The following is a 457159-nucleotide window of genomic DNA, read 5'->3' as shown; positions in this document are numbered from 1 at the left end:
CAATTGAACATGTCTGGAAGAAAATGCATTATTGTCATAAGACTTAGGAGTCAGAGCCTGATGAGTTTGTATATCTTGCAAACAGTTACACAAGTAACCAGATATTTCCTGCACAACTCAACAGTTTTCAGGGAATGTCCCAGACTTCATAGCAAATAACCTTGGATTACACACTTAGACCCTGATTCAGCACCCAATGCTGAGTGCTTTGCTCTCTTCCTGTAGAGCCCCGCACGATATGCTTGTCAAATGTGTTGTAAAACCCATTGCAACATCCAAAGTTAGCCAGTGACTTGAGCATTATGCATTAGCGTGTTCCAGAGCTGTGCTCCCAGAGACGCAGCAGCAGCTAATAATTACAGGCCTTCTTCTGTTCTTCCCTGAGTCTCTGATCCTGAACGTCCTGAATGATTAAGAGCTCAGGGAGCTGCCCCTCACCCCCCATCACCCAGAGGCAGCTCAATTCCCCTGTGCCCATTCACTTCATTGCAGATGCCTGCCCCACATGGGGGTCAGACTGGCTCCACATGCATGGGCACTGGCAGCATGGCGGAGATACTGTTTTGTCCACATAGCAGGTCATAGATGTATAGGTGTCTGGCTCCAAGGCAGATAGCCTGGAGGATTAGTTAAGCTTTCTGTGGGGAGCATGTGGGAAATTTAAGTGCCTTATAGGCAGTGTGTGATATCCAAAGGTTCTGAGCGTAATTCTGAGAGTTCCTGCTAATTTGATCTGCCATAAATCCTAAAGGCTTTATCAGTGAGAAGAATCTAAAAAAAAAAGCTCATAAACTCATTACTCTTTCTCACTAATCACCTATCATTTTTTTTCTCCCCTAATTTCACTACCTAGCCATATGAATTGACAGAAAACAGAGTATCAGTGGGCAAATTAGACCTTTTCCTGATGACAACATAGAAGAACTACCTCCAGAAGAGGAGCTATACCAGTACAAGCTTGGTTTATGTAAGACTTAATTTTTGCAGTAGGGTTACTGTGTATATACGCATCAGAAAAACGGAGCAGCTATGTAGTGTCAGTGTGGGAACAGTTTTCCTTTCGAATCGACCCTGCAGTGATACCTCAGGCATGGATTAGATCCCAGGCAGGGCATTTCTCATGCTGTAATGCCTGGAGGTGGGTGAATATTTTCACAATCAAAGTGAGGCTGGGGAAAAAATAAAGTAAATCTCAGCTGGCGTGTCTCCAGGAAGCTGTTTTTCATTTCACCTGAACTGTTTAGAATTTTTACAACTGAAAATTGCTTCTTTCCATCTGTGAAGCATTTGCTCCTTGGAAAAGATGCACAAAGCCAAGACATGAAAGACATTTGCGATAAATAAATAAACTAATGCCTTCTTTGGAGAATTCATGCTGCTTCCCTACTGCTCCCCATTTTCCTATGAAGACCTCTCCACAGATGGAGGGCAGCCGTGGTCTCCTCAGGAATAATGAGGGATGGAAAAATAATTCCAGTAAGTAAATTACAGTAGCTCATATGTCTTCAGTCTTAACAAGTTCTGGTTTTAAAGCATAGGCCACAAACTAGTTTAGTGAGGAGAGGGCATCTTTCATATGCATGCATTCATAAATGTTATACTTTCCAAAGAATAGTTCACCTAATATGATTACCTGTGGATGGACTGCCTGATATAAACGTTTTGGGCAGGGATGGCATGGAGGTTGTCAAGTGAGGCTGCAGAACCCACTTCAGGGACAATTCAGGTCTGTTCTCCTGCTGACACTAAGGTAACTGAAGGCTATCATATGTGGTTCGCTGAAGACAGAAATACAACATTTCTCTGGTCTTCCTACAACCTCACAGAGTTTACAAGAACCCAGTAACAAGAATAAAATGGCAATGGTGGCTTACAGTCAGCTTCAGACCTCCTCCTCCTGTTCTGTGACTACTATCAGCAACCCTCCTTGAAAGGCATCACGCAAAACTTACCCAGAGACATTTCTGAACTGAAACTGTGTCAAGTAATTGAGGAATTTTCCGCTGCCCTTTGATCTGAACTGATTGCAGTAAAGCAGAGAGAAGGATATACAAGCAAGGACAGCAGTGAGGGCAGATACTCTTTTGGAAAGAATCAAAGCCTTTCCATTGACCTCAGCTGAATGCTGCTGGCTTGTGCCAGCTGCAAGCCTTACCCTAAATTTTTCTCACTGGAAAGAGTTACCAAGTGTCCCTCTGCATGTTCCTGGTAGTGACAAAGATCAGTTGGTGACAGCTATCAAATTGTGTCTGCCCAGACACAGGGATCTGTGTGGGCTAAGTGTTTTGCTGTATTTGTATTCAGAAAGCAAATGTTGCATTAGCAGGCAATAGAAGTTCTTGGGCTATCCTGTCTTAAAGTGATTAACTATTCCGAGGGACTAAAGTGATTAATTATTTAATGGGACTTTCCTTAGTTGTTGCCTAGCAGCTCTGGAATAGTGGAAGAAGTTATTTTGGAAAACTGCACACTGTTCTACTGTCAGGTTATTTAAGCTGATTTGCAGCCTCCATGGCCCTTCAAATTGGAGACCACATTTCCTTCGTGATTTGTATTGCTGGAGCTACAGCTGGGTTGTATTTGAAGAATGCAGGAGAGGAGCCAGGACCACTAAGGACCCGAGGAATCCACTTGTTTGTTATTCAGGTTGAAAGCTTGGTCAGTTATGCAGAATGCACAGAAGATCTACTCTCTCCTCTGTAACTACTCTGGAAAACAGAAAGCATGGGATCCAACCTCCTTTTGAAGCTCATACGCTGCTGTTAAAATAGACTCAAGAGGAAATCTGTTGTCCTAAAATCTTTCCTTCAGCTTGCAGGAATTTTGGATATACAAGCTATCAAGCTTTGAGCAAGAAAAGAAAAACCATAAAGGCCATGCATTTGAACCCAGGCCTAGCAAGGCAGAGTGCTGCAGAGTTTGCAAACCTCAGTTCTATCACTCTGCAGCAGTCAGAGCTATCAGGCTTCTCCTAATGTGTTACACAAAGGGGCTGCAGCACACAAAGCCTGGAACACATCAGTTTACAGATCCCAAGAGGGTCCTGTGGAGTCTATTACTTTGATGAAGTGGTATTTAAAAGTGCATTACCCAGCAGTTGTTTAACCCTCCAGATGTTGCCCCTGTGGAGTGTTTAATACGACGCGAAGCACTGGTAGGCTAGGCCATAACCTCATGTCATCTTTTTAGCAGGTCACATCAGGTCTTACTATCTTCTACTAAATCAATACAGGATGACCTAAGATAGCAATTTTCCTCCTCTGCTGTTCTTTCTTTTTTATTTTTTCCAACAGTGATTAGAAAAAACAGAAGGAGAACAAAACCCAAACCCCAAACCCGATCCAAAGGAACAGGAGAAAGGAAGGAGGTCTGAGGAGATCTGAAAGCAAAAGAACTGTAAGAAACCTTTTCTTTTCAGCTGGGTTTGTTTTTTTTCCCATTTTGCTGCAAGAGCCCAGATACAGCAGCTTTGTGCTGCCATCTGCTGGTTCCCCTGCTTTTGACGTCCACCTTTTGGAACGCATCAGCAAGGAGCAACAAAAAAGAGGTCAGCATCACGAGTCAATAAACACTAATTCTAAAGGGAAATAGGCAAAGAGCCTGTAACAACAACAAAAATATCCCGCTTAACCTATAATTTCTGGCAGCATTTTTGAACCTTTGTACAACACACTAATGGTAATTCCTATGGTCACCAAAAAGATGAAGCATGTCTGTGAGGGCAGTTAATTTTCTTTCTTTATAATCAAGGCAACTTTTAGAAACTTTTAGTCATAAATCTTTTATGGTGTTAAGGTCAAGGAACTGATGCTCCACAGTGGTTTTCATGGTTTAGATATTTGGTGCCGCAGGTATTTGTTTTCCAGAGCTGGCTTCAAAAGTCAAAACCAATGGATGGACTTTGATTAAAGCAGGGCATTTGTCAGAAACTCTGCAAAGAGTAAACATGTCTGAAGGCTGGATGCTCTCTAAAGACTGTCTGAAGCTGCAGACCAAGGCATTAAGAGCTTTTAAGAATATGAACCAGGAGGAATTCAGGTGGCACATGACTCGCCTCATCACCCACTATTATGATGCCTTGCACATACCTGGGCTGCGGCTCTGCCAGTGCCTGCATTAAAACACAGTCCTGCAAGGTTTTCTGGTTTGAAGGGAGAGATGGAAATACAGTTATTTTGTTGATGTTGTTTCATTTTAGCACAAATAAACTTGATCTTTCATAAACTAAGGGCATTGACATCCAAGATGTTGAAAAACAAAACGAGAATATTTTACCATTACACAAAATGGTAACCCTCAGGGGAACCCTCAGTCTTTTCATTTTTGTGTGAAAACCTAGTTGCACTTCTCAGCCAAATCTTCACCAAAGATTTCAACAGGCCAAGCTTTCAGCCCTTGCTGGCCACTGTCAACACAAACATGATGGCTGTTACTGTGATTACATCTATAGAGAACTGGTGTTTAGAGAAAATAACAGTTCACTGGCATCCCTTTTAGTGAAATTTTTGAGATTCAAGTATCGAGGTCGTAGATGTGTATTGAATTCATTGTGCCAACACAAATAATCACTTGACACATGACTGCATCCACAGAAATCAATGCCAGCATTGCTTTATCAGATTTGAAAGGACTGATCTTTTCCTCTCACAAAACTCTGTGTAGGAATGTAAAGCATATACTACAGCACATGACATTCTTGACATACGTTTTCCATCATCTGCCTTCTCCTTCTGCTATTCTAATAAAGTTGTATGGAGCAACATCTTTGGCTTGGAACCATTTGTTACATCTCTTTGCCTGATATTAATAGGAACAGTAAAGCAGCATTTAGTGTCACTAGAGGTTCTTTACTGTAACCAGTAAACCTGGAGCCTGGGATCTTAACCAGACTTGCTGTGTAATCTCTAGCTGTGAGGAAACACTTCTCACCTTTGTAGGTCCATCTCCTCTGCCACTTACCTCTTCCAAAAAAATGAGGCTTTGGGAGTCCTTTGGCAGCAAGAATCAAGGGCATCTTTGCATCCTTTCAGGTTGAAGGAATTAGACTCAAAAGAAACATTTCATATGTGCCTGTGTGCTTAAGTGAAAAGACTTAAGCAAGCTAAATGAGCAGACCTGTGCTTAGAGTGTGGCAGACCATCTTACTCATCTTACCAGACTCCCAGTCCTGGAGACACCGGTGCTGGCAATAGAAAGATGAATGTTTGCCTGGGGCTTCAGACTGTGTTCATGTCTCTTGGGACCACTCAGGAAATACAAATCAACATTACTGTGACTGTGTAGATGTAGTTCATGTTATTTGCTTGGTAACATTCATGTGTCCTTTATCAGTGCTTTGCAGGGGAGAGAGAAAGCATATGCAGGAAGCAGGCAGTTGTAGGGTGTGTGGCAACTGTAGGCCAAGTAAGCATTGGCCTTTTCAGCCCAGCCATACTCCAATAGCCAAAGCAACCAGAAACAGGTGATCTGACCTTTTAAAATCAAAAGCATTGCTGTCCCCATGTCTTCCTGGGGACAAAGAGTATTTATAAAAACAGATTTTGCTGGATTGTATTGCATGATTCAGTTTACCTTTTGATATCAAGATCTTATGTAAATAGTGTGTGTATATATGTATATATTTCTTAATTACAGAGAATTCAACCATTACTTTGTCAAATTTTGGTCTCCTCTGACCGGACAATTCCTATTCTAAGACCTGTGTTTTTGGTATGATTCTTGTTAGAGTATCATTTTCTGAACATGAAAACTTCAACAAGTTTCAACTGCTACTGACTGTTCTGCATCCAATAGAAGAAATATATTTTTACTGCAGAGGAAAATGACTTGTTTCATGCTTCTCACATATTATCTTTATTAAACATTTGGACAGATATGCATCCATTTATTATATTAATAATCTATGGCTTCTTACTTTGCAAATGCTGGTTGAAAGTTCACGAGAGCAGGCTTTTCTGTGAACTTTCTGTATTTATAATTTCAGTCACTGCAATAAATCCTGAGACTGTTGCCTGCTTAGCAGCATCTTGCACTATACCCCAATGGCTAAAACAGGGACGCTGGGAGCTCTACATCTGAATATCTTAAACTCTCTGAACAGCTTGATTGGAGTTTGATTTTCTTCTTAAATAATGCATGTTGTTCTGAGGAGAATGTATAATCACAATTATCTGATAGTCAAATCCTTGGTGACTAACATACAAAGCTCCACTACCGCTAATAGAGGTTTCATTTGAGTAAAGCTTATTGCAGCATTTTGTAGTCGCTAGAAAAAAAGTGTTCTTTGTGCGTGCTGTAGTTCAGAGCTGTAAGGTCTTTGTGAATGGTTACTCTCAAAGCGCTACAGAAGTTCCCCGGTTCAAGGTGGCTCCTGGCTCCTCGGAAAAATGAATGTGGGTTTCCAGCCTGGGAGGAGAGAAATAAGTGAAAAAGGAGCATCTTTGGGGTAGGCAGGACAGGTCTGCCTAGTGTGCAGCTCGGCAGCCAGGACCAGTCAGTGGTAAGCTGGTTCAGAGAAGGAAGAAAGGTAAATGCTGACCCCAGTAAACACAACAAGCATCCATTAATCCAAAATCTCAGCCACAGTAGAAGCTCCTCCACTGCTATTTGTCAGAGCAAAAGGATTTTCAGATTATAAAACCAGGAGTCGCCACGTGGTCACCTAACCACATAATTTAGGACACAGAACATGCCTGAATGTGAGCCAGTTTAAACTTGAGTACATGTGTTAGATTAAAAAAACCCAACAACATCTATTCTCGATTTAAGAATTGCTAATGGTAGAAAAGCCACAAGAACCTATTGCCATCCCCGCCAACAGCAAAGTATTTGCCTGGTGAAATGTGTAGCCTTTTCCTCCTGCTCATTTGTCCAGCTCCAGCCACCAGATCTTTTTATATCTTTATTTGTTAGATTGGAAGAGTGTTAGTCCTAAAGTAAATACTTACCGTCTGTTACCAGTAATCCGCTAACCTTTTCTGGGTATGCTTAAAAAAATGTGTACCTACAGCTTCTACCAGAAGGTGCTTTCTGGTCTTTTGGTTGCTCTCCGAGCTGTTGCCTGCACCCTGTCTGGTTTTCTGTCAGGCTTTAGGAGTGCCTAAAGCAAACACCCTGCTTTGGAGCCCAGCACACACATAGAGGAAACAAGTCATCCTTGCCAAAAACACATGATCCCGGGAGTCACATTAGTTTTTGACCAGTTTTACCCTGGAGCTCATGTCCAGCTGATACCTGGGACATGAGCCGGCATGTCCTGTTTAAGCTCACTGATACCCCATTGAGGGTGCTCCCGACAGTATGCACAGCCCTACATCTTTTTTCTCTGCATCTGACTCTACTTTTCCCTGTTGGATAAATGACTATTGCTCAGTCATCTGACATCAGATGACAAAGCACCTCAGTCTTTTCTTCTGAGTTCCTTTAATCCTCATTATATATGATAAGCCTAATCTTTGCAACATCTGCCAATGTTTTGATGATTTTATTCTCTTACTTGCCCTTAATACTACCTCTGTTACTAATAGTAAAATGAGTACCATATTTTTGCAGGACATATCAGAAGCAAGGGTGCTCACTGCTGAGCTGTTCAACTACAGAAATGATAGCTAGTACCATCATTATACTGTGTAGCCTCATTTCCTTGAAGTTATACATTATTATTCACTTCATGTCTAAGATATTATATGGAGTTGCTGTTCTGTATTTTCAGCTCAAAAGAGGGAGCTCTCTAAAAAGAGAGAGGTCTCTCAAATGATGTAAGGAAGGCTGGCAAGTAGAAGGCATTTTCTCTGATTCTATTATGCTTTTCAGGTAAGAGTGCCAAAGTTATTTATTAATTAATCAGCGCCGTGAACTACTTGAAATAATATGTTCTGCATGTACTAGTTGAATTACCATATTATACGTAGGTGAAATGAAACCACAACAAAGACAAATAGAGGTTTCACAATAATCTAGTGACAGACCACGAAGAGTGCTCTGGGAGAAACAGGGAAACTCTCTGAGGCCTTGCTTTATTCAGACAGGCAAATTCACTCTCTTTCTCTCTGAAACTGGTTCATACTCAATCTCAGCTCTACATGTCAACCACACCTCTGTTTCCTCTTTCAAGTACTGACATCTTTTGATATGCTTGATTAGTCTCTATTAAACAATTTCCATTAGAGTGCCAAAAAGACACACGTATCGCATAGAACAAAATCACATGGCTCTTTTTCCACATGGACTTCTGCAAAAATAACCAGCTACAAATAACCAGGGATGCATATTTTCCATGATTCATGCTGCAGAACCCACCATAGGCTCTGGGACTGTTGTACAGGATCTGAGCTTTCTCAGGAAAAAAAGTTATGAGGCGGTCTGATGGTGAGAGAAGCTTTCCCAAACAGGAACTGAACATGAATCAAGTTGGAATGACTCAGATTGTTTTTGTGATTCTGCAGAGAGACAATCTGAGATAATAGCTGGGTTGTGTGAACTATAGCTGTAATTTATTACAATCAAAATTCAAAATACAATGACTTATATTCATATTACTGTTGCAAGTTGGGTTTTTACTTTTACTACGTATATGGAGAACATTGTAATATTTCTAGCCCCTCTGTGTGAATAAACAGATAGAAAAATACTTATAGAAGTCCTCTGCATGCTGCAAAGGCAACCCAAACAAACATAGCAACATCCCTTTTGTAGGCTTGGTGAAGTACATTTTGGTAAGAAGACAGTACAGTTATAGCAGGATTGAGTTACGGAGGTAGGCAGCCAGCCTTAGGACACTGATGAATTTATACACGTAGAAGCTTGAGGCTTATGACAGAACAACATTTCCCTTCCAGAGGGCGAGAAAAAAAAAAAAAAGAAGGTATGACTTGGAAGAATAAGCCTGAGCCTTTACTTAAGTATTTAAATTAAATTTGACACAAAGAAGGAATGAAAGCCAGGCTATTTCTGTTTCACAAAATAGAATTGCTGCCCAGGTGTGGCAGCTAGCGTAGTAGTGTGGGCAGCACAAAGTGTCAGTACAGCTAAAGCACATCTCTGATGTTTGTGTGTTGTACAGGCAGGTTAAGTAAACGGTTTTAATTTAACCAACCAGATCCCATGACTCAAGGTGAGAAAAATTCTTCTTTAGTGCTGTATTCCATCCTTAGCCAGAAAGCTGTTCCCAATCAAAACTATATTTATCCATTATTTACCAGTTTAGTCAACTGAGGACAAGCTGTTCTGAAAATATTTGTTTAAATCAGCCAGCCAGGCAGCAAGAAGGAGGGGAAAGAAAAAAACACAACAGAAACACGTCTAAAATTCCAGGGAAAACCTTTCTGTTGACATTATCAGGATTTGGCCAAAATCTGCAATCAACGAATGAGAATGATAGCTATTAAAATAAGGCAAGCAGACTAGCGATTCTAAAGAAAGAAGAGGCAGAGGCAGGAAGGTAGTGGGAACTTCCCAAGTTCTCACTAAAAAGGGAAAAATGAAGGTGCAGCTGCAAACAAGAAATGAAAGGAAACCAAAACTGCGAAAGTAAAGTAGAAAATGTGTGATCACTGATTTTAATGGATAGAGACGTCAGGCATTGGCCTTGTTTGCAGATTTTCCTGAATGGGTGCTAGATCCACAGGCTGAGTTCAATATGGCCAGGATATTGAAATAGCTGGAAAATTTAGAGAGATTATTCATGTCTGAAGCTTTGGGAAGATCACATCTGGGTAATAGTAAAGGGAAATATTTATCCTTCATTTTAAATTAAGCTCAGTTTGGAAACAATTGGGGACTTTTTGTTACAAAACTATGTTTGGAGTCTGCCTTCTGAGAAAATATTTTAATTTGCAATTTTTACCCTGACAAAATTGTTTTAGTGGAGCACAATGAGTGCAGTGGGTATATATCAGTAATGACCATGAGAAGACAAACACCACACAGCAAGCCTTATAGGATTCAGGAAGGACAGGATCTAAGTTTAACCACAAAGAAATGTGAACATGTTAAAAAATGCGTCTGAAATGAAGTGACTAGCAAATCCTCCAAAAATCAGTCTTTGCAAAGACAGTAAATGTGGAAGGCATATTGTCTTCTTAATCCATAACAGACTGACACATCTTTTGAAGAACAAACTGCAATTCTTTCTAAACTACGAAGCCTTGAAGGGAGACCAGGCACGGATTTACAAGCCAAGGGGAAAAGGGCCTTTATCCGCTTTCCTCTTGCCCCAACCACCCCTCTCCATGCTGCTCCCTAGCCTGTTTTTTAAATAAAAACATACAAATACGTAGCTAGCAGAGGGATGGGGGGATGACCAGAGGATGGGTAGACAGTAGATGGAGGCCACTTGTTTTTTTGTCACACTGTTTTCTGGTTTACAATGCAGCAGCTTTACTTCTCTTATCACTTCTCCCCACTGATGATCTGTCCTTCTTGAGTCAGCTTCCACTGCAGTGAATGATTTCCATTTTTAGTTTACCATACATAAGTAATTATAAGTTTCCCTGTGGACGTGGGCAATGAGCTTGCAGTCTTGACAACCACATGATAAATGATGGAAGCACATGTTGATGCTCCAGCTCATATTAAAACACAACCCTCCAAACCTTCTCAGGGTTTACAACATGAAACAAACTTGTTATCCCAGTTTTACAGACATGAACCAGGACAGCAATGACTCATCATAGCAAATATCTGTTGTGTGACCCAGATCCAATTTTTCACGGCCACCACTTTCCCGCAACGCATTCAGGTACCAGTGTCCTCGTGCATAGCAGCATCCTCCTCACTTTTGGGTGTTTGCCCATGTCATGGTGTGCCTCATCCAAGGCCCCTATACTGCTGATAATGCCCTTCTCAGGCTCAGGCCCTCCACGCACATGGGCACCATAGTCCAATTTTCCAGATGAGTAGTGTATTGATCTTCCCCCCACTATGTACATACAAAGGGATTCTTTGAACAAAACCAAGGAATAATCTTGCCAGAAGTTCTCCAAATTCTTGGGGAATGCAATACACAGAACCTGACTTACAAAAGCTGACTTGGTGGCAGACAACTGTCTCAAAGCTGTTCCTTTTCCAAGTGTGGAACTGAATTTGCTAGCATGCTACACTATTACCTCTCAATGCAGTAAAATGCCTGTGTAGGATTGCATGAAAAGTCACACAAAGCCTTACTACCAAGGGGAAAGAGTAGTCAGTAGCAATCATCTACCAAATAGTTATGCTTCAAAAGCATCAGCCTGTAGGAGTCACAGTAACATTCAAACCACCAGCAGCTCTCTTGATGTGATCAGATCTGCTTTTTTCCATCAGCAGCTGAGGCAGATTTTGAGCCAGCATTGTTTGCACACAAATTAGTAGAAGTAATAGCAGTAGTAGAAATAATAATAATAATAATAATAATGATGTCTGCCCCTCCCGATCACTGACATGGAAGGCTTTGTAAAACAATTTTCCAGCACAGCTGTGCCAGTTGCACACACACAGCACATCTGTTACATCTGTTTCATAGGATGTGCCACCGGCAGCAGAGGCAGTGCCACACGACATGCCAGTGTGCGAAAAGGCACCAGCAGACTTGCTGTAGGACCCTGTGAGGTGGGGCTGTTGTCCCTCCTGTGACCAGAGAGGACTGCCAGCCTGCAGGACAGCAGTCAGTGATGTGCAGCCTCCTGTTCCTGCTTGCTGGTCCATACACACTGCACAGAGGTACACAACTGTCCTCATTCACCTCTACAAGCATCAGGTTGACAGTGACTAATACAAGCTTTATTTTTTTCTTTATGAGGAAGATTTTACATTCCCAAAGAGGAATACAGTGTCCCATTGTACATTTTCAATTGTCTTGTCTGTTTTTACAAAGCTGGAAGCTTGTCTGTTTTTATAAAGCTGTTGGTTTGACCAACAAAAATCACCTGGGATGATTAATGGTTTTGAATGTCTCCCAAACCCCAGCTTTGAACTAGTTACTAATGCCTAAACAGGTGCCTACATGAGCCAGGTAGGAGCAAGCCAGAAGCAGGCGTGTTTCCCTGCTCTGAGAATTGTCCTCCCATCTCTCAGCTGAGTGCAGCACTCACTGCCTGGGCACCAGCCCCTCAGCCAGGACAAAGCCCAGATGGGGTGATGGTGTGGACGGCAGCAGGGCATGGTCACATTTCTTAGTCCCAGCTGCATCACACGAGCTGGAGCCCAGCAGCCAGCACAGCTCAGAGCTGTGCTGCACCGTGACAGCCCTCCTCGATCCCCTGGGACGCTATCATTGCTCCAAGCTGCGGGAAAACCACAACCAGATCCGATGTTTTCGGTTTCTACTGCCTGCCCAGCCACATCAGACTGTCTCATTTTTAGCAAGTGATGTAGACATCAGTGAATTCTCCAGATATTAAAAGACTATCCTTCAGCCTGCTACACCACCTCTGAATGTGGCCCCCCACCTAGACTGCAGCCCTTCAAGTTATCCTTCATTTGTTTGTGGGTGTGCTCCCTTAGATCTGCAGATCGCTTTGATTATTTGAACATCTGGAAGCTGTCACATGCTTTTTTTGACCGTGACCATCTGAAATATTACCCAGCAGGACTTGGGGGGAGACACAGTAAGGAAACAAAAACATCCTACTCATGAGAACATGTGGCAGGAATTATCAAATGACACCATCCCAAAGGGGAGTGCTATATATCCAAGCAAAGACAAACTTTCTCTCCATCCCCTAAAGCCAAGGCAATTGCTTTCCATAACATCCATTCCAGACATAAAAAAATTACATACAAATACCTAATACATTTTTTATTAAACATTATGTTATGAAAGTTGGCTGTCTATTACTAATGGGAAAAAAAGCATTTTGAGTTTCAAAGTTGGAAAGTAACTCCCCACATACATGATTCTCCATAGAATAGTCTCCCCAGAATGAATCAGCATCTGAGGTCATGAGGGTGCATAGCCCTGGGTTGCCTGTTGTCCTCACAGCCAGACTGCAGATTCTTTGGGAAAGCTGGAATGTGATACGCAAAAGTGAGACGGAAAAGGCTGGAAAACAGTCAGAGCTCCTCATCAACCCCATCACACAGTCTGGGGGCTCTGGAGAAGAAGGGAAAGGAAGCCCAAAATTGATGTAAACGAATCCCATGTATTTGCAGCACCCACAAAACAGAATTTAACCATGCAAGTGGAAGGCCATGAAATTCAAGCACCGTTTTTATATTCAGTCTCTCATTCTCGTTCTCAGAAACAGATAGGAACTGAAGTGGGGAGAGCTGTAAAGACCGTACCACTGCAGTTTGGCAGTGGTTAACCACTGATATTTTAGCCTTTGCCAAGAGATTCCCCCTGAAACCAGAACTAGGTGGGAGTGGGTTTCCTTCTGGCAGGCTATTTGCTCACAGATCACAGGACCAAAATCCCAGTGTCCTGGATGCAATCAGAGGAACAACTGGAAGCAACACTCCCATGCATGACTTCAAAGCCCACCTTAACTATGGGCATCCAAGCTGGAGGGGGCTCTCTGCTGTTTCTTCCCAGGAACATACCCAGGCTTCCTCAGGCATTTGCAGTCAAATCTATGTAACCACTTCTTCCATCAGTCCTCAGCATCTGCATGTTTCCAGGCTCAAACCAGACCTTGATGTACTGGCTGTTATTGTTTCTTCTTCATTTCTGGCTCCTTTCACATCCATTATTTAAATCAGTTCCCAAAGCTAGTGAAGTCAACTTGAGACAAGCCAAATGTATCCTGATACAATCCCAAAGACCTAGAATTAATGGATTGCACTGCAGCAACACTGGTTTCTGGGAACCGTCTTAACAGAGACACTCTCGTCTGGCATAATCTAACAAAAATAATCCATGCTATTTTCATTGGGATATGAAGAATCATGGAATCATAGAACAGTTTGGGTTGGAAGGGACCTTAAAGATCCCCTGGTTCCAACCCTCCACTAGCCCAGGTTGCTCAAAGCCCCTTCCAACCTATCCTTGAACACTGCCAGGGATGAGGCAACCACAGCTTCAGGCAACCTGCCCCAGTGCCTCACCACCCTCATAGTGAAGATTTTTTTCCTAATATCTCATCTAAATTTCCCCGCTTTCAGCTTAAAGACATTAAGCAGAAATATAAAGTGTAACATAAAGTAAAATGTAGCAAATTTCATGATCAGTAAACCAGCGTTGGTCTCATCCACTTCTATTGAGCCGATGCAATTCTATACCAGCTTCAGCGCATCAACTGCCTCCTACTCGGCACCTACGGCTCACTTCCAGCTCCCGCGTCCCTGTCTGCCCCCGCCTGCATTTCCGCTTCGGGACCCGCTCCTTGCCCAGGAGAAAGAGCTGCAGAGGGGAGGGCAGGCAGCGCCTCCGCGGGAACGGGCAGGACACAGCCTCCTCCTTCCCGTGTGCTCCCACTCGGGACTGCCGGCACCAGCCTCTGCTCACCCGGAACCGTTCCCGCACGCACCCACCAGGTGTCACTGCCGCCGCGCCGCGCTCCCAGCCCCAGCCCCCGCTCTATCCCTATCCCTATCCCTATCCCTATCCCTATCCCTATCCCTATCCCTATCCCTATCCCTATCCCTATCCCTATCCCTATCCCTATTCCCAGCCCTAGCCACATCCTCAGCCCTATCCCCAGCCCTATCCCCAGCCCTATGCCCTCCTCCCGGCTTCTGGGAAGAAGGCTTTAAGGAGCGCCTGTGCTACACAAGGATAACAAATGTTTTAATTGCTGATGCTGGAAGTGAAACTGCAGTTGCTGCCCAGCAACTTGTATCATCACCATGGCTCAGGGTTTAGAGAAGGAAAATTAAATCGGGTTGGTTTGTTTCCTATGAACATTGGCTCTCGGCATGAAAGTCAGCAAGACACAGCAACGGAAAAAAGAAACAGAAAAAAAGAAAGCATATGATCACTTCAGAACTATTGCAGGGGAAAAGTGAAGAAAATTATTTTAACTTTCTTCATTTCCAATTCTAAGCTCTACTTATATTTTCCAAATAATGGGCTATAATGGATACCAAAAATGTCTCATCCAATAAGTTTGTATCATCAGTATTTTTCATATTCAGCATTACACAAGTCAAAGTAAGTAATACCATTCAGGTTACTCATTTTTCCTCAGCAGAATTAAAATTTTAGCCTCTCGTATTGAACGAGAACAGCACGGATACACCAGCCGTGCTGGTGCTGCCTTGTCCGTACCAATATGACAGAAGAGTATCCAGGAGGGCGCACTGTTAGGAGAAGCCATTTCTGCATCACAGGAAGGACTGCTGCTGACAGCTCCTTTCTGCCAGAGCAAGAAGCAGGCAGCTGCCACTGTTGCTGGATGCACGAGACCATGAGGCCTCAACAATGAGTAACGAGCTCCATCCTGGTGCAGGAGCTTTCAGGAACTGGAAAAGGATGCAACTTCTATGGGCAACACTGGACTTTTTCACCATGCTGGGCATGGAAAGGCCTTTTCTTTTCTTCTTTTTTTCACACAACACAATTGGGGCAGCACATCCAAAATCTCTGTTTAGATGAAAAATAAAAGCAGCAGGCTCTACATGGTTTGCAGGGTACGTAGAACAAAGTCCTCCTGTCTTCCCAGTGCTGTCCCCCATGTCAGGCAATGCCACCAAACACACGAGTGTCCTGTGGTCTCTGGCTCCTCTTCTGTTTTCTCCTGATGCTTCACTAGTCACAGCATTAAACACAGAATAGGAGGAGAGCAGCCATCAATGATTGCTCTCAAGATAGAGAAATAAATGATAGCTATAACAAGAGGCAGGTGGTGGGCCTTGATTTCACTATTCCAGCTGTTACTTTAATGCTCCTTTTTAATTTTTAACACTCTTCTTTTGCCCTCTCCCTCTCTCTGTTTTATTCCTTGAAGTCTTCTGGCCTACAAACCCTTGTTTTTTTATTTCTCATTAAAAGACACAAAGAGATCAAAGCCACTCTTCCTAGTCCATGCAGTTGGTGGGAAGAGGTTGCCTTCAAAAGCTTTCTAGAAAGAAAGGTGAATTCCCAGCACATGGTGGGGTCTGGGGCTGTAGAAGTCCAAACCATCTTTCAAAAAATCCCCCAAACCCATGGGTACCGAAAAGGTACCACAGCTGACATCCAGCTATCAAGCACAAGCATACCTGCTGAGCAAAGAGCAAGGATACTTTAAAGTCAGTCTTACAGGTTTCACATCCCTGACTTAAGGGGAAGTATGCTGGGAGTTTGGGGCAGGGAGAAACAGTGAGAGATGCCAGCAGAGACACTGAAAGGTCAGCAGATGCTCCATGCCCCTTGCTGATGGGAATAGCAAAGTGCAGTTTTAACACGGCAATGGGATTTAAGCAGAGAGTAAAGGGCAATTTGTTTTTCTACTCAGCTCTGACAAACAGCAGAATAAATATCTAAAATTCATAACTTCCACATTTTTGTTTTGGTTTTGCTATTTTTTTCCCAATAAAATGAATACTGCTAATACACAAGTATACAGAAACGGTGATATGGGTCTGTATGACTTGAATTGCCCTTGGAAGAAGTCCTTTGGAAGAAAATATAAGTGTGACATTTTAAGTTTTATTATTATAGGAAGAAACAGAGATAGTAATGAAAATCCCCCCTGCACGCAAATGTGCTGCTGGGAGAGCAGCAGCAGCTACTGTCTCATGCCTGGCGTGTCCAACAGTGACAGAAAAGGATGAGGAAAAAGATTAAGAAGGAAAGCAATGGAAGAGAGATTAGGCAAGGCCTTGCTCATCAGGAACACAGCAAGGTTGTTGAAGTACTTCAGGTAAGGTGCAGGAAAGAGAAATGGAGCTTCCCAAAATGACCTAGGAATTACAACCTTAATTGTTTCCTAACCCAAATTTCTGGAACCCATTTCCCTTGCAATATCTATCTAATTATCTGCACTGTATCTTCAGCAGTTTACTTTGCTGCTAGTGTCACCTTTTAAAACACCAGATAATTTTAAATAAAGTCTACCCATTGATGAAATTCCACATTTATATCCCTTCACCCCCAAAACCTGATCTGTGATTTAAGTACATGAGCTTCCATAAGCCCATTCGTTATCTTCACTGCAGCTACCTCCCAGACCAGTATAAACCAGGACTTAGAAAAATAGGCATGGGCTTAACTCTTCCTTCCTGCCTCCCACAGACTGTTTGATAGGAGACCAAGATTCTCTGCATCGTTCTGTGGACCTCCCTCACCTTGCTGTTACCATGAAAGAAACTGAAGCTCCCAGTTTATTTGGAACCGCAGTTCCTGGAGTGAATGACATGAGTACCTGCCCCCTTCCTTCCCCCAGCCCAAGGACACCCGGGGGTGTGACCCTCCTGGTACAAGGGCTTTACAGAGAGACTTGGAGAACAGTTTAAACAAAGGTGGTAACATTACTAACAGCCACTCCATGATCTATTGCCATGCCATGGCATGCCAGACTAGCTTTTGAATGCCTAATCCTTAGTCCTGCTGCCAAAGTAAGGATTTTATGAACCTCTTCTGTCTGATGCACAGAGGAGCTTAGGGCAGTACCTCAGGTGTTTAGAAACGCCTCTGTGTGCTTATGTCTGAATCCTCACCAGCATCTCCAAGAGAGAGGAGTTTGGGGCAGCAGTGGCTAGTGGAGGAGTGGAGAGCTGGTGGCAGCAGGGTGGGGAAGGGAAAGGCAGGCAGCCATAGGCAGGGTGATTCCCTGCGATCAGACCACTGTCAGAGGCATGTTCTACCTCAGCCCTGGCCCTAGCACTGGCCTGCCTTTCCTTTAATGCTTCCTTTTTTTTTTTTTTTTTTTTTTTTTTTAGCCTGTAATTTCTTTCAATTCCATGAAAGATAAAACAGAGGAGGGAAGTGTAAAGAGCATTAGTGAGCACCATAGGAACACACAGGAGGGATCAATGGAGCGAGGATCAGGGGAACAAAGGAAAAGGAACATAAAAGATGGAGAATCCTAAAAAAGATGTTACTGAGGGGGAGGAGAAGAAAGAGATGAATCATACAAAGATAAGCACATCAGAAGAGATGAACTCAAAAAGGGTCAGAGATTTCAGGTTATACATTCCTCTCAGCAGAAAGGTAGAAAAGTAAGTTACACTAAATATGCCATTGCCACACATCTGTTAAAAAGGAAAGGGGAAAAGGCATAAAGAGGTGGATATAAAAGATATGTGCATAATGAAATGCCTCGTTTATGTGACATACATGCAGAAGAAGCACCCACAAGGTTAAGAGGAAGGGTGGTAAAGAGTATCTATTTTGAAAGCTGACATCTGTGATGAATCGAATGAGAGATTTGAAAATCTAGTCAAATCAAACAGGAGCCAATGAAGGTGAATGCAGCAGAATATATTCTGGGAGCAACGAAAAAGTGCAATAAAAATTGTGCAAATGCCACTAACAAGGTAACATTTACAATCGTGTCTTAATATTTGATATTTACTGTCCATGTCCACACTTGTAAATAAGGACTATCATCTAGCATTTGAGCAGGTTCTCAGGATTTATTGTCACAGCAATTTCTCTTAGCAATTTATACATACAGATCCCTTACGGCAAATAGTGACAATGGCACTTGCTCTCATTCATGCTTTAGAGAATCAGGCTGCAAATTCCTCACTCTCACCACACAAAAAGATACCCCCAGGTAAGAGGACTACAAGTATTTCACAGGTTAATATCAAAAAAGGTAAGTGATCTTAGGAAAAGAGATGGCCTGAAAAATTAGGATACTACTCAATGGACAACAGAAGAGGCCTCACTGACCCAGGAAGACTCAGCTACACACAAAGGAGAACAACCACCTATGTTTTAGTGCAAAGGATCTGGGTGTCACTGTGCCACATGCATAAGCTGGCACAGTTCAGTAGTGGCCACCTACTGCAAAAAGGGCAATCTCACAGCTGTGTATGGACAGAAGTACAACAGCAATCCTCTGCCCTCCTCCTGTAAAACCTGTGTGAGAGCCCTGCAGCCTGCTCTGGGCACTGTCCTGCAAGAAAGCTGTAACGCCCCCCAGCCTGGAGGAGAGCAATGAAGTCATTCACCACTTCAGAAAACAGCAGTAAAGAAAGGAAAGGAGGCTGTGATGTTGCAACGGCCATTTATGTACTTGAGCAAAAAGGTAGAGAACATTTTATAGTGATTGTAGCAGCCTGGTCAAAATAAATGGATAAATTGAAGCAAAGAAGATTTAGTTTAGATACCAGGAAATAAACTTCATAGTGGCAGAGATAATGACTAGAGAGACTCTGCAGCTCTCAAGACAATGACTGTACAAACAAACCCATTTATTTGCACATCACCTGAGGACTCTACAGTCCAGAACAGAACAAGGAGGGGGAGCTCAGTCCCAGAGAGATCATCCTTGCTTCCCCTCCATCTCTTTGACAGTGGGAATTCAGCCTACCTTCAACTCACAGGAGACAAAAGCATTAATCTATTCAGCACAGTCAGATCAAAAGGCAGATTGGTACAATTCATAACCACTTAGCAATTTGCTTATATAAATTGTGGACATGGAATACGTTCAAAGAAGTTGTTGATAATTTCCCTTGAACATCCTGGGATTAAAGCTTTATTTTATATACGTTCCTATAGCTATTAACTTTCCTTTAGAGAAACTTCTGTGTTTTATGCACCTAATCAGACCAGTGTTAGTTCTGTGCACAACATCTCTAGCTAAAAGGGACATTAAAAATATAGTAATTTAAAAATCTAAATTCAAACAGCTGTTAGTCACTTAGCAGAAAGATATGTAATTGGAAGAGCCACACATAAATCACTGGTCATTCCCAACTCCTCATTCCAGGTACCTAAAGAAAACAGCTTTCCCTCAGGTTAGTTATCTGCCTTGGCGCTATTTTCTTTTTTTTAATAACTAAACAACCTAAATGCACTCCTAAAAGTCTCATTTTCTGGAACTGATTTTAGCCCTCCAGTTTGTTATTTCTTGGGGGACTATTTGGCATTTATGTATGTCATTATTTCAAACAATACAAGCGGTACAATCTGAAAAAAAAGTAATTACAGATACTTGGTATTAATTGCTTTCTAGTCAAAAAAACTGTCATTAAAGGGCCACCTGCAGTTGATCTTGTCTGACTTTTGGGTGGTTTTGATTCCAGCTCTGCACAGCCATGGCTAGCAGGCTGGGAATCCACCAGCTGCATTCCACCTCTCGATCAGTTCACCAATTCTCCTCCCTTGTTGGTTTTGTTCTGGTCACTACAATTAACTCCCACTTCTTGCTCCTGTATTCACCTCCAGCTCATTAATTTTTGGCCAGTCTCCATTATCGTTTCAGCTCAGCATTCTGCAATTTCTCTTGTCACTGTTTAAGGCCTTGTTCCTCCCTCTTTGGTTTTGTAGGATTGAAGGACAATTTTCAATTGCACCTCACAAAATAATAGGTGAATATTTTGCTGTTATCAGGTGGGTGCTAGGGAAGCTCACATATATCTCACCAGCTGTTTTCCTTCCCAGGCTGGTCTGGGAGCACAAAGCAATCTCAAGGCTGCAGCATCATCAGCAAACAATTCTTTCCCCTGAAGGCTTAAGAGTTGCTTTTATGCACAGGCATGCATGAGGAACAAGGTGTCTGATGAACCTCAACTTCTCAGGTGGAAGCTGTCAGCACTACGTTGTTATTTTAATGACTATTACAATTAATATCTCCCAACAGAGGGTATTTATGGCTTCCTGGGCAAAGCCAGATGGCACTGATTGATGGCTCTTCCCCAGGAGACAGAAAAGTGGTCCCTCCAGATTGGGTTGCTCTCTAGGTCCTTTTTACCCCATTGGACTTGTGGCCTCATTGAAATTCCTAATAGGTATATTACAAACAAGCCTTAATCTGAGTTAGTCTTAATTCTAGAAGTGGATCTTCACCTAGACTCATACAATCATAGAATAATTAGGGTTGGAAAGGACCTTAAGATCATCTAGTTCCAACTCCCCTGCCATGGGCAGGGACACCTCACCCTAAACCATGTCACCCAAGACTCTGTCCAACCTGGCCTTGAACACCACCAGGGACGGAGCATTCACAGCCTCCCTGGGCAATCCATTCCAGTGCCTCACCACCCTTACAGGAAAGAACTTCTTCCTTATATCCAATTTAAACTTCCCCTGTTAAATCCATTACCCCTTGTCCTATCACTGCAGTCTCTAACGAATAGGCCCCCTTCAGATACTGGAAGGCTGCTATGATGTGGCAACAGATATTTACCTTTTTCTCTGGGGGAAGCAAAAGGAAGTTTGTGCCTATTTAGAGTTTTCAGTACAAGTATGGTATCACTGGCAGGTGACAGTGATCAGGTGAAGTATCCAAGGTTGCAGACAAACCCTTTAAAAATCAGGTAGTGGACAGATTTTATTTGGGCCAAATTCACTCGTGTAACAATGGAGTTGAAAACTAAACTCAAATTAAACCTTAATAGAGCTCCCCAACTACTTTGAAATCCTTATTAGTATTGCATCTTTTTACTTTGCAGACACTGTTAAAACCTGTGCAAATCCAGGGAAAGACAGCCATTCAATAGTGACTTCGCATTTATTGAGAGGGCAGAACCAGCACAAGTACAAAACGGGTTCAGGGATACAAGTGCTCCACATCTTTTTATCAGCCAGTTGGTGTTGCAAAGTGATTTGGGTTGGGGGGGGCAAATCTTAGGGAAAAGCTGCATGAATTACCTAATGCATGAATTTGAAACATTAGTTATTTGAAGGGAGTGATTCTTGAAAGCAGACACTGGTATCTAATCAGTTAACTCCTAAGGCAAAGCAGGCAATACCAGCTGATGCAATTGGTGGCAGCAGGAGTTTGGAAATAAATACCTCTGTTTGGCACTAAGAAGCAAAGCAGAGCTCAGATTTCTGTGGATTGCCTGGCCCCAAGTTCATGCCTCAGAGCTCACATTTCTGTGGTAAAGGATAAGAAAATCTCAGAGTTTAGGATCTGGGGTTCAGTGTGGCTATTTATTAAAATTCATCTGGCCTCCCTAGACTGTGAATATTTTGTGTTGACCTAAATGGAGTTCATGACAAATTCAAGCTCTCATGGGGCATTTCCAGTGTTTTCTGATTAAAGCTTAATAGAATTATGCTAGCAAAACGTGAGACACTTGAAAGCAGTGGTTATCATCCTAGCTAGAAACCAGAAACACAGTGGCATGTGAAAACAAACAACAGATAAAAATCCCAAACCTCCAGAAACCCAAACTGAGCAAAACCTGGGGAACATCCACTGATTTATAATGTATTTTGTCCTGGGTTCAGCCAGGCTACATCCAGGGCTATGGCTGCACCAGGCTACCAACAGAGCCAGCAGAGAAGCGAGCATTCCCTGCAGAAGGCAGCTCAGCTACCTTCTGCCTACACAGCTTCTCTGTGCGTGAGCCCTGTCCCTAGCAGCAACAATGCAGGTACGTATCTGACGTCAAATGAAGTGACGCTAGCATTACTGTATTCAAATTTATTCTTATTGTGTCTATGACTGTCACACTGTGCATTTTTAGATTTGGTACTCCCTTCAAAACAAGACTCCTGTTTCTCAATATTAAACTAAAGTCAGTATGAAGGATGGTGATAGAGTTGGCTGTCCTGAGTCTCTCCTGTGTATTGCTAAAAAGGCTTGTTTGTCCTATGCACCCTACCATGACCTGGAGGCATTAGCATTTTGTTGTTTGACTCATTGTTTTTCTATTCGGAGTTCTGCCTACACTCCTTACATCATCTCTGCCAGTCAAAACTGCTGTTTCTTAGGCCAAGCAGATTTCTGGTTACAGCTCAGTTTAGCTTCAAAAGATCCATATCTGCAACCTCATGGGAAATGCCTAAATGCTCTCATAAACCTGGCAATAGGTCTCTGTGAGTAAACTCAGCAGTATATATTCAACAGGACACCTGAAGAGAGCCCTTGAATTAAAATGACAGCTTCCTGGGTTGCTAACCAAGGTTTGCTCTACAGACAATACACTTACCACTCCCAAAACACTACCTTTTAAGTTTAAAATGTTGCATTGGATCACAAGTGACAAGGAGGAAGAAACACTGTCCTTGCATTAGCAAATATGCACTTGTGTTCTCAGCCAGCTTTGTTTATGTCTGTTCCTAAAGAAATGCAGGTCAGTCGACCTGGTCTTGGGTAGTGACTGAATCACTGTGCAGGCTGCACTATGACAGAACGAGTCTAGCTTAAAGAAAACTTTGCTTATGTGATGATGAGCAAGCTGGAAAGGTCTCTCTGCTGCTAGCTTGATAAAAAGAAAAGAAAAAGTAAATGATTATCAATAAAGTGTGTTTGATTAGGTGTCACCGAGAGAAAGAAAATGCCATTTCATGTCACTTTTTAGAAAGCACAAGATGTGTAACGTTTGGGGATGATTTTGCTCTTGACTGATCTTCAGATTCAATATTAAAATCTCAAACTTCCCAAAGGAAAGAGATTCTGCATCTTTTAATGAAAGATAAAACAACAATATAAACATACACAAATTTACAGAGAAAGGATCAGCTTTAATACATCTGGAGTAAAAGGTGTTCTTTTTTAAATATGGTATAAAAATAAATGCAAGAAACATTAACAGAGAATATACAGACAACAGACAAAGACACAGGCTTTCTTTCTCAATGTGAATACATCAGTGAAATGAAACCTTCTGTGCTAATTTATTGTGCAATAAATGTGATGCCATATGTATATTTATTAATATATGCATTTTTTACATTTCTTCCAGGTTTTGATTGACTTTTTTTTTTTTTAATAAACTGTGCCTAGCAGAAGCTTTTTTTTCACTGTACTTCAGCTTGCAGAAAATAAAAAGACACAGATCCAGCTTGATATGAAGGAGGAAGTGAGCAGACAGTTTTCGAAATGGTGGCATCGAAAGGCTAGAGAGTCCCTCGGAGTCTGTAATGCCTTAGTATACACAAAAGAAAACAAGTCAGGTCCTTGCTCATGCAACATCTTGTTCTACTGTCCTCTGAGTCAGGCAATCAGTGAGCTACAAAGTATGTATAATGATTTGAGTCTGCTTCCATGCTACAAGGTGATCCTTTTAGTAGGACTGCACTAGACTGGTTAACCTCTTTGATGTGAGCGATTTCCCCTGAGGAAAAGATAAAAACAAAAAACAAAAACAGAAAACAGAGGCATGATCACTGCAAACCTGTTCATCAGCAACCACTCAGTGTTGCCACATCACTGTCAAATAACTAGGGGCACCAACTGGAGTCTGTCAAATCTTAAACCACTGGAAACCCTTATGCTGAAAACACCTGCACTGCAGCCAGCCAGGTTGTTTCACAGAATAAACCAGCAAATTTAAAGGCCATTTTTGAACGAGATTGGTTTTGGCTGATGATAAACTAATGCTGAGGGTTTTGCTGTCAGTCGTACTCAGAACTTGAAGGAGTAAGAGTGCCTTGTGCTACAAAGATGAACGTGCAAACTGCAGTAGCTCTGTCACAGAAGACAAAAAGCTACTTTAAAGTTAAGGTAAGAAAGTAAGAGGCAGATTGCATGTAGGTGGGAAAACAGCTTTTTCATGAATGCAGCTATTGGTTTGCTGAGACTTTATTTAGGGACATTGGTCAAGTGTACCACATGTGACTGCATAACACTGCTTTGAAGGTGTTTGGATTTCCACACTTTTATTTTCCTCATCATACCTCCTTTTGCAAGGATGCAGTTTCAGTTTTACAGTACGTTCTTTTAACAAGTTATAATGACTGGCCCGTAAGAGTTAAGCCTACAGCATGAAGAGGATGGTATTGGGTGTGTCACCATGGTATATTTCAGGCAGATTTGAGCTTTAGCTGAGCCAGACAAAAACCATGAAGCCATATAACAGGAATTAGTTCTCCTAAGACCACATAAAAGAAACAGCTCTCCTAGGGCCATCCTGCTATGGCTCTGATCCAACAGAGGCAGAGCTGGCACAGCAAGCTTACATCACTCCTCAAAATACCACTGGCATACCCTGGTAAGATAACACAAATAGATCATATCATTAAATAAAAGATGGCTCTAACTCTCCCGTTAGATACTTAATACTTACATTTACTGTATTAATTTTAACTGCACAACTCAGAAAAGTGAAACTGATTTCAAGGAGATTACAGTAACAAATACTGCAGCTATGGGGGAGATGTTACATTTTCTGCAGTAAATGGTAAATTAACTTATTCTGCCATATCAACGAGTTAAGTCATCTGCTGTATTATAACTCAGTAGAATTCCCCAATTTAATATCTATTGTCATTATTAATCAAATTTATGCTCACAGGAATCTGCAAGCTTGTTTCAAGCATTGGCTCAGAGGCAGTATATCAGAGTAGGTCTTCACAAAAGTAAGAGTAAATATTTTATTTTGTGCTATGAAATACAAGGTGAAAAAAACAGGATGAGTATTTCCCTTACAGTACAACTTTGAAGGGAACTCATGATCTGCAGTGTTGGGTTACACTGCCCATCCATCAGGTTCACTGTATCACCTGACAGTATTAATACTCACTGCTTCTGAAGACAGAAAGTGATCTTCCTGGCATGATGTCTGCCCTGTATTTAGGTTTAATTCTGTCACTTTTTACTTACATTAAATTCACAGCTTCTTGACCCTTGTTAACACTTAAGTTATGTTTTCCTCTAATGTAACAGGAAAGTTGTTATAGTGAGACATCTTTTCCTTTTAAAAAGTCAAAAAAGTCTCAACAATTGTGTGGTACTGGAATACAATTTCAAACAGCATGTCCAAAATTCAGTGTATTGTTAGGCAATTCATGATTGTCAGCTTGGACATAATCTCAGAAAATATTTAGCATATGCTTAACTTTGCCTTTCATTAAGTTTTTATGCTTAATTTTAGAGGTCTATAGGCCTGGCTACTTTCTGTAGATATGTACGAGTTCCCTTTAACACTGACCTGCATAAACCAGTTAAGACAATCAAACCAGGTATTCTCTACTAGTTAGTAAAACTATTTGCTCAATACTGCAAAGCTGCACCAGCTTTTATTGTGGGATAAAATCTGTGCAAATATTGGTTTTATTCACAACTGATTATCTGGGAGTTGCACCTTTCCTGGAATTTTTAGATGATCCACAACAAAATTCTAGCATCTCAGGAATTAATTGTGATACCACATAAACTAGGAAGATTTGACCTAAAAGCAGCACAAAACCTAGCTGTTAGTTGATCTGAATTGTATAACCTTATTCTACATATTATTTGAATTTTCCCCTATAGATACTGACAGCTGTCATGACTTTCTTTTTCCTGTGTTGTACATCACTTGCTTCCTGAATATTGCTGTTCTCTGAATACTTTTTCTCTTAAGCCCTACACTGATAGGAAATTCTTGGCGTGGTCCTCTCCTTCACCTCCCTTCCCTGCCTCAGAGAATATTACACTTCTAGATATGAAGTCTCCATCTGAACAACAACAACATATGTTCTTTTTCCAGGTATTAATAGTTCTAATTTATCTTATAGTTGGAAAAGTGATAGCTTAGAAGATACACTGTCCTTAAGAGATGTTCCATGTTTACTCGGAATCATACTTAGTTCTGTGATTGGGAAAATAAGCACATGTATTAAACACAGAATCCATGGCAGCCCCAAATACAGAATTATCCCACCTTTTTATTCAGGTCTGCAGGGATTTGTTATTTGTCAGTTTACAGAATGTTTATTTCAAATTTTGTTCCCGAGTATACTTTTACTTTAGCTCTGTATGTTAGGGTTTCAGAATTACCACTTCCAGAAGATTTCCAGATTTACTTCATTTACAGGCTGAAGTAAAGATCACCCCTCGTGGGTTGTATTTTAAAAGCTGAGCCTAGCTATTTCTTTCAGATACAGTGTTAATAGCATTTCCACAAGTCAAATTTTGATTTGGGAAAATACATCTAATAATCCACTTTTTAGAAGTGTAGCATATGAATCATCTCACATAGGGAAATGTTTCCTGTGCTAATGAGATTAAAGAACAATTGGAAAAGAAGTCAGAATTAGTAGCAGATATTTTTCTGAAGAATGGAAAGGAGATCCTTAATATTTTTCAATATATTCTTGCCGTTAATATTTAGAAGTATATGGCCAAATTCTGAACACGATTTTGGACTGTACTGGTGCACTTTGGACATATGAATTGAAGCTATTTAACAATTTTACTAATAATACACTAGCTAAAATGAGAACTGCATATCCTGACAAGGGTGTCAGAGATTGAGGAGGCAGCACAGCAGTTTAACAAGTACATCTAGGAATACTAAATCAACTGGCCTCAGTGTTCAGTCCCTACTTTAGTGTATAAACTGTTTAACATAGAATTGTCCTTCTATCTGTACTTTCAGAGAATTTAGGATGGAAATTACAAAATCATGTGCAGATGTTTAAGCTGCTAAATACAAACGTGCTGACTGACCTATTTATGCATCATGACACTAACATCTCAAATTAGCTGGCAAACAAGTCAGCAACAACTCTGTGGCTTATAAGAAATCAGTATGCAATTTATATAGGGACTAGAGCTGAAATGTATGGTATGGGAAGATCAAATCTTTTCTCTTTAGAAGATTCTCTTCTTTTCTGCTAAGCAACCTCAATGGTTCCTTTTTTCATGCTTCTTTATTGCCAGCACAGGTGCTACTCCCCAGGACCAGTGCTGGTAGAACTAGAAATGAGAACTTCATGCATCTGACCAGGAAACAGAGAAACAGTGTGAACCCTGCTGTGAGCAAAATAAGATGCAGAGAGAGAATCGACTGTCTTGCTCTCGCTATCCTATCCCTATCCATGACACACCTGCAGCCAGCTGGCAGCTCGGCCAGCATCAGCAGGGGAAGCTCCCAAGTGACATTGCAGTGCATCACATACCGAGCCAGTATAGAAACAGCCCTTGAGAGAAGCACATCTGGAGAGGCACAGGAGCAGAAACAGTAAGTCCCTCTCTAAGATTAGGCAGCTTTTGCTCCTTGAGCACAGGGGAACTGCTTTAGCACCGTGCAGCAGGTCAGGATTCTGCTTTGATTTCCCCGGGAGCACAGGACATTGCTCTCAGCCACCCATGCAGGTGTATTTCTCTTTCAGACATGTGAAGAGGGGGAGCAGGTTAGCACTTACTGAATTTGGGGCTCAAGCTGTCAGCGCAGCTGCAGTGCTAAGTGGTTGCATGTGGAGGAAAATCCTTTTGCCTATTGCAGGGATTTGCAGTCCTCTGTTCATTTCTCATTATGGCCATACTGTTTCCTGGAGCAGTCCATAGACAGGAAGGCAGCAGCTGAGTGACTGAGTTGCTATTTAAGCTCATTCCAAACTGGCTGACACTTCCAGTTTCTTTCTCATTTTGCACTGATCTTTACATTTACTGATGAGTAGCTCTCACTTGTGATTAAACTACAAACTCTTCCCAGATGGGGTGTATCTGAAGCGTGGGGTAACACATAAGGTTTTCCAAGGCACCAATGCACTAAAATATATTTAGTATACTTGTCCTAGGCTTGACCCCTCAGGTTTTTATACCTCTCGGCAGTTCTCCTTCCTGCAAGTAGCTTAAGACTCAGGTAAATGTGTGTCAGGTGGAAAATGGCAGACACTGGCCTAACACCTGAACAGTACACACTGGCTCCTCACTTAGAGGGACCTGGCTGTGCAAGTACTACTCCAGCTCTTCTCTTCCAGCAAAACAGCTTTGCTCCAGTCACTGCAGGGCAGGACAAGAAGGCTAGTCCACACTGGCAAGTCTTACAGGTGCTCTTCTTGATTTTCCTCATTAGCTTGGGCATCATTCCTAAAAACCCCATAACTAGATTTTTTGATTAATTATAAGTTCAAACTAAAAATTTCCATTAATTAGTCAGTTCTTTTTAATTAAAAATCAATAAGGCATCTTCCTCCTGAAATGGAAAAAGCCTTAATTTCTATAAATACTTATTATTTTTATTATTGTCAAAGAAGAAGCCTTGTGATTTTTTTTTTTTTTCTGACTATATTTATGTAAATTTTAGGAATGACCTGAAGTAAGTTCAAAGACTGGTTAGGATTTCTTCCATGACTGTACACTGAACATGAAGTCCCAAATGTGATACTGCATTGAAGCTTATTCACAATGATATTTTGAAGAAAAATCTAGCCGTCAGCAGCATTTCAGTGCTAGATGGATTTATGGTCTGGCACAATAGAGCCTTGTGTAAGTAAGTTTTACCTGTGCATATACAAAAAAATCCTTGATTAAATTGATGTATTGTCTGCCTTCTTTCTCAATAAAGGGACAGATTTTAACATGACAAGAGGTTACAATGGTTTAATCTAGAAAGTTTATCCCTCACTGATAAGAACTGAGGAAGCTATGAGCTTTAATTTCCATCTTTAAACCGTAATTTTCTATGTCAGGTGACATTGGACTGAGCCTCTGAAAATGTGCTGTTTTCAATGGCCTTCACATTTCCCATCTCATGCATGAAATGGGCTAATGTTTTTTCCCATGTGAACTCTTCAAAAGAATTTCATTTTTTTTAATGACACAGAAACATCTGATTTCCCTCTCTCCACTACTGTAGCAACCAGTGAAATTCTCAGTCTCCCTGACTTATGCCTTTAGCTTCTGTACTCACTTCCTTAGGGAGCTGCAGGTGACTAGACCTTAATTATTCCCAAAGGAAAACCTGAGTGGCTGAGCTGGCTGGGCAGGGGGGGGAGCACAGAGCACACTGTCACTGCTCCCATGCCTTGGAGTCAGAGCTGTGACACTTGTGGTTGCCCATGTTACTCCAAGGCAATGCACTTATCTAACGGCATCATTCCAGTGGTGCTGATGTGTATGGGCTCTGTATTTCCATGCAGTTCCCTGGAGTGTGAATAAGTGAGGCAAACTAAAGATGGCTGTGCTTACTACAAAATGTCAGATAATAAAGATTATGCATAGCAAATGCCAGTTTGCTATCACTTCATCTATACTGTATGTGAATCAGACCTGTTTCTAACACTATTAATATTGTCTATTGTGTACTGCCAAGGGCATTAGTGATTTTGCACAATAAAATCTACAGAGCAAGCTAGACGATGTTTTTTAAACTGAGCATTTAGGGCTTTCATAAAGTGCAGCAGCTTATTCAAAGTTTTCTGGAAAGAAAACTCTCCGTTGTCGAAGAAATGCAGAGCTGAGCCTAGGGTTTTTCCATGTATATAACTCCACTTTCATATTTTCCCCATCAGACTAGAACAATGAATCAATACACTAGGTTATTTACACTTAATCCCAGGAGCAGTACAGAGGGATTGTCTTTACAAAATTTCTAAACTTTCTATTTTAACAAATGCTTTATGTAGCAAGTATAACCCACTTTCAGGTATCACTGATCAGGAGCCTCTTATAGTCTTTGTCTTAAAAAAAATCAGGTTATGAATTACGAGGTCAACTTCTCAGGTTCAGTCCCTAGACACAAGCAAGGTTCCTGGGGTTTTTTAAACACTTCAGATGGAAAAAGCTGAGGTCTAATTTAGTTCAATACAAACCCACTTTGATATGTGAGAAAAAAGAAACCAGTGAAAATTAGTCTAAATTTTCTAATCCATCAGAGCAGAAGAGAAATTGTAATTTTCATCTAACAAAATCATTCAGCAATGACAGCGTTTATCCATGTTGTAGAAGACCTGTTTCACACCTATTTTCTGTATTAATCAGAAGAACAGATCTATACCTCAGTCCCTCACTTCACAGTTGAACAAGTTAATCAGTCCACTGTGGGATATTCTGAGAAACACTTCCCTCATACCCTGCTGTACCAGGGTAGATAATTACATATTATAAACTCATCATAAGTGGGAATAAGAATAGAAGAACAAGGATGCCTGGTGGCAAGGGTTCCTGGGGCAGTGGGTGATGTGAAGTCAGTTGTCTTGGAGAAAAGGTTTGCACCTGAGCATCCTGACAGAGTGGATTAATTTGCAAGCCTCAGAGCTGCCAATCTAATGGAGGATATAGATCTAGCAGCGACGTTTTACGTTGATACCTGACACGACTTGACAGACTCCACCCGGATTCACAGGTAGTAGTTTGAGGAAAAGCAAAACCACAGTTTTTATTTTATAGCTTGCTCTGTGAAAAAACAACCACCATCTTCTACTGAAGCACTAACACTTCACATCCAGAAATCCTCATTCCCATTTCTAGCTCACAGCTGGTTTACTGGGCCTGCCTTGCATCTCTGGCATCCTGCTATTCTGGTACTTCTGCCCTGAGATTAACACGATGAAAACTGGGCACACCTGCAGGGCATAATGCTTCAGTGTTTGTGCACAGAACTGCTGGTTGATCAGTAACACTGCTCTAAGAGGGATTATCAGAGAGTCCTCTTAATGCCTCCCAGTCTGTCTTCAGTCTTTTCCTTTTTGTGCTGTATTCTCCTCACATCTGTCTGCAGCTTGCTATTTTTTTTCCTTATAGCCATCTGTTTACATACTCTTTACCACAACCAGCTCCTGATCTGTGGGCTATTTAAACTCTCATGAATAAAAGCTGTTACTGATGCTTGCCAGGCACCATGACTGGGAACAAGCCTGACTCTCAGAGGTCCCAGATGCACTACCTACTCTCCACACTCTCTTTTATTAACATAGGCTCTTTATTAATATGAAACTTCCTAGGGGATTGTCATGTAACTACCATGTACAATTTTATCATGTACAATGTTGTTTTGTCAATCAACCTGCTTAGACAACACACAAATCACACTGCAACATGCTATGGCAACACCACCATGCAAAATAGAGGGGTTTTTGTTTCAATCATTGGGATAGTTTCCTTTGTGACTGTTTATTTACTTTTTAGTGTCCTTTACTGACTTTGTCCCATTGAATCCAAATTTCTTCCTGATTACAGTGGATTCAAAGCATATTACAGGAAGCCTTTACCTATAAGAAAGGTTAAAGAATTATGGTTTTGTTTTAACATGTGAGATATTCCCACAGCCTCACAAAATTTTCTTCTTTCACTGTGTTTACTTTTTTGGTTACTAGAAAGTATATATATATACATATATATATTTTAAATAGTGGGGGAAATACTCTTGAGCCTCATTATAGGGGAGGCAGTTTCTGAGAACTGCTTCTCCTTCCCTAGGAACTAAAAAACAAAAACCATGATCTTTGCTGAAAGCTCTCATATTTTTCATTTCAATACACACAGATCCACTAACCAGGTCACAAAAAAGCCACGGACGCACACACACACACAGCAGCGTCACCTGCACAATTCAACGGACAATGCAGACAAACTTGAGTATAATCCAAGATCTTTCTACCTCTTTCATAACAGGTTAGTGCTCGCCCTCAGTGTTGGTGTACAGTTTTTATGGCATGGGAAAATAGGGATGTTTCTGCCCTACAAAAATAAATGCGTTGAATGCTTTAGTTTGCACTTTCACAATGTTTAAAAAAGTCCAAAGAAACTGGATAAGTAAAAAGAATCCCACATATCAGGAAATCAGTGGATCTTTTGGCAGGTGGCAGGAGAATGCCCGCTGCAAATTTACCAGCCTTCATTATTACCTTTGTGAAACAGCTTCTGAAAATTATATATTAAAAAAATTAGTTCTTGTAGTCCATTATCAAAATGAAATCCCAATCAAACCCTTGCACACCATCAGCATGAATTCTTTGGTCCAGAAGAAGCTGTGCTAGACATTAAGGAAGATGGGAGAATTATTATTGCTTATTTTTCCCTGTGCCAAATTTAAAAAAAAAAAAGAAAAAAAGGACAAGCTCCTTTTTAGTTTAATAAAAAGGAGAGAGCATTGAAGTCTAATGCATTCAAACAGTGTTAGACTCAGTATTTTTGGAGGTACCAGAAAAAGGAACAACACCAAGCAGGTTTTCACAGATTCTACAATTAAAAAAAAAAAAATAAAAAGTGAATAATTTCATGCTTCCCAATGAAAAAACCATGTCTCCCAAAGGTCCATTCCTCCATGTGAGACTACTGAGGTCAGTGGGAAAGGGACTAGGGAGGAGGGGTTGTAATGAAAGCACATTATAAAACTGACATTCCTAGGAAAATTCACAAACTGTGATGAATACACTTTTAACTGTCAGGTTAAATAAGCAAAAAGGGAAAATAGGGTCAGTGAGGGGAAGGGGAGAAGGATGTCCCATCAAGTTTACTAGTCTTCCGAGGCAACAAACTTACCACATTGCGTGTGAATTTCTCAAAAGATGTTCGACGATCCAGAGTGTTTTCCAACTTAAATTTAAAATAATAATAATAATAAAAGAAAACAAAATAAAAAGGACGAGAAAAAGAAAAGCAAGAAAAAATGGAGTAGAAAAGAAAGATTGATGAAACAATGGACTGCAAAACAAGGTTTGTATAAATCAGGAAGCAAACACAGGTATGAAGCTATGGGAATCTGAAAAACAGGGGATGGGCAAAGCAGATAGAGTATTCAACAAAAAAAAATTTCACGGGGATTGAACTGGTTTGATTTAAAGAAAAACTGAAAATAAAAAGAAATAATGAAGTGCACATCTTGTGTTAATGAACTGACATTCACAAACTTAAGGACTTCACACGGACAGTTGTAGCTTTCTGGTATTTTCAACATCTCTCTCTATATTGGATCTTCAGAAATCAATGTTTGAACAAAAAACAAAATCACACAGTACTTTCATATAATTTTAGGTTGTCATTATAAACAGTAGAATGCTATGGTGTTAGTAACTACCTTGTTCCAGTAATGATCAGGGCCCTGATTTTGCAAGGCACAGGGCTCCCAGCTGGTTCTAGCAGATTACTATTTAGAGCCCACTATAAAAGTTTTTATCATGACTGCATTGCACAAGTTGTTCCACATACTCTGGGCTGTGTCTATTCAAAACTCATTCCACAATCTGGACTTTTTTAATCAAATATTACATACCAAGACATGAGCTTCTGTTTGCTGAAGTGTGACATGATCAGTCTTTTAAGTCAGATTCCTACCCTACTCAAAACTATTCATGTAATAATAGGGAAAGAAAGAGAATTAGGAAGCCCCTGTATTTATAGTTGAAATTAGAAGTTATTTATATGAATAAGATTGTTTCTAAACGCATTCTGTTTATAGGTGGAATAAAGAGAACAACAATTATTACATAAGCAAACTTGCAAACATGAAAGACTATTCTTCCGGGATTTTATTTTATTTTTTTAATGTATTTGTAAAGCACTTTGCAACTTAAGGTGCTTCATAACAGAGAAAACAGTACAATATGGGATGTAAAAATAAAAATAAGTTTTGCTAGATTAACTTATTGAAACATGCCCACATGCAGGATATATACACATATATGTATATCAAACTCCTGTGTGTATGTGACCCTCCAAACACGCCAAGCTGGTCACCTACCAGATATCCAGTTGCACTGGCACAGGGGAGAGAAGACTGAGTATTGTTGCAAACATAACCACTGCTTTGCACAGTGGCAAGACAAAGGCAAGATGGACCAATACCTTTTTCTTGGCCTGTAGCAGCTCCTGGTAGGCACTGGATCGTATAAAACGAGGATAAGAATCACTTTTCATCAGTTTGTAAATGTGCTCCTGAAAGGGAAAGAAGGAGCTGTTACTCCCATAAAAGAAGACCTAAGCAAAATAGGAGGCATTCATATATGTTTCAGTTGTGGAATGTATACCAGCTAGCACTATTTTGAATAGGAAGTCTTACAGGATAGCAGGTTAGTTTAGAGAGGATATCCCCTTGCTACTCTTGAAAACATCCTCTGAACAGATGTTTAGTTTGCTTTTCAGCTGACAATGTAATAAGGAAAATACATATGCAAATTGAAAACCAGGCTAATTCACTTTCCAAGTATTTATTCTTCAGAGGCATATGAAAATTTGGAAAACCTTATCCAGAAAACAAATGACACGGACAGTTTCTAGAGTGGTTTTTTGTGAGTTTTTCTTTTTTTTTTGAGCATTCTAATTTCTGTGAAATATGAAAAACTGTCTATAATGTTAAAAGAGAGATTTGTAGAAAAAGCTATAAAAATAGGAAATACTACCCAAAGTATTTTTAAACAATCTACTGAATTGTGTTAGCTGTATCTGGTTTATTTTTTACTTAAACCCTACCCTTTACTGTAGGAAAGTTGTAGCAGCAACCAGAAAATAACAAATAAACTGTAAAATAAATACTGTTTATCAGTTTGGTACTGCATAAAATTAGAGAATAGGAAAGAAAAATCCAAACAAAACCAAAAAAAAAACCAAATGACCTTGCTTGAAAATTAGGGCAAGGTTAAATTAAAGCAGTTTTTAATTTTTTTTTAGTATTAGAAAGTCTAGAAATGATTTTAAGTGCCTTTCACTGTATTTCTTGCACTAAGGAGAGAAATGCTGGTATATATTCAAAACTTAGGTTGGTTAATTTGGGGAGTTTTTATTCCACTCCGTTTCTACAAAAGCAGACAATACAGCCAACAGAGAGAAAAAAGGACTCTGCTCCTGTTCTACATATCAATGGTAACGGGCATTAGAATGTTATTTCTGTGCAAAATATCAATCCCGTAAAAGCAAGAATAAATTAGGCTGTATTGCTAATGCACATGAGCTGAGAATTGAGGCTGGATGTTATTTAGCACAATCAGTCTATTTTTACTTATGTATCACTTTCATTTGACAAGGAGTTCCATGACATCATCTTTCAAGTCCAGAAATACTTTTCAAAACATTTTTAACCCCAGTTAAACGACCTGCTGGCTACCAGAATGACTTATAAGTGGTCTCTTCCCAACTGGCAAGCCATAAAGAGCCCACTGCAGAGGCAGAGCCCTACCTCTGACAAAACCCTGCCACTTCAGGGGGCGCGTTCAGTAACAATGTCCTAAAGCTTCAAGTCAGAACACCACAGGTACAGTCTGCCCCCTTTCCCAGAGAAATGGAGGCTTCCAGCTTCAAGTTGTATGCTGAACTGGATCAAATAAGCGGAAGTCTGACAGGAGGAAAAGTCCTGCTTCCATAAGGGCTGCATATTCCATGCCTTTCATAAAAAAGCCCAGGGAGATCTGGAAGTAAAATGGTGTTGAAATTTTACACCTATTAAAAAAACATAAATTTGATACTGACAAGGAATTCAGTTGTCCTTTACTGACTCAACTGCGAAGACATATTTTTTTAAAACCTTTAATCTTGCTAAATTGTTTATTTGTGTAACTTAAGTCTTCGCTATATGCTGCATTCCTAACTCTCATGGGGGTCAGCAGATGCAAGGAAAACCTATGTGTCTGGCTTAAGGCAGAGTACTTCAAAACATTGAGCATGACATAGAGTCTAATGAAAACATTATTGCTGTATTATAGGTTATTATTCTTATAACAGCAAAATGTAAAGGTGGTAGAATTAATCCCCCTCCTATTTAGGGCAGACACATTTTGCCAAAAAGTAGAAAGTCCCAATTCAATTCCCTTTTCTCCTTTGTGGGACTTGCAGCACCATCTCCTGACTCCCAAGATGATGACCTAATAATCAAGCTGTAGGAAATTCTGCAGGGATATGATCGCAATCTCTCCTTTTGACACCATTTCACTTTGCATTAATAATTAAATTCTCATCACTGGGCTGCTGATGAAAAAGGGAGGATGGTACCAGTTCTACTGCTTTTACTGTGAAGCCAATTATTTTCTATTGCTTTTCTCAGAAGTCTGCAAAGATGAAATATTAAGTTATAAGTTACATGAAGTGTCACATTTAATGCAGAAGTAATTGGTTTTTCTTCTGAGGAAAACCCAGAGTTCTATTTTACCATTCTGATTTTTTAACTTTTAATTCCTAACTCAAAAATATAAGCACTTTCACAAATATAGCTCTGGTGAAGAGTATCTTTTGATGATAGAATTCAAATTGTGACTAAATCAGACCCCCAAAAGACAAATCAGACATTTACAGACTGTTCTTTACTGTTGTAATACTGATTACTGAAGAAAAGATCTTTAGGATCTTTGCCCCATGTTTTGTAGATAGTAGTTTAATAAGGTATAGAATATACATCCATGAAATATGATACTTCTGCACAAGCTGTTACAAAATGTTATTTCTCACATGGGTCATATTCTTTTCATGACAGGAACCTATGAATCCTACAAATGATAACAACACTTTTGGACGTGCATTGCAAGAATTGATTTTCAGTCTATCAAGATAAGTCTTTCAAAGGGGGCTCTTGAGAACTAAAAAATGGGGGGGGGGTGTGACTTTAAATGTGACTGAATAAGAAAATTAAAAAACCAAGAACATGAAAATACCATTTTCACCGCATTAAATGCTGTGCTTTATTTGAAGTCACTTGGTGACTCCATACCAGGTGCAGAAGTTTCATGAAGAGTTTTAATAATTCATAGGCCTCATGAAAGAAAGAATGTTACACATCTGCATTGCCAAAATGGCATTTTAAGAAACAGCATTACCATTTAATTCCCAAATATATCTTATTCCTTTGTAAATATATTTCACTAGACAATATTCTATTTCACATGTCCCCAAACAGGATTGCAAGCTGACCTGAGCATCTTCAAATGTGTATCTTCCAGGGTCCTTTACATTCTGCGTGGTTTTGTCGTAACTTTTTGAATCTAGATTGATAGCGCTGGGTGCACCTGGAGCAAGAAATTCTTGCCAGATTTCTTGGACACGAGTAGGAACTTCACGGATAGGCCTCTTCTTCAGGTCTTCTACTGCTAACCAGAACCTGTGGCACAATATAGCATCGTGACTTCCAATTCAGTATAATCATTAATGAAGAGTTCAAACTTCTTAAGAAAAAAATAATGAACTAAAGTTTTAATCTAAACCATGCTAAATTAAGAAAAAACTGTGATTTTATGTGGGGATCAGCATTTTGATATACTGTCTTAGGCAATCCAACCATGTTGAGAAGCAATTATTACAAGCCTCTTCATGAGACAGGTTGAAAATCCTTCATTATTTACATATGTGCAACTTGCTTATGGGAAGGTTTTCATTCAGCTGGAATTAAACTGAGATTTCATTTCACCTGAACCACAGCGCTTATATTGCCTATAAATCTACTGCTTTTTTACATTCTTTCAAAAAATAATGAGAACTTATATTCTTGCTATCTACATGAATCTCTCGGAGCCCTGCTAAACTATAAACTGTGTAATTTTGTTACCAATACTTCACAGATCATGTAGAAACTGGTAAAGCATTTGTTTTGCTCACTATAATTTAATTTATTTCTTCAGTATTGTGTTCCTATACATATTTTTATTAAAATGCTGAATGGAAGTACCCATTCTCTCTTCTGCTTCTGAGCAAACCAGCACTGGGCAGCTACATACAGTGCAGGCCAGTTTGTTGTACCGTTTGCACTCAGTCTGGAGCAGGACCACTAAAAAGGTCTTGAGCACTTTGAGAACACAGCTGTCTAGCTATATGTTTGATAATTACTTTTCATTTGCTCTTATGATTGTTTTATCATTATTTCTTCTATGGGTGTTCAGACTAGCTCACTGCACAAAATATTTCTAAATTCAACTAGGACCCAATGCTGAGACAATGCCTGGCTTACTTTGTGATATCGAACAGTTTTCTTAGCTTAGTTAAACAAAGATGGGACAGGGTGAAGGAACTGTACTCAGACCCCCCAAGAAAGGAAAATGATACCACCCTCAACAGCAGCAACTCTTAAAAGAGGATAGTAAAGCATAGCAAAGGAAACCTTACAGCATTCCTCCTGTAAGACATTCCTTACTTGTGATGAATTAGTCCTTCATAGTCCTGTTTTGAAACTCCTTTGTAACACAGACAGAAGGAGCCCATGCTCATTGCTCACAAGCCATTATGGCTTCACTCTACTGAGATGACTTTCAGGTATCTCTACGCTCTTCAATTTCCATGAGCTAAGGACAATCTTTCTATCTATTGATCCCTTAAGATTCTCCAAGAGACAGAGAAGTAAAATTGTTCCAGTTTTGCTAATGTGTTAATAAAGTAATAATGTACAATGGCTTCTCAAGGTCACAAAGGGAGTCTGTGCCAACAGAACTTCAGTTTCAAAAATTCTGGGTAGCATCACTTATCCCTGTGAACTGCAATGTGAATTGAACATAGATCAGCACAGAGCCTGAGGACGTATCATGAGAATCTGGTGGCAATGCAGTAAACATAGAGGCCTCATAACTCATCTTTAAAAGCTGCACAGCTCACAAACTCTAATTCAGTTCAGTCTGTCAAATTCAGGCAACCTACTTTGGTTTCCTTAAGCTGCTTTCGATATTTGCATTTAAAAGTGTGTATCCTGCAGTGCTTACCCCTTCAAATGCATCTTCTGGGACTGACTGATAACTCATATGTGTCAAAGTCAGGTAAGGGATAGAAAAATGAAAGGGAAGGATGTTCTTTGTAAAAACAAGGTCTAGCTCAACGCTGTCACATTCTATTTTGTTCCATTATATCACTGCCAATACTTCTGGCAGTCACCACAAACATGCCTTAGGATGTTGTTTTCTTTTGCAAGTAACCTGTTTCCATATAGCAAGTTATACTCAATTAGGGGGAAATAGATAGAAGATAAATTTAACTTATTTGAGGACACATTCAGCTTCCAGCATAGAATAGGCAGGTTGTATAGACAGCTCCTTAGAGGCTGAACACCATCTCTTTGATAGAATAGTTTTATTTTACCCTTCTAACATTAGCATTCAAAATACCTATTGAAACTGTGAGGTTCTAAATACAGAAACCTCTGAAAAGTGGGAAGAAAATGCTGATTTTTGTGGTATGTTATGTCTAGGGTGCTTTACAGCTAACATACTTCTTAACATTTCAATCTACTTACTGATCTTTCAAGAAAAAAATGCCTGCCCTCCTCCCACAGAGTTAAAGTCAAATATGCAAAGTTAGGAAATTCCAGAAATAAGGCTGCCACTTCTTGCATCTTCAAAAATAACTTTTCTGAATATCCCATGGCAACCAATAGCACAGATGAAGCTGGAGTCTGTGAGACCTCTGTAGAAGCTGCTCAATACCATTTGAACAGAGACCTGAGTAGCTTGATCTAAACCTTACTGTTGTCTTCTGTCCCATCATCTGGGCTGCCACACACTGGGTCACACACCAGATGTGTAGCCGAGTGACAGTGTATAGCATGTGACAGTTACACATCCAGCCACATGACATGGTAAGACTCATGTTGCAAGACATCTAGGGATTATGTCCTCCAGCTGGATTATTTTCAAAGTGATGCTGGCATTGCCAGATATACAGCACAGCAACACAGCTGCAACACAGGTTCTGTCCCATTAATTGACCAAAATGTCAGATGTAGCCATCAGCAGATCCCCGATCAAGCTAATCAGTTAAACTTAGCACACAGGAACACAGAGAGGAAGGCTGCAGTGATTCTCCACAAAATGTGTGAGGTTTAGGCAGTGTGGAGACAATGAAGGGGGAATTATGTGGGCTTTGCACCCAGTGCATGTGACACAACAGATCAGGGGACAGACCATTCAGCATTTTCAGCAAAAGCAAACAAAAACCTTAACAAACTCCATGGAGAAAATCAGCTACCATTCTTTTTTTTTAGAGATAGGAAAGACTACTCTGATTCCTGGTGTCCACCTTCTTGTGAAGTATAACTTCAAGCTTCAAGATGTGGTAGGGCTGAAGATCTTCAATATAATGACAGAGAAAAACATTTAATCTTGCAACTAGCTCCTTATCTAATCTGAAGAAGTGGCAACATTGCTGGGACTTGGAGTTTAAGCTTGAGTCTGAATTAGAAATAAAGAACAGGCAATTTCAGCTTTGAGGATTAATTTTGGTCAAGTTATTAGCAACCAAAACAGGGCCTCGTAATCAATGTAATAAACAGTGTGAAGGATAAACATTATCAGCTCCCACACAGTGTGGGAAAGTATCATTACCAACACTTCTGTTCAGACTTGCAGGACAGACATCAACTACAGTTAATCAATCTTCATACTTTATAACATGCAGAACACCTCCACCATCAGAGAAAACAGAAGTGTCTTGCATTTAAAGTCATCAGAGTGGTTATCAGTAATAAAGAGCAAAAAAAATGAAAGTGATACAAGCTGTACTAAAAAGAATTTTACAGCACCATTCTCCCTCCTCTCAACTAAAAGCATTGTTATGGTGTTAGAATAGCCAGAACCACCGAAGTAAATTAAACATAAAATTAAGCACTGTGACTGAATCACATTGTAGGCACAACTGCAAATGTTCAGTAGTGTATGTGTTAGGGTTTTGGTTTTTTTTTTCTATGGGACATAATGGAAGCCTCTATCTCTATGTAGAGAACATTTCTACAACTTTAATGGATGAGTCCAAAATAAGCAGCTCACAAAATCTCAGCCTGCAGGGGGATGGTCAGAGAAAATTCATTGAGAGAAAACATCTAAATCTAGCTAACTCTTTAGTCCCTTTATTCTTTTTCGGGACAACCAGAACTCAAAGCCCCTATTCCCTATTTACTCATATATTATGGAAGCTAATGAATAAGAATCAAAGGAAGGGGCAAGGGAGCCAGTGGCTTTTCTTTCTGCGCATCATGGAAGATGTCCTGACACCATTCTCCTTTCACTATCCTAGGAGGCTTCTGCAGTCTTAGTTCTGCCTTGGAGATTGCACCTAGTGCAATACTGTGTGACGACTTGGACAGGCTTTCAGGTTGGCAGACCTGAAACCATTTAGATCTAGGCAGCAATTCCTACAAAACAACCACTGGGGAGCAAACCTACAGTGAGCATATGCATACTAACTTTCCAAAGAATTCTGCAGCACTACAGACAAAGCAAAGATGTGGAGAGGAATGGGGATTTTCTTTCTTTTGTAACAAAATTAGGTTTACAGGTGCCATATAGCAGTAAGATTCATTTCATTATCTTGCTGTCTTTAAAAAGTCCTTTTTCAGTGCTTGGACAGCTTTGTGACCATGCTTGGTAGTGTTGGATCATGCTCAAACTTATGTCTTGTGAATTTTAAACGATGGCCACCATTTTTGTAATAGGCAGTGGGAAATTTATAAATCTATTATCCAAATCGTATGTCTCATTAGCTCTTTGTTTTGTGTAGTGAGCAGCATACAAAGCAATCCCTCAAAAAAAATCTTCATGCTAACAAGACATTACAAGTCATAGCCTGCATTAGGTGAATGCAGACTCCAAACTGGGGGCTCGCAAACTTCAGTCACTGTAATGAAGCTACCACGCTGAGAGAACTGCTTAGGCAGTTTTATTCCTTTGCTATGCATTAAAACACCCCATTAGAGAGTGAAATACTATTAATCCCGATTTACAGGCAAAGAAAAAAGCCTTGAGATAGAGTAAGGTGAAACCTGGTTGCATTCCTAATTGTTATACTCTTCCTAGTTTTAACTCACAACTCAAGTTTCTTCATCCTTGTTCTGTTTCTTAGGACAGGATCTATATCCAATAAGAATGAGATTCTCAGGCAGCTTAGGCACTCGCAGTTCAAGTTAACGAAATAGTAACACTGGGATGTTTAGCTATGTAACATAATCACACTTGAATAGAAAAGATGAATCTGGTAGACTTATTTCACAGTTTCAGTATTTCTTTCACCAAAGCGAGGTGGGAGACTTAGCTAATACTGAACCTCTCTGTAGTGTCTGCAGTTCCCTGCTGTATCCTGTGTACCGCACTTGGTAGCTTGAATTCAAGGTCACAGCTGTCTATCTCAGGGTAGGTTTGACTGTGCTTGCTGTAAATCATCATTACCACTATTAGATCTGTAAAAAGGACAAGAGCCAGCCACTGACTCAAGTTCACTTTTTTGGAGTGAGAAGATATGGACAGAAATGAATCTTTTTCTCATGGTGCCTGTCAAATCCAAAAAAATCTCCCCTAAAAAAAAACAAATTGCCACCATGGGGTTAAAGGGTGAGCAAAGACATAGGTGATCTTTTCAATTTCGGCTTTATTCAGACATAATGCCTGAAAACATCAAGCTTTTAATTTCTTTTACTGAGATCTGTAACATTTTGACTCCCACACATAACAGGCTTTAAAAAATCATGTTTTCTAACCTGACTTTACTGTGTGAGCCTAATACTGGACTGATTTCCTTACATTTTGAGACTTTAGAAAGATAATTCTGAGCTTGTGAGGCAGTTTTCCTTCGGCTAATCATCACAGAAAGCACCTTTTCAGTGCAAGTTTGAGTCCCTGCCTGATTCTTGCCAGGGACAAACTTTAAGCTCAGATTCACCTTTGCTCAGATATTATAATTATAATGCCAGTATAAGAATTCAGAGAGAGAGACAGAAAAGTAGACAACATGTCAAGGAATGAGCTCTGGACAAATTTCTCTAGGGAATTTTTTCTGGATCAGTCACTTGCAGTTTGCCTGTGGTTAGTGTTGTAAATAGGATTAGGAGAAAGACCTAGGGATTATGTGGGTAACAGTCTAGTTGGCAGAGAGACAAATTAATCACAGAAAAGCATAAAGTGCAGCACACACTGAGTGGGAGAGGTTTGTGTTTGAACAGCTGCTCTGCATAAGGAATTCCAAGGATGCTCTTGAAATAAAAAAGTTACCTTTTCTTTTCTTGGTATTATTCTGATTTTAAAAATTTCATTTCATCGCTTGGATTTTTTAATTAAAAAAACATCTGCATCTGTCACTAATGAAGTTATCAACATACACATATAGATTGGGCCATATTTTCATGAGGGTAATGGCAAACAAAGCAGTTGGAAAACATCATAAGGTCTAAAGTATCTAATATACATTTATGATGCAAAATTCTGTGCTTGAATACGAACACAGCCTGTTTGAATTCAATATTTGAATATGAACATGGTCCACCTGAAGTTATTCTGCTGACAAACTTACATTAACAAGGAGGTCTGTGCAATTACTCAGGATTTATGAACCCATATCACAAAATGCTAAATGGGTCTTGCAAGATGCTACATAAAAGTAACTAGTATGAAAGACTATGCTGCACCACTTTAGACTGAGAACTGTCACAGAAAAAAGTCATTTGTGATTTTTCTGAGCTCTAGAATGTGTGCAAATAGGATTTTATACTCCTTAAACTATTGGTAAATGGGAAGTGATATAGATGACATCTGACAAGAATGTGGAATAAACAGAAAAATATGTCATCTATGCTTTTTTTACTACATACAATTTGTCTTATTTATAGAAAGGCTGTTATTAATCCTTCTGAAGTAATTCTTACCAAGACATGTCTTCCTTAGAACAGCAACAGCAATACATACTATTAGCCAGTGGATGGGCTATCATTGTTTAGAATCAAATAAATGTTGTCCTTCACTTAAAAGTAATTCTGTGTATGTACTTCAAAAGAAAATAGTATTTAAGTCTCATATAATAGCAACACCTTTCCATTTTGTGATTACTGAGGAATCTGAGAGCTAGCTGTCACACTGCTTTTGCTGTGTTAGATCCACAGGTACTAGAATCTTGTTGGAGATACTTAAAAGACCAATGTTCCCAACAGACCTGACCAACAGTGAGTCTGTGAATTTTACTTTAAAATCCTTTATTTATTTTTTAACAAAATCTCTCTTTTAATTTTACTGTTCTCATAATATTGGATTAATAAAAGATACTGAACAGGCTTTGAACAGATCAATGTTTTAAACCTGTTTAATAAAATGAGCTGAGAGAAAAACTCTTACATGGTAGTTTGACCAAATGTTGGACATGAATGAGACAATATGCTTCATTTGAGTCTCTGCTAACTGTATCAATCTTCCCCTCAGCCTGAATATGGGAGCAGGAGGCAATGTGCATGAATGGATTCTGAGAGCTAAGACGGGAAAATATTTTAAGGGTTCAAAAAATGAAAAGCATCAGACAAAAAAAAAAGCCACCAATGTACCTTACGAGGTAGTAAAAACCAAAGTCACTCTCATTTACCTTAAGTTTTCTGAACTGAATTCTGACTCCAGGAATTTGAGAAACTGCTCTCTTCCCACAGGGTCTTTCAAAGCTTCATCCATGCCGAACCCCCACCGTTTCACCCTCTGTTGTCCTGGCTCTTTGCTACAGAATTGAAAAAACACAGAACAGACAATGAGCAGAACTTTAGTATTCTCATACTTTGTGTTTGTAATTTAGACCGTCTTAAAGTTCAGCCACAGACTTTTCACTTCAAGATTGCTTTCCACTTTCCAGATAGCTCATATCTGTGCAATGTGCAGAGATGAGCAGCAAGGATGAAGTTAATATGCACGCATTTACACAGAAGAATAGGACTTCCAACTCAAAAATGCTATCAGATTTTTAAAGGTGCCCTTTTTCCTCACATGGGAACCTTGGAAACTTGTTACTCTAACTTTTACACAGATTTATTAATCCACAGCTCTTCCCATTTTATAAAACTGTAAAGCTGCAAAGACCAAAAGGATACTGCACTGCCCTTTTGGCTCAGTATTTGCCTACCTCTGTCTGACATCTTCACATTTCAAGAAAAGCCTGTTATACCCCTTTGTCCAAAGGAAGAAATAAAATTATATACCTTGCCTCCAGTTCCCAGAAAGTGGTGTCATCTGATATCCAAGGGTTTGAGGGATCAGGGGGCACAAGAAAAGGATCATATTCCAAATACTGCTCTGTATAAGCTAATAGACTAGGAAAACAAAAGAATCAAACATTGTCATGTCAAGAGGTGAGGAAACCTGATCAGTTTAGCCAGTCAACAAGTTACTTGCACCAACTGAACCATGGTAATGGGGCGCGCACATACTCAAAAGTCAGCTACATGCTCAAGCTAAAGTAGGTTTGCTCAAGCCTTTTAAAAGTGGACCTCTGAAGAAGGAGGGGTGGCTCAGTCTTTTCAAGAGCTGAAATAATATAAAATAAATGACAAACTTCCCCATTACTTCTACATAGCTCCTTTTGGGGGTCCTTCAGGCACTGATAAATTAAATCAAGCAACCGCTTCCATGCACATTTGCTTTCACAAAGGAACATGGTTTATAACCCTACGGTTTTAATTATCAGTTCCTTTAAAACCTGTTCTAAAACACAGCATGGTATTCAGGTCATATTTATTGGCCCTGCAGCTGCTATGACGCCTTTCTTCCTCTTTTAAATACATTTAATATTTTTAGTATTTCCTAATCAAATGGCAGTACTCCCAGGTGTATTGCTTTCCAAAAAATGCCGTGTTTTCTTCCAAATTCTTCAGTATTCATGAATTGGTCTGACTCAGTTGAAAAAGTTTTGCTTGCGTTCTGGTAATTTACATCTCCCATGCCCTTATTCCTGCTTTCCATTTCCTTTTGCCCCATAATTATTGAAAATTCTGGACAAATGAGGACAAATATTTTTTTTTTCATTCCTATTCATATTATATTTTGTCTCCATTTCTACTTTTACTGTTCAGCAAACACATATTCTTAACTTGTTCTCTTTATATATATGTGTGGTTTTAAGTTTATGCATACATACACAAATATAAGTAGACACACAAACATATATGAGAAGATGAAGAACCATTTGTATTTGGCTTAATTTCCTTTACTAAGTCTTATGCAGCTCAGTTTTCACTCTCTCTGTACTTGATAAGTAAAATAGAGCATTCCTTTTCTCTACCTCTTCACTACATATGCTGTAGTTAGTATTTCCAAGGGGCTTTTTGTTTTATTTGCTTTCTAGCCCATTCCTGACAAATTTTGGTCTCATTTGGAGAAAGACTCCTACTAGCGTTACATCCTCTGACCTGAAGTAAGCTCAGACTCACTTTGTTCAAGCACCAGGCTCTTCACCCAGACAGCTCTGCCAAACAGTTCCCTCCCTTTGTCAGTGATTGCCCTTTTGAAATATCAAAATGGTAACCCCAGACCTTTTTTCCATTTAGCCTCCCTGCCGGTGCAAGGTTAAACTTGTGACCACGTGGTCCGAGGTTCATTCAGTGACTCTTGGGTTTATCATAAATGTATCACAGAATATCTGGGCCATCTTTTATCAGTAAAGAATTTCATACCTTCCACTTAAAGTGAAATCGCAACTGTTCCTTCTAGGAAACCTGAGCTCCTTTGTCCCTCTTTCTTTGAAGCTATTTTCATACTGATATTTTCCCAATAGTTGTCAGTCTAATTAAAAAAAAAGATATGACAATATACTTACCTCTCTGCAACTTTTGACATTTTTAATCTATGTCTGTCTAATTGCATTTGCCAATGCTTAATCTGCAAGAAAGGAAGGCAAAGAGTTTTGTGAGCAATTCATTTTTTGACTCTATTTCCATACCTTTTTATTAGGGCTGTAATTTAACCTTAATTTATATTAGGGCACGGAAGAGAAATATATTTGAGTTAAAATAACCAGTGGACTTCTAAAATAAATGGAATTTTCCATCAAAGAGAGAATATCGTATAGAGACAAAAAAGGACCCAGTATAACATTTTCCCTAAAGGTTCATTAACAGAAATCCAATTAGCCTTTTTTTTTTTAGATTTTTGAAGAGAACTACTAATTCTTTTGACATTTACCTTCTCCCAGTTCTAACACCTTAGGGAAGTTCCATGAAGCATTAACAGTAGATAAATCTGTGAACCTCTATGTGCAAACATGGAGAGGTAAATATACTCCCAAATCTTGAATCAGTGTTAAAAGCAAAAGCAAGCTGTCTACTGCTAAAGGGGCTAATGGTCTTAGTTGCGCAAAGAGCCTACAAACTGGCCTGCCTGCTGCTCACTGCCTTTAATTGTGCAACGCAAGATATAAAAAAATGCCAGTGTTTGTCTCCCTAGTTTTAATAGCAGTTACATACCTAAATCTGTATGCCCTGAAACAAGGAAAAGGCCTACTAAACATCTGCTAGATCTAGCCTGAACAACAAAAACCCTGTGAGTTACGATAATTTTTGGTTTAATACCTACTTCCTAAAAAGGTAATTTAAAAGTATATGTTTGCAGTCATTTTTCAAACCTCTTGGTGTAGTTCATCTTCTGTGGGTGGCTTAGTCTCTGGTACTGGTGTGTGGGTAGGGCTGTGACTTCGAATGTCGTTTTGTAAGCCATAGACAGACTACACAAAAACATGGAACAATGACAGTTACTTTCTGACAATGCTTTCTACACATACCCATAGTAACTGTGACATTTTAGTTCAGTGTGCTCAAGAAGTTGGACGAGATCATCTTTTTATAAAGAAATTGCAAATAAACCATGCACTCAGACAAAATAGTGCCTTTATACCATGGTGTAAAATAAAGACCCCTCAAACCCCACAATTTCATAATGCCATAGAACACAGGATCTACTTTTATTTAACAGCATAGTAAACATAGTCTTTATTTAACAGCATAGTAAATAAATAGTAAAAGGATTTGATGACACTGAAAGGCAGTTATTATGGTAAGTCGAGATGACTGATAGGAAAAGAAGAAAGCACCCTGAAAGGTAGACAATCACAATGGCTTATTTGGATGACTCCCAGATTTGCAATTACTACTTGGTAAATTACATTAAACTTGACCTTTCACTAAAGTAAATAAGTGAAGATAAAACTTTCTCTAAATCCACTTTCCTTTTTAAAAAATATTTTTCCATGAGTTGATACACACATATACCTGAGAGGAAGTACTTTAGAGTAGGAATAAGTATTAAGATACAAAGAATTTGAGAGAAGTGTTGTTCCGATCTGTCTATACATCCCTAGAGAGCTCATGCTGTTCATGTCTGGATCCTAGTTTAGATGAAGCTAATTTCCTCCACAATTTCTGGTCAACCATTTGGGGCACAACTGTAAACTAGAGACACCCTTTTAATTGCGACCAGCACAAGAAGAATTACTTTTCTAGTTTACACTGCACTTTATCTTTCCTTAATTACCAGCAGGAACATTTCAACATGCCTTATTCAATCTACTAAACAACATGAGTAAAGCATGCAAAAATAAATTTTATTTTCATATATTCTGTGTATTTCCCAAAAGACTTTCTTTAGTGATAGCATTTACTTGATATTAGAAAATTTGTTAATACTTATTTATTTAAGAGCTTATGAAATAATAATATAGGTTCATGTATTTGTTCTTTGCAGCTGTAAGAAAAAATTGTTTTAAGAAACCATGGAACTTCATGCTATAAATTACCCTCACCTCCTGCTTTTGGTGTAACAACAGTATTTACCTTTCTTGTTTTATGTGGATTTCTCATTCTTGAAGATTTTTTTATATCCACTTCAGTAGTGTTTACACATCCAGGCTATTAAAAGAAAAAGAAGGGAAAGCACAAGGATAAAAGCTATGAAAGAACTCCATACTATTTTCATGGAGATACTGCTATTCAGTTTGTAAGGCTAAGGAAATAAATAACCTGATGCATATAACAATTTGATGTCTTTCTGTAATAGTCCCAAAAACCTAAACAACGTTTAGTCTCAGGAAGCATCTCAAGTACCATTCTACCTGGCTTATTGTAAGAGAGGATCTTCTGCTATACAGCTTTGTTTGCTGGACTCTGTGATGTTTTTTAAGACAAGTTTTACTGTATATTTTTATGCTGGAAGTACTGAAAGCAATGTACAGAGGAGCAGAAAATATCCAAATGCATACATGCTTGCAGAACAAACACGTACCAGCTAAAATCAAATTGCTATTGGCTTATTTGGGCATTTCAGAGTGAGACACTGAAGACCACATGTTTCGTGCTCATGACATTGTGAACTTGAAATAAAATAAATTCTCAAGATTTTCAATGGAAACAAATCACATGTTTCTGTTTTAGCTTTGTCACAGAAGCATACAATTTGCATTCTAGCTATCCCCTCTAAGCGTGGTTGACCTAATGAGATAAAATAAATCGAGTTTTGCATTACTGACCTCTGCTGTGAACCCCAGGCTCCTTTCAGGAGCATCTGGTTTTGGGTCACTTTTTAAAAGATGATCTTTTTTTCAAAACAGGTAAGAAAATGTGCCAAAATGAGATTTGTTTGTCAAAAAAGAAAAGAAAAGGATGGACAGTCTAAACAGAATGACTCTCAACACATATGGTTTGGCCTTAAAAGGTTCTTTCTCACAACTCTATAGCATCCCAAAGGACACAGGTCCTCTAGTGTCTCATAATTCATCTGCCTTTGACACTTCCCTCTAAGCACAAACTCTGTGCAGAAATCTGTTCTTTAACCGTTGCTGGAAACAACTACTAATAAGTGTACGCTCTCAGGTGAGTTTTATCTATTGATTTTACAGGGATTACATCTTCCACTGACAGTGGGAAGTACAAAATCTGCTTTCTAGCAGTAGCAAATTTTTAGTGAAAGTAGGTTAGGTTTCTTTTAATGGGAGTAGCAGATGTAGAATTTGCTTGCCACACAACCAAGCTGGACTTTTTATCACACTAATGATACAAGCTTTGTTTTCTTATCATAATGTAAAATGCTTAAGTGGCTGCAAGTCTTCACAGACAAAAATTTTAAACATTTCTTACATAGGCAGGACCAAGAAACAAACGCATTTCATTAAACAGGCCAGGGGTATTTTGCCTCAGGGAAATATTTTAAGTAACAGACTGACTTTTTTATCCATTAATTTTAAATTAATATATTATTATTTTAAAGTAATGTGTGCTTGGTCATATCACATTTGCAGTATAAACAGTTCCTCATCACTAAGAATAAAAATAGGCACTTAGATAATGTTCTCAAGACTGCATTGACATGCCTATTGACCCAGATTAGGGAAGGTATCCTTTGTGCTTGTGAACAAAAATGTTAGTTTTTAAACTCAGAATAACATGTAACTGTCAGAGACAATGACAGGTAGAAAAATACAAAATTCTTCATGATGGTCAATTTAAAGGCAGAAAGCAATTTCACAGGGCAGTATAGTGAGATATAAAGTTAAAAGCAAAACAACGCATCTACTTTAGGACCATGGTAGCAGCTGGCAGTGAAGAAGACATAGGCTTTTAACAATATGCACAGCCCTTATATGAAACGATTTGAATAAGAGGCAACTTACATAAGGCACAAAACTGCAGTTTGTTTGGTTTTCAGTTATGGTTTGTTAAAGCATGTCTTACAAATGGAAAGGACAAAAAGCAAAGCAGGGCCAGGGAGGGAGGGAGCATAAACCTGATGTAAAGTCTCTTCTTTTCAAAGATTTCGAGTCCACCAGCAGTAAATTGGTATGAACAGATCTAGCAATTTGCCCAGATAATTTACATTGCAGAGCTGTGCAGATTGATGTGAGGGACACAACAAGGAATTCCGGGAGTTTTTTAGGAATGAAACAAGGCCAAAGCTTTTTCTGTTTGGAAAGAGACCCAACCCAGTACTGACCTACAGCATCTAATGGATTCTTACTAACACCTGGCTGCTTAAAACCTCTCACACTGATGTAAAACTTCTGTAGGATGCTTAAGGGAGATTCATGAGAGGCTGTGTGGGCAGAAATTAGACCACGGTGTGACTGACGGGAAGCTGATGGGAGAGCAGCAGCAGCAGCCAGAAGGCACAGGCAGGGAAACATCAGAAAGCTTCAGTGCAAAAGGGAAAGGTGTATCACTACTCTGACAACCCGGGATAACAGTAGGAGTTTAAGACATACAATACCAATCTCCTAATTTGATTTAAATTATATCACTGGAAATACCTAATGTGATCACGGCCACAATTCATATTTTCTTCTCAACTGAAGAATACTTAATAAAATAATACTTGATATGAGATGGAATTTATTGTTTCTCTGGTGCTGCCACACTTCATCCGTCAATTTTTAGGAATAAATAGGAAACATGTTTTCAATTAAAATAAACACAAAAGCTTGCATTATTTGAACATTTTGCTACAATAACTGAGTCATTCTGGGAAAACCTTTGCTGGACAACATTTTATTTTATTCGTATGCCCCCATTAACATAATAAGCATGTGTTTGGATACAATTACATCCAGCTGTGTTTTCTTTTTGTTTTGCCTTTTTAACTGGACTACCATAGTTCAGATAGTGAAATGCCTGTCAGAGTGCTTTACTGCAAGATTCCCATTTAGTGTGTAGTATATAATTTGCATACTAATACCATAAATAGTTTTCAAACAGATTTCCTGAAAGGCTTGAAACCTTTTCTGTATGTGTAAATAGAATACTTTCTTCTTTCACAACTAACATTCTGTATGAAAACAGTCCCCCCTCTAGATACATAGAGGAAAATCTTGTGATCTTGTTGAAATTAATAATACAGCAAGATCATAACCAGGATAGAATTTGTCCCTCATCTGTTTTTAAATACCTGGCTGAAAAACTGACATATATTCAAAGGAAACAGTTTCTTTTCATCCATCTGTTAGCATGCTCTTATCTCAAAGTACAAATGCGATTGTATTAATTTACAGCAATGGACATGTCAGCCCAGTCATGATTAATTCACTGCTGAGATAAATGGATGCAGATAAATAATATGAAAACCCACACATAGAATATTTTTTAATTGCTACTTCAATTATTGGGTAATCACATTAGTATGAATTCCAAGCAGCACAACTTTCTGGTGATGCTTGCTAGGAGGCTGCATGATAGGATTCTGTCAAGAAACAGTGGAAAGAGAAGGCCTCTTCTGCAACTAGTGGTGGTCCAAGGACTTACATGCTTGGATCTGGCTACAGCCAACATTTGAAAAGAACAAGCACCTGAGAGAATGTTTCCTTAAAAAAATCCACTTGATATTCATAATCTTTCCCTGATAACGGTGTCAACGGTGATGAATGAATGAAGCGCTTGTAACAGTGCTAACAGTGAATTAATTTTTTGATACCTGCAGCAAATCTTTGCAAGAATTTGTTCTTTAAATCAAATGGGATGCTTTAGGCCTGGTATGTTTCCATCCAAATAGTGCAGAATACCTAATATTTATCATTTGTTTGCTGTACAAAGTTGCATATCCCAAGGGCCCCTTTTCTTGCCTGGCCACATAGCTAAAATCAATTGCTGTCAACACCTTTTTGTGTAAAAATATCTTTGGTATGATGTATTTGTAATTCTAGTAAGTGTGAAATCCTCAACAGAAACTAAATTAATGTTTACAATGACATCAGTTTAAGTTCGGTGTTTTTTTCTTTCTTAAAGCATATTGCAATTTGACTGTGAATCTGTTTAAGCCACAATAACCAGAAGTACTTTTTGTATCTGAAACAAATACACCCATGTATGTAGGAAGGAATAAGCTCATACACTGCAATAAGCTGAGAATTGTCTGTCCATATTCCTGCTCTGCAGAAAATGATCTGAGGGAGAAGCTGAACATGAGTCAGCAGTATGTCCTTGCAGCAATGCAGACAAACCACATACCCAGCTGCGTTAGCCAGCAGGCAAAAGAAGTGGTTATTTCTTTCTACTCGGCATAACGAGGATACATCTGGAACACCAAGGCTAGTTTTGGGCGCCATAAGCAATGTAAAAAAAATGTATTTAAAATGGAAAAGTCCAATCAAGGAAAAGGCTTTCTTCTGCTTGCAAAAGAGGAGCGATGACTGTTCTCTTCTGCTGCCCAAAGCTGGCTTGCAGAGCTAGACCTGTTCCAGAGATGCACCATGAAAGGACAGGAGGGCAATAGTCAGAAATTGCAGTAAAGGGAATTCCAATTAGCTATAAAGAAATATTCTTCAGAATAAAAGGTAGAAGAGATGGAATATCCATCCCTGGTGATTTTCAAAGCTTGTTTAACCAAGGGCCTGGACAATCTTGCTCAACTTAGAAGTTAGCACTGCTTTGAGCAGGAGGTTGGACTAGAGGGGCCTCCAGAGGTCCCTCTTGGCCTACATTTCTCAGGTACAGCCTATGATCTCTGCAAGCTGCAGAGACTGAAATTAAAATAATCAACTTTACAGAACACTCCAATTCATGGCACCGTGAAATTCACAACCCTGCCTTCCCCTCCCCACAACAGCAGAATGGAAAGCCGAGTCTGGTATTTGCTTCTTTACTCTTGCCTCTGCCCTCTAGCAGCCTGCGGTGCATACAAATGAACCTCGTGATGATTTTAAGGCAATGTAATTTCACAGCTTCTTCAGCTAAAAACACACAGGTGCTATTTAAAATAATTACCTCATTTCAAAATGCACACCCATAAATTCAGGGTGCATTAAAGCAGTAAATATTAAGGCAGACTGATTCACATACCATTCACAATTTCATTGCATTGCACTGTCAATACACTAGAAATAGACCTTTATATTTGTTTTGCAAGCATGGGCTAACTTGTTAAGTTTAATTGCAGAATACTAAAATTCAAGATCTCTGGGCTTTCAAAATTTAAGCACAATAAATTTAAATCATGGTCATGGATACAAGCAGGACAGATCTTCGCTTCCAGTTGGAAAAAAATAAAGTCAGACAGAAAAACGCAGAATCATAGAATGGTTTAAGTTGGAGGGGACCTTAAAGATCATCTAGTTCTGACTCCCTAACATGGACAGGGACACCTCCCACTAGACCAGGTTGCTCAAAGCCCCATCCAACCTGTCCAACATAAAGACAAGGCAGAAATTGAAAGCTGTCTTTTACATTATTTGTAATATCAGGCTATCACAAATATAGAAAGTTTGAAATTTTCTGAGTGTCAAATGTTAACGTTGCTTTCTGCAACAACCTAATCTGCTATTTCTGTTATTGTTGCTATTTCTGTCATTTTTCTAGGAAAGGAGTCTTCTAACCCTCAGCAGTCAATATTCACACACTCACTTCCAAAGTAAGAAAATGAAGCTAATTAGGCAGTGAAGGATAAGCAGAATACCAGAGTTCATTTTTATTTGTAGGTTTTATATTTCAGTGTAGCTAGCTGAATGGTGCATATTTTAAAATCATAACAATAATAAAATGAAAGTTGACAAAAAATAAATGAGGCAAAGAAAAAAATTCAGTGGTACTCATCTGGAAAAAAAACAAAGGAGTTATTAGCTGGAGGAATACCCAGTTTGACTCTGGTTATGTGGAAACATTTTTCATTTTTTTCTCATGCATCAAAGGAGACATTAAAATCCTATACTGAGGGAATTGTCAGTAACAGCTAAAACTGAGGGTCTCACAAAGAAAAAACCCAGCTATATCCTCTTGCAATGCACCAATTTTTCATTCCCCAGAGATGGAGGTCACTGAAGTGTGCAGAACCTGCTAAGGCTTATAAGAAAAGTCTGAGGTTTAGCTATAGATTACTTGGCTATTTTGGGGTTTTACTTCATTTTGCACACTTCAGGGTCAATGAGTAAAGAGGCTTTGCAGTGGAAGAGCTGCACAATTAATGACTTGCTGGTGCAATAGAAACTCTCAGAGAAAAATTTCTGATGTGCTGAGTACAAGTGGTCAGCTCTTTCACCAGATTTGAAAAACCAGCTGTTATTAAAAGTCCAGTCACAGGAGGGCAGCACATTTCTGACCCTTTACAAATTTCACAAACCCGTTTTTCTGGCGGTTATCTGATAGGACTAGAGAGCTGTTTAAAATGTATCTCACTTTATAACTAAATCAACCTTAACTGAGTTAAACCCAGTAGCCATAGCTACCAGAACCTGCAAATATGTATTGAAACTGCTGCGAGGGGGGATCTCACTGGCCTTTGTGACACTACCCAAGGCAGTAAGGCCAAACCAGTACTTACTGGGATGGGGGTAGAGGAGCCACTTCCTTCTGGTTGTTTGGTTTTTTGTTGTTTTTTTTTGTTTGTTTGTTTTGTTGTTTTTTTTTTTGGTTTTTTTTTGTTTTTTTTTTAATAGTATCATATTTCCAGTTTCTGCACAATCACTTTTAGCACAACTGTGTCTTTGGAAACATGCTTTTTTTGATTCAGGTGTGGGACTGACACACAAGCACTGTGACTGGACTTTTAATACCTGCTCTTCTGTTGCACTTCTTTTACACAGATCCCACTTTCATTACAATTCCAACAAGAAGCAAACACAGAAAGACAAATATTTGGATTACAGTCCATTATGGCCATGGTAAATTCATATATAAATTGTAATAAATATGTAAGTTTGATGATGACTTTGTATGTAGCTTCTATCGAGTTTTCACCTCCCCAGAACTCCAGACAAAACTTCCCTAAAATTAGCACAATTTTTCTAGCTTCTCTTCTGTTAGAAATTACCTTATCTGGGAAGTACAGCGATACCTTTCAATTAACAGCTCTAAATCATATTTAATGAGTAGGAAGCAAATCCCAAGATTGTTCTCAAGTATAAATTCCGTAGCAGCATGTTTTAAATTTCATTCCCTGATGCCTCATAAATTTGTCAGATAATCAAGGAAAAATTATTAAAACCCACTTGTTCTACTAAACCATCAGATATTTTCCCCAATTTGTACAGCCTTTTCATTATGGATACAAAAAGAGATGCATTGTGCTACTAAATACGATCTTTATGGAACACAAGACAGGGTAAATAAATACAACGTATGTATTCATTGTGACGCTGAAATAAGCACATACATCTTGGGACTGGACTTGCATAGAATAGCCTCAAATGTGCTCATATTTCTCAATATGAATCGATTTTTAAAACATGATACATCTGACAATATGCTGCAAATATCCTTGAGTATAGTGATCCACAGTCAATACATTAGTATAATGGAAACACATTAGCTGTACACAGCTTAACTGCTAAAACCTGTCTATATCACCTGATAATAATCTATAACCTATTGGCTTTTAATTAAGGAAATATAACTTTTCTCTTTTTTTCTTGTTCTTTTACTGATCTTATATTTCAGGCTACAGAATCTTCAATGTATAATCTTATTGAATTGCTTTCTTCAAAGGAAAGGATTCTTTTAATTTATAAGAATGAATAAAAGCTTTGTTAGGATCCCTTGTGTTGTTAGGATTCCTTGTTAGTTCCCTTGTGTTAAAGGTTTTAATAGAGAATTATGCAAACAGCCAAATGAATTTAAATGCTCAATACATGTCCTCATTAGCTAATTTCATTTTGACTCATTAAAGAACAGAGATAAAATTCCAGAACTTTATATTATTTTATAGAAATTAAACTAATATAGACATGAATATATAATATATAATATATATAAACCTGACTGTGGAATCCACTAGAAATATACTGATGCAGAAATAATGAATTCTTGAGAACTGCAGAGAAAGGCATAAGCAATTAAGCACAAGTTAAACGCAGTATAGTCAGCCCCACATGAAGGAGTGAAAGCTTGCAATTTGGACCAGTTAGTAAAATCAATAAATGCTCTATTCAAGGATTTATTTGAAGATCACTCAAGTACTATCAAAATAGTAGTAGTTCTATTGTTGTTCTGCAGTGGACTTAATCAAAACATAGTAAGGAGTACAACTAATGGGTAAAAGTTTGAGTTTTTTCTCTTGTTTGGACAAGACAAATGAGGTTGAAAGACCATCAGACCAAGAAGAGACAGCCGATCAACTAGTTTGATCAAACTTTAATTACATTTGCAGCATGGTAAAATTCAGATAGTTTTCAAATTAAGAGATGGGAAGTCTCATTTAGCATGAAACTTAAGATTGCTTAGAATTTCACAGATTTTCAGCATTTTTTTTTTTTTTAAAAAAGAAGACCTACACTCGACCAGTTCCCTGGTTATACTTATTTGTCATCTCAAACTACAGTGCAAATCTTTTCCCTAAGTTATATCAGGCACACAAGGAATTCCAGTGGCTGTTCAAACCAAGGACCTGCTTGGAACAGGCAAAAAAGAGATATAGAGAAATTTTGAAGGAATACAATACTTGTAAATTAAACCATAAAATTAATCCATAGCAGATACAGCATCTTGAATCTTGACAGGGATTCTCACATTCTCACATACTTGCTTGTTTAGGGACTGATCCACCACAAAGCTGGGCTTTCAGGTTATGATAACAGGATTTCATAATATTGTTTAAAAAAAAATATTTTAGTGGTCTGTGTGTCAGAGGAACACATAATGTGCAAAATGCGTGTGAAAAGGATGTTGAAATTTCATTTTTGAGACAAGTCATATGAAGAAGCTGTACTAAAGAATATAGTACTACATGAAAGTTATATGCTTAATTCTTTTTGAAAGTTAATTTAATTTCTGATTACTCTTCATTTACAATAGACTATTTTAGCTTTGTAGTTACTGGTTTCCAGAACCAGAAATTATTGTACAGAAATTAGATCCATTGTATTTATTCAAGTGATGCTTCAGTAGTATTAATTTTAATTAAGGCTGTATTAATATGATTTTGGGGTATGTGAAGATTCTAGTATTCGCAACACTGTTGCATAAGGAAACCTGTTAAATTAATCTGCTTTGTTGCCCCTATGCTAAATACTCAGAGTTATTATTGCTTTCTCATTTTTTTTCACCCCAAAATGCAAGCAGCTGCTGTTTTATGGATTCCATACAGACAAATTTAGGTGATAGGCTTGAAAGAAGTGACAACAGGAAAGTCTGACCACACTTCTCTGGAAATGTAGACGGCAAATATAGGTGACATTTAGAAATTTGATTATCTGCCTTTTGACTTATAGAAGATCCTTGACAGATTGCTTTGGATTAAAGCAGCAAATTTAATTCACACAGAAAGAAAAATCAATATAAAAACATTGCGCTTATTCAAAAAATTCTTTATCCTTACTACTTCAGCTAATTTTCCTATTTGTTACCAGAACTCGGTCATACTAGAAACTATAAAGTCATCTCATTTTCTTGTGTCCTTCAACCATCTCATCAGTCAGCTATTTCACAATTTCTGACCTCCTCAGAATCCTTAGTTTTAACTTGAGCACTCTCAGTTTGTCGCACTGCTGCAAGAAAGCTGGATTCCTTTTCCACATCTGCCCCACCCTTACTCAAGCGTCAGACTAAGTAACAATGATAAGTAATGTGAGTACAAATTCTTCCATAAAAGTCATATCTGGCAGGCTAGCTACAAGGTTTATAAATATCTGCCTGAAACAGATTGGATTATGGATCATAAATATTATTACCATTTTCTGAAAATAAAACTCTGGACAAGGTTTTGTTCATTAACAGAAGTGCAGTTATCTGAGGCTGACAATTGCTGCCAGGCTGCACTCCCTGCCTGCTGGATAGGTAACTGCCTTGTAAAGGATATACAGGTGCAAAAGAAGGCATGCAAATTGTATGTGGATAAATCACTAGAGAAGCTGGATGGCATGGTTCACATTCACTCCCAAGAGGGAGTGAAAACAGTATGATAAAGCAGACAGAAGTGGTCTCTGGCTAAAGAAGTGACTGGCCCAGAAAAGTCCAGGATTTGTAGCAGACAAAGAGTGAAACGGAGGATTGCACCACCTTAGCCAAGTTAAATTCAGTCTCTTGCCGAGTCTTTGAGGCTGATCTCGAAGGAGAGGATGGAAAAGCCATTAAAAACAAAAGCAACAAAAAAAAGAAAAAAAAAAGGAAAACCAAGAACAAATAACCACAGGTATCTGCTGCATGACCCTGACACCTGGTAATATTACTTACTGGCTCAGATACTGACGGTCATATTCAGACCACATAAAATACAACTTAAAAATACAAACAGAGAAAGTGAGATTAACTGAGATAGAATCTCATTGAAAAAAAAAACCCAAACACTAAATGGAGAGAGAAGCAAAAGGTGTGGGATGTGTGACAAGCTTTAAAATGTAAAGGTTACTGTTTTCATAGTTTGCTACTAGGAAACAATGGCATGAAACTCCCAAATGCAGAAATCACAAGTATTTCTGAATTTTACATCATCAGTGAATTATCTGAAAACCACACTTGCCCTTAACGTTTTTGCTGTCCTAACCAAACATATACACCCTGGATACTTTGTCTTACTGTATTAAATCACACAAATACTGGGTTTGTTTTTCAGTCCCGCAGATCAGGTTTAAAAAAGCTACAAATAGTAGAATGAAAGAACTCGATCGCACATTATAGAATCATAGCTGATTTTATAATTCTATATAGAATAAGATATGCTGGAAAAGACCTTTAAGATCAGCAAGTCCAACCGCTACCTCAGGACTGCCAAGACCACCATTAAATCATGTCACTGAGGGCCTCATCAACATGGTTTTCGAACACTTCCAGGGACGATGATTCCAGCACTTCCCTGGGAAGTCTGTTACAATGTCTGAGAACCCTCTCAGTGAAGAAATGTGTCCCAATATCCAATCTAAACCTCCCCTGGTGCATACTGTATTAAATCTCAATATAACTAAACCATAGCCAACTCCAGCTTTGGAGAGGGACACACCAGTGTAGCTTCCTAGCACAGCTTAGGAAGCTTAGAAATTTCCTATCTTCCTTTTAAAAACAACTGCACACAAGCCTGCTAAATATAACTGCAATACATTCTGACTGATGACAAAGGTCAGCGGCCCTGGATTAAAAAGAAGGTTTTTTCAACTTCTTATAGTTAGGAAGTATACAGCTGTCTTCCAGGAGAAAAGGATATTTCCCTCATTATCTTCTGAATTAATCTGAATGTCAACAAGTACCAAACAGGCCTTTATTATGCATTTCATTCAAATTACATTAATGTGTAGCCCAGGAAGTGAATTGTTTGCAACTGCAAGACATCAGCTGTCCTTGCTAATTATCTAAGAGTTAATTTTACAGCAAGCCATAGCTACTCTGCTCCTACTGTATTTAATATGGATTTCAGAATGCTTCAGGGGATTTACTGGTTTAGTACCTGTTTGTCTCTTTTTAACAAGCGTAAGATTTTAAGGGGGTTTAAACAGACATAATAATTCAGGAAAGCTATGAGTTCTTTTATGAAGACTTCAATCAGGAACATGACATTTCTTTTCAAACAAGAGCAGCTTCTTAATGTCTTTTGCCTGGAAGGAACTGACTTCCCCACATTAGCCCAATTTGTTACTGCTTTTTGACTAATGCCCTTATCCTCCCAACCAATTTTCATCCATTTCCATACTCAGTTATTGATACAAAGTTTCAAAATTGTGAAAGTTATACACTTCCTAGGCAGGTGGAAGGAAAAGGAAGGCTTATAAGCCATGTTTATTCTGCCATCAAAAAGGGAAATGCACGAACGTATGTGAATGTATGTGAATGTATGTGGATAATCTCAGGGTTGTGTTAGGTACTGGCTATACCTTAGAAATAATGACATGGACTTTATCACAGGTCTGCTGCTCAGGATCTCAGGAATTTGTACAGCACTCCCTGACACACATTTCCATGGTTTTACTATGACTAGTCTGAACTAGTAAGATTAAAAGTTGTTCAGGAATGTCTCTGCAGGCTGCAGTACCTACAGTTGAAGCTGAGTCATGCTCTTTCTAGCTGCAAGCTAAGATCTTTCTACATAAAGCAGAAACTGAAAATTACAGAACTAAGATTACACTTCACATTACACTAAAAAAGACACCAAAGGAAGAAGAACTAAATATATAGTGAACCTGCAATTAAAAATATTGGAATGGAAACTGATCAGTGAGTTATCAAAACTGTTCTCTTAACTTCCTCTCAAAAGCAACATTTCTATGAGTTTTGGGGGGCTTGAAAAACCATTAGAAATTGTAATTACCTCTAGCATCACCTTCCTCTTTTCAGTTTGTTCCTTTTATTTTTTTTAAAGAAGGTTCTAGCTTTTACTGTGACAGTAAATTCTTAACAATGTTGTCAAAACAAGTATTTCACTAACTAGTGAGAGGAGCTGCTTAGGCAAAGTATGAACCTCTACATTCTTCTATTTATATCTCCTAAAGTCAAGAGCCTACATTGCTGACTCTAAGCCAGTCTTTTGCCTCTGATATTTCCTAGCTATGCCTACAGCCAGATTAAAACACGTGCTCAGGAAGATATATCCACAGTTCAATGAAAGCTCTTAATCAGATTTGATTTTCTTTTGTCCTGTTCCCCTTTAATTCTCTCATTATTGTCTGCCAATATCTTAATTTGAAACTTCAGTAATTCATCTTCTGTTCCAAACCTGGAAATAGCATCTCATTCTCAGATTCAAAACCTTCAGATTCATTTCTGCAGGGAATATAAAAGCTGTCTGCACCTTTAAAGTTCCCAGGTCCATAGAAACTTTATGGTTTTATTCTATATGTAGCTTCCATCAACATCAGATGGCAAATTGTTTTCTGTCCTCCTTCCCTATTTTATGCCACTGACTAGACAACAATGTCCCAGCCTTCTTGCATCTAATGCCTGAGGTTTTAATCTTTCACTTCAAATGACTTTATCTACCTGACATTCTAAATCCTGCCTAAAGATTCGTTTCTTCTGCTGCTCTTTAAATTCCACTGTCACAAATACAAGCTGTTCATGTCCAAGCTTATTTTTGTTTGAAATTTTTCAGTGTATGCATCTTTTCTACAGGTATCATCACTTTCCCAGAACAGTTAGTTTTCGTTAAGTGTCTTTTCCCAATGTCACCATGGAAAATATAATCCATAAATGGTTTCACTGTTAACAATACTAAACTCTCTGCACAGAAAATGAAAACTCAATTCTAGTTAAGAGAAACAGAAGTAATTCTGTAGTAAAGCAGAAAAGTGTGATTACCGAGTTCTTGTGGAAGTCTTGTGACATTTGACGTTCTTCTTCAGAGTTTTAGCTCCCAAAGGCAGTTGATTATGTAAAACCCTTTCTTTTTTTAATATTTTGTTTCAGAGGGACTTTGACAAGGAACTCGGGCAAATCTTGTTTAGACAGTGCATGACTCCCGTAGCTCAAATCCAACATCATCTAACTTTTATGTACCTCAAAAATCAATTGAAAATACGACCAGAGTGAAGTTGAAAGGCTTGGCAAGCAAAAAAAGCAGGTTAAAAAAAGGCAGATGTTTTTTAAAGTGTTTTAGCTATGCTGACTCACACCTTGGGAAACCTTTGAGATGGTAATAGTCAAAGACAGATACCTTCTGATTCAAGAAATCAGACACAACAAATCTATTCACTGCAAACTCCAAACGGAGAGTACACACAGTTGCAGTCTTCAGTAGCAGAATGGTAAAAACGCCAGATGCTGCAAAAAGGGAGGCAAGCCCCAACCCTCAGCCCTACACGAAAAACTTGTTTCCAGGCTACCCCAATGCTCCACAGAGGCTCACATTTATCAGTGGCCCTGCTCACAGGCAGAGCAGCCCCACCCTCACTCACCACCGGACGGTGCACATCCCAGAATGCTCGCTCCTGGCTGTCAAGGATCTTCCTCTCTATCTTGTCTCTCTTCTTGTCAACTCTGTCAATGTTACAGGAATATTTAAAAGAAACAGTGCTAATGACAGTAATTTTGAAAGTAAGAAGTGTCCAACTGCTTTTCCCTCCCTTTCCCCCTCAAAAGGCATGCAAACCCAAAATTCTTCATCTTCACTTCAAAGGAACTTACTTTGCTTGTGCTTCAGCTTGCATAAAAATAAACTCCCATTTCCGAGCAAATGCTCGCTGTAGCCTGGCCAAACTCTCCTGAAAAATACATCACAGTTTTAGTTGGTTAGGTTGAAAGTTATTTACTATTTTAGAGCTTTTAGGTTATCCTTCCCTCTTCCCTCTAAGGTGCAATTTAAGTCACGATTTCTCCTCAAATGCAAATGGACCTTACTTATCAAATACAAAGTGCTTGCTTGACACCAAATAGGATGGAATACTAGATCTATCTACTTTTGCATGCCCCGACTATTTTAGTTTTGAAACTGGCGATAAGGTTGGATGCAACCATCAGCATAACAGTGAATTTCTGACGCATTTTTATTTACTGGGTGGTGGTTGAGTAATTTTGTAACAATACAAAGAAACATTCTTGTTTTGAAAGTATCTAATAACAGCAGGAGAAAACCCAGGACAAAATCCACAGGGCAATTCCCGTCAGTTACCTATACAAACGGTTCTACTGAACAACATTGGCTGCCTATCAATTTACTTCAAATACAAACATAAGAAGCTATCAATATTTTGGTAGTACAGGAACCTTCCATGACCTCCACAGCTATCCCCATTTTTAAAAACACGCAGACTATAGTTTTCCACTACTGCACAAGAAATGAATGTAACCTGCAGCCTACTGTTAATAACAGGAGGAAGATTTGTAAAATCTTAGCAAAATTCTTTCCTTCAGTGATGCTGGAACAGCCTCACTGTCTGTAACAAAGCTTCTTCAATCTCCCCACAGCTTAAATGGTAGCAGTACGCAGTCTGTTAGCATGGAGAAGGCTGAGGTTATCTTCCCCCAAAAAGACCCCCAGTTCCCTTTCTGCACTGCTTTTACTGAGACTAAGTGAAAAATTATCCGTAAATATCCTAACAAAAAGTGTTGCTTCAACTGTATTTGTATACATTGCAAATGTACCTCTATGGCATATTTACTGAAAATAAAGACCACAGAGAGTGGAGACATTTTCTAGAGATCTTGTCAATAGCAGTAAAGGCTCTCATGGATTGCATACTGGTGGTGAATTTTCCAAGACACGTAAGTATACAATTGTGGATACCCCACAGTGCAGTACACTGAAAAGCAAGCTTGTGCCAAGAAGAAGCAATAAAGTGTGCCAGCAGGGTGCTGCGGCTGGAGTATTTAGCATGTTGAGAGGCCTGGCTGACTATGGTGTTATCATGTCACAGCAGCACAGCTGGACAGCATTCACCACAGAGCCTGGGCTGTTCGTGAATCTTATGTTGACATTTTCATAAAAAATTCAGGAACTTTTGGGGGGTTAGAGATGAAACTCAAGACATCTCTCTCCTTAGCAAGTGCCATCCCCATCAGCTAATCAAACTCTCACATTTTCAGGTTCTTCCTGGCCCAAATTATCTCACCTGCCTGGGGCACAGCAAAAGTTCAGGGAATGGGAATTGCCTCTAATCTCACCCTCGTTGCCTCTCATTTAACCGATGGGACAAGGGTTTAAGCCCCAGCATCACTTTAAAGAATGAGACTCATACTTCTACAACCACTAAGTGCTTTTGAAAATGCTGCCAGGGATCCTTCATTCAGACCTTACACAGTCAGAGTACAACTACTTTCAAACACATGTGGCATATCTGGGTTCATGAACAGTTATTTCTGATTTTGTCATGGTGATCTGAACAGAGTAACATTAAAGATGAACCAAAATCTCAACTTTTGCCCACTCAGCCCTCACTAGAGTCCCTCAAACAGCATCTATCACCCACAGGCTGGCAAAAGTGTCAAAACCCCAAATAAACTTCACACATAATGTCTATAGTTCTTAACATTATTTCACATGCTTATTAGTCTCAGCAAAGAAATTCACTTTTCATCAGGTACTTACAGCTTCATAGTCTGCTAGCTCCAGCCTTGCTTTGTTTTGCATTGTCCGCTTGCAGAGGTAAACAGCTGGAACGGAATGAAAGAACACAGAATTTGCTACTATCTCATAAACACAGCAGACCAGAAACCTAGAGGCTCCATCTCTAGTTTACTGCTAACAATTTTTGTTTTGATTTCTCCCTCTATTCTAAAAAGTATTGCAACTAACCTGATGGGTCAGATACAGAGATTCATTAAATAATGAATAAATAATGAATCTGCTTTATGCAACAGACATCGTATACAAACTATGAGATACTTGGGATGAAGTTGTTTAATGGCTAGGGAACTGGCACATTAAAAGAAACGGTAAAAACATTTTTTAAACTCTGTATTTATAACTCACAATGCGTAAGAGATTGATAAAGAGCTGCTGCTATATCAGTCAAATATTTTTTAAGAATGTTCATACCTGGTTTTACTTATTGTTACTTTATATTTGGAAATCACAAAATTTCAACCTAAGATTTTAGCTAAAAGTTCATTCCAGATAAAACTCAATTCTCATGTAGATTAGTCTGTGACAACAAATATTTAAAATAGAAAATAATGTGAGAATAAGAAATGAAAATGTGTATCATGTATGAAATATAATGAGAAAAAATATTATTTTCTGGATCCAAAATCCTTCAGGAGAGCTGTTTTGCCTTCACCTCACCCAGAGAGAACAAAATTTTAACTAATAAAATAGAATACTGACAGCTAAATACTGAAAAGATTCAGGAATGAAAATGAAATCTGAGACTACATAGACAGCACAGTGGTTTACATTATGTTGCTTGATCCTAAAATCTTTATGCACTCCATTACCCTTGAATGAGGTACATTTCCAGCAGACTTTAGCAACAAATACTTCACATCAACTCTATTCATACAGCTTCCCCCACCAGTAAGACAATGAGTTTGGTGCAGTTCTTTATGATGTCATATTTACCCACTTCATTACTTCAGAGCACCTTCTGATGTGTCAGATGGAGGAATCTTTTGATCAGTGCAGGTAAGCAAACTTTAACTTATCCATGATGTCTACTGTCAGCAAAAAGAGCCCATATTTATTGGTTGTGGTTAGGAACGTTCCTGTTTCCTGACTGCCAGCTTGTCAATACAGGAGCAAAGAGAAAAAACTTCACATAGGAACCTAACTCTTTCAATCACTAGGAAGAAGGAGGTGCTCATCTTACATATACATAGCTTTGACTTTTAAAGTAGTCAAAACAATTATATTTTACAACTCCATGGAAACAAGTCACCTGCAAATACATGCAACCCCCCTCCAGTGGCTGTTATTTCAGTGGAACTGACGACAAGCATTTCTAATAACTCCAGCTGCAGTTACAGGTGTCCTTGTAAAATGAAATTTTATGTTTATGTCTTTTTTTTCTCTCTCATTTTGTGTGTGTTAGCTGGTCTTTTTTCTTTCATACTTCTTCACTTTTCACTCCCATAAGAAGCCATGATTTTTCTCTATTCCTGGCATTCTCATATCCCCTCTGGTTCCAAAGGAATTTCTGTGTCTAAAAAATCTACAAATACAGCTACAAATCCATTCACATACCAAGTATAACAGACAAGCAGTTTCTATAGCCTCAATGTCCATGCATTGTAATATTAGTATACATTTATACTAATGCATTGGCATGCATGCTGAAATGTCACCAAAAGATGATGGGATGAATTCTGGACCCTTTGTACCTAGGCTGCATCCACAATCAATACAGTGTTCAGAGAATACTGAAGAGAGGGATAGCCTTGGTCATTTAACTCCTTTCACAGTGAAGATTTTTCCTCTCTTTTCCTTGAAAACAGGTTATTTCATTGAACAAGTGAAAAAAGTCCCTAAACCAGTTGAAAATACTAGCACTAGAATACATATTTAACAGAAATATGTGGACAGTTCTGGGAATTGTAGGGGTCAAATTTTGTCTAGTATAACCAGTCTGATACCATCTGAAAACAAACAAAATAAACTCCCTGTTCTCTGAACTTAATTAAACCCTTGTCAATCACATTCTCATGGTCCCTGTATAGGCACTGTTAGTTTAGCAGTTCCTTGAGTTTACTGTGGGATTAGCATCTCCTGCTACCGCCAACAAAAATTGTTGCTGTAGGGTTTTGGTGGGTTTTGGGGGGCTTGTGTGTTTTGTTTTTTTTTTCTAAAAAAAAAAACAACAACCTGTCAGAATAGGTTTTAACAAAAAAAGCATCTTCAGATCACAGAGTTCTCAACACTGGCAAAAAAACCCACTGGATCACCAGGAGCAGGAGAGAGGAATTAGCTTGCAACACTATTAATCTAATACTGTGTCTAAGAAAACTTTTATCTTCATTGTGCGACTCTACTGCAGTATTTTCCCTGCAGGGTTCTTTTAATGACCCTTTTTGCTCCAACTCCATCGGAAATAGTCCGTGCACAAATGTTTGTTATTCATAATGAGCATATTTTAGCCAAGACTCAAAAAGTCACGTTTGTCCCTCAGACCACTTTTTCCCTGAAATATCCAGATCCTCTCCCCTTCAGGAGACTAAAGGTTATAATAACTGTATCATAGTTTCTTCATGTCAGAAATGTTTCCATGTGCCAGTGTGGGTAAGGCAGAATCTACCCATGCAAGTTTTAGCTATCCGGGAAACACAACATACCAACTAGTGTAGAAGAAAATAGCCCTGAAGGTCATTCCTACTCTTTGACTCAATCTACTCCCAATGCTATGTGCTAACTATTACACCCTTATTATAGAAGCTCATGGTTGAAGATCTATTTAAGAGCTGCTGGCAGCAGCTCAGGAATTGGAGTTCACCAGTTCACACTCCTGTTATCATATTCTTTGGCTTGCTTGTAACAAAATTCATCAGCATGTGGGAAAGCAAGAATGTGAAAATCATTCTCATTTTCAGCCAGAACATTTGAAGGCACAAAGAAATGAAGTTTTATTCTTGCAGCTTTTAAAGCAATAAGATCTGAAATACAGATACTTCCACCTTTTGCAAGTACTATCCCATTTCCACACCAAAACATATGTGAAATAACTGCGTGTGTTCAGTAGCCTGACCTTGCGCATCTGGGGAGGATGTCAGTCGGTTTCCCTCTCAAAGAAGAGTAATGAGCCCTCAGTACATCAAGGACCTCTAACTGCCCTGAGCATCCCAACCAGGGGTCTCCACTGAGGCCTCCTGTGCCCAGGAGCTGTGCTTAAGCCCAGCTATCTTCCCTGGTCCCAGCTAGAGTTACGTTGTAGATACCGGTCTAACCAGCCCTGTAATTTATCAATGCTGCCCTGGCTTCCTGGCTTGACTTTGGACCTTCCTGGACAATTCAGACTTTGTTGGTGAGGACACCGCTCCTGCCTGCACTGCTGGCAGCCTTCATTCTTGCTCACCTTCCCTTGCAGAGCTGCCTGCTCTTGCCACCCCTTGACAAGGGTGCTGAAAAATGCTAAACATATGGTTGAATGATATGCAAGGAACAGGGGCTGATTAATAACCTCTATTTGCTAAATATGGACTGCTACATACACTCTTATTTTTAGAGCCAGTGTATTCTGATGGATTTTGCAATCAACATAATTGCCTCCACTAAAGTGAATTATGTTAGATGCTTTAGCTTGTACATTGGAAGTGACTGATTATCATGAAAAAACAAATTTGCCAATAATTTCAAAGGCAATATTAATAAACATTTCATAAGGAAAGATGGTCAGTGATGTTTATAAATGGGCATTTGAACAAAAAAAAATATATACCAAAGCACGCTTTGGAAGCTGTGCAGTAAATACCGACTATTCACTCCTGAAAATTCACTGAGGCACTCACAAAATGTGGGCAATGTGAGAGCTTAAAGTGAGACTGGAAAGTGTTCTAGCAAGAGTTTCATGAAGAGGGTGTCTGGGTTTTCCTTCTTCCAAGTTTTTAAACTGTTACACCCAAAATAAGCCATTTTCATTATTAGCTACCTTTGTTTCATATTCTTGACTGTTCACTTGTACCTGAAAGCTCCTAAGACATATCTGTAGATTTTTTTTTTTATATTTAAATACGGTCATAATGATAATGAGAGGTTTCATTATAGAATCAAGAAACTGGACTGAGTACACATTGTATTACATACACTTACTGAAAAAGAAACCCAACCAAACAAACCCCATGAAAGCCCAAACAAACAAAAATTAAAGAAACAAAACAGTTTTCACCCAAAAGTTAAAGTGGGGAACTTAAGTTTGTTGCTAAAAAGGGTCTAAATCTTCCCTCTTACCACAGCGGGGAAAAAGCCTCATCTAAATTCAATGGAAGTACAACTGGGCCTCTGAAGACCATGGATAACGCCGCCTACACATCCATCACCATGTACACAAACTTAAACTCCTTACATAACTGTCCCAATGCCAGTGGTGTTACAGCTTGATTCAGTCCCAGATGGTGGGCGTAACTTTCACTGAACATTCATTATCTCCACCGAGGCCAGATTAAATTTATACTCTCTGTGAGTCAAAATCCTGCTTTCAGAGTCAGTGTGTACATGCCTAGTCAGTATTTAAAGAGCAAAGAAAATAGCAAGCACCTCAAGGTCTGTGGGTTTCAAAGTGGGCAGATAGAAGTTCTCCCTTCACATGCAAGTGCCTGCATCAGTTGGAGAATTACAGGACAAGACTGTGAAACAGAATAAATGAAATCAACTACGTAATTTAAATGTTGGGATTCCTAGGGCTATTTATACCCTCTTTAGGTCACTTCTGCTTTTACCCAATTAAAAAAAAAAAAAATTTTTTTTCTCTTCACAACAGCTATTGAGTTTCACTTAATCTTAAAAAAAAATATAACTTTTAGGTGGACAAATGGGTCATCATCAGCCTCATGTACCTATAAAAGAACTGCACTCTGTTAGATGAGAATAACATTAAGTTAGAAGTTAGACCATGATAGTTGATGTGCACTAAATTGCCAAATGGTCAAAACCATAATTTCTGAAACACTCCTCCCTTTCTTGACTTTCTATTCTTTGATGACACTACTTCTATAATATCTAAGGAATGCAATTTGATTTAGATGGGTAGAGCACTTTCTCACATAAACCAAAGACAAGAAGGAAACCAAATTTCAAACTACCAGAAAGCTCAAGAATTAGGAAAGGACAAATTAATTTTCAACACTCAAAAGTCCCCAGATGAGGCTGGCCTCAGAAAGTCCTGCAGGGTGACAAAAAGAGGTGTGGAAGAGAGGTCACCCAAGCTACATAAACTCTAGGATCAGATAAATAATGTCCTGTTGTCAAATCTAATTTAAAATCACATCCATTGAATTATTTAATACTTCTTGTTGTTATTATTAAGTTTTCAATTTGCATTCAAGATTTTAACACCCTGCTCTGGCATAAAAAAAAAATAATTCCTACCTCCTCTTCAGACTCTCAGATTTAAGGGGGACTCAAATGCACTTGCTAAAACGCTTCTAAGAGGAGGTGTAACAAATCCAAACACACTGACTTTGCATAGAAACCACTTAGGGGATGAGCAATTCAAGGCAAAGCTGAGGATGTGAGAAGACAGAGAGTATTTTCTTTTAAAGTGCAAAAACTACCTACAGGGATGGCATCAGAAGGTGGCCATTACTGGACAAAGCAGGCAATTACCTAGTGGTAATTGCAAATTACAAAGGGCTATCAGTGGCAAGACAGCACATGACTACAGAAAAAAGCATTTGTTGTCATTGTTCCTTTCGTGGCCTAAAAGGTCTAATTTCCATATTGATAATGAAACAGACAAACCTATTTAGTTTACTCAACAAGGCAATTTGAAAGCAATTCTGAAATTTATGAATTATGTTTCTAAATCTCAGAACTTATTAATAAAATTTTTTATCCCTATTTATAGGGGACCTAGATACAGATTATTAATGATTTTAAAATAATGCTGAAGAAAATATGTACGTGTGTCAGTTATCTTTTCATTTGTGTGCATACAAATGCATTGGCCAAACACATTTTCCATGCATTACATATTATGGATATAAGTTACACATTCATGGAAAAAAAAAAATCAGGTAAGTACAAAACTGAAATGGTGAGCTGACTGGAGTGCATTTTCAGGAAATGCCTTCTGCTTACAGAGCCCTTGCTACTGTGGTTTGTCAACGTCAGAATTAGCAAGGATCAGAAAAAAAGTCAGGACATGCTTGTTGAAGTGAGACTTTCTTTCCATTGTTTATATGACAGAGATTGCTCCTAATGAGTGAATTATGTAGCTCTGCAGAGAAATATCATGTGATATGAATTCAGAGTGGAAAAAAATCTTGTAGGTCACCTCTTCCATCTCTCTGCTAAATGCCAAGTTCCTTTCCTAAAGATCATTTGATTAGGTTCTGCCCAGATTAAATTCTGTGCATAGCAAGCACTGGCCCTGGCCACATTATCCTGAGGGACTATTCTCGGTGACAGACTCCTACTCCTCACTTAGTCCCACCATCAAGATTCAGTAGATTCTGTATATGTATTTTCTCAAAATCACTCACTTAAGGACTCACAACCCAATCTTAGCAACGAACTAGTACATTACTTGAGTCTGGTAGAAGAGTCTGTTTCTCACTACACCTACAAATCCAGCAAATTTTGAGACACTTTAAGACAGGTCCTTAAAGGAAGGATCTCTATTAAGGACCTAAGAGTTTGCTTACAGGAGTTTTTCACTGCTGACATTCACAGCTGACACTAGCTGTTATAAAAATGGGACTGGGCATCAAGATTTAAGAGATTTAAGATTATAGAACTGCAGAACTCTACAGAAACTATTTACACTAGATTAGCAAATTTCTCCTCATTCTCGTGGCATAAATTTTAACAAACATGTTTTTATTAATATCTGGCAATTTGTATAAAAGAAAATACTACTCTGCCACCAGTTTTGACTCAAGCTACTGAGTCAAATCCATATTTATGGATTGATTTCCAGAGAAGCTGAGCACATGCAGTTTTCAAGCAGATTTCAGGTAAGCAATAGGGCTTAATATTTCTGAAGCACAAATCGCTTACTAATAAGCTGTTGCCAAGGAAATCTTGCCTGAGCATTTGGACAAAGAAATTATATAATGCATCCTCAGTACAGTTACTCACTCCATGGGAGAGGGTGCAGCAAGACAAATGAGAGAGAAAATTCCTGAACTAACCAGATTTTTATAGAGAGGTTTGAAGCTAGGCACATAAAACAAGCAGACAACAAACTCTAGAGAGAAAAATATATGAAAATTTTCAATATGTGAAAAACATGATACACGACTGCAATTACTTTTTGTGCACTATGCACTCTTTAACATGACTGCAAGTTTGGCAGAGGAGAGGAGGATGAGACAGGTGTGATGGCTCATGGTCAGAACAGAGCAGCAGAGGCTGAACACTGTCAATTTACTCTTAAACGATAGGAATACAGGAGCAGTAGGAAGGCAGCTTTGTACAGACTGACTTATTAGCTAATTATAAAAAAGAAATAAATAATAAAAGGACACTTTTGCTTTCCTAAAAATGCAGAAGAAAAACAGCTATGAGACAACAACTTTCACATAACAAAAGTAGATGGTTTCCTTATTTTACTGTAACTCAGACTGGATAACAGCCATGAATATATATAGAACTGCCACAGAAACTTCCAAGCAGCATTACCCAGACAGATAACTTACACTTTTAAAGGCAGCAATTAAGTCTTTTTTTTTTTTTCTGTTTTTTTGCTTGTTTTTTATTTTTTGTCCTCGTAGTTGCTCTAATTCCCTAGAAAACTGTCTTTACAGCACATAACTTTACCTGGAAGGCTACTGAAAACAGCCCTTCTTCACAGCAGCATGATTTAACATTTTGCTTTGACTATACAGAAAAACAGTCTCATTTACAGATCACATGGACATGTGCCCTTAACTTGTGTTTCATTATCAGTTATTTACTGTGCTCTCCATAACTTACCAAGATCCTGCAATCCTCCTCCATTTTTAATTCATTTGGGAGAAATGCACACACATAAAGTTACAAGGCTGAAAGTGCATTATCCTCTTATGATTATGTAGAAGCAGTTGACTGTTGCCTTCTAGTATCAGTCCAAACCTCCTTAACACTGTGAGTGACTGTGGCACTTTCAAAAGTTTATTCTGTATCTCCTTTGAACATACTTCTTTTAATACACAGTTAACTGTAAGAAAAGGTCTCTGTTACAGACACTTCTGAACCTAAAAATCAACATAAGTGGACTACAGAAAACAAGTAAAAGTTACTGATTCTTCTCCATGTCTTATATGTCTGAAATTCTTATAAGCCTCCAATATTGCCACAACTATGTTCATTTGTTTACTTAGGCTCTAAGCTTGAACTTTCCAAACACAAAAACAATTGCTTTTTTTGTGAATTGAATTTTTCCCTAACCTTTCTTATCTCATTCAAAAAAAGAGAACAGTAAGAAATTGAATTTCTCAAATTTGCAACAGCTGTAAGCCACTAAACTTCCAAGAGAACCTGACAAGTCCCATGAGAACTGAGGCCAAATGCATATGGAATAAGAAATTCATGTTTGGCGTTATATTTCTCCTTTCTGAGAGGCAACGGGCTTAATAAGTCTCCATAGGTAAATAATTCTTAATGACATGAACTACTTTTGATCTGCCAGAAAAAAAAAATCTACAGTTACAAAAGTACATCTGTAAGAAAAGAGATGATTACAGGTACATTATGCTCAGCCACTAGCTGCATTCATTTCCAGAGCCAGTTTTCTGAACTGGGATCAAATTCTGTTTGTCACAAAACCAAATCATAATTCAGGAACATGACTTAACTCAGAGAAAATGCAAAGTGGTTTGAATTACACTGGCATTATTATTATCAATTATTATAAATAATTATTATAAATATGCAGACTTCATTAATAAAATCCTACTGAAAGCAATGGGATTCTATAGAAAACAGCATGTCTTGCATGGGTGGACTCCAAGACATTTGGCATTAAAAAGGATATCTTCAACAGATGGAACCTCAGAAACTGCCTTTAAAAAAATTGTTTGGAATTTGAGGCATCTCTCTTGAGGTCTCTTAAAGCATGATTTTCAAGAAAAAGGGAGGGATGTTTTCAGCACTTAGTGAAAAGTAACAGCTTCTTAGTAACCTCAGAATGATCAGATGGTCAATACTTTGATGGTTATAATCAAACCCAAAAGTTACAGTTTTTCACTTTGACATACAATAAATTAATTCAAGCCCTTTTTTTGCCACCAAGACATAGCTTTATTATGAGAATGGGCATGCAGCTTCTTGACATTCTGGAAGACTCTTGTTTTCTCTTTTGGTCACATTTTCTACAGAGACATCTCTTTTAATGAAAATATTTGACATTGCAAGCTCATGTGGAACAAGAAATTACAGTTTAGAAAAGATAGTAACATGCTATACAAAGATATAAAGATTATTTCTTTCTGACTTAACTCTGGCAATACCTCAATCTCATTTAAGTTCGAGTTTAAAATTCATTATTTTTCCAGCAGTATGCTACATTCTGGACAGTAGCCCACCTATGGCTGAGTAATGGTTGGGAGCAGTTTTTAAATTAAAATGAAATTGTAGTGTATTTGTTAAGATTTGTAAAATCAGGTCAATGCCAAAGAAAGTGGTTTGCTTTGTTAATAACTTTGATACAGGGAAATTACAGAGAAAGCCTCCTTTTTGCTGGCCTTGAGAGACTCCTATTGCCTGCGGCAGCCATTAATTTTAGGAGATGTAGTTTCAAGCTTGTTCGGGACAAGACCATGAAAATGGAAGCACTGCAGAACACCATAATACATGACAAGTATGAAATGAATTTGCATATCTATAAGAACACAAATTCTATTTGTTTTCTAGGAAGTAACAGAATTACTCTGAAGCCTGCAGAACCTCTTTGGAGTGTATTTGATGTGAAATGTAATATCCTTAAGTTTTTTCAATCCTACTTTAGATTGGATTCTTGAATATTATCTGCTTGATTTGTCTGTATTCCTCTGATGAATACTGTTTACACCAGTTATGCCACCATTTGCACAAGCAGCTGTATTCAGTTCTCCCCTTATCTGCCCTCTCTTTATACTCATGAAAAGGCATCAGGAAAAAATCCTCAGGTCACAACACAAATGTTAAGTTCTGGGGTGGGGAAGATGCTAACCTAATAAGAAAAGTATTGAGAAGTTGTCTCAAAAAATTATTTTCCTGTGAATGCTCTGGCATTAGTCAATTCAAATGGCACACAGGCACCTTAGGTAGATCTAGTGCTTTGCCCCTGTTGCATGGCAGAACTGCGGGTGGGTTTCTTACAGGCTTGCACCTTTGGCTCATGACTCAGAAGGAGCAATGAGATGGCAGGGTTAGGGCTCTCCTTTCCTTCAACCCTCTGCAACAGGAAAGCTTAACTTCACCAATTGCAACATATTTTTCCACTTATATTTAAATCTTAAAAGCTCTCAAATGAGTATGTTTACTGCCAACAAAGGCACCTTCCTGCATGATGAAGAAACTGATCCTAAATTTAATTCTGCATTTCTGGTATGCAAAAAAAACTGGACAGATTGTATAAGATTTCTATTTACTGACTAAGGTGTGTAATTCCAGTCCAGCCATCAGCTGTGACTAGAAAGTTAATCTCTCCTAATTTAGTTTAAAGGATATTAATTGAAACTTTCCCAGCCTGATCTCAAGCTCAGACCTTTTAAGCATATAGTTATTTCTTAAAATCCCCTGGTAATGTAACACATATTACAGCTGAACAACTTAATGTCACTTAAAACCATAGTAAATTACTTTCTGATCTTTAACATATTAGGAGAGTATACTGAAGTGCCCCTCTGAGAAAAGCAAGTAACAGTTTCAAGGAAAGGAAAAACACTGTAATAAGTGGTAAATCAAGCATTTCTCCTTCAGAGACTAATTTCCTCATATAGAGTGGCTAATCACTCAGATGTGGTATGGATTACCCTTCCTCTCTAGCTTTCAATAACAATTTGCTGGACATCTCCAAATTTCAGTGTCATAAAGAAAGATTAACATTTTCCTCCTTCTATAAGATGAGGAAACTGTCACTGTTTTCAAACTCTACATTGAATGCACTCAGCTCTGCTGAGAGTCTCAACTTGAAATTGTTTTGTTTAGCAATGTATCTGAAATTAAACTCTGTCCACTGCAGGAAGGAAGCGTCTATTGGAACCATCCATCCCTGCAGTTTTCAGCTCCCAAGGGCTGAGAATAAATCCATATTACAAGTGAACACATACCTAAATTTCAAAAAAGCTTTAAATAGAGACTTTCAAAGTTTGAGTTTTTAAACAGGTAAACTATCATGTACATGCTTAGTTATCTAAATAAGTGACCTGGTCTTCAGATGAGCTGTGTACTTACGGTCTAGATTAGAATGAACAGGAGACTGTTCATAGATAAGCCATTTCCTTTAAAAATTATATCACTATTTGGTGTGGAGCAGCACCTAATTTTGTTATAATTATTTTCTGAGGTTTTTTGTAATACTTTACTCTTATGTCCAGATTTTCCTAAGCACACATCAGTAATTATAGCGTTTAATTTATGATTAAAACCCCAAGAAACAGACAAATAAACAAGGTGTTTTCTAATATAGCTAATATTAGAACCATACTAGTTTCCATAATAAATAATTTTCTACACAGTTTGTATCAGATGTAAGATATCTAAGCTAGGCATATCTTTGAGTCTGAATTTGAAAATACCTATTGCACAACCATCAGTAAAGTGTCCTCTGCTTTACTGAGACTTTGTTACTGTAAATAATTACACTTCCTGGAGCAAACAGATGTAAATGGCAAGGCAGGTTTTGAGGACTTTTGAGGCTTTTTTGTTTCTTTTCCCCTCAAATCAACTCCAAGTTTGACTTCAACAAACTTTTAATAAACTTTAAAAAATGTAACATGACATTCATTTCAACATCAGCAATTCTTGTACAGGAATTACATGACATATAATTATGTTTTTAACAGTGGGATGATTAAACAAGACAGACTGCAATGATGTCTTCATTCATATAATACATAATTCCCGAGAGAAATAGGAAAGGTTTCTACACTGACCATAGTCTGTGTTTTCCGGCTCCCAACAATTTGATGGCCAAAAATAGGGTGTCTATAGACAAAACAAAAAAGTAGGGAACTCAAGTTAGACAATGCAAGTATTATACAGTCCTTGGATTGATACTGGTTTTCAGAGTCAATTTACATTTCTAGTAGATCTATTATATTGTTAATTTGGCAATTTTGAAATATGCACCAAAACAGAAAATTACTTTTGTATGCTTGTTTATTGCACTAGTGTCAGAATAACATTGAAAAAGAACAAAGTGTTCTTTGTATTCTTAAAATTAAGGGAACAAAAGCCACAAGGTTAGGTAGCAAGCTTGTCTTTTTCATCTTCTCTAGCAAAACACCTCCTACATGTCCTGAAGAATCAGTTCTAGAAAGTGAAAAGACAGAAGATATTTTGGGGTACATTCAGTTCTTGATTTTGGAGAGGTTTCATTAGTATATATTAATAGTCAATATTCTTTCCTAGGAGCTATTTGTTTCGATTTGTTTTAAAAAAGGCCACTAAATACAACCTCTTTTCACAAAGTTGTCAAAGTTCTTTGCATCTGTTGAAGTTGTTTTTTTTCTAATTTTTTACCAACCATGATATAAAATGTGACATTTAAAATGGAAAACCGATAAAGGTATTGATAAGTAGTTGAACATTATGCTTATTAAAACTGTACTGTATTGTTAAAATAATTCGCTTCTACCAAATGAAGAATATAAGACCATACAGACATTTTTCACTCAAATAACTTATTTTCTAAAATGGCAAGTTTTTAATCAAACATAAAGGATTATAGTGTTTTATACATAACACATTCATACATATTTATATACATACATGCATAGACAGATAATTATATCTTATTTGAGCAGCTGAATCAATCTCATTAAATTCGTGGACCGGTCTGGGTGGTATTTCAAAACACAGGTGCTTCTCTTAGGAAAAATTTCTGCTTCACTCTGTTTCTTACTGTTTTTTTTCTCCAAGATCTCCCAGATGCAAAAATGGAAACCTCTCTTGCTGCCCACTTCCCTCAAACCTTTTTAATGTTAATCTGGAAAGCAACAGGGGCAAAGGGTGATACATTCACACCTACTCAGGTTAAATGCATGTTGTGAGAAACCTCTCTCTCTTGTAACAATGACCCATCAACTTTAACAGGAGCAATTTAGAACTTGCTATTTATGTAGCACCCAAGATGAGTTAAAGGGTAAAAAAAAAACAAAACAAGTTAACTTTAAAGGATGTGTTCCTCATAAATTAATTTGTTCTTTGAAGCAGCAATGAATGAATCTCCTATGAACTATTCCTTTGCGGTGCCACTGAAATCAAAGTGACCAGTATAAGTAAAAAGGAGAAACCCCTAAAGATGCAGTGAGGGTTACTAAATACATATAAACCATATCCGCTCAGGCAGCTCCTGAGCTGAAAGTGGCTGGGGCTGAGGTTTTATTCACAGGAAAGTAGCAGTTATGGTGAAGAACGTCTGGAGAAAGGTACAGGGGAAGAACCATTTTGGAAGTAGAGAGACAGATATTCTTTCAATTATGGGTATACTTGCTGCAAATTCCATATTCAGCCTCCTCATACACACTTAGACAAATTACATATATACACTTGACAAATTACATGTACTCCTATCCCAGCAAAGATTAAAAAAATAAATTCCGTCTTCTGATTCTAAGCAAATTCCACAACTGCTTTGGGCATTCATTTCACAGAAACTATGAGGAAATACTATATATTCACACCTATATGTTTATGATGCACGAATAAGCCTGTTGTTTCATACATAAAGGAAAAGTTACTCCCAGCCAGCAAGAATACTGCAGTAAATAGTTCTGAGAGGCAATCAAAGACATCATAACAATCAAGGGTACATCTGATGTTACTGGATTCAGTATTTAGTTAAAATAACATTAAACTTTTTACTGGGACTTACACATCAGTGGCAAAGGGAGTGTGGGCACTAAACAGAATATGGGAAGGGGGACGGGATCTTTAAGGTCGTGAAATGTCACTTTAGCTCACTAGGGGACAACGTGGCCAAGGCTTTTCTGAAGGATGAAAAGGTGTGTTCCGGTGGCAAGAACCGATTCTAACAGAGGGACTCAGTTCAGACCAATGCTGAGAAGTGTGAAAATGCACCAAGGACACTTTTTGCTTCTTAAGCTGAACAACACTTTTGAGGGAACAGATAAAATAGATTTTGTCCCTTTACAGAATACATAACCAAGACTTTGCAGCTGTGTAGTACTTGGAAGTGAAACTGCAGGATGAGACTGGTATTCTGCAAAGAAGAGTACAGCAGCATAAGGGCCAGCAGGCTCAGAGAAAAGGCAAGCAAGGTCTCTGAGGAAAGTATACCAAGAGACAAAGAAATGGCAGATGGCAGTTATTGAAAGAGACTGTGCTAAATGTCCAAGTACCTTTAGAGACGAAGTGGAGTGACAGGCCAGTGTAATCGCCTACTGGTAATCTCAAACCAACTAAACATGTAACAAAGATCATGCCAAAAGCACAAATTAATGTGCATGGTACTAAGAAGGAGTCTAAGCCTACCTGCATCAGGGAGATAAACCCTGAAAAGTTAGACCATAAGGTTTAGTTAGCAAAGCAGATGATAAGTTGTAACAAAAGGCTTCAATAATGTGTTATAAGGGTGGTCAAAACAGAAATCCCAGCAAAATGCAAACATTACAATATCAGAAAGGGGTTCAAATGACAGTTGGTATGGATAAGTACAGAAGATTATTAAATGCCTTCCTTGTTTGAGTCTCCAGAAAGAGGGAGACTGCTCAGATAAAAGTCCTCCTCCCCAGGGAATAATGCACAGGCCTGAGCTCTCCTTGCTGATTCTCTGAACCAGGTAGGCACAAGCTGTGTTTGAACTACAAGCCGAGACCCTGCCTGCATGGTGCTTGGATGCATTTAATGGGACCTGCTGAGAAATACAGCTCATCAGCTCAAGCACTGGAGCTGGCCACCAGCCAGCTGGCTCCCAGTGGAAACAAAGTTCAAGCCTGCCTGCAATCAGCTCTGCAAACATGCCCAAAATTAATTTGGACATGAAGGTAAGACTACAGGGCAAAGTACAGGACAGAAAACAGGAAAAGAAACATTTATATGGGGTCAGACAATTCAGGTCAGAGGCCTACTGAAATTCAACACAGAATGCTTAAGGAATTACTGTGTTTTCACATGGGTAAACTGTGCTTATTTGTAGAAAACTAAAAAGCCTCACCAGCCTAAGGAATGACTTCTGGTCTCTCAGCGCTGTAAGTTATATATATGTAAGTTATATATATGGAAATATCATGATGCAACTTTGCTCTGGTACTTCTCTTTCTCCTCTCTCTGTAGTCCCTAGCATATAACTGTCAAAAGTTATCAAAAGTATTGGATTATCTGCATGATGTTTAAAGGGGTGCAAGTTACCTGAAGGGCAAGCTACACATGTAAAAATATTAATTTCAGGAACCTTTGAAATATGGCAGTCATTAAAAAAAAATAATCTCATAAGGCCGCAGGAGACTACAGCAAGGGAAGGTCTACCATTTCTAGAAAAGGGAAAAAGACAAAATTTTCTGTCTTCTAATCTTTCTAGATGTCTAGATTGAACAACTGTAATAAACTATCTATTTCTGAATCCTTAAAAGCTAAAGGTTACTAAAATTTTGATTTTTCAAAAACATATTAGGTCATTGACAGTGTAAAGCCCCTGCCAGATGAGAAATAAACAGTAGATGCTATGTATTTTGACCAAGGCAAAGTTCTACAGTACTTTCTGTCTAGTAGGTAAGGAACCAGTAAGTAAAGAACCAGTAAATAAAGCATCAGGGACTTTAGTGATAGGACAAGGAGCAATGGTTTTAAGTTTAAACAGGGGAAGTTCAGGTTAGATACAAGGAAGAAGTTCTTTACTGTGAGGGTAGTGAGGCACTGGAACAGGTTGCTCAAAGAAGTGGCAACTGCTCCATCCCTGGTGATGTTCAAGCTAAGTTGGACAGAGCCTTGGGCAACACGGTCTAGTGTGAGGTGTCCCTGCCCATGGCAAGGGGGTTGGAACTAGATGATCTTAAGGTGCTTTCCAACTCCAACCATTCTATAATTCTATAATTATGGTATCACTGGAAGATATGTGCTCAAAAGCAGCTACAGGTGCTGATAAAGTTGTATTCAAAGAGTAGATAACTATTATTCATTTTCAAAGCAGGAAATGGCATTAGTGGGTGTAGAGACAAGGACAATTCTAAAACCAGGCACAAAAAAATAGTGGTAAGGGATAGAATAAAAACTTAAGCAAAAAGCCGGTTTTAAAAAAAAAAAAAAATCAAGAAAAATCTTTAAAAAATCCTAGACACTGAAAATGGAATATGATTAAAGGATTTTTGCAATGCTGTGATTGTATGAAAAAAAAACCAACAACAACAATAAACTTGTGTGTAGTTAAAATGACTGATGCTTTCCCAAAGGTGTGTTCCACATTTTCTTGTTTAATTGTTTGGTATTAACAAAGTTCTGGTCTTAATCTACCTCACCATGTCCCATGCACACTGGGTAAACAGGAAAACCCTTTAACAAAATATAGCAACAAAAGTAAATCTCAAGTAATGTTACTCATGGCAGAAAAAGAGACCCAGGGAGAAACCTCGTCACAAGGTTCCCACAATAGTACAATTACATTATTAGAAGGATATGTTAAATTTTGAGGGAAAGGTGTATCAAGGTCCCCCATTCAGGCATCCCTCAAGTGCACTGGAAAGTCCCTTGCCTGTCTTCATTCTTCTGGGGTTTGCTCTGAGTGAATCCCCACTGCTCCCAGCTGCAACGCCTCACAGGCTCTTACTTGTGCAGAGATTTTTTTGTCCCAGACTCTGCACCAAGCAAGTTAACACTGAGCTTGCACAAGATCTCAGACATAAACCCCTGGAACCTTTGACTCCAAAACCCTGATTTTCCCACAGCTGGAGTCTTTACTTCATCCTTCAAATAGTTCTACCACATAACATGTGACTACATATGTGCAAAGTTTACATCTTTCCACTTCTGTTTTAAAAGTCTCCACACAGTTTTATAGTCTAGATATTTAACAATCCTTTAGAAGAACTTGCTAGAGACGTTATCCATGAAGACGGGGGAAAGATTTGCCTCATTCAACAAGAAAACATTAGTAAGTTAAAAGAGTCCAATAAGAAGACCCCTGTTAGCACAGAATGAGGTCAGGAATGAGAATAGGAGGTGTGTGCAATGAAGAAAGCTTCCAGCTCTCATCTGATCTATTAAAATCTTCCACAGCAATGCAAAGAGGCTCTGGCCACTTAAATTACCTTCTCTATACCTGGACTATGCAAAAAAAAAAAAAAGCTTGGCTTAACTATTTGTTACAACTTGCATATCCCAAGTACACTGTAGATGAATTCTAACATCCCTTGCAATATCCCATATTCCTATAGCACAAATATTATACACTCTGTGCGCTTTGTTTCATATTGTAGAAACCATACAAAGTGGAGACTTTCCCCCCCCCGAGAGTTATGGATGTGATATAACATCATGTACCTCTACACTACCATTTTCAAAGAGAAGATTATGAAATATCAAGGTTTTTTTTTTTTTTTTTGTGAAATATAGAAAACCTGAAGGAAATCTTGTACTTAATAATTTTACCTTTCCTCAGAAGGAAGTGTGAAGCAGTTTGTCATGAACAAGTATTAAACAAGGAACATTTGTCATTTTGCCATGATGTCCCACTGATAGCCGGCAGGAAGGTGGGTGGTAGAATGGTTTGGGCAAAGTCAAGCACTGTTTATGAGCCCAGGCAGAAATAATGCTGCCAGTTTTTATCAGTAACTTTGAAGGCACTTTGTTTAATTGTATCTGTAATTTGAATAAGCACAAGTCAACAGCTGGAGAAATAATGCTTACCTAGCACTGTACATGCAACTCTAGAGCCATTTAAGCATTCAGAAAAAAACAGGCTGCTACAAGGATCTTTATGCTACTGATGGAAAAAATGGTTTTGCACACAAACACATACTGGCTCTTTCACATTACAGACTAATATAATTAGGTAAACCTAACCACAGAAATCCATAATCCTCCTATTAATAAAGTCATATGAAACAAAATCCTGTAATATAGTACATATTCTCCACTAAACAAATTGGCAGCAGAAGCTGCTATGCATCGTGGGTAATCCTGTGATAAAACAAATAGATCTGCTTTGGCCCTACCATAAAAATTAATCAATAATAATATCTGAGCTAATGAAAGAGCCACTTATAAAAATCAGTGTTACCCATCAGCTTTTATAAAACATGACTAATTTCAATGCATTAAACTGTATTACTAAGGATGGAAATCATAAGCATCTTTCAGCTACCCCTTGTTGATAGTAATAAGAAAAGAATTGTTGTTTCTGAAGCTGCTTCAATCTGCGAAATCTTTTAAAATCTAATTACTGGGATGAAGTAGGAATATTCAAATCACTCATAAACCTTCCTTTGCATATTACTGCTATTCTTTTCACAGGCACCAGGGAGTCTTTATAAACAGCAGAAACCAAGTCTGCTAAAAAAAAAGTAATGCCTTGCATGATGGATGGCAGAATTCATGCGCATTCAGTTTTACATTCACTGCAGTTGGCTCAAATGATTTCCTGGTAAAAGAAAAGGGTAAGATCACTGTTCTAGCACTGTCAAGCCCATGGAGGAAGGATGACAGCAAGTAGTGCTCCACAGTTACCTCGGAATTATTAAAAAAAAAGTAGATGAGGAATTTTGAAACAATAAAGATTTTGGCTCCATGACTCCTCTTTTCTAACCTGGAAAGGGGATGAGCACAGAAAGCAGTGAGGGAGAAAGCATGCCTGAGTAAGGAGTTTAAAAAGGAAAAAGGACACAGATAGGGTAGTCAGCACAGGGATTTGAAATTGTTTTGCCTCTTTGAAACCTAAACAGATCCTTTCATGATGAGCCTGAGCTGAAGAGACAATGAATTAGTCCTTGCACCTGCAACTGCCACAGAAAATCTGCCAAATGCTGCATAAGATACCTGCTTCTCCTTTATTTCTAAAATCTGGCTCCCAGTAAATTTCTTCCCTCAAGGCATAGCAGATTATCCAGAAATGCTGTGGAGAGTGGCTAGAGAGCTGTGATGTTCAGCCACAGCCTCAGGATTCAGAATGGCCGGAGGCTGGGCCAGGACTGAGCCAAGAGGTACCCAGCCAAGCAAAGCTGACTCAGAGAGATGTGGGAAGCAATGTAATTCCACCTGAGACACAAGGATCCAAAACACTTCATGGTCTACACTCTTCTGCAGCAAAGATATGCCAAGATCCTTACAATGATTGCTACATATTTTTGTTCCCAATGTAGCCACAGGTAAACATGGCTGGAGAAGTTAAATGTGTCAAGAAAGTGTTTCAAGTGATAGAACAAAAGACATCACAGGTGAAATCTTCATCTTGCTGAGATTTTTGTTGCTATCTTCACCAGATTCATACTTTCACAAGAAAATGTTCCCATTTTCACGTTTTCTCTCAGGTATTTATACCTTCCATCTTAAAAGTTGTAGAACAACAGCAGAACCTAAACTTCATCTCTGAAAAATTAATTTACATTAAATCACAAATTAGTCTTATAGAAAAATAGGAGTGTCATTATCATTAGCGTCAAGGATCCTAGGAGCTTCCTTAAAGACAAAAGATATTAGGAAACATTATTTTTTCACTATGAACATTGAGACACTCAGAATGCATGTGCAACTTGAAAAAAAAAGCATAACTTTCCCTGGGAGACTATTATATAAGTTTACAAGCTAAAAGGGCCAGTCAGGCATTTCTTGCCAGGACTTATTAGCACTGATGTGGACTCAGATGAAAGGTCTTAATGAGTAATCCCAAACCCTAGGAAGATCTGTTTTCTAAAGCAACTTGCTCTGAGGTAGGGGAGGGTGGTTAGCAACTATTCAGCTTCTTCCTTGGTCCCTGGCTTAAATTACCACAAAAACACAATGCAGCTGTTCAAGATGGCTCAGAAAGTATCACTGCCCCTGAATTTTCTGATTTGCCTTGTTGAGACTACTAGGAAGTTTCCTCTGTAAGGCAATTAATATTTAGATCCATCCCCCTTGAATTAAATTGTTATCACAGAAACTAACCTAACTACACCTAAGTAGGTCAAAGAATGATCTGGATTTTTTTTATTATTATTTTTAAGGAGCTATTATTTAAAAAAGCCAATAGAACTACGGCTTTACAGCCCTCCTGATGGCACGAGGAATAACTGAAAAAGTATAATTTTTCCTGTAAAAGGGTATTTGCATAAATGAAGCACAATCTCCATTGCTTTTAGCTATTTGTATACAACACAAGGTTGTTTAAAACAAATTAAATTAATTCTACCGTCATGGGGGAATGTGTCACCCTTTGGAAAACAAAAAATGAAGTGCATGGAGAACATTATTGTAGATAGCCTGTTTTTTGTAGGTTAGACCTTTGTACTGAAGAGAGAGATTACTCTGCAGGGAAGGCTTCTGAACTTTTCAGTGCTGGCAAGTGCAAGACTTACTCTTTTTATTAAAATATCCAGAAATTTGTGAATCTTGTCCAATACTCAGGGGGTCCTATTTCCAAAGCACCCAAACAACTATTCTAGTTCAAAATTCATGCATTTGCAGTCAAACTTCCCTCCTCATTGAGTATGTTGTCTTCATCTTCCAATTTAGCAGCTTTAGCAGCAGATTTTATATTAGCCTTATTTTGGTGGGGAATGTGAAGTTATAACTTTTGCTGTTACAACTCCAGTTAACAGTATGACGCCACTATGAATTTTTTCTCATGCCATACATTAACAGCAAAAATTGTAACATAGGAATAGCAATGCAAAAAGTACCACAAAGCAGCAAACAAACAAAATACTGTGCATATATACTGAGTAACACTTGAGGAAATTACCTTATTCTTATGCTTATGTCAAATAGGTGCCAAATCCTTAACTTATGTAAATCAACTGACATAATTCTAATAACTAACCCTCACTGAAACTTCATGTCTAAACATGCAGGCTGTAGACATCTCTGAGGAAAGCCCACAGCAGGGTAGCTGCAGTACTCTTAGTTGTTCACAGTGCAGCTAATTCTAATCTATACTTTCCTTCAGTCAAATTTTCATGCTAGCAGATGTGCTAATTTCACACGTTTAAGAGAGAAGCAGTCCAGAAGCTGTTCAGAATTTGATGACCAACACTCCCATAAATAAGCCCCATTCTTTACAAAATGAAGTCCTCAGATATTTTCTCCTTCTGGCCACTACTTATGCAGAGAAAACCAAGAACTGGAGCCTCAACCAGTCCATGAATTCTTTACACTTTTTAGTTACCTCATCACATCAGTGCCCTTCCCTCAGCAGTAAGTCCCTTCACCTATGTGCCATCCCTCTCCTCTTTAATACTGAACATTGATGGGACTGAAGCATCATGAGAAGGAAATATTTTCCTTCAAATTCTCTCTCCAAGATCAAACATAAGCGTGAATCTGGGCAAGGAGGCTTGGAGTGACTGCTCTTTGTGTTCCCCACATACACATGTAACTTATGGTCTCGCTGAAGGACAGGGTTTTGGTATTGTCTGACCCACAGAATCTACATATGAAAGTATGATAATACTGTATGCACATATGAAATTATCATTCTCTTTCTTGACACACTGTGCTATACATAATTAATTATATTCACTCTAAGATTTTGTTTTAGACCAAATATTATGAACCTTTCTTATATGGGTCTGTGGAACTCAAGCCAAAATACTGATGAAAGTATTGCACAGCAATTAATGTAATACAATGGTTGAGACTATGATTGGTCTCCAATATATCAGGTTTTATCTGCATTTTAAAGACCACAATCTCAGTTATTTATATTCTTGATAGCTTCTTGCTTGAACAATGTTTAAGACAAAGCATAGATGTAAATATCTTGAAGACAATGGATTTTGTTGTACCAGATATTTTTCTGTTAGTATTTAACACAAAACTAACATGGCAGGATCACTATGGTATTTCATATCATCAGTTTCATAGCGATAATCATCATCTCATTTCAAAACAACAAATCTCTAAGGAAGATCTTGGAGCAGCTGTTGGGCCACCTAATAGGAAGAGCAATACAAAATGCAGCCACTATTGCCAGTGGTGATACATGGCAAGCAAAGTTAATTGCTTCTGTAGAATACATAATCAGATGCTGTACAAGGGTATTTGCTTCAAGCCAAAGGTGGCATTTCTCTGCAAATTTCTAGACTGGTATTCATTATCAGAAAAGCAACAGTCCTGGTCCCCAAGCCCATAGTTTGAAATCTAGCATGATAAAATACAACTATGTAGGTACCTGAGTAATATGTGTAGGTATAGGCATACATATATAACTTTCCAACTTGTTCTGAAGCATCTGTATGGGTTTTTTTTTGTATGCAATGAGACTGAGAGATCAATGTAGAAATGTGTCTGCAATTGTTTGAAGAATACACAGTACCTCAATACTACTTTGTTTGAACTGCCACTATTTACTAGGTTACACAAGAGACAAAGTACGTTAAAACTTGCTATGAACTTTTGTATAAAGCCTTTAATATAAGCCTTCATTTGCATAAATTAAGAATGTGTTGAAAACACTTACCTGGAATCGATAAAAGGTGCCATCATCTTTTAGTGTTAGAACATGGTCTGAGATTGGAAAGAAATAACCATGTGCTGCCATCAGTGTTCCCAAATGTAGAGCTTCCACTGTTTGAAGAACAAAAGAAAGATAAATTAAAAAAAAAGCCACCAAACAAAGCCCCTTCTTTTCATCAGTTTAGTTTTCTTGTTCAGATTCATCTTATCAGCTGCAGATAACCACTTGACTCTCAGTCAAGGTCCTGACATCATGAAAGTGCCGTCCTTTTCTGTGTAATATAAAGATGCAACTAAAAAACGCCCTTTACTCTCCTTCACAAATGGTTATTAGATGTCTCATGTGTAGCCGCAGATTCACGACTTATATCAGCATTAGCAGGTAGCAACAGCAATGTTCACTCACTTGTTCTGAAGCGGAAAACAGCTATCATTTTCACCCTGATGGTGCAGCGTGCTTTTCTTCCTCAGAACAGTTTAAGATTACATAATGTTAAAAGAGTTGATTACAATAACACGATATCTTCCTCATTAGCTTTACCAGAACTGCAGTAAAGGATAGAGATTTCCGTAAAAGTTCCTCATTACTGTGAAAATAACAAAGGATCACAGAATGGCTGAGTTTGGAGATCACCTGATCCAATCCCCATGCTCAAGCAGGGACACCTAGAACCAGGAACATACCTAGACATCGTTTTACTTTTTTCTCTCTGGGCAAACTGTGTCAATGCTTAGTTACCCACACAGTAAAAAAGTGTTCCCTGATATTCAGAGGGAGCCTATAGCGTTTCGGTTTGTGCCCATTGACTCTGGTCCTGTCACTCTGAAAAGAGCCTAGTTCCATTTTCTTTACACTATCCCACCAGGTATCTATACACATAGGTGAACTTCCCCCTAACCCTTCTCTTCTCCAGACTGAACAGCATCTTTTCTAATAGGAAAGATGCTCCAGACCCTAAACGGACTTCATGGTCCTCTGCTGAACTCTCTCCAGTGCATGCACATGTCTCTTGTAGTGATGACTCCAGAATTGGATACATAGAGAGTGAATTCAATTAAATTTAATGAATAAAGCCGTAAAACATAAGAGTCAGGTTTATATGTGCTCTTGTATTTTAAGTGAATCACTGTCTGGTATCAGTCCTCAAAGTCTCTTACTCAGTATTGTCATTATTTAGCTGACAAGAATACAATGTTGCAAGAAAAGAACAGCAGTAGAGTCATGCTCTTGCTGCAATATTGAAGTCCTACTATCTCTTTATCATATTTCTTTACCAACCATGTAACAACTCAAGTACGTATCCCTGAAATAGCTGCACAGCAATTTCTGCTGTAACATTAAAAATTTCCTAGCATAACCTGCTATTAGCCCACATCCACTGACTCTTCCTAATTTTCAAATATGAGCCCTGGAAAGAATCACAAGGGTTTCTCAAATATTCTGAGTTTCAAAGCCACCAGTTACAGGAGCTGGTGCTAGAAAGGACAATGCTGCTGCAGCAGTGAGAAAAGGAAATATCAATAAAAAGGCTATATTGGACACAAAGGGAGTAAGGGGAAGGTGGGAAAGGTGAGGAAGAAAAAGACTAAGAGAAGAAAGAAACAGGAAGATCTGCCAAAGAAATGAGCGATCTTTGATCTAAATATGAATTCACCATGAATCCAGAAAGTATGCAGAATCAGTAAGGATGAATGTGTGCACTACGGAAAATATATTACAGAGCCACGACATTAACAGACTCTCATTCAGCCTCTACAAAAAGCTTATTTGTTCTTATTACCTGTAATTTGGCTTTCACCAATGGCAAAGGGATGCTGTAACACAGATCTGTCTTGTCCTGCCTGTTTAAAACATTACTGTAATATCTGACCAGCAGTTGTAGCATCATACAGAAAGACATATGAGTCCTGAGATGTGTGCCCTTGCTAATAGACACAGAAAGAGGAATTCACTTATGCTTCACCCACTATTATTTTGAATATGAGAAGGAAACACAGGCTTATTTACTTACCCATACTTCATGAGCATCTCAGAAAATTCCCTCTTTCACCCTTTTGCTCACCTGAGACATCCACTGATGCAGGAGATACAGGAGGTAGAGTGGGACAATTTTTAAGTTAACCCAAAGCCAGCAACATGTGAAAGGAATGAGAAAGGAGATCTAGACAGTACTTAACTGAGAGCACACAAGCCTACTAAAGTGATCTCTGTGTTTAGCAAACTGGCTCCTGTCATTCCAGCAGAACAATTGTCTAAGAAAATCCAACCCATCTTCTCCAGCAGCACATCTCTGGCCTGCTATAAAATATCACTCTCTTGTTAACAAGCCTTCTCCTAGTTGCAAGTCCACAAGTAATCTCCCTGACAGAGCAAGGTGTTGCTTTGTTCCTTGTGCTTGAGATATCTGCAAATCCCCATTTGAACTTCATCCTAATTAATGTAAGTCTGTATCGTTGTTACCCATGTATTTCAAGCCCCTAAATTCTATTATTTCTTAGATCAGAAATTTTGAGTAAAATTTCTGTAGTGAATTGGTTGCTGAGATTCTGTTCATTTCGGGTCGATTTGTCTACCTTTTAATTTTATTAAGTTTTTCTTTGCTCTCCACACTGACACATATTGCCAATTGCCAATTCCAAAACCTTTGTGGGTGTTTTTTTTTGTTTTTTTTTTGTTTTGTTTTTTTTTTTTGCAGGTATTATACATCTGTGTGAAATGAGAGATAAATAAAGGAAAAAAATGTGCTGTCATGTTTTAGAGAAAGGATTTCTCAAATAAGCGTGACAGGACATGCCAGGGAGCTCTGACACAGTTGAGTGCGCTTTCTCGTCATATTTAGCAGAAACTAAACAGGCTCCAAATTTGTTTCATGTTCTTACTGGATTCTGGACTGTAATATTTTTCAAGAGCACAAGGAGCTCACTTTATTTTCCTTTACCCAGCAATTTTTAGACTACATCTGGACTAATATGGGAATAATGTGTCAATTTCTATGTAAGAAAGACATCAACAAATTTGAGTGAGTCCCATGGAAGTTCACCAAGATGGCTGGGGCTGGAAAATGTGACAGAGAGGCTGGGGGAGCTGGGCATCTTTTTGTTGCCTAAAGGAGATTACTAAATGAGGGAATGAGGGAGCCAAGGTCTTTATGTCCTTATGGAGTTTCATAGCAATTGAGAGAAAAAAAAACACCAAAAAAAAAAAACCCACAAAAAAACCCAACAAACCCCAATGGTAATAAACTAAATCAGGGGTAGTTCTGACTTCTGCCAAACAGCAGAAGAGGCTTCCCAGAGAAGGTATACAATCTGCATCCTTTGGAGGGTTTCAAGACCTGAATGGATAAAGTCATGTAACCTTACAGTTGACTCTGCCTTGAGCAAGGCATTGGACTGGATTTGTAGAATGGATAGGTTGGAAGGGACATTAAAACTCATCTTGTTCCATCCCCCAAGCCACAGTCAGGGACACCTTCCACTAGCCTGGGTTGCTCAAAGCCCATCCAAACTGGCCTTGAATACTTCAAGGTATTTGGCATCCACAACTTCTCTGGGCAGTCTGTTCCAATGTCTCAGCATTCTCACAGTACAGAACTTTTTCCATACATCTAATATAAATCTCTTTCACTTTTAAACCATTTTCCCTTGTCCTATCACTATATGCCCTTGTAAAAAAGCCCCTCTCCAGCTTTCTTAAATCCTCTAGAGGTCCCTCTTAACCTGAATTATATTACGAATCTAGGTGGGTTAACCAGAGGTGGAACAAGGAGCAGAAAAAAAGTATGGCGACAATTGAATTAGAAATTATTTTGAAGCTCCTGCCAGAGCAGCGTATAATCCTGGCAAGCTTGGTTACAGTAAGAGCAAGAGCTCATATTTCTCACACTGACCATTGAGTCATATATGCAAGTATACAGTAAATGCTGGTTCTCTATGCAAAAAACTGACAGACTGACCTGGCCTTCTCCAGAAGCCAACTAAGGTTAAGATCTGAATCGTTCCCAATTAAAAGCCTATATCTCTTCTTCAGTTATGTATGGAGATGAAGGCAGGTTTAACTTTCACTTCTGGCAAACTCATTCAGATGGGATAAATCTACATTAGCTCAATGATGAGGTATTTCTCTGTCCTTTTAGCCATCAACAGGACATACAAGTTTGTCACATCTTCTGTTTTTTCCATCACCTAACAGACAATTATTTTTCATTTTTTTATGGCTGTTGATCCAGAACGTATGCCAGCATTGCATAAATATAAATGCACAAATATACCCTTTTAATACCAACCTAAGACCCCCTGTTGCTCACACCTGGGAATGTGAGCTTTATTTAAAGAAAAAGACCCCTCATAACAAAGACTTTCACTCAGAAGTCTAATATTTTCTTCATTGGTATCACCTGACAATGGGGCAACTGCATAACCAAAGCATTATCATTAACTTATAAATGAAATACAGCTCAAACAGGTGAACAACATCCACAAAATAGTAACTTGAATAATGTCCACAAAATTGTAACCCTGCCTCACAGCAGACTGGTAGAGGACTAATGCTGCTGCTGTCTGTGCAGCACCAGTCAGACTTCTGCAGTGAAAGAAAACTCAGATCTCAGGAGGTTTCTAATCTCCAGGCAAGAAGTTGTCCAGTGTCCTACAGACACAAAAAAGGCAACACTTTGATATACACCTCAATTTGCTAAAATCAGACTGAAAAATAAATACTTTAAGAAGCCAATGAAGTAAAACAGAAGGATTTAGAAAACAAAGCCATATGCCTGAAAAGAAAAATGTAGCCAGCAGCAGACTAGTCCTAGTGTCTAAATGCCTAGGAGTTCAATTCAGACAGCTTCTGCATCCCCCAGCTATTCCTGCATGTGCAGTTAGGGGATTTTCATGTAAAGCAGCACATTTCATATAGAAGAATGGCAAGTAAGAATTGGAAAAAAATATAAGGTAAAACACGTGTGTTGAGATAAGAACAGTTTAGTGATTGAAATAAAGTAAAATAATAATAAAAAAAATCAAAGATAACAATAATAATAAAAGGAAAAGGTGAGAGAGGGATAAAACCCAAAAAACACAAATTATGCTCATCACCCACTGACCCATGCCCAGCCTGTCCCCAGGAAGTGTATATCCTGGGCATGACATTCTATGGTATGGAATATCCCTTTGGCCAGTTCAGGTCAGCTGTCCTGTTTCTGCTCCCTCCCAGCTTCTTGTTCCTTTCCTCACTGGCAGAGCATGAGGGACTAAAAAGTCCTTGACTTAGAGTAAGCACTACTCAACAACAACTAAACCATCAGTGTGTTATCAGTGTTGTTCTCTGACTAAAGCGAAAACACAGCACTGTACCAGCTACCAGGAAGAAAATCAACTGCATCCCATCTGAAACCAGGACATCATAATACAAATTAAAAAAAATGGAGGAACATAGACTAAAAGCAAGAAAATATTATTTTAGATTGTAAGCGTACACAGATGCACACAGAAATGTGGTACCTACACAGCTATTACTACCAAATCTTCAGCCATTGCATGTAAGAATATGCAATGTAACCTACAGTCTCCATTACACCCAGATAGCCTCACCAAGAAGGCATAATTCAAATAGCAGTCAACTGCTACACAATCAATAAAAACTGCAGCCAGAGATGTCACACAAAAATTCCAAGGGAGACAAAGCTCATGGAGGTAGAACAGAGTAGACTAGTAGACTTCAACTTCCTCTGTTCTTGACTGCTTGTTTTTCCTAGCACTGATACTGATGAAAAATGGAATGTCACGTTCAAGAAACAAATTTACCCAAACCACAGTTTCAATTTTTCATATCTAAAGGACAGTATTGTAAGTTATAACAGCTAATGGCAAAGAGACACCTCTTCTAAAGACAGAAATATATCTTTACGAACCTGTTACATTTCAACAGGATAAGAAATATTTTTATATAAACTCAAAATGTTGCTGTGGGTGTAGTTTTTTAATGTGTGTGCTATTGCTGGGCTAAAACCTCAGAAAAAGCTTGACATTCCATGGGGTTCAGTTTGCTGTTGAACTTTATTTAGCTGAGTGGGTGAAGCAAACCACACATGTACATACATTGATTAGCAATCATTTTTGTGAGAAGTAATATTGCCCAGACATCTGCTGTGCCATTTCAAGGAGAGTGATCTTGATGGATTAAATGCCAGTCACTTTTAATATACTTTTTTATACAAGAAAGACATTTTCAATGTTTTGGGACAATGCAAACCTGATGAAATCTAACCAATGAAAAATATACCCTGGTTGTTGAGATTTCATATTAGTTTCCTTTTAAACATAGTGCAGTTTTCTCCATATTGCAATAACTATTATATGGATTGATGATAGTTCATTCATCTTAAATTGCAGGGTATGGTAATATCAGCGAAATAAGTTGCTTCTTGTAATAACATCCACAGGAGGGAATTAAAACGGATGTATGTTCCTTGTTTTTCTTCAGAACATGTTTCTGTTTGCCTTAAAGAGTATGTTTTCAGTGATTAGTGTTGATTTGGCTTTTCCTTATGCATTCCAGGGCTTCAGGTGATGTAGTCTCTATGTTTACTCCAAAGTCCATAAAATACTTTATAGTATCTCACCATTGTAGTTACAGTCTCACAACATCTGAAGTGCCTTTCCACAAAAGTGGGTGCTTCCCAATTCTGCTCCACTTTAAAATGGCATTTTTCAGTGTCTATGTTCTTTTGTGCAGCAAAGTCCTGGAGAAAGATTTCCTAAAAAGAATGTGGCTCGGCATTCTGTGTCCTTAAGATTGCTATATGATGTAAGTGACAGTGAAAAAGCAAACTTGCAAGTTTTTCATATACATTTTGACACAAATATGTCAAACAAATGAAAACTTCCCTTCCCATCAAACAATAAAGTGTTTGTTATTCTGTATTGTTTGCTTAATCTAAAATCCATCACAGTACTGAAGTGCATTGCTAAGCCACACGACTGACTGGAAAAAGAATTAATGAGTCAGAACTTCCCAAGCACACATTCATTTTAAGTGTCAAATGCCAAGAGATTATCACTTACTCTCACCTTACTCCTGCTGTCATTTCATTGCCAGTGTGAACACAAGCTGCAATGGATTAACTTTGACTTAAAGTAATAAAATACAACCTGCTTATCATGCTCACATAAAGTGTAGGAGACTCTCTCTGGTCCTGACTGTTGCATTTAAAGATGGGAAAATAAAACAGCTAGAAAATTTCTTCAACACCCACATCACTGTAAGCCTCCCTCATCTGTCCCGTCTGAAGGACTGAATTTGCAAAGGGAGCAGCGCTCAGAGTTGTTTCAGGGAGGGCAAAAGAGTCACTGAAGGAAGAAACACTATTTACCCAAACACAGTTAAAATTAGATTCATGCTTGATTCCAATATACCCATCACAAACCAAGCTATCTGTCACTACCGCAGCTTACTTAAACAGGTAGGATTTTGCTTGTGCTGTGTGCTAGACAGTGGCTGCTGATGCCATCAACAGGCCAGAGGCATCAGCAGGAATGTCACTCAGCAGGTAATGGGTAAAACCTATCAGAGATGTGTCATGAATCCTCATCTGCCCAAGGAACAGTAATGCCTACCCTTACAGTCTACAGTCTGAGCTGATCTGTAACACTGGGTGTCACTTATATGGATATCCCAAGTGTAGAGACAATAATGTATACCCGAAACATTGACTTCTTTGTTCACAAAAACTTCCAGCAAACTAGGGCCACATTACCCATGCTCACAGGATGTGAGTGAATTGGAACTCACCTAAGTGACATAACTCTAGAAAGACCCACACAAGATCAACAGAAGTTATATTACTGTGAAAGAATGAATGAAAGGGGAAGCTGACCTATAGTTTCCTGGAAGAAAAGAAAAAAAACAAAATCAACAAAGCAAAAGACTTTTCCACTCACAGGAGAAGAAATAAAGGAAAGCAAAAACAAAAACAAAAAACCCCCATCAAAATAAGGAAAAGAAGAAAGAAAATGGTTATCAAATGGGAGAAAAAAAGGAGTTAGCCCTTGAAAGAGAAGTTGCATCTCACTGCTAGCAATATACAAACCCTTCTCTTGAAAATATTTAAAGTGTTCTCTGATAAATTCCTTACGTGATTGTTTCCCAATGGAGTTCAGGTGATTCACACACTAACTGTTGCTACCTCCTACTAAAGCTCAGCTTTCATTCTTTTAATAAAATTGTATCTTGAAAAGGCAGACCCCTGAGACCTCAAAATGTAATGACTTGAGGTGAACACCATAGATTTTGTTTTGACAAAGATCCCCATCTGAAATATTTGCTAAGTGTGTTTGTTTAGCATATTGGAAATGTGCAGCTACACAGGGTGGAAGAAATCCATTGAAGCTGCAAGCATTGGGTAGGGTTTACAAGGGAAACCAGTACATGGCACAGTTTGATCACTAGGAAACCAGTTCATTCAGCACACGGTGATGAACAGTTGCTTGAAAGTGTTTAAAATTGCCTTTAGTTTCCCTGTCACCTTCTCCTCAATTTTTTAAAGTACCTACCAATATCACACCAGCAATCAGACCCTGCAAGAGTGTAATTTAGCTCTGTACCCACCAACCCAAGCCAACATTCATAAAACATTTAGTCTAATTTCACAATTAATACTTTTAAATTTTTCCATTTTCAATTTTGCAGAAATCACAGACATTTTGCTATTTTATTACTTGACATGATAGAAGGATGAAATCTAGACTTCTTTGAAATGTGGGTTTCCTGCAACTTTTTAGTTTGAGCTTTGATTCCCATGCTTCTTCAGGGCAAAATACAGAAAATCAAAACCTGTGTGCCTTGTTTTCCCTAACGACAGTCTGAACTTATCTTCATGATATTTCCTAACACTTCGCTCATTCCCCCCTTTTAGTATGAAATTCTGTGCTAGTGCATAAAGTTGTATGTGCACCCTTTGGAGGAAACCTCCCAAATAAAAACAAAAGTTAAAAAATTTACAAGAAAAATCCATTATTGTAGATACCTCACTCAAATTATCTTAGGAGAAATCTTGTTTCACAATTTCAAGCATCTCTAAAAGACCTAAAATACTGGACATAAACTACTTAGTAGTAGAATTACTGTGTTATTATTTCAGGTTTTCTTGTATATTGCTTGCCAGTTGCTGCTATTACACCAGACCTTTCTACTTTCTTCACATGGTTAAGCCTTGCCAGAACCAGGGCATGTCAATAACAGATGTGGTTCATGCACCACTTGGATTTGTGGCCAGTAAATAGCAAGAGCGGGCACAGGATTTTTCAGCGCACAAAATATTTGTTCCTGAAGGAACTACCAAAGACAATATTCTCGAATGAAACGGATGGCAGCTAATGTGGAGTTGGGTGTAAACTCTTGTTATGATTACTGCCGGTTAAGATGAATCATGACACTTTTTTAATCTCCAGGTCTGTTTGGATATCAGTTGCTACTACATCAACCATTAATTTTGTATCATTGTCATTCATTGCTATCATAATCACAGAACACCCACTTGTGACCAGGCAGTTCAGACAACACAAAGAACATGAAGCAGCAGCAGCTAGAAAAATAACTGCCTTTTTCACTGCACTCAGCACAGTAAAGAAGAATACAATCCTCTTCATAAAAATTTCTATACCTCCATCAAACTGAGAGCATAAAATGCTGAAAATAATGTATTTCTTTCAATGGGAAGAATGCTATGCTTTTCAAGTCCAGCAGGAGAGAAAAGCTTTATAAGTAAATTGGTGTCATTGAGATCTACATCAGGGAAAAACACCATCAAAGCTCAGGCAATGTAAGTACAAAGAGTGTGGAGGTAGCTTTCTAGACAATAACACAGGAATGTGATTCCCCACGTGATCAGATACAGTTGTCTGGGATGCATATGTACAACATCAAGGCAGTTACTACAAACAGGATCACTTTTAGAAAGTTCTCTTCATCCATTCTTTAGAATTAATTTCTTTGAGTGGCAAGTAAAATGGATTTCAGTGTCCACATCAAAATGAGGGATGAAAGAGTAAACTTTTCAGATGTTGCAAAACTCCATTTTATGCCATCACGTGTTCCTATTGCCATAACCGCCCCTCACCCCAGTGCTCACTTCTCCCCATCGCACAGGATTTACACAGGTAATTGTAGAGAACTGCCAGTTCAGCCAGATAAATTTTGCTACTAAAAATATAGAAATACTAACTAGCAAAAACAGCTCAATGAAAACCTTAAGTGTTTTTTTTCTTTTTTCTTCCACGAAAAGAGAAGAGGTCTCAGTGAATGACCTATTTCTTCACTTGTGGCAGAATCTAATCTGAAGAATCTGAAGGAAGAGATAGCACTGATGACAATAGCTGCAGCAAAAACTATCAAAGGCTTTAAAATAAATTGATAAAATGGACAAAAGCATCTAGCTGGATCAACATAATGGTCACTCTCTGTTTTAAGGCAAGTCAAATACTAAACTGCTGGACTGTTACCCCTAGTGTGGAATTTATCATTCAAACCACCTTCAGTACTAAAGGAAAAAAAAGTCACAAAATGTGTCTTTGTGTTTTAGAAAGACATCCAGGGGAAATCTGTCAAAAAAAAGATCAATATAACAGATGTCCATACAGCCAACATGATAGGAACTATGATAAAGGGTAGAATGAATGAAAATTAAAATAAATGCAATAGAAAAACAAGACTCAGCACTACCTTTGTTGTTGAATGCAATGTCTCACAACTCTGTGCATATTCCTGTGTGGAATTAGTGAACATACAAGGTCATGAAAATTTATTTAACATATACCTTGGATTTCCAGGGGCTCTTGGCATGATTCCTCTCAATATTTTCTAACATAATTAAGCCGATCTGGGATAGAAAGTCATGGAAAAAGCAATAGGCAGAAGCAGGAATAAAGGTAAGGCACAGGAGCTCTGTTAACACACTGAAGGGGGTTAACCACTGTAGCTGCATTTAGCAGGTCCTGAACTGTTCAGTATCACCTTAAATTATCTACAGAAGGGTGTGACTGATGGTATAACAAAATTTGCTGAAAGTATATAATTTCTGAGGTAAGTAAAAAGTGAGTTGAGAGGAGATGTAGGACTTCAGGGTACTGATGCACTAGATTATACAACAGCAGATTGAATTAAATTTTGATAAATGCTAAATATTTCAAATATGAACTCTCCCTCCCTGTGTTCTCATGCCCAGTAAGTGGCTGCAAGTCAGATGCTGCTGCTCAAGAAAAACAAGAGTCACTATATGATTCTGTGAAACTGCCTGCTCAAATCTCAAACAGAACAGTTATGAGGAAAAAAATACAAAAGAAACCAGAAGACATTGCTAGTATGCAGCTTAGCATATCCACATCATAAATTCCAAGCAGAGTTCTGGTCATTTCACCTCAAACTATATATTAAAAACAAAACAAAACAAAAAACTCCAAAACCAACAATGCAGGAAGAAAGAGGATAACGATTACGAGAGATCTATGAAGGTTTTCATATAACAAGAAATATCACAAACCAGAAAGTAGACCATGGAGGACAGACATGATAGCAGTCTGTAAAATCATGAATAACCAAGAGAAAGCGAATGAATGAGGAATAATAATTTGCCTTTCAGAACCTGAGAACCTAGAGTCAATCAATGTGATTATCAGGCAGACCCTTCAAAATAAAAAAGCACATACATAATACTTGATCAACCTGTGTTACATATTGTCATGGGGTGTTACAAAAAGCAATGAAAGAAAGGTCATTCAGGAGCTATTAAACAAGAAACTGGAAACACTTGCGGGTCAGGGGATTCCCTGAGGTTCAGACTGTCAGGATCTGGACAGGCAAAGCAACAGACCACTACACCACCTTTCTTTTCTCCTATAGTGTAAGTCCCTTCCTGAGCATTTGTGACTGACCACTGCCAGAAACAGCTCATGGTCCAGATGGTCTGACTGCATCTCTTTCTTATGCTCCTACTGATGCTGCTGAACAAAATGAACTTAATTTCTAGTATTTTGGAGTATGTACTAATTTGCATTGCTGCCTATGTTTTTTGTTGCTGTACAGATTTCTGGCTTGCTAATTAAAAACAAACCAAACCAATCCTTAACCACTATTTCACTTAAATGCTCCTGGTGTGCAGTCTCTTTTAATATTGAAATTTGAAAATGCAACATATTTATTTGTTAATCCCTTTTCCTGGAAATAGTTTTGGTGTGTCAGCATACCTTATAAATGTACCATGCAGAATTTTAAATACATCTTTTATTTTTTAATTAACTTTTAGTCAGCCATCATATCTATAGTAAAAGTTACTGTGGATAGGTGAATTACTTCTGATCTATTTCTCATATGCATAATTTTTTGTCTGCTTCAGACAATTCACAGCATATGTTTGCAAAAGTTTGTTAACATGAACTTTAAACCCCTAGGAATTTTCAGTTGAAACTGTCTAGATAGTTGTATGCACCTTTAATTCTATTATAGTGGTGGTCACCGCTATCAAAAATCCGTGCCAGGTTTAGCTGTGAAACTGTAAATCCCCATTCCCAACTTCTTCAAACCAGCCTACACGAAAATACCAAGGTAGGTGCCAAATATATGCAGCCTCCTCAAGAATTAACAGTTTTTACTTATGTTGCAGAGAAAAAAAACAACCCCCAAAGTATTTTTATTTCTCTGAAAGACCTTAACCAAAACTTTTAAACTTTATTTATCCCACAGTCATTATGATATAGTAGTTGCTTATGATACCTTTACTTTATTTTATGCTAGTGGTTATATTTGAAGATGTAAATAATTCCACAATTTCAAGATGCAAATATTCCAAATTTATAATTCTTTGTAACCTAATAGCTTAAAAGCTATTAAAGTGTTAAGTTTTCCTGTTTATACAAGATATTACCTTAAAATAGACAGTAATTAAGAAACAAACTTTCAAGGTTAATTGTAAATTACTTGTTATAATTTCTGCATGCTTAATTGAGGTGAATGGAGGCTTTTTATGGTCTTGATTTTTTTTATTATTATTAATTTGAGCCTCAACTTTACTGAGAACAGTAATTTTTTAGCACCTATAAGAATTAGTTTCTATTGTCACCAGATATTTTATACTTTATGCACCCAAGTGTTCCAAAGCCAAGTGAGGCCTTGCAGGTAACAAAACCCTATTAGAGATGGCTCCTATCACCCACCCTGTCACACAAACAGTGAAAATCCTGAAACTTTGTGTAATTTGATTAAGCGATGGAATGCAACTACTGAAATCAGAAGAAAGGAGAAATATTATCACAGAATCATAGAATAGTTAGGGTTGGAAAGGACCTTAAGATCATCTAGTTCCAACCCCCTGCCATGGGCAGGGACACCTCACACTAAATCATGCTGCCCAAGGCTCTGTCCAACCCAGCCTTGAACACTGCCAGGGATGGAGCATTCACAACTTCCCTGGGCAACCCATTCCAGTGCCTCACCACCCCTAACAGTAAAGGACTTCTTCCTAATATCCAATCTAAACTTCCCCAGTTTAAGTTTGAACCCATAAGAGGAAGAACATCTGAATGGAGAACATGTGAATTAGATCCAATCAGTGGTCATAAGAAAATGAGAACCAGAGGTATTTTATGTAGTAAACTACACCACCCAGCAGTTAAATTAACTGTCACTATGTTCCTGTGTGGACAGCAGTATTTCTCTATGCTTGCTATGGGAAAGCTGAAAACCCTCTTAAGGACAAGTAGCAACAAAATCAAGAGAAGGCCTTACTTTAACCTTCCAGTCATCAAATGCTACATACAACATCTAAATACCAAAACATTTTTGTTTATTTGACTAAAAATAGGTGCAGCAGCTGTTGGCAAGATGAAATAGGATTTCAACTACTTTTATTCAATTAAGTCGTCCAGATATAAAATCTCACTTCCACCTACTTGCACTCTCCATTACTATATAACACAGTTCTCTAGGAAACAAGGAAGCAGAAAGCTAATGAAGTCTCTAGACAATTATTTAGGTGCTTTTAATTAATTAAGCCAACATGAATTGGGAATCAGTAAATGCTCTTCCTCTTAAACCTCCAAAACTTGGTACAATCCCAAAGGTTCAGAAGGAGGCTGTCAAACAGTAAGAAAATCACAAAATATGTAACTATAGTAAAAATGGGATAAAATCTTTTATTAGGAAAGTTATTATAATTTTATTTAAGCAGTTAATTTATGAGCTTTATTTCTAAAAGTTATCAGAGTTCTTCCTAGAAGGGCTCACCTTTTCCATTGGTCTTCACTTGTACTTTTGCCCCTAGCTGAGTCAAAATGTATGTTTTCTTGTTATTAACAAAGACAGCAACATAATAATCTCTGCGCCCGTTGAATAATCAATAAATGACAGCTGCTAGTGTGTGCAGTTACAATGCAAGCAGACAAGATGGGGAATGGATAATATTTTTGAATCAGCAGTATTTGGTATCTGAAGTCAGTTATTTTGAAAACCTGGTGCATCACTTGGAAGTTAATATTGGCTCTACATGCATTTGCCTTAGGCTGAGATATTGGCTCCATATGCTGAGTGATGGCATCAAGGAAAAGAGGCTGGTGCAACACCTGGAAGAAGATATCCAGTTAGGAACACCAGGTCCTTAGAACAACAAAGTGGAGAATTTTCAATGAAAATTAAGGAACAAAAATTGCCCAATTTAGGGCTTGATTCTAAAAACTGGTTACAATGCTTTCCAGACCTTATAACACATTTGGCAGAAGCCAGTATTAGTTTTGAATAGTTCAACTTATATATAGTTCTATGATGAAGCTCTGTTCTTTGAGGTAACTTCATGGGCAAAGATTTCAGTTGTTTAATTTAGATTTCCCATAGCCTAATTTGTTCTGTGACAGAAAGGATGGAATACATTCCTTTAATTGGTGCAACAATGAAATTACTTGACATTAATGCTTACCAATTTTAAGCATCTATTATCTGGATCTGGTAATAGTTTTAACATGAACTTTTTATCTGAATAGGCTTCTTCAGACTTATTTTCCTAATCATTGTTTTGTATTCTATTCAGTACTTTCTTCCTCTCCACTCAGTCAGATTCTGAAAGACCTCAGTGAAATAAAGCCCGTACGGCCCACTGAATTCTAAAGAAAATGTTGATTGCTGCTTTGCTCCAATTTTTGAAATCTAACTGGGTATCAGACACTTTTTATAAACTAGCTTTTGGATTTTACCTTGCGATAAAGGCCATGTTACACATACTCCTTTTTTAAAAGTCATCTAGTTAAATCTTGTTTCTTTTGGAGTTAATAATGAGAAAACCTCCAGCCTTCTGCAGGGTTAGCATTTCACCTTTAATGATTAAAGGTGGAGGAGGAGTGGATGATATGTGAAGGTATTACACTTACCACAGAAAATAATTCTGAGTAGAATTTGGAGACTTTAATATTAAAAGCACAAATAACTCCTCATTAAAAATAAATATCTCTGTAGACGTGGCCATGGAATCAGGCTCAGTATTAAGAAAAATAACATTTAAAAACTCAATTGAAGGTGTTTTTCTCATCAAAAGTAACTATTTATGGGAAATGTGTATGACATAAGTTACAGTTGAATCATGGAATCATAGAGTGCTTTGGCTTGGAAGGGACCTTAAAGATCATCTAGTTCCAACCCCCTGCCATGGCCAAGGATTCTTTCCACTAGATCAGGTTCCCCGAAGCCTAATTAGAACCAAAAGAGGTATATTTTGAATTAGTATGCTACTGACAGTAGCAAACAGCTTGGTCACAGAAAAAATATTACAGAACATTTACATTTTGTTGCACCACCACCAGCGATATAATTTTATTCTTACCATTATATAGCAAATTATGCTAGAAGGCAACAAATTCCGTAACTGTGGTCTTATCCCACTCCTCCAATATCACATTTATAAATTAAAGAGATACAATTCATTAATACATTACAGATAATTCAACAGTTTATAAAAATACTCTAATGATAAATAGGATTAGGTATTTAGACTAGCCCTGTTTTGTACATGGCTAATATAACCTATTATATATTGATAATAATTTTAATATATTTCACCACAATTAAGTGGTTTCTAAAGGGATTTTCAGAGTTTACAATGTTGTATTGTTATAAATCCTTCTATCTGTAAACAGTGTATATTAATTACTAGGATGAAAAAACATTAACTATTTTTATAGTATATTGTAAAATAATGCCACCTTAAGGCAACCAGGGAGGCAGAATCCTATTTAGACGTGCATAGTATGATGAAACGTGATAGTTTGACCTATCTGCCTATGTAAAGGAAGTGATTTGTCAATGATACCATGAACTCTTTGCATCTCTACCAGTCACAAACTCCATTCCTTTCCTGCAACTGTAAAAAAATGTTCATTTTTAACCAGCTGTCAAACTACCAAACATATCTGAAGAAATGACTGCTTCTTGAAAGGAATTGGAAATGAGCACTGATACAGCCTACCACCTACCTGCAAGTGAGAAAATAAACTGGCTAACATGCTAATCACCTTCCAGAGTGACTATGTGGGAATGAGCCTGCTCTGACAGTACTGGCACATACGTAGAGCAAAAGCTTACTCCAGGCTGGTCCTGCTGCTCTCTGTGATCTTGGGAGACACTTAACTTACGCACTCTACACAGGGTTACAGATTACAAGCAAATGGAAAAAAGCGGAAAACCATGAAATCCATCAAGTCCGATTTACCCATCTCAATTTAATCACAGGCAATACACCTCTGTTCACCAGCTCCAAAATCTGTCTGAAGGCTTTGGGCACAGAACAGTAATCTCTGCACATGAACATTTAGCTTTTCAGTCCTTAAACTACAGCAGCTAGAAGCCCATCAATTGCCACACACAGGTAAGTGCCAACCATGCTACACATAACTAAAGGAAAACTGACCAATACATTTTAATTTTACTTCAGTATCACAACATTAATACTACTGCTACTAAAACAGTGTCTGTAAATTTTGACATTTTCTATTCCCAAGCAGGATTTGAGTTTTACTTTCTTTCTGTTCATCCAAAACTGGTCATTATTCCATTTAAATGCTACAGGACCTGACAAGCTCAGACCAAATTCACCCAGTAGAAGAAAGTTAGAAAGTTATTCTATTATACACTGGACTTGAGGAAGGTTCGTGAGGTTTGTCTTGTCAAACAAAATGTGCCTGAGTTTCTGTTAAACAAATTAAAAAAGTGTCTTGGTGTTCCAGATTCCTAGTATGAGGGTTAAGGTATGTGGGCAGGCAGTGTATATTACTTTTAGTTGAGCTGATAAATGGGATGCATTTTACTCTTGCTCCATTTCCACAGATTCTGATTAATGCAAAGACTACAAACAAGCATGACCTTTCCATTCTCTTCTGTCTTCCTTTCCATAACAGGTTCTTTTCTCTGTTAGCAAACTCTGGAAGAACCTCCCCCCTTCACTAGCAGTTGTCTGGCGCTGTCTCCCAAATAGCGATCATTTAGAACACCTTGTCTGGCTCCTGCTTTTTGCTGCTACCTTACTGCATATGCACAGGGAAAGGAGCAGAAAAAACTTAGAGCTGACCAATTTTTCAAGTACACTTTCATAAACTCAAATAAAAACCCTAATATTTTTTCCTCTAACTCTTTAGAGCAAGCACTGTGTATTATTCAAGGTCATTATTAATGCAGCAGCTGCTAGAGAGAGATTTTACTACAAAGCAAAGGAGGGAAAAGTGGGAGAAACACAGATGATATGCTCCTGAGACTTTCCCTTTTATTGCACTGGATCAGTGATCACAGTTTAGATGGCTGCTGGTGAGCATCTGTTTACAAATTAGCTGCATCAGTTAAGTGAAAAGATTATTAATGGTAAAAGCTGAAAAATCACAGGAGGGTGTCTATTTCAAGGTACAGTCTTGTTATATAACTTACAAAGTTTGATTTGATATATTTGACATTAATATAATTGTTGATGTCCAACAGCAGTAGCAAAGTCCTTCAACAGACTGCCAAAATAAGCTGCACCAAACCAATCTGAATGCAAAGGCTGTGCATTCTGGAGCTGGTTGCAATACTGTGGATACAGTAACCATCCAATAATGAAGTGCCTTCAGCCAAATACAATTGGCTTTGTAGATACAACTAAATTAAAAAAGCAACACTGAGGACTAAAGGTACTACAAAGGAACAAGGGGATGATGACTAAAAATATTATCAATTCTTAAGGGCTCTAAGACACCTAGGTAGAAATCCTTCACAGGCTGACTTAAGGATGACATGCATGTTTGTGAGTAACACATACTTCACTATGAAAATACTTGAAAAATGACATTTTTTTTCCCTTTAAAGAGACAACAGTATGATTTACCATTAGCAAGTTGCAATGCTTGGGAATAGAGAAATCGTCTGCCCAAAGGGCATCAAAGAAATAAGTAGTAGAACCAAGTACAGAGTTAGTCTCTTGGCAATTTCAGCTGACACTTCTAAATCAGCTCATTTGCCCTTTTTGTTCTATTTTGTCCCCTGGGGATTAAAAGTACTTCAATCTCTAGTGTGGTCAATCGGGTACATCTTAGGTCATTATTATTACTTTAAAAAAGAAAAACACACTGTAGAAAAACAGAGTAGATTTTCCCCATTAAGAGTAATTGGCACCATCAGTGAAGAGTCAGCACTTACCCTGTAATGGTCAATTCGACAAGCACATATCTAAGTGCCAAACCACAAGCCCTTACAATTCTTATAAACTCAGTTAATTGCTTCTTTTCGGGTTGAGGTCAGGCTTATTTTTATGACTGAATTAAACTTCCACATTAAAAATAACTTAGATAATTTCTGTTCCTTAAAATTTTACAGATGAGTTGTAGGCTGAAACATGAACATTTTTTAAGTACATATTGAAAAGCAAACAATGTAACAGCAACTGTACATTGCACACAGCTATTCTGGGCACAAGCTCTACTCTTCTGCACTGAAATAACTTCAAATCTGGTACAATTTCGCTGAATCCACCCATCATCCCCATTTTATTTTCTTGATGGAGATTTGTTGCAGCAAGCCAAAATCTTTCAAATCTTCCACAGAAAATCATTTTCCATTTGTGAAAAATGTGCATGGGTTTTTTTGGTTGTTGGTTTTTGGGGGTTTGCTTTGTGGGGCTTCTTTTTTGGGGGGGGGGGGTGATGGTGGTGGTGGTCTGGTTTTATTTTGTTTTTTTGATTGGCAATTTGTAATTGTAACTAGTTTAAACTTGAAACTGCTGATTCCAGATAATAGCTTTACACTTATTAATACAGTGAAAGCAAATGCTGCCTGACCTTATCCTGCCTTGTGTTATCCCACTATCCATAAAGCAGCCCTCTTTATTCCCACCAAAATGGTATTGGAGTTGTATTCCCTATGCGAAACAGTGAAAATATTGCACCACAAAATGTGACTTTGTTTGTTTCTTTGTTTTAATGCATGGTAGTGCCGTTTGCTTCTTACTAGTTCTTTGTTTTACTGAAAAATGAGTTGACTGAATCAGTTAGGTGTTTTCACTCTGAAGAACAGGAGGCTCAGGGGGGTCCTCAACAGAATTTTCCAGTGCTTAAAGGGCAGCTACAAAAGACGATGGAAGCTGTCTTCAAAAGGAGCGACACTGGAGAGGACAAAGGGCAATGGGTACAAGTTGAATGGGGAAAGGTTTCATTTTAGTATAAGAAAGACATTTTTTACAGTGAAAAAAATCAATCACTGGAAAAACCTCCCCAGGGATGTGGTGAAGTCCCCATCACTGGAGGTTTTCAAGATGCAACTGGACAGGGTTCTAGTTAATCCCAACTAGGCTCTCTTTCCCATTAAAGGATGGACTAGACGATCTTCTGAGGTTCCTCCTAACCTGGGCTGTTTTATGATTGTGTGAATCTGTCTCCTTAAATCACAATTTGCATGCTTTGCTTGCACAAGTAGTTCACAGCAATGGTAGATGAGGAATGCAAATAGACCTGAAATTTTTCAGGATAGAGTAGAACATACTCTTAAAATATGTGAACCAAGGTCTACTTTACATTGCTCTTACAGGTATGCTGCTGATATGAGAATTAGATGGATAGGATAACTGTCAGTGCAAACACAGGTATTATTTATTTCTGCACCAGAAAATTGTATAGCTTCACAGGAGCTCTGTAACAGGACCCTACCGGGGGAATTTTAAAACAGAGTCATAGTAAAACCCTGATATACTGGTGAAAAGCAGAGAGGAGATACTGCAAATTTAAATTATAGTGACAAGAGTTCACAAAAATTTAGGGCTTCTCCACAGGAAAATCTAGAACTGGAACAAAAAGTCACACTCTTAAAAGATTTTATAAAACAGAGTCTTTTCAGAGGTTTTCTCATGTGAATAGTTCTTACCCACCATTTGTCAGGTTTACTGCTATCTGGTAATTCTGAGCACTCCCCAAAGGCAGCATTTAGAGTGAGTGGCTTTCTGAAGATTTGCATTCAGCCAGCTCCAGATAGCTGACTTTGGACTACGAATAACATGCACAAGACGTTTTTGTCATTGCGGATAATTTTTTCCACCCATTCAATCTGAGATAATAAAACCCATCTTAAATGACTGTGGTGTTCTGGCTACACATGTTATTATTTTATGTGTTTGCTTAATTTTAATTGGATATCAGCACAGGAAACCATTTTTTCCATTTAGTTTAAGGTTTCTTCTATTCCAAATTTTGCAACACTCAGATAATCTGAAAGAAAGCCTCCCATAGTATTGCAGTTCTGGTTTTACAAATGAAGGTTAAGCTTCCAGACCAAATAAATATAGTACAACAATCTTTCCAACTCTGATAAATACAGATAGGTGAGTGTCTAGTAGCTGACAAGTGAGAAATATATCCCACATAGGTCTCCTCCAACCTTCAGGAAGCAAACATATGAGACTCTGTATAAAGTTACATAAAATTGGAAGCTGTTAGTGATCTCTTTCATGTAACATATCGATATGTTGTGAGCTGGCTACCTCCAAACACTGAATTATGAATTTATAACAGTTCCTCATTATTCAAGTCACACTTTTAAACACAGTGATTTTACTTTTTGGTGGAAATACACAATGATCATCCTTTCATTTCTAAAATGACAGAAAAGAAAAAAAAAACAAATTTTTTGAAATACAAACAAAAACCAAAATAAAACATAAATTCCATTCCCCAAAGACTGAAGTGGAGAGAGGAAAAATAAGTATTTTTAATCATGCTTTAAAAAAGGAAGATTTTTTTCTCTAACCAAAAGATAATAGGAACTTGCACAGAATATTTTTTTTTTCTGGCATTCAGCATTTTCTACTAGAAATCATTCCTTCCCAGAAAATTTCACATCATGTAACAAGATTCCTGTAAATCAGGGAAATAAATATCAGATACACACCAAAGTGCATTTGATGCTGGCCACACAAGTAACCTGTGTCAGAGATTGTAACCAAAGCTTTACTTCCACTTTCCAACCCAGCTGTTTGCGCAATGAACTGTTCTTCCTCACTGCAGTGATTTTATTTACAGTTCATTTTCCATTTAAGATGCTATAAAAATGTCCAAAACTTAAGAACAGAAATGCAGCTCTCAATAACTGTACAAAAGCTTATTTTATTAATTCTATTTATTTTTTATATATTGAAAAATTCTGCTAAGAAAACAGGCCATGTTTAATAAAATATGTAGCATGACACTGAGCAAATTCTTCATGGAGTAGAACTTTAAACTCATTTTATGCTAATGAAAGCAGCTATCATTTTCATTCTTGGCCATCATCTTGTTTCCTGGTACCTGCTCCAATAAAACGGATAACAAAACTCCTCAGATTCTTAGCAAAGGTTTCTAAGGTTTGATGCTCTCTGTTTTGCTCTTGAAATTATAGTGGTCAAATGCTGCCTGGCCAGTCCCACTGTAACAGCACACAAAGTCAGGTCCAATCATTTGAAAAGACAAACTAGGATTTTCAGACATGAAAAAAAAAAAAAAAAAGTGAAATTACCTGGGTCTTCTATGGATAAATTCTTCGTTAACCATTGAACAATGTCTGAACCTAGGAATAAAACAACAGCATTTTTAGATTAGTATGTTTTTTCCCTCTTTCTGTTCTTCAGTTCCCTGTGACAACTAATATTGTTCTACCATGTAAGAGAGATCTACATTTTTTGTTCAGTTTGTCTAGAAAAAAACCAGACCATTCTATTTTATTTTTTTTTAGTTTTGTTTGTTTGGTTTTTTTAATAAGGAGATATAGCACTCACTTTTTTGTTTAGGCCAAGACTCATAAAATGCAATAGAAGTGCATTAATGGTATGATAACAGCCTGCATTCCAAAAATTAAACTACTGCAAAATTTATGTAGAATAAATAAACACTATATTAATACTGAGACTTTCACACCTTCAAAATTAGTTTACTAATGAAGCCTAGAAAAGGTAAATTCAACACACATTGTGATTATGCAGTATATGGGGTATGTGCTGTAGGCCGTGCTGTAGGCTTAAAAACCTCCTTGGGTCTAATACATGGCATTATGAAGTCCTCTTAGGAGCTGCAGTTTGTGTTCAACTTTGCCTTCTGATTGTATATCCTTAACTATGACTTTTGCTGTAGTTATTTTCAATTCATTTCACTGGCTACCTTTAAAAGCATATTCAGTTACCTAAATCATAGGATCATAGAATCATAGAATGGTTTCGGTTGGAAGGGACCTTCAAGATCATCTAGTTCCAACCTCCTGCCATGGACAGGTACACCTTTCATGAGACCAGGTTGTTCAAAGCAGATTCCTTTGTTTCATATCAAAGAGGATGGACATAGAGAAGAACACCTAAGAAAACCAAAAGTGGTTAACTGAGCATAGGCAGTCTTTAAAAAAATTACATCAGGAAGTCTCACTTACTAGTGAGAAAGCATATTGAAGAAGGGTATGGTATAGGAAGGACAGACATGCACCAATGAGAGCGTTACTGCTCTCAGTACCGGTGGTGTTGATGTACTACCAATGTTTCAAACTTCGTCTTGTGGCTAAGCTCTTGACATCTGGTGCTAGAGATCTATCCTTACCACTCCAGTCTCCTTTTTCTGTATCCCTTCATTTACTGCCTATCCATTTCTTTCTAAATTCCTTCCTTATTTTAAGGTTCCATATTGTTGCTCACCACTTAACACCTTCAATACCAGAATCCCTGCTGTCTTTCACATTGAGTATCCTTCCAACCTCACCTCCTAATTCCTTCTACTCCTCTTGGTCATGCAGTTGTGATACACTGCACTCTATGTGCCAAGTCACAAGCTGAAGTCAGTCTTGTTTTTCAGACTGAAACCTGCAGTGTGACCATGAAGTACCAAATAAATCATAAAGCAGCTATACTAACAAAAAGACAAACACATTTAGTATTTAAACAACTTTAAATGACCAAATTGGCTTAAGGGGAAAATATAATGAAACACTGAGGAGGGTTTATGTGCAAATTCTCCATGTTTCATAACAGTTGTCATCAACAGCCCTCCAGTTCAGACAAGCAATGTAATAGACAGCCATGTCACATAATACTTCCTTGCAGAACCAATATTTAAGTTATTAATTTCTCAGCAGGCAGAGCAACACAATTCTTTTACAAACCTCAAATTTAAAATTATAGTAAAAGTCTACACAATCTACACGAATCTAAAACAAATTAAAACAATCAAGTCTCATGAATGGACTTAACATTATTCTCATGAATACATGGCATTAGAATGTGCAGGGCATTTTCCCTGTCACTCCCTAGACTGAGATTTCTTTCTATACTTCCCTGGTTTTGGACTATGACATTCCCATAGTGCACAGTTTTCCTTAAACTTCTTAAGGCAAAAAATATGACATTTTTAAAAGGTATTTCAGACAAGAAAGAAAATTTATTTCTTCTTACGTTTTGAATTTTAAAGACTATAATTTACACAATGAATAGCTTTATAATGCATTTTACAAAGCCTCATTAATTATATCAGAAATTTTTATGCATATGTGTTACTAAATTGATTACATATCAGAGAGAACTCTCTCTGTGTCCAGAGCAGAGGCTTTAATTACTACATAACATGTCTAAATTTTTGATAATGTTGAACTCCAGTGGCACCATTTCTCACAGCATTTACTTAAATTTATTCCTTAAATGAGGCAATTTTCCTTTGCATGCTCTTGAATGTCTACAAAATGTTTCAGACAGATATCACTACAACAAGATATTATATTCGTATGCATTTTTATAAATACAATTTCTGTACTTTATTTATAATATCAACTTTATGAGGCTGACACTGAAGGAAGAATTTTACCACGGTATAAGATGAAACTTCATAGAGTTCAACAACACAATTCCAAGCCTAGCTATATTTTTTTGTCAGCTGAGAAGTTAGTTAGCCTTACTATTTTCCTAAATTCTCAAAGGTCAGAGAAAAAAAGTAATTAGAAAAACGACATGACATTTTCAAATACTGATTCTCAACTTTGGCTTCCTTCAAATCTCTTGGGTACATTATGGACAGAAATTTTCTGTTCTTTTTATCTCGCCTTCAAATACTTCTTACCTCTTTACCTGCTTTTCTTTAGTCCTCAACTCCTGGCATCACATTTGAATACGTTACCTATATATCAGAAATTTTACCTCCATATGTTACCCTGTCTTCTGGTTTATTATAAAAACTAGTGGGAAATGGTATTTCTTGACAATTGGATCATCTGATTTGAAAGATCGTTACTGCTCTACCCACATTTTACACTGAAGCCATTCCCCTGGTACCCAACAGCCTGAACAGCAGTTTAAGCCAGCTATCACATTTGAACACTCCAATGATTTCAGCTGCATGACTTCAATGACAAAAGCCCAGATGAATAAATATTAACATGAACACTCTTCTTCTAGTGTGAAGGCTATTCAAGTAAAACAAAGTTGCAAGTAATTTGTCATATCACAAGTGAGAAACCTATCAGTTCATATTCCTTTGAGAGACCTTGTGGCCAATTCTATTCCTAAAAAAGAATAATAAAGGTATTATCTTGTATAGCTTGCTGCTTGATGTGTTGTTTGTTGTTTGGTGTTTTTTTTTAACTGCTACTTTTGACATTAAATCAACAAAACAATTTCATTTGATTATTCCTGTGCTCTCTTCTAAGGTTTATTACTTATGCAAATGTGTTTCTGAAAACAAAACCATTACTATTATTTCTTATCTCATGAAAAGAACAAGGTAGCAAAGGATGTGAACACTTTACAGGAAAAAATATTTCCTTTGAGTCCTAGCTTTGAAAATCTGGTGACCAGTAAATTCATGTCATTTTTCATCTACAGGAATTATGATCCAAGAATTAGAATGAAAAAAATCTTACTGACTTGATTATTTGTAGACAAAACCTAATGTTTATAGGATAAAACATCATTAACCTTCAAACCTGAACCTATCAGGAGGAATCTATCAAAAAGACAAGCTATTTGGACAACATAAATTTAATGGAAGCTACTACCTTGATATTGGACTTGCCTTAAAAAGGAAAACTTCAGCAACCCAGATGGAAAATATTCGTTGTGCCAGAAAGATACTCAGTTTTCTATACTGTTTTATGTGCCAGTTAGAGGTAATGTGGGATAACAAAGCTCCAATAATAACATTTTCAAAGTAGACTCTCAAGCTAAATTCTCCAAATCTCCCTGCTTCACTTCCAGAACACACCTAAAAGGCAAGCTGGCTATTAGATCTCTAAGGTGCAAAAGAATGAAGTTGCTAACTGAATTTTGAAATCCCGAAACAATCCTCAAATATCCTGTTAATCTCTATAGCAAATAAAACTGGACAAGGCAAAGTGATAATCTGTAATAATTAATTTAAGCCAGCACAAGAAGAAAACATTCAAAAAAAGACAGAGAGCCAACACTGATATTTCTTAAATGCCAGCATCTACCTGGATAAAGGCAATAAAATTCAGAAGATCTTACTGAAGTCCAAAACTATTTCAACTTTTTTAAAGAGGCAAAAATATGTCTACATTCATAACAAACAAAAAAGTGTATTCTTTGTAAAGTGTACTTGCTGACAACTCCACAAATGATTAATTTTAAATGAAATGGTCCAAAAATAGCAGTTGCTGAAGCTGTCATAGCATCTTAAGAAAATATTTTTGAGGAAGTGTGCTCTCTGGACTCTGCAATGCTAATTTCCAAGTCAAGCCATAAAGGGCAGGGCAATGCTAAGATTAGCTTTCAAGAGCAAAAGCCTTATTTCAAACAAGTCTTTACAGAGTGCATTTCAGAACAGTGTTGACGTTGAACTACAGAAAATTTCATGGGAATTACAGATCCATTTTTTGCTGTGCATAGATGCAATGAGCCATGTAAGCCTTGATCTGACAACAAAAAGATCTGATAGTCATTCTGCAAAAGAAAATTAAAATTCAAAATGCTTTATCTTTTTAAAAATTCAAGAATGTATCTAGCTGAAGAAGATTCAAGTTGCAAGAAAATATATTTTATTAATCTGAATCACAAACTATGAGACTACTGAGAAACTTAACTCAATGATTTCTTATTTCGTAAGGAGATAGTTTCAACCTTGAAAAAAAAAACAACAAAACCACCTCTTTTACTGCTAATATCTTGGTTTAGTAACTAAAAATCTATCCTTTTTTTCACTCGTAGACCTCAGAGTATTTACAGATGGTGAAGAAACACAGGGACACAGGAAGCTCTCCTGAGTTACTGATACTAAGAGAGAGGGGCTTGCTGTTGACAATCCGGTAAACACTTACTCTCTCTTCATTAAGACTTTTGCCATCTGAACTCTCAAGAGTGACATAACCATGGAGATGTTTGCCTTGTGCTGTGAAAGCCAGGAAGCTGGGCCTGTTGGGTGGGTGCTTGTCTGCTGAAAGGCAGCAGCAGATCATCCAGGAGCAGCCTCAAGGGAGTGCCTTGGTTGACTGGGTGACCTTCAGCACTTCACCACCCGGTCTTGAGAATATGGAGAATTTTATGCAGGCAAGTCACAGTAGGAAAACTTAATGAACATTACTCTAGAAATTAGCAGTTTCTAAATTTTAGGCAAGACTGTTAGTAAATTAGTAAGGAAGCGTGACCAGCAGGTCAAAGGAGGTGATCCTGCCCCTCTACTCTGCTCTTGTGAGACCTCACTTGGAGTATTGTGTACAGTTCTGGTGTCCTCAACATAATAAGGACATGCAGCTGTTCGAACAAGTCCAGAGGAGGGCCACAAGAATGATCAGGGGACTGGAGCACCTCCCATATGAAGATAGGCTGAGAAAGTTTGGCCTGGAGAAGGCTGCATGGAGACCTCATAGCAGCCTTCCAGTACCTGAAAGGGGCCTGTAAGGATGCTGGGGAGGGACTATTTGTTAGCAACTGCAGTGATAGGACAAGGGGTAACAGGTTAAAACATAACCAGGGGAAGTTTAGATTGGATATTAGGAGGAAGTTCTTTACTGTAGGGGTGGTGAGGCACTGGAATGGGTTGCCCAGGGAAGTTGTGAATGCTCCATCCCTGGTGGTGTTCAAGGCCAGGCTGGACAGAGCCTTGGGTGGCATGGTTTAGTGTGAGGTGTCCCTGTCATGGCAGGGGGGCTGGAACTAGATGATCTTAAGGTCCTTTCCAACCCTAACTATTCTATGATTCTATCATTCTAAGGAAAGAGCACTGCATTTCCATTGTTCTAATAATTCATGGTGATACATCAGGAAAGTTTATTTACTGACACTTCAAAATCCTTGGTCATATGAGGCTTTAAAAAAAAAAAAAAGTGCAATTCACTTCTCAACACTGATTCAGATATTGGAAACACAGAAACTGGATCAGATTAGCAGGGTGATTGTAAAAGCCAGTGGCCTATCAGGTTCTCAGCACTAGCTGTTTTATCACAAAAATTGCTGTGTAACAGTTAGACTCCGCAATACAAGGCTTTCACTGGTGAGCATTATAAGATTATCTGCATTCTCATTCACGCTTTTTGCAGTTACAAGCCATAGAATATGTCGTCACTCTGTTGTATCAGTATGGATACTTTACAATTTCTTTTCTTTCTCTGAGAACACAGATTCTGTATGAATTCTGTATACGTATATCTGAAAGAAATCAAGTACCACATATTTCAGGACAGAAGAGCAGAGGGAAGAAAAGCAATGACTATGTTATCTTTTGTTATACTTGTGCAAAAACATATTTGGATCCATGCTGGATCAATTCTCCTTATTTTTTCCTCTATGTCTATTATAGCGGAGCAAAGAGAAGATTTGCATCACTTGATAGCACTATGCGCAGAAAGGTGAAAGATAGAAGGGTACGGGGACTCCCCTCTGAGGCTGAGGTTATAGTAATGCTTGAAGGCACAAAGAGTTATTTTCCCATAAACCACGGCTCTAGTTAGTACTAAACTGCACTGAATTTCACTCTAACAGAAACTGTATTCGAAGGTGCTTTGATTGCCCAGTTCTTAGTTCCAGAAGATGGTAGCAAACATTTAGATGGTAAAAGTAGAGAAGATAAGGCAAATGACTCAAAGAAGCTGTGTAACTAAACTTGAATTTACTTCATAATAATTTAAATTCTTTCCACCTTGTATTTTTGTTTAACATTGCCCTATTATTGTGGATTAATGTAAGATAAATTTATAGACCTAATCTGGTATAATCATTTACCATGAATGTCAACGGAGCTGAAACTGTGATAATTTGAATACACTGCTGATTGCATTTACATCTTTAACATACTGACCTTTACAATTTAAATGGGCTGACTTTTAAAAGAAACACATCATTGTTCAAAGTGCAGTTTGATTAAAAAAATTTGCATCTCAACTTTCACACACTTATTTCTGCCACTTGCTTTTTAAAATACGGATGAAAACAAATGCATAAACTTACTCTTTTGACTTACTATAATTAGAGGTGGACCACACATTTGAGCCCCCTTACACTTCAAGAAACCTTGTAACAAGCTGCAGATTTAAAAACCTCATCTGAATAATACTAACTGTACATAGAATATAACGTACTTTAATGAAACTTCTCAAGCACAAAATTAGTTTACTAGTTTTAAAACAATAAAGGCTGCAACTTCTTTTTAAGTGAAGATGGACACAGGAATTTATAGCAATAAAACCCTCAAACGAATCATCCCAATGCTTCTGAGTTGGACTCTCTCATTCTACATTAAGGATTCCTCAAAAATACTCAAGCCTAGAAGAGCAGAAAGGATTCATATTTCTGGCTAGCATAACCCTGTGAAGAACAATATATTTCTTGATGTTGCTTGTCCTGGTTTCAGCTGGGATAGAGTTTTTTTTCTTACTTCACACTCTATCTCATAAACAAGGTTCAGAACAGATATCTGATTCATAAAGACTAAATAGGTTACAGTATCACAGTATGCTAGAGATTGGAAGGGACCTCGAAAGATCATCTAGTCCAATCCCCCTGCCGGAGCAGGAACACCTAGATAATGTTACACAGGAATGTGTCCAGGCGGGCTTTGAATGTCTCCAGGGAAGGAGACTCCACAACCTCCCTGGGCAGCCTGTTCCAGTGCTCTGTCACCCTCACTGAGAAGAAGTTTCTTCTCAAGTTTAAGTGGAACCTCTTGTGTTCCAGTTTGTACCCATTAGGTTATTAATAACCCATTAGGTTATTAATGATGGTTGTGTATCTGTGTCCACTCTTTAAGTGTCAATACATACAGGCTCCTTGTCTTCTCCAGCAAAAGAAACTGCTGCTTCATTCCAGCAACATTTACCTCTAAAGCTTCTCAAAAGACATCTTCTACTTTGATCTCTTCAACAGCCACAAGTGACTCTGCTCACAAGTGCGCAAGCGTTAGATGACACTAGCTGTGCATAGTTGGCAATATACCAGTAACCACAGATGGGACCCCTGTAATCCCAAGGCTGTTATAATAAGCACTAGAGTGCTTCACTACATTGCTTCATGTTAAACATTTGCAAGACAAAACTGACAATTTAGAAAAACAGGGTGAAAACCCAGCACAGCCTTCCTATTGTAACAGATTTTTTATCCTTTTCTTCAAAATTATGTAAAGCCATATGACCTTATTTGACTATAACAAAGTATCAGTGTTCAAGTGACATAGATAAGGAAAATACTATTTCACACATACTGCTGACAACAAAATCTTAACTTCTTCTATGTAAAAATTAAATAGGGGGTGAGGAACAAGAAATTTAAGTAGAATTCTGAACATCATAAAGTTGCCCTGAAGAAAATTCATCTCCAAATAAAAAAAAAAAACAAATCACAACACTTCATTTTTAAATATTATATCCATACTCCAAGCAAAACTTCTAAAGTCTGAGATGAGCAAGGAGCCTAAAAGGATTCTCAGTGAGAATTATTTGATTTCCAGTCCATCAGAAATATTCAATAATGATAAAAGAAGACTAGAAGCTATGTGACTTTCAGTTTTCCACATCGTTATGACCCAGCCTTCTTCTCTCAATCAATTCCTCTCTTTACCCTTCAAACACATGCAAACACATTTGGATACTATTAAGAGAGAAATAGCCAGAAATTCAGCAGCTCATCATGTTCCCCTTTCCTCATAACCTTTCAGAACTCTTGAGCTAAATCCCCTCCTCCAAATAGTTTTGGATTCACCTCCAAGCAGAGAACAGGAACCCTCTGAACACCAAACGTAACGGTGCTCATGCTATTCCCAATGCTCGTGTGTACTGCATAAATCAGTAGGTAATAAAGCTGTTCTGCAAAGTCGATAACCCCCCTTGTAGGCAAATGCTTAGCCACAAGCCCAGAGAACAATTTTTTATCTCTGTCTCAGTGAAAATATAACTTCTTTATGCAAAGAATGAGAAATTCCATGTGTAAGACAACAGTCTCTATTGCCTGCTGATTACATTCTCTAAAGCATGAGGCAATCTGTTCCAAATTTCTGCTCAGACACAAGTGGTTTACAGGCATTTCAACCTGAGTGTTTCCACCTCAGTCTTCAGGCGTTCTGGTCAAAGGAGCTGTAATGCTTTTTTGTTAAATATTTTTGGAGATAACAGGAGAAAATAAATTATTTGCTACCCTGTAGGAGACCCATGTAGAGAGTTGAGCACCTGGAGTCCCCTCCCTACTGCAGTGAAGGCTGGTGTATGGAAAGTAGAACAGTATCAGCAAGTGCATCCTGGTGCATCACACAGCAGTGTATGAACGCAAGAGCAGCCTCCCTCAGGAAAAGCTGAGAAGGAAACAGATATGTAGCTCCCGTCCCAAGTTTGTCCTCTGGCTCCTGCATAACTATCTTGAGCTCTCATTCTGAAAATTCATCCAGGATTACTTCAGGAAAACTGAAAACACATTTTTGAGAAACAATTTTGCTACTTACCAGAAATTGTTCATCTGGAATTCTTTTAAGTCGCTTAGATGTTTCACTTTATCTTGCTGACAACTTTGTACAGCAAATGGGTAGATTGATAAGCACAATTTTTGGGGGGTTCACTGCGGAGGGAGCACCACAAAATTTCACTGATCACTACCTAAATCTTCTTTCTTAATTAGAAAGTTTCAGAGTTACAGAAGAACAATTTATTGTTAGTTTCATGAAGGAGGGCTCCTCAGGCAAAAGTATCACCAAGGCACAGGGTTTTTTTTCCTTTACCCAGTGTATTTATATGCAAATACTGAAAAGGAGCTTTCTTCAGTAATTCAGCAGTAGCTGAAATTTTTAAATGAAGGGATTTCCTAGGTCATTTGAATGGCTCGCTTCCTCTCTAGGAGCAAAAATAAGGTATTTCTATACTGAGACCATATGCTAAGTATTCCAGGGGAACATAATCAGGTGAGACCCCAAAACTGAAAAGCTGCCTAGTAGAAATGGCGGTGGATTAGTATCAGAAGGGAAAAGAGAACATTATTCAATGCAGTGCTCATAGATAGGAACAACCACTGTAAGTAATTTTATACCCCTTCTTAACTGTAGTAGGTATCCATACATAATTTTATGTTTTGCATAAAACTCAATTACCTTAGTTTATACCTACTTATAATATAAAACCTGACTATTTAAGATTTTTTTTAAGAACACATACAATTACACAGTGCATCTAGCTAGAGATACTACTTACAGTAGTTCTGCAGATTTCACAATTACAATGTCTTGACAAAAAAAGCCAAGCTGGAAAAAAAATATTCAACAACATAGCAGTGGCATTATCCACAGCAACGTTATTAGCTTTCCGTAGCATTGTCATCACATACTGCAGCTTCCGCCCTCTTAGTTTTTACAAAATTGCTTATCACTTACTCAAATATGTTCTTTCATACACATATCAGTGTCTGCAAATTGCGCTTTGATACTCTTTGCAACACAGTAAAAGCTGCCTGAGATTATCTCTGCCACAATAAACAGTTTTGCTTCCTATTTTTTTTTACATCAGCAGTTTGAAAATATCGTGTAAAAACAAACACCTCCAAGTTCAACAAAAAGGCTTTGTCTTCACCATGCTACTGCTTCAAGCAATTGATTTTTTTCATATTTCCACTTCAATATCTCCAAGAAATATGATATTTTCCTCCTGAAATGGTTCTAATTCTTGCCATACTGCCCCCCAAAGACACCCACACACAGATGGCAATGGAAGTGAGGCAGCAATGTAATTTTTGCTAGATACTTCATATTCACAGAGGATTTTCACAGGGGAAAATCCTGAAGTCCTAATTCAGGGGTAACAGGAATACATATATAAATTATATACACTTTGATTTGTAATTTTGAATCCAGGAAGACAGTGAGTGGAGACACAGTGACTTACAGTTTTGACATTTGCCCAGCAACAATGTCAACCTGCTTCTTATCTCACAAAGCGTTCCTACACAATACTGGTTAATTTATACAGCTGGTTTGAAAATGTTTTTTTTCACCATTGCTATTTCAAAACGTTCTTTCAGTGACTCATGCTCTTACTGTTCTCTATGCTTAAGACTCTGAAAACTGATGTCCAAAACACCCTTTTGATCAGCACAGATTTCCTGAATAGCTATTTAATTTAGTTATTTTGACCAAAAAACATCCTTCAGAAAACTTTAGTGATGTTAAGTACAGGTGATGCTCTGCAGAAACTCCTGATAAAAGTTGCAGTATTGGATATAAAGAATCCAGAAGTTCCCCCAAAATTTGCTCATTAGCCAGTCATTCTCACACCAAAAGACCCATCTCCAATGGGAAACCCCATCTCAAGAAAATAAATTCTACCACACGGCAGTTGCACAAAAACTCATCTTCAGAGATACCACCTAGCATGGGGGCACAGGCTATAACAGAAATCCCTAAAACATGAATTTAATGACAAAATGCCATGGAATAACTGAATAAAAATACTTTGGCCAAATAAGTCATCTTGGGGTTTTAGCGCTTTTATTCTTTAACAGACAGGTCCTAGTGTTCCACAGTCTCCATCACAGACCAGCTATTTTTTAGCTAATAGCAATAAATACAAAATACAAGATACAGGAAAGTTTGCTGAAGCTAAGAAGAAACTTTCATCCTTAATTCTAATATTCAAGTTTTACACCAGAAATGTCACTGACTATGATAAGAACTTCGCTCAAGGCTTCTTTTTTGTTATTTGAAAAATGAAATGTTTTAATATTCAATAGACCACAGAAAGTTCAAATGAATTTCTATTTTTGATTGAGCTGTGCTGGATGTTTTTTTGTGCTATTTCCTCTAGATCCATGATTATTTTAATACTGCTATGCCTCAGAGTTTACACTTCAAAGATTTGCTGCAGGGCTACATTTTCAAAATGGAAAAGAAATGAAGTTATTCAAATTCCAAGAACCTATATTTTGGAGCATTAGTCTGACCGAAAATCTAATTCCATTCAGCTTCTACCAAAATATCTGAATTTTTTTAAGACTGTATTATGCTCAATTACTTGGCATAATAAAAATCACTTACATCATACAGCATGAATGAACTGTGTTAGAAGTAAGACTGATCTTTGCTCCAACTCGATACATCCACCCAATTCAGGATATTTTTCATCTGCAGTGTTTCATCGCTATTCAGGGATTATGAATTAATTTATTCTAAATGTTAATAACTGTGCAGCACAAGTGTCTGAAGCAGATATGACTGGGTCTGTTCTCAAAGTAAAAATGTCATTGTTCTTCTCATGGTAGTTCTTTACTTATGCACCTCAAGCACTTTGTCACAACATAAGCAAAATCTATCAGCTCTTGAGGATAATTCCAGCAATTCATTAAAATATAAGTTGTGCTGACAATTGAAATTCTCTAACATGATTTATGCATTAATGGAGATTTATCAAAACTTTAAATATGCATTTTAATATGCAATCAAGAGCTCTTGGGTTTAAAATAATCATACCATCCATAGCGAGTACTGTATTTCTTTCTAAAATTGCAAACTCAAGTATATTATATGCTCATATATAGCAGACATCTTACAGGTTATGCTCCCACCAACCACAGTAAACATAGCAAACCAAAAAGTAAAACTTAGAGAAAATAAATTCCCGTATTTTTTAGTTTACTGAGTTCACTCCTTTGCTGCTCTGTTTCCCCAGAGACATTCACATGAGCATTTGTGAGATATTAATTGCAGCCCTGTAGCTAGGATTGGCTTTTTGTCTATGACATTTTTATAGGAACTTAAAGCAGTGCTTCTGTTTTTACAAGTATCTTGGTACCATATTAATCAAATGTGTTCTAAGAAGCAAAGTACTTTTCTTTCCAGCAATATCAGCTTCTGGCAATGACCATGGAGCCATCACTAATGTCTCCATTTTAGGAATGTCTCTTGAAGCCTGGACAAAGTAACAACCTCTGCAAAAAACTCCTGTCTTCCGCCATCCCTACCCTCACATTCATTATACCCAGAGCTACCATTTGATACATGAACCTGCTGGTGCATGGGAAGCATTTGGAAGTTTCTGTGAAAAAGCAGGAGACATTACTTTCCAGCTATCCATTATCAGGTAGAAGAATAACAAAAAAAGACATTATTCTGAACGATGCTGGACCACTAGACTGTGATGCAACCTTTGGTAGGTCACAGGCGGTGTACTTATCTCTGTAATAAGGATAACATTTCCCCATACTGTGCTGTAGATTCTGGGGAATAAAGAACATAGGAGTATTTTGAAAACATCAGCCTGTAGGTAGTAGTGTAATACATAATACTTTGCATCCTGGAGTCTAGATTCTATTCTTCGTGTTATTTTACTGTACATTTCAATGTTTCATTTCATTGGATGAAACAGCTAAGAATGGATGGCGGTCTTGCTGTGAACATGGGATGGGTCTTTTATAACTTAGATTAGCAAGTACAGAAGCTATTTGTGAGGATGAGCTGCAGCTCATTTTTTTCCTTTTTCACGAGATGCAGAGAAAAATTAAGTTCCTACTGTTGCCTAGCAGTACACGGTGACATGAATACTACTTTTAGCACCTGTTGCATCCTTGCTGTTTACATTGTCAGAGTAAGAATAAATAGTAGCAAGATGGGAAAAAAACCCAAGCTTGGTAAGCGAACACATATACAAAACCACTCACGTACATATCCAAACCAGTTCTGCTCCTCTTCTTCCCAGCCCCTGTACACAACTATTTATTTATTTGTATTCTGGCCTCTCCATGTAACATTTTAAGACCTGTACATATTTTATGTAAATTGTTGTTGGCCACCATTTCTTCTGTAACCATCGACTGCAGACTCAGGAATGGATGGTATACCCTCTCTTTGGAAATTAAAGGGAGGACCAGTAAAGATACAGAAAGCAAACAGTCATCCAGTACCAGGGCTGCTGTTTACTAGTGGAATGTGAAAGCAGACAATTTCTGTGTTGAGGCCCTGATGAGAATAAAGTTTTGTCAGTCAGCTAAAGAATTGTGCTGTCTAAATGCAATACAGTCCCAATGCTGGGAGGGACTGGGCATGAAGAGGTGTGGGAAAAACACTTTATTGCTAAATCTTCTTACAACCTGAAAAGAGCTAAAATGAACTAATCAATTGATTAAAGAATAGAGCTAGCAGCCCTGTATTGCAACAGGAAAGAAAAGACAACAAACCCCCTAAATTTAAAAATTAAAGTAATTTTCCATGAAATAATTATACCTTGTTCAATCTGGCAACAGCTATTAATACAATTGTCCTGGTACCCTTTGATAGATAAGAAATTGATGGAGAGCAGCAGAGGGTACACGTGCCTGGACTAGCAAATAGTCTGATGATGGCAGTAGGCGGATCATTTCCCACTGCTTGATAGCCTGGGAACAGAGCCACTCTGCTCTCCAAAATACAGAGGAAAGGGAGTAATGGTAATATGATTGGTAAGAATTGTTCTTGATGCAAAAGAGAATGGGTATAGGTCACCTAGGAGGGAAAACTTAAGCAGATTATTCTCTTCAAATTTCTACTTCACATTGCATGAGGCAGGTTTATACTTAGAAACTTTATAGTTAGAAACTAAGTGTATACTAGGCTGGTTTAGCTCTCCTTTCTGTTATGCTAATTCTATCTGAACATGCATAGAAATGAGCTCCTGTTAAATACCAACAGACAAATACATGCCTGCCATACCACTGGTTTCAACAAATAATATCCAGCAGACAGGAATAGAGGCTCCTGCTTACACATAGCCACCTTTGTTTCCTCATACCTGCCAAACTGTTGCCTTTACTGCTGCCAAACTGACATTGTTGATCCCTTCCACAGGCTCAGCAAAGCACACTGCTGTGGACGGCATGGCATTCATGGCAACAATTTGCAACGCTGTGAATGCTCCTCTGTAAAATTTTTGGACTAGCATATGCTTCTGCTCATCTGCTTTGTGTCTTTTGAGAGCTTGCCAGCCTCTAGCAGTGGGTCCACCATTAGCCTGCCTGACTCCACTTGCACAGCATGGCTTCCCATACTGTAAGGCACTGTGAAATATGGTAGTCTAAGGTCCAGCATTTCTTCCGTACACTTACAGGAGAGCAGTGTCTCAGGGGAGCAGATCTTTTTTGCTAGTCATATTAACAGCCAGTAAAACATATTGCTCAAACAAGAGATAACCAGTTTGTCATGCAGCGCACAAACTCAGCAGCAATTCAAGCCAGCCAGGAAGAGCCTGAAGATGTTGTTAATCTCAAATTCACTAGTTGTTTATTGACTTTGCAAATAGTATATCTTTGATGATCACTATTTCTGGAACACAGACATTCCACAGTTTTAAGTAATTGCTGCTAGAATATATTTATATGCTTCTGATTTATTATTATTTTCTTTTACAGAAAGTGATTATTTATTTGTTTAGGTGAGTATATTTAAAAAGACCTTTAGATTCACCTTTAAAACTCTGGTTTCTATATTTTTTAAGAATATTAATGAAGCTCCCCTCTCAAGTTATGCTTCTAGAAATGACTGTCACTCAAGGAAAGCAAGCAACAAGATTCCAGCATTGTCAATACTCTTTTAAATTTCAGTAATTTTCCCTTATCACATGTTTAAAACCACCATTGAGCTTGCCTTATGACAGATGTACTTGCTAGCTAGTTTTTCTTTTTTTGTAGCAAGTGAGCTAACAAAGACAGACAACTTCTTTATCAAACAAAAATGTACGCACTGAGAAAATAGAGGAAAATTACGGCTCCAAGCACAGGTTCTTAAGATGAAGCACCCACAAGTAACTCTTACTACATATAAAGCAAATACATACATGTAATGTTCTGGTGGTGCTGTACTCTAATCTTAATAAAGATGATGATCACCAAGCCAAGTATATTAGGGAAGGCAGAAGATCTGGCAGAGGCAGAAGGTATTCAGCAGTTTGGTGTTGCACAGATCATTCAGTAATTTTAGTATGGAAACATCTTACCCTAATTGAGATTCAAACACACTGGAACAGACAGTATCTCTGCTCAGGACTGTACAGTCAGCATTTCTGATGTGAAAATTTGACTGGATAATGATTCTCTGTGTTGATCATATTCTGTGGTTGGCCAATATAGCCCCCAACTTCTCCATTATTTTCTGAACTTCCCTGACCAAAAGTGCATCTTTAAAAGGTTGCTTCACGAATCACACAAATTCTGAAACTCATCTTGTTGTGAAGTGGAACCAAGCATCAAACCTTTGCACAAAACAAAAAAATCCAAAATGTTTTCCTTTAATGCTATCAAAATGCTAAATTCAATAGCAGCAAAGCCTTTTTTTAGTATAAACCAAACAATGTTTCATCATCTTTCTGATGCTTCTATAAAACAACATAACCAAAATGAAGTATTTCAGTACTTCCAGATAAAAACATCATCAAAAAAATTCTCATGGAACAGTGCAGCTGTGAAAACATTCCACAGCAGAAAACTGATTTGCCACGTAAAGCATCAGAAAGGCTCTTAATGGATAACTATTCTAAATTAAACATGTAGAAGGCTTGAACAGAGCTAAGATGGATGTGCTTCATTATGCTATGATGGTCTCACCTCTTTGACCAGACCAGGGGACAGTGCCATAGGATCTGCTACACTGAGCACTGAGGGAAATCGATGGTTTTGGAGGCACAAGACAAAATAAAAAAAAGGAATAAAGGGCAATCTCATCTGCCTTCTTCTCTTAAGGTGTTACCTTGTCAATGATTAACTCTATCAGAATGAGTCAAAATTTAATTCCATTGTATTTCTTTAATTACATACTGCTTACATTGTAACATAAACTGAAATATATTCTCATACAATATAAACACTACAACTATTGCAGCATTAGTTCTGCTTAGCTCATATCATGCCTCTCTATTGGTGATGAGTCATCTCTCCTCCTACCATGTAGTAAAGAAAACGGATGAGCCTTGAAAAGCTAACACTTTTTGCAATTTTACATCGCAAATACCATTTGGAAAATGTATTTGTAACACAAATCTGTAACTACTCCTGTAACTCCTGTAACTACTATATCGGTTTCCAGACAGTGAGTTATATATAGCCCAGATGAAAACATTTGGGAACTCTCTAGAATTTAATTTCTAAAAGATGCTCTCTTTGAAAATAAGAGTAAGATTGAACTTAGTATTATGGCAATTTTGATTCATAACCTTTTAAGCTTTAATTTCAGGTGTATTTCACATTCCAGTGCTATGTTTAAAAGTAATTCCTATTTATTGACTGTGAAATCAAAGGGAACATTATGAAACCATTCTCTGTCTTAGTTACAAAGGGAAAATCTGAAGTAACTTCACTGTGGTCATTAAAAATGTTTTAACTGTTTTGTATGAACAGTTTCAGGAAGAGGTTGACTAAAATACTGAAATACACCTCAAGTTCTCCTCAGCTATGACACATGCTGAAACTTAAACAAACTGCGATTCAAAGTTGCTTAAGAAACTTAAAGTCTAATTTTTATTCTTTCTAAGATCAGCATGCATGCAAACTTGTACTGAAACCATAACCATCTAGAGGTATTTTACTTCAACCATAACAAGGACTTCACTCTACAGAACCATAAATTTTTATACGTGCTTGCACCTTTCCTAGCCCTGACAGGTAAAAAGGCTATAGAAAAAAAAAAGGTCCAACTCTTTATATTCTTCAGAAAGATGTCCTGAATGTGTTTCAAGTAGTTTTTTCTGGTATGCAAACTGAAGCAGCCCTGCTCTAAAACAGATATCATCACGACTCTCACTATCTATAAAGCAGCATCACTGAGGCTAACTTACACGAAAAATATTTTCTGTACTGAAGGCATTAGACTATATTCCCTTCCATTATCAAAAAAACCTTTATTTGAGGTACAGTTGACACCTTCACAAGGAAACCTAGAAAAATGCTTGTAACTGAAATCATGTATGTTAAGACCAGGACAACTATCTAGCAACTGTGCTCCCTCCTCTCTGCGCATAAGGAAGCCAAGTAGGGATGGGTCTATAGGGCATCGAATGGGGAGCGTCTTATACGTCAGTTAGGTGATTGTGCTGAAAGCAAGACAAAAAAAGAGTACCTGCTATTGTCTTGGTTTTGACTGATGTGGTCACCTGCTATATTTGGCACCAAGGATATGATTTGTCAGAAGAACGATCACTGATCAAAAAGCTTTTCAGAAAGGAAACACGATGATACACTGTCCCAGACATCGTGCCATTTAAAGTGAGTGTATCTCCTAAACATGTAAAACTTACAAAGTGCCTAGCAAAGAATTACAGAAAATAATTTGTGATTTACAATTTGCACAACAGTATGTGCAAGAACTTTGGGAACACTAACTTCCCTAGTACTACCCTGATGAAGACATGGTCTGGTTTATTTCTACAGGAGTGGTGGCCAGTGAGGAAAAACCAATAGCCTGCTACCACAGAGACAGAATGGCCAAGTCAATGATGAAAATCCAAGAGACTTAGTTCCAAGCCGCACTTATGAGTCCTAGGTTAGACCATCATGCCTTAGATAACACTGAAAAGACTGAAGGTGTTTCTTCTGTTTGTTTTTTTTTTTTTGGAGGGAGGGAGTGGGGAGGAGGGGGGGATTGCATTTACAAGAGAAGTACTATATTCAAAATATTAAATGAACATAACTAAAAATAACAGGTAAATTTTCCTGTCACTTCAAGTAGGCAAGACTTATTCTTAATAATTTATTGATTTTTAAAGTGCTGAATTAGCTATCACAACTACTTCTTCAATAATGAATCAGCCTTACTCTATTTCTTTATAAAAGCCCTGCAAGATGCAGGAAACATACAGATACAGGTCAGTGTTTCAGATGTAACATTCACACAGGGCTTCTAAGCATTTCAGGCTTGTTCTTGTTTTTATTCCATATGAAAACTCTACATATCATTTGCATTAGTAGCTGCAAATAAACGGGGTTTGGGTTTGGTGCATTTTTTTTTAATCTTAGCATTCTACTTAGTTTTAATCCATCACATTTTATCCTATGTCTTCCTTAAAGGAAATTGGTTTTAAGATGCATGTTGGATTGTCTTCCTTTTAAATAGTAGATTGAAAGTGTTTGCCAGTAAATTTGCTCATTTGCACTACAAAGCATGAAGCAATGATAATTGTTATTACAGTCTGCATATGTGACATCTTTCTTTGCTGACTGCCGTGTCCTGCTAGGGTAACTTAAAAGACATTTTTTCTTAAATATACTACATAACTACTCTTCTAGATTTAACATGTGTTGCAAATGAATATATAATCATACCATGTAACAGTCATTTAAAGTTCTTTTCTCCCATAACTAATTATCTTCCTATAAATTCAGTACTTTGTTGTTAATGGGAACTATCTTAAACACTTCAGTTAAGGACTGCTTTAGCTGCCTCGTGTAGCTATTTCTTTATTCTTTCCTCTATGCAGGTTGCTATTTTTTTAACCACAATGGGACTCTTGAAAGGTTTTGGTATTGTAAGATAGCACGCTTCCTAGGCAACAATGCCCTTAAGGCATAAATTATCTCATGCTAACACATGTTTTCTTGTGTCTTCCTGCTTAATTGCATTGCTCTTTAAAACAATGTACATTTCTGGGTTTGTTTTCTTAAAGTAGCATTTAGAGTAGCAATGTTTGACTTATTTTGACTGAAAACAGAGTCTGTGTTGATGAAATGGAAGTGACTAGTTTGCACTCACTATTCCTCATTTTCTATACTAACTTTTAAATATGCTGATGTCAAATACTGTCCTAATTAAAAAAAAAAAATTATTCTACTTTGTGCAAAAGTTAGTTGTTGCACTATTTTCTTTTTGTGGTGTTACTCAAGCAGGTGAGGGGAATATAAACTGAATGCTTGAGCAGTAAAAAGAGCTTAACTTCAGGTTTCCTCTCTTTTTTTTTGAGAGGAATGCTATAACTATATATTACCCTAAGTATTTGCCAGACAAAAACAACATGAGAAAAATATAGCATGTATATAATACTGATCACTCTTTCCTTGTACTTTAATTCCTACCCAGTCCTATCTATTTTCCAAAGTGCTAAATACAGTCTGCTCTATTATACAGAAACTGGCTCGTGAAAAACCAAAAAGGCTTATTTTGCAGTTGATCATTAAGGACAATTTGTGCCCTTCGATGCCAGGCTTGACACTGTTAATAAACACCCTCAGCTGGAAACCATAGAGAGGAAACTTGAAGATGAAAAAAGCCCACCTTTGGAAATCCCCGATCCTAGTGGGTGCACCCATATTTTGTTATATTCCAGACACAATTAACAAAGCCTCTATTTCATAACAATTAACAAAGTCTATTTCATCAGACACAACTAACACAGCCACAGGCGAAGTCTGCCTTTGGTATGAAGGCACACAGTGTGGTGCTGGATGAGGGAAGTTTGGGGATCCCAAGCTCTGCACTTCAGTGGATTGCAGCTCCACTAAGTACCTGCTCGCAGGCCCTCAGCTCCTGGCGGCAGCAGAAGGCACAGAAATCCCATCTCCTCAAGCACGCAGCAGCACATGGCCTGACCCAATGACAGGTGGGTGGCTTTTTTCTTGGTTTTCTCTGACCTTGCTGGGTGCTGTCTCATTTTTAGTCAATTAATAGTTTCAGACTGCTTGCCCATAATCATAAAAGCTAGATTTGTTTCTAATAGCTACCAAGACACATGCTTCATATGTTAGTGCTGACGCATATATTAACTGCAGTGATTTTGTTACATTCTGAGTAAAGAAAGGTTTAGTTAAATCTCCATGGACTTCACTGAAGTTTTTCTTCCTGTAAAAAGTATTTAAGCATTTTTTTCTGTAAACAAATATTTCAAAATGAATCCATTCCTTCTACTAGTACTATAATTGCAGTGTTCATTTCCCAGGAGAAAAATTGAGTATTGGAAATAGTAAGGCCCAGTGAGAAAAAGCGCTTTTTGATTTAAGGCAGAATTTGTTATTCAGGATTTCTCTGTTTCTGCTTCTTTCTTTCCAAGTCAATACCAATCAAAGATGAAAAGCATATTTTATTTTTTAGATTGTCAGCAAGAACATATTCCTTCCCAAATAATAGAAAATCTTTATTAGATCTGAGACACAGGGCTATAATCTCCTTTTTATTTGACAGATATGCTGATCTGAGAAGAGTTTCAGCTGACTGAGGACACCTACTGCAAATATTACAACTAATATATTCCATTTTTCTTTCTGCTACACATTCTACCTGTTTATATTTTTGCTGTAGCTAATGCAAAACTTAAGAACTCTGCCTTGTGAACTGTGAGGTCTCCATTTTTCTTTCTGTTTGTTATTTTTTTGAAAATTAAATGTTCTGTTTGGATAGCTCGTTACAAAAAACAGCATTTAAATTCAGTGATTCCTTTGTTAAACCCCAAATGGCAATTTTTAAGTACAATTTTTAAAACAGAACATTATCTGTATTTGTACCTGATGCCTTGTACAGAAGATAGCAAATTCTCATTCATGAAATTGCATTTTATTTATTCTTCTTATTCCTTCTACATCTCTTACTACATCTACCTGCACATCAGGATTCTATTTTTGAGTACAGATAGTACAGACAGTTTCTATCTTGGCTTGACTAGTAATAAACTGAGCACAGAGACTCAGCAAATATTGACGTCTAAGTTCGATGGTGTGGACTGAACTGCCAAGCTCTAGCAATGTGCCAGAAGAACATTTCACAAACACTGAGTTATAGATTTTATCTTATCTTTTATAACAAAGGATCTAAAAATATTTGACAGAAAACCCTTAAGCTGAGGGCACTTTTCAGAAGAGCCATTATGATTGGATTTAAAATAGATACATATAGGACTACATTACTTTTTCACTCTCTGACTTCACTATCTATTTTGCCTTTTGTCAAAAAAAAAAAAAATTGGAAGGAAATTTCCATTTTCAGACTTTTGAGATATCAAGCAGTGACTTTTCAGCTGAAACTAACTAGAATATTACATTTTAAAACAGAAATATAAGTGTAAACATGTAACAGTATGCATGTCTAGGATTCTTTTCCAAAGCAGTTTAAGAAGAAAGGTCATTCTTACAATCTAGTAAGATTACCAGATACTATGTCTAGACACACACCTTGTCCTGGATAGCCATAATTCAAATAGCCTAATTTAGAATATCAAAGCCCTTCAAATCTCACAGCACTGAGAAGACACACTTTCCCTACAAGATTCTGCTTCTTCCACAAGAAGTCATCACTCATTCCATATTAAATAATCTACGTTCCTCGAGGAAAGCTTTTCCTATTTTCTTATCCCTAAATGAATAATTATGGTTCCTGGATAATCCAAACAGATACTGTTTCCAAAAACATGCAATGCCTTTGATCAAAAAGCAAACATCTTCAAGCAGTTTGGAACCGTTAAACTAGTAGCACCTGGCAATGTTTTTCCTTCTTTTGTTAAAATCTTTAATTTTGCCCTCCATCTTCTCAACTCATTTCCTATTCAGGAGTCTGTTGCAATTTTTCCCTGTAACTGAGAGTGCTAACAATACCTTTCCCTTTCCTAAAATGTAGGTGATCCTGTTCCTCAGTTAGGAATTTCCAGTTAGCAAGCTAGCTTAAATTCATTACTCTATGAATTTATCTTGACTCTATTAAAATGCATTTTCAAAAGGTACTTGATGTAAAGGTACTTGAAACCACAACACACCCGTACCAGCCTGTCCCTTGATTCGTACCCACATACTTTCCACTTGCTCATCTGCCCCTGGACAGAACTCAATACATTCTAGGCTCTCTCTCACATAAAGAGCAACTCCACCACCTCGCTTTGCTGACCTATCTTTCCTAAAAACGACATAGCCATCCATGACCACATTCCAGTCATGTGAGCTGTCCCTCCATGTCTCTGTAATTGCCACCAGATCCTAACCTTTAGACCGCACACAGACTTCTAACTCCTCCTGTTTATTCCCCATGCTGCGTGCATTGGTGTACAGGCATTTCAGGGAGCGAGCAGAGCACGCCAGTGGCATCCTTGGGAGGTGGGAGGCCTTCTGGTCTTCATTCATACTAGAACAATGCCCCACTAGTTCAAACCCAGCTACAACCCCCTCGTACTTTGAATCTAACCTAGAGCTCTGTGAGTGAGCTCTGCTAACTCTTGCCCTGGTACCTTTTTTCCCCTGTGGGACAGGGTCTAAACAACTATCCTTTCCCTCAAACGAAACAATAGATTGAGAGTCCTCCCTAGTCTGCCATCCTTCAAGCCCTAGCATGTTTCTCTTGGGCTTGTCCCTAACAGGCCCGGTTATCTCCCCTTCCCCCTTCATATCTAGTTTAAAGCCCTGTCAATGAGCCCTGCTAACTCCTGCCCCAAAAACCTTTTCCCCCTCTGGGACTGGTGTATCCCACCTGCCACCAGCAGACCAGGTGTCTCACATAGCAGCCCATGATTGAAAAACCCAAAACCCTGCCTTTGGCACCAGTCATGTGGCCATACATTAATCTGCAGACTCTTCCTATTTATCTCTTCACCCTTGCTTGTAACAGGTATGGAGGCAAACACCACCTGTGCTCCAGACCCTCAAACCAGCCCTCCCAGGGTCCTGAAGTCTCTCTTCATTGCCCTTGCCCTGCTTGTAATAATTTCATCACTGATAACCTGAAAAACCAGCAGCGGATAGTAGTCAGAGGGCTGCACCAGATCAGAGAGTTTCCTTTTAACATCTCTAATCTGAGCCCCAGGTAGGCAGCAGACTTCCCTGTGGGATGGATCTGGTCGACAAATGGGCCCTTCCGTTACCCTCAGAAGGGAGTCACCCACCACAATTACACTTCTTTTCTTCTTAGTTGAGGAAGTTCTAAGGCATGGGGGTGAGTGACAAGCCCTAGGTGACTCACTAGATAGATCTACCCCTCCATCTCCATTTACCTGGCTCTGTAGTTCCAAGACCTCATACCTGTTATTCAAGGGCAACTGGGAGGGAGAAAGGGATCGCTTACCTCTCCGAAGAGGGACCTTTCTCCATACCTCCTTGTCCCTTAAGTTCACTCCTTCTATCTGATGGTAGGAGGGAAGGGGATCCATCACTTGTTCAACCACTTTCCTCTGCCCTTGCCTTAGGGTGTGGCTCCACCAATCTATTTCACTTTCACATTCTCTGATGGCTCTCAACCTTTCTACCTCCTCCCTCAGTTCAGCCACCTGCCTGAGCAGATCATTTATTCACTCACACAGCACACAAGCAGTGTCACTGGCTCTCTCCAGTACAAGTGCCAGGCTCAGGCATTTACTGCAGCCAGAGACCTGCATGGTCGCATGTCTGCAGGAAGGCTCAGTCTGGGTACCCACATTATTCATCACTACAGCTTTTGACCTTGTTGTGACCATGATCTATCTCGTCGATCGGTCCGTCTACGTCTCTCTGCACAAGCAAGACGTCTTTCCTCCTGCGCTCCAGGCAAGTCCCCTTGATGAGGCGGTCACCCCGCTTGAACTGCCGCGCAAACTGCCTCGACCTGCTCTGTCCGCCGTGCTCGTGGTCGCTTGTGCTCCCTGGGCAGGTTTTTAACCACTCAGGGCTGGTCCCGCTCCTCCTGGCTCCACCCCTGGTGAGTCAGCTCCTCGCGTGAGCTGAGCTTCAGGCTCCTGGGCAGGTCCTGTCAAGGACTTGAGGCTCTCTCCTCGGTGGCTCCTGTCCCTCTGTGGTGAAGCTCCTGGATGCTGATCTCGCCCCACTCCGCTCTGGTGTTGCAGGCGTCCTCTCTCAAGCTACTCACCCCAGCAACTGACTTTTACTTCTATTTTACATGACATCACTAATAGTTAGAAATAACAGGCTTAAGCATCATCTAAAAAGTGTAGTTACATCAGACTAAATCCAAAACTAATTGGGTGACTGGTTGGATTAAACACGGTACATCACCTCTCAGAATAAAAGGAGGAGAGTTTTACTAAGACTAATTTACAGAACTCATTTAACCCATTGCAGAGATAATTTATAAGCAGTGTCTTAAATCTCAGCTGTGTCATATGAAATTAAACACCATATTAGACCGTCCAACTCATGTATACATTACCTTTGTGCTGGTCTGACAGAGCCTGGGACAACCACTGCTGAATGGTACCTGCTCAGTAGTTCAACAGCGTACTACTGTTTGTTGAATCGGAGTTCCCTGTCCCTTACATGGCTGCCCAAAGGAGAAAAGAGCTATGACTAAAACACAGAGAAAGATGAACATTAGCCTCCTATATTCTGCTTGAACAACACGATGTTCTTTGTAACACAACTATATTTTATATCTACTTCCAGTCCAGAGCAACCAACCCACAGCACAAGCAGAGCAGCTGCAGTCACTTGCATATGCTGACCATTGTAGCTATGTCTTTGTGGCCTGGCATTTTAGAATTCGTGATAAAAATTTTTAGATGATATTTCAACAGTCTGAAACATGCAGGTAACATGCAAGGCCTACCCAAGTATTTCTGCAAATCTGTATTTGACCCCAGGTGGAAAAACAACAGAAATGAGTCATTCCACCTCCACTTTCCATTAAGACAGAATTCTGATTTGTTCTATTGAATAGATGTCTTTATAAGTACGAAAGGACTTGATAAAATTGTTTTAAAACACCCACTTCTAGAATTCAAATAGTAGGAACACAAAAATAACACTACTACTACTCAGAAAACAAGTTACTAGAGAACAAAGAAGTTTTTTTTCTCTGAAGAGTATGGAAGCAATAAGAAATCAAACTTGAAATGACTACTGATGACAGCAATTAGAAAAATCAAAAGAGGGTTAAAGGGGTGGGAAGAAGAGTAGAAGGTGTAATTTATGTAAACAAACCATTAACAGGAAGGTTTGGCCCAGTGTCTTTTATCTATTCATAAAATATTCCTTGTTCTAGAAATAAAGTATTTCAGGCAACAACTGGGCATTTTACTAAATACTTATTTTGTTTAAGGTCTGCAAGACTTTACTTACACAATAATTAAGTCCAAAACTTACAAGAAGAGTCTACAGAAGTCTATAGGTCTATAAAGTATTTCTGCATTTTCACTATTTCACAATTGATTATAAAAGCTTAAAGGGCAAAAATTCTGGCACAAGGCAGTCCATGGTGTGCTTGAGACCCCCACATGCACATACCAATTTTGTATTTATCCCTGAAGAGAGACAGAAAAATACAACTTAAACATCAACCTCCTTCTCAATATTTCTCCACAAAGCTGATACATATTCAAAACCCAAGTTTGCAGCAGTCTTAAATGGCTTACTCTCATGAAATTTGTAATCATTTAATGCATAAAAGGAAAATTTGTTCACATTGGTGACTAAATTGAGATCCAAATGGATATGGTGAAATACCTGAAATGCATATTCCTTGCTGGTGTCTGTACACCAAAGCTACATGAATAGCTGTTTTATCACAAAAGGTTACAGACCCTTCTGCAGGTCTGGAAAATATATATATACTATTTTAAAGAACAGCCTTGCATTTTCAAAGCATTTTATCAAAACCTTCAAAAGGTAAATATTTCAGGGACAGCTGAGGTGGTTGAATCATCTCCTGCAAATCCCTCATGTCTGGTGCTTTCCCTATAATAATACAGTGGAACCAAATTCTCAGCCATAACTCAAACCCTTCAGAGACATTACATTATTCTAACAGTGAAACATTCACCAAACACCCATCAGTCCCACTTGCCTGCTCCTACATCAAAGCACTACCAGGCCGTACAATAAAAAATATTAACCCACAAAATGTGCATATGGGTAGCTTAAGAATAATTTCCTTTTCCTCCCTTTTTTTATTTTTTTATTCTCAATGCTTTCCAATTAGTTTGACTCCACTACCCAAGGCTTGGCAATGTCTAAGACAAAGGAGGACCTCGTAAGTAATTTATTTGTGCCTTCTACCTGGATTCCTGGAGAGTCTTGGGTTTCTGCTCTGTTCTTCAGACATCAAAGTTATCAGCCTGCACCTCCTGACTACCTGGCATCTGCTACAAGAGCTCTGCCCATTTCCTGCTGTGGTCTACACCCTTACTCTGTGGAGCAGTGCAGGGAGGGAAGCAGCATGTAGCACAAAAAGATGCTGCATGGAAGTGAAATGGCAAGGTGCACAGCAGGAACACTGGGCTTTGTGCCTTCAAAGCTGCCAATATCCTCTGGCCTCAGGGACTGCTTAGTCTGTGGGGCTGGGATCCTGGAAAACAAAGGAAGCCCTGTAGGCTTACGTGCTTGTTTTGTAACATCCAGGCTCATTCTCCAACTGCAAAGACTGGAATGCAGATTTTTAAACTTCTGGCCTTTATTGTGAAGCTCAGGAGCATCCTATAATAGGCTCTGCCAAATCCTTGCAGTGGAATAAGTAACATTCATCACACATTTGAGTGCTCTTAATTCCTGTTAACAAATTGTTTTGTTCCAATTATTCAATTGATAATCTGTGAAAATGAATTCATATCTATGGACCATTTATTTGCATAGTGATAATCAATCACAGTAAGAGGAGTGGAACTACCTTTATTTCCTGGGTGAGTTACTTTCTAATTTAAACTTATCTTACTTTTTTGAGGACACAGCTGGCAGGAAATCATATTAGAACTTCATTATGACTTTTTCAATGTCAAATTGATGGGATTTTTGGAAAACCTATCTGTTGAAGCTAAAACTTTTCAAAAGTCTTAAATGTCCCATTTCCAATGTTTTCTAAAAATAAACTTTCCATTTTTTCATTTTGCTCTGGATTTTTTTTTAATTTTTATTTTTTAATTAAAACCTTTCAGTTTTGGCACATTGAAAGCTGAGAATTTAGCTTCTTGTCCTAAGTCAGGAGAAAAATGTTTTAACTATTTCAAATTCTCGTGGCCTGGGATGTCTTGCCAACTGTAGAAAAAGCAAAATTCCTTAATAATTTTTTTTGTTGTTTTTCAGACTGCCAGTATGCAGCAAGAACCAAGCAATGAAAACTCAGATCTTACTATTTTGCTTCTCTTACCATCACAAATACCTGGAATCCCTAACAAATAGAAATCTCATACATGCAGATACACCACACAGGACTGTTCAGGCTGTGTCATGATCATTCACTTCACTAAACATGCCCGAGCTCAAACAAACACTCAGATAGGCCCATACCAGGCAACTGTTCAGGTAAAAAGTTCCAGACAATCCAGCTGCATATTAGATCCTAGTTTACTTGAAACCAGCTACACTGAGTGCAGCTTACTTGTGCGGGGGGGGGGGTGGAGGTGGGGGGGGGGGTGTGGGGTGTCATGAAATGACATCCTACTAACACGTAAAATCCTGCTTTTATGGTGACATTTGTTATCATAAAGTGTACATCCAGTGTTTGATAATAGCACCATGCAAAACTAGTCTGTGGATAATTTCAGCAGCAACAGAAATACGAACAGTTACAACTATCAGAATTTATTCCTTGCTGTCCTGTTGCAAAGACAAGTCTGCAGTCTTCTGATGCAACTACAATGACAGTCTTTTTCCTCATAGGTGGAACCAATAGAATTAGGAGCTAAATCACAAATCATCTTGTAAATCCTGCTAACTTGATTTCTTCCTTAAGGGGCACAGTCTCCAGGAAATGATTTAATTGGTGTAATTATTTTAACTGCTGGCCAGCTATATTTATCTGGCTGTAAAAATGGCCAATTGAAATCTTTCTCTTTGCATGCTTCATTTAAATATTTCGAAACAGTTTAAAACAGTAGATTTAAAGACAATAAGATAGTAGTAGTAGTGACAGGACAAGGGGTAATGGGTTAAAACGTGGCTAAATAGGGAATTGCTGGGTATGCTCAAGTGGAAGAGGAGAGTTTACAGGTCATGGAAGGAGGGGCTGGCCACTTGGGAGGAATATAAGGCTGCTGCTAGGGGATGTAGGAAGGCAGCTAGGAGGACTAAGGCATCCTTAGAATTAAACCTGGCAAGAAGGGTCAAGGACAGCAAAAAGAGCTTTTTCAAGTACATGGCAGACAAAACTAACACCAGAGGCAATGTAGGCCCACTGATGAACGGGATGGGTGCCCTGGTGACAGAAGATACAGAGATGGCAGAGTTACTGAATGCCTTCTTTGTCTCTGTCTACTCTGCTGCAGGCAGTCCTGAAGAGCCCTGTACCCCTGAGACCATAGATGAAGTCAGGTCGACGGAACGGTTTGCCTTAGTCGATGAGGAATGGGTTAGAGACCAGTTGAGCAATCTGGACATCCATAAATCCATGGGTCCAGATGGGATGCACCCACAGGTGCTGAGGGAACTGGCGGAAGTCATTGCTAGACCACTCTCCATCATCTTTACCAAGTCTTGGGAAACAGGAGAGGTGCCTGAGGACTGGAGGAAGGCAAATGTCATTCCAGTCTTCAAAAAGGGCAAGAAGGGGGACCTGGGTAACTATAGACCGGTCAGCCTCACCTCCATCCCTGGGAAAGTGATGGAACACCTTATCCTTGGTGCCATCTTAAGGCATATCAAGGATAAGAGGGTTATGAGGGGCAGTCAACATGGCTTCACCAGGGGGAAATCATGTTTGACCAATCTCTTAGCCTTTTATGAGGAGATAACACGGTGGATGGATGATGGCAGAGCAGTGGATGTGGTCTACCTTGACTTCAGCAAAGCATTTGACACAGTCTCCCACAGCATCCTCACAGCTAAATTGAGGAAGTGTGGACTGGATGATCAGGTAGTGAGGTGGACTGCGAACTGGCTGAAGGAGAGAAGCCAGAGAGTTGTAGTCTATGGGGCGGAGTCTAGTTGGAGGCCTGTAACTAGTGGAGTGCCTCAAGGGTCAGTACTGGGACCGGTATTATTTAATATATTCATCAATGATTTAGATGAGGGAATTGAGTGTCCTATCAGCAAGTTTGCTGATGACACTAAGCTGGGAGGAGTGGCTGACACGCCAGAAGGCTGTGCTGCCATCCAGCGAGACCTGGACAGGCTGGAGAGTTGGGCAGGGAATAACTGGATGAAATATAACAAGGGGAAGTGTAGAGTCCTGCATCTGGGCAGGAACAACCCCAGGTTCCAGTATAGGTTGGGGAACGACCTGCTAGAGAGCAGTGTAGGGGAGAGGGACCTGGGGGTCCTAGTGGACAACAGGATGACCATGAGCCAACACTGTGCCCTTGTGGCTAAGAAGGCCAATGGCATCCTGGGGTGTATTAGAAGGGAGGTGGTTAGTAGGTCGAGAGAGGTCCTCCTTCCCCTCTACTCTGCCCTGGTGAGACCCCATCTGGAATATTGTGTCCAGTTCTGGGCCCCTCAGTTCAAGAAGGACAGGGAGCTGCTGGAGAGAGTCCAGCGCAGGGCAACCAAGATGATTAAGGGAGTGGAGCATCTCCCTTATGAGGAAAGACTGAGGGAGCTGGGTCTCTACAGTTTAGAGAAGAGGAGACTGAGGGGTGACCTTATTAGTGTATATAAATATATAAAGGGGGAGTGTCACGAGGATGGAGCCAGGCTCTACTCAGTGGCAAACAATGATAGGACAAGGGGTAATGGGTGCAAACTGGAACACAAGAGGTTCCACTTAAACTTGAGAAGGAACTTCTTCTCAGTGAGGGTGACGGAACACTGGAACAGGCTGCCCAGGGAGGTTGTGGAGTCTCCTTCCCTGGAGACATTCAAAGCCCGCCTGGACACATTCCTGTGTAACATTATCTAGGTGTTCCTGCTCCGGCAGGGGGATTGGACTAGATGATCTTCTGAGGTCCCTTCCAATCTCTAGCATACTGTGATACTGTGAAAACTTAAACAGGGGAAGTTTAGATTGGATACAAGGAGGAAATTCTTTCCTGTTAGGGTGGTGAGGCACTGGAACGAGTTGCCCAGGGAGGTTGTGAATGCTCCATCCCTGGCAGTGTTCAAGGCCAGGTTGGACGAAGCCTTGGGTGAGATGGTTTAGTGTGAGGTGTCCCTGCCCACGGCAGGGGGGTTGGAACTAGATGATCTTAAGGTCCTTTCCAACCCTAACTATTCTATGGGTCTATGATTCTAAGATAGAATTTCATGTACTAAAATGGTAAAACTGAAGCAGAAAGAAATTAGGTTCATAAATTCTATGTTAGATGTCATTTAAGAGAAATAGGGGAACTACCATTCCAGATGCATTTTTAACATCTTTAAAAGAAAGCGAATGTATATGTTTACATTGTATTACACCCAACAGATTCCTTTAAAGAAGGTATTATTTGTATCTGTACTAGCAATACTTACCATATGTCTGTATTGCTTCCTATACACATATAATAAATAATCACCAGTCAATCACCGTGCCACCAGACAACAGTATACAATGCTGCACAAATTAAAAAGCTGAATATTTTTAACACATACTTCACAATGCAATTGTATTAATATCTATTGTCGCTATAAAGCAATTATAAATACCTGCCTAACTGTAGCTAGGCAGTACCTGCCTAACTACATCCTCGCACACAGATATTCTCTGTAACTACTTTGTTCAATTCTAATTGACCATATGCTCAAGACCCAAACCTACTAACACACATTCCTAGCTTTAGGATTACATTTCAGTCATTCAAAATGATACTTAATCTATGTACTGTTGCAAAGGTGTTGGCAAGACAATGAATACTTTTTGGACGCAAGGGTTCTGACCTTAGAAGTTTCTTTTCTTTTCATCTTTAAGCGGATGTTCTTTTCTGGGATAGTTTCCAGAGACTATTTATCAAGCATACCTTGAAAACAGATTTCAAGTTTTAGTAAGACCCCCACTAATACTCAACAAGGACTTCATTTGTGTTCAGCTATACCCTTCCTCTCTGCATTCTTAATATGAGCAGTGGATTTCCCTCCAATCTCAGAAATCAGAATCAGTGACTGTGAACACAGTAGCAACTCTTTCTCCTCAGAAAATGCTTCTCTTCTGTGTGCCTCCTTGAAAAACTCCAATGTGATTTAAACAAACAGCTCTTTGTCAGAGAAGTACCTCATAATGGATGGAGTCAAGTAGTATACTTTGCCTCTTAATCAAAACAATTACTTAAAATACAGATGCCTGGATAATTCTCACTGATCTTTATTTCATGGCCCTAATCATTGCTATGCAACTTGAACACTATGTCTTTCCAAGACATTTCCAAGAGATAGCCAGGAAGGAAAATAATTTTCATAGAACCCCTGGATATATTTCTGTACAGTCACTCTTAGACATATTCCAGTCTTGTCTTCCCACAAGGCTCTATGCACACAACAGATTTCAGTGAGCCTATGTTATTAATCACTATTACAGAGGCTGCTTATATCAGCTTAAAATATTTTTTTAAGCTGATATATTATGCATTGCCTCCATAGGAAAATTTATATGGCATAAATACGCATGGCATGTTTGTGTATCTGGGTGTTGAAGCAGATTATTGTCTCTGCTTTCTGCAAGTACTACTCGTTGCTGAGATAAAATTAGCATCACAAAATAAAATAATTAATTGGTGTTATGCCAGAAAAAATGGCAAACTACCTAACCGGAACCTGTGATAGACTGCAGAATTCCTGCTAATTTCAGGTTAATGTGAGCCTGATTCAGGGCTCCCTTTTCACCCCACCCTTTCCATGAATGTTACATGTCCAGAGGCTGGGTGTCAAGGGCGGCAAAGTAGGTAAATTTTTGGCCACAGTGGAGGCAGTAGGTTTTCCTGTACTCCTCTTAGAAGTACTCATGCTTGAAAGGTGCAACCCCATTCCACTAAAAAAATTGGCAAAATCTTACATGCAGGTTGGCTATGAAGAAGGCGGTGTGGAAAATAGAGGAAAGTATTTTCATGACAGAATAACATAGTAGGAAAAGCTAGGAACAAATCTGTATCTATGATGAACAAGCACCACAGCTATTTCTCTGGAAACATGCTGAGTTGTAAGGCCTTACACAGCGTTTGAGAAAAAAGGAGATCATCTAATTCAAACTGTGCACTTTGTGTGGATGAACAACAAATAAGATGAGTATTCCCAGCAATCTCCTATCTCACAACAAGAGAACAATTATTAAGATATTTTGCCCATCAATGCATGACTCCTATTTCTTTTGCAAATGTCTGTGAAAATAAGCTTTTCATAGCTACTGATTTTAGGAGAACTGACATTTATGATGACTGCTTTACACACAGATTACTTTAAAAGACTTTTCAATGGGTTTTCATATATTTCAGTTTCCTAGAACAATTTTGCAAAATTGCCTCAGACTTTCTTCACTATATTTTCTGCTTTTTACTAATGTTCCCAATGCAATCACCACAGAATTGAAAGGTAAATATATAAATACATTTTTTTGTTGTTGTTTGGGCAGGAGGTAGCAGCAACTTTTAATTAAGAATTTGTTCTGTTCAAAATAGCTAATGAAAATGCTTTCACATTTTGAAAAGCTTTTAATTCTGACAGTGATTTATTAAAGGTCTGATGTTAACACATGCCTTAAAATGAAACTGGAGAGCATGATCGTCTTGGAGCATTAAAGTTATTGGAAACTTTTCTTAATTTCTTTCATTCACTTTTCATTTCAAATAAGAGCATTCAGCTCTTACTTGATCCCAGCCCACCACAGCTTGTCACATGGCCATTCTGAGCTTCACAACTGCAACACTTGTCACTAAGGTGATTTTCCATAACATACAAAAGTTCTGTCAAGTTTTAAGCAGCTTAAGAGCACCCTTCCCTGGCCAAGTTACAGTATCAGTGCAGACAGGCAAACAAACAGAAACAGGAGGTGAAGGTATGCAGACAGCACTCAAAAATACACTTTTTCTGAAATTCTGAAGCACACAAAACACCACTCATTAATCAGTTAATTACCTCACTATGTTGAAATGTCTGTATGTCCAACCTTATGGCACCACTTACTCAATCTCTTCTACCCATAACTCTAAAAATCATGAACATGATCTCAGTAAACAAGAGAACCAGCCTCCTCTTTAAAAATATCTGCTCCCAAAAGACCATTAACATCTGAATGCAAATCAGTCACTCTGACAAAGTGATGAATGGAGACAACACACAAGAGAGATTGGTGTTTTAACTTCAACTATTCATTTGGGGATAGAGGATTATTAACTTTTCATTCTCAAAAGTTCTGCTTTGAAAAGTAAAACTAAAAATGGCAAGTTCCTGCTCATATTTGCCCTTCAGAATAGGCACAGGATAGGGAATAAGCCAGCTTCTGTCCTTCATGTAATGACAGAGATCTCTTCAGCAGAGCATTTTACTAAGACTGGAACCTCCCTGAGGCCATGAGTCCACAATTTTAATACTGTTTGCAAACAGCAAGAGTCTGATTTGGTGTAAAGAAACCGGCAATGATTCCACTATTAAATTATACCTCTAGGAGAATGCAAGAAAAGGGAGATGAAGGAATGATGAGAAGAAGAAAGTAGGAACCTGTCGTCGGAAGACACTGAAGGGAAAATTAAAAAAAATAGGGTCCATAAAATTAGAAGCCTGGGAGATGGGAAACCCAGCTTCTCACGCATAGTTAATTTAGTCTGGTAAAGGTATCAAAAATGGAAATTCCCAAATCCTTGTATTTACCTATAAGACAAAATTACTTTGCTTCAAAGGTACTGGATGATTGAGGTGTTTTGCCTTTGTGCGCTCTTCTGTCAATCCAAGCAGTAGAGCTTTCTCTTTTATCTTGTATTTTAGATAGCAGCACTGAAAAGTCATCAGATGCTAACAACTCATTACTCAGCTGGGAAAGAGCAAAACCAATGACAGAAGAAATGCTCTCTATCTTGTTATTAGTCCCTTGAGTCATCCAATTCCCATTTTACTGCTCCTTATTTTTTTTCTGCCTACATCTATATAACAAGCAATACTGTGCAGGTCGCTCCTGTGAATCATTCCTTAGGTTCACCCACCTGTGATTTGTGCGTGAGATGACACTGCTTTCCTCTGGGGTTTCTCATTACATCTCACCAGGATACTGTCTGCTTTTCAGCAGAAATTTTTTAATGTTTGAACACATAAATTCTCTATTTTTACTAAGCATAGTACTACTAGTGCTCAAATAAAGACTGGTAACTAATGATTATGAGAATACTAGAATTTGCTAGTCAAAGTGCAACATCTCATTACCTTAATTTCCCAGATAGAAGAGAAATAAGCATTTTGGGAGATCAGAAAAAAAACAATGAATAAAAATGGCATACAATAGCAATAATCTGTCTAAAAATTGTGAAAATACGATGTCTATATGGAAAAGGTACAATATCAGCTTCACATCTAGGAGAAAAATACTAATGACTACACGGATTATGTTTTCCTGGGAAGGGTAAATGAATCCTTTCCCTTCCTTTTTAACTACAAGATGTTAAAACCCACCTTTCTACTGATCTCCTCCTATATTTGTTGGTTTAAGCTGTGACTATTTCCAAAACTACTGAGCCACACATCAGAAACAGCCAGTAACAACTAGTATGAACATGCTTTCCTTGCATATTTTTTATTCCATCTATGCATGTATTCTTTAATTGAGCTTACATTTTTATAGTTCTCCTCACTCCTTCAATAAAAACACCAGCATCTCTCATTCATGCTTACACACCACTCAGTTGGCACACTCTCCACAGATTTTATTTATCACCAATTATACCCAAGCAGCATACACTTTAAAGTCCTATGAAGTCCTGATAGCCTGTAATGACCATAAGACACCACTATGTCACTACATCTCTCTTAATGAAATATCCACGTTATTATTACGTCATGAAGCTTTCAGTACTAATACTGACCAAACCACTTGCCCACCCCACAAAGACCCCCAAAGCAAACCCTTGGCTATTGCAGTCCTTTATCTGTAAACCCTGAATGCTTCTTTATGCTTGAAAGTGAACAGCAAAACTTTGGCATTTACTTGCTGTCTCTCCTTAGTAAAAATAAAAATGATATTTTAGAGCTCCTTCTAATCCCTATGATTCATATGTCAGACTCCCTACATTCATCATTTCAAGCAAGTTTTTTTTAATCCATTTCCAGGCCTAATGCTGAACCATGTTCGAGGCAAATTGCTATCTTTTTATTCCTAATGTGTTAATCAGTGTTAGTAAAGAATGCCTGTGACAACCTTCATGCAATTGACTGGCAAGATGTCTATATAAACTATCTTCTTCATTCCTCCAAAGCATTTTAAAACCATGGAGACAACAGCAAGCCCTTCTTTTGTTCATCAAAACACGTAATCACATAGAAAGAGCAAACTCTTCTGCCTATTTTTTTCCTTGGAGCCTTTAAAGTTTCAAACTGAAGCCACAATAATACATAGCTGATGAATAACATTGCTGTGACTACATGGCAAGCACGCAGGAAGTACTGCATTACTGTAGTCTAGTCAGCCATTGACCACTGTTTTAAACTTGTGCCTTCCGAAAATTTAGTGTCCATGACTGTGGTCATCTGCAGCAGCCATAGAAAGTGACTCAGATCCATAAACAGGGAAAATTAAAACAAAGTCAAATTTCCCAAGATCTACATGGGAAACTACATGTCAAGCCGAGCTTTAGAAGCCCAGACGTGTAATTATGCTTAAAGCTACTGAGAAAACTGACTCAATCCCTCCTTCAAGAAACTTTCAGTTCACCTGACATATAGTAAATTCAGTTCAGAGATAGTTCAGACTCTGCTAGAGGACACACTTCTAGAGCTATGGAATTTTTAAAGCACAAACTCCGATGTGATTTTCACATTCAAGATTATAATGTGAATGACCAAAAGCAAACTGTATTTTTCATAATAAAAAGATTATTCCATTTTCGAAGACAGGAAGCTCTTACTCAAACAATAATGGTTTGCACCACAGCATTGCTTACACACTTAAACAGTCAAGACTAAAGCAATACTACGGTTTCCAGCAGAATTTCCATTAACAGTGACCAGTGTAAGATCTAAAATATAATCTAGCATATCTGGTTTCAGTCATTAGTGTACTAGGGCACATAAGTATATTAGTCTGTTTTCTGCGAAGCTATGTATGCAAATTCATCTATTTGTTGCACTCAGTCTAAGCCTACTTGCAAGTAAGATCGTGGGTGACTCAGCTTGAGGTGAACCATCACTACAGACCATCTGCTACAGCACATCCTCTCTGCTCAAAAGCCTAATTGTACTTACCCTCAGAAGCCCTAGCTGGATGAGGTAATTCAGTGAGACTATATAAAGGCTAAGGTCTTTCACAAAACCCATTTTTGGCTGAAATTGTAATAGGGATACAGTACAGTGCTACACAGGCCCCAGAAGGCAGTGAGCTAGTTTCAGGATGAGTCAGTATAGAATAACGCTGTAAAAGCCATGTGTAGCTCAAAAAAAAGATAAATCCAAACACACTGGGCATGGAGACTAAATATCTGTTCTGCATCAATAAATGATGCAGATCTTAGTGCAAAATAAGCTTTGAATGCAATGAAACCATTAGCTCATCAAGCCCATTCTGGGGTGTTTGATATTTATTCTTGCTTGTCATGACATACTAAAATACACCACAGATATTCAGTGATGAGTACAATAGGTTGCAGGTCTACAGGCAGCACAAGTAAGAGTAGTCAGCTACTGAAGCTTTACTTCCACTGATTCTTTTATGTTGAATCCCACCTGGATGGACAAGGATGAATTCTTCCCCCTCCAATAATTATTTCTATATATAATAAGCCCCATAATTTCTGATAAAGACTTTGTAACATACTAAGTTGTCTGCCATAGTTATTTGCATTAAATGTCTGCCATAGTTATTTGCATTAAAAGAAGTATGATTTTGTATAGATTCTTTATCAAAATAACTCGACTGAGTATCATTAACATCATTAATGCTAAACAATTAGGAAAAATCTCTCGGCATTAAGGAATGAGGTAAAGAACCAGGATAGGTACAAACATCTCTGGTTTTGCCGTCTTGTTTTCAGAGATTTTTATCTTGGCATATGCAATATATTGGAGCTCAGTCAAGGACTGGGGTTCTTTCTCACAATCCATTCCACCTCCTGCTTGTAGGTGACTGGAATGCTATCATCCAAATTGGTCTGCCATTCATCATCTCTAGAGAATTTACACTACAGATAAATTTGCTGCATAAAGTCAATGTAATACACACCTAAATGTGGATAAAAATATGAACAGCAATTAGCACACATCTATGGGTTTGCATTCCTTATCATCAAGTAGCCTGCAAACTCATGTTAAGCATATTTCAATCAGGTAAAGACAACTAAATGACTTGCTTTTGAAAGATTTCAAAAAAGCAAGTGAACAAAAATGGTATTTTAATTCAAGCAGCTTGCTCACAAAAATGAATGTATAAATATCAACATCAGAAACTTTCTTGCTTTCTATTAATATAAGAAATAGCAAAATAACTCATCAGTTTTTCCAAAATTTCACAAGGTGAAATAATCTTAGCAATTATTTTTCTTTCTTTTCTTTTTTTTTTTTCTGAAGTGCACCAATGTACAGCCTATAGAGAATTCTATGCATTTGAAATGTTTCTCCGTGTGGATATTTCACTTGTAAAAATATATAAGGAATGACTCCATAAACAAGATAATACAGTCACATCATCCTATTTGTTACAAGCGCCACATTTTACTAAAAGGTTAAATTCAGGTACCATTTCCCAAGATGATTTTGCTTATGTAGACATCCTTAAATAGACAGTGTCAGTAATTCTGCATTGAAAAGTGACTGCTCTTTCAACTAGTTTTTCACTTGCTGTTTTAGAAGTAACACTATGAAACAAAAATAAACAAAGATACCTCTCTTGCTTTTATAACAACATAATGAAAATGTTGGCCCATAAAACCTTTTTACTACAGACAATTTATGGACATCCTTAACTTTTACATGTTATGTTTTACATGTTGTGTAAAGGACTCTTCCAGGTCTTTCTAAGTCCTTGCAGGAACATGACTTAATTGTGGCAGATCTACCCATTTTGCACACAAACAAACAATTGCAAAGTTCCAGGTTTTATGGGACATAGTCCTGAATAGATGACTGGGTATAATATATGGTTTTTGAATAGACACACAGATATATAAAGATATGTCTATACATATAGATATATAGATATATATGAGCATATAGACACACATATATATATTTTAACTGGAGAGCATCTCCTCTTGATTTGATCATTTTCATATTGATGCTTTTGTTGGTAATAACAGTACTGTAAGTTGTTATTATATACATTTTCATTATTATCATCATGATCCTTAGACAATAATATTCTCATGTTTCCTAGTAGTCAATAGTTTTAAGTTCTAGATGAGATTTATTTGCTACATACACACTTCTAGCACTTTAAAGGAATGCTGCAACTCTCAACATGAAGTTTTTAAGAGTACAGATCCATCCAGGACAGAGACAGGAAAGTAGATTAATTGAACTCAAATGACAGTTTTGCTGTTCCAGTGTGTTTCTTAGTCATGTGTAGAAAGAATTACTGCCCGGGTATTTGAGTGAGAAAATCTGCAAAGGGAAAGAAACCCCCAAATCTCCTATGCTTTTTCTTTCCCACTGCAGTTGATAGAGTTAATGCCTCAATCCAGAAGTCGTATCAGTGACTTCTGTGCACTACTGTATATATATTCTAAAACAACCTTAAAAAAGTATGATGTCCATTCCAGTAAAAAAAAACATAAATTTACAAATAGTGTCTCCTGCTATACAAATAACCATAATCTATCTAATTTAAAATACATAGCACACAAGGTAAGGCAGAGAACAGCAATTAATACGGATCATTTAATAGGATACCATGCTGTACAAACTTGTGGGAAATAAGTCTACTCTTCAGAGACTAGTTTGTATTCAAGTAGTTTCTAAAATCATAAAGACATTTTGTTCATCTGTAAAACTCTTTCCTTCTTTGTGCCAGAATTATTCATTAGCAAAAACATTCCAAGGGTTTAAAATTAAAGTATAAAATTCTTCTTGCTGTTCTGTATAGGACAAACTTCTGTTAATATTTTCTAGGCAAGGATTACCTTTTCCACTACAAAAATTGCAACTGTTAACAGAGTACAGAAAAAAGTAGGCTTAGCAAGGGCATCTATTTCAGAGGAACTCCATACTCATTGGTACCACAAAAAGAGACATATCCACATATAAAAACGCAGACAATGATATAAAAACATGTAAATAAGTGAATAGATATATTATTCTGGTTAATAAATGGAAAGATTATGGTACATATGATGCTACTGACTTGAATTAGCTATAATGTTTATAGCTGTCTTGCAGATCACCACAGACGTCTCAGCCTTAGCTTCTTGGGCACAAGCAGCCACTTAAATGTCTGAATTAATTTCTACAGTCCCAATTCAGTATCAGTTGCAGAGTGCAGTGATGGTTTTCCTTTTTTGCTGCTGCTATGGCAATTCTTATCTTCATATACTGGCCTGTACGCTAACCTCATAGGTTGCTAAAGAGGCTAAAATCAGATCTTGCATTTCAAGATTTGAAATGCAGAAACTCTGAAATAAAAATATTGCCATCTTCAGATAACTTACTTTTGGTAGTAAATTAAGTATTCCCTTCATTTATAGGACAAAACCATCCCTGTGTAAGCCCATTCCAATGTACGAGAAACATCAAAAATTCCTATAATTAAAGCTTTCCAGCAATGTCTCCTCCAGAACAGATGACTGTGAATTCCCCATAACACTCAGTTAAAAGGATTTTCCATTTGAGCATTCCCTTACATAAGGTAGTGTGGAAACTTAAATACATGAAATATGCTTTTACTCTTACCAGAAAAGACACTGGGAATCTTGGAAAGAAAACTTTTGACTGTACGAATAGGAATCCCATTTTTCTCATCTTGCATGCGGGCTATGACGTCTTCCATCTGAACATAGGTAAAAGAGAGAAAGAATAAAGAAATCCAGAATTATTTCCTAAAATAAATTCTCCAAGAAATCCTAGATCAGTCTCTCAGAATGACAAGTATTTTTTTTTTTTAAACTTATAGTTAATATTTTATATTTTTATTGAACAGGCTAAAAAACCTGCAAGTAATTTATTCTTGGACAACAGTAAAAAGTTGTATGTACTCAAAGTCTCTTGAAAAAGAAATACCAAATGAGAACAGAGAGATTTAGTTAAAGTAATTAAAAGAAGTAGTTAAAAAACACTGCTGGATATAGAATGTGTTTTGATTGTCTTACTGGTATTGTACCACATATAAAAGCAAAATAGACTCATGCATCCTTCTAGGGGACTGATACAGTTCTCAAAAAGTCTGTTCAAAATAAAAATAGAGCTTTTAAGTTCAGACCAAACATTAGTTTTATTTCTTTTGAGAAGAGGAAAAAAAATACATGAAGCAATTTTTCATCCCTGGAGACAGCAGAGCCAGAAGTGTAAGATATTTGTAGGTAACAGAGTGGGTATAAAAATGTGAAACCAAGATCAATTAGTTCGACTGCTCATGAAAAACAGGTTTATACAGAGAGTATCTGGAGGTTTGAATGCTGCATACACTTATGGATCACACATTAACAACCCCAGGAACAAAAATCCAGTGGCATAGTCCAAAATACAAAGTACACACAAGATGTAGATATTGTTAACAGGATATGGAAGACCGAGTCTATTGCTCAGAATTAGGGAATGTACAAATGTCCAAAAAAAAACCCAAAACACCACCATTCATTGTAATGAGTTTCATCTGATACGGAATTCAATAATTTAAATAGAAAAGGCCATTAATATTATTCTGAAGAAATTGTCAAGTAGACAAAATGCTATGAAATGGAATCTGCCCCTACATTTGTTATCCATACAATAAAGGGAGGCTTGTTCCAACCCCTTCTAAATTCAGTTGGTAAACTGTCTTACTGAGCCCTTAAATGAATAAGAAGTCACTCAAATTTAGGTGAATATCTTTGCTTTAAACAAGGAAGTAAATTATAACCATAGATGCATGGTCTTCTATGAAAATAAACAGAAGTAAATTTAATGATAAATTCCATGCATGCAATGTAAGCTTATGAAATACTGCTAGAACTGCAGAGTGCATAATAATGTGTGTTACACTGGAACAAAATTTGGAAGGCAATTCATACATAAGGCAATGTGATAACGGTATTTTTGCATTATAATAAGGACTACCAGAAAGGTAGGACACAGTCCTGGAACATGACATTGCAGGTAATGATATGCAGTTACTTCTTTCTCAGGATCACACAAGAGTGCAAACGTTTAATACCTAGCATTCCTAGCATTGTCAGTAATCAGTCCTTCAAGGGTATATGGAATATATTGTTAACTGACATGCACATATGCTTTCCTAAACTTGCTTCATGAACAAGATTTAATCTAAGCTGTATAAAACATTACTCTTATCGGAGCTGTATCTTTGAGGAAGTTCTCTGGCTTTGACTAGCAAAGCAAGGTCTAGGATGTCTGCACTTCAAAACACACCTTCCCTTGGCCATTTAGCTCAGATTATTGTTCCATGCCAGGTGCAAACACCTGTGCAAAAGGCAGCTCCCACTCCAGACAGCTTCATTGTGAACTGCCTGGTTAGTTCCGTGTGCAAAGATTACTGCATAAACGAGAGGGGATGTTCCGATACAACATACAAAACACAACAGAAGACTCCTGATAAGATACCATTGCCCTGGGATTCTGTATGTCATCTGCTAAGCTACAAAATCCTTCTTTGTCTTGTCCCTTTTTGAGCACAAATCCAAAAGGTGTGTTTTGTGGTTATCTTAAATGTAAGAACTCAATGAAATGAAGGGCAAATTAAAAAAAAAAACCAACAATCAAACACATCAATTAAAGATTCAAAACCATCTAACTCAACATATGCAGGTGTACAGCTTAACTTTCAATACATGTAGTCCCTATTTCTGTTTTAGCTGATTTAAATTCAGCAAACGTATAATCTTGTCCACTGAAAAACATCGCAACTATATTTGGGAAGCAGCACTCAAGGCACTTGTCTATCATTCATCAACAATGACCTAAGACAATGGAAAGAGCAGAACAGTTTGATTAGAATAACAAAAGAAAATCTTAATCTAATTTTGCTCAAGAATTCTAATCTGGGGAACACAAACTGCTGCTCAATATAATAATTTTCCTTGCTGATGTATCACTGTTTGCTTCTGAGTCACCTGACCCGATGCTCAAACGTGAAACATAAACTCCTCCAGTTCACCTCAGAATTAGGCTTTCACAGTTCTGTTTTTATGGGCTTATTTACCTAAACCTGACTGTCTTGGGTCATGCCAATATCCAATGGGATATTTTTTAGCCCTAAACCTTCTCAAAGAACTCAGAGAAAACAAATACACAAAAAGCTGTCTCCTGATCACTCTTCCAATGAAGCTCAGTGTGCTTGAGAAAAGGAAGTTGTAGAAGCATATCTGTTAGATTCTCAGTTATCATTATGCACAATTAACAGGGAAAGGGGTAGCTAGAAGGAAGTTCACAGTGAAGCACAGATTCTACAGGAGCATTTCTAAATAGACATATACCATAAAAAATGTGCCGTTTGTTTACCAGTGAGACAATTCTAACTGGGACAAAAACTCACTAATCTTCTGATGCATAGGCACCTCAGACCAAGCTTATAGTATTAATATTTAAAATTTCACTCATCTCCAGGTGAAAGATAATTTGCAGTCTTCAGCCTGACACATAAGGACTCTCTGAAATCTGTTTCAAAGACTGACTCTGACAACAGTGACAATGCACCTTACATGAAGCAAAAAGGAAGATAGCAATATCCTGTAATAGAAAGGTTACAGGACACAGGAGCCATTGAATAATGACCACCGACTCTGCTCCAAACACACGGGGAACTAGGCATGGAGACAAGCATAACTTACCTCAGGGGCAGAACCCATAGAGAACTAACAAGCCCACAGAGCATCTGGCCTTGGAGAAGAAAGACTAAACATTATCAAATGGGAAGTGAAGGTGATGGCTCTCAATACTGTGTATTGCTAGAAGTCCACTGAAGGACTAGGCTTATGAGTAGGCTTCTCTTCTTTGATACGACCATAAGAGGTTTCTGCCATATAAGGTAAAATTAACCCCTTCTATCTTTAATCATCAGTTACTATCTAAAGGTATCTTTCTCAATTACTGACCGTGGAAGTCTTGACAAGAAACCAGGACTAGTATCCTTTAGCTACTTACAGCTACATGGAAAGAATACAACTCCTAGAAGCAGAATTTTTATGGTTACTTAGATTTCACTCCATGTGGTTTGGGAAGACCCTGATCTTTCCATTTCTAAATCTAAATATGAATTTCATTGCTAATCATCCACACATCTTGCAAAAATTATCCCCTTGCACCATAATTCAGCATCAATGATTCTTAAGAAGTAGGGTTTTTAATTAACTCAAAGATGACAAAAGTCAAAAGCTCAGAAAGTTTGTCAGTGCAGTACAAGAGTCTTTTCTGCCCTTAAAAGCAAGGCTAAATCAACTCCACATAAAGATGGTCACTAGATACAAGGATTCCAAGACTAAAAAAAGGAAAGCAATGGTCTGGAACTAACTAAAGTTCAAGACATGCATTTTAATGCTTGAAGCCTTGACCTACCTACACATTTACAGGTATCTCAATTCAGTTTCAATTACTAAAACAAATTTCAATGACAGGGAATTAAATCTGTATCAAGGAATACTTGAATGAAACTAGCCACAATTTTGTACTCAGTTATGGTACCTCAGAACAGGGAATTGCTGTTGAGTATACTGGGGTCCACCCACACTACAGCTTTGGTAATTTTGCTAAAATATTTCATCATTTTACCCAAAGGCAGGGGTATAATAATGCAGTGGAAGTAACTACAAACCTCATCCAAACTTGTTAACAAAGTACACCAAGTTACAATATGTAATAATTTCTTACACTATGCACCAAGTTTCCCTAGGCAATTTTTCCCCTCCCTAGTCAAACACATTACCAAGTCCAAGTTCACCAGTGTGGTTGGCCAGCAGTTGCAGGAGGCCTTTGTTACCCAACCCCCATACAGAGACTCACATGAAGCAACAAGTTGCCCTGCTTGTTTTCAAGGTAATGGCAATTTTTTTCCATTTTCCAACACTTATTAACTACACAGAATATAGTCTCATTTTGTTAGCATTATACTGAAAATGAATTACCTGTAACTGCTCATTCTTTCAATAGCACTCCTCTCTTGAAACTCCACTGTATGACAAATGCTCTGTCTCATGCTGCCAATTATACTACAAATTTTCTGTTGAGACCTCCATCAGCTAAAAAGCCTGTAATTGCACGATGCAGACAATTTGTAAGAAAGTATTTTGATGTGGTTCATTGAGGCAAAAGATCTGTACATTTACATGAATGGCTAAACTGCCCCATCAGATTTACACTTTAGAAGCCTCTGACTCTCTCCCTTCCCATGTGAGCTGCTCTTTGCCAGGACTACACATGCCAACAATCACAGCAACATCTTTCTTTAATTGAATCATTATAATGCCACCTGGGAGCTGCCCAACTCAGTGAACCAGGGGGCTTTGTTCAGCTAGTTAATCTGTATCACAGAGAAGAAAAGAGCACAAAATACAGGAACTCTAAATCCTGGGAGGCTGCACTGACAAGCAGAGATACAGGCAAACTGATTGCCAGATAAAATACGTCAGTGTTGCTCACAAACTAAAGCAAATCATCTCAGGTCAGGAGTGCTGACAACTCTTTCTAAATCAAGTGTGTAAAAATGAGATGGTTTGACATCTCTGTATCAAAGATTTTAGCATTTTCCATTTAATAAAGAATATGGTTAGTTCAACTCTTTATTCTTAGTTGGGATGAAGAAGAAAAAAAAAAGAAGTTTAAAACATTCATAAGTCCAGAAAATCAAATTTAGATTTTTGACTAAAGTACAATGCTGAAAGATGGCTTAAAACATGCAAGATTAAACAAACTGTTAATGACAGTCATGCATAAACTATCTGAGCTTGCTAAAAAAAAATGCTGTCAGGCAATATTGTTCTCTGGTCTACCAATACAGGGAACTGCCCTAAGTACTCTCTGATGAACACTAAATTAGAGAATAACTAAAGAATACAAGAACAACCAATCTCCTATTTTCACAACCTCTATTTGCTAAATTATTTGACACGATAAAATTAAACATCAAATCAACACAAAAGTTTCCAGTCGTATTAAATGGATGCAATGGAAATAGTTTGAAGAGTCTCATTTACTACATATACCTATGATGCTGACACATCTGTCTCATGTTCCTTTCCTTTTGCAGAAGGAAGCCACCGATGTGATCAAATAGTTCATTCTCTCTCCTCAGAGAGAATACTTGTGGAAAGCAAAGGTGTTTTGGCTTCACATGTAGCACAAAACTCTGTATTGAAGCAGTGTCTGCCATCATTTTTATATCTGCATTTGTAGTTCTTAATTTCTGAATTTCTAATTAAGAACCAAATTTATTGGCCCTATTTATCTGTACTGTGTCAGATAGCGCAAATAAGTAATGTTCCAAATTGGTTATAAAACAAGGTTGGCATTATACATATTATCAGCTTTTGCTAACATTAAATAGGTGCAGGGCAAGCTTTTGTCATTTGTTAAGAATAATTTAGGTTAGTTTGAATTTATTTGAAAAACAATTTCAGTTCCATGCAATTATTATTGAGACCTGATTCTTTTCTAATTAGATGAACAGTCCCACTGTGCTTGTCCCTGCTATCAACACTACATGTTCACCACTGAACTTGCATTAATACATTAGATTCTGCACACTTTGCTCATTTAGAACTGTGCTTTTTGGAATGATAATTTTAAGCATATTCTTGTACTACAAGAATGCATCAAAAATGATTAATCAACAAACCCAGCATTTAATTTTAAAAGCGCTTGTAGTTTAATATGAATAATACAAGTAGCTCTTTTCTGCTTTTAATTCTTGTGCCTTGCCCTTTTTGAGCACTTATACCAGATTCTGGATATCAATACCTGGGGAAGCAGAGAGTTCAAGGGACAATGAATGAGCATGCAGTAACAGAGATGCAGCTAGTCTACTCTAAAAGAAGCAGTATCCACATTTCAGTAGTGCTGAGCTATCTAATAGTAAAGTTGATGAAAATAAATCCCTTCCTAGATATGTTCTCTCAAAGGCGAAAAGTGCAATCTTCATGTAAAGTTTACTGAAATCACACAGAATATGCAAAATCAGTTAAAGTTATTAGCAGCTCAGATATTGATAACTACTGCACAGCAAAGAATTTTCTACAAAGTTACTTTACAAGGTTTTACTTGGAAGAGAGAGTATGTGAGGAAGAGATACAGTTTCAGAATTAAAAATTCTGAAAAATATAAATAGTCTACTGAAATAGAACTTAGTTGACCTCTTTTTAACACTTCATGGAAGATGGATAACTAAAAAGCATATTTATGTAATCATGTGGCTTGTTTGGAAACTACAACTGTCAGTGATCCCTAGATATAGAATGGATATAGGGATAAAGGTTAATTCCCATCACATAAAACTGTCTAACATTAAATGGAAAAATCTTGAAGATACCATATAGTGCATTCTGTAGATAGTGATTTATGTCAATAAGTTATTCTTTTTTCTCCCTTGGACTTCTAATGTTCAACTAGTGGTTTGATGCACCAAGATATCACATAATATGACCTTTTTCTCTGCCTCATACACTGGGTAAACTGTAGATCTCCCAGTAATGTTCCAGTTCTTACTGTGCCTTCTTTGGATAAGTTGAATTGAAAGCATTTAATTAATACTGTATTGCACCAAAAATTAAGCACTGCTCTATTTTAATTCAGAAAAATAGCCCATGTTTGCTTCTGTCAGTAAAGTTTTTGAAGAATTCAGCATGCCAGAACTATGTCAACAAACCCATAACATAGCATGGGCTATTAGTTACATTGTTTTCAAAATAGACTATTTTTTTGCCTCACCTAAGAGTCCTACATCTAAATATATAGGACATAAATCCAGTTTGCTGCATGCGTATTAATGCCATATGTCTGGACAGTGAACAGCAGACTTGAAGTAGTTTGTAAAAGCTATTCAATTGGTATTACAGAAAAAATCATGTAACTTTGGGGGGAATATATTGCACTGATGCAGCTTTGGAATCAAGAAAAGGTTACAGAAAATGCTATGTTAATTATACCAGAAATTGGGTAGGTGGCAATTCCAGATCCCTGGCCTTCATGAAATTTTAAACAACAAAAAAACTTATTAAGTAAAGACAAAGGTTGAATCCTTTAAATTAACCACTTGAAAAATAATTTAAATATTCTTTAAAATTGTTTTATAATATTAATACTTCATAATTTATTTTTACTCTGGCCTTTCCAAGACAAGAAGCATTCTCTGTATTTAGGAAATGTCACAATCAGACATTGAAAAGATAAAAATCTATGCACTCATGCAGAATTTACCACTTTGAATGAATGGGTTTCATGGTTAAATTCCAGCTAGAAAAAGTATTTTCATTTATTTATATGTTTTTCTTAGAAATTATTAATTAGAACTAACAGAAATACAACATTCTGAAGCCCTGAACACTAGTGTTGCACAACAAAACCAGAGAAAGCTTATCCAAAGGAGTTAAAAACCACATCCAGTCAGTGAAATTTCAAAACAAAAGAAGTCAATGATAATTTTGGAAATTGGATCTCTGCTTTTCAGTAAAATTATTATTTTCATCACAGGTGTGAAACGCTGGTTAGAATGACAGAGGAAAAGGAAGCATCACTGTAGGGACTTGGTAAGGAAACAGCTTGATGAAAGAAGTCTTGGCAAAATAATTTATATTAATAGAGGGATTTCTGTAAGAATACTTCATTCAGAATAAATTTTTTTAAGTAACTAAACCTATAAATAATATTTATTAATTTGTCTGGCCATAACTTCAGCTTCTAAGCTGGGCTCCCAGTGATAGAAATAATGTTTCTTAGGCAAAATTCATATTTTTAAAATATGGTCTTTCAAAGCTAAGATGCTTCCTGAGTTATACTGAAGCTTGTGATATGCTGGTCCTGACATAAAAGAGTCTCCAGTATATTTCAGAAACAGGCAAGCTCAACTGAAAACTTGACTTCTGACATCTCAAATGCACTTTTCAAAACAACATTATAAAAATGCTGGAAAGGTTTGGATCTTTTTCCAAGAAGGTACAAAAGCAAAATGTCAAAACTCAGCTGAAACAAAAAAAGTCCCGAAACAACCCAGAACATATTCTGGTACACTGCTCAGTGTACAGAAAACACAAGCACACATTTTTGTAGGAGATGCAAAACAAATACTTATACATATCTAACTCAGATAAAAAAAGTGAAAGTGCATTTTGCGTTCATAAAAAATACTAACGAAAAAATGAGATACAGGATAGAGCAGAATCATGATATATTCGTGTGCCTAAAAAACAAGTGACATTCCTCAGGAGAATACTTGCATTTACTGCAAAGTATTGTTGTTTAATTCTAAGTCCACAAAAACAGATGTTTTCTAAATTAGAACAGCTTTCTTACAGCATTGGTTGCTAACGGTTTTCAATCTAAATTTTCCTGGTTGGAATCTCTTTTTCTCACTTGTCAGATGATCCCAAACATTACAAAGCAACATCACAGCAGCAGATCATTCTAGGAGCAGCTATTGCCAAGCAAGGAGACCTTTTCAAAAATATTCACCACCATTATTCTTCAAATGCTGAAGAGGGGAGAAGTAGTTACAAGAAATGTTTAAAATTACATTGACAGAAATAACATTTCAGGGTAAACAATTATATGAAAATGGAATATGAAATTAGAAAATGAGCCTGTTTATAACAGCTGATGTGGATGCTGACCAAAGCAGAGGATTACTTTTACATTCACAATGAAATGGCAAGGAGGAACACTAATATCACTGAATCATAGAATAGTTTGGGTTGGAAGGGACCTCCGAAGATGATCTAGTCCAACCCCTCTGCATTAAGCAGGGACATCTTAAACTAGATCAGATTGCTCAGAGCCTTGTCCAACCTGACTTGAATGCGTTCAGGGATGGGGCATCTACCACCTCTCTATGCAACCTGTTCCAGTGTTTCACCAACAAGTGGAGAAGAAAAATTCAATATATTCCGGTAATTTCTGCACTGGTTTTTGCCCTGTCATTACCAGATGTCCAGAAGCCCTGTCATTCTCCATTAAAAAAGGACCTAGCTTTTTCTCACTCCCACTCAGCATTGCTCTATTTTCTCAATGAACCTCTACCATGCATTGGTACAGGATCAATTTCATTAAGGCCTTATTCATCAAAGCACTTAAAACAGTTGGTAAACTCTAAGCCTGAAAATGAAAGTAACTAAATACCTAATTCACATTAAAAAACAGTGGACTGACACGTCAAAAGACAGCGGGTGACACAAAGAAGAGCGTGTACATTCCAGTACTTTGTAAAATAGAAACCCATTCCAATGTGACATTTCCTAGTTTATATTTTGGCTGGTTGCAGTATAATTAGCAAAAGTAGAACACATTTTGTGATACTTCTTTTCAATTTCATGTAGCAATTACATTGTCTCTAGCACTGCACAGGACTTGTTCTGAAGGAATTAATGAAATTAAAAACTAACTCTCATCTTATATAATTTTTCTCTGTTATAAAAAAAAAAAATTAAATGAATTCATGTTAGATTTCCACAGTATATCCAACTATAATTTCTTTAGAGATGAAGCAAGTAATTTCATTAAAAAAGGCTATCTTGCCATCAAAACAGTAGCTTTTGAATTCTGATGATTAAGACACTTTAAAGCAAATCAGGTCTGAATGTTCTGTACTTGTCCAATTTAGTCTTAGTTTGACATTTACTGTATTTACATTTTATTTTCGTTTGCAGTCAAATCCCTTTTCATTAGAAACATCCTGTGTCTTTATTGTCAAATCATGTTTGTGCCACAAAAGCAAGTAGAACAGCAGTCACTAACAGATTTGAAATATGTGCACTCTGAAAATTGTGAATGATGCCTGTAAACCATTTGTTTAACCTATCTGATACACAATCTGGAAAGGAAATATTCTTTCCCCATAAATCAGTTTTGGTATTCACATACACATGTACACAATGAGAACAGAACAATATTCAAATCAGAAGCACTGTCATTTAGAACCAAAAACTGAAAATGGATTTACGGGCCACCAATTAATTTGTGCAATTATTTTTCTACTCTGGAAAAAATTAGGCAAAATGCCGCATGAAAGAATTAATTGAGAAGTTAATGGTGTGTTTCAGCCAAATTTTATTTTACCAGAAGGCCAGAATCATTCTAGGTATTAGTTACAGCGAGCAGAATATATGACACAATGCATAATGTGAGGTGTCCCTGCCCGTGGCAGGGGGGGTGGAACTAGATGATCTTAAGGTCCTTTCCAACCCTAACTATTCTATGATTCTATGATTCTATAATGGAAGTCTGGATGCCATATGCACCTTTCTTCCAGCCATAAATCTGGACAAGACAGCTCAATCTCAAATCTCTCAGTTGATGTGGTCTTGGTTAATTTGAAGAGTTGGAAGAGTCATAATCTCTGTACTTGATCCAGTTGGATCAAACTGGTAGCGTGAATGTAGGTCTTAGAAACCATGGATCACAAGTTTCGTAGGAAGTTGCTCTCATAACAGAGAAGCTTGATTGTAATAAAGACACTTCTCACTCGAAAAATCCCAACTCCTTTTGAAGAGCAGTTTTTCCATCACCAGTTTCTCTGTTTTACCAGTTCAAAGGATTGAAAAATAACAGGGTCTAACAACCAATGCACCACTTCACATAGTCCTGTATCTGTGCTAGGGAGCACTTGGTAGGACCCATTTCACACTCCAAATATATTAGAGATTAATAATTGCTACAAGAAACAGGGTGCTCAAGAAAACATATGTCCCTATACAGAGGGATTAGCCTGCAAGACATCTACACTAATAAGATAAAATACAATACATAGAAGTAATCTGGAGGCATCTACCCCTTCCAAGCAAGAAACACATATTCATAATTTCATCTGAAAAGAGTGATTATACAACTATTCTTCACCCAGGCAAAATTAAGAAGCTGCAGATGACATGTACAAATACAGTAAACTATAACTCTGTTCTGATGAATTGTTTCAAACAAGGTGGGAGAAAAGTAAAATACCTGAACACACCAGGGGTGGTATGATTCCTCTGACATTTCAACAGAGCAAGCTCCATTTAGCAGAGGAATCACTTCACTAGGACTTGGAAATTCTTGGTTTTCTTCTCCAATTTGCCACCAACTGACCTGTGGCAAGTCACTGTAACCTCCTTTGCCTGAGAAATCCAAGAGAAAACTAAGAAAACCACCATTAATAAAACAGCTTTCTAAAAACTTATGATGTGTTGGAGCGCTGTAACGCTACATAAAATTAAAACACATTTTCCACAAGCTGCAGTTTCTTTCCATTTCAGTAATCTGCAGAGTCATGACATTTTTTTTCTACCTTATCTTTTCTCAGAGGCATGAATTAAAGCCCACTGTAGTCAGCACAGGCATGTCCTTTGATATTTTGGGAATAAATCCTCGTACCTCTCAGCACTGGGCTTCTAAATATTAATTGCTTTATGACTGTCACAGCATATCTCCTCTTTTCCTATGAAAAGCTGAGCTATTTATCAAGTTCTAGAAATTAAATTTAAGAGTTTGTATGTCATCCACCAAATTGTAGCCCCACTTTTGCAGAGTAGATATTTATCCCAGTATTTTTATATAATACAGGTACACATATATATGTACATATGCACACAGATGCATATAAGTGTGATTTTTTAAATTTTATATTATGAAAAAAAACCAACCTTATAAACTTTGATGCAAAAGGGGTTGCTTGAAAATAATGTTGAAATACTGATTTTAGACTTTTTATCAAACTATTTGCTTACCATTCTATATTCTAAGTTATACTTATGAATTCATGCAGTAATCACTAGCACATGTAACTGTACTTTCCAAACAAAATACATCCAAGAAACGTCCAGACACAGAAGGTTCATTAGAAATAAAGAGGAGATAAATTTGCACCTTATCCCGAAAGGGAGGCAGTGATAGTATGCTTTACTTCCTTTTCTTTGTTATGTCAGTTAGGCTTAGTACCCTGTCAGAGCATCCCCACTGTGTATTCTAAAGCACCTGAAGAAGTTGTAACAAGCAACTGGAAAGAATTAAATAGGATATGTTCAAGAGCCTTCATAGTGAAATGAGTTAACACTACCAAGGAGCTAACAAAAATAACATTTTTTAATCTCAGAATCTAGACTTCATTCTAGGGTCCAAGTCATTACAATGATTAAATATTCTAAAACAGATCATTAAAATGTAATTTCTAACCAAGAACTTGAATGCAGCACATTGCATGTCCTTTGAGAGTCTCAGTGCCAACTTTAAAAAGTTAAATGAGGTGCCAACAGATAGAAACCCATTAACACAGGGCTGAGGGCTTTCTGGCATTGCCCTGAAACTTGGTTCAGCACCAGGATGGGTGCTCAGTCCCTCTGCAGTTTGCATGGAGGCAACTGGGACAGCACAGCACCCTAAGGGCTCCTGCTCTGAAACAGTACCAAGCTGCTTCTGCTGCATCTTCTCTTGCATCTTTGCCAAGCACATATGTAAAGCAATAATTAATTCTCAGCTTCACTAATTCTCACCTGATGTCACCTCAGGAATTGTCAGAGTGCTGACTCCAGCACAAAAATTCAAATTAATATAAATAATAGGTGTTTAATGTGAAATTTACTTCAGAACTTCAGACATACAGCAAGGCTTATAGATTCGAAACATTCGCAGTAGTTCTGTTACATTGGCTACAACCCTAACAGCACTTAAAAGGTTCAGCTTCTCCAGATTTCTTAATTTGACTGTTAGAGATAAATCAACAGTAGCATTCCCTTTTCTGACAATAGAGAAGACAGAAAGAATTAACATTTACGGCTAGAGAAGATGCAGTGGAGAAAAAGTGAAGGGAGGAAAAGAATAAATGAAGCTATGGAATGGGGTCTATGCAGAAAAGGGGTTAACATCTAGATTGAAAAAATCAGAATCAAGATAAACAAATAGAGAGAAGACAGATGTGAAAGACATAGGCAGGGCTTTGATCTTATGAAAGATGTTCACAGCAGGAGGATTGGACTAGATGACACATTAAGTAAAGACATCAAATGAAGTCACATTAGGCAAAAGGCTTAAAACAAAGGAAGAAATTTATACATAAATTAGCCGTGAGACACAACTTCAGCTAAATAAAATTAATGGGTACTCATGTTTCTGCAGCACATGGGAGACTTAAAATTAACTGAGTTCTACGTTAGCTACACTAGGAGAAAAGCACAGCATTCACTGCCGCTGAAAGAACCTCAGTCGCAGTTTTTAAAGATGCATAAACAATGGTATACTATTTTCAACACATTGTTTACATTTAGGTCATGCTTCCTCATCCTTGGTATCTTCAAGACTTCACTGTGAAAAGGCTGGTGGGGTGGGACTGTTTGCTTCTGAGAACCCTGATAACCATTTAGTGCCTCTGATAGGATGATGCATGACAGAGGACATGCTACATATATTGTGTCTTTTGTGCACATGACTGAGAACAGTTCATAAATGGAAGAAGGAAGAAAATAAGGTAATGGCTTCATGCTGAATTCAAATCATAATAAAGTGAATCAACAAAAAAATATTTTTTTAAATGAACCTACAGAGCTGTGCATGCTGGCATACAGAAGTGCACAGACACAAAAAACACGGTTTTAGTATTTGTTTCTCTTCCTTTCTGCATGCCCATCAAAATCGCTAAGAACTAGATTATTTGTATATCTTCAAAAGCTATTTTAAATAATACTATTTTCAAACTGCATCATTTTATATAAATCTTTATCCAGTAATTCCATTTTAAATTACTAAAATTGAAAAAGTATGTTTTAGTTGAAAATCCACTTTTCAAATTTTTTCCAGACATAGCAATTTAATTATTTTGTTATTTCTGAGAAAATGGGGGAAAAGCATCTTTGCTTTAAACTAAGGGAAAGATTAGCAAAAATCAAGTGAGGAAGTGGTGGACAAGGTTGGCAAACAAAATGCATGTGACGTTTATTAGACACGAGGGTCCTTGTGATCAACATCACAGAACCCAAAGGGAGCCCACCTCAAGTGTATGCACATAAATAAGGATGTGCCTACAAGAAAGCACTGTGGGGAAACCTGTCTTACCTTTCCTGGGAAGTCAGCATGACTGGGTGCCTCTCTGAAGTGCCTGTACATCAATGCATGCAGCAAGAGTAACAAGCAAGAGGAATGAAAGATCTGTTTGCAGTTAGTTGCAGGGCTACAACTTACTGGGATTTTGGAGACCAGGTAGTCTCTCCATTCATAGCACACACAGTAGAAGTACTGCAATGAGTTTATAGGAGCTTTTTGGGAAGAACAGGCTGGAAGGGAAGGAGGAGGTGTTGCCTGTTACATGGGAGAGCATTGGGAATGTGTAGAGCTCTACCCTAGATGGATGTGGAGCCACTGAAGAACAGGATTAGTGGGTAGACCAACATGAGTGATGTTACAGTGTGTCTGCTACAGATCTTGTAATCAGAAAGCAGAAAATACCATCTTCAGACAGCTGGAAGAAGCCTCACATTCACAGGCCCTGGTCTTTATGGAGGATTTAACCATCCTGATACCTGACGGAAGTGCAACACAGCAGGACACAAACAATCCAGGAGGTTTCTGGAGTGCAGTGATTTCTGGAGTGCAAGAACTGTTGTGGTTTAAGCCCAGCTGGTAACTCAGAACCACGCAGCCATTTGCTCACTCTCCTCTTTCTCCTCCCCCTGCTCCCAGAGGGATGGGGAGGAGAATCAAAAGAAAGTAACTCCCACGGGTTGAGATAAGAACAGTCCAGTAGCTAAGGTGTAACACAAACCACTGCTGCTACCACCAATAATAATAATGATAAGGGAAATAACAAGGGAAGAGAATACAACCACTCACCACATAATACCCAGCCCAACCCTGGAAGAGAACGAACCCTTCCGGGTAATTGCCCCGGTTTACATCCTGGGCATGACGTTCTGTGGTATGGAATACCTCTTTGGCTAGTTTGGGTCAGGTGTCCTGTCTCTGCTTCCTCCCGGCTTCCCCTCCTCCCTGGCAGAGCATGAGACTCGGAAAGTCCTTGGTCAGGGTAAACATCACTGAGCAACAATTAAAAACATTGGTGTTATCAGAGCTGTTCCCATGCTGAAAGTCCCAGGCTGCAGTCACAGCACTGCACCAGCTACTAAGAGAGAGAAAAATGACTGCTACTGCTGAACCCAGGACAGTTTCCACCCCTTATTCCATACCATTCACATCATGCTTAGATCCCACATTTTTCAATATACCATCGCTTTTGTCTTATACACACACACAAGCACACACACACACACACACAGAGGTATTTTTCCTTAGTCCATGGACCAATCCCTATAAAGCTGCTAAATTCATCTGGTCCGTGATATTGGGCTCCACCATCTTCCTGACAGAGATGATTAACAAGCTGAGAAGGGCAGGTGCCCTGTTGAACTTCATGTCCTCTCAAGAAAAAAAATGGTTTGGGGCAGCCTTGGCAAAAAGGGTTTCTACGGGTGTATCAGCAGCAAAAGGAAGACAAGGAAATATGTGAGGGTCCTGCTGCTGGAGCAAGAGACTTGGTGGCAAAGGCCATGGAAGAACCTGAGGTACTCAATGCTTTGCCGCAGTCATTATGAGAAAGGAATCCCAGAAAAAAAAAAAAGATGACTTTGTTTTTCAATGTAAGGGCGATAGAACGCTGAAACAGGTTGCTCAGGGAGCTTGTAAAGTCCTTGGAGATACTCAAAACCTGGCTGCACACAGTCCTGAGCAACCTGCTCTAGTTAAGACTATTTCTTCCCTGCTTAAAGCAGTGTGGTTGAATAAGTTTATCTCCAGAGGTCTCTTCCTGCCTCAAACGTTCTGTGATTTCACCAGGCATGTCATTAGGCTACTACTTAACAGCAATATCGTGATTACCTGATGCATCAACATGAAGACATGTACGTAGCCTAGGATTGAATCATAAATGCAAAAATTTTATTTTACCACCCCAATGTTTTTCCCCCCCAAAATGACAAAATCGTTCAGTCCCAAATTGTAACTGCCTTATTATATTTTATAGAGAAGCAAAAAGATATTATATACAATTAGATTTGCCATTCAACCTTTTCTGGTAGCTCAAGAAGCTGAATGACACTTTTTTAAGCATCACATACAATACCCCTTCTTATTAGCAGGTACTTCTGAATGAAGTATCTGTACACACTGAGGAATGGCAATAAAATGAGAGCTCAGGGATTAAAAATGCCTGAATATAAGCTTATTTTTCTCTGGATAATAGCTTTTATGAAAGTTGGACTCAAAATACTGCAGAACAATGAGTTCTTTCATCTTCCAAGGTCTCCCTGAGATAACCACGGTGATCACACTTAACTAGTTGGTTTCCCTACTGACAAAATGAAGGCTTACAAGCAATTGCCAGGTGAAAACTTTTCACTTTTCAGTAACTAATGAATTATTTTGGTTATATTTTCATGTATAGAATGGAATATTATTCAGATTGTTACTGTAATCATCAAGAAAATGCTTCATATACAAACATAAGGTATACAGCATTTAGGACACTGCACTGACTTTTTAACAATACTCATCTAATGAGTATTTTAAAATATTTTTACTAAAATAGATAGTCTTTCTGGTGGATTTTTTTTTTTAATCCAAATAAGCAGCAAGAAACCAAAGCCAATATGAACCCATACATAAACTATAAAAACACATCTATGTAGTCTCAAAATTCAAGTATAATGATGAAACTTTAAAAAAAAAGGGAGAAAATAAAAGAGCAGCATAAAAGGGCAATCTGACTGAATGATAAAAAACAGCCAAGATGATACCTCAAAAGATCTGTCAGGCTGCTATTTTATTCCATGCATTGATGTCTTAGCTATACAACGGACTTCATCAGAACTATTTTCCTGAGAAAAATAGTTTCCCCAAGGAAAGAAAAAAATTCCCTTCCCTCTCAGCTTCTTTGAATCAAAGTTCACACTTAAAAAGTGAGGGGACAATGTATGAAAGGGACAACTCTGAGAAGCAGAATAATCTATTAGTAAAGATACTATCTACTATAGTTCTTGGGCCTAACATACACTTTAGCAATATTATTTAACCCTCATAATCTCTTTCTCTGCAAACATAAGAATTCCTGGTCACCTCATAACACGGACTTTCTCTTTCCTGACAGTAACCTTTCATGAAGAAATGACATATCAATTTTACATAGGCCACTGAAGAGAGAGGATGTACCTATGGAAACTTGCAAAAACATGCAAATACAAGCAGGCCCTGCCTGTGCTCTGCACTAACAGGAAGCCAGGTAGCCATATAAGCATGAAGACAACTAATGACAGAGCCAGACTAACAGCCTTTTCAACACATGATTAGGTCTGTGCTCTGTGTCCAGCTCCCAGGCAGTGCAGGCACAACTACTTTCACCTGTGAAGGACAATATATCTGTGCTATTAATGGTATTTCATGACCTTTGCCAAGGTCATGAAAATAATACATAAATACAAAAAAATAATATTATAGTTATTATAGCAATATAATAGTCTTATAAGCAATAAATAAATACACCACCCCCCCCAATAAATTAATCCTAACTTCACAAGGATAGACTGTAAGCAAGTCAACCATCTTACTCTTATTGTGGTGTCAATCACATGTGTCCATTATCTTACACCATGTGTTGAAGCAAACTCTAATTGTTGGGCCTAGGACACATGGACTGCAAAGACGAAGACAGTCAATTTACATTCTATAAGTTATGCTATAAATTAAAAGATACAGAATAAAATAAAATATAGAAAACAACATTGCTATTTATGATTCTTATCATTCTTCCACACCTAACTGGAGAAGAGGTATATTCGATGTCAGCCTCAGCAGCTCAAGTGAAAAAAGGACTTTTTAAAATTTAATAATCCTTCCACAAGACATAAACACAAATGTCATCTTAAAAAAAAACAAAACAAAACAAAACAAAAAACCAGAAAAATACTCAATTTGGAATTGATTCTAGCTACCATCCCAATTTTCAGGAATAAATCACCCCAGGCCATCAAATGTTCAGTAGTTTAATCACAAGTAGGATCATGGATTTATGGGCACAGTTATGAAAATACATTGCATTTATTAGTGAATTCTGGTTGCAGTGCTGCTGTGATTGAGGCATTACAATCTCTTTTCAGGACTAATGAAGATGATTTCAGCTGTATTGCAAATAAGATGATGATAGTGTAATAAGAAGTTCAGCTGCCCATGGCTGTCATTCCATTCCTGTTCCATATCAAGCTGAAGACCAGCTTATGACAGCAGACCATGTGAAACAAATAGCATACGAAGGAATTTCTCATTAAAGGGAAATTCTTTTCTAGGTGGCACCTGAGCATTATTATTATACACCAAAGCCTAGTTTGAAAGATTTAGTCTGCTTTATATTTCTGTTCCTTTTGAAGCCGATCCCAGAACTTGATGGCATTCTCCTCTGCTTGTTTTTCATTTGCCCATTTCTCATTTAATTTTTTTGTTTGCTTGTTTATATCAACTCTGACATCAACATGATGCTCCATGTTAAAATCTATTTGAAAAACAATATCTGAAGGACAAAAATATGCCCTTGAATAGTCTGCCTGAAAACTACAAAAGGAAGCTTTCTATGAACTCCCCCAACATTATATATACTTTATTACTTTCTGTTCACTCTCTGAGACTTCCTTTACTACTGTTTAAAGCTGCAATATAGTGAAACTCCTCTGTACCTCCTTGAGTAACTGCTGCTGAATTCCTCTACCATTTCAATCTCCAAATTTAACTTCAGAATTTTTCTGCATATATTGCAATAATTGCTTTCTCTACATATATTATGCCTGTAGGTTATCAGCTAGAAAGCTTATAGCTTTTATTTTGAGGCTCAACCTCAGGTAAGCTACATGAGCAACTGATATTGTTAAATAACAGTGTGGAGAATAAAATAAAACCCACTAAGAAATGGTTTGTTTATACTGCAGCACATTACCGTAGAATTCATTTTTATTTCAGTCATAATAAAGAATTATTCCCATGACATTTAAGGGCTTCTAAAATTCATAAATTCTTTCATACTTGGAAATGTGGCAACAAAGCCTCTCACCCAATGGTATGCAAATTTCTTTTTGAATTTCATTTGGGTTCATAAACAACTATTTGAATCAATTAAGTGTAAATGAACCAAGGAATTACAGAAGAGTGATAGCAATACAGGAATGACTGCTCAGTTAGGAAGTTAAATGAGATGATCAATTCCTAACATAATATCTAGCAATTCTTGCAAGTTTTTTATTTTATATTTCACGGGTATGGTTTATTAGATATATACAGAACTTCTTGTCTTGCCCAATGCAATACAACTCTAATACTATTTATGCCTAGTCTTCTCAGTAGTGACTATTCAAAAGTGCGCCACTATCTCTCTAAGAACCAACTTCAGCAACTTTTTTCTCTCTGCCCCTCTCTGCTTTTCCATCTCAGATATAAGCTACTCTCCTTTCCATCTCACATTACTCTATCGCCTTGGAGCTGCTGGTATACATCCTTGAACCCATCTAAGATCCCAATGCTTTTGAGCTAATGACAAACATAACTCAGCTCTGCCATTCAGAATTCAGTCCATGACATTGCCAAGCTCCCACATAACAAGTGTCTGCCATGTCATCCATTGCATAGTATAGACAGTAACTGACATCCTCAAATCAAATACAATAATTTGTTTGTAAACTACACATAAATATCTTCCAAGCAGCATCTTGGGAGTCAGTTATCTACAGGTAGACATGTGGCCAGGCTCTATTCCAGCTCAATTATTTATGATTTTGTAGTTACATAGACTGATCTTTCACTTTCACTTAAGTGTCTGGGGAAAAAAAAGCTGTTAGTGACAGGTGATGAGCCAGCTAGCGAACACTGTAGAGTCTCACCCTGCATCATGAACCGCTTCTGAATAAGAGGCAAAAAAAAAAAAAAGCCTAATTAAAATACTATAAAAAGCTTCTAGTGACTTTTTGTTTTTTTTTTAATGTGCGTTCAATCAGTGTAGGGCTCTCTCTCCCCTAAATAGAAAGAACTTTGCTAAGCAGTGCCTGAGAGGTGTGTCCAGACTATGGTGGCTGCGAAACTAGACTTCGGCACAGCCTCAGAAAGAGCTGCACTGATATGCCTGGGAGGACAAATCGCAGAGAAAGGGACTACATTAAGTAGTACTGGTGATGAATCCTCTCAGGAAACCATCATCATAGTTCGGGCCTCAAGCTAGAAGCTTTCCATTTTCTTTCTTTTAATTCAGACTTCTTTGTAAATACTTGAAAATATTGTTGCTACCCACTTCTTCCACAACCGCCGCCAGCTTTTCCACCCAACTTATTAAAGAAATTATCTTTAAAAGAAAAAGAAGCTGAAATGAAAGGGAGAGAAAATGGCAAGTTGTTACTGCTGGACAAAAAACATGTATTTAGCACATTTCACAAAACCTGCAAATATATAGTCATTTTCAGACAGTTTGTGCTCAGATACAGAAAGATCATCTCTTTTAAAATGATCACACCAAAAGACTAAACAAGTAAATAAATACCGTATTTTAAAATTAAACTCACAAAGATATTTAAGAAATTTTGCCATTTAATATTTTTCTAGTGTAAGATATATATATGCATCATGACACATAATCTCAAAGAAACCCATTCTGAAGATCAGAATAGAGTTACCAGGCAGTCAGTTTTCATAAGCTTGGATCTCAATGAAAATTTTAAGTCTGAAACAGGAGCTAGTAGCTCTCAGCTTAAGTAGAGCTGAGAACTTGCTCTCCCATTTCCTGTTCCTTCCACTGAAAAAAAGGTTCTTGTTTTAAAAATTCAGCTTTAATTTTGCTTTTTAAAATTTTCAATTCTACTGCATTAAAAACAGAATCATAGAATAGCTTGGGTTGGAAGGGACCTTCAAAGATCATGTAGTCAACCCCCCTGGAATGTGCAACTAGATCAGGCTGCCCAGAACCACATCCAGCCTTATATACTTTACAAACTCACAACGTATGTTTCCCTTAATTTAGTTCAGAATTAGAGACAGAAGAGTATTTTATTACACGTTTACTCATGGTTTTTAATAGTAAAATTGCATTAGGAAATTCTGAACTTCAACCAGTTACAATCACGTTAACGTGCCAATGATCATTTGCAACATCTTGTTTTGTGGGTTTTTTTTTTTTTGCAGCAAGTGTCTGTACAAAAGAAGTGAAATACTGTAGCAGGACAACAAACTCTGGTAGCAATTCTGCATGAAAAAAAATGACTATTACAAATTCTCTTTAATGATTTTTCCAAGCAAGACCCATCCAAATTTTAAGGAACCTGAATGCTACCTCTTCCACTGCCTGACAGATGGACCCAGGATGCACTGACTTCCTCCCAGTGTCTCACAGGGTGACTGTAGGTACTCTAGAGCTTTAAAAGAATAATAAGGTTGTCAACCTTGTGGCTGTAGGTACCACTGATATCAATGGAAAAATGGTATTTCACTTTTAACTTTATTCCAAGATTTCCAAACCATGAAAAATCACCTATCAGGAAGCTGATTTAGCAGGTAGCTAAAATAACAGGTGAAAACCTTCAGTGTATAAAGAATCAGATAGCTGCACAGTAGTTCTACCGCTGATGTTATTCTTCACTGATGTTATTCTATTCTTCCGTTACCTATTTAGAAGCTTTCCAAAACCAGACACTTTTTTTTCTCATGCCACCTTTTCTATACTGCCAGTAATTTTCACATCCTTATCTGTGCCAAATCAATTACTTGATGATGCATGTGCTATTGTAGGGGCAGAAGGCTCAGTCAGTGCTTTTGGTCAGGAAAAAATGATGCAGCAAAAACACACATTCCTGTTTGAAATTTTGTCCTCAATAAACAGACATTGTACAGAGTTCTAGCAATCCATTTGAACTGTTGGTTTTATCCAAGCTAGTTATTTGATGATAACAGGAGGATCCAACAACAGAAATAGACTAGAGGTACTATTTCACTTTCATTTGTTTCTAATTCTGAATTTTAATGGTTTTTCACTGCCTCTATATGTCTAACTCACCTAAAACACTCAAACTGCATTTTTTATTCTATCATAAAACCATCAGCTTTAATCTTCAATTTACTATCCCCAGGAGAAATCTCAAAAGTGGATTCAGTGAGAGAGGGCTATATCTAGTTATCAGTCCTTTCATATCTACTAAACAAAATCCAAAGCACGGTGTCATTTGTAATTTGATGTATGGTACACATTTCAATGTCAGGCTCTCAAAAGAACAGACGGTAATAGAGAACATCTTGCTACAGCTATGAAAATAGAAACATACTAATACAACCACTTCTTGGAACTCCCACAGCCACTACATTTACACAGTAGCAAGCATTTTACTAGTACCCTTGAATTTTCTATGCAAAAAAGACTGAAATAAATAGTAGTTTAGTCCAAGACACAAAGTGATAAAAAGACTTTCAGTGTAAGCTAGTGGCAATACCCTGTCATCTGTCTAGTCTTACAATTACGTTTGAAAACTGACTGTTCTCATTTACACGCACATTCAGATCTATACAGACACAGTTTATTCACCATAGCCAGGGTTTGGTTACATATGCTGTGTACACATGGCTATATACAGCATCAAGCAATAAATAAGGTATTTTATAATATCCATTATAATACTAACTGTAATAACTGAAATACAGCAATGCTTTTAAACCCAGATTGCCTGTAAGAACTGAAACAGGAAGATAGCTACTGCTTAGCTTCTGTCCAAGAACTCAGTATTTCCAAAATCCAAAGATAATTGCTTTACTGCAGTATTAGCTAAGGCAAAAGAACATACCTGTTTTAAAGATGGCATATGAATGTATTTCTTTTTGGAGCCACTTTATACATCCTGACTAAATCCTAAATCTATTCATGCAAGACCTTGAATTACTCCACATGGTCTTCATCTGCTGTGCTCTGGTTAATCCAGGTTGCTGTGAGAAAAAGCATATGTGAGCTTGTAAAAGCAGGCCCTGTAATGATGCATATATTCAAACTGTGTGGGCAACTGATCAGTACCTTGACTTTTGAGATTTTCTTCTTGTATACTTAATATGACTGTAGTCTACCAACATGCACAGAATTCCCTGTATTTTTAAACACTAAGAAGCAAGACAATAGGAATGTCAGTACATTTAGCTCTTTGCTAAGCTATTAACATGGTAGGAATTCTTGCTGAATTAAAATCGCGTATCTGGGGGGTTTTGCGACTAATTAGCAGAAAGACAAAGCCTTCCTTTCAAACATCTCAAGATGTATATAAATAAGAGAGCAAAGTCAAAATCCTTAAAAGATTTCATGTTTGTTTCTACAAGTCCAAGTATAAAAAGTTAGGAAAGCTTTCAGAATATGAAAAAAAAAAGAAAAAAAAGATAAGCCAGTAATGGTCCTGAAGGAGGGGAGGATTGTGAAACTCCAGTTATAGGCACTGATAATGTCAGTGTAAAGAAATGATACAGGTACTGCAGCACACAAGTGCTTTCCAACTTTTCCAAGAGTTTTGGGGAACCCAGATTCAACAGGAATAATTCATAATGCCTTTGCACAACGTTAAGCAGTAGAAACACTGTGCCTTTTGTTTTAATGTCTTTCACAGGGGCATGGGTGAGCAACTGGAGAGTATGGATACCTCACCTTTCTCAGGCAACACCATCATTCCCAGCCTGTGATTTGTTTCCATGACTGAAATGGCTGATTTCTTTTTCAGTGGTTGTTTCTTGAAAGGAATCACGGAATACTATACAAGCCGATGCATTACCTGCTGCAAGATGGCCTCTGCTTTGTGTGCCAGCAGTAGGTGCTGCAGGGTGGCCTTTGTGGGGGGAGTCAGGGCCTGCCCCATGCTGGGCACAGCCAGCTCCAGCAGACTCCAGCAGCAAGACCACAGGGCATGGCTGAACCCTGCTGTCATGGGTGGGCACCTCAGAAAAAGAGTAGTTCAGAAAGGGCAACAGAACTGCCACAAGACCAAAGAGAAATAAGGAAAAAAGGTGTGAGGAACTGCACTGTGAACACCTGGGCCAGCCCAGGAGAAGGCAGGAGGAGGTGACCCAGGTGCCAGCAGCCCACATATGACCCTAGCCATGGGAGGTGGATAATGCTGCCGATTTGCACTGCCTTGAAGTAAAAAAGCTGTGCTTCTTTAAAACAAAATTAGTACCAGGCTGGGGGCACCTCAGTGGTCTTGAAATTACTTCATCATAGAATCAATTAGGTTGGAAACTGTTCCCCCAGAACTGCCAAGTCTACCACCTAAACTACGTCACAGCCTTCTCTACATGGTTTCTGAACACTTACAGGGACAGTGATTCCACCACTGCCCTGGACAGCTTGTTCTAATGCCTGATCATCACTTCAATGAAGAAATTGTTCCTAATATTCAGGCTAAACTTTTCTTGGCGCAGCTTGAGGCCATTTCACCTTGTCCTATCACATTTAACTTGAGAGCCACCTCCTGGCTCCATCCTCCTTTCAGGTAATTGTAGATAGCCATAAGGTTCTCCCAAGACTTCCCTTCTCCAGACTAAACAACCACAGTTCCCTCAGCTGCTTAGACTTGTGCTCTAGGCCCTTTGCCAGAATGTTATTACGTTATTGTTAATCCATATAAAACCACCAAAGGAGAAGAAGAGGCATTGTCTTAGAGGAGATGAAGGACACCCCACATGCAAAACTGTTAATGATTTTTATAAATGGTTACTTGGCTCCTCTCACAGGTCTGTTGGTGACACAGGATTACAAAAAAAAAAAAAAAAAGAGTGCTCAAGACCCAGAAGAAGGATTCACAACAGACAAACCCTGAGGTCCAGCCCTTCTCATTCCTTCTTTCTTTCCCTTGCAGAGTGGAACACTCTAGAAAAACATACACCTTCACACAAAGTATTCCTCACCAAAGACAGACCTCAGCAGCAGAGCACAATTAAAAAACCTTCCTCCTTCAGTTGTCTGCTTTGCTTTGTTTCTTATGGTCAAATGGTTCCCCAAGAGTGACATTTTATAAACTCAGATGGAGCCAGCGTTCAGTCAGAGGTCAGAGCAGCGCAGTATCTGACCTACACAAGAAAGAGGCACTGGTATTTAACTGAATCAGAAATCTTTCTTTGACTTTTGAGAAACATGCATGAAGGCATTTTGATTTAATGTGATTTGCATATTAATTCCATCATCTCAGTGACAAAGAAAGATGAGGTCATTTGGAGTGTTCTGAGTGTTGTGACAAATCTTTAGATATTTATAGTATTTTCTATTGTTCTGTCTCTACAGTCTCTTTGCTACTTTGAAGCCACACCAATTAAGCCAATTAAGAATATAATTACATTTTTTATACAAGATTAACCTAGAGAATGAAAAATTAAATTCTTAAATGACACAATAAGTTTGCATTTATATCAGTAGTTTGAGGGGTGTGGGAGTGTTACCAGTGATTTAATCACTGTTTGATTTGTCTGTGAAAATTATCACAGATTCAAAGGCTGGTATGTAACCCAGCTGTTGCTTCACTAGAATACAGCAATTGCAGTGTTTATAACAAAAAGGATTAGCACAGATTTTGTACTGAAGATGATGTAGTTGAGGAAGGAAAGACTTTATCATGGCTTAGTTCCTTTAAATGAGTTATCTGAAGAATTCCTATCTACTTCAGTATACACATGCTTTTAATATTTATAATGTTTCCCCACTGAGTTTCACAGCAGCTTTCATCTTAGTTGTATGAACCGCACATATGTGTGTCAACTGTGTGCTTGACATCCTGGCACTTAATTCTGGAATAAGAAGGTCAATTCAGATAATGCATTATGCAATTACATATAAACCATGATCTCAGTAACTTCTGTACATAAATGAAATGACTGCTGCTGCTGAACCCAGGACAGATGATGCAGTATGAAGCATGTGCTCTGCCAAAGTTTGGAATGGTGGTATTATTAATAAACGTAAAACCTGTAAATAGTTTATGCTTGTCATAGTAAGCAAATAAGCACAGAAATTACTCTTTAAAAATCTCAAAATGAATGATTTAGAACAGGAGCAATGAACAGTGCTTTCTTGTCAGTTATGCTACTGTTTTTCAGCACTACAAAGCAGCACATACTGTGGTGGTGTTTTTACTATCCTCTGTGTAGGTATACCACAAGCTTAACACATGTACTCTATACATGGTCCATTAACAAGAAACTATGCATGAAACAAACTTAAAGGTAGATACAAAAGTGACAGAAACTGAATAGGCCATGTTGGAATCTCCTTTTTAAATTCTACTGAAAACTTGCTTTGCTCATATTGATATTCCAATCACATTAACCCCTAAAAAAACAAACAAACAAACAAAAAAACAACAAAAAGACCCCCAAAAAGCCTTCTTCAGCAAATATTCTCTTTGAGGATTATTATTAAATGTCACTTACCAAAACATATTTTAAATATATAAATGACATCTAATTTCTTCTGGTGGAACTAGATGATCTTAAGGTCCCTTCCAACCCTAACTATTCTATGATTCTATGATTCTTCCAGATTACATTGTCATCTGAAAGCAATATTTACGTATGAGATTATAAATTGTCCACTTTCTTGTTCAATTTCTTTGGAAGAATTCTAATGACAATTTGAAGATTCAAACCACCATCTTCACTTCTCAGAAAGATGATAGAGCATCTGAAACACAAATAAAGAACACTCTTTGGACGTGTAGAAGTCTGGGTTAAACACCATTTTCCAAGAATGAATTTCAGAGAGCTTTTCAAAACAGAGTCAAAATAGCTGTTTAAACTCAAAAGGCATCTTCAACTTTTCAGAAATTTGAACAAAATGACTGCATATGAAGATATGTCATAAATCAAAATTAAATAACATTAGTGTGTTATTAGAATGGTATAGATTTTGATGGGAAAAGCTACGGTGCAATTCTACTTTTACAAATCATAGTTCACATACATAAAGCTTCTTTTTTGCTGTTGTTCTTAAAATCTGCAGTGCTCTTAGATGTGGTTATACAGGCTTCTGTGAGTCCTAGAGAAGACAATAGCCTTGGATACACTCTTCTTGTGACCAGTGAAAGTAACTACTGCTAGCCAAGTAGCAAAACCACTAGAAGCAGCTATACTCAACACTGGAGGTCAAGAGGTGCCACCTCTTGACATTTTTGCCCGTGCACTTCGTCCAAATACAAGGACACGCTCAGAAAAGACTAATGTGGGAGAATCTTCGTGGCCTGAAAAGAAATTCTCTGAATTACCTGCCTCTTCCCCTTCAGTAGCAGTTCAGTAACATAAACAGTATGCTTAAATCAGGAAAAACAAATAAATGAACCATACACAGATCTTTAATTCTGATCATTTTAGTTACAAAGACAGGAAATGCTATTCCCTTACCAACTCTTTGTGGCTTTTCTTTTTTGTCTTTTTGTTACACCACAAAAGAACAATGAAGTTTTCAGACACTAGTACCCACAGCCATTTTAAGAAAATTTATACTCCAATATAAGTAACTGGAATTACAGTTAGATTAACAGTTTTAAAAGCAAAGGCAATATACTCTTCTTTTGAAAATCCCTTAACTGTATAGTAACAGAGAATTCAATGTGGCCAACAGCACATGTTAGGTAACTCTAAGATCTGAAGTTAGGTGTTTATAAAGAAAAAAATTCACAAAACAGCTAAGCAGCTGCACTCATATAACACATAATCAAAAAAAGTTAATTATATTCTAATACTCATACACATTATTCTGATCAAACAGGAGCAAGCAACTGAACAGGCCATCATCTTGACACATCTTTTTTTATGCTTCTCTTGGAGAAAATAACTATGTGCTATTTCTTGCCAGTTATATATTTGTAAGATTTTCCTTTATACTTTAGAGAGTGAAGACTTCCATCCTTTTATTTATAAGCTCCCACTAGAAAGTATTTCTAAAAACTTGCAACACCTGTATAACACTGGTTTCCCAAGGACCTTATATTAACCAAGAATTTTGTGAAATAACATATGGGTAGTAAAGCAAACTACAAAGTTAAAGTCTCAAGCAACCTCTGTAATTAACCCAATACTCTGGACCTAATTCACAGAAAGCACTTACTAACTTTAGTAAGATTTTTACTTACATAAGCAGCACTTTTCAGAAGAAACATTTCTGCTCCATGAGCAGTCAGTCTGAATCAGGTTAGATATAATGTGATGACTATGAAACAAGGTTGGGTTTAAGGGAAAGAAGATAGGTGCAGAATAAAATAACGCTACTGCTGTTATGCTAACTGAGCTATATTCCCTAGGCATGATGTAAGGGCAAGAAGACAACATTTGTCATTTTATGGAACTTTTTGTCACTTTAGGACTTTGTTTTAGCAGACAGAGGCAACTCTGTGCAGCCAGCTTGTATTACCTCAGATTCTGTGATGTGTGGATTATCAAAAGTGTCAATCACAAAGCTTTTAGCTTAGAGCTGGCTCAGTGTCCAGCTCATGTCTACTTCATTTTTCTTTGGTTGCTTGGCCATTTTTTAAGAATAGTTTCAATAATAAAAGCCAGTCTAAGAGGTTGCCTCAAGGATGGTATCCCAATAAACTAAGGCACTGTAAATCACCTATCCTTCTCCAAAGAGATTTACAAAGATGTGTAGAAACAGACTCCTCCTATGGCAACTCCTACTTGACTTCCAGTAAGTTTCTAGAGTATCCTTCAAATAGAATCATAGAATAATTTAGATTTGAAAAGACCTCCAAGATCATCGAGTCCAACTATTAACCTAACATAACCAAGTCCACCGCTAAAACCATGTCCCTAAGTGTCACATCTACATGTCTTTTAAATATCTCCAGGGATAAGGATTCAAACACTTTCCTGGGCAGCCTATTTCAATGCTAATCATCTCTTCAAGTGAAGAAATTTTTCCTAACATCAAATATAAATTTCCCCTTGTGCAACCTATCACTTGCTAATCAGGAGAAGAGACCAACGCCCACATCGCTACGACCTCCTTTCAGGTAGTTGTAGAGTCCCCCTAAGTTTCCTTTTCTCCAGGCTAAACAACCCCGGTTCCCTCAGCCACTCCTCATAAGAGTTGTGCTCCAGATCCTTCAGTAGCTGCACTGCCCTTCTTTCAACATGCTGTAGCACCTCAGAAAAGGTGCTAGAGTACCCCTTTCTTTTAGATAGGGGTACAAAACTGAACACAGTTCTGCAGTGGTAAGGTGCGGCCTCACCAGTGCCGAGTACACAGGGACAATCACTGCCCCGGTCCTGATGGCCACACTTTTCTCATACAAGCCAGGATGCTGTTGGCTGCCTTGGCCTCATGGGTACACTGTCTTCAGCCAGCTGCTGACCAACACCCCCAGATCCTTTTGCCAGGCAGCTTTGCAGCCCTTCTTCCCCCAAGCCTGTTGCACTGCATAGGGTTGTCATGAACCAAGTGCAGGGTGGAAACTGTATCCTAGTTTTCCTGCTGCACAGTGGCTTCCAGTTCCTCCTGTTTGTTGCCCATGCTGCATGCATTGGTTTAGATGCACTCGATTTGGACTGTTGATCCTGCCACCTTTTGGGGGAAAAAGCCCTAACTCCCACATAACCATTCTCAGGTGCGTCCATGGTTTCTAACACATCAAAAACTCATGCATCTTTGCTGTCACATGGATCTCCATTCCCTAACTATACTGAGACAGCAGATCAATGGACCTCACTAGCAGACTGTACCTTTCTTTGGCTGTTGCTTGCTTTTATGATGACACAGGATCAGCATCACTGAGATTGGAAGGGACCTCTGGAGGTCATTTAGTCCAAAAATTTACTCAAGACAGGGTCAATTAAATTGCAATTGAATGCAAACAGCTCAGAGAACTGCAAAACCTCAGTGGTTTACTCAGTAATTTTAGGGCACTTGCAAGTAGTAACAATACAAATCCTGTGGTGTTGTCTAAAACCAATAGCCTAAATCCTTATGTTATTCCCGCAAGTGTTTGTGTTATTACCTACTGAAGCATCATGAACTTTTAGTTAAAACTGTTACATTCCTGTAGAAAAATTTAAGATATAAGCAGCAAATAGTTTTGCTTGTTTAAATAATATTAGCTGCTTAATAGCTTAAACAATAATAGTGGCTTTTAATTAGAGGGTGAGATATGTGCTATGGCCTAAATACAACACATTATTGAAGTTTTCAGCTTTTTCACTGATGAAAGAAAAACCTAATTAAACAATGGCAAACATTCTGAAAATACAGGGTAGAGTGAAAAATATTGTTTTTTTTTATAAGCAACTAAGCAACAAAACATTAAACAGATGTTAATGAATGGGAGATAGGCTTGATTTCAAACCGGTAGGAACTAAAGATCTGAAAAAGCCACGCTTTTACTTAGACAAATATTTTTCACTCGTTGCACAGCAGTTTATCAGAAAAATAAGAAATTTTTTCAGACTCACTTCAAACTTCAAAATTATACTAAGTGTTGACACAGCTGGTATTTAGTTTATCTTCTGTGCACATTCAATGCCTAGAACCTGTCCAAAACCAATGCACTGGCTCTATATAATAAAGTTAACACAAGTCATGCCACTAACAATTTGTATATTGCTATTTCCCTTATGTTGAAGGACCTGAAGATCTTTAGCTCTCTCAGTGAGATCTCAATCTTGCTAATTTTGCTGCTGTTCTGCTTGAAGACTCTAGGAAGGTTACTAAGGGAACTTAACTAGAGTAAAATGACATCAAGTAGAAAGTTTCTAAAACGTCAGTTGGGAAGTACTCCTTGAGGCAGGCAAGCTGGAATTTACTTCGAGAAAGCACAGAGGTGGAAAAATAGGTGTATTCATTCATTTACCTCCCAGTTCTGCAAATAGTTCACAGGATAAAAGGAATCCAGTTAATTAAGAAAATCTAGTGTGTACAAAAGACTGCTAATTTATCTTGTGTTTCCTTCGTTCTAGACATTCAATAAGGACTCCTGGTCTCCAGTCATGCTATTTGTTTGAGACTCTGCAATTCTTTGGTACTTTGGTCATTACACAAAATTCTCCTTTCAATCCCTTGAAGCCAAAGAAAAGAAAACGCTCTGATTGACTAAGGAAAAGCACTCTGATGCTGTATCATCAAAAAAAACTTTTAAGACCTTAAATTTCACTTCCTATGAACGTAGACCATAGAAAATAAATTTGAAGAGTACATCTCACAAGCAAAACCAGCAGTAACTAGTCATGACTATGATGCAGAAGTTTGTACAGCATTTCTACACTTAAACTCCTTCAACACTTGCAGTCTGACAACACACACACAAAGTACTCGTGTGCTGCTGTGTAAACTACACACTCTGGCAACAAATCAGAAGCTCTTAGTCTGGGGTTGTCCATTGTACCCTCTGTTATCTCTACTGAAAGGTTTTGTTTATGCTAGCAATTATTATCACATATTGTCATTCCCCAGAAAAGTTCCCTGTAAAGTCATGTTAATGCCATCAATGAAGAAACTTCTACATGAACTTCTTAAAACTGTTTTCATTAGTACTGTAATGAACAAAACTATTAATTCTTCTGCCAATTGACTAGGGGAAATAGAACCCCAGGAGGCTTATAAGCTACTGAGAATATCAAAGTATTGCACAAGAACAAAAGCTAGTTTTATATAAACACATCAGTGCTGTCTGTTCACATCTGGTTCATTCCTAAGAACAGGAGAGAGTAAGCCAGTTAATTGCTTTAGGCTTAATTGAACTGATGTTCAAACATCTTTACCAACTTTGTAGTCCAGATCTTGATAGGAAGCTCTGCCAATATTCTGTGCGTTGACTTTCAAAAAAATGTGATTAATGAAAAGACAGAACTCTGCGCTACAGCACTGTAGCACTGTGCTTTAAATACAAACACAGCCACTCTGTTTCTCTGTCAGTAAGAGGACTGAGAATGAGAACAGCAGCACTTACAGAACTCTTCAGCTTCTTGTCTTGTTGGTTTTTTTCTTTTTTCCCCTGAAATTCAATGCTCTTTCTAGAATGCTGTGCTTCACCTCACCTTCATTAAAAAAAATAATTTCAGGAGCAGAGCCTATCTGACAAACAGCCACAGTCAGGGATTAAATTGTGACAGTATGGGGAACAAACAATAGCTGCACTCAATCACCTTTATGTTTTCTTTACACTTTTCTGTATAGATAATATTATCTCCATGTCTAATGACAGCTGTTGACTTAGGAAACACATTTTTTGCTTGTCAACAGCTGCAAATCTCTTGTATTTAGCTTTTTTGAGAACACAGTATCCACCATTTGGATATGCACCCCTTCCTGTTCTTGTCCAAGCCTTCCATTTCTGCTTCAACAGGAAACACAGCAAAAAGAAAATAATTGGACATACAGCCATGCCAACCTGTATGACATGGAGATTAACAGTTTTTTAAATACTCTGAGTAATACTTAATGTTTCAAGTTAAATGATTAAATCTACTCTTTAAGGAAGCCTGTGATACGACATTCTTACACAATTAGCATTTCTTCCTGTAGAAATATTAATCATTAGATAATCTAGTTTTAAAAATGCATTTGGAATAAAGACTATGAAATGATGAACGCATTCTGTTTAGAAAAACTCAGTGCATACTTCAAACTGAACTACCTAGGTGAGACAGAGTTACAGAATCATGACAGCTTTGAGATAGTACCCAAGAAAAAAGTTAACCACCCAAAACGATACAGCACTGAAGGAAGAGATGTTAAATGAGGAGTGGGTAAGTATAGGCAAAACAGAGCAGAAAAAAGATGATGCTGGGAATCTGAGTATACAAATGTTAACTGAGCATTAAATATGTTCTTCCAAACAAGCACTTGTTTTGAGATTCGTTAAGTGGGGAAGAAGCTGCTAACCAGCCAGAGGAATGAAACAACACCTTGCTGTGAATGAAGGACCACAATCTAAAGTATTTCAAGGCTTGGAGAAAAAAGGGTTTGTGAATGTGAAGCATTTGAGGAACTTAGTCTGTGAAAGGAAAATAAAGAAACAGCCACAGTGAAAACAACAGGCAGAATAAAGAAAGAATTTGAAAGGTATGAGTTGGACTGCTTGCACTTTTACAAAACAGAGGGGAAAGTACTTCAGTAACTGAAATAATTTAGCAAAGTCTGGATTAATGCTGCATGGCTGGAGATGAAAAGTATCAAAAGAAATATTGTGCAAGAAGCAAGAAGAAATGGCCAGATTCACTGATTCTGAACCAAGGATGTTTGTATTTGTCAGCCTGAGGTCTCCAGCAGCCGAGAAATAAAAAACAAAAGCTTGAGAAGACAAATTGTTTGCTAGTTAACCTTGCAGCTGAATATGTAAGTTAGGCAAACGTTTAGCTTTGACAGAAGATGATTTAGTCTGAAACAGAAAAACAGATTATCAATTTGCCATAGTAATTGTAGCTAAAGTCATGTCGTAAATAAAATTATTCTGTGACTTTATCACTGAAGAACAGGATCAAGAATGGTGGCCTATAGCTCTGCAGACAGTGATGAAGGAAGAAGGATGAGTCATGGGAGCTAAATAACAGAAATTATTACAAAGAACACAGCTTAATTTTTGAAGCGAATTCTAGCTTTATAGTGAAAGGTATATCCCAGTTCTGCACTTTGGCTAGTGGGAAACCATTAGAGACTTTACTGGTAGCAGAGAACAGAGGTGCCATTTCAGAGCCGGAGGGAGAGTGGAGGAACTGGTTTACACTGCTACTTCCTATTAGCTTTGTCAGTAAGGGAGAGAGGTTATAGCTGGTTTTTCAAAGACATCAAGTTTATGAAGTTAATATGCATTTGACACTTTTGTGCCCTTTCTAGCCTTAGCTTCCAGATCTCAGGGCAAATTTCAGCTCATTCTACCTAACTGTAAAGTTCCTAACCATTAAGTTGTCCTCTAGGAGAACCAGTGGCTACAGGAAGAGACTCATTTGAGAAAAAGGAATAGCTTAGCTATTATTCTTTCCTTGGGCTGGGTACTCAGTATCCAGAATGATCCAGGCATTAAAATTTTCTCATCAGTGTGATTAATACATGAAGATGACACTTGGATAAGGCTGGAGGTTGGCAGTTCTGACAGGTTTTTTTCCTATGGCTCCCAAGTTTGAAGACAATGTGTTAATAAACATACTGCTAGGAAATAACAAGTTCAGTCCCTTACAGCTGTTAAGAACAAACTAAACAGAACTATTCCTTTTGCATGGGCAGAGAGAAGATCAGAAAAGTCTGAGTTCAATATTAGTAACAAAAAAAAAAAAATCTACAAAATACTATTCTTAAGCTGTGTTTCTCTGAGGCAAAATGCCAGGATAGTAATTTATTAAATCTTGAACACTGTAATAATTTTAGAAATAGAAGCAACTCATACTGTTTAGCTTTTAGCTAAAATACATGTCAATAAGATAAGAGCTGTTCTTTTTTTTTTTCAGAATTTACAGGCACCACAATCAAATGTAAACCCTAACTTTATTAGAGTTTGAAGATAGTTGGATTTCAGACATATACAATACAGTCCAAGACTGAAGAACTAGATGCACAATCAAATTGTGAAGCTCAGCCATATTTAAAATGTCTGCTGCAAGCCTCTAATAAATGCATGCATGTACTGATACAACTTCTGTTTTTCTTTAATGAAACTCGTTACAAAGCACTGCATCAATCCTCTGCCACAAGACAGCTGAGGTCCAACACTGCCTATTAAAAGAAACTGATTAGCATGAGGTCAGAAGCCATATTAAGGAGAGAGGAGGCAGTAAGGGCAGCAGGATGAGAGCTGGCTGTAGAAAGAAGGCTGGCAAGCAGCTCACTGCTGACAAGAGGAACAGCAACAATTCTGGCAGACAGCTGCACAGCAGGCGCTTATGTGGAAGCCATGTGAAGAGGTACAAAACAGTGAACTCTCACCGGGACAGCCACTGGCTGCACAGAAGAACAGTTTCAGCTCCAGAGGAAGTTATAACCTGAGAATATCCCAGGCATTAAAGTGAATGAATCTAGCCTCTCAGACTAAATTGCTGTTGGGAACTGAAATGGTGCCTATTCCATTTATAGCTCCAAGCTTTTATGTTCAAAAGCAATGGCTGAGATGCCATTAATTTTTCCTAGTCCTAGTGAAGAAATTCTCTTGTGCGTTCAAAAAATGTCTGTGCTTCTTTGAACCTGCCACAAGCTGAAATCGAAGGAACCTCATGTGGAGAGAGAAAGCAACTCAAATTCAGTTTTCCAGAGAATTCCACCATTTGCTTAAAGTATGACTCAAACTTTCAAAACTGTTTTTAAAGGAAGCAAGAAAAAGGGACTTCAAAGTTGGGGGTGGTGGAGATAAAAATAATCTATTCCAAACTATTTGGAAACCACATATTGTTTCTGAATGGTTCTGATGGTATTATCATATTTTATATGCATACTTCCATCTCAAGTCTTAAAAACATGAACACAACATACATTTGATGAAAAGCATTTACCAAGAACTCCTTCTAACCTTAATCTGTCATAATCAATAAGACTCCACCTTACTAGTTCTTACCATTTAAGTACAGACTTTATCTTTTTTAGGCTCTACAAAAGAATTATTTGAAGACATTAAATGAATTAATTAGTATAAATGAAAGATTTATATTTTTTGCTTACTTCTCTTTATGAGTACCTTAATTACTGACATTAAGAATATACACATGAATATAGCTCTTATTCTGAGAGGTAAAACTTTAATATAATCTTCACAAGAGTCCTGGATAAAACAGGACAATACAGTAAATGACAGTAAAATACACACAGATGTATACACATTATACACAAGTATTTCTGAACAAAGAAATAGAATCAAAGCATAAAAGTGTTACTACTTGAAAAGTCAAGAACTAGAAAAGCAACAAAAATGCTTACTGGAACTCGATCAGTGCTCAATAAAAACAGTTCTGTGTCATTGAGATAATACTGTTTGCAAGATTAGTGAAAAAAGACTCATTTACTATCACAAAGTCTCTGTGAATATCAATAGTTGATTCAACATCACATGCCATTCAAAGTTTGGGGGATGTGCTCCTTCCCTGCTCAGTTGTTTTCTTACTGAAATTTTAAGTATTATTCTTAACTCCCAACAGCAATAGTATGTGTAACTTCCCTACAGAACTTCCCCACAGAACTTCCCCTATCCAAATGAACAGGAAAAAGAAACTAAGACTGAAACACCTTCAAATTTAAGTGGAAGCTTAGAGACTCTGAATCATCTTAGGTAAATAGAACTCTTACTTTCATATAATGTTTATATATATATGTATACATATAAAAAAAAACAGGCGGCCCAGGGAAGTGGGTTCAGTGGTGGGCTTTGTAGTGTTAGGTTAGCAGTTGAACTCAATGATCTTAAGAGTCTTTCCAACACTCTATAATTTTATTATTTTTACATACTTTTCAATGTAACTGAAAGCATGAATAAAGACATATATGAACCATAAAGAAATTTATAAGATTTTTCTTTAACAAGTCACTGTAACATGCACCGGTTCTATAATCATGGATTATCTGAATATTCAGATGGAAAATGTGAGTATATACTACTAGTGTATTTTCCAAACTGGTGCTTGAAACTGAAAAAGTATTTGTAATGCATTATGAAAAGTAACTACTCATAAAGACCTTTCTTATATTCTACAGATATTTAAAATTTATCCAATTAACCTGCATTTGTATTGCATTTCTATAGCAAAATAGCAGTTTTTTCATGAAAATCTGCAATAACTCACTGTAACCAGATACAGTGCATGTCTCTGTTAACTAATGCACATGTCAAAGAAAACTGTTAAAGTGATGAATAAGTAAAGCAGCTCTCAATTTGTATGAGTCATGGCATCTTTGGTTTGCTGCCATAAAACAGGATTTCATAAATCCACATCTGTGAACATTCTTCCAACATCTGAGCACAGCTGTCCCTCAGATCCAACTTTCTCCACATTTTCTGATCATCTTTTCATCTGCTTGGCAAAATCAAGCCTCCAATTAGTATTGTACAAATTATTCTGTCACATAGCTAGTATCTTTTTCCTCTAAACATCTGTTAGGAAAGTTAAGTATTTGTGTGCAAATTATATTTCCTTTCAAACATAATCTTTTAAGATTATGTTATTAGATAAATTCCTTATATTCAAAATGGGAGGCATTAAATTGCCTAAAGAACAAGAGCTCAATTTATCAATAGCCAACTCTTCTACAGCACTTACTTCAAAAGCAGTTTTACATATCAGACAACATAAGTGGCCCTAATAATACAAACTCAACTGAATTAGTTCACATATGTTCTAAATGTATCCTGAACTGCTTATTTTTATTTTCCTCATTACGATCAGGAAGATGGAGGTAATTCTTAAAGCCACTGCATTATCTAATTTAATTCTCTTTTTGATTGATGAATTGCCATAAAGTATTCACCTGCTCATTGTACCAACACCAGTTTGAAAAAGAATTCCAGCATAGAATTTGCTAAATATTTTGAGCATTCATTTCCCTGCCACATGATTTCAGATCCAACAAAATTTTATTTCCAGGATTTAGTTAATCCTTAAATAACCCTTAGGTGGGGATGCAAGATTTGCAAGCTGTATCCTCAGAGATCTAACATTAAATTCTCACCACCTGGCTTCTATTTCCAAGTATTCTGAATCTACAGTGACAGCACACAGCCTCTAGCACTTTAGATACATCTACACAGCAAGCAGTTCTTCATTATCAACAGATTTTAACAACTAACACAGGGAGTCATACTAAGTCCAGCAAAACAACACTGCTTCCACTAAGAAGTGGGAAAAAGGTTTCCACAGCTAATGCATTCCAACATTTGCAATCACATCAAACAATTGGTTTACAGTCTTTTTACCAAATCTCTTAAATTACATTTTACTTTCTATTTCCTGCTGCATGCTTTAGGCCTTAAAGACCACTTGTAATATAAAGATACATGACTGGTAGGCTTTTCATTGAGTTCAGGAGGACAAAATTCTTGGTTTTCCTGGTCACCCTATGTGCATTTACGTTTAACTGCAATGAAAATGAATGGCAACCTCCTGCTCCTTGACAGCTTTACAAGCCTAACATTGTTGTGGTTTAGATCCAGCCAGTAACTCAGTACCACGCAGCAGTTTGCTCACACCCCTTCCTCCCAAGCAGAATGAGGAGGAGAATCAAAAGAATGGAAACCCCATGAGTTAAGAAGGGTTTAACAACTAAAATAAAGTAAAATATAGTGATAATAGAATACCAACAATAACAATTGGAAATAACAAGAGAAGAAATGAAGGCTCAGAAAATGCAAGTGATACACAATTCCACCACCTACTGACTAATGCCCAGCCCAGACCAAGCAGCGATCAGTTCCTTCCAGGTGACTCCCCCCCAGTTTCTATACTGAGCATGACGTTCTATGGTTCAGAATACCCCTTTGGCTAGTTTGGGTCAGGTGTCCGGCTTTGCTCCCTTCCAACTTCTTGTACCCCTCCTCACTGGCAGAGCATGAGAGACTGAAAAGTCTGTGACCAGAATAAGTGCTGCTCAGCAACAACTAAAGCATTGGTGTGTTATCAGCATTGTTCTCAGACTAAATCCAAAACACAGCACTGCACTGACTACTAAGAAGAAAAATAATTGTTACAGCTGAAACCAGGACAAGTTTGGAAATAAAGTCTGAAAATGACTTTTTCTTTTGTAGAGTCTCCTATTTAGAGGAAAAATTTATCAGAAAGATAGAAAGATAGAATATGAAAGATTGGAAAGATTGGAAAGATCTACCAAAACAAAGAAGACTTGACACTTTTAGCTTGAAAGACACAGGTATACTATACTACCACTATATTATACTATACTACCTTGACAGGGCAAGTCAGGGGGCTGACTATAGATGACATAGGGACAGATGCAGCAGAGACAAGGCCACACTTGATATGCTCACCCTACCCGTGTTCTCATGGGCATGGTCTTTGGCTTAAGGATTTCTTCACAAACCCCAAAGCTCTCCAAGGCTGAGTACAAAAGTATTATTTGAATAATAGTTTCATATGGAAACAGCCTCAATGAATCAACTGTATTTTTTAACTAATACGTGAAATAGAGAACAATTTTAACACATGATCAAATATGCTTACTACCGAGATTCTTTACATGTGGCATTTTCCCCAGGATAAGCACAGCCTAAGGCATTTTCACACTTTTCTTAGTTCAAGAATATGATTTTCCTCATACATAATGCTTCATGAACCATGCCATTGACACTGAATCTTTGTATTTCATGCATGAAAATACACATTATTTCAAATTCTGCCTATAAAATTGTTTCCTCGGCTATTTCTTTCCTATAAAAGCTGTGTGCTGCCACAGATTTTAAAATAAAGTATGTACCTATTAGAAGTATGATATGGTAGTATATCAGTAGATTAGTAGTATGATATACTACAGTTTTAAACTGCTAAAGGAAATGTACAAGTACTGCTTTATTCTTAAGCTCTGTTGATTTACAAAGTTCTTCTAGCAAAACAATGAATAAATCTTCCTGAATCCAATCCATAAGAACTGGTAATTTTTTTTTGTTGGGTCATTTTAGAGAAAGGAAAAAAATCCTAATACCTTCAGGTCACATTATTCTAGTCAGTAACTGAAAGTGTGTTTCCAGCAGAAGATACTGGAGTAGATGAGAGCTTACTCTGAAATTTTTCCCAGTCTACAGTAAGCATTCTAGGCAGATGGGTACAATGGATTTTTATTCTAACACCAGCATTATAGAAATTATATTTTTAACACTGTCGTTATAGTTAAGTTTGTTTCCACACTGAAAAGCACAAGGAAATGAAAGGGCTACTATTTCTTATCTGGGGCCAAGAGAAAGTCAAGACTTACTCCAGAGGAAAGATTACTGCTTCTAAATATACACTTTGCCAGTGCGATCTGAACAATGGAAGCAAAATGCTAGCATTTGATCTGTACCTGCTATAACCAATAAATTCTGCTGTTTTGTAATTCATGAGCACGAATTCTCATCATGACACAGAAGTGGAAAACAGATTCGGCAGAATTTAACAATGGACTGATAGCAAGTAATTCATTCCATACCTTTAAGCACACTTGCCATCTATCTTTGAACCTTTCTTAGTTCTAAATATAACCTTTCTGAGATAAGGGAACAAAACTGCAGAGGATTCTCATGTTTTAGATTAACCATGGATTTTTATCAAGATATAGCAATTTAGACCAAATAATAGAAAACATTTGAACAGGCAGAATGTCAGAGACCGCACCACCTGCTAGTTTCAGTTTTAGGACCTGTTTCAGGGTTAGATGTCTTAATGACTACAGAATCTATGTTTATGAAAAACATGAACAGGTGTTGCTAGCCATATAGTCACAAAATGAACATCCAGAAAGAGTAACTGTAAACTCAAGAATTACACTCATTAACCTACTTGCATGACTAAATTGGTTTAGGCTTTGTCTCTAAATACAGGTCCAAATCCTGAGGACAGCAAAATGCTTTTTCCTCATTTTCTGGGTGTCACAATGCCCGAGATAAACAAATACCAATTATTTATTAACTATTTAACTGCTAATTGCTTCAAAAAAACCCAACCCATCTGATTCTGGGACTGAAGCAGCAGCAGCACTCTGGAAAAAATTGAGTAGGCAGGCTTTTAACTACTTACTTATTTTGAGCTTTAGAGTATTGGTCCTATAGCTGCATAATTGTAGAGACCTACTTAGAAGACAAATATCAGATTTAATCCAAATCAATTGGGATTAAAGTCTGCCCTATATATTTTTTCTTACTTCAGTGAAAGGTAACTGTCTTGCTGTCTTGCACAGGTTGTTAAATACTCCCAGCGACAGTCAAAACAAATTACTGAATCTAAATGCATAATGTACAAGACTTTGAGCCATTGTTACATCTCACAAATCTCCAGTTTGGGTGAAGAGCATCAGCTGAAGCAATCACTGGTGTGCTGCAGGCCAAGGGGCAAGCACTTCACTGCTCTGAGTCTGTACCTGGCCTTTGTTCCAAGTGTACTCATTTCCACATGATGAAGAACGTAAGAACTGTTGTCTGCAGAAACACACATCAGAAAAAGGAAGCTAAATATATTTAGAGAGGTTAACTACATTTCAGTCAGATGGACTAATTAATCTAGAATATTTTAAGAGCCAGCTAAAGCAATGTCTTTGATACTTCAAGAGAGACTGATGAAATCTCAAAAGATTTGTGAAATGCAAACATAATACTTTGCTTTAAAGTCAGAGAGAGCAACCTGTAGACAAACTCACAGGCTAGACAGCCAGATTTTGGCACTCAGGAAAACACTGGGCAATGTTCAACAACTTTAGAGAGTATACACAAGATAACATGATGTTCAGTATGAGGTTTGTGGGAACACAGTACACACCAGCCCCAACAATTAAACTAACCCATGAGCCCTCATTTCCTCTTACATGAGCTGACTCTTAACAAAGGGCGAAATAATAGATACCATGCTTAGAGAAAGCTTTTGATGCTACCCATGCAACTGTGCTTTAATTTTCAGAGTAACAGTTTAGGAATGAACTAGGTATAAAATAAGAAGGATTAGGAAAGCACAGTTAAGCACTGGAACAAGAGCATCAAGAGTCTGCAAAGCCCTTCTGACAGAAAGAGTTTCACAACAAAATATATCAGGATGGCCTAGGGTTATGTTTGATCTCACACACTTTTGGAAGGGATCCATTTTTGTGACACCATAGAATCTCATAAACAAGTATTGAAATCATGATAAAATTTCTGAAGGAAAATATCTGACTATGCTAAACATTCGAGGAAGAATCATTCTTTGTCAAGCTGGAAATCTGTCTGGGATCTTCCTGCAGAGGACTCTACTATATTAGTTCATGTTGTTTTCAAAGTATGATGGAGAAAACATATCATCATCATCATCACCATCATCATCATGGCTTGACTTCGCGAACAAAGATTTGGGAAGGGCTTTACCCACACTTACTACAAGTGTGCTGATGACTACAAAGGCCAATGTGAGATAGGCAAATCTGGCTGCAAAAAGCACAGCAAAAGGTGTCCTTGTGTTGTATGGGCATGGCGCAATTCTTGCTACATTGTCTTTTCTCCTCAAGACTAGTTCTGTGTGAGTTCTCAAAGGAGTCAATGGCATTATGTATGGTGTGTCTCCAAGTCTCCCGATTGGAGGCCAAGGTGGACCACTGATGGTAGTCAATATGGCCAAGGCTAAGGTATTGTTTCAGGGAGTCCCTATATCTCTTCTTTGGGGCACTTCTCTTGTGGCTACCGGTGGCAAGTTCACCGTAAACCACGATCTTAGGGAGGCAGTGATCCTTCATCCTAGAGATGTGCCCTGCCCAGCGTAGCTGCAATTTCAGCAATATGGCCTCAATACTGGTGACCCCTGCCTGTTCGAGGACAGTAACATTTGGCACATAGTCAGTTCAATGGATGTTTAGAATTGTACAGAGGCAGCGCTGATGAAAGTGTTCAAGGAGTCGCAGGTGATGATGGTAGATGACCCATGATTCAGACCCATATAAAAGAGTAGACAGTGCAATGGCTCTATAGACACTGATCTTTGTATTTTTCTTCAGGTGCTTATTGCATCAGACTCTTTTATGGAGTTTTCCGAAGGCTCTATATGCCTTTGCTCTTCTGTTGTCTATCTCTTTGTCAATCGTGGCATCCGAGGAAATAATGCTTCCCAGATAGCTGAACTGCTGAACTGACTTAAGCTCTGACTCGCCAATGGTAATGTGGGGATGATGATAATCTTCTTGTGGTGCAGGTTGGTAGAGAACTACTGTCTTCTTCAAGCTGATTTCCAGCCCAAAAAGCTCAGCTGCCTCCACAAAGCAAGATGTTAAACGCTGCAGAGCTGCTTCTGTGTGGGCAACAAGGGCGGCATCATCAGCAAAAAGCAGTTCACGGACAAGATGATTTAGGGCCTTAGTGTGGGCCTTCAGTCGCCTTAGATTGAACAGGCTACCATCAGTACGATATCGAATATAAATGCTGTTTTGTTCGTCAAAGTCTACCGTAGCCCTTTGGAGCATCATGCTGAAGAAGATTGTGAATAAAGTTGGTGCGAGAAAGCAACCTTGTTTCACACCATTGGTTGTCAGGAAGGGCTCAGAGAGAGCATCGCCATATCTGACTTGGCCTTGCTGATCCTCATGTAACAGAATAATCATTTTGAGGAACTTGGGGGGACAACCTAATCGTTCCAAGATCAGCCACAGGCCTTTTCTGCTCACAGTGTCAAAAGCTTTGGTGAGGTCAACGAAAGTTACATAGAGCCCCTTATTCTGTTCTCTACACTTTTCTTGCAGTTGTCTGAGAACAAATACCATGTCTGTGGTACTTCTATTTGCTCTGAAACCACACTGACTTTCAGGTAGAAGTTCTTCTGCGATAGCGGGTACTAATCTGTTCAATAGGATATTTGCGGATGATTTAGAACTCACAGAAAGCCCTTCAAAGATCAGAATTAAGTATACACCCCTCCCTCCCCCCAAAAGAAATCTAAAATCCGTATCACCAAATCCAGTGACGACAAAAGCAAAGTGCTACACCTTTCAAAGACATAACCACCCTCAAAACATGTAAACATTGAACGCAGAAGAAAGGTTTAAAAACAGAAAGTCATTCCAATCAATCATTCATTTCATTTCAGATTTCCAGGCAACAACATGAAACAATATAAACAAAATTCTGTATCATTTCTGAATAAACTGTCTCAAACAAAAAAGCAGTCCCTCTGCCGCTGTAGTCATCACATGCCATCTGTCTGTGGCAAAAAGATCTTGAAGAAAGAGAAGTCTGATACCATTTCTAGTATTCTATTGTTCAAATGAATCCAAATTTTCAGAGTGCACCGAGGTGCTCTTGAAAAATTATTTTCATTAAGTCATTTAGCTCTAGTACCGTCATGTCATTATTCCTCTCCCTTGTCCACTGAATTTGCCTTTTATGGGGTTTATCATCAGTAAATACCGATATTCAGTCTCAGAACATTTTCTACTTGGAATCCTCAACTGAAAGAGTAATTTTTCAATTTCTGGGAAGCAATTGGTACAGTTTCCAAATTTATTAATGTTCTAAATGACGCTGAAAATGCTAAAGTACTAAATATAACTTCCACTTAGAACATACTGAAACTCTACAGAAGCATTCAAGGTAATCTCTGAGAGAATATAAGACTTTGCTGTATCAGTCTTTTGAATATTTTTTTTAATAAATATAATCTTCTCATTCTTCTATAAAGTCTTCCCAGAAAACTGCACAGAGGATTTTCCTCATCTATACCCTGTTCTGGATCAGCACAAGACTTTCACAGCTTTATAACTTCCCCCCAAACATGGAAGCACCTGAAGAAATGAACTTCAGTCTTCCCAAGACTTCCCCGTTTATGGCAGTTAATAACTTCAGCAGTTAATGAAGGAATTAATAAGACATTTCTTGCATAACATAAGGGAACACACTGTGAGTTAAAGGGGAAAGGGATAAAATAGAAGGAATAGATCAGTGTCAAACATTTCCTACCTGTAACCTTTCCAAAGAACAAGAATACAAATTAACTAATATACTACCTCTTCTTTCAATTAATTAAGAATTGTAATCAAACTTATGGATAAAATACATTACATAATCTAAGCCTTTCTAATTTTAGTAGTTGGTAAAGAAGACTAGAACAGATATTATGTTTTTTTCCTACAGTAAAGCTTCTTGGCATTAAACAACCAAAGTATATAAACACATTCCTAAATGCTTTTTATATTAATTTTAACTCATACATCATCATTCTTAATCCTACCAATAGCCCCATTGGCTTCAACTAGGTTAAACTCCTGCTTAAATACACACATCAAGCCTCAAAGATTTGGACCCTGTGCTTTATATAGACATTCAGGATAAGAAAGCAAAATGCATCACAGGCAGATGTACAACCTCTGTATGTATTATTAGACTGCACATACCTCACACACAATATTTAAGAGGCCCTATGATCAAAAAGCCACTGAAACTGCCAGCAGCTGTTTCCATGGACTGGGGTGGATTTTGCCAAGTTCCATTACATTTAAAAATGTGTACAGTTCAAAGTCCACAGATGAGGGAAAAATTAAGCTCATTTTGTTTTACTGTGCACATTTTGAATTTAATATTATCTGAGAAGAACTTAGGACCTTGCATAAATACACCTCCATATTTTCCAATTAATGCAAGTAGAAATGCCACACGAAAAAAAAAAAACATGAATATGTGAATTCAAACATTACATATGCAAGATATTAATTTACTATTAATACAAATAAATCTGTCATCCAGGTTAACCTGAAGTCAGCAACATTATCTCACAGAATACATCCCAAAACCTTTCCATTGTGGTGCTGCAAGAACATACTGAAAATTGCCTGAAGAAAAATACATAAAAACTAGAATACGACAAAGGATGGCAAAATCCTGGAAAACAGCACACCTTAAATAGCCAAGAAAATTTTAAAAACTATGTCCACAAATCTGTAGCAGTCTTAGCTGCACTCTCTATTACTGACAATGCTGCAGTGTGAAGTCCAAAAGGAGTTAATAAACAAAGCTACATGTACAACTTGTAGACATGTAAGCACAAAATGGGGCATAAAGACAAATATGGTGATCAAAAGTTTTGTTGGATCACCAGTATATCAGATGCTGAAGCACATGGGTATATGAGATAAGACAGGAGCCCACTATTTTGAGGAGATATAAATTTAAGGAAGCTTCTCAGATTCAGTCCACATTTAATTTACTTCTGTCTAATGTGAGCTAGTTCCTTTCATGCACCTCTTCTTTCAAAAAATCACAAATATAGGTTAAGATATGAGTTATCCCTGCTAAATAAGGCAGTCTTAGTAGGTATGTTGATACAATTTGTGTTAATGATGCTAATTTTCAAAGCAACAAGGCATAAAAACCTGTTAAATTACAGTTCCACAAATAAAATTTTGCAAACATTAACTATACCGGCACATCGTTTATTTATAACTGAAAAACCATCACTTTACTAAGCACTAAATTTTGTCCTTCTTGTCAACATCCCACCTCTGCTTTAAATGTTATGCAAATATCATTCAGGATAACTATTCATAACTGACTCTAAACCAGGATCAAATTACTAAATTCCAGGATTAAATTACTGAATTTTCAGAAACACAGTAAACCCCATATATTTGCTAAAACCCATCAATTTCAGGTTTTACAGATATAATGTTCAAAGCTCAATAGGTACTCAATTTTATTTGACACTGATGAGGTAAATCTAAAGACTTCCTAATTACTAGAAATACTCAATGCACCAGCATCTGTGGATAAAAAGGATTGATTATACTTTAACAAAACATGCCGACAGACTATGAAAATGCAAACAGGAAGCATGGCAGTACTTCTGCTAGCAAGCTTTATGTCAATCACTACATCAACTTGCAACCATACTGTAAATGGAGATTTGTTTCACTGCATTCACTAGAAGTATTCTGAAAAAGGCCAGCCCAAACTCAGAGGCAGAATAAGTGACTAAATGTCCATGCCCCGGTTGAGCAAACTATCACATCTCCATTCATGCCTTGTTTGGTGGTTGTTTTATAAAAGGACAAAGAATACCATTTTTTTTTTCTTTCCAAAGTCTAATCTACTGTACCAAGAGTTAAACTTGACCTCAGTATCACCAGTAAAACCAAACCAAAGTATTCTGAGCTTGTATTTCCTTGGTTACTAACATGCTACTAATAACAGGATTACAGTATATAGCAAAACTGTCAAAAGTTTGTCCAGCCTACAGTTGCTGGTGTAAGCAATCTCCAGGATGCAACCTTCAGACGGTTCCCTAAGGAAAAAACCAGCACGTTCAGTTATGCGCAGCACAATGGTGCAGATCCTGACTGAGCTTTACAGGCACTGTAGCAATCCAAACAACCATTAGTTTTAATGCCAAATAATGTATGTAGGAGAAGCAAACATATAAAACCTATAAATGAGCAGTGAAGGAAACAGTGACAGGACAATTCCAATTAAGGCCAATGGAATACTACATTTAAAGTAAATATTAAATAAAGTTTAATTCTTTAGTCACAATGGATTCAGTGGGATCAGACTACTTATAAGACTAGTAACATCTGATCTGCAGTTACATGGACTAAGAATAAAGTCAGCTTCAAATCACAGTGTCAAAACTAGATGGGAATACATGATCATCTGTGGAATATAACTATGTCAGTAATCTTTCCTCAAGAAGTTCCTCTGAAAAGTGTGTAAAATAATGGGCACTTCTTAAACTGATGTAGTCTTATATCAGTTAATGATAAAACGACTTAGTAAACAGAAGGAGGGGGGCAGGGAGAGAAGGGGGAAAATACCCCACATGAAGTACAATCTTAAAGGATGAGTATATTGAAGCCACAAGTAATTTTCCGTCATTACACCACCACCTCAAAAAAAACTAGGTCATTTCCAAAAGAAATGTTTTGTTTTAAAATCAGATGCTTACTCTGAAAGGGGAAAGGAGGGGTGGGAATAACGAAACAAAAAAAAAAAGCTGTAGAATTTGTTGCAATACAACATACCCAGAAGAATCTGTAAACAGTAGAAAAAAACACTGAGAGTACTTCACAGTAAATGCACAGAAGTGTCTAAAATTCTGGCTGCATTCTACTTTCTTGAATTCTGTTCCATATTTCTTGAATGTCACAGTCCATCCAGCCTGCCAATTAGTCCTCAGGACAGAAAGCTTGCCATGCAACTGTGACAAACAGGGCTTACTTAAGGCAAGGAGTCTCAGCAGGCAGATAAAAAAAAAGGCTGATTTACTAATTAATGTTTTTCCCTCACGTTAAAGTTGCCAAAAGCAAAAGAAGGCATCTGCTTATACTTATTAAAAATAACATCTCCTGCCAGTGATTGAAATACAAGCTTAAACTGCAAATTTCAATTTATTATTTGCAAATTGCAAATAATAGAGAAAAATGGAGGAACTACCCTATTTGCAAACAAGAGCCTGCAGAGTAGGTGAGATTTGCAAAAGCATTTATTGCAACTAACAGAGGTTTAAAGTAACATAATGTTGTTTACTATATCTCTTTTCTGCATTTCAAGATGCTGCATGTTTTCTTACATAAAGAACTAACAATAATCTTCTCAATCTTGCTCTGCATTATGTATTTCACCACTACATTCGCTTATGCATGTTATCTCATCCACATTGGCAACAATAAAAGCAACCTAAAGAGTGATTAAAGTTTTTAGAAAGTTTTTTTTTTTAACTCTTATGAAACATGGTGCAGGCATAAGAATTACTTTTGGAGAGAGAGAACATTCAATGGATATTTAGCAAAATTGCCCACTTTTTTCTTTTTTGCTGCTTTGTTATGTAAGAACCCAAACCCTAGCCAAGCCAAGATGACACATCACCTGTTTCACAAACTGTATGCATAACATATATGGGAAAAGGTAGATAAACTATAACTCCAATGCAGTTGTGTTCACCAAATTCTAACATTTGCTCTGGGATGACTGATTCCAGGTCTACTGCAGTTCATGGGAAGCTGTCCAACTGATGTCATTAAGCTCTGATTCAACTGCAACTTGAAAAGCTGCTTAGAAAATATTAAATAGATTTCTATTGGACTTTTTACCAAATTAGGCACACTTTGGAAATAGCTTAAATTCCTATCTGTATGTAAGAGAGTAAACACTGGGTGAAATATCGAAGTTTCATCTTATAGAATGCATAAGCAACACATTCCTAATTTGAAAGTTGTTGATATTCTTGCTCTTTCTGAATCTTCTCTACTTCTTCTACATTGTTTCTGACTAGGGCAGAAACGTGCACAATGCTCAGAAAGCTGACAAACCATGGATTTCTGTAACACTGCACTGATCTTCTGCTTTGCTCTCCATTCTTTCTTCCTATATGACTCTTAGCGTTTTATTTCCTTTTTTTGACTGATCTTTACCATTAGGCTGATATTTTCATGACTGTATCTGTAATGAAAAACTGGTATTTATCCTTGTTACACAGTAACATATTATTGTGTAGCAAGGACCAACTCAGAAGCCATCATTTAGTATATGAAGGAAGAAAAAAATCCTAATATCTATCTAGTAGAATTTCACCTGCCATTTTGTTGCCCATTCAGACAGAGTCTTAAAGTACCTCTGCCATTCTTCAGTCAGCCATAGCCCTGTTTCCCCCACAGTAACTTGCAGTTATAAATTGTCTACATCATTACACTATTCCATTTTCCAGGTCACTTAAAAAAACATACTGAATTGTTCAGAACCCAGAATAAATCCATGTAAGACTTCTTTCTCTCCATCGCAAAACCAAATAATTTGCTACTATCCTCAGGTTTTGTCTTTCCATTGGTTATTTATGAAAGGAAAGATGTTCTCTCTTAAGTCTTGTCTGTTCTGTTTTCATAAAAGCCTCTGTTGAGAGATTTTGTCAACAGACATTGGGTTGTCCAAGTAAAACACATCATTCAGGTCACCCTCATCAATAACAGGTGCCAAGTCCTTCAGAGAACACCAAAAAGGACTGTTATGCAAGACTTCCTTTCACAAAAGCCATGCTATTTACAAGTATATCACCCATATCTAGGTTTTGTTTATTCATTTGTTCACAACATCTAATCTGAAGTAATTTCTGCTACTTCATACAGCAAAGACTTACAGACATTCAGATTTCACATAAATTCCTTTCTAAACACTGGCATCATATTTGCCATCCTCTAATCATAAGCACCAAGATGATTTTAATGAAAAGTTATGCATCAATAACAAAGTTATCATCAATAGCAATACAGCTATTTCCCCCTTGAGTTCCTTTAGCACTCCTGGGTGAACACCATCTGTTCCAAATAGTTTCTTATCAAGGCAATAGGTGCGCTCCAGACATACTGAAAGACTCCTCCTGTAGCATATTTTGATGCAGCAAAGCACTCAGATACAATTAAACATTTCAAATTAGCAATTCAATAAACTGCATGAATCAAATTCACCTGCTGTATGTTATTGTTACTGTCTGGCTCTTGACATCACCAGCATAAATTACCTGACTGCCTCGTGATGCCAGAAACCCCATTGAAACATCCAGTAAAAGAAGAAGTTATGGAAAACTCTATGTTTTATTTAATTAAGTATAAAAAACCACAACAGTAATGAGGTCCACTGAGCTACAGAAACGCACAAACTCACACTTTCATTATCTCATTAGAAATACACAGAATCTAAATATGCTGCTTATAGCAAACACCTAGGAACAGGGGTTCTTAAATTTTGCTCTACAAACAGAACCCTCCTGAGTGAGAACACAAAAATAAACAAGAGAGGTTAGGTAACACTAACACATATTTGCATATTTAAGATTCTCAGATGATCTCATAATATTATTTTGGCCCTTATATAACAGTAGCAAAACAGAAAAAGCAGACATTACTTCAAAGACTTTCTTTGTTAGCTTTTCTCCACCCACAAATGCACACAGATGAGCATGTGTATTTTGACTGCCTGGGTGCACAGGCAGAAAAATTTCTAGGACAGATGCTAGATCCAAGCCATTCTGTTCCATAACAATATGAGCTTGACTGAAAAATTTAATCCAAATGTGTCCATTACCTGATCTGCCATGTTGTGTTGTTTCATCATTATGAAAGCCAGTTTTTACTTTCCTGCTGGTGGAACTGCCACAATACACAATGCTACTGCTTCAAGGTCTGCATTGTTATGATAAAACATTTATTATCAGCCTTCAGTAATACTGCCTGCTTTCACAAAACTTGTTGGCACATCATGAAAACTGTAGCTGCTTTGTAAGACATAATAATCATATTAGATGCATAATAACAAGTATTTTTAGAGTGATATAAGTGAATCAAAAATAGAAACTCCTGGTTTTCCTAGAATTGCCCACTTATTTCTGCTAAAACTTTCTTATTCAGATTTCTGAGTTTCTTCAGGTGCATGACCTTGCTTCCTAGCATTTGATATTTTACCAAAACATATATTAATCAGATACTATCTTTTTATTAGGAGGAATTTTTCAAAGGAAAAATTGTAGTCAGGCGTGAAATTGATACTCACAAGTACTTTATTCTGGTTTTGTTTCTGGAAATCCACATCTCAGTTCCAATTTTTTTTTTTTAGGATATTTTTGTAAGAAAGCTCCTGTACAACTCCAGGAATAATTTCTTAGTTTTTTAAACTTTAATGATGAAGTTAGAAAGGTGTCTGGCATCCGGAAAAAAAACATTAATTTAAAAGAGTACTTTCTAAACCTTATTGTCTCCTGCAGAATAACGAAGACACAAAAGTAAGTCTCCTCCTACCAGAGGACTTCGTCCAACACATTCTGAGCTCTCCAAAATTCTCATCAAACACAAAAAGTTGCAAGTGAAGTACAGAAGTCTGGTGCTTTAGGGCATAGAACAACAGAATCGTTTGGGTTGGAAGGGACCTTCAAAGGTTATCTAGTCAAACCCCCCTGCAATGAGCAGGGACATCTTCATCTAGGTCAGGATGCTCTGAGCCTTGTCCAACCTGACCTTGAATATCTCCAGGGATGGCACATCCACCACCTCTCTCGGCACCCTGTGCCAGTGTTCTGCCATCCTCAGTGTAAAAAATTTCTTCCTCACATCCAGTCTAGATCTCTCCTCTTCTAGTTTAAGACCATCAACCCTTGTCCTATCACAACAGTCCTTCTAAAAGGTCTCTCCCCTTCTTTCTTATAGGCCCCGTTTAAGAACTGAAAGGCTGCACTAAGGTCTCCCCAGAGACTTGTCTTCTTCAGCACAAACAACTCCAACTCTCTCAGCCCTTTCTCATAGGAAAGATGCTTCACCCCTCTGATCATTTCTGCAGCCTTTCTCTGGACCCTTTCCATTAGGTCAGTATTTTTCCTGTACTGAGGACTTCAGAGCTGGACACAGTACTCCAGGTGGGGTCTCACCAGAGTAGAGTAGAACATATATGCCAAAAACACTGTTAACGCTATGGGATATTCAAAACTGGAGTTTGTAGGATGTGGAAAAGTGTGCCAGGTGTGTCTAACAAAGGACACTGAGCTCTATATTTGCCAGGTACTGGAAAGAAAGTTATGCCAGAATTTCCTTCGCAAAGCTGGCAGTCAGGCATGCTAGGGAAGTCTAGTAAGGATATTGGCACCCTACTGCAGAGCTGTGACTGTAAACCTCAGGAACCCTTGGCTGCTTGATAATGTCACTGAGCAACTGTAGCACACAGGGGGAATGCTAAAATCTAGAAATATTGTATTTCAGTGTTTCTAGGAAAGCAAAAAGAATCTCTGTCTAGAAGGTAATTAAAAGTACTATTAGCTATTTAAGACCAAAGCCCACCAAAAATAATGAAAACCATGGACTTTCTTATGGATGAAAACCCCTGCAGCTTTGACATCTGTACTCACCAGTTATATTCAGGAATAAGAGACCTCAATTTTGATACACGCATCAACATTACTCATTCCACTATCAGAAGCTGATAATTAAATGCAGGTTAAATGCAGGTTGGGTCTAGAAGGTCTGTAACCTATACTCTTTGAACTGCTCCTGCTGAAGAGCAGGAACTGATACAGCTCAAGCCTAGATTTGAGGTACCATTCCAAATAATTTGGACTATGAATGGTGGAAGGAAGGAGCGGTAACAGAAGTCAGTAACAATATTTACAAACTGAAACTTTTAGAAGACACCTATTAAGCTTCATGTTTTAAAGACAGATTTTGAAACATTTGCAACATTATGCTTTTAGATGTCTACTCTGCATTCACTGCTGTTTTGACAGTCTTTTCTATCAGCATCCCTTCATTTCATTTCAAGATAGAGACTGAAAAACCTGATCAGGTTCACCTGATAATCGCAGTAAGATTTACTTTCTGAAAAGAACTTGTCTTGTGGCTTCTAACATCTCATTAGATCAGATAATCATACCCATATTGGAAGAAAGAAGTAAAAAGTAGCTACTGACTTTCTGTTTTCCCCAAAAGGCAGCCACAATATTCAAAGTATTTCTAATTAACTGACCAGTTGTGCATTAAGATGAGTGTGTGTTCAGGGAAAAGAACAGATACTAAATTTGTTTTAAACATCATCTATTGGCTGCTTCCAGACTTTCCTAAAATAAATCATGCTGGTTTTGCAGTGAAGACTGGGCTCTGAAATGCTTTTGGTAGCCTTGTTCACGCCCTTCCCCATTCTCAAACCCATTTCTTTCTGGAGAAATGCATTATCCTGCCTGAAGAAATGGTAGTAAATACCAATTTCTTACTGCCTAGTCTAGCTGACAATGGGACAACTTTTTATATCCTAATTACCTCAGCATGACTTATAAGAGCACAAACCAGTTCTGAGTAGCAGAAGCATTTTTAAACACCTGAGACAGACTTGCTAGGAAGGTGGATTAATACCTGGAAGAAGTTAACGTGTAGAAGCTAAAACAAATTACATGTGCTGCCCACCAAAATCCCCTCACAACAGAATGCTTCTTGCTTTTCTCATTTTCTTCAAATATGATATAACTGAAAGATGGTTGAATCTATTACAGAAAACAAACAACCCCTGAAAGAACAGTTAAAACCCACCATAAATTATGGCCTCCCAGAGCAACATTTTTCACCTAATCCACTAATAGCTACCAACACCTGTTTGAAAGTTTCACCTTGCAAAGAGGTAGAGCTCAGATGGCCATTCTGGATGAGGAAGCTGTAAAGGGGAACAAGGGGAGGACACAGTTATCACTCAGCAGAAGCAGAAAGAAGAGAAAGCTTTACAGTTGAGAAAAATACTCCCATTGCTCAATGAACGAGTGTTTTGTAAGTACAAAACTGTCTAAGCCTACATCAGTTTTATATGCATCAGTTCCTGATGCAAAATTTAGAGCTGGAGTAAAGTCTTACTCAAGCAATTATAAATAAGACACACACACAGAGCTTCCATTAAACCAGGTACAAGATAAACTGACAGTAGATTTTAGAGCCATAGAATTATAGAACAGCCCAGGTTAGAAGGGACTTTGGTTTAACTTTCTGTGGGAAAGGAAACCTTAATAAGATTATCTAGCACTCTTTTCAGTTGCATCTTGAAAACCTCCAGCAATGGGGACTCCACCATGTCCCTGGGAAAGTTGTTCCGCTGAATGATTGTTCTCACTGTAAAAAAATTTCTTATATCAGGAGGGAAGCTGTCTTTTCGAAGACAATTCACAGTTGCAAAGATACTGTGGGGTAATGAAAAGGAAATACCAAATAATACAAAACCAACAAAATCAATGCTCACAGAATCTTCCTGTCCAGTATCAGCACTCATCACAAAAAAGTTACCAAAAAAACTGAATAAAGAACCTTTTGCAATTGCTGATGTATTAATTTACTAAATCCATTCAGAATTATTCATAATTCGTTGTTCTTTTTCAAAGCGATGACAAATAAAGTTACCTTAACAGATGGGCTTAAAACATCCACCTTTTTTCTTTTTTTTTTTTTTCATAAGGCTTCTTAACAAATATGGTTTTAAAGGGGACAGCTTTACATCTGGAGGCTATTCATTCCTTATTAGCTCCAAATACTGTCCTCAAGTGGGCTAGAAAAAGATTTCTGTTCTTTGGAAGAACAGAATTTCATCACTAACAAATATAATAATGTTCCATAAAATCTGAAAATGAATTAGATTCAGCTACAAAATACAAGTGAGTATTGTTTGTTAGCTGGAATTTTGTAGGAGCAAAACTGTAACAGTACATTGGGATGCCAAGAATCTGACCTTCTGTGCCTCAAAAGAATCAATAGCTGTAGAGAGACTGCTCTGTGGGATACGTACCATGCCCAAGGCTTAACTTAGATATCTGGAGTGAAGTGCTACTTGGTGGCATTTCCAAACAGGACAACTACCTTCCCTGTAAAGTCATCTACATTAGTACATCAGTTCAGATGATGAATCCAAGGCACATTTTCCTTAAATTTGCACAGCTGTGCTTTGGTTCCCATTATGAAGCAGCCTCAGAGGACATCAGCTTGATTCTTTTCACATTAAGGTAAACCAGAAAATATGTCCCTGACTAGTAATAGGTCCAAACAAGAGGTAGGCTGAAATAACACCACTAAAATGTATATTATGTGGACCACACCAATCATTTCACAGATCTGCTCCCACTGACCCCTACTACCCTGTGTGGAGATCTTGAGTCACTCAAAACTTTTACCATCCCTTGCTGAGAGAAGCATTTTGTCTCATGGAATCAAGTTTCAGCTGCACTCCACATGTACTCCCGCAGGTAACCCCTAGGGGATGTTCCGATAGGACCAGTATTGCCTACCCAAGAAAATAACTTTTTCAAGAGAGTTCAAGTCCTTCACAGATAATATCCATGTAGTAATGTCCTGGGTTTGGCATAGCAGTCATTTTTCTCCTTCTTAGTAGCTAGTGCAGTGCTGTGGTTTTGACTTTCAGCCTGGGAACAGCGCTGATAACACCGATGTTTTTAGTTGCTGCTCAGTAATGTTTACTCTGACCAAGGACTTTCTGAGTCTCATGCTCTGCCAGGGAGGAGGAGAAGCCAGGAGGAAAGCAGAGACAGGACACCTGACCCAAAGTCGCCAAAGAGGTATTCCATACCACAGTACGTCATGCCCAGTATATAAACTGGGGGCAGTTACCCGTAAGGGCAAGATCACCACTCTGGTTGGGCTGGGTATCAGTCAGTGGGTGGTGAGCGGTTGTGTTCTCTTCCCTTGTTATTTCCCTTATCATTATCATTATTGGTGGCAGCAGCAGTGGTTTGTGTTATACCTTAGTTACTGGGCTGTTCTTATCTCAACCCGTGGGAATTACATTCTTTCCATTCTTCTCGCCAGCTCTCCGGGAGCGGGGGGGGAGGAAGGGGGGGAGTGAACGAATGGCTGCATCGTTTCTGAGTGACAGCCTGGGTTTAAACCATGACAAGTAACCAGCCTAAAAGCAATTAGTAGGACAAAATTCATGCACAAAAGAACTGCAAAAGGATTTACTCACACTCAGTGATTTGACAGTCAGTATTTAATGCCAAAGAGGAAAATAAATGTTGTTATAAATAAATAAATAAATAAATAAAGTTAGGATAACAGATGACTGTCAAGACAGCACTGCAATATGGCCTAGGTGTTTCAAATAAATAGCAGGAGATATGTTCAGCTTTTACTGGCAGTTTAAGAAGCCTGAGTTTTCCTACTGTTACAATAGTAACATTAATAACGTCTAGACTAAACCTATTAGTTATAAAATAGATGGTATAATTGCTACCTGGAATGTTAGTTAACTAAGACTGCCTTACAAAAATGTCTCAACTCTCCTCCCATGATAATGCTGCTATTTATCTTTATAACGCCAACACAAAAATAAGTATACACAAAGTGGTACAATTTTTGAATGCAGGCAAGCTCAAAGGACAATGAAGGATGACTATGACTCAGCAGACTTCATTACAAGCAAGTTATCAGAAGGCAGACTTTTGACTGCATCTAGCCATTCAAAACCAAATTCTTTTGTCACATGCCAAAAGAGTAAGACTGTGGTTTGAAGTACAGAATAAGACCTTTCCTGTCAGGTCATATAGAATGCACATGAGTTAATGCATTTCTATCTTCTCCCCTACCTCCTTTAGATTTTTTTTCCACAATGTAGTGGCATTACTGAGAAAGAATGGGCTACAGGTGTTCAGACTTTCAGAAGGAATATTTCCTGTTTCTGATCCTTTTGTGTGACGAAGTGTGTTTGGAACAAAAGAAAAAAAAAGGATAAGTTTTACTCTGCAAATGACACCATGTCATCCAGTAGAACAATGACAAGTTAGAAACAGAGTACATACAGCATGAGTAGGCAGGCTGCCCATTCTCCACAGTTTTCAGAGTATAACTGGGTTTCCTTCAGTAGCATTTTAGATTTTACTTCTCCATAATCAAGAGACTTGAAAAAATAAAAACCACTTGTCAAGCAGTCCTCCTACCTTGCTTTACAATTTCACTAAATAAGCTGCCCAGAAGCAGCTTTGCTTCCCTGAGGAGTTTCACCTACGAAACAAACACATTTGAGATTTAGTTTCCTCCTTGTTTCGTATTATGGAAAATCTCCAAGGATGTGAGAAGTTTCGTAGAAGTAAAAGCAAAGGAATTCTATTCTTTATGCATGAAATTCCACCAGCTTTTATAAAAGCCCAGTGCTTAACTGTACAGCTTATGCTAACAACCATATTACTGAGGTCTGACAGAATGTCATTGAGAGGGAGTCACCCGAGGCAAAATCGTTTCCTTGGCATCCTCCAACTAGCCAAACATTTATTGTTAATATTTTTTTTCCATTTCATAAGAAAATGGATTGAACAGCTGAAAAATGCACTCTTCTACACATCTGAATTCTGTTTATGAGACATAGGCAAGATAAAAAAGTAAGTGGCAGGATGTAGTTAACACAACACCAGTGGGAGACAAGAGGGTTAATAATAACTTGAGGTCAGTGTCAGCTCACCTTACACAAGCCAGCAAGCAACTCTATGTCTCTGCAGGCTGCCTGATACTTTTTAGTTAGGAAAATGCTTTGATGCTACAATACATAATGAATATGCCAGCTGTACTTCTACTTCCATAAAAATACATCTTCAATACAGGTATTCAGTATAAAACACATTAGATGCATTGATAATGACCCTTTTGCTGGAAAAGTTGCCTTTTCTCTTAAGGTGCCTTCTCTGAAGAAGGAAGGTTAATGCACAAACCCAAATAAAAATTCACTGGAAGCAACTCCTCATGAAAAAATAAGGATATGGTAGACTACTACAAAACAGTTAGCATCAGCTCCCAGATACAAACTCAGACAACCTTCATATTTTGCACATCTCTGTGCAGTCAAGAGACTGGAGGAAACAAGCTATAAGATTATATTTGCCAGCTATAAGCTACCTGTAACGAAAGTTCAGGTGAAAACTAGAAAATACAATCCATTTAATATTTTTCTTAGTTAGCAACATTAAACTGACCCTTCTGGCAAACTGCTTCTCAATTAAAGTATGAGATACAAGGAAATATTTATTTGAGAGGTTGTAAGAAGTGCATAGTGTGCAGTTTCCTAAGGCTCCTGTTCTACTACTATCAGAAAAAGCCTCAGCTCTTGCATAAGGCCCATTGATCTTTGCATAAAAAATCCTCTCCATTCAAAAGGAAAGCGGTGTAAATTGCATTTCTTAAAGTTCACAGAGCATAGCTTAAAGCCTTTAGAATGCCACTGCACACAAATAAAAACTTGCTGCCTCACATTTGGCTGTTGAGGATTTATCAATGCTACAGTTTAGGTTATCTTTGTAACAATGAGGCACAGAACACAGTATTTTTCCTGTGAAGTGCCACAGAAAGCAGTGAAGTGGAGTGCACAAGTAGTGCACAGAGCCTTTCACACACCATCCTACCCTAAAAGTCTTTTTTTAAAACATGATGTTGGGGTTCACATCTTACCCAAGTTTCACTGGCCTCATGGACCTCTTCTCTGCATTTCAGACTCATATGCCAACCCCAGCCTTCCCAAAGCTTTTTCTTTTTGCACTTTGCATTTACACTGCATTTCTCAAAACCTTCAGCAGAGACTATTTTCACCATCTGTGTAGTTCCATATTTCTTTAAATGACAGCTTTTACAGTAGGGTATTGTGGCATTCCTCAAAAGCAGGAAAGGTGGCATTGCAAATCCTATTAGGTTATGACAACAACTACTATACAGCTGAAAACAACAGTGATGCAATTTTAAAAAGTTCACACCATGTGATAGGATATAACAAGCTCCATTCTGAATCTGGTTTGCATTTTATTAGATACAACCTATTCTTTAACCTCTAGGCTAAAATACAGTTGGAAAATGTGATTTTCATTAACAGTGAAATTATCCTCTTCCCAAAGTGTAAAATTCTTCAGTCTATATTCTTGTCACACTATTTGGTTTTATTATGATTCCACATCTGCTATTTTAGCAACTCATTAGCACTTTGAAGACTTATCACTGTGAAAAATTTAACTTCAGTTCTTTAAAAATACCTCTAGAAAACTGAGACAGCATTTCCCTCTTTTGCACGGCTGACGTCTAGACTGTGGTGCTCAAGTGGCTTTGTTCTCCCCTTTGTCTCCTATGCTTTCTGTATTTCCGATACCATGTAATTAAAGACTGAGGCATGTGGATTATTTCATTCTGTAAATGGACTCTGTGTGAAAGACTTGCTCAGGAAGTTATGGATTTTCATAGCCTTGAAATAGATCTATCATATGAAAAACACTTTAGTCCGATAACAGGTTTATTCCCTGGCTCCTCATGTCAGGCTCTTATTGCACAGTCTCTTGCCTCCAACAGGTTCAGCTAAAGCATCAGGTCAAAACAAGGTTTAATCTGGTCCTGGGAAATGCAGTGGCAGCAAAAGGACTAGGAAGCTTTTAGCCCCCTCTTATAAGGGCTGCTTGAACAAATACAGTTGTCCTGGGTTCAGCAGTAGCAGTCATTTTTCTCCTTCTTAGTAGCTGGTGCAGCGCTGTGTTTTGACTTCCACCCTGGGAACAGTGCTGATAATACTGATGTTTTCAGTTGTTGCTAAGTGATGTTTACCCTGACCAAGGACTTTGTGAGCCTCATGCCCTGCCAGGGAGGAGGGGAAGCCAGGAGGAAGCAGAGACAGGACACCTGACCCAAACTGACCAAAGAGGTATTCCATACCACAGCACGTCATGCCCAGGAGGTAACTGGGAGTTAGCGGGAAGGGCTGGGAGACTGCGGGGTTGGATGAGGTATCGGTTGGTGCTGGGGTGGGCGGGCAGTGAGATGTTGTATTCTCTTCCCTTGTTATTTCCTTTATCATTATTATTATTGGTAGTAGCGGTGGTGATTTGTGTTATACCTTAGTTACTGGGCTGTTCTTATCTCAACCCGTGGGAGTTGAATTCTTTTGATTCTCCTCCCCATCCCTCCGGGAGCAGGGGGAGGGCAAGGGGGGGGGGGAGGGGTGGGAGGTTGGAGAGAAAAAGCACGGCTGACTTGCCGACAGGGCTTAAACCATGCCAACAGTTTTCTGGGATTTCCTGACATCTGAACAGACTTCATCAGGCACTGCACACATGTGCATGGAGCTAATCCTTCCGAGCAATCCTTTTAGCCCAGCAGCCTTCTCTAGAGTGTGATGTCTCTATTCTAAAGAGAACATCTACATTTGGCTGAGAAAAAATTCAAATCCCACAGAGTGTCTGCTTATCCTCACTGACCGTAAAGAGAAATCTGAGGGGACTGGATCAACTGCTTGTCTTCATCAATTCGAGAGCGTCCTTGCCCTCGTGTGTAGCTTTCTAGTAAATTTGGGATGATTCTGGCCACTGAATTCAGATGCTAGATTCACCAAGTATATATGGTGGGTGGATCCCCAAGAAACTGTTTTTACATCACGTGCACTCTACAACAGATGTGTCTGTACGTAGTCCAAAATATATAATTCTGGTACAATATGCTTAAAAGAACATCTTGTTTGAATCAGGGCTTCACATAGCCTCATTTGGCAAAGGGAGATAGGACACTAGACAGGAAGATAGAAACAAGGAGAATCAGGTACCTAGTCCTTTTCATTCACACTAAAAGACCCCAGCACCTACTGAAGTTTACATACAAATCCTAGCTCTTTCACATGCAGTAAGATTAAACAGAATACCAGCCAGCTGCTGCTAGAACTAGATCAAGATTTTTCCTGTCTCAGGAAGAAAGAGACAAGATTTCAAACATATTTTCAGTCCTAAAATGTGAGGAAAACCACATTTCTGTTATGCAGAAATCTAAAAGCATTTTGGAAAAAGTCTAAAATATTTTTGGTTTACCCAGATCATTGTTAAAGCTCAAAGCCAAATTAATTCACTTCAAACAAGACTTTGAGGTGTTGTGTCAGATTATTCAAGAATTTGGAATTATCTGAATGAGCTGAAATGAAACAAAGTTCTCATCATAATTTATGTCTGAAAAATCAAAAATTCCCATAGAAAAATGAATCTCAAAACATGTCCATCCAGCTCCACAGGCCATTGAAGTATTTAAACCCACTTCAGATTTTAGTTACAGCATCTATTCCTTTTTATGGAAGAGGTTTGAATTCATCATCATCTTGATATGAGAAGACACAGAAGGTTTCCTGTTCTCACCAGTTGCCATGTACTTCCCTCAATGAAAGCAAGACTGCCAGTTGAGCTACACTTAGGTCCTCACTGCATCCCAATCATCCCTTAGAAAAAAAAAAGGGGGGAGGAGGAGGGGAGGAAGATGGGATACACTCCCTACTGAATTGAATGGTTTTCCCTGTGTTTCCAAATACTTCTGTCTTAAAGGATAACTCACATTCCCCAGAATACCCAGAGATCTTCAAGTCTGACACTGCGGTGGGTATATTAGACTGTCAAAAGTTTGCACATGCTGCATCAAATGGATAAAAACAGAGGATTCACAGTGGGGAGATGAGACAAGTGAAGCTCTGAACAAGGTGCTTTATTTTGCAAAAGTATCATCAGAGAAAACCAAAGCTTAAGAGGTTCATTCAAAACAAAGCAAAAGCATTTCAGGTCTCTTGACATTCAGAAGCAACTCTACCATCCTCCATTAGAACTGCTTTTAGTTGGCAAGGTAAAAATAGCCCAAGGCAGAGCAAATAATCTGTGAAAGGTACATTTAAAGGAGTGGTCTTTTAGACTTCCAAATCTTTTTCTGAAAACCGCATCTGCTATCCATATTAAGGTACAGAACTGCTTTAATTTTAGCAATAAATATGTTACTTCATCTTATATAAGCAGAAAGCAAAAGCTGATAATTTTTTGTTATGATTTAAGTGCCACTGGACATACATGAAACTGAAGAAGGTGCCAAGTGTTAACTACATCCCTCTAGTTTCTCTCTATACTGGCAATTCATGAAGATGCTTATAAAGACAAATTGGAAGAAGGGTTCCGATATCAGATTAAAAATGTAGGAAAGAATTTAAAGCTTTAAAATCTGAAGAGTGGCAAAGTGCCAGAGAAAAAGAAAGAAGCAGAGAATAGAATTAAAGAGCTGGAGGAGTAATGGAAGCAGCTGGGTGAGGGGTGGGAAAAGAAGAATCGGTGCTGTAGAGCGAAGTCACGAAAGTATGGGGGAAGGTGTGGGAAAGAAGTGAGCAAGAACCTGAAGGGAGGAGAAAAATAAGGGAGAAAGGAGACAGCATACTTTTTAAACTATACATTTGAAGAAGCTTTGCATTTTTACCATCTGGCAGCATATGCAGTTTATTATGAAATGCTGGAATGTGTTTTGTGGTGCGGGGAGAACTGTTTCATGAGCTCATCTGAGCTAGATACATATCATGTAGTTACCTTCCGTGAAGCAGGAGAAGGCCCAATGATGACTTGGATGATCATGTCTAATCCTATTATCAATAAAAATTAAAAATTGGTTCAAACCAAAGCCAAATGCCCACAGTGATTCAAACCCCCTTGCTCAGCTAAACACACCAAAGTGAAATACAAAATCCTCCTACCTCTAAATAACATGTAACACTAGCATCTAGGCCAAGTAACATTTTCAAAGACACGTTATCTCTTAGTCAGCAAAGTGATACATGGAGTACAGTAAGCCTAAACTAAAATGACCGATTCAATCACTATTTCAGGGATGATTCTTCTACATTAAACTTCACAATGTCAAAGATGAATTTTTTTTAAAAAAAAAAAGGTAAAAAAAAGAAAATCCATATTCTTACAACTCAATTCTAGCTGTTTACAGACAGCCACACCTGGCAGTGATACCTCTGAGCAGAAGCTGGCAGTCCATAATACGTGCTATTAGTACTATGAAGTAATGGTTGTACTTCGAAAGGTCTCCAAGGCCAGTTCCATTAGCAAACTTGAATTTGTGTTTCTGTTCACTCTGACTCACTAGCACCTACAGCGTTCATTTCTAGTCTTATCAGAAATAATGTGGTATTTTCTGTTCAGGGTGCTTGAGGCCAAACCATGGACAAACCGTTCTGATTAATAGATTCACCTGTTTTACAGATTCCTCCCTGCTTTACAGGTATTAATCTGTTATTGAAAATATGCCACATCATATAATCAAAGGCATCAGAACAGTCTGACATAGGTAAAGTTACGTTAAAATTGTGTTAAGAGTCCTGATTATCTGTCATGCTGTATGCAGCTTTCACTTAACTGAAATACAGTTACAAACATTACAAGAGGCAGGGCATAACAGAGGTAGAATTCATGTTGTTCAACTTGACTTCCATGGTTATACCTGTAGGTATAAAAACTATAGAGAAAAAAATGGTTTGTTATATAGCAAAACATGCTAGGAGAAATATGTGTACTTTTCTTACATACTCCAAACTTTTTATAAAAGGGAATAGGTGTAATTTGTAATGTACGAGAATTGAATAACAAACCATACTAAAGCCTGTATGGTTTTAAAGTGTGCAGCTGCAGTCTGCAAATGATATCTGTGGAAAAATCAAGACTCTGTACAATTATTTAAAAAAAAAAAAATCATTCTAGTGTAGCATTTTGGTTGGAAATAAAACCCTAAGAACATAAGCTGCAATTAAGCTGTTGAAGCCATGTTTTGCCTGAATTTGCAGAAAGCCTGACATAAGAGCTCTGAATTATGAATTCTGCAGTTTCATTTCATCATCACCCTTAAATACCTTATGGTTAATCAAATACGCTTTTCAAACAAACCAGTCTCCTACATTTTCTTGCATAGAATAAGCCTCAGTTATTTTGAACTCTAAGCCATTAAAGATTTGCCTCTGAATAAAGATTTGCCTTTAAAAACTTTATCACCAAGAAGGACATGTCTTCACACTATTTATTTTCATATTCAAAACTTTCAGCACAGAACTAAATTTCACATTTCAGTCTGAAATCAATGAAAAAGAAAAAAAACCCAGCTGCAGAACTTAATGTCTTCCAGTGAATACATAAGTCTTAGTATTCAACACAGCATGTTCTCACAATGTATATTTTTTCAGATATGTATCATTTTCAAAAAGCTTCTTGTTTCCCAACTGCAATTCAAAATTTTCACAACAACTATAAAAAACATGCCATAATCCTTGACAAACTGATGCCAGCAGCCACTTAGCAGTCTTGGCCAAATTCAGAAGAGCCTTTTATACCCAACTGCAATCTTAGTATGACTGCAGAACAAATATAACTTTGACTCTAAATTATACTGGAGCTAGTGTTAAAAATGATTGGAGAACTGAGGCAAAATTGGCTGGAACTGGACGTTTTTACTCGTTGCTAATCACTTTGAATTTAATCTTCAAGCATAAGCCTGAGGTTGAATTACAGTTTAAAGTGATCTGCCATTATTCTCTGAGACTCTCAAGGTAAATGTACAGCGTATTTGCTCAAATGCCTCAGTGATGCCAAAAACTGAAGTAGTTCCTAAAAGGAATTTAAAAAAAAAAAATAAATAAAATAAATCCAGAAAGCAGAACATAAGCTTTAAATTCAGCTCTACATTAAAAGGAACACTCATAACTCTCTATCTATTTGGTTGTTGCTACAGAGAATAAATCTAAAGCAAAAAAATCTCAGTCTCAATCTCAGGCCAAGAAGAATAACTGTGGGAAGATGGAAATGCCAGTTTGTGTTCTCCTAAGTATTCTAGGGATTTAGGGACAAATTTTGCATACCTCATGCATCCAAGTGCTCTCAAAACTGGAGGGTTACACTGAAAAAATAAAATAAAGGACATAGGATTTAGACAAGAAGAGTTCCTAATGCCTTCAACAACTATAAAGACTAGAGGTCCCTTCAACTATGTAGTCATAATGCCTTCCTTTAAAAAGGATTTTATTAATAGTTGCTGTAAGTAGACAGCTGTAGATATCAAAGCCTAGACTGAAGTTACAAATGGGCTAGACACAATATGAAGTTCACATTATTCATCATGGAAGTTTACAGCCAGATTAATCCCTGAACTAGTTTTACTGATTTTTCTGGAAGTCCAGAGTTATCTGATTTTGCACTCTGCAGAACAAGATTCTACAGCATCTAGTGAACTAAGGTGAACCTCTAAAGCACTTTAGGTTTTGACTTCTTGAACACAAGCCTGAGTTCACAGGTTTTCATGACAAAATTAATGTGGTGTAGTATCACATTTGGGACAAAAAACTTCCATATTGTTGACAAGAGACAGAACTTTACTTTCCCATGAGAAACAGAGCAGCTTTAGGGCTACACTGTTCAGTTATAGATTATGACAGAAACTCTGCCTTTGATCATAGAAGGTATGTCAAAGCCAAACACACAACTTCGGGGTGGAGTGATAACAAGATTCAGGTTAGCAGCATTTTCAGAGATTTGGTTACCTCAGGGTAACCAAACAAAGAAGCTTGACTACTAGCAGAATGTGCTGATAACCAAAAATAACCATGTAACTTCAGATAGATATCATTATGATGGAAGTCCAGAAACGGGACTAGAAGAAGCCTGAAGCAGGTCCAGATGTTCTGAAAAGCTTCACCTAATTAACAACAGAATTGGAAGCCATGATGAGTTCCCAGTGATTTGCATCTTTGTTATCTAGGCATTATTCCATTTATATCAGGAATATAAAGGATTCTGCCACATTAGTGAAAATAATGTTGACGACCCACAAAGAGGAGTTGGGGAAGAGAGAAGGACTGCAGAAAGCTATCAAAAGGGTAACATGGTATACTCAGAATTTTTTTCTTCAAAGCTGCATTGAGAGAGAGATAACACAGCTCTGGAGATACACAGAACAACTCTATATTTGTAAAGCAACATCCACTTCTCAGTAAGTTAGAAAAAAATGGATTAAGATACCAACAAATATCACCTTAGGTCACAGCTGCTATTCTTGTAAGTTGATATCTGCTCATTTCCTACAGTAAAACTTGCCTAACAGAGAAGAAGGGTAAAAGCACTGCTCATCAAGTCTCATGAGGTTATTATGACAAAATTAATTTGTGGTGGTATCACAGTGGGGACAAAAAGAACTTCTGCAGTTTTGATGGCTCACAAGAGATGGAACTGTATTTAGTGAAATGGAAAGATATTTCCACTATGCCCAGCAGTGGACAGTGTTCAAAAATAAAACCCATCCTACAGAGGATGGGGTGAGAACATCCCTCGTTAAGACTGACCAATAATTCCCATAATAAGAAGCTTTTTCTTATCCATAAAATAATACCAAATAAACCAATGCACCAGAAGGACCAAATGCTTGACATGTGCTAAAGATTATTTCTTAATATTTCAGACAAACCACGAATTCCAAGAATAAAAAGCAAAGGAAAAAAATATTCTTTCATATTAAAACAATTCCTATAACATTTTAGAGTAAAAGTGTGAAAGATGGCCAGATACAGAGGTCATTTGACCCTGAAATTCAACAGGCTTTACTAGGCACTCCTGTTCATAATTGTAGCTGAATCCTTTGGAATTCAAACCAGACTGTCTACCACTGAGCTGGACAACTCCATTCTATTTGCATTTACACTCTGCAGATTGGACCTGATTCTATCAAAGATCTTTTGGGGGACCATCAAATCTTGAATCTTCACTGATGGACTGCTCGGAGCTGTCACTCAAGTGAGTGGCCCCCAGCAAATATTCTTGTATAAATGTAATTGCTATTTCTGTCAGTTATGGGAGGGAGCTGCTGCTGGTGGTGGTATTAATGACAATTGCCTAATTGTGCTTATCTAACCAAAAGGTATTTACATAAAGAGTGGAAGTCTTGTTTCTGACAATGAGCTATAACAAGCAAAATAAAAATCCTTGAAAACCTACTGTAACTTCAGAATAAGATCTCCATATTTTACAGATCATAGAATCATTGAATCGTTTAGGTTGGAAAAGACTTTAGGATCATCAAGTTGAACTGTCAACCTAACACAATCAAGTCCACCACTAAACCATGCCCCTAAGCATCACATCTACATGTCTTTTAAATAGCTCCAGGAATGGTGACTCAACCAATTCCATGGGCAGCCTATTCCAGCACTTGGCACCCCTCTTGGTGCACAAATTTTTCCTAACATGAATCTACCCTTGTGCAGCCTGAGGCCATTTCCTCTTGTCCTGTTATGTGTTACTTGGGAGAAGAGACCAACCCCCACCTCACCACCACCTCCTTTCAGGTAGTTGTAGAGAGTGATAAGATCTCCCCTCAGCCTCCTTTTCTCCAGGCTAAACATCCCCAGTTCCCTCAGTAGGTCCTCATAAGATTTGTGCTCTAGACCCTTCACCAGATGCATTGTCGTTGCCATTGCAATTCATGTAATTTTAACATTATTTAATTAGAACAAAGAATGCCAGAACAAAAGAGCGCATCCAGTTCCAACTGGAAAGTCACTAGTGCCACAGACATTAGTTTCTTCTCTACTGCTTTGGAGATTTTACTTTTTTCATACTTTCATAAATGTAGCAACTGATTTAAAGAATCTCCCCATGATTAGTACAACTCTCCACTCTGCAACAAAGCAAGTCTGAAACACGTGCATAATTTAGTGGAATAATTTAGGTCAGATTCTTGGTTCAGATCACCACAGATGAAAAAAACAGTGGATGTCAGCCACATATTATTCTCCTCAAATCAGCAGATGTATTACAGGAGAATTTGAACTCTTATATGATTCAGAACAGATTTAAGGATCCTCTTCATTTTGCCAATTACAATGCACAACTGAAACACAGTAGCCATCACACACTAAGTACTCTAATCATCTATTCCTTTTGCAGTCATACCCGTCATTTGGAGAACATGCAAAAAGCACTGCATCATTTATAACAGGGTTCTCCCTCACAAAAAATTAAAAAACAAAAAACCAAACAGTTAAGCAACCTAGTTTTTAGACAAAGAAATCAAGGGAAATATGTTTACACCAGAATTAGCACTTACTTGCAAAGAAAAGCATGCTATTTCCCATCTCTCACCTGATCAGCTAGTCCAAGTCAAGAGTCTTCAAGCTTATGAGAGACAATGAAACATTTCTTGAGGTAGGAAAACTACAGACAACAAATCACAATTTGAGTCCTGCTTAAACGTAAAGAATTCAATTCTGAATGCAGGAAGACATGCACGCACACACACAGAAAAATCATTTCTTAACTCACTTGTTCAGCTGGAGCACCCTATTATTCTTCTGCATTAACTCCTTTATCTTCAGCTGTCCCATCTTCTTTACTCTTTGACTCTTTCACTGACACACAAAACTTTCACTAAACAAAATACACCCTGGGGACAAGGAGCAGGTAAAGGAAGGAGGTGTCATATTTTCTGTGTATTGTTTTGAGGCTCCACTTGATTTAGCTTTCTGATTGATTCAGAAACTTGACTATTTCATATATTTACCTCCAGCATATGTATACACACACATATATATATAAATCTTATCCCATTACTTCTAATCTGATACCTTTAATTTCTTTCCAATGTAAGGCTAATACAAGAAATATGCGAGACTGCTCCAAGAAGCTAACATCAGTGGAGAACAACCAAGACCATGGTCTAGGAGTCTAGTAACTTAAGAGATATAGTTTGGGGTTTTTTGGGTGATAGTAATTTCCACCCTATTGGTAATTTTGCTCCAAGGCAATGCTCATGCACTTTACTCTGAAAGTTCATATTTTTAATAGCGTTTTATAAACAGGAAAGCTCAATTCTTTCAAAGTCATTAAATATTTTACTTTCTACTAATCAGTACTAATCCTGTGTTCCACTTTCCACTAAAACAAGGATAATAAAACTACTTGCAGGTGAATTATTTAGATCTGAAGTTTCTTCTGCTCCTATTTATTTTCCTGTGATAAGAAATCACTGTCTGCAAAACTAAAACAAGCTACAGGAAACTACAGGATGCACATCTTTAGAAAAATAAGTTGCATGCATAGAAGATGATGCTACAAAGTGTTTATAGCAAGTTGAAAGACATGAAGACTTACACAAGGATTTTTTAATCAATTACAATATAAGGCAAACAGAACTACATGATTATGTTAATTCTGAAGAACAAATACAATTGTACGTAGGAAGCTGTAACTTCTTGCCCCCAGCTAAGAACAAATACATCCTCAATCTTAAATACACATGGATACATAATTAGATTTTATAGCCAGGCTTGATTAATGTTACAGTTTCTGCTATGAACAAAGCTTTAACTGGGTCATCTATAGCTTAGGCAGGAGTTTAATCACAGCTTCTCTCTGCTTTTAGGATAAAAAGTAGGATTTTCTGGAATGTATCACTTATCTTTAGCTTTTTCTGGTATCATCATAATCTGAAAAATTTGGCATTTTTCTTGCCCTCAGCACGGCATTACACATGATAAGCATGGAAATTTGTACTGCAAAAAGAAACTAATTTCTGCCTTCATGATACTGTTTAAGTAAGTCTCAGCCTTTTTCTTTTTCCATCTCTTCCAAATTTTTTTTTTTTTTTGGCATTTTGTGAAATGCTATTGGAATTGCAAGTCGCTTTTCTTTTTCTACTGTCTGTTCTTAGTGTGTATAAATGCTTTACAGGCATTCAGTACTGTTATAAAAATTCTGGTTTGATATATGGAGTTTCATAATGTTGCATGATCTGGTGTCCTGGGTTCAGCAGTAGCAGTCATTTTTCTCCTTCTTAGTAGCTGGTGCAGTGCTGTGGTTTTGACTTTCAGCCTGGGAACAGCGCTGATAACACCGATGTTTGTAGTTGCTGCTCAGTAATGTTTACTCTGACCAAGGACTTTGTGAGTCTCATGCTCTGCCAGGGAGGAGGGGAAGCCGGGAGGAAGCAGAGACAGCACACGTGACCCAAGCTAGCCAAAGGGGTATTCCATACCACAGCACATCATGCCCAGTATATAAAATGGGGGCAGTTACCCAGAAGGGTTAGATCGACACTCAGGTCAGGTTGGGTATCGGTCAGCAGGTGGTGAGCGGATGTGTTCGCTCCTCTTGTTATTACGCTTATCATCATTATTACTGGTGGTAGCAGTAGTGGTTTGTGTTATACCTTAGTTACTGGACTGTTCTTATCTCAACCCATGGGAGTTGCATTCTTTCCATTCTTCTCCCCATCCCTCCAGGAGTGGAAGGAGGAAGGGGGGGAGGTGGGCTAGCAGCTGCGTGGTTCTGGGTTGCCAGCTGGGCTTGAACCACAACATCTGGGCAAAGCCAGACATCTTTTTGATTGGTTACTCCCTATGTAGGCTGTTGTATGTAACCTGAGGACAAATTCGCCTTACATTGTTACTCAGACTTGTAATGACTGCAGGAGAGGTGTAGAAAATTTGTCCACTGTGAGGTTTGTGCACTGCAAACTTACTCTAAGCTGATGAAACAGTGAGAAATACAAGATGTGACCAAACCCCTAAGCAAACAGAAGCTAGCTATGTCCATTAGCCTAATGGATTACTCCTTGTCTCAGGTCAAGAAGACTGAACAGCACTTAGATTATTCAGTAAAATATTTAGTATTTAGCTTATTTACTCTGGTGCTGTCACTTTATTCCAATCTTCCATCTCACAAAGTTGGAAGCATTCAAGGATATGTAATTCCCAAAGATCGACAGAAACAGCTGCCTTTGAAGTTAGCTAAATTCAGCTGAAAAGGCTTTATGAGAATGCTGGTGCAAGTTGCCATTTCAAATGCATAAAGTATTCTAATTTTTAACTCAGAAAATTCAAGCTTATTTCAATAAAAAGCATATTTCATTCACATTTAGGGACTTGAACTGAACTATATATGACTCTAATACATATGGCTTGAACTGTGTAAGCCACAAGTGAAAAAAAATCCTTAGTAAACTACCACCACCAAATTTTTCCAACAATTGCTATAATTATCAATATTATTTTCAGTTAGGTACAATAGGGAACTTTAAGTGTTCATTTAAATTTTCAAGATGATTTGATTACACAAAAAGGATGCTAGCTGTGCCCTGCTCAAAGAATATATCCTGTACCCAGTGTACAGTGTGGATATTTGAAATTATTTTTTCCTTTTCTTGAACATGTGACTACGTAATGTATGGCAACTGAATGGGCAACAAAGATGGACAGGCAAGAAGGAAAAAGAAAGAAAAATCTCAGATCTTTGTGGACAAGCAGAGGAAACAAGAATGCCTGAACCATTGTACAAAATCATAGAATGGTTTGGGTTGGAAGGGACCTTAAAGATCATCTAGTTCCAATCCAAACCATCTAGTTCCAGGGAACTAGATGATCTTTAGGGACAAGGAGACACCCTGTCCCTAAAGACAGGGCACCTTGGGCAAGGACATCTTCCACTAGACCAGGTTGCTCAAAGCCCCATCCAACTTGGCCTTGAACACTGCGAAGATGTGGCAGTCACATCTTCTCTGGGCAACCTGTTCCAGTGTCTCACCACCCACATAGTACAGAATTCTTGTTAATATCTAATCTAAATCTACCCTCTTTCAGTTTAAAGCCTTGTCCTGTCACTACATGCCCTTGTAAAAAGTCCCTCCTCAGAGCTCTTGTAGGCTCCCTATAGCTACAGGAAGTCAGAAACTTGATTATATGCCATGTTATCTCCCAAAGCTATTTGGATTATGTGATTTTTCCCCCACCGCTCAAAATCTAACAGAAAACCAGGAGCTGTCATGTGTACTTTGAGTTTCAGTTTAAGTCAAAATTGAATTTCAAATCATCCTAACGTATAACCTGTAATTAAAATTCAAGAGCATGTCAGATGGCTTTTAAAGTCGATTTTTACTCCAAGGCTTATAGAATAGCTACAATTTTCCTTGGTTCACAGAAATGACTGACAAGGGATAAATAAAATGGATAGATGTGATCTACATTTTATTTGCTCTCCTCTTATACCACAGCAAGAAATCAGGAATGTTTACTTCCTCACTGAAATACATGAGATTTGTTTTTAATTCTTACATCATACAAAAAGGGCCTGTATGCCACTTAAAAACAGGGGAAAGAAGTTAAGTATCTGGTGTTAATTCATGTTTTAGTGCAATGAAAAAGATTAACATCCTGTCCACAACAACAGGGGCTTTGAAGCTCCTTAACAAGGAAGGAAAATTGATGCCCTTAATCAGCTGCTGAGTGGAGCTGATTTTCTCCATAGCTCAAGCATCATCCCACTATGGACATTTCTTTACCAGTGCTTCATGGTTTCTAAACTTCTGGACTCCATCCTTACAGATAGAGTTTATCTGAGATAGAATCACTCACTGATCAGCAACCTGTCCTGAGTAATGTAATCAAAATGAACAATAACAAGAGGCAGCATAAGGAGAAAATGGGGAAAAGGTTCTGCTTACATTGAATGGACTAACATAGCTCAGTTTTCTTCCCTGTTCTGGCATAGATATCAACAATCTATTTGGAAGTATGTACCTGCCATATGTATCATATGACATCTGTATTGTATCATACCCGCAGAAAGTTTCCCACTTCACAGATGTGCTGCAAGATTAAATCAATTTCTGATTGGAGATCTCAAAAGAAGAATGCCAAAGACAAGACAAATAAATGTTAATTGTTAAGGAGCAGACAAACCTTTTAACTTCTATGGTAGTTCTTCAAATCCATCATTTCATTTCATCGCGAACTTTCAAAGCATGTTGTAAAAGTTTACTTTTCCTTGAGTTGAAATTAAAATATTCGCTACTAGTAACTCAGGAGAAAATTACAACCTCAGCACAAAGTTTCAGAACGATGAGGAAAACACACCCAACCCTTTCAGCTACTCATAATCCCTTCAGCATATGTACAAAACCGCTTCTGGGAGTCAACTGTATGTCACAATGCCTGGGCTGCTTCTTAGCAGGTGTCAGGGTACAAGGTTAGAAGCCCTTTCAAAAGCAATATTGAATATTTTAAGAATATTTAAGAATATTTTAAAAATTAGTATACTAATATAGTCTTCACATCTAAAAAACAGGGAAAAATAAAAAATAAAAGCTGTTTTCCTAAAGAGCTCAGCTTTATTGTGCAAGCAATAATCACAAAATTACATTGCACTGAATCATCTGATGGTGAGAAATATCAAACTGAGGTCTCATTACTATATCAAGTAGCAAATTACATCCTGCAAGGGTTAAACAAATTAGCAAAGACCCTATCCAACATAGCCTGGGCCTTTCTTTCTCCCCTATTACATTGCTAGCTGTGCCAGTCATAACAGAACTTTTAGTTTCTAGAAAAGAGATGAATAATGAACTGCTTTGTGGGTGGGCTATAAAAATGCTGACAAACTTGACCATTTTTCAATGACTTTTCTGTAAATCTCCTCACTGGAGTGCTCTGCATGTAAATTCCATCAGCAGCAGCTGCTGCCATAGAAACAGTTATTTAGGAAATAATTTAAAGTGAGTACCATACCATATTCAGTCTTTCATGAAAGAAATCAGACTTGACAGGAGGACAGGAAATGGAAAAAGAGATATGACAACTGACAACCACATTTATATGTTTCCCATCTATTTACCAATACAAAGAAATTGTATAAATCAACAGGTACCTTTGGATAGTGCTTTGGCACTTTTAGTGTACTTCTTATGTTATAAAATCAACCACCACTCACAAAGAGCTTCACAGCAAAAACTTCTTGAGATTCTAATCCACTTCTCCAGCCTGATGGGTTTCCTCTGAATCCAGACAGATGTTAAAATTTGTCAAGCTGGAGTTACCTGTACATCAGTCTTTCTTCACTTAAAAAGCATCACAGGCAACCAACAGTGGAAGGTAGGTCCACCTTCACCAAAAGTGTGGGGCACAATGGTCAGTGGTAAGTGCACGGCCCTCTCACCAACTGAAACTGATTTATCACCAGCCTGATAAAACAACACTAGAAACCACCATAGCTTGGGACATATTGATCCCTGTCTCAAGTGACATTTGCAGGTACATACAGCCTCAGAAAGGAAGAAGTGACAACTGTTAGAAAATATTTATTTCTGTTTAAGTTATAATAAATAAGCAAATTATATACATGCATATATATAAATATATATAAAAGAAGAAAAACAGGATGCTGTACTGACAAAGCTGCCAAGTCATTCTGAAACAAAAGGAACCTTTTCTCTTGGGTAACCTAGGTCTTCTAATTAAATGGAGAGTGTATTTTTGTTTGACTGTTTTAATACAAAGCTCAAAGAGACCATTAGAGCAGTCTATGACTTTATGCATAACATAGTACAAAAGAACCTCTTCTAATTAATTCTGCAGCAATCGTAGGGCTTTCAGTTGTCGGAAAGGCAAAAACAAGCCTCCTGCATCCACTCTGTCTTCACAAATCCTTCTCTCCCCCAGACAATCCAGTGTTTGTACATATATTCAGCACTGGTATGACCCTTTTCACAGTACAATAGGAAGGAACCCAAAATAACCTAAGAGCTCCTCACATGGGGAAGGTGAGAAATATACTTTTCTTTTGTACTTTCAGATTTCAGTTAAAGCACTGGCTTATAGGCTTTCCACACCGAAGTCAGTGTTTGACTTCACTAAACAGAGCTGTTTTCCCTCTCAAAACAGCAAGGCATATTCTAGTTAAACAGAATGGCATCAACACTGCCTTGCCAATGTATCTCTCTTAACATGAGCAGAGATAACAAAGCCCACTCCAGTTACCTAGATCAGTTAAGTCACGTGCCACTGTGAATGTGCATTTAAGGAAGAAATTGTTCGGGAGTATTTAAGTCACAAATCCTTTCCATCACTGGCATCTGGTATTAGAATTGTGGGCATCTGCCATTTAATGTTTGTTCTAAAAGTAGAAACAGCTTATCCTTAATAAGTATTTAGCATACTGCATACAACTTGACCAAGAGATTAAATTTCAGAGTTGTTTATAGAATCTAGGGGTGTGCATGTGTTAATTCAATGCTCCAGGGCATATCTGTATTAATTCAGAACATTAGTTTCCATCTCACCAGCTAATAAAAAAGTCCATCATCAACTTAGAACCGTGACAGTACCTCCAAAGTGAAGGTACTGAAAGTATGGTGATGGGAGAAATCCAATAGCAAAAACACCACCACATAGAAAGCTTGGACTTTAAAAGTGTCTGTTTCTGGGTGTTCTGCAAGGCCCAGTCCCATTACTGGAAGAGGGGAAAGCACAGGTGATGTTGCCAAGCAAAATGCTTTACCATGAAATCCACACAGCAGGAATTAAGAAGTGACTCGCACACCTTACACCTGACTTCCACAGATGGCTCTTAACAGTAATGCTGGAAGCGAACTCATCCAAAGCACTGTGAGAGCACAGCAGCTTCATATGTCTTTGTACAAAACAGGGAATATAGCAGAAAGCTTCTCAGCCAATGAAATAGTTGGCATTAATTTTTTCAAAGATCCTTTTACTGATATAAAACACCAGGGGAACAAGCCAAACAAGACTTGTCAGCATTTTAGTGCAAAGTAGATAATGTGCCAAAGGATAAACAACATGGATAATCTGCATGCAGTACTGCAGCACTCTTTAAAGTGTATTCCACAGGATGTGTACCAGGAACAGTTCCATCAGCCGAAGTAGTCATAAATGGGCTCCACAAACATAAGACAAACATGAAACATTCCGAAAGAGAATATTAACTAATCAAACAGACAATAAATTAATATTTGCCTTCCCTAAGACAATGATTTTCAGAAGTTATCTATAGAATAGCTATATTTTACAAGAAAGTACTTGGTCACTGTTTTTCCTATCATCTTAGCAGATCTTGGATATAATGTGGGGAAGGCCTCTCTGCTACTTTGAATTTCCTGACAACAGCTTTTTTACAAAAAATAAAGTTCTATACTAGCAGTCTTTTGTTATGACAGTGGAAAACCAATTATTGCAGAGCTCTGGAAAGACTTTCTTCCATCACCCAGGAACTGGTGAGGAAAGCGTTAGTAAAAGAAACTGCTATTTATCTTCTGCTAGTTTATGCAGATGTAACTGTTGGCTCAAAATGAACTTTGACTGGAGATTCTCACTTTACTAAGCAGACAAGACCATTACAGCCTGCTTGTTGGAACACCAGATTTGCAAGGTACTGACGCTTAACTAGTCATTTCATCCATGCTCATGAATAACAAGAGAAAGGAAGCTGTTAAACAGAACTGCCTTTAAGCAAAGTTAAGCAGGAAAAGAAAGAACAACTGAAGTTGTACTAACAACTTTAGTTATTAAAACGAGGGAAGAAAGATAAGGAAACAATGAAAGTATTATGCTTTGGCTAATAAGACACCCCAAGACACCAGAGGTCTTACAGGCCTTAATTTCATAGGAGGGCAATTAGAAGACAAAAACTTCAGTCACTTCCCAGAAACTTAGCAGTAGCTTCTACAACAAAACTTTTCCAGTAGCATCACAAGAATCGGAGTTGTAAGTTATTTCTGCACACATTACTTCTGCCCACAAATTAAATAATCTAATTAAAAAGCATTTTTCCTCCTCTTGCCTCCAGGTGCAATGCAGACAGGCTTGCTGAAGAACTATTTCCAAATTTGCAAACAATACCATCGATCTTCCAGCAATGCACCCCCTACCTCACAAAAGCTCTCCATTTCCATTAATTTTCAACTGCTTTGGAGGAACTCATACAACTTTGCCATGTTGAACAATGGCTGGATGACTGAACAAGGTGTAAAACAGTGTGACGAGTTACCATGAAACAGAAAAACAAACTTTTGAAGAAATGATGTTACAAGTGAGAATGATATAGGAGTTGCACAACACTGAGAGTACATGAGAACTACTGTATAGTAAATCAAAGGCTGAGGATAGCTTCCACATAAGCCCTCTGAAATCTGAATGTAAAGGCAATGCACCATAAAGAGAAACTTCTAATCTCATATGGATGTGGGTTTTGACCTCTTTTGACATACCACAAAACAGACTGACTACATAGTTCAAGCCCACAAACCTGGAAAAATTTAACTGTTCTCCCATATCCCCAGAAGAGTACTCAAAAATGATTCTCAGACCCATTGGTTGCTTTAAAAAAAAAAAAAAAACAACAAAAAAACAACAAAAGCCACGCTACCCAGACATGTTTTCAGAAACAGAGGATAAAAACTGTTTATTGCTTCTCTAAATATAAAGCTCATCTCTTCAAGTACATCTCTATCTGCAGCTAGATTTTAATAGCGTACCCCCCAAAATTTGTGCTGGGTTTGGTTGGGATAGTGCTAATTTTCTTCATAGTAGCTGGTATAGGGCTATGTTTTGGACTTGTGCTGAAAACAGTGCTCATAATACAGGGATGCTTTAGTTAGTGCTGAACAGTGCTTACACAGATTTAAGGCCTTTTCTGCCCCTCACACAACCCCATCAGTGAGTGGGCTGGGGGTGCACAAGGAGCTGGGAGGGAACACAGCTGGGACAGCTGACCCCAACTGACCCAAGGGATATCCCAGACACATAATGTCATTCTCAACATACAAGGCTGAAGGAAGAAGGAAAGAGGGGATGTTGGGATGGCTGAATGTCTGCCTGCCGATGGGAAGTGGTGAATGAATCCCTTGTTTCACTTTGCTTCTGTGCACAGCTCTTGCTTTACCCATTAAACTGTCTTTATCCATAAGTTTTCTTGCTTTTACCCTTTTGATTCTCCTCCCCATCCCTTGGGGGGGAGTGAGTGAGTGGTTGTGTGATGTTTAGTTGCTGGCTGGGGTTAAACCACAACAGTCCTTTTACAAAAATCGATGATAAAACTATCATATGGATAATCTTCTCACTGTGTCTTTAAAAGACTTGAAAAGTACTCTGTGTCCTTGGAATAAATTGACTCAAATACAAGAGTACAAGATGCAAGATAAGAAGAGAGATCAATAGAGTAATGTGCAGGTAAGCAAGGGAGCCAACAGATACTCATCAGTGGTAAAGAAGGTAGTTAAATATAAATACAACATAGACTAAGATCAGTATACTGACAAATTAGAATGGTATCAACTGCTACTTTAATGTCAATGAGTACACCGGCAAGGAAGTCATCAGGTGACAGATGCTGCCGTATGCAAAGCAGTATTAATGAAAATCACCATCAATAACTTTTGGTTTATACCCAACAAAGCACATTTTTATTAAAATTCTTTTAAAAGTCAATCTGAAAATACTGTTTCAGAGTGAAATGTATATTCTCTAGTTTACAAAATACAGATAATTAATAGCTAGAAAAAATATGAAGGGATTTAATTATAGTTAGGCCACTGCATGATGGACCCTCAGGGGCAAACAAACTCACCACCACCCCCCCAGAAAAAAAACAATAAAATCTAAAAGTCATTAACAGCTTTGTATTTTCTTAGACCAAAACAATCTGCCTCTGGTACAGTTAATTTCAACACCTCCTTCAGTACTGAAATTATTTCAGATGGAAACAAATGAATCTTCAAATCCACACCCTTAGGTGTCATACCCACCAGCCTGCGCTCTTCAACCAGCAAACCTTGCCTTATGTGTTTTGCTTCAAAGACTAATGTTCTGCATTGCAAGAGGAGGTATAAAACCCGATCATGCTAAAAGTCAACTCAACAGCATGGTACATTGCCTCTGCTAGCTGTTGGGTCACAGACAAATAACATACAGCTTGTTTTCAACTACAGAAAGGTTCTAAAAATACATAGCCATGTAGTCCGACTAATGAATGGATCTGCCTTACCATTTTGGCATCATAAATGCTCTGCAACACTCTGAAGCCTGTCTTCTGCTAAGCTTTAGAGAACTAGCTTTGTTAGAAGAGAAGAAGGGGAAAAAAAAAAACTAAAAAACAAGCCTTCAGATGACATCATAAAGTAACAGAACAGTTTAGATTGGAAGGGACCTTTAGCTCACCCAACTTATGCTGACTTATACAATGTTATTCATATTTGTCAAATATCAGCTAGCCATGACTATGCAGTCAGAAAAATGTTTTATTATTTTCTACTAATTGTAGTTGAGAATACTCCCTATATCTACGGTGCCAAAATATCTTCTAGCAGTTTTAACACTTGACCACTGTGTCAGGATCTTATGAATATGAGCTCCCACCACTTAAAGTTTTTTATTTTATTCTGCAACTGGGATACTCTTGAATAGTAGATCTCTTTCAAGCATACCCTGGCCTGTGTATTTACAGTGATCGGTAGCTTACAAAATTACAGGAGTGCTTGTTCTAACAAGTACCTACAGGTAACATTTACAATATTTTAAGGCTTATGATGACCAAGAATTGAAAAGGTAATTGCAAATTGTTACAGAGTCATGAGAGAAATAATATAATCTTGAAACTTAAAAGCCTCCCAAACAGAACAGTCAAGATCTTTATGGTAACTGCACTTAAGAGTAACAAGCAGTTCATATATTCTATCCCTCAAATCTGCATAACAAAAGCCAAAGCTCATTTGTCAATTTACTTTCCTAAACATGTTCTTCTCCAGCAAGATAATTTCATATAATAAAATAACATTGTCAATTTATTTTTTTCATGCTGTTTGACATGCTCTAGCCTGCACATGGAATTCCATTAATTTATCCAGCAGATTAAGTACTTGCAAAAATCATATTTTTTTGAGGACACCTGCACTGATGAGAACCACATTTAAGCATGTATTTCAAAGCAAAATCAAGGGGATGCACAGCTCAGTTTTCAATCACCTGCACAGCTCCTCTAAATAAAAACATAAAAAAAAACAATGTACTAAAGTAACAAATAATTTCAAGATCTCATGTGATATTGCAATTCAATTTTAAAACTGGAGTTCAAAGTATTGCAAAAGTGAAAGAAAATAAACACATCTCCTTTGAGGAAGTATGGCTGAAGTTAGTCATGAAATAACACATTGAATATGATCCTTACATTTGTGTGTATTTAAAAAAAAAATAAATAAAAATCTTCTTCCTTAACAAAAGACTCAAAAAAATAAAGAATTTGGAAACTGCAAATTCCAATTAAGGAACAGCAAATGGAAATAGAGCCGGTACATTACCACACTGCTTTTAAGCTGCAAGATCCAACAGCCCTCTGTTGAAAAAAAAAAATCAATTTGTTAAGCTGTGAGATGAAAAGCATTTTCTCTTGCCTTCTCAGTAAAACAATCAAAGCCCGTGTTCATCATAACTAAAGTCTGGTGATCACTCACGGTATGAAAAATATGAAGACCCAACACCAAAATGGCCCTTGTAGATTATTATTTAAATAAGCTGAGATAGCTTTTCTTGTTTAGAATTACCATTGCCTAAAAAGTAACAAACAGAAGTCACGATTTGTAGTAGTTAAGAACATACTTGGTTCTATCAGTTGCAACTGTTGGCTGATTTACTGAGTTTTAGATTTCACAACAATATTGCCCAATATATTTTTTTTTTTCACTCTCACAATGGAATTGGAATTCTTAGCCTTTAAAAAAAAATGATGACAGACTGCACTTGGAAACATTGAGAAAAGTTATCTGCAAATACAATCTCTTTCTCACATATCACAATTCAAAAGCATCAACACTGCCAGCTGAGATGCTTCAATTATTCTGGGCATCAACAACTGTGATTTTCAGGGTCTCTGATTAATATAGTAAGCATCATTAACCCAAAAGGATGTTCAAATTATGTCCAAAATCATTCTGCTTCAGCTTTTTATTTAATAAGGTCTTTTGCCTGCATTCATTTAAGATGACTGCAAAGTTCAAACTGCTGCAAAGTCAGGCATCAGTTATAAGACTCGAGTGGAACATAGGGTAATAATCACTTGTTTGTTAAAGGTCGTGGTTTTTAATGGGTCCTCTTAGATTACACTCACTAGCAGTCTCAATCTGTACAAGTGTCTATTTCTGGATAATGGCCATAGAATTTCTTCTTCAGCAGATTTGACCTGTTATCTTTACCTATGTTTTACTGGTATGTTGTGGTCCACAGACTGTAGACTATAAAAGATTTATAGGACAAATCTTGTGGCTCTCTCTTTACTTTAGCAAAGCCAAAAAATCAGAAGCTGCAAATAAAGTCTTTCAAATCTACAACCAGACTATTTTGTCTTTCAGTGTGAAAACAGCTATGAGGCAATTTTGGTGACACACCAGCAAAATTAACAGCAAGTAATTACCAAAACAGTATATCCACTTGTATCTATTATATCGACAGGATTTCCAATGGATCATTGTTTTTATGAGGTAAACAATTCAATGACCTTAATAGAAAGGAATGACAAGGGTGTGCTAATAGTATATTTATGTTAAAGAAGCTTGAAGGCTGTTGTAGACAGGGGTCTGTAAAAGAAGACCCCAAATGTTCAAGCAGCAGATGACACTAGTAACTTTTGACAGCGCTAGCACAGGATGATACCTGTGTGCCAGGGGTAAAATTACAAATCAAGTCTCGTTGAATTCCTGGTAAAGGAATGCAAACTTGGGACCTGCGTAAAACATACCACTTATAGTAAAATTCAGATATAAAATGAAATCTGGGAAACAGCAACGAAAGAGCAAGCAAGAAAGACTGTGTTAACAAACACAAAAGTACAAACCAATCCAAGAGAAGCAAGGAAGAAATACTCAGTATCAACATCATACTCTTTATATCAGGATGCAGATGTACTCCTTTACCATCCTTCTAGAATGTAACTTGGCACTATTGACACTAGCACCCTAAGAAGCCTAGAAAACTTGAGCCTAGTACCAGAGAAAGAAAGATATACAGAAGCTGTTCAGTACCTAAGTTTTAACTATACTAGGATTTGTAACTGACAACAATTGTATAATTAGGGATATAGATATGTCTATCTGTGTGGAGCATTCCAACTGGACAAATAACTCCTATTAGAATGCTAATACTTTAAATTAGACTAAGAAAAAAAAAAGTCTTGGCTATACATACAAGGTGCATTTCTTTAGCCCAGAAACTGCATGGGGCGTTTAGTTTGGTTCCTTGCTCACAGAGCTTTCCTAGAACTTCAAGGCAATAAAATGATGCTAATGAAAGGTTTTTATTAGATTTCCATACAGAACTGAAGCAGTGAAAACTGAACCAAAGATATAAAAATAAATGCACGATGTCTCATAAAAGTGTTTTGTGATTGCAGAAGGAAAAGTTTGGTCAGTCTCAAATTGTAATTTTTCATATACCTTGCTTGGACACAGCATAAAACCTAACATAGCATCAGACTTAAAACCATGCACTGTCTAGGACCATGACCCAATCTCATTAGCAGACAGCAACATTCTAAAAAAAAATTTAAAGTGATATCAATTCTACTGTTAGGACTCCCGAGTTGCCATTTATAATCAAGAAAACTCACAGCTTCTGAGAGGTAAAGGTATTTTTCACAAATAAATTGGTTTAGTAGCATGGATTTTAGAAGTTACATGCTAAGGTACTTCTAATGCTACTTGACAAAAGTTTATGAAAAGTGGAAAAGAAACTGGACACTAATCCAAAGTGAGGAAAATAGTTTATGTCATTAGCAAATCTAAATAATTCCAGAGCACACAGTTCTGTTAGTAGAAGAGGTAAGTGCCCAAGAGAAATGCTCTACAGTTTTAAGAGGGGAGTTGCTAGTTCAGGAGTAATAGTTGTCAGAAATCTGAATATATTTGAATCTCTTAGACAAGATATGACCTAGCTAAGTAACACTGGTTATTTAATAACCAATGCCCAAACCTGCAGATAAAGTTCCATGTACTTTTATATAGCAGACTCTTTCCTCTACATGATTCTCCCCATTTGTCCAAAGGCAAAACATTTCTATGTATGCATGTAAAAAGTAATAATAACAGAGAGAACCATACTATGTAAGCTGGGTGGGAAAATTTAGTGATAGCTAGAATACCAGCTGTAAACATGCACACACACAGTTTGAGGAACTGCATCCTGGTGATGGCACAGATGCCAATAATATCTATTTTGTATGTTTACTCATATTTCATAGAATCATAGAACAGTTAGGGTTGGAAAGGACCTTAAGATCATCTAGGTCCAACCCCCCTGCCATGGGCAGGGATCACACTAAACCATGTCACACTAAACCATGTCACCCAAGACTCTGTTCAAAGTATTTCACAGGAATACTGCGTAGGAAAGCTGCATAGGTTCACTAAAATCATCACTACTCATATTAAACTCTCACTATACATACGAATCCAGATTGAGAGAATGGACTTTCTGCTTCAGCATATTGAATGTTAGGATATATTGCTGAGACATACAATCACAGTATCTGTTACAAAAATTAAAGCATGGGGAAAATACAGTGTGGATTAATGTCCCTTTAGTTACACTTGCCACAATTTATTCGGTTTTCTGACTAGTTTTAAATTGCTGGAAAGCAAAATCTCATAAACATGGCTCCCACGCATCACTTTAGTGACAGATATCCTCTGTTCTTTCAGCGGCAAAACAAAAAAGAAGTGTGCTTGGATTCCATAGAATTACACTTTATTTGAAACACAGTATTTATAAGCATTACAGAAGTGAGATAAGGCTGCAGAGGTTAGAAAGCACAAAATGCCACTCTGTCAATAAAGGTCAGCACTTCCATTATTCTTGCTTGTTTCAGCACATGAGTTTCCCCTAGACAATTTACAGGAAATGGCAGGGAAAATAACCAAATCATTGGAAAAATTGTTACAGATGCCATCTGGTCTTCACAGATGGGCCTGTACTGTAAGACACATACATCTCCTTTCCCTATGTCATCGCTCACTTACGATTTCAAAGCAGGTAAAGAAACAGAAACCATGGCTGTAGAAAGTACACTATCAGCACACCATGTGGAAATTCAGCCACTGTCTCTCCACTTAACACTCTGCTGGGAGTCAGAGAGAGATCTCCATGCTGACAAAACCTCACTCGAAAGGAACACAAAATCTGTTAGTCAGAAAGTCAAAGGTTACATCTGTAATGAATCACAGTGGAATTGTGAAAAACAACTGAAAAAAAGGTGTACCGGGGGAAAAAAATAAAAAAAGGCAATATTTGTTATTGCAATATTGTCATCGCTATACTATACGATAGCCAAAAATATAATTATCTTAACCTCAGTGACTCTTTGTAATCCATCTGAATTATCTCCAAATTACACTTAGGAAAGAGAGGCACAAAATTACTACCATTTTGTCAAACAGGACAGCAGGACTATGATTCATAACCATGTTCCAACTGCTCAATTTTCTAAATGCAATACTTGACTGTAGATACTCTCCTTGCTCTTAAGCAAGCCACGTTTTGGTAATATTAGAATTCTCCAGCCAAGAAGAATTCACAGTTTTACTGCATTGCACAAATTAAAAGTTTCTCCAATTCCAATCTTCCTACTCAGCGAAGTGGGGAGAGATTTTTCAGATAAATGCTGTTTCATACACTACCTAAAATAATACTTATCTCTTGCTTATCAGCATCCTAAGGAGTTAAGCACAACGTGTATGCATGACTTTCAGTCTGCTTGACATAGAATGATTTATTCAAAACTACTCAGCAGCACAACCTAGACTTAACCTTCCTTCTCTCACACTCAAGAGTCTCCCTCTGCATGATCACATTCCATCTTAAAGGGAGGCAATCATCTGAGATCTGACTGATTAGAAGAGTGGTGTAACAGACTACTCATCACAAGGCATCCCAGCATTAGCAGAAAGTATGGCTACTGCTGCATTTCAGTATAACAAGCTATCTGCCACTGCTTTTCCATTGTGTTCTAATGCAGATTACATCTTCAAGACATCCTCCATCTCTTCTTTCAAGAAAAAGTTGTTACACTGGCTAATGACTGTTACGCTGTTTGTTCTCACTTGTCAGAAGTCATTCACTGCATTAATAGTAGGTAATACTACAAGTGATATGTCAATTATGAAAACTAATTTAGCTTGTAGAAGGGCAATTCATTCAAAAGTCATTACATTTACTGGTTTTGAATGGAAAATATAAACATTTTTTTCATCTAATTCATTCTACAGTATAGCCTACGTCAGTGGAAAAAAGTTGGAATTCAGACATCTAGCATGCTACTACTCTACTACCAGGACACCACCATGTAAGAACTTCTGTAGCATTTCACTGACATAGGAACTGTGTGGGACTGCTTTTCAAGGAATTAACCTTAATAACCCAAGTGGTCCTTCTACAAGGTAAATAGGAAAGAACTTACTTTTAAAATTAAAAAAGGGGGAAGGGGAGAGAGGGTGATGGGACAGCACATTTTTCCCCTCAACTGCTTCTATTACATGCTTCAAATATTCAAGGAAGTACCTTTCCCAAGGCTAGCTAATAACGCAATAACACAGCACACTGAACGTTTTTAGTAATACTGAAGTCTATGCGGCTAATACATAAGCATTTAAGTGGTCTGTCTTGTAAGTACTATTCAAGATTACTTGCAAAAAGAATAGGACAAAAACATTTATCTGTAATCAACAACATACCTAAAATTTATACTGATGCTAGTATATTTATGTCAACTATGGACTACTCAGGTAAAATCCGTTTACCATGTCTATACGGATTCTATGAAAAGATCAAAAAGGTGGCATAAGGGAGAAAAGTAAGAACATACAGAAACATATTTCCTCTTGCTAAGGCCTGTCAAGATAAGAACAAAACCACTAGTATTTGGACCAAGTCATGTGAAAGACTATGAATTTGTAGGCAGCTTTACTTCCACCTTGGTGATCCTCAAATACGATTCTGAAGATGATGCAATGACCATTCCAGGTATTGTGTCAAAAAAAAAGACATTACCTAGGCTCAGCCTCCTCTGATTAGTCTCCACAGATCACTTTGCCACCTCTCTTTTTTATACTTAGGTTGTAAATTTTATGCACAGAAATTATCTTTTCAGCTTGCCAACAGAATGCTAAGCCCAGCAGCCTCCTTTGTGTAACACAAGTGCAAGCAACAAACAGCAGTGTTCAGGCTGGCTGATGAAAGAGGCTTCCCACCCTGGAAACCACCAAACAAGCACCAGTGAGAGAAAACCACCACCAAAAGACCTGATCAACAATTTGACCAGGACACCAACATTAATACCTAGCGTGGAAGACACTGTTTATAAGACAGTGTTTACTCAGTGCTTCCTCAACAAGAATCCCTCTCAGCGTGGGATGGATGCTTGTTCACTACTCAGGGAGACGAGCACCACCTAGTGAAGCTCCGGCACCATTTTCAGAAGCACTTGCACCAACCTGGTTGTCTCATTCAAACCTGCTTATCTCGCCACATTCGCTAGACAGAGCAATTGATGGTACAGCTCGCATGAAGACAAACATATTACAAGGGACGTTTTCTTTCAGCGATTTGTCCTTGAACCTGCTCTACGGCCTTTAATATCGCCAAGAATGACCAAGAACAAGCCACATAAAATGATCTACTTAAAGAAACCACTACACAGGACACAAAGGGTAGAATTCCTGTTTGAAAGGGAAGCAAGTAGTACAGATCCTCAATACATTAAAAGAAAAAAAAAGAAAAAAAAGAAAAGGCTGTCAAGCCAAAGTCCTGTGCTAACACCCTTCTAGACAACATAAACTGAGATCTCAGCATCTGTGTTTACCTTCATTTAGATAACAGACATCAGCAATTTGGAAGGAAAGGTAGAACCTTCAGAGGCAATCCATGGTTACACGTTTATGCCTGTACAACATGTCCTATTTTCTGTAGTTTGAAGTGAGAGCTCCTAAGCACTGGAATACAGAACTAGAAAGGAGTATTAAATCCAGTGTCCTGGAATCAGTTAGCCCCCGGTTTCTAGACAGAAAACAACATAAACCAAAAGAAACCCAGAGAAAATAGTACTGGCTGTGGCCTGCCTGACCAACTGTGTACCAGAGTTTGTGTTAAAAGGTTAATGCATGATGATGCCACACAGGTAAATACGAACACAACTCTATAAACAAAACGTGTCCAAACGCTTTTCTTCTGAAATGTACCTCAAAATGAGATACAAACACTACCTCAATATAAGAACAGAACATCGTGTTTAGTAAACCACTGAACATGAACTTCAATATCCAGAAGTAATGCTGTAGAAGTGGTGGTGATGGTAAAGAGAAAGCAAGATCCAATATTCCTTTTTCTGTTTGTTTTTTTTTTTCCCCCACTACAAATGAGCCTAAGTGCTTCAGGTCACAACTGCCTGTAGAACAGAACAATTGCTTAAATCTTGGAAAGGTTTTCCTATAGCAGAGATTCTATTCTTGTGCTACTACAGGTTTTTAAGAAATGAGCACAAATAAAGCACTACATCATTTATAAACAAGTCAAAGCTATTTCTTCTCTCTCTTAGAAACCAAACCAATGCATTAACTTCACTCTGTTGAATGGCTGTTCTACTCTGATGGACACTGGTGTTCCCTCCAAACCCCAGGAGCCAGAATCTAAGTATTTCATTCACATAGAAGGATGATTCCACAGAGTAATAGACAGGATATATGAAAAGGTACTAAAAACCTTTAGCTCCTAGTGACTTGAATGAGGTTTACTGTTGCTTAGTAACTCTTAAAAAAAACAATACAAAAAAAAAAGACATTTGAAAGCTAGTAATACTGTGAAGAGCTGGGTAGAATTCTCATTGTGTATAGTATTCTAATTGTCTAAAACTGCATTCCTGTGATGGTTGTACTTTACCATGTAATGCTGTACTTTGATAAATTTAAGGTACTCTGTACAAAGTAAACAACTGATCTTCACAGAATTTTACCTAAGATTACTTTAATTATACTGCAGACCACCTGGTTTACAGGTGACACAGCTAAAATAAACTCCTCAAGCCATGCAGAAATCTTAATCTATGCATAATGCTATTGTACAGGGCTATGCTAACTTTTCCACTTGCTACTAAGAAGCCATCCCATTTTACAATTTGGAACTTATTCCTCAGAACACACTTATAAGCCTGCAGAACTAAATATGCCAACATCTGGGGTTTTGTAGCACAGCCATGGAATGTTCTATATTTTCTCCTCCATACAGACAAAAATGTACATCATAAAAAGAATTTTTATTGTAAAATCCTGCCTCAAGTTTGTGTAATTCTGAGCTTTTATTATTAAGCTTTGACATTCTTCTTCTTGGTATTGATTCTATATCAAATGCAATCGTATGGTTCCTGCCAATATTAAGCAATGGCATGAATCTACATCTGAGTGCAGAATCTAGTTCACAGATTACTGCTTCTTACAGCCTATAGTTCAGAGAAGTGTAGGTGTTACGAAGCACTAGTATGTCTTTCTTTCAAAAGACATTCAGTAAACTGCTTATTCATCCCAGTATCAAAGTAGATCAGAAAAACTGTGGTTTTCCACCAGAATTTAAGGTGCTTTTAATTAACAGCTATTCAAAATACTTCAGTGCAATTTATTTTTACAATATGGAAAATGAAGTATCATAGTGTTACATTAAATACATGAGATATTGTTTAAAACTATTATATATTTAAATGGCCTCTAATAGAATCTTTTGTTCATGTTTATTCAATTATGATCAATTATGAATCAATAACAACATTACAATAAAAGTGGGCCTGGCTAATGTTCTTTCCAAATAAATTCCATGGGGGCTGTGTGAATATTTTCTTCTTTTACTGTGGATTGGTATTTAAACAGCAAAGAACACTCAGAAAAGCATGACGGCCACCAAAGCAACATGCCAGCAAGAGTCCTGGCCCCCCCCCACTATCACAAAAGCAGATCCATCCCACTACACCACTGCTCGTCACACGAGAGCAGGACTCTGCACTGCTGAGAGTGTATTTATAACTGCCAATCCGTTTGTTAGGTTAGACTGCTGAAATACTAGAAGTGCATATGCATGTACATTCACATTATACAACCATCTACGTCATCAAGAGTAACTGGAACAGAAAGAAAAAATATCCTTTGGTATTACAGGGAGCAATTTTCACTTTCAGCTAGATAATCCTTGCACATCTGAACTGAATTTTGAAGAGACCCTCTGTGTTTGCATCTCTTCCTCTGCGGTACAATCCGTCCTTCCTAGAACTTTATGTTAGTCAAAGAGGATTCAGTGCAGAAGCAAACACACAACTCTAGCAGAATTGATGCAGAAGAGTTAATACAGCTTCAAAATTCCCATTTTACATGGTTTTGGTAAAACTGGTACAACAACATCTGGAGAATGACAGCTTCACTGTGAAAGATAAATTTCTATCTCTGGTCCTGGGGGTCTATTTGGTTCTTGATTCAGTTGTTTTCAGAATTAAATCAGAGCAGCTTTGATATAAATGCAACATGATTGATTCTTAGAGAACTCACCAAAAGGATTTCTCGTTTGAATGACACTATGGATTTAATACACTCCAGATTTTATTTAATGGGTATCAAAGATGTCCTCAATTTAGTAGAAATAGCACAATTATAAAAAAAAAAAGGTATCTTCATTAGAAAAATATGGATAAAGTACACATTATGGCATCATCTCTCCAGTTCCTATTCATCAGCAGTAATCTTTTACCCAGAAGTATATTTGAAGAAGAAAAGAGGTAACGACAGGCTTATGATGCCCCGATCACCATTCGCAAACACAGCATCATCTCCAAAACTCAGCTCATAAAGTGGTTTTCTCAGATATACATAGAGCATTGCAAACAAATGGAGAGAGATCCATAGCACCATCTGACAAAGGAAGCTTTCAAACATAAACACACATGATCACGAAACAGACCCCACATTTTAGGAGGCTAAATAGTCCAAATGCCAAACTCCCATTCCTGTCAGTTAAGAAGTCTGTATGTTATCTAGTAAAAGCTTCACTAACAGTTACAATGGCTTTATAAGATGCTTCTATACCTGCTCCTACAGCTCCATTTCTTGGCCAGCCTGCTTTCCTACACTAACCTCAGGCAGACCTCACTCTCCAGATGACGCTACAGTTCTCAACTCTGCTTCTCAGACAGCTCAGCCTGAAGAACTAATGTCCCCTGTGGCTTCCCGGCCAACCTCATTCCCACTATATCTATTCTAATTACTCTTATAACCGATGCATACTTTAATAACTAGCTCAACCTTTTTAACTCCAACTTTTTTTTTTTTAATAGCTAGTGGCAAGCAAGACCAAAAATCAAAATTCTCAGCTGACCCCTTCACCATGGAAAATTGTACATGAAACAATCCACTTTGCTGCACCATCATCTCAAAGATTTGTTTGAAGATGTTTTTCTTCAGTGGCCAATCTCCTCCTACTACTAATAACACTCTCAAAGTTTTCCTCCCTTATTCATTTTTGTAAGAGTCATATTACCACTAGGAAAATCCAGATTTTTCTTGCCTTGATCAAAGTTGACAAAAGGCAGTTTCTTATATTTCCAACTTCTTCCCTAACACTGCAGTCAGTTTCTAGTAACAATAAATAAAATTTACAAAGGAATAATGGAAGCCATTCCAGACAGTGTATTGCAAACTCAGCCCTAGTGGCTCGCTCATCTGTAGAAAATAGTTTGCTCTGTTTTACCAAAAGATTTTTAGCTTTTCCACTGCTCTGAAATGTCACTGTCACGCTTCATTTTATCCACCTGTAACACACAGAATAATTATATGCATCGCTTTTGTAAAAGCTTTATTTTTTAGAGTTGAAAACCAGCTATTGATCACATTCTATATTATGTATCTTTACTTTTCCCCAACACTTTGTCTGAAAAGTTTTATAGCATGTAAAAAAAAAAAACAAACAATTAAACATTCTGCTGCTGACTTTATTCTGTTCTTTCTAGGTTTGACCTGACATTTAGATTTGTAAATAGACTTTTTTTATATAGCTGGTGGCAATCAAAGAATCAATATTCTCTACCACTCCCCTTGCCGTGGAAAATAAGCCCAGTTTCTTCTCCTTTAGCAGCTTTTACAGACTGATGTGTAGAATCTGGTGTAGTGTTTCCTATACTAAAAATTACAACTGTGTTTCAGTGGGTTTATGATTCTTGAATTGGGAAAATAGCCACATTATAACAGGTTGTATTTACATGCAAGTATTTTAATGTGGCCTCATTATAGTTCATATCAGCTTTGGTGGAAATCTGTCAAATGTTATCATATGATAGAGGTTACTATAAAAATTCCTGCAGTCCACAGAGAAGGTTGTAAGTCTGAAGAAAACAAAATTCAAAACTTCAAAACAAACAATTTCTGACTCTGAATTGCATGTCACTATCAATAGCATCATTGTTTCCATAGCTACAAATGTAGACTGCTTCAAAGGAAAGAAGCAGAGAAACTGAAAATGACAATGCACAATCAAAACAGGCACATACAGTTTTCAGACGGCACATGTGGGATGGAGAAAGGAAGTAACATGGAGGCACAGAATTCTTTGGGGTTTTTGCATTTGCCAGTAATGCCAGTGATCTGAGCACATTAGGCTCAGAACAGTAAGCAGCAGTAAACCTCTCTCACTGCAGTATCACCTGATACATTTCTACACCTAGTGGAAGGAAAAGGAGAACAGAAAGGATGGAAAATACAAACAAGACTCTCCAAAGCAAACAGACATGACAGGTGCCTCTTTCTCAGAGTTAGCCACCTGCAGACTCATATTGACGTATTTTTAATCAGGGTTCCTTGGCATTTTCAGCAGTTCTGTATAGTTGTGAAGTCAATCAAATCCTCTATACTGCTCTTATCACAAAAGATGCCAAAACATACACACTACACATAGTACTAACAACAACCATTCCAAGAGAGGATACAAGAAAGTGAATGACCTGCACAGGGGGTAAATACCAAACATGAGGGTGAGAGTGTAGAGGGAAACATGCAGTCTCACCATATGAAAGGCACTCCACAGCATCTAGCAACTATTCTGTCCTTCAGTACCAAGTTCCTGCCCCCCTAAATATTACCTATGTAATAGCTTACTTAACTATCAACCAACTGCTCCAGAACTACATCATCATCCTCATAACACTCATAGAATCGCAGAATCGTTTAGGCTGAAAACCACTTTAAGATCGTCATTGAAAAAGATCTCAAGATAATCAAGTTCAAACATTAACCTAGCAGTGCTAACTCTACCACTAAACTATGTCCCTAAGTGCCACATCTACACGTCTTCTAAATACCTCCAGGGACAGTGCCTCAAACACTTCCCCTGGGCAGGCTGTTCCAACATCTGACAATCCTTTTGGTGAAGCAGCTTTTCCTAACATCAAACCTAAACCTCCCCTGGCACAACCTGAGGCCATTTCCTCTTGCCCTATAACTTGTTACTTGGAAGAAGAGACTGACACCCAACTCTCTACAATGTCCTTCAAGTAGTTGTAGAGAGCAATAAGGTCTCTCCTCAGCCTCATTTTCTCCAGGTAAAACAACTGCAATTCCCTCAGCCATTCTTTGTACTGGATAGGGAGGTAAATTTTGCTCTTCCTACAGCTGGAATTCCTAAGGTGGAATGGACCTTTCTCTGTCAATTCTATAATGGTGAGTGTTGGAATAAAATCAAGACTAGCATCCAAAACTCAGACCAGTCCCACCCTTATTCTGAGAAGAAGAAACTGCATAATGTAGAGGTATACAGTAATTAAAAACAAAAAACACTTATCTCTAGTACCTCAGAGTACCCTAGCATTTGCAATTTAGTAATAAACTCAGTATTTTACACTGGAAGCAAGATGCCTCCATAGGATGTGATGGCATATTCAGAAATGCACAGTGTCAGACTAACTCATCCCTTATCAAAGTGAGTGACAGAACTTAGAAAAATCCTACCTATCATGCCCTTTCTAGTCTCACAGGCTCTAAGGAATAGTTATCTGCAATACCACTTTCTTCACACACTCGTTTTTAAGGGAGCAGTTGATAAAAGCCACATGAGAACACAGTATTACCTGCACACTACACTGGAAGTAGTCTCTGGTGCAAGCAGAGGAGAGAAGGTCATTAGAAGATGGTGGTCACTATTTCCTCAAATGCTGTCTCTGCATGGCTATTGTTCCTTTACAGCAACATTTGCAAGGATCATGCTTTGGAAGCATAGCTTCTATGAAGAATATCAGATCACAGGAAACTAAGAAGCTTGAGATTACAAATTCAGCCCTTGCTATACATGAGTACTGGCATATATAACCTTCAACAATTGTCACAAGAACAGAGCAAACACCTTATTATCTTCATTACAGCACTGAAAGCCCCAAATGTTAGTAATTCTGACCAGCTTTGGCAAAAGCTACTTTAACACTCAGGGCAGTGAGGAAGGTAGAGAATTAAAGTCTCAGCCACAGAATATTACTATTTAGACAAGGCTAATTTTATTGCTACAAAATAAAGCTATCATCTCTTAAATGAAGCTAGTTCAGACAGCAATACAGTAACCATTACGCTTACAAATTAGAACTCCTAATCCTTGCAACGTGTTTGACTAAAAAAAAACTAAGTAAAGCACAGACCAGAAAGACAAACAAAGGTTTAGCAGGACCAGCTGTAGGTCTAAAATGGACTTTCCTCAGAAGACAAGTCTTATTCTTTTAATTATTTGAGCCATGCATTTAATTAAAAGAAAAAAAAAAAGAAAATCAGGTGAGGCTCTAAAAAGCTGCACAACATGAGCCTTAGATTACATCTCAAGTTTATACTTTAAGACCTAGCTTACAGCAGTACATGTTAGTGTTGTTGAAATCTGAGATTTCTGTGAACAACTTGTGATGTTAAAACACTACAGATTCCAGTGTCTTATGTCTTTTAATTGCTGACTGGAATGGACTCTTAGGAAGTAAAAGCAGGGGGTTTACATTTTTCATGTTTGCTTCAGGCTACTAGCAGAAAAATTCAGGACTTTTTCTAAGGTATGTCAGTACCAATGATGTGTCACATGTCACTACTTTATAATTAGGCTGATAGCCAAAAAGAATAATGCATCTGACGTTCTACTAATATAAAAACTATCCCCCAAGGTGTAAACACTGACACAAGCATCTTAAAAGGCAGTGTAAAAATGATATAAGGATCTATTTATCAATGCTGGTATCTTTCCATCACAGCTTCAAATAAGTAATTCTAAGGTAGGTATTCATTGAACATTTAATTTTCCTATGCTGATTTAAAAACAAAACAAAAAACACACAAAAAACAAAACCCAAAAAATCATATCTGAAAGCAAAACGCAATGAAACTCTTCTTTGTCTATGAATAAAACCTACTATGAGAAAAAGCAGCTATCTACAGTCTGTATTACTCTAGATAACAATTCGAAAATCCATCTCTCTTTAACCCTTCAAATAAATGACTAATTACAAATCAAATACATCTTAGTAAACAGAAAAGCCGCCTTTTTTGTGAGGAGTTTGCAATTTACTTAACGTGTAATAGTGATTCATGACTTAAGTACTGCATTTGTAAATACCAGAACTTCATTCCATGCAAAATTTGTTCTAAAATGCTCCTGAAAGAATAAGGATTTAGGAAAGCCAGAGCTGCAACTCCATGTAGTTTAGAACATGCTTAGTTCGGATTATATCTGAAAGTTAGACAGACTAGCAGAATTGCCAGATTACAAAATTGTGCTTTATAGCCAAAGTAATCCTCTTCACTCAACAACGCCAAGTTTTAGCTCTTCATTAACACAAGCAGTAAGAATTGTTCCATATATTCCTTGCAGGTCCACATATCAAAATGTGTGCTATTCCAAGGGTTGATGTCGTATAAACTACTGGAAGAAAGCACTTCTGCATCACTGGATTTCCACAGCATTACTCAAAATACAGGACTTCAAATTCAGTTTCCTTCTGAAGCCAGCCAATAGCACATTTGTGGTTTTTTCTAACAACTATTAATACTTTTCCAGGTTAAAAAAAAAAAAAGTCCTTCATGAAGCTGGCAACTCTAGTTCTTTGTTCACTCAGCACAGTGCGTTCATTTCCCAGAGTGACAGACAGAGGAGTATTGTGTTTTGCAAATGTATTACAAGGAATCCTGTGATTTAGTTGTTGCTATTAAAGAATTATATTCAGAGATGATATATTCTGAAATAAAATTATTTCCACCTAACTATCCTCCTCCTGCATTTCAGACACAAAAATTATAACACATTTGATTACAGCAATATCATACCACACAAAAGGCAGATGATTTCACAACTTCTTTAAAAGTTATCTATTATTTTGTTGCCTATTCCTTGAAAACCGCCAAAAGAAGGACTACTTAGTCTGCTCTAACATCTGTGTGCACAATCTTAAATGATCTTATGATTCACCCTGCTACAAAAATAAGTTGACATGTACAAAATTAAATATTGAAGGTAATGCTGTAAAAGGTCAGCGTTCTTCGGAAGTTTAATATTCAGGGCACCACTTGCACTTTAGCAGCAACAAGGGAAGGACTACTGCTACACTGGAAGACACAGACTGATATCATCCCTTTCTCACTGACAACTGCTATGAATTGCTGAGCATATACCTGAGGTTTTGTGCCCTACTCAGCTCCCCATTTTCAAAATTTGTCTGTATCACCAGGATTCTCATCCCTTGCCTTGACAGTTTCATTTCAATCTGGAAGATGCTCAGGGACAATGTTAATTTTCGGCATAAGGTCACTCTAAGTACAACAGGTCACAAGCCTGACCAAGCAAAGTCACCACGGGAGAAGAGAAACAGTTTCTGTGTTCCCCCTCTGGGTACTAAATAAGCCGATCTCAGAGTGGAAGTACACAACAGATGTGCAAATACTCTGTTTAGAAAGATCAAAAACCTGTAAAGAACAGTAAGAGCTTTGGTATATTGCTTTCAATACATGCAGCATGTTTTCACATACAAATTCATGCACACCATTGTATTTTGAAACAAACCTGTGGTGTTAATGGTAAGGTAATCCTGTATTTTTACAGAAGTGCATTCTTACATAGATAAGTAACTAGTTCATAAATACATTCACATATGTAAAAAGAGCCTAATCTTTCAAAACAGCAATACAACCAACTAACAGAAACCAGCAACTTACTTGAAAATAGGAAGATAAAGAATGAATCAGACTTCAATTTAAGACTATTTTTTAATTTCTGGGAAAAGAACACTTACCACCATTACCAATGATACCTCAGTTCACCTCAAAGACTAAACTCAATATATACCAAATACTTTCTACTACAGTGAACTTGCAAAAGGAAAAGTCAATGCCTCTAACAAAGTAAAAATATTGATTTTTCCCACATGATTAAAACCAACCACAAATAGGTTAGAAAGCACTGTGTTCTACAAATAAATAAGTAGTTGCTTAATTATGTATTTCAGTTTGTGACAGCAAATTTGGGTTTTCTCCATTATTTTAATTTATTTTATTCCTTTTTTATGAGCACAATTAAAGCTTTATAAAAATATAAAAGTATAGACATATATCAAAATTCCCAAGAATTTACTGTCACTTAAATAAAAGTACAGTGGCCAAATAAGCCCCACTACTGGAGTTCAATGTCTGGAAATTTGTATATTGATGCTATTAGAACAACTATGTTAGAAATCCTTCCCAGGAAGACTCCCTGGAGTGCATGTGTTTGTTTTAAGTTGTAGCAACTGCAGATAACTAATATCTTTAATCAGATTTTCCCCTCATATGAAATAAGTTAATGGTTCCGATTTCCCTGCACTCTGAAAATCTTTGTCTAGACACAGAAATATGAAATATTGTATTATACAGTTAATATTTAGCTTTAGAATATAGGAATTCATTTTACAAGCACATTTTACAAGTGAACACTTGAATACAGAACATGTTCCAGTCTCTGGAAGATCACTACCATAACACACCATGTGTATCGATGCAGAAAATGAATGAAATACATCACACATAGTTGGTTGAAAACCAACTGCTTCTGAGACACATGTATTTTACCATTTAAAAACAACTGATTCAGCCATTTCTCAAAACAAGAGTCATTTAGTAGTACCTGGGATACAGATCTACTTTGCACATGGCATTTAAACTGTGTTAAGGCAAAACAAATGTCAATAGACACAAAATACTCCTGATTAGTGGCAGGTGATCACTTTCTGAAATCAGACTGCTCCATTCAACAGAGCACAGCAGCAGCATCTACTCATTAAATTGAAGAGAAACAACAAAAATAATGGCCTCACTTGCTAGGCAAAAGAGCCCACGATTTCACCATTTCCTGAAGGCCCTTTCTCAGCTTTTGAAACACAAAGGCTTACCTTTCTGTACACCAACATGTTTGGGGATTCATCAGCCACCCCATTGCTGCTTTGCCCATAATTATTTCCTTGTGCCATGTCCCACAAGTTTGATCCTCTTTTGAATGTCACACTGTAAAAGGTAAAAGTGGTTTCAGTGAAACATCACTTCATGTCTCTTTCCTTCCCTGATGATTAATGGACCTGACTTTCTACCAATATACTATCAGAACAGGCATATGCTTTTACTCCAACAGATATTTACATTAGAGCAAAGCTGCTAATTCACCATTTACTGTCACTACTCTCTTTTGCCTGTAAATAATGAATGCAGTATATTAATCTAATTTAGACACTAATGAATTGTCACTCCGAATGGCTCCCTAACATACCACGAACAACCCCATCATGAAGACGCCTCCTCACGAAGTACTCCTCCCTCCCCTGACCAGGCTTCTTCAAAGGACACCCTGCACCCTCCAGAACACGACAGTTTTGGAAGGGCTGGCTCAGCCCACCACTGCGCACCCGGCAGTGCTCTCTCCTCAGGGCTCGGGCCATAGCAACTTTCACAGCCCTCAAATGCACAAAAAGCAAACCAGATGCTTTAAACTTCTTTTTAATTCTCCAGCACGTGCGTGCTCTCACACATACCCCGGGGGAGGGAAGCAGGTGATGAGGCTCAAGGAAGAAACAAGCCAGAAAATCTTTCCGGTTGCTTTCACCTAGTTTCGTCGTACTTCACTGCAAAACGCCGGCTCCGCCGCCAGCCCCGTCTTCTCCCCGCCCTCCCCCCCCCCCGGTCACACGAGAGCAGCACCAAGCAAGAGCTCAGATCATGCCGTAGCTCCGGCTTTGCACGCAGGTGTAAGAATGCGCTCTATCTACAGACCACACTGGCGGCTGCCGAGAGCACGGAGGGATGAGCTCTACTCCAAACACTTAGCTCCAAAGCCCTCCCCTGCCCCCAGACCTCTCCCGTGCGGGCTCCACTGCACATCGTCCACAGCGCCGGCTCTCCCTGCCCTGCCCCTGCAGTGCCCGTCCGTGGGTGCCTTTCGGCACCAAATGACCGGCAGAACCCGCCGGGAGCCCGGCTCTGCGCCCGTCGCTTCAGCACCGCGGACAGCGGCAGCGCCTCCGGGGAGCGCTGTCGGCGGCGCCCCGGCCTCCCCCCGCCGGCTGCACGGGGCGCGGAGGAGCGGCTCGGTTACCTCCTGGGCCAAGGTCACTGCGCAGTGCCCGCGGCTCCGTGCCTCCTTCGGCTGCTCCTGGCGCGCCCCGCGCGGTCCGTGTCAGCCGGCAGCGGGCGGAGAGACGCGGCGATCGCTCATCACACACACACACACACGCACACGCACTGCGGGCGGAGGCGCCGGTGCCGCCGCCGAGGCTGCGGCTCCCCCTTGCTCTGCCGAAGCAGCGGCAGCTCAGCTCAGCTCCCTCCCCGCAATGGAGTGGCCGTCACGTGGGGGACGGGCACGTCAAAGGTGCTGCTGCCGCTGCTGTTGCTGCCGCTCTGCCACACAGCAGCAGCCCTCCTCCTCCTCCTCCTCCTGCTGCTGCTGCTGCTGAGCTCGGCGCTCTCGGCTTGCTCACCGAAAACAGCGGCCAAGAAACTGCAGCTGCCAGCAGATCTGGCAGCAGCCCCTGTAAATGAGATTAGGCAGCACTGGAGGGCTGGGCAGGAAGAGAATGTGGGCTAATGGGATAGGGGAAAGAAGGGCGGGCAGTTGGTGGTGGAGAGACACCGGGAAGGAAAGTGTGTCGCCGCCTTCTTACACCTTTACTGACAGCAACAGGGAATCTGCCTGTTCCTCTGCCTTATACTGGACACTTGACGTATTTTGTTTTTTTTTTTCTCGGTAAGAATTAAGGAGAGCTTGTGCCGTGTTGGCACTGCAGATCTCTCTGAGCAGCAGAACGGAGAGAGCAGAGAGCGAGTCTGCTCCAGCCGAACAGGAAGGAGCCTTAAGGACATCTCAGGACACGCTCAGGGCTGTTTTGCTATGTCCCTAACTTGTGAAGGCTTCGCACTGGCCAAGATAAAAGAAAAAAGATCAGGTCCCCAAGTCTCCTTCATGACTTATGGACAAGAAGGCTTTGATTTTATGTAAGGGCTGAAATGCCCAGAACTCAACAGCCTCAAGAACACAAAAGATACATAACTGGTTAAACTTTGGAATATTCCCATTTGAAAGTCTTTTTCTGGAATCAGTAGCTCTTAATGGAAGGATGGTCTTGCAGAAGAAGTCATCACCTCTTGTGCACTGTACCTTAAGTGCACTGGTAAATAAGCAATCCAGCACAGTGCTTTCCCCACATACTGCATCATCTCTACTCTTACTTTTTCTACCTTTCTTACATCTCAGAGACTAAAGCAAATCAACACTATCCTGCTAGAAGTTTGCTATTACAACTACAACTACTTCTAACTACTTTTCCAAACTTCTTGGAGGCCTTCAGATATTTTAACAAAGAATGTGTTAAGTTAGCTAAGGCAACATCTGGTAATCACAGTGGCCAGAACAAAATACAGGAGAAAGGACAGGGCTGATCTGGACTCCCTGGAGAGCTGAGGAAAGGAAGACATCAGCTTGAGAGTGGTCCTACAACAAACATCAAAGTATGAAAGATGATCTCAAACACTAATAGGAATGTTCTTCAGACAGAAAAATAGTAAAAAGGTGGAGTGACACAACATACAGTAGGAATCAACAACTCAGTTCAATGAGATAAAGGAAAGGAGCTCCGCAGCAGACACCTGTCTTGACTTTTACAGAGGATAAAATAATTTAGTGTATCACAAGGAAAAGGCAATGTGGAAACAAACTGTGTGAACAAGAAAGAAAGCTGGAGTTTTGAGATGGAAGAGAGATCAACAGAAGTGAAAGAATTCAACAGCACAAGAGGAAAGTGAAGAAATATCAGTGGTAAAAATAGTGGGCAGAAAAAATTATGACGCTAAAAAGCAAACACAGCTAAGACTTGTTCCCATTAAAATCCACTTGACATACAACAGCGTCTTGATGAAGCTAAGCAAGAAAATGTGAATCAAAATGCTAATCTTCCAACAGACATTGTAACTGAGTCCAGTTCTCGTTGAGAAATGGGTACCAGCAATAAAGACCCCAGTCTATAACTTTCTTAGCTTTCACACTGACAACCTAAATGAGCAGCACTGCAGCAGTCAGATCTCACAAAGCTGACTACGCAGGACTGACAGCTGCACTGGCAGTCAAGGGAAATGCCTCCAAATGTTAAGAAGCAACACCCTTGTGGTTATATGGCATCAATATAAACTCAAAATCTTATGTATTGGACTGGTGTACAAACTTCTTTTTGTGACTAAAAGTGGGGACTGCACAAAATACACTCTAAATGCAATTTTACCCCAGAGGAAGGAAAGGAGAAAAATCATTAAAAATATAATACCCAGATTCCTTCCAGTTGTTCTGCCAGCCAACACTTAACATAGTAATTGCATTAAAGGGCAGAAAAATCAAACATTAGCAAGTTTCCAATAAAGTCATACAGTTGTTTTCTTACTCAGCCTCATCTTGTTACTAATCCAAGTGAGAAAAAAAACAAAACAAAAACAAAACAACAACAACAAAAAACCCAAACAAAAAACAAACCAAAAAACAGAGAAAATGAAACTGTTGTATAGCAATTCTTGGATTACATACATGTTGTGTACAAGATGACTCCAATCTACCTATTTACTAGAAGCTATTCAGAAAATAGATTTTTGGCACAGGTTATGTGTCTTTGAAAAACTCCCCAAGAAACCCATCTAATTTAGGCAGCAACATTTCCAAGCTTTTATTTTCGGAGAATCTCTTCAAAATTAAAGGCAGAGGTATCCCCAGCTGAGTTAGATTTTGGCTATACTGCCTCCAGTCTTGCTTTTGCTTTAACCATTCCGATTAATTTCGCAAATGAAGTCAAATACAAAACGCTTTACTACTTAGGTAAGGTTTATGTATTTTCTTTGAAAATAACCAAATTTAATTATCATAAATGAAGTTTTAAAGGAAGTATGTAGACAGACTTGGACCTACTGAAGTCAATACGTGTTTGTCCAGTAACATCAAAAGGAGCTATATTTCACACAGTCTTTAATCTTGTCCTCAGAAACAGAGAAGTAACTCAAATATCCCAGGAATGTGTCTCGTAACTACAGACTTGCTATGCTGAAGCACACCAAGATTTCTTCCACTTCATTAGCATGTCAACTATCAAAATGAAATAGAAGCTCTAAATGCTAAAATGGTTAAACTGAAGAGAAAACCATAAACAGCCCAACAGAATTTCCTTTTTGTCATTACTTTGTGGTGAAAGAGACACTGGGCTTGACTATCTCCATAAATGCAAGTTACAAAGAAAGTAATTTCTTCTAAACATATGTAACTGGATAATCTCATTCTACTACAGTTGAATATGTTTGTTCAATAGCCTATAAAAGGCTTTAATTCATAAATTACTTACACATCTTTCCCATGTTGAGAGTCATCACTTATCTCATACACGAGCAGCATTAGCATCCCCAGAAAGCATAGTCTGCCAGAAGAGGAATGGCCTGCTTCAAAATGCAAGGCAAAACTACTCATTAATAAAACAAAGAAGATGAGAAAGGCTGCCAAGGGGCAGCTTTATCTAACAAGGCAATAAAGCACACATAATTTTGCAAGGTGGTAACTACATTTTCTGTGTGTAGTTTGCACCATCAGTACAACTCAAGTATTCCACTAACATCATGTGCCATGGTACACATAGTACACGGGCATTTTTAACTCAAAATATTATGTCAGAAAGTATATGACAATCTATCTGGATGTGAAAGAGATCAGGAATTCTATTGTCTGTCCTGCTGACCAATGCTGTAGCACTGTGTCAGTACGCTGCCTATATTCATCAATTTATCCCATCTTATGCCTAGACCAAATGTTCCTTGGAGTAAAGACATGCTGTGCAAGCTCTTAGCACAGCATGATCTTGTTCCATGACCAAGTCTTTAAAACATTACTGCATTATAAACAAGCACATTTAAATTTACTGAAAATTCAAACATTCTAGTTACCCAGGCTCTAAATATTAGCATGAGTTAGTACTGTGCTACCTTAAAGTATAAAACACAGGGTTTTTTTCCACTAGCCTGTTTAAGCACAGAGAAGGTCTGTCTACTTTAGTTGAACTGATAACATTTGTGACCCTGCAGAACCACAAGTATTTCACTGCCAGGCTCTGAACTGGAAGCTAGTGATTCCAGGCCAAATTCTTGACCTTTCTTATGTGATTTGAACACCTGCTCCTTCAGGAGTGAATTGCAATCAATCCATTTAATGTAGGTCTTCAAATGTCATTCAGATGATTACCGATTACAGTATATATTTGCGAGAACTGAACACAGGACTGAAACTTCACTGCTTCTTTCATGGACCTTTTTTTAAGCACTAGGCATTTGGTTTGTCAAAAACTGAAACTGCAATTACCTTTGTCAATTTATGATGCTGAAGAGCAAAGCTATTTGTATTCTGTTGGTTATAGCAAGAGTTAAAAAACAATAAAAAGAGGGCTTTAAAACCAGAAAAGAAGGCGGTAACAAAAAAAAAAACCAGTCTATATTTAACAAGAAAAAAACTCTGAACTAATAGAATAATAATAAGAAAAAAACTATTCATGGACAGATATATTACACAGGAATGGAAAATTCTCATAAATAAGGAAAGCCCAAATTTCCATAATACTTTTTTTAAAGTACAGACACTATATATACACATACACCATATAGATCACTACGGTAAAATCTGCATATATTTAAAACTTTAATGAAACTAATTTCAAACCCTACTGAAAATGTCGCTTATTGCTGTCACAGAAAATCCACAGCTACATAGAATTTGATCACAACATGGTGCCCTACCGCAGCTATCCATGAAAATTCAACAGCTTCTACAAAGCAGAACAACCTTGTACTGCAGTCTTGACATCTAAACCAGTTCTAATTATACCCAAAAGAGGGCAGTCTTTCTCAGTCAAAGAGGTTACATTAGCTCTCTGATACAGAAGTAGTAGGGATCAAGAGTTTCATTCCACAGAAAGAACTACCACAACGAGCCATACACCCTCATTTCCTCAAAAAATTAAAGCATCTACAGAAATGAGACATATTACACTGTATTCCTTAAAAACTGCCTGGAAAACTCAAGATTAATTAGTCCTGATCTTACATCTAAATTGCCAACTAGAAAAATCAAGCAAGCATGTAGGAATAGAACTAATCTCCAGAAAAAAAGGAAATGGGCTTTTGAGTCAAATTTGGATCTCGTCATACCAACATCCTTAACTCAAGCAAGATTTTGAGTCCTGGTCTCCCAACTCCCAAAACAGCTCCTGGGGAGGCTTTTCCATTTTATGTAAAACTATTATTGACACAGAACAAACAAACATTTTGGGGAACAGCACACTTGGTCTCTGCTTCCGATAAGAATGTATTTGCTCTCAGCATCTCTTAACACTTGGTATTTATGACACTCTCCTCAGAGGCTAATATTAGAAATCTCTAAGTTAATACACATATCTTCAGATGCTGTGTATGTCACACAGGAGTGTTCAACTACTGAGCAACTTTATATTAAGCAGAGAAAGAAAACAGTGATTGCAGTTCTGTAAATTTACCCGCAATTCTTTTAGTCCAAGCCATTAGCCTAATTCAAACTGACAGTACTTTCATGTTTGAAAGAAAACACAAACACAAAAACCATACCAGTAGTATTTTGTTGTGTTTTTGTGGCTAAAACAGCAAGACTCCAACAAACCAAGTAACTGGCCCTTCCCCTTTAATCAAGGAACTCTCTCAGGCCTGATTCATAGGACCGCATTTGCTCAGATCAAAATAGAATAAACCACTTAAGAATTAATCAGGAATAAGTTACTGATTTAGAATCCTTTGGCATGAAAGGACTAGAGTAAGGAGGACTCAGAAACCCTACAAAGGGAGGGGGAAAAGTACACAATGTATGAGAATACCATGGTTACAGACCAGAAGAGATTAATCCTTGAAATACAGCATAACAGAATTAATGGGAGACACCAAGAATTAGCTGGAGGAATAATTTGTGTGGCAAAGAATTAAGCTGAAAAATAAAAATAACACAGCAGAAAAAAACAAGGAAAAAAGAAGAGGCTCAGAAGAAATGCAGAAGGCACAGAATAAGCAGGAGCAGTTTTGCAAACTGCTGAAATGCTTTGGGGGAACTGGCAGATGCATTTAAGTTCATAATGAGACATTAAGGAGAAACTTGAGAAATTTTGAAAAGTAAAAATTGTCCTTAGTGTATTTGATCTCCTCCTCTTTACACAAAAGACAAAATTTCTAGAAGGTTCTGACAAATAGGTAAATGCCAAAAGTAGAGTACATGCTGAATTTTGTATGTTTTTGTCAGTCATTACAGGTGCTTTCTCATATTAGAAAAGAGATCTTTTTTCACTATATCTTTTCAACTGTAAGCTAGGTTTACACATGTTACAAAAATGATAAAATCTGTGGCAGCTATCAAGTCAGGAAATAGCACACCATTGTAGGTAGCCTGCAAGTGCTTAACTTGGCTATGCAAGCTACTACTGATACTCCCTTTGTTCAGTCCATCCAGCGATAAGGGTCGATGTGACTTAATCTCATTAATTCATTGAGCTGAATGCACTGGAGAAAAAGAGAGCTCAGCAGTTTAACAGGCTTCGTTCATCACTTTCCTTCCCTTCCCCCACCTTTCATTTTAAAGTTCCCTCTATCATTCATGAATTCCCTGCCTCACATCCACAGATAATCTAATCAAACATCTTTCTTCCCCCGAAGGTCACTTTGTTTTTCTAAAGGTTAAAATCAGACAGAATCAATTTGCTGATTATGCATCACAAACTGAACCAATCTACATCCATTTATATACAAGGGCACACAATAGATACAGTTATTCTCTCTCAGAAAACAAATGGCATCTTCGTACTTTTAAAACCCTACATAGCATTCAGGTTGGAAGGAGGGCTTTGGTTGGGTTTTTAAAATTAAATTCTCAGAAACTCAAGGGACTAAAAATGACAAAAAGCAAATAAGCAGGTCTCTACGTTGACTGGAGATCTCCATTGAAGCAAAAAAAAGGTTAACAGAACCATAAAGTAGGAGCGTGGGTTGGGTTGACTTTGGGTTTTTTTTCAAACCACAGTATAAACTCAAGCCCTTTGCAGAACTCACCCCTTACCACAAAGATTTTCCCTTCAGACTTCATGTTTATTAGCAGACCTTCAACTTGTATACAATATCTCAAATATTAAAGGAAACTTCTAAATCTCCAAAGTGCAAATGCGTAGTTCAAAACAATTAGCTGAGACATCAAATTATATTTATTAAAAACAAACAACCAAAGAAAAACACCTCTTGGCTGTAATCTCTCACAAATCATAACAAGAGGTTAGGAAGAAGGGATTGAACAACAATAAATCTAGATGTTCAAAGCAGTCAGCCAGAACAGTTTAGACAGTCAAGAAGTCTTGCAAAACCTTTGATATCAAACTTGCCTCAGCTGCAATATTTGGGAGCCATTGTGTAACACACACATCTTTACTTAAACTATACGATAACATCAAGCTACTTTGCAAGCAAGGAAAACTAAGTAAACCTGACCTTGGGCTCATAGCCTGAAATAGCCAGGCAGTGAGGTAAAACAATAAGAAGGAATTTAGAAGATACAAGACATGTAGAAAATCTCATTTTGTGTACTCTCTTTCCAAAATGTCACATCTTTGTTACTGTGCACAGCGTCATTCTCTAGTTAATGTAAAGAACTGCTAAACACAGGGATATATGTGGCTGGCTTTGTCACTAGCTTCTACTGCAGTACTAGAAGCAGACACTGAATCCTGATGAGGTGTCTGACAGCTAAAATGCTTAGCATGAGAAGAATTTTTTCCCCCTAATATACCAATGGTTTAAATCTTATTTTTTGCAAGAGAATAGAGACAAAAAAAGAGCACTAAAATAAACTGAAGCTAAAGAAAGCAGAGCTTTGCTGTGCCTAGATAGGGAACTAAAATTTTATGCAAGGGAATCTGGCATTCAGCATGAGATTTGCACAATATAAAGACCAGGAGTAGAGAAAGCTACTTAGTCATGGGCCTTTGGATAATAGGAGAGAGGTGGATACAAGTGAATAAAGAGGTCATGATCATCAAGCAGGAAGGTAGCATGAATATATCCAGACTGAAAAATATTCCACAGTGGGGGAGGACAGTACTACTTATTTAATGGGGAAACAGACAATCTCAATGACTCTGTATGTCAAATGAAACTTGTGCAGCTGCCAACAGCAAAGGAAAAGGATGAACTAGGATGAGAGAGAGGGAGCAAGGAGGATAATACAGAAAGCAAGGATTGATCCCATTTTCTCTACAAATCAGTTAGATTATCAGGATAAAATTAACAAAAGGAAAACTAAACCCAGTGATATATAAGGAAAAAAAATCTGAGCACTACAGAAAAGAAGACTGCACTTAGCTTTTCATCTCAACAAAGAAAATTAAGGTAAGGTTCATGGAGTCATGAGGAACCAAAATACTTGGAGACAGGACAAAAAGCAAAGAGCATTACAGGTACAGAGCAGAAACAGTCCACTATTGATTAGCAATGAGTCTTTAAAATTAATTGGTACCATCTACTTCCTGACTACAAAAATGAGGGACCAAGTTCTGAACAAGTTTTAGACAGGGAGAGCATGGCTTTGTATCTATGAAAAAATTTAGCTAATAAGGAACAATGCCTTCTTTGTCTCTGTCTACTCTGCTGCAGGCAGTCCTGAAGAGTCCTTTACCCCTGAGACCTTAGATGAAGTCAGGTCAACGGAGCAGTTTGCCTTAGTCGATGAGGAATGGGTTAGAGACCAGTTGAGCAATCTGGACACCCATAAATCCATGGGTCCAGACAGGATGCACCTGCGGATGCTGAGGGAACTGGCGGAAGTCATTGCTAGACCACTCTCCATCATCTTTACCAAGTCTTGGGAAACGGGAGAGGTGCCTGAGGACTGGAGGAAGGCAAATGTCACTCCAGTCTTCAAAAAGGGCAAGAAGGAGGACCTGGGTAACTATAGACCGGTCAGCCTCACCTCCATCCCTGGGAAAGTGATGGAGCACCTTATCCTTGGTGCCATCTTAAGGCATATCAAGGATAAGAGGGTTATGAGGGGCAGTCAACATGGCTTCACCAAGGGGAAATCATGCTTGACCAATCTCTTAGCCTTTTACGAGGAAATAACACGGTGGATGGATGATGGCAGAGCGGTGGATGTGGTCTACCTTGACTTCAGCAAAGCATTTGACACAGTCTCCCACAGCATCCTCACAGCTAAATTGAGGAAGTGTGGTCTGGATGATCAGGTAGTGAGGTGGACTGTGAACTGGCTGAAGGAGAGAAGCCAGAGAGTTGTAGTCTATGGGGCGGAGTCTAGCTGGAGGCCTGTAACTAGTGGAGTGCCTCAAGGGTCAGTACTGGGACCGGTATTATTTAATATATTCATCAACGATTTAGATGAGGGAATTGAGTGTACTATCAGCAAGTTTGCTGATGACACTAAGCTGGGAGGAGTGGCTGACACGCCAGAGGACTGTGCTGCCATCCAGCGAGACCTGGACAGGCTGGAGAGTTGGGCAGGGAATAACTGGATGAAATATAACAAGGGAAAGTGTAGAGTCCTGCATCTGGGCAGGAACAACCCCAGGTTCCAGTATAGGTTGGGGAACGACCTGTTAGAGAGCAGTGTAGGGGAGAGGGACCTGGGGGTCCTAGTGGACGACAGGATGACCATGAGCCAACACTGTGCCCTTGTGGCTAAGAAGGCCAATGGCATCCTGGGGTGTATTAGAAGGGGGGTGGTTAGCAGGTCGAGAGAGGTCCTCCTTCCCCTCTACTCTGCCCTGGTGAGACCCCATCTGGAATATTGTGTCCAGTTCTGGGCCCCTCAGTTCAAGAAGGACAGGGAGCTGCTGGAGAGAGTCCAGCGCAGGGCAACCAAGATGATTAAGGGAGTGGAGCATCTCCCTTATGAGGAAAGACTGAGGGAGCTGGGTCTCTATAGTTTGGAGAAGAGGAGACTGAGGGGTGACCTTATTAGTGTATATAAATATATAAAGGGGGAGTGTCACGAGGATGGAGCCAGGCTCTACTCAGTGGCAAACAATGATAGGACAAGGGGAAATGGGTACAAACTGGAACACAAGAGGTTCCACTTAAACTTGAGAAGAAACTTCTTCTCAGTGAGGGTGACGGAACACTGGAACAGGCTGCCCAGGGAGGTTGTGGAGTCTCCTTCCCTGGAGACATTCAAAACCCGCCTGGACACATTCCTGTGTAACATTATCTAGGTGTTCCTGCTCCGGCAGGGGGATTGAACTAGATGATCTTCTGAGGTCCCTTCCAATCTCTAGCATACTGTGAACAAGGCTTGTTGCAAAACATAGAAAGCTAATTTATTAGTCTAAGCCATAATAGTTTTCAGGGATTTCTCTAAAGGCACAAAAAGCCACAATAGGGACTGTAAAAACCTAAGTAAATGGCTTTTATGTGGTAGAGGGAACTGAAATTTACAGTCACAAACTCATAGTTTCTTTCACGTTCTCTCCTATGCAGCATTTGCTCATCTGATAGTGCCACAGGATTCTAACACAAAGGTTTTCTAACTTGTGTGTCTGGCCTCATGATATTGCTTGTTCTACATTTGTGACTGTGGCTATGTAATATATGCAACAGATAATTTTATGGCACTAAAATGCAGTTATATCTAGCATATATTCATAAGAGAAAGTGGTTTCATATTGGCTTAAATTGTTCCAAACAATTTGGTAGTGGAATAATAAACAGAAGGAAAATCTGCATTTAGCTTACTTAGTTCACCTTAGACCAAAAGCTCACCTAGCAAAAAGCAGCACTCAAGACACTTCCACTGATCAGAAGTGGCCAATGGCTAGGCCCACAGATTCAGCCACGGCTTTTCTCAGCTGACTTCATGTTTCATTTCTGAGTTGTTTAGAGATGATAGCTATGGCCATATTACCATTTCAGTTCTTGTAAGTGGAAGTACTTTTCATTCTCCTAAAAAAAAAAATAAAAAAAGAATTGAAAATTGAACTTTGCAAAGATATTAAGAGGAAGGACCCTGAAATATGGAATCAACCTTACAATATAGGCTGATAATATCTTGCAAAATAACAATCACTTTCACAATAAGATTCATTAGGCATGAGACTCCCCTATAGGAAGCAAATTGCAGATCTGGAATTGTAGGCACATCCCTGCCTAACAACTTCTTTTAGCCAGTTAATGTCACTTTGGTTTGGTGAAGCACGTCCCAGTATATTGTTGCTAACACTGTAGCAATAAATAAATGAATGCCTATATTGTTTTGCTAGTCACAATACAGCTTTCGATTGTCCTCCTCACCCTCATCTCGGAAGGTACACCCACTATCCGAATAATTTGTATGCAGGCACCTGTGATAATGGAAGGCCAGCACTCATTAATTAGAGCAGGAAGAGGATAAAGTCATGAGCTTGAACAGATGATGGGCAATTTAACAGCAACATGAAAATGTTTCAGTTCTAAATGTTACCAAGTAATAATACTGTCATCACAGGATACTAGTGCTGCATCCACAACAGTCCTCTTCAGGCTGGCTTCTCTCCATTAAACTACACAGTGCTTGGACAATGCTACCTAGATAAACTCTTCAGGCCAGCCATTCAGAGGGAAACGAAGAGAAGTCACACTTCCTCCTCCTCATACAAAATGCTGATTCCTGCTTCCTGCAGTCTGCAGAAAAGCAAAGAATTGCCACTCAGTAATGCAGTCCATGAGTGCGGAGAGGAGACTGCTTTGAAACAATGATTATACATGGCAAAACAGACAAACTTAAGCAGTATTCATTCTGGAACAAATCCTCTAAAAGGAAGTCCTACAACCTTCGAGAAATGAGATACAATCTGCATCAAAACCTTTGCAAAGTAACAGAGAGGGCCACCTCATGGGACCTTCCTTCTTCCTCAAACCACCACTGCTCTACATCCTAGAAGAATGCTTTCTCAGTATTTACTGAGATCAAATATTCATAGGTTCATCCACCAGCACAAGGAACTGAGTTTTGCTATTTCAACATATCTTTTCTGCAATATTCCAAGATCCTTCTTTGCCCAGCTCCCCTGCCAAAAAAGACATTATTAATTTATTTTCATAGTGGAAGCCAAGTAGCTATAAAACATCTGTAACCCAGCCTTGTAGAAACTATCTCCAGAAAAAACAAAACAAAACACCCCCCCCCCAATTAAAAGGCAAGAAATCAAATATGATCTTCAAAAGTTCCAATAAGTCATTTATAAGGTGGTATCTCTTCCCTTTAAAAATAAATGAATAATCACTTAAATGCAACACTGATGTTCAAGCCCAATAGAGCATCTCTACCAATGAGGGAACCTGAGCACGTTGTCCGCCAAAGTCCAACTGGCTTCACTTAATGTTGATGAACTATTTTTGCAGATTTTCTTGGAATGGTACCTAAAAGACTGGAAGCAAATGTAAAACATATGAAGCAGCAAAAAGTAGAATGGAAAAAGGAGCTTTCTGGGGCATCACAAGTGGGATGTAATGCATGTTTAATTTATTTTTTTTTCAGATCTTCAACTTTTTATAATTCTGTTTAATTAGAAGAAACATATTTACATTACTCTCAGGTTAATGTTGCTATAGTCAACAAATGCTGTGATTTCTAATTATTATCAGTTTTAATGGCATTACTTTAGTATTTCACTTCTGTAAATTAAATTAGATGACTTGGAAAAAAATTAACCAAGCATCTCCACCATTCATTCATTCATTCATTCATTCACCAAATGCCATTTAATGCATCAGCTCTGGGCACCAATCTTATGTGGCTCTTATTACCTATACCAATGTGATGTTATACAAGAGTTTGGCTCCAGGATCTTGTTTGGCTGCATCCTGTTCTAAATAAAGGATTTCACTTTCTGGAATTACCAAAGGCTATAGCACAAACACCTCTTTCAGGAAGGCAAGGTGGGAAGGAATTCCTTCCTATTTGTTCTGCTGTACTGCAACTAAGATATATCCAGGAGAACCAGATAAACTATAGTTTATCTTCCTGATTTCTTTCTCAAAGAGATGGGGAAAAGCTCAAAAGCAGTCATGATTACCAGAGAAACATGTCCATTACAGAGCCTGGGAGGGCTCTAACTGCTAGTTATGATGCTGGCAGCATGAGTCAGTTCTGGGTTGCCGAGAAACTACGCTCTCCTTTCCTGTGTTGTTTTCTCTCATTAGGAATACACTGCCTTCAGAAAGCGAGACACTAACTCATCTGGAAAACTCATTTCTTGTGTAGTGAATTCAAAGTCCAACGTGCTAGGACAAGGGGCAATGGGTGTAAACTGGAGCATAGGAGGTTCCATGTGAACATCAGGAAAAATTTCTTTACTGTGAGAGTGACAGAGCACTGGAACAGGTTGCCCAGGGGGTTTGTGGAGTCTCCTACGTTGGAGATATTCAAGGCCCGCCTGGACAAGTTCCTGTGTGATGTACTCTAGGTTACCCTGCTCTTGCAGGAGGGTTGGACTAGATGGTCTTTTGAGGTCCCTTCCAACCCTTAGGATTCTGTGCTCACTGGGGCTTGAATTTCACCCTTCAGTTACAGCACTGAGACAGCAATAATCCCTTCCTTCCTCTGCCTTTCTCTCAATCCTGCACTATTTAATACTTTACATATTGATACACTGACTATCCAGGCCACCCAACCAGGCAGGAGCTCAGAGCACCAGCACAGGGCTCCAAGCAAGGCTCAGCTTCTCAAAGCACAGAAAAACCCAGAAACTTTTCTCAGGACAGCAACAGCTTCCCAACTTGTACAGTGAGAGGCCTGAGAAGTTAGGACAGACCTGGTAATTCCAGAGCTTTCAAAATCCCATCTACACGGCAAAGACCTTAGAAATCACAGCTCCTTGATGTACACCAAGGAGAAGGAGCGTATCCTGGCCCTGAAGAATTCCACCTGACAAGGCCTCTTTGAAATCTCATCCCAGCAGCATCCTAAGAACCCAGGGAGCTTGTTTCTGACACAGAACACAACAGAGACATTTAATACAAATACATGAGATTAGTACAGGAGAGAAGTGCAATAGCCCTTGGTCACAAATAGAATCAAAGACAGACTTGGTATGTTACTTAATGAATAGCACCAAGACAAATATTTGGGAATAAGGAGCAAAATAAGGACAGACATTTGGAGGAAAATAAGAAACCTGAGAAACTTGCAGGTATGACACAAGGAGATGAAGGACTGGAGACAAAGTTAGGACCATGCATTTAAAGGAGAGAGACAGTAGTAAGAAAACTTTCTGACCCATAGTTAGTCAAGTACAGGTAGACCAAAAACAGAATAAAAAGACAAAATTTATTGCCCAAGAGGGAGGCTTTAGCATACAGAGAGGCATTTCTCTCTGAAGACATTAATCTTTTTAAAAAGCTAGGCGTGGTATTCCTAGGATTACAGAAGTATGTTTTACATGAGAGAAAGAAACTAGAAAGAAGGGCTTGTAAAAGACTCAAATACAGACACATAAGCAATTTCAAATGGAAGATGTATTATTTCTGAAGCTAAAAACTGCATTTGCTTTATATTCTGAGACACGTAACACGCAAGGCAAGGGCTTTTATACATTCCACAAACTATCTAGATCTCGATTTTATGTAGGTTGTCAGGAAAACAGTATTTCTACATGAAAATAATTATTAGCTTTTCAAAAATCAGTGTTTAATACAAACCCTATCGTATGATTAGTAAGCACTGTTCCAGTAACAGGTGAATGCTTAGGAAAAGGATGTTTCATATTTTAATCTAACAATTCTCTCTGTTAATTAATTATGGACTTTTAAATAAGATTTAAAAGCAGATCCTGACACTGACTAAATTCAAGTGCAGATAATTAGTGTACTTTGCAGGGAGAACCAGCAGTCTGAGGAATAACTTATTTTCTGGTACTTCCAAACACTAATCAGCACCTGAATATCAGTGCCAGGTGAAGGTGGCTTGATATATAGTTACTTTTCAAGTTGTTTCAGCAGCTTCATGCAAAATTTCCACTGACTTCCCTGAACTGTAAGAGTTCAAAAGCTACAGATAACCTTCCATTCTCTATTTGCAAACCAATTGGCTTTAAAAAAATAAATTGAAAAAAAAAACTGTTTCATGACCATTGTTATTCTGGAAGAACTCAAACTTTAACTATATTTGTTTCCTACACCATTTGCATACTGCTACAGACTCAGGGTATCAGCCATCCCCTCCAAGATGCTTCTGCTGAGACTTCCATTGCTGAAAATAATTCCAATTTTTCTCACACTTGCATCTTTTAAGAACTCAGTCCTTCTCCTACTGGGCTGCAGAACTACATTTCTATAAGAAATTAAAGAAGCCATTCTTCATTCACTTACTATGAGGAAGTATGGCTCAAAAGTCTGCAACCATATGGCAAACCTGTCCTCCCTCAAAACAAGGAGAATTTCTTCTCTTCTGCCTACTGGAAATGATTGCTAGCCCACGCTATCCATCACAAGGCATTGTCAGAAAGAGCAATGATTGCCTCAGGTAAAAATCACACCAGGAAACTCACTGAATAGAGAATCACTGCACAGTGCTGAAACACAACTCCTAGCCCTGCTAAGTTTCCTAACGTAGATGTAGTCACAAGGCCTAAACTGGTTATTGCTCCCTCCCCCGTATTGTTCCATTTAGTGCGCAAAGAGAAATAAAACCACATCACGTAGGTTGTCTGAACAACTGACTTGTGGTCGTATAAGCAAGGTCTTTTTGAAAAAGACTGTGCTCTCAACTTTTTCTGAGCTCTCCTCGAGAGCGATATCATCTCTTGTAATGTAGCAGTACAGAAGTAACAAGGTTTAAGATAACAGCTTCTTTATTCATTACAGTTACTGTGAATATTCTGTTTAGAATTATTTTCAGACTATCATATTAAAAATGCATTAAAAATGTGTGACTCCTTCCCACTCCTTTAAAAAAAGATGGGGGGAAGAAAGAAGCTGAACTAGAACATTTTGCGAAAAATAACACATCTAGTAATGAAAATTCACAAAGCCAAGCGCTCCACACTTTAAATAACCATTTTAGTTTAGTACAGATACTTCCTCATTTCCAAATTTAAGGAGGTATCCCTCCTACCAATTGTATGGCAAGCACTGTCATGCTGAGAAGCCCATAGCTCTCTAGAAGTATATGTGCTCTGTGTCTCGTCAAAATACTTCTTGGTTGGTTTTGATGCAAGAACTACTTGTTTCAGATGATAATTTCTCCTCTCCCTGAACCCAGGCTCAGTTCTGTTTCAGTTAAATTCTAATGTGTTAGAAAAACTCCTGACTTCTACACCATGATATAATTGTACTGACAAGATTCACTTGCCAAGTTAAAACATACAATGCTAAACAAGCAAGCATACAAAAGACTGGTAATATCATCTGTTAAAGCTAACACTGCTCTTAAAAGTGTTGAAGTTGCTTAGAGTTCTACCAAAAACTGCTGGGCTAAATTTATTCCCTCAAAAGGTGATGGTCTAAGGCCGACTTGTCCTGAAGTCCTCACCAAGATGGTGAAGGCTGCTGTGGCCAGACATTACCCTGCATTTGCTAGTTTGAATTGTTGTGAGCAAAGCTGGAGGCCAGAGGTCCCCACAAGAGACATATCTGGATGGAGGGCAAAGACCTTTCCCCCTGGAAAGGCCAATTCAAAAGCACGAGGGGGTTTTAAGGTGAAAATGACACTAGAACTCTCTGGACTTAACAAAAGGACATGAACTGAGAATCCAAGGCAGTAGACACTGGAACTGGAAAAGAAGCTAGAAGGAAAGCGAGAGCTGGTGTGTAGGCACAGAGACAGATTGTACACGGATCTGAAGGAGGACAGATACTGTTTTACGCTGCTAAGTAATCCTGAAGTCACTTGTCCACAGAGGTACCTTTCTCAGCTGTACAATCAATTTAGGCATATTGATTAAATACAAGTCTAAGAACAAGGGTGACTTTCTAATGATTGAACAGTTTGGGTTAAGAAGCAAAGTTTTCAATCTGTTGCAGAATCCTACACATCCTTCCAGTGTACTTTGATGGAGGACAGCATCTTATATTTCCCAGTGAACTCTCAGCTCACAAACTGAAGAGGATGGGAGAGGGATTTTTTTTTTCTCAAAGAAAAAAAAAAAGCAAAAACCAAAAAGCTACAGAACTATTTATCTGAAGAAAAAATATTTTCTTCCTGGAAACAAAAGGCAAAGTTTAAAGGCTGTCTTCCCTCTGAATGGGAAAAGCTGCTTTATTACATACCATATATCATTGAAGTAAAAATTGAAGACTCACAAAAGTCTCAGAGTTACTTATATGCACAATCAAAACATATCAGATAGGCTTTGCTATTCCAAAGATTTGGCTGGAAACTAATATCAAATGATTTACTGGTTAAGGATTCTTCATATCACTTCTACATATATTCAGAACTGGCCACATCTATAAATAAATAGATAAGTAAGAGTGAGTTGGGACTATGGGGAAGAAAGTACAAGGTCTTCTGTATGGATTGGCAGTCTGAACTAGAATGGCTCAACCTTTTTAGTACCCAAAACCACTTCCCCCCCCCCCCCCTTAAGTACAACCTCTAAATACAAAGCCTTCAATCAGTAAAACTTTGTCAGAACCTAATACTGCACTCACCTTGCATAAGATCTTCCTCCCACCACCCTCCTTGGACCCTTCATTTTTACTTATTATAAAGGAGTAAATTTAGCTTATATCATTAACTCATAAGCTGAACTGCTTAACACTGCCAGTTCCCTGGTAATGGTTCTGTGGTAAAGCTAACACACAGTTGCTATAGCCTTCCTCCTACTGCTCCTAAGCAAAATTCTTTACATGCCTCTCTCATTCTATCTGGGATCTTCTACAGAAATTAGGGTTGTCACCTTTTTTTATTATTAATTACCTGCTAAGATCACAGGTCAGAGCTAAGATTAATTCACAAAGTAGCACTCCTGAGTTCAGTGAGATTCATTACTAAAACTATCCCCAAGAGGTCATATTTAAGAACTCCAGTTTAATAAGCGTAATTTGAAGAAAGTCTCACAGCTGACTAAGAACAGAGGAACTACACTACTAACTAGAATGCTAAAAATCTGTGAAAATATCATGGAAGGGAAGATTCTCATAGAAAATCTTCTCTTTCAGCAGGCTATTTGACTGCAGGTATTTCTACCCAGTTATAATACAACAGCATCTATAAAATGTTTTAAACTAAGTAGGAAACATAGGTGATGGGCACTACCATCTTAAAGTTTGTGGGACAGAATTATCAGTGCCATGCCCTGCAAAACCCAAGGAAGGAATTTGTCACACCTAACAATTCAGTATAAGAATATATGAAAGACACAGAGAAACAAAGTATTCCTGTCATCCATCTTTTTCTGACAGTTACATTTTGGTGGACTCGCTACAGCTCTTTGGAGGTACAAGTTCTTTTCGTTAGTTACAGAGGGAAGCTAGAGAGCTAGCTTGGGCTAGACAACCACAACATCTAATTTTTGGACAGCAAACATTCTGTAAGATAACCCCAGGCCACTTTTGTTCAATTCTACATTCCCTAAGTATTTCTAAGCCCTTTCTAAAGCAAGGGCATGCTGACAGCCAGTCAGTTCTCAAACCATCCTAAGGTCAGCTGGTATAGTTGTGCACTACTGATTTAGGTACCACTACTGACTGTCTACACACAAAACCTTGATATCCTGCATTATCTTGTTCCAGAAAGAGAACAGAAACATTATTGTGGTGAATCATATTTTGCGTTGATGAACCAAAGACTAGTTTTAGTTTTTCTTTACCTACAGAAGTTTAAACTTTAAAAGGTATTCTGCAAAAGTTGAAAGAATGAAGGCTTTACATGGGAACAGAGTCAAGTAGTTCATGAAATTCAATAGTTCATAAAATTCTGTGTTACAAATTAACCTCTAAAAGCTAGTAAATCAAGCCTGTAAGACATTAGTCTTCCCCCACTCCATCCCTCACAATATTTCCCTCTCTATTGCTATTAATCTTTAACTCGGTATGGCTTTCAGATAGAGTGATCTAGGCCTTTTGGGAACAGACACTGGAAATGACATTCAAATCAAACTGACTCTCACATGGAGTTGTTAATACTGACCCAAAATCTTTCCACGATACCTCAAAAAAAAAAAACAAACAAAAAAAACCAAACAACCTTCTAGCTTTTTTTTTTTTTTACTCTCCAATCATTTTCTTTGAACGAGTTTAAACTAGCCAAGCTTAACGGGATTTCCTTCACCTTTATATGCCTCTGCATTTAAGCAAAAAGCACCATGGAAAAGCAGTAATTCATGTCATAATTGTTGGTTGGACTTTCAGAGAATTACAGTAGCAACATCACATAAGCTGATAGTTAATCAAAGATATACTATGATGACATGAAGTAGCTTTTTTAAAAAAAAAAGAAGTAAAAAACAATGCAATCAGAAATCATTGGGAAGACTGACAATATTTTGCCTCTCACTGTTGCTCACATTTGCCTCCTAGATAGTCATTCTCCTTCCCCTCCCCTACATATAGAAAAATATTTACCTTTAGAAAATAAAGAACCCTTCAGAGCAGGCTTATTGGATGTGCTTTTGCCATACAATAGAGGAGTGTGTATAAGTAAATATTATCTCAAAGTAAACACCTCACACAAATGTACTGACTGTATTTCAATTCTGCTTTATGATTTGTTCTGAACATGGAGGCCCATTTGCTGCCTCCTCTACAAGGATTACACTGCAATCAAGGTCAGACTTAGCACTCACCATCCCCCAATCGGCCAGTAGCCTTCCTCATTTCTCATATCTAAAAGATCAAAAGTGGAGAAGAATGCCAGAGTAAACCTATCACATGCACAACCCAACCTACACTAACATATCAGTCTTAATTTACAGTAAAAGCCTCCATAGCTCAAGAAACAGAATATATTTCAGTTCTGAACTAAAGTAAACTTCCTATTTTATAGGAAATGGCTTATTCTGTCACATTCTCTATTGCTTTTTGGTAACCCCCAAAGCAACATCCTGAAGACCAAGTGAGAACACAAATACTGATCAGCTCCTGAGGTTATTATAAATCCTACTGCAAACACATTACATACATAGCATAATGACTTTTCTTAAATAACCAGACAAATTCATTTGGTGTCCGATCTTCTTGGTACCACTGTCACTAGCATGAAACATACACCTGAAAAATACTTCAGCACCACCAACACCACGTAGCTCTTTTCAGCAGCTCTCTGTCCTACCCACCTCTCTCATTAGAACAGTGGTATCTACAGCCAGGACAGATGACCCAGGCTTACAAAAGGCAGGAAGGGAATGAATCTGGATCATTGCAGTTGGACTCGATTTTAAAGGCCTTTTCCAACCTAAATGATTCTATGATTACATCATCACTACAGTGCTGATTATGAGTGTTCTGAGCAGGTTAAAAGAACAGTGATCAAAACACTCAAGGTTCCTACTTATCCAGCTGTACCAGGCCTCCCAGTCTCATGGAGTACCTATTATTTTTCGAGTATCTCCACAGAAGTCAATACCTTGGTGACAGAGTATTGTTCAATCCACAGAGAATGCTGCAAAGATTACATTAATAAAAATTGTTAATAGCATTTTTTCACCAGTGTTCATTTGTAAATCATTCGGGTTGGAAAAACAGTACATAGGTTATGTTAATATTTGCCTACAAATTAAAGCAAATATAGATTAGAATTATCTATTAGAACTTCTACTGGTTTATGTGAAAATTTGCCTAGCTTTCTTTTTTAAAACCACAAGCACAGAAATGTGTGATGCCCCCATGATTACTGCCACATGAAAAGCCACAACCATGGAAGTCTGTGAGGTGTAAGGAGAAAGAGATTAAATATTTCAGACTTAAAAATTACTTTCTAATATGCATTTTTTAAGCTCTTAAGAATTCTCCAGGGGGTGAGGTAGACAGACTGATTTATTTCAATCAGAAAATACACACAAGGTTTTGCATTCATAGGACACTAAAGGATATGTGGAACTCAACTCTCAACATGATATCTCTTTCCACTTGAGATATTAAGATTGAACTTCCAAATTCAGAGGAATATCAGAAGAGACACCAAATAAATGAATTTTTATGATGTAGATGGTGCTATGGGAGGAGGCTAGCAACATCCTCTAAGCAAGCTCTGCTCAATATTTTCCTACACAATTCTATGGGTAGCCTGGCTCTCAGAAAGAAAAACTGTTATTAGATATCAATTGTACAACAGCCAGCAACTCAATAAATACAACACAAAACCAGGAAAAAAAAAAGTGTTCTTGATTTTCCTAACCATTTAATATAAAGAACTGATGCATCCTTTAATGATACTAGGGTTTCTAATTTAATAGGAATTAAAACCTGACAGAGTGGTCCTCCAGAAGAAAGAAGCACACAGGCTCACTGATGCAGATGTTCCACTTTTCAACTGCTTCTGGTTTATGCCAGCTAAAAATTACTACAGTATGATTTATACTGCAAGTAGAAAATTTTTCTTTTATTCTAATTGTCAAATTAGGAAACACAGTTACCCCAGAAAGCACTTAAATAGTAAGATCCATCGCAAGTAATTTATGCATTTTGTAAAAGCATGACACAGTCCAACACAATGTTAATTTTGCACAGTTCCAGTCTGGGTTGTTGAAGGAACTCTGAAGATTTCCATCATCCTTAAATAGCACAGCCCCTTGGTAAGTATCAAGTGCTGACTGATTTATTTTTACAGAAATTATTACAGAAATTTTACAGAAATTATTACCTTACATTTTGTACACATACAAAACCATCTAAATAAGGAACACCACTGTTACTTTTCATTGCATCAATATTTCAACCTAATGTACAACTTACCCAGGGGATATTTTTGTGCTGTATTTTTTTGGCACAATCAATTCTTTGAAAGATCTGACAAATGAACATCAGACATAACTGTTCTTTTTCTGAAAAGGCAGCCTCTCCTAATCTACTATGCACATGTAAAGCAGGATCTACTCTGACAGAGAATAATCACTGGTTGAATCTCTGCTTACACATATGTAAAGTATGTATCAGCAGACTCAAATTCTGGCAGCAGCTTTTCAAACTCAGAAACATGGCAGTCAGCAAGGACAAACATTGAAATTCAACAGTAATCAGAATGAATAAAGCCAAACAATACTGAAACAAGCGACATGCCTGTTCCCAGTTACACTGCAGATGTAGAACGTTACATATGAATTGTCCCAAGTCTACAACCATGGCTTGCCTGAATTCTGCACTGTGGTTTTACTTTCCTGTGAGAGAGGTTTTACCATTGAGACACTGAGCACTCATACCAATGGAGCCTATCTTTGGATCCAGTCAACTTCAGATCCAGGTGCAGCAGTCCTGCAGAACACAAGGGGCCAGAGAGCATCCTTGAGCTTATGTAGGAAGGAAAGTATACTTCAGCACACCAAATGGGGGAAAAATGACAAACAGATTGATGACACAGCTGTCACTCTGAATCAACAATGAATGAATAAGCTCTGAAGGCTGAGTTAAGAGACACATGTACATAAGGTTAGAGGCAGAATCATCCTATGCAACCAGGAGGTGAGAGAAGCAGGAACAGAACTGCAACAGCTATAGACAGCACCAAAGACAATATGAACTTTGCTACCAGGTAATTACACTCTGCAGAAGCATCACCACCTGAGATCATTGACACAGCAAGAGGCAGAGCTCAAACAGAAAGTGTGCATAAGCAACTAATCCAGCCAAGTAACTGCCAGAGTTTGAATAAAGAGTATCTAAATATTTAAGATATAGAAAACACTAGTCATTGGGAGAGAAAAAAAAACAAACAAAAAAAGAAAAGAAAAAGTGAATTTCCAAAGACAGCTACTGCAGAATACATCCTCTACAGCTAAGTCTCTAGGACAGTCTACCTTTAGTTGATGATTCTGTAGTGCCAAGTACAAAAGCATCTTAGCCACTGTGCACAACAGGATACTGCAAAATTAATATTAAGGTAGAATTATTACTCAGGGACACTTTTCAAGATCTCCCTGATGAGCTATTAAAAAAAAAAAGACGCAACAAATCAAAAACAAACAAAAAACCCCAACAGCACTAAAACCACAGCTACACATTTTCCTATAAATGCACTTCAACTTTTTCAGCAAAATTAAGGATTCTTTTTCTAGCAAATATTTAGAAGACCATGCCATCTGCAGAAAATAGTTATTTAACCAGTTGTAAATCGTTCATGAGATAAGACAGGGAAGATCTTTATTTGTTATAGCCAAAAGCACCATAGGTAGCAAAGGCAGCTAAAAGAACATTTTATTCCATTTCAGAGCAAGTATTTGAAATTTTAAGCAACAGAGAACAACCGGATTTTTTCAAAGCTTTTGAAGGACACAGAAATCCAGATAATCTTTACTCGGATTTTTCCACACACACTATATAGCTGGCTAGCAGTATCAACCATTACCCAGAGCACTCTTTTGTGAGCACAGCTAACACATGATTTATTTTTTCAGTGTAGACCTCTTCTACTTGGATAGATAGAGCTTAGAGATACCTGGAAGCAAAGCACAAAACCAGCTTTGGGAGGACCAGAGCATTACCCATGTCTCTACAGACCACAGGTCCCTAACAGCTGCTCCTCTTTCCTACAGGCTATTCTTTCTTACCAGGTCAGGAGAGCTAAGAAACCTCACCTGCACATTCTTCTATACATCCCCATTCAAGAACAGCAAACTGAACAACAGAGAGCTATTCCCTCTTTCACCACTCCCACAGGAGAACTCCTACCTTCTCCCTGCACACGCTTGCAGCTCCCCACAAACAGTACCTCTGGAGCCCTACCAGCACTGTTAGCCCCAGCAGTTGGGCACTGCCTTCTTTTAACAGCTGTTTCTAATCAGCTGCACAGTCACAGCTGAGAAAATAGTCCGGCTGCAGAATATTACCATGGGGTAAAAGGATGTCAAGAAGCAATCCAAAAGCACCTGCTTTTATTTATATTTATTCTCTAATACAGTGCTTACAGGCCTGCTTTCTCATAACATACAGCTTCAGAACAGCTCCCCAAGACATTACGTCAGCACAAAAAAAGTAGGTGGTAAAACAGCCCTCAACTAAGCATGTGAGATTTCCCCAAAGGAAGCTAAAATCAAAGGTGCTCCCACTGACCCCCACACCTATCTTCCCCTTGTTTTCACTGTGACCAGATCCAAACACCATCAAGAAGAAAGGAGAAGGTTAAAAGACTTTTATTTTTGTTCTTCAGTTTTCAGCATTTGTATCTGGTATTGAAAGTAAGTGCAACAGTGTCATTGGGATTACTGACAGAAGAAACATTAAGATGTTTAGTGTTGAAAAGGAAAGGCAGCAGCTCTTTATAAGGTTTTTGGGGTTTTTTTTTTGGTCACACAATATAAAAGAAATTAAGACATTCTCTGATCCACTGATTAGTTTTGACCATGAAGATAAAAGCAGGAAACTGAATCATTGATTTTATTAAGTAATTTTAGAAACCTTTAACTGCTACATAAAATAATACAGCTGCTTTATCTACAGTAGAGATTTATAATTCATTTTTGTGTCTACTGGAAAAAAAAAAGCACCAACACATCATTGGAAAAAAAGCACCAACACGTCACTGGAAATCCACTTCATGCCCAAAAGCATAAGAAACAGAGAGGGTGAGGACAGTCTAGTCCCTACTGTTCATTTCAGCCAAATCTGTGAGTTTTAGTTACATCTGTAAGCAGAGTTACTTGTTCTTATCTCCACAACTACAAACACAGGCACAGAACAGCAAAGCCTGGTATGCAACAACTCTGTAGCATGTCTGGACAACTGTACCTCCTAGAAGAAGCAGGAATTTCTGACTGAAGCTCTTAGGAGTGATGCTTAGAGTGACATTCATTCCCTGGTGTCTTCAATTCCCACGGCAATCCTTCATTTGCAGGAGCAATAACAGCATTTCTATTAGTCTATCACCTTTCTCCCAAAACTTGCAGAGGCACTCGAGATCTCTAGTCCTCTGGCAAGTCTTAACACAGAATTGTTTAGTTTTGGTTGTTTTCTTTTTTAAACAAGCCAAAATAATCCCACAGCAGTGTTGATAAAACCTGCAGTTAAGAACTGTCTTTCCCACATATTGTTCTTCCTCCAGAGTTTACAAAACTATGCCGCACAGCACCTCCAGGGATGAAGGTGTCCTTTCCAGGATGTAAACCTTTCCAGATGCAGGTGTCCTACATCTTGGGTAAATCACCTACCATTCTGATGGACTGCGTAAGTTTTCTTAGCAGTTGTGTAAACTAAACCTTTGTAGCATCTGCAACCATTTTTTCCAGCAGAAACTCTTAAGAAATGGTATCCAACGCTGCTAATAATAAGCGGGGGTTTTTAACAAACTTACATGTTCAATCTTCTTGCTTATCCTAGTTCCACTGAAGCACAACATTCCAAGTGATAAACTCAACTCCATTATGGCTATACAGTTATTTGTATTGACCAAACTTGCAATAGCAAATAAATCACATTTCACCTTTCTCCACAGAACTTGTTTATTAGAGAGTTATACCCCTGTTTGATTTGCTTTTCATACCCTGTGCCTTCCATTAATGTTTTTTTTACTGTGTGTCGGCGTAACTAGTTCTCATTTTAGTCCTCTTAACTAGGAAATCAAGAGAAGAGAGCACAGCATGGGAAGATACTGAAATGTCATAAATGGAGCTGTGGCAGGTTACAGCCCTCTGCTAGACATTAAAGGACTCATTAATCAGAATTGTTTCCTTTTACTTTGGGCACAGTAAGTTCATAATACCTGTGTTTGTCTCCCCATCTCTCCTGCAGTAGCATAATACTGAACAGTATTCAGAGATTAAATTCACACCAACTTTTCAAAAGTAGAATTTCCCTACTAGAGAAGCAACAGCACAAACAGAATCTTAAATAGAATAAAGTCCAGGGAAGGATATGGGAAAGACCAAAAGAAGCTATGGCTGTTTCTTCCTCTGAAAAAAGTTTGATCAAAACTCTCATGTTCTTTGATCCCATGGAACCCAACTGTCACCTAAGCTAGAAGAGGCCAAGTTTCCTGAGTTTAGCTATCCATAGAAGCAGTTTGCGTTCCAGTGCCAGCTTGCGCTGTTTCAAGGGATGATGATAAACTTGTGGCCTCAACCACAAATCCTTTAACTTATGAGTTACACCCCAGAATTCTGCACCAAAAGAACTAACTTATTATATTACTTCAACCACTGAGACAAATTCACACCTATTTCTGAAAAAAAAACTATTGATTACCTTTTGCACTTTTCCATGTCTATGTCCCATCTGTTGCAAGAGTACTGTTAGGAAATAAACAAGCTCAGCAGCAGAACCTGATGTAATTTTCTTTCTATACTTGATGTCTACTTGTCAACCTAAAAGCAAGACCAGAGATTCAGAATACAGTTGTGTGTTTCTTTCCTGTACCTCAATATAATCTCATGAACTGGGTATTAGTGGAGGTCTCACTGTAGGTGCAGAAGGCAGTGGTCTGTCTTAGGCTCAGAAGACAGATTTCTCTTCCCACGCCCCCCTAACTACAGGCTGTCCTCTATGTTTCATAAAAGAGCAATTGTGTGAGGAGATTAAAAAAAAAATCAAATAATAAATTCCAAGTTTTGTCTCTTTTCCTCCTCCAAAGAATTGGAAAACAAGTGGTTATAAACTAAAAGTACAAGAAGTGTTTTTCTTAATTGTGTAAAAATCGAGTATCGTGACTGAATGCTGTTTAGGATGCTTATGGCTGGCTGCACTGGTGGGTAATGGCTATTGAGCCGAGGGCATCTCAGATGCTGACATGCAAAACCTAATCTCCTCACTTTATATAAAGGGTCACAAATATTATTGTTTGAACAGAGGACAGATCCCATATGTGTCATTCTCAAGCTCCACTACCCCAATTTTCAGACAAAACAGAGATATCTAAAAAGATTTTAAAAAGTGGACATTCAGAAAGAAAGACACAGCTAATTAAGTATGCTTTTCATACATATATATAACAAATTTATATATATAATACATATAGCTTTAATATATGAATATGTATATACGTCTATAGAATTCTCTAACAGAGACTTCACCAGTTCTCGATAACAACTGATTCCCTTACACTTTCAAAAATTGGCAAGAAACTATGCCTAACACAGATTCAGCTGTTTATAGATGCCAGAAGCTCATGTTTTCTGAGTGTGTTGCTGGGCTCTGCATAATGGTCAGAACCATCAGCTGTATGCCAAGAACACTCCACCATCCAACAATCTCTTAAATTCAGAATTTGTCATTTGGCTCTAGTTTCTCTCCTGCCTGGGCTCTCAGCAGTTCTCTCCATCCATTCTTTTGTTAGCAGAAGTAAACAGACCAAAAAAAAAAAAAAAAAGCAGAGGAAATTCAACTCCTTTCTTTGTTGTACACTCACACTTCTGGAATCCTAATCCACTGGGCTGCCTGCCCCACTAGCTAGTGCTGTAGCAGAAATGTGAAAAGGGGTAAAGCACTTTCTTGCCCAACTTAGAAGTGGGTAACTCTTTTTACAGTATCACACTTCAGATACACCACAGCCTTAAGGCAAAACAGGCCATGTTTTTTTGAATCTCTCCCTAGGCCAGCATCATACTCCAGTAGACTTATTCTTGCTGACTAACCCGCCATATGCATTTTCTCAGCCGTAGTCTTTTTCCTGACATAGTAATTTTTAACAGGTTTCCCTACAGGCTCATTTTTATCCAATACTTATTTTTCCTGAAGGGCGAGCATTCTACCAAATACACTGACATAAAATCAGCATAACCACTGCAAACAGAACTCTGCAGACACCACTTAGAGCATATTGTGCAAAATTATCATGTGGTGAAAAAAAAAAAAATCCCTTTACAAGGCAGATCCTCTGAATAACAGATTTTTAGCACAATGTGTGAGTAAGGGTATAGATTTATCAAGCAGTTTTATGTAAACATGTTAACAGAAAAAGCTTAAGGGAATAGTGGTGGCATATCTATAATAGTGATTTCCTTCTGTGAAGAGCTCTAATGCGTGTTTTCATTCTATTTTTTGCAAAGTCTCTTGTATTACTTATTCCAGTATTAAAGCAGAAATGAACACTTCATTACATAATCTTGACTATAATTCCCTTTTGCCAATAATATCTGAAGCTCAACACACTACAAATATTTGAAAGGCATCAATCATATCTGCAAAACAAATCCATTTTATTATGCCAAAAATATCTAACATAAGCATTAGGCACTTTTTCTATCAAATTTCATGTGCTGAAAGAAACATATTGTACTAATCACATTACCAAAACTTTACTGTCAGTTGATAAATATATTGAGCAGAAGTATTTCTTATGCAAAGAGACATTATGCATTCAACACCCAAGAAAAATAAAAAAGAACTCTAATAAATCATAGCTCAGCAGCCTCCCCTTTCAGAAGTCTGAAGACCATATAGCAACTACTTTCCAAAATCTTCCAAGTATTTTAAATACTCAGCTTTCCTACCACCTTTTACACATACAGACTTCTGATACTGCACACAGTAAGACAATTTATTAAAAAAATTATCAAATTTTATTTCCTAACTCAACAGCGCTATCTCAAACTATAGCTAACCATTAACAATTAGCTAATGCAGAACAAACGTGCATGAGAACTGCCTCACCCCGAGATCTCAATAGAATTAGCTCAAAATACATCACGTGAAAGGATCCTCCAGCTGCCTTCCTCCCAAGAAGCCTCTTACTGCTCTTTCTTCCATAACTTTTCAGATATTTAAGCTTGTTTATTGTCACAGGCCACCTGAATATTAGTAAGGCTCTCATCACTGCAACCCAACACTTGTTCTCTCTTTTCCCTGCACTGCTACCAGCCACCATTTCTCCCCTTGTTATTTCAAAGCACTGCTACCGGAATCATCTTCTAATTCATTGTCAACTTCTTCACAACCCTTCCTTAGCCTTCTTATTCTCCTCTAGCTTCTCAAATGTAATTAGGTAGTGCCTCCAATATTTAGCCCTACTGTATCTATCAGTTCTAGTTTTTAGCCATATGCTCATCTTTGTTCATCTATGAAAGCAGCCTCAGCTTACCCCTCCTCCTTTCACCATACTGTGGACAGAAAACACCTGAAAGGCAAGTACATAACCAGCCGCCATTACTGCTCCTGAGTGACAAGGAGACAACTTGTCACTCTCCCCCTCACTCACCAGCTGTCACCGTCCAGTTGTATCTTGTTTTTCAGATAGTTGCAACTTTCTTTAGGCCTTAGAGTATTTTGCATAACAATAGTTCTAGCTTCACTGTCCTGCACTGCTACTAACTACTGTTTTAAGTCTTAAGCAATAACAGGCCATGTGAGGTAGTTTCTCGAATGTATGTCCTGGTGCTGCTGAAGCAGTCTCTATTACAGAAGATGAAGATGTGAGAAGTTAACATCTGAGATCAGGCTTATCATCCCCCGCATCATGACTACACAGCAGAGGCACACAGAGATGTGACTCCAGTTTATAAGATATCTGATAGTATCATCTTTGAAACTGTGTAAACCAAATGCAGGTGTGGTAGGTAATGGAAAAAAATCTGTTTATACATGTGTGTATATATATATATATATATATATGCATTTCTATTTAGTTAATGTTTCATCTATCTTCATGCGAACCGTAATCAATCAGCTTCAGTCCCAGCAGTTCTATTATTTTTATCTCCTAGCATTTCCTAAAAGTGGCTCCTGGTGGCTTGTATAAATAAAACCAGCATTTTACAGGAACAACAGATTTATAACTTTAATAAGACGGCTCTCCTTCCTGCATTACAGTCTACAGTACATGACAAATCACATTAAGCAAGCTGGTATCAAATCTAAAGCCAAACTCACATTTGAGCCAAACCTTAATTCTCCAAAGAGCTTCAAGTTTATTTTCAAGATGTTACATTATTGATAAGGAAAATCAATTCTTTTTACAGTTCAGGCAATGCACACAGACATAGTATATGCAACAATAGCTAGGGTAGCTTTTCTATTAACTTCACAGCCTTTAGAATTAAATTACCTGCCTTTTACTCTTTAGAATCCAGATAAAACAGTCACTATAGACAGGTTCATAACTTCTATTAACTTCAGATGAGAATAAAAGATTTGTCTGAAAACAGACTGTCAGACAAAAAACATTCGAGACCAGCAAACTCCTGTTTATTTATTAAACTAGTATTATTTAACCAGTATCATTAAACTTAAGACACTTCAGCAAACAAACTCCAAAGCATTCTGTTCTGACAATAAACACTTTCCCCAAAGGATTTGAAATAAGAAAACATAATCCATCCAAAGAGGCAACAAAGGCATCCGAAACAATCCTGGGAAAGAGTAGGCAGATGGCAAGGACAGTTCTTCGTGAGCAATAACCTTCCTGAAACAAAAAATGTAAGACTATCTATATACATACTTTTGCTTAGACTTGTAGTTCCACAGAATATCAAGTGATCTCAGTCCCAGTGATTCTATTAAGTTTCCACTTCTAGCATTTTCAGAGGATACCCTGGGCACAATAAAGGATAAGGTAATACAACCTTCTGTAAAAGCATCCCAACCATTATAGAACAAGATACATAAAAGAAGGAAGGAAGCACAATGTTACAAATCTTTCCTGTTATAAAGTAGAACAGCAGTAATGAGTAACCAATTATTTATCAGAGAGTAACAACCACCCTCATACCCTATCCCCAAAATACCCTAACCATCAGTTTTCGGACTTAACTATGTAATGTGGAGGGTTACTGGCAAAGTCTTTTTGAGTTTCCTGTTGAAGTGTCCAGTTTGGTACATAATACATAAATATCTGGTAACCTACACAAACAAGAGGAAAACCAAACAAGAATCAGTTGATCTAGCTAGCTACTATGCTTCTCCCATGTATTATTATGCAGAGTAAAACAGCCTTAAGAGACAAAAATGAACAGCTGTGTGCACACAAACAGGTATGTCTTTTGTCCCTGGGATGCCCTACCAGCTAGGACAGGCTTCAAGACTTCTGTGCCAAAAAAAAATAAAAAACATCTGCTCCCAGTTCTCCGAAGAGAGAAAAAGCTGACTTTTCTGTAAGCAGTGTAAACCAGCAATGCTGCAGTTCCCCAAATGTTCCCAAACACCACCATTCAGTAGAAAGAATGCAATTCCAATTAGATACTGAACAAGCAAACACATGGGTTTTGATGAATAAAGCATCTCTAAAAATGCCCTACTCGGTTCTAATATGAAACCCATAATATAGGTAAGTAATAAATATCAGGTTTTCAGTCGGCCCCAATTCAAATTTGAGATAAAATAGTTAGACAGGAAAACTATTTAAAAAACATGGGGGTGGGGGATTAAAGTATGGTGAAATTAATTTCTTTGTTATAAGTAACTCTTAAGCTCTGATTTCCACGGTACTGATTCTGATCTAGTTAAACAAGATAGGTACACTGTGGTAAGGAAGCTTGCCTAAGTGCTTTAGAAAGAGCTCATACGTCTAGGCAACACACAGCCGTTTGCAAAAGGTAAATGTTATTTTTCCTCCGCCTTCTTACCGAGGCTGCTGCCTCCCTGCTCACCGAGCCCTACAGCTTTACACCGCACCTTACGCCCGGCCCTCAGGAGGCGCCGGCAGCCGCCGCGGTAGCACTGGCGGTACCGCAGCCCCCTGCACGCCTGACTCGGGTGCCCGTCAGCCGCAGGGCAGCCAGAACACACACAAAGCACCACAGCAGCGCCACGGCGCCGCACACCTCCCTCGTTCTGGGCGTGAGCTGACGGGGCCGCGCCGAGGGCAGAGCACAGAGCACCCGGGAGCAGATCCCTGCCCGCCACGGAGGTACAGCGCCCGCACTGCGCACGCGCCGCCGCCCAACGGCCACACGCGTGCGCCGTGCCGCCCGTTTCCCACGCGCGCAGGCGGAAGTCAGGGTTGCGGCCTGCCGCCCGTGTCCGCGCACCACGCGCTCTCCCGCGCTCGGCACGCGGGGTCTGCGCGCCACCCCCCCACCCGCCGCCGGCGCGGCTCGCTGCGGGAGGGGCATGGCGGCGGGGCGGCGGGGGCTGGGAGCGGCGCTGTGCGCGGCGCTGCTGGCGAGGCTGGGCCTGGTGCTGTACGGGCTACACCAGGACGGCGCCATGCGTGTGCGGTACACCGACGTCGACTACCGGGTGTTCACCGACGCGGCGCGGCTGGTGACCGAGGGGCGGTCGCCCTACGGACGGGCCACCTACCGCTACACCCCGCTGCTGGCCTGGGTCCTGACGCCCAACATCTACCTCGCCGAGGTCTTCGGGAAGCTGCTCTTCGTGGCGGCGGACCTGGCGGTTGCTGTCATCGCCTACTGGGCCCTGCGGCGCCGGGGAACCAGGGCCGGCAAGGCGTGTGGGTGCTGCGCTGCCGCCTGGCTCTTCAACCCGCTGCCCATGGCCATCTCCAGCCGGGGCAACGCGGAGGCCCTGGTGGCGCTACTGGTGCTCGCCACGCTGTACTTGGTGGAGGGGGGCAGCGTAGGGAAGCCCGCGGTCTGCTACGGGCTGGCCGTACATATGAAAATATACCCGCTGACCTACGCGCTGCCCATAGCGCTTCACCTGCGGACTAAAGCGTGTGGCGGTAAAGGGGCAGGGGGTGGCAGAAACCCAAAGTTTACATTAATAGCGTACCCCTGGCGGCTTTTTGTGAGGGTACTGAACCGCGATGTGTTGCTTTTTGGTGCAGTTGCTGGATCTGTGCTATCTGCCTTGACTGTTGTGTTTTACCACCTCTATGGCTGGGAGTTTTTGGAGCATGCCTACCTCTACCACCTGACCAGGAGGGATATCCGTCATAACTTCTCTCCCTACTTCTACATGCTGTACTTAACTGCAGAGAGCAAATGGAGTTTTGCCCTTGGGCTTGCAGCTTTCCTGCCTCAGCTGCTTTTGCTCCTGGTTGCGTCCATAGCATTTTACAGAGACCTTGCCTTTTGTTGTTTCCTTCACACTGCAGTTTTTGTGACTTTCAACAAAGTGTGCACATCCCAGTACTTTGTCTGGTATCTCTGCCTTTTGCCCCTCATAATGCCTAGTGTTAAGATGTCCTGGCATCGTAGTGTGCTGCTTCTCTTCCTCTGGCTTGTTGGACAGGGCCTGTGGCTTGCTCCTGCGTATTTTCTGGAGTTCAAAGGCTATAACACTTTTTTACTTATATGGTTGGCAGGCTTACTTTTCCTGCTTATTAATAGCTTCATAATTGTTCAGATTATTTCACATTATCAAAAAGAAGCACACGTCACCAAGAAACTCAAACAGCGGTAACAGACCAAAATCCAGAAACAGCTCTACTGGCCTTGATCAGGCTTTTCATACCACCAGCACTTTGTTTAGTATCAATGTGTGTACATTGTACTAAAATACGTTGTATGTAAGTGATACTGTATGAGGGCCACTGATTGCTCTTAATTGCCCTGAGGAGCCCCTTTTCTCCCCTGAGCAGTGACTGCAGGGGTGCCTGTCTCTCATGTGGACTTTTAAACTACATTGTAACCTCTCCAGCACTGTCTTCAGCCCTGTCTCCTGCTGCTCCTGACAAGACTCACTGAAAGGACCCTGGACCAGTTCATCACTTACCCATATGCCTGAGGCTGTGGGTGGAATCTGTTACCAGCATCTCATCTTCATCTGCCATCTCAAGACAAAGTGTGACTGTGCCATGGTCAGTGAGGGTATGGCATGTGCTGGGGTCACCACAGCTCCTGCTTGTGCCTCCTCATGGGACAGCCCTAAACTTCTTACTCCCTGGTGCACTTTTTCTCATTGTTACTTTACTTGTTGAGGACTGTGACTTCTGTCTAGGAAGACACAGAAGACTGTCAAACTTCAACGTCCCCTTATAGTCTTGTACATTCCAGTAAGTCAGTGGGGTTTTCTACAAGGGTTAAGCTAATGAATTAATATAAGGCAGTCACTGAATATGTACACTGGGTTTTATGTTTTCTTTTCACAGTAACATTTTAGCTGTACGATGTTTGTGGCCTGTAACTGGTGTTTCTTCAATGAAGTAGGAAAGAAAGTGGTTGTTTCATACAAATCATTAACTCCTTGAAACCTTTAATTTTTTGCTTGGATTTTTTTTACAGATTTATTCCCCTTGCCATAGAGGCAGATTTTTCCAAATACCTGTCTTAGATCACATATCTAGAAAATAGGCCACTGCCTTGTTTCTTTGAGCAGGTCTTACACATGGAACACTGATTTCCTTCTGGATTTTATGAAGGAAGAAAGACTTCTAACACCAGTTTGTTTGCATCTTCCGCAAGATATTTATCAGTCTAAAGACTATTGGCAGAGGTTGCTTCCACAGACAGTTTAGTGTGTATTTTTATATTGATCATCAAAACATTTTGTATGTGTTATCAAGGTGTCAAGAGAAAGTGTCCCGTGTGGGACATATATTTTCCCATATAGAGTTTGCCATGCCCAGGTAGTGTTTCACCAGAAGATTGAAGAGGCTCTTCTGTGCCGATACCTCTACCCCATCCCAACATGCAGCCAATAGCTCGTTTTCCCTCACAAGTGATCTATTACCCATTATGTATTCTTCTGTTGAAAGAGCATATTTTCTTTCTCCAAAGCAGATTCATACCCCTTTAACAGACCTACTTATGCCCTTTGCAGACCTTCCCACTTCCCCATTTTTTCCTCCTGTCAGGAAAGAAACCACATGAAGCCAAAAGGCATTTCCAGCTATAAACCTTAAAAAAAAATAAGGCAGCATTTTGAGTTATTGTGTCCATGACAGAATTGCAATGGGTTTTAAGTAACAAATGATTTCCTATGACAAATTCATTCTCAAATCATTAGTAGTAGCTAAAAGCTAAATCTTTTTGAGGCCTTCAGAAGGCAAGTGCTCTGGCAACAGGGACTGTAGAGTACCTTCTGTTTGCAGGTCAATGCCTGCCCTTTAGCAATGATTTGAGAAAGTCATGCATAAATAAGTTATTAAAAGGTTTCTATGTAAACTTAGATTTACAGTCATCAATTTAATAATCCAGTATGCGTCCTTCTTTTCACCGTTGTTTTGTAAGTGAGCTAGTCACTCAGTTATGTTTGGGATTTAGAAATAATTCAGTGACTCATAAAAAGCTGGATGAAAGAAATGAGCAAAGATGACAAAAATTTGTAGGTTTTTAATGGTGTAAGTCAATAGTATCTTGTTTCAGCAGAATTCTTCATGACTCTCCTTTCTGGCACCTGCTGAGGCAGGCATGGGCTGCAGAAGCAAAAGTTGCTTATTGGAGGCATTCTTACATAATGCCTAGATAAAGCTTTAGCTTCAGCCTCTTACTCGTAGAGTATAACTTCAAGCCTTTAGCATTCTCTTCAAATAAAGCATTATATAGCTTGCACTTAAAGAAATGATTGGTAAGAGATCCTCGCCGTTTCCTGTTGAAGTTGATAGGGAAGCAAGCTAGAACATCTGTGGAAGAAGTATTTGAAGGAAATGTCTGATTATACATGAAGACAGAACTCCAGCCTTGGAAAGGAACTGTAATGAAGACAAACCAAGCAGAAGCCCATACTGTGAAACCTGTATTATTTATATGAAGGGTATTTTATCAAGTGTGCTTTCCCTTTTTACAGGAAGAAAATGGAATCTTGATAGCAGTTGTCAAGTTGAATGAATATGACCTTGCTTTCTTCACATTATTGTAAGGGCGTCTATGGGTTCTTACAAGTAACACTTGTGGAGTTCTACAGGTGTGACCTGCATCAGCTGTTAATAGGAAACACTGTTGGTGTAGCAAGAGAATATTAGTTAGCAGTCACTCTGACACTGTTTTTTGAAGGTTAACTCAAGTAAAATCTGATTTCTGCACAAGTCAGCAGCTGTGTTAATAGAGATGGTACTGTTTGACGGTAATTTTCCAAGTAGAGCTGCACTCTGGTTCATATGCTTCCATTCTGCGCAAAAGAACATTAATTCAAGTCCCTTGGTGATCTGGCAGTTGACATTTTTTTAACCTATCCCATGTCCCTGCCAGTGATCCAGTAGATTGAATTAGCCAGGAAGCAGGGTTAGAAAATGAAGTGCAAAACAAAGCATGTTTATCCTTCCTTTATTTTTTCACACTGCATAATGTGAATATGTTGAAAAACTAAGAAGATTACGTTTTGGAGAAGTCCCATTTGAGCTAGTGTTAGAGGACTTTGTTAATGTAAGGTGTTTTACACAAAAGCACCTGGGGGGAAATTGACTGAATGGGCTACATGGGGTTTTGTGAAATGATAATAAATTTCCTGATAGTTTATGGCAGCACTATTTTGCCGTATCCTTCTGCATAACAACAGTAAAACAATTTAAAAGTTAACAAAATACAGTTAAATTCTAGTTTCAAGCTTCTCTTATGCAAAGAGTTTGGAGGACACATACAGCCATAAACTCACTGTAGGAGAAAAAATCTGTATCACACATCATTAATAATTCATTAGTAATTATTTCTTTCCCACAGCTGACATCTTCCTGAAGAAAGTAGCACTTATTTTTTAATACACAGTCTGGAAACTCACATGAGTAACAAATACTTCTCCACCTTAAAACTGTCAGATTTACTTGAAAATACATTTTAATTACCATTAGCACTTCCAAGTTTAGTGCTGGCAACAGCCAGCTTGTTAATTCCAGCAGTAAAGCATCTGAAGTCATGACCAATTTTCCTTCATGCTTTAATAAACTGGTTGATTAAATATAAGTTTGTTGCTGGAAGTGAAGCAAATGTTGTTTGTTCACTGGAAAGAAATACTGCGTGGCTAGGGCCAAAATGTACATGTGCAAGATGGAGCAAAGTGATCAAGAAACAGTAAGGCCCTGGAGACCTTGACTATTGTCTTGCCTCTGCCGCTAATTTATCATTAACAAGAGATTTCCGCTTGCGGTGCTGTTTGCCTCTGCCACTTTTGATTGCTTGATGTATTTAAATGACAACTTCTTCAAGCCAGGATGTGTCTTCTAATTGGTTCCTGTTACATGCCACCATAAAGTGATTGCAGTCTTGTTTGAAACAGTTACAAGCCTAATTGTTAGTAAATTGTAAACACTTAACTAAAGACATTTTGATTTAAAAATACTCAAAATCCTTTTTTTGCATATATTTAAACATTTTCTATGGGGTATGATGGTTCTCGGGTGCATTCCAGCATTGCATTTGGATGAGAGGGTGGACTGCTGCTGAAGCTAAATGAAGATCTGGAAGCAGATTGACAGCACTCATGGAAAAAAGCTAGACAATTAAGAAAAATCATTTAGCAAAATTATAGTGTAGTTGATACCACAAGTAAATAAGATTTTATTATTAGTGGTGTGCTTAGATTGCATTGGAAGTTCATATTGAAACTGTATTAGGGAAATTAAACCCCAGACAGCTCTGCAGCTGTATAAATAGTTACTGTTGCCTCATACGGGAAAGAGAATGAATAACTTTTCTGTGTATTCATAAAACATCCTATATGTTATGATATCCAAGAAAAAGTTACCGGTCGAACAGCATTGTAAAGGCAAATTACAATTCTGTGTTCAGATATAGGTGAAACAATGATTTTTTTTTTACCTTGGTCTTTCTCCATAACTTTCATTAAGATGCATGTACTATGAAAGTGAGATCCAACCAGATGTGCTGTGCCAGAAGCAGTTACTGGGAGCAATAAATTTGCTTCAGCCTTCTAAGCTTCTCGGACAAGTGCATGCTTGATGCTGGAGGCTGTAGGTGGTGGGAACACTCAAGTGCAGGCTTCCCCATTGCATGCCCAGAATAGATTTTTCTGTGGTTCTAAAGTCATCCAGATGTTGTCTTAATCTATCTACAATAGCTACATGTATCTCCTCATATATCTCTACATGTCTTAAAGACATATGTACATATCCTATATAACTATATATATAATCATCTATAATAGTATGACAGCAAATTCAAAGACTTCATGCCCACCCCAACTGGAGGAGCGTCTCTTTAGGCTATAGGAAGAGGCACCTTTTGGGTTATATGGTCGTGTCAGGCCCTTTACCAGGATGTATCAATAGCTTGAGAGTGGAGGGACAAATTGGCCTCTTGGTAAAATGTATAATGGCAACCAGTGTTTGTTACTCTATAACAGCCACATTGTTACTTTATAGTACGGAATTCCAGTTTTTAGCAGAGGATGCAGGCGTGACTGCATATGTAAAATGAGAAGCGTGCAAGTAGATATGACACAGAGCAAAAAGTAATTTTCATTATATTTATTTCATATATAACGTGAGGTATGGAAAGATTAAGAGTCTAGAATAAAGACTCAGTAGCAAAAACTGATGTGAAGATTAAACAGTAGTTGATCCTTCAGTAAGAAGTAACTTTGACACCAGCCCCAGTTCCCTTGTTAAATATGTTTAGAGAAAAAGTTCACGCTTAAAGTACTTTGTGAATTTCATTACACTCAGAAAAATCTTGTATCAGCTGAAGGCTTGAGGTTTTGGGGTTGAGCTCCATCTGGAAGGAAACGGTGAAGTCCTCGGCTCTTCCATGAAGAGAACTGGGACTTTACAGATTCCTTAGTAATGGAAATGGTGAACAAATAATCTGATTTTGGAGACACAGGGCACTGAGGGTGCTAAGTTATATGGCTATGGAAACAACTGGACAAATACATAGAAGAAAAAATTGTCAAGGGCCATTAAATTCAAAAAGCATCTTCTCTGGTCTTGGGAACTACCAAGCTGCAAACTTGGTGAACTAGGGAAATATTTCTGAGGAAATCTCTCCTCCATCTGTCTAGTTTTACTCTTCATCTGTTGCTGGCCACATTTGGAGGAGAGTGGGCCGATCCATGATGGTTGTTTCTACATTGTTAACCACACAACCATCCCCGCCAGAGCATTCCTATAACCAAGGTTTATTTGGTTATGCTCTTTCACCACATGAAGTTTTATGTCAGCTAACATTGCAGTTCTGGGCCTGTGCATCTGCTTGCTTATTTTTTTTTTCGAGAGTGGATGCTACCAGACCGTGACAGTAAACCACGACTGCAACTTGTTGCACTGGCATTTCACAGATGACAGCAGCTGGTGACAGACTGATAGGTGAGAAGGGGAGAAAAGAAAAATCAAAGCTGACAAAATATATCTGTATGATCAAAGAGGGGTGTTTTTAGCTGGCTGGGCAATTAAAAACAGGTAGATTCAGACAGCTCATTAGGCCAGGTTAATTCAAGCATACCAAGGCCCTGGAGCTTCTTGCCTTCTCTCCTAAAAGTAAACCACAGCCTTCTTACAGGACTTAACATGCTCTCAATGAGATGCAGAAAAGAAAGGAGAGGGAAAAAAAACAGATAAATTTGCACAACTGCAGTCACCTGTACTGATAATGACTTGGGTCACTGGAAAGATCCAGCCCTAAGAGAAAAATGTCTTTAAAGTCTTCTGCTTTAACGACAATTTACCTTTAGCTCTGGAATGATATGTACTGCCATTTAGAATTGGTAACTGAATTCTGTGGGTTAGGAAAAACAGTGATGGCTGCAGAAAACTTGTGATCTTTTATCAGAAAATAAACCCTTTCTACAGACCACAGCTGTTGTCAGGGTACAAGTGTAAAGTTTGGCCGATTTTGTGTCTAAACCACTATCTAAGTAAGTAAAGAGAAATGGGCAACATTCCAGGCATAGCTGGTGATGAGTGGCTTGGGATGACCCATGCTGAGAAATTATTTTATCTCAGAAATTCTAGGCTGAAAACAGCTGCTGTGTTGGAGAGGCTGGAGGCCTCGTCACACCTGGGCTCATGAGAGCTGCCTTTGGTAGGTCCAGGCTCCTCAAAGAGACATTACCTCCAGGCATTGTGCACATACCTTTGCTGCTCTCCTTCCCTCTGTCTATCCCTGGCATGGCACCTGCTGTCTCTGAGGGAAAGTGGCACTCAGATTTTGGCCTGCTTCTCTCCAGCACCTCCATCAAAGCAGCTGAGCATACTGTTGAAATGTGACTTGGGACAAAAGGAATTCCCTTGTGTTTCTAGTATTTTAAATGTCACGGTGAGGAGAAAGCTCACTAGACATGGTATAGATCCTCTTTCCTCACAACAGGAGTAGAGTTTGTTCTGCACTTCCAAGAGCCACCTGGTCCCAGATTCTGCACAAAAAGCTTAGAAGCCCAGCAAGAGACATCAAAGGTAAACACTGTGTCTTACAAGGTGTTTGAAGATGCCTTCTTTAAAGCCACTAGTTGCCAGTGACATTTACTGCACTTTCTCTTTACTTCACTCTCGCATAATTTTGGCTTTGATTACACCTCTGCAGAAAGAGAAGTGAACTTTTGTTAGAGGCATTATAGACAATTTACAGTACCATATTCGAATATATTTTTGAGGCAGTTCATCAAGCAACAATTCATTTAGCAGTCTGGAAAAATTACAAGTAATTGGATCCTTAGTGTTGATTAGTAGCTGATATTCTGTCTAAAATTAATCCTCAGGATGATACAGGAGGTCTCAGCTGGGAATTTAGCTGCTTGAAATTTGAGTATTATTTGGACCTAAATTAAAGTGTTTTCGCAAAAACTGAGAAACTAATACATCTTCTTGTCAAGCCGAGGTGTTAGAAGTAATTCAGGTGCTTTGACTGCAGGCCAAATCAAAGCACTTTACAAAGGAATCATGCAGCATTAGTTGCAGAACATGCATAGTGTTCAGCAACTTAAAGGGCAAATGTATTCATGAGGACATGTAATATTATGCATGTTTGGCAAATGAATATGAAGAAAGTATCTGTTAGAGGGGGATCAGAATACTGAAAAAAAAACCTGTGGCTCACGTTCAGGTGGGCAGCTTGGATGTTATTCCAATGCCAGATTTCTGCAAGGAAGTTTCAAGAATTCTCAAGAAAACTAAAGGGTATACTTCAGCCTTGAGAATTCAAATAGGTGCTGTTGCTGCCATATGGCAGAGCTGCTTTCAAAGCAAATACAGGGTTTTTGCTCTTCTGAAAGACCAGATGGCAAAGAGCTTGGTATCTAGAAGCTGCCTCACCTAGGTCATCAGTAGCAGTCAATTGTATGGGACAAAAAGTAATTTTAATCTGGTAGCTTTTCAGTAGTTTATCTAAACCACAAATAATGTATGCCTTTATTTCCCAAATAGACAAAATTTTATAGTAAGATCCTCATGATTTATTATACTTGTTCTTGTGCGATATTGACAAGTCATAATTTGATGCACCAGAAATGTGAATTATCCCTTTAAGAAGTGATCCCTTCATCTTAAAGGACTTATCAGTAACTTGTGTATTGTGCAAACCTTCCTGAGATGTAGGAAAACCCAGACTCTAGCACCGCTGGCCAAACGCCTTCTGAAAGCATTACAACTACTTAAAGCAGGTACTTTTTGCATTGTTAGAGCAGGTGAGAAAGAATTGCAACATAGGATATCACCCAAACCTGATCATAAATGCTGTATTTGTGATTTGTCTCCTAATGAAGGCTCCAGAACAAGCTCCCACAGAAATTGCATGACAAGATGTGACCAGACCTCAGTGAAGTTGTTAAAGTGTGTCTACATTTGTACTTTAGTTCAGAGCAGTAGTGGAGTAAGTTCCCCAGCTGTCCCCATTTACTGTGTGTTGGTGTGCGTTACAGTGAGCTGTCAATATACAGAATCTGAATTTCTTTTGGATGAAGATCTGCTCCAGATGCCCACCTAAAGAACACCAAGACCTCATTGGGAATAGAAGGCTCCAAACCAGCAGGTTAATGCACTGCCATGAAATTTTATGGCATGTGTGGAAAGTGCATGCACCAGTAAAGTGCTCTTCAACCAGGTTGAGTCATCTTGTGATAACCCTGAATCCTCCTTGTGCTGTGTAAAGGCATTTGCACCTTCAGAGTTCCTGTCAGCTACCAGACCTCAGCTCTGGGAATGGGTCTTCTTTATCCCTCTGAGGCATCCCCTCTAGATTTTCATCAATATAAAAAAAAGAGGAGAAATTAAATCAATAGCAGACACAGTCATTCTAAAAATCATCAGTTCAAAATTTCAATTATTTTTTCCTTCTTGAAACAAAGCATGTTTTCTGGGGTTTCCTTTTCAGTTATGGATTAGGCTTTCCTGGTTTGGCCATTTGACATGAGAAATAATTATGCAAGGACAAAAAAGAAAAACATTGAACATGGGAAACAAACAATCTTAATCTTTTTCTGACTAAAACAAAAGCATCTGATCTAATCTGCTTCTGACAATCTTAGTTGCTGACTTTCCTTTTGTTTAATTTAATTTCTCTCAGTTCTTCACACAGCCACATCTTACCTCTTGGAGAAGTTTCAGGACTTCCTGTCTCGTTGTCCTACTTGAAAACCACACAGATAGTAAATAATTTTGTGCAAGAACTGGGGATGGAGCAATTTTTTATCAGTTCTTAGCAGGCCTTTGTGATTGCCATGGTACAGCAGTCATGTCAGTGCTCATGTTGCCGGGTGGCCACATTACTACAAAAGCTAACTAGGGTTAGGGGCTCCCACTGGAAAAAGCACACTTATTACATTGCTATTGACAGATTAAGTATGATTACTAATATTACAACTAACCAGAATACAGAGAAAAAAAATCTGACAGGGTAAACCCAACACTTGGGCCTTTTACTTAGCAGTCATTTAGAAAGAGAAATGTTAATCATGTGCCTCTGAGGAAGAGTTTTACCAATTCTTTGGTTTCACTTTTATTTTTACTTTACCCATGACAATGTATCTTTAGTTTTTTCATTCTTATTTTCCCCGTTATTTCCTGTAACTTTATTTTCTGACAATCTATTTATAAATTTAATCAAACACACATAAATAGTTACTGTGGATAATGCAGTTCAACCTCATCAAGAAACTGCAGGAAATAGTAACATTGTAGTGCACCAGGGTGGAAAGACTTTCTCTGCTGTTCTGTATAGCTGCTTCTCTGAAATCATTCTTATTATCCAAAAGTACATGTTAAAATATCATATCAATTTATTATATGTCACACTGGCAATTAACCTGCTTACATCTTTAAATTCAACCTTGTACTCAGACTAAGCTCTGCATCTAAATTAACCATCTTTAGGCCTCTCAGCAGCCATTCTGCTTCCTTTAATTCATAATACTTTATTCTGAAACGTCAATAACACTTTATCCGAGAATTTTCAATTCTCTGAATTGTGTCTAAAATAATACTTGTAATACAATAATACTTGTAAGTTATTTTTTTTTCTGGCTTTACAAAGTGATTTAATACACTGTATTTAAGCTTCATATAATACTTTGTGTATTTACCATATAAACACTTGATAAAAGCCCCAGATTTTGGTCATTTGATACAGATTTTCTGTAGAAAGTAGAAATGGTGTTCAACATTGTGTTATGTGGGTCAGGCACAAACGAAGAGTACAAGGTCTTATCATGAGAGGGATAACACTAGCTGAAGCTGTAGGACAGAGCAACAGTTGAGGCCACTTACTCCCCGATGTTATGACCTTTGTCAGTGTTGTTTAACCTTTCCAGCCAATGATATAAGTACATTTACACCATCACTCCCTGTGAACCTGCTTTCCTGAAAAGGCATGTCTGGCCAAAGGGGCATGCTTTGAGATGTTCTGGCCTGCTGGTTTCAAAGGTTTTGGAGTCTGTACCAAAGGCTATGTTGCAGATGCTTCACCTATGATGGTATTGTCCAGGCAGTCATGCAAAATATCTTTTTATGCAGATGAATTTGCTGGAGGGAGGCCTACAGGATGCCTGCAATTGCTGAGATCAAAAGCCTATCTAAAATGTGGTCCAGGAAAGGATGCATGACTCTGCTAAGATGGAGGAACATGCTATAGCTACAGCACAGCCTGAAACTGGTGTGGCTCCAGGGAAGTCAGTGCCAACCGAATCAGGGCAGAGAGGCATGGAGATGCAGTCATCATCTGTATGTGCAACATTTGCATTGTTAGTGACACAGAAGGCTACTATGACTTGGTGGACTGACGAAATATCTAATTCCCTGGGATTCAGGCTGTGAGGCAAAAGTGACCATCGAATACTATCTCTTCCTTCAAGGGAAATAACAGGGGTAAGACTGCTGAGTTACTGACTGTCCTTCCTGGCTCTGTCCAATTAAAGTCTCATTTGTGGTACTGTTATTATTAGATTATTATTTTTTCCCCATTTCATGTAGGTTTTGGGGTCATCAGGGTGTTCAAGTAAAATATTAGAAGACAAATCTGAAGTATACCTCTCAGTAAACAGTACAGGTGCATTAGTCGTTCAAATTTTTCAAAATAGACAGGGAGACGACAATCTTTTACAGAAGTCAAATATATGGTCAAGAGTGTCTGTAAATTAGCAGCCATTCATCTTTATTCTTCAGTGCACTGTGCTATGTTCTACATAAAATTAGACTTCCCTTTCAGAGGCATCCAGCCATTTGATTTACTTTATAAAATGGTTTCAAGGAGACAAAAATTACAAAGCTTTACCATACTTTTTTTTCAATCAAGGGCAAAAAGCATTATTTTGGAGTTTATAATATCTATTTCATGTATATATATTGCTCTGGTTGGGTCTGAGAAGAAAAGGTCTCTATAAATCAACAATAAAAGAGTGACATTTAGAAACTGCAAATCTGAAAGAGAAATATGTTGCTGTTCCATTAAGGACCAATACTAGCTGCCAGCTCCTGCAAAAACTGGAAGATTGCCACTCCACACCCTTAGTGTCATACAAGCATTGAAACAACTTATACTGCTGCTAGAAAGATCACTGAAAGTGTCTCTTCTGTCTGTATTTAACTGTGTACATGACCACCAAGACCTTAGGCACTAATCCCTTGAGACCCTTTAGAAATACAAAAGAGATATCAAAGGTAAAAACTGAAAGGACTGAACAAATCATATAGATGAAGCTTGCCCAAATAAATTAGGAAGTCCAGTCCTGAACCAAGTGGAAAAATTTCCATAATGCAGAGGTTAATTGAGTCTTTACATTCACCTGCTTTCATCTGGCCTGGCAATAATTGTCCTTTTCAGTTAGCTGTGCATTCAAACTATAAAAGATACTCATGGCTTTGTAATGACATAGTATTCTTCTCAATGTGAGCTATATCCTTTGAGCATTTGGTAAATTTCCGTTTCATTTTTATCATATTGGGCATCTCCTTTATGTAATGGACATGGAGCAACTTGTATTCTGCAATTATATAGATGGCTACATAGAGCAAAATTAAACAGGCAGCAAAATAATCTTTTGCTGCTCTCCCTCTCCTGTTCTCTGTTCCCCATGGTGCTTGAGAAAATTCTTCAAAACCAAATATTTCCTTGGGTTTTGCTGCTGATCAGACTGTTCCTATCTAAGGAATCCAAACTTGACAGCTGCTTTTGGTGCCATCCCTTCATTTGCTCTCTTGGCAATCTGTTCTGCCTTGTAATATCCTGTGGAAGAAAGAAGGAAGGAAACGAGGGATTACTCATGACTGTGGGCTAGAAAAGCAATAGCAATTGTGAAGTGCTTTTGCATGATCGATTTATTAGGCACTTCTGGTAGCAGTTTTAACTTGATTGAAAGTCTGCTTGGGTCAGGTTTTCTCCCACCCAGTCTTGTGAGACTCTTCTGAAGACAAAAAGGGTGCAGAGACATGATTCTGATTAGAGAGGAGCCCTTTCTTTCTTGACTGCGTTTCTTCCACCCTCCCTCAATCCTTACACACAAAAGTGTGCTTCGAAAAATAATTGTACATTGAGGTTACAGAAATCTCTTGTTCACCGCATTTTCCTTCTCACTAGCACTGGCCACAATGATAATTCTGTTTAATGACAAATGCAGAGATTTTGATCCTAAAGTGAAGTCAAAAGGGAAGAAATCTGGAGATATGTTTGGAGTAATGTGGGGGAACAGCAAGAGGTGATCATTAGTGCTATCTGAGCACTATTATTGACATTGAAACCAGAGAAGTCTCTTGGATATCCTATTTAGAATTCATAACAAAATAACTTAGCTCTTGCATATAGGAGGGAAGAAGGGGACATGCCTTCTCTCAGCATGTGATATTGATTGCATACCATCTGCTCCTGGTCCTAGCCTCACACTAACCACCCTGAGACCCATCAGTCTTCTGCTCTCCCCAGTGAAATCTTCTCCTCAGATTTTGGTGAAAAGGTTCTTCTCATTTCTGGTTGTTCCTGATGTAATTTATTCCATGCCATATTCTTCTCTGGCACTGGCATGAATGTTGCCAGGTTATTTCTTTGTCATCAGGAAACACAGTCAGTCTTATAAAATCTCAGGCCAACATCCTATTTGCTATTTTTAGCACTGCTATAAAAGAAAAGCACAGAGGAGTTGGTGCTGTCACTTCTGTGAGATTCATGCATGGTCACCAGTTTAGCAACTTTATTTTTACCTACCCAGGGAATCACATGAAATCATGATCAAATCATTTTTGCTGCCTCTCTCTTATTTAGAGATGAGAGCTCTGTGCTGCAACAGATGTACCAGAAGGAGAGGAAAGAGGGAAGGACAGGTGTGTGCTAAAGGACACAGCCTCATGGGCAATGCTTTATACATTACTTCTCATCCTCAGCTGCCCAAGTGCCCTTCCCCTTCATGATGCTGGGTGCAGATCTGCCCAAATAAAGTTCATTGTTAGTGGAACCATGCCCAATTTCCACTTTCATGGAGGCTGCTGTGGCTCTGTTTGGTACTGAGGCAAAATAAAGAGCCCTTGAAGTGTGTGTGAATGTAAATGACACTCTTTAAGGCTTTTTTACACTGTGTAAATGGGCTTATGGGTAAACATGAACGAGAGGTAGCTGGTTTCAAACAAATATGGTATAATCTGCAGTAGTGGAAAGTGAAAACTCCTTCCACTGATTTTTATTGCCTAGGCTCAGAGTAGTGGAAAAATGGATGATGAAAGTGAGTGGTTTTGTTTCTTTAATGCTTAATAATTTACAGAAAGATGTGCTTAGTGCGATTCAGGGAAGCTTCTTACTGGTAATACTTCAGGCTACCTATCCTTCTGGCCTCCAGACCATCGTTTTATAATGTGAGTTCAACAACTAAGGCTGTAGGCACAAATTCTGCTCAAAATGAAAATGCTTCCTTTCCAGGATGAGAAGTTAAGCCAGACAGTGCTGCAGATAAGCCATCTGATCACCGACCTGTGTAGCTTCTGGTATATGAACTCAGGACTCACTTTCCATCCCCAGCAGCAGCAGCACTCCCTCAGGCATTCCCAGAGTAACAGCCTAACGCAAGCTGCCTGTTTCTCTTAGGAGTAGCCACAACTCTCCAGCAGTGTGTCCTCAGCATCTTTCCCCTGGCTGGGATATTCAGCAACTTGGTAGTGTTGCATCTTATACACTTGGTATTTCCAAGCAGGTTTGTCTGTGTGCTGACCTTGGTAATGTTTCTGTGGATGCCTCTGGCATGGTACTGCTCCCCACTGGGGGGGGGGGGGGGGCTGTCCTCATCCTTGTTCCTGGGTCCGCACTCATTTATAAGCCCATGGTTTTAGAAGCATCTCTTGTAACAGAGACTCTTTTCAACTCAAATTTTCTTTCTGCATTTTTGCTATAAAACTTTGATACCATGGTGCATGGACATTGTTGCTGTCATTGTTGTGTCCCTCCTGTGCGTGTTCTTTCTCAGAGCATCTTCCCACTGAGGTATTTTGTGAAAACTGTTTGAGTTGTTAGTGTGACTGTTCCAGTTCAGTGATAAATCACACACTTTCTGGGACAGAAAGATCCTTTTCTAAAATATCTCTCTAGGAGATTTCTTTTTATCTGTATTAAGTAGCTGTGAGTAGCATTTACTTTTTCCCTAGCTCAAAGACAGCTAACTTCTGTCAGCTTTTTTGTTTAACTATTTCACTTTGGTTTGGATGGATCCTAACTTTGCTTCCTCAGAGTTCGCTTTTTAATGTCCTCTTCCAGTATTCTGTTGTTCCTAGCTTTGTGCATGGAAATGAAATTCCAAATAAAAGTAATCTGGGCTCCAGATGATGCATTTTCAGATCAGTCTGAAAGTTCCATCTCTGCAGATTTTCTTCTAAAACCTCTCTGTATCTTTGCCAAATTAGCTTCCTTCGCAGTGTCTTTACAGGCTTTATCTGTCACTAAGTCCTTCTGCTTATCTGGTTCAGCAGTTCTGACCTCAAAATACTGTACTGTACTTCCCGTCCATAAGCTCTACCTACAAAACCAGTCAAACATATAGCACCTTGCCTGGAAAACTAAATAGCTGTACAAACTGAAAATGGGTTTACACCTACACAATTAAACTGAATGCTTTTTAGCTCACCCTGTATCCTTGACAGAACTAGGTTTGAGGCAAACATTTGGAAGCAGTGTGGTAATTCAGGAGATGTAAAATTCCATTTCCCAAGTAAATCCACATCCCACCAGCTCCTTAATTCCTAAATTGCTTTTGAGAACTGGCTTGAAGTCTCCCAAGCCATCTGTTGGACATCTCCACTGGACCCTATGCACATTATTGTCTAGAGATCCCAAGCTGTTTCAGAGACTGTTGAGGGAAAAAGTTTATACACTCTGGTCTTTATCTTGACTGATGTAGGAGATCGAATGCAGGAAGGCCCTGTTTGAAAGTAAATAGCCTTTCTGGGAGAGCAGAACTAGTGATGTCTATCCATGGGAAAAGCAGCTCTTTTTTCCTCTTTCAGACATTCATCATTTCACCAGTCATATTAGTAACAATCTATGCAACTTTTTTATTCCTTCAGTTTAATTGTTGAAATACATACTTATTCCAAATGGAGATTCATGAGATCATTGCCTTTTTATTTATCCATCAAATATATCCAAAGGTGTTCAGTTACATAATGAAATAAGGCTTTTTGTGTGGCTGACTCCCACTTTTCAGCTGTGACATCTTGAGGAGTGTAATCTTCTAATCGAGGATGACAGGCATCCAGCAGAATTATCTATTTTAATTATCATTATTTTATGATAAAATCATTAATTTATGATTTTCTTTGAACAGGTAATTTCTGCTGATTGATCTCCATTGGTATCCTCAGGCATCTGTTGAAACATAGGTAGTCGCCACTTTTTTGTTTTACTTGTCATGAAAACATCTTCATTTGGGTACTTTCCCAGTCACAGAAAAGAAGCTGAATATAGGAAGGTACATGCGAATTTTCTAGTTTGTCCTGGGAGGAAACAAAATGTCCCTCCTGCCACCAGCCTGGTTTTTAAATTCTATACCATTTTCCACCTAAATGACTGCAGTGAGTTCAGGGCAGTACACCTAATCCAAAACCAAACATAACTTTGTCTACTAATACATCTACTCACATGTCTCCTCACATAATAAGGTTAGCTTGCTCCCACTGATCCTAGTTATTTTATTTAGCTGATCCTCTCACCTATTAGCTGCTGAATATTCTGCCTGGCATTTTGATTCACTAACACTGAATCAGTAAAGAAAGGGGGAGGTAAGATTAAGGGGGAAGGGACAGATTTTCAGCTGCATCAATGCTCTTAAAGACAGCAGTAAGTAACCCTCCTGATGTGAGTTCTGGGTGGCTTTCGTGCCCTCTGGTTTAGGGGGTCCAGAACAGCTGAACTAAGAGAGAAATCCAAGGGTGTTTCTGAAGGACATTGGCTTTCTGCATCGCCCTGCCCTTCTGTCAGCACAGAAGTGGGCAGAGAGTCAGTTCTGGGCTGCAGCTGCAAGGCACCCTAAATTAGGCACTGAATGAAGGAGAAGGTGGTTGGTGATGCCAGCACTCCACATGCTGTGCTGGGGGAGTCACTGGAAGAGCCCATTCTCTGCACAGGTGACATCCTGGAAGGTTACACTGGGAGCTCTTAGACACAGGGAAGCTCTTTCTTTATGAAGACTAATCCTAAATTTCCTTCCCCCAGGGCTAGAATTTAAAGAAACTCATGTATACACAAATTAATTAGGCTGCTGAAGAAGACACAAGAATGGAAAATAGATACCAGTGTGTGCTCTATCCCTCTTCTTGAGCTTTTCCATTTTCCTTGCTAGAGGATGGTGGCAGCTGGCTGGAAGGGCAGGCAGGGGGTGAGCACTGGTGGACCCCCCTACACAGGTACAGGCCTACTATAACCATATCATTTTAAATATATACTGATGGACATAAACCTTAGTCTAAGATTATTTATTCAATTACATCCTTTTCTTGTTCCCATGAAACAATACAATGCAATTGAGTATGTAGCCAAGAAACTAAAACCACACTCTCAGAGAAGAAATATTGAAAAACTCCACAATTAACTTTTAAAGTTTACACAAAACTAAAAGTATTGTTACTGTCAGATGTAGCCCCAGTGCAATGCTTGATATGTTTACTAGCAACATGCTACAAATAATGGAGCAGTCAGCAGGGAGGAACTGTAGTACACAAGAAGAAAATGAACTAGACCTCCCTCCTCAGCATTATAGAAATGCATGTTGCAATATGTCAGCTGGGGATTTTTGTCCCCACCCAGTCACAAAGCAAAGTCTTCCTCTTTGTTTTCTAGGAGTAGTCCTCTGTCTGTGAAAGACTTCACTTCGCTGCATTGCTGAAGGAAACCAGCAGACCCTGAACAATACTCACTGATTAGCTTCTTATTTGGAAATGTTTTTATGTCTTTGACATTTGCCTGAATTTCTGCTCTGAACAACAATAAAATTAACTGGACAAGAAAGAATGGTCAACATTCAAGCCACATATTTATGCAAGCAAGGTGGTGACTGAAAGATTCCCCTGAGGAATTATTGAGCATGATCCCAAATAAGTACAACAAAGTGATACAATACAACCCTGGCAAAGAGCACCCTACCTGAGCTGTGTGGATGAACAAGTAGATATCTAATAAGAAAGCAAAACTGTGATCTGTGTAATTTCGATATGCAATGTTACCCATTATCCTAACAGTTGTAGTTTAGTATTCCTCTTGTTTATTTCAATTAGCCTAACCAGTGAATAGGTGGGTCAAAGCCCCAAAAAGTTGGACCCACAGGTCTGTTCAAAATCCTACCCATACTGATTATGTTCTTCACACTCTTTTTTGTACAGAACAGCATTTGTGATGTTCAATGTGAATCACAAGTATGGAAGCAGCTAGCCTGTTAATTACAATTGGACAAAGTCACCATTCCCGTCATAATCTAACTTCTTTCTTAATATGGTTACACTACCCACTGGTCAAGTACTAACATGAATCCACCGTCCAAGCAAGTGCAACACATTGGGGAGTGGAGAGGAGAAGGAGAAAGGAGGCAAGGGGAGAAGTTTTGCAACAAAAGCCAGGGTTGAAGCAATTTATGATTTAGCTCGCTCATGGTATGCCTTGTCTCTAAAGTAAATGCTTTCTGTACACTCAGACTAACAGGCACCTGCCTCAGGCGTCAGCCTATATGGGCATTCAGCTATGTCACCTCCATCAAAAGACTTTCTCATTAGTTTGTTGATCCCTGTTGGCTCATGTTCTGACCACACAGCTGTCAGCAAGGGAAGTGCAGGCATCTTGTAAGAGGTTTTAGGAGTTTAGTGTGGTTTTGCTCTGAAGAACATGTGTAAATTATAACAAGCAGTTATTAGCATTTTCAGGATCCAAAAAGTGAATTTTTATATAAAAATTCTAATACAGTCCAGTAACTCAATAGACACAAACCCTTATGTTCTGTACTAGCAGTTTTCCTTTGCCTTCTGTGTGTGTACCCGTGTTTTAACTTTTATTCTGCACATACACACACATTCAGATGCATATGCTCACCGATATTTACCATCCACTTTGAAACAGCCATATCAAAGCCTAAAGAACTTTTTAATAGTATGGCTATCCAGATCAGTGACCATTAGAGCATTTTGTGGACAATTCTGATCTCTCAGCATAGAAACATTCCTTCAGAGTTCTACTAGTATCACCTTTGCTAAGCCAAATGAGGATTTTATAAATAATATTCCAATAACATATGACACTAGAAGGTATCTAATATTATGTGGCTTCACAGTTAAACTCCTAGTACAACATGGCTATAGTATGCAGCTGATCACAGTACAGCAAAAAACAAAGATTTCTGCAAAACTGGACATTTTTATCTCCTGTTGGCAATATGATTATGCCTTTTCAATATGCTAATCTGACTCACACAAAGTTAATCTTGCCAAAAGGTTTTAACAAGCCTCTTTAGTCAATTAGAAATATACCCTGCTAGTTCTGCTTAGGTTATGCAAAACCAACCAATACAGGTTTATTAAAACTTTTACTTCAGAGGTGTTTGTTGCAGATTTTTTTATATACAAATTTGCTAAAACTGAAACAGTATAGAAATTATTATTTACTGCCTGAATAGAAGTTTGGGACAACATCTTGCTTAACCTTGTGCATCCCCTAACTGTTCATATGTCTAGCTACTATTTCGACCCTAAATATGTCCATCTGAATCAGAATTTTCCCTTAAAAATCACATTGCTTTAATTTTTTTTCTCATGTCCTCCCATTGTGTGGATGCTCTCCTGCCACTGAATGTTCAGTTCTATTAGTTTCTCTTTTCCTGCCTTTCTGCAGCCAGTTGTTTCTTTCCCTATTCCCATTTACTATGTTGGATATATATATTCCCTACACAGCACCAGAATTAGTTTTGAATAGGAAAAGCAGGGTTTCATATGAAAAGGAAGTGAGGGAGCAGAGATCTGCTTTTATTGTGTCTATTTCTCTTGCAATTTCTACTTTTTTTTTTTTTTTAAAAGAAGGTGCCAGAAAAATCCCAGTAGCAGATTAGTCTATTGAAAAAGAGGTTTGCGAGTCAGCCTGCACCATCATTTGTTAGCTGTCAAGATGGAAAATGCATCTTTGGAGAATCTGAGTGAAGTCTTCCATCAATGACCCAGCACTGGAGGAAGTCTGATCCTTGTCTTCCTTTGAAATCCACAAGCAAAATCATTACAGTGTTTGCCATATATTTTCAATTTCTTTTTCTCCCATCCTCTGATTCTCTAGCTTTCACACTTGCCTTTTTCTCTGACCTCTGCTTCTCTCTTTGATCGTTATCCTCAAACAAATATTTTTCAAGACTCTAATTCCTCGGTGCCTATTGAAGAAAATTCCCTTTGCTTTATTGCCCACTGAAAGTCACATTCCCACTTCCCTATTTAGCTTGGGCTGGGCGAGGGGACAGTCCTATAGATATAAACCTCAGTGGATGTCTTTATTGGAGCAACAAGAATCACCTGCTGAGAAACAGATTTCTTAATGGCTCCACTGGAAATGTGACTGGCCTCTCAGCAGGAAGTCTTATTTATGCTGGTCATGTCTCCAGGATGTACAAATCAGGCCACAGACTTTTGTAAAACCAGTAAGGTTGTTTGGGATCAGATGCTTGCATTTAAAAAGAAACCTTTTGATATTATATACAGAAAACATGCATTCCACTTGAGAATGCATACAGCATTCCCAGTTGTGGCAGAGAGCAAGATTCCTGGTATTGCTTGATTTTGAAGGCTACATTTGAAGTTGCGTATTGATTTCTCTCATTTCCTGTGAATTCCACTCGGATATGCATTACTGCTGAAATTATGTCTACAGGGCAACCTCCATCAAAAATAAGCAGAACCAGCAGCTTGTGTATATGTCACTCTCTTACCTGACATTACAAGAACAAGTGTTTTTAATTTTAGTGTGGTTATTTAGCACAGCAGGGATTACAAAATGTTTTTTGAGTAGAAGTGCTGCTATAAAACAAGCTTCCTATTTCTGGAGTCCAAGTCAATTACTCTTGATGCAATTACAAAGAGAAACATGGGTCCCAGATTAAGCACACAGTGCCTAATAGATACAACATTTTAGTATAATAATGAACATTTCTTTTGGGTTGCAGGACTGTACACCAGTTTATGTTGCGATCATTGACATACACTTAGGGGTACGTTAATCTTAATTAAAAACGTTCCAAAGAATGGTTTGGCTCAATAGAAGCCAAAGGTTGCTGCCATTTCCCAGTAACCTTCCCAGTGTACCAATCAGCTATGGCCTTAGAGAGTACTTACGTTACACACAAGAAGGGATCGCTTACACTATGCGGATTGCAACCAGTTCTGCCTCATGAATAGGGGTATACTGCTTACTTTTCTGTAAAATGGAGAATGTGCACTCTGGTCCTCTTTGTTTATACACTAGTGCTCAACAAAGCCTTTGCAAACTGACTGAAGCAAGCCTGAGGAGACACACAGGAACTAAGTTTTTAATGGGTATCAGCCCTCAAACAGCTCCCACTGTGGATGCAGAGGAGAGAATGTACCTGTAGAGTAACCTGCCAGATCAGGACCCCTTAGCTCTCTCCATGGCTGGGAATCCCTCCAACCTCTCAAGAGTAGCACAACATGTTTTAGGGCAACGTGCATCAGTGATTAAAGTGGCCATGCCTGGACATCTCAGGAGGACACTCTGGGAGCTGTGGGGGCAACTGGTGCAGGATCAGGAATGCTCTGGGCAAGGGGTTGAAAACCGTGGTTTGCGGCACTAGTTTTGACATAGATTTTTCTCTCTGGCTTTAGGCAAGCAAGCCAACCTTGCTGGCTCAGTAGCTGTGCTGCCCTCTTTCCCAGGCAATAATGAGAATTAGCTCTTTGTAAAGAACTTGAGAGACTTACAGTGCCCTGTAAGTGCTATGGCCTCAATTCCTGGTTACATCCAAGCCCTTTTTCAATGCTTCAAGGTCCCTTTATGCAGTCAATGATGTAAAAGTGCATTATCTAAGTAACAGTTGGTCCATATGTATCTGGGGCACTTTTTTGTATCCCTGATACCTGTTATTGGAAACTATCATTGGGGATTCGTCTTTATCCTAATGCAAGCATCCCTCAGCTCTCTAGGCTGGTGTGGCCCAATTACCAAATGTGATCTCTTCCCACTGACATCTTTTCTGCAAGAAATACAGTAGCACAATCCATCTTCAAAGTCAAAGCCTATTAAATGAAAAAATCTCAAGCTCCCAATCATGGGCTTGAAAACATTCAGCTCAGAGTGTCCATTTCTACCTCCTACTGCAAAAGCAGCATAATTTTTTTTTTCCCAGTGACTGGATTTGCTGCCATGGTTACAGCTTCACACGGAGTAGGGTCACCTTCTCTTTCAAGCAAAATCAATGAAAGATTTCATTTTCAGTAGCTCCATTAGTCCCCATACCAGTCGCTTCTTACACCAGTTTTTCTTGCCTTAATGTTCCATTCTCAAAAAATGAAGAAATAAACATGATGTCAGCAAGCAGTGGGATGGTGACAAGGGAAGCAGCTGTCAGGTTGATAAATAGATATAAGCACTGATTTATTAAACAACTCTGTAGATTAATGAAACCTTCAAGCGACATTTCCTATTCTCTCCCTTTTCCTTGCATTTGTAAGCTTGCAGCTACCATGCAGTTTAGCATTTCTAATAGGAAGAGCTTTCTTGATAATAAACTGTATGTTAAGACTAAGACAAAGCTTTCAAAATCAGTCACTGAAATCTATCTCTCGTGTCCTTGATAGTTTTGTACCTCCCACCACACTTCGTTACAGAGGACAAATGCGCAACCCAAACACACTGTCTTTTTCTAGCTTTCTACTGAAACATACTAACACACCAAGATTGCCCACAAAAGTGATCATAAACCCAGTTTTTGTAGAACTTTCCTCTGATTCAGAGGAAAGAAAATGGTAAAGTGTGGAGGTGACTGAGAGCCACACTTTAAAGCTTTTCTGGTTTTTGCAAACACTATTAAACTGAGGATGGCATTAGGGACTTTCAATGTCCTCAACACTATACAAGCTTTCTTTCACCTAAGAATTCATTAATGAAGTGGGATCCTTTCACAAGAGGTGGGTTTATGTTACCCCAGCCACACAAAATGACAAAATGAGTTAGGACCTGACTGAAATAAACTCAGTGACTCTATTCCCAAGGTGACATTTCAGAGACTTTTGTATCATCAAGGCAGTCACCAATTGATGTACAAATGCTGCAGAGGAGGTTGCAACCCTGGGACATGCTGCAAGGTATTGGACATTCTGGAAAGGAAAACCTGTCTATTTTTAAGCATGTTTCACATGAAAGTTGCCACACAGGCACTGACAGGCTCTTTCTGCATCAAAGCCAGGCAAGTATGTCCCTCTCATAAGCAGCACCCTTTCAGGTTGAGGCAAAATAGGATATGGAGAATGGCAGAACTGCTTGCAGGCACTGAAATGCCTGTGGACCTGATGCCTACTTCGATTCACAGAAGTCCTGGGAAGCCACCAAGGGCAAGTACAACTTGCTGCCAAAGGGTAATGTAGGATGGGAGGTATTGAAGGGGACAAGGGGAGGACAGGAAAGGAGGAGGTGGAGAAGAAGAAAGACAGGGAACTCAAGACTCACCAGTTGCTGTTGATTCACTGCCAGATCACCCAGCAGCAGCAGGAGAGGCAAAATGGTCTCTCCATTCCCTTTGCCCCAGCTCTGGATCCTATCTCTTTCGCTTCTGCCTCCTTCACATCCCACAACATAAGCAATCAGGTTTCTGCTTACAATATTTCGTGCTTAGGATTTCAACATTTGTTTTTAACCATGCTGCTGAGCAGCACCAAGCTCTTTCAGTGAGTAAAATTCACTCTGTAGGCCACTTATTTAAATTCCTAACACCTCTGATGCAGCTGACAGCAAAATGCTACCTGTGAAGGCTTTATAACATCTCTCTGCTGACAGCTGCCAGCCCATTCGTAGCTACCACATCTGCTTGGCAGAAAAGGGTTGAGGAAATACAACTGAATGATGGATTTAAAACATTAATAAGTGAAAAAAACAGTTTCTTAATACTGTAATCCCAAGTCAAGCAGCACTTTCTCCCCACGGGATACTTTCACAGTTGGGAGTGAAGAAAGAGGTTAAACTTGCAGCTGTTTTTTCACTGAAAATGAAGGGTGAGTTCTCTGTTCTAAATACTGGCATCTTCAGTAGTCTTGTGTAGCTGAAGATGACCCTGTAAAGCAGAATCCAGATTGACTGTAGGTTGACATTGAGATGAAAAAAAACATATTACTGCAGACTTGAAGAATCTGATGTTTTGGTTGATCTTCCAGTAGACGTTTTTTAAACATTGTTCAGCACTGATGGGTCTTTAAGGACTAACATCAGCTATGAGCCTGCCTCATTTTTTACCTCTGCAAAATCTGTATTCCACTTGGAAGACTGTCTTCTTATGTCTAACAAGCTGAACTCCCAGCATGAGCCCAGAAGGCAAATCTGGCTTTAAAGAGAAGATGTTTCATTATAGCTTTTGCAAGTTGCTAGAGGCAATCAAGATTGCAAAAAGTTATTTGAGTCTTCTAACTGAAGACAATCCTCACTTATTATATTCCTTGTCAGCTTAAACCTTCCGTGCTTTGTCTTTGCCCAAGGTAACTAGAGTTTGAGAGTAAAATCTTTTCTGACATTTTGCAGTTTGGGATAGAAATCTAGGACAGCATACACTACTGCTAGTGCCAAAGAAAAGGTATTGACACAGATATAACCACAGACAGGAATGGAGGTACTGGAATGAGCTAGGAGAATTGCACCCAGAAGCTAAAACCCAGACATGCACCTTTCCTCATGTGTTACAAAGAGCATGTGCCAGGAAAGTATTGCCATTGCAGTCACAGGCTGCACACTGTTTGCATGGCCTCACTACATAGGATTGTCAGGCTTGCTCTGTCTGACCTAGCTTGACCTGCCTGCAGCTTTGTTTTCACTTGGTTCACTTCGATTTTTCCAACTACCAGGTCACTGTGGTTAACTTGGTTTACTTCTTTGCATGGCAAAAGCAAAGTTTCTATACTGATAATAGTTACAAGTAAAAAAAAAATCTTATCTAGAGTAAGATGTTTATGACTCTAACATAATGATGTGGCATAGAGAAATACAGGTCCAATATGACAGAAGAGGACTTAAGCAATGGTAAAACTAGATGCAGTGTAGAGGATTGCAGTCATGGGATGAGATGGGATGGGACACATCCTGGAACTGGAGACCCTGCAGCTATAAGCAACTCAACAGTAGTCACTTAAAGAAAGGCAGACCCAGAACTGGACAAAAAATTTGGTTTAGAGGTAACAAAGAACTGCAGGCTTTATCATGCAAATGTATTTCTTCATACACAGGCAACCTCACTGGCCCAAAATGCCTATATAAAAACCCACTGGTTTCTTGGTAGCAAAAGAAAAAAATGAATGAACAAAAAAACCGAACTCAAACTTTGCCAGGTTCACTACTGCTCGAGGGAAAGTAAAGGAAAAGGAAAAGTAAGAGGAAGAGGGCTCAGCCAGAAGCTAACACAGAGCACTGATAGCTTCCTTCTGGGTGAATTACACATGCACAAAGGATGCTTAGAGACACAGACAGATGGACACTTGTTGACACTCGCAGTTTTTCTTCTGTCTCCTGTGTCGTCATAGTCTGGCACCAATTTAGCATTTCAAACTGAGATCACTGCATCAGAATTAGGCCTGGGGTTGCCCTGTGTCCAGAGCTGCTCAGCGCTAGAGGGTACTTCACCTTAATGTTAATGCAAAACGATACTAGCATGGGTCTGAGCTTGCTGTTACAGATGGCTTTGAGGAGTTTAATCTTAGTTTAATTTGTTCTACTGAGAAGGTCATAGATAGTCCACAGTATTTCATATAGCTGTTTCTTACTGTGTTTCATTGTTACTGTGTTTAAAGCCTCAAAATACATGTGTTCCTTTTTTGTGCTGTAGTTTTTCTGCCCTTGAATTCCAGTGCTTCTTGTGATATCGAAGCATCCTTAAGCATTAATATGAAACTCATACTAACTGCTTCTCAGTGCTTATGCCACCAAAAGGAGAAGTGAAGCTCTGATTTAGTGACTTGATATATCATAAGGTCCTGATTTACCTCCCAATTACCACTAACAGAAAATGGCAGTTGCTGGGAATGAAAAGCCTGTGGACCTTGACAGCATATTCACAATGGTGTTTATAGGCAACAGCCACATAATAGCTGACCTTGAAGAACTCTGCCGGGTCTGTAGCTTAGCTTCTTTTCTAATGCTTCCTGTAAACAACACCAGGTGACAATACCAATGCAAAGAGAGGGAGGAAGAATGGTATAACTTCATTTAAATAAAAAATCCACAGATAGTCAAGGCAATTTAATCTGTTAAACAATTGTGTTTAACTTTAAAGGTCACTGCCTACACCAGTCTCCCACTGACTTTAACCTCTTCTGTGGTGAGTAGAAACTGCCGATATCAGCCAACTGACCTGTGACATTCTCCTCTGACTTGGCAAACTCAACAGATAACTAATTGTCATTCAGCCCATGTTAAATAGAGTTTCTTATTTATTTTGGTACAGATTTTCAGGTTTACTGAGTGACATCTCTGGCAAATTAGCAGTTAAAACATAACTTCTCTATATCATCAACAAAGGAGCTACACTATCAGCAGCTGTCCTATTTTCAGAAGGATAGCCTGAGGGAAGAGAAGACAGCTATTTCTGTGGGTATCAGACTCCTGCCAGATTCTTTAATCTTCCTCTGCTCTCACCTCCCATCCAGCTATCTGTTGTAGATCTGTCTCCCCAGTTCCTCAGTAGCACCTTTGTTGCCATGTCCTTTCTGTCCCCCTGCCTAATAGCTATGGCTCCAATACTGCTAAGCCCAGGCCGAAACCTTTTTAACAGCCACACACAGATTTTGCTCTCATCCTATTTTCTCTGAGCATTGCTTCATCCAAATGCTTGTAACACATTATTTCAAGCTACACTTTTTTATTCTCTCTACATGCTTGCTTATTTACCCTGCATGTGCTGAAGCATTGTTTCTGGTATTGCTACCAAGGCATTCCACAATGGATTCATGTCCATGAACATGAGACAGTATTTTATTACCCACAGTCAGTCTCAGGCCATCTGAACAGCCTCTATCGTGATCTGTCTTGTCAATCTGGAGCTAAGACTTGATGTGCCAAAATTTACTGCAGCTAGATGTCTTGCATAATGAGCAAGAGTGCTAATACTGTTCCTTTCCATATGAGACATCATGGTGTGTAATGTAAGTTGTCATATATTTACAGTCAGTATCAACCAGGACGGGCACAATATGCAAACAAAACAAAAAGTTCATCCCCAAAGAACTTGTTCTCTTGCTAATAATTTTCCAGATTTTACTGCAGTGTAATACTGAGAGCCAAGTGTGAGAGTGACTGTGGGGAAATCTGACAGATGAAGAAGTCTGACTAAGACAACAAGCTGGGAAGGCACTCAACCCCTGTGTTCTCTTTTCACAAAATTAAGGGAATGTCTGCCTCCAAGACAGACAAAGCTGGCTCTTATCTGTTAAGTGTTTTAAAGGTTTGAACTTCTGGTAATGACTTATTTTGTACTGCACTATGGAAAAAGATAGCCACCATGTCTACCGGTGTTCCCTGAAACTAAGTCTAGCTGATAAAAAGAAACATCTAGCATTGCTATTACTGCTAACAACTGTATTTGAAAGGGATTCTTATATCAACTCAGTGGCTGATCAAGCTGTGGAAAAATGTCTGCTAAATCATTATGCCTTGTGAGCTTCATGTTTGCTAGGATAATAGGAGTAGAAACATATTTTAGCATATTTAATAGATATTATAGTTAAAACACTGTTGCCCGTTCTCGCAACAGCCACTGAAAGGCAGTGACCTGGGCAATTTATAGTTAGCATTTTGTGACCTTTATTTCAACAGCCTTTAAAATTGAAGATTAAAAAAATAATTAGACACTGGAATTAAATATAACTTTCAAATGTTCTTGAATCCCAAAATAGCTGCTAAAGAAATAGTATTGAAGTTTGGGACTGCAAGTTATTTAATGAAAGACAATTACTTTCACACGCAGAAAAATCATCCCCCCTGTGGCTCTCTCTGCTTTCTTCACCTTCCTTGTTAGCAGCAGTAAATAGATCTTCTTGCTTGGCAAGAAAAGTGGTTCAAATCTCTGTTGGAAGAGTTGTCTTTTCAAGAGCAGGAGAGTTCACAGAGCACTTACTACAGGAAAACATTCCCTCAGCTGTCACAGACTTTCCTGTGGGGCCTGTCTTCAGCTTGATTTCTTGTATGAGATACAGTACTGTGTCACTGTAGAGAAATGTGAGGATAATTTGGGGTGATCAGGCAGTAATGGAAGAGTGATATGGAGATACCTACTGCATCAGGATGCAAAGTAGATTCTACTGGAGAAGCTTTGTATTGAGTCCCTTTCGCCTTGTATCTCATGCAGCTGATTTCCCCAGAAAGCTAAATGCATGCAAATCCCTGTAATCTTGATTTGGCAGAATTTTGCATCTCCATTTGGCATTTCCACTGGCTGTCAACAAACTGATAAAAACAAGTTGAAAATTATTTTAGATTCAGAATGCTGCCACAGGTATGAAGGAACAAAAAGCAGTGGACTTGAGAGATTCTCAGGAACAGTAAATTTGTCAATTGATGGTTCTTCACTCTCTGTGGGGAAGTCAAAATTGTCCTTTTCAGACTAATAATCTGTTCCAAGAAAAACTACTTCTGTTAGAACATGATTTTCAGGAGTAACATTCTCAACAATTTCTCTCCCTCACTTCTGCTACTTTTACAGTAGCATTAACTATCCCCAGTTGAAGCCTATAATACTTCAGCAGCTGCTCACTTTGAAATGACAAGAAGCCCTACAGACTTGCTATGGCATAAACATGTTTAAAGACTTTTTATTTATAGAAAAGACTGAAAGACCTCTTTTTGTCTCATTCTTCCCAAGTAGTGCTAGCCAAAAACATTTCAGTGCAATGTTTTTCAGTCAGAATACCCTATTCCAAGGAAATTACACCATTTAGTGGAACCATGTTCGTTAGTGTCAAACTCATGTGAGAAATCAGCAATGATCACAATACACACAGAGTATTGTCCAGACAACTGCTTGCATCAAACTGCCAGCCACCTGACATAACTGTAAAAAACTGGGCAAGACCATGCATCTAGATAAAGCACTATTACATCTGACAGCCATGGTGCTAGGTTATTGACTGCCAGCTAACTATGCTGTCTGGGTAAAGTTCATGCTAGTCTCCTCAAGACATAAAGAAAGAGATGGGAAGGAAACAGGAGCCAGCAACAGAACTCTATGAAGTGACAGTCATTGTATTAAAAGCCAAGAAGTGGACGATTCAAGCCATAATCAGCCATATTTGGATGCTTGGATATGAACTAAATGCATAGGTTTCCACTGTAGTCAGTGGAGATGTAAGTCTCCATACTTTTGCACCCATATGGGTGGCTACTGCGATCTGAGATGCTCCAGGGTATTCAAGACATCCACAGATATCTGATAAATTTGATACAGGATCAACAGGTGACCTGCACCCTTGTGGAGCAGCAACTTGAGGCCATGCAGTTGCTACAAGCAGGCATCACTGTCAATACAGTTTTCAGTTGATAAAGGGCAGTGGAGTCCACATAACTTGGCATTTAATCAAACACATGTATCTGCTTCAAGGTAAGCTGAATAACTCTACTTCTTCCAGCTGATAACTGATAATACTTACTCCAGACAGTCCATTCCAGTCAGATGCTGGTTTTTGCACTCCCTGGCCAGTGTTTCTTGACCCAGCTGCATTGAGCCCCTGTTCACTTATCACTCACGAAGAACAAGCTGTGACCGTTGGCTCCTCAGCCCCACTCAGCTTTCCAAGCCCAGGTCTTAGTGACTCTTCAGGTGGGAACTAAGTGCCACCAGGGCTTTGCAGGCTTCTGCTGCCAATCCCCTGGGCAACAGTGGATTGAGTAAAATCATTGTATGTACCACACAGGTTTGCCTGAACTACAGTGTACCACCACCTGGATCAGGAGTCCCCCAGTTTCTATCTAGTAGATCTGTTAGAAAAATGCTGCTATTGCTTTCAGGACTTCCAGACATGCAGTGGAAAAAAGCATCATTACAGACTCATGTGAAAGCCTCCAAGAAGAGACTTGCATGGCCAAATCTTTTCCAAGGTCATTTACAGTAGCAACGAGATGGCTGAGCTACAAAGACATAAGTGGACATGAGAAAATATAAAGCCAAAACCTAACTAAAGTACTAGCATAGTTTTATACGAGCGTAAAATCACTGTGAAAGATTTCCGTGTTTACATAACAGTCCAAGCAGCATGCACTGAATTGAATCCATTAGGGATGGGGAAAAAAGTTTACCCTGCCTTTATGAATTATGAATTTTGCCTGGGACAGAGGGTTACCCAGTGAAGAAAGGGAGGCAGGAGAAACATGCACTTTACTGGCTGGGAAAGGAATAGGGAGAGCTGTTTGCAGCACTGAAGCTGTTTGCTTCCTGGCCTCCCCATTCCACTGGTCTTTTCTCATCCCCCAACATAGTTTTCAGACCTTCGATGTATATTCTTCAGCTTGAGAAAATATTAAAAATTCTTGCCCTTAATTTTAAGCAAGTTAGATTTGGAGAAGTGTCACTGGGAAAGATGTTACAAGTTAGTAAGTCTCATCATGATTTGACCAAAATGTAGCCACATTTGAGACCTTTGGACTGAAAATCTACTAGGGAAAAACTAGCAGGTCTTAATATTAAAGCATGCTCCTCTCTCTTCAGAATGGAAAACTTCAGTGGGGAGAGAAGCCTCCAATATTATCTAAACCAGGGTATAGAAGAGCCAAAGGAGGACTGTTTAAGAAAGGATATAAAGACACAAGGACAAGCCAGAAAATATAGGAAAACTCTTTCCAGGCAACACAGATTTAAAGTTGACTAAACAAACTAACGTTTGGACCTGTGAAAGAACAGGAGCTCTCCTTGGTTTCACATTGACACCAAGAAAGACACTATGAGCCTGTCATAACACAGGAAAATCCTGCAGACCACTGGTACATCCCTTCTTATAGATGCTAAATGACTCCAAAATCAAGGGAAAAGTGTCACAAATAGTAGGAAATGGACTGACGGTCTGGTGAAAATTATTTGTTATGTTTTTCAGACTTTTACTGTTCTGAAGTGAGTGGAGTTCCTAATTTGGTGGCACACTTATTTATGAAGAAAGCAAAATAAATACCTTTAAGTGAAAAGAGAATTCCTGAGAGTAAGAGGTAGGAGACATTACAAGGAGTATGACACTGCACCATGAAAGATATCTTGAAGATCTTTGCAATTAAAAATCTCTTAGAATAGGTCTGTGTCTTCCAGTTGAGTCCACACAAAATGCAAATGGAACAGGTTTAGCTTTCCAAGAGGAACTCTCAGTCTGACATAATTACAATCCAGCATGTGTCTACTGCCAACATCTGAGGCAATGCCAGAGTTACCTCAGCGACAGGCAAACAAGCCTTCTGGTTTGGAAGAAGTCTAGCAATGGTGGGGTACAGTATAATTAAAACTAGAAACAACAACAAATACAATTCTGGTAAGTAAAGACCACCTCTTCTCTGTGCATGTTACATTAGACTGTCCGCGGTGGTAAGGCTTCCTTCCTATGAAAGTAACTCAGTCCTCCTTTCCTCAGTCACAGCAGAATGCTGCTCCCATCTGCACAGAGCAGTTTGTGATGCTTGGACAGTCTGTACCCTTGTGAGGTCTGCTGCATTTTATACAAATTAAGCATTGTCCTTGGTACCCTGGAACAGGATGGACCTCTTTTCCTGTCTTGTTTCATTAGTAGAGAAAGCACTAAGCATGTAATTATCACCTCTAGGAAGGACAAATCGTTTAAGAGGTGAGCTTCTGCAAAATTTAGCAAAGCCTGAAGGAAACTAAAACTGTAAACATTCTTGCAAGCTCAGTATTAAAAAACAACAAAACACAAACAAACCGCATACAAATAAAACCCTCAAACCAACCAAACCAACCAAATCAAACCCCTCAAATCAACCACACAACAAATGAAGTACACACACACAAAAAATCCAGCAACAAAAATACAGTAGTTATGGTTGGCTCGATAACCCAACGGCTCCCTCTGCAGGGTGACGCACCTTATTTGTCTCACTATGTAATTGTAGCACATGCCAAACTGTTTCAAATGGAAGTTGACATATTCTTAGGACCAACAGATCCCTTATGTTTACATATAACCGTGTAATATGTGCAAAATAAATGATTGGGTATATTAGATTTAAAGTACATGCTAATGCTGTCTCACTTCACAATTTCTGTAGATAGTAATTCAGTCCTTTTCCCCACTGCCAAGTTAATGGTAACTTCACAAACCTTGAAATAAGGTATAGATCTCAAGTATGGTGTGCTTCCCTCTTTACTCACCAAAATCCACACATCTGAGCCTTTCTCTTAGAAAGGAACACAATCTTGGTGAAAGAATGTTATAACTGGTTGAAAAACAGAAAAAAAAATGGAAGGGCCTTCACTCAGAAAAAGCAATGCTTTGTTAGACTAAAAATTCAAAGGATAATAAATGCATAGATAAAGAAAGACATGGTTAACAAATTTTCTATATTTGACCTTTTAGACATAATTTCTGTTGCTGTTCATTATCTTTCTGACAAAGATGCATTATTATGCCTCTTTGTAGTTTTTCAAGGACCAGTTATTAGGAGATGATGTTGAAAAGGTAAAAGCTTAGGAGGTACTGCTCCTGAAAACATTCTGTCCGCTTCAGGCAGCAGCACATCCATTTCTAATCACTGATGCCTTATTTCACCTTGGACATTGGCAGCATATGATCTCCCAAATTTATTTTAAAAGCTCAGTGTCTTTTACAACAATACCCTAATCTGGATGTATAAAACTTAGTTAGAGAAAACTCAAAGTAAATATGGTTATTATTCTATCACACATTATTGCATCAAGAGGTACCAACAAGCTATTTCAATACACTTATCAAAACAAATGCTCCCCTCCACTGTCAGAACATTTCATGGCAATTCTCTGGAAACCAGACATGCTATTAACTTTAATAGAAGTAGCTTCAGGGCAGGAAAGAGACAGCTACAGCTAAGCTTCCACTTAAAATTTTAAATACATCTAATATTCATGAATTGGACTATTTTGTGTAGCTGTAAGTAGCTATGTTACTTGAACTATTTATTTACTGAGCATCTCTTGACACTGTTTATACTCTTAAACATCATGTGTACTAGTCATATGTCTGCCATCATTGCCTCACACTAGAAGGCATTTTTCTAGTATTTTTGAAAAGAAAAGAATGTCTTCCTACACCTACAACTTCCCCCCCCCCCCCCCCCCCCCCCCCCAATATCCCCTCATTTGGAAGCTTTCAGGCAACTGAAAACCATGCATAGTTCTGTGATTTGTAAAATTTCATTGTTTTCTAATGGGTTCAGAGAAAACAATTATTTTGCAACTATATCTACAAAGCTATGAGTCATTATTAATAGAAGCCCTCATGTGAAATGGAAGTGTAGTCTGGTATTGTGTGATGCACATAGATGCTGTACTAATACTCTCTAACCAAAAGGTGTTTTAAGCTCAGTGATGAGAGTTCAAAACTGGACAAAAATGCTCTTCTGTATTTTACCTCTAGGAGGATAATCAGAATTCATGTTCAACAGCCCATCAAGCATGCTTTAAGCTCTCCTCAGACCCAACTGCCAAACATGTTACTGAAAGAGTGCCAAAATAAAGATGTATTTGGCATAAGGAAAGAAAATACTGCCCAGTTGTGTAAGTACCTCTTTCTGAAGGCTGCAGCATGCCTTAGAAAAGACTAATTGCAGATGGAATTTGCACAGGCACTGTTCGAGGTATCAGACATGGCCCATGCCATCTATTCAATACACACCTCACACCAGCACAGCAAATGAAAGACACAGTATATTGAGGGTGTATTGATGCAAGTCAATTCCCTAAACCATGAAGACAATTGTATCGGTGAAGATAAGAGTATTTTCCAATTGCTGCCTGAGATCCATCCATCACAGGAACAAAATCCCACTTTAGCTACACCTGGAAACTTAATATAAATAAAGAAGTGCCAGTAGGTAACCAGGAAGTTAGTATGTAAGGTTTAATAATTCTACACTGTATCCTGGCCTCAGTCTCAATCATCTATCCATAAAGATAGACTGGTTAAAACTAGCATGGCTAACCAGCACGCATACACTTTATTCTCCCTCAGAGCAGACCTCAGGCTGCCTTGACAAGTAACAGATGGAATTTTACCTTCACTTGGACAAAGTTTCAGCAAGGCAAAAAACTGATTTAGAAGCACTTTAATATGCTGCTCCAGCACCATGCCTACACAATCTATATAACCAGCCTCCTATCTGACTGCACTCTCCAGAACGAGCAAAGACATAAGCTCCTCAAATTATCACTGTGACAGGCCAGATTTCCTATTACTTACAGATATCTATTTCATGTAATTTTTCAAAGACAGAAGCATACTCAGTATAAACTAAATATAATAGACATGAAATAGTGACTCTTCCCGTATGCAGGGGAAATGTGTAATGAAAACAGGGTTTTAGGAGGCCAGGCTCGTTCTCCTGTCAACAGGCACCGGCCTGAGCAAGCCACAAGGGGGAGCGCAAACGCTGTTTGAAAATGCAGCAAAGGGGAGGCAGAAGAGCCAGCTCCAGGCTGCGTTGGATGCCAAGCCTGTTGCTAATAACCTGCATTCTAATTTGTACTGAAAATCAATTTAATTTCCTCTCCAGCTTTAATGCGTTACAAGTAATTCTTCAATACTAATCTGGTAAGGAGAGAGAGAAAAAGTCATTCATAATGTTTGGCTTGCACTGGATAAATGAGAAGCCAAGCCAGGTCAGAGCAGCAGGCAAAGCTGCCTTGGGTATCAGACAAGTGGGACAAGGCGGAACCGCTTGCCTGCAGCAAAAGAAAGGGAGATCAGCTGTGCTCTTCTCTCTCCTGCTTTTCATCCTGCTCTAGCTGCCACAGAGGGAGGGACTTGAGCATGTGCAAGTAGCAGTCCAACTCAAAAGGGGCACCTACTGCCAACCTTTAACAGCAGCAGGAGCTGGCATCCCCACCCTCTGGGACTGTTCCAGCCTCACCCCCCTCCTCCTCTTTTCCTTTGTGATAGACAAAAAAATAAGGCTCCTTAACTGCGGTGAAATAGACTGTCAAAAGAAATACCTGACAAGAGATATTTTAAACCTGGGATGTTTATATGTGGGTCAAATATGAGATTGTGAAATCTTCTACCATCATAGTCAGATTTTTCTCATCTCTTACCTCTGAATATTATTCAGTGAAATTCCATTCTGGAGCTGAAGGTTGTTTATATAAGCCAAGGATAAATGTAGTCCTAAAGGCTGTTCTTTCTGGATGGCTTAGCACAATATAGTGCTCAAATATCCATTTCACTTAGCCTTTGCAGTATTCTAGCACGAAATAGCAGCAGGATACCACTATTACGTAAAGGACAGGAGCACAAAGGATAATGCATGTGAATACTGATCTGCTGACTGATGTAATCATTGTGATAAAAGATAATGTGTAAGTAGTTTAAGACTTGACTCTTGTATAAAGTCAGATACATGGAGCATAAAACTAGATGCTTCTGGAAGCTGAAAAAGGAGGAAGGTCACAAGGCTGTGGAGATCACACAGTTCCTTGCCTCCATAGGACCCAGGGCAGCAGCAAAGTCAGTGGATACAGCTTCAGGATTCATGGCTGCCCCATAACACAGGATGAGAAGGGATCCTTCCTCAGCATGAAAGGGATGTGGAAATGCCTCACAACAGAGTCTGGGACCAGCAGCTGCTGGGCAGCAAGTTAACCAAGGTTCCTGCATTTGCAGGTTACAAATAACATCCTAGCTATATCATCATATGTATTTTTCCAGTAATGCATGAAATCAATGAAACATCATTAAGAGAAATTAATTGGCTCTGAGGCTATCCTGGTACTCACCACACCTGCCACTTCCCTTTGATGAAAGGATCATGAAAGTTCTTACCAACTAGTTTATTTAAAATCTTCATAAATAATGTGTCCTTTTGCCCTTTGCACTTTCTCCCTCTCTTTCTTAGTTTGCATTTCTGTTACTTTAGGAACAGCTAATGGTCCAAATGTTAATACTAACCATCTTCCTCTTCCATTCCCTGTAATGGGAGAGAAAGGTCCCACAAGTCCTTGCTAAACTAGCCAGTTGTGACATCCCTAGAATAGAACAAAGACTGACTTGAATTTTTTAAGAGAGATTTAAAAAAATCTGTAAATAACCTGGTGATATTAAAAGCCTCACTGCTACAGTGCTTAAGTTCTGTGTCAGGGTGTGAATTTTGCATCAGTGCTGCAGCCACCCACAGAAAATAGTTAAGCTTAAGACGAGCAAACAGGACTGCAGCATGCTAACTTCACATGGGTACATTTACAAAGCTAGTGAAGCTTTACAGGCTATAACAAGTTATTATAAATGTTTCACAAGATTTATCGTTTTAGGCCACCAAGTTATGCAAAGTAGCCAAGATAACAATTTTACAACAATATTTAGTGTTTAGTTTTCATCTATTACATAATTGTTAGTGTGCTATGTATTTTAATAATCGTTGCACATCAATCATTAAAAATCATATACTGTTGTTAATTACTCAAATTTGACCTTCATAGATCTTGGGTATTTTTAGTTTATAGACACTATACTCGTTCCCTGTTCTTTACAAAGGTCAGCTGGAATCCTGAAATGCTATTATTTTCTCAGGAGATAATGCCATTTCAATAATTCAAGCAGTACCTAACAAGTAACGATACCAAACCATCTCCCTCTTGGTGGGGGAAAAAGTACTTCACAGAGAACACATTGATATAAATAAAGTACATTTAATCACTCACTGAAGACTCATTATACAGAAATCATTAAAATACCAAACATTTTGTTAAAAGGATGGAATAATTACATGGAATGCTAATGTACATCTTTCTCCATTTGTAAATATGAATGTGCATAGATGTAGTGATCACTGACTGAAAACATAGTTCTTGAAATTGCAATGAACATGCTTCAGTAAGAGCAGATATTTGACATGGTTAAGACAACTTTCTGCGCATTTAAAATAACATATTTTAAAAACTAAATAAATTAAAAATAACAAATATGAAAGAAACAAAGACAAGTATATCACCATCTGTTTTCTCTCAGATTATACGATTTAATCCAGAAACCAAAGTGGACTCCAGATGCACTTTTAAACACAACACAGAGCCTGTTTACCAGTGCTAAAGCTCTGGAGGGGTGCATGTATAACAAATTTACCTCTTCAAAAGCACAGGTACAGCACCATGTCACTTGTTCTGAGCTGAAGTCACTCCCTACTCCCAGGAACACTAGCTGAAAGCTTCTACGTTTAGACCCTGATTTTTTGTATTTATTTTTTAAGCTTCATTCTTGACTAGAGGACTAAGCTACAGTGCCAACAGTAATTGTGCACATTCCCTCTGAACCTCTCAGAAGATTTGTCCCCAGAGGAAACAAGAAATTTCTTACTTTTCTCACAGCTTTCACAGAGATCGAAAAGCTGCATGTTGCAGATCCATACTGCCTGTTACCAGACTGAGGCAGAGAAATTACACTGGTGCAATGGATGCGGTGGAGAACCAACTGCCATAATTAAAAATTAGTTCTCTTACTCACCCCATGCTGACAGGAAGCCACGTCTGGGACAGAATCCTGTCACCATTTTGTACCAACAATATTTTAAAATGTGTAAAAAAAGGACAAAATTCTCTATCTGTTCTGTTCACTGAGCTCAAAGAAAATCATTACTTACACTACAACTAGATCTCTCATCACTCACATTACAACTACAATTAGAGAAGAGCAAGGTAACTTTTGCCTAACAGTTACTTTCACCAGAATGCCAGAGCAGGTTCAGGATTAATACAGGATGATGTTCCTGGTCCTGTTCTGTTCATGTACAGAATAAATGGATGCAAGATAAAGATGCATAAAGCACATAATAGTAATAACTGAAGAACAAAAACAAAAACAAAAAACAAAACCTAAACCAAGTCTCCCTTTTCACTGACCTTTTTTCATTGATGCTTTGATTGGTAGGATTTTCTTCACTATGTATCTCATGGGTCCTACCAGATAGCACCAAGAGAATGGCTTGCTGAGCACAGAGGACAGCTTTCTCAGGCCTTTTGGTTTAACTGTAGTCCCAGTCATTGATGACATCACTTTTCTCACCCCCTACACTGCAAAGCACCAATTCAGACCAACTGAACTGTAGGAAACCTCAAACGTTCTTCCTCCTTCTTCCCTTATAACTCCATACTAAAGGAACCTTGGGAAGCCTCTAGTATGACTTGTTCCATTGTTTGGCTATTCTTGGGTGAAAAACCTTTTCCTTATTACTCACCCAAATCTCTTATTTCAGTTCATGCTCATTGTCTGTGATACTTCCACTATGAATTGCCCTGAAGAGCCTTGCTCCATCTTGTTGAAAACCTCCCCATCTCTATTGGAAGGCTGATATTAGGTTCCTGTGAGGATGCTCCATCTCCACGCTGGTAAAGAGGAGTACCCCCAGCCTCTCCTCACAAGGTAAGGTACTACAACCCCTGACAATCTTCGGGGACTCCACTGAACTCACCCCAGTTTACAGATATCTGTCTTGCTTTGGGGTCCCAAAAGTCGATGCAATAACGTAGATATGGTCTACTGAAGACTGAATCAAGGACATAATTACTTCAGACTACTGGCTCCAATACTGTCAGTACAGCCTAAGGTGCTGCTACCCTTCCTTGCTACCAGGGCACACTGCAGGCTCATGTCCTCGTGTAACAGGACTCCACATCCTTTTCCACAGAGCTGCATCCCAGGCAGCCAGGGCCTGGCCTGCTGTGCTACAGAATTGTTCTTCCTTCCCAAGCGCAGGACTCTGCACTTGCCCTTGCTGAACTGTGTAACATTTCTGTCTGTGCATTCCTCCAGCCTGACCAATATCTCCTGAATAGAAGTCCTACAATATGCTTTAAGAAAATGAATAGTAAAGACATCCATCAGCAATTTTGGCACAGATGAAGAGATTTCAGTACTGTGATCAAAACTGAATTGCCTGCAGAGCCTTAGATGCAGAATCCCTTCAGTATTTCACAGCTTAAGAATGAGGTTTCCCTTGGCAGTCCACAGGCATTGCCACTAAAACTGGTTTCCAACCTAAACAGTCTACTGGCTGAAGTCCATCTCATTCTCACATCTCTTTAACTCATCCCTATAGTGGCTTTACTTGAATGACATTTACTTTTGTCTCATCATGTTTGCTGTTGTCATCTATTTGCCGAGTTTCATCACTGGTGATGATAAAAATTATAGAGGAAGAGCTGAAAGTCACTTTCTTCTTTGGCCTGTCTCCTGCTTTCTGAGACATAACTATCGGCCGTATTGGTTTATCATGCCCTGTCACTGGCGTCTCTTTCGTGGTCCTCTGGAATCTCATCAGGCGGAAGCACAGGAGTTGTAAGAGGCACCGTCTAAACTGCAAGAGAGATATATAGAATGAAGTTACAACTTCCTAAGTGTTCACTATCACATATGATCTAGTGATGACAGCAGTACAGTAAATGACTCAAAATAACAGACTTCTGTAACAAATATGGTGGCTTTTTAGTGGGTACCTTTAGGATCACCTAGCCAGTAGGGAGCACTGAAGTGCAACTGAATATTTCACCAGCAGCAAGATCTGCAAAGAACACAGGGTCTAGGCTCCACAGCCTAGGGGGTATAGGCATCGTTCCTGTATTCAAAGGTCACACATTTGATCTAGCAGGGGAAGATATTCTCATAAACACTTCACAGAAGGATGCAGAGGGAGGAAACAAGGGGAGGAAGGGGACAGAAAGTGTTTTCTTCCTTTTAATTCCAGGGTCTGGAATGTTAAGAAAAGCATTGAAGGACACAGACATAAAATGAAATTGCCATGGCTGGTAACACAGAACTAAAGTGTTCCCATTGAATATGGAGAGAATAGAAGTCTTTCAGCTAACTAGAAACCACTTATGATACAGGAAGTTTGTTCGACCTTGTGTCTAAATTAATGCAAAGTATTTATTGAAAGCTCATATCAGGAGAAAGAATGATAATTCCAGCAGTAGCACTGTTTCACATGCTCCAATTATGGTCACCCTTCACAAAGCAAAGATTCAGGTATGGGGGTTAAAAGATACACTCACTCAGCAGTTCCACATCTGCACACATCTAAAGCTCAAATATGATCCTTTGGGGAAATTCTCTGGTTTTGCAAGGAAAAAAACACACAGCAACAAAGAGGGCAGGGAAAGAAACAATCCACCTTTTCCCTGAAAAGGAAGGAGGACATTTTTCTTAACAGTCTTCTATTTAGCTGTGTAAAAAATCATTCTGTATTATCCTGCATGGGTATTTGTTTTTCCAACTATTATGAAAGAAACTCTCCAACATGCCAGTTTGGAACAAGGTTTTCTCATAGGAAATTAATGCTATTCTGACACAGGTGAGGCAATAGGTCCTTTTGGGAAGGGGATCTATAAAGTTACAAGGTGATAGAGAAGGACAATCTGGTGCAAGAGAATGGTCATGTGGAAGCCTTTAAGGTTTTGGAGATGATGTCTTACCTCAGAGTAGCAGAGAAGTGAGAAAGCACAAGCATGTTAGAACAGTCAAATAGAGGAAGGATATTCTAGAGAAGAACTGGGTTTAGAATTCCTTTTAAAAGCAAAACATCCCAGAAGATGAGTGAAAATATCATTTTGGTCTTAATCTGGAATTAGAAGTGAGTGAGAAGTACTTCACATTGTATCTCCAATCAGTGTGTTCAGCCGATTCGTTCTTATCCTGGCTATGACTTCACTGGCATTTTTCCTGGTCCCAGTTTGATTTGCTTCTGGATATCAGAACCTACACAATCTTTTTCAGATAAATTACTCAGCCTGATGTCTGGGTACAGAGTCAGTGTCACGGTATAAAAAAAAAATCAAAATCCCTCTGTTGAAAAATACTCCTTTTTGAACATGATTATTATTAGCTCCCAATATCCGGGTCAGCTCTGACACCGTGCAGCTGTGTAAACTTGCATCAGCTTGTTATGAAATGAGCTGGGGGAGGTGGGGAGCTGCAAGACAGCATGTTGGGGGCTGCCTGCCTTCACTCAGAAACAGCATTTAAGCTCACCTTTGCCCTCAGTCCTGACCTGAGCTGCACTACAGCCTTTGCCTGGCTGCCCACTTGGCGGATGAGACCCAGTGACTTGGCTGCCTTGTCCCCGCTGGCTGCTGGCTGGCCCAGGCTGCTGCATGGCAATTGCAAACCAGGTAGGAAATCTCAGACAGTTCCATCTCTATAATGAGCCAAAAGATAATGAAATCCCAAGGAAACCCTTCTAGCAATCATTCATGGTTTTATACCCTTTCTCAAGTGATTCTATAAAAATCCAGATATCTTTAACTCTATACAATTTTGGTTTCAGAAGTTTACAATGTGCATTACACTTCCAGTTAGTGTTCTGGGTTACGGTGAAGATATCTTTATGTCTAAATAAATTCACCAACATTCAGTGGTTATCTTTATAACTTGATGACTTAGAAAAAGATGTGTAGTTCCCTAGTTTCCATATATTTGGCATGCCACTGATAACTCCAAATACTTCCATTGTCTCTCTGCTCTGTAAAGCACTGAAATGAGCTATTACCACCATTATATCAGCAGTCTACTTTTCATAATGAAGAACACAAAAGCAGACAAAAATATAAATTTGTTTCTCATGGAAAAGTATCTCTTCTTAACAGCATGTTAATGTTTTTGTCCCCAGAAAACATTTCACTGTCATCCACATGAGACTCTGGCTATGAATGCAGGAACTGCAAGCTGTCCTGTTCCCCCTATGTGGATAATTAAAGAAGAAGAAGAAGAATTGCTGATAGCGCACCTGGGTCCTGAGCAAGCCAGGGAGTATTTGTGTGCATGGGTGCAAGCCCAGGCTGGGAAACAGCCTGGGGAGTGACTGTTTGTAAAATGGAATTTATAGTGGCTGAAGACAGTCACCGTGATTGATGTGTTTTCCGTTTGGCTTCACAGCTCAGGCCCGTATCTGTATGCTATATATTACCATGCTGGAGTGAATAAAGTAGAACTAGTTGTGGAAGCATGGTGTGTGTGTGCGTGTGTGCATGTGTGCGTTTAGCCTCTTTCTTTACAAACACTGCAAATGGTGCCCCATGTGAGGCACTAAACTGCTTGACACTGCAGTGTCCGTGCAACCCGACAGGGAATTCCTGGTACCGCCATTTCCCTGTTACAGGTCAGTAACACCCATTGTACAGGGAATCATGGCATTGCATTAGAAAAATGGGACAAGTACAATCAGCCGAACAGAAACTGTATTTGAAAGTTTTACAGCAAATTTTAAAATCCTCTGGATATCATTTGTCTGAGAGAGAAGCAATGAAACTTTTGTTATGGGTCAAACCAAATTGCAACTAGTTTCCAGCAACAGGGTCATCTTATACTCAGATATGGGAGAGAGTGGGAGAACATTTGCAAACTCAAAATCACCTTGGTATGGAGGTTCCTGTTGATTTAATAGTGACATGGCGTTTTGTCTATTCTGCATTATCTAATTTGCAACCTGCTGACAATATAATTCAGAAACATGATAAAACAAATTATCAAAATACCGGCAATTTGAAAGAGCAAGGACAGAAGGATGAAAATATCTTTTCCGAGACGCCGGATAATCCTTTTGCTTCTGGCCCCATAGATTCAGAAAAGGAGCCAAATTTACATCCGCCTCTGACGCCATTAAAGGTATTCACATCAAATATTCCTCATGTTCCTCAACCTACTGCACCTCCCTTGACTGATCTCGATAAAGAATCATTTGGCCAGCTGTTAACCAGAAGGCTATCAAAACATTTATACAAAAATGTATGGAGAAAGGGATAGAGGATGGTGATATTATTGGAGACATTGCTTTCACTTTACCTGTATTTTATAGAACAGATGGGCAGGGACAACAACAACCAGTACATGAAAGTATTCCGTACACAGTATTTAAGGAATTGAAAAAATCAGTGATGGAAAATGGAATTCAAAGTCCTTATACATTAGGTCTGCTAGAAACGATGGCTAGTTCAGGATCTATGGTACCATGGGATTGGCACACTTTAATGCAAACGATTTTGACACCTGATCAATACTCGGTCTGGAGATCGGAATATAGTGACTTAGTGGCTTTACAGATATTAGATAATGCTCAAAGAGGAACACCAATAGATGCTGATATGTTAACAGGCAATGGTTGCACCCTTATCATCAAATCCAGCAAGCTGCTCATATGGCTGTACAAGCCTGGAGGCGAATACGTGAATCAAGAAAGAAAACTACTTCTTTCGCAACTGTTCACCAAGGGTTTCAGGAACCCTATTTGTCTTTTATAGACTGATTAAGCAATGCTATACAAAAGCAGATTGATAATCCTGAGGGTGCTGGTGTGCTTTTATTTCAGCTAGCATATGAAAATGCAAATAGAGACTGCAAAGCAGCTTTAGCCCTAGTCAGGGAAAAATTTACAGACATCGCTGAGTTTATTAAAACATGTCAGGATATAGGTATGGAGGTTCATAAGGCTTCTGCATTGGCTGCTGCATTATCAAAACTCAACATGTGTCAGCAAAAATGTTTTAACTGTGGACAGGAAGGACATGTTAGTAAAATGTGTCCCCAAAAGAAACAAAAGCAGAAAGAAAAAAACACCATCTCAACTCTGTCCCAGATGCAAGAAAGGATATCACTGGAGCAATCAGTGTAAATCTAAATTTGATAAGGATGGAAATCCTTTGTTGGGAAACTCCAAGAGGGGTGCGGCAAAACCTAATACCCCTCAAAACAGCAGGGGGTTTTCCAGCAAATGCTCCATCTCCTATCTTGCAGCTACCAGAACAGGCAGCACCTGCTTGGATGTGGCAACAAGCACCAAGACCCAATTAGACTGTGCCACTGTTAAAGCTATAGCTACCAATGTTTGGGGACCTTTACCAAAGGGGTTTATGGATCTTTTGTTACTACACTCAAGTACAACTCTCCAAGGAATAAACATTCATCCAGGAGTAACAGATTCAGATTATACTGGAGAAACAAAAATTTTAGCATCTTCCTTAAAGGGCAGTTGTAAAATTCCAAAAGGTCAAAAACTAGCACAACTTGTTTTGATTCCATATTGGGTGCCAAAAGTAGCAATTAATACAAGGAATACCTCTGGATTTGGAAGCTGTAGAAAAGCTGAGGTTTATTAGACCCAGGACATTAATCAGAAACAACATTTATTGAATTTGCAAATAGAGAATAGAGACTTTAGTGGATTACTAGATGATGGGGCAGATGTTTTGATTATTTCACAATCTCAATGGCTGACTGGCCCTTTGAAAAGACTTTAGCAACAGTAGCCAGAATAGGAGGTATGCAGTCTCCTTTTAAAAGTAGTCGAGTCCTCAAAGCTATTGCACCGGACGGTGCTGTAGCTGATTTTCAACCATGTATACTCCCAGTTTCTATGAATCTGTGGGGCGAGATTTGCAAATGCAGTGGAATTTGTTGCTTACCAGAGATGGGGCAAATTTATCCTCACTGATCTGAAGCCCATGCTCAAACTCTCATGGTTAACAGAAAAAACAGTTTGGGTTGATCAGTGACCTTTAAAAGTGGAAAAACTTGAGCAACCACATTTATTGGTTGCAGAGCAGCTGAAAGCAGGACATATTGTTCCATCTACTAGCCCCTAGAACACACCCATTTTTGCAATTCTAAAGAAATCAGAGAAATGGTGACTCTTGCAAGATCTGCTTGCAACTGATAATGTAATGCAACCCACAGGGGCTTTACAACCAGGTTTGCCTAATCCTACTATGATTCCACCTGAATGGTTTCTTTACATTATTGATTTGAAGGATTGTTTTTTTTACAATTCCTTTGCATCCTGCAGATTGAGGTAATTTTGATTTTTCTGTGCCTTCAGTCAACTGTGCTGCTCCATTCAAAGCTATCAATGGACTATTTTGCCATAAGGAATGACAAACAGTCCAACGCTCTGTCAGCTAGTAGCTTCCACAGCTATATCACCAACTAGGAGCACATTTCCTGAATCAATAATTTATCATTATATGGATGACATTTTGGTCTGTGCAGAAACAGAACAGTATTTAGAAAGTAACGTTAATCATTTAGCAGAAAATTTATGTTCTTTTGGTCTACAAATTGCCCAGGAAAAAATACAAAAAATGCCACCCTGGAAATATTTGGGGTGGGTGCTAACTGAAAAGAAACAGTAAAGCCTCAGAAGATAAAATTGGCAAACAAAATCACAAATTTGAATGATTTAAAGAAGCTCTTAGGTACTATTAATTGGGTGGGTCCTATGTTGAGTATTACTAATGCCAACCTTGAACCACTCTCTGATTTATTACAAGGGGACTCAGACTTGAATTCTCCTTGTCAGCTTACCCCTAAAAGTATTGACACTTTGAATACAGTGACTCAAAAAACTGAGATGCTACAGGCAGATAAAATGCATTTACACTTGCCAACTTCTCTGCTTGTTGTTAATATGCAACAAAGGCCATTAGGAGTTATATGTCAAATCAACAGTAATTCTGTTTACTTTTTTAAATGGGTTTTTTTACCACATACCCAGAGAAAGACTGTGACAGAACCATTAAATATGATTGTTGACTTAGTCGCCAAAGGCTGTACAAGGGTTCAACATTTAACAGGCAACGACCCTGAAGAATTGTATTTACCATTAACTGTAACAGACTTTCAGGTCCCTTTTCCTCAGTCTCTTTCTTTCCAAACAGTGTTAGCAGACTTTACAGGAAAAAAAAAATATGGTACTCCAAAACATAAATTGCTAAAAGCTTTTTCAGATTTTGATCTACAGGAGTGATATGTAATTCAAACACAACCCATTCAAGATGCTAAAACCATTTTTGTTGATGGCTCTAGAGAAAAAACAGCAAAGCTGCTGTTGTTTGGTTTCAAAATGATTCCTGGCAATCCTCTGTTATACATGTGGATGACTCTACACTGCTTGTTGAAATTGCTGCAGTCTTACATGAGCTACAGTTGTTCCCTGCAGAATCCTTAAATATTGTTTGTGACTCAGAATATGTTGGTTGTTACCATGACTTCCTTTTAGCGTGTTAAATCAATAACTGTGCACTGACATTTTGCTGAAGCTAAAACTTTGTTTGGAAACTAGGATATATTCTGTTTTCATTGGTCATATTAGATTGCATTCCAACCTGCCTGGCCCTTTTAACTGCAGGTAGACATAGCAAACTCCTTGACTGTTAACTCTCAGCATTTACTTCTGCAGCCACTTCACATTCCTCTTTTCATCAGAATGCCTCTGCTTTAAAGAAACAGTTTAACCTGTCTTCTCAAGCAAAGCAAATGGTCAGGTCTTGCCCTGACTGTCAGTCAACAGCTCAGTCCTCATTTGCCATGGGTGTAAATCTTCATGGCTTAAAGGCAAATGAGATTTGGCAAACAAATGTTACACATAATTGCTTCCTTTGGTGCCTTTAAATATGTTCATATGTCTGTTGACACATTTTCACATGTGATTTCAGCTTCAGCCCATAAAGGAGAGAAGGCCCGTGATGTTATCCAACATTTAACACATGCATATGCTACCTGAGGAGTTCCTTCCCAGCTGAAAACAGAGAACAGCCCTGTGAATAATTCATTAGCTTTATCACTATTTTTACAACAATTGGGTGTCATGCATGTCACTGGTATTCCCCAGTCCTCTACAGGAAGCCAGGGGATTGTGAAATGAGCTCACACTGTTCTGAAATTCATGCTACAAAAACAAAAAAGGGGGAATATGGTCCCTCAAGAACAATTAGACAATGCCATCTATACACTGAATTTTTTGAATTGCACTCAATCTTGCATGAATACTCCTGTCACTGCACTACAATGACATTTTCCTCTGACACTGCACCTTCTGAATGTGCTGGAGTGTGGTTTGGGGACACAGAAATGGGAAGGGCCTGTGGAGCTGATAACCTGGGGGTGGGGTATGCTTGTGCCCTCCTACCTGCAGGTTGTCAAGCCAAACCATGAGCTGGACAGACAAGTTGAAGAACCCAGTGCCTCAGATGCTAGAGCTGACCTTGAAGACCCCAATCAGAATGAGACAGAGGAAGAGAAAAAGGAAAGATTTTCAAAACATTACTTGGGGGCAACTGAGAAGTCTACATCAAACTGCAAGTACTGTGATGAGCGCTGTAGGTATGGAGTCCTCTCCAATACTTTTCTGGCTTAACTAGCAATCATAGAATCATAGAATAGTTAGGGTTGGAAAGGACCTTGAGATCATCTAGTTCCAACCCCCCTGCCATGGGCAGGGACACCTCACACTAAACCATATCACCTAAGGCTTCGTCCAACCTGGCCTTGAACACTGCCAAGGATGGAGCACTCACAACCTCCCTGGGCAACCCATTCCAGTGTCTCACCACCCTAACAGGAAAGAATTTCCTCCTTACATCCAATCTAAACTTCCCCTGTTTAAGTTTTAACCCGTTACCCCTTGTCCTATCACTACAGTCCCTAATGAAGAGTCCATCCCCCGCATCCCTATAGGCCCCCTTCAGATACTGGAAGGCTGCTATGAGGTCTCCACGCAGCCTTCTCTTCTCCAGGCTGAACAGCCCCAACTTCCTCAGCCTATCTTCATACAGGAGGTGCTCCAGTCCCCTGGTCATCCTCGTGGTCCTCCTCTGGACTTGTTCCAACAGTTCCATGTCCTTTTTATGTAGAGGACACCAGAACTGCACACAATACTCCAGGTGAGGTCTCACAAGAGCAGAGTAGAGGGGCAGGATCACCTCCTTCGACCTGCGGGTCACGCTCCTTTTCATGCAGCCCAGGATGTGGTTGGCTTTCTGGGCTGCAAGCGCACACTGAAGCCGGCTCATGTTCATTTTCTCATCAACCAACACCCTCAAGTCCTTCTCCACAGGGCTGCTCTGAATCTCCTCTGCCCAACCTGTAGCTGTGCCTGGGATTGCTGCGACCCAGGTGTAGGACCTTGCACTTGGCATGGTTAAACTTCATGAGGTTGGTATCAGCCCACCTCACAAGTGTGTCAAGGTCCCTCTGGATGGCATTCCTTCCCTCCAGGGTATCAACCGAACCACACAGCTTGGTGTCATCGGCAAACTTGCTGAGGGTGCACTCAATCCCACTGTCCATTTCACCCACAAAGATGTTGAACAAGACTGGTCCCAACAGTGATCCCCAAGGGACACCACTCGTTACTGGTCTCCAGCCGGACACTGAGCCATTGACCACAACTCTTTGCATGAGGCCGTCCAGCCAGTTCTTTATCCACTGAGTGGTCCACCCATCAAATTGATGCCTCTCCAATTTAGAGACAAATAATAATATACGCAAATCAATGAAGTCTATAACCAGACTGCGTTTAACAATTCAAATACGTGTGCTTCCAATGTAGCTATTATTAGAGCCTATGATTTTATGTATAAACCACCTGCATTTACTAGCCAGTTGCTAATAAGAAACTACACACTGTATCGTAGTAAAACCCCAACCCCTATCAGTATGGATTTCTCACTTGTAAAAAGAGATGTCGAGCATGCAAATTTACAGTAGCTGCTAGAATATGCTAAGGCAGAAGCTAGAAAGATCCTAATAACTGTACATCATGCTGGTAGTGTTATAAAGCAGGTAACAGAACAAATTAAGAAGGTGGGAGAACATCACTGGTGGGAAATTTTCTGTGGCTGGTCCATCACTGTCACTACTACCCTCAATGCACTGCTGCACCCTGTAGTAGTTATACTGCTAATGTAAATCTGTGTGTGCTTTCCCATGGTAGTGACTTGTTACTGGATGAGGCTGGTGAAACTCTGCCTTGACAATGAGGTGCAAGGACTGAGGCTGGCCAAATGCCTCTTAGTACAGTCAAGAACAAGACTGGGTTTGCCTCTGTGTTTGCCACCAAGAAGAACCTTTAGCTCTACTGTTGGCTGTAACTCAGTAGGCACCGAGTGCTGGGGACACATGCTATGCCAGATCTTGCTGTGACAGGTGGCCTCCTCTAAGAGGGCCATTCAGAAGGGAAGGGCAGGCTAAGCAGCCTGTGGTTGGCACAAGAGATTATTTAGTCCAAATATCCTGCTCAAGCACAGTCACCTAAAGCAGGTTTCATCACCCTCAAGATAAAAAAGCAGAAGTTAGCATAACTATTATAAGCAATAATAATACAATAAGTAACTATTGTATTTGAACCTTCCATCTTCAAATGCTAATATCAAGAAGCTGCTCTTGTGTGATTTAAGACTCCTTAAGCAGAAGCAGAGAAGGAGACAAGGAAAGCCAAGGACTGTGTCTTTGGAAGTAACAGCATCTATCTTCAGGTTCCCGAGGCTCCCAGTACGTCTGGCCAGTGCATTGGTGAGATCTTGTCTTTGGAGCCTGGACACCACCACTTTACTTTGCTTCTCCTCCATCTGATGTGGAGACTTGTTGCCAGCTTGCGAAGAACCAAAGCCAAAGTGCTTGCCGCCTTGATCGTGCAACACAAAAAAGGGGGAGATATGGGAACTACAAGCTGTCCTGTTCCCCCTATGTGGATAATTAAAGAATAAGATTGCTGATAGTGCACCTGCGTCTTGAGCAAGCCAGCGAATATTTGTGGGCATGGGTGCAAGGCTGGGCGGGGAAACAGCCTAGGGAGTGATTGTTTATAGAATGGAATTTACAGTGGCTGAAGACAGTCACTGTGATTGCTGTGGTTTCTATTTGGCTTCATAGCTCAGGCTCATATCTGTATGCTATATTTACTATCATGCTGGAGTGAATAAAGTAGAACTAATTGTGGAAGCATGGGGGGGGGGTGGGTGTGTATGTGTTTAGCCTCTTTCTTTAGAGGTGCTGCAATGAATAGTAGCTCTGAAAATTGTTACTGGTGTAACATATGAAATAGTATGCAGAGTTGTTCAATCCTTGTGTTGCAATAATAGAAAAGTCAAAGGCAGGCTTTTTATCTCCTAAAAAACCCTGGATATTATGAATTTTCTGTGGTGGATTTCTGTTGTGATGAGGGAGTGATTCAGATGAGGTTTTCTAGGTGTAATCCATTTCATGGGTAAACTGCCAAAACCAGACACAAATTTTGACACCCCTCCCCTTCCCTTTAATGTGTGTGCTCATGTGTAAATTCAGACATTTAAAATCAGTTTCTGATAAGGTAGTATTTAAATCACCATCAGGGATTTTAATTATACCAGATCTTTACCATTTATTCTAGCTGTTCAAATTAAAAAATAAATTAAAAAAAAATTAAGATTTACAGATTAAAGATTCTTATTTGAATAACCAATTGAAAAGTTTAAATCTGATTTACTTTAATGTACCTACCTTTCTACTCATGAAGATATAGATGACTGGATTATAAGCAGTGCTTGACTTCGCAAAGAAAGATGGGATGATGGCTACTGTTGGAGTTACAAGGTTGCTATAGCCATACGTTACCAGGAGGGAAACCACTGCATAGGGCATCCAACAAATAAGAAACGTGGAGATCATTAAGAAACACATTTTAGCCACTTTCTTTTCATATTTTAGAAGTTTGACCACTTGAACAGTCTGGAAATCTTCCACACAGCGAAGCTGCAGAAGAAAAAAATAAAATGGTGAAGTACGATAGCTCTATAGTTTACTTGAAAATTAATAGTTCTACATTTCTTTATAACTAATTTGCTAATTCAGTTTTAGGCACAGACACTACACACCTTTTCGTATGAACCACAATTCCGGAATTTTATGTCACGCATACCAGACTTTTACTGGGTATATTAGGTGTAAAAATATAATTAGAAGAAAAACAGGATAGCATATCTGCTGGAAAACAACAAATCCAGTGATGTAACAAAACATGCTGCACGTATAAGTATTTTAGAAAACTGACTTGCTCTCACCCACTGGCATAAGCAAGTTCAGTTTACATTTAGTGATCCTTTGTCTGACTAGTTAGACAATCCTGCAGATCTGTGTCATCAGCAATCTTTAAAGAGAAGATAATTGCATAAATAGATTTTTCTGTACTGCTCCGCCACTTAGTTTATTACCCTGCAATTATGAAAACTCCATTTACAGCAGAACACTAGGCAGCCGGTTCCCAGTGTTATCTGAATGAGTCATAAAATGAGGAAAAGATGTGGGACATGCATGTGAGTGTTCTCCATAACAATTATTTGTTGTGCCAATACTGTTGACCACAAACTTGAAGGGATCCATGCTAATTATTCACAGAATACAAAACATTAACACTTTCTGACACAAAGGATCTGGACTGAATTAAAATGGGTCGCCTTAACATAAGAAACTGTTTTAACAGGGCTTAATCTCCACTTGGAAGAGTTTTACAGGGTTGTCTTCTCAGGAGTGGTGAGGAGAAGACAGTTCTCTGATCAGGAAAACTGCAGTTTTATATTTGCCCCTTTTCAAGGCAAAAAAAACCCTAGATGTGAGTTAGTGAGTGTGAGCATTCCTTAAACTACCTCCCTGTCAAACTACACAACAAATAGATCTTGGTGTCTTTAGGTTGGTTCTCCTCCAACCCTACATCCTCTCTATTGGTACCTGACATGAATGAACATTAAACATTCAAAAGTTGGAATAGGATGCAAGAGTGTGAATTTAGACTCTGATCCAAGCTTAATATACAGCATTTTTCACTGAAAATGCTACAGTAAGAGAACTCTTATTTGAATTAACTTACCATTCTTACTGCATAGACAATATGGCCATAGCAATAGGCCATGATCCCCACAGGTGCTACTAGACACCCAAGGAAAAAAAGGATCACAAAGGAGGTATCATTGGGGTCTTTTGACTTCCAGTCAACGGAGCAACCTAATCCATGAATTTCCAGTGTGTATCTGTTCCAGCCCAAAAGAGGTGCTCCAGTCCAGGCTAATGAGTAGAGCCAGATGTATGTGATAGCCCGCCAAGACCAAGAGAAGTCAATCACTTTAGCATGAACTACTCGAATGTAGCGTTCATAGGCAAGAACAGTGAGAGTCATAATTGAAACAATTCCTGTAAGAAAAATAAAGAAAATCAAGTAAATTACTCACAAACATTGCAAAGTGGACTGAAGTCCTCCTAATAAACATTTCCTTTGCCAGCAGGTTAACTCACAATTAGCTGGCTCATATTGTGAATCTAACACCAATATACTTCTTGGTTAACACCCCATCACTCAGTAACTACTAACTCAAACAGTACCACTAACTTCAAGACTCCTCAGAGAAGGGTGCTGACGTGACCCATGACATACAATAACCACGAAGAAGGACAAGGAAAAAAAATAAAATACAACAAGCCAATACTTCTTCCTAAATATTACTTCATGAAGTGAGAGATCATGCTCACACTGAGCTTCTTCTGTTAGCAGTTGTTGAAGGGTTTGCTACTGTTGTCATTGGGTTGTTTGGTTTTAGGGGGGGTTGTCTGTTTTAGGGTGGGCTTCACGGGGGCGGGGGGGAGGGGGGGGAACTGTTTTAAGGTTGGGGTATTTGTTTTTTTGTTTTGTTTTGGTTTTTTTTTGAGATTTAGCTGCCATAAAGAAATGAGACAGCAATAACAAAATCTGTTACAAACCTAGGGAATTCAGAGTTCAGACTCAAGTCAGAGAAAGCCTTCAACAACTGAGCATAGCTATACACCTTTAACGTGATCAAAATTACTAGGAGAATTCCAATTTCTTTGAAGATTTCTCGAGAGTCTTTGCATACCAAAGAACAACCAGGAAAGTGTTATATTGCTGAAGGAGTCCCATTTGTAAGACACTGGGTTATTTTGAGTGTCCTTTCCTATCTTGCTGATATCATAAAAATATCAGTGTTATTTTCAATTATCTGTGTACTCTTTCAACCCCACTGTACACTTACTAACATGTTATGCCATAAATCAGAGATTTTCAGCTCTCAGCATTACCTTATCCTGACACTACCAATAAACTGCTTTTACTGAATGAGCAAATTGAAATACAGGCAATATCTCTCAGCATTCAGACATTGCCGAGTGGAACAGAAATAGTCAGAGGAGCAGTTTCCGAGTAGTGTCATCAGCATTTCTGAAGCTATTTAACTCAGAGGCATACCGAAGACTGAACAGGGTTTGTTTCTTGTTTTGTTTTCTTTCCCTCCTTTAATGTTACCAAAACCAATAAAATATTTCATGCACTTCTTTTTCACACTACTTTACTCCTATAGAATGCAGAAAACTTAGGGTTGTAAATTTGCAGATTTGACTATCCATCTTTTTAACATAGAAATTCTAGAGAGTAACTCTTATGACTTCAGTTAAACACCCATTACACTGCATAGGAATGTTTTAGAACTGTTTCCATATTACATATGGAAATATTACATATTTCCTGGGCTTGACATTAATCCCAGGCCTTGGAAACAAAAATCCAGGTTGATGCAAACACAGATCAACCATCAGCGAAGGAAGAGTTGGTATATGAAATATTACAGGAGCCTGACACCTACAAATAGATGGGCCCTGACAGCGTACACATGAGGGTTTAAGAGAGGTGGCTGACATTGTTGCAAGGTCTGTCTCCATAATCTTTGAGAAGTCATGGAGACTGGGGGACAACCCAGAAGACTAGAAGGCAAATGTCACCTCCATCTACAAGAAGGGCTTAAAGGAGGATCCAGGATATTACAGGCCCATCAGTCTTCAGTCCCTGGGAAAGTTATGGAATGAATCCTCCTGGGGTCTTTCACAAGTCAAATGAAGCACGTAACTGGGAGAAGCCAGCATGGATTCACCAGGGGCAATCGCACTTGACAAACCTGACTTCTACAACCTGCTCAGTTGATGTGGGGCCAGTGCTGGACATTGTCTACCTGGATTTCTCCAAGGCTTTTGATACAGTCTCCCCCTGCCTCCTCCTACAGAAACTGCTGTATTACAGTCTAGACAAGTGGTCTGTGTGGTGGGTGGGGAACTGACTGCACCCAGAAGGTGGTGGTGAATGGCTCCTTTTCAAATTGGAGACCTGTCACTAGTGGGGTCCCCCTGAGATCAATATTGGGCCCAATGCCATTTAATACCTTCATGAATGACCTGGGTGATGGGATCTAGTGTACCCTGATGAAGTCTACTGATGATACCAAACGGAGTGGGGAAGGCCACCCTGCCAGGAGACCTGGATAGGTTGGAGGAGTGGGCTGACAAGACGCAGTGGAAGTTCAACAGGACAACTGTTAAGGTCTGGGAAAACATAACCCAGGAGTGCAGCACAGGCTGGGATCTGCCCAGCTGGGGAGCAGCTCTGTGGAAAGGGACGTGGTGATCTTGGTGGACAATAGGCTTAATACGAGTAAACAGTGCGCAGCTGTGGCAAAGAAAGCCAACAGGATGCTGGGTTGCATCAACAAAGCACTCTACTCAGTGCTTGTCAGGCCACACCTGGCATACTATGTTCAGTTTTGGTCCCTGCTGTGCAAAAAGAGATGTGGACAGGCTGGAAAGGGTCCAGTCAAGAGCCAAAAAGGTCAAAAGGACTGGGAAAACATGTGAGAAAGACTGAGAGAACTGGTTTTGTTCAGCCTTGAGGAAAGAAGGCTCAGGGGAGACCTTTATCACCATGTTTCAGTATTTAAAGAGTGGCTACAAAGAAAAGGGATACTCCCTTTTTACACAGAGTCACAAGAAATAGATGAGGGGTTATTCCTGGGAAGATTCCAACTGGACGCTAGAGGAAAATTTTTCACAACAAGAACAATCAACCATTGGAATAATCTCCTGAGGGAAGTGGTGGACTCCTCAACACTGGACACTTAAGGTTCAGCGGGACAGCGTTTTGGGTCATGTTGTCTAGACTGTGCTTTTGCCAAGAAAGGTTGGACCAGATGACCCTTGGAGTCATAAAACTTACTTTGATTTTACTGTAAAGTCTGTGTAATTTGAAAGTTAAACCTAGGATTTCAAGGTTTCAAATGCTACAAGTTGTTTAAGCCCTCAAAATACAAGCAACTGCACAACTCTCAGTTACACCACAAACTGGGGAGCTCTTACTTTTGACTGAAATAATGACTGTAATTCTTGGTAACAGTTTTCCAGCTTGTAGATATTCCAACTATCATAAGGTCCAGTTTTTCACTAGGGGATGGAGGATGTCCTTGGTTTTTTAATACAACTTCAGTATAGGGAAGAACAAGACTAAAACATAAAAAAAATCTGAATTCCTCCCCACTATACATCTTTTCCATTCTGCATCAACATGCAACCAAAGCACATTCAACATGTCTAACAAAAGCTCTGAGAAAGCAGCAGCACAGATTACCTCACATAACTAGAATAACCTCATTGAGAGACCAGTATCAGTCAGTATAAACTGACTTTAATATCTTTGAATGATCTGTAACAATGACTGGAAACTTTATATGTCATTTGAGTTTCCCAACTACTGGGAATTTCAGCTATTCCGTGTGCACACTTTGTGGCAACAAATTCCATTATGAAGCTGCAAAACCATAAAAGCAGAAGATGCCCAAGGGACTCTAAGTGGCAAGAGCTGGAATATGCCTGCCACTTCCACATGTAATGACACAAACTAATAACACTCACAGCAAGAAAGATATTGAAAAAGTTTGTTCAGACAACTTGCCACAGTCAGTGTGTAACGCGTATTTTGTGAGTCTGCAAGTTTTTTCCATATGCTAACAGTAGTGTTAAGTTCAACCATATTTCTATAAAATACAAACTAAAACTAATAAATAAAATTTTATGAGTCGCTCATATCTGGTTTGGGCAATAACCTGTACCTCTGCTGCACTGATTGCAAGGAAGGAAAATTTCCTCTCAAATGAGGAAATTACAATTAAATGAGAAGTTGGGAAGGGAGAATTTATACATTTTTGTTTAAATGTAATTCAGCTGGAGTTAACTCTGATGTCAAGGGACGGTTTCAAGCAGCATTTGTTATACTCAATATCCTAGACAGTACTTTTTGGTGGGAAAGGATGGGAATACATAGCAGTAGAAAGTAAAACTACCAGTTTACTTCTTTGCATGCTCAGAAATCAAACTGAAAGACAAATTTTGACCATAACAGATCAGTGTAAAGAGTGTTTTCCTTGCATCCAGCCTGAATCTTCCCTCTCTTAGTTTCAAACCATCACCCCTCTTCCTATTGCAACAGGCCCTGCTAAAAAGTCTCTTCCGGTCTTTATTATAGGCCCCTTTTAAGGGCTGTAAGTTCTCCCCAGTCTCTTCTCTCGAAGAAGAGAAGAAGAAATTATGCTATGGCATAATGTAGCAAAAGAGATTCAACTCTGAGACAGACCATGACTTCTGTTAAAGAACATATTTTCTATATCAATTAATCCTTGACCTACATCCAAATACTGAATTACTATTTTGCATACTGATCAGAGGGGAAAGCCTGTCTTCTGAAATCCCCCTTGCCTCATTCACATTTGAAAAGCTAGGCAGCAGCAATTTAGTTGAAACAACTTGTCCAAGACAAGGTGCTACTTCAGTCTTCAGTTTTGTATTACAAAACATATAACCCGTCTTTTTAAATTCAGCAATTAGGTGTATGATATGTTTTAGGCAATAGCTATGTATCACTTCTGAATTTTCAACAAATTAGAGCATCTGCAGGAAAATCTAGGTAGACAAAAATCACTTCTAGGCATAATAGACTTGTATGTTTTATATACACCTCTCTTATAAAACTACAGAGGAATTAACATCTCTTCCATGTTCAATCCTGCAAGTGATTAACTCGCTTGGAAAAAAATTGCTAAAGCTGAATGCACACCGAGTCTCCAGCTGTCTGTAACACAAGATCCTAAAATCATCTGCTGACTGACCATATAAAATGCTTTTAGTGAGATTAAGTCAGTGCATATAACATACATTAGTAACACAAGAGGGTGGCACAGGGCCTCATTCCTTCAGTGTGAAAAGTCTTAGATAACATAGCTAACAATTATACACAGAAAAATGTTTTTGCTTTGCTTTGTTTTAAAGCCAGGTCCACAGGAAAGTCTCTAGCAATTAATCCCTACTTCAGCATGATATATGTGTGTGACAGAAGGAAGGAGTAGGGAGGTAGTCAGCTTGCCTTGAAACAAGTAAATAGCATAACCTCAGCTATACACTCTGCAGCTCTTCTAGGGAAAAGTAAGACTGCTTACAAAATTCCCCATGATCCAGTTCACATTACTGGAAGGGAGTATACACCTGAATCTTAACATTTACTTGGTAGCTCATCAAGATCAAACCACCATATGCCAATGGCGACTTGTCCAGAAGGGTCATAATACTTTCAATTAACTTGACATTAAAAGCTGGCAGTGCTTATTTCCCTTACAAGAACAGCTTACAGTTAGGAAATACAAATGTCTCTAATCACACTTCAGTAGCACTAGCCTTTTAATCACAAACAATGGAAGTTTAATAATAGAAAGCCAACCCCAAAGTACACCCTTACTATGCAATCTTCTGTCCAGAGACTGCCTCAGATATGTGATTTTTACTCCTGTTTCTCAAGACCATTTCTATTACTATTCAGTTTTACCACTCTTTTCTTCCTTTGCTTAATTAAACATAACAGAAAGTGTTAGAAGAACACTACTGGTAGATGGTTGCCATTTCTTGTAGCTGAAGTGATGTATGTTTGAAAGGTATATATGTACATTCCACAGGATCAGACTAGCTTACTTCTGTTCAGAAGTAAGAACCTATTTCTATGTACAGAAGGCATTAAAGCAGATATCCATTGCCTGGGAATGGGCAGGGTAAAAACTTCTCTTGTGCACATCAAGTTCTGCAACAATCACTGTCATTTTAAAAAATCTTGTTAACCTGCTTGTGAAAAGGCAGAAGATGCACACAAAGATTATATGCCTTGAGCCTGTATTGCACAAATACTTGCTTCAGGTTAGAGGGTATCTGTACTTTAAAGACATTTGGGTATGTTTACCTGCCAAGTGTCTGCTCTAGCAATTATACCCAAAAACTTATGCTCTCAGTGACAGACAGCAAACCTCTTAGGTACGAGTAGTCTTACTAAATCAGATGAAGAGATTGCACGGATCGCTGCTGTTCACAGCTTGGTCAACTACAGGCAGGGGAAAAGTTAAAAGCTTTTACATAACGAGAGGGTGGCAGGCTCAGTGGGACCAGCATAGAATTGACTGCACACCTCATGGAGAAGCAACCTTCACAGTTTAAATACATCACTTAATTGAAGTAGATATCATATTCCACCAGGATACACCACCCATTAAAAAATAAATACTGGAACTCAGTATAATTAAATTAAATGGGGATTACTGTCTAAGACAGACAACAACGTCATCAAAGACTTGTCTGTTAGTTATCTATGTTGCTTTCCCCACAGTAGTATACGGCATGCTAAGAATGGCTTTGTAATAGCAAAGAGAAGCTCTTTTCCTGGCCTCTGTTGTGAGGACATATGTACCTGAACTGTATCTTGACTTCAAATTTTAATGTAAAATAAGAAAATAGGGATTCTACTTGTGTACAAGGACGTATGTTCAGTAGTCAAAATGATCCGTTTTGCACTGTAGCAACCAGAACTCTGAATATACTAAAGGCTCAATGAAAAACTTTCCAGTCCCAGGAAAAGCAGCCAACAGTAGCACGAACAGCAAATTCTGAGCTGTACAACATAACACAAGCAGGTATTACTACATGGGCTTGCAGAGTGATAAAGTTATCATAATGCAGAAGGGAACTATTGCTAAGAACACAAAATACAGCCAGTTATCCCTAGACGCAGTCTGTAGCTCTGTTGCCACTTTCTGAACTGTAAAGTTTCAGAACATGAACATCTGCTTTCCCTGGTAACACTAGCAAATGTCTGAGAGCTGTGTACCACAAAAATCATCCAGTCAAGCCTTGCACAAGTGGGTAACTATATCTTGCATCCACCACAGCTTCCAAGCCATACAAGCCATAAGGTTTTTGCTGCATTATGCAGTACCAGTCAAATCAGTCAAGAGCAACTGTTCTGCTGACAAGCAGGGTACCCAACAAAAATGACCATATACTAGCTATACAACATGCACGGTTTATTAAATAAGCATGCTAACCCAAATCAGGTATATCTCTCTATATAGTAAATAAGTACTATAAAGCAAATCATATATATATATATACACACACATATATAGTAAAAAAGAGTAAAGTATACCGCAAAATTAGCAATGTGTCAAATCATTGCTGCATAGAGAGAGCAAATTAAGAAGAAATACATCACAAATTACCACAGAATCATCATCCAGGCCCACACTTCCAGCTGGGAAGCCCCATTGCAGCCAATGCCAGGAGTGTCAGGTAACTGGGAAAATTCCTGCACAGTGCGTCCACCTGTAGGTGAGGCTTCAGATTTGGCTACAAGAGAGTCCTGCTTTTATACGCTTAGAAAACATCTGGCTTTATGCCACATCTGTAATTGTTTACTCATGGGGTCATGCAGTTTCTCATGATCACACTGTTGTCCACACCGAGAGCATTGGCCAGGAGCCCCAGTGTGGCCAAGTATGAAGGTCATAGAACAGCTTCACACCTATGTTCTCCTGCCTCTTTCTGAAAAAGTCATGATGAACATAAACATATATACCAAATACACTGTGACAAAAAACCAAACTTTGTTATGTCTCCCAATCATGAGTGGAAATCAGCTGTCAGCTAGGTTCCCATCTATTCCATCAACTGTGATCATGACTGATCTGCTTTGTTCCAGCAACCCAAAGGTAGACCAGAGTGCCATGTGAAACAAAGACTCAGCAGGAAAACTACAAAGCTTACTAAAGACTTTCATTTGCCTTACTAGAGCCAATTTTCAGTGCATACACATTGCACGGGCACACTGTGATCCGCCTTTAACTTACACACCTCTCCCAGAAAAAAAGTACCCGACATGAGCTTTAGATTTGGCTACTGATAGCCATTTTCACCACCAGAAACACAACCCTGTTCTTTTGCAGCATCCTTTATCAGTAAAACAAAGCCGTATTCCTTTGCCACTGCTACGACAGTCCTTGAATTTCGCATATGGTCAGAGGAATTGGCGGTACTGCGGCAGGCTGGGCAGCGTTGGAGGCGGATGGGCAGAACTGCTCCGGTGTGCAGCCGCGCTTCCAGCCGTGCCACCGGGGCAGGGCAATGCTGGCCCTGACATCGAGGTCGGACGCGCTACTCGCCCGCTGACCACAGCGTTTCCCCACATACAATACAACCTCGTGCTTTCTGAGCAGCACTCAGCCAACTCGGAGACCCCTTTTAACAACGCTGCTTTTTTCCCCTAAGTTTCCCGTCACATCGGCATGGGCGGGAGGCCGAAACGGATTCCCAATGAATTTAATGTCTGCTACGCGTCATTCTCCTCAGAGCTGTCGACCTTCCCAGAACTCTGCCGTGCGGAGCCGCCGGGAGGGGGGACCCGACCCCTGCTCCCTGGCAGCCACCACAGCTGCTGCTCCTCACTCTCCCTTCTCCCCGGGAGGGAAAGCGCCTCTCCCAGAGGGGAGCGGGGGACGGAGTGAGCTGACTGAAAGGGGACGAAGGGACGATGAAGTAAACTCCCGGGACGAGGCGGTCGCTTCAGGGCGGGGGAGAGGCGACGGCTGGGGAAGGGGTATGTGACGATTGGGAACAGGCAGGAGGGGGGACGGAAGCCCCGGGAAAGCTGACAGGGAGAGTACGGGCAGCCGAGAGGAGAGACTCAGCGGGACAGGAGGCGACCGTGACCCCAGCACCCACCGAAGAGGCTGTTGCTGAAGCCGTCCCAGACGCAGCCGGCAGCGTCCCACACCCAGCGGCTCCTCAAGCAGGACATGAAGGTAAGGCTCACGCCGAAGACAGACACCAGCAGGTCGCTGAGGCTGATGTTGACGAGGAAGAGGTTGGTGGGCGTGCGAAGCCGCTTGAACTTGTAGTAGAGCACCAGCACCAGCAAGTTGTTGCACAAGCCCAGCACGCCTATGGTGGCGACGAGCAGCGCCAGCAGCTCGTAAGTGCTGGCGCTGAAGAGAGGCCGCTCGCCCGGCACCTCTTGCTCTGCCGCCGCGGGCTCCGGGCGGCTGGTCGTGCCCGTACTGTTCCCCGAGTGCATGGCTCGCAGCCCGGCCACACCAGAAGTAAACCTCTCCGCCCGCTCCTAGCCCCATAGCAGAGCGCTAGTGAGGGCAGAAGGAGGAGCCCCCTCCGGCTTCCCGCCCACTGAGGGCGCGCCCTAGAGTGGCCTCAGCCTTGTCCGCCCGAGGGGGGCCTTACTGCAGCCGCACGCTGGTGCCGCATGGCTCCTTCCCAACAAGTAGCTCCCCTCATTCTGTTATTTGCTGCGTTGAGCAGTCTCGTCATGGCTGGGATGTGGCTGTATTCTCATCTTCCCTAAAAAGTTCTCTGTGTGTTTTGGCTCGGCACGGCTGCCTTCAGCGGTGGTTCCTTCTAGGGAGACATGTTTGAGCAGAACTCTTTTGTGCCCCACTCCTGGAAGAGGTATGAACTGCTGAACCCATAGTTAAACTTCTCCAGATATCCTGCTGATGAAAACTCCTATTGTAGCAATAGTTTCTTCTGAGGTGCTTCCCCACAGTGCACAGAGGTGCCAATGTTTGTACCCTTAAAGCAAACACCAGCATCATGACCCAGGCAAACACCTTTTTGTCAGCCACGGAGCAAGAAAGGTACCAGATTTGTACTACTAAGTCACGTAGTTTTATGTTTGTCTCTGGTGTGTGTTGTGTGAAAACAGTACAAGAACGGCCGAGCTGCCTGTGTACAGCCCTAGCAGGTTTTAGTGAGGGTGTTGTACTGGCCCCCAGATGTGCTAGGGTGGCTGTACTGACTTCAAACCCATCTGGTCCCTGAGAATATCACAGTAATTTTTGCTCAGCAAGGCCTAAAACACCTTGCCAAGTCAAACACCAGTTTTCTTCACAGGAAGACCTCCAGTTTGCTTTCCTAGCAGACCCACACATGTGCTGGTGTGTTACAGCCTTCACAAAGGCCCAAATAAAACTTTCAGTTTAGATCTATTCTTAGTTTAGAATTAGAAGGAAAAGCTTCTAATTCCTTCTTAGTATCTAATTCCAAACAATTAATGTCACCTGTGGAAGCAACAGAATTTTCATGGAAATATGTCTTGGCAAACTATACCTCTGTTTCTTTTCCTCCCTTATACACGTAGTGATATGAAAAGGGCTAGACTGAGGGTGTGTTTCCTTGCGAACTGAGACTGAAAACACGGGTAGTTGAGTTGGTTTGATATCTTTCAAAACACGTATCTATATACAATTTCTATCTTTATCTTCTGCTATCATGCCTTTCAAGTCACAGGCTCTTTCCTGACAAGCAGATAGTGAGCAGAAAAGAAGTTTTACTCAATACATTTGTTTCAGGAATCAGAAGATGCTGGTGGTTTGTGGCCTGTTTTGAACTTTGTAAAAATTATTTCAAAGGGCATGGCTGCCAGGCTGCAGTCCCAGAAAAGAGAAAAGAAGGAAAGAAAAATTAAAAAAAGGAAAACAAAACTAAAAAGAAGTCTCCCAAAAAAACCCTGGCTTCAGCTTTTTAATTTGTATTTTTACATTTTTCTCCTGTCTTTTTTTTTTCTTCCATGTTCTTTTTGCAGTTCTTTAGCCTTAAAGGAAGATGAAAGCCAAGCGATTATTCACTCTATCTATATATAGCTGCAGTGTGTAGAGCAAGGAGAGTTTATGGACAAAAGGAACCTTTCATCTGTTCCCACCACTTGGCATTAAAACAAGGCTTTTAATATAGATCTACATCTGTTGATAATGCAATATGTAAGAGCAAAAAAAATACACAAGCCTAATGGCAAAGTTTGAGATTAGATCTTGATCTTGCAGAATTGTAATCCTAGCTATTTAATCCAGTTCACATTGGGATGTGATGTTTAGATCACAAAGCAGGCTAAGTGGAAAAGTTGCAAGACTCTGAGAGTATTCTGGATTTAGAAAAGTGTGTGGTTCAAACATATTTCACTGAAGCACAAATGTTTGCAGCAGGAAGGGGACCCAAGTAGGCCACCCTGGGAGGTGATGAGATGCTGTAAGAGCACCTGTGCTGGAGTTGGAAGTTGGCTGCAGCATGTAGCATGGCATCTAAATTCTAGTATACCTGCCATGTGTACACCTTGGCTGCCCAGAGAAGCTGTGGCTGCCCCATTGCTGGCAGTGTCCAAAGTCAGGTTATATGGGGCTTTGAGCAGCCCAGTCTAGTGGAAGGTGTCTCTGCCCATAGCAGGGGGAATAAAACTACATGATCTTTAAGGTCCCTTTTAACCCAAACCATTCTATGGTTATGTGATTCTGTGATTCTATGAACTAAGGCCATTTCAGAGCTGCTGTGTTTTCTTTGGGCTATTCTAAACCATCATGTTACTTGGAGACTATTTGTCACTGAATAGAAGAAGTAGAGGAAGGAAAGAAGATCTATAACCTTTTGCTTGTTTGTCTTCTGCAGTAGCTTTGGGTTATTTGTTGTGAGTTGTAAAATAACATGGTCCAAAATCTGAAATTTGCATAGAATTTCATTATGCTTCTTGAGATAAAGACTGTAAATAATTGATTTTTCACTGGCCTGAGAATTTCCAATAATTGAGACTAATAAGATTACACACTGAGAGGAGGAGAGTTGGGAGGTTTGACTTCTGAATAAACATTATCTCTGCCTTATTCCATATCCAATGCCTTCCACAATCTCAGTAAGGGAGACAGGAAAGAAAAGGCTTTTCACTGAGTTAATGCTATTGTAGACTTACTAATGCAAGGACTTCCTGTTACTCATCAATTTAATATTGAATTTCCCTTTCAGGCTTAGCTTATCTTCTAATGCAGTTCCCACCTTCTCCACTTTTGTGTCAGTCCACTCAGTCATCACATCTTATTTTAAAATTGTGCTGTACATTTTTTTAGTTTAAACATCGAAAACAACAGAATCAGCTGGTACTGAAAGCAATTCTTCCTTGTTTGGGGTTTCTGTGTATTTTATTATGCTATATAACATAAAGTTTCGTCGTGGGTGGTTGCAAGGTAACATAACATAGCTTTCTGTTCTTAACTTTTCCACTCTGAGGTTGAATGTTCTTAACTTTTCCACTCTGAGGTTGAACCTTTTCCACTCTGAGGATGAACCTTAAGGAATCCTTAAGGATTACCTTTTGTAATCCTTAAACCACTGTAATAACAGTTGGGAAATGAGACATATAGCCTGATGTTGTACAACCTTAGGTGATACCAACTGAAAAATTAACCAACAGGAAATGCTGCAGAACAAGGGTTCAGCTGGAAGCAATGTATCAAAGTCACCAGGACTCTGACCAAGATACTGAGTACTTTGTCTTAGAGAATTACTGTTGGAACTAGCAAAAATGCATCCTCAACCTATCCGTTTCCTTTTCCATTTTCCTTTTCAAGCTATCCTCCCTTTTCCAAGCTATCTCTCCCTTTTCAATGCTGTTTTTTTGTATCTAACTCAAGCAGTTTGCTTTTGTTAGGTGGCATATCTTGAAACACCACTTCCCCTGGAGAACTAGCTATTTCATGCAGAGGCAATGTGTGCACTATTTTTAGTAACTTTCTTTAATACCAGATTGTCTTCCCTGTATATTTCAAAGATGTTCAGCTGATTTTCCCACGTGTGTATAAAGACTATGGTCTTTAACTGTTTGTTGGTTTTTTTTTTTTGTTTGTTTGTTTTTTTAAGAAGTGTCTTTTATATTCTTGAAACATATTTAAATGATTGATATCAATCATTTAAATAGCAAAAAAGGTGATGTCTCCTTTCTTTTCAACTACATAATCTCCACAGAGCAGGGAATCCATGCACAGCAAGTCAAGAAAGGCTTGACCAATAAGTCTGTCATCAGCCTTGGGTGAAGTAATAGAAAAGCTGATCTAGAGGTCAATAGGTAAAGAACAATACAAAGAAATTGATAAAAACGGTCTCATGAAAAGTGAGCTTAACAAACAGACTGCAATTCATTATTTGACCATTATTTGACCATTATTATTATCAGTTTATTATGATATAGCACAGTAACGTGGCATCTGCATTCTTTAAAGATACTGAAAAGCTGAAAAAATGTGTAAAAGAATCACAAACATTATTTTGAGTCCTGAAGGAAGGTGTTGCAGGAGGAGGCAGAGAGTTCAAGCTGATTTAATTAACAAGAGAAAAAAGGGAGAAGTAATTCAGGTACAAAGGCCCCTAGCAGGACAATATACTAATGATTACTCTAAATCAGTGAAGACACTCCAACAACTGCTGAAGCTAATCAAATTCACACAGGAGGCTTAAATTTTAACAATGTGAGCAATTAACCTTTGGAGGAAATATCATGGATCTCTGAGCATCTGCAGATTAAAACTTCATATCTTTCTGTAAGTTATGCTTTAGAACAAAGTTGTTTGGCTTGTTATAGTGATAAATGGCTGATATTTAATGATCTGTAACATGGACGAGATGAAAGTAGGAGATATCAAGGTCTTTTCTGGATTTAAACCTTAGAATGTATGATGCCTCAATTAAATTTAGAAACAAGGACAGTAGGGCCAAAGGGGATAATTTTGGCCTGGTTGTTCTAGCCAGATTTTCTCATCCCAAACTTAATCATATGCTTAATAAAGCACTACTGTCTGCACTGATATAAAAATGAAAATAATCCAGGATTATGTAAATTACCTTGGTGAGGGCAATAAAAAGGGGGACAAGTTTTTTTGTGATTTCTTCATGAGCTCCACCTTTTTGTAATTGCAGGAGATACCAGCATCTACTCATTATCACTGATGTGCTTCTCAGAAGTACTTCAGAGTTTTGTTGATCACAGAAATGTGGGATTGTGTAATGAATATGAATTAATGACTTCATTAACTGGTAGATCAGTGAACAAATGTAAATGCATTTCACTGCTAATACCATGAACAGTTTTATTCATTTTCAATTACAGTTCAATTATACTTATTATGTCAATAATATTCATGTAATGCACAGGAGATGTGAGAATAGCATGATAAACAGAAAGATGCCAGAATTTAATGTCAACGTAATGCAGTGATACAAAAGGAACTGCAGATATGGCACACATAAAATGTGGACATTAACTTATAAGGATTAGTAATACTACAAAGGAATTAATTCCAGGTTGGGGTGTTGCTCCTGTGTTACATGTAGTTTTTAGCAACCTGATAAGTTTACCAAGAAAAAAGAAATGGCAGAGCCAAGACAAGAACAGTTCTGACTTCACAGCAGAATACACTGCCTCAGATGGCAGTGTCAACAAATGGCAAGCCTTCACAATTTGCAAAATGTGATCAAGAATAAAGGGTAAGATTCAGTAAAGGGTTTGGAACTAAAAGTTGATCATCTGAGGTGTAGAATCCAGAACCCTGATCAAGATAACTAGCTTCCATATGCAGAGAATCTGGGATTATAACATGATCCAAAGTAATTAACATACTAATTACCAATACTTAAAGCCTTTTTTAAAAAACCTGTGACAGTTTAGTCAGTAGAAGACTACTGATGATCACAGGTGCAAACCACAGAACTTCTTTTTCAAGCACCTGTTTTTTCAGGAAAATGCTTCCTTCTTAAAAGTCACTGCACTGAACTATTCTTTGAAGAAAGCTTTTTATATCATTCCTTTCCAAGGAATGAATGAAGCTTAATTCTTTAGAATATTCTTACAAGAACTGGTATTGCTGTTTCTTCAGTAGTCACTGTGTTACTCATTCAGAGGATAGTTTTGGATGTAATTTTCTTTCATCTTTTCTTTCTTTTTCTTTATTTTCAGAGGAAAAACCAATCCACTTTTTCACCACTCCAGTTGGATACCTTAGGTTTCCAGTATTTAATGAAAAATTTAAGATGCTGTGGTATAGAAAAGTAACACAAATATAACACAGGAACTGGTGCTTTTGTAGGGCAAAAGTCATGTTTGATCTCAAGACATTGGGTGGACTATCAAACAATTTTGATTAGGTAGTGAGTGCTCTGGGCTGCCACTTTCAAAAGAAAGTGGTAGCTGCAATTTTACTTTCTGAATAGCCCCATCCTGCTTTTGTTTAAGTATACCCAAGAACAAAAACCAGAATGGTACTTTGATATAGTATCCTGATCTTAATTTAAGTGCAAGTTAAATGCAGACCCTTTTCAAAACGGTAACCATGTAAGACATATAACTGAGCTTTGGATTGGCCCATGTTAAGAGCTAACACTCAATTTCCAGGCTCATTAGTTGTTTCTTAGGAGAAAAAAAGTAAATAGTAACTTGACTGTAAATTAAGTAAAAAAAGTAAAGGGATTTGACTGGCTGTAAGAGTTCAAGGGGGAGGCAATTGGACAGCTGAAAATAACTAAAGCTCTACCACTCCATAACTGGATTTTTTTGCAATCTCATTTATAATGATTTATACAACTGAAAATGTTTCTGTAGGGTAATTTTTTTTCTAGGTTGGAAGTTCTTGTTCATTGAGTAGGAATTTGGAATACAGTTGAGGTCAAGAAGGCATATATTCAAGAAACTGAGATTGACTAAAGAAGCAAACATTAAATGCTACTTCTAAGAACTGTGAAAAAGTGCTTTTCTTGTTCTTTTTTGTTTGAATTGGATGGTTTTGGCCTCTTTTTACTATATGAATACTGATTTACAACTTAATATCCCTCCTAAAATGTTCTTATTGCTACTATAAAACCAGACATCCTCACCTAGATCAAGTTCCCTGGCTGAGCCTTGCAGCAGTAGCACATACTAGAATATCATAAGGCTGGTCTCAGTCTCCTGTCACAGAGCATATCTAAACAGATAATTGGCTCTGTCATTCTTCTCCAGATGAACTGTGGATCCAAGGGAATACGCAGTTGCAGTTATTCCTAACTGCGTTAGCTGATGCACAGCCTTTGGCAGAAAACTTGAAAATAATCTAAAGCATAAGAAAATATGAAACTTAGAGATAACTAGTATAATTGTCCTTCCTCCTCACTGTGTACAGAAGTCTGAAAGATAAGATAAAGTTGCCTTGTTACTGGAGAATGTGCTCTGATGTTGCTATGGGGTGCCTGATACAGCAGAATTGAACCCTGATGATGTCTGTCTCTGAAAGTGAGAAAGTTCATGCCTGTTAAACCACCAGTTGCATGAGATGCCATGATATAATATCACTTGATAGGTTATTAGTGATCCTTGTTCGTAACCTAGGGCCAGTAGAATTCTGTGACGTAATAGGGGTTGTGACATCAACAGTTCATACTGTGTTTGCCAGCTTAAGGTGCCAGCTTGAGTCACCTCTTTAATATGCTTCGTACACCTGTCATGCAGTTGCTTCTTATATGAACTCCTGTGGGAGTTTAAGGAGTGGAAAATGGCTTGGACCAGGCTGTAAGAAGATCTCTTCCTCTTACCGTGTTCTATCTACCTTGTTTTCTGTTAATGAAGGATGTCTGAGAAAGATTGTGATAAGGAGAGTTGCTCTGCTCCTGAATTGATGGATTTCAAGAATGCTGTGAAGGAGTTTCAGAAACTAGTTGAAAAACTAGTAACCCAGAAGACAAAGGAGAAATTAGGCTTGCATATTAAAGATGATGGTAAGAGATATTTTCTTCTGATGGAAAAGTGTAATTTTTATATGGAGAGAAGGTAGGCAAGACTATAAGAAAGACCTCAAATTAATGTTCGAACTGTGACTTACTGATTTTTGCAAGAAACAAGCATATCGCACTATGAGAATGCTTTTCTCCTTCTGTTAGGATTCAGGTCAAATTATAATGCTATGGATATTGTTCACAAAATACAATTGTTGGTGCTGCCACATACACAAGTTAGCACAATGCAATGTTTCTACTGATCTGTAAAAACACAAAACCAATGAATTATGTAAATCCAGTTGCTTTATTGTAAGTTATGAGTTCAAAGGTTTGCTTTACTCAATGCAAGTGCCTATTGTTGCATGAAAGGATAAACTTTATGCCAGACAGCATTAAGGTTCAGAGCAACATACCAGAATCATGGTGTGAAAGTAAGGGGAGAAAGCAGAGGTAAGAATTTGTCCCCTGTTCTTTTATCTGTTTCCTGTCATGCATTGCAAATCAGGTAGTTTTTAAAAGACTGAACATAAAGACTGAACTTTCTTGTTGTTTTGCAAAATACCTCACTGAATACAGTATGAGGAGCTAGAACTGACATGCTGTTGATATTGAAGGAGAAATAAACCAGTAGGTAGGGAGGATAAGGAAGGAAGCTGTAGCTTGACAGGTTCTAACTCTCTGGGTATTGTTCTTCCCACGCAGATGAGATAGACTATGAAAAGTTCTGTGCAGCCACACAGGCACTTTTTGGTGCAGAAGTGAAGGACTATAATGTTAAGGCCTTTTTCTGGAAGCTCAGCAACAACCCTGATGTAAGGATAGAATGGTGTGAGGTAAGGATTTCTAAAACTTTATTAAATATAAACAACCAATTAGAATCTTAAAAGGTAACAGTATTTAACTGTTAATTATGTGTTGTTCATGAGTCTGTTGTTCATGTGTTCCATGGCATAATGGGGCACTCACATGTTGTTATTTATCCCGGCCACCATTTCCCCCCCAAAACCCAATATTATTTGGAAAACAGATATGCCTTTGAAACTCGAAAATTAGATTAAATGTATTGTTTTGGTTGATCTAAACAAAAACTACATTGAAGAAGTAGCTTGGAGTAGCTTACTTGTCGCTGTTATCCTATTCAAGAAATGATGTTTATTTTTAACAAGTGTCAGTGAAAGATAAGGTATGGAAAACCTTTGCTGAGCCCTGCCTTTCCCCCTTTTTACGTGGGTAAACAGGTGGGTAATTTGAAATTACAGCATTGTCTCTACAAGTTTTTGCTAAGACACTCACTGTACTGCATCTTCTGCTGAAGATCTCTGTCTAATTTCAGACTTCTAAATATATCATGCAAACCAGCTTAACACGTGGCATAATCTGTGCTGCTAATTGTAGCAGGCTCTTAAGAGCAAGATTTGCCCATACTGTGCTTGTTACAAAAGCTGTCCAGTAATTTCAGCAAGCAGGACTTTTAATCTAATTTTTTTATGAAATTAATTATTCCATTCTTTCAAACTCTGAGAGGTATCTGTCCTTATAAAGGCATGTCATTGGAAGTCTGACAAGAAAGGTTAATTAGAATGAATTAAATGAAGCCTGCTTAAGTTAAATTTTTATTTGTAGGTGAACTACTTTTCTTTCCTGCCCCTATCTGTTTGGTAGCTGAACTTGCAAATTAAATACTTTATTAAATCTTAATTATGCTCCACTGGTTTACATGAGTTGAGGAAGTTGGTCTCTGTTCTCTCTGAACCAAGATCCTTGAGCCTATTATGTAGATGCACATGAATAAATGTTAAAGGATGATCTAACTAAATAAAAATACTTTTCCTGCTTATTTTGTAAAAGAGCACTGAGCTGTCTACCAGAACTGCTTGTCCTCACACAAGTTTTATATACTAGATTCCTGACAAGACAGCAGGATCTGGAACATAGAGCCTGAGTATGTCCAGGTCTTCTCCCAAACTACTTCAGTGATATGCTTTGGCCGCAGGCTTATTGACAAAATATGAAATCTGTCATGATTACAGCATGCAATTTATGCTCTCAGGATAAGTCCTATCTATAGCTAAACCATCAGAAATACTTCCTTTTGCTTCCTTTCTTTCCTCTCTTTTCTCTTTTTCCTCTGCTTCCTCTCCTCCCTCTTCCCCTTTTCACAGGGATAAATCTGAGCTTTACTTTAAATGTGAAGCATTAGAGTTATGGCAGCATTTTAGTAGAGAGTTTTTTAACCAGAGAATTCAGTAGGTATTATCTGATTGTGTTGATGCGTGAGATCCATGTAATCAAATTTTCTCTCTCTAATGGTGGCAAATAGCAGATCTTTGTAAAAAATGTGTAAGAAAGAGGTAACTATGAAATAGTAGTCCGGGCTCACGCCTCCTTGCTTCTGGCTGCATGTAGCTTAAGGATTTCTTGTGCCAAAGTTGCAACTGCACTCTGTGTTTAGTAACCCTTGATGGATTTTTAATCTATCCATTTGTAAATTACTTCTCAACTCACCTAAAAAGGATACTTCCATAGCATCCACATTTTACACATTTTGTGAAAAAGTCTTGTTTCTTTTGAACATGTTGCACCTTTTTTTGCACATTATGAGAAATTATAAACACTTGTTCTAGAAAAGTATCGTCTATCAAGTTATTTCCCATGGATAGTATTTCAATCAACTGCTCTATAAAAATGACTGATTTGACGTTGTTAGAGCCAATTTGTATCAAGAGTATCTATATCATGTGTTACTAAAAGATCCTGTCTTTATTTTTCACCTGAAAACAGAATTGTGTAGATGGGATATAACTCCCTATATAGGGGAGTTATATCCTATGATAGCATAGGTGGCATTACATACATGGCAAGTCCTTGCTGGAATTAAAGCCATAAGGCAAGGTATTAACAAGTGGCATGAACCATAAATTAATCAGATTTCCATTTATGTTATGCTGGAACATCACATTATTATTTGAACCTTAAAGATGACCAACATCTGTTCTTTACATATTGTTAGCAATTCCTGTAATTTCTTAATACCATCCTAAAACTAGTGTGTTCAGTCTTTTCAATTTAATATGGTTTTGTGTGGGAATATTTCTGATTAATACCTCCCTAGCATTGCTTTTAATTATAATGGCACATTACTCACAAACTTTGCTCATGTCAGGCGTTAAAGATTTTCTTCAATGAAGGCCTGGGGGAAATCTTTGAAAGTTAGCTGTAGAAGACATTAAACATCACATAACTGCCTTCTAAAGAATTTACCAATAAGCCCTCTTTAACAGATAGAATTTAAGGCCAAATCCAATTCCTCTGTTATGAAATTCACTTTGTGAGAGCTAAATTTGAAATCTTTTATCTTTGCATGTCTCCAGCTCATATGTTACCCCTTCTTCCTTCCTCTTTCAACATGACAGGAAACTTAAAGGTGAAGTCCTGGATCTGCTCAGGTTTTCTTTGAAACTGTAAAAATAGGGGACGGGGAAGATATCTCTGGATTTGCTGGTACATGATGTACACACTAAGCTCCTGAAATGACCAGCTGCCAAAAGACATGCTGAAGAACTGCACAATTGCAGCAGTAGTCAAATTCTTGTACTATTCAAAATTATCTACCTCATTTCAAACTTCTTACTACTCTTTGTTTGGGATTAGAGAGAGGTGACATGGTCTGTTGTGTAGATGTGGCAAGCTAGACACGTATCCTATATATCATAAGATCTGCTCTATGGGTATGAAGCAGGGACTGGTAGAGTATAGTACTTCTGTATTTATGGTGATTGCCAGACTGATGGTCCTTTGTTTAGGGAAGCAGAAGAGTAGCAAATAATGTTCCTGCTCATTAGTTTATAAGAGAACTGAAGGAAGAGCTTCTGAAGGAAGCTCAGTTTGTTTACTGGAATGAGCGTTTTTGACTCCAAAACCTTACTTGAGGTTTCCAATGCAATCAGACTTGTTAGCTGGGTTACATAATTACACAGGCAAGCACAGTATGCTAATGAAGGAAGTGAAGCCCCTTTAGTTTCCTTATGAAATGTGTGCGCAATTTGCTTAGGATAAAATTCTCCAGAAATCATTTTTGTGAGCATTCGTCAGATTTTACCGTGAGCTGACTGATGACAGCCTTTTAAAATACCCTGTGTATAAAATTTCCTGAGAAAAGAGGAGTGTGGCATTCAATGAATCTTCAGCATCTCACAGTATGCATTTCATTAGAAGATGGATATCGGTGAGATTATAATAAGTGCTGTAAGGAGTGAAATAAAAATATTTGTTATTTCTCTGTTCAAAAGAATCCTGATTAAAGTATTCATGTTGGAGGTTTTTATTTATTTTCTCCTGTGGGGAGAAATATTTAGTATTATGTAAATGGAAATTCATTCATGATGGAGGTGATAATTCAGTTATGAAATAGACAAAGATCAGACTATTTAATCAGCTTCAATCTGACATGGATTTCTTTACTTTGAAACAGCATTATCCATGAGTTTGAAATAAAATACTGCATGGAAAACCTGCAGTGAGTTTTTTTGGGTGTTTTGTTTTCTTTCCATTTAGAGGGAAATGTGACGGTGATAAGTATTGCAAGCTATCTAAACATTGTGGAACATAAAGCTAAGCTCCTTTCAGGTCAAAAGGTTAAGATTTACTTTATGGGTAGTGTGGGTATAGAGAGTCAGGGTATAGAGAAAGAGTTGAAAACTGAAGTAAGAAAACTGCTGACTCCTGGAATTCTCTAGATTTAGCTTGCACTGAAACAGAATAATCATTGCATTGATCAATTGATTGTTGTCTAAGCCTAATTTGCATCAACCATAACTTCAATGTCAGCTTTTTGATCTACTGCAATTGTGGTAACATCCTATCTGTAATGATTGCATCAAACCAGGTATTTACAGGTTTATTTGAATGGGTTCAAATAAAATAAAATAGGGTTGGTTTGTGTTCTATGTATTATGTGGTGGTGGTCTTTTCAAAGTTTGGTTTCTTGAAAAACTGTACGTTTTCAAAATGGTTCAGGTAATCCTGAAGAGGTACTGGAGTCGGGAATGAAGCCATGTATCATTGAAAAGCTACTTTTCTGCAACATCCTAAATAGCCATCACAGTTTCAGCTGTTTGTGCTCCAGTTTTCTAATGTGATTTTTTTTTTTCCAAAAAAGGACTGTATTTCATCCCTGTTCTGCTGAGTTCCCCTGCTGCTTTTAGCACTGCTGAGCATGCCCTCGGTCTCAAAAGTTAAGGAAGAGGGATCCACGTCACTGTGCTCCTTTGATATTTCTCTTTTATCATCTCTGCCTCTCTTTCCTCCCACCCTTCTTTCCCAGAACTCTGTCCCTGACCCTTTGTTCCCCTCTTACTGCTCTCACAGATCTTATTTTCTTTCAAATTTACCTCTCCATATCTGGCCTCTTTTTAGCTTGACAGAATCTTCCAAATATATTTCCATGACCTAAAGGGTCACAGTCTTGTGTAAGTGTTCTTATTTCTTCCTGACATTTCTCTTTTTCAAGTACCTCCATGTTCAAGGGTTTCCTAAGTTCCCAGCAGTCTCCACAACAGTATCCCCATACTCAAAGGCCACTATTTTATTCAAAAAAACAAACCAAAACAAAACAATAAACAACCCAACATTAAAGGAATTTAAAACCTTCTCTTTAACCTTTGTTAAATTAGGATCTACCCTTAGTCATACACTGGACAGTCTAGCAGCTATCATTTATCAATGGCTTGGGAAATCGGCTTCTGCATCCCTTTCCTAAATGTAGCTGGCACTTTGAAAGCTCTATTTTTCTAATGCCAAACATCTGAGAGACATATAAAATGCATTTTGAGTCATCTTTTATGCTCTTTGTCAACCTCTGGTAGACATTATGGGGTGGAGCTTGTTGGTATCCCCTGTCTCTGTGCTGGAGTCAGCAGAAGACATTTATACACCTGAAAGGGATTTCCAAGATGCCCTTTCTTTGGCAGTGTTCTGCCTGCTGAGCAGAAGTTCAGATGTAGCACCATCTCATGTATATAAGAAGCATGACAGGGTACACCTAGGTGTCTCACTGATCTGAGAACTTCCATCTTTGTTGGCTTTAGGGCAGCTACTGGCCTAGCCCAACCATTGCATCTGGCATCTTGTCAGGATTTGGGAGTGACCTGATGCTGGGTCAGTCTGTCATTAAAGAAAAAGTCACAAGGCTGTGGCATTTCACGACACGGACTCAAGTTGATGAGGAGATTCAAATCCAACTTTATTACCACCAAGCCCATTTTTATCCCCTTGTTCAGTACTTTCCCAACCTGCACAAGCATGCCACGTTCAATCTCCAGGCAAATAGTCCAATCACAATGCTGCAGACCCTCTCACAACCTCCACACCTTCAACAGATTCCCACCACAACTACATCCTGGCCCGTCCTCCCAAGGCTTGTTTTTCGACCTTCTCTGTCCTTCAGCATTCCAACTCATCGCCCCAGGGCTTGTCAAGCACCAAGGCCTCAGAACTCACTCCCAAACTGTCTTCATGCAAATCTATTGCCTTCACTCCCCGCACAAGGTGATATTACAAGAAACTAGGAAGAGTGATGTAAGGGTCTGTAATAGACAAATAATGTATTGACTGATGATGTATGGTAGAAAATTGTGTGCGTGGTAAGGAGGGAGCTGGGAAGTGAAAGATGAAGAGTAATGTTGTGTAAGAATATTTTTCTTTTTTAAAAGATGTACATCTGAATCTCTCAAAGGAGAAAAATGTGAGTTCTGTTGTATAGTATGAAAAATACTGAGCTAGAAAACAGTGCAAAGTTTTGTCTAGCATCCAAAGGGGCATTGCTTTTAGAACTCATGGAAGTCTATATATATAATGTCCATTATATATACTGAGAAAGGAGGTTAAAAAATCTGTGGTGCAGTGTGGCTGAACTTGTTTCCTGAGGAAATGTACACGGGTATAGAGCTTGTGGTTTGGAGAACTGAAACACTGAAGTATTATCACACCCTGGAACAGAAATGAGCTACTTACCTGGATAGTCTGTGTAGGGGTTCTCTGTCATGATCAGTAAAAATGCAACATTGCCTGGCTTAGGGTTAGCTGAAAAAGAACTTTAAAAAAATGGGCAAAAGGGGATTACTTTTTCTGTATGGAAAAGCTCTTCTTCTGTGTAGGCTAAACCACTATTTTGCTTTGAATCTCTCAGTTTATAGAGACGTCAATTTGTCTGCCTTTTACTGATTTTAATTTCAGCTGAGGTCTGGCTGAGGAAGCACAAGTAGCTTAACTGGGAAAGGGAAACTGGAGATGATAATTTACAAACAGTCGTTAGGAGGCAAAGCTGTATGAACAGCTTCATCAATTAGATGGCTTTTATTTCTAGAAGCCCTGTGTGTGCTGGCTTCTTTCCAAACATTCAAGAAACATTGTGATCTTAGTAGCAGATCTCAGAAATCTAAAATTATATTGACAGATAAGGTTAAGGCAAATAACATTAGAAAACTTACTGAAAGGATATTAAATGAGGAAAATGTCAGATAAATATTTGACTTTATGCATGTAAACAAATATTCCAGAAGTAGTTTTATTATAAATTGCCTGGTTTGTTCTGTTTAGATTTTTGGCTGTTTCTTAGGAGAAAGTGATGGCATGTCTTCCCAGCTGAAAGAAGAAAACATGGTTTTTCTTCTATCCAAAAAACAGCAGATTGCTCATACAGGTAATATACTTCATTTTGTATCCAAAACTAATATTTTTTAATGCTGTGTGTTGCACATTTTAGTGGAAGTACAGAGATAAGATTGTATTTCTGTCTTTGCTTATTATTCATGAGTCTTTTTCTTCTTATGTAGTCCAGAATATGTTTTTTTTACTAAACTTACTGCATCTGAACATTCCACTGCTGCCTTGCCCAATTGTTCATTTTCCCAGATTATTCTGAAAATATTAATGGTCTGACTCTGAGTATTTATTTATGCAGTTACTTATTTATTACTCTGCGTTTCTGTAATTTTCAAATAATATAAAAAGACCTAGCACATCCATAATGCATTAGTGATATTTGAAGGTGAAACATGATTATTTAAATCAAGTATAGGATAATGTATAGTATAATGCACTACTGTCATGGAGTTGGTACCAATATCATTTCAAGAAGAGAAAATGTTGTTGATACTATGATTTAATTTGTTTAGATTTTTTGTGTCTGGAAGATGAAGAGTAATATTTTGTCATTGACAGTTGTGAAGAGAGATGATGCGATTAAGGGTATAGTGAAGGTGCCCCATCTGGATTTCATAGTAACATCCTCTCAGAAAGGAGTGCTAACTGTTTTTAACAAGCAGGTAATTCTGACTCAAACAAACTTAATTTTTCCATTAGGCAGCATAGATGGGAACTGGGTGAACTGTGATCCAGGATGCAAACTTACCCATTAAAAAAAAAATTTAAAAAATCTAGGTATCTTTTTTAATTAAAGTTAACTTTTTCTATCTTTTTTAAATACAGTAGGAAATATACACTGTGATTTTCAATTATAAACCTACTGAACAGTCCATAAAAGTTGATAGAAAGTAGAGATAGCTAATAAGAAACATTCTTAACAGAAGGTAGTTTAATAGAAATATTATTTATTATTAGAAATATTACGTATTTCTTTTTAGAAAAAGTTTTCCTTAATACAAAATATGCTACTGTAATTAACTTTTGCATATCTAATGGAAACCAGGGAATTAACTATTTTCTACAACTACACAAAATATCTAGAATGGGCAGAAATCATTATCAGTTGTTTGCAAAGAAGAGTTACTCAATATAGCAACATCTAGAAACCTGAAAGTATTGAATTTTCTGACAGTCTACATGATACTGCTTTGCAGTAACTCCCTTAGCAGACTCTAAAAGAGCACCATTTTAAGTAGAAGTTCAGGTTCAAGATGCTGTTAAAGTAAAATTTGGAAATTATTATCCCAGATTATCATGTTACTATTTAGAGGTACACATTTCTGGATGCTATGAGGTACATCACACATCTATACTCATTGACACTTTACATTTGAACAATTTTCATACAACCAGTTTGATAAAAATTGCTTCAAACAATACAATAAAGCTTTAACACAGCACTAATCCTTTCTAGGAGCTTTAGCTAATTATTGCATAATGCTTATGAAAGGAGCACGTAAGGCAAGAAAGTACTCTTGTGGATGATTAGGCAACAAAGCAGTAATGCAGTTTTGGTAAATACTAAAATAATTTATTTGAAAGCCTAGTTCTCTGTCCTCTGACGTATTATCCCTCTATCTGCAAAAAATAATTGCACTAAGTATTGTGTTAAAAATAGCTCTCTTCCCCACCCCCTGCTTCTCCATGCTGCTTTCAACTTGAATTGCTGCCTCCTCATAGACTGGACTGATGTCACTCTGACATCAGTGACTGCAGTGTAAATGACCTTACACCCAGCAGCTTAACGCAGCAAATTAGACCTCAAATCTCATGTATAAAACTGTATGTTCTGCAAATGACTAAGGCATTACAACAGCAGTCATTTACTCATGATGCAGTCTCTGATCTCTGTTGATCTGAGCAAATGACTTTTGACTTCATTAGAATTTCTCTGATATATCTTCATGCAAGCAAGAGAAAACTTTAGTTCTTTAGCATTGCAATCATTTTGAGTCCTCCTGCTGGAATATGACTCCAGATCACAAAAGCAAATGTAGAGTTAGCAACTTTTGTATCATTCTTCTACTCTCAAACACCAAGGATTTGGAAAGAGCTGGCATTAAAATTTCAGCTAGTGAGTTGTTTTCTCTAGTTTGGCTTTGCAGCATATTGGTAAGAGAATATGAAGATGCCGCTTTGTAGGACTTGTGTTCTGGGTGAAGGGGCCAAAATATGAGTACGTGAGCAGTGAATTGACAAATAGAGAGGGTTGGTTTTGTATAATTGTTGCATTTTAAAGATTATTAAACATAAGGTGTTCTTGGATGCACATATATCCTACAGAAGTCAGCATGTTCTATGTACATGAATGAATAATATTTGGTCAGGCAATCCTGTCTCTATTGGATGATGGTGACAGGTATGCTTACCACCCTGGGATTTTAAACGCTTCAGAGCCATACACTACGCTGTTCACTAATAGTTTGCTGAAAAATGCTGTGCCATGGGTATTTGTATTTGCAGCCTGAAGTGCTACTTGTACCTAGTATTTTGCTGGCACTAGTTGGTGTGTAATCTCAGTCAGCAGTAGCTTGGGTTTCTATATGTCACATCCTACTTCTTCCAGGATTTGAAGCTGTTCTAGCTGTGAAGGACCATTAGAAGCGCAATTCTATCAGAAGAACAGCTGATCTGTACTCCACATTAAAAAAAAAAATGGTACGGTTTCACTTATTTAGCTCACTTCAATTTAAAAATAAACCCAAACCAAACAAAAAAACCCGACCAAACAAAACAAAAAAATCCCCAAACCAAAACAAACCCCCCACAACCAAAAACCCCCCACAAACCAACAAACAAAGCACTGTGAGAGAAAGAGAGGGGTTTTTAGTTCCTCAGTATATAGGGGGCACACAAGTAGGTTAAAGATCTTTCTCAGAAGACCTTAACTGCAGATTCCTTCTGTTGAGTACTGTTGTTCTGTTCTACCTGTGATAGAGGTGAGCTGTCTGTCTTCAGACTTTTAATTTAATTGTAAACTTGTTGTTGTGACAGCATATATTTATTTGTTTTTTTTCAGATGAAGGTTCTGGCAAACACCTCTATTGAAGTAAGTTCACTTTCCTCCTGTGAAATGAATTAAAAATCGGCAGGCACTAAAATGAAAGAATTAGAAACTTAGCATTATTCTAATGCTACTGCCAGCCTTGAGACTTCTGCATAATTTGTCATAGGGTGCCATAGGTTGGTGTAATTTAAGTAGTAGTAGTTTCTCTGGAATTATTAGAGACAAATTTAGAGACAATCTTAAGAATGATTCAGTTATACACATGTAAGCACTTCTGCTGCTTGTTACAGGAAACTTCAATTTCTTTATGCTGGATCTTTCCCTGACTGTCAACTTCTAATAAATTGGTGCAATAAACACATTTTTTGATACTTTTGCTGTTATATTGTCAAATATAACATATAAAGTCTATAAATAATGCAAAAGGAAAGGATAAATTGGGGGTATGTTTTACTAATTCTTGCTTTCTTCTGGCATATAAAAATTGCATGTTATGTGTTGAAACCTGATTTTTTCAGCTACATTTTTAGACTCCCAGTTAGTAATTAGAATATTTATCTTCTATAGAGAGGAGAATCTTAGAAAAGAAAATCTGTCTAGGCCAACATTTTCTCCCTCTTGGAGTATTCATTGCTTCTCTAGCTTTCTTCTTTCACTCAAAGTTCACATTCAGATGCTGTATGGAAAATACGAATGTGTACATCATATGGTTTTATTTGTATATGTATTAGACATAAGTTGATGTATGTAGCCTTTATATAGATCCTCTAAAAGAACCTTCATATGAATAGGCATTCTTGTTTACTCTTCAAGCCAGAAGTGGGTTTAATACTTCTTAGGTTGTCATTTCTGTCATTTTTTCCTCTCCTTTTTAGTGAAATAATATCTTAATGATATGTCTCTAAGCTAGTGGATGCTACAGTACAATGGCTAGGATGGTTCACTGGAAAAGAAAAATCAAGCTCAATTTTCCTTGACTGGTTTTCAAATGTTTATTTAACTGCAAGCTGGCCTTTCCCTTCATGAATTACATAGACTTGTTCCTATTTGGAGTAAAATCAGACAGAACGGAAGGCACAAGTTATTCCAACATCTGTTACCCTTTCACTGTTAATTATTTAGGAGAGTAATAGTCCTCAAACCAATGAAAGAAGAGTTTTCCCTGAGAACATGCTAAGCATCGGTGTACCTTTCCCTAGCAATGTGTAGGTGCCTACCAGCTAAGAGTTGACAAGTTCTGGTTTGACAGCGTGATTTTGTAGTCACAGATGCTGTGACAAGACAGGGAAGCTGAAGCCGATGGCCTTACCCTATTTGGTGACTCAGCATCATTAGCTACATGGAGAGAATAGTGAGGGAGAAACTTATCCAGAATTGTATAATAAAACTGGAGCTAAAATTATTCTGTAGATTGGTGGGAGGCAGAGACTCTGCCTCCCTGAAAAGTGTAAGTATATAGAATAACTTAGTTTCTAATGTAATTAAGACACTACCTAAATTTTGTAAAGTTTAGATGCTTAGTTGTGGAAAGTTAAATGTTTCTCATTTTTCCTGGATGTGAGAGGTTGAATCTCATTTATCTCTGTGTATGAAAATCTAAAATTAATTAATTGACTCAAGTGGCTATATCAGATTTTGAAAGGGGCAAAGGGTCCCTATCATTCATTTCTACCATTAGTGAGAAATGATCTAGCTTTCTCTATTCAGTTATTCTATCCTGTGGAAAGAGCTCTGATCTCAGCTGAAGGAAAAACTCAGAAGTCTGTGTCATGTGTGAGCACCCAGTAAATACCCAGTGCATTTTTACCTCCAGGTAGACATGGGATAAGAAGAAAAAGACAGGATTTCACAGGATGTTGAAGAAGTTACTTATAGCTCCTCTAGAAGAAAGCGTCAGGAGAGTAGACTTTGAGAGTAGGCCTTGGGGCAGAGGTTAGAGGAAAATGTTTGCTCTTTGAAACATTTAAAAAAACATGTCTGAAAAATGGTAGCTCAATCCTGGACATGTGAACATTGTTGTTCCAATATTTTGCTTAATTCCTCTGCTAGAATTAGTAAATTGTGTCCCAAGAGCATGTCCCCTGCCTGCCTGAATGATAACAGCCATTTTCACTCTGTCCTGTGTCCTCAAAGTATTTGAATCTGACCTTCAGTGTGGGAAACCAGAATACTAGCCTTGAGCTAATATGCCTAAAATACATTTAAGTATAATGAAGATATTTCCCTTGAGTTGCCAAGCTAATGTCTAGCCTTTCCCACCCATTCTTCCTTAACTATTGTCAGACATCAGACTTTCTTCTAACTTCCAAGATTATATTCACAGGTTAACTGAGCTGTTTCTCCCAGATAGGTGAGAAATACTTTGTGTTCAGCTGGGATAAGTCCCCTCTCAAGGCATATAGTGACTGACTTGGAAAGATTCAGTTACCAGGACTGCATATAACTTTTCAACAGAGGGGGACATTTGATTTGTATATAAGGACTAGTCATGCCTTCTCGGGCCACTGTCCTGTAATGTGATTTGTTCTGTTTAATAATTTCAAAGTAATATCATAGATTCTTGGTTGTATCTCTAGGCAAGTATGTGAAATACATTTTTAGTATCAATATTTTAAGTCCTTTCATCAGGGCTTGTTTTACTGCCTAAAATTCAACTACAACACAAAAAGAAAGCAAAGGGACATCTGTCCCTCAGGCTTCGTAAAATCTCAAATGGAAAGATTCTCCTTACTGCTTGGTTTTGATTTTCCTTTTGCCTTTCTACTATCTCAGTACATGTGATAGCCAGGAAAACCTTTGCAAGATGCAGCTCTTTTACTTTGACTGCATCATCACAAGCCAGCACTACAAAATAGTGGCTAAATTAGAAGTGTAAAATCAGCTTTCCCACATCAGTAAGTCATTGTTCTCTGGACACTATTTTAAGGACCCCCAAAAGCCACAGTTGACAAAGTCTTCCATAAGAATTACCAAGCAATCCATAAGGTAATTACCAAGCAATCCATAAGGTATCTGCAGGTCTGACATTTTCTGCATGTTATTGTTGAAAACAGCAGAGTTGAAATCCTTGTAAATGTATTACCACTTGTCCACAGGCCATTAGGAAGGAAAGAAGCTTTCTCATGCAAGTGTTGACATCACTCTGTCAACCAATTTTGCATTCAATAATGGAAATAAAAGTAGAAGTGTCATCAACTGCCTTCAGTTCACTATGGGTTTAGTACTGTGATTTTTGCTTCTGAACTCACTTTGTGGGTATAAACTGTATCTTTAGCAACATAGGTCCTTGTTTTAACTCTTTGTCAAGTATTTCCACTGGAACTAATTTTTAGATACTACAAGGGGTTATAGCTTACTTGAAGAACTGCAATAACAGTGTAACAGTTTAAATGTGTATCAAAAGTTTCTTTGTCACTTTAATCTTGAAAAGAAAGATGTTTCAGTCAGTATTATTTTATAAATGTTTTGAATTATTTTAAAGTAATAGTTAATTCTGCCATTGCACACATAGCAAATGGACCATTTTCCATTTCAATCTCACTCTCATTTAGGAAGGTCCATTACATTTTTGGAGGAAAAAAAAAAAACAGCTATCTATTAATGTTTTAAAAAAATCCAAGCCAAACCCAAAACTCTGGCCAATGTGGTAGTGAATTTGAATCTCTAATCTTAGAATTTGCAGGAGAAATCATTTTACATTAAGATCTGTATATAGAGGTATAGAGAAAATCCTTCTTTAGCTATCTTTTTTTATTTTCATCAGGATACTGCTTGGATCACAGGGTGCGATTTCCTCCCTCAACTGAAATGTGTTGTGGCTGTAACTGAAAGGACAGTCATCATCTGGAACTATAAAAGTCAGGTATTATGTTGGGTCAGGCAAATGTTAAAGAGGAAGCATGAAAAAGATTAGTCTTTGTTTCCAATATAAATTCACTTTTTTTTGTTCTAACAGGATGAAGGCATTAACATTTTTCTTTGTAGGAACTGCATGAAACAGTGGAATTTATATTTTGCACCACATGGGTAAAATATTTTGATGCTCGCCATGCTCAGACAGGTGAATGGAAGCTTTTCTGTCAGTCCAATTTGGAAGGCTCAAAAATTTATTCTCCACGCATTATTCTCCAGGTTTCCTCCAGTCATTACGTCAGCAGGAGTTGAAAGTCTCCTGACTATGACTGAATAGGAGCAGTTCTCATTCAAGACCACAGAAATAACATATAGACAGTTCTATATCTGTTATGTCTCCTTAATGTTTCTGCTACATGGACAGCATTGAAGCAGTTAATTTCTATGGCATTTGAACAGTTGCCAGTTTGGGTTGGCAAGGATGGAGTCAGGCAGTAGAACCAGTGACCAGCATAATGGAGATGACCCAAAATCCCATTTCCAGACCTTCTCAGTCTAGAAAAATGCCACAGTGGCTTGCAGCTGTATTCATTCCAAGTATCTCAATTCCTGAAAATTGAAACACCTGCCCACATAAGTACACTTGGTTCTTCCAGGTTGTATTAATAGTTAGGACTCAAATATAATTTCTTTCTCTGTGTTATTGCTGCATTTAGTGGTTTGAATAATTCTTTAATTTGTCTATTTCCCATTTTCTACTAGACAGCATCTTATTTTTGAACAGGAAACCATAGAGAGTCTTAGCAAATACACCATCCCACTTAGCATGGTGAGATCCTCCCTAAAATTTGTAATTATTTCCTCACTGAAATAGAAGAGTAACCTATGAAATAAAGCCCCAATGAAATCTTTGAAATTTGCATTTAACTTCACTTAGTGATGATCTTCTGTGAGTTTCTAATAGCAGGAAACAGCTCTCACAGGGGGAGCTTGAAAAAACAAAGTCAAGAATTGAATGGTGAAGCGAGTAGATAAGCATGATTTTCAGTTAACTTAAGGGCTTGCATGCAATAGCTAATCAATTACCTACTGTATTTCACAGAATATTTGCTTTGTCATCAAACCAATGGAAAATTGCCTGCTCTGTGTTTGCACGGTGACTATATCAAAGCAAGTGGCTAAGGATACTATCCTAATGGGAGACGATAAGGGTTATGTTTATTTGCTTACTGTGAACAGTGATCACTTGGCATTAAAAAAATGTAAAGGCAAAAGAGAATCACAACTTCAGGTCTTGGACTCCAAAACTTTTCACATGTAAGTTGCTTATGATAAAATAGTATCAGTCTAGCAATTTTGGTTTTCTATTTTGGTTTTCTCCTGAGTACATGGAGGATTAGCTTTTCTGTATAAATTAACCCCATCTACCAAAAAAAGAATTTTTCAAACTGTAGCAAGTGTGATTTGCTTACTGTTGTGTGAAAGAACTGCCATCATTACCAGTAGGGGATCTTACAAGAGAACTTTCAACTTCCATGGAAGAATTCACAATTGCTGTTACCCAGTTTGACATAGGCACAGCTTTATTGTGCCTTATTAGATGGAAGCATAATTGCAAATAGAGAAGTGCATATACAATCCTAATTTTAGCTCTGCTTGCTTTTGGCTCTGTATCTGCCCTGGATATTAAATTTTAGCATAGGTTATGTATAATCTCACAGTAAAAATCCCTGTCTCCCCATGGACATACTGCAGTTGATGCTGGTGTATCCCAATAACATCTGAATTTATATCCCTAGTGTTAAGCGCAAGCTACATGACGACTGGGTTATGAAAGTTAAGTATATTTCTGACCTACGTTGTTTTGGATCCTGCTCCTCAGACAGCATTTGTTCATTTGTTTTGGATGATGTAAAGCGACTAGAGGACAACTTGTAAGTATATCACATCTTCTGAAAAAACAGACCTCTTGCTATATAACTTTGCATGAGATCAGTGCCTTGCAAGGTGCCATCCTGTTGTATGGAAGTTGTCTTTTCTATAAGTACTGTCAATACAAACAAAAATACAACTGCTTAAATGCATAACAATTTTGTTCGTTAGCTTTTGATGTAGGAGACAAGTATCCGTATATGTTCATTACTCACAACCCTTAAAAATAAGTTGTGTTGGCAGTGTTGTTTGCTCCAACTTCTCAGCAGGCTAATTTTAGTTAGAAGAATGATTGCTTTGTTACGTGTATATCATATATCCATTCATTAAAAATTTATATGCACACTAAAATATCTTTAAGTTTCATTTATGGTTTTAATTTCACAATTTCAGTTACATAAGCTTCAACCAACAAAACAATTTATTCTGAGAGCTGTGAAATTGATTTACTATACAGGAAAGAGGTTGTGGCCTCCTTATTTGGCCATATCCTTATTCGTATGGCCATCAGTGCTACAGCTGATTCCAAGCCTTTCTAATCTATGATTTTAGAATAGTTTATAGCCCAATTAGAAAATAGATAATACAAAGACAATCAAATGTAAAGAACTTTAAATAACTTATAGATAGAACTGTTCATTCAAATATCTCAAAGCATTGTAAACATCAGATCAGTTTCACAATTCCTCTGTAAGGTACATCCAGAGAGAAATAGGTTTTGAAAGCTAGTAACAACAATTATGATAATCCAGTTAATGTCTTGTATAATGTAGGCCATAAATATTCACATAATAATTCTTGCATCAATCTAATAATTTCAGTTTTTATGAGCATTGCATGTCTGTTCGGGTTAGGAAAGTGAAATATGAAATACAGCTTGTCCAAGGTCATATACTGTGTAAAGAGAAAAGCTGAGAAACCCCATTTGATTTTGTTAAGAGTTTTGGAATTAATTTGAAGAGAAAGAAAACAAAGACTGCAGAGCCAAAAGTATGGTCAAAAGAGTGTATGCTACCACCTTACATTGTAATACAGAACATTAACTATAAATATCTGGGTAGGTCCTTTTCATTTAACATTGATTATAATTTTGTCTCCAACTGAATAAATACATTTCTCTAAGTAGTTTCATGCAACACCTCAATGAAATTATATTTAGACAACTGAAAAATTACACAGCTGTTAAAATGAAATTAATAGCTCTAAAAATGGGCATGGATCAAATTACTTTGAAATGCCAATTTCATATGTAATTATACTTGAAATATATGACTTACTGGTGCCAACAAAATAAATTTCCCCAGTTAACATTGCAGCCAGCAATTGCTATTGTGCTTGAAGGGGGATGCAATGATCTTATCTCCTATGTGACTGTCAAGTTTCTTTGTGGATAATGGCTGATAAGCAGTTATAATCTTTTCTTGTATCTAAAACTGGGAGGGTGTAGGTGGGATCATAAGGTGCTTCTGTTGGAAGGCCATGACTTGGGCAGGAATTCATGCTGCCAGAAGCCCTTATTCACACTGATGTTGGAAGAGTATCAAGACCATTCATTAAAGAGCCAATAGAGGGTTATATAAAAGTATTACATTAAAGAATTAAGGGAAAAAAGATAATAAATCCTGATGAAGTCTGCCACACATTTATATCAATTAGTTGCTATTTTATATCATTAAGAGAATTGGGACTCCTCTGTTAGAGGTCTGGAAAGAAAGCTTTGCTTCTGCTATGTAATAGGGAGTGAACAGCCTAGAAAGAATAAGCTCTTTCATTAATCTTCAAAGTTTCCAGAGTCTTTTGTAAAATTTACTGTTATCAGTAATGTTTTCAATATCTATGGTTAGAATTTAGCCTGGAATAAATGAACTACCTACTTGTCTGGATTTCAAGGAAAAAAATTAAATGTGTACCCATTTAAATCTGTACAGCCAATTTACATTGACAGTCACTGTTTCCTGGGAGAGACTGGTGTTAGTCATGCTATTGCTCAAAGATCAAGAAAATACGCACTTATTAGTAGGAATGTATGAAACATGGAGAGAGACAAGCAGAAGTTGCTCAAAGGATGGGTTTGGAAGGGACACTGAGATAATCCCAGTCTGTGTTGGGTGTTTGAATTCCTGTGCTTCATCAGTGAATACAACAGAATAATTCAGCTGAGTTCCAGAGGCCTGTGGTCTCTTCATGTTGTTATACAACACAAAATAGATAAAATAGATGCTATGCATTATACAATTATACATAAGCAGCAGAAAAGTAACTGCACTTCATGCAAAAATAGAGGCCATGATACACCTCCATGTATGAAATGGGTAAAGGCAGTTGGTTTGATACTTTCCTCAGTGATTAACTGCTTTAAGCATGGAGATGTGTGTGAGGGTTTACTTTATCAACAGCTACCATTTTAGTATACTGTTTGGAGTATGACTGATAAAGGATTAAGATGTTCAAATCAGAGACTTATTATTTTAATGGAAAGTTCAGTATGTTCCTATTTTATTAATGCTAGTATCACTGTAAGGCTATATAAGTCACTGTTATAAATCAATTTGCTTTTAACAAGAGACTGTATACATTATGCAAACAGCTATTTATATACTATAGAAAAATAAGGTGGAATGACTGTAGACTATTTCCCTAATGTTTCTTACCTGTAATAATTTTTTTTCTTTCATTAATGATTACAGACCTGTAAAGGAATTTTCTGTCCCTAAAGGAGTCAATGCCTTTACATACTGTAGAAAAGCAAAACTAATTGTCACTGGTGGTAAGTACTGGATTTTTTTCTCAAGAGATTGTACTGTTGTGGGGTTTTTTCCCCAGTTAAATAAGATCAAGTAAAGCTGAGTTAGTATCTTAAAAATTTAAATAATTCTTAAGATAGTGTCTTAAATTATAGGAAATAGATGTCTTGCTTTTAATTGCTGGGAGCCTTACTCTGAAAAGATATACTTCCTTAGAGGAATCTATCAAGGGCTCAGTCTGGTTTGGAATCAAGTATCATAGAATCATAGAATGGCTTGGTTGGAAATGACCTTAAGATCATCTAGTTCCAACTCCCCTGCCATGGGCAGGGATGCCTCACCCTAGACCATGTCATCCAAGGCTCTGTGCAACCTGTCCTTGAACACTGCCAGCGATGGAGCATTTACTGCTTCCTTGAACAACCTTTTCCAGTGCTTCTCCACCCTCACAGTAAAGAACTTTTTGTTATATCTAGCCTGAACTTCCCCTATTTATGTTTTAACCTGTTACCTCTTGTCCTACCACTACAGTCCCTGATGAAGCGTCCCTCTCCGGCATCCTTGTAGATCGCTTTCAAATATTGGAAGGTTGCTATGAGGTCTCTACACAGCCTTCTCTTCTCATAAGATAAAACAGGAGAAACAATATGTTGAACTACTCTAAGGCACCTTTCCAAGTCACAGTGATGGTCTTGGCCAGGTTATACACATTATTCCTTGCATTATTAGCAGGGCTCCCATCCTTTCCTATTACTCTTTGGCCATCCTTTCCTGTGTTAAGCAATCAGATCCTATAAAACAGAATGTGGTTAGCATTTCCTACAGGTAAAACTGGAGGATTCTACTGTAGTATTAAAACCAGCATGAAGTGTCGGAATAGTACAGGTCAATTACACAAGAACTAATAAAAGTTTCTGTCACACACTGAAAATTCTTACAGAAATAGCAGAGGAAGAGAAAAATCTGCATAAACTTCCTTCGTAAGACTAGCTATGGTATGCCAGACCAAAGGTCAGCCTAACGCACTATCCCCTCATTGACAGTGACCAGCAATAAAGGCTTATGGCAGAGTATAGGAATAGGGCAGTCATGAAGCAATACTTGCCCTAGGTACATGTGTTAGTTGAAATATCTGTCCTACAGGTAACAAAGCATTAACTTCTCTGAATCTAACACTACTAAAACCTCACGTTTTACTGGAATTCACTGTATGGTTGATATGAGCCATGTCTGAAAAAGATTAATTGAATGTGAAAAAGGTTGGGGAAAACCTATCACACAGAAACTGAAGAGTGCATTTTTTATAACCTAGAAAAATGGTAATTAACAAGGAATATCACTGCTGTCTTTAAAAATATAAGGAGGATAAATATTAGACCACAAATTAGAGCAGATAAGTTTGAGAAGGGTTTTCTGAATAGCAGCAGTTGACGAAAGAAATGCCCTCATCTGCTTAAAATTTTTGAAAGTATAGAGGCTGGAGGCTAGACTTGGAATGCAGAACCTCCTATCCCATCTAAACAGCTACCTAATCAGAATACTGTAGAAGCAGACGAGCTTTCTCAATACTGCGTTTTAATTTGTCTTGACTTTCACTGCACAAAAGTACAGAAAGCATGGGTAACATGACAAAAGCTTAATAATACGGTGTTCAAGGACTCTGTAATGAAGATGTTGAAAAAGTATAAGAATTGTACTTGTAACAATATTTTAGTCTATTTCTGGACCATAACATTTACATATCCTTGAGTTGGAATCCTGTATTGTTTGTTCATTCATTGACCTTCACCTTGATATTAAATGGCATCCTCCTGCCTCTCACCATTATTCCCAGTGCTTAGCTCTGCTGCTTCCTTTAAGCACAAAATTAAATTATTCCTGAGCTAAATTACTAACAGTCACAGGAGACAGTGAGAATGCATGGCCAAAGACAGACAGGAAAGGATCATCTCTTTCAAATTTCACTGTGAAGTTTAGATTAACCAAGGGCTACTATGAAGCTGCACCCAGAATTAAGAATAAAGTTACAGTGCTTGAGAGATCCATCTACTAAAAGTTGAGCTTTAGAGTTCAGTGCTATATTAAGAAAATACCCTGCTCATGATGATGCAATAGTCTGACTAGAGCGCACTATGTTTCTGTATCTCCATATCTGTTGTCTAGCTGAGAAACATGTGTTGATGATCCAGTTAAAACAATCAACGACCAGAGCAGGTGAATAATTCAGGTATCATAATATATAGATTTCTTGGTGACATATGCAAACATTTGCGGAAGCTATGTTCATATGTCACATCCAGCAATTAAAAGAAACAAATCCAACCTTTGATTGTAGGCTAGCTTCTAAAGTATTCAGTGGGGATAAATCTACTAACCACTTTACTAACTCCCAAACTATTGATATTTAGCCAGGTATTTATAGCGCAAATAGTACTCAAAACACTACAATGTATTATTACAATGTGAAGTGACTATTTCAAAAGTCATGTTTTAACAGCCTTACTCTTTCATAATTTATTTAGATGTATTTGAATAAATTAATGAGTTTGTCAGTTCTGTGACTCAACATAATTTTGTCTTCCTGATATCTGACATTTATAATAATGAATAAGAAAGATAAAAGCAAACTTGCTACAGCATTCACTTTTTATGCTAAAAGCTAGACTTCATCCAGTAAAGTGTTAAAAGCCTGATAGTGGCCTAAAATACATAGCCCACAGTAATTTAGAATAACTTTTCTGTGTAGTATTTTGCATTAATATTATGTTGAAGGGTAAAATGATATGGTTTTCTTCTTATTCTGTATCCATTTCAATTCCAATCGTGTCTTACCAGCTCAGGAAACAGCTACAGTTAAAACCAAATTATGTGTATATATAAAAGCTGGAGGTGATCACTTTTAAATGATATGACACAGCAACTTCTAACACTATTAGTTCCTCAAATCCAGGTATGGTTCTTCTGTGAACAATAAAATAGAAGAAAAACAATTAGTAATTTCTAAGTATAGCAGTAGCAGCTTAAGACTGATACAAGGAAGTCCTTTGTACTTGCTTAGTATTCTTTGTGTATTCCTGGCACAAATGAAGTAACTCGTAACATATTTTTCTTTTACTGGCACTATACATTGGCATTGACATTTTCAGGAATTTCTCAAGAATCCTAGTTACAGAAACCACATTTCAGGACTAGTATTAGCCTTCAGAAGCATTGCAGACTCTTTTCTGTGATGCATTCTAAATTTAAGAAGAATATATGACTGCAGAAAAAGAAAGAGACATTGGTCAATATGATAAACATATGAACTTGTGTTAATTTACCAGTTATCTAACTGTTCCAAAGAGGTTTTGTAAATATTACAACCCAAGATTATTTTGAAGTCAGGCTTGAAGGTATGACAAGCTGTTTTAAAGAATAAGGGGTATGTCTGTGTGAGAAAAGCAGTATAGAAAGAAAACACGAGTTATATTTTTCATTTCTATTTTATCAGAGGATGCTAAGCTAGGCCTAGCATTTGTCATTCAAAAATGCTATTGTTCTCAAGGGGGTTCCAACACCATTGAGATGCAGACATCTCAGCAGAACAGTGTAAGCAATGAAAATGATTTGACAAAGCATCACATGTTCAAAAAAGGTATTGGAATCCATAACATCCAGTTAGAATAGAGCTGTGGTCAGAGAATCTGAGTTTAAAAAAAACACCAAAAAACAAGCAAACCAACAAAAGCCTCTCACACACAAAAAAAAACCCAACCAAAAAACAAAACCAAAACCAAACAAATCCATAACAAAATACAACCAAGCCTAGAAAAAAACAAACAACCCCCCAAAACAACCAACCAAACAAAAAAGCAACAACAGACCCTATATATTTTCATAATTATTTAGTTGGGATGAGAGAACACTGAACTGAGCCCATCATGATTTAAATCTTTGATTTCACAGAATCTTAAATATTTGCTAACAGATATGTAGAAGGATAATTCATTTTCAAGCTTTTCTTGAATGTGGTTAGTACCCATGTCTTCTGTGACAGGATTCTGAATCCTGGAGGCATATTTGGAGCACAGAGAGAATACATGTTCCAGCAAATGTTCCAGTGAAGCAGTGGGGCAGCAAATGTTCAGGCCAATCTGGCATTAGTACAGAAAAAGGGGAGAGAACACATCTACTAAAACCAAATCCACATCAGTAAAAGGATCTAAAACTGGTCCACTATATAACATGAGAAGCAAGCAGCATTATTAATGTAGGAAGACGTTTTCTTTCCTGATGTTGCTTGTTATTCCTATTAATATAAGTAAATAACATGTACTGGTGATTCTATCTGTAAAAGAAATCCTGTGCCTCAGTTAAAGGGTGGTATCCCCTTTTCATTCATCTGCTGTCACCTCAGGAATATAAAGAACAGAGCAATTAGGAAGACTAAGAAAGATACTGTTCCTCAGAGTGCATCAAGTAGGTAGCTGAGTTGGTCAGATACTGTCAACAGCTCCTTCTTAGTTCACCACAGTTTTAAGACATGACAGTTTTCATTTGGGGCTGCTAAAGGGTGTGTTGTCTGAAGCAGTGTTTGTTCCCTCTGACATTATAACTCGTCTCATCAATCTCACTGGAGGCTTCTGTCTACCATTTTTTGTGCCCTCCTGTTGACCCCATAGAAGGTTTGCAAGCTGAGTTTTACTTCCATGGCCTTGTTTCTCAGTAATGTGTACTGGCTGGATCACACAGGTTCTGCTAACTTTCAGGACATGTCTATGAAAGCCCAACACAGCATATGAGGAAGTGAGCAGGAGCCCATCATGTTCTGTAGCTCCCCATCCGAAAGGACTTCACTAGCTCAGTTATAGCCTTTTAAGTTACCTCCTGTAACGCTTACTGCGCAGACAGCTAATGTAGATTAGTTCTGTCTGAAATTTGCCCTGAAAAGAAACTGATTCCCACTGAAGTTACCGCTGGTTAGCTACTTATCCATGGCTCCTCTTTCCTGTGCAGAAATTATCCCTCCATTGTGCTAGTGCAGCTGTTTGCATGGTTGGATTCTCAGTCACACTTGTGAAATGAGCCAGCATATACCAAAATTATTTTCTGTTGTAGCTATTTTAAGAATAGATCATTTCTCAAGGGAGACTCTCTCATTTAGAGAGAAGCTACATAAACAGTGGAACCAATTTAAGTGAGAGGACAATTTTTAATGGAGGAAAAGGGAGATGGGGTGCTTGTAAATGAATCGAATATTGCTGTAGTAAGAAGAAAAGTAACAGATTTCTGGAGTGAGAGATGGAGGAAGGGACTGACCAATGCAGTAGATTGAACAAGCTTAAGGAAGATCCCTGGAGAGAAGACTGCAAGAGCTTTTCTCTCTTTTAACAAAACTGAGCTCAGTGTCATAGTGTTCAGGTTCGGTGAATGTTCTCTTGGACCATGGAATTCCTAGTCTATGTGGTTTTTGTTTTCTACACTTCAAGCCAAGAAAAAACTGAAACTCAAACTGAAGCATAGATAAAAATATGGCTGTTTCATTTATTGTGTGTTAAAGTGTTCAACTAATGGCATACAATTCATTTAATTGCAATATTTGCCAGGATTTGAAATTGAAATATAAATTAATGTCAAACTTAAATTGTGCTCATGTTCTCTTGAAACTCCTTTGAGAAATGTGAATTATTTCATTGCACGAGGTACAGCTGTGTTTAGATCAGTATGTAAACTCAGGAGTTTACTAATACATCTTTGTGTTTTGAAATATTTATGGAAATTATTACAAAAAACAGTACAGAAAGATTCATTTACAATCCAATCAAGGATTATTCTCTATAATGTGAGTAAATTTAATGTTTGAACACACAAATAAATATGAAAGACCTGATTGCCAGGACACAAAATCACTCATCAGCGGCTATTGTTTTGTATCAGTCCTCAACTTTCATACCTGCTCCCCATCCTGTTCTTCATGCCCACCCTCTTCCATAGAGGTGGTTGGCCCTTCCTTTCCTGGCTAAGCGGACACAAAAAGTGTTTTGATGTTTTTTCTAAATTAGATCATTGAAGGAAAAAATCATAGTCACAGTTCTATTTCTAATAAAGGATTTTGCTTCTATGGGACCAGCACTTGTAGTCATACCCCGTGTCTCTGACATTCCTCTGGCAAAATGAAAAAAATTTGAAACACAAGTCAATTATGTGTTTTTCATACAAGTTTGGGGATAAGCAATGAAAACATAAGCTGGAATCCAGCCCTTAGAATGAAGAATTCACATCCTTATGTGGGAATTGCCTACTTGATGGAAGCAAGAGACTTGACAACACAGCTCTCCATTACAAAGCTTATTTGTAATACCAGTGACTACTCGGTCTTTTTTTTTTTTCCTTTCAGGTAATGACAAATATCTTCGTTTGTGGCATCCTGCTGTTAATAGTAAGCCTTCAGGGAAGCTATCGGGGCACCTACATAGCATTGTGGAAATTGTGACAAATGAAAAAGATCAACATGTGATCAGCCTTTCCTCTGCAAAGGTAAAATGCTTAACTTCATGGAAATCAATGCTATAAATGCAAGTAGAAATTTGGTTTAGAGTAAGTACTTTTGATGGCATTTAGCCCTAATCTCATCCATTCTTTTATTTTAATAAAAGGTGAAGTTTTAGCTTAGAATTTCCAAAATTTTGTATCGAGAAGCAAGACTAGAATGGAACTATTTGACATATTTTCTTTCTGAATGTGACAAAAGAATACTTACAACAGTAGATATTAACCCTAATTTCCATATTACTTTGGCGACTGCTGGAATTATTTCATAACCTGTACTTGAATGCTCCATTCTGTAGTGATCACCTGCAAAAGCTTCCTACAGCTTCATTTACTCTTCTCTCTGCCTGTTAGCCTACTAAATCCATAGGTTGAGTTTTTCTTACACTGGTGACTCTATACATCATGTTCAACTATTGACCTCTTTCTGATGAGCATCTTTTACAAGGTTTACTGGTCCAAAATATTGTCCATGAACAGGAATAGTAATATAATCATAGAATGGTTTGGGTTGGAAAGGACCCTAAGATCCTCTAGTTCCAACACCCCTGCTACGGGCAGGGATGCATCACACTAGACCATGTTGCCCAAGGCTCTGTCCAACCTGGCCTTGAACACTGCCAGGAATGGAGCATTTACCACTTCTTAGGGCAACCCATTCCAGTGCCTCACCACCCTCACAGTAAAGAACTTCCTCCTTATATCGAACCTGAACTGCTCCTGTTTAAAATCAATAATAGAACTTCTTCAACCAGATATTGCAAGATTTGCTGGAAATAGATGGAAATATTACCGAGCTATTCTGTCTGTGCTGCTCTTCTGCCATAACTGCTTACCACTGCTCACTGAGGTACCAGTAAATACCACCTTTTCATGTCTTTAATCCTATTCTTAAAATAATCCACACCCTTCTAAAAGTACTACTATCTGAAAATAAGTCACCAGAAATCTCCCATCATCACATAATCCCAGAGCCATACCCATTCCCCCTTCCTCCTATAAATCTATACCTGTCTATTCTGTAGGTAACTGTACATTTCCTACACTCATACATTGCTGTCAAATTAAGGAGGGTTTTGACAGATAGCCTGTGAGCTATACATGTAGGAAAAATAGAATAAGACATGACTTAGGGAAATGAGTGTACATGAAGATATTTATAGAAAAGCAAATAAGAATGAAGGCCCTGGGGAAGTAAAGGACCAGAAGGCTTCTTGAGGTCCCTTCTGGGCCTTTCTGTGATTCAACATGATTCCAAGGGAAGCAAAATCTATTTTATGAGTCTCCATGTATGAGGATACCTGATCTTAACTAAATGTAGCTAAGTTGTGCTGTGACATCAGTAAGATCAGTTGTACATGAAAATGAATATGTGGAAGTGTTTTAATTAAAAGCTAAGTGTCTTCAAACAGCTCTTTAAGTTATAAATAGAAATCACACTCCTCAAAAATATAAAGAAAAAAATTCCTAGACTTTCAGAAGTCAGGTAACTCTTGTCACAGTTGAAAACTATATCAAAAAAAGAAGGGATCCCTCATAGAGAAGTCTAAGAGACTTTACAAATAAAATGGCAATGACTTTATTGTGACAAAGACCAATTTGCTTTCCAATAAGGGCTAGCATAAGAAAAATCAAAATAGTTTCCTCTACTTTGTTTTCATCTTTCATTCACTGTGATATAGGAGGTTCCTGAAACAAAACAAGGAGAGTCCACATATCTTTGCTGAAAATACATCAGACAGATAATGGTCTCACAGAAGCACTGTAACCAAGGGAAACAAAATCTCCTTATAGTTAACAGATTTTTCATTAGCTGTTTGACAGAACAGAATTAGGGAAAAGCTTAGGAAGACTAAATTAATACCTTTTTGGAAATCCCCAAAATTAAATTTTCTCTGTGAAGAGCATGATCATGTAGACCTGAAATCAAAGAAGGGTTATCTTTATTTCTGAAGTGCAAGAGTTTTTCAGAACCAATAAATTACTTATAAATAGATGCTAGATTAAAGACAATATTGAAGGCATCCAATACAAGCCAAACTTGAAATTCATCTAAACTATTTTGAGCAGATTCTTTGTTTACACTGGGGCACTTTGGCCAGGGTGCAGTGGAGCTTTCTGGAAAACATTGAAGAAACCTTCTATGATGTTTAACTGAAAAAAGATTAAGAAAGAATTAAGAAACTGTTTTGGAATTTGAACTCAAATGATTGCTCAATTTAAGAAAACAAAGATTCCTCAAACTAGTTCTGCACGTGAACACTTTGCAACAATACTTTAAGGATTTCTTGATGGAACAAATCATTACTAAACCGATGTCAGGCAGCTATTAAAAATAATGTGTGTTTCAAATTCTCTTATCAATAACTACAAATTAGACAGAGCCATAGATTTGGAAATAATTTCTTATGCCCTTTAGTCATATGATTTAGTGTTTCCACTGTAGTGACACTGAGAAATAGGGGAGGGCCAAGGCAGGGACTGTGTTAATTCTGTGCTGCTGGATTTGCTTCAGAATATAATATTCCTGGAAACAGATCTGTTCCTGATCTTCCAGGTTTTGAAGAACTTAAAGCCAAGTGTGCATCGTTGCAAATATAGTTGTACTCCACAGCCATGTCTTTTTCTCCATCTGTTCAGTTAAGTGAATTTATTAGGAGATCTGAAATATCAATGTGATCTATTTGTTCTTAATCATAGCAACATGTTCCAAATCTTATGTTGAGATTTCCCACAAACACAAACTATTCTCTGTGTTAAATTATATATCACAGAACAAGACGAACCACATTCATCACAACTACACTTACTGTCTCCCTTTTCATTGTAAATGTTTCCAAAGAGAAAATGCTCTTAAATTTGGCTGAAGGTATTAACCAGTCCTCTGTATCACTGCACCAAAATAGTCTTGGGTTTTTACATAATACTTGGACACTTTGCTAAAGTTTCATCATGTTGCAGTCATAGATTAGGTCATTGGCATGAAAATGAAAGCGTACGTATTTATTTGTTAATACAAATGTACATAAGGAACTCTTTGATTGGAATTATTCTGCAGAAGCCACTAACCCACATATCAGGAAACATATTTTCCAATATGGTTGCAACAGCCTATTCTCTTGATTTATGCTTGTAATTTCAGTGATCATTATCATTATAAAAAAGAGAAAAAAGTGCTGTATAACCCACTATAGTTGGTTACAACTATTTTACACCTTTTATCTTAGGTCTGAAGGGGTACAAAATGAAATAATATAGCTTATTCAAGCACTGAGGCAATATATTTTTACTGAAGAGAAATCCTCGTAGAATATGCAAATCCTTTAAAAAGCTCTATCTTTGGACTTGGAATTACAGCTAAGTAGCATCCTTGGATGCTTCAGAATACACTAGTTAGATGATGAACCATGACATGAGTTGGATGTTTCAAACCAGGCAAGTCTATCCTTTATAAAAGTACTTAATCTGCCTGGTTGTTACATTGGCACTAAAGGCATTTTTCTACAAATTTAACAGAAATTGCTGGCCTTTTTTAAAATGGGCCCCGTCAGCTGGAGAATCAATTCTACCAAGTACAGGGTAATATGAGAGCAATCTGTGGAGCAGAGAAATAATGGAAAACTAACCTGACACTATACCCTAGGTAGAAGAATGCTGCACAAGAAATCTCTTCTGTGTTCATTTTTATCTCTCCATATCATTCAGTCCTTCATTGCCTCTTCCTCTCTATAGTTTGCTCATTCTTATTCTCATTCTGCAGCCTGAAACATGTATAGCTTCATTCTTTTCATATAACAGAACTCCGAATACATTCAGAAAGTATTAAGTTAAAAAAAAAAAACAAACAACCTCATAGGGACAGGGGTTATTAAACCTGAAGATGCTGCAGGAAGCAGATCATTATATGAAAAATTATCTTACACTCATAGTGCTCTGTGGAAACAAGATTAAGGCCATGGCAGAGTCCAGACCAGACTGCATAGTCCTTGTACTGAAAGGCTGTGAAGCAGTGACAAACTCTATCTTATTTAGTGCAGAGAGGGGATTCACAACTGGAACAGCAGAGGCTACAATTTCATGTCTTGCCTAACTTGAGTTGTTAGTGGAAATTGGTAAGCCGAAATTGCCAGTTCTTCCATTTATTTTACTAGAGTACCTCCAGTGGTGGGTTTGGTTGAATTAGATCACTTAAGTAAGTCAGCTGAGCAAGATTTAAACCTACAGGCTTCAGTGTCTACAAACAATCTCAGTTTTGTCTGATGATCAACAGGGCTAGTGCAAGGAGTATATATTCCCAGCCTTTACACCACTGTGTGGTATCATTTGTAAACAGCAAAAAACTTTTCTTTTAAATCAGTGAAGAGAGTGTTCTTTAGACTTTCTCTTCTCTCTAAAAGTAATTTCATTTTTGGCAGCAAATACCAAAAGAGCAATGCACACATTTACATGTGGCAGGGGACTAGTACAATAAACAGGGTGATTTCTCACTTCTCCATTCTGGGGCATAGCAGAGTTTCATTCCATTTGTAATTTCTTCAAAACCTAATACAGCCAACTTGATGCAAGTACATAAACAGCTCCTTGCTGAAATTTGCCCATATTAAATTAACTCTGCTATATATATACATATATATATATATATATATTAGTTTTATTCTTACAGAACTCAAGGGCAGATTTTTATGTGTTTCAGGGAGGATGAAGTGAGGTAAAGATATCTTACGTATTTTTGTATTTTCTGACTTTTGCATATTTACTCAAACCTTTATGTTATCAGTCTCCAGTGCTCTCTCTCCAGATCTGCATAATGGCAATCTGGCTGTGCAATATCCCTGTAGGAAGTCATAAATGTCTTTTGTCTGTCTTGTGATTGTATCAATGTCTGTGTGAGTTAGTGTGGATTTTTTTCCAGCCTATTTTGAAAGCACATGACATTGTTTCAAGGATATATTTATAATACAGTCATTTGTCTTCTGGGAAACAGGTGAGCTGGAAGCACAATGTTTACTTTATGTCAAACCCTTGCTAATCGCGGCTGTTACTAGAATGTTCTGTATGTCAACAATATTCAATTTAACTGAGATAATTTGAAAAAGAGGCATTTGGGAAATTTGCTCCAGTTGTTCTGCACAGAAATCATGTGGCAACATCTTTCATATACTGCTTTGAAAGTTAAAGTTAATCCTTCTCTTGCTGCTGAGCTTTTATTCTTTTCAGTTTATTTGTTCCACCCTGCTATTAAGAATTTTATTCTCCTCTTATATTGCATAATCCTTCAAGAATGTTGAATATTATTCTCTGGACTTTTCATATAACTTACCCTGTTTTCTGTTATTTCCTGTCCCATTTTCCATCATTTGAATTACTTTGTGTGTTGAGTAGTTTGCAAAAATAAAAACAAACCTACAAAATAACCTAGAAAAGAGAAGACTCAAGGGAGATAATCAGCGTATATAAGTATCAGAAAGGAGGGTGTAAAGATGGAGCCATGCTCTTTTCAGTGGTGCCCAGCAACAGGACCAGAGGAAATGAAAACTGAATCCTGAATCACAGGGGGTTGTGTCTGCACATCAGGAAACACTTCTTTTACTGGGATGGAAAAGGAGCACTGGTGCAAGTTGCCCAGAGAGGTTGTGGAGTCTCCATGGTCCTGGGCAACCTGCTTGAGGTGGCCCCACTTGAACAGTGCACTTAGACAAGGTACTCTCCAGTGGTCCCTTCCAACCTAAGCTGTTCTGTGATGCTGTTTCTGTGAAAAAGTAAAATCACTTCAAACCTTATGTCTAGGGTTAGGGCATCCTTCTAAGATTGGCTCAAAATTGGTAGGAAGAACCTGACTTTTTGAGCTCCTCTGATACAGGTTTTCATAGGCAGTCACCTCTGTCCTACACCTTTAGCCTCCAGCTTCTGACCCACAAACCATCTAAATGTCCACTGAAACTGTTTTCCAGAGGTGTTGGGGGTTATTTTATGTTTGCATTAGGGATCAGGTAGGTTTGTTTTCAGTACACAGAGCACAGAGAGGGGCATACAGAGCCTTTACACACTCTCAGTCACTGCATAGCACCCAGTAAATACCCTGCAGGCTCATTGCTACGCAAGTAGACTCACTATTGCATATAAACCAGTTTATTTCCAGCATTCCTCCACATTTGGGAAAAGGAAAGCAACCTTATATATTACCAGCCTAATGGTACTATCTGAGGAAGTAAATTGAAATGTTCATAATTTTGAACTTTGCCAAATTACTGTCTGAATAAGACACTAGTTAAAGTACCATCTGCTATACCACATTGCATTAATATGCTTAGAGCCAAATCCTCCTCGCCTTAGCCTCACAAGTAATCCCATTGACATCAATTTGTTCCCACGTCTTCTAATAACTACAGCGAATTATAATACTTTGCAGGATCACCTTCAGGGATCACAAGACACATAATGGCACTCTCTCCAGATAACTTACTCTAATAAGTAATAGAGCAAGCAGAACTGCAGTCTGATCTGTGCTTCATGCCTGGTGATTTTTGTCTTTGAGGTTCTGTATGAATCTGTAAATATTCCACATAGACTGTGGAGACTCCAATCCCCACAGTTGAACAGTGTAGCAAATAGGGCCAGATGAACTGAACACTCAAACAGAAAATCAGCTTTAATTGTTGCTTACTCTTCCTGTCTGTGCCTATAGTGCATGCTGTGGCTAGTGTAACTTCTTTCTGCCCCAAGAGTGGTTGGATTTTGGATTTTCCTGCACAAGTGTTTTTTCGTAAACTGTTTTAAAAACTTGCAGCATCACCATTCTGTAAAACTGAGGAAAGTTGTCTGTCTTTCAAAAAAACCCAAATTTTCATGAGCTTACAAAAAATATCTGCAGGATGTGAGAGCTTGGAAGTACTAAAAAGAAGTTACTGTTTTATCTTGAGAGTTGTTACCTTCTTCAAAGCAGTGTATTAAGGTCACTTTCTTATTCTTAACTAGCAGTAATTTGAAGGGATTATCTCTTGCTGGGTGTGGGAGGGTCAGCAAATCCTGGGCTCTTCAGTGCTTTTCTGTCTCAGTTAATTGCAGACAGAAAGGGGCAGAAGAGGATTCACTTCTTTCAAAGTCAAAGCATGCTTCCACAGTGGCTTCCTCATAGCAACCCAGCATGAAATAAGTGTTCCTGAACCTGAACTTTATTGTACTGAGAACATGTAAAATATTTCTTTACCAATTTTGTCTTGTCCTATTTGCCGCCTTTGTTCTGCCTCCCTCTGCTGCTCCCATTTAATTTAGTAAAATGAATCTGCTCTGTGTCTGTCTGTGTGTGTGTATTAAGAAAAATAGAACAGAGGGTGTTACTGTTTTTACATACTCATAAAACATACGCTTTAGACTAGAGGGAAAAGATAGTTCAGGCTTTTTTCTATGCTCTGATTTTTAGGGCTTGAAGGAAGGTGGTGCTTGAAAGAGAAGTGTTTATGTATGCAAATATACATCTTTCATTTTTTTAAAGGGTTCTCAGAAGGCTTTGACAAGAACCCCTCTGAATTCTGGATTGATATGGTTTCAAATTTTGCTTTGTCTGTGGAAATTCCATCTGTAACCAGGTGGGTTTGCCACTGGTTTGAAAAATGAAAGACACAAGAGGAGTGCCTAGAACAGAGGGAACTGATCCAGACTGTGGTCCTGGAAAGGATAACAAAGTAGTTTGCTGACGCTGTTACAGGCGAGATAAGAAAGTTCTTCAATAAATAAGTAGGACAATGAAGTTACTATTAACAAAGCATCCCCAAGGCAACTCCCCCTAGTCACCTCCCAATTTCCAAATTGCATGCTTTTTGTTGCCACTCTCTGTGCCTGAATTCATGCAGTCATGTGTGTGCTGCCGCAGATGAATAGCAGTGTCATTATATCTAGTGGCCATGCTAGGGATGCCTTGTGTGGGAATCACTCATGTGGAACAGTGGTCGATGTAATCTCCCCATCCCTGCCCACAGGGTGGGAAAGGAAGAAAGCTGGAAGGAGGGAAGAGATTTATGAATACTGTGATTTGTCCAGGTGTTTGCTGTCACTTTAAGTGACTGCATTTTCTTAATGTGGTACTGGCATTAATAGCTGAACAAGCAGCGAGAAATAGTGCAAGAGGGTTTTACTTAGATTCACTTGTTGCTGTAAAATCAGCACTAACTGTTTTTACATGCTTTCATTGTAACTGTGCCAGAATTGAGCTTGGAGATCTACCTGCAACATTGCCCTGACTTTCTCAACTTTCTTCACCAGTTCTTCTCTCTATTTTTGCTGGTCTACTGTCAGGTGGATGAACAGTTTCACCATTTTTTCTATTCAACTGGATTTCTTTTCTCAAGCCTTCTCACTGCCTGTTTCTCTTTTGGTATGCTTTAGAAATTGCATGTCTGAGTAAACTGAAATGTAATCAGAAGCCTATCAGAGGAATATGTTGGACATGGTTCCTCTAACTCAGTATTGTATCAGGGAAAATTTAGTCTCTGTAGAAGTTCCTTAGAGCATTTTCCTTTTGAGCTTTCCTGAAAACAAAGAAAGTATTCAGGAAAAATTTTCTTCTATTTAAAATTCTGAAACACCCACCATGAACTTCTCTGTGGTGCCAAAGGATGGATCTGTTTCTTTTCTTTCCTTCCTCTTCAGAATTTTGCTGATCCAATATAACTTCCTTTAAAATCAGGTTACTAATGGAAATTCCAATAACCTCAAAATCTGTGTATTTCCCTGAATAATTTTCATCCACTGTTGTCTCTATGTTTATTCTGCATACAGTGAACAGTCTTCTATTTGTGGGGGCTTTCATCATGGTTTCTTTAAGCCTTTTTTTTTTTTTTTCTTTTTGGCAATGGTGTTTTCCCTGTGCTGAGATCCTCTTTTTAGTGAAAAAAAGACCTATACCATAACATTTTATAACATACAGAGTAACAAACATTCATTCTCAGTCATGGTGAGTGTGCCTTGGGAAGAAATAATTCCTGGCAAATGAAAAGAACTCATAACATGAACATATGCACAAGTGAAGTCTTCCTCATTATCAAAAGCATTTTTAAGGACATGACATATTGCCTGTGAATTGTAATGGGCACACACTCTGTTCAACAGAGAAATAAATAGATTTCCGAATTAAGAAAGGAAAAGGCTATGGTGAAGAAAGCTGAAATAGTCAAAACTTGTGCGTTATGTTTCAGACTAATATTTGCTGTGTGCCATTTGGGAAACCACTTACTTTCTGTTTTTATAGGTGTAAAATGAATTTTTTTTCCTGGATTATTTACATTTAAAAAAAAAACAACCCCACTGTCCTGGGTTCAGGACACCCACAAACAGTTTAAGTTTTTATGGGATCAAATGCACATCTATTAGTGGTGCTCTACAGACATAAAATTATCTAATTGCAAATCTGCGTAGAAAGTATTTCTCAGGGCTATTTCAAATTTTCAAAGGTCTTTGTATTAAAAGGTGAGCAACTTTACGGAACTGAATTTTCTGAATTTTCAGCAGTGAATTCGATTGTAGCTGTTTTATTTATGAGGCTGACAGATTGTTCTTGTTTTTTCCTCAGAGTTCTTCCTGTCAGATTTCTAGCTTGGTGTTAGGAAAGATGATCTAAAAGCAATTGCTTTGCAAATCAAATTTCTTTAATGATAATTTAATCTGCCTTCTACCAGTCACCAACTTTTATAAGTCAGTAGCAGCATGACTGTGCTGAATTTGAGTTACACATCAGATACTATTTTCTAGCACTTCTCATGTAAGTCTGGCTGTAAGTCATTTCTTGGGGCATGACTTGTTAATGGCCTTAGCAAGTAGCTTGTCTTTTATGAAATTATATGAAAGTGCCAGTCAGAGTTCTATGTTCAGGCTAGTCTGGCTGTTTTTCAGAGCTTCCAGTGATTGTGCTAATATATCAGGCAAAAAATAAAAAAACAACAATTTCAAAATGAGCTTCCAGTCTCTCTGTCCTAATTCCACTTTATTCTTTTTCTGTTACAATGCTCAGCTGTTATGGACTGATGCTCAGGCTGGTTTCAAGGGGCTTACTGGGTGGTCTATCCACAACGGACAGATTAATGTACCAACACAGCTGGTTTTACCTGTGGGTGAATCAAGCAGGTTTTCAGGAATATAATGCACGAAACTTCACCAAAGCGGTATGCTGCAGACGCCCTTGGACTTGGACCTACCTTTAACATAATATTAATACAGGAGATCCTGGGATGAATCAAACAAATGGCTACAGATTTCCCTAGGATTTTTCCTAGTTGTTTTTGGGGTTTTTTTTCTTCATCAGATCTCCCAAAATTCAAGCTCTTTTAGAGAAACAGCAGCCCAGCCCCAGTCAGGGCAGGATGGCTGCTTCATGCTTCCTGGCCAAGCCCACGAATTTGCCTAACTGCATCAAAATCACCAAAGAAAAGCCACTAAGATGCCAACTGAGTGACAAAGAATAAGGAACAGCTGAGAGAGGAAGACCTCCAGGGACTGTAGCACAGGAAGCAGAATTATTTATACAAAATTTCTGTCTGAGATGGAGCTCAGTCATCAAAATCAGTTGAATATTTCAGGGGTTTGTCCTGATGTGTTTTGTGGATTTACATTATATGGATCATTTAATGCAATGATTCAATGAATTTTGTCAACACCCACAACACTCCCGATATTGATGGAAGCACTGTACCAACATGTCAAAATCCCAATTAAAAATGCAGCCCCACCTTTTAGTAACACAAGTGAATGAATACAGATACCTTGCACAAATGCCTACATAAAACTCACCATGGTTTCGGCAGCTGAATAAAAATTGCAGTCAGATGTGATGACAGTATGACTTTTGATTTTTTTTTATAGTAAGATTATCTTGCAAGAAAATATACCACACTAAAAGCCATGACATCTGAGAAATTAAATCATGATTTCTTTTAGGACTAAGAGCAGTTTGCATGGGATAGCAGTGAGTTCAACACAGCTTTTGATCAGGCAATCAGGCAGGATGAATAATATACAATTACTATCAAGTAATTCTGCGGTTTAAAGAATTTTACATTGTGTTCTCCACTGAAACTGAAAGTAAAACCAAATATATCTAATGTATCTAGTGCTCCTTAGAGATTAGTGTCCAGGCTGTGACCACTACCATTTGCTTACGGAGAACACAAGAACTACCTATGCATTAAAATGATCCTTCTGCAGTGTTTCCTGATCCTGATTTGCTCCAACATCTGCTGTCAGTCAAAGATTACAGGAATTCCTTTACCTGGAACCCTGTGAAATTTATCTTTTTACTGTTGCACACCATTTGATAGTCCAGTACAAATATGAGCTTTTGAACTATTGGCATATATCTGTAAGTGACTGAAAAGTATGACACAACTGATCCATCTTGTCATTAAGGAGTAGAACCAATTCTCAGATCTGGTTCTACTATGGACTTGTCAGGTCAAGATTACAGAGCTCAGCCTTTCTGTGCCTTTTATCCTTAGTAAAATGGGGATAAAGATATCTTTGATATTTGTTTTGCTAATTTGGGGAAGTACCATGCTTAACAATGTGATTTTCATTGGAGACTATAATATTACTATCATAGAAATGAAAAGTAGTTGAAAATCCAATCATGATATAGTACAAAATTTTCTCCCTGCTCTCTCCCTCCAGATTTTTAGAGTGTGGGACATACAGACTCTTTCACTGCTGCAGGTCTTCCATGATACTCAAGTCAACCCTGAAGAGATGGAGAACTCTGTCATGTTATTTGACAGTGATAATGGCGTGCTTATCTCCGGTATGTTGCTGCAGTTGATGTATGAGAAAATGTCCCGTCTCCTAGAATGAGATTTTCTTGATGCTGAAGCTGAGTAAAGAAATAAAGTATATAAGATGTACAGAATACTGGGAGGTATTTGCACATTAAGACCATTTTAAAGTGGATCTTGTTATATACAGTGCTAATTTCAATATAGAAATACGCATCAAAAATATGCAGCATGGGAATTAACAGCAGGAACAAAAGGAAATGAGAAAGCCTTTTCTGAGGGTAAGGTGAGGCTTCCTCAGAAGAAATAAACTACAGATATTTTCTGTAGCCTTGCCATTTCTTGCAAGCTACTAAGCCACTGATATTCCCCTAACTATTCATCTAGCACCTTCCTACCATTTGGAGATCAAAGCAGCAAAGTACAGTCTCTGTGGAGATCTCACAAATGCATTCAAACACCTTATTTAACTCAGTAGCTACAGAAAGCCCCACAATCTCTGCTGTCAACAGATGTATTATCCAATTGGTCAGGAATAAAATACTGTGGGAACTCAACTTAGTTTCTGGGCTCTGTTTCCTGACTGTATAACAAGGAGCCTGGAACCTCCAAGGGACCAAAGCTTTACAGGCGAAGGATGTTAGCCTTCTGTGTCTAAGGCAGAGACTCCGGAAACTGGCAGGGTTTACCTTCCCCAGAGATGTAGCCCCTGAAAAAAACCCCAGCTTTGAACCTTTTCTGGGGCTATCGAGGCCTGAGACATACCAGACAAATAATTGTTTTTGGAGACAGCTTTTTCTATCCTTGGATGAGGAACAAGGCACAACGCTTGCAAAGCTTGTCAAATCTGAGGACATGAATGTGAGACTTCTTTTTTTTCTTCTTTTTTTTTCCTTTCAGTGATCTGCTAGTTTCTGCTGAATCTCATTGCCAATAAAGTTGTTTTAGAAGCCCAAATATATATACACTAGACTAGTGCCCACAAATTGTTGTATCAATTTAGGCATTTGGTACTCATTGCAAATCTTAAGAAACTTCAGTTCTTATTTTAAAAATGCCAAGAATATTAATCAGTCAAGTTTTTAAAGATTATTTTAATTTCTAAAGGATAAAGGATATCATATTTTCTTCAAATTTGTTAGTAAGATTTTCAAGGCTTAGCGATGTATGGATTTTGCATTGATAAATCCTTGACAAAAGGAGGTAACTTTGGCCTTAGAAACAATGACTGGAGCAGTACCTAAATATCAGAAAAAATCTAGTCCTGGATTCTGTTAATGATTCCATTAAAAGGTTAAGTGAATGTCTCCTTGCCCCTGAAAAGGGCACGAGACTGAGGCTGTATATGGGCAAATGAATTCTCATTGCTATGTACCTAGTTTTACAGAGATTTTCAGTTATTTTTTCATCCATAAATCACTACTCACCTTCATGCGTCATTTAAATATTGCCATAGATTTCCTTCTGTGCCTTTTTCCAAGCTGCTGGCCTCTATGCCTGGACTTACACCAAGTATTAGGCAAGTTGGTCCTTTGCTGCATACTCACTGCTGACTACTGCTCCTCTCCTGGTAGAACTGTAACTAGAACTGCAAAAGGAAGCTGCATGTGTAGTCTGGCTTGTGAGCCTCCGTTGTAAAAACCTTGTACTTTCTTTTGTCATATTGTCCCCACCTATATCTCTGTTTTTGCAATCCTTCTAATCTGAGAGCACTGTAAAATGTCTGGAAAACACCATTCAAATTCACAGTGCTGTATGAAGGAAGGTACTAGAAAGACATCAGCATTGCCTACTGACATCTGAGATGGGGATTTATGACTCCTAATGACTTGGAGTCAGGGTATCAGTCCCATCAAAGGTGGGTAGGTGGTGGTTTAAGGCAGGTAAATACTTAGCCATTGTTCAGTGCCCTTTGTGGGGGGCACATGTGAATGTTTTCTTGTTTAGAGAACACATATGCTGAAGAAACAGACAATATTCCTTACAGTCTTCAGAAGAACTCGAATGCTATGTTTTACATAAAATCTTTCTATATGCAGGGAAAGTAACTCCTATGATACTCAAAATGTATATATTCCCACACCTCTCACCCTGTGCAGGTTCAGATGTCATTGATATTTATCCCTTAACTCATATGATACAAGATACAAAATACGTGCCAAGGACACATAAGAAAAGCATCAACGTTTTAGTTTACAACTGGGCTTTTCACCAGATTCTCACTATCTGCTCTGAGTCAATACTGAAGGTGAGTGTAAGCTGTCTCCATTTAAAATGAAAAATAAAAGTCTCAGCTTTTTTTAATTACAAATAAGTTACTGGGCAATTAGGTGGTTACTTTTTATTATTCAGAGCCTCATTTTGTTGTTTGGCATAGAAATTATAGTTCCATTATTTCTAGTTAGATTTCTTTGCTTTTGCACTGTAAAAAATCATTTAACAAAAACTTCTCTGACTTAACAAGGGTCTTTCTCGTAGCATATTAAATACTGTCTCCCCTTGCTGGAATGGCTTCTCTGGGGAGAGGAACATTTTCAGGGAATTACATTAGTATTTCAGTAATAGAACATGTCAGTGTGCTGTTATAAAAGAGAATGTTTTTCACTGATATGAAAATTTTCTCTTGGAAGCATTAGTCATTCACACTGGAACACATTGTGTGATGACTTTTAGAGGATATAGTAAAAATAATTACTGTCTTATTTTTCCAGGTCTGGGACCTGGAAACGGGATATCAAGTATATCAGATGGAAGATGCACATGGGCTGAATACTGAAGTGACCTGTGCAGCCATTGAAATACATGGGTTTTATTTCGTTACTGGAGCATGTGATGGTAAAGTAATGAAATATTTATTACATTTTTATTGCACTTATTTAAAATGACATATTAGAAGAGGAGATGGAACTTTTTGCCTTGATTCTTACATTGTCAGAAGATTGAATTTTGTCTTTCTTCCAAGGTGGGAAGGAACTCACAGATGTCTGTATGGGGAAAAGGGGGCATGTCTTGGTTGGGTTTTATCTGGTAGATAGTTCACAGAAGGGTGATTTTTGGCTGCTTGGGCCCTGGTACTTTGTTAGCCTATTGCTCTCCAGAAGACTGTCTTCAAAGTTCTTGGTCTGAAAAGGTGGTTCTTCATAGCACTTAGGACTTAGATCTGTAATGAAATGGCTGCAGACAGAAAACAGCAGGTTTTCAATTTTATAGTATCCAAGATCAATTTTACAGTGTCTGCAGACACTGAACACTAGAGTACATATATCTACATGTTTCCTGAATTTTTCACAGGTTTTATGTAGGGTGCATCAAGTTTAGGTGATGTGACAAGACCTCTCCAATACACAAGTGCTACACTGAATTCTGCAGAAAACTTTTAATAGTTTTGTAATCTGATAACATAACTGAATAATTCTTTTCACATTCAAATGTTCAAGAGTACACACCTGAAGCATTAAAATATATTACATATATGAAAGCTGCATCACATAAAGGGATGACCTTTTCCACTTGGTATACTGGCTAATGTTTCTTGCTTATACTTGAGAGTAGAGACTGCACTTTAAGATTATAAGAGCATGACAGAAGGTGAATTCTGTCAAGCCATACAGAAGTGAAGTCATACGTAATAACTGCTTCACTTAAAATAATGCTGTAGCTCTTTCTCCCCACTAGCTCTGTGGGACAAGTCCAGCAACCAGGTGCCTCTGCTCCTTGCTGTAGCTGAGAACCTAAAGTCTTCTGCCTGACAGACCACACTCTGCCAGCTCTCCGATGTTGTTAGTTCAGAAACAAAAGTAAGATAGGTTCTGTCTTTTATCCTGGGCTGTAGCATAAAACAGCCATGGAAAAAAAAAGATGGAAACACGGTGGGCCTCGTGGTGAAGATGTTTTCTTGTAAGTTTTGTGTCCCTGAAGGTGCTTTCCTAAGAAACACATGCGCTGTTATGGCTTTCAAAAGCCCAGTGACATAGCTCAGAACCTCCAATTGGATTTTCTTTTTACTTCTGCTTTCCCTGTTTGATCCAGTTCAAGTTTCTGACTTGAAGCACAGGTGATGAAAAGTTCATTCCCTTTTGTATATCTTTCTCATCCATGTGTAGGAACAGTGAAAATCTGGGTGTCTGAAAGTGGCCAGGAAGTTAAAGCCTTGCCTTTGGCCCAGTGCAGCAAAGATCAGCGTCGTCTGCTGAAGATAGTTTATCTGAAGGCTGATGAGAGTCAACATGCACTTCTTGCTTTGGAACAGAGTGGGAAGATGAAAATCATTCAGGTTTTTCAAATACATCTTTTTTTTCGCCCCTCACTTCATTTGGTAGCTCCTAAATTTTGAGGTAAAATAGGACTTCATCATTAGTTAGTAGATACATTTTTAGAAACTGTCAAGGAACAATCCAGTTTCTGCATATTGTCAAATTAGCTTTCTGCCTTTCTGTCTAAGTATTAATATGTTCATTAGCTCTTGCTGGTTTTCCTCATTCTGATGAAATTTGCATTTTGCTTTTCTGTTTGTGATTGACTTTTGACTTTTCAGTCAAAACTTTAAGATAAAAGCTTTACAATAATGCTGCTGTTATTATAGACAGTGTTTACCCTGTTTTAAGAGTTTCTAGTTCACCAGCAGCTGTGACTGGCTAGAACTGTTCCTGCAATTCCTGTTTATGTATTTAGCCCCACTGCATTGGTAAAAGCTCTCCTTTTAAACAGTAGCTCAGGTCTACGGCCATGTTCTCATGAGGAAGCTGTATTTTTTCATGCTTCACAGCTGCCTTTCTGCCTTAATGCACTCCTTGGGCAGTGGAAGACACAGCATCACCTCCTTGGGTTCTGAATACTTGTCCTTTGTAACATTACTGTCCCAGTCAGCAGCTGAGCCCTCAGACTCAGATATTGCTGACGTATTCCAGTCATTTGTATGCCATAGTCTTGTGGCTTCTTCTTCTCACACAATTGGAATAACCACCAGTTTTGCTGGTATGGTAGATGTGAACTGAAGACCAGCAGCGTTAATAAAATAAGCAGCTATAACTGAAGAGACAACTTACTTTAAGAAGGTAGCTAAGCTGAATAAAATCAAAAGCTCTGAACTCCACAACTTATAATATAACAGCAGGTAATTTAAAGTAAACTGGAACATTTCTGGCTGATGTGTCAGTTTGCAGTGTAGGCATATGCTAGGTGATACCTATAACAGTTTTTATAGTTTGACACAGAAATAAGCTTTTGACACACACTCACTGATAATTGCCTTATGAACAGAGAAATCCTTTCCTTCCTTTTTCATTGAGTCAGTTATTTTAATAGGGTAACTCAGCTGAAACATACCTGTATGTCACATGGGTGCTTCCTGGGGCAGTATCGTTTCCACGAAAGAATCCAGTTGTGTCTCTGTTACTGAAGCCTGACACCTTACAAACACATGATTTTTTCCCGGATATTCAGCTTCTGTCTGACACCAGCTCTCCAAAGAATGATACAGAGGTGAAAAACACTTCAAATTCTGCATAATTTACATAAGATTAGAAAGTAAAATGTTTACTGTGCCCTCAAAGATTTAATGTTTAGTAATAGGATAAGAACCAAATAAGTATTCAAAATTATCAGCACACTGAAGGTCTAAAATAAATCATGTAAGAAAGTGATGGTTTTCAAGGGCTATATCTGCCTAGTAATTCATTGCATGGTTTTTGCCATGATGAAGCAGCTGCTCTGAACATATAACTTACATTTCTGTAAAAAATAGTAAGTTGAGGTTCTTGTATAAAGTCTTCTAGAAATTCAGTGTCATTCATCACTATAACTAGACTGACCATCAGGAATAGTGGCATATAAAGATCAAGCTGGGTGTTAAAGTGATTCCATTTCTTCTTATTATTGTTTTGGTAAAATGTCAAATTATATTTCAGTTGTTGACCAATTTAACTTAGTCCACGAGACTTAAGTTTTGTTTTGTATAATTTCACTAACTTTGTAACAGATCTAGATGATGTTTAAGGAAAGGTTGTTATATTTCTGTTCAGTGACTTATTCCTTTAACCTGATTACCCTATCTCCATAGGTACCTACTTCTGATTAATCTTTAGTTCTTACAGCAGTTTTTACGTGCTCTAATTGCAACTGTGCTGTAGGTAGCAGGTCAGGTTAGCAGATGGAGGCTCCTGTCCTCTGTAGCAGGGAGTACTATCATGCCCTGCTTCCTTCTGGTTCTCCTGTGTGGCTCAAATACACCCTGCTTCCTTCTGGTGCTTCTGTGTGGCTCAAATACAATAGGATTAGAATAGCATTCAATACACAGTTGTTGCAGACACTGTCAATTTAGGCACCTTATTAAACTAACAGTTATAACATTTTACTCTCTAGTGTCCACACTGCTTCTAATCAACTTTTTTTCAATGTTCTTTGTAGAATTTTGTACCTTCTGTGGAAATCAAATGTTTTGCTGTTTTAAAAGTAGAAGGATGCAGTTTGATAGCTACAGGAAGTGCAAACGGTGCAATAATTCTGTGGGATTTCGAATCTGCCACTGTGAGATGCTTGTAAGTATTGCTTTCAAGGAGACATTTTGACCTCCAGTATTTCATACAAACTTTTCAAATGGCATACTGGGAATGCTAAAACAACCAGCTATAAAGGGTGATGGCCAAGCAGGAGTTAAAGTAACAAACTATGTGTGCCCCTCTCCCTCCCACTTCAATATACTTTGTTAGCTATTCCTGACATTGCAGGTAGGAGACATGGTCAAGAGACAAGAGTCATCTGGGGAAGGGATGATGTAATTAAGAATAGTATTTTAACATAACTCAGCACTGCCACTGAGGCAACTCTATGTAAATCACTCTGTCATTGACTAGAGGCTGCTACTGAGCTGAAGAAACATCCTTATTTAGGAAGTCTCATGTCTGGAAGGACATCTGGAAATAATACTACTTCACATGATAATGGCAGATGTTCTACATTATCGCTTCAGTATAATTGTCAATACCTAGATGACTAGAAGTCAGGTTCAACAAGGGGAAATCTCAAGTAGATTTGGAGGTCTGGGAGTAAAATCCTTTCACAGAAAGTGACAAGATGTGAGCATATTGGTTCTAGATATTCTCATGCAGACTAAATTGCTACATGAGTGTTGTGGTTTAAGCCCAACTGGCAACCCAGAACCACACAGCGGCTCGCTCACTCCCCCCCACCTTCCTCCCCTGGCTCCCAGAGGGATTCGGAGGAGAATAGAAAGAATGTAACTCCCACGGGTTGAGATAAGAACAGCCAGTAACTAAGGTATAACACAAAACCACTACTGCTACCACCAAGAATCATAATGGTGAGGGAAATAACAAGGGAAGAGAATACAACCACTCACCACCCGCTGACTGATACCCAGCCCGACCCAGCAGTGATCTAGCCCTTCTGGGTAACTGCCCCCAGTTTATATACTGGGCATGACGTGCTGTGGTGTGGAATACCCCTTTGGCTAGTTTGGGTCAGGTGTCCTGTCTCTGCTTCCTCCTGGCTTCCCCTCCTCCCTGGCAGAGCATGAGACTCAGAAAGTCCCTGGTCAGAGTAAATATTACTGAGCAGCAACTAAAAACATCGGTGTTACCAGTGCTGTTCCCAGGCCGAAAGTCAAAAACACAGCGCTGCACCAGCTACTAAGAAGGAGAAAAATGACTGCTACTGCTGAACTCAGGACAATGAGGAAAATGAAAAACAACAACATGTCTGGTTAGACTGTGTGGAGCAGAACGGCAGTATTTCTGTGGTGGTGGTGGAATACATGCCTTTTCATACCATACAAAGTCAATATTTACTTATCCTACCCAGTAGTTTCATAGCATCCTTCATATGTAAAATTGGCGTGTTTGTGAGAAAGTGAGCTGAGTTTTTCTGTATCGCAGGAAATAATGAAACTTAACTCAGTTCTGGCTCTGTCTCTTTTGCTTTTGCCTCCTCATTTATGAGGAAGCAAATTAATGTGGATGCATAGAAGACAGGAAAGTCAATTTGGAAGTAGAGTATTTTACCCAGGGTTCACGTGGCTGGTTTGAATGACAGGAATAGGTACTTTTCTAACATTAACTTAGCAGTTAACTTCAACATAAGTTACTTTACTTTTCTCTTAGATACTAATTCTCAGGGAAATACTTGACTGAACAAAATGTTCATCATTCCATCAGGTTCCTGGTTTTCCTGACACAGGCACATTTTGTACCTACACTTCACTGACATTAATCCATCATAATTGATTAACTGACTCTAAAAAACTGTGTCTAACACTCTTAGGTGACATGCTTTCTGGGAAATGACATGTTTGATTTTTTAGATTGCAAATAAAGCTTACAACTTTTTCTGGGAATAGTACGCAACCTCTCTGACACATCCTGTACAAACATCTTTATTTTTAGGTGTAACATTAATGAAGACAGCCAGGCTTCAGTTCTTCAGGCATCTGGAGTCAATGCCATGTTATTCCTTGTACATACTGCTTTCTCTTCCAGGTAACTGTGTGCACTGTATCTACCCCCAGGACAGGTGCAGTCATTTGTTGTACACCCATGTAATATTTGTCCAAGACAGCTGATTTAAATTGAGATTTTCTTTGCATTTAATCACTTCGAGTTCAAACAGTTAATTAGCTTTCCTACCCTTAATGCTTATCAATCATAAATATTATGATTTATGATATAAATATTATTTTTTTACTCCTCCACTAAGCTATCCTTTTGTCCTTTTGACCTCATAACTCTCAATTCTGTTAAAGAATTCATCAGAAATCATCTTTTGTCAGGTATCAGTTTTCCTGTGTACTGTACCTTCTTTGATTCTTATCTCTATGAGATAAATCTTTGTGGCAACAGGCTTTTTCTTTATTTCAAAATGGATACAATCCTCATGCTATTAGATACTCTGATCAGAGAGGCAAGCTCATTGAAGTGTGCAGCCTCAAGTTTCATCTTAAAACAAACTAGAAGCTGGCATAGGGTTTTAGTGTTGGATGGACAATAGAATTTTAGCCAAATATGCTCATTTTGAGAGAAAAGCATTGCACGTGTACATAACTTCAGAAGCCTGGCTTCCAATGGTTGTTCAAAGGCAACAGTAGGCAGAAGGGCTCAATATGGTTTAAATACTTAATGTGACTTTAAGGTCTTAAGCAATTAGGCAGCATTTTTGCTCTCCTGAACCATAAGAATGATTTATGGTCTTACTTTGCTTTAAAACCTTTAAGTAGCTTATGCATTTACTACATGTACAAGTAGTAAATGTACAAGTGCCACTTAACTGAACATAAATTTGCTTTTTTTACATTACATTTTACATTATAGCTTAATGATCAGTTTGGGAAATCCTAACTAAATTGAAAATGTGGTGATTACAATTCACAAATAGAAATTTGTATAAATCAGGAAAAGTTATGATTACGCATAAGTAGGAGGATCCAACAATGACTTCGAACCATATAGGCTTAGGATGTTTTGTATGTATTAGGAAGGTACCTGGATGAATTTGGCTGTGATAAGATATAGACACACAATGTTCAAGAATGCTAGCAAGTTTGTGAAATCAAACATTGAAAAATTACAAAGCTACAGCCACCTGTCCAAATTTAAGTGGGAAACCCAGCTATATACTTCCTATAGGGGTTTTACATTATCCCTGTTGTTCAGATACAAAAAAGAGCAGATGTGAAATTGGTGTAAGTTATGTGGCAAGAGTCTCTCATTAGCACAGTAGGAACTTTTCTTGACACAGAAACATAAACATTGAAGACCCCACACATTTTTTTTACTGATTTTCTTCCACAGAATCCTAACAGATTGAAAATAATCTATAATTAATTGAAAAAAAAATTGCAGAACAAAGTGCTGGGTAAGATGAAAGGGAACAAGCCACTGACATGCACTGAATTTTTTCCTCTTCACTTCTTGAGGATAAACACCAGTGTTAATTTTGATTTACTATGGATTTAATTTGCTCAAAACTCCTAACAGGAGTGGTTGGCTGTGTAATATGCAAATATTGCCTAGCTACTTGCATAAATTTCTAAAACACCACCAACCCTTAGTGTGATCAATTCAGGCACTATTTTATTATGCTTTATTACACTGGATGATGTTGCTTTGTTTTTCCAGACAGAAAACAGTTTCTTCAAGAATGTGAGTGATCTCCAATAATTTCTTTCACACAGGAAATACAGTTCCCTGTCCTCTACTACCGCTACTCTGAGGAGTCATAATGATGCGACTCCAGATCACAAGAGCAGTTCTTTGAGCCTGCAAGAGGTAGGTATGGTGGCTTCATGGGTTCAGTAGCATTCAAAGCAAATTTCTGTTTTCATCTTAGTTTTGTTTTTAAAATCCTGTAGCTTACTAAATTCCCTCCATAAAGACATGCACACAAGTAAATATCAAGAATTGCAGGGAAACAAACTTTGTTCCCCTAAGCTGAATGAGGTGGGGAATTAAGAATACATTCTGTCAGGCAGCTGGCTCAGTGATACATGGAATAGCTGACTACCAAAGTGTTTGTCAGACGCTGATCAATAGCAGTGCTGACTTTCAAATGGTGAGAAACAGCAGTACGCAAGTACTGAGTACAGAAAACTCAAAGGGGAAGGTAAAATAGAGAAATCATGAAGTACTTGAATAAAACTGGAAATACATCTACTTTGCAGTCACACTTGCTTGGATGCATTCTTTCAAATGACAGTATGATTTTATTTTTTTTTATTTACCATCAAGTGTTTCAGTCTGTGTATTTTTACTAAGGGTAGCATTATGATTTTTGTCACATGTTTTATCTTTTTATGCCAGAACATGCCACATCTGCACAGTAACAAATAGCAAGCAGGCAAAAAGAAAAAAAAACCCTGCTACCTCCCAGATTCTTTCCACAATGTTGTTTCAGCAGAGTATGGCACATTCAGAGATCCCCAAGTAGGCACAGGCCTGACTGTCATCCACAAACTAAAGTATACAATATCTTTGCTATTTAGTCATTAGAGCAACAAAATGGACAGCCAATTGCAGCTCATAGAAAGACCCCCAAAACCCCAACATATCAAGCCCTACAGATCAATAGGTAGGATGAGACTGAAGTGGCTTGTCCTGTGGTATCCTATTGATACCACAGTATCTCAAACACTGGTGGCTGCATAGTTTTTCCTGCCTTATTTGACTTGGCAATTTTTGAGACCAGTATACTGTCAGCCTTGGGGATCCTCAAAAGCCTATGTAGTAAGGTACAAATGAAGGACTCTCACAATTCTCATACTGAAGATGCAGATGTGAGTAAATGTTATTGCTACTTATGTATTTTGCTCATCTTTGCTCAATGTAGTGCCAAGAATTAAACTCTCTAAGAAATGTAGGTTACATTCACATGACTCTAAATGATTGACATTGCTTATCCTAAAAAGATAATGCCATTCATCCAAATTTACCTTTAGCATGATGCTAAATACCAATTAATTTCATTTGTGATTTGGTTATCTGTGATTTTGATTCTCTTCAGATGAATTGTTCCTTATTTTTACTCAGTGCTGTCCCAGATTGAATGGAAACTGTGGAAATATTTAAATCCTTCAATTAAAATAAAATAAATTCTTAAAATAATTTCAACTGGAGAACTCTTCTGTAGTTACACTCATGTTCTGTTTTCTAATTCTGTTACATCTTATTCTTTGCTATTAGGAAAATGTAAGAAGTGATGAAATTAATACTGAAAAGACAACAGGTATGGAAACGTTTTTCATTCTCTTTGTTGCTGGTCCATGAATTTTGTCCAGATTACCACAGAAAATGAGTCTGTCGGTTTGAATGACAAACCGTATTTATAATAATTGGGATACCATTGGTATGTGGATGACACACCTCAACATCTTCTGCTCCCTCCTGATTTGCAGTTATTTCCCAAAAGCCAGGCCATGATGCAGGATATGCAAGGGCTTAATTGCTGCCTTTTCTAAGTAGACATGATGCTGAAAACCTTGCAGAATATGGGAATGTCAACTGTACACAGTTGTCTGCCACATAAATATTTGAGCAATTAATCATTGAAACAGTATAGCAAAAGCCAACTTGACTCTCATATGACTGAACGACCTCAAAGACAAAATCTTCAAAAGCAAATGAAATTTTAGAAGGAAAAGTCTTCCTATGATATATATCCTTAAAACAACAGAAAAAAACAGAGAACAAAGTCCTTAAGAGTTAAAGCTGTACAAATGGAGTCATGAATTTGCAAGAAGCAAACCTGGATTCTTCTGAATCCTTTGTTCAACCTCTGCTGTAAAGCAGACTTTCCCAATAACAAGAAATTTGATCATCTGAAATGTGGATTTAAGCTGAACTGATTTTGCAAAGAAAACATGCTCTGAAACCAAAATATCCCTAAGCCTTGCAGCTGCCCAATGAAATAGGCACTCATTCCTGCATCTACTGAATATCCATTTCACTGAGCATCTTCATAAGGCATCCCCACCCCAGCTTCTCCAACACTAGGGAAGTCATAGCAGGAACTCAAAAAAGATTCTCTGTGACCACCACCTTGCATTAAGCTAAAGTTTTGAACTGAAAAAGTAAGTACAGAAATCTGTGATTCCAGAATTAAGTGTCATTTAGTTATTAAACTTCACTGTTGAATTTACAGTAATCTCCAGAAGCCTCATGCATGCTGCAGATCCTGATGACCATTGTCTTGCACTTCTCCTCCACTCTCACTGGTGCTTGCAGTTTCTGTAAAATTTTGCTACACTCTGAGTAAAGTTCCCCCACCATCATGAAGCAATAGTTCTGGATGGTTTAGATAAGATCATGAAGATTGTTCTGATTTCTTTTCAGTTGTCTTTTATCTATATCTGTAATGTTTTCAGAGTAATGTCATCTTGATGATGGAGTTTGTTTTCAAATTTACATTTTTTCTAGCATTATGTAATTTCTGGGCATTCAAAAGCAGCTCTAAAAATTGTTGAGAAAATGTATGATTATTTGTGTTACAAAGCAGAAGACACAACTAGTTGCAAGAGTATGCAGTATGTACCCAAAGCTGAAGTGGGACACTCACCCATACTGGCTTCTGCTCATGAAAATGGCTGTATCTGCCTATGGAGTATTCAGGTAGCTATCTGAATGTCTTTGGGATGGGACGGGACTATTGAGAAGGTAAATCTACTAATCTTTGAAAACATGAAAACGTGCTTTTTAACTAGCAATTGCAGCAGAAGATATTTTATTGATTTTTTTTCTTAACAGTTTCTTCCACAGATACAAATTAGTTGAAGAAACATTATTTGAAATAATTTTAACAAAAACTGACTGTAATGTTATTTCAAAGTCTGAAAGTTGACTTTTCACCCAAACCAGTTATATTCTAAGAAAGGATATTAGTCAAGGCAGAGTATCCTATTGTCAGAAGATGAGAAATAGGTCTGGAACATTGCACAAGCCAGCTAGCAGCTAGCACTAGTAAGGTTACAAACAGGGAGCGAATAGTAGACACATAGAGTCTACAGCTGTAATCAGCTTTTAAAGCCAGTCATGCAACAGAAATTCAATGGCTTATTTGTCTTACTTGAGATCCATAAGACATATTCCAGCAAATATGTGATCACACATGTTACTCTAAACAAGAGATAAAAAGTAAATACTGTAAAAAGGGGGAGTACCATGGTATGATCACTGAACAGTAAAATAGCTGCTTCTCTTGATGTAGAAGAGACAGCAATCCAGAATACACCCCAGCTATCTTGGTCATTCAGTAATTAGATAACTACTTTTTTAGCATCTTTTTGAATAGATATGAGCTGAGTAATGCTGAATAGATCAAATCAATGGAACTCAACTTCCGATGCATTGATTTTTGTTTGTTTAATGTATATATTTTAAAGACAAATATGTATGTGTTTATGTATTTTAGGGAAACTTGGTGAAAGAACTTTTGCCATTTTCAAAACATCCTTCAGTTCCTCTGACAGCACTTTGTACAGACATCTCCACTAAAATACTTTTGGCAGGCAGTAAGGGTGAGTAAACATGATAGTCATTTTGTTCAGGACAGTCTGTAAATGTGCCAGAAATGTGGAAATGAATGCCCAAATGCTTCCAGACTTTCTCCATCAAAGCTATAATTAAATAATTGAAAAAGGTATTTTCTAGTATGAAAGGATGGTAGATTAAAGCTTAGTTTTAGCAGCATTATCAGCAGAAATGTTTTTATAAAAGACATTAAAATTTTCTTCATTCACATGCCCTGCATATACTTTCCATCTTATTTCCATTTCTTATTGTGTTAATACCAAGGGCAAAGTTTGCTGCTAAAAAAAAGGCAAAAATTTCACATCCATAGTAATAAAACTAAGTAAGAAACTGCAGCTGTGACTGTACCAAGAGCCATGATTTGGACATTGATGTGGAGTGTACAGTAATGGCTTCAGCAGTATGCTGCTGTATAGGGAAAGAAGGCACTCGTGGTCTGTGCTAGCAGCTCTTTGTTAGACTTAATTTCACACGAAATCTGGCTTTCATTTGGCAGAAAGTCATCTGCTGTCTGATCCTCCTCCAAGCCTTTAGAATCACCCTGGAGATTTTCCTCTTCTGCATCTGTCAAATGAGATTTTTGTCCTTTAATGTGTCAGTTTTCTTCTAAAATTACTATTAGAACTGTTTCCTGCCAGCTTCCTGCTCTTATACTGTCAGAGGTTGGATGGAGAAAGTTTTTTTCTCATTTTCTCCATTTATTGTAAAACTGAGCGGTACCTTGACACTGATGCTGAAAACGTAGTTTCCACTCCCCATTGAGTCAAATCAGTAAATGAGTTCAGCATGCACTGAACAGGATTTTAATTAGTTGTGGAAAAGTATCCACCCTATTACCTATTCATCTTATACCCTCCCTTTGTCCTTTTGTATTTGTGCCACTATGTATTTACTTTACATGCTTTCCACAACCTTCTCTTCTATCTGCAGTGCTACCACCAATTTTTTGTTCCCATTATAGATTTTTCCTTGTTAGGAAAATGTCAACTTCTCTGTCAGCCTCCTTTCTTGCCTGAAAGCATACAGGCCTAGAAACCAGATGTGACCAATATGAAAGTTGGAATTACACAAAAGATTTTTCTGTGTAATAGTAGAAACAAGAGATAAAAGGCAACTTCATCAGGAAAGAGAGAGCTTAGGCAGTAAACTGAGCAGTTGCAGGCCATAAGGAAAATGGTTCTTTGATTCTAGCTTCACATGAGCTCACTAAAAGGTTGTCAAATATCAAGCTTTCATTATGTCTGCAATTAATCAACTTCATCTATTTCACCAGGATTGTAAAACAGTTTAAACCCCAGGAAGCTCTCGTACCTAGTTTGTACAATAGAAAACTGTCTTGGCGAGATGACTTATTTTTTACTCATGTCATTTAAAGAAAAAACTTTAAATTTTTTCCATTTCAAACCTATCCATTTAATGATACCTTGTTCACAAAGAGTATATATATTTTTTTCGCATATTAGTGAATAGCCCATCGTTTTCTACCCTGTGCTTGACAATGAGATGGTGACATTCACCTTAAAATAACATTGACTGACCTGTAATCTCTGCTTTATTCTGCCCAATGTTTACAAGAGCATATGGTAGCAGCAAGTGAATGTGCAGCACTAATGAAATTTATTAATGTTTTGATTTTTGCTTTTTAAACAGAGGGACACGTTATGCGCTGGTGCATTGCCTCATTCTTAGAAGATCTGCAAAAAGACAAAAATGTAAGCAAATATCTGCCAGCTTTTCTTAACTTGAACAGTATACCAAGATATGACAAGCAGAAAAATGGATTCAGAGCACTGTGGGGACTAAAAATGTTTCCTGCACATAAAGGTCACGTCTTTTGCTTGAAATAATAACTTGTGTTGTGAAAAGCAAGAAAAACATAAGTAAAAAGCTGTTAACATTATTCCATTCTGTTCAAAGAGGCTATGTTAAGAGTGAATTTATCCGTGTCCTCTGAGTGGTGTTTCCACCATATGCCATTCACAGATTGTTTCATGGGGGGATTCCTTTTTCACCTCTGAATTTTCAGAAAACCATGCGGATAAATCCACTAAGCTACCAACCTTACAGAACTGCTGAAATGTGGTTATGTTGCTTTTTTACCTCAGCAAATAAAGGAGGAGGCCTGCTGGAGGGCACATGCTACTGAAGTGGTTGACTTATTTCATGAAGAGGAGAAAAATGTGGTAGTAACAGCATCTATTGATGGTTCAGTCAGGTACTGCTTCTTATGGCTATGCCTAATCAGTAGAACTGTCTCCAGAGTTCCTCTTCTTGCTGGACTTCTATATAGGCAGGAACTGAAAAAAATACATTGAGTGCATTTTCTGTTCTGCACCTGAAAAAAAACTAATATTTTAGGGTAAAGCTTCCAGGTTTCTTAGGAAGTCAGACCTTTTGCAGACTGTCATTTTTCCTCCAGCAAGGTGACCTTGAATGCATAGTTAATGGCTCCATCATTTTAGAAATGGCCACCTGTTCTAATCCTATTTTAGCTTTCAATAGTTGTTAAATTGACGTGGGTCCTAAGCACTGCATCTACTCAATGCTTATGTAATTAATCCATTGCAGCCTGAAATGCTTTATAGATAGTGGTAATTCCTTTTCTGCTAACAAGTACACATGAAGGGGTTTCTTTTGGGCATTTGGGGTAATTAATGAGGAAATTTTGTGTAGATCCTGCTTTAGTGGCAGCACCTTACTGTAGGAGCAACTCAGGATACCGCTGCCTTTACTCAGTTTTGTAATTCTAAAGATGAACTCTTTGTTTTCTGATTTTTACAACATCCTTCTGAGACATTTTTACTCTCAAGTTACTTACATTATAAACAGTGAACTTCAATCACATTGTTTTTTTTTTTATGACTAGCACACTGAACTCCAGAACAGTGCTGCAGAACTTGATAATGTAGAGCGGTATTTTCTCACTTATGTGCCACTTCTAAGAGTATCCATTTTTTTCTTTCTGTCTTCTGGCACTGCTTCTACTATGTCTGTAGGCTCTGGAATGCGATGAATGGACACTATCTTGGTTACTACGGACAACCCAGGAAGTTTGAATTACCAGATACTACTCGGTTGATTTTGCCTTGTGATGTTAATACCTTTCCTATTATAATTAAAGAAGAAAGCAAGTACATGGAAGAGGAGGAGCTTGAATATCCTCTCGTGGTGGACAGGGACAAGTAAGATCTCATATGTTTACATACACGTAGGACTGAGCAAACAGTTCTGAAAATACATGTAAAAAGCACCTGAAGGTCAGAAAGAATTATTAGTATTTCCTATGAGTTATTTGGAAAAGTCCTTTGTATAAATGTTTCTACACAGCATGGATAGACCTCTGGATTGTTATGACTAGGTGACAGCCAGGACTAAGTGATGCTTGGGATTTGAATTCAGTAATAGTGATGGCTAGATAATTGTCTCATATTTTAGTCTAATTAGAGGATGTATGTTATATACACTGTTCAGGTTAGCAGCCTGTTTCCTTTCCAGTTCCACAAGCTAATACACTTCTGCGATTCCAGAAAATTTATTTTAAAATCTTAATGTGAATAGTTTTAACTCAAAACCAAATCCTTCTGTAAAAATAAGCCAAATTTAATCTTTCAGTTTAAAAAACATTCTTCTTAAATTTGATGGGATGTTATGGATACATTCATGTACCTCTGATCACAGCATTCTGACACTTGCATAAGTGTTGTGTGTTCAATAGCAGTGCTGGACCTCTCTCATTCTAGATAAGAGTTCTCAAGGGATCTACTCTACTGTAGCTGGTACAGACCTGTGTTTTGGACTTAGTCTGAGGATAATGCTGATAACTCACCAGTGTTTTAGTTGTCACTGAGTAGTGCTTACCCTGATCAAGAGTGTCTCGTGCTCTGCCAGTGAAGAGGGGTACAAGAAGCCAGGAAGGATCAGGGAGACAGGACACTTGACCCAAACTAGCCAAAGGGTTATTCCATACCACAGCACGTCATGCCCAGTATATAAACAGTGAAGTTACCTGGAAGGCCCAGATCACTGCTAGGATTGGGCAGGGTATCAGTCAGCTGGTGGTGAGCAATTGTACTGTGCATCGCCTCTGTTTATTGGGAATTTTTCCTTTCCCCTCCTAGTTTTCTTTCCCCTTGTTATTTCCCTTATCATCTTCATTAGTAGTAGTAGCAGTATTATATTGTACTTTAGTTATTAAATGGTTCTTACCTCAACCTGTGGGGTTTACATTCTTTCGATTCTCTTCCACATCCCACCCGGGGCGGGGGGATAAAGAGGGCGTGAGTGAGCAGTTGCATGGTACTGAGTTACCAGCTGGGTTTAAGCCACAACAGCTGCCTTCTAACCAAAGCACTCTGGGACAATGGCAAATCTCTTGGGTGCTTTTCTATTATTCCATTTAGGTCAGTATCCTGATAACACTTATTATTCCTTAGAATCCTTAATAATGTGAGTAGTCCCACTGAAGTCAAAACGCTAACTCATCAAATATAGTGAAGTGCTTGGCTGTGTTTGAAGGACTAACCCCTGTAGTCCTTTTGAATAGTCAGCAATTAATTTGAAACCTCTGGAATCAAAGATACTATAATTAAGCCAGCTAACTTTGAAGAACCTTTCCATAAATGACATGCCTCTGTCAAACTGTGACTAGTTGTGAAGGACTATTCAATTATTTCAGTAAAGGAGAACAGCTATTATACATTAGAAGCACATTAATTAGACTGGCAGCAAAGCTGGCTTAGCTGTGCAGAGAACTGGGGAAAAAAAAAAGATAAAGTGGACACATGTTGCACAATAGAAAGTTTCAGTCTTATTCTATATACTCTGTATGTGCTGCCACTTTAAGACTAACTTGATGCCTCTGGATTAATTGTACCAAATGTGTAATGGATAGCTAGGCAACCATCATCAAAAAGGCTGTGTTACTTATGGATGCTAGGCTTTGTTCTTTACAGGACACCGACGCTTCTCTTCGGTCAAGTCACTTTATGATACTACTACAGTTTGATTATTGGATAGCTGTCAAGTCACTAAGTTCTATTTTAGAATTTCAATTAACAAAACAAGTTATAAATGCTAATTACAGATATCGTCCAAATGTGCATATACCTGGAAAGGTACAAACCCAGCTGAATAGCATAGGTGCTTACAGTTTAAACAAGCAGTTCAAGTTATCTATTGAAAAATGCCAGCATGTAGACAGGCCCATATAAAAGAACAGTCTCAGTTTCTTTTTGTAGTTTATAATACTTTAGCTTGTGTGACCTGACTTAATTTTTCTGATAAGAAATGAAACTGTTAATCTACGCTCCAGATCATTTCTTTCTAAATTTGGAAACCAGATATATGAGCAGAGGGAACTTTCTTTATTCCTAAGCAGCATACAGGAACTGTAATTAGAACTGACAGAAATGCTGAAAAACCATTATCAGACAGCAGATTAGCACCCAGCTATTGTAACTAGTGTTTTTTATATTAACATTGCCAGCCTTCTAAAGATGACAAGCCAGTATCTGGATTGACAAAGTGCTAGTGGAGCACTTTGTGACACCTATGAATGTCTTAATATAAATTGTATTTTTGAGATATGTGGAATAACTTATACTTCAAAATAATTTTATTTTGGAGCCAGCTAATAATGTTGCATTTTTATAGGAGCATCAGATTTTTTCTGTCTTGCCTTTACAGGTGGAAGTCACTGACCAGACCACCTTCAGATCTAAAAGGTCTTAAACATATGGACACAATTCAGGACTCAAAGTTTTTCAAATCTCTAGCTTCTCCAAAGGTAGCTAACATATATGACAAACTTGTTTCTGTTCTGTGCAACATATAGGAAATACAATTACATATATCATTGAGAAATTAGCCATAAATAATCCTACATATCCTTCTCATTCAATGGACAAGCTAGAACAAAGATGCATGATCAGAAGGATTGAAGAAACCTCTCTGGTTTTCATTCTCATTGTTTCACACTTACAAATTCCAATTTAGAAGGTAGCACACAATGATTCAACAATTATTTGGTTTAACAGCATTAAAAAAAAAACTAGAATTTTCACATGCTCCAACAGAAATCCTAAGTATCTTAAATTTACTCAAAGGAAGTGTGAAAATACTAGAACAAGACTGAATCCCTGATTATACACAATAGTTCTTTTAAAGTTCCCATAAAATCAGAAACCAGGAGAATTCTGAGTTATTTTAGATATCGTTATAAATATTTTCTATAACTTGAATTAAATAATTGTTGAGGTCCTCCATTTTTACCTGGCTTAGCCCTTAAAAGTCATGGGAACAGATAAAACTTCTCTTGCAGTTGTAGCAGAAAAAGATACAAATCCTATGGCCACTTGCCAAAAAGGCTTCCATTAGTACCTTTCTGACCATTCTTTCTCTGACCCAGAGGTTATTGGTCAAAAGCCAGTGAGGGTTATGAATGCTTTGAAAACATCTCCTAAACTTTGTGGTACCATGAGTTTCCTATGTACCACAATTCTAATGTGGCCAGCTAAGTTCCAAACAGTAGTCAGTAAAAAACAGCATTACCCCATGTGGCCAGCTACTTTTTTCGTGTACCCTGGAAGAAAGAATGACAAGGTGAGTGGAAGACACTTCTCCACTGTTTAGAGAATCGTAGAATCTATTGAAGCTAGTGGATTACTTGCTGCTACACAAAGCTAGTCAAGCGTGCAGTTTTGAGGCATTCCATCATTTCACCCCAAAACAGCAACAAGTTGGTGAGCTCCCTTAAGTCAGTTATACCAGTCACAGATGCTCCACAATCTCCAGAGCAGCCTGTGTTTAAACCACAGAGACTGACGTACCTACTTTTTTGTAGAAGGATGCACTACAAAATATTGGCAGTTGATCACTGGTCCCCGTTTGTTCAGTAGGTGTAGATACAGTGTTCTATAATAAGAAGGAACAGTTAGTGGGAAAAATATGTTGAGGCTGGGTATAAAACATGAAATTTATTGTAGCAAAGTCAGTGGCTGAGTACATTGTAGGTGAAGACAGTAGAGGTAGGCTCTGCTTTGCATTTTACATAGTTGTTTGGAAAGATGACTTATGGGAGGTCTCATAGCAGAAGATACATGATACATGTTAGCACCAGAGTCTCTTTCTTATTAAGCTTTTGATGAGAAAAGAGTTTGATTTCCTATCATTTGCCTTAGAGCAGAACAAACCAGTGAACTTCAGTTTGCACTTTAGACTAGAGTGTGCTATTCAGTGGCTGTTCAAATACCTAGAGTATATGATTAGCTCACCATAATTCAGTTGTCATATCTTTCTGAAATAGGTAAGGCCTAGTAATTAATGAGCATGAATAATGCTGAGAATTGGCAGACAGATACTGGAAAAGATTCCTTCATAAATGTTTTACATTGCTGAAGATGTGGTATCTGTTAAACTGTTACTACTCACAGTATCACAGTATCACAGTATGCTGGAGATTGGAAGGGACCTCAAAAGATCATCTAGTCCAATCCCCCTGCCAGAGCAGGAACACCTAGATAACGTTACACAGGAATGTGTCCAGGCGGGCTTTGAATGTCTCCAGGGAAGGAGACTCCACAACCTCCCTGGGCAGCCTGTTCCAGTGTTCCGTCACCCTCACTGAGAAGAAGTTCCTTCTCAAGTTTAAGTGGAACCTCTTGTGTTCCAGTTTGTACCCATTACCCCTTGTCCTATCATTGTTTGCCACTGAGTAGAGCCTGGCTCCATCCTCGTGACACTCCCCCTTTATATATTTATAGACACTTATAAGGTCACCCCTCAGTCTCCTCTTCTCTAAACTATAAAGACCCAGCTCCCTCAGTCTTTCCTCATAAGGGAGATGCTCCACTCCCTTAATCATCTTGGTTGCCCTGCGCTGGACTCTCTCCAGCAGCTCCCTGTCCTTCTTGAACTGAGGGGCCCAGAACTGGACACAATATTCCAGAAATTCCTTTATTGATCTTATCCAAAGCGTTAATAGGTCAGAGAACTAAGTGTTTAAAACTAGCTTTAACTTAGGTGATAAAAGGCATTTTGCTGTTAACTCTTCATGTTGTGTTCCTTGGGAAGCTGGGATTTTGCTGCATATGCATTTTCTGTAGTAGAATAATGATCCCTCCTATTTAAAGAAAACGAAAAAAAAAAGTTCAAGGTAGCCTTTACATGGTACAGAGAAAACCTGTGCATAAACCCTAATCTCTTTAGATAGTAGTAATATACATTTCTGCAGATAACATGAATCTTACCATGCAATCCAATAACAGAGCTAATGTCTTCATTATCATTTGTCTTCAGCTAGTAATGCACTGACTTTGGCTTCCCTTGGTCAGATCTATAAACAACCTGTGAAATGTTTTGAGCCTGGAAACAGATTGGCTGGTGCAGTATTTGGGTATCTTCCTATATATAAGGTAAGTGCTTTCTACCTTTTGCAGTGGCATTCATAAAGCAGAAGCCTTTAGCGCTGGTAAATTATCACAATCGTATACTCTGACATTCTATTGTTAACTATCTGCTTCTCAATTTAATTTTCAAACATGGTTTGCATTACTACCCATCCAACTCCATTCTCCGTTTGGTGGAAGCTTGAGAAGCCAGCTGAAGAGAAAATGCCACCAAGTGAGTATTCCAGACACTTGCTTCTCCTGTTCAATCTCACCTCATTAGCTTTTTACTCAAACTCAACAATTTTAGCCAGCCCCGCAAAATTAATTCTTATTTGCACAAAGATGTGGCTATTGTAAGTTAATACTGTTTTATAGGTACTATTGCTTTGATTTATTGCAAGCTGTCTAGCAAGGCTTCCTAGGTTTTTCCATCTATGGAGAAAGACCAGAATGTCCACAGGTGTTTATCCCACCTATCATAGGATGGAAAGAATCACCCCAAGTAGAGGTGGTGATGTCTTTCTATAGAGGTTACCTAGAAAACTAGCTTGGATGAGACTCTAGCATCTAGATGGCTAGTTAGGTGGGATGAATAGGGCACTCTGCATTCAAATCTACATGGCTTAATGCTTGTGCATGCAGCATTACAGAGTATCTCAGAAAACAGAAAACTTGTTCAAATAGTTGGCACATATGCTATCCTTCTGACCATTATTGTGCCTTGGAAATCTACGTTTCATTTTCTTCCAGAAGAAGAAAATAAAATACAGGGGGTCTTCTGCCTTGGCAAAGTAGGAGCAACTACACTGAAGCCAATGGCACTGCGATGGATTTACAGTGAAATGAGATCAGACTTTTTCTATGAGCTGCATGCACAATAAATATTTTCTTTTGTCTGTGTTGTTACAAAACACTATCAATTGGTCTGTTCACCTGAATATATTATTTAGTTCTTGAAGTTTTGCAATTTATTTTTCAAGGTCTTCAGAAGAGAAGAGCTGAGACACCAAGTGCCACTGGATAGACAATGCGGACAGGTGGAGAACAGGGTCAAGACAAATAAACATAGCGTCCATCTTCAGGGCAAGTGGATTAACAGGTTCCTTATTTCATTTTTTCTCTGTTTCTTTTTGATTTTTAGTTAAATTTAAAAGCATTTCACAATTAAGTAGAACATCTAGAAATCAAATCTTTACTTCTAATCCAGTCTTTCATGCAGATAAAAAAATGTGATAAAGACTATATGGTTATAACAAGATACTCACAGAAGAGTCTATCTCACTCCACTTTTTGATGGTTAAGAAGGAAAAGGACCTTACTGTGATTAACTGCTTAAAGATTCAGAGCCATAAATCTGCTTTTGCTAGCTATATAGATAGATTCCTCTGAAGAATATGAAATGTTATTCCAGAGGTACTGCTCTAACCTTTCTCTCATTTCAAGAACTTTTGTGTCCTTAGCTAGGCAAAGAGATGATGGGATGTTCTGTAGTTAGCACAGATATGCCACAGTATCCTAGTCAAATGTCTTCATTTAGATTCCTGTTAATCATGTGGAGATAAGACAGAAGAAAGATTGAGAACTAGGTTCAAATGATGAGAAACAGCCTTATTTAAAAATATCATTAAAGATGGCATTCTCCTTTACCCAGGCTCTGTCAGCCTCACAATTACTCTTCATAGCAAAGTTAACTGTAATTTGAGCTTTGTGAGTCACTATAAGGCAGATTTCTGTAGCCTTTTTAAGCCTTTCCACCACAGTGGTTATATGTTTTTTTAAGTGTCTAATGTGTCAGAACTGTATTTTACACTCACGATCAGATAAACATCAGATTCCCAAAAAGGAGTTAATATGTCCTGCTGTTTCTGCCTCTTAATTCCTTGCTTATGCTTTCAGAGAGCATGTTCACCCTCTAAACAAGAAAACTACATGCTGAGCTCATATTCAATTCATTATCAGTCATGATTCCCTGAATGCTTCCTGGCATTTCAGCATTCCCAGACACTGCCACAACATGACACAGGTCACAGAATACATATTCTATCATCCTTTGTTTCACTAAAGGTACAGATCATTGCCAAGTGTGTCGCTGTGGCAAGTATTTAAGGTAATTCCTGTAACTAGTGCCATTATTACCTACTATTTTGGGGGAAAAAAAATGCAGTTTCTGTATTACTAGTAATGAATGGTGTTTGATCTGCAAATATTTTTTTTTAGCAAAATATCTTGCGGGAAGGTGTTTAAAAATACTATTATCAACTGTTCAGGATCTGGCTGGGGTGAACCTAATACATTCCATATGATGTCCTGCTCAGCAATAACAGTTTATGGAATGGAGGAGCAAATCAAGATATTTGTGGTTATGGTACCTGTCTTCCCATGTAACCATTATGCACATTGAGGCCCTGCTTCCCAGGAAATGGTTAAACATCTGCCTGCTGATGGGAAGCAGTGGATGGATTCTGTACTTTATTTTGTTTGCACATGCAGCTTTGCTTCACCTATTAAACTCTCATTATCTCAACCCACAAGATTTCTAACTTTTGCTCTTCCAAATCTCTCCTGCATCCCACTGGGACAAGTAAGCAAGCAACTGGGTGGGTGCTTTGTGTCTGCCAGGGTTAACCCACTACGTAACCACAATTAACCTTGTGATTAAAACTAAAATCAAGTTTGGCTGACAAAACAAGTGTCACTAGATAAAATGTAATCCCTCATTTACTATCTGTGCTCCCTTCATCTGACCCATGATTTAGCAGTTAGCATATGAAAGGTAACACCCTGCAGTTCCATGAGTCCTATTTGCCTTTGAAAGACAGCTAGTCAGCTCTCTTCAAGTTACCTGAAAATTGCTTAGTCTTCAAAGATTATTAAAAGTGAACAGTTCAGGTTCAGAGAGCTCCTCTTCCATTGCTCTTATGTGTTCTGCTTTATAGTCATGCAAGATTTTCTCTTTGATATTGTCCCTATTTATAGTTAGAACTAAAGTATTTTACTGTGGCTGCAAGATGCAGAAATCCTGCTTCTCTTCAGTTGATTGACTGTTTACTTACTCAGAACTATTTACTCAGAACTATTAACCCATTCTTTCATTTTTACCAAACCTTTAGCACCGATAGGATTTCATAGGTTCTTAATTTATGAATTTTATTCTTTTCAGTCTTATTAATTGCCCATGTTTTCCAAAAGCTGATTTGTCTACTGTAGCATAAACAGACTCACATCTATTTATGCCGCTATGTTCTCCATGGTGGAGAAGAGCCCATCCACAATGCAATACTATTCCCAGTAACAATCAAGTGTTTAATCCTATGCTGTATGAAATCAATGGACTAGCTCTCAGGAGGGAAGCATGCTGTAAGTATAATGTCAAAAATGCATGATATGTTGTAACTGGATGGAAGGCTTCTAAAGATAACACCGTACTGTTGTGCTACTTAAACTGTGACAAGATTTTAGCACTGTAATGCTCTCAAGAGATTTTTTCATAATCATGAAATTAACAAAACCTGAAGTAGTTCAGACTGGGTGTCATTGCTCAACGTTACTGTTTACTTGAAGAGTTCCAGCTCCTAGGGCTTTATAAACACCAAATGGAAACTGGTCCCAGCCCAAAATATATTACACAAGACAATCCTATTGTCTTAAGCATCGTAAGAAAAGCAGAGATGCTTCATTTCTTTGAACAGACCATCTACTAAAACACTGCACAGAATTCAATTATAAGAACAGTTTATTGTGTGCTAGAGAATGCTATTGGAAAGAAATTAGGCATAGAGCAGCATACCAGACAAGTGATACTTCCAAATATACCCACTCATTTTCAAGAAGTCTTTTCAATGCTGGATGTAGTAGAAAGCTGTGTATTAATGGGCTTATTGGTATTAGCTGTGGATTTTCTTTATGTAGATGTCTCTGTATTCCTTTGCAAGTTAGTTTCTTTCCACCATCATCCACAATTATATTGCAGGCCTAAATGTTCCAAGTGTATCAGCTTTTCCATTGTTCCAGATCATTACTGTATTATGGAAAGCTAGCTTTAAAGGATAGCATCTTTCAACACAGCAGAAATTCACGGTTGTGCTGGCTGCAGTAGTTAGTTTGCCAGAATTTCATTACAGCCCTTGCTAGTGCTTTACAAAATCTGGGACGTTCTTCAGCTGCTCTCACCCACTGGGGTAGTTCAAGCTGAATGGCATCAACAGTGCCAGAGCTATGGGAACCAAAAGTCTTTGTTATGTATCCACCACTATAATAGCTCCCATTATTTGGGCTAGGATTGGATGGAGAAGGCACACAGACATAACTGTTATCTTGTTCTTCAATATATTTACCCAAACTTCTGTTCCCTGCAACCAAAGTCTGAGAAGACACATTTACTAGTTGACTGGCCAGATGGCTAATTGAGGAACACGATGCAGAAAAGTCCCCTGAGTTAAGAGAAGTTTTTGAAAGAGTGTAACCTAATTCTATCCATCGTTCAGGATGTGCTTGTCCATGGATATCCAGAATCAGGCCCTCTGTCATCTGTCTTTTTGCAGTGGTCAAAAATCCCATGTATTCCTCCCATGCCTGTTCTGCTTGGGGAATTCCAAAGCAGGCTTCTTCCTTTACCCTGTTAGCATCCATCTTGAATCTCTGAAGGTGGTTTATAATGATATGTGGGAAGAAGCCACCAGTAATGTTGTTGATTTCTTCAGCAAGAGCTTGAGCGACCTCTATAGTATACCTGTCTTGGTTGGTAGACACTTTGCATTTCTTATAACTTTGGATACTTCCAGGAGGACACTCATGAGAGAAAATACAAGAGGATGTCTTTGCATCCCAACAAGCAGCTTCTCGATCAGGGATGTCTTTGGGTTCCATTGACCCACCGTGTGGGACAGACAGAATCAGGTTCATGTTGCCCACTTGATATTCTGTGAAATTATTATGACCAAATAGAACCTCTTTGGTGCCAGTGGATTTCAAAAGCAAATATAAAGTGGAAAGGAGGAACATATACATATTCTTCATTTGCTGCTGGAAGACTCAGCAGTATGGAATATCTCAGTACCTACATACCAGAAAAAGAGAAAGGGTTTAGATTACTTACAGCTGGGAGCATATGAGAGACTGTTCAGCTGCTGCTGGAATCATTGGTTACTGATTAACCTATTTTAATATTGTTCCATGTGGCACAAAGAAGAAAAGTATTTGTATGAGAAATGAAATGGAATAGAGCATAGTGTGGCTAGATGTAACTGATGCAGTGTTTCCAAAAGACAGTATTCTCCCAGAATAACAGGGTGAGGGGAATGGTAGATCACTGAGCCTCCTTCATTTCCCCCGAAAGCACAAACTCTATTTGATCATTCTATCTGATCCCAGAAAAGCACTAGATCCCAGCAAAATATTTGAAATAATTTCTTTTCAACCAAAGTCTCCCTTTTTTTCACCTCTGAAATTTAATAAAATTCTAACAAAATTTGCTAGAACATGTGTATCTCATTGGCCTGTATGGAATGTCTTTCTGTTATCCACATGACTACAGGAACTAGAGGCTATGTCAGCTCAGACCAGCACTGGGCTTATATAAAATAAGCAGACTGATAAAAACTGAGTGCTACAAAGCTCAACCTCTAGCTGTGTTCCAGGCTGAGCTAATTTGGTAGCATTATAGATACTTACCAGTGAGTGCATTAAGGAGTGACTCTATTCTCTTTAGTTTTTAAGTCTCCACTCTCTCCAAAGGAGCTAAGATGTTTCTAAGCCTTTGCTAACTCTCCCTTTTTCGGAAAGCTGGAATCCATCAAGATGCTGGCAGTGCTTTCTGGTTTGAAGGCATTACACCTTTAGAAAGATCAGTGTCTTGAGTGTAACCATGTTGGATGGATATAAAATGAGTGAGTCAAGTCAGTGAAGAGCAGAATAAGAAAAGGATACTTTTCACTTCCATGACTAAATAAAAACTCTCAACATAGGTCAGAAGAGGAGTACGTAAGCAGATGCATTTGAAGATGAGGCAGGCTGCCCTGCTGTCTGTCCTGCCCCTATCATTACATCTCCTGCAGAGATGCAGAGGATAAGAGGAGCAGACAATGGACAGAATGAGAAAGAAGATCTGCAAGAATCTGTCCATAGTATCTGGCCTGAGAGTGTGTGAAAGCAGCCAGCAATATTGAGAGGGCAGGATACAGTATGGAAGCACCCTCCCAGCAGGTGCCTACTCTTGGAAAAGAAAAGGGCAATTTCACCCAAATAATGCAGCAAAGTATTATTTTCCCACTATGAGGGAATCCTGCTGACTTTTTAGAGATAAACTCTGCTGCCCACTGAGCTCATCCACACTAAGGAGCCTGTATATGAAAAGCAAACATCTGTCTCCCTCTCTTCTTTCTGGGCTGAAAGTACCAAAACAGTTGAGTTTGACTCAGATCCCTGAGAATCTTATCAGTTTTCCTATAGAGCATAATTAACAGCTTTTTTAATTTCTTTTTAACCTTTCAGTTAACAAGTGCTTTTACTTGAGCTACTAGGCTAAAAGCAAGTTTTTATCTAAGTCATTGTATAGTTCATGCTTTCTCAGATTTCCTTGAGACACAGACCTTCACCTACTAGTTCACTGTTTGCATTACCAGAAACACTGGGGAAAAGAATATTTCCAACCATCATTCAAAACCCCTTTTCTCAGAAGAAGAGGCTGCACATGCAGAGAGTGCGAGTGCGAGTGCGAGAATAGCTTACCTGAGGTATAGTGAGGCCCAGCATCAAGTTAAATCAACAGCAACAACTCCCAGGCACTGCTCACCTGCCCCAGAAGGACTTGGGTTTCCTTTGTTTTTGGCTCTCATCTTAAATAGGATGACACAGCTGTTCCTTTCCCACCCCCTGCTAAACTGTTTGTTATCATCTGCGGCAGCTTGCTTGTCTTTTTGCAATTTCTTGTTAATGACTGAACCAAGCTGTTAACACTACTAGATCAGGCCTTAAAGATATGTGGAGGGAGAGCTCTATATAATTCTCAAACTGGAATAAAGTTGCCTCAGCATAGCTCAGGCTCTGGGCAGACCTGGAGAGTCTGGACGACCTTTATGAACCCAGACTGCTTTTCTGGATGATATCCGGGGCTGCAGCGCTAAAATGTGAAGTCACAGTAATACAGGTTAGAACTGCTATTTTGGACTTCATCATAGCAAAGCACACACCTTTCCAAAGGATTTTAACTCAAAGGGATGGTGTTCAGAGAAGCACAGAAGCATGTGCAGCTAGGAGGAATATGCTAGAAAATGTACCTGTTTGTCTTCTTCAGCACAATGGTGGAAGTCCACGTGCATAAGGAACAAAATAACAGGCTCCAAGCTCTCTGTTGATCATAGCTAAACTTACGCTATTTTAAACTGGTAGCAATCACTGTGGGACTAGTTTGAAGGCTTACCTATAAAGAAAGGGAGAGAGAGTTGCTCCTTCCTCTGCACGTGCAAAAGTGAAACTGGACTGACCGTGGCACTTTGCTTCAGCTGGCACTTCCTCTGTTCCAGAGGTCTCTAGAGGCCAGGTTGAGCCATGCAGCTACGTGGCACAGGGGCTTCAGCTGCACCCAGATGTGCCATTTCACAACAAAGGATCACAAAAGGGAAAAAAATACCCACTGGTATACTAGAAGCTTAATGTGCTTTTGTTCTCTACACTGACACATGTTTATGGATACCGAAAAAAACCACAACAAACCTGCAAGCACCACAACCACACCAAGGGAAAGCTTGGAATAGTCAGTATCATCAGTAAAGGTGGCAAAACTTGTAATGAAGAGGGTTTTGAGGTTTAATGGCATAATTCTGGTTTTAATTTTGGGGGTCTTTTGGAGGAAGCCTAGGAATTTTTCTGAGACTTCACCGTAGGAAAGGTGATAGGATATATCTGGTTTTGTGCACACTCATCTATGCATTTAAAGCCATCTGTTATGAGAAAATACATTTTCTGCACTCAGAATCAATCCAAGGTATGCCTGGCAGAGAAAAGAACTGAAACAACTGGAGATGGCAAGCTGAAAAGTCCTCTCAGTTGAAAGATAAAGACAAAAAGGCAGATTGGCAGGGTGGGGACAGGGATGTCCGTTGGAATACTGGAAGCAGAAGGATCTCAACATGAAGAAAGGTGAAAATACATCAATTTATAATAAGAAAACACAGAGACATAAAGAAATGTAGAAAATAAATAAAGAAATGTAGAAAAAGATAGACAGACTGCTGGTGTTTTGTTTTTCACAGTGAATCAACCAAGTAGTCTTCCATGCAGGAGTCTTCCATGATGCTGATTCAGTTTTGCATCCATGATCCAGCATAGTATGATCTCTTTTCCTGGTGTTCTCACATTGTTACTGATGTGCAGCAGTTCACAGCTACATGTTGCTGACTGTCCTGGGTTCAGCAGTAGCAGTCATGTTTCTCCTTCTTGGTAGCTGGTGCAGTGCAGTGTTTTGACTTTCGGCCTGGGAACAGAACTGATAGCGATGTTTTGGTTTGGCCAAGGACTTTGTGAGCCTCATGCTCTGCCAGGGAGGAAGGGAAGCCAGGAGGAAGCAGAGACAGGACACCTGACCCAAACTGACCAAAGAGGTATTCCATACCACAGCACGTCATGCCCAGGATGTAACTGGGAGTTAGCCGGAAGGGCTGGGAGACTGCAGGGTTGGAGGAGGTATCGGTCGGTGCTTGGTCGGGCTGGGGGGGGCGAGTTATCAGTCGGCTGGTGGTGAGATGATGTATTCTCTTCCCTTGTTATTTCCTTTATCATTATTATCACTGGTGGTAGCAGTAGTGATTTGTGTTATACCTTAGTTACTAAACTGTTCTTATCTCAACCCGTGGGAGTTGCATTCTTTTCGATTCTCCTCTCTGTCCCTCCGAGAGCAGGGGGAGGGCAAGAAAGGTGGGGAAGTGAGCGAACGAATTACCTGACTGGGTTTAAACCACGACACTGACTGATAGGATCGCATTCTACTTCTCATTATGTATCATTTCAGAGTATTTTTAATAAGGAGTGAAGAACCACAGTTAACCAATTGTCTCTTGGCTGTGATAACTGGATGTACTGTCTGTACTTTCCAGTATTTTCTTAAAGAACGAATCAGCAAAATGCACCTCTTTCCACATCTTCTTTCAGGCTTCTCATTGTAGAGTAAATAATGAACCAGGTTCCTCTAAGCTTCTACAGACAGTTGTACAAAATATTAAATTACTTCTATGATTTTTTTTTTTTTTGCAAATGGAAATTCCTTCTAAAAATTAAATCATTTACACACCTCCACTAAAAAGAAAAAAAAAATTGTTGGGCCCTTACATGAAGAGACAGGGGTTAGCATTCTAGTGCCTCTAGAAACATACGGAGCCTGAGGGATTTTATGAGTGTTACAGGTAATATTCCTGCATGCATGCCCACTTGCTGTAACTGCAGACTGTTGCTGCAAATACACATACTTCGATTGTTGCTTATGAACTGACGAAAATGCTTTCTGGTGATGCATATATGGTGAATTTAAAAAAAAAAGCAGCAAAAATCACCTCTAGCCCCTGAGCTACTTCACTGTTTTTTGACAAAAGTCTTGCAAGCTTCAGTGGGGTTTTGCTTGGATTTGGGATTGTCCTCCTTGGCTTAATTCTCCTATACATCCCTGCCTTAGCACTGACAAACCTCTGGAGAGTAACAAGACAGCATTTCACATCATTAAAATGTTGTGTCTATACAGGTACTCAAAATGAATGCAAGTTTCAGACACAGTGACTGGGTGTCATGTCTGTGGCTCATATATGCTCATACTGACAATGTGTACAAGAAAAGTTTTCTATGAAGGTAAATAGAAATTTGAAATATAACTCTTTTATGCCTCTTCTGTATTGTAAAGACCAAGGAAGATGGCATTTTTACCTGTGTTCAGTACATCCATAACAGAGCACAACCAACCTATCATTGCAAGGCACTGTAAGATCGTGCAAGCTGAGCTTCTGTAAGGATCTGAGTCTGCCGACAAAGAGGAACAGATTAGATTGAGACGGCTGACACACAGACTGCCTCAGGCATTGACTTTTCTGCCTTCCTAGACATTGTTGTTCTCTGATGTAAAACAACATGGCTGGTGAATCAGCCAGCTAGTTAATAACAAGAACTAAAATAGATGTGTTACATACTGCTTATCACTCTGGAAACTAGACTGGCTACTGAATCATTGTGGTAATCTGTACTATTGGTCTGGAGTTTCCATGGCTTGTTTCATTCTGTTACAGCTGGTCATCTGCTTTAACTTCTTTGACATAATGTATGATCCCTGTTTAGACTACTTGAGTTTTGGTAAACTACAGATTAATAAGAAAGGAGGAACACACTCTGTGCTGGTTTTGGCTGGGATGGAGTTAATTTTCTTCCTAGTAGCTGGTGCAGTGCTGTGTTTTGGACTTAATCTGAGAACAATGCTGATAACACACTGATGTTTTACTTGTCGCTGAGTAGTGCTTACCCTGATCAAGGACTTTTCAGTCTCTCATGCTCTGCTGGTCTGAAGGGGTGCAAGAAGCCAGGAGGAAGCAGAGACAGGACACCTGACCCAAACTAGCCAAAGATGTATTCCATACCACAACACGTCATGCCCAGTATATAAACTGGGGGGAATTACCCAGAAGGCACCAATCCTGGCTCTGGTCAGGCTGTGTAACAGTCAGCGGGTACTAAGCAATTGTGTTCTGCATCACCTGTGTTTATTATGTTTTTTCCGTTCCCCTTTTAGTTTTATATTCTCTCCCCTTGTTACTTCCCTTATCATCATCATCATTAGTAGTGGAAGCAGCACATTGTAATTTAGTTATTAAATGGTTCTTATCTCAACCTGTGGAGTTTGCATTCTTTTGATTCTCCTCGCCATACAGCCCAGGGTGGGGGGCAGAGGATGGTTTGTGAGCAGCTGCATAGTACTGAGTTGCCAGCTGGGTTTAAATCATGACACACTTAGTACACGCTGTCAGATAAACACAGCTAATAAAGCTGAGCTTCACAAGGATGTTTTTCAGGAACTGACAGCAATTAACTGTCAGCTAATATCATTCTTGCACATTAGAGTGATTGTTGCTCAGCATATTTCTCATGGAACCACTTATGAATCCAAAAAATACAAATCTTCTACCAAACCTACATCCTCTCACTAGTATTTCTGTTGATAAGTGAGATACCTTTCACATAAATCATGTTTTTGGCCTGGTTTTACTGAAGCAGATGGCAGTTGCAATATTAACTAGATAATCTGGGTTTTTAATGACTTTACTAACAGTATTGACACAATATTTGCCTCATAAATGAGGAGCTTTTAAAAATATTTCCTCTGCTACTAAATACAGCTTTAAGAATGTCTTCTCCAGACTTCTCTCAAATGTGTACAAGTGTGTACATGAGTTTGTTTGTGCCATTAAGGCCTGGCTTCTTAGCTAAGCTAAAAAAAAAACCCAAACCAAAGTGTGAAAATATGGAAATTTTAATAAAAGGCAGATGAAGGGTGCAGTAAATGTGCTACTGCTGTCTTATCAGAGAGAGACTGAATTTCTTTTCCTACATACTTATTGAATTGTCAAACTAATTGGCAGCCAGACTTTCTGAAATAAAAGTGATCAAATTTTTATTCACTAAAGACAATACAGTGGCAATAAGAAGGAATTCACTGAAATTTTTGAAAAACTAGTATAAATCAGACACCTGATCAGATGTCACCAGAGCTGGTTGAAAGCTTCTGCAAAGTGCCTGTTTTCATTCCAAGTATTTTAATCTACCCTGTGAAAACAATTCCAGCAGTGCCAGACAATGTAGGGAAGGAAGTTTACTGAAAATCTGTAAGATGTCCTTGTTCACTGTGGTGCACAGTAAGGAAAAAATCAATTTTGCTTGACCTTGGCTGTGAAAAGATTAGTTGTCTGCATCCAACCTAGTGATCCCATTTCCTCGCTATAGTCAGTGTTGAGAAAGAAGCACTTCTCAAGGTACTTTAGCACACTTATCTTGGGGACCTATCTTAAATTTCCATTGGGGGTCAGCAAGGCTGTAATCTATAGCTCTTTTTTATTACATGAAACAAAACAATTGTAAAGGAAACAAAAATGTTCCTGCTACACTTTCTATTTCTATGTCTGTTTGAAATGTGTTCTGCCAGTCACTATTACAAAACTAGCCAAGGAAATAAAAAACACACAACAGGAATTTGGCATAGTAATTTGTAGTCCTAGCAAATTCTCCAGATACACGAGCTACCTGTGAAAGGAAATGATTATATATATTATTCTAAGTTTTGTAGACAACCACAACTCATTGCTACTCTTCAGTTTCCTGTAGTATCTACGGGAAATAAAACTGCAATACTACAGTATTCTTTAAAGGAATCACTCACCAAAGTATTATCCTCTGACTACTTCCTTCCACAAGACACTGTTGAGCTTAAAGACCAGTATCTTTAGCCACTTTAAGTCAAGACAGTTCTACTGTCTTGTTAAGTCAAGACAGTTCTACTGAGTCAAAGCCTTTGACTCACTGTGTAAAACTATTATTTTGTATAAGTTATGAGATGTAATGAAAGTCAGTCATAGATAGTCAGGCTTAAGATATTTGTAACAAACTGAATGTTAATGCATATCATGCTAACTCTTCAGCTCCAAGATAGCCACCCTTTCACATTTAAGGAATCAAACAGGAAAATCTGAGATGAGCAAGAATTCTGGATCTCTGGCTTCTTTCAAGGCAAGTTCCTTGGCTTCAGTGCTTCTGACTCTGAGGTTCACCTTATGACCATTTTTAATGTAAGCTAGAGGAAACAATCAAAAGTAGATTTAATTGAATTGCTCTTGACATTTTAAAAGGTATGGATGTATTGTCTACCTTGATTATTGTTCTTCCCATTAACACAGAAGTTTGAAGGAAAAAGAAATGTCAGAATTTATATAAGAACATATTCTTAAGAGACCCTAATCCAAATGGAATTCTAGTTGCAATTGAATTTAAACTTCCAGAGCATATCAAATACAGACAGAATCATGGAGTGAAAAGAAGAATCAGCAAAAAGAAATTTAATCAATATTTTCAGCTTTAAAACATCTTGCGCTGTTACCGTGGCCAGATTATTTCTATGCATTTCTCAGTGCACACACAATATTCTTAAGGAGCTATAATTCAGATGTGCTTTTTCCAAAGTGCACTGAATTTAGGCCTTGCTGTCCACTGTCTGGAAACATTGTTTTTCTGCCCTGCTGAGTCAGAACTATACAGACTTCAAAATGGAAAGCTCAGATATATTTCTCACTGCAGATTTTTATTTAAGCATGCCTTTTTGTTAACTAATAATAAAAAGAAGCTCTATGACATATCTCAAACTCAAATATTGTCGACTGTTGATCATTTTACTCCAGACAATCTAATTTTCACTCATAACTTGAAATCCTTGCAGTGGAGCTGCAGTACCAACATCTCAGATGGCTTGTGTTGTGGCAAATGTGGCTCTAGTCTTGATGTGGGAGATGTCACTGTGTGCTCTGATCAGCCCTCTGCTGGAGGGCTGTTTTCTTCATTTCCATGTTCAGGCTGTGCCTTCCGGAGTGACATCAGGATCTCATCAGGACACAGCAGACATGTCACACAAGGATAAGCCCATCCGATAGTTCCTGCCTGTGTAGGAAACAGGCAGGGGTGGGGGAGGGAAGGAAAGCTCTTCAAGATACTCTTAAGTGAATTTATGCTATTACTTTTATACCAGTTAGTTATTGCATTTATGCAATATTTATTTATGTTATTTATGCTATTTATGCTATTCCATGAGGCCTGGAAGGGCATGTACAACCATGTTGCTCAGGAATGGAAAACTTTAATCATAGACATAAGTCATTTCCTGTTTATAATTACAAACATACCAGATATTTAAACTCTGTGAAATTTCAAACAAAGTATTACATTTTATTCCTCCTCATTTAATCACATTTCCTCCATTCCAAGACAATATCATAATTTCTCATATTCTCTTCATAGAGACATGACCCCTAATCAGGATTCTATCACCAGACCTTCACTAGGAGCAGCTTAATAAAGCAGTCAAACATCATGCTTGCTTTTTTAATTTGAGAAAATCAACAAATAAAAACACCTGCTCCAGTGCACTGATTATTCTTTAGAGTGCTGGCAAAATTCTAGTCCAGTGATCTCATTACTTGTGGCTGGAAACGTGCACATACCCTTGTATTAATTCCAGTCTTATCTAAGTACTAGCTCAACAAATGAAGCAGACATGCATGCTTTTACGAGTGTAGAGAAAAATGGCATAATCAAGTATTGCACGCATAGTCTCTCATTTGTTCCAATTCTCTCCCCATTCTTTAGTTTCTATACTGCATTTTTTTTTTTAGCAATGTATGAGGACAACAAACATCAGGAGTAAGATCAGTCTGAGACTATCTGAGGTTCCAGCATGTGTGAAAGAAGAAATTGAGGTTGGCACTGCAGACTCCCTTATCAGCGTAGTCTGGAGAGGGACTTTTTACATGGGCATGTAACAATACAAGGAGAACTATTTTAAACTGGAAAAGGGTAGATTTAGCTTAGACATTAGGATGAAATTCTTCCCTGTAAGGGTGGTGAGGCCCTGGCACAGGTTGCCCAAAGAAACTGTGGCTGCCCAATCCCTGGCAGTGTTCAAGTTCAGGTTGGACAGGGCTTTGAGCAACCTGGTCTAGGGGAAGGTGTCCCTGCTCACGGAAGGCAGGTTCTAACCAGATAAGCTTCAAGATCTCTTTAGATGCTTAAAGTAGCCGCACTTCCTTTGCCAGCGGCAGATTTCAGAGCCTGTTTTCCCAGCATTTGCAGCTGTCCTACAAGCACTGAATCTTTCAAGCCCAGTTTTAAATGAGTAGCAGGCTCCAGGAATCTCCCGGTACCCAGCACGGGAACGAATCCTAAATGACGAGGAGCTCAGGGTCAGCTTGGCCACCGACCTAAACGCCCAGACCACGCCGCTCTCCTCTCCTTTTTCTCTCCCTCCCGCCTCTTCTCCGTTGCCCACACCACCCCACAGGCCGCACCGGGCGGGTCCGCCTCAAGAGCGTGGAGCTTGCGCTGTGACGGTCCCGGCCTCTCCCGCGCGGAGCACGCTGGGACTTGTTCGCTGCAGGGGCGGGGCCAGCGCCCTGAGCGCGCGATGCTTGAAAACCATAGGGGGCTGCCGCGCGCCACGGCTTGAGCGGAGCGGCGTGGTGCGGGTCCTCGGTTCTGCCGCAGCGAGGTACTGCCGGGTGCGCTCGGCGATCGCGCTCCCCTCAGCGCCGCTTTCCCCGCTCCCCTCAGCGCCGCTTTCCCCGCTCCCCTCAGCGCCGCTTTCCCCGCTCCCCTCAGCGCCGCTTTCCCCGCTCCCCTCAGCGCCGCTTTCCCCGCTCCCCTCAGCGCCGCTTTCCCCGCTCCCCTCAGCGCCGCTTTCCCCGCTCCCCTCAGCGCCGCTTTCCCCGCTCCCCTCAGCGCCGCTTTCCCCGCTCCCCTCAGCGCCGCTTTCCCCGCTCCCCTCAGCGCCGCTTTCCCCGCTCCCCTCAGCGCCGCTTTCCCCGCTCCCCTCAGCGCCGCTTTCCCCGCTCCCCTCAGCGCCGCTTTCCCCGCTCCCCTCAGCGCCGCTTTCCCCGCTCCCCTCAGCGCCGCTTTCCCCGCTCCCCTCAGCGCCGCTTTCCCCGCTTCTCGGGCAGTGGCGCCTTGGGGGGGGGGGCGAGCCGGGAGAGCTGCTTTAGGCCCTCCCGGGTTCGGGTACAGCGCCGGGAGGGCCCTCTGACCCCTGTGCTAGGCGGTGGGGTTATGCCAGCGCTTGTCTCCTCCCGTGCCCCCTCCCGACCCTGTGCCCGCTGCCTACCAGCCGCTTGCTGGTCCCGTTCCCCGCCGCGTTCGAGACTTTGCATCTCTTCGGTCGGCGGAGAGGCGCTTCAGCTGCGCTGGAGCTGTTCATATCTCGGGTCCAGTGCAGCGCCGTGCCCGCAATCCAGCAGGAGGCTCCTTGTCCTCACGCGTTGGCTTTTCCCGCCTGCAGCTCAGCCAGCATCATGGGGATTCAGGGCCTGCTCCAATTTATCAAGGAGGCCGCGGAACCTACCCATGTGAAGAAATACAAAGGGCAGACGGTAGCTGTGGACACGTACTGCTGGCTGCACAAAGGCGCTTATGCTTGTGCTGAGAAGCTGGTCCGAGGAGAGCCGACAGATGTGTGAGTCTTTGTTATGTTTCCTCTTGGCCCTCTTACGAGTTAAAGTTTTGTTAGCTTAACGTGTCTTGAGCTAAAAGCTAAGATAAATCGGTTTCACTTCTTCGTGTTGCTTCTCAATTGCCAGTCCCAGTTGTACTGCTTGGAAATGGGAATGTTTTCTGTAAGTATGGGGGGGGAAGCTCTAAAATATTTTCTGTTATAACCTCAGCGGTTAGGTGAGTTTGTTTGTTTTTCCAGCATGTCTTGTTCTCAATTATGGTGCAATTCATATGTTTCAACTTCAGTGTTATTTTCAGGAAAGTTGTTTGTATGAAGTGATAGGTTGTCAACACTGCTGTGGCAACAGTTACAATGATACTGAGGAATTCTGACAGATGTGGTGTGCTTTGAATAAATGGTGTTTTTGCTTAATATACTATATTTTTAGAATAGGTTTTTAGGATGTAACATGGCTTTTTTTACTTACACAGTTATATTTCTAAGGAAGGAAACAAAGAGAAACTAGTTGTATTTCAAGTTCAGCTTCGGAGCTTAGATCAGATTTGCATAAGTTTTTGCCCATTTCTGGAAAACTGAGTTGAGCTTTTGTTCTGGATTGACTATAATTTTAAAAGAAGGTTATGCTTTATATTTTCAGAAAAAAAAAAAAAGATACACTGATTAGTTTAGATAAAGCTTCACTTATGAAATGTTGTTTAAATGTTTAATTGGAGGCAAGAGGGAGTTGGTGGTTTGCAAATGGGTTCAAATCTGTAACTCCTACTTCTGTTGAAGAACTGTAGTGTTTCTTCCAACCCTGCTGCCCGCCTCTGAATGTAGCAGAGATACCTCAGAGTCGTTAAGAGTAGGATACACTTCCATTGAGAAATAAACTGATTGACAGGAGAAACATTAAAAGTCGTAGGAAACTTTGGAACAGTTGAATTTAACTACATCAATATTTTATTATCAAATCTTGTTTCCATGCACATATGATGGCTGATCTTGAACAGTTAGTCCTAAACATGCAGTTCTCTTTTCCTGGAAGAAAATATGCAATAGACTTGTGCTTAACAATAAAGCTCAACTTTTTTTTTCTTGCTTTTGTTATTGTTGATTCAGTTATGTAGCTTTTTGTATGAAACTTGTTGATATGCTCCTCTCATTTGGAATTATACCAATTTTGGTATTTGATGGATGCACCCTGCCTTCTAAGAAGGAAGTGGAAAAGGCCCGACGAGAGTAAGTACTAAACTGCATTGATTTGAAAGCAAAGCAGTATGTTTAACACTACAAGTCATTTTCAAAATTGAAAAGCCCTCAAACTTCGGATAGGTAGTAATCTCCCATAAGCTTTCCTGCAATGTAGTGTTATTTCATTTAATTTACATTTCAGACTCATACAAACCTCTTCTTGGAGGTTTTATTCCAAAAATAGAAATGCAGTTCATAAATGAAAGCACTTCTTACAGAGGAAGGAAGTAAACCTCTGAGCATTAGCTCCTGTAATGTATTAAAGGCTTTTAGCTTACCTTCCCTCATGATGTCTGGACAAAAATCGCCAAATAACACAACCTTCCTCATCTTTCTATACAAATAATCAAATAAACTTGTTTCATGTTTGGATTCAGGTCTCTATATAATGGGACTTCTCGCTGAAGCAGTGAGAATTTTTCACTAATTCTTTTTATTTATAAGTTCTCATGGTACATGTGCTTCCTTCAGCATGGGGCAAACAATCGCCAGTAGTTGAAATTAAATAAATGATGCCTTCTGTCCTCTAAACCAATAAGTATCTAATGTCAGATACTCCCAAATTCCATTAAATATATTTTATGGGATATGTAACCTGAGAGTGGGCACATCTCCTTTTACACTGTGGATTGTAGTTTCTAGAGTTTTCTTTGTTTTCCTGAGAAAACATTATAAGTTTCAACATGACAATCTAATTGTCTTTGTTGATACAATGACTTATTCTTGTGTTTTAGAATATTATACAGTAGAACAAATATTCCCCCCTTTCCTACCTGTTGCAGTCCTTCCTGCTACTTGTTCTGTTAAGAGAAAATAATCTGAGATTGGTGGGTATTTTTGTTTTATCTTTCAGGAAGCGTCAAGCCAGTCTTCTGAAGGGGAAAAAATTGTTGCAGGAAGGGAGACTGTCAGAAGCTAGAGAATGTTTTGGGCGCAGTGTAAATGTTACCCATGCTATGGCTCATGAAGTTATTAAAGTAAGTTGTCAATGCTGTTCGATACCAATGGATTTAAAAATAATCTATGCAGTAGGTAACATTTCTTTATTCTTTTTGTATGGCAACCTCTTCTATGTAGTCAAGAAAAACATCTCCCACTTCTTAGCCTCTAATCATCCTACATACGTTGAATTACATTAGGCACAGTTAACAAACTTCAAATTTATGATGCCCAATGATATAAATCACATACAATTCTAAATATATACATACATATATAGAATTGTTAGGGTTGGAAGGGACTTCTGGGGATTATCTAGTCCAACCGCCAAAGCCAGTTTGCAGTTTACCACACCAAACCCCATGATGTGTTCTCAAACTTTCATTTAAAAAATAAGTCTGAACGTAGAGGCACTTGACTTGATAAATAATTATGATGGTGTGTCAATTGAAATACATACTGCTATGAACTGACTTTGGTAACACCAACGGTTTTACCTTCGCTGCACAAAAACTAAACACAATTTTATTTCCCCCCAGCTTGTTCCTCAGAATAGACTACAGAAATAAAATTTGGCTGTTTAAAACCTTTCTAGTAGCTTTTTGCTATCCTTCCATTGCAGCCATAGGATCTTTACCAAAATAGTATTACGTTTGTTCTAATGCTGTTTTCCTTTGCCCAGAATGTAACTTCTGTAAGTTTGAAGCTGGCACCTGTGGTCAAAGGCAGTGAGGGTAGTGTTACAGGCCAGCCCTGTAACACTGTTACAACACTGTTACTACAAAAACAGGCTGGTTTTGTCAGTCTATATAGGTCTAAGCTGCTCAGAGCTTGGGGTTGAATGTGAGCTGCTGGACTCTTAACGCGAGGAGGATGGGTGTTTTATTAAAGAGATCATGGTTTCGGTTTTTAAGGTAGAGGTTCTTATGCTTTCAAATATCTTCAAGTAATTACTGAAGATTAATGCAAAGTACTTGTATGCTTCTTGTTTATGTACAGGCTGCACGAGCCCGGGGAGTTGACTGCATTGTTGCTCCTTACGAAGCTGATGCTCAGTTGGCTTATCTTAATAAGACTGGCATTGTTCAAGCTATAATTACCGAAGACTCTGATCTTTTAGCTTTTGGATGTAAAAAGGTATGGAAGAAAATACTAATAGCCTTTTACCTCTTCCTCATATCTTAAAGCAGAGTTTGAAGTTGCCAAATGTGTTTGACTTATGCTTTTAGAGAGTAAATGGGGGAAATGGATGGCATAGGAATAGCATTCAGCTTCTGTTTTTTCTACCAAGTGCAACAAACTAGCTTATATGGATGAAAATGATTGTTTTCACTTCCTCTTAATTTCCAGGTGTTTCTGAAAATTGACAAGTTTGGAAATGGGCTAGAAATAGATCAAGCTCGACTAGGGAACTGCAAGCAGCTTGGAAATGTGTTTACAGAAGAGAAATTCCGCTACATGTGTATTCTTTCTGGTTGTGACTACCTCTCATCGATTCATGGAATTGGGTTAGCTAAAGCATGCAAGTTACTAAAATTAGCCAACAATCCAGATATTATAAAGGTAAACTTGCTTTCTCTTTGTGTGTTGGCTTTTTGGGAGTCTGTACCAGTAGATAGAAAAGTAACACTGAATTAAAAATATGTCCATTTTGAGCAGAATTCTAAAAGATGCTGAACTTTACTGAGATGTTGGAGCTAATATGTATGTTTAATGAAATACACCAAAACAAACTTACATGAAGAATTGTTCTAATCCTTCAAGGGATTAGGTGTTCTGTTTGAGGAGAGACTTAATTTTTGTAAGGCTCTGGAAGTTTTTTCCCCTCATTACCTGCTCTTCTGGTTTTGCAGATTACTTTATCGAACTGCTAATTGAACTCTTTTAATTTTGCATGAGTACACTTTCATCTTTGTGTGAGAGGGGCAGGGATTTGGAATTTTATTTGATTAATTTTTTGCATGTATTTACATACATATGGATACTGACATTTATATAGCAAAACATTGTGGAAGAAAAGGCTGGTATGGTGCAAAACCAAAATTATTTTTTTTTTGTTTTGGTTGGTTGTTTTTTTTTGTTTTGGTTGGTTGTCTTAGCCAATGAAAACAATCTAGAGGCTATAAGAGAGTGGGAATAATTTCTGTGTAGCTAGTAAGAGAGAGAGGTTTTTAAGAGCTAATAAGAAAAATACCTTATGTGGCTATGGCTGTCCTGAAGGCAGGTAAATCTAGTCCAGGAGAGCATTTAAATATGCAGTCTAATTAACTTCCTGTATTATCTTCTTTGTTCAGTTACTTGCATGCTTTCGTGTTTTTTTTTCTCTCACAGGCATCATCAAAGCAACAGGTTTTGTTGGCTTTTGTGGAAGTAAAAGGGGAACTTTGAATGTTTCCCATACAAATCATGGTTTCTTTTAATGTATGTCTTTTTGAGCAAAATGTCAAGATTTAATAATTTTGAGAAACTTTTTACTCAGTGATCTTTCATGTAATACATCACTGCTGTTTTCCAGCAGTACTGGAAAGTCACGAATAAATCAAAAGATACAAAGAGCCCTACAGTGCCAATTCAAACTCTTCTTAAAATTAGTAAATTTGCCTGTATTTAGAATGCACGGCCAAAACACAGCTGATGTTTTATTTGGAGAGGAGCCGAAAATCTTGCCTCTAGCAGTATGATAAACTTGATCTTTGAAAAAATTTAATATGCCTTCTGTGAAACTGGAAAATATAGAGTTCAATGAAGTATTAGGAACTTGTAGTGCAGTAACAATATATAGGAGGAGGCACCAAATCGATATGTAGTCTTTTGTGATGAATTATGAAGGGGAAATCTGCCTAGTTTTGCTTTTTTTCTATCCTAAAAAAAGCCATGAATTGCTAATGTGGTCTGATGATAAACACGATGCAATTTGATATGCACTAGTTTTAACAAATATACCTCGAGGAGATGTATTTCTATTCAGTTTTTGTATTTACTTATTGGACAAGAAGTATTTGTAAAGAGTCGAATTGTGTTATTCATGTGATTGTAAACAACTTAAGAGTGGGAATATAATGCATGGAACTTTTTTCCTTCACCTGTTTAAGTTGAATCTTCCTGCTGTAACGGGATATGCATTCTACATATAATTACAAGCAAAAATACTTACTTGAACTGTATTTAACCTCTTTTGTACCCAGTTTGAATGACACAGTTAAGCTTTTTTGTTTGTTTATTTGACAGGTTATTAAGAAAATGGGGCAGTACTTGAAGATGAATATAACAGTACCAGAAGAATACATACAAGGTTTTACACGAGCCAATAATACATTCCTTTATCAGTTAGTTTTTGATCCTGTCAACAGAAAATTAGTTCCTCTGAATCCATATGAAGATGGTATTGATCCAGAAACACTAATTTATGCAGGACGGTATCCTTTGTGTTGAAATAGCAGAATAGGGAAATAAGGATGAGCAGATATGGTCCCTTATAATTTTTATTGCATCTGTGGGTACTTGCAGGTTTCCATTGCATCTCTGCTATTGACTAAAGCCTGGCTTTTGTGCAATTTAAAAAGTGTTTAATTTGTTCTTCTTTATTTGTTTTTAAAAATCAAATCATCAAATACAGGTTATTTTTAAACTATTTAAGTCACTTTATGACTGTCCTTAAATTTTGTCTGTTAAGTGTGTTACAATCTTTGCCAGTTTACTTCTTGTAATCTGCGTACAACTCATTCCCTAATCTAAGCATATCCTGTTTTACCAGATATCCCTTCCTATAGAACAAGTAGCATTTTGCTATGTTTGTGCAGCGCAATTTTTAGCATGGACGGTTAGGAAAATGAAGAATGAGGGGGCTGTTGAAGTATCTGTTAGATTTGTGTGTTCTTCAAGCCACTTAATCTTTAGCACTTCAGAAATTAGGAAGGAGAAAGATGTTAACTTTCCTGCTGATGAGTGAAGGTTTTCATTTTGACTTCTGTGATTTGCCAAGCACTGCAGGTGTATTACAGTAGCTGTTGTATCAGATTGAGCCATAGATAGTAATATTAATGCTTTTGGTTAGTATTCTGCCAGAGTTTTTTAGTGCAAAAATGGGAAAACACTAGTTTAACTTTCATGCTACTATTATTGAAATTTAATGTAATATTCGGTTACTTTCCTTTAATATAATGGGAACAGGCATTTTGGTGATGGTACTGCTTTTCAAATTGCCATTGGCAACGTTGATATCAACACAATGGAACAAACTGATAATTATAACCCTGACACTGCACAGGTAACATCTTTGTTCTAAAGTTATGTATTAAGATTTTGATGTGGATCTTGAACATTCATGGAAAAATATGACTGAAAATTATCTGCAGCTGATTTGGTAGTAAAAACTAATCTGCTGTTACAGAAACTTTATGTTCCCACACACGTATTTCTCATTCTTTGTACAGTTAAAATCTTAATTTCATGAAATTTGACTTTAATGTTTGATTTAATTACAGACTTTTTGAAAAGTATTTAATATTATTGACAGAAATAATTGGTTTAAAAGAATTTTTGGACATTTGGATTTCTTCCAAGTATATTACTCTGAGGAAATTATTTTCCCAAATTAAGTTTTCTGAATAGGAATAAAACTTAAACTTTTAGTTTTGTCTGAGATGAGCAGCTAGTCACTTGCACCATATTGGAATGAAGAAGTCATGGCAGCACAAAAGAGAATTTGTATGAAAAACATGAGAAATATAGGGACAAAAAAGGAAAAGTTTGCATAGAGTATATTGCTAGTTGTAGGGCAAGTGTCAAAGTGTCCTTACATGCCAAATCAAGAAATCATATGTAGAAGACTAAGTTGTAAACCTATGACTTGGGTTTTTTTTAATTGTTTATTTTATTTTATTTTTAATAGCCTGTGCGGCAGAAAAGTTGTGACTGGAATGAGAGGCCTGCTAATCATGTAAATAGCATTTGGAGCAGAGACTATAAGCTTGGCCCTAATGCAGATACTGTTCCTCATGAAACGCATTTACTAGAGAAACCAACAACCAAAGGCATGGAGAAGATAATTAGTGTTAAAGGGCTAAAACTTCCAGGCAAAGAGCTCTTGGCAAAAAGGCAAAGGAGTGGTATGTTTTTATTAAAATAAGTACATAAATAACAGTAGAAAGCTGTGGGAAAAGGAAGAATTTTGTCTTAGACTTAATAGTATGAGATTTTAGAGGTCTAACTGACTTTTATTAACTGCACTATGTTTTCCACAAGCTGCAAGATTAACAAGCCACAATATTAAAGCCTACATAATGATTAAGGCTGGCAGCAAACTTTCTGCAGCACTTGATTTTGACTTCCTTGGATTTGCTATAAAATGTCATTTTCAATTCTAAATTGTCATATTTAATAACATCTATTATATTTTCTGCTTGAATTTCCATCTTATAATGGCTTGTGAACAAATGAAAGTAGATTACTTTTCCTGCAGTTGATATTTGGCCAGACAAAAAATTTAAAGAATGTTTTCTGTGTTCTTCTAACACAGAACTAGCTGTATCCCATAGGTATTCTTTATTCCAACTTTCTCACTTTCTCCAGTAAATCTGTGCTCTCTTGTCTTCTATACCACCTAAGTTGTATGTGTAAAAATAACCAGTGGGCTTGTAATAGAAGGGCATTTTGTTCTCATTGTGCTTACACTATGTTAAGTATTTTCCTCTATTTCCTTTGCTTTCTGATTATGCTACTAAGACTCCTTTTTTTGCTTTTGTTACTCCTGGTATCTTCCTACTCTCTGGTTTAATGAAATCTGAAGTTAGTTTAGCAACCTGCCTTTTGAGTCAGCTTTAGTTTTACTTTCATAGCATCATAGAATCAATTAGGTTGGAGAAGACCTTCAAGATTGTCAAGTCCAACCATTACCCCTAAACTGCTGGCTACACTATTTCTGACAGAGGTGAGGATGCTGTTAGCCTTTTTGGTTGCCTGGGCGCAAGATGGCTCATGTTCAGCCACCATCAATCGGCACCCCTAGGTCCTTTTCTGCTGAGCAGCTTTTCAGCCATTCTTCCCCAAGCCTGCAATGTTGCATGGGGTTGTTGTGGTCCAAACGTAGGACCCGGAACTTTTCCTTGTTGAACCTCATACTATCAGCCGCAGCTCATCGATCCAGCCTGTCCAGATCCCTTTAAAGTTCATTTCAAAGTGTTTAAAATAAAAAAAAAAAAAAACAAAAATTACAACAAAGAACAACAAAAAATATTTTCAGGCTTTCTTCCTTCACTCAATCTCCATTTTCACATAAAGTTATTTTTAAGGCTATGTACTAGAAAACAACTGTGTTACAGGCTTCTAAACTGTAGTGTCTAGAATGTTCTTATCGAACCTCATCATACTTTTAAGCTTGTCAGAGTCAGAATGTAGTGCTTAGTTCTCTCGTAACTGGTTAATTCTAGAACATCTGCTACAGTGATGCTTAAGTTCTTTAATTCTTTATATTTAGAAGAAATCTCTGATGGAGATCTGTTGAGCCAATATTCATTTTCAAAAGCAAAAAAAATCAAGGAGAGTGATTGTGATGGCCAGACACAAAAGAATGTCTCAGCAATACAAAGCCTCGATTCCTCAGGGAATTCTGTCACTCAGGAAAGCTCTAACTCTCTGCCCCGAGTTAGAAATAAATTTGCTTCCTTTCTACAAAGGAAAAACAAAGAGAAGGATGCTGTAATTGTTCCAGGAACAAGAAGCAGGTATGCTTGTGTCACTTATTTTAATAAGTAACAAAAATCCTCCTTGCTATCCTGGCTGCTGAAATAACCTCAATACTGAAAATGAGAAAAATGCTATCTCAGATGTTTTTAATGAAATACTATTAATGCACCTGAGCTGAGATGGTGGTAGGCCTCCTATCTGTGTGTGAGATAAGTAAGTGAATAATGTCAGGACTTTACAGCAGACATGAAGACAGTGAGACTATTCAATACAGTCTAGCCTCTGGGTGTTGAAATTAATTGAGAATTGGACGTATTTCTTTTCCTGGTAAAGGTTGTATTTATATGATGTTTGATATATGTCATACATCCAAAAAAACCAGTAGCTGTTTTGTGCCCAGTATGTAAGCAGTTAGTGAATATATTGACTTATGCTGGCAGTGATTTTTGTTTGTTTCAGTAAAGCCATATGGGGTCATATTGTGTGACAAATGCCTCTTATCCAATCCCATTCAGTCAGTGCACCTGATCTTTGCAGCAAGACTTTGGGAAGAAGGACTTCTGAGTTCTTAGGTTTTGTTTGTTTATGGCTTCATTGGTTGCATTTGGCCACAACTACTTGAATTGATTTTTATGAAGCACTATCACAATTATGTCTTTTATTGTGTAAATTTTATCTTGAATACTTTACATATTGTGCAGAGTAATTTTACAGAACTCTTAATACTCAAATTCTTTAGCTTTTAGGTAGTGTGCCTTAAAGGTGTTTCCTGGGCTGAAAATTATGTTGCATCAAAAATTAAGAGTTACCAGTGGTTGTAGGTTCTTTTCTAAAGCAGTGCTCAGCTTCTTAAAAATCTCTGATTTGTATTTATTTTTAGGAGCTGCTTTTATAGCATGGAAAAGAACTAGATTATTTCAAGTTTCCTTGATAACAATAGTGAAACACTTCATTGCTTTAGTCTTATGATAGCTGGTAAATATATTCTTAAATTTTGCAGGATTCCTGGTTGTTTCTCTTTTTCAGATGAACAACCTTGTTAGTATTTCAGCCATATGTTTACATATGGGGTGGGGAATGTTCTCCTTTTTTACTTTTATCTGTTAAAAGCCTCCCTGAAGGCCTATGACTTTGACCATTGTCAAAATAACTTGTGTCTGCAAGTGAACTTAAAAAAATAAAATTGATGGATAAAGAGCTATTGGATTTTGGAGGTAATATACCCATTTGCAGTTACTTTCTTTTTCTTTTACTTTTTAGGTTTTTCTGCAATGGTGCAATTATGTTTGACAGTAAAGCAAAGGAAGATGACCATGATCTAACTCAAGATACTGATAAGGATTGCCAGAAACAGGAAGTAGAACATGTAGAAGATGTTTCCCAGATTTCAGAAACTGAAAAATCAATAAGGACTATCTTTACATCTCCTGGAGAAACACAACAAAACTGCTTCCGGTGGTTTAGCAGCCTTATAAATTCAGGAAATCATGGTCCATCTCGTACTGTATTTTCACAGCAGCTTCACCAACAGAGAAGCAACTGCAAGATATCCCAGAAAGATCAGATTGATGATGTACAAAAAGAGACTGGGGCAGTGTGTGACGAATCTGAGGAAGAATCTTTCCCCTTAACAGAACTGGAACAGTCATCACAGTCTCAAAGGTCTTGTGAGCAATCAGAATGCAGTTTGAAGTCTTCAGAAATACCACATGTCTCTAACAACAGTTCAGATGTGGAAGTAAGAAAACTGGACATTGTTTCACTATTTACTTTCACTTTTAAATTGTAAAAGGAATCAGGCAGTAAACTCTTATTTTCAGAACGATACCCTGCAGGTTATCTAGCTTGTGTTGACAAAACTGGTTAATGCTTCATAGTTGTGTAGAATGGGTTGACTTACTAGCTTAAATCAAGTCTGTTCTCTGGTTTTACTTCATCTTCAGTCGTTCCGTTGCTATCATTACAGTGAGACATTAAAAAGCTTGGTAGCCTAGCTTTTGTGCTCTGCTCTTGTTAGTCACTGAAGAAGTTCTTTCAGAAAAGCATTTGTATGTCACCATGGTGTTGCTTGCTGAAAATAAGCTCAGTGTTTTGTATAAGTTCTTAGAACTGCTGAAAAAATTATACCTTAAAGTGTAGATATATATATGCCTTAATGTGTAGATATAAAAATATACATTGTATGTTTAAAAAAAAGTTTTAAAACCAAATGAATTTTCTCTTGATGAAGGAATCTGACTCCAATTCAAAACTGGCTAAATACCAATGTACTCGGTCTCCAGTATTTTCTGCTCTTCAAGCTGACAGAAAAAATACTATCATAAAGACCAAGGTAAGAATTCTTTTAACTTTACTGTGCGCTCTACTTAGGTCTGAAAAATTAGTTTTTGCCTTTTACTAGTTTATTTTGGGACTCAATGAAAGAATCTTAAGCAATGCACTTGTTGGCAAGAAAAACTATGCACTTGTTCATCCATATCAGAGCTGAGATTAACTATAACCCTACCACTTATGATTGATATCAAAGTTGCAACTTCTTTGGTAATTTTTAAATGCTTTGGTATAAAATATGAAGCCAAGCTAAGACAAAACCTCCAATTTTTAATTTTCCTCAGGTGTGCCAAATACACAGTTTTTATGATACAAATTACAGTTATGTTCTAATCCAAATACAGTCATGAGATACAACCTCATTTCATTGCTTGTTTTGATAAATTTGCTAGTTTAGCAGTCACCTTCCTCTTTGACTAGAAAAAGTGTGTTTAAATTTCATAATCTGGAAGGGTTTCATTCAGCCTTTCTTGTTTAGCATTTTTTAGGTAAAAGCCTTGTTAGGCACTGATAAATCAGTATGGAAGGACAGGCAATTTTTCTTCTATGTGCTTAAGTGTTTAAGGGTAATAAGGGAATAAATTTATGTCCCCTGTCTTGCTTACAAAACTTCCAAGACCATAAGAGCTAAAAGTTTGCTGACTCCTTGGGCATTGTCATCAGAATCGGCCAAAAGATTAGTAAGTCAAAAGAAGACTCTTCTGTCCTTTCATGCATACCCCTACTAACTTCTTTCTTTTAGACGGACTAAAAATCACAAGTTTCTCTGCCAAACACAAGTATTGTGTGTTTTGTATAATAGTGACATCTTGTGGTTATTGTTAGTAACGTCTGTGTTAAACTGGAATTTAAACCTTTATTCTGGAACACCTGATTACAAGAATTTATTCTGTTTGGTTAGATTAATCTTTTGCCCACTTCTTCTCAATAAGACTGAGCAATGAAATGAAATCATTCACACTTTTATTATTTTGTTTTAAAGAATGTATTTCATGTTTTGCTTTAATGTTTTACTCAAAAGTATACTGGGAGGCTGAATGTGCTAAATACAAGGGAATACACAGTATGGAAGTATTGAGGTAATATAAGCACCATATATAAACAAATTTTCAGGACACTTGGAGCTCTTCAGACAATAAGAATCTCCTGAAAGTCTTTGAGGACAGGAGGCATAGCTAAAAGCAAACCCTTAATAGGAGGATTTTTCCCATCTCTTAGCCATGCATTTCCTCCATTTCCTTTATGTACTAGAAATAATACCTATCATGACTTGGACCAGAAAACTGACCTGGCTGAAAACTAACTTGACAGCAACCCAAAGGTCAGTGGTATTGGAACTTTGGCCTGTCCAGACTCTCAAGCTGGTGTGAGTCGTAGCACCAGTGAGACCATTGGAACTACAAGTAGCCAGACTTGTAGTGGTTGTAGAGACAAGAAGCAGTAGTTTTGGCTCAATTTTCCCTTAGAATTGCTTACTGAAAGTTAAACAAAGGAAATCTTTGCTAGTGTTAAGCACAGTAAAAGACACCAAAGGGAGCAACAAGTTCCAGATTTGGTGAAGATGCAGTCAATTACTTAAAATATAAATTCTAATCTTGGTAAGCTATAAAATATATAGTTGATCTGTAAAGAACATCAAGAAATGAGGCAATTTGGTGATGTTGTCAGCTCTTGTCATGGTTCCAATTCAAAATGTGAAGTGCCTGGCTAGTTAACTCTAATAGCAAAACTAATAGAAGATTTTCTCTAGCAGATGGTAATAAGATAGTGAACTTTCTAGGACCATGCAGAACTTTTAGTGATAGTATTCCAGCTGTAGTTTTTTACTGAATTATTTTCTATAATTGCTATGAGCTCAGCAAAGAGGCTGTGACGAAAGAAAAGAGCAATTTACTCTGATTATGAGTTTCTCAGCTCTGCCTACTTTGGGTTTTTTTAAGTTATAACTGATGTAATTCAGTATCACAAAGAAATGTAGAATTATGGGTGACTTCACATGCTGTTGCAAAATGGCCAAGATGATGCATCCAGAGCAAAATACTATAAAGTATGGAGATTTAGGATTTTATTTTTCCTAGTATTCCTGTTGAAATTTTTTTTGCCTACATTTTAAATTTAACCTCCCAATTTTGTTTGGGATTCCAAGATCCGCTTAGTCCATTCAGGTAGAAAAAAATTCATTTGGATAAAAAAAACTGTAACAAGTATATGTGACAAAATTCAATATCCTTTTGTAAAGAACTGAGGTGTGAGTTCTCTTTGAAGTAAAAGCTGTCAATATCTAGTATTTTAAGATGAAGAAATGTTAGGTGATCGATAGCATTTCCTCATCTGAGTGTTTACTATTTGCATTAGTTAAGCACCTGAAGTAGGCAGGACTGTGCCATCTTCTACAGATGATGCAGCAAAAAGGAAAAGGTGATTCATTTAGAGCAAAATGCTTTATTCTTAACATGATCCAAATGGGAAATATGAGTGTTATTTACAACCTGGGTGTCTTTAAACTTACCTTATGTAGCCAATTGTAAAATAAGAACTTACAATTGTAGACACTCACTGTCTCTTCTGCAGGTATTGTATTTCTAATAATTATGTTTTGGTCTTCATAATGGCAGACAGAAGTTAAAATAGCAGGCTAGAAGTGAATGATCACTTAGAAGCTGGTAATTGTGAGTAGTTCATATCTAGCATGAAGTAGCAGAGTGGCTCAAACAGTAAAATGTGCTAATGCTTCCAAATGGCTACTTCCCCCAAAATTGGGGGGAAATGGTAAACATATGTAAGAGAAGAATATGATGGAAAATGTGAATAAGACATTTTTGGCCTTTTGCCACTTCTGAACTTATTTGGCAAACAAAGTTTTAACTCTGCCCTAAAGCATATTGCATGTTATTAATTATTGTGCTGTGATGGGAAAAGAATGCTTAAATAAATAGCAATAGGTATAAATTAATTTGAGATGTGGTAAGCAATTCACAGGAAAAAAAAAAAGCCTTTTTTTTTTTTCCAGATCGGTCTTTATTGTGTTTCTTCTGTTGTTCAAAATAAACTCGTTACCTCTTGTGCACAAAGTCTGAAAAAGCAAAAATGATCAACAGTGTTGTATCATTATTAGAATGTGTGATAGCAGCAGTCTGAGTAGCTATCAGATACGTAGCCTGATAGTGACCCCAGAAAAATGACAGGTGTGTAAGAAATTGTAGTCAGGGATAAGAATATGAAAATGAAAGTTACATAATTATTTGGACGTGATGTATTTCGTGTGATATTTCACTTCTTCTAAATATGAAAAAATAGATTCAGTGCTTGGAAACAGCTGAGGCACACTTTTGTAGTAATATGGTTGGTGAATAGCAAAACTATCTAATGAAGAAATGTATTTTTCTTTTAATTGAACTGCTGAACTTAAGACTGGTTCATGAAAGAGGTATTCTGGCCAAGCACAGCTGTTTTGAGTTCCAGGTATAGAAACTGGATAAGAAGGTCTGACTATAGGTCTAATTATCACTGGGGTAATCATACTGACACCTGTGCTCTGCTTATGACTCCATTTTTCATGAAAGCCAGGTTTCAGAGAGTGCAATACCAGAGAGTAGCTTCTGTTAAAGTTCTGAGAGCTGACATTGAAGAGTCATGTAAACAGATGAGAAGATAAATACTCAATAGACTTCAAAATATGCATTCAAAAAAAATACGTATTTGCAACCTCTTAGAAAACAAACCCCTATAGGAGCTGGTTTGCTACTTCTTCCAGCTGCATTATGTCTAATGTGTTTGAGATGACACTTTTTAGATTATAGAAGCTGTCTAAATATGTCTTGTAGCAATTCAGATGTCATTACGTCAACACAATGTAAACCACTTTTTTTTTATTATAAGCTTTGCATCATAATACCTGTCACCTGCATGTTGTCATTTTAACCATTTGTACTGTAATATCGAAATCTCACAGGTTCCTGGTTTGCGTAAATCCAGTTGTATAGGGTCGCGTATTGTACCAAAGCTCAAGCCATTAATACCAGCTAAAGTAAGTGGATTAAGTAGGAAACTGTCACCTGTGCAAAAGAGAAATCACTGTGATGCTGAAAATACACTGGGATTGCAAGCCACCATTAGTGAACTCTGGAAAAACTTCCAGTTTAAAAGGTGAGTTGCTTTGACCCCTTACTTAGCACCTTATATACTTTTATTTTTCCCCAAAAAAACTATTTTCAAAGCAGACTCTACAAGTATCCTCCATACAGATCAATAAAGATAATAGCTTAAGATTGGTATTTTCTACATTAATTTCCTAATCTTGATACTAAAGTATGATTTCTGTTAAATATGCTCTTCTAATTACTCTTTTGCTTTCTAATCAGGAAAAGGTATCAGCTAAATTTAATTTATTCAAGTAGTGCATTTAGTTTAACATAATTTATGTAAAAATTATTACCATTGTTTGGAATCAAATTCCAAAAGGCATTTCTTAGTCTAAATGCAAAAGCTGCATAAAAGTTGCTAAACTTAACTGAATGCAAGGTTGTTTCTAGGTAACTTTATGTGCCTCTCGCAGTTTGAGATGGCTGATTGTCAGTACTGTTTTGCTTTCAAAATGATGATGAACTTGTGGAGCGTTTGTTAACTGAAGTTTCTCGTTACAAGAGACATTTTAGCAAATTATAAAATTCTACTGTTTTCCCTGGTGTAGATGACTTGGCTAACTGGAAGTTTCTGCAAATATTTTCAAGGCTTGAACTTGAAGGAGAATGATTATGTTTTATTAGAAAAAAAATAGCATAGGTATTCTAACTTATGCTTTTCCTGTGGCTCAGGTAAAAGCTCCCCCAGAGTTTTCCTAGCTCAAGTAGAAATCTCAACTTTGAATAAATAAGCTTTATTCAAATGAAATTATTATTCTCTTTAATCTGAAACCAAATGTGAGTAGGACAAAAGTATTGTCTTTGCACTGAGTAACAAATATGAGACTGGTGAGCATGTGTTAAATCAGCTGAATATGTTTTAGTCAGTTTGGGCTTTATCATAGGCCATTATAAACACACAACTGACTTCTATTTAAAAATATTACCTGCAGTATTTAAATTTTTAGAAAGCTTGCTTTTTATTATCCTTTTGATGCAGGTTAAGAATGATAGTTTCAAAGAGGAAGTGAAAATATTTGTGTATGTCTTGCTTGACCTCTAATTGGTAATGTCTGACAAGGGTTGTTCACAGGGAGAAAGTGAGTGTATTTTGATTTATCAGAAAACAGGCAGAACAGAGTGAGCCTAGATGGCACTCTGCTCCTTTTCTCTGCTGATGGTTGCAAGACTTAGCTCCCAACATCCACAGTTTGTATGTCCAGTTTTGGTTTTTCTCTAATGTCTGGGTATGTACTGGGAATATATATTTTTTTTTTTTACTTATTACTTCTATATAAATAAAGTATTATAAAGTACTTTTTTATTAGCTTTTAGATGGTTCTTTTCTTATTTCACAAAAAGCTTTTCTCACTGCCAGGACTTATTTAGCTCTGAGTATTTTGTTTATGATGATTGGTTTTGTTTTCAGATTCTAAAATGTTTCTAAATTAGCCTTATGTCTTCAGAATTACATTGTTTGATGGCAAATAAATCTTGTGGGATGCTAATCTGTTCTGTCCTAATGGCAAGACTCGCAGCATTTGTATGGAACTATAGTTATTCAGAAGACTTAAATGTTAAGGAAACACATACAACCCGGAGTAGGATCGGGTACATACAGTCTTTCATATATAAAGCTAATAGCTGTTGTTCTGCCGCAGGATAACTGGAGCAGTTGAAATCACATTCAGTTTTAATAAAATTGAAATTAAAACTTTCCATCACAGATTTTTATTCTGGTCTTATTCATAGATAAGTAAGTGGGTAATTAGACAAGGGGTCTTGCTTTGCTTTAAACCTTATGTTCTTACAGGCCTGTGCTTGAAACATGTAATATAACATTCTTGGGTTTTGTTTTGTCTTTTTTTTGTGCAGAGAATATGAAAAACTTCCTTCTTGTAGAAAGTCAGATCCATTGTCTCCAATCAAAGATAATATACAGCTTACTCCAGGAACAGAAGAAGAAATCTTTAATCATCTGGAACATAGTCATGTTCAGAGGGCTATATTCCAATGACCTGTATGCTGTGCATAATAGGGTGCATTTTTTATCATTGCAAAAATTTACCTGCTGGATATTTCATACATATAGAAAAGATTCTTTGAAAACCAACTATATTTTAGGCTGACTAGTGATTTGTCATCTTTTTTTATAGAAGTGTGAATTGAAAAGTACAGTTTTATACTGCCTGTAATAAAATCCTTCAGATGCCTATGTTCTCTTATTCCAAGTCTCCATGCTAAACTTCTGTCCAAACCTTTTTTCAGCTGCCCTAGGCATTTTATGTCGGTCACACACACAGTCCAAGTTTCTACAGCAACTGTGGCTTTGCCTTTGCATAGCAGCAGCAGAACAAGATTGTGCCTTAATTTTTAGTAGTTGATATTATTTTTTTTTCTTTCTTGTTTCCTTTTGAGATTAATCTGGCCCCAAAAGAAGAATATAACTGCTGTTCAGTGTTCATAACAGCCTTCACTATACTTCCAGCACTCTAATAACTTTATTTTCCCTGTAAGGTAAGATCCACTCACTCAGCAGTTACCTTTCTGTTTCATACAGTCATATTATTGTTGGGAATAACTTTGGGATTACAAAAAGGAATATCACATATTTGCTCCCAAATTCTCACATTAATAGAATCATCTCTGAAGAAATACAGTGTTTTCCTCTGTTATACTTGCTCTTTCCACTTTTGTAGTCTTATCCACCCACAGACAGAAAGTATCAGTACTCAAAGCTAAGGGTTACAGAAAAGTGTTGTCCTTGCAACAAATCAAGCTTCAGTCTTTAACAGCTGACCAACTAAAAGGAAAGAATCCAGAGCACTGGAGTCCTTGGTTTGGATGACTCAATTATTATTAAAAAATGAGATTTAAGATATCTACCATTAAAATCAGGATTTGAGTCAATGTAAAGATTTGGGTTGGTGGGTTTTTGGTGTTTTGGGTTTTTGTTTTGTTGTTTTTTTCCCTCAGGAAAGGGTAGTATCTCTCTGCAGCAGATGAAGGTACAAAAGGATATGTGAAATGCATCCTCTCCATTCCTGAGATAAATGTTTTCCCTCCATCTCCGAGCTTTTTGCAAGTATCTGAAGCTCGAAATTGACCTATGAGAGGCAGGTTGGTTTTATTGTGGTTTTCAGGTTGTGTTTTTTTGGTTTAGTTTTTTTTTTAATCATACTTCTTTTCTCTGTAAGAGAATTTGCATCTGTGAAACTAAGGTGACCAGCTGCATTACCTCACAAAAGAGCTACTTACAAGAGTAGGTTATGTGTGCGTTTGTGGGAGCAGTCATCTTATTTCTACAGTTGTGCTGAAGTTATGGGATATAAGGAACTGAAACTAGGAGAAATTGGGGGGTTGGGGAGACAGAGGAATAAAATAAAATGTTCCCCAGTGGAAATAATTAAAAAAAAAAAACCAAAACAAACAAAAACAAACCAACCCCCCAAAAAACACTTAGCAAGAAGGAGGGAGAGTTTAGTTGTTTCAAAAAGCAGGCATTTGAAAGATAGAGGATATGAGGGTGGTGGGAAAACATGAAATTAGTGGGAGGAAATGAAAACAGATGGCAACTCAACTTAGAGGCATATGTCTATGTGTGTTGTTTGCTTTTTAATCTGATATTCCTTTTACGTTTTTAATTTCTATAACTAATACTCTTTAATTTTATCAGCAGGACTTCAAAGTATTCTCACAGAACAGATGGCATTGCTGTATGCTATTAAAAGGGTGAATCTGGTCTGGAAATAATATGGAAATAAATTTACTAATGGTGGTCTAATCAAGGTGCCGATTAGCCATTCCTTCAGCAGAATAGTCTTATGAACTGCAAATATTCAGTATCACAAAGAATTAATGTATGTCTGTGATCACCCAAATCAAGTAATGGTTTTGAAACTGTAGGTAAGTGACTTGTCCAAATTCAAAAGAATGTTTCTGCTTAAATCTTTTTGTTCAAAATACAACGCTTAGTGTATCAACCACATGTTCCCTTTTACATGAATCAATACGGTAGTTAGTGTCACTTTCATGGAACTGAAAAAAATTTGAAGACTATAGGGCTTTGCACACTGATTGTAAAATCAGTAATTACATTTAAATAGTATTTTAGTAAGATTTGCAGTACTGTGACTTTCTCTATGTATTATTGGCATACTGGTGCTTTATGAAATACTAGAAGCTCATAGTGTTTAGATTTTATGTATCAATTAGTGGTAACAATTTGTGGGTAACAAAAAAGTTTACAATTCTGAGATTTTGAAGCTGAGAGTCAATTCTTTGCTCTTAATACTTGCATCAAAAAATAATTACTTACTGATTATTTCAACAGCACCTTGGTCTAGGAATAATGTGGTACCAAATTAAAATTATTAGTGTAGGAGTGAAGGAAAAAGGGGGGAGATCCATTTCTGAGGTTGTCTTATACTGATAGCAGCCCTGAATCTGGCTGCAACAACTCCAATTTAGTTGTTAAAGTCTAGAAATTAATATACTTGTTCCTGTGGCTGTCTTGTGTTGTTTGAGTTTGGCAGTGAGATGACAGGGTGAATATTTATGCCAGCTGGATAGGTAATGCAGACACCAGGCAATGTAGTTTCAAGAACAGTTAGGAAGAGCTTTAATCTGATAGCAAGAGGATAGGAGAAAGTGTGGGGAGGGAAAGGCAAGACAAAGTAATTCCTGAATTTGTTAGCTACAAAGTACTATACAGGTATAGGATGAGCTAGCACTGAATCACTGTTGCTAGAGTACATAAATTTAACCATAAAATGATTTGGGTTGGAAGGCACCTTCAAGATCATCTAGTTCCAACACCTCTGCCACAGGCAGGAACACTTCCCACTGGACCAGGCTGCTCAAAGCTCTGTCCAACCTGCTTGAACACTTCTAGGGATGGGGCATTCAGAGCTTCTCTGGATAACCCATTTCAGTGTCTCACCACACTCACAGTAAAGAATTTCTTAATATCTGATCTAAATCTACCCTCTTTCAGTTTTAAAGCCATTATCCTTGTCTCATCACTATATGCCTTATAAAAAGTCCCTCTCCAGATTTCTTGTAGACCCCTTTAGGTACTGGAAGACTGCTCTAGTGTTTCCCCAGAGCATTCTCTTCTCCAGGCTGAACAAGCCCAGTTCTCTTAGCCTGTCCTCATAAGAGGGGTGCTCCAGTCCTCTGAGCATCTTTGTGGACCTCTGGATTTACTCCAAGTTAAAAACTTTAACTAGATCTAAGTACCCTTAAATAACAGCCATCAAAAATACAGGCTTCTAGTGTCTCTATTATAAAATATTGATGACATATCTTAGGGATTATGGAGGGCAAAATAGAATCATCATGAGAACATGAGAAACAATTCTAGATGATCTGGTGCTGGGTCTGATGAGGCCTTTATCTTCTTTTATGGTCATATTTGGTAAGTCACAGCAACTTCCATATCTGTGGGATAGGTCTTATGTTGTAGAGCCTTTTAAATACATAGAATAGCACTGATAGGGAATGCAAGACAGACAGACAATGACCACAGAGAATGTGTGTTTGTGCTGTGCCAGAAATAGAATGACTTCTGCACACAAGAAACAGTTGCACTAGATGATGGAAACTTAAAGGTGAAAGGGAAGAGATGAGGAAAAGTAACAGAATTTGTCATAAAAAGAAAAAAAAACAGCAGGTAGAATGAATAACAAAACAACCATTCTAGGGATCAGGTTTGAAGAGGGTGTTGGAAATCAGAAGAGGTGGAGAACAGCTGCAGCAGGAAGTAACTGCTGGAGAAACATGCACATATATCTACATATATCTGTAGACATTTAAAACTTGTCTCCTTCAAACTCAGGTAGAAAAGTAACTGTCTGGAAGTACTCAGAGTTTTAAGGCTTTTTTTTTTTTTTCTTTTTTTCTGGCTGATTGTGGTATTACTGCTTTGAAAGAGGCTTGAGAAAGGGCTGTCTCTCCTGGTGTTTTGCACCATAAAGCATGAAGGATGTGGGAGGTTCCTCTGAAACTACTGCAGGAGAGGTATTGAGCAGGTATTTTTCTTACTATTACAAATCCTGTGTAACATTCTTCTCAATTAAGGAATATTTTAGTAGAGACTGAGGAATTCCATGCTGAAGGCATGTATTTAAAACAGTTCACATCATTTTTTGTCTGCAGAATGCATATGCCAGACACGGAGTCAATTTTGTCAGATTTTGCAAGAAGGCGAGTTAAATTAATTTGAGATACAACTAATATGTCTGTGAGAAACAGATTAGGACACATCTACTGTGCCCTGAATAGCTTATGTAATGCAATAAAATGCACCGCTCCATCTGTTTAAAATCTGATGCTGCATCTAAATTACTTCTATTGTGATTTGTTGTTTTGTTTTTTTTTTTTAATCACTTCTTAAACCTAAGTTTTGACCTTCACTTTAGACTGAAGAATAATGTTCTGCAGTGAATGATATAGGTTATTGCCCCATTTGGAGTAGGACCCTCTTCCTTGTTTTTATTGCTGAGTTCAGTTTATTCATCCCAAAATCCAGCATCTGACTACTGTTGATCTCCAGTTCTCTGTGGAATGTAGGACTACATATTTTCTTCCTTCATATAGGAGACTGTAGGAAACATTAGGTCAGGAGCATAAAAGTGCTTGTCGGGGGACTTGCCTTGTGTAAAGGGTTAGTTTCTGTTCCAATAGATTTTTTTTTTTTTATTTTTTTTTTCTCCCCAGACTCCTGTGCTCCAGGCTAACTCATACTTCTAACAGATGTAAAATTCTGGGTTTGGAACATGGCATATACCTGTGTGAGGTCCTGTTCTGGGAAGGATTCCTTAATACCTTTGAAGTAATTGTGTTCAGTGTTTCAAATGTACATATGGCCTTGAGCAAGGCACTCTAAATGTTTGAGGTACGTAGAGCAGTACCAAAAGACAGACAAGACTGAGTCTGGGAAAATCAGAAGTTTTCTCCTTTGAATAACTTTAAAAACAGGGGGAGTTAGTATGAACTGCTATGCAGCCCTTGTTAAACGGGTATTTAGGATTTTGTTCAGCTTATTTCAAGTCCAGTATCTCAGGGAGCACCAGACTGTTTTTTAGAAAACAGACCATTTAATTACTTGCAGTGAAGGAGAAATCATTGCAACAACTGTAATAGCACAAGCAGTCAAATGATGGATTTGGTTTTTAGTTTTTTAAGCCTGGCTTGTCTTTAGTCCATTGGCTTGTGTTATTTTTGTGTGTTGTATTAAAGTAGGTCAGTTCAATAGTATTGATCTGTTGGTTGCCTCATAAAGGGAGTATCTAAATGTATTACTTCCAAGCTGATTGGGTTTAATTCTGATAGATCTCTCTGAAATTGTTATTATCTTTCCTCATTAATGATTTGTTTGAGTACTCAACAGAACTTAATATAAAGTTCTGAGTGAGAGAGCCTCTGGAAATAGAGTAAAACTTACCACTTTGAAGCCAAATGAATTTTATTTTTGGCAGTTCTTTACAGCTGGAAGTGGATCAGAAGCTTTTGTTTGGCCACCTCACTCGCTTCCAGAAGGTGTCAGTACCTCCATGGTAGCAAGAGAAAGAAAATCTGGCTTGGATCTTACAATATATTTAGGGGGGTGGAGGGTATTTGTTGTAATTGCTTGGTATTTTTTTCTTTAAAATAAACTACTTGGTAGTTAGAAACCTGTGTAGTTTGCCCCTTGCTCCCATTGTAAGCATATATAGGCCATTTCAGAGCTGGTTACAGATGAGATTAATTAATCAATTTTACATAGACCATAGACAGCCAAACTTTTTGGCTGTCAACAGCAGAGAAGTTTCCTACTTCATTTTTAAACTAAACTTTCTAGCAAAAACCATTAACATTTTGTTGCCACATTCTTACTAGTCAGCACTTTCAAAACAATAATTATAAAATTCTGTCAAGTGAAACGAAAACAAAGAATTGGATTGCACTTGAAAACGGGTGTTGTGTTATTTCATTTAACAGAGCTTTTAAACTCAAGGCTAATAAGACTACTTCCTAGAAACTTAAAAATCCAGATGATTTATTTTTAATTCCTGCAGTGTCTGCAGTTAGCTGTTACAGCATCATGGCAGTGCTTTTTAAGAAACAATTACCCTTCCTACTCCTTGTATTTGAAAATCCTTCTTGTTTTTAGATAAGGAAGTATGCAAAATTTTTTTTCCTTATACTCTAAAGTGAGAGAATTTCAAATAGTAAACAGAACATAAATTACATTTTAATATTATTTCATAGGTAACCAAATTATCAAGAATAGCATTAGCTAGGTCATTTTTCGAATGTTTAGTCCGGGGTTTACTGCTTCTCTTCAAGTTGGATGAATTGGAACAGCTTTTTATACTGGTGTATGAAAGTTGCTCCTGTGTCTGTTAGTAGTCCATTGGAATTCCTGCTTTGCTGCTATCACCCGAGTCATCCTGGGCAAACTTTATCATTTCCCATACTTTGCTTTGCAGTTTGTATGATGAAAATAAGAAGTGTTCCAGTCCTGTTCTCTAAGGATGAGTCTGCAGAGATTTGAAGTGTGTATCTAGAGACAGAGGAAAGGATTTGTCTTTGACCACATGATTTTTCTGCTGTATCTGGCTCAACGAAAAGCTGCAAGTATTAGGTTAAATACATGTGAAATTTACTAAAATACAATCATGCAACTGTCAGAGTACCAGTTCAAGACTAACACAAATAAAAAAATTATACATCTAGTGGCATGATTATATACTGCTGTGAGTTATGTTAAAAGTATACTAAGAGGACAAATACATCTAAATTGATATAGGATGCAGCTGAGCACACAAAAACATCTCATTGCAGAAAGGCCCACATTTCAGGAGGACCTGTTACGGTTCTTGACAAATCTCATGACAAGGATGATTCACTTATCTGACTGTTTCTTCTCATCAGCTCATGAATTGAGAGCCCACTTGTAGAAAACTGTTTCTTTTCTTTAAAAGAAAAATGGTTGATATATGGAGCCTTTTGATACAATTGTGTTCTTACAATAGTTAGAGTTTCTTAAATGGTGGTTTGGACTAATGGCACTATTTCCTACATAACTAGTATTACGTTGGCACAAAGCCAAGTGGTAGGTAGGGGAGATTATGCCCTATTGTACTTGGATTGACATTTAGTTCTCCTGTTCACTACTGCATGCAAGTGCTCAGACATAAGGAATTTGTGACACTGCTACTCAGAAAGCCAAGAATGGCATCCTGGGAAGGTTCAGCATGTTCTACTATTGATTCCTTACAACTTATTGGAGATAGCACACACATTTATTGTGCAATCATAATTTAGTTAATTATTGTGATTCTTTATAGTCAAGAGGGGAAAAAAATGTTTACCCTATTTATATTTATATCCATCAGACAAAGAGGAAACGCTTCTCAACCTGAATAAATACACTTGCTCTGTGTAGAGCTGTAGTACCTTGACTTGAGAAGATTCTAGGCATCAAAAATGCAGTACCAGCTTAATTGGGTTAACTTGCACTGTTGTCACACCTGGAACTGTTGAAACAGTTGTTGCTATATAGGGATTAGTAATGATGGCTAAAAAGAACATGAAGTTTTAGTATGGAAGGTAGTGTTACCTAAAATCCAGACCATAGCTGTCTTGTTCATTATTATTTTGTTTAGAATTTATGGCCAAACTGGGAAAAATGCCTGTCCCAGAAACCATTTGTGTGACACAAATGAGAACAGTTTAAAGTAGACTAGCTGGCAAATACGTTTTCAGCAGATAGTTGTTCATTCGAGGCACTTGGTAAATGCATCTGAATGTGGTTATTTTGAGGTCAGTTAGCACATTTCTATCATTAGCATTATTTTTTTTTTAGTAATTAGCTAATTTGGTTGAACTAAATACAATTTTAGTTCATCTCTCAACCTTTTTGCCAATCAAGACCATTTAAAATTAGTTAACACTAGCTTTAGTATATTAAAACCATTTTTTATTAGTAAATACAATGACCTTCATTGTTCACCTGAATTACAATGAACATTTAAAAAAAACCTTTTAAGCTAAAACTAAATAATCTAAATATTGATTTATAAATAAGTAAACATAGACAATGCTGTTTGCTGAGATTATGGCTGCTAAGTATTATAGACCATTGAATATTTTTTTGTTTGGTTGGCTTTGTTGTTTTTTTTTTTTTAGGGTAATCAGTATTAAAAAATAAATTAAAACAAACTCCAAACAAACAAAAGCCTGTTCTCCTGATTTGGTGTTGCTAAGGAAAACCCATGTTGGTTAACGGTCTAAAAAGCTGATCAAAACTAAGCTGGATTTTCCTGTGCCTGGTATTATATGAAGATTCAGAGACTAAGCTAATATTTGTATTGGCTTAAAAATCTAGTTCTTGGAGGTCAGTTGCAGTGAGAACATCCATCTTCTCATTAAACTATAAAAATGATACAATTTTGAAGGCTTCTGTGGTTTGTCTTATTTTTCTCGGTTTCCTGTGTCTGGCATGCACATTTTGCCAAACCAGAGTCCTGAAATGATATCACTTAGAGGTTGCCACTGTGTGCTCACAGGAAGCTGAACCCTGTCTTCTCTGTTACCACTTTCTGACAGACTTCTCACAGATCTGAGAGCAGAACTTGATCTTGGTGGGATGATTGCATCTTCTGGTTTTAATACAGAGAGATGATTACATTAATCTGGAATGTAAGGAGCAGAGGACATTTTCAGTCTTTCTTAGAAATGTGCCAGTAAGTGAATGTTCCAGGTTCATGGATTCTTGGATTGCAGTTAAATACATTTACATCTACTACTGTACATTGCAACTAAGGGACATTTACAGTAATTTAAATATCATAACAGATGAAACCAGATATTGTTAGAAAAATAAAGGATTTAGAATCGTATCTTCTACATTTCAGGGACTATCAGAGCTGCCTACCTATAACTATTAAGAAAAAAAGAGTGTCTGTGGTTCTGAAGTTAATTTTTCCCCTGTGATTGATATGGGTTCTTCTTGAAGATTGTATCAGACTTTTACAGCACTCCAACCTCCTCACATTATCTAATGCACACTGCATTGTGTTTCTTGAGGTTTAGTCCAATTTTTGTGTACTTTCATGACAGATAGTCTCAATTTGCATAAAACTACATTATTTTTTCACAGCAGCCCAATATTATCTTGTGGCCTGACAACTGTCAAACCCTAATCCTCCTTTGGAAATTTGTTACAGCCAAGAAGTATCCCTTGTCAAAGGCAGCAAGCGTTAAATGATACAAACCTATAAATGGAACAACTAAGGTATCTCTTTGTGAGAAACAGTACTTTTTGACGCTAGGTCTAAGTAGTTGCAAATTCAAAATACAATTAATTGTATTTTGAGCAAATTAATTGTGTGTCAGAATGCACTGTGGTGGATGTTGATTGCTAATTCAGTTTACTACTTCTAATGCTCAAGTAATATCTTATTGTCTGTGTTCCAGTATAAATGAGCTCCAGTCTCTGCCTTTTTCATCCATATAAATTTAGTATAGAGTAACATCAGGGTAAGAAAAGAATTTGAATAGAACAGAGGATGTGTGACCTTTCTTCCATTGGGAAGGTGAGTGGCCAGGAGACTATATGTTTGTAAGCAGGTACTGCTGATGCAACTGCAGGGGAAACTAATGTCAGCCCAAGTTCACAGACTTCGTTAGGGATCATTGCAATTGTTCCTGTTAGTGCATAACTAGACAGGGGCTTCTACTGTGTGACTCCTACTAACACATGCTCTACCGCAATCAGCTGTCTTGTAAGAAGAGATTTAAACCAAATGACATTTGAAGTGTGCAAATCTGTAATGTCTAGACTTGTGACGTAGACAAACTAGTGTTTAAAGCCCTGTGCTTGGGTCTGGGGAGAAGGTGTAATCATTTGGCTGAGAGGTACAGGAGTAACTAGAGCGAAGTTGTGGTATACTGTCTGCTTCATTGACAGTTTTGGTCTGAATTTGCTGATGCTGCATTACTAAATGCACACTCTAGCACAAACAATTTCCAGTGTGTTTTCTATAACAGAAAATAGAGGTAGTTAAATGAAAAGTAAAAAAAGAAAAAAACAAAACCAACCAAACAAAACCTCCACCAAACCAGCAACAAAACAACCCAAAACCAAAAATTTGAGTCCACACTAAAATTCAATACCTGCAAATGAATTTGAGGGGAGAGAGGAGGCTGGCTTAATGGCTAACTTATGTAGCCAGCCATATCCATTGAGATAAGGGGATAACACCCCTTACCCCTCATCCTATTCAGGTGCATAAACGATAGCAACAAAGTAGGAAATAAACTATTACTTATGTCCATTCATATACAATAAAAAGTAATGATTTTAAGCTGCAAGAAGAAGAATTTGAATTAGGCAGTAGGAAATGAGTTTTTCCAGTGAGCGTCTTCCAGAAAGTTTTAGTAGATACAGTTCTGTATCTATGGAATATACTGAATAACTTCCAGATTGCCTTTAGCTCTATGGAATTGAACTGTGCAAGTCAAGTGTTTCAGACACAAATAAGGAAACATATGTGAACAAAAACTTTTATCATTAACTCTCCTGTTCTTGAATGCATGTCATATTTAACACAGAATAATTAGCAGTGTTTATTGCTGTTGCTCAAATATTATCCAGAGGTCAAAGATCTATTACACTTGGGACTGGACAAACACGAAAAAAATTCAGCTTGTTGGGCTGGTGTTTTAGACACCCATGTCAATTCACAGAGGTCAGTGAGTCTTGAGTAAGATGGAACTGTCTCAAGCATCTAGTCTCACCATCTGTTAAGGTGTATGTATAGGAAAATGAAGTGTGACTGCAGGTCAAATCACGTTCTTTGCTACAGCAGAGGAAATCTAGAATAAGTATATTTGAAATTCTCATTCAACTTTTATACTGGCACTACTAAGTAAGCCTGCAACTTGAAAGAAAAGAGTGAATGCAAACAGGAGTTAATAGCTGTATAGTTCAATAGGCAGTGTCTTTTACCTTGAAGACAATGACGTCAGTGAACTAACTTCAAGGCTGGGCAAATAAGATTAGAATAACAATCTATATCCTAGGATATTATAGAACTCTTCAGTGCACGGTATTGAAAACATACCAAACAACCATTCATTTCAGGAACATCACTACTGTAGACTATTGTATCTTTTCCAGAACATTCACAGAATTCCTTCTTTTCACTTGTCATTGGTGGCTTAGATTAAGGAGCAAAAGCACTTTGATGTTTTAATATATAAATAAATTTAAATAGGAACTAGGGCAAAGAAGGGAATGTTATTTTTGCTGAGGAAATAGCAGAACAAGAGCCAAATCATAAAAAGAATTATCTATATTAGTCTTTAAACTTTGACCACCACAACTTATCTGTTACCTGAAGCTTTTATGTATTTTAAACCATTATTTAACAGAAGAAACTGAGAGTATGCAAAATTTGCTCTGGTACAAATGGTGATGTTTATCTGTAGTTTTTATTGATTTAGCTAAGCAGTGCCAGAACATAGGAGCATAATATTATTGCACCCCTGAAGCTAATAATGTCTCAAAATCAAAGTAGATATAATACACTTTAATATGAAGATACTGACAGTCTCTTGTGCTTTCTCTGTTGTCAGACAGGAATCTGTCCCACAATGACTAGGGAAAAGAGTTTGCTTTGAAGGAATAAAAGAATGTTTTTCTGCAAGAGCTCATGAAATCAAAGGGGCACATGATAGTTAAGTCACCTGCTCATGCCACGCAAGAAGTCTGTGGAACAATAAGGAGTAAGTTATCTACAGTCAGGACATTTTTACTGCTGTTCTACATCCTTCCTACCTTCTCTCACACCAAAAAATAATCCTCAAGTTTTGCTAGGGAATCCTATGAAGATCTGCCCCAAATCCTCTTTTTTTTTGTAGGAGGCAAAAATTTAAGGCAACACAATGAAGTAATGGGGGGTGGCTGGTATATCAATTATGAGGATAAATATTTATGCTGCCTTAGTCTCTATAGACTGTTATCCAAGGCAATTTTGGTAGAGCAATTATAAACAGTAAACAACACTTGTTACCTACCAAGCTTTAGAAGCAATGGTGAAAGCCAAGTTAACAATATGCAATTGACTTTAATAAAACAATGTTTCAGCTTGAAGGTATATTAATGTAGCAAGGCTTTTATACTTTGTAACAGCATGCAAACTTCTGAAGGTATCCGTGGTCTAATGTTTCTTATAAGCAAAGATCTTCTCAAATTGAGCTCACTCAGTGTCCAGAAAGCTAGGCAATAGCTGTTTCTATTTTAATAAAACAAAATCTGCCATCTATCTCTGAAAACTGTGTGTGCCTGCTAGAGAATCTGTAAATAGGGACCATTTTGTACAGTACATCAGAGATGAATTTTGGTTTAGTGGCATGACCTGTAATGAAGTAAAACAAATGTTTACAACATTGAGGCCTTAAGACCTTCATCGTAACACTATACATGAACCCAGCTTTCACATGGAAAGATGCTCTCT

General features: G+C 38.3%; 6 protein-coding genes and 2 long non-coding RNA genes across 17 annotated transcripts; 4 read left to right on the top strand and 4 right to left on the bottom strand.

Annotated features, from left to right (window-relative positions):
* Nucleotides 1-5822: 5822 nt before the first annotated feature.
* Nucleotides 5823-281809, bottom strand: RGS7 (regulator of G protein signaling 7). Of its 9 annotated transcripts, XR_009968236.1 has the most exons (19): nucleotides 252787-252807; nucleotides 248317-248428; nucleotides 150703-150799; nucleotides 110022-110072; nucleotides 87996-88102; nucleotides 77320-77371; nucleotides 65204-65268; nucleotides 63304-63380; nucleotides 63075-63156; nucleotides 49126-49200; nucleotides 47922-48020; nucleotides 47118-47179; nucleotides 45505-45615; nucleotides 44904-45029; nucleotides 37509-37695; nucleotides 34461-34550; nucleotides 33159-33212; nucleotides 31796-32354; nucleotides 23411-24081 (listed from the first exon to the last, which is right to left on the bottom strand). XR_009968236.1 is itself a non-coding variant. In XM_062637370.1 (18 exons), the coding sequence occupies exons 2-18, from the start codon at nucleotides 248392-248394 to the stop codon at nucleotides 24031-24033; spliced, it is 1464 nt and encodes a 487-aa protein (XP_062493354.1). In that variant the 5' UTR covers nucleotides 248395-248428; nucleotides 252787-252807; the 3' UTR covers nucleotides 23411-24030. The 9 variants fall into 9 exon arrangements, 6 of the variants coding, with proteins under 6 accessions (XP_062493360.1, XP_062493353.1, XP_062493357.1 ...); XM_062637370.1 differs by lacking the exon at nucleotides 31796-32354; XM_062637376.1 differs by lacking the exons at nucleotides 23411-24081; nucleotides 31796-32354; nucleotides 33159-33212; nucleotides 252787-252807 and adding exons at nucleotides 5823-6405; nucleotides 281789-281809.
* PIGM (phosphatidylinositol glycan anchor biosynthesis class M) lies at nucleotides 281512-283562 on the top strand. The gene has a single exon (XM_062637377.1). It carries the CDS (start codon nucleotides 281597-281599, stop codon nucleotides 282851-282853), a length of 1257 nt encoding a protein of 418 aa, XP_062493361.1. The 5' UTR covers nucleotides 281512-281596; the 3' UTR covers nucleotides 282854-283562.
* Nucleotides 283563-289630: 6068 nt separating this feature from the next.
* Nucleotides 289631-317685, top strand: LOC134173406 (uncharacterized). 2 transcript variants are annotated; one of them, XR_009968234.1, is made up of 3 exons: nucleotides 289631-289733; nucleotides 298562-298616; nucleotides 316056-317685. It is a non-coding gene; the product is annotated as an uncharacterized LOC134173406 (long non-coding RNA). The 2 variants fall into 2 exon arrangements; XR_009968235.1 differs by having other exon boundaries at nucleotides 289637-292007.
* A 1613-nt stretch (nucleotides 317686-319298) lies between these two features.
* On the bottom strand, nucleotides 319299-343771 carry OPN3 (opsin 3). The gene is made up of 4 exons (XM_062637361.1): nucleotides 343329-343771; nucleotides 334288-334607; nucleotides 332925-333176; nucleotides 319299-321978 (listed from the first exon to the last, which is right to left on the bottom strand). Exons 1-4 carry the CDS (start codon nucleotides 343678-343680, stop codon nucleotides 321715-321717), a joined length of 1188 nt encoding a protein of 395 aa, XP_062493345.1. The 5' UTR covers nucleotides 343681-343771; the 3' UTR covers nucleotides 319299-321714.
* A 6843-nt stretch (nucleotides 343772-350614) lies between these two features.
* On the top strand, nucleotides 350615-412849 carry WDR64 (WD repeat domain 64). Its single transcript, XM_062637368.1, has 27 exons — nucleotides 350615-351176; nucleotides 351879-352009; nucleotides 358773-358875; nucleotides 359397-359500; nucleotides 361900-361929; nucleotides 365651-365749; nucleotides 366842-367056; nucleotides 367539-367673; nucleotides 370359-370438; nucleotides 376792-376931; nucleotides 388599-388725; nucleotides 390796-390944; nucleotides 391408-391531; nucleotides 392800-392969; nucleotides 394001-394177; nucleotides 395102-395232; nucleotides 397096-397188; nucleotides 398880-398973; nucleotides 400384-400426; nucleotides 401696-401808; nucleotides 402608-402713; nucleotides 404377-404438; nucleotides 404832-404941; nucleotides 405723-405908; nucleotides 408412-408511; nucleotides 411057-411345; nucleotides 412094-412849. The coding sequence occupies exons 1-26, from the start codon at nucleotides 351029-351031 to the stop codon at nucleotides 411171-411173; spliced, it is 3087 nt and encodes a 1028-aa protein (XP_062493352.1). The 5' UTR covers nucleotides 350615-351028; the 3' UTR covers nucleotides 411174-411345; nucleotides 412094-412849.
* A 1717-nt stretch (nucleotides 412850-414566) lies between these two features.
* LOC134173413 (uncharacterized) lies at nucleotides 414567-418652 on the bottom strand. The gene is made up of 2 exons (XM_062637378.1): nucleotides 418531-418652; nucleotides 414567-416169 (listed from the first exon to the last, which is right to left on the bottom strand). The coding sequence occupies exon 2, from the start codon at nucleotides 416127-416129 to the stop codon at nucleotides 415170-415172; it is 960 nt and encodes a 319-aa protein (XP_062493362.1). The 5' UTR covers nucleotides 416130-416169; nucleotides 418531-418652; the 3' UTR covers nucleotides 414567-415169.
* A 5735-nt stretch (nucleotides 418653-424387) lies between these two features.
* Nucleotides 424388-425842, bottom strand: LOC134173383 (uncharacterized). The gene is made up of 2 exons (XR_009968226.1): nucleotides 425254-425842; nucleotides 424388-424781 (listed from the first exon to the last, which is right to left on the bottom strand). It is a non-coding gene; the product is annotated as an uncharacterized LOC134173383 (long non-coding RNA).
* Nucleotides 425843-426966: 1124 nt separating this feature from the next.
* EXO1 (exonuclease 1) lies at nucleotides 426967-444874 on the top strand. The gene is made up of 13 exons (XM_062637360.1): nucleotides 426967-427341; nucleotides 428443-428562; nucleotides 429428-429551; nucleotides 430513-430650; nucleotides 430864-431076; nucleotides 432742-432929; nucleotides 433684-433780; nucleotides 434405-434621; nucleotides 435989-436235; nucleotides 437458-437935; nucleotides 438428-438529; nucleotides 442481-442674; nucleotides 444525-444874. The coding sequence occupies exons 1-13, from the start codon at nucleotides 427181-427183 to the stop codon at nucleotides 444664-444666; spliced, it is 2421 nt and encodes an 806-aa protein (XP_062493344.1). The 5' UTR covers nucleotides 426967-427180; the 3' UTR covers nucleotides 444667-444874.
* The last annotated feature ends 12285 nt before the right edge of the window (nucleotides 444875-457159 follow it).

The sequence above is a fragment of the Pezoporus occidentalis genome, unplaced genomic scaffold, assembly GCF_034315485.1.
Source record: "Pezoporus occidentalis ecotype Australia unplaced genomic scaffold, CSIRO_AGI_Poc_V1 ctg52, whole genome shotgun sequence".
NCBI classification, from domain to species: Eukaryota; Metazoa; Chordata; class Aves; order Psittaciformes; family Psittacidae; genus Pezoporus; species Pezoporus occidentalis.
The sequence above is the reverse complement of the archived record's forward strand: the minus strand, read 5'-3'. Positions and strand labels throughout refer to the sequence as shown.

Coding starts and splice junctions, on each gene's coding strand:
- WDR64 (XM_062637368.1), top strand. CDS start 351,029: ATGTCTGAGAAAGATTGTGATAAGGAGAGTTGCTCTGCTCCTGAATTG. Junction 370,439..376,791: donor AAAACTAATTGTCACTGGTG/GTAAGTACTGGA, acceptor TTTTCCTTTCAG/GTAATGACAAATATCTTCGT. Junction 400,427..401,695: donor TAATACTGAAAAGACAACAG/GTATGGAAACGT, acceptor GTTACAAAGCAG/AAGACACAACTAGTTGCAAG.
- PIGM (XM_062637377.1), top strand. CDS start 281,597: ATGGCGGCGGGGCGGCGGGGGCTGGGAGCGGCGCTGTGCGCGGCGCTG.
- OPN3 (XM_062637361.1), bottom strand. CDS start 343,680: ATGCACTCGGGGAACAGTACGGGCACGACCAGCCGCCCGGAGCCCGCG. Junction 334,608..343,328: donor CTTCAGCAACAGCCTCTTCG/GTGGGTGCTGGG, acceptor TTTTTCTTACAG/GAATTGTTTCAATTATGACT. Junction 321,979..332,924: donor ATATCTTCATGAGTAGAAAG/GTAGGTACATTA, acceptor TCTCTCTTGCAG/TTTAGACGGTGCCTCTTACA.
- EXO1 (XM_062637360.1), top strand. CDS start 427,181: ATGGGGATTCAGGGCCTGCTCCAATTTATCAAGGAGGCCGCGGAACCT. Junction 433,781..434,404: donor ATAACCCTGACACTGCACAG/GTAACATCTTTG, acceptor TATTTTTAATAG/CCTGTGCGGCAGAAAAGTTG. Junction 436,236..437,457: donor GTTCCAGGAACAAGAAGCAG/GTATGCTTGTGT, acceptor TTTACTTTTTAG/GTTTTTCTGCAATGGTGCAA.
- LOC134173413 (XM_062637378.1), bottom strand. CDS start 416,129: ATGAAGAATATGTATATGTTCCTCCTTTCCACTTTATATTTGCTTTTG.
- RGS7 (XM_062637369.1), bottom strand. CDS start 252,842: ATGCTAATGCTGCTCGTGTATGAGATAAGTGATGACTCTCAACATGGG. Junction 77,372..87,995: donor GCACCTTTTATCGATTCCAG/GTAAGTGTTTTC, acceptor TTTTGTCTATAG/ACACCCTATTTTTGGCCATC. Junction 48,021..49,125: donor ATCCACATAAAACAAGAAAG/GTAAATACTGTT, acceptor GTTTTTGTGTAG/TCTGTCTATGGCTTACAAAA.